This window comes from Mobula birostris, chromosome 5, assembly GCF_030028105.1.
Source record: "Mobula birostris isolate sMobBir1 chromosome 5, sMobBir1.hap1, whole genome shotgun sequence".
NCBI lineage: Eukaryota > Metazoa > Chordata > Chondrichthyes > Myliobatiformes > Myliobatidae > Mobula > Mobula birostris.
In genome coordinates, this window is record NC_092374.1 from 78,299,762 (window position 1) to 78,750,732 (window position 450,971).

General features: G+C 42.4%; 3 protein-coding genes across 4 annotated transcripts; 1 reads left to right on the forward strand and 2 right to left on the reverse strand.

Moving 5' to 3' along the window:
* Positions 1-4,264: 4,264 nt before the first annotated feature.
* Positions 4,265-65,715, reverse strand: c9orf72 (C9orf72-SMCR8 complex subunit). 2 transcript variants are annotated; one of them, XM_072258226.1, is made up of 10 exons: positions 65,645-65,715; positions 64,245-64,730; positions 53,916-54,011; positions 47,865-47,929; positions 40,908-40,980; positions 32,326-32,442; positions 30,396-30,631; positions 21,205-21,262; positions 20,514-20,623; positions 4,265-4,718 (listed from the first exon to the last, which is right to left on the reverse strand). In XM_072258226.1, the coding sequence occupies exons 2-10, from the start codon at positions 64,686-64,688 to the stop codon at positions 4,532-4,534; spliced, it is 1,386 nt and encodes a 461-aa protein (XP_072114327.1). In that variant the 5' UTR covers positions 64,689-64,730; positions 65,645-65,715; the 3' UTR covers positions 4,265-4,531. The 2 variants fall into 2 exon arrangements, with proteins under 2 accessions (XP_072114327.1, XP_072114328.1); XM_072258227.1 differs by lacking the exons at positions 4,265-4,718; positions 20,514-20,623; positions 21,205-21,262; positions 30,396-30,631; positions 32,326-32,442 and having other exon boundaries at positions 40,907-40,980; positions 47,861-47,929.
* A 39,960-nt stretch (positions 65,716-105,675) lies between these two features.
* On the forward strand, positions 105,676-174,843 carry LOC140197782 (RNA exonuclease 1 homolog). The gene is made up of 16 exons (XM_072258229.1): positions 105,676-105,784; positions 106,404-107,677; positions 111,610-111,699; positions 114,415-114,634; positions 117,120-117,262; positions 117,334-117,450; positions 118,623-118,746; positions 119,150-119,200; positions 136,962-137,099; positions 147,506-147,619; positions 151,088-151,161; positions 155,187-155,294; positions 157,061-157,176; positions 167,571-167,709; positions 168,734-168,854; positions 173,717-174,843. Exons 1-16 carry the CDS (start codon positions 105,676-105,678, stop codon positions 173,806-173,808), a joined length of 3,030 nt encoding a protein of 1,009 aa, XP_072114330.1. The 3' UTR covers positions 173,809-174,843.
* A 14,613-nt stretch (positions 174,844-189,456) lies between these two features.
* Positions 189,457-433,522, reverse strand: tek (TEK tyrosine kinase, endothelial). Its single transcript, XM_072258228.1, has 23 exons — positions 433,099-433,522; positions 399,213-399,518; positions 383,290-383,400; positions 376,053-376,205; positions 365,577-365,708; positions 361,645-361,782; positions 350,904-351,014; positions 329,003-329,157; positions 325,176-325,329; positions 318,586-318,747; positions 308,955-309,095; positions 297,815-298,102; positions 295,601-295,900; positions 283,465-283,622; positions 268,147-268,360; positions 235,884-235,994; positions 228,609-228,799; positions 212,743-212,856; positions 211,953-212,023; positions 203,167-203,207; positions 195,858-195,954; positions 194,788-194,887; positions 189,457-191,173 (listed from the first exon to the last, which is right to left on the reverse strand). Exons 1-23 carry the CDS (start codon positions 433,148-433,150, stop codon positions 191,099-191,101), a joined length of 3,375 nt encoding a protein of 1,124 aa, XP_072114329.1. The 5' UTR covers positions 433,151-433,522; the 3' UTR covers positions 189,457-191,098.
* Positions 433,523-450,971: the final 17,449 nt, after the last annotated feature.

Genomic DNA, 450,971 nt, shown 5'->3' on the forward strand with positions numbered 1-450,971 from the left:
CCCCACTTAGAAGTTTTTACATTTTATTATTCTACAACATTGAATCACAATGGATTTAATTTGGCATTTTTTTTCACACTGATCAACAGAAAAGAAGACTCTTTGTCAAAGTTAAAACAGATCTCTACGAAGTGATTTAAATTACTTACAAATATAAATACAAAATAATTGATTGCTTAAGTATTCAGCCCCCTTTAATATGACACACCAAATCATCACTGGTACAACCCACTGGTTTCAGAAGTCACATAATTAGTTAAATGGAGATCTGCTTTTGGAGACCTGTGTGCAGTCAAGGTGTTTAAATTGATTGTAGTAAAAATACACCTGTATCTGAGAGGTCCAACTGCTAGCGAGTCAGTATCCTGGCAAAAACTACACCATGAAGACAAAAGAACACTCCAAGCAATTCCCTAAAAAGGTTATTGAAAAGCACAAATCAGAGATGGATACAAGAAAATTTCCAAGTTACTGAATCTCTTTTGGACTAGTTAATTCAATCGTCAAGAAATAGAAAGAATATGGCAGAGCTATAAATCTGCCTAGAGCAAGCTGTCCTCAAAAACTGAGTAACTGTGCAAGAAGGGGACAAGTGAAGGGGGTCAGCAAGAGACCTATGAATCTCTGCAGGAGTTACAAGCTTCAGTGGCTGAGATGGGAGAGACTGCACATACAACAGTTACCCTGGTGCTTGTCCAGTCGGTGTTTTATGGGGGAGTGACAAAGAGAAAGTCACTGTTGAAAAAAAACTCACAAGAAACCTCAGCTAGAGTTTGCCAGAATGCATGTGGGAGTCAGCTGGAAGATTCGACAGTCTGATGAAACCAAAATTGAGTTTTCAGGCCATCAGACTAAACGCTGTTTGGTGTAAGCCAACCACCAGAGATAATCAAAAACACAGCATCCCTACTGTGAAGTATGATGGTGATTGCATCATGCTGTGGGGGTGCTTCACTGCTGCTGGCCCTGGAAGGCTTGTGAAGTTAATGGGTAAAATGAATGCAACACAATACAGAGAAATCCTGGAGGAAAACTTGGTGCAGAGAAAACTGTAAATTGGGAGATTTGTTTTCCAGCAAGACAATGACCCTAAGCATAAAGTCAAAGCTACACAGGAAGGGCTTAAAAACAATGAAGTTAATGTCCAGGAGTGGCCAAGTCAGAGTCCAGACTTCAATCCAATTGAAAATGTATGGCTGAACTTGAAGTGCTGTTCACTCATGATCCCCACATAATCTGACAGAGCTTGAGCAGTTTTGTAAAGAGTGGGGAAAAATTGCAGTGTTCAGATGTGTAAAGCTGATAGAGACCTATCCACAGAGACTCAAGACTGTAATTGCTGCCAAAGGTGCATCTACTAAATACTGTCTAGAAGGGGGTTGAATACGTACACAATCAGTTATTCTATTTTATAGTTATAATAAATTTCGAGCACTATGTAGAGATCTGTTTTCACTTAGACATGAAAGTGTCTTTTTCTGTTGATCAGTGTCAAAAAAGCCAAATTAAATCCAGTGTGATCCAATGTTGTAAAACAATAAAACATGAAAACTTCTAAGGTGGTGAATACTTTTTTATAGGCACTGTACTTTGCTTTGCTAAGATACAACTTTGCAATATGATCTTTTAACAGAAGAAAAATCCCATCCTTTACCTTTGAGCAAAAACATTAAATTTCTGCCTTACAAACAACAGGAATTCTGCAGATGCTGGAAATTCAAGCAACACACATAAAAGTTGCTGGTGAACGCAGCAGGCCAGGCAGCACCTCTTCCTAGAGATGCTGCCAAATTTCTGCCTTATTTATTTTTAAATATACTTTTTATTTCTCAATAATATACCCAGATTGGAAAGCCTGTGAAGTTATCTTGCAACTCTGGGACTCATTTGCCACAGCATCCAATCCTTCTGCACAGGTTGCTTCATTTTGCAGCTTCCTTTATTGTAACCATGGGAAAATAGTTAAAATGTTAAAAAAAAATCAGATATTCATGAAACAGTCTTGTCATAAAGTATATAAATGTCTCTGTTTATTGTGTGGGATGCAAGGAAGTTTTTACTGACTTGTCAAGATGTAATTGCTTAGATAACCCATACCTTAAAAAAAACCTAGACTATAACCACAAATAATCTTGAACATTGAAACTTATATAGAATCAGAGGCATGGAACACTGCTGCACAGAAACAGGCCCTTCGGCCCATCTAGTCCTTGCCAAACCATTTGAAACAGCCTAATTCCATCAACCTGCACCCAGAACATAGCCCTCTCATCCAGGTACCTATCCAAATTTCTCTTAATTATTGAAATCGATCCTGCCTCCACTACTTGCACTGGCAGTTCATTCCACACTCTCACCATCCTCTGAGTGAAGATCCCCCTCATGTTCCCTTTACACGTTTCATCTCAATCCTTGACCTCTACTTGTACCAACTTCAGTGGAAAAAGAACTGCTTTCATTTACCCTACCTATACTCCTCATAATTTTCTATATCTTTATTGAATCTCCCCTCAATCTTCTACATTCTAGGAAATAAAGTCCTTGCACCTTATTCAACATTTCCCTATAACTCAGGTTCTCAAGTCCCGGCAACATCCTTGTAATTTTTTTCTGTAGTCTTTCAATCTTATTTCCACCTTTCCTGCAGGTAGGTGACCAAAACTGCTCACAATACTCCAAGTTAGATCTCACCAATGTCTCATACAATTTCAACATAACATCCCGACTCCTGTACTTAGTGCATTGATTTATGAAGGCCAATGCGCCAAAACTTTCTTTACAACTCTTTCTACCTGTGACACCACTTTCAAGGAATTATGGATCTGTATTCCCAGACCCCCCTGTTCTATCACCCTCCTCAGTGCCCTACCAATCATGTAAGCCCTACCCTGGTTGGTCTTCTCAAAGTGCAACACCTCACACATGTCTGCATTAAATTCTATCTGCCATTTTTCAGACAATTTACTTTAATGTTCTACATGCTCAAGTTCCCAATAAAACATTCTAACTATTAGCTAAATATTCCTTTTAACTGGCTTCTAATGGTGAACTATGTGGGAAAACAGTTTGTTCACACCAGAGACTACCAGACTGTTGTGGCAGCTTTCTTCCATTTGAGTGCCAAAATCTGCAAAAACTAATCATGATAACGACTTGCATTTATTCAACCTGAGATGCACCCTTGGATGCACTGGGACACATCAACAGTGATGTAAACTGGAGCCATTGGGTGCTTTGGGTCTTTCAACACCAGACATCTTTGCCCAGGTGACCTAGCCAGGGTTGATCAGGCCTTGGCTTGTGTCCCAGCAGCATTCGTCCACGGGTCACACCTTTTGGTCTAAAGCCACCTGGAGGCTCGCTTAGCAGCCTTTGTGATAGTTGTGAAGGTTCTTTTTTTTGCCAAGGAGAAAGTAGGTTCTGCAGAGCAAACAGCCAGCAAAACCTTTACACCTCACTGTACAGGCTCGCACTGTGCTGTCCAACTTTGTGCTCTACCAGCCCCTGGAATGTGGCCTTCTTACACTCAAAATGCCTCCTCAATCCAGTCTTCCCAAGGCACTGTCAGTTTCACCATGTCAACCTGCTTCGAGGTTTCTGATAGAATGACCATGTGAGGCCTCAGTGATGATGATACGATGAAGTCAGGGTACTCAAGTTGCTTATCAAGATCACCTTTCAGTTGCCAGTCCGACGCCTTGACAAGCAAGCCTGCAAATGATCTGGGCTGAGGCTGTGGTTGGTCTACAGCTTTGACAAAGGCTGTGGGCTTTCTAGGTTTATATAGTAAAATATCCCACACAGCCAATTTATTGGTCAACTTAAATAATCATAATTTGCTAAGAAATTGAAATATTGTGTAGCAGTTTTGCTTCTGTTGAGTATCTTCAAACCTAATAATTGAGTTACAGAGTTACTATGAGGGTGAATAGCAGCAGTAATATGCAGGTTCAGTTTAAAGAGAAATGCTTAAAAAATATTTGCAAGCTTCCTTGTTCAGGCTGGCAGGGGAAAACAGAGCAATTTTTCCTGATTGCAATTGTTTAAGCCAGGTAATAAGGGATGAAATCAGACATGATCTAATATAATAGCAAAACAGACTCAAAAGGTTGAGAATCTTTACATGGCATGGAAACAGTAAGCCAAATGGATATGGATGAGATACCATGTTTTATGACTGAAGCAAAAAAAGAACATTTAGCTATGATGAAATTAGTGACTAATTATCTAACTTGCAATAAAATATCTCAAGGTAGGCATTTTGAGGTTAAATTTAGAAATATTAAACAACTGTTTTCAAAGAAAATAACATGTACACAAATATCAAAAGCTAAATGCTGAGAACTTTAGTTACACTGTAAACAATCAAATTTATTTACTAACTTGTCTCAGTATCATTGTGTTAAATAGAAGTTCTGTATTCTTGTATGACACGGATTTTAAAATTAATATTTAGACTCAATTAGACATTTTCAAGTACAGGCAAATTATTATTCACATTAATGTAAAATACAATTTACATAAATTCTCTCTAAAGTGACATTAGTACATCGCGTTCTTGTATGCTTGTGTGGAAAGATTTTCCGAAGATAAATGAGTGAAGGCCTGGTTTTAATTTCTCAGCCACGGCCATTATAATACTTAAGTCACCCTCCACTGCAAGATCAAGGTCAATTTTCAGGTTTCGTAATGATTTGAAAGGCTTCTTACCCCTCTGGCTGAAGAAAAAGCAGAACAAAATAGTAATTGTAAATGATCAGGGTTAATATTTTATAACCAAAGAGTTAACTATTCAAACTATCAAAAGGTTTACTTTGCGATATTCTGTACTTTTAATGCCTAATTTGCAAATTCCTTTTACTATCTTTTCAAATTTGTTCAAAGAGACTACTAAAACTTCTACTATGCAATCTTAATTTGCTTCCAGCAAGAAATTATACCAGCAGTTTTTTTCCATATTTATCATGGAGCGTCTCTAATAGTTCTCACCTCCAGCAAATCCAGTTGTAATGAAACAAATTAATTGTACAAATCTAGGATTTGCTTTTTTTCTTTAAGGAGTTCTATTTATGAAAATCTGTTTAAAACACAGTGCTCTGTCACAGAAGCATACCGCACAGAAATGGACCCTTGAGACCCACATTATCCAGGATGACTGTGATGCTCATCTAAGCTAATCCTACCTGTTTGCATTAGGCCTGTATCTGTCTAACTACTCGTCTTCATGTACCTGCCCATATGGTTTTTTATAAGGTGATTGTATCTGCCTCTGCTACATCTTTTGGGAACTTGCTCCATACACCTCCCATCTTGTGTAAGGAAAACTTACCTCTTAAGATCCTCTCTCACATTAAACCGGTGCCCTCCCAATTCTAGAATCTAACTTTCCATTTTATACATGCTCTTCGTAATTTTCTGAACCTCTAAGGGAATACATAGGAGTAGTAGATCACACACAGGCAGATGGGGTTAGCATGGATTGGCATCCTAAGCCAAACGAGCCCATTCCTGTGCTGGTTATACTGCTCCATTTTAAATGTTCTAAGGTCATTCCCCAGCCTTCTACATTCAAGTAAGAATAGCCCGAGTCTATTCAATCTCTGCTTATACCTACAGCTCTCCATCCTTGGCAACATCCTGATGAATTTCTTCTTTGGTGCTACTACATCCTTCATGTAGTGTGCTGACCAGAAGTATACACAATACTCTAGAGTGCAGTTTAAGCCAATTATTGTCCCACTGCAACACCCAACACTGTGAAGTATTATATACATAGAAAATAGGTGCAGGAGTAGGCCATTCGGCCCTTCGAGCCTGCACCGCCATTTATTATGATCATGGCTGATCATCCAACTCAGAACCCCGCCCCAGCCTTCCCTCCATACCCCCTGACCCCCGTAGCCACAAGGGCCATATCTAACTCCCTCTTAAATATAGCCAATGAACTGGCCTCAACTGTTTCCTGTGGCAGAGAATTCCACAGATTCACCACTCTCTGTGTGAAGAAGTTTTTCCTAATCTCGGTCCTAAAAGGCTTCCCCTCTATCCTCAAACTGTGGCCCCTCGTTCTGGACTTCCCCAACATCGGGAACAATCTTCCTGCATCTAGCCTGTCCAATCCCTTTAGGATCTTATACGTTTCAATCAGATCCCCCCCTCAATCTTCTAAATTCCAACGAGTACAAGCCCAGTTCATCCAGTCTTTCTTCAAATGAAAGTCCTGCCATCCCAGGAATCAATCTGGTGAACCTTCTTTGTACTCCCTCTATGGCAAGGATGTCTTTCCTCAGATTAGGGGACCAAAACTGCACACAATACTCCAGGTGTGGTCTCACCAAGGCCTTGTACAACTGCAGTAGTACCTCCCTGCTCCTGTACTCGAATCCTCTCGCTATAAATGCCAGCATACCATTCGCCTTTTTCACCGCCTGCTGTACCTGCATGCCCACTTTCAATGACTGGTGTATAATGACACCCAGGTCTCGTTGCACCTCCCCTTTTCCTAATCGGCCACCATTCAGATAATAATCTGTTTTCCTATTTTTGCCACCAAAGTGGATAACTTCACATTTATCCACATTAAATTGCATCTGCCATGAATTTGCCCACTCACCCAACCTATCCAAGTCACCCTGCATCCTCTTAGCATCCTCCTCACAGCTAACACTGCCACCCAGCTTCGTGTCATCCGCAAACTTGGAGATGCTGCATTTAATTCCCTCATCCAAGTCATTAATATATATTGTAAGCAACTGAGGTCCCAGCACTGAGCCTTGCGGTACCCCACTAATCACCGCCTGCCATTCTGAAAAGGTCCCGTTTATTCCCACTCTTTGCTTCCTGTCTGCTAACCAACCCTCCACCCACACCAATACCTCACCCGCAATACCGTGTGCTTTAAGTTTGCACACTAATCTCCTGTGTGGGACCTTGTCAAAAGCCTTCTGAAAATCCAAATATACCACATCCACTGGTTCTCCCCTATCCACTCTACTAGTTACATCCTCAAAAAATTCTATGAGATTCGTCAGACATGATTTTCCTTTCACAAATCCATGCTGACTTTGTCCGATCATTTCACCGCTTTCCAAATGTGCTGTTATCACATCCTTGATAACTGACTCCAGCAGTTTCCCCACCACCGACGTTAGGCTAACCGGTCTATAATTCCCCGGTTTCTCTCTCCCTCCTTTTTTAAAAAGTGGAGTTACATTAGCCACCCTCCAATCCTCAGGAACTAGTCCAGAATCTAACGAGTTTTGAAAAATTATCACTAATGCATCCACTATTTCTTGGGCTACTTCCTTAAGCACTCTGGGATGCAGACCATCTGGCCCTGGGGATTTATCTGCCTTCAATCCCTTCAATTTACCTAACACCACTTCCCTACTAACATGTATTTCGCTCAGTTCCTCCATCTCACTGGACCCTCTGTCCCCTACTATTTCTGGAAGATTATTTATGTCCTCCTTAGTGAAGACAGAACCAAAATAATTATTCAATTGGTCTGCCATGTCCTTGCTCCCCATAATCAATTCACCTGTTTCTGTCTGCAGGGGACCTACATTTGTCTTTACCAGTCTTTTCCTTTTCACATACCTATAAAAGCTTTTACAGTCCATTTTTATGTTTCCTGCCAGTTTTCTCTCATAATCTTTTTTCCCCTTCCTAATTAAGCCCTTTGTCCTCCTCTGCTGAACTCTGAATTTCTCCCAGTCCTCAGGTGATTCACTTTCTCTGGCTAATTTGTATGCTTCTTCTTTGGAATTGATACTATCCCTAATATCTCTTGTCAGCCACGGGTGCACTACCTTCCTTGATTTATTCTTTTGCCAAACTGGGATGAACAATCGTTGTAGTTCATCCATGCAACCCTTAAATGCTTGCCATTGCATATCCACCGTCAATCCTTTAAGTGTCATTTGCCAGTCTATCTTAGCTAATTCACGTCTCATACCTTCAAAGTTACCCCTCTTTAAGTTCAGAACCTTTGTTTCTGAATTAACTATGTCACTCTCCATCTTAGTGAAGAATTCCACCATATTATGGTCACTCTCACCCAAGGGGCCTCTCACGACAAGATCGCTAATTAACCCTTCCTCATTGCTCAAAACCCAGTCCAGAATAGCCTGCTCTCTAGTTGGTTCCTCGACATGTTGGTTCAAAAAACCATCCCGCATACATTCCAAGAAATCCTCTTCCTCAGCACCTTTACCAATTTGGTTCACCCAATCTACATGTAGATTGAAGTCACCCATTATAACTGCTGTTCCTTTATTGCACACATTTCTAATTTCCTGTTTAATACCATCTCCGACCTCACTACTACTGTTAGGTGGCCTGTACACAACTCCCACCAGCGTCTTCTGCCCCTTAGTGTTACGCAGCTCTACCCATATCGATTCCACATCTTCCCGGCTTATGTCCTTCCTTTCTATTGCGTTAATCTCTTCTTTAACCAGCAACGCCACCCCACCTCCCCTTCCTTCATGTCTATCCTTCCTGAATATTGAATATCCCTGAACGTTGAGCTCCCATCCCTGGTCACCCTGGAGCCATGTCTCTGTGATCCCAACTATATCATAATCATTAATAACAATCTGCACTTTCAATTCATCCACCTTATTACGAATGCTCCTTGCATTGACACACAAAGCCTTCAGGCGCTCTTTTACAACTCTCTTAGTCCTTTTACAATTATGCTGAAAAGTGGCCCTCTTTAATGCTTGCCCTGGATTTGTCGGCCTGCCACTTTTACTTTTCTCCATAGTACTTTTTGTTTCTACCCTCACTTTACATCCCTCTGTCTCTCTGCACTGGTTCCCATCCCCCTGTAGTGAACTAACCTCCTCACGCCTAGCCTCTTTAATTTGATTCCCACCCCCCAACCATTCTAGTTTAATATTCAATACTTCAACATACCAAATACCACATCACTACTATTTACTCCATATTAAATGACTGAATGTTTGAATTTTGAAACCTCTCCACCTTTTACAAGATATATTTGTCATATAGTTTCTGCTTTTTATAAAATATGAAACATCCTCCCCGAAGAGTGTTGGATAAGACCAGTATGAAAGAGGTCTTAACTGTCAGCAAAACTTGGAGCTTTAATAGAGAAAATGCAACATCTCAGTATGAAAACTTTCTTGGTGATATAGCAATCAGTATCCAATCAGTGCATTGATAGAGAAAAGGAAATTATAGCAGTATCTAACAATGGACTTGTAACATCACATCCTGACAATAATCTCAAACATCTCATTCCTCAAATGCAGAAATTCTACCAACTTGTCAGTGGAGGAGGGTGATGCAAGCCAAAGATGTAAAATTACATTTACACTCATAGACACAGTTTAAACATATTTATTGCTGGCATTTGGACCTTCTGCCAATACTTGATGAATGGGGACACCTGCTGGAGATAACAGCTGCACAAGAATACTTATAAAATGGTAGACACGGTCTTTATTTTACCTGTGGACAGATTAAAATTGTATTATTGATGAATTAGTGTTATCTATAATATATGGAGCTCAAACACCTCAATAGCCAATTCAAATATATATTTTTTAATCAACACTTCCCATGCTATCTGATTACCTCATTCAAATAATGTAGCTAATTATAGACAGCAGTCACAGACTCACACGACACAAAAACAGGCTCTTTGGCTCAGTGGATGACCATCACTTATGCTATCCCCATTTAGCAACACTTGATTAGTGGCCTACTGTGTCTCGGTGATTCAAGTGACTGAAGTTATCTGCCTCTACTACTCCCTCAACATTCCAGATTTCAAACATGTGTGAGTCAAAAATTTTCTTTACGTCTTTCCTATCTGATTGCTGCCCAAATGCCTTTTAAGCACTGTAACTGCACCTGCCCCACCACTTCCTCTGGCAGCTCATTCCAGATTTTCACCACCCACTGTGCATAAAATTTCTCTCAGATCTCCCCTTTCACCTTAAAAATTGTCCTTCCAATTCTAAGCTTACCTTGGAAAACTAATCTATCTATCCAATCTGTGCCCCTCACAAATTTATAAAATTCGATAAAGCATACTGAACAAGGGATGAAGTCCTCTAACATGAATTGAGGGAGCTATGTAGCCATTTAAGAGTAGGATTTCAAAGAGTGTAATCTCTGGAAAGTTTCCAATGCTGTGGTAATGTAGCGGTTAGGTGTGTCGCTATTACAGCTTGGGACATTCCAGAGTTTGCCATTCAATACTGCACCGTTCTGAGAGGATCTCCGTACATCCTCCCCATGGAATGTGTGGGTACGCTGATTTCCTCCCACAGTCTAAAGATGTACTGGGTAAGTTAATTGGTTATTGTAAATTGTCCTGTGATTGGGTTAATTGGGATTGTGGGGTTGCTGTGGCTCAAAGGTCTGGAAGGGCCTACTTCCTGCCACATCACTAAATAAACAAATAATAAGATAGTGAGTGTTGGAATAGAAGTGTTGGTCAAATGAATGCATTGCTGAAGGGACCCTGCAGAGGGACAGGTCTTTGGTTCTTGGATCCTTGGGATGCATACAACGAAAGGTTGTTCTCCAATCAATGGACCAATATCCTAATGGAGAGGTTTGCTAATGTTATTAGGGGAAGGTTTAAACTAAGAGGACAGGGAAAAGGGGTTCAGAGAAGCTGTGTATATGTGGAAAACAGTCATGTGGAGAAGGGTATGAAGTCCAGTAGGCAGAGCAAGCAGATAAAAACACAATGGAAATTCAAATCTAAATGATAACCATTTCAGTACAAGGAGTCAAAGCTTTAATTAACATATGGGGCTATGGCATTGTTCTAATCACTGAGGCATGGTCGAACTATGTAAGACCTACCCTGGTTGGTCCTACCGAAGTGCCAAACTTGTCTGCATTAAATTCCATCCGCCATTTTTCAGCTCATTTTTCCACCTGATGCAGATCCTTCTGCAAGCCATGACAACCGTCCTTACTGCCCACTACACTCCCAAACCTGGTGTCATCGGCAAATTTGCTGATCTAGTTAACCACATAATTTAATTACTTATTGACATACAGCACAGAGTAGGTCCTACAGGCCCTTCGAACTTTGCTGTCTAGCAATTCCCCAATGTAATCTGAGCCTAATCACAGGACCATTTACAATGACCAATTAACCTAACAACTGGTACGTCTTTGAACTGTGGGGAGAAACCAGAGCACCCGGTGGAACAAACTCCTTTCAGGCAGATTAATGTCAGATTGCAAGAGAGGGAATTTGTTGAATCCCTAAGAGATGACTTTTTAAGAGCAGTTTGTACTCGAGCATACTAGGGGAAAGGCTATCTTAGATGGAATGTTATGTTATAACCCATATTTTTTAGTCAGCTTAACGTAAAAGAACATATAGGAGGCAGTGATCATAATATGATTGAATTCATACCGCAATTTGAGAGGGAGAAGCACAAGTCAAATGTATCAGTATTGCAATGGAATAACAGGAATTACAAAGGCATGAGAGAGGAGCTTGCCCAGATGGATTGGAGGAGGATACGTGCGGTGATGATAGCAGAACAGGGCTGAATGAAGTTTCTGAGAATAGGTTGCAGTGCGCAGGACAGATATATCCCACAGAAGTAGTTCTCAAACTGCAGGGCGAGGCAACCGTGGCTGACAGGGGGAGTTAAGGACTGCATAAAAGCCAAGGAAAGGGCATATAAGGTAGCAAAAGTGAGTGGGAAGTTGGATGACTTGGAAGCTTTTAAAATCCAACAAAAGGCAACTAACAAAGCTATAAGAAGGGAAAAGAAAAATGAGGGCAATCAAGCGGATGATATAAAGCAGGATACTAAAAGCTTTTTTAGTTATATAAAGCATAAAAGGGAGGTGACAGTTGATATTGGACCACTAGAAAATGATGCTGGTGAGGTAGTAATGGAGGACAAAGAAATGGCAGATGAACTGAACAAGTACTTTCCTTCAGTCTTTACCGTGAAAGATACAAGCTGAGTGCCAGAGATCCGTGAGTGCCATTGCTATTACAAAGGAAAAAGTGCTAGCTAAACTGAAAGGTCTTTAGGTGAATAAATGACCTGGACCACATGGACTACATCCCAGAGCCCTGAAGGAGGCTGCTGAAGAGATAACAGATGCAATGGTCATGATATTTCAAGAATCACGATTCTGGCATGGTCCCGGAGGACTGGAAAATTGCAAATGTCACTCCACTCTTTAATAAGTGAGGAAGACAAAAGAAAGGAAATTATAGGCCACTTAGCCTAACCTGGGAAAGTGTTGGTGTCCATTATTAAGGATGAGGTTTCGGGGTACTTGAAGACTAATTATAAACTAAGTCAAAGTCAGCATAGTTACTGTAAAGGGAAATCTTGCCTGACAAATCTGCTAAGAGTTCTTCAAGGAAGTAACAAGCAGAGTGGACAAAGAAGAGGCAGTAGATGTCACTTACTTGGATTTTCAAAAGACGTTCGATAAGGTGCCACACATGAGGCTGCTTAATAAGATAAAATACTATAGCATTACAGGAAAGATACTGGCATGGATAGAGGAATGGCTGACAAGCAGGGTGCAGCAAGTGGGAATAAAGGGTCTTTTCTAGTTGGCTGCCAGTGATTAATGGCATTATACAGGGGTCAGTATTGGGACCACTATTTTTCACATTGTTTGTCAGCGATTTGGCTAATGGAAACGATGGCTTTGTGGCAAAGTTTGCGGATGATATGAAAATAGGCGGAGGGGAAAATACTGCTGAGGAAGCAATGCAATTGCAGCAGGACTTAGACATATTGGAAAAATGGGCAAAAAACTGGCAGATGGAATACAGTGTTGGGAAATGTCTGATAAGGCATTTTGGTAAGGAACAATAGTGTGGAGTATTATCTAAATGGGGAGAAGGTTCAAACATCAGAGGTGCAGAGGGACTTAGGAGCCCTTGTGCAAGACTCTCAGAAGGTTAATTTACAGGTTGAGTCTGTGGTAAAGAAGGCAAATGCAATGTTGGCATTTATTTCAAGGGGAACAGAATATAAAATAAAGGAGATAATGCTGAGGCTTTAAAAGACATTAGTCAGGCTGCACTTGGAGTATTGTCAACAATTTTGTGCTCCATAGCTTAGAAAGGATGTACTGTTGTTGGAGAGAGTCCAAAAGAGGTTCACAAGGATAATTCCTGGAATTGAGAGGCTAACATATGAGGAGTGTTTGTAGCTTTGGGCCTGTACTCACTGGAATTTAGAAGTATGTGTGGGGATCTCATTGAAACCTACCAAATGTTGAAAGGACTAGATAGGGTGGATGTGGAGAGGATGTTTCCTATGGTGGGGGATATCCAGAATTGGAGGGCACAGCCTCAAAATTGAGGGGTTACCTTTTAAAACAGAAGGAAGGAGGAATTTTTTTAGCCAGAGAGGAGTGAATCTGTGAAATGCTCTGCCACAGACTGCGGTGGAGGCCAAGTCTGTGGGTATATTTAAGGTGGAAGTTGATAGTTTCCTGACTAGTCAGGGCATCAAAAGATATGGCAAGAAGGCAGGTGTATGGGGTTGAGTAGGATCCGGGATCAGCCATGATGGATGACGGAGCAGACACGATGGGCTGAATAGCCTAATTCTGCTCGTGTCTTATGGCAGTGGCGGGGATTGAACTTGCACTGCCTGTTCTGTAAAGCATTCTACTAACCAGTACGCTATGGTGCAGCCAGTCATCCAGATCACTGATACAGAAGACAAACAACAAAGGACCCAACACTGACCCCAGTGGCACACCACTAGTCACAGGCTTCCAGTCAGGGAGGCAACCATCTGCAACCACTCTCTGGTTTCTCCCATAATACCCATGTCTAACTCAATTTACTACCTCATTGTGAATGCCGTGCGACTGAACCTTCTTGACCAACCTCCCATGCAGGACCTTGTCAAATACCTTGCTAAAAACGATGTAGACAACATCCTCTGCCTTGCTTTCATCCACTTCCCTGGTAACTTCCTCGAAAAACTTTGTAAAATTGGTTAGACAGGATCTACCACCCACAAAGCTATGCTGAATATCCTTAATCAGTCCATGTCTATCCAAACACTTACAGTACATATCCAGTCCCTCAGAATACCTTCCAATAATATTCCCACAACTGATGTCAGACTCACCTGCCTATCATTTCCTGGTTTATGTTTAGAGCCTTTTTTTTAACACTGTGGAACAACACTGGCTGCCATCCAATCTTCCGGTACCTCTCCTGTTGCTGAGGATGTTTTAAATATCTCTGCTAGGGCCCTGGCAATTTTTGCACTTCCCTTCCTAGGATCTGAAGGAACACCTTGTCAGATCCTGGGGATTTATCTACCCTGATTTGCCTCAGGGGAAAAAACACCCCTCCTCTGTACTCTGAACAGGGTCCATGAAGTTGATACCATTTTGCCTCACTTCCATAGACTCTGTGTCTGTCTGCTGAGTAAATACAGATGCAAAGAATTCATTCAAGATCTCCCCCATCTGTTTTGGCTCCACACATGGATTACCGTTCTGACCTTCCAGAGGACTAATTTTGTCTCTTGCAATCCTTTTGCTCTTAACATATCTGCAGAATCCCTTAGGTTTCTCCTTCATGCCTTGTTTTAGCCCTGATTTCTTTCTTAAGTGTTCTCTTGCATGTCTTATACTCCATAAGGACCTCATTTGTTCCCATTTGCCTATACCTACTATGCACTTCCTTTTTTCACTTAATCAGAGCCTCACTATCTCTTGAAAACCAAGGTTCCCTACACTTGTTACCTTTACCTTTTATTCTGAAACACATATAGCTTTGTACCTTCACAATTTTGTTTTTGAAGACCTCCCACTTTCCAAGTACACCTTTGCCAGAAAACAGCCTGGACCAATCCACACTTGCCAGATCTTTACTGATATCATCAAAATTGGGCATTCTCCTATTTAGAATCTCAGTCCATGGACCAGACCAATCTTTTCACGTTTACTTTAAAATTAATGACACTGTGGTTACAAGACGCCAAGTGTTCTCCTGCACAAACTTCTTTCACCTGCCCTATCTCATTCCCCAATAGCAGATCCAGTATTGCACATGCTCTTGTTGATACTTCTACCTACTGAAGGAAACTTTCTTGAACACATTTGACAAACTCTACTCCATCTAATCCTTTTACAGTATGTGGAAAGTTAAAATCACCTACAATAACAACCTTATTTCGTGCATCAATCTGTGATCTCTTTACAAATTTGTTCCCCTAAATCCTTCGGACTGTTCGATGCTCTATAATATAGCCCCATTAATACCATATCATAAGGTCATACCATAAGATATAGGGGCAGAATTAGGCCATTTAGCCCATCGAGTATACTCAACCATTTCATCATGGTTGATCCAATTTTCCTCTCAGCCCCAATCTCCTGCCTTCTCCCCATATTCTTTTATGCCATGACCAATCAAGAGTCCATCAACCTCTGCCTTAAATATATGCAAAGACCTCGCCTCCACAGCTGCCTGTCACAAAGAATTCCACAGATTCACCACTTTCTGGCTAAAGAAATTCCTGTCATCTCTGTTCCAAAAGGACATCCCTCTATTTCAAGGCTGTGTGCTCTGGACTTAGACTCTCCCACCACTGGAAACATCCTCTCCACATCCACTCTATCAAGGCCTCTCACCATTCCAAAGGTTTAAATTAAGTCACCCCTCATTCCTCTGAATTCATGAATACAGGCTCAGGGCCATCAAAAGCTCTTCATATGACAAGCCATTCAATCTGGAATCATTTTCGTGAACCTCCTTTGAACCCTCTCCAGTTACAGCTCATCCTTTCTAAGGTAAGGTGCCCAAAACTGCTCATAATGTTCCAAGTGAGGTCTCACTAGTGCTTTATACAGATTCAATGTTACATTCTTGCTTTTATATTCTAGTTCTCTTGAAGTAAATGCTAACATTACATTGCCTTCCTCACCACAGACTCAACCTACAAATTACCTTTCTTATTTCTCAGTTCCACCCATAATGTCTCACAAGTTCTCCAGTCTGTCCTGATGGAGCACTGTTGTGGAATTTTCCCTGACTAGTAACACCACCGTCCTCCTTTAATCCCTCCTGCTCTGTCACATCTAAAACAGCAGAAACCTGGAATATTGAGCTGCCAATCCTGCCCCTCCTACAATCAAGTCTCACCAATGACCAGAATGTCGTAATTCCAGATGTTGATCCACGCTCTAAGCTCATTGGCCTTTCCCACGATACTTCTTATATTGGAATATATGCAGCTCAGGATACTAGTCACGCCACGCTCAACCTTCTGATTTCTGACTTTGAGGTCTAACCAACATCTGTCTCCAAAACCTCGCCATTAACTGCTCCGGCACTCTGGTTCCCATCCCCCCGCAACTCTAGAATTTTTATGTATTGTTCTGTACTGCTGCCACAAAACAACAAATTTCATGACATATGTCAGTGATAGTAAACCTGATTTTGAATCCAGTTCAATTAAGGTAGTTAAGTCTATCAGATCTGCAGCATATGAGTAAAGTGTACACTTGCTTTCAAATAATTAAAATGCAGAAGAGTAGAGGAGGATTCGGTTGTAGCACCTGAAACAGTATTAAGCTTTTGAATCTAACGCTACAAGACCATAAGACATAGGAGCAGAATCTGGCCCATCGAGTCTGCTCCGCCATTCAATTATGGCTGATCCTTTTTTATTCTCCTCCTCAACTCCAGCTCCTGGCCTTCTCCCCATAAGCTTTGACGCATGTCCAATCAAGAACCCATCAATCTCTGTCTTGAATACACCCAACAACCTGGCCTCCAGAGCTGCAACAAATTCCACAAATTCAGCACCCCTTGGATAAAGGAATTTGTCCGCATCTCTGTTTTGAAAGGGCACCCCTCTATCCTGAGGCTGTGCCATCTTGTCCTGGACTCTCCAACCATGGAAAACATCCTTTCTGCCTTTCAATATTCGAAAGCTTTTAATGAGATTCCCCCCCCATCCTTCTGAATTCTGAGTACTGACCCAGAGCCATCAAACGTTCCTCGTATGATAGCCCTTTCATTCCTGGAATCATCCTTGTGAACCTCCTCTGGACCCTCTCCAATGCCAGCACATCTTTTCCTCACCACCGACTCAACCTGTAAGTTAACCTTTAGGGTGCTCTGCCCACGTGTGGACAAGTGGCCAAGTGGTTAAGACATTGGACTAGCGACCTGAAGGTCGTGAGTTCAAGCCCCAGCCGAGGGAATGTGTTGTGTCCTTGAGCAAGGCACTTATCACACATTGCTCTGCGATGACACTGGTGCCAAGCTGTATGGGTCCTAATGCCCTTCCCTTGGATGACATTGGTGTCGTGGAGAGGGGAGACTTGCAGCATGGGCAACTGCTGGTCTTCCATACAACCTTGCCCAGGCCTGCGCCCTGGAGAGTGAAGACTTTCCAGGCGCAGATCCATGGTTTTGCAAGACTAAAGGATGCTCTGCCCAAGGACTGCCAAGTCCCTCTGCATCTCAGATTCCTGGATTTTCTCCCATTTAGAAAATAGTCCACACATATATTTCTACTACCAAAGTGCATGACCATGCATTTTCCAACATTGTATTTCATTTGCCACTTTCTTGCCCATTCTCTTAATCTAAGTCCTTCTGCATACTAGCTGTTTCCTCAACACTACCTGCCCCTCCACCAATCTTCGTATCATCTGCAAACTAGGCAACAACGGTATTTATTCCATCATCTAAATTATTTATATACAGCATAAAAAGAAGTGGTCCCAACACTGATCCCTGCAGAACACCACTAGTCACTGGCTGCCAACCAGACAAGGATCCTTTTATTCTCATTTGCTGCCTCCTACCAATCAGCCAATGCTCTAACCATGTTAGTAACTTTCCTGTAATACTATGGGCTCTTAACTTGTTAAGCAGCATCATGTGTGGCACTTTGTCAAAGGCCTTCTGAAAGTCCAAATATACAACATCCACTGCATCCCCTTTATCTATCCTACTTGTAATCTCCTCAAAGAATTCCAACAGGTTCGTCAGGCAGGATCTTTCCTGAAGGAAACCATGCTGACTTTGTACTACCTTGTCCTGTGTCACCAACTACTCCATCACCTCATCCTTAACAATTAACTCTAACGTCTTCCCAACCACTGAGGTCAGGCTAACTGGCCTATAATTTCCTTTCTGCTGCCTTCCTCCTTTCTTAAAGAGTGGAGTGACATTTACAATTTTCCAGTCCTCTGGCACCATGCCAGAGTCCAATGATTTTTGAAAGATCATTTCTAACACCACCACAATCCCCAACATTACCTCTTTGGGTGCAGTTCATCTGGTCTGGGTGATTTATGAACCTTTAGGTCTTTCAGCTTTTTGAGCATCTTCTCTCTAGTAATAGTAACTGCTTCCACTTCTCTTCCTTCACACACTACAGCATCAGGCATATTGCTAGCGTCTTCCACAGTGAAGACTGATGCAAAATACTCATTTAGTTCATTAGCCATCTCCTTGTCCCTCTCTATTATTTCTCCTGCCTCATTTTCTAGCAGTCTTATATCCACTCTCATTTCTCTCTTATTTTTAACATACTTGAAAAAACTTTTGCTATCCACTTTGATATTATTTGCTAGCTTGCTTTCATATTCCATCCTTTCCCTTCTAATGATTTTTTTAGTTGCTCTCTGTAGGTTTTTAAAAACTTCCCAATCCTCTATCTTCCCACTAATTTTTGCTTTGTTGTAGGCCCTTTTTTTCGCTTTTATAATAGCTTTGACTTCCCTCGTCAGCCACGGTTGAATTATTTTACCATCTGATTATTTCTACGTTTTTGGAATACATATATCCTGCACCTTCCTCATTTTTCCCAGAAACACACGCCATTGCTGCTCTACTGACATCCCTGCCAGCAGCTCTCTCCAATTTACTTTGGCCAGCTCCTCTCTCATACCACTGCAATTTGCCTTACTCCACTGTAATACTGCTACATCAGACTTCACTTTTTCCCTATCAAATTTCAAGCTGAACTCAATCACATTGTGATCACTGGATCCTTAGGGTTCTTTTACCTTAAGCTGTCTAATCGTCTCTGGTTCATTACATAACACCCAATCCAGTACAGCTGATCCAAAGTAGGCTCAATGACAAACTGCTCTAAGAAGCCATCTCTTAGGCATTCAACAAACTCACTCTCTTGAGATCCATTACCAACCTGATTTTCCCAATCGACCTGCAAGTTAAAATCTCCTGTGACTACCATAACATTGCCCTTTTGACACGCCTTTTCTATTTCCTGTTGTAATCTGTGGTCCACCTCCCAGCCACTGTTGGGAGGCCTGTATATAACTGCCATCAATGTCCTTTCACTCCTACAGTTTCTTAACTCAACCCACAAGGATTCAACATCTTCTGATCCTATGTCACATCCTTCTACTGATTTGATGCCATTCTTTACTAGTAGAGCCACACCACCCCCTCTGCCTACCTTCCTATCTCTCCAATATAACCTGTAACCTTGGACATTCAGCTCCCAACTACAACCATCCTTCAGCCACGATTCAGTGATGGCCACAACATCATACCTGGCAATGTGTAATAGTGCAACAAGATCATCCACCTTATTTCCTTTACTACGCACAATTAAATACAATACCTTGAATTTACCGTATTTGCTATCCTTTCTGATTCTGCATCCCTAATGATTTGATACTCAGCCTGTTGGCGGCAGCCACGTCCCATCACCTGCCTGCACTTCCTAACAGTCTGACGGCACGCTATCTTAGTTTTTTTACCATCTGTCCTATCCTGAGTCCCTTCACTCCGGTTCCCACTCCCCTGCCAAATTAGTTTAAACCCTTCCCAAAAGCTCTAACAAACATGCCCGTGAAAATATTGGTCTCCCTCAGGTTCCAGTGCAACCCATCACTTTTGAACAGGTCATACCTCCCTCAGAAGAGATCCAAGAACCTGAAGCCCTGCCCCCTTGCACCAGCTTCTCAGTCACGCGTTTGTCTGCCAAATCATCCTGTTTCTACCCTCACTGGCATGTGGCATAGGCAGTAGTCCAGAAATTACTACCCAGGAGGTCCTGCCTCTCAGCTTTCTACCTAGCTCTCTAAATTCCCTTTTCTGAACTTCTTTGCTTTTCCTTCCTGTGTCATTGGCACCAATATGTACCAAGACATCTGGCTGCTCTCCCTCACTCTCCAAAATGTTGTGGACGCGATCTGAGACATCCCTGACCCTGGCACCTGCAAGGCAACATACCACCCAGGTGTCCCGTTCACGTCCACAGTATCTCCCATCTGTTCCCAATTTAATTGGGAAAACAGATCTGAACCACCTCCTTCCTCCATTTCAAACTGTTTCTATATGACCATGAATGACACATGCAAAGCATAGAAAATAACAAATGAGCAGCAGAATGTGCATTTAAAACAGGATTTTAAAAAAATGGTATAAACAAGGAAATATATTTCTCTCACGTTGCAGTACAATGGAAGTATTAAAATAATATTGAAATCAGAATCCAACATACGTTTCATCTTCTATGTATTTTATCACTGTCTGGGCTTTTCTGTGAAGGACGAGAAGAAACTGTGCTAGAAAAATGCTTCTGAGGGACAAACCAGACTTGAGCTGAAAAATCTGAAAGAGAAGCATTTCATCCATAGTTTTAAACAAAACATGTTTTAACATTTGCAACAAAGGAGCTGATGCAAAGAGCAGAATTTGAAACACTTTTTTGATAAAGTACATTTTTTTCCAAAAAAAAATCTAATTTTGCAAAAAAGCTACCATACTAATAATGGGCCAAATTTTAGTTTTAATGAAAGCTGCCCACAAAGGTCTCATGGTCTTAGTCTGTTTTATCCCTAATGCAAGCTACCACCAGATATAGTTCAAAGGGATCTTTGACATCCAGCAACAATGATATTGGAGAAGGAAATAGAAAGGATTAAATTTTACTTAACATTTGGTGCAGGGTGGGGTGGGGACATATACAAAAGACTACATTAGAAGCTTAAATACCAAAATTTTAAAAATTAGTATTATAAAGAACAGAATTTTTGAAATTTATGAGACTTCCTCCACCAAAACAAGAAACACTACGTTTCAGCACAAATTAAGGGCCATTATTTCCACTATTAAACCCTTAAACAAATCATCTATAATCACCTAGCAATTAACTCTGATATCACAAATGACATATTTCCAATACATCTTACCTGATCTAAAAATGATTTCACTAACGTGTCCCGATTCATCACATCCTGGAATATATTCCTGAGAGAGTTCAGTGAAATGCAATTTTAAAAATACAACCAAATTACAAAAACTGAGTTTTTAAATGACTGGGAAAGTAACTAGAATTACACAGAGAACTTTTACTTCTAAGAGTCTGAAGTTATCTTGATCAGATAAGACAAAACTACTATTTGCTGCAATATTGCACAAATAAGGAAGTCACTTATATTCTAAAACTCTAAAAATTTACTCTTAAATATTTCTCGGCAGGTAAAAATCATTGACAAATAAATCAAGACATTCTGTGATAGTTTATACACCAAAAGATATCAATGGTTGGAGAACAAATTCCTGCTTGGCTAGCTGTTCTACAATTTTCCATAGTGCTTTTATACTTAGAATATACCATAGAGAAGACTGAAGAATAAGCATATCACAGAAATATACAGCATTATGAATTCACTATGCTTTTTTCTATTCCGGTAATTACTGGAGTGAAAGAGAATTCCTTTTCAAATATGTGCTCATTATTTATAAAGCAGCACAAATTTAGTAGATTGTTGGGGAAGTGATACAACTTGATCTTGGATTTTGCTCACCCCATGATAAGAAGGAGTATCTGGGGAGAGTGCAGAAGAGGTTTATCAGGATGCTGCCTGAATTAGAGGTGTGTGATGTAAGGAGATTTTGGACAAACTTGGGTTGTTTTCTCTGGAGTGACAGAGGAGGAGGGGAGATCTGTAAGTATTTCCTAAGGTTAGGAGAGACACAGACACCTAGCCAGTACCATTTTCCTCAAGGCTGTAAAGTCTAGTACCAGAGGGCAAGCATTTAAGGTGAGAAGGGGAAGGTTTAAAGATGATGTCTGGGGCAGGCTTTTTTTTTTCAAAAAGAAAAAAACAGAGTGGCGGGTGCCTGGAATGCACTGACAGGATTGGTCATCCCCAATAATGTCTGTTTGGTTGGTAAGGTTGGATGAGATTGCTGAGTTTCAGGTGCGTTGTGACAATGAGTGCTCATTGCCTGCAGAGTTATGGATCTTCTTGTGTTCATTTTGGGAAGTGCCTGCTCTTCTAACGGTCAACACACACAAAATGCTGGAGGAATTCAGCAGGTCAGGCAGCATCCTACCTGGCCTGCTGAGTTCCTCCAGCATTTTATGTATGTTGCTTGGATTTCCAGCATTTGTAGATTTTCTCTTGCTTGTGATTGGTCTATTAACAGTTGGTCAGTCTCATGCCACAAGCTAGGGTGCTGCTTACAACCCCCAACACCCCCCCCCGACGACTTCTATTTCCCCTAACGTCCCCTTAGGACCTGTAAGCACCCCTGCTGGGAATCAGTGGTTTAGTTCAGCCTGTTCCTGTGCTGTACTATTCTACATTCTGCTTACTGTAATTAGAAGACAACACAGAAGCTGTGCTGTTTTTACAAACTGCTCATACAACCCTCAATGTCTGTACCAAACATAATGTCAAATTAAGCTAGATCTCTTCTATTTGTATATAATCCAAATCCCACAATTCCCCTACAGATTCGTGTCTAACAACCTCTTAAATGTCACAATTGTACCTGCTTCCACCACGTCAGTGGCAGCCAATTCCAGACAACTGGCACTGTAAAGCAAAAAGATTTGCTCTGCACATCTCCTTGGAACTTTGCCCCTCTCACCTTAAATGCATTTTGTCCAATATTTGACATTTCTTAACCTTAGAAAATGATTCTGAATATCTAACCTAACTTATACTTCTTAGTTTTATAAACTTCAATCAGGTTTCTCCTATGGTCCAATGTTCCAGAGAGAAAAATCCAAGCTTGTATAACCTTCCCTTATAGCTTATATCTTCTAATCCAGACAGCATCTTGGTAAACCTTTCTAAACCTTTGCCAAAACTTCCAAATGCATTCTAGAATGGGGCAACAAGAATTGCACAGAATATTCCAAGTACAGCCTAACCAAAGTTTTAGAGCTAGAACATGACATTTCAACTCAAATGCTCTAATCAATGAAGGCAAGCATGCTATACTCTTCACTACCCTAGATTTGGCAGTGAGTGTACGTGGACAAATATATTAATGCACCATTAAGAATATATTTATGAACATCTCACAATCATTGCCACACTCAAGTCAAGGGATCCAGGATCTCAAGTATTCCAGTAAATTAATGAACTCTACTTTTCCTCAGAATTTCAGATGGTGATGATGAGAAGGCACACAGGGGAGATATACCAACCGATTGAGTGGTGTCGCAGCAATAATCTTGCACTCAACGTCAGTAAGACCAAAGAACTGACTGTGGACTTCAGAAAAGATCAGACGAGTGAACACACCCCAGTCCCCAGAGGGATCAGAAGAGGAAAGAGTGAGCACGTTCCGGGGCGTCAATATCTCTGAGGACTTAACCTGGACCCAACATAATGACGCAGCTCTAAAGGTGGCAAGACAGCGGCTATATTTCATTAGGGGTTTGAGGAGATTTGGTCACCTAAAACATTTGCAAATTTCTACAGATATACCTTGGAGAGCGGGCTGCATCACCATCTGGTATGGGGGGGGAATGGGGAGCTACTGCACAAAATTGAAGTAAACTGCAGAGAGTTGTAAAATTAGTCAGCTCCATCATGGACACTAGCCCCAACAGTATCCAGGATATCTTCAAGGAGCAGTGCCGCAAAAAGGCGGCATCTGTCATTAAGGACCCCACCACCCAGGACATGTTCTTTTCTCATTGTTACCATCAGGAAGAAGGTATAGAAGCCTGAAGGAACACACTCGATCATTCAGTAGCAGCTTCTTCTTCTCTGCCATCTGATTTCTAAATGGACATTTAACCCATGAACCCTTACAACATTTTTATTCCAATTTTTTTGCTCTACTTATTAATTTAACTAAAATATATATATTATATATATATATATTCTAATACTTACTATAATTCAGTTTTTTTCTCTATATTATCATGCATTTCTTGTACTACTGCTGTGAAGTTAACAAATTTCACAACAACAGTTGCAAGAAAAAGTTTGTAAACCCTTTGTAATTACCTGGTTTTTTGCATTAGTTACTCATAAAATGTGGTCTGATCTTCATCTAAGTCACAATAGTAAACAAACACAATCTGCCTAAACTAGTAACAACAGTACTTCTCAAGTCTTTATTGAACACATTGATTAATCATTCACAGTTCAGGCTGAAAAACGTATGTGAGCCTTTGTATTTATTTACTTGCAGAACCTTCTTTAGCAGCAATAACATCCATTAAACATTTCTTGTCGCTGCTGATCAGACTTGTACAATGGTGAGGAGGAATTTTAGACCATTCCTCTATACAAAACTGTTTCAGTTCATCAATATTTCTTGGATACCTTACACGAACAGCCCTCTTCAGGTCATGCCACAGCATCTCAATTGGGTTAAGGTCTGGGCTCCGACTTGGCCATTCTAAGACACAAATTTTCTTTGTTTTAAGCTATCCTGTTGTTGATTTACTCTTGTGTTTTGGATCATTGTTACATCATCCAACTTCTATTAAGCTTCAGGTGACTGACTGCTCCCCGACATTCTCCTGTAAAATGTCTTCATACAATTTTGAGTTCATTGTTCCCTCAACGATTGGAAGCTGTCCAGGTTCTGAAGCAGCAAAGCAGACCCAAACCGTGGTGTCCCTTCTACAATGCTTCACAGTTGGGATGAGGTTTTGGTCTGGGTGTGCAGTGCCCTTTTTCCTCTAAACATAGCAATGTGCATTTTTACCAAAAAGTTCACCTTTGGTCTCATCTGTCTACAGAACATTGTCACAGAAGCATTGTGGAACATCCAGGTGATCTTTTGCAAACTTGAGACATGCAGCAATGTTTTTTTTTGGAGAGAAATGATTTCTTCTGTGGTATCCTTCCATGATCACCATTCTTGTTCAGGCTAATAAACTATTCTCGGGCTCCTTGGAAAGCCTGATAAGAGTTTATTCCTCATATACACCAGGAAAGTTTTTTTTAAATTGTGAAAACATGAGTGAGTGAGCCGGGAGCAGAGTGAAGGCTTAAGGGTTTGGCTAAACAGGCTTAGGCGGGAAAGGGCGAGGCGAAGAGGGTTTGGTTATTCATTTTTTTCCCACTGTTATTTGAAGAGAGGAGGAAGTATGAGTGTGAGGGCAGCTTGTTCTCAGTGCCAGATGTGGGAGGTAGTGGAGTCTCCAAGCCTCCCGGACATCCACATCTGCGCCAGGTGCGTCGAGATGTAGCTCCTAAGAGACCGCGTTAGGAAACTGGAGCTACAGCTCGATGACCTTCGTCTTATCAGGGAGAGTGAGGAGTTGATAGAGAGAAGTTACAGGCAGGTGGTCACACTGGAGCCACGGGAGGCAGACAACTGGGTCAAGGTTAGGAGGGGGAATAAGAAGAATAAAGTAATAGAGAGTACACCTGTGGCTGTGGCTGTGCCGCTTGACAATAAGTATTCCTGTCTGAGTACTGTTGGGGGGGGACAGCATACCTGGGGGAAGCAACACTGGCCGTGCCTCCGGCACAGAGTCCAGCCCTGTAGCTAAGAAGGGTAGGGAACGGAAGAGGAGGGCAACAGTAATAGGGTACTCAATAGTTAGGGGGTCAGATAGACGATTCTGTGGACGAAGTCAGGAGACCCGGATGGTAGTTTGCCTCCCTGGTGCCAGGGTCCGTGATGTTTCTGATCGCGTCCAAGAGATCTTGAAGTGGGAGGGAGAGGAGCCAGAGGTCATGGTACATGTAGGTACCAATGACATAGGTTGGAAAAGGGAAGATATCCTGAAAGAAGAATATAGGGAGTTAGGAAGGGAGTTGAAAAAAAGGATGAAAAAGGTAGTAATCTCAGGATTACTGCCTGTGCTACGTGACAGTGAGACTAGGAATGCAATGAGATGTAGGATAAATGCATGGCTGAGAGATTGGAGCAAGGGGCAGGGATTTGGGTTTTTGGATCATTGGGACCACTATTGGCGCAGGCATGACCTGTACAAAAGGGACGGATTGCACTTGAATCATAGGGGGACCAATATCCTGGCGGGGAGATTTGCGAGGGCTACTAAGGTGACTTTAAACTAGAATGGTTGGGGGGAGGGAATCAAATTAAGGAGACTAGGAGAGGGGAGGTTGATGTAAGGGAAAAACAAGAAGAAGATAACAAAGTTGTTTGCTCAATTAAGGATAAACAGAGAGTGGGAGGGGGAGAGTTTCTTAAATGCATCTATTTTAATGCTAGGAGCTTGTAAGAAAGGTGGATGAGCTTAAAGCATGGATTGATACCTGGAAATATGATGTTGTAGCTATTAGTGAAACATGGTTGCAGGAGAGGTATGATTAGCAACTAAATATTCCAGGATTTCGTTGCTTCAGGTGTGATAGAATAGGAGGGGCAAGACGGGGAGGTGTTGCATTGCTTGTCAGAGATTACATAACAGCGGTGCTCTGGCAGGATAGATTAGTGGACTCGTCTAGGGAGGCTATTTGGGTGGAATTCAGGAATAGGAAAGGTGTTGTGACGCTTATAGGGGTGTATTATAGACCACCTAATGGGGACCGAGAACTGGAGGAGCAAATTTGTAAGGAGATAGCAGATATTTGTAGTAAGCACAAGGTTATGATTGTGGGAGACTTTAATTTTCCACACATAGACTGGGAAGCCCATTCTGTAAAAGGGCTGGATGGTTTGGAGTTTGTAAAATATGTGCAGGATAGTTTTTTGAAGCAATACATAGAGGTACCAACTGGAGAAGGGGCAGTGTTGGATCTCCTGTTAGGGAATGAGACAGGGCAGGTGACCGAGGTATTTGTTGGGGAGCACTTTGGGTCCAGTGATCACAATACAATTAGTTTCAGTGTAATTATGGAGAAGGATAGGACTGGACCTAGGATTGAGAGTTTTGATTGGAGAAAGGCTAACTTTGAGGAGATGCGAAAGGATTTAGAAGGAGTGGATTAGGAAAATTTGGTTTATGGGAAGGATGTAACAGAGAAATGGAGGTCATTTAAAGGTGAAATTTTGAGGGTTCAGAATCTTTATGTTCCTGTTAGGTTGAAAGGAAAGGTTAAAAGTTTGAGAGAGCCATGGTTTTCAAGAGATATTAGAAACTTGGTTCAGAAAAAGAGATCTTCAATAAATATAGGCAGCTTGGAGTTAATGAGGTACTCGAGGAATATAAAGAATGTAAAAAGAATCTTAAGAAAGAAATTAGAAAAGCTAAAAGAAGATACAAGGCTGCTTTGGCAAGTAAGGTGAAAATAAATCCAAAGGGTTTCTACAGTTATGTTAGTGGCAAAAGGATAGTGAGGGATAAAATTGGTCCCTTGGAGAATCAGAGTGGACGGCTATGTGCGGAGCCAAAAGAGATGGGGGAGATTTTGAACAATTTCTTTTCTTCGGTATTCACTAAGGAGAAGGATATTGAATTGTGTAAGGTAAAGGAAACAAGTAGGGTAGTTATGGAAAGTATGACAATTAAAGAAGAGGAAGTACTGACACTTTTAAGGAATATAAAAGTGGATAAGTCTCCGGGTCCGGACAAGATATTCCCTAGGACTTTGAGGGAAGTTAGTGTAGAAATAGCAGGGGCTCCGACAGAAATATTTCAAATGTCATTAGAAACAGGAATGGTGCCGGAGGACTGGAGTATTGCTCATGTGGTTCCATTGTTTAAAAAGGGTTCTAAAAGTAAACCTGGCAATTATCGGCCTGTGAGTTTGACGTCACTGGTGGGTAAATTGATGGAAAGTATTCTTAGAGAGATGGTATATATAATTTTCTGGATAGACAGGGTCTGATTAGGAACAGTCAACATGGATTTGTGCGTGGAAGGTCATGTTTGACAAATCTTATTGAATTTTTTGATGAGGTTACTAAGGAAGTTGACGAGGGTAAAACTGTGGATGTTGTCTATCTGGACTTCAGTAAGGCCTTTGACAAGGTTCCACACGGAAGGTTAGTTAGGAAGGTTCAATCGTTAGGCATTAATATGGAAGTAGTAAAATGGATTCAGCAGTGGCTAGATGGGAGACACCAGAGAGTGGTGGTGGCTAACTGTGTGTCAGATTGGAGGATGGTGTGTAGCGGTGTGCCTCAGGGATCTGTACTGGGTCCAATGTTGTTTGTAATATATATTAATGATCTGGATGGTGGGGTTGTAAATTGGATGAGTAAGTATGCAGATGATACTAAGATAGGTGGTGTTGTGGATGATGAGATAGGTTTTCAAAACATGCAGAGAGATTTAGGACAGTTAGAAAAGTGGGCTGAAAGATGGCAGATGGAGTTTAATGCTGAAAAATGTGAGGTAGAACTAATTTTGGTAGAACTAATCAAAGTAGGACATACATGGTAAATGGTAGGACATTAAAGAATGCTTTAGAACAGAGGGATCTAGGATTAATGGTGCATAGTTCCCTGAAGATGGAATTTCATGTGGATAGGGTGGTGAAGAAAGCTTTGGTTTGCTGGCCTTTATTAATCAGAGCATTGAGTATAGGAGTTGGGATGTAATGTTGAATTTGTATAAGGCATTGGTAAGGCCAAATCTGGAGTACTATGTACAGTTCTGGTCACCGAATTAAAGGAAAGATGTCAATAAAATTGAGAGAGTACAGAGGAGGTTTACTAAAATGCTGCCTGGGTTTCATCTCCTAAGTTACAGAGAAAGGTTGAACAAGTTAGGTCTTTATTCTTTGGAGCGTAGAAGGTTGAGGGGAGACTTGATAGAGGTGTTTAAAATTATGAGGGGGATTGATAGAGTTGACGTGGTTAGACTTTTTCCATTGAAAGTGGGGAAGATTCAAACAAGAGGGCATGGGTTGAGAATTAGAGGACAAAAGTTTAGGGGTAACATGAGGGGGAACTTCTTTACTCAGAGAGTGGTAGCTGTATGGAATGAGCTTCCAGCAGAAGTGGTTGAGGCAGGTTCTATGTTGTCGTTTAAAGTTAAATTGGATAGATATATGGACAGGAAAGGTATCGAGGGTTATGGGCTGAGTGCAGGTAGGTGGGAATAGGATTAAGAGTTCGGCGTGGACTAGAAGGGCCAAGATGGCCTGTTTCCGTGCTGTAATTGTTATATGGTTATATGAACGGAGACTTTAGCAAGTTCTACAGATATCTGCAGGTCTTTTGCTATTACCCTTGGGTTCTTTTTCAAACTCTTCAGCATTGTATGGTGTGCTGCTGGTGTGATCTTTGCAGGGTGCCCACTTCTCGGAAGAGTAGCAACAGACCTGAGTTTCTTCCATTTAGAGACAATTACTCTTACTGTGAACTGATAAACATTCAGGTCTTTAGAAATGCCTTTGTAGCTCTTTCAAGCTTCATGCATCTCTACAATTCTTCTTTTAAGTTCCTCTGAAGGTTGTTTCGATCAAGGCAACATGAACGTAAACAAATCTTTCTTGAGCAGAACAGGCTCTGTCAGTAACCAACTTTGGGTGTCATCTTGATAGGGCAGGGCACCTCGACAACCCATACCTCTAATCCCATTTCATTGACTGGAAAACCTGACTCCAAATAGCTTTTGCAGAAGGCATTACCCCAGAGGCTCACATACTTTTTTGAACCTAGACTGTGATTGTTTAAATGGCGCACTCGGTATTGATGAGAAGTAGTACAATTGTTTGTGTTATTAGTTTAGACAGATTGTGCTTGTCTATTATTGTGACTTAGATGGAGATTCAACTTTTAAATGAGTAGTTAATGCAGAAAACCAGGTGTAACTGCAAAGGCTCACAAACTTTTCCTTGCAACTGGACCAGTGATATTAAACCTGATTCTGTTTTTGAGAAACAACCCCCAGGACCCAGATGATTGAAATATTAGCAACTAAATATTCAGCCAGTATTTTCACTCAAAGTTCCATAAAACAGTGACAAAAGTTTGCATCAAATGCATTACTACAAAGCCTCAGATATGGAAAAATGATAAAAAATGAGTGATTAGATATCTTAACAGTTTTTCTTAATTATTAGCATACTGTTAGAATTTTACTCATTCCTTCTCGAATTCTCCAACTAAGATGATTTTCTTGTATAATGACCAAGTATTTAATTCATTTTTTTTCCCAAACACAGGATTCCATTCCAATCTCTAGCTCCATAGATAGCACAAAAATAAAAAAAACATTCTGTTAAAAAAGAATCAATTGTTTTAAAATACATACAGGTTAGGGGTGAAACTTTCATCCATATGAATTATGGTATCAGGAATTACTACTTCTTCTGATGCAGTCTTCTGAAGTGTGACAAGTTCCATGTTCATATAATTCTGCTGGTTATAAATATGTTCATGGCATGGGGCCATCTGCTTCACTGTGTTAACATCAACATCAATGTGTGTGGTTGGGTACGGAGCATACATAATCTGGCGATAAGGCAGTACAAAGCTACCAGTAGCATCCTGAAACAATAAAAATTCATACTTGTAGTAAGTAGAGGCATCAATATTCAATGATTTCATCCCTCAATGATCGAAGATAAATTGGATATACTGAATCTTTAACAATTCACCTTTATATTACTTACTGTCAATGCTTTGATTCAAATGGAAAATTGTTGTGGCTCAAAAATTTGCAGCTCCTGTTATTTTAATCATATTCTTATTGAATATTTAAACAAATATCTTAATTTTAACCCATGTATTAACAGCATAATTTATAAGAATGATGTATGATAATTCTGCAAACTTAAAACCCTTGATTCAGAACTGGAATTCAGAAGAATGAGGAGTGACCCAATTGAAATCTATTGAATGTTGAAAGCCTCCATAGAGTGAATGTGGAGAGGATGTTTCCTATGGTGGGAGTGTCTAAAACCAGAGGACACAGCCTCAGAGAGAGGGGCATCCTTTTAGAACAGATGAGAAGAAATTTCTTCAGCCAGAAAGTAGTGAATCTGTGGAATTCGTTGCCACAGGCAGCTGTGGAGGCCAAGTCTTGATGTATATTTAAGGCAGAGGTCAATAAATTCTCGATTGTTCAGGACATGAAGGGATGTTGGCGGGGGGCGGGGGAGGCAGGAGACTGGGGCTGAGAGGAAAAATGGTTCAGCCATGAAATGGTGGAGCAGACTCAATGGGCCAAATGGCCTAATTCTGCTCCTGTGTCTTATGGTCTAATGATTTGAATTTATCACAATTATCTCTTAGCACTAGATTCATTCCCTCCCTTAAACTGTAATAACAGTTAACTTTTCTTTCTGGTGATTATAGTTACTCAAGTTGGAACACTTCATGAGTTAGGGCAAGAGGCACCTGGGCAAACATTAGTATTTGAAAAAGGCTCTTCTACAAAATAAATGATAAGCATAGATGCACATACCCTGTTCCATCTTTGTATTATGCACGATTATAAATTTACATTATCTGCACAATATTCTTGGTGACCTTGATTATTAAATCTATTTATATTTGGTCATGATTGACCTGATACTGTTCTATTCTGAGAAATGTTAAAGACAATTTAGCACACTCTAGACTGCAGGGCATCTTGATCATTATATATGAAATATCCTGATTCGTCAAGGGAGCTACTTTCATTTGCAGAAAAGCAAAATCTCCATTTCTTGAATCTCCAACCCAATCTGCTCTTTAGCACTGTGAAAAAGAAGCTCCAGAATGCATCTAGTACTTCACTAAAGTCAATCGACAGAGTAGAAAACGAAAATGCATGCAAAGATGAGTTTAACCCAGATTATTTAAAGTTTAATTAGCAAAGAACAGATAATCTGACTCAGTTTTTGTTACTATTAACACTGTAACATTATGTATATGCTGTACTTATACTATGAGACACTGGTTAGGAAAAACAGTGTAACAAATTTTCTTTGGTGATTAAAAACCTTGCAAACCAAAATGCATTAACACATTGAAATATGGTGTAAAACCCACTCATTAAATTAACAAAGATCAATTCCCTGATTTCTGGAGCAGTTCCTAAAACTAAAAGAAATGCAATGTACCAATCAACCAATATGCAGAAATGACCTGCCTGTATTATAGGTCAGAACATGATAATTAAAACAGAATAGATAAGAAAATGCATTTGGAAAGAGAATTCCATAAAATTGAGGAAAAGAAGCACATTTTATAAGTACCTTCAAAAGGCCCTGAACAAACAGTCCGGAATTATATTTGAAAGAACCACTGGCATTAGCAAGTCGAGAGCACTTTCGTTCATTTGGAGTCAAGAAAAGGCACAGCGTGCGAACCATCTGTCAATGTACAGAGATATTTATAAGCTTATATGTTAATAAATGAATTAACAGGAGTAGGCCACTCAGCCCATCCAGCCTGCTCTGTTGATTTGTTTCCACTCCATTCCAGATCCACCTGTCCAGAACTTAATATTACCTTTTTGATCAATAATCTGCATATGGCTCAAAATTATTTTAAGGCTGGTCTTCTCCTGTATTTTGTGGTGGGTTCCAAAGGCACACAATCCCCTGAAATAAACTTTGCCTCCCCTGTTGTTAAGAGGGCAATTTCTTACTTTTGAACAATAATCTGGAATCTCCCACAAGTGGAACCATCCTCTTTATGTCACCCTGTTAAGGCATCTCAGGAACTCCATGTGTTACAATCTTTTAATTCTACTCAACTCCAGTAGATACAATGGACACAAGACTCTACAAAAACTGCAAAATGAAGCAGCAAACAAATAGCCTAAGGAACTCAAGTTGCATCATGGACCTACATGAAGGATTTCAACCTGACAGGTTGACCGTTGAAATGCTCCTTCACGGATGCTGCCTACGCCACTGAATTCCTCCAGTGGATACAACCCTAGACTGTTCAACCTTTCCTCATAAAAAAAATCTACCCATCCAGCTGGTCTAATAACTCTTCCAACATATTAACATCCTTCCCTAAATACAGAAAGACAATTCACAGCTACACCAGACTGGTCTCACAATTACTCCAAACAAAACCTATGTTTGTATTTAAATTCCCCAACAATAAACAATTTAAATATTCAATTAGCTTTCCAATTACTGGCTGTACCAGCCTCTTACTTTTTGTGAATCACATATTAGGATACTCAGTTTTTTCTGCATCTTAGATCTTTGCAATTTCTCAGTATCAATGTGATCTTTTTTCAGGAGCTACTTTCACGATTTCCCATGTTATGTTGTATTTTCACATTACTTTGGTCACTTCCTTAATCTAGATGTAGCCTCACATCCACTTTCGCAGCTTACTTTCCGTCTTAGTGTTATCAACAAATTCAGCAACCAAACCTTCAGTACCATCATCCAAATCATTTATATAAATGATAATGCTGAGGCCCAGCATAAATCAGTGCAATTCAGCACTTGATGCATTTTGCTAAGCAGTAAAATACCAATCCATGCCTAACCTGTTCCCTGTTAGCCAAAATTGGATCAGCCTTGGATCAGTGCAGCAGACACGATGGACGAAATGGCCTAGTTCTGCTTTTATAGCTCATGGTGTAACTAATATCCCAATCATGCCAAACATTACCTCCCACACAAAGAGCTTTTATTTCTTGCAATAGCATTTGACACAGCAGCTTATTCAATGTTTTCTCGAATTGAATTATAATACATACACTGGCTCCCCTTTATTCAAGTTACATTGTTAAAGAATGTCAATAAATTGGTCAAATATGATAGCCCTTTCGAAAAGGCATGGTGTCTTTGCCCCATTATATTGATATTCTTTCTAAATATTCTGCCAAACAGCTTTCACGAGGCAGTTTATCACAAATGCCAGAGAAACAGAGCAAAAACAAACCACATGGAACATATAATTCACACTGACAATCAACCACCCCTTTTACAATTAATCTTTTTTTCAGTTTCCCTACATTCCCATCAATCCACCGCACCTCCTCCCACCAATGTTCTACACACCAGGGGCAATTTAAAGTGGCAACCTGTGCAACTTTGGGATGAAATGGCAAAACACAGTACCTGAAGGAAACCCACACAGTCACTGAGTGAACATGCAAACGTTACACAGATAAGCTAGCCAGAAAACTTTAGAACTTTTTTAAAGTCTTAACCATCGCCAAATCACCTCTGTCTACAAAATGAACTTTTGCAATTTTAAAAATCACAGAAAATTTACCATATGAAGACGGCCATGTGACTCATTCCGCAGACAGTTCTAACATAAATTCCATGCTCCTATATTCCACACCCTGGCTGAAAAATGATCCTATATATTTTTTTAAACACACACAAAATGCCGGAGAAACTCAGCAGGCCAGGCAGCATTATGGAAAAGAGTAAACAGCCGACTTTTCAGGCCGAGACCCTTCACCAGGACTGAAAAAAAAAGATGAGAAGTTAGAGTAAGAAATTGGGGGGAGGGTACGAAGAATTACAAGGTGATAGGTGAAACCAGGAAAGAAGGAGGGGTGAAGTAAAGAGCTGGGAAGTTGATAGGTGAAAGGGTGAAAGGGCTGGAGAAGGGGGAATCTGTGAGGAGAGAGTAGAAGACCATGGAAGGAAGTGAAGGGGGAAGAGCACCAGAGGGAGGTGATGGGCAGGTAAGGGGATTAAGTGAGAAAGGGAAATAGGAATGGGAATGGTGGGGCGGGTGCAATTACAGGAAGCTTGAGAAATCGAAGTTCATGCCATCAGATTGTAGACTGTAGGCTATCCAGATGGACTTTTAAGGTGTTGCTCCTTCAACCTGAGTGTAGCTTCATTGCAGCAGTGTCGGAATGGGGGAGGGAAGTAGAAGTAAAATGGGTGGCCACTGGGAGATCCTGTTTTTTTCTGGCAGACGGACATTGGTACTTGGCGAAGCGGTCTCCCAATCCACATTGGATCCCACCGATATACAGCAGTCCACACCAGTAGCACTGGATATGGTAAATGACCCCAACAGACTCACAGGTGAAGTATTGCCTCACCTGGAAGGGCTCTTTGGGACCCTGAATGGTAGTGAGGGAGGTGGTGTAGGGGCAGGTGTAGCACTTGTTCTGACTGCAAGGATAAGTACCTGGAGGGAGTCAGTGGGAAGGGATAAATGGACAAAGGAGTCACATAGGAAGTGATCCCTGCTGAAAGCAGAAAGTGGTGGTGGGGGGGCGGGGAGAGAAGAGAAGGCGGTGCAATCCCATTGGAGATGACAGAAATTACAGGGAATTATGTGCTGGACGCAGAAGCTACGAGGGTGATAAGAGACGACAAGAGGAATCCTATCCCTGGTAGGGAGGATAGGTTTAGGAATAGGGTTCCTCTTGTCCTCACCTACCACCCCAGTAGCTTTTGCGTCCAGCTCATAATTCTCTGTAACTTCCGCCATCTGCCCCCACCTAACTGCCACCCCTTTCACCATTCCCATTTCCTTCTCTCAGCCTATCTCCTTACCTGCCCATCACCTCCCTCTGGTGCTCCTTCCCCTTGCCTTTCTTCCATAGTCTTCTGCCCTCAATCCGGTTTCCCCTTCTCTTTCAGCTGTCAACTTCCCAGCTACTTACTTCAACCCTCCCCTCTACCCCGTTTCACCTCTCATCTTGTACTTCTTCCTCCTTTTCCCCCCAGCTTCTTGCTCTAATTTCTCATCTTTTTCTCCAGTCCTGAAGAAAGATCTTGGCCCAAGATGAGGATAGTTTATTCCTTTTCTTAGACTTTGCCTGGCCTGAGTTCCTCCAGCACTTTGCGTATGTTAATTGGATTTTCAGCATTTGCAGATTTTCTTGTCTTTGTGCAAGGAGAAGCCAATGGACGGGCCAGAGACGGTGGAGCCGGCAGATGGATCAGAGGAGGTTCAGAGGAGCTACCTGGGTGCAGACCATGCTGCTGCCTGCTACTCAAAGACATCATATTGGTGCATAAGAAGCAGTGTGCAGTGCATCCATGTGTGACTGTCTTGCACGTATTTCTTGCGATCACAAGGCGCTGTTGGTCATTGATAATGTGAGATGCCGCAGGCCTGTTTCCCTTGTTTGGTGGCGAGACAGGTGACGAGGCAGCAGCATGGCCTCAGTTGTAGCGATGACAAGGCCTCAAGCAGGCCTGCCTGCTGCTGTAGTCCAGGTGAGACGACACCGGAGGCAGTATAGCATGGCGTCTGTGCTTGGTTGGGAACTGGCCTCTCCTGTCAGTGCTGCCCTCCAGTGTTCAACAGGCGGAAGGACAGGCTGGATTGCCAGGAGCTGTACCATTAATCTGCATGTCGCTCAGGGACTTGGACTATACTTGTGTTCTCTTGCTGAACGATGTGTGTGCGTCTTTTTCCTGTCACTACTTTGAATGTATGTTATGCACTTGGGTCCCAGAGCAGCACTGTCTTGTTTGACTGTATCCCTGTATGCTCTGAATGATAATTAAACTTGATTTGAAGAATACGGAGTTAGCCTGTCAGCCAATGAAGGTACAGCAATTAGAGGCTAATTGGCAACTGGGCAATTAGTCTATAGATATTAGACTACATCTTTTTACTCATCCTTTTATCCAGTCCTGCTATCTTTAATGAACTGTGCACATATATTCCAAGGTGCCTTCAATTTTCCATATCATTTATTGACTTGTTGCATCTCCTTAAAGGGATTCCCTCACATTTTGATGAATTAAATTCCACTGTCCATTTTCCTACCTAGATCATCACCATATATTTCGAACATATTAAAGATTTTCATCCTTATTGCCAATCCAGACCGAAGAACCCTTCATTCAGATTTTAAGTTTAAAGATTGTGGTAAAGGAACTTTTAACTTTGTTTTGTTCCGTTTCTCTTTCAAACACATATTCCTTTCCAGTTTTGTTCATTTTCCACGCCCAAATTTATCTATTCTGACTTCACAGTTTGCCTCACTGTCTTGTGGAAGATGCCTCAAAGATGATCTCTAATTGCATTAAGTTCTACTTTGTGCATATGAAGTTTGTGATTTCCCATACGTTTATAAGTGAGCCGACCAATTGAGATCAAAATCCACCCCACAATCTTAGAACTTGTACACTGTAATAATGGTTTATCTTGCAATTTACATGCAAATGTATTGTTCTGTAGTCTTCCTACTGTACAAAACGTAACATTTTCTGTGGACATAAGGGACGGCAGGTGCAGGAAAACTGGAGCAACACACAAAGCTGGAAGAACTTAGTGGGTCAGGCAACACCTATGGAGGGAAAGGACAGTGGAAGCTTCGAGTTGAACCTCATCATCAGGAATGGAGAGAAAGAAATAGCCAGTATAAAAAAGGGAGGGAAGGGTGGAGCAAGAGCTGGCAGGTGATAGGTGAATCCAGGTGGGGGGGGGTCAGAGGCAGATGGGGGGAGGGAAGAGAGTGGGAATGATGGCAGAACCTGGGAGGTGAGAGATAGAAGTGACAATGGCTGAAAAAGATGGAATCTAATGGGAGAGGAACGTTAAACATGAACTAATGGGAAAGAGATGAGGAGGGAACTAGCAGGAGGAATGTGTGAGTGATGATGGAGAGGGTGGGACAGGGGAAGGAGAAAGAATAATGTGAGCCAGTGGGTTCAGAACAAAAAAAAACTGGGCTGGTGAGTAAGGGGCAAAGGGAAATGATGGCTAAGAGTTAGAGAATTCAACGTTTATGACATCAGATTAGAGATGACAAAGGCAAAACATGAGATACTACTCCTCCAATCTGCATCTAGCTACAATCCAGTAATAGAGGCCATTTTGAACAGCTAAATCAGTGTGGGAATGGGAAGTGGCATTAAAATGGCTGGCTAACTGGGAGGTTCTGGTGGGCAAACCGGCGCTTCTTGATGAACTGCTCCCCAAATCTGCACCAGGTCTGACTGATGTCAAAGGAAGTCGCCCTGAGAGCAAAGGATGCTCTAAATGATATTACAGAATCCAAATGTGAAGGACTGTTCAGATCCCTGAATGATGGCAAGGAAGTACTTAGCGGGGCAGGTGTAACACTTAATGGGGTTGATAGATAAATGCCTGGAACAGGTTTCGTGGGGAGGGATGAGCCTGCCACGAGGCAAGGAAGTCAGAATCAGAATTAATATGACTGGCATGTGTCGTGAAATTTGTTGTTTTGTGGCAGCTGTACAACAAAACATTGGTGGCTCAGCAGAGCAACACCACGCGACATAACATTCTCAAAACTAGGACCCAGCAATAAGCGCTAACCAGGAGTCCACTTAAATAATCAGACAGCATGGAAAAGCTGTGCTAGTCAAAATAACCTTATCAAGATTACACAGAAAGCACCAGGGATTAACAACTCTTGTTAAGACAACAATTAACAAATTCCGGTGCTCGGAAAACCTCGGATCCCAACACTCTCCACTCCCCACGTGGGCTTGAAGAGCTCATTACACAGTCCTTCCAGGTGTGGCAATACTTCACTACGAATCTGTTAGAGTAGTCTACTGTATTCCGGTGCTCCAGATGTGGCCTCTTCTATGTTAGTGAGGCCCAACATAAATTGGGGTACTGCTTTGTCAAGCACCTCCAATCCATCTGCAAAATGCAGAATTTGCAATGACCAACCGTTTAAATTCATATTCTCATTCTCATTCCAACAAGTCAGTCCATGGCCTCCTATTCTGCCACAACGAGGCCACTCTCAAGTTGGAGGATCAACACCTCTGATCCATCTAGATGGTGTGAACATCAATTTCTCCTTCCAGTAATTTTTTTGCTCTCTCTTCCCTCTTCCTCCCCTCTGGCCTCTTACCTCTTCTTCCTCACCCGCCTCTCCCCCTTTCCTTTCTCCCATCTCTTATGTTCCTTCTTCTCCAGCCATTTGCCTTTTCCGATTATCACTTCCCAATTTCTTACTTCATCCTCCCCTTTTCCACCACCTGGCTTCACCTGTCACCTTCAAACTTGTTGTCCTTCCCCTCCCCTCACCTTCTTATTCTGGCTCTTCTCCCTTCCTTTCCAGTCCCAATGAAGGACCTCAGCCTGAAATGTCAACTGTAGATTCATTTCCATAGTCATTGCCTGAACTGCTGAGTTCCTCCAGCATTTTGTGAGGTGAGGGATTGATGTCCCATCGACTGAGTTGAGAAGATCCAGAATGGGTAGAAGGTAAGAGGGGCATGATGGTGATCGCAGAACTTGAGGTGTGGATTCAGGGGAGCAAAGGTAAGGCCACTGCTAAGAACAGAACATTCGAATTATCCCAGCAACTGCATTAAGTTTTACACCTGCTCCTACAGCTCCTCCAGCACCATCATCCAGAGCTGTAAACAGTTCTTCCAGGTGAGATGGATCTTCAGATACGAATCCATCGATGTTATTTATTGCTTCTAGTGCTCCCAGTATGTCCTCCTCTACACCAGGGGAAACATTCCATCATGAAGCTCTGGTCCATCCACTGTATCTCCCAGAATCTCCCGGTTGGCCAGCCATTTTAATTCCTTTTCCCATTTCCACACCAGCACATCTGTTCAGGGTGCCTCCACTACCGGCTCACAGCTAGATGCAGATTAGAGGAACAGCAGCTCATATTCTGCCTTGGTCATCTCCAACCTGATAGTACAAACATTAAATTCTCCAATTTTCAGTAACCACTCCCCTCTGTTCAACCCCTTCTGAACGCACAGGCCTCCATCGCCCTATCTTTCCATCACCAGACGTTCCTCCCACTGGTTCCCCTTCCCACCTCCTTCCCTTTGTTCCATGCTCCACTGCCCTCTATCAAATTCTATCTTCTTCAGCTCTGTCACTTCCATCTATCATCTCCCAGCGTCTTACATCATTTCCACTCAACTAGAACCACTTATCAACCACCAGCTCTTGTTCCACCCCTCCCTCCCACCTTTCTATACTGGCTGTCTCCCCTCTTTCTTTCCAGTCCTGTTGAGTTCTTCCAACTCCCTTTGTGTGTTGTGATGTCTACTTAATTGTCTTGAACTGTGTACAATATAACAGAGGAAATAAAAGTAGAACCTCATTTTTTCTTACTTGTAAAATATTAGACATAAGTTAAATAATCTACGACATAAACTCCCCTGCCATTAACATTTTGTAGTTTGCCATATTTCCTTAGGACACGGAAGGAGGCCATTTTGGCTTGTGTCTACTTCAGTTCACAGTGAATAAGTGAATTGGTTTCCATTAATAATTTTGAATTAGGATAGGTTTCAATGCACTCAGACATTTATCATAATACAAATCTGCAAACTCTCTTTTAATTCCTGCTCTGTGATGCCATGGCTATCTCTATTTTGTTGCCAATAAAGTCCCATTCTGAAGAATGCTAGCCAAATTATTAATAAACTGTACAATACATCTCTCACAAGAAACATTAAAAAAATGTACTTGAACTAAATGTTATCTATTGAACCAGTTATATTTTAATTATATAATATTGATTAATAGAATTACATTTATATTAATATTAAAATATTCTTTTACCATCTCACCTTTGACATTTTCCTGTGAATCAAACACAATAAAGCTCTAAATAGTTAAAATAATGTGAATGATGATAACTACAGCATAAAATACAGAGAATAATCATTCTATTGGTTTTCATTTGTCAGAAAACTAATTAAGTCAGAAATGGTAAAAGCAACTTGCACCTATAGTAACGTTAATCTAAAATATACATCTCTGTTAAATGATACCCAGAATAGAAGAATCTTTATGCATAGAAAATTAACAGACTGAGGAAAAATAAAATAGCTATTTACAGGCTATGAAGAAAAATCACTTTCATTGTAATCAGATACTATGAACCACCATTTTGTATTGATAGAAATACCTTGTTTACTTTTTCTGGATTGCTTCCGACAACCACAGAACATCCACATGTCTGCAGATGGGAACTAATCGCTCTGTAAATTACAATTTTTTGTTACTAGAAGGGAATACATGAGATGAATACTTAGTCTGATATGAAAATCAGTGCAACGTTTAACAATTTAAATGGAAAAATTTGTACTTGAGAACTCTGCCCAACTTAACTGTAAATATTTCTGCAAAAATACAAAACTTCAACAACTATTTTACCACATATAATTTATTACTTATGTAGTCCATACAAACAATCCAAAACACAATATTTCTTTTTTTGTTTAAATCACAGCCTGGACTTCCAGAAAGCACCATTTTCTATGGCACCTTAAATCCTAGGCTTGAGAGATTCCATGGCTGTATTGTTGTGTTCTTGGACACCACAATAATATTTACTATTGAAAAAGTGGGTAACATTTGTTAAACCATTGGTTTTGTTTACAAAAATTACTAATTACAAAATACTTAAAGATTATGTCTGCATAGGTGTATGTTCATGATACTTGATTGACGATAATAGCCATTTAACTTCAAGAATAAATCTAGAGGGATTACCTCACAGCAAGCTGAGGTCCTAAGTTAGGGAAGGCCAATTTCAGTAGTGTAACAAATGACTTTAGCAAAAGTAGATTGGAAGCAGATGCATGCAGATAAATCAACACCTGACAAGTGAGAACCATTTAAAAAAAACTGTTAGCAAGGGTTCAGGGAAGTATGAAAGGCAAAAATGGGAGATTGGGCACCCTTGGATGACATACTTCATCGAAAGTTTAATTAGGGGAAAAACAGGAAAAGAGTACTTAATTAGGGGAAAAATAGGAAAAGAGGGAGAGAAAAAAAAAGAGGCCATGAAATATCATGGACAAGATTAAGTCCTAAGTCATAAGAGGAGAGCTTGAGAAAAACTTGATCATCTTAGAGGGAGAGCCATGGAGTCATAAGTAGCTAGCCATCTGGACACAAGCTGGGGTCTGATCAGCCCTGGCTGGGTCACCTGAAGGAGGTTGTATGATGTTGAAAGACCCGAGACACCCGATGATTCCAGGAACAACACTGAAAATGTGTCCAGAAGCATCAGTAGATGTATGTACACAGGGATCAATGGGGTAGTTGATGTGTGGAGCCAGCAAGAAGATCCTAAATGAAAACCTCATCTGTATTCACTAAGCAGTAAACAGTGGAGGATAATAAATTCAAATACAGAAACGTTAATTGTCTGGAGCATGTCATTATTAAAAAGGTGGAGATGTTAGATGTCTTGGAATGCATAAAGATGGATAAGCACCAAAGCCTGGGCATGATCTATCCCAGAATGCTATGGGAAATGAGGAAGGAGACTGCTGCGGCCCTGACAGAAATGTTTGCATTAACATTAGCCCCAGGTGAAGTACTAGAAGACTGAAGAATAAATAACGTTGTTCCTTTATTTCAGGACAGCGGGGATAAGATAGATAACTCCAGTGAGCCTTCTGTCGATCCTGGGAGAAAATTGAAAGAGATAGGATTTATGCGCATTTAGAAAGGTAGACAGAGTTTAAGGTCAGTCAACATGGCTTTGTATGACTCAATAATTTGTTCTTTCTCCCCAAGGAGATAACAAAGGAGTAGAGGAATACAGGCCTAAAACGAACAAATTTGATTGCCTAGATCTAGACATTACCATTGGAATGGACAAGGTGGACAATAAAGACCTATTTCTGTACTGTACATTTCTATGGTTCTATAAGACTGATGAAGGCAGACTTTAGAAATGCATTTGACAAGGATCCACATAGAAGGCTGGTTTGTCAACATCAAACCCAGTCTTAGCAAAGGAGATTGTCTCAGGATACAGTAGGACATAGGCCAGCTGTTAAATTGAGTACTTCAGTGACAAATAGACTCATTCAGACAGGCGTTTGGTAATGCACTTTGGAGGTTAAAGTCCTGTAGGTCATATGCACAAGTAAACGACAGGAATCTTGGAAGCTCTGACGTATAGAGAGACCTTCTGGTGCAAGTCCACAGCTCTCTGAAAGAGGTGATACAGGTAGATAGTGTACCGAAAAGAGCAGAGGGCAGGGCATGCTTGCCTTCATAGGCCAACGCATTTAAAGAGTTGAGAAATCATGGTTTAACAGCACTTGGAGTAACGTATACAGGTCTGGCAGCACATGACAGGAAGAATTTGGTAGGAGAAGACATTCACCAGGACATTGCCTGGAATGGAGGATTGGTTATAAGGAGAGATTGGATAAGCTGAGTTTATTCTTTCTGGGAATGTAAGAGGCTGGGCTAATAGAGATCTGCAAAATTATGAGAGATATGAACAGTAAGAATCTTTCCCCAAGACAGGGAGTCAAAAATATTTTAGACTTCCAGTGAGAGGGGAAAAATTTAAAAGAGAAATATGGGCAAATTTGTCCATACAGAAGATGGTGAATACGTAGAACAGGCTGCCTGAGGAGGTGGGGGGCAGAAACAATCACACGCTAAAGAGGACTTAGATGGGAAAGGTGTAAAGGGCCTGATGCAGGCAATTAGGATTAGTACAGATATGCACTATGCTTAGCAAGGATGGTGGAGGGGGATGAAGCAGTCTGCTTTTGTGAACCATTTTAATTAATTCTCATGAAATCAGGTCAAATGTGTACAAGGAAACCTTAATTAATAATTAAAGATGGTGCCAGTGAACCACGGTGACATTCTGAGGGCTTTGTACAATACTTTTAAATATACCTATTTTGAATTACTCTCACTACAGACTGCAGCATGCAAACTCCCTCCAAGCAATGTACTTTTATATCAACTTAATGATCTACATATTTCACAATTGTCTGGAGGACTTGTCAGACCAGGCAAGTATGGCACCTTTAAACAGACGCAGGTTCGATGCCAGGGCAGCAAGTGAGGCAGGAAGGGGTCTCCAAGCCAGGCTGAAATGCAGAGGGATGAGGCCTCCCTCTACCCAGCACCTTGTTAGCAAATGTGCAGTCACAGAACAAAATAGGGACCTGGGGACAAGATTGCTGTATTGAAGGGAAATGAGGGACCGTTATGTTCTATATACGACTGAAACTTGGTTTTCTCCTTATATGCCAGTTTAATGGGGTGCCCGTGAAAGTTCTACTAGCCTGAGGAACGAATTGTCAAGGTGTTGTGTCTTCTGAGGGGTGGGATGTCATGTGAGGGGTTGGCTTATCTGTCAGCCGAAAGCTGATTCTGCCCGGTCGGTCATTCATTGGCCTGTTCAAAGGAAGCAGCAACTTTTTCCCACTGGTTCCCTTACTCGCCAGGGCACCTGATTCTGGTTTGGGTGCCTCAGAGGTATGACAATAGCATGAGAAACAGATTCACTCTCTTTGTCGCCAGGGCCCACTTCAGACTGGTCGCGACCAGTGCTGAAGGACTTTTGGGAAAGAGCACTGCAGACACAGACAGGCCCCCTGCATTTACTTAGGTAAGTACTTATTCATAGCATGCTTAGTTTTGCAGTTTTATAATTTAGGGAGATTTAATTGAGTACCTGTTGAGTTAAAAGGTTTATTGAATGCTTAGTGTTGTAGTTTTGTGTATCTCAGGGTAGCTTAGATGAGCACTTGTGTAACTAGATGCACTATTCAGTGTTTCTCTGTTTGTTTATAATAAATATTTAACATGCTCACTCGCAATCTGTGCCTTCTGTTTCACTCACTGGATCCGAGACTCTTTTCACGTTACACACATACCCAACTTATCCCTCATTTAACCATTGATAATACCTTAGGGATCAACCTTGTTCAATAAGGAGTGTAGAAGGACATATGCAGAGCAACACTAGGCATACCTAAAAATATAATGCCAACTGATTAAAGATGCAACGAGGACTATATACATACTGACCGCAGAAACACCATAGAATTGACAGAGCAAAGCAATCTCACAGACAATACATTAAATCAATCCTCTGCAGTACCCAACATCTAGTCAAGAAGAGTGGAGGAAGATTAAGCACTTAGTGAGAGGAGACTGCTTCCGGAGTGTTCCACTCCTCAATTTGCTGTAGATAGGTTAAATTATTTGTAACTAGTGCCAAATAAGTGATTCATTTCAACTTCCTCTTGTGATTCCCACTGTCCCTGAAGCCTGTGGGCCAATAGAAAATGCTAGAAATATTCAGCAGGTCAGGCAGTGTTTGTGGAAAGAGAAAATTACTGTTTGAGGTCCTCAACCCTTCATCAGGTCTGGCTAATGCCAACTTGTTTCATTCCACATTATATCAAGAAATAGTTACAGCAAAGGCTAGACAGCAAGACAACATCTCAACAGTATACTGAATTTTTTTGCTCAAGACTTATAGCTGTGCTTTTACAGTTACACGACTGACATCTATCCAACAATGTGATAAATTGCCCAAGTATCTCTTGCCCATAAAAAAAACTGATAAATGCAGCCTAGTTAATTACCACCCAATCAATTCATCCCAAATCTATACTTTATCACAATCTTAGTCCAAACATTATCTAAAGACTGAATTTTAAACATCATACCATGGTCCATGCATTGGTTTCAAGGAAGCTGTTGACAGTGTAGCATCCAGGAACCCAGATAAAACTGAAGTTAATGTGCATCAGAGGAAAAAACACCAATAGTTAGTCCTATCTCACCCATAGGAAGATAGTTGTTGGAGGACATTCATCCCAACCCAAGGACATCTCTGCAAGAATCTCTGGGGGAATTTTGTTCTGCTGCTTCATCAGCGATTTCCTTCCGTTACAAATGGGAACATTTGCTGAAGAATACACAGTGTTTAATTTCCTATGCAGCTCCTCAGTACATGAAACGTTCCATGCTTACAAGCAGCAAAGCCTAGACAACATTCAAGTACGTACTGATAAACAGATAATATTGTGCAAGCCACAAAAGTGACAGACAAAGACCAATTATAACACATTCGACTACCTTCATTGACATTAATAATATGGCCATCACAGATTACCACCATCAGCATCTCATGTCACTGTGGCCAGAAACTCAATACAAGAGCACAGCAGAGTCTGGATATCCCGTGGCAAATGGTTCAACTCCTGACGTTCCAAGGTAAAAATCAGTAGTAGGATGCAATACTCTCTTTATGCCAGATGAATTCAGCTCCAAAAACATTTACGACATTTGACATCACCCAGAACAAAGCAACCCATTGGCGTATAAACCATTTATTCCACCCACCACCAGCACACAGTAGAGCGTGCAGCAACTACAAAATGCACTGCAACCATTGACCCAGATTAATCCAACAGCACCTCCAGATGTGACCTCCCCTACACAGGCAAGGGCAACAAGCACGTAGGAACAAAGTCACATGCACACTATCCTAACTCAGAAATAAATAACTGTTCTTTCTCCATTGCAGGGTCCAAATCCTTAACTCCTTGCCCATTGTGAGTAGCTTCACATGAAGGATGCCAATGGTTTAAGGGAGTAACTTACCACCACCCCAAGGGGTATTAAGGTACATTGCAAAGAAAAACTATTTAAAAAGCAGCATCTACCCAATTAATATTATCAAAAGCAGAAAATTACTCGCACTACAGAGGTGAAGATAATTCAACTAAGAGGAACAGAAGCTTTTAAAGCAGAAATCTGAAAGCATAACCATACCAATGAAATATGAGAAGCACTGAATGAAAAGGGAAAAGGAGAATACGAGGGGTGAGGAGAGAGAGGTGAAGGAAAGCCTTGGGGGACATTAACAAATAAATACCAAATGGTACCAATCAACACATGGCTGGAAGCAAACCAAATGAGAAGCATGAACAAATGGAGTGTAAAATTATTTTCTAGATTAGTATGCTGGGAAACCAACAAGAGAACAGATCTATTTTGTGTAATGTGAAAGGGTTAAATGATGATCAGGTGTTCAAAGAACTTTCAGAAGCAGTGATCATCAGATCACAAAATTTTATATTTAAAAATTTAAAGTGATCATATTCAATCTTAAATCAGGGATCATCTGAATAAAATAGAAAGACATGAGGCAGAAGTTGACAATGGGAGACTGAGAAACCACTTATAAAAGGTACAGCAGAAAATTGAAAATAGCTAACCTTCAAAGAATAAATATTAGTTTACAGATAACTGAAACCCCCATCAGACAAAACAAAAAGGAAATGTGGTCCACGATTGCTATTAAGATGGTAGTAGATGAAAGGTTTATTAGCTGAGAGGTTTAAAAGAAATAGACATTGATATTGGAAATTCATAATTTAGCAAAAGACAAAAATGAAAAATGAGAGAAATCTCTCCAGAATCAAAGAATGTAAATGAAGCTGGGAGGGGATAGGTGGAACAGGTAAAGGGCTGAAGGAGTAATCTAATTGGAGAGGATAGTAGACCATGAGAGAAAGAGAAGGAGAAGGGGAACCAGATGGAGGTGATGAGCAGGTGTAAAACAATGATTTTTTTTCCCCAATCTAGATGCTGTATAAAAACAAATGAATTAGTTTAGAAAAAAGGACAAAATCATGCAGAATTAATTTAGCAGTCGTGGCAAAGAAGGAAATAATTTTTTATATAAGTAATGAAAGGAGTATCGTTAACACTTAAGGATTGATTGCATGGAAAAAGACAATTGGGCCCAACCAGTCCATTAAACCTCTTGCTAATTTGAATCTAACAAATGCCAAAAAAAAAACCATTGAATGAATGAGATAAATAGCATGGGTGAAAAATTTAGCTTAGATTAATTTTGCTGAAGTAAGTTTGCCAGTTATCTGCTAATACAGTGTGAAAAACAGGTTAGGAGTTAGTCTTCTTAAACAAACACTTCAGGAAATTAGAAGACTCAAAATTAATGACCCAACAAACAGATAAACACTGCTCTTTACACGCTTGCTGAAACCAACTAACTTCAGCAGGAGACCAACAACAGCAGTTTAAATGTTATCCAGTCAAGATACATACTTACTTATGCAGGAAATCTTCATGGCAACTGTCACCAATGTCATCATCATTCAAAACAGTATCTTTAATCTAAATCAAATAAATATCCATGTTAGTATTTCAAATTAACAGCAATAAAAATGTCATCACTCCAAAAATGCTAAACAGTTAACAGAAGGAAAGTGGGAAGAAAGAAAGGACAGTTTTAAGTTATCTATAGGAATCAATATAAATTAATGAGAGGAATATTGTCCTGAAGCTTATAGAAAAGAAAGAATGTGAAATATCTTGGAAAAAAAACTCCAACTTATTAAAGTAGAATAGATGATTGGAACTTTTCAAAAGAGGGAACACGCTTTTTGCCCTCATGCAGCAATTTTAAAAGGAACAAAGAGGAATCTCATATTGTACAGGTGAAATAAAGGAATCATGGAAGCAAAGTACCTGAGCACCTGTGCTCTCATGTTAAATGGAATGATAATTTAATATGGGCATTAGTAACACTTCAGCTGCTCCAGCTATTATTTCAAGATTGCAAATGTATAATGTAGATTAATGACTATTGGAAGAAAGTTAGCGAACATGAATTCCTGTTAATAGGTTAATCATCCACACAGTAATTAATGTACAGATAACAAAAATATCAATCTTGATTTTAAATAGTTAAGTATGGAGAAGGATAAAAAAGCAAACCATGACTAACTAATTAGAAGTAAAATGAAAAAACAAGGAAACAGCAAAGATGTTTTAGTGGAAAGGAATACAAGGCTAGGCTTTACTCAGAGGTGAAAGAGACTCCAAACAGTGCAATGGTAATTTTAAACTACATTCACTGCAAAGTGATTGGACTATTTGCTTACCATTAACTGGCGTGGTAGAATATGCATCAGAGCTTACTTAAAAGAAAATAATGATTAGTAATAAAATGCTGTGTTTGTAAGCTTACAGGAGCAAATTAAAGAAGTATCTTTTACAATTGTCTGTGATTTACTTTTATGCTTAACAGCTGTAACTAAGCTCTTCACAATAAAGCAAACACTGAACCTCTTCACAACAAAGCATACTTCAAGAATGTTGTCACATGATAAATACAAGGGGGAACAAAGAAGGGCCTTTTGCTGTACAGCTTTGAGTAAATGCAGCACAACAGGGTGTCTACTCTCAGATCAACTGGAGCCTCAGGGTGAAAAGTGTCACGGGAGAAGCAGACATAAGTGCCATTCTGACTGAAATAAGGTCAACAGGGAAATTGTCACACCTCTGGCCGAAATAGGCCATTCAACCCACCACATCCATGCTGATCATTTATAGTAATTCTACAATAACTTCACTTACTTCTCCCCACATTCCCACTATCGTGCTCCAGATTCTGCCACTCGGTTATTGGGCAATTTATAAAAACCAATGAGCCTGCAGAACAAAATGTCTGTGGGATATGGGAGGAAACCGGAGCACTTGGAGAAAACTCCACAAAAGACAAAAGATCGAACCCAGGTCTCTGGAATTGTAACAACACTACTTAAACCACCTTATAGCAATTGGTTAATAGATCATTCTCAAATACATTAACAAAAGCATCAAAGACCAAAAATTTGTTTAAATTGTTCAACAACACGACATCACTTTCTCCAACCTTAATGTCCACCTCCAATAAATTATGCTCTCAGTTCTGTTTCCATCCAGAGTAATTCCAGGTTGCATGTCCTGGATCTCAATTTAAATTTCCTTTGAGAATCATAAAACTTGCATTCAGGCAAGAGTGATAGCACCCATGCAGAACTCAATACGTGATGGTATAAATCCATACACTTCGATATCTTATTTAAGCAAGAATGGTGCAAATGGACTTTTTGTGGCATTAATCTGGACAGAAATTATTGAAATTTAATCTATAGGAAGTAAACAGGGGTAGAACATTTCCAGTACTTGTTAAGGCACCAAGGAATGTTGAAGAACAGAGAGCCAGGGGTCCAAATTCATAGTTTTCTGAAACCTCAAACACAACTTGATTCTGGTGGTGATAATGAATATGGAATGATTGTCGCCATTCATTCGTAATTTATGTTGTGACTTTGGCTACGTCCACACTACACTGGATAATTTTGAAAATGCCGGTGTCGAGTAAAAACGACAGAAGTCCACACTAGGCGTTTTTCAAAATATCTCTGTCCACACCAAAATGGATATTTGGGCGAACCTACTCCTACTGGGCATACGCAGACACATCTACAGAAAACAAGCGAAGAGGAAACGGTATAATATTTACATTTCCGTGGCGGTGTTGTGCTATTTCCATAGAATAAAACTAGAGTACCAACAAGAACAGCAAAAGGAAGTTTTCAACAATGTCTTCGAGGAATACATGAAAACCTCCGCTGGAAAAATCAGACCGGACTTCTCCGTTTAGACAGACAATGAAGTCGAGCTGTTTCTGCGGGTTACAAACGACTACAAAGTCAACAAAGCAGTGGAGATGTTTAATTCCAAACAAACTATTAACGTAGACAATAAAGTAAACAACACACGCATGAAGCCATCCTCTACCCAAGATCAACAAGTGAGTGGAATCTTCTGCCGCCAGACCTGCACAGTATTTCTGACATTAATATTTTTAAAGATAGACTCAATCAAATCAATTTAGGGGATCTAGTCAAAAAAGCTCACTTTACAATTTAACTCTCTCGCCGTTCACACCGACTGTGTGTTAGAACAGCGGTGGTCAGTCAGTGACAGTGCCGGCCTGGAGACCCCGGGGTACAGGAGATCGAGGGTACGACCACCGCAGACTGGGAGACTGGAGGGTACGGGCAGAAGAACAGAGGATGCAAACAGAGAAACCGAGGGGTCCAGCTTGAAAGCCACCTCCAGTTTAAATTCCATACGGAATATTTTGGAGGATCAAGAACCAAGAACCAGGAACCAAGAACAGCTGTCCAGCAATGCTTGCGTAGCACCAAACAGAAGCAGAAAAAAGCATTGTTGTTGTGGTGTTGTCATGACAACGTTTTAACATCTCTCCGTTTACCCCGTACACACTACAACGCGAAACAATCGTTTTCAAATTTACACACTCTGGAGAGTGTTTTTGAAAATTTCCGTTTTTGCGGAATGAAAACGCCAGTTCAGTGTGGACGGAGGGTCAAAACGAAGAGAAAATGCTTCGTTTTCAAAATTATCTGGTGTAGTGTGGACGTAGCCTTTATCTTGCAATATTAGAAAACACTGATGAGGCCACAGTTGAAGCATTACAACATAGAACAATACAACACAAGCACAGGTCGTTTGGCATACAATGTCGTGCTGAGTGAATTGCTAATGATGCCTATTTTTAAACCGATCTCCTCTACTTACACATGGTTCAAACTCCACCATTCTGAATATTCTTGTGCCTGTCTCCAAGAGCCTCTTAGACATTTTTATTATATCTGCCTCCAACACTGCACCTGGCAGGCCATTCCAGGCACCAGAAAAGGATACCTGCTGTCAACCCCATCTATGTCTCACATAATTTCAACAACATCTATCAGATCTCTTCTCAGCTTCCAGTGTTCCTCCAGAGAACAACCTAAGTTTATCCTACCTTTCCTGACAGAACATACCTCTTAGTCCAGGCAGCATCCTGGTAAACCTCTTCTGCACCCTTTCTAGAGTATCCACATCCTTCCTAGAATAGAGCAACTTGAACTGAATGCAATACTCTCGATGCGATCGAACTAGTGTTTTATAAAACTGCAACAAAACTTCCTGACTCTTGAACTCAATATTTCCTTTACAACTCCATCAAATTGTGAAGCCACTTTCAGAGTGCTATGTACTTGGACCCCAAGATCCCCCGGGTACATGAATTGTGCAAAGTTCTGGTCACTGCACAATAGGAAGGGTGTTATTACACTGGAGAAAGTGCATGTGACCGAAGGACTTTAGTTATGGATAGGCTGGTCTTGCTTTCCATGGGACAAAGGAAGTTGAGGGTGACATAATCAAGTATTGTTTTAATATTTAGAGATACAGCACGGTAACAGACCCTTATGGCCCAAAGCACCCATGCCACCCAATTACACCCAAGTGACCCATTAACCTGGTAACCTGTGGAATGTGAGCACCTAGAGAAAACCCAAGTGGTCACAGGAAGAACATACAAACTCCTTGGAGAGCAGCGGAAGTGAACTCGAGTCGCTGGCGCTGTAATAGCATTGTGCTAACTGCTACACCAGCATGCCGAGATTTTGAAAGGCATATCAACCAACAATTTTAATACCAATAATTACCTGCTAAACGAGTTTACATACATGTTCACTATTGTGAGCAGATTTTTGCAGCATTCCCCACACCGCATTTAAAAGTACTACAGAAGCTGTGATGGGCTTCGAACAACTGCAGATTATGAGTCATTATTAAGTCACCATTATAAATTAGAGCTTATTTTTTAGAAAGAGGAAGAAGAATAATGCACAGGAACAGGCCTTTCAGCAAATCATAACTGCACCAACCATGATGGCAATCTAATTTCATCTTTCTGCACATGGTCTGTATCACTCTATTCTCTGCCTGTTATTGTGTCTGTCTTAATGCCTCTTGAACATAGTTTTGTATTTGCTTCTACCATTCCCCTGGCAGTGTGTTCCAGTCACTCAACACTCTGCGTTAAAAAACTCACACGTCCTTTAAACTTAGCCCCTCTCACCTCTCTAGTATTTGTTATTTGTATCCTAGGGGGTGGGGGCTCATTGGATACAAGGACTGAAGTGGGTGAAAAACTCAGTTCATATTGAAATTGCTATTTTCAATTTTTAAATTGGTAAACTTTGGGATTCTCATCTCAGAATTCTCTTTCATTTTACTGTTACTTGAAATACAAGTATTTTGTCTGTTTGCGTCCTTCTGCTTTTGCTGAGATTTACATTCTGGAATCAGCTTAATTTTCCTTGCCATCCTTCCACCAATTTTTTGGCCCTTCTTCGCTCACCAATGAGGTCAGAGAATTGCCATTGCTAATTGATAGTTAACTCCATATAATATATTGCTATGACCAATCACAATAATGCACTGCTACCACTGCCAAAGTATTAATTCTGACAATAGCACTGCAGACACAACTGTAACCACAAAGTTGTAATCTTTCTTTTTGAAGTATATTTTAAGGCTGAATTCCCCACTCCAACTCAATATTGGAAATAATCTTTTCATCTTTTGGCTCATCACAGGCATGGGTTATAATTCTATTGCCAAAGCAAGCTCAAACCACACAGAACTATTCTTACTGCCATGACATTTGGGATTTATAAGAAAATAGTCTCATTCACATGCATCAAAATTGTTATTGATTTGGCCTGTTTTGAAGCTGACTTTTTCAATGTTTCACAAGTATAGTGAAGAAAGGTCATCAACCTGAAATAGTGACCTTATTTTTCTTTCTCTCCTGATGCTGTCTGTCTTGCTGAGTGTTTGTAGCATTCAAAAACATGAGTTAAATCTTTTCCTACACCACCCACTTCACTAAGGTGCAAATATTTTACACATTCAGATATTTCTGACAATTATGAACAATAAAAGGAGTTTAAACTCAACAGCAAGCAATGGTTGGAGTTTAAGTACATAGTTGAAGGAAGGGGAAAGTCAAGTGAGGAAACAGCAACATTTAATTATGCATTTTTCTCTTTCTTCACATCTGTGAATAAGCATGTGTTATGTACTTGTCGATTCTGAAGTAAAATGTTCAGTTGACGATAAATGAGGTAGAACAATCTTTGAAAGATCTGGTAATTGAGAGCTATGTAGAACTGGCAGAGGAACTGAGCCCTGGGACAGACCAGTCATGAAACTGAATGCCAGGGCAGAGGCTTGAGGGGCCAGGTGTGTTACTCTCATTTTCCTGGACTCTGGACTCTATATTATCAGAATGCTAAAGGGACAAAAGTGGTGTAATTAATTTCCCACAAGTGGCACAAGAACATTATTATTTTAGCATCAATACATTTTAGCCCAGAACTTAACAACGGTCTGCAATGTGAGAAAAATATTTGAACAATTTCTCAAATCTAATTTAATTCCATACATTTGACTTTCAGAAACTCACTTGAACTTCTTCTAAGACTCCATGCGTTTTCATGGATGAAAATAATTCCATGATGGGCGTGATTTCTGTAGTTAGAAAGGATATAATGCTCTGACCCTATAAGAAAGAAGAGTGCACATTGTTAACACTTGATATTCTAACAATGACAGAGATCATAACCACATATTTATTTGGTCAAAATTACAAACAATATCTATCAAATGACGTCAACAACATTGGATCATGAATAACTCGTTAGGATTGTGTAGAGTTCATCTAAGCAATTGTATCATATTCAGGACAGTTTTTGTACTTGTTGAGGAAAGTTAGAAATATAGTTAATGGAGCAGCAAGCTGCCACAGTTGACATTCTTATAGCAGAGTGCAAAGAAACTTAAGAGAAATAATAGTTTAAATAGGTATCACAATCTGGCTTTGTTCTATTTGGAGTAACACATGCAAGATGTTGGAGAAACTGAGCAGGTAAGGCGGCACCGATAGAAATAAATAAGCGGACGATGTTTCGGGCTGAGGCCCTTCATCAGCACTGGAAAGAAAAGGGGAAGAAGGCAGAATAATAAGGTGGGCGGGGGGGAGTGAAAAGAGTACAAGCTATAAGGTGTTAGACCAGGTGGGTGGGAGAGGGGGATGAAGTAAGAAGCTGGGAGGTGATAGGTGGAAAAGATAAAGGGCTGGAGTAAAAGGAATCTGATAGCAGAGGAGAGCAAAGCATGGGAAAAAGGGAAGAAGGAGGGGCATTGGGGAAGGTAACAGGCCGGTGAAGAAAAGAGAAGAGGTAAGAGGGAAGGAGGGAGGGAGAAGAATTATCATGTTAGAGAAATCAATGTTCACGCCATCAGGTTGGAGGCTATCCAGATGGAATACTAAGTGTTACTGCTCCAACTTGTGTGGCAGTAGAGGAGGCATGGACCGACATGTCAGAATGGGAATGGAGATTGGAATTAAACAGGTTGGCTATCGCAAAATCCTGTTTATTTGCAGATAGAGCAAAGGTGCTCAACAAAGCAATATCCTCATCTACGTCAGGTTTCACCAAAGTAGAGGAGGTCGCATCACGAGCACTGGCTACAATAGATGATCCCAACAGATTTGCAAGTGAAGTATTACCTCACCTGAATGAGGGGCCCTGAATGGAGATGAAGGAGGAGGTGAATGGGTAGGTGTGGCACTTCTGCTTGCAGAAATAAGTGCCAGCAGGGAGATTAGTGGGGCAGGACAAATGGACCTCCCTACAGAAAGTGAGAGTGGGGAGCTAAAGATGCATTAATTATTGGTGTGACTTTGAACAGATCTCAACTATTTCCATGCCTCTGCTCTCGCTCCCCTCCCCCCGTCCCTAGCCTTAGTTTCCACACTGCAAGACTCTGCACTAATGAACCATTCTTCATAAAGGATGAGCGGTACAGAGGCATGGTGTTTAGCAGAGCATAATTATAGCATCAGCTAACCGAGTTCAATTTTGCTGCTGTCTGCAAGGAGTTTGCAAGTTCGCCTCATGACAACACGGATTACTTTTGGGTGCTCTGTTTTCCTTCCATGTTGCAAAAACATAGAAGCTCATAAATTAATTGCTCATGTGGGTATGAATGGGCAGCTCAGGCTCATAGGACTGGCAGGGCTTTTTACCATGCAGTATCTCGAAATAAATAAATTTTACACTTTCAGGAAGATTCCAGCACCAGCAACACCTTTCTTGCTTCCCCACCACCCCTTCACAGGAACTATTTTTAGGTGATTCCCACTGTCAACTTTTCCATCTCAAAGAAACAAGGAAAATAAGACCAGCAGCAGTCAGACTGGCCCTGCTCGACCATTTAATAAAACCGCGATTGATCATCGACCTGAGTTCTCTGTTCTGCTATTTCCCCCTTCTGATTCCCTCAGTATTAACATAGAATACAAAACAGGAATCCACCATCCTGGGCCAAATTCATTAATCTCATGACACCTACCTAATCTGTTCTGTCTGCACTTGATCCATATCCTACCAAAGTAGAGGAGGACGCATCATTAGCACTGGATACAATAGATCTCTGCGTATATATTTGCCTATCTAAGAGCTCTTAAGGGCCTCTATCAATATCTGCCTCAACCACAAAGCACCAGCAATCTTATGTTTCTCTCAAAAATCTGAGTTTATAACCTCATGCAATTGGGACTAATTGAGTTTAAGTTCCTTCAAGACACCCACCACCACCTCTATCTCAAAATACCCCAGCATATTATCATGCTCCCACACACTGCTCTCATGAGACTCCAAGTCCTTTTCCTTCATGAATACTGACACATTTAGGACTATGCCCACATCCTTTGCCTCCAACCACATTCCCACCTTTATCTTTGCATGGTTGCACCCACCCCCGTTATCCCCTTGCTCTTGATGTATACACAGAATGTCTTGTATTCACTTTAATCATAATTGCGTACACATACATACATGATCAAAGTACGTATGCAGTATACAACCCTGAGATTTGTCTTCCCCACAGCCACAAAACAAAGAAAACCGTGGAACCCTATCAAACCATTCACAACATGCAACAAACAAAATCAAACAAACAGCTAAAAACACAGAATATAAAACACAAAATCAAAAGAGTTCAGGCATATTCAGTTCAGTTTACTGTTTGTTATCTGCTATTTCTCAGGAACCAGCACGTTTAGCAATCTCTGTATTTGTAGTCCAAGGTCCTTCTGTTCTGACACACTCCCCAGGGGCTGGCCATTCACTGTACAAATCTTATACCAATTTGACTTCCTAAAATGCAGCACATATCTGAAATGAAGGCAAATCCTCAAGTACCTAGAGGATCAAGATTGTGTATATTTTCATAATCTTATTTAAAGATACAGCATGGTAACAAGCCCTTTTGGCTCAATGAGCCTGTGCTGCCAATTACACCCCCTGTCCTCTACACCACTTATTTTAAAGTCATCTGGAAACTTACTAACCATGCCTTATACATTCACTTTATATAAATAACAAACAACAAAGGCTCCAGCGAACACAAAGAAATCTGCAGATGCTGCAAATCCAAGCAACACACACAAAATGCTGAAGGAACTGAGCAGGCCAGGCAGCATGTATGGAAAAGAGTAAACGAGCCACAAACAACAACTGATTACTCTTTTACATTGATACTGCCTGACCTGCTGAGTTCCTCTAGCATTTTGAATGTGTTGCTTTGGAAGTCCCAGCAGCAATGCATGACGCAGTCTACCAGTGACGGATCTCCAGTCCAGAAAATAACCACACCACCATTTCTACTTCCAACCATCAAGCTAATTGTCGAAATTTGCCAACTATTCATAGATTCCATGCTACAGAACCCTCCAGAGCAGCCTACCATGTGGAACCTTATAAAAGAGTTTACTGAAGTACACACAGACGTCTACTGCCCTGTCCTCATTGATGTGACTAAGAAAGTCAAAAAAAACACAATCCGGTTCAGAAGACATGACCTCCCATGCACAAATTGTACTGCCTACCTGTAATCAACCATTGCATGAATGTAGGTATGCAACAGGAGATAGTTTTCTCCAGAGCACAGGAAGCTGATAGAAATTTATAAAATTATGAGAGACTTAGATATGGTCAGAAACTTTTTCCTCCAAGATAGCAGTGTCAAAGACCAGAGGACAATACTTTAAGGTGAGGCAGTGATACCGCAGAAAGTATAAAGAGGATGTGCAGGTTTTTAACAAGTGGTTAGGATTATTGGTTATTGTTTTAGCGTTTTTTTTTGTAAGAGTGGTTTGAAACACACTGGCATAAGTGGTAGCGGATGCAGGTATGATACTGGCTTTTAAATAGACACATGAATAAGCAGGGAATGGAACCATATAGAATACATGCAGGCAAATCAGATTTGTTTATTCTGCAGTATGCACAAAGCAGACATTGTGGGCTACGGGGCCTGTCCCTGTGCTATACTGTTCTATTCTTGGACAGCACAGATAATACTTAATTTGGCAGGTTGGTCAAAAAACGAACAGCGCAGCATTAGCTGGAGCTAGAGAACCAACTAAAAACATTTTTCTCTCTCCACTGAAAAACAGAATTGATTTCAATAATATTGCGATAGATTCTCAACCACCTCTTTTGTGCACACATTCTTCATCTTGGAGTCAACAGAACAAATTCAACTGAGGCTCGAGGTCAGGTGTGCAATCTTCTGCTTCGTACTTCAGGCATAAACTGACTTTGCCCTATCAGCATGACAGATACAAGAGCAGGAAATGCACCTTCTTGAATCTCCTGATGAAAAGAGATCCATTATTATCTGATTAGGTGCTGCTATCCTTTGCACTTCTGGGCACCACTCCCTACCAACCCATGAAAATATATACAGTTCCAGACTAAGAACATCTTTCAAAAATTCTGTCACTGCTTTTGGAGAAGAAATAAGTGATAATAAGCCCATTCACTTGTTCTTTTGAATTTTAATTATTTGGAGAGAATTCATACTCACCTTGTGAGCAAAAAACTGCATTGTTATAATTGTAGACTTCCGGGGTCGAGTATGGAGTGAGTTGGTGCGTGTGAGTGTGGCTCCCGATTTTTATTGAAAATCTACCTGTTTATCTTTGCCGTATGCTCGAGATAACTGGATACTTACCATTGTGAACAACGCGGGACATAGCTGGAAATGGCAAGTAGAATGTACCTTCGAAGTAAAACTGGGGAAAAAGATAGTGAAGCCTCGAGCAAGAAGGCGGATGTTACAGTAATGGCGCCGTTGCATGCTGCTGGAGCTGGACCCGGACCTGCCCTACCCCATGACTTGGAGAGGCTTCGTTTAGTACTTATTATTGACATGACGCAAGCGGTGCATTCTGCCCTAAAAAGAGAACTTGAAGATGCTTTTTCACCAGTGACTGCTACCATGGAACAAATTATGTCTGCTTACGAGACACACGATGAACGCATTCGTGGGGTTGAAGACGGCCTGAATGATTACAGTGACCGACTGGTGAGCGCCGAAGCCGCCATTGCAGCGTTGCAGAGCGAAAACGCAGTTCTGAAGGGAAAGCTAGATGACCTCGAAAATCGGTCGCGGAGATCCAATTTGAGAGTGGTCGGCATTCCTGAAAATTTGGAAGGTTCAGACCCTGTTAAATTTATGACCGAGTTTTTTGACGAAGTGCTGGGGGCAGATTTTTTCCCAAGTCCTCTCGTACTTTCGCGTGCTCACCGAGTCGGACGTAAACCATCCGGTGTCTCTGGAGCCAAGCAAACGAGACCAAGAACGTTCCTGGTTTGCTTTCACTCCTTTCAAGATAAGCAACGCATCATCAACAGACGGAAGCAGGAGCTGTACTTCCGCGGACACCGCATGTTTTTTTATGAAGATTTTAGTGCGGAGCTGGGTAAAAAACGAGCAGCTTTCAAGGAGGTGAAATCCCTGCTTTACGGGAAAGGGGTCAGGTTCGGCTTCTTGTTTCCTGCCCAGCTCCGGGTCATGCATGAAGGTAAAAAGCATTATTTCGATACACCAGAGGCGGCCAAAGAGTTTTACCATTCGCGCTGGGGAGAAGAAGAAGAAGAGCAATGACTTTTTTTTTTAGGTTATTCGTGCAGCATTGAAGGGGCCTCATGCCGAAGCAAACGGTTGATTTTCACAATCCACCTCCTTGTTCATTTTTTCCAGTTTAATTTGTGGAACACGATCGGGTCGAACTGCTATGCTGCCGAAACTGATTAACAAAAACTTTCAACCAGCAAAATGTAAATATTTGGGATTTATATCTCGGGTGTTTAAGTTGCCCAGTGTGTTTTGTTTTGTTTTGTTTTTAATGCTTAGCTTGACCTGTGTTATCTTTAGCCTATATGTTATATTAAAGGTAGTATAAGTGATAGGATAAATTTTAAGGAGGGGAGCCACCCTAGATTAGATTGAAAGTTGGGTTGTATGGGGAACACCTTGGAAGTTTTTTGTTGGGTACTGCCTGCGATCATCCTCAATTGGGGAGGTAGATCTAGGTTTCGGGGGTTAATTGGGTTTTTTTGTTTGTGTAAAGGGGTGGGGGGAGTGTTTTGGGGGATTACCATGGCAGTTTATTCTTTTGTGTGTGACGGATTGATCAGACTTTCTTTTCATTGTGCGTTATTGTGTGCAACTTATACCCTTGCACTGTTTTGGATTGTAGGCCCTGTGTGTCTTTTGATATGGTTAATGTGAGTGCTGCTGATGGAGGCCACCCTGTGAGGTTTATTTCTTGGAATGTAAAGGGGCTCAATGGTCCGGTTAAAAGAGCTAAAGTTTTCTCTCATCTGAAACAATTAAAAGCAGATATACTATTTCTACAAGAGACACATTTAAGAGTGGAGGACCATAATAGACCTCGTAAAGCATGGATTAGTCAGGTTTTTCATTCCAAATTTAATAGTAGGGCCAGGGGGGTGGCAATATTAATCACCAAAAGAATGCAGTTCACACCATCTGATGTAATCAGTGACCCTAATGGTCGCTTTATTATAGTCTCTGGCTCTCTCTTTCAGATACCTGTTATTTTGGTAAATGTTTATGCTCCTAATTGGGACGATGTCCAATTTGCAAATAGGGTTTTGTCATTAATACCTAACCTGAATACACATAAGCTAATCTTTTCTGGAGATTTGAACTGTGCTATTGACCCACTCCTTGCCCTAGGGGAACATTTTCTGGTATGGCAAAGGCCTTCTCGATGTTTATGCAACAAAATGGTTATATGGATCCTTGGAGATTTTTGAATCCATCAGTTAGGCAATTCTCTTTCTTCTCTCATGTTCACCACTCCTATTCCAGGCTAGACTATTTCTTTATAGATAATTCCTTGATACCTATGATTAGACAAATTGAATACACTGCTATAGTTATATCTGATCACTCGCCCGTGAAACTGGACCTATGTTTTCCTTTAAACGTTAGAGAACGGCCTCTGTGGAGACTTAACCCCCTTTTGCTTTCTAATGAGAAATTTTGTAGTTATATATTGGCTAACCTTGACACATTCTTCGAGACTAACAAAACTGAGTCGGTATCGTACTCTTTACTTTGGGAAACTTTAAAAGCTTACTTGAGGGGTCAAATAATATCTTATACTTCACATGCCAATAAAGAGCGTAGGAAGGAAATGCAAGTGTTATTGAAATCTATTTGGGACCTGGATAGAAAATACTCTGAGGCACCCACTGCGGAATTATATAAAAGCCGGGTTGATTTGCAAGCGAAGTTTAATCTTCTATCTACAAACCTATCAGAACAATTAATTCTTAAGACACGTGGCCTCTATTATGAATATGGTGACAAGGTGAGCCGGCTTATGGCTCATCAGTTGAAACGTCAAGCTGCATCACGACTTATTCCTCAGGTAAGAGACATGCACCAGAACCTGACAAGCAATCCAAAAGAGATTAATAACATCTTTGCAACTTTTTATTCCTCTCTGTATGCCTCAGAGTTCCCCTCAGATAAAACAAATATGGAACGTTTTTTTGATAATTTGGAAATACCAACTCTTGAACCAGAGGAAGTGGAGAACCTAGATCGGGCTCTTGGGCAGGAAGAGATTAATAATGCCATTATGGCTATGCAGAGTGGTAAGTCCCCAGGTCCTGATGGTTATCCAATAGAATTTTATAAGAAATTTAGGGATAAGCTCACACCGGTCCTTCTAGAAGTGTTTCAGGAAATCTTTGGAGAATGGCTCCTTACCCCCTTCTCTTTCACAGGCAGCTATTTCTTAAAAAGGACAAGGACCCGACTCAATGTGGATCATATCGCCCCATTTCACTTTTGAATGTGGATGTGAAAATTTTGGCTAAAGTGCTTGCATGTCGTTTAGAACATCCCCTTCCCAAGATAATTTCAGATGATCAAACAGGTTTTATTAAAAATCGCTATTCTTTTTTTAATATCCGTCGACTGGCTGATGTGGTTTATTCACTGAGTGATTCTCCAAGTCGAGAGGTTGTTATCGCCTTGGACGCGGAGAAGGTATTTGATAGAGTGGAATGGGTATACTTATTTAGTGTTTTGGAGAAATTTGGATTTGGCAGAATATTTATAGCTTGGGTTAAGCTATTATACCACTCGCCTTTAGCATGTATACAGACAAATTCTTTTCGATCTGGCTATTTCCCATTAACACGTGGCACTCGCCAAGGCTGCCCACTGTCCCCTCTTCTTTTTGCAATTGCAATTGAGCCTCTTTCTATTGCAATTAAGTCAACTACATTATTTCAAGGTGTTAGAAGAGGGGACATGGAACACCGTGTTTCCCTATATGCTGATGACCTCTTACTTTATGTTAGCGACCCTATAGGTAGTAGTCCTGCTATTGTGTCATTATTAGGTCAATTTGGAGCCTTCTCTGGCTATAAACTGAACTTTCAAAAAAGCAAATGCTTTCCCATTAATAACTTGGCCCTACAGATCTGACAGGAATCCTTGCCCTTTCCTTTATCTCAAGATGGTTTTGTATACCCAGGAATACATATTACTCGCTCTTTTACATCTCTGTTTGAAGCTAACTACAGCCCTCAGGTTAGCCAAATGAAGGCTGATTTCGAGAGATGGCGCAGTTTACCCCTTACTATAGCTGGGAGAATTCAGTCAGTGAAAATGACTATACTTCCTAGATTTCTCTATTTGTTTCAGTGTTTGCCAGTTTTCTTATCTAAGTTATTTTTTAAATCAGTTGATCAAGCTATAACCTCCTTTATTTGGGAAAATAAGGTCCCAAGGGTTAATAAGCGCATTCTTCAAAGAGGTCGTGACGTAGGTGGAATGGGTCTTCCCAGCTTTATTCATTATTACTGGGCATCGAACATTCAAAGAGTATTATTTTGGCTCCACCGGCCAGATATAATCTGGTGCCTGCTTGAGTCACGGTCTTGCCACTCCTCGTCTCTCCCAGCTTTGGTGTATTCTTCCTTACCATTGAAATCCTCTCAATTCACATCTAACCCAGTCGTGCTCTCCACCCTCAAAATTTTTAATCAATTTCGCTGCCACTATAAGTTCATATCAGCTTCAGTTTTGGGCCCCATTCATAAAAACCATTTATTTCCTCCCTCCACATTCGATTCAGCTTTCAGACAATGGGGTTTGAACGGTCTTATGCTGATTAAGGATTTGTATACTGATAACATATTTGATAGTTTTGATAACCTGCGCGCTAAGTATGGCCTTCCGCATAATCATTTTTTTAAATACCTGCAGATTCGCCACTTTGTCAAGGAAAAATTTCCCTCTTTTCCTGTTCTACCACCTGCTATGTTATGGGAAAAATTCACTCTTAGCTTTAACAATAAGGGGCTGATTTCTGAACTATACTCTCAGCTGATATCTTTGGGAGTTCAAGATCTAAACAAAACTAAGAGTAGGTGGGAGGACGATCTCGGTATGGACCTTGCGGAAGAGTATTGGGCAAAAGTATTGAGTAGGGTTCATTTCTCATCATCATGTGCTAGACTGGGGCTCATACAATTCAAAGTTTTACACAGGGTACATTTAAGTAAAGCCAGACTTGCAGACATATACCCTGGGACAGACGCTGGCTGTGACAAGTGTTCCTTCTCTCCGGCTGGTTTAGTACATGCATTTTGGTCATGCCCTCAGCTTGATGACTATTGGGCACTGGTTTTTAAAATTATCAGTGAGGTATTGGGGGTGACACTGAGACCTTGCTGGCTTATAGCTGTATTTGGTGTGGCAGATGATGATTTGGGTTTAAATGCAAGCCAGTCGGATATCATTGCATTTACATCGCTATTGGCCCGTAGGAGAATTTTGCTGGTTTGGAAATCTGCCACTCCCCCAACTGCTGCTGCTTGGTTAGAAGATGTAATGTTTTTTCTGAAATTAGAAAAGATTAAATTCACTTTGAGGGGGTCTGTGAAAAAGTTCTATTCGAAATGGGGACCTTTCTTATCATATTTTGGGAGTCTTAAGGAATTACCTACTAGTTGAGGGCATTTGATTGTACTTAGGAAGTTGCCTCCCATTTAACACGCTTATAATTTACCTCACAGGGTGGTTGATGAATTGTAAATATGAGTGTATTTTGGATCATCTGACATGTTGCAGATGTGTATGAGCTGTCGTATTGAAGTAGTGTGGGAGTATGGTTGTGAAATGTCCGTACTTGTATTTGTGAATTGTTGTGTTGTAGATATATTAGCTGCCATGATATGTTCGGGGAGGGCGGGTGGGGGGGAGGTTTGTTTTGGGGGTACGATACTAAAGCAAAAGGGAGGAAAATGTAATCCATTCTGTATTGTGTCATTCCTTCAATAAAAATAAAAATTAAAAAAAAAATAATAATAATTGTAATGAAACTCACCTTGTACATCCATATCCTTCCTTTTCTAATAATGTGCGTTAGACGGTCTACACACAACCTGTGTTGAGGTAGGTAGAAACCCAGTTCAGTCTGAGGCAGTATCACAGACAAAGCATAAGTGCTGCGGTCCCCATTCATATTACCATCAAATATCAATGAGATTATGATCACTCCTTTCTCTGAGAGTACGAAAAACTTCACATCGATAGCACCACTTTTAGCACTTCTCAGGATCTCTCCATTTAATGTGTGGTTGGCCAAAAAAGTTATTTCCCCATCGCTCAGTAATAGCTGTTCACACTTCGGGGCCCAAATATGTCTGACTCTCGGACCAAGTATATTGTCCCAGTAAGCAAAAGTAGCAGCGAGCAACGGTGAGTCTCCATCCAATGTGATTTCCGTCTTAGCCACTGCTGGAGATTGGGGTGGACAGGCAGCACACATGTCAGCAGCTCAGTCCTCACTAATCCCATCCGTAAACATCTTCTGCAGAATAAAAATGATGCAAGATTATGACAACTGTAATTCTTCAGTCCTTCTTGTCACAATCCACCTTCTCAGACTAGTCATAGTCATACTTTATTGATCCCGAGGGAAATTGGTTAGACTAACAACCCTTTTCCCCTAGTGAGGTTCTTACCCAAATCGAGTTTACTCCCCCACCCGCCACAGGCCTCCCTCCATCGTTCACACTGCTGCATAACCCCACTCCCTTAGCAAAACCCTTCTACCTCACACCACCACCATCCACAATGCACACAGAAATTCTCTCCCCCACACCCCAACGACCCTCACCAGGGACAGAATCTCATATTCTGTCCCCTGCCCCCACACACAACCCCCCCACCCACCAATGCCACCTCTCCACAAACACTGGTTGATGACTCTATTACCAACAGACCCTCACACACACTAGTTGATCCATCTATCACCACCAGCTCACCCCATGTCCCCAGAACATACACATTTCACTGATTCACCTATCACCAACACTCCCCTTCCTAACATATTACTGTAGTAATCCATCTATTACCAACAAGCCCACCGCACCGAACATATCCATCTATCACCACCATTTCCCCAACCACTAGCACCGAAGATTAATAAATCAGTCAATGTCTATCACCAACTCCCCCCCATCCCCCCATTAGCACCGAACATAGACAGTGACTGGTCTATCTATCACCAGCCCCTCCTAACATATCGGAAACTAGTCACTGGCTGTCTATCGCCAGCAGCCCCCGAACACCAACACACACACACACACACCAGGCCAGTCCTCCAACTCCATGAACGTTCGGCATAAACAATCACGTATACAACACGCACACACTGACCCGCCCCTCCTGCAGCTCTCCTTTCCACTACTCTTCAGTGTGACCCCTCACTTGCTCACCCACCGTTTCTCTTCACATCGCCGTCCGGGACCGACTTCACTGATGTCCACCGGGCCGGCGGGAAGTCAAACCCCCAAAAAAGGCGCAAAAGCGTCACTTCCGGCTACGAGGAGCAGTGGAAGTGGGATGTGGCCAGAGGCTGGGAGAGAGGCCACGGGAATGCTGTCAAACGTGTACAAGGGCGTCCATCCACACTGGCCTGGAGTGAAGGACAGAGAGGACGGTCGATACGAACATAGCTCCTGTGCTCTGCAGATTTAGAGAAGGGTTTAGGGGAAGGGGGTGGTTAAGAATATAGACAGAAGTGGGACATAACATAAACACTGGCCAGTAAGATTAAGGAAAATCTTGACACATTTTATAAATATGTTAGGGGCAAGAAAGTAACCAGGGAAAGAGTAGGGCTCCTTATGAGCCAAAAGAATAATTTATATATGAAACCAAAGAATGCAGGTTAAATCTTAAATTAAGATTGTCATGGTTAAAGAGAAGACATGAAATTGTGGAGCAATTTATCTGAAGAAGGGTGTATTAGATGTCTTAGGATAAACCCCCAACACTTCATGAGATGTAACCCTGGCTGCCATGGGAAACAAGACAGGAGAATTGCTGGAGCCCTCAGTGATGTCGCTTAAGCAGAGGAAAAGCAGCAGGGATGAGCCAAGTAATAGTAGGGGAGTAGTCAGGAAAAATTGGATTAATTGGATTAATCTATGCTCTGAGGTGCAGGGAAAATTGAAGAGATTGCATGCTGTCACAACAATTACATTAAAAATTTAAAGAGATATCAAAGTTTATTAATGATGGCTGTTTTGTTGATGTAGGCTATTTGGCCGTTGATAAGGTCTAACGTTGGAGGCTGTTACAAAAAAGTAAGAGTATGGGATCCAGGGCAAATTGGTAAACTGGATCCAATATAGGCTTTGCAGAGAATAGTGAGTTTCTATGGTTAGAAGTATATGACCATTCACTTCATAGTTTCCTCCAGCTTGCAGTTCTTTAAGGTTACTGCATTTCCTTAAAACTGCTCTTTTGACTACTGTATTCTTAATTTAAAACACGAGCAGTTATGTGTTAAGCTTTCAAGGCCCTGAACACAAATTCTCTTCCCAGACTTCTTTAATGGTCTCTCCAAAGAGTTCCTTAAAACTGAATCCTTTGGTCATTTGTGTTGGATATTAGACCAACATCTTTTGATCACTATCATGAAATGTTTTGGGAAATTTCACCACATCAGTTATACCACCTAAAGGCATTATTATTGTGCTTGAACCAAAGGGAGTAACTTCACTTGCCCCATTACTCAAATGTTCCCATAATCTATGGGCTTACTTTCAAGGACTCTTGATCTCATGTTCTCGATATTTATTGATGATTTATTATTATTTTGATCTTTTTGTATTTGCACAGTTTGTTGTCTTTTGCACACTGGTTGAATTGGTCTGATCTTTCATTGATTCTGTTAAGAATTTATTGAGTATGCCTGGAAGAAAATGAATCTCAGGATTGTATATGCGTTGGTGTATCAGGGCTGGTGACAGATAGGTACTTTGAACTTTGAACTGCAGGTAAATAAAAATAAAATGCTTGAATGTTGGTGTTATGTTTTGTAACAGCAAAAATGAATCGAAAGAAAAACACAGGAGCAGTGATGATGGTCTATTTAGTTTACTTTTCCTATTTTTAGTGAGGCGCTTACATATGACATGTGGCGTAGTGGCGTAATGACATATGCCATTCACTTCTTACATATAAACTAATAATGAACTGTGTAAAGAGACAATGCTTTATCAAACAATATATTTACAGTATTACTAAAATATTGCAGAAATATTGAATACACTACAATTGACATCGTATGACAGTGTAGAAAACCATAACACCATAAAACATTGCAGAATTAGACCATTAAGCCCATCAAGTCTGCTCCGGCATTTCATCATGGCTGATCCACTTCCCTCTCAACCCCTTTCTCCTGCCCTCTCACCGTAACCTTACACACCTTGACTAATCAAGAACCTATCAACCTCCGCCTTAAATACACCCCAGACATCCCACCTCTCCCAGAAGTTCCGGGAGTCTCCGTATATTAATAGTGGTTCCCTGATGCCCGCAAATTATATACAATATCCCGGAAATCAATTTTTTTGAGAGCGAGCATGCGAAAGAGAGCGAGCACACGCGAGAGAGAGAGTGCGTCATGGCAGAGTGTACGCCACCCCACACTACTCTTAAAGTGTATCCCTGCCTAATAGGGGTCAAAAATAATGATAGTGTTGCTCGCTGCACTGTTTGCAACAGTGAATTTTCTATTGCCCATGGTGGGTTAAGACTGTAAAAGATATGTTGAGGTGAGTTTAACAGGTGTCATTCGTTCATTAGCATAGCTAACGTTATTTAAACTAGCTGGTTAGCTGCTGAGGAGCTACTCTACTGCAGACATCCCACTTCTCCTGGAAGTTCCGGGAGTCTCCCGCAAATTGATGGTGCTACCTCCCTGAAATGAGTTTTTGCAGGGTGGGATTTCTGACACCCAAAGACCTGGCTTGCAGAGCCACCTCTAGCAATGAATTCCACAGATTTACCACACTCTGGCTAAAGAAATACTTCTCAGCTCCATTCCAATTGGACGTCCCTCTATTCTGAGGCTGTGCCCTCTGGTCCAGGACTTCCTTACCTGAGGAAACATCCTCTCCTTATCCATTCCATGTAGGCCTTTCAACATTTGATAGGTTTCAATGAGGTCCTCCCCCATTCTTCTAAATTTCAGCAAGTAAAAGCCCAAAGCCATCAATTGCTCCTCATTGTAAGTCTTTCATTCCCAGTATCATTCTTGTGAACCACTTCTGAATCCTCTCCAATATCAATAAGGGTCCCAAATCTGCTCTCAATACTCCAAGAGAGGCCTCACCAGCACCTTAAAAAGTCTCAGCATTACATTCTTGCTTTTATATTCTAGTCTTCTTGAAATGAATGCTAACATTGCATTTGCCTTCCTCATGACCAACTGAACCTGCAAATTAACCTTCAGGGAGTCCTGGACAAGGACTCCCAAGTCCTTTGCACCTCAGAATTCAGAATTTTCTTCCCATTTAGACAATAGTCTATGCTATTATTCCTCCTCCCAAAGTGCATAATCATACACTTCATGACCAGACACTGTATTCCATTTGCCACTTTTTCCCCATGCTCCTCGTCTGTTCCACGTTCCTCTGCAGCCTTCCTGCTTCCTCAACACTACTTGCCCCTCCACTTATCTTTGTATCATATGTAAACTTGGGTACAAAGCCGTCAATTCTGTCATACTAATCATTGCCATACAACGTAAAGAAATGGTCTGATACAGGCTGGCCCCTGTAGAACACTACTAGTCATCAGCATGTCAATTAGAAAAGGCTACCTCTATTCCCAGTCTTTGCCTCCTGCCAATCAGCCACTGCTCTATCCATGCTAGCTTCTTTCCTATAATACCAGGGGCTCTTACCTTGTTAAGCAGCCTCATATGTTGAACCTTGTCAAAGGCCTTCTGAAAATCCAAGTACACAACATCCACTGATTCTCCTGTGTCTATCCTGCTTGTAATTTCCTCAAAGGAATTCCAACAGATTTTCCTTTGAGGAAATCATGCTGAGTTTGGCTTATTTTATCATGTGCCTCCGCCCATCCCCAAGCCACATCCTTAACAATTGACTCCAACGTTGTTCCAACCACTAAGGTCAGACTAACTGACTATAATTTTCTTTCTTCTGCTTCCCTCCTTTCTTGAGGAGGAGTGACATTTGCGGTTTTCAAGTCCTCCAGAACAATGCCAGAATCTATCAATTCTTGAAAGGTCATTAATAATGCCTCCACAATCTCTTCAGCTACCTCATCCTGTATCCTGAAGTGTCGTCCATCAGTTATCTTCCAACCTTTCAGTTTGCCAAGCACCTTCTCCCTAGTAATAGCAACCGCCCTTCCAGCATACATCTAGTGTCTTCCACAATGAAGACTGATGCAAAATATTTTCTTTGTCCCCCATTATTAGCTCTCCAGCGTCATCTTCCAGTGGTCCAATAACTATTCTCTTTTACTCTTTATGTATCTGAAAAAAAAACTTTTGATATCCTCTTTGAGATTATTGGCTAGTTTACCTTCAGATATCATCTTTGCCCCACTTGTGGCTTTTTAAATTGCCTTCTGTTGGTTTTTAAAAGTTTCCCAATTCTCTTAACTTCCCACTAATGTTTGTTCTATTTTATGCACACTCTTTTGCTTTTATGGTGGCTTTGACTTCCCTTGTCAGCTACAATTGCATCATCCTGCCTTTAGAATATTTTTTATTTGGGATGTATCTATCCTGAGCCTTCCAAATTGATCACAAGATCACAAGACAAGGGAGCAGAAGTAGGCCATTCGGCCCATCGAGTCTGCTCCGCAGCTCTCCCATGAGCTAAACTATTCACCCATCTAGTTCCAATTTCCGGCTTTTTCCCCATATCCCTTGATACCCTGACTAATTAGATACCTGTCAATCTCCTCCTTAAACACCCTCAATGATCGGTCCTCCATAGCTGTATGTGGCAACGAATTCCACAAATCCATGACCCTCTGGCTAAAAAAATTTCTCCTCATCTCTGTTTTAACTGGGTATCCTCTAATTCTAAGACTATGGCCTCTTGTCCTGGACTCACCCACCAAAGGAAACAACCTTTCCACATCTACTCTGTCCAACCCTTTCAACATTCGAAATGTTTCTATGAGATCCCCTCTCATTCTTCTATACTCTAATGAATACAGTCAAAGAGCCGACAAACGCTCCTCATATGTTAACCCCTGCATTCCAGGAATCATCCTCGTAAATCTTCTCTGAACTCTGTCCAACATCAGTACATCCTTTCTAAGATAGGGGGCCCAAAACTGCACACAGTATTCCAAATGAGGTCTCACTAATGCACCATAGAGCCTCATCAACACCTCCTTACTCTTATACACTATTCCTCTTGAAATGAATGCCAACATAGCATTCGCTTTCCTTACCGCCGATCCAACTTGGTGGTTAACCTTTAGGATATCCTGCACGAGGACCCCCAAGTCCCTTTGCACTTCCGATTTTTGAATTTTCTCCCCATCTGAATAATAATCTGCCCGATTATTTCTTCTTCCAAAATGTACATCCATACATTTGTCAACGTTGTATCTCATCTGCCATTTCTTTGCCCACTCTCCCAAACTGACTAAATCTCTCTGCAACCTTTCCGTTTCTTCAACATTTCCTGCTCCTCCACCTATCTTGGTGTCATCCCCAAACTTAGCCACAAAACCATTTAATCCATAATCCAAATCATTGATATACATCGTAAAAAGAAGCGGCCCCAACACCGACCCCTGCGGAACACCATTAGTAACCGGCAACCAATCAGAATAGGATCCCTTTATTCCCACCCTTTGCTTTCTGCCTATCAGCCAATGCTCCACCCATTTCAATATCTTTCCTATAATTCCATGGGCTCTCATCTTATTAAGCAGCCTCATATGCGGCACCTTATCGAAGGCCTTTTGAAAATCCAAATACACAACATCCACAGCCTCTCCCTTGTCAATCTTATTCGAGATTACCTCAAAAAATTCGAATAGGTTGGTGAGGCAGGATCTTCCCTTCATGAAACCATGCTGGCTTTGGCCTATTTTGTCATGCACCTCGAGGTATTTCATAACCTCGTCCTTGAGGATTGACTCCAATATCTTTCCTACTACCGATGTCAGACTAATAGGTCTGTAATTTTCTTCTTGCTGCCTCCTTCCTTTCTTAAATAGCGGAACTACATTTGCAACCTTCCAGTCCTCCGGAACCATGCCAGAGTCTATTGATTCCTGGAAGATCATTTCCAATGCTTCCACAATCTCCAAAGCCACCTCCTTCAGAACCCTTGGGTTCACCTCATCCGGGCCGAGAGACTTACCTATTCTTAGTCTACTTAGCTTCCCAAGCACTTTCTCTCTAGTAATCTTGACTGTACCTAATTCTATTCCCTGATACCTCTGGCTACCAGGTATATTGCTCATGTCTTCCACTGTGAAGACTGATGCAAAATACTCATTCAGTTCCTCCGCCATCTCTTTGTTATCCATTATAATTTCTCCAGTATCATTTTCAAACGGTCGTATCTACCCTTGTCACTCTTTTACTCTTCATATATTTAAAAAGACTCTTAGTATCCTTTTTTATGTTAATCGCCGACTTCCTTTCATAATTCCTCTTTTCTTTCCTAATGACTTTCTTAGTTTCCTTCTGTAAGTTTTTAAAAGTCTTCCAGTCCTCATTTTCCCCACTAATTTTTGCTTCCTTGTACGACGTTTCTTTTGCTTTTATTTTTGCCTTAACCTCTCTCGTTAGCCACATTTCTTTTTTCTTGGAATATATTTTTCCTGCATTTTCCTATTTCTTGTAGGAATTTCATCCAATTCTGCTCTGCCGTCCCTCCATTTAGCTTACTTTTCCAATCGACTTGGGCCAGTTCGTCTCTCATACCACTGTAATTTCCCCTGTTCCACTGAAATATCGATACACCTGACACCAGCTTCTCCTTTTCAAATTTGAAACTGAACTCAATCATATTATGATCACTACTTCCAAGGGGTTCCTTTACCTCCAGCTCCCTAATCGCCTCAGGTTCGTTACACAGCACCCAATCCAAAACAGCCGGTCCACTGGTGGGCTTCTGGTCAAGCTGCTCCAAAAAGCCATCCTGCAGGCATTCTACAAACTCCCTCTCCTGAGATCCATTACCTTCCTGACTTTCCCAATCCACTTTCATATTAAAATCCCCCATAATTATCTTGACATTTTCCTTCTGACACACTTTTTCTATTTCCAGCTGCAACTTGTAGTCCACATCCCGGCTGCTGTTTAGAGGCCTGCATATAACTGCTATTAGTGTCTTTTTACCCTTGCCATTTCTTAATTCTACCCATAAGGATTCTACCTCTTCTGATCCTATGTCCCTTCTTTCTATTGATTTGATATCGTTACTTACCATCAGGGCCACGCCACCCCCTTTACCTACCTTCCTATCTTTCCTATACACTGTGTATCCTTGGTATTCAGCTCCCAATCACATCCATCATTTAGCCATGACTCGGTGATGGCCACAATATCATATCTTTCAACCTGCAGCTGTGCAGCAAGGTCATCCACTGTATTTATAATGCTGTGTGCATTTAAGTACAGTACATTTAGATCAGTATCTCCCCAAAACTCCAGCCATTGATGCTTTGCTGTCGTCCCTTCCAAACAACCTTGGCCAGCTCCTCTCTCATGCCTCTGTAATTCCCTTTACTCCACTGTAATACTGATATATCTGACTTTAGCTTCTCCCTCTCAAATTGCAGAGTGAATTTTATCATATTCTGATAACTGTCTCCTAAGGATTCCTTTACCTTAAGCTCCCTAATCAAATGCCGATTATTACACAACACCCTATCTTGAATCGTCTTTCCCCTCGTGGGTTCAACCACAAGCTGCTGCAAAAAGCCTTCTCATAGGCATTCTACAAATTCTCTCAAGATCTAGCACACCCAATTTTCCCAATCTACCTGCATATTGCAATCTCCCATGACTATCGCAATATTGCCTTTTTTATCTCCTAATGTTATTTGTAGCCCACATCCCAGCTACTGGCTACTCCCATCAGCGTCTTTTTATTCTTGCAGTTTTTTAACCCTATCCACAAGGACGTTTCATCTTTCAATCCTATGTCACCACTTTCTAAGGATTTGATTAATTTTTTTTAATATCTGAGTCTCCCCTCTCACCTCTGCCTACATGCCTGTCTTTCAATACAAGGTGTATCCTTGGTTGTTAAGCTTCCCCCTATAATCTTCTTTCAGCTACGACTCAGTGATGCCCACAAAATCATACATGCCAATCTCTATCTGCGCTAAAAGATTATCTACAGTATTCCATGTACTGCTTACATTCAAATATAACACCTTCAGTTCCGCATCCGTCACTCTTTTTGATTTTGCTCCCTTTTACATTGCAGCTCATCCCACTGACCACAATTTTGCCCTGTCAAATCTATTTGTCCTTTCTGGCAGTCTCACTGCATCTGGTTGAAAACCAACAGCCCTATCATTTCATTTCCCAACCCCCTCCCCAACCAAATTAGTTTAAACTTTCCCCAACAGCTCCAGCAAACCTGCCCACAAGCATATTGGTCCTCCTTGGGCTCAGTTGTAACCATCCTTTTTATACAGGTCATTCTTGCCCCAGAATTGATCCCAATGATCCAGAAATCTGAAACCCTGCCTCCTGCACCAGTTTCTCAGCCATACATTCATCTGCCAAATCATCCTACTTTTACCCACACTGGCGAGTGGCAGAACTGACTGTAGTACCTCTTCTTCCCTCTCTAAAATGAGATCTTAAGTTGGCAGTCTCAAAAAATAGAGGAAGCAAATTAAAAACAGCTGATGCTGTGAATCTGAAATGAGTGTCTCCCAACAAAGACAGTCCTGTGGTGGTTTAGCAACTGACTTCCATCATGTGGACACCAATTGTCAGCTGGCAAGCATCTTGTGCTGGACTATTACCTAACCTTTGAACATCAGGTCATTGTTTTATAGAAGGTTACTCATGTCATTACTTTTGGAAAACTTCCTGCCACAGCCACTATTGTTATGAATCGCTCAAATTCTCATGATGTGTTTCTCCTGCCAAGTTCAAAAGTCGGACTATTGGGCAGATCTGTTTTTTCTGCCTGCACTTGCCCGACTGAATTTATTTCTACCCCTCAACTTCATTTTCCCTCCCCAATTCACCTTTTTCCTGCTTAGATCCATAACACCCTGTAGCCCCTTTTAACGTTTCCAATGTTTTCCTTTTTACTTAACCATGGCTTTCTCCTCTACCAAATGCAAAAGGGTCTTCGACCATTTCTCATCAATTTCCTATACTTTGCTCATGGAGTATTTCCTTTTGGTAGGAGGATACACTTACTCTGGTATTCATCTTCCCTCTCACCAGCCTCCACATGTAATTTGCACTATCTACAACAAGATACACATTCCTCTGCCCCTCTTTCAGCATTCCATAATTCCCGGGTCTGTTCTTCTGTTTCTTTCCTCACAGGGGCTTTCCCATTCAAGGGCAGGAGAGGTAAAAACTTCTTAAAAAAATGTTATTCTTACCACCATTTAGGGACCCAAACAGTTCTTCACTTACAAATGTCAGGATTATTATAGATAAGTAGGATGAATTTAGAGCCCAGTCAGTTTGTGGAATTATGATGTTGTTGCCATCCTAGTCACCAAGATGCATGAGGAACAAGATGCTCCATTGTTTTAGATGTGATTGTTTTAGATGTGATAAAGGGAATGTTAAAAGAGGTGGAGTGGTTGCTCTACTGATAAGGAAGAATATCACAACAGTGCTCATTGAGGACATACTGATGGGCTCATCCACAGAGACCAATTTGCTGGAACTTAGAATGAAGATAGGTGCAATTAGGCTGATGGAAGTACTCTATAGCCTCCTCCCCCGAGCCCCTCCCCCAGAAATAGCCACTGAGAGGCGGAGGAACAGATATGTAGACAGATTATGGAAAGATGCAGAAACAATGTCAGCTCAGAGTTGTCAGAGTAGAGGGCTTTTAAATTTTCTGGTATTGATTGGAACTTCCTCAAAACAAGGATTAAGTTGCAGTTATAAAACAGATTGTGGAGAGCAGAACAAGAAGAGATAACATAATGGACCTAGTTTTGGGAATGAAACAGGTCAAGTGACAGACCTGATGGTGAACTTTTTGAGATTAACAACCCAAAATGTTTTAAGATAACTATGAGTAAAGTCAAAATTGAAACTTACAGAAAGGTACTAAATAGGGGGAGGACAAATTGCAACAGAATAAAACAGGAACTAAGGGTGTTGGGAGTGGCTGCAATTGGACAAGTATACATCTGACATGTGAGAGCTACATAAATTCCTGAGCAGCTCAGGATTGGCATGCTCCGGTAAAAAGGACAAGAATGGTCAGGCAAAAGCACCTTGAATGACCTGAGAGGTCCTAAATTTAATCAGGATAAGGTTTTGAAAGCTAAAGTCAGACTGAACTCTTGCGGAATATAACAACAAACCTGAACTAGCATGGACAACTTTATTCACCACAACACTGAACTGTTCCATAACCTATGGACTCACTTTCAAGGTCTCTTCATCTCATGTTGTTGGTATTATTTCTTATTTATCTATTTATTTTTGTATTTACACAGTTTATCTTCTTTTGAACATTGATTGCTCATCTGTGTATGTAGTTCTTCATGGATTCTATAGTATTTATTTGTATCTACAGTGAATGCCCACAAGAAAATGAATCTCAGGATAGTATACAGTGAATCTCAGGGTAGTATACAGTGATATACGTACTTTGAGATAGAAGGAAGTGTTCAAGTGGGTAAATAAGAAGGCCAAAAATGGCCATGAAATGTACTTGGTCAAGGATAATCCAAAGGCATTGTGCGCTTGTATCAACAAAAAGAGGACAACTAAAGAGAGGGTAAGTCTACTGATAAAGGAGGGTATTTGTGTCTGGAGTCAGAGCAAGTGGCTGAGGTATTAAATGAGTACTTTGTGTTAGTATCTACTAAGGGGGCAAAATTGGAGGATAGTGAAAACAAAGTGGGGCATGCCAGTGTGCTGCGACATTGAGATTAAGGAGAAAGTAGTGCTGGGTCTTCTGAAAAGCATTAAATTGGAAAAGTCCCCTGATCTTGGCAGTATATATGCCAGAATATTGAAAGAAGCAAGTGAGGAGATTGTTAAGCCCTTGAATAAAATCTTGGTCTCCTCTCTATCGACAGCAAAGTCTCAGTGGACTGGAGGATAGCAAATGTTCTGTCCTTGTTCAAGAAGGGAAATGGAGATAATCCAGGTAATTATCCTGGGATCTGCCCTGGGATTATCTTGGATTTGGTCTGGGACCAGCACACAAGTCCAGCACAAAGAAAGCACAAGAAGCGCCTCTACTTTCATAGAAGTTTGCATAGATTCACATGTTACCTAAAGCTTTGATGAACTTCTATAGATGTACACTGGAGAGTGTCCTAACTGGTTGCATTATGGGTTGGTATGGAAACACAAATGCCCAGGAACAGAAAGTGGTGGATACAGCTCAGCCCATCACAAGAAAAGCCCACCCCACCACTGAGCACATCTACATGGTGTGCTGCCACAAGCAAGCAGCATTCGTCATCAAGGAATTGCACCACCCAGGCCACGTTCTCTTTTTGGCATTCGCTATTAGGTCTGACACCACCAGATTCAAAGTAAATTTACGATCAATGAATATACGTCACTGTGTACTACCCTGAGATTCATTTTCTTGCTGCAAGGGAGGAGGGAGGAGAAGATGGCGGCACAATGCAGCGCGCGCGGCCTCTCCAGTGAATGATATATCTGTATTTGTCAAGTCGGATGCCATGCACAATTCTGATTTGATGGAGACAGACGTGAGAAGCACGGAGGAACATCTGGAGAAACTTCTGAAATGCCCAGTTCGCTGTCGCTGCTACTGTGCGATCGAGAATCTCCAGAGGGGATGACCCCAAATCCTCAGCTTTGCCTGTTGCTTGGCGGCCGGGGTCGGGGTCAAAGCACTCGGCAGAGATGGTGCTTGGTGCTCAGTGTCAGAGGCTCGAAGTTTTTGGATGGACTCAAGAGTCGGTTGTGGTCGGGTGCTTCCAAGATGCTGCATCGGCAAGTTTGCGGCACTGGAGGTTCATGGCAGGGAGAGTTTTCTTCCTTCTACCGTCTGCGTGAGATGATGGGACTTTCGAGACTTTGAGACTTTTTTTTTACTGTGCCCATGGTTTGTTCTTCATCAAATTACGGTATTGCTTTGCACTGTTGTAACTATATGTTATAATTATGTGGCTTTTGCCAGTTTTTTAGTCTTGGTCTGTCTTGTGTTTCTCTGATGTCATACTGGATGACATAATGCATGCATTACTAAATGACAATAAACGAGGACTGTGTGTCCTCATAATCTAATCTAATACACAGTAAATACAAAGAAACACAATAGAATTTATGAAAAACAGCACACAACACTACTACTACATCAACTCAGGCCAAGGGGGCCGGCGTCGGACACACAACAAAGATGGACAAACAACCAATGTGCAAAAGGTAACAAATTGTGTAAATACAGAAAAGAAAAATATCAAAATAAGAATAATTTAAAATAAATAAATAATGATAACATGAGTTGCAGAGTCCATTAAAGTGAGTCCATAAATTGTGGAATCAGTTCAGTGTTGGGGTGAGTGAAGTTATTATCCACTTTGGTTCATGGGCCTGATGATTGAGAGATAATAACTGTTCAGGAATAATTATTACTCTACAAGAGCTAATATCTGTTCAAGAACAGTTATTACTCTCGAAGTAAAAAGCATAAGCAGGAGCAGGTCATGGGATAAAGCAGCAGCAATCAAAAACAAGTTTAGTAATCAGGATATCCAAGGACACAGTGAAGGCAGGGAAATAAATATTCAATTTAGCAGGTATACTTAGCAATAACATTTTTGGTGTTCTGATGAGATTACTATAGATCTCCCAAAAGTCAGTGGCAATTTAAGGAGCATGTGGGTTAAAGAAATTGTTTATCATTGTAAGAATAATAGACGTATTAGTAGGAAAATTTAATTTCTCTGTTATTGACCGAACTGCCCAAAGAGGTAAGAGCCTGGGCAGGGTGGAATTTGTGAAGTATGTCCAACAGAGCTTCCTGATTCAATATACAGAGGGTCCTGCTTGAGAAGGGTGTACTACTGGATCTTCTCTTAGGGAATGAGGCAGGGCAGGAGCTAAAGTGGCAGTCAGGGAGCATTTTGTCTCCAGCGCAGATAATTCTATTTTATTTAAGATCGTCATGGAAAAGAATAGGACAGATCCATAGCTTAGTATTCTAAACTAGAACATGGCTTATTTTAGAGGAAATAGGCTGGATTGAGAAGAGGTCAATTGGACGAGCCTGTTTGAAGGGAATGGAACAAGTAGCACGTGGAACGCTTTTGAGAGTGTAATATCCTCTATTTCTTGCATACCTATGTATCTATCAAAATGCATTTTTAATGTTGTGATTGTACTTGCCTCTACCCCTTCCTATGGCAGCGTTTTACATACATGCTTCACCCTCCTTTTGAAAACCTTGCCATTTTGATCTCCTTTAAATATTTCCCCTTTTGCTTTAAGCAAGTCTTCTAGTTTCAGACCATCCCACCCTTATAAAAAGATTGTGACTTCCTTATCTCTGCCCTCAAATTTTTATAAACCTGCATGGGGTCACCTCTTAGCCTCTGTGCTTCAGCGAGAAGAATCTCTGCCTATCCAATTTCTCCTTGAATCTAAAGCCCCTCATTTCTGGACCCACCCTGGCACATCTCTTCAGCACTCTTCCTATACTACCACAGGCTTTCTGTAGTGTGGTTAGAGAAGTATGCACTCTTTTGAAGGTAAGATCTAACAAATGATATGTGCAACTGCAAGGTGATACTCAGTACCCATGGTACTGCCAATGAAAGCAAGCAAGTTCAATGCCTTCTTCACCACCCTATCTACCTTTGTCACCATTTTCAGGGAGCTATGAACTTATCCCCCAAGGTTCTTCTGTATATCAAGGCTTTTAAGGTCCCTGCTGTTCACTGTACACTGTATATTGAGTCATTATTAGACAATGCATGCCCTACACTTATTGGATTAGATTTCATCCGCCATTGCTCTTCCCAACTTTCCAGCCTATCTAATTCTTATTGTATCCTTCAGCAATTATCCTCATTATCTACAACTCCTCAAGTCTTCCTGTTGTCAGTGTGCACTTCTCAAACCTACAAACATTCTCAACCAAGTCATTTATATTACAGACAACAAGGATCCCAGTTCTGATTTCTTCTCTGTTTATCTCCAATTTGATAAACAACCAATGCCACTACTACCCCACCTCCACCCCCATCTCTTTATCACCAAGCCAATTATGGATTTGGCTTGCTAAAACAATTTATGTTTCTGGTCTTCTGCTGTTGTAGCCCATCCACTTCAAGGATCGACATACCGTGCATTCAGAGATGCTCTTCTGTAATGCAGTTACTGTCACCTTCCTTTCAGCCATTGAACTGGTCTGGCCATTCTCCTCTGACCTTTCTGATTAACAACACATTTTTGCCCATAGACCTGCTGTTTACTGGATTTTTTTTTTGTTTCTTGAACCATTTTCTGTAAACCCTAGAGAATGTTGTGCATGAAAATCCCAGGAGATCAGCATTTTCTGAGATATGCAAACCACCCCCCCGTCTGGCACAACAATCATTCCACGGTCAAAGTCACTTAGATCATGTTTCTTATCCATGCTGAACAATTGAATCTCTTGCCCATGTCTGCCTGCTTTTATGCTACATATCTGGCTGATTAGATATTTGCAATAACAAGCAGGTGTACCTCATAAAGTATATTGCCATCATTAATTTTTCTTAAAACAGTTAAATCATATTTGTGAGCCAGGATTTTCCATTTCAAAACCTTGCTGATTTCCCCCTAAATAGTCCCTACTTTTCCAAGTGATCATAAATCCTATCCTAAGAATTTTTTCCAGAAGTTCCTCTATCACTAATATCAGGCTCACCGCCCATTTTTTCCTGACTTATCCCTTCCTCCCTTCTTGAATATGGGAACAGCATTAGTTAGCCTCCCATCCTGTAGTACTGCATCTATGACTATGCAAAAATCTGTCAGCATCCCAGAATCTCTCTCCTTGCTTCTCATAAGGGATAGATCTAATTGGACTCTGTGGGCTTGCCCACCCAAATATGTGTCAGTATCTCTCATGCTCCCTTTTATCTCATGCACACATATTCCAAAGTATCAACATGCACCTTTCCAAATTTAGCAATGCCCCCGGCCCCAGTGAATACTGATGTGAGGCATTCATTCAAGGCACCAGATATATCCTCTGGCTCCATGTTGACTCCCCTTTTGGCCCCTGAGGAGATCTAGCTACCATCTTGCTTCTAATATAGGGTAGTGTAAATGAATGGTTGAGGGTCACTTCAGACTTGGTGGGCCAAGTGGCCTGTTTCTGTGCTCTATTTCTCTTTCTAACAATGATTCAAGGATATTTTATAGGTATGAAAAGGACAAGAGAGTAAAGTGTAGGGCTCATGATGAAGTACAAAGATAACCTACACATGGAGGAGATAATGAAAGTCAGAGCCTGGAAAAGTCCATTTTGTGCACCTCATGCAGTGGGTACCCATGTGTATGAATCCGATGTTCCAGCACCTGACTCATAGCTTTTTACATCTCGACGATTCTAGTGATCAATCAGATACTTCTAAACTGCTGTCTGCAATTCTGCTTCCACCTTTTCCAGGCTACTTGCTGTCTCGAGGTGACAAAGGTCCCCTCAGATCCTTTCTAAATCTATGTCCTTTAGTTTTATCTGCCTGTGGTACTGGGAAAAGCTTCCTACATTCTATCCTGCCGATACCTCTTATAATCTTACATATCCCTCTTAACCGCCTCTGTTCCAGGAAAAGCAAACTTGGTCCCTTCATTCTCTCCTCATAATTAATATGCGTCAACTCAGTCAAGATTCTGCTGAATTTCCTCTGCAACTTCTCCAGCATCGTCTTTCCTATTGTATGGTGACCAGAACTTAATATAATACTTCATCTGAAGTTGGAGTATAACCTCCCTGCTCTTGTATTCATTGCTGTGACTAATGAAGGCTAGCACCCCAAACTGTGCCTTTCTAACTATGTTATAGATCCTTCTCAGGTTCCAGTTCTGTGAACTGTTCTTCTCCCCAGCAGTATGGAAGTTGGAAATGCAGCTGTGTACTGAGAGTCCCTGCAGCAGAAGATGCCTGTAGCCTGCAGGAGCTGGCAAATTTGTACCACTGGTCTCCCAAACACTCACTGTACATACATTGGTTGTTTGTAAGATGGAGAGACTCTCTATCTGTCCTTGAGGATATTTGGACTTGTGTTCTATTTTGATCAAAGCTCCCTAGAACCCTGCTGTTAATGGTGTATGTCCTAGCCTTATTAGTGCTCACAAAATGTATCACCTCTCATTTATTTGGATTAAACGCTATCTGTCATTTCTCAGCCTACTTCATCAACAGGTTTCAGTCGAAGCAAGCAGCTGAGAAGAAGCGAGTGAAGAAATCGGGTGCAAAAAGTCTTTTTTTTTAAAACGCTGCTCGGAGAGAAGGGTCTGCACTGCGCAGACGCGTGACATAGCGCGCCACGGTTTAAAAACAGACCACTATATACAGTGGGCAGCGTTGTGAGCAGGCAGCGGAGTGAGAGGGAGCAGAGTGAGACGGTTTTGGCTCAACAGGCTTCGGCGAGAACAGGCAGAGGCCAGGGTAGGTTCCGGTAAGCTTTTGTCCAGTTTGCTTAGAGTAGAGAGAATGCCGGGCAGGATGTTGGAATGCTCCTCTTGCAGGATGTGGGAAGTCAGGGAGCCCTCCAGTGTCCCTGACAATGACACCTGCAAGACGTGCAGCCAGCTGCAGCTCCTAACAAACCGCGTTAGGGAACTGGAGCAGGAGCTGGATGACCTCCGGATCATTCGGGAGAATGAGGAGATTATAGATAGTAGCTACAGGGAGGTAGTTACGCCAAAGGAGCAGAGGACAGGAAATTGGGTCACTGTCAGGCGAGGGAAGAGGAAAGGGCAGGCAGAGCAGGGTTCCCCTGTAGCCATTCCCCTCAACAACAAGTATACCAACATTGGATACTGTTGGGGGGGATGACTTACCTGGGACAAGCTGCAGCAGCCAGATCTCTGGCACTGAGTCTGGTTCTGCAGTGCAGAAAGGAGGGTGGAAAAAGAGGAGAGCAGTAGTGATAGGGGACTCGATAGTTAGAGGTACAGATAGGAGGTTCTGTGGCCGTGACAGAGAATCCAGGATGGTTTGTTGCCTCCCGGGTGCCAGGGTCAAGGATGTCTCTGATCGCTTGCATGACATTCTGAAGTGGGAGGGTGATCAGCCAGATGTCCTGGTGCACATCGGTACCAATGACATAGCAAGGAAGAGTGAGGAGGTTCTGGAGAGTGAGTATAGAGAGCTTGGTAGGAAGTTGAAAAGCAGGACCTCAGGGGTGGTAATCTCAGGATTGCTACGTGCCAGTGAGGGTAAGAATAGGATGCTCTGGAGGATGAAGAAGTGGCTGAGGAACTGGTGTAGGGGGCAGGGTTTCAGATTTCAGGATCATTGGGACCTCTTCTGGGGCAGGTGGGACCTGTACAAGAGAGACGGGTTACACTTGAACTACAACGGGACAAATATCCTTTCAGGAAGGTTTGTTAGTGCTATTGGGGAGGCTTTAAACTAGATTTGCAGGGGGATGGGAACCAGAGTGCCAGAGCTGACAGTGCGGCTGGGGTGAAAATAAATGATGTTAAAAGTTCAAGCAAAGCCGCAAATAGGAAGGTTGTGAGTGGTGGTAAAAATCTTCTGAGGTGTATATATTTCAATGCTAGGAGTACTGCAGGGAAGGTGGACGAGTTGAGGGCGTGGATTGACACGTGGAATTATGACATCATAGCAATTAGTGAAACTTGGCTACAGGAGGGGCAGGACTGGCAGCTTAATATTCCAGGGTTCCAATGTTTCAGATGTGATAGAGGCAGAGGAATGAAAGGTGGTGGTGGGGGGGGGGGTAGCATTGCTTGTCAGGGAAAATGTTACAGCAGTGCTCAGGCAGGACAGATTAGAGGGCTTGTCTACTGAGTCCTTATGGGTGGAGCTGAGAAACAGGAAAGGTATGGCCACATTAGTGGGTTTGTATTATAGACCACCCAATAGTCAGCGAGAATTAGAGGAGGAAATCTGCAGAGAGATAGCAGGCAACTGCAAGAAACATAAAGTTGTGGTGGTAGGGCATTTTAATTTCCCACATATTGATTGGGACTCCCATACTGTTAGGGGTCTAGATGGTTTAGAGTTTGTAAAATGTGTTCAGGAAAGTTTTCTAAATCAATATACAGAGGTACCAACTAGAGGGGATGCAATATTTGATCTCCTATTAGGAAATGAGTTAGGACAAGTGACAGAAGTGTGTGCAGGGGAGCACTTTGGTTCCAGTGATCAAAACACCATTAGTTTCAACTTGATCATGGACAAGGATAGATCTGGTCCTAGGGTTGAAGTTCTGAACTGGAAGAAGGCCAAATTTGAAGAAATGAGAAAGGGTCTAGAAAGCGTGGATTGAGACAGGTTGTTCTCTGGCAAGGATGTGATCGGTAAGTGGGAAGCCTTCAAAGGAGACATTTTGAGAGTGCAGAGCTTGTATGTTCCTGTCAGGATTAAAGGCAAAGTGAATAGGAATGAGGAACCTTGGTTCTCAAGGGATATTGCAACTCTGTTAAAGAAGAAGAGAGAGTTGTATGACATGTATAGGAAACGGAGTAAGTAAGGTGCTTGAGGAGTATAAAAAGTGCAAGAAAATACTTAAGAAGGAAATCAGGAGGGCTAAAAGAAGACATGAGGTTGCCTTGGCAGTCAAAGTGAAGGATAATCCAGAGCTTTTACAGGTATATTAAGAGTAAAAGGATTGTAAGGGATAAAATTGGTCCTCTTGAAGATCAGAGTGGTCGGCTATGTGCGGAACCAAAAGAAATGGGGGAGATCTTAAATGGGTTTTTTCCACCTGTATTTACTAGGGAAACTGGCATGAAGTCTATGGAATTAAGGGAAACAAGTAGTGAGATCATGGAAACCGTACAGATTGAAAAGGAGGAGGTGCTTGCTATCTTGAGGCAAATTAAAGTGGATAAATCCCCAGGACCTGACAGGGTATTCCCTCAGACCTTGAAGGAGACTAGTGTTGAAATTGCAGGGGCTCTGGCAGGTATATTTAAAATGTCGGTGTCTACGGGTGAGGTGCCGGAGGATTGGAGAATGGCTCATGTTGTTCCGTTGTTTATAAAAGGATCAAAAAGTAATCCGGGAAATTATAGGCTGGTAAATTTGACATCGGTAGTGGGTAAGTTATTGGAGGGAGTACTAAGAGACAGAATCTACAAGCATTTGGATAGACAGGGACTCATTAGGGAGAGTCAACATGGCTTTGTGCTTGGTAGGTCATGTTTGACCAATCTATTGGAGTTTTTCGAGGAGGTTACCAGGAAAGTGGATGAAGGGAAGGCAGTGGATGTTGTCTACATGGACTTCAGTAAGGTCTTTGACAACGTCCCCCATGGGAGGTTAGTTAGGAAATTTCAGTCACTAGGTATACATGGAGAGGTGGTAAATTGGATTAGATATTGGCTCAATGGAAGAAGCCAAAGAGTGGAAGTAGAGAATTGCTTCTCAGAGTGGAGGCCTGTGACTAGTGGTGTGCCACAGGGATCAGTGCTGGATCCATTGTTATTTGTCAATGATCTGGATGATAATGTAGTAAATTGGATCAGCAAATTTGCTGATGATACAAAGATTGGAAGTGTAGTGGACAGTGAGCAAGGCTTTCAAAGCTTGCAGAGCGACTTGGACCAGCTGGAAAAATGGGCTGAAAAATGGCAAATGGAGTTTAATACAGACAAGTGTGAGGTATTGCACTTTGGAAGGACAAACCAAGGTAGAATATACATGGTAAATGGTAAGGCACTGAGGAACAGAGGGATCTGGGAATACAGACACAAAATTCCCTAAAAGTGGCATCACAGGTAGATAGGTCATAAAGAAAGCTTTTAGTACATTGGCCTTTATTAATCAAAGTATTGAGTATAAGAGCTGGAATGACCTTCTCATGCCCCCTTCTTGCTCTTCTCAGCCCTTTCTTAAGCTCCTTTCTTGCTACCCTATATTCCTCAATAGACCCATCTGATACTTGCTTCCTAAACCTCATGTATGCTGCCTTCTTTCACCTGACTAGGTTCTCCATTTTATTTGTCACCCCTGGTTCCTTCACCCTACCATTCTTTATCTTCCTCACTGGGACGAATTCATCCTTAACATCCTGCAAGAGATCCCTAAACATCGACCACATGTCCATAGTACATTTCCCTGCAAAAACGTCAACCCAATTCACACCCGCAAGTTCTAGCCTTATAGCCTCATAATTTGTCCTTCCCCAATTAAAAATTTTCCTGTCCTCTCTGATTCTATCCTTTTCCATGATAATGTTAAAGGCCAGGGAGCGGTGGTCACTGTCCCCCAGATACTCACCCACTGAGAGATCCGTGACCTGAGTCGGTTCGTTCCCTAATACTAGATCTAGTATGGCATTCCCCCTAGTTGGCCTGTCAACATATTGTGACAGGAATCCATCCTGGACACACTTAACAAACTCTGCCCCGTCTAAACCATTGGAACTAATCAGGTGCCAATCAATATTAGGGAAGTTAAAGTCACCCATGATAACAACCCTGTTATTTTTGCACCTTTCCAAAATCTGCCTCCCAATCTACTCCTCGGTATCTCTGCTGCTACCAGGGGGCCTACAGAATACTCCCAATAGAGTAACTGCTCCCTTCCTGTTCCTGACTTCTGCTCATACTGACTCAAAAGAGGATCCTGCTACATTACCCACCCTTTCTGTAGCTGTAATAGTATCCCTGACCAGTAATGCCACCCCTCCTCCCTTTTCCCCCTTTCTATCCCTTTTAAAACAGCTGATTCTTGGCATCTGCACCCCAGAAGGGATCAGTTATACTCATGTTAGGGAAGAAAAGTGTACTACTTTAATTTCTCACCTTAAAGCAAAGCATTCCATTTGTCTTTGCTATGAAGCAATTTATGTAAGTCCTATGGTCACGATTCACAAGCTCAAAGCTTGAGCTTGATGCCGTTCCATCCTTCCTGGTGCTCTTTTAACTGCTGCCCATCCTGCTTGTGGGTAGCTTTCTTCAAAAATATGTTGTAATTGTCATCCCATAACAGGGGAATGATTTTGCATTTGTAGTTGAGAAAGTTCATGGAATATTGGATGGGATAAACAGTTCACAGTACAGTGCTCAGAAACTTTGCTTTAAATTTGCAAGTGAGTGAAGTAAATTCCAGGTTGACAAAGGAAGCAAGAGAAGAAATCAGAGGTTCTGACTGTTTCTATTTGTAATTCTTGGCTTCAGATGTGCTGACAGAGGATTGGAGGGCTGCTGATGCTGTTCCAATGTTTCCAAAAGCGTGGAGAGAAGACAGTCCCAACACATTGATGCAGCTACAAAGAAGGCAAGACAGTGACTATACTGCATTAGGAGTTTGAAGAGATTTGGTATGTCAACAAGAACACTCAAAGCTTTTACAGTTGTACTGCGGAGAGCATTCTGACAGGCTGCGTCACTGTCTGGTATGGGGGTTGGGGGTGGGGCTACTGCACAGGACCAAAAGAAGCTGCCAAGGGTTATAAATTTAGTTGACTCCTTCTTGGGTACTAGCCTACAAAGTACCCAGGACATCTTTAAGGAGCAGTGTCTCAGAAAGGCAGCGTCCAATATCAAGGACCTCCAGTACCCAGGGAAGCCCTCTTCTCATTGTTACTGTCAGGTAGGAGGTACAGAAGCCTGAAGGCACACACCCAGTGATTCAGGAACAGCTTCTTCCCTTCTGGCATCCGATTCTTAAATGGACATTGATCCTGTGAACATACCTCACTTTTTTAGTATTTCTATTTTTGCACAATTTTTAATCTATTCATTATACATATACTGTAATTGATTGATTGATTCATTTATTTTCTTTTTCTTCTATATTGGGTATTGCATTGAACTGCTGCTGCTAAGTTAACAAATCTCACGACACATGCTGCTGATAATCAACCTGATTCTGATTCTGAAATAATTACTGGGTAGCTTGTTTAATTTTAAAGATGAGCTAATTGTTCAAATCAGTTATGAGGCAAATTAAGCATTCATTAACTATGTCAGCCTTGATTTCTTCAGAGAAGGATCCTATCAGCCAAAAATATCTTGAAGCTATGACCCAACAAGTACCTCTTTTTGAATAACATGATGGTGAATGAGGACCATGTGTTTAATGAATTTTTGCCAGTCACACACAGCAGCCTCATCATAAAACTAAAAGCATCAAGCATGCAGAGGATAAACTTGATCTTGATCCTGCACAGTGGCAGGAAATAAAAGTGTAATGAGATCTGTTTTGTGCCAATGGGATTCCACCCTTGCTCTTTATTGGACGTTTGAATTACTCAGACTTATATGTAGGTGGCATGGCAAAGAGGTTTGCAGATAAAAAGCTTTCAACTTGGAGGATTAATTGAGAGGGATCATGCGATCAATTGGCCAGAAAGGATCTAATTGAAATATACTTCCTGAGAACTGTCAGGCTGAGAAGGTGCAATAACAAAGGAAGAACAGAACGATCTTGAAGAGCATATCCAAATGCAATTAATAGCAGAGCAGATCAGAGAACTGCTTATTAGCGTATTGTATGCTTTTAAGTATCAACTTCATTTGCCATGTATATTTGCATGTAGTAGTCATTTGCTGTGGTGTGTTGGTGTGGCATGCAACAAAAAACAACATTCAACAATTATAAGAATAAAGAATTATATGAAAAATAAACTTAGCAGTTAAACTATGGATATGAAATAAAATGTGCATAAGTACCATAATTTCTTTTATTAGCTGAGGAACAGTGTGTGCAAGAGCAGTGAGAGCAGTGCTGAAACAGTTATGCCATTGCCAGCTGTACACAGTATTTTGTACAGTTCTAGTCACCATAGGAAAGATGTGATTGGATGGATATATTTTGATTTTTGGAATGGAGGGGGCCAAGAGGTACCTTAATTAAAGAGCATAAAATTGTAAACAACCTGGAGGGACTAAATAGGAAGAAATTATTTCTCTTAACATTGGGGTCAAAATCCAGAAGACAGATTTAAGGTACAAGGATGAGAGGTGTGATGAAGGAAAATTATCAACTAGTAGGTAGTGGGGATCTGGAACTCGCTACGTATAAAAGGGTGATTGATACAAAAATGCACAGGTTGAAAGCATGCTGTGCCGGACTACAGGTTAGGTGTTGAAGGTGACGGTAGTTTAAGTGGCCTTTTCACAAACAACACAAACATGATGTACTAATTGGACTCACACTTCAACAAAGAGATCGCTCTGAAGGAGTATCAAAGATGTGTAACAAAGCACAAGCTTTAAGGAATAACAGTGTGCCAAATGAAAGTGTTTCATTTCAAATCTACCTTTTAAAGTAAACAATTGCCAGTCTACCAGAAGAATTAAGTTGAATACGTAATAGTCTTTTGACACAATGTGACAGGAAGCCAATTTGATCGGCTAACATTTAAAGAATTGGAGTCTAAGAATTATTACAGCAAGGAAGGTAATGTTTTGCTCAGAGGATTTGCCAGCTGTTTGTGTAGGCGATATCTGCCAAAAATGGCAAGCACTGCAGTAGGCAAATGGGAGGGCATAACCTTTAGAAATTTCTGCATTGATTCCAGACCCCATGAAATATTGTGGCATCAGGTCAAACCTGGGCAAGGAAATCTGATTACCATCCACCATTCTCATTTACTTGTTGAACAATGCTGGGAAGAAGCATTGAAAGTAACATGGACACCAACTGTTCTCCAAGTGGGGAAATTCCATATACATCATAGGAGTAGCTTGATAGCACGGGCAATGGCATAAGGACATCTTTGTCTTGCTGTCCATCTGCCTTTTCCAATGCATTGCGATTCAGATAATAATCTGCTTCCCAAAATGGATAGATAACCTTGTATTGACATTATACTGTATCTGTCATCTATCTGCTCACTCCCTCAACCCATCCAAATCAACCTTCTCTTCATCTTCCTCAAGGCTCATCTGCTCATCTAGCTTTGAGTCCATTTACAAACTTGGAGAAACTATATTTAATTCCATCCTCCAGATCATGAATACGTATTTTAAATAGCTGGAATCCCTAAAATGATGATCCCTGTGATACCCAAATAATCAATTTCTACCTTTCAGAAAAAGACCTCTTTATTCTCAATAGAAAATATATTGGTTGTAGCTCTTCTGGTACACTTTAAGCTCTGAGTCAGAAGTTTGTGTGTTCCTCTAAGTCCAGAGCCTTGAGTGTAGGATCTATAGGCATCCGTTAGTCTCATGAGACCATGGATTTGCGCCTTGGAAGGTTTCCAGGGCGCAGGCCTGGGCAAGGTTGTATGGAAGACCAGCAGTTGCCCATGCTACGAGTCTCCCCTCTCCACGCCACCCATGTTGTCCAAGGGAACGGCATTAGGATCCATACAGCTTAGCACCAGTGTCATCACAGAGCAATGTGTGGTTAAGTGCCTTGCTCAAGGACACACACACTGCCTCAGCCAAGGCTCAAACTAGCGACCTTCAAATCACTAGACGAACGCCTTAACCACTTGGCCACGCGCCAATATTTGCCTTTGTAATTCAGCAGTATCTCTCCAACTAAATTATTTCCTCAGATTCAGAGTCTCTGGATATAAATCTCTACAAAGACATTTGTTTTATATAAGTTTTACATCTCAGCAGTAAATACAAATTGATGAAAGCAATATAATGTACTCCTAAATTCAAGTTCAATTATGACACTGATATAATTAATACTATTCATTTTCAAATACGTAACAACAACATAAAGTGGCATCAAAACACAAGAAATTCTGCAGATGCTGGAAATGCAAAGCAACACTCATAAAATACTGGAGAAACTCAGCAGGTCAGGTAGCATCCACGAAAATGATCAGCCAGTCAACGTTTCAGGCTGAGACCCTTCTTCAGGTCTGGAAGGGAAGGGGTAAGATGAAGGACAGCTAGAAAGTGGTAGGTGAAGCCAGGTGGGTAGGAAAAGTAAAGAGCTGGAGATGAAGGTATCAAATAGGAGGGAGGAGTGACCACAGGAGAAAGGGAAAGAGAAGGGGCTCTAGCGAAGGTGATAGGCAGGTGAGAAGAGGAAAGGGGAAGAGTGGGAAATAGAAGAGGGGATGGGGAGGGAGGGAATTTTTTTTTTTAATCGGAAGGAGAAATTATATTCAGGCCATCAGTCTGGAGGCTACCCAGACAGAGTACAAGGTGTTGCTCCTCCACCCTGAGGGAGGTCTCATCGTGGCACAAGAACCATGGATGAACGTATCAGAATGGGAATCGGAATTAAAATTTTGGACCACCGGGTAGTTCAACTCTTGGCGGATGGAGTGCAGGTGCTCGACAATTTGCGACAGGTCTCAGCAATGTAGAGGACACAGTATTTGGAGCACTGGATACTACAGATGACCCCAGCAGATTCATCGGTGCAGTATTGCCTCAACTGGAAGGACTGTTTGGGGCCCTGAATGGAGGTGAGAGAGGAGGTGAATGGGCAGGTGCAGCACTTTGGGATAAGTGCTGGGAGGGAGATTAGTGGGAAGGGACAAATGGACAAGGGAACCATGGAGAGAGTGATCCCTGCTGAAAGCTGAGAGTTGGGGGGAGGGGGTAAGGTGAAGATGTGTTTGGTGGTAGGATCCCTTTGGTGATGAAAGTTGCAGAGAATGATATGTTGGATGCAGAGGCTCATGGGATGGTAAGAACAAGAGAAACTATCACTGTTAAGACGGTGAGAAAATGGGGTAAACACAGGTGTCCAGGAAATGGAGGTATACTGTTTAATCATTGTGAAACACCGGAAAGTTTCCTTCAAATGATATTCACTTTACAGAATATTGTACAGTATTGCATTTGTCTTTGAATACATTTATACCTTTCAGATGAATTTAGGGTTTGTATATTTTCTGTGTATGAAAAAGATACATATAAACAAATAACATTTTGAATAAAAAAAAGCAGCCAAAATTCTTTACCACTTGTTACCATTGAAAAGATCTCTCACTAGTGAACATCAAACAGGCTAGAGTTAATTCTTCCTTATAAAGAATACTGAATGTATGAATAACTTTCAGATTTAGCTTATTTTAAATCTTCAATGTACTTTAAATTGTAGTAAAATTATTACAACCATTTTCCTTTTAAAATAAAAAAGCAAAACATCTATTTTGTCCACTGCAAAAACCTAAGTTGTACTTTTCCTTGCAAGACTGATTCTGAAGTCATTCTTAACTTTAAAGAGTCTGAAACTGATGGCTGCAAGAACATGCCTGCAAATGGGATTTATTTCCAATTTGGTTTCAACTAAACAGCCTGACAGTTCATTTTACAGGTGAAGGGTCAACCACTTTGGCATGGGACCGGGGACTCAAACAAATGAGGCCAGGTAACCATGACAGGTTTCCTTGGGAAAAGAACATGAAGGAACCAAATGCAATTTTCCTTCTTTTAAACTCAAACCATCTGGATTGTTAGTCAAAGTTTCTCCTTTGCTTGTCTAATATTGCAAGCATTATATGATCATAACTGATGTCAGGTGAACATTTCAAATTTCACTGAAGACTTAAGACTTTATAAAGATTTGGAAATATTTGAAATAGAAGAATAATCCATCCACTCCCTTGCACATGCTCTATCAGTCAATAACATCATAGTTGATTTTTTTTAACTTGCTGCTCACATCCCTTGATTTCCTTAACGTCCAAAAACCAATTTATATCTTAAATGCGTTCAGTTACTGACTACTCTTGGGTTCAGCATTCTGAAAAAACAAAGTCACTTCCCTCAATTGAAGAAATTTCTTCTCATCTCAGACTCCTCATTTGGAGACTGGTGGCTCTCCACTCTGGGAAACATTATTCCTGAAACCATCTGACAAATTTCATAACCAATCAACATTGTTCATTTGATGATCCTTTTTTCCGCCCTTCCTTGGCATCGCTGAAATTGACTTAGTTAACCAGTGTTGCTCTTCCTTGAATGCAAGCATGTACTTCCTTTAGTAAGGGGATTGACCTGCACACTGTATACTAGGAATAGTGTTACCAGAGCCATATGAAATTGCAGTTAAGACAATTCTAGTAATGTACATGGAACACTTTTGCAAAATGCCACTTCTTTGCCTTCTAATTTCATATCATACAGATGACCCACAGATTACAGGCATACACCATTTCATTCTTACAAAACGGTCCATAGCATGATCTTCCATTACACAAAGCATACAAAAAAATCATTTATTTACTTTTTGCATAAAATTCATGAGCGCGCATTTTATTTGATATCTCAAATTTCTGGGTAGAGATTTGTGAAGTCTGTTGAGGTAAATTTCCATTCTGTACAAGGCTGTTATATGCAGTGGGGAGAGTGGTGGCTGTTGGTTGCCTGTACTTAATGGCTGACTTTGCAAGGAGACCTGCAACCTTCTGATTGTCAGCAACTTTCATTTTGCATACACATAATGCCTTATACTTTGCATGGATATTTAGCAGTTCAGAATGCAAGATCAAAGTAACCATTTGGTAACACTAGAAATCATAATATCATAAATATTTCCATTAAAATCAATCCAGCGATTATCTTTGTGGAAATCTGAGAGATTTACACAATTTCTGACATCCATTTTCTTCAACTATTTCTACACAGCTTTGTGTAATGGGAAGGTGACAGCAAATTAATAGTCCTTTCTACATGCATGAAAGATGGAACCTCCTGCCATAGTTAGCTTCAAATGGAAAGCAAGATCTTCATTTCCATATCCTATTGGAAATTAATTTGTCAATGTTTTCAGCATTTTCAATTTATGACAGACCAGTAGGCCAAAATAAGTGACTTTGTTCCTCTTTAGTTTCTTTGTATTTTCCTTGTTGTTCAATGTAAGAATGGACTGAAGGGACTAAAGAGTACTATATTATTATGAGTACAATTATGATGATGATTAACATCCTGTCAAACCAAGAAATTTGTTGATTTATACTTGCATTGTAACATTCAACCACTTCAAGTCTAAATTACTCACAAAAATAGATGTTTTTCATTTTGAATATTTGGAACATAAAAATTCTGTTGTTCTTCCAAAAAAATTCTACAATATATTATTAGGGAACCTTGCTCAGAGATTTTGACCTTGTTTTGTGAGCAAGAAAGGTTATATAATTTGTTTAAAAAGGAAGCCATCAGAAAATACAGTAGCTTGTTTTTCCACACTGCGACAGTATTAAGATACTCGAAAACATGGAATACCATAAATAAAATATTTAAGGAATTTTGTATAAACATTCTTGAAAGAACTCAAATAAAATGATGATTCACAGAAAAGAAATTTGAAAAATTAAACTGGACATCTGCTTGAACATAATTGTTTGCAATTGGTTCACAAACCATAAGATTGCTATGCAAGTCTTACTATAAACAATAATAGAATCTAGATATTCACATTATGGTTAATATTTGATCTGATACTGAATTTCATAGCTCCATCATAGATTATGATTACTCATTTGTCAGTTCACTAAGCAACACTTTACATCAATTTCAAGCTGAAAACAATACAGTATTACATCATTTATTTGTGATTTGTAAAGCGAAAATTCAATAACTGAACATTAAGAAACAATATAAAGCTACGTTCAGTTGATAACATAACAAATTATTTGCATTTAGTACATATTAATATTATTGTAATTACTATATTAAGATGCAAACTCATTCAAGAGAATCCCCAAAATATTTTCATTTCAGGTACTTTGATAATTTTAGGAAGTTTGATGACAATATTATTTCATTGTCTGACTTTCTTTCTTTTTTGACAAAGATAAATGATTGCCAACAATCTTGATCTAATCAGCAATGCACAATCTCAAGGAAATGCATCACTCTTTATACTAGTTTTTCAGTTCTTCATGGGAACAGTACTTCAATTTTTTATGCAATGAACAAAAACATTCCAGCCAAGAAATATGTCATTCACACCCACTGCAAAATTAAATATCATAACTAATGATTGCATTTATCTTTAATGCATGAGGCATTATATTAGGGACAGAATCCTTTATATCTCTATTGAAGGTAAGGTAAATATTAGAATTTAGAGCTTGAATGGGAGAACTTCCACCATATAACCAGTTTTATGGGAATTATTAAATTTCCTAGAAGTAAATTAGCAAATTAGTTTAAAGAAAACTGATGATTTTTTTCAGCTATCTTTTCAAGTGAATGTGATGGACAGCCATTCAAAAATCAAACCTAGATGGGAAAATTTACTTACTGAAAAACGTATAATGAAAGGAAAACGTTTTGACCAGCAAGAAAACCTGCAAGTTACAGCCTGTTGCTCATTTTCTTTTAGATAAAACAAAGTCTAATTAAAATCTAAACCACTTTCTCCAAGGTTTCAAATGTGCAATTCCTTATGTTATTCCTGAAATGACTGCTCTCAAGGATGAATTTTCAAAAACTTTGTTGACAACAAAGTCATGAAAAATGTAGAGATACAAACTAAAAACCGTTTCAGAACTCGTAAAATACCATTTTACATGACACATATCTACAATGCTTGCGTACAATTCCTTCTTCAAATGTTATTGATTAAAGGATATACAAAAGTTTCGGCACTCCTGGTCAAAATTTAAGTGAATAGTTAAGTGAGTAGAAGATGAACTGATCTTCAAAATTCATAAAGTTAGAGATGAAACATTAAGCAAGATTAGTGTATTATTTTTGTTTTGTACCATTTTAGAGTGAAAAAAAGGAAAGGAGCACCATGCAAAAGTTTGGGCACCCCAAGAGATTTGAGCTCTCAGATAACTTTTACCAAGGTCTCAGACCTTAATTAGCTTGTTAGGGCTATGGCTTGTTCACAGTCATCGTTAGGAAAGGCCAGGTGATGCAAATTTCAAAGCTTTATAAACACCCTGACTCCTCAAACCTTGTCCCAACAATCAGCAGCCATGGGCTCCTCTAAGCAGCTGCCTAACACTCTGAGAATTAAAAGAAATGATGCCCACAAAACAGGAGAAGGCTATAATAAGATAGCAAAGCGTTTTCAGGTAGCCGTTTCCTTAGTTTGTAATGTAATTAAGAAATGGCAGTTAACAGGACCGGTGGAGGTCTGGAAGACCAAGAAAGCTTTCCGAGAGAACTGCTCGTAGGATTGCTAGAAAGGCAAATCAAAACCCCCATTTGACTGCAAGAGACCTTCAGGAAGATTTGGCAGACTCTGGAGTGATGGTGCACTGTTCTACTGTGCAACAACACCTGCACAAACATGACCTTCATAGAAGAGTCATCAGAAGAAAACCTTTCATGCATCCTCACCACAAAATTCAGCGTCAGAAGTTTGCAAAGGAACAGCTAAACAAGCCTGTTGCATTAAGGAAACAAGTCCTGTGGACTGATGAAGTTAAAATAGAACTTTTTGGCTGCAATGAGCAAAGGTATGTTTGGAGAAAAAAGGGTGCAGGGTTTCATGAAAAGAACACCTCTCCAACTGTTAAGCACGGGGGTGGATTGATCATGCTTTAGGCTTGTGTTGCAGCCAGTGGCACGGGGAATATTTCACTGGTAGAGGAAAGAATGAATTCAATTAAATACCAGCCAATTCTGGAAGCAAACATCACACTGTAAAAAAGCCGAAGATGAAGAGGATGGCTTCTACAGCAGGATAATGATCCTGAGCACACCTCAAAATCCACAATGGACTACCTCAAGAGGCGCAAGTTGAAGGTTTTGCCATGGCCTTCACAGTCCCCCGACCTAAACATCATCGAAAATCTGTGGATAGACCTCAAAAGAGCAGTGCATGCAAGACAGCCCAAGAATCTCACAGAACTACAAGCCTTCTGCAAGGAAGAATGGGCAAAAATCCCCCAAACAAGAATTGAAAGACTCTTGGCTGGCTATAAAAAGCGTTTACAAGCTGTGATATGTGCCAAAGGGGGTGTTACTAAATACTGACCATACAGGGTGCTCAAACTTTTGCTTCAGGCCCTTTTCCTTTTTTGTTATTTTGAAACCGTAAAAGGTGGAAATAAAAAAGTAATCTTGCTTAAAATATTAAAGAAATGTGTCATCTTTAACTTCATGCCTTTTGAAAATTAGGTCATCTTTTACACGCTTAGCTATTTACAGTAACAGAAATTTTGACCAGGGGTGTCCAAACTTTTGCATGCCACTGTATCAGTTGAGAGTGCTTCATAAAAACAGAATATAATACTTTCGGACTACACAAATGTTGCTTGAAGAATGCATACTTTTAAGCGTGATCTAATGCCATGTAAATAGTTCCAGAGTTATTAAACTACATCATCAAGAATATTATTCTTTGTGATAATTAAGTGAAAGAACACTAAAGAACCAAATCCGAATGCAGGATTCCCAAAAGGCAAATTTAGGTTTTCAGGTCATTGTGATTTACATTTTTAAAAAATAGTATATTTTCCAAAGCACATCAAGATATTATACCAAAGACTTATAATGCATTCTTTTGTCACTTGCAGACATGGATACAAAACCAGAGTTTAACATCAACAAAAGCAAATATGTATATTTTACTCCAAATACTTCTATAATTTAGAATATCTTCCACTGTTTTTACAATGTGAAATGAAAATCTCACTAAAACAATTATAATGAATTTTTATTTTATTCATTTATTAAATGAGTCTGAGTTGTTAATGAACAAGAAAATCAGAATCAGAAGCAGGTTTATTATCACCAGCATGTGACATAATATAGAGGAAAATGAAACAAAACAAAATAATAATAATAAATAACTAAATCAATTACAGTATATGTATTGAATAGATTAAAAATTGTGCAAAAAACAGAAATACTATATAATAAAAAAGTGAGGTAGTGACCAAGGGTTCAATGTCCATTTAGGAATCAGACGATAGAGGGGAAGAAACTGTTCCTGAATCGCTGAGTGTGTGGCTTCAGGCTTCTGTACCTCCTACCTAATGGTAACAGTGAGAAAAGGGAATGCCCCGGATGCTGGAGGTACTTAATAATGTATACTGCCTTTCTGAGACACTGCTCCTTGAAGATGTCCTGGGTACCTTGTAGGCTAGTATCCAAGATGTAGCCAACTAAATTTTCAAACCTCTGCGCAGCTTTTTTCGGTCCCGTGCAATAGCCCCCCAACACCAGACAGTGCTGCAGCCTGTCAGAATGCTCTCTATGGTACAACTATAGAAGTTTTAGAGTGTATTTGTTGACATATCAAATCTCCAGACTCCTAATGAAGTATAGCTACTGTCTTGCCTTCTTTATAACTGCATTGATATGTTGGGACCAGGTTAGATCCTCAGGGATCTTGACACCCAGGAACTTGAAAATACTCACTCTCTCCACTTCTGATCCCTCTCTGGGGATTGGTATGTGTTCCTTCATCTTACCCTTCCTGAAGTCCACAATCAGCTCTATCGTCTTACTGATGTCCAGTGCCAGGTTGTTGCTGTGACACCACTCCACTAGTTGGCATATCTCACTCCTGTACACCCTCTTGTCACCACCTAAAATTCTACCAACAATGGTTGTATTATCAGCAAATTTATAGATAGTATTTGAGCTGTGCCTAGCCACACAGATATGGGTATATAGAGAGTAGAGCAGTAGGCTAAGCACACATCCCTGAGGTGCACCGGTGTTGATCGTCAGCAAGGAGGAGATGTTATCACCAATCCACACAGATTTGATCTTCTGGTTAAGAATCCGAGGATTAAGTTGCAGAGGAAGGTACAGAGGCCCAGGTTCTGCAACTACTCAATCAGGATTGTGGGAATGATAGTATTAAATACTGAGCTATAGTCGATGAATGGCATCCTTTCATAGGTGTTTGTGTTGTCCAGGTGGTCTAAAGCTGTGTGAAGAGTCACTCGAACTAGCGACCTTTGAATCACTAGACGAACGCCTTAACCACTTGGCCACGTGCCAACAGTGTAGGATCTAGACTGCTGTTTACAGTGTAGAACTGAGAAAATGCTGCACTCTCAGATGAGCTGTCTTGTACACTAGATATCAATCCATTTTGTGTGGTTATAAGAGATTGGATGGCAGACAAAGTGTCTTGGCCAAACTTTAGCTGTCAACCTGTATCAAGGCAAATTAACAAATTATCATCACCTTCATAGTGATGTTTGCACCATCTGGGTTGTGTAATTTGACCGTTTTCTAAATTTCAATAATACTTCTTGGAGTTTTAATTACAAAATCACTGGCATGTTTAAAGGAAAAACAACTAATCAAAGAAAGAACACTTTTTGACAAACTTTCTGATATTCTAATTAGCTCAGGAGCCAAGGGGCAAGGATACTGGAGAGCAGCACACACACCCGCACTAGTCTCATCCCCACACTCCCATACTTTGTCTCATACCCCCACTGACACACCCTCCCTCTCTCAATAACTCCTTCACAGCCTTACTCACTGCAAACTCCCCTACACCAGTGGTCCCCAACCACCAGGCCGCGAGCATGTGCTATTGGGCCGCGCAGAAATGATATGATTTGGCAATATGAAATGATATGAGTCAGCTGAACCTTTCCTCATTCCCTGTCATGCACTGTTGAACTTGAACACCTCCCCACCTCTCCCCCCCACCCCCTGTCGGCTGGTCCGCAAGAATATCGCCAATATTAAACCGGTCCACGGTGCGCAAGAAGTTGGGGACCCCTGTCCTACACCATCACCCCTTCCTGCCCTTTGCTCACCCTTCTACACCCACCCCTGTCCCCTCCCTCCCATTCCTCAAGTCCTGGTAACATCCCTGTAAATTTTCGCTGCACTCTCAATCTTATTAACATCTTTCTTGTAGGTAGGTGCACACAAGACTCCAAATTAGTCCTTAACCAATGTCCTAAGTGACTTCAATATCACATCTCAACTCCTGTATTCAATAGATGGATTAATCAAGGCCAATGTGCCAAAAGCTGTCTTTATGAACCTATCTACTTGTGACGCCACTTTCAAGGAATTATGGATCTGTTTTTCCAAATCCCTCTGTTCTACTGCACTCCTCATTACCCCACAGCACACAGTGCAAGTCCTACTCTGGTTTGTCCTCCCAAAGTATAACATCTCACACTTTTCTGCATTAAATTCATTCAGCCATTTTTCAGCCCACTTTCCCAGCTGGTCCAGATTCCATTGCAAGCATTGATAGTCTTCTTTGCTGTCAACTACACCTCAGATTTTGGTGTTATCTCCAACTTTATAAACTGATCCAGTTTACCACATTATCATCCAGATTGTTGATATAGATAACAACCAACAACAGTCCCAGCACCGTTCCCTGCGGCACACCACTACTCAAAGGCCTCTTTGCACTTGTTTTTTTAAAATTTTCTCATTTAGAAAATAGTCTGTGATTTAATCTTTTGCCAAAATGCCAGCCCATACACTTCCCTACACTATATTCCATTTGCCACCTCTTTGCTCATTTTCCTAATCTGTCCAAGCCCCCCTGCAGGCTCCCTGCTTCCTCAATACTACCTGCCTCTCCATTGATCTTTATATCACTTGCAAACTTGGGCCACAAAGCCATCAATTCCATCATCCAAATCATTGACATATAATGTGAAAAGAAGTGGTTCCAGTACCAGTGCCTGTGGAACACCAAATGGTCACCAATAGCCAACCAGAAAAGCCCCATTTTTTCTCATGTTTTGCTTCCAGCCAGACAGCCAATCTTTCTTCTATGCTTGTAGCTTTCCTGTAATACCATGGGTTCTTATCATGGTAAGAAACTTCTCGTGCAGCACCTTGTCAAAGGCCTTCTGAAAATCCAAATAAACAACATCTATTGACTCTCTTTTGTCTATTCTGTCTGTTATTTCTTCGGAGAATTCCAACAGATTTATCAGGCAAGATTTCCTCTCAAGGAAACATACTCACTTTGAACTACTTTATCACGTGCCTGCAAGTACTCCAAAACTTTATCCTTAATAATGGACTCCAAGATCTTCCCAATTACTGAGGTCAGGCTAACTGGCTTCCCTTCTTCTGCCTCCCTCCTTTCTTAAAGAGTGAAGTGACATCTGCCATTTTCCAGTCCTCTGTAATGATTCCAGAATCTAGTGATTCTTAAAAGATCATCAGTAATGCCTCCATAATCTCTTCAGCTACTTCTCTGATCCCTGGGGTGTAGTCCATCTGTTCCAAGAGACTTATCTATCTTCAGATCTTTCTGCTTCCCAAGCACCTTTCCCTTAGTAATAGCAACCACATTCTCTTCTGCCTCTCACACTCTCGAATTTCTGGCATTCCAAATGAGTCTTTCACAGTCCTTTTTCTCCCTCTGTCCCTCTGAATATACCCCTTGCCCATCCTCTGGGTCCCCCCCCGTCTTTCTTCCCGGACCTCCTGTCCCATGATCCTCTCATATCCCTTTTGCCTATCACCTGTCCAGCTCTTGGCTCCATCCCTCCCCCTCCTGTCTTCTCCTATCATTTTGGATCTCCCCTCCCCCTCCAACTTTCAAATTCCTTACTCACTCTTCCTTCAGTTAGTCCTGACGAAGGGTCTTGGCCTGAAACGTCGACTGTACCTCTTCCTAGAGATGCTGCCTGGCCTGCTGCATTCACCAGCCACTTTGATGTGTGTTACTTGAAAAATAAATGTGCTAGGTTTTCTAAAATTGACTCCTTCTACCTTAGGCCACGAACTTATCAATCACCCCTTGTATATACTTTTAATTAAGAGGAAGCTTTTAGTACCCTCTTTGATATATTTGGTCAGTTTACCTTCCTATTTCATCTGTCACCTCCTTATGGTTTTTTTTTTGTTGCCTTCTGTTAGTTATTAAAAGATTCCCAATCCTCTATCTTCCCACTAATTTCTATTATATTATATGCCCTCTCTTCTGTTTTTATGTTGGCTTTGACTTCCTGTGTTAGCCATGGTTGTCTCATTCTGCATTTAGAATTATTCTTCTTTGGGATGTATCTATCCTGTGCCTTCTGAATTGCCCCCAGAAGCTCCAGCCATTGCTGATGTACTGTCATTCCAGCTATCTCTAGTTTTACTGACTATTGGGAGAGATGCAGTATTCATCATAGTGATTGTATCTTTCTTATTCCTGAGCTCCATCCTGGATATCCTCTCTAAATGCCATTGTGACAATAGTGTAATTCCCCACTTCTTTTTCATCTCTCTCCATTGCATCTGAAACATCCAAACCTCTGAACCCTCTCTAATGCCAGCACATCTTTTCTTAGATGAGGAGCCCAAAACTATTCATAATACTCAAGGTGAGGTCTCACCAGTGCCTTATAAGCTTTAGCATCACATCCCTGCTCTTATATTCTCGACTTCTTGAAATGAATGCTAACAATTCTACTTGCAAGTTAACTTTTAGGGCATTCTGCACAAGGATTCCCATGTCCCTTTGCATCTCAGATTTTTGGATATTCTCTCCATTTAGAAAATAGTCTGCACATTCATTTCTACTACCAAAGTACCTGACCATGCATCTTCCAACATTGTATTTCATTTGCCATTTTCTTGTCCATCCTCCTAATCTAAGTCCTCCTGCAGCCTACCTGTTTCCTTAACATTACCTGCCCTCCACCAGTCTTCATATCATCTGCAAACATGGCAACAAAGCCATCTATTTCATCCAAATCACTGATATACAACATAAAAAGAAACGGTCCCAACACCGAACTCTGTGGAACACCACTAGTCACTGGCAGCCAACCAGACAAGGATCCTTTTATTCTCACTTGCTGCCTCCTACCAATCAGCCACTGCTCTAGCAATGTTAGTAACTTTCCTGTAATACTGTGGGCTCTTAAGTCGGTAAGCAGCCTCACGTGTGGCACCTTGTCAAAGGCCTTCTGAAAGTCCAAATATACAACATTCACTGCATCCCCTTTATGTAACTTACTTGTAATCTCCTCAAAGATTTCCCACAGGTTCATCAAGCAAGATTTTCCTTAAGGAAACCATGCTGACTTTGTCCTATCTTGTCCTGTGTTACCAAGTACTCCATAATTTCATCCTTAACAATTGACTCCAACATCTTCCCAACCACTGAGGTCAGGCTAACTGGTCTATAATTTTCTTTCTGCTGCCCTTCTCCTTTCTTAAAGAGTGGAGTGATATTTGCAATTTTCCAGTCCTCTGGCACTATGATTTTTTAAAGATGACTAATACCTCCACAATCTCTACCACTACCTCGTTCAGACCCCTGGGGTGCAGTTCATCTGGTTCAGGTGACTTATGTAATCTTAGGTCTTTCAGCTTTTTGAGCACCTTCTCCTTTGTAATAGTAACTGCACTCACTTCTCTTCCCTCACACACTTCAACATCTGGCACACAGCTAGTGTCTTCAACAGTGAAGACTGATGCAAGATACTCATTCAGCTCATCTGCCATCTCCTTGTGCCCCGCTACTATTTCTCCAGCTTCATTTTCCAGCGGTCCTATATCCACCCTCATCTTTGTTATTTTTTTCCATACTTGAAAAAGCTTTTACCATTCACTTTGATATTGTTTGCTAGCTTGCTCCCATATTTCATCTTTCCCTCATAATGATTCTCTTAAAAGTTTCCCAATCCTCTGCCTTCCTGCTAATTTTTGCTTTGTTGTATGCCCTCTCTTTTGCTTTTACATTAGCTTTGACTTCCCTGGTCAGCCATGGTTGTACTATTTTGTCATTTGAATATTAATTTGGTTTTGGAATATATCTCTCTTGCACCTTCCTCATTTTCCCCAGAAACTCACACCATTGCTGCTCTGTTGTCATCTCTGCCAACACCTCTTTTCAATTTACTTTGGCCAGCTCCTCTCTCATACCACTGTCATTTTGTTTATTCGACTGAAATACCGCTACATCAGACTTTACGTTCTCCCTATCAAATTTTAAGTTGAACTCAATCATACTGTGATCACTGTCTCCTAAGGGTTCTTTTACCTTAAGCTCCCTAGTTGCCACCAGTTCATTTCATAACATCCTATCCAGTATAGCTGATCCCCTAGTAGGCTCAACGACAAACTGCTCTAAAAAGCTATCTCATAGGCATTTAACAAACTTACTTTCTTGTGATGTATTACCAAATTGATTTTCTCAATTAACCTGAATGTTAAAATTGCCCATGACTATCATAACATTGCCTTTTGACACACCAATGCAATAGAATAGTATTGAAAGAATCGACTATGAAGGTAAGAAAAGGGATTGAATGTTTTATCCTTGCAATTTTTAAAATTATGAATAACATTTATTTTGATAAAAAATTACAGCTTGATGTTTATCACCATTATCCCTAGTGTTAATCGCCAAGCTTCAAAATCTGGGCCTTCATACTTCCTCTCGACACAACCAGCTGATCATGAGCACAACCCTTCCCACCATCAAGGACATCCTCAAAAGTCGATGCTTCAAGGAGATAGCATTTATCACCAAGGGCTCTCACTACTTTGGAATATGTCCTCTCTTTGTTACTGCTTTTGGGAAGCAGGTACTCCTCACAGCTTCTTCCTCTCTGCCAGATTCTGAGAAGTCTATGAATATTACCTTATTATCCCTTTAATTTTGCTCTATTTTAAGTAATAGTAACTTTTATGTCTTTGCTCCAAAACAATAAATTTTACATCACGTCAGTGATGATGGATTTGATTCCAATTCTCCTTAATCCTCTTCACTAAGGACTTTCCTTGGTACAGTAAATCGACTGTGTAATTGTTAGAAGTCGGACACAGTATACACATACATGTTTAAGTAATTCAAGTGCAAATTAGGTTATACTCAACATTAATTTGTTCAAGGTGTCAGTGCTATCCTATAATGGTGACAGTATTCCCAATTTTTGACAATCTGAGCATTACTGGCCTTGCTCCCACTCTCCACATCAGTCTCACAGCTTCAACCATTTCTCAAAAGAAAACCCGGTATGATATTTCAATTTGCATTGATGGCTTTCTTTTGCAGGCTATTCCTAAACATCTTTGCTCTTGCTCATCTTTGTTTGGCATGGCACCTTGCTATATAGATTATTTTACAAGGCTTTATAGATTCATTTGGGCCTGGTGGTGTAGTGGCACCAGCATTGGACTTCAAGGTGGATAGTCCCAAGTTCGAATCTGGCCAGTTCCCAACCTGGGTAGCAGTAATATCTGCACGTAAGAAAGGCCTGGCACTTTTTACTTCAATATCTTGCCACAAAAACCCTACAAACATCTACACTATCCATAGGGTCACCATGATAGATTCATAGAGCATGGAAAAAAGGCCTACAGACGTCCAGTTACTCATTCACACAAAGCTTCCTTTAATCCCATTATTTTTATTCTCCCCATATTTTGATCACCCCCCCCCACAGATTCTATTGCACACCTAAACACTAGGGACAACATAAGAACCAATTAACTTATAAGCTTAGAATGCAGGAAGAAACTAGACCAGGTGGAGGAAACTCGTATATTAAAGTGCAAACTCTAAATAAACGGCAGCCAGGTCTCTCGTATTAAGAGGTAGCAGCTTTACCAGCCATTCCAACTCATGGGCAATATGGTTCCTCTGCACAGGACCATTGCTCGGTGGGCATTTCATTTTCAGTTTTGCTTTGTAATAAACATTGGCAATGCTCAATCACATCAATCCTCTGCACAATTAGTTCTTTTATCGCCGTTTGGTGCAAAGTTTCTGGGGTTGTTGGGTTGCAATGGCTGCGTGTAACGCGCTTTAAGGCACTGCTTTGCAGTTCCACTCCTACGAGAAGAAAACTCGTTTAAAATAGATAAAAATGTTTCCGTTGTGTGCACAGTAGTAACTCGAGGAATGACATGGTTAATCGGCAAAATGTTGTGTTTGCCATTTAGCTTTTGAAAGAATTGTTCACTAATCCCTCACCACTTCCTTTTTGTACAACGGACTTCTTTATTCTTGTCATTGTTTCCGTCTAAAATGAATCTGTTCCCCTACTTTTTTTTCCAGACGTTTATTTCATTAACGACACACTGTAATGAAACACCCAGTCTCCACTACTATTCCAATCTCCCTTTTAAGTCCACTTGCTTTCTGCACAAATGCGGACACTCCTCTCCCGACCTACCGTCAATAACAAATGCGTTCGGTATGGGGTCATCAATTGCGCTTTATATGGTGACGATCGTGGCCGCGCCCCTTTAAGAACGAGCGGCTGGACACAGGTGACGCGTGTGCGACACGGTCTTGGGACGGGTGGGGATGTTGAGCTCTAGTGGCTGTTTCCGTAGGTTCCCCTGTCCTTTTCTGAGCGGCTGCCATAGAGTTTACTGCCACTTCGAACACGCCGGGAGACTCCCAACTTCACAGGGTAAGGAGAAAAGGGAGAGGGCCGAATGGCTGAGGGGATTTAATGCTGTCGACGCTTGAGGGAAGTTGTTCTGTAGTCCCCAAGTTGAAATTAAATGCCCTTTAGATAGTTAACAGTTTCTCGAACGCGACTCTTTTATTCTTGTCCCTGATCACTGGTTTCTTGTTTCTGTGTCCCTGGTTTTGGCGTCAGACCCACTGAATAATGGAGTAATTGGGAAATTCTCTGGTTGTCTGTAGCCCACCAGGCCTTCGTCTTCTCTTTCTGTGGCGACATTTTGGGGGTGAAGCACTTTACCTGAACTGGCTCCACTTGGTAGTTCATTTCCCTCTATGCCTGATTTGCTGAATTTTTCAGCAGGTTGTCTGCTATAGTCTGATTATTTCTGTTGGTAGGCCATAGTCAGAGGTCAATATAGTGTGGGTACAGGTCTTTGGCCCAACAAGTCCGTTCTATTCATGGTACCCACCCAACTAGTCCCAATTTCCTGTATTTGGCCCATATCCCTCAAAGTCCCACCCATCCATGCACCAGTCCAAGTTTAGAGTAAGGGAAGGTCTCTATTGATCATTTTTCAAATTTTAATAACATTTTCAAAGCTTTGCTGGTGTTCCAACAGATGCATCGGCCAATATTTTGGGAAATTACAATGACCAACCAGTGTCAGCTACAACTGCCTGCACAGTACTTGAATTGGAAAAGGTCACCAAAGCAATTGAGTTAATCAGGACTGAGGTGGAGGAGCAACAGCATGAACTTTTGATGTTTCATTCGTCATGTGATGGTGGCAGTCACAGCTTGATACCTCCAATAAACAGCCAGGCAAACTCTTTTTCCTGTACTGGCACGACATCAATAAAGTATAAACCTTTCTCTTTCTATGAATGCAATTATGCTGTGTATAATCCAGAACCAATATATAACTGTTCAGCACGTAAATGTACATTTAATGTTTCTGGTGAAGATGCATCCCAGGACCTTGTGCTGGCTAATTCCAATGATAAAACTGATGGTTCACTTTGGAGTCAAAATTTGGTTGAATGCTGTAAACCCAGCAGTGATCTAGGGTATGATCCATTGGTAAACTTTTTCACGCTGGAAGATAAAAGTTGTAATGAAGATTTGGAGGAGAAACTGGCGTGTAAGGGAGCCATTAAACCAAGTTCTGAAATGAAGCATTCTCTAGTGTCTGAAACAGTGAGGAACAGTCAACCTTTTGAAGCTGAGATGAGCTCTGAAGATGAACTTGTTATTGATGTACCAGACTTGCCTCTACTAACTCCATGTTCCAAGAATCATGGGGAGTTTCAGAGAAAGGGAAGTGATGACCCCGCTTTAATTTGCGAAGTTAAGCAATGCAATGTTGAGGAGCCTGTTGTATTTCTGGCTTTGGGCCAAGTTGTGAACTATTGTTCCAATGTTGAGTTAGAAAATGATTGCAGGGAATCGGAGCCAAATGTTCAGAAATGTGGAAAAGCCAAAGAACAAAGTTCAATCTGTCTGAACACTTCAGGACTGTCAAACTGCGCAATGCAACAATCAGAATCTGGAATTCCACTGAAAACTGGTCAAGTGACCTCTACCAACGGGAGGAGTAATAGATTGGAAACTACAAATACTACTTGCACTAGTAAGCTGGGAGAGAACTTGATGATTGGCCAAGCCAGTATGAAGACACAGAGCCATATTGGCTATTTTGGCAATGAAAGCTTGAATGGAAGTCTTCAAAGTGCAAGTGATAAAAGTGAAGAATCATTTTTAGGTGAAAAACTGAACCCCACAGCTATGGAGGTTTTGGAATTCTCTGACTCAGACCCAATGGAAGAATGCTTGAGGATTTTTAATGAGTCCCCAAAGCAAGAAATCAAAGCAAATACCACTGGAACTGAAGAGGTATTTATTCATATTTATTGAGCATTTGGGGGTGAACAAGGAATTAAGTATATCAAGTATCAGACCAATATAGTTCTGCTTGATTATTTGATAATCATGGCTGTTATAGAATTGGTTTGAAGCTAAAATAGCATGGAATATAGAACATAAAACAATATTGCACAGGATCAAGCCCTTTGGCCCACAATAGTGTGCTGAGCTAATGAAATCAGTAATCACTTGCCCAACTAAACTAATCCCTTCTCACTACATCTCTCTACTCATCAACACTGCTAAAGCTCTCGCCATTAAGTGTACTTTCTCTTTATATTTGATTTCCCAAGATGCAAAACCTCTCATTTGGCCATTTTAAACTTCATCTGCTATTTCTTTGCCTATATCTGCAACTGTTCTATATCCTGCTGTGTCACTTGCCAGTCATCTACACCATCCACAACACGACCAATCCTCAGAACATCAATGAATTTACTAACCCATTCACCTACCTTTTCATTCAAGTCATTTAAATATATCACAAGCAAGTGGTCCCAGTATGGATCCCTTCAGAATACCGCTAGTCACAGATCTCGAGCTAGAATAAGTCCCATTGACCATTAATGTTGGTCTTCTATGGACAAGTTAATTCTGCATCCAAACAGCCAAATCGCAATGGATCCCATGCATCTTGCTCAGTTGAATAAGCATCTGAAAAGGACATTGTCAAATGCTTTATGAATATCCATGTAGACAACATCCATAGCTCTCAGTAAGATATGCCATGTCTGACATAAAGTCATGCTGATTTGGTTTTACATCAATTCTATTTTTTTTTCTATAGATGCTGCCTGACCTGCTGAGTTGCTCCAGCACTTTGTGTGTGTTGCTGATTTTCCCAAATTAGGTGATGATTTTCCAAATGTTGATAAATCCTATTCCTAAGAATCCTTTCCAGTAACTTCCCTATGAATGACTCAAGACTCACTGGTCTATTGTTTCCAGGATTAACCCTGTTTCCTTACTTTAATTTTGGAATAGTAGCTACTTGCCAGTCTTCCAGGACCTCACCTGCAGCCAGAGGGGACCTGAAGATCTGGATCAAGGCCCCAGCAATCTCATCTTTCACATTCCTTAACCTGAGGTATAGTCCAACAAGCACTCAGAACCAATTCATCTTAATGTTCTTTAAAAGGCTGCACACAATCTCTTTTATCTTGAATTGCCCGAGCAAATTAGCATGTCCACGCTGATCTCTCTACCCTCAATGCCTTTCTCTTGGGTAACTACTGGAGCAAAGTACTCATTTAGAACCTCATTCTCATCCTCCATCTCCAAGACATGTTCCCTCTTTTTATTTTCCCTAGACAGGTCTTACTCACTCATTATTTACTCTGGGTCTATGTATAGAATGTCTTGGGTTTCTCTTTAATACTATTTGCCAATGACTTTTCATGGCTTCTCCCTGGTAAACAGGTATAATAGAGGTTAACACAAAATAATCTGCAGATGCTGTGATCAAAGCAACACTTTCAGTAAGCTGGATGAACTCAGCAGGTCGGGCAGCATCAGTTAGAAACGATGAATCGACGTTTCGTGCCGGAACCCTTCGTCAGGACTGAAGAATGAAAGATGGGGAAGGATTTGAAGAATGCTTGTAGCTTCAGTTGAAAGACCAGTAATCTGAAAGACAAAGGGTTGGGGGAGGGGAAGCATTGACATCATAGCCCTGAAAACAATGGGTGGTAGAAGAAGGAGGCGGAACCATGAGGGAGCTGGGGGAGAGTGTAGAGTGAAATAGGGATAGAGGAAGGGAGGGGGAGGGAATTACTGGAAGTTGGAGAATTCTGTGTTCATACCAAGGGGTTGGAGACTACCTAGACGGTGAGAGGTTGATATGATATGAAAGGTTACAGGGAGAAGGCAGAAGAATGGGGTTGAGAGGGAATAATAAATCAACCATGATTGATGGAACAGACTTGATGGGCCTAATTTTCTAATTCTACTCTTGCAGTCTGCTCTTTCTGGCTTTCTTAATTCACTTCTTGTTCTTTCTGGCTTCTGCATGATCATCGTGGGCTCTGTTTGATCTTGGTTTTCTAAACCTTGCATAATTTTTCCTTTTTCTCCGTGACTAAATTTAATGCTTCTCTTTGTATCTAAGATTCCCTGACCTTTCTTTTCTTCTTACTGGGATATATCTGTCCTGCGCCAGTGCGCTTGGTCTTTTAACAGTCTGCACGTGTCAGATGTGAACTTGCCCAAAAAGCAGCCGCCCCGATTAACATACCTGCGGAATGCTCTCATAATTTGCCTTGCTCTAATTTGGTACTCAGTAGTTAAATGTGACATCAGATGTACACGAGAGTGTCACCAGGTCTGGTTCTGTATTGTGGGGCTTGGTCAGTTGTGGATCAGTGATTATCCTCTGCATTTTTTTTTTGATGCATATCTGTGACTAGTGAGCTGTACTTCAAAATAAACATATGATCCAGGCTGATGCCCCAGTGCAGCACTGAGGGAATGCAATCCCAGTGGAACCAATTAGTGTTCCTGTTTTACTGCAATATCTATACTTCTAACAATTGGCAATAAAGCAGCTCAAAACTTTTAAAACTTACAACATCCATTTTTTTTTTAAAGGGAATCCTGCAAATACTCAGCTGGTTATGCAGGTTCTGTGGAGGGACAAAAAGGTAATATTTCATGCTGAGGACTCTGAATTGTTCAGCCTGAAGTATTAACTCTGTTCCTCTCCATAGGTGCTGTTGAACTGCAAGGCACTTTGGAATGTCCTGTGATTGGAAGGCAATTATTTGCTGAACACCAGGACCTTAATGAAATATTGGTGAAAATAAATTGATAGCCACCTATTTGAGTGGAATTTCACTTTTAAAAGTGTAAGACGGCTTCACTTTTATGTCTGTCTTCTCCCCGTTGCTGAAAGGCTTCTCAGAAGGTGGAACATGTGGACCACAACTGTTGGGAATCTCGATCATATTCCTCATCGCCTCCTTCCCTGACCCATTTGCCCTCAAATCGAGTCAGAGGCACCAAAATATGTGTGGTGAATTAGTGCACATCTCCACAACAAGAAACCAATCTTCTTTACTTGTATTTGCTCTTCTGTAATCCAAAGATGTGGTTTGTACCTCCATGAGGTGTGCTCACCTCTCTAAAGCTCTTAAAGTGTAGATAGTTGGGGAACCAGCAGGAGAGGTTTAAGGAAATACAGTGCAGGGTCCTCCTGTGGCCATTCCAGTCAGCAATGTACACCCCTTCAGATACTGTTGGGGTGGGGGTGGTGGTAACTTTTCTGGGCACAGCAGCAGTGATGCCCTGTGAAGCATGCTGGGTAAAGGAAAAGTCAGGCAGAGTTGAATTGAAAGGATACTCCAATGAAGAGGGCAGACAGGAGATTTTGTGGCTGCAATAGAGATTCCAGGATGGTATTTTGCTTCCTAGGTTTCAGGTTAAAGAATGTCTTGGAGCAGCTGCGGAACATTCTCAAGGGGAAGGTTGAACAGCCAAGGATGTGGTGCATGTCGGTATCAATGACATGGGTGGAAAGAGGGATGAGGTCCTGTGCAATGAGTATGGGGAATTGGGAGAGGGCCCAAAAAGCAGTATGTTAAAGCTAGCATTCTCTCCCAGTGGCTGAATTGGTGGTCCAGGGGGCAGGGGTTCAAGTTATTGGATCATTGTGATCTAGAGTAGGGATGAGCTGTACAAGAGAGACTGATTGTATCTGAGCTGGAGAAATCAGGAGGAGGCTATTCAGCTCCTCAAGCTGGCTCTGCTATTTACAGAGATGACAAAGCGTTATTTCTTAGCGTTATTTGCCTTTTCTATATTTCTCACACCTTTTTATTTTATATTGCTCAAATATTTTTTTGTCCTCATGCTCTGTTATGATTCAGTGTTCTTGATATGTTTCTTGTTATGTTTATCTCCTCTAGAGTTCTGTTGAGGACATACAAATATCTGTGAATGCAGCAAGTACTCCCACAAAGCAAAAGAAGAGGATTGCTCACGTTGCAAAATTTAAGGTAGATTTTCAGAATAGTTAATTTTGAGAAAATTAGAGGGTTAAACTAGTTGAATTGATAAAGTACTTGATGTTTTAAACACGTCTACAAAGATATTCTGAAAGCAAAATGTATATATGATTAGATAAAACCTAATTGGAATGAGTTATAAATGTGTATCTAACTTTTGAATTTGAACACATTTAGCAGAAGTTTATTAACTTGTGTTGACATTGAAGTGTGTGCTGTGGAATTTCAAAAGAAACTTTAAAGGATTTGGGAAGCGATTAAGAAGCACTGCTTTGGGTCTGGAAAAACTAATAATTAACTCCCAGTGCAAATACTAGTGAACAAGGAAATAGTGGCCACACATCTTAATTCCACGTCCCATTCCCATTCTGATATGTCTATCCACAGCCTCCTCTACTGTAAAGATGAAGCCACAGTCAGGTTGGAGGAACAATATCTTATATTCCATCTGGGTAGCCTCCAATCTGATGGCATGAACATTGACTTCTCTAACTTCCGCTAATGCCCCACCTCCTCCTTGTACCCCATCTGTTATTTATTTATTTATATACACACACTTTTTCTCCCTCTGTCCCTCTCACTATACCCCTTGCCCATCCTCTGGGCTTCCCCCTCCCCCTTTTCTTTCTCCCGGCCTCCTGTCCCATGATCCTCTCATATCCCTTTTGCCAATCAACTGTCCAGCTCTTGGCTCAATCCTTCCTCCTCCTGTCTTCTCCTATCATTTTGGATCTCCCCCTCCACCTTCCACTTTCAAATTAGCACTTCTTTCAGTTAGAACTGATGAAAGGTCTCGGCCCGAAACATCGACTGTACCTCTTCCTAGAGATGCTGCCTGGCCTGCTGCGTTCACCAGCAACTTTTATGTGTGTTGAGGGAAATAGGAAGGTAGTTGCACTTGAATATGTGGCTGGAGAAATGGCACAGGAAAATGGAGTTTAGATTCTGGAGGCACTGGGACTCCTGGGAGCAGTTGGATAGCTCAGACTTGGACCTGCTGAGAAACTGTTTTGTTTATGGTTTAAACTTGAATGTCGGAGAGGATGGGAAACAGTAAAAATTTTGCATGGAGAATCCAGAATCTAAGAATGTAATTCAGGAAATTGAGGTTTTAAAGCAGAGTGAAGTATTGTCAGAATTAACTTGACTAAAGAAATATGGTTGTGCCTAATGTTATACCAAACGGTGATGGTGAGGTTTCAGATCAATCATGCAGTAGGTGACAATGTTATTTATGAAACAATTACAGATGTCAGAAATGTTTTGTTTGAAGAACATCCCATCAAATGAGGTTTAATGGCATCTGCTGTATATTTTGTGCTATTGATATTCCCGTTTTATGAAACATAATATTTGTATAAGACCATAAGATGTAGGAGCAGAATTTGGCCATTTGGCGCATGAGTCTGTTCCACCACTTCGTGGCTGATCCATTTTCCTTCTCAACCCCATTCTCCTGCTTTCTCTCCATAACCTTTCAAGCCCTGATCAATCAAGAACTTATCAACCTCTGCCTTAAATACACAAGTGACCAAGCCTCCACAGTCACCTGTAGCAATAAGTTCCACAGATTCACCATCCACTGGCTAAAGAAATTCCTCCTTGTCTCCATTCTAAATGGACGACCCTCTATTCTATTCTGAGGCTGTTCCCTCTGTTCCTAGACTCTCCCACAATGATAAACATCATCTCCACATTCACTCTATCTATCCCTTTCAACATTTGCTAGGTTTCAATGAGATACCCCTTCATTCTTCTAAATTCCAGTGAGTAAAGGCCCAGAGGCATCAATCGTACTTCATATGATGTCTTTCTTTACCGGAATCATTTTTGTAAACCTCTTTTGAACCCTCTCCAATGTCCGCACATCCCCTCATTGATAAGGGGTCCAAAACTACTCAATAATCAAAGTGAGGCCTCACCAGTGCCTTATAAAACCTCAGCATTTTGCTTTTATATTCTAGTCCTCTCAAAATGAATGCTAACATTGCATTTGCTTTTCTCTCCACAGACTCAACCTGCAAATTAACCTTTAGGGAATCCTACAGGAGGACTTCTAAGTCCCTTTGCATCTTGGATTTTTGAATTTTTTTCCATTTTAGAAAATAGTCATTGCTCTTATTGCTTCTCCCGAAGTGCATGACCATACACTTCCTGGCACTGTATTTCATTTATCATTTCTTTGCCCACTCTCTGAATTTGAGTCCTTCTGCATCCTCCCTGCTTCTTGAACACCACCTGCTCCTCCACCTATCTTCGTATCATCTACAAACCTGGCCACAAAGCCATCAATTTCGTCATCCAAATCACTGGCATAAAATGTAAAAAGAATCTGTTCCAAAACCGATCTCTGTGAACACCACTAGTCACTGGCAGCCAATCTGAAAAGGCTTCCTTTATTCCCACACTTTGCCTCCTGTCAGTCAGCCAATGCCCTATCCATGCTAGTATCTTTCCCATAATACCATGGGTTTTGATCTTGCTAAGCAGTCTTATTTTTGCCACCTTGTGAAAGGCCTTCTGAAAGTCCATGTACATAACATCCACTAATTCTCCTTTGTGTATCCTGCTTGTTATTTCCTTAAAGAATTCCTCAAATTTGTCAAGCAAGTTAAGGAAACCAGTTGATGTTGACATTTGTCTTATTTTAAATGATGAAGTGTCATTGTTAAAATAGATTTTTAAAAGGCAGTTTCATTTTAAAAGGGCAGATCAAGTTTTAACCGGGTGATTATTCCGCATATACCACCGGCATCAAAGCTGAAGTGTCACAGTCGAATTAAGGTGATCCAACAGCAGGCTATACAGATAATGGCCAATGTTAAAGGTGGCCAGGTTTACAAAGCAACAGTGTCTGATTGTCTGGCTCAAAAGAAGCTACTTGTGCAAAATTCAAAGCTTCAGTCTGCCAGCAATGTGGAAACAGGTAAATCTTTAAGACTAGTTTTTGGTGATCATCCAGGTGGTTGGTGCTTTTGTTCTGAGGTCTTTCAAGTTGAGACCTATTCCATGTCCTTGGAATATATCCAGATAACATTCCAGAAACCTTAAAATATGGGAGCAGAATTAGGCCATTCGGCACATTGAGTCTGCTCTGATATTCCATTACGGTTGATTTAGAACCCCATTCTTCTGCCTTCTCCCCGTAACCTTTAATGCCCTTACTAATCAACCTCCTCTTTCAATGTACCCAATGACTTGATCTCCACAGCCATCTGTGGTAATCCATTCCATAGATTCACTACTTTCTGGCTAAAGAAATTCCTCCTCTAAAGGGAAGTTCTTGTATTCTGAGACTGTGGCCTTCAGTCCTAGACACCACTGCTATAGGAAACCTCTAGAAGTCCACTGTACCTATGCCTTTCAATATTCAATTGGTTTCAATGAGATTCTTTCGCCCCACCTCCCCCCAATTCTTCTGAATTCCAAGGAGTCAGGCCCAGAGCCATCAAATGCTCCTCGTACATTACTCCTTTCATTCCTGGGATCATTCTTGTGAACCTCCTCTGGACTCTGTAATGTCAACATATCCCTTCTTACACATGGAGACCGGAACTGCTCACAATATTCTAGATGTGATCTGGTCAATGTCTTAAAGCCTCAAGATTACATCCTTGCTTTTATATTCTAGTCCCCTTTAAATAAATGTTAACATTACGTTTGCCTTCCTTACCACTGATTCAACCTGCAAGTTGATATTCAGGGAATCCTGCTCCTTTGATTTCTAAATTTTCTCCATTTAGAAAATTGTCTACACCTTTATTCTTCATACCAAAGTGCTTGATCATGCACTTCTCTACATTGTATTCCATTTGTTACTTCTTTGCCCATTCTCTGAATCTGTCCAAATCCTTTTGCAGATGCCCTGTTTACTCAACACTACCTGCCCCTCCAATTACATCTGATTCATCTCCAAACTTGGTCACAAAACCATTGATTCTGTCGTTTGGATCATTGGTGAGGCTAACTTGTTGATGTAATTGGCCTATCTCTAATCCCTTGGCGATAAATTTTGAGAAGTGTACGATGATACTTTGCACAATCTGAGATTGCTTTCATTTGCTCATTTTCAGAGTGTGAGGGTGCATAACAAAATATTGAACCTAAATTCTTCCCTGTTCCCTGTTCAGAAAAAGTCTACAGCTTTGGTAGAAAGAATAAAGTGCATGACCCATATATACATACCACGAGCAGAAGTCTCAGCATTGATCCTGGAAGGAAAGCCATGGGACCTCCAAGAAAACTATGGCACCCCATTCTGTCTTCTATGTTCAAGCCAGTTCTGAATCCAAAATGCATTCCCAGTCACCTGCTTGAACACTTTTCTACTACCTTCATATTCCACAAGGGACCAGTCTGGTTTTAGCTTCCTAAGCCCTGCATATGCTTTCCTTTATATCCTGACTAAATTTAGGACCTCTCAGGTCATCCAAGGTTCCCTTATTATGACTATCATGAACTCTGATTAACTAGTATTTAAACAACTCCCACATGTCAGGTGTGGACTTGTCTGACAACAACTTCTCCCATTAAACATCCCTGAGCTCCTATCTTGTTAAAACTTGCCCTCCCCAACCTAGTACCTTCCCACAAGATTCAATTTTATCTTTACTCATAACTATTGTAAAACAATGATTTATTTTTTGCTGTTCCCAAAATGTTGACCCAATATCATTTATGGCCTGGTTCATTTCTCAGAACCAGATCCAGTTTGTTTTCTCCACTAGTTGGACTCTCCACATACTGTTTTGAAGAACCCCTCTTGGATGTATGAAATGAGTCTTGCCCTGTTTAAGCCATTTGTATCAAGGAAGTTCCAGTCATTAGTGGAGAAGTTAAGGTTCCCCACCTGTTGTTCCTGAACATTTGCATAATCTGTTTGCAATGTCCATTCCACCATCTCTCGGTGGCTGGTATCCTCTAATATCCCATCAGTGTAATGGCTGCTACTTCTGAGCTCCACCCAGATTGCCTCTGTGGATGAGCCCAGCACTGTCCTTTCCGAGCGCAGCTGTGACTTTTCCCTTTTCTGTGGTGCAACCCTTCCTCCTCTTACCTCCCCACCCCATTTTTCTATCATGTCTCAAGCAATAAAAAAATCAGGAAATTGGAGCAGCCAGTCTTGTCCCTCATGCATCTAACTCTCCAACATTGTAATTCCATAGAATAATCTATGTTCCAAGATCATCCTCATTATCCATAATACTTGTGTCAAAATAAATATCTTAGCTGATCAGTCCTACCCTGTTTAGTATCCTGTCTGTTACTGTCCTTCCACTCTTATTTGTCATCCCAAACCCTGCTGCTTCTTGCCCTAATGCTGTGGTTTGCATTCCCCTTCCTCCCTGGTTTAAATCCGTCATTAAAGATCAGCATTTCTTAATATTTATCGATAACTCTGAGTCCTTCAGTTTTCAGGGATTCTTTCAGGAAGGTCCCAGGTGCTTCCTGTAGCTCTAGAGGTAATGTGCCACTGACGGGAAAGATCTTGGGCAGTGCATCAAAAGCTGAACATGACACTTTGGGTCCGGCTGCACCAGTCCCAGTTACACAGGTATGCGGACTGATTTGTTGTCCTTGAACATTTATTCAGTTCTGTGCTCAAGGTAGTTCTGTCTTTCATAGAGAACAAATGCAAAGCGAGGTTCTAAAGTCTCCAAAAATATCCGCAAGCGATACCTTGGCTTCTTTATTGAAGAGTTTTTGAAGACCTCTTCGTCTCGTCAGGAAGCAGTCAGTAAGGTTAGTATGGAAATGTGAGTTTTCAGAATTCAGCTTGTTATTGAATTTACCTTTTCGAATAACCTGAAATGTCACCCCCCCCCCCCAAATGAATTGGTTCAACCCATCTTTGGGGCTTATAAGAAAGTGGTTAGTGACCACAGAACCTCCGTTTAAAAGCAAAACTGCAGATTCCGTTATTTGAAATAAAACCAAAACCCAGCAATATTCAGTAGGTCGCTCAGCATTTAAAAAGAGTGAACTTTATATCTGTTGACCCTTCAGTCTGAGTTTACCTCTCAGATGATTCATAAAGGCTGTTGCTGGATCTTATGAGCCGAAGATGCCCATAAAATTATTTTTTTAAGGTACTTGTGTACCTCAGTACTAATAGTTTTGAGGGCTGTATGTGCATTGTCAAAATCTGGGTGTCCCTGTTACCTTTATGCAGGTGGTAAATCCTCTGTTATGGAAGTTGAGGTGACGCTACATAATTCTGTTTGTAAATGAAAAGCAAAAATGGCTGGAAACACTCAGCAGGTTGAGAAGCATCTGTGGAGAGACGAAAGGGTTTACTTTTCAAGCTGAAGACTTTGTCAGTTCTGTTACCTGTTTCTTCTCTCTACAAATGCTCCTGGGCCTACTGCATGCTTTTGGCATTTTCAATTTTTATTCTCTTTGTAAATTTGGTAGGGGTTAAATACCAGTTAGGATAAATGTCAACGACATTGCTTGTGATGTCTATGTTGTTTAGGTAAATTTGCTGGGCGGTTGAATAACTATCATTGCTGCCTCATAACTGCAGAGATCCTAATCTTGGGTGCTACCTATATTGAATTGCATGTTTTCCCTGTGACTGTAGGTTTCTTCTGGATGCACCACTTCTTTCACATGCCAGCCATGTGCTAGTAGGTTAATTGACAACAGTAACTTCTCCCCAGTGTAGGTAAGGGTTGATGAACTGTGGGGAGAATGTGTAGTATTAGTTATTAGTATAGATGTTTGCTTGATGGTCAATGCAGATGAGTTGGGTAGGAGGGCCTATTTCCTGGTGCTGAGCCCAATGCTATCTGTTTGGCATTGCTGATACTTCAGGGTCTTCTCAGTACAGTTACTTTGGCTATTGGCTGCAATATACTGCAGCAAATTAACCAACTTTTGTTGATTGTCATTCTTTGGCTTACTGATTTCAGGCCATATCTGAGGAAAAGACCATCTTCGACCGCAGCACAAGCAGGTTCATGTATCTGAATGTAGCTGTGCAAGCTTTGAAGATGCTTCGCAATGTTGCAAATCATGAATCTCTCCTTTGCTATGGTATGTCTCCACAGCAAGGGCTCTGGAATGAAACTTATGGGTGTACTGAGGGGAATATGCTCATTGTTCCTTTCAATAATACTTTAAGTCGTGTGTCAGCAATGTGGTCCAATCTCCTTTTTGAACATTAGAGTAAATGCTACTAGTACTACCAATATTCAATCCCGATAGCCGTAACATTGTAGCTTTATATTTGAAAGCTGACCCTTGGCACTACAGAATGTGTATTATTGTAGTAATTTATTGAACAGAATCAGATCGGTTGAGTTCCATGAAGTCCTTATTTTTATTTATTCAATTTTTGGGGTCACCCTGAAATAGCTACTCCCAAAAACACACTGCCACAGTGGCCAAACATTGATAATGTCTATATTTGTCTAATTGGATTTGGTTTTGTTTCAAGGCCAGCACTCTGTCAAAAGGAATAGGCCAACTTCGGGAGCAACTTTAGAAGGTGAGTGCACCATGTCTGGTTGGAGGGAAATATCAGGCCATAAGACATAGGATCAGAATAGACCATTCAGCCCATTAAGTCTGCTCTACCATTTGTTCATGGCTGATCCATTTTCTTTTCAACCCTATTCTCCTGCCTTCTCCCTGTAACCTTTCACACGCTGACTTGTCAGGAACCTATCAACCTCTGCCTGAAATACACCCAATGAACTGGCTTCCACAGCCACCTATGGCAGTGAAATCTACAGATTCACCACCCACTGGCTGATGAAATTTCTCATCTGCATTCTAAATGGACATCCCTCTCTTCTGATTTGTGCCCTCTGGTTTTAAACTTGCCCATTATAGGAAACATCCTCTGCACATTCACTCTCTGTAGGCCTTTCAACATAAGATACATTTCAACACGACCTCCCTCCAACATTCTTCTAAGTTCTAGTGAATACAGTCCCAGAGCCATCATACACTCCACACATGACAAACTTTCACTCCTGTGAACCTTCTTTGAACCCTCTCCAATGTCAACACATCTTTTCAAAGATAAGGGGCCCAAAACTGCTCACTGTACTCTGTGAGGCCTCACCAGTGCTTCATAAAGTCTCATATTAAATCTGTGTTTTTATATTCTTGTTTTCTCAAAATGAATGTTAGCATTGCACTTGCCTTCCTCACCACAGACTGAACCTGCAAGTTAATCTTTAGGGAATCCTGCATGAGAACTCCCAACTCCCTTTATACCTCAGATTTTTGAATTTTTTCCCAGTTTAGGAAACAGTCAAGGCTTTTATTCCTTCTACCAAAGTGCATCACCATACTCTTCCTGATGCAGGTGTCCCCCGCTTTTCGAATGTTCGCTTTACAAAACCTCACTGTTACGAAAGATCTACATTAGTGCCCTGTTTTCGCTCTCAGAAGGTGTTTTCACTGTTATGAAGAAAATCAGCGCGTGATAAAAATCAGTGCGCGAAAAAGTCAGCCCACACCCCGAGCAGCTGCTCTCCCCCCGGATTCGGAACGGCATTGCTTAAACACGCTGCATTGAGCAGCCGTTAGCAAGATGAGTTCTAAGGTGTCGGAAAAGCCTAAAAGAGATAGTAAGGGTGTTACACTCAGCGTAAAATTAGACATAATTAAGCGTTTTGTGGTGAACGAAGCAAGGACAAAGTGAATTTGGCTTGTGGAAGTTGACGAAGATGATGTTGAAGAGGTTTTGGCATCTCATGACCAAGATCTAATAGATGAGGAGCTGATGCAATTGGAAGAGGAAAGGATAACAATGGAAACTGAATACAGTAGCGAAAGTGAAGCAACTGCGTGAGATTTTTGCTGCAATGATAAAGTACGACTGTAATTTTGAAAGGGTACGTAGGTTTAGGGGATATTTGCAAGATGGTTTGAGTCCTTACAAAGAACTGTAGGATAGAAAAATGCGGGAGGCTCAGCAGTCAAGCAAGGCTTCCTCATCAGCCACAGCAGACGATGAACCTCGACCTTCGACATCGAGGCGGGCAGTCATAGGAGAAGATGAGCTGCCTGCCCTGATCGACGATGAGATGACACCCCCGTGTCCCACCACCCCAACACCCGGGTCCCGGACAGATACTGTACCAATTCGCGGAGAATGCAGCGGTAGCCGGGAGACACACAGCACCTCTTTAAGAAAAAAGCCGAAATAAACATGCTAATTAGTTAGGCGCTGCCCAGCGCGTAATTGTTGGCCCAGATCAGAGGCGATGCAGTCGCCTCTGATCTGCGCTGACAATTACATGCCGGGCAGCATCTAATTAATTAGCATGTTTATTTCAGCTTTTTTCTTAAAGAGGTGCTGTGTGCCTCCTGGCTACTGCTGTGTTCTTCGCGGCAATGTATTGGGTTGGCATCCCAGAGGGTAGGGGCCACTACACTACCCCAACCTGTGACGACTCAGTCTAACACACCTTTATCAGTGTGCTCGGCGCTGTTTCCCCAATTCCGGTAAGTGATACTACACTTTACATACATTATTTCTACTTTATATAGGCTGTGTATTTTTACGTGTTATTTGGTAGATTTGGCAGCTTCATAGTTTAAAGATTACTGGAGAGTACCTTTCTGCCAACAGCGCTTGCGTAAGATTTTCTGCTGAGAGCACTTGCGTGAGATTTTCACTATGGAGATCTGTGCAAGCAATTGTAGTAGAGGAGTATTTCTACTTTATATAGGTTGTGTATTTATCATACCATTCCTGCTTTTACTGTTATTTTAGGTTTTATGTGTTATTTGGCATGATTTGGTAGATTATTTCTGGGTCTGCGAACGCTCACGAAGTTTTCCCATATAAATGGTAATTACTTCTTCGCTTTACGACATTCCGACTTATGAACCGTTTCATAGGAACGCTCTACTTTCGGATGGCGGGGGAAACCTGTACTGTACTCCATCTACCATTTCTTTGCCCATTCTCCTAATCTGTCCGAGTCCGTCTGCAGCCTCCCTGCTTCCTCAACACTATTGACCCCTCCACCTGTCTTCATATCATCTGCAAACTTGGCCATAAAACCATCAATTCCGTCATCCAAATCATTGATGTATGATGTAAAAAGAATTAGTCTCAACACTAACCCCTGTGGATTATTGGTAGCCAATCAGAAAAGGCTCCCTTTATTCCCACTTGTTGTCCCCCCTGCCTATCAGCTAATGCTCTATCCTTGTACGCATCTTTCCTGTAATACCATGGGCTCTTGTTAAGGGGATTTGTCTTCAGATCTTGAAAATAAGCCACAGCCGTTACCGACTTCATTAGGCCCTGCGTGGATGAGTGTGTGCCTCAGAGCACAGCAAGTCTTTCCAAACCTGAGGCCCCAGATAAGTCTAGATCTGTGGCATTCTAGATCAGTGATCCAGACTTTTACAAGTCCAGGTATAACCTACAGAAGGCCAACAGAAGAATGAAAAGGCCATTCTTTGTGAATGTCAGATGCATGACAGCTGTGGCAGAGTTTGCATGACATTACTTTCTGTAAGGCAAAACCACCAGCATAAGTAGCTGAGCTGCTTAACTTCCTGAACTCAACACCTTTAATAAATACTTTGAAAGGGCGAATAATCCTACACTCCTTTTGCAATTGGGTCCTTGATTTCCTCAGTTGCAGACCCCGGTCAGTTCAGATTTGCAACATCTCCTCCAAAATCTCCATCAGCACAGGTGCGCCACAAGGCTGTGCTTAGCCCCCTGCTCTATTCACTTTACATTTATGACTGTGTGGAGATGCCATATTTAAGTTTTCTGATGACACTAATTGTAGGCAGAATCAAAAGCGATGAATTTAGATCACTGTAGAGATATGTTTTCACTTCGACTAGAGTCTTTTTCTGTTCATTGTCAAAAGCCAAATTAAATCCACTGTTATTCAATCTTGTAAAACAATAAAATGTAACTTCCAAGAGGGGAGGGTGGTTGAATACTTTTATAGGCACTGTATGCTATCTGGGCCTGAGACCTTTTCACCTTGATGTTTTTCAGAAGATTCAGTACTGCCTCCTCTTTAATCTCAAATTTTCCAGCACATTGGCATGCCCTGCTCCGCCTTCACTATTCTCCAAATCTTTCTCCACAGTAAATACCAATGCTAAAGTATTTTGTATCTCAGCCTCTTGTTCTGACTGGAAGTCTCTGCTTTATGCTTGAGTGGAATTGTCCTGTCCTTATCTCTACTCTTTTTCATTATATAAGTATAAAATGAACTGGGAATTTCTTTGATCCTACTTGCCAAGGACATTTATTGCTCCTTTTGGCCATCCTAGTTGCCTGTCTGAGCACTTTCCACAAAGATCCAGTTCGATTTAATTTTCCTAAACCTTGTGCGTACTTCCCTTTCCTTCCTGAAAAAAAATTAGTCCCTCTCCAATCAACAAATCTTTAGGCAATTTTGACATGTTCGAGATGAATTTGTCCGACAGCAGCTGCTCTCACTCAGCATCTCTTGGCTCCTGTCTTGTCTTATTGTAATTCATCCTCTCCCCAATGTAGTGTCCCTAGCAATATCAAACTTTTATCCCTATTCATAATTATAAGACCATAAGACAAAGGAGCAGAAGTCGACCATTCGGCCCATCGAGTCTGCTCCACCATTTTATCATGAGCTGATCCATTCTCCTATTTAGTCCCACTCCCCCGCCTTCTCACCATAACCTTTGATGCCCTGGCTACTCAAAAACCTATCCATCTCCGCCTTAAATACACCCAATGACTTGGCCTCCACTGCCGCCCGTCGCAACAAATTCCATTGATTCACCACGCTCTGGCTAAAAAAATTTCTTTGCATCTCTGTTCTGAATGGGCGCCCTTCAATCCTTAAGTCATGCCCTCTCGTACTAGACTCCCCCATCATGGGAAACAACTTTGCCACATCCACTCTGTCCATGCCTTTCAACATTCGAAATATTTCTATGAGGTCTCCCCTCATTCTTCTAAACTCCAAGGAATACAGTCCAAGAGCGGACAAACGTTCCTCATATGTTAACCCTCTCATTCCCGGTCTGATTACATTCTCATTATCTTAAGACAATAGTTGTGGTCACTATCCTCAATGTTCACTCACTATCAGGTCTGGCACAGCTTATTTCCCAAGGCATGTCCGGTATATTTTATTCTGTAGTTTGATTCTCCACATTCTGTTTCAAGAACACCTCGTGGATACACTGGAGATGTACCACCCGATCTGCGCCTTTTGTATTAAGAGGTTGGCCATAGTGGACTGGACCAGGTGCTGGGCAGTAAATGGGTCAGGTGTTCAGATCTCTTGGTGGGTGAGCACTTCAGAGAGTGTGCTCAACTTCTGAACTTCACCTTGGCCTTTGGCAAGAATAGGGAGTAGATGGTATTTGGCAGAAACTTGGGAGCATAAATTGGGGATGGATGTACTCCGGGAAATGCACACTGGAATGTGGACATTGTTTAGGGAGCATGTGAATGGAGTTCTGGATTGTTTCTCCCATTAAAATTTGGGAAGTATGGTAGGGTGAAAGAACCATGGTTGACAAAATATGGAAGATCCTGTCAAGAGAAAGCAGGAAGGATGACGTATTATTCTCTTGTTCAAGAAAGGGAGTGGGGATAACTGTGGGAATTGTAGACAAGTGAATTTTATTTCAGTGGTGGGCAAATTATTGGTGAATATTCTTAGAGATAAGATTGATGGAATTTTGAAGAGCATAGTCTGATTAGGGATTGTCAGCATGGCTTTGTGAGGGGCAGGTCATGCTTCAGAAGCCTGATAATTATTTGAGCATGGCGCCTACTGGAGGTAAGGTAGTGGATGTGATGTATATGGGTTTTAGTTAGTGTTTGATAAGGTTTCCCAAGGTAGGCTCATTCAGAAAGTCAGGAGGCATGGGATCCAGGGAAACCTGGCGGTGTGGATTCAGAATTGGCTTGCCCACAGAAGGCAGAGGGCGGTTGTAGATGGAACATATTCTATATGTGTATATAAATATATACAAAAAATATGTATATGACTTGGGTGAGGCAATGTGAGGATGGTTTGCTGATGACACAAAGGTTGGTGGAGTTCTGGATAGTGAAGAAGGTTGTCGTAGGTTACAACAAGACATTGAGAGGATGCAGAACAATGCTGAGAAGTGATAGATGGAGTTCAACCCAGAGATGTGTGAAGTAATACACTTTGGAAGGTCATACTTAAAGGCAGAACACAGGTAGTCTTGGGGTCCACATCCATATTTCCCTCAAAGTTCTAGTGCAAGTAAATGAATGTTTAAGAATGCATATGATCTGTCGGATTTCATTCGCTGAGGGATTGAATTCATGAGTTGCAAGGTAATGTTGCAGCTGTAAAACCCTGGTTAGACCACATTAGAATATTGTGGTCAGTTCTGGTTTCCTCATTTATAGGAATGATGTGGAAACCTTAGAGATGATGCAGAGGACATTTATCAGAATGCTGCTTGGATCAGAGAGCATGCCTGATGAGGATGGGTTAAGTGAACAAGGGCTTTTCTTTTTGCAGTGAAGGAATATGAGAGATATTGATAGAAGTGTATAGATGATAGGAGGCATAGATAAGATTACCAGAGATTTATCCCCTAAGACAGAAATGGCTAATACCAGGAATCGTAATTTTAAGGTGATTGAGTAAAGTACAGGGGAGATGTGAAAAGTAAGTTCTTTACAGAGTGGCGAGTGCGTGGAATGCCCGGAAGATACATTAGAGGCTTTTAAGAAAATTTAGATGGGCACATGGATGATAGAAAAATGGAAGACTATGTAGGAGTGAAGAGTTAGATTGATCTTGGGTTAAAAGGTCAGCTCAACATCGTGGGTTGAAGGGCCTGTATTGTAATGTTTTATGTTCTATTAAGTTCCAGTCAGTACTGGAGAAGTTAAAGTCCACCACTATGAAAACATTGTTTGGAGCATATTTCCATCATCTGTGTCCGTGTTTCTCCACCTCCCAATGGCTGTTGGTTATCCTATAGCAACGTTCCATCAGTGTCATTGTACCTTTTTAATTTCTCAGATCCACTCTGATTGCCTCGAAGGATGAGCCCTTAAGTGTGTCCTTTCTGAATACTGGTGGGACATTCTATTGTGTCAATCCTGCAACCCCTCCCCCAACCCATCACCTTTAAAACAGTGAAACCCAGGAACATTAATCTTCCAGTCCTGTCCTTCAGAAAACCAATAGTCTGTACCGCAAGAATATCATATTTTACCTGTATTGATCAAGGCTGCAAGTTCCACCTCATCCATAATTCTCTGTGTTGCGATAAACACATTTCAGCCCATCATTACTTCAGTGTTTAATAGCTTGCCCCTTGCTGTCCTTCCTTTCAATCTTACTTGCCATGCCATCTTACTTGTCCTCAGTCCTGCTTTGCTGCTGTGGCTCTTATCCCCCTGCCATGCTAGACCGTACTGAGTAGCACTAGCAAACCTCCTTAAGGATATTAGTTCCCCTGCAGTTCTGATGTAAACTGTGCTGTTTGTACTAATCCAAGGAGAGCCCGATGATCTATGAATCTGAAGCCCCCCACCCACCCCCGCACTGCTCCTTGGCTATTTATGGATCTGCACAGTTTATCTGTTTCTCACTTCACTGATGTGGTACAGGTCGAAATCCTGAGATTACAACAGATGGAATTACAATTTATATTTCTGCCCAGCCTTCTTTCATCATTTTACAAGGGCTTCATCCCAGCTTTTGCCTCTGTCATTGGTATCTATACAGGAGGCTGTACTTGATCTGGTATCGGGAAGTGAACATGGTCAGGTGTCAGATCTCTCAGTGGGTGAACATTTTGGAGATAAGTAATCACAATTCTATCTCCTTTACCATATCATTGCAAAGGGATGGGAACAGATAAGTTAGGAAAGCATTTAATTGGAGTAAGGGGAAATATGAAGCTATCAGGCAGGAGCTTGGAGGCATAAATTGGGAACAGATGTTCTCAGGGAAATGTACGGAAGAAATGTGGCAAATGTTCAGGGGATATTTGCGTGGCGTTCTGCATAGGTACGTTCCAATGAGAGGGAAAAGGATGATAGGGTACAGGAACCGTGGTGTACAAAGGCTGTCGTAAATCTAGTCGAAAATAAAAGCTTACGAAAGGTTCAAAAAATTAGGTAATGATAGAGATCTAGAAGATTATAAGGCTAGCAGGAAGAAGCTTAAGGAAGAAATTAAGAGAACCAGAAGGGGCCATGAGAAGGCCTTGGCGGACAAGATTAAGGAAAATCACAACGCATTTTACAAGTACGTGAAGAGCAAGAGGATAAGACATGAGAGAATAGGACCAATAAAATGTGTATGGAACCAGAGGAGATAGCAGAGGTACTTAATGAGTACTTTGCTTCGGTATTCACTACAGAAAAGGATCTTGGCGATTGTAGGGATGACTTGCAGCAGACTGAAAAATTTGAGCATATTGACATTAAGAAAGTGGATGTGCTGGAGCTTTTGAAAAGCATCAAGTTGGGTAAGTCACCGGGACTGGAGGAGATGTACCTCAGGCTACTGTCGGAGGCGATGATCATTGCTTCATCAATGGGGACGGGAGAGGTTCTGGAGGGTTGCAGATGTTGTTCCCTTATTCAAGAAAGGGAGTAGAGATAGCCCAGGAAATACAGACCAGTGAGTCTTACTCCAGTGATTGGTAAGTTGATGGAGAAGATCCTGAGAGGCAGTATTTACGAACATTTGGAGAGGCATAATATGATTAGGAATAGTCAGCATGGCTTTGTCAAAGTCAGGTCGTGCCTTACGAGCCTGATTGATTTTTTTTTTTGAGGATGTGACTGAACATGTTGATGAAGGTAGAGCAGTAGATGTCGTGTATATGGATTTCAGCAAGGTATTTAATAAGGTACCCCATGCAAGGCTTATTGAGAAAGTAAGGAGGCATGGGATCCAAGGGGACATTGCTTTGTGGATCCAGAACTGGCTTGCCCACAGAAGGCAAAGATTGGCTGTAGATAGGTAATATTCTGCATGGAGGTTGGTGACCAGTGATGTGTCTCAGGGATCTGTTCTGGGACCCCCTACTCTTGATTTTTATAAGTGACCTGGATAAGGAAGTGGAGGGATGGGTTAGTAAGTTTGCTGATGACACAAAGGTAGGGGCTGTTGTGGATGGTGTGGAGGGCTGTCAGAAGTTACAGCGGGACTTTGATGGGATGCAAAACTGGGCTGAGAAGTGGCATACAGAGTTCAACCCAGATAAGTGTGAGGTAGTTCAAATATGATGGCAGAATATGGTATTAATGGTAAGACTCTTAGTGTGGAGGATCAGAGGGATCTTGTGGTCTGAGTCCATAGGACACTCAAAGCTGCTTCGCAGGTTGACTCTGTGGTTAAGAAGGCATATAGTGCATTGGCCTTCATTAATCGTGGGATTGAGTTTAGGAGCCGAGAGGTAATGTTACAGCTATATAGGACCCTGGTCAGACCCCACTTGGAGTACTGTGCTCAGTTCTGGTCGCCTCACTACAGGAAGGATGTGGAAACTATTGGAAGGGTGCAGAGGAGATTTACAAGGATGGTGCCTGGATTGGGGAGCATGCCTTATGAGAACTCGGCATTTTCTCCTTGGAGCAATGGATGATGAAAGGTGACCTGAATGGGCAAAGTGGCAGATGGAATACAGTGTCAGGAAGTGTATGATCATATACTTCGGTAGAAGGCATACAAGTGTAGACTATTTTCTAAATGGAGAAAATTCAAAACTCCAAGTTACAAAGGGAGTTGGCAGTATTCCCTAAAAGTTAATTTGTAGGTTGAATTGATGGTGAGAAAGGTGAATGCAATGTTAGCATTTGTTTTGAGAGGACTAGAATCTAAAAACAAGGATGTAATGTTGAGGCTTTGAGGTGCTGGTGAGACCTCATTTGGAGTATTGTGAGCAGTTTTGGGCCCCTTATCTTAGAAAAGTGTGGCGAGTGGCCAAGTGGTTAAAGCGTTGGACTAGCGATCTGAAGGTTGTGACTTCAAACCCCAGCTGAGGCAGCGTTTTGTCCTTGAACAAGGCACTTAACCACGTACTGCTCCAGTCCACCCAGCTGAAAATGGGTACCGGCAAAATGCTGGGGGTTGTTAACATTGCGATAGACTGGCGTCCTATCCGGTGGGGGGCGGGGGGGTCTCGTACTCTCAGTTGCTTCATGCTACGGAAACTGGCATAAGCACTGGCCTGATGAGCCTATAAGGCTTAGGACAGACTTTAACTAACTAATCTGAGAAAAGATGTGCTGCCATTGGAGAGGGTCCAGAGGAGGTTCATGAGAATGATCCCAGGAATGAAAGGGCTACCATATCAGGACCGATTGATGGCTCTGGGCCAATACTCACTTGGATTCCGAAGAATCGAGGGGGGTAGGGGAGGGAGCTCTAAAATGATGCCGGTGAACCACGGTGACGTTATGTGGCCTGCAGATAATACTTCTAAATATATTTTTAAATATACTTTTGAATTGTTTTCTCTGCAATCTGCAGCATGTAGTTTCTGTCTAAGCAATGTACTTTTATATCAACTTAATGACCTACAGATTTTATGATCATCTGAAGGACTCGGCAGACCTGGTAGGTATGACACCTTTAAATAGATGACGGTTCATTACTGTGATTGGAAGAGAGGTGGGGGGGGATGAACTCCAAATTAGGCTGAAGGTAGGGGATAAGGCCCCTCTACCCATCTTGTTGGCAAATGTGCAGTCACTTGAGAACAAGATTGAGGACCTGAGGGAATGATTACTGTATCAGAAGGACATGAAGAACTGTTGTGTTCTGTTTGACCAAGGCTTGGCTTCTTCCTGACAGTGGTCAAACTGGAAGGCTTCTTGATTTATTGAATCAGCCAACCTATTGATTTGGAAAAGGCAAAGGGTGGGGAAACTTGGTGCTGCTCCAATGTGGCAGTTTTGTCGAATTTGTGTTTTTCCGACCTTGAACATCTCTCAGTCAGATGCTGTCCTTTCTATTTACCCAGGGAGTTCGCCTCCGGAATCTTGACCACAGTTTACATGCTACCCATGGCCAATGAAAATCAAGCCCATGAGATGCGCATGATGCAGTCTCCAAACAAGAAACAGTCCATCCCAACGCATTTCAGATCATAGTCGGAGATGTCCAACAGGCTTACTTGAAGAAAACTCTGCTCGGTTATCATCAGCATATAGCCTGTAGCACCAGGGGTCCCCACACACTAGAACACTCTTGTATGAAAATAAGGAATGCTTACAGTTCCAAGCATTTTAGAAAATCGGGTCTCTTGGGTGTCCTTCTCTTATTTATGTACAGGCAGAGGCTAAAGAGCAACACTCTGGATATTAGGACAACAAAGAGGTGGTTGTGGAAGGCAGCGGAGCAGCTTTGGGATTGCTTTGAGTCAGTGGACTGGGTCATGTTCAAGGACTCATCTGTGCATGTGAATGAATACATGGTTGTAATGGACTAATAAACAGCTACAGATGAGTGTGTCCCCACAAAATAATTCGAAGTCTTCCCCAATCAGAAGCCCTAGATGAAACATGAATGCCTCTGATCTGGATCTCAGCAGGTTGCGCTTCTTGCGTCTGGTGACCACGAAAGTTACAAGAGGTTGAGGTCAATTTCTGGAAAGCCATCTGACAGGCAAAGTGGCAATTCTGGACTAAACTTGTATCAACGAAGGATGGTTGACAATTGTAGCAGGGCTTGAATGTTATCATCTCTTGTAAAGTTCATCAAATGACAAAGGCGACAGTGGGGCTTTCCTTCCAGATGAGCTCAATGCCTTCTGTGTCCACTTTGACCATCAAAACATGGAGGAACCATCACAAACTCCCACAATTTCTGAAGATCCTGTGATTTCAGTCTAAGGATGTGTGAGCAGCCTTAAGGAGGGTGAACCCACAAAAAGCAACTGGCCTAGATGAGCTCCCTGAGCAAATGGCGATCAACTGGCTGGAGTACTCACTGAGATCTTTAACCTCTCTCTTCGGCAGCCTGTGGTACCAACTTGCTTCAAACAGGCTTCAATTATATTGGTGCCAAAGAAAAGCGTGATGACCTACCTCAATAACAAGCACAGAGTAGCACTTGCATCCACAGTGATTAAGTGTTTTAAGAGCTTGGTGATGAAACATCAGCTCACGCCTGAGGAGTGACTTAGGTCTACTCCCAGTTTTCCTACTGGGAGCAACTGGTCCACAGAAAATGATATTGGCTCTTCACTCAACCCTGGAATATCTGGACAGCAAAGATGCGTACATCAGGATGCACTTTTATCAACTACAGCTCAGCATTCAATACCATCATCCCCTCAAAACTAATCAATAAGCTCCAAGCTTGGCCTCAATATCTCATTGTGCAATTGAATCCTGGATTTTCTCACTTGCAGACTCCAGTTTGTTCAGATTGACAACAACATAATTTCTATCAGCACAAGTGCAGCACAAGTGCAGCACAAGGCTGTGTTTAGCTCCCTGCTCCACAGGCTTTATCCTTATTCCTGTATGGCTAAGCACAGCTCCAATGTCACATTCAAGTTTACTAATGACATCACTGTCATTGGCCAAGTCAAAAGTGGTGATGAATCGGCATATAGGATGAAGATTGAAGACCTGGTTGAGTGGTGCCATAACAACAGCCTCTTACTCAATTTCAGCAAGTCAAAGATTTCATTATTGACTTCATGAGAAGGAAACCAGAGGTCCCTGGGCCATACCTGATCGGAGGATCCGGGGTGGATAGGGTTGACAGCTTTAAATTTCTTGGTGTTATTATTTCAGTGGACCTGTCCTGGGCCCAGCATGTGAATGCAATTACAAAGAAAGTGCAGCAGTGGGAGTCTGTGGAGATTTGGCATGATATTTAAAACTTCGACTAACTTCTATAGATGTTTGTGGAGAATATATGGACTGGTTGCATCAGAGCCTGGTATGGAAACATCAATGCCTTTGGATGGAAAATTCTACAAAACGTAGTGGATACGGTCCAGTGTATTATGAGTAAAGTCCTCCCAACCCTTGAGCACATCTACATGAAATGCTGTCACAGGAAAGCAGCATCTGTCATCAGGGACCCCCACCATAAGAACATGTTCTCTTCTCGCTACTGCCCTCAGGAAGGAGGTACAGGAACCTCAGGATTCGCACCACCAGGTTCAGGACAGTTATTACCCCTCAACCATCAGGTTCTTGAACCAAAGGAGATAACTTCAGTCAATTTCACTTGCCCCATCATTGAGATGTTCTCACAACCAATGTACTCACTTTCAAGGATGCTTCATTTCATATTCTCTATTTATTGCTTATTTACTTATTTATTGGTATTATTTTGTCTTTTTGTATTTCCACAGTTTGTTTTCTGCACTCTGGTTTAATTCCCTGGTTGAGTGTTCTTTTATTAATTCTGTTGTCATTATTATTCTATAGATTTATTGAGTATGCCTACAAGAAAATAACTCAGTGTTATATATGGTGACATATATGTACTTGTGAAAAGTATTTACCTCCCCCTTTTCATTTTTATTGTTTTACAGCATTAAATCAGTGGATTTAATTTGGCTTTTTTGACACTTATCAACAGAACAGACTATTGTGTCAAAGTGAAAGCCAGTTTCTAAAAATTAATTACATTTATTAAATGCAAAATAATTGGTTGCATGAGTATTCAACCCCTTCAAGTCAGTATTTAGTAGATGCTCCTTTGGCTGCAATTACAGCCTTGAGTCTGTGTGGATAGGTCTCTATCAGCTTTGCACTGCAATTTTTCCCCATTCTTCTTTACAAAACTGTTTAAGGTCTGTCACATTCATGGGGATCATGCGTGAACAGCCCTTTTGAAGTCCAGCCGCAAATTCTCGATTGACTTGAGGTCTGGACTCGGGCCACTCCAGGACATTAACTTTGTTGTTCTTAAACCATTCCTGTGTAGCTTTGGCTTTATACTTTGGGTAATTGTCTTGCTGGAAAACAACTTAGTTGCAGTTCTCTTGCAGACTGCATCAGGTTTTCCTCCAGAATTTCCCTGTATTTTGCTGCATTCATTTTACCCTCTGCAGCAGGTCTTGGAGAGCCTGTTATGTAGTGAAGCATCCCTATAGCATGATGCAGCTGCCACCATGCTTCATGGTAGGGATGTTGTGTTTTTGATGATGCGTGGTGTTTGGCTTATGCCAAAAACTGCATGTAGTCTGATGGCCAAAAAGCTCAATAGTGGTTTCATCAGACCATAGGACATTCTTCAGCTGACTTCAGAGTCTTGCACAAACTCTAGTCGAGATTTCATGTGAGGTTTCCCCCCCAACAGAGGCTTTCTATTTGCCGCTCTCCCATAAAGCTATGATTGGTGAAACACCTGAGCAACAGTTGTTGTATGCACAGCCTTTCTCATCTCAACCGTTGAAGCTTTTAACTCCTGTAGAGTTGTTAGAGGTCTCTTGGTGGCCTCCCTCACTCACACCCTTCTTGGTCACACAGTATTTGAGGACGGCCTGCTCTATACAGATTTACAGCTGTGCCATATTCTTTCCATTTCTTGTTGATTGACAACTGTACTCCAAGGGATATTCAGTGACTTGGAAGTTTTCTTATATCCATCTCCTGACTTGTGCTTTTCAATAACTTTTTTTGTGGAGTTGATTGGAGTGTTCTCTTGTCTTCATGGTGTAGTTTTTGCCAGGATAATGACTCACCAGCATTTGTATTTTTATTGCAATCAATTGAAACACCTTTACTGTATACAGTACTAGTGATCTCCATTTAATGAATTATGTGACTTCTCAAACCAGTTGGCTGCACCAGTGATGATTGGGTGTGTCCTACTCAAGGGGCTGAATGCTTAGTTTTGTTTTATATTTGTAATTAATTTAGATCACTTTTTAAAGATCTGTTTTTTCTTTGACACCAAGGAGTCTTTTTCTGTTGATCAGTGTCCAAAAAGCCAAATTAAATCCACTGTTCAATGTTGTAAAATAATAAAATGTGAAGACTTCCGGGGGGGGGGGGGGAGAGGTGTGAATACTCTTTATAAGTACTGTTTACTTTGAAATTTGCTTCGATCTTTGGATCTCATTCAAACCCATCAAATGTTGAAAGATCTCCATGGAGTGGATATGGAGAGGATGTTTCCTATGGCGAAGGAGTCTAGGACTAGAGGCCACAGCCTTAGAATAGAGATGAGGAAGAGTTTTTCGCCAGGGAGTGGTTAATCTGTGAAATTTGTGGCCAAGTCTTTGGGTATATTTAGGGCAGAATTGATTGTTATTGATTGGCCAAGGCATGAAGGGTTATGGGGAGAAGGGAGGAGATTGGGGCTAAGAGGGAATTGGATCAGCCTTGATGAAATGGCAGAGCAGATGCTCATTTCTTGTGGAACCCTTCTCTGCCTGTCTACTCTGCTTACTACATTTGGAAATCACCTATCTGTCTGTAGATTGTGCCTGAGGTGTGGCTATCTCACTAAAGTGCTCACCTACGATGACACCCATCTCCAGGAAGATCCTGGGTGTATCCAACTCCAGCTCCAGTTCCTTGACTCAGTTTGTCAGGAGTTGCAACTTGGAGATGGTGCCAATAAGTGGCGAGGTTTTGTATGCAACTCTGGAAATCATTGTATATTCCCATTTAGGATTATAACTGAAATCCATGGTCACAGCCCGTGGTACTTCAGTAAGCAGCACCGTTGTAAGAAGTTTATAGAATCTATCGATACTCAAAATCGATAGATCCTGGACTGCAGATTCGGGTTGCAAGTTCAGTTCCCTTTTAAGAAAATGGAAGTGCAGAAGCTGAGCTGGAATGAAGGTACAGTACCATTCAAATGCTGAAACCTTAGGTCCTCTCCTCTTCTCTCCCCCCCCCCCCCCCACACCCCACTCCTGCAGGTGAATGTGTTGTCTCTGGGAAATAAAACTGAATACTTCAGAGGGTACCAGAGTGCCATCAGGGACTGCTGTGTACTTTGCTTCATAGGAACATGGCTATCCCCCCGCTATTTTGGATGCAGTACTGCAGATCAATGGCTTCACGATTCTCTGTAACCAAGACAGCTCAGTCTTTTAATGGTAGTGGAAGTGGAGCATACTTTATGATGAACTCATTGTGGTCCACAGGTGTGGTGGTTCTCTCTGTCCTGCTCACCAGACCTGGAACATCTAGTGGTCAAATGTCTTCCACTTTAATCAGTTGAGAGTTTTCCACCATCATCCTAGTATCTGTGTACAGTCCTCCGGCCAATATCAGGCAGGCCTTGGTGGAGCTGAACGCTGCAATCAGCAGTTATGAAACCCTGATGTTTTTCCTGTCATTGTGGGTATTTCAATCAGGCTAGCCTGATGTGGGCTTTGAATAACTACCACCAATATATCATGTGTGGAACCAGTAGAGACTATACACTGGGCCACTGTTATGCCACCAAGAGCACTTACTGTACCACCCCACACCCACCTCTTGGAATGTCAGATCACCTGGCTGTACTCCTACACTCAGCTTGTAGGGAGAGACTAAAGACAGCAGCATCGGTTGTGAGGATCAAGGAGGTATAGTCAAGGGAGGCAGAGGAGTGCTTATAGGACTGCTTTCAGTTTGTGGACTGAACAATATTCAGGGATACATCTTTGAATCTGACTACATCACAATTGTCACTGACATAATCAGGATGATTGTGTGCCTTCGAGAACATACTGGACATACCCAAACCAAAAGCTGTGAATGAACCAGGAGATCGTAGTCTGCTAAGGGCTAATTTACGGCATTTAGAGCTAGTGATCCAAGAATAAGAAAGAAGTTCGGTACAACCTGCAGAAGGCTTTTTTTAAGAGTTGGAAAAAAAAAACAATTTCAAATGAGGTTAGACGAAAATGGATACATGTCAGCTCTGGAAGGTTTTGCAGGCTATTTTCACTTGTAAAGCAAAACCTGATTTTGTTTAATAGCTGTAACATTTCACTTCCAGATGAGCTCAACGCCTTTTAGGCATGCATTGAAAGGGAGAATAAAACTACACCTGTGCAAATCCCTGCAGCATTTGGTGACCCTTTGATTGTTGTATTGGAGGCCCGACATCAGAACATCTTTCAAGAGAGTGATGCCTTGCGAGGCGCTGGGGCCTGATGTTGTACTTGGAACTATGCTGTCTAACTGGTGGGAATGTCAAGGACAGTTTGCAATCCTAGGGAGAAAGAAAAAGGGGAGGGGGGAAAAACCAGAGGATGGGCAAGGGGTATAGTGAGGGGGACAGGGAGAAAAAGGGGAGAGAGAAAAAGAATGTGTGTATATAAATAAATAACAGATAGGGTACGACGGGGAGGTGGGGCATTTGTGGAAGTTAGAGAAATCAATGTTCATGCCATCAGGTTGGAGGCTACCCAGACGGAATATAAGGTGTTGTTTCTCCAACCTGAGTGTGGCCTGATCTTTAGTAGAGGAGGCCGTAGATAGACATATCAGAATGGAAATGGGACATGGAATTAAAATGTGTGGCCACTGATAGATCCTGCTTCTCTGGCGGACAGAGCCTCCTACGCTTTTTCTTTCTCCCTAGGCCTCCTGTCCCATGATCCTCTCATATCCCTTTTGCTAATCAACTGTCCAGCTCTTGGCTCAATCCCTCCCCCTCCTGTCTTCACCTATCATTTCGGATCGCCCTCCCCCTCCCACTTTCAAATCTCTTACTAGCTCTTCTTTCAGTTAGTCCTGACGAAGGGTCTCGGCCCGAAACGTCGACTGTACCTCTTCCTAGAGATGCTGCCTGGCCTGCTGCGTTCACCAGCAACTTATATGCTTGTTGCTTGAAATTCCAGCATCTGCAGATTTCCTCGTGTTTGCTTACATAATGCTGTTCTGGCTGATGTGCTGTTTTATGTAATTCTGTCCCAGTTCTGCATTTAAATATAAATTTTCGTTTGCCATCGCTTGAAGTGACAGACCAGATTCTGTTCTGCAGCAGCTGCCTGTTACAGAAACAACCTCAATTTATCAAGTGTGGTTGAAACCTGGATTGCTTAGTTTGGTGTCCTTCAAATGGAATTAATTGGCCATGTTGCTCAATGTGATCATTTGTTGAATTGGCAAAGTAATTACTGTTCACTTTTTTTTGTTTTTTGAAAGCAGAACGACTTGCTGCTTTAATTGTCTGGATCTTTCAGCAGTTTGGATGCCAGGCACAAAAGTCTGGTTTAAAGATGCTAATACAGAAATAGAATCAGTATTTTATGTCTGTAGTAACTCTTGTAAATAATTTGTATTGCACTCCCAGTTTGGACTATTCCCTTTAAATCTTTTACAGGTGCTGCCCTTTACAGAGCACTCAAAGCTTATGTCTTAAGTGAAGATCAGCTCAGGAATGGATATCCTCATGCCACCCCTGACAAACCAGGCACTGCTGTGTTGTTTAATGATGAAGCAAAGAAATGCCTTGCTGACTGTGAGTTAACATTCGTTTCGTTTCTTCATTGTCTAAAATTGATTTATAAGTGTAGTGCTACTTGCATTCTTTTGAGTGGCGTGTTTAAAGGTGAAGGGCGTGCAGTGTGGGGCATGGTAATAATCGAAGGCATGTTGAGACCAAGATAAAAGTGGTTTTGAATCTATTGAAGAAAATATCAAGTTGGTCAGGCCCCAGGACTTGAAGGAATCTAACTAAGTTATTGAGAGAGGCAAAAAAGAGATTGCTTGGGCCTCGAGAGAGATCTTCCTATCCTTTCTATCCACAGAAAGGGTCTTGGGTGATTGGAGAGTTGACCGTGTTTGTTTAATCAAGGAGTAAAGTAGGAAATTATAGGCTGGTGATGCCCTAAACTGCGTTCAGAAAGCTATTAAAGATAATTTGCAGGCAAGGATTTACTTACATTTAGAAAAACGTGGGCTTATTCGACTCTGAGTGGGACAGGTCATGTCTGATGAACTAGACTGAGCTTTTTGAGGTGACAAAGATGGTCGGTGATTGGTGGTGGATGTTGTCTACGTGGACTTTAGTAAGGCATCTCACAAGTTCCATCATGGTAGGCTGATCCAGGAGGTTAAGATGTATAGGCTCCATGGTAGCCCAATAGATTGGATTCAGGTTTGGCTTGCGTAGGTGTTATTCTGACTGAAGTCTTGGAGGTGAGGGGCATAGTTAATGTGAACGCTCTTTTCCCAGGGAATGAAAATCAAGAATTAGAGGGCATGCCTTTAAGAGTAGAGGGGAAAGTTTTAAAAGGGAGCCAAGGGGCAACTTTCCTCGTAGAGGGCGGTAAGTATATGGAATGAGCTGCGGAAAAAGTGGTTGAGGCAGTTACAATAACATGCTTCAGTAAGGTTAAGAGGGATGTGAGCTAAACTCGGGTGAATGGATATAACTTGGATGAGCACCTGAGTCAGCATGGACCAGTTAGGCCAAGGGCCTGTTTCCGTGCTGTGTGACAGTGTCTGTGACCAATAGTATTTTAAAGTTGAGACCTCTGACTGTAGCGAAAAAGTAGATGGTCTGATAAGTTTGCAGATGAAACCAAAATTGGTGGAATTTAGTAGTGGGAAAAGTTGTCAAATGATATAGATCAATTGCAGATATGGTGGAAAAATGGCAGATTAAGTTTAATCCAAGCAAATTAGGCCAAATGTAAGGAATGAGAGTACAGTTCATGGCAGGAGATTTCAAGCATTGAGATACAGGGGAATCTTGAGGTCCATGTTCATAGTTCACTGAAAGTGGGAAGCAGATGGATAAGACAGTAAGGAAAGCATATGGCACGCTTGCCTTTGTCAGTTGAGGCAGTGAGTACAAATCAGGAACTCGTGTTGCAGCTGTATAAAACTTTTTGCTTGGGTTACATTTGGAATATTGTGTGCAGTTTTGGTTGCCCGATACAGGAAAGATGATGAAGGGTCTTGGCCCGAAATGTTGACTGTTAACTCTCTTGCATAGCTGCTGCCTGGCCCGTTGAGTTCCTCCAGCTTTTTGTGCGTGTTAACAGGGAAGATGTGAGGCTACTGAAATTCACAAGGACGCTGCTTAGATTGGAGAATGAGCTGTAATAAGGGTTTGGAGTGTTAGAGGCAGATGGGATTCTGATAGGGGTTCATAAAATTGTAAGAGGCATAGATGGGGTAGATGGCAAGAATTTTTTCCTCAGTATAAATTCAAATGCTCAAGGACACAGCTTTAATGTGGGGGTGGGGGTGGTTCCATTGTGGTAAGTGCCTGGAATGTACTGCCAAGGATGATAGCAGTAGAAAATAGTGGCACCAGAGGCATTTAGATACACAGGTGACCACACAGAATATGGAGGGATAGGAATTGTATGCTGGCAGACAGGTTTATTTTTTTAAAATAAGTTTTGTTTTATTTTGGAGATACAGCGCTGGATAGGCCTTTCTGGCCCTTTGAACCGTGCCTACCCCCCCCATCCCCTCCCCAGCAGCACCTGTTTTTTTTTGAAAAAATCTTGGTCTAATCATAGAACAATTTACAATTAACCTAATATCTTTGGACTGTGGAAGGAAATTGGAGCACCTGGAGGAAACCAACTACTTTGACGGGGAGGACATCGAGATTCCTTTTCGATGATGTCAGAATTGAACTCTGAACTCTGTCTCTTGGTGTAATAGCGTCACACTCACCACTACACAGCCGTGGCACCCAGTCAGTTAAATCATAGTTGGCAACAGACATGATGTGTTCTAAAATATCATCCATTCCAATACTTAAGTCATAGAGAAGTACAGCACAGAAACAAGCCCTTTAGCTCATCTAGACTGTGCCAAACAGTTATTCTTTATAGTCCCGTTGACTTGCTCCTGGACCAGAGCACTCTGTGTCCTATCCATCTATATACCTATTCAAACTTCTCTTAAATTTTGCGACTGACCCCACAGCAACCACTTCCACTGGTAGTTCATTCCACATTCACACTGAGTGAAGAAGTTCCCCTTAAATATTTTAACTTTAACCCTTAACCTATGACTGCTAGTTCTAGCAGGCTTTGCATGGGACATGTAGTATCTCAGACATCCCACCCTGCAAAAACTCATTTTAGGGAGGTAGCACCATCAATTTGCAGGAGGCTCCCGGGAGAGGTGGGATGTCTGCAATAGTGTAGCTCCTTAGCAGATAGCCAGCTAGTTTAAATAACATTAGCTATGTTAATAATGAATGACACCTGTTAAACTCACCTCAACATGTCTTTTACAGTCATTTAACCCACCATGGGCAATAGAAGAGTCACTGTTGCAAACAGTGCAGTGAGCAACACTGTCATTATTTTGACCCCTATTAGGCAGGGGTACACTTTAGTGTTGTTTGGGGTGACATATGTTTTATATTTTCTGTTTTTGGAACACTCTGCCACTGACTTTTTTTGGAACTCTCTCGCTCTTGCACTTGCTCTTTCGCCCATGGTTGCTCTCTCTCGCACTTGCTTTCTCGCCCGTGGTCGCTCTCACTCGCGCTTGCTCTCTTGCTCTTGCTCTCTCTCTCGTGGTCACTCTCACTTGCTTTCTCTTGCGCTCACTCTCTCGCTCTTTCTCGTGCGTTCTCTCACGCTCGCTCTCAAAAAAATCAATTTCCGGGACATTGTATATAATTTGCGGGCATCAGGGACCCACTATTAATATGCGGGAGACTCCGGGAACTTCCGGAAGAGGTGGGATGTCTGGTATTTTGACTGCGTTTATTTTTGAGGTGGTGATGAAGGTGATTGGTGAAGGCAAAGGTTTGAGTGCTGTCTACATGGATTTTAGGTAGGATCCATATGGTAGCCTTCATCAAGAAGATTTGTCAATGGCTTGGCTATTTGAGTTGGAGTTAGAGTTGACTTCTCCATAGGAGAGTGAGGGTAGTGTTTGATGGGACTTATTTTAGCTGAAGGTTTGCTGAGATCTGTAAGGGGTTTGTGGTATAAATGACCTGGATGAAGGGGTTAGATGGGTCATTAAGTTTGCATACAATCCAAAGATTGGTCATGCTGTGAAGTGTGTAGAGGATTATGAAGGATACAGTGGCATTTAGGTCATTTGCAGTTATGGGCAAAGAAATTGGTGGGGTTGAAACTGGTCAAATGTGAGAGTTCGTTCTTCCAGGGCACCATCAATAAGGTGACTCATTCAAGCATCAAATATTCCTATTTTAGACTGCTACAGCTGAAAATCACAGCTACTTCTATGAACTGTCGAGTTAGTAACATCATTTTACGGCAATTAAAAAATATATTGCCACTCGAAGTTGATGAAACTTGGATTCTGTTTGCTGGTGCAGTTCCCCTTTAAAAGAGCGGAAGAGAGAATGCCACTGTGGTTTAAAAGTTCATCTACGACTACGTGGCTTTTGACTTCCAGTACTGACCATCTTGTTCGCAAACGTGCGGGTGCTAGTCAATGAAATCCAAGATCTCGGGGCTAGAATGCTGTACCAGATGGACATTAAAAACTTGTGTTTTTTTTTTGCTTCATGGGATCTTGGATGTCTCCCACCATTCTGGCCCAGTGATACAGCTTGATGGCTTCACAGTTCACCAAGATGGGACTGCTGAGTCTTTCAAAGGCAGAGGAGGTGGAGTACGCTTAAGGATCAACTCCTTGTGCTATACAAATGTTGTGGTACTGTCCTAGTCCTGCTTACCCAACCTGTCATCCGTATTATCTGCTATGGTAGATTTCAGCCATCATCTTGTTAGCAGTGTACATCCCACCTCAGGCCAGTGTCAAACAGGCTGTAAACAAACTCAGCGATGTAACAATCAGGCATGAAACAGTGCATCCTGATGCCTTCCCCATCATTTTGAGGGATTTTAACCAGGTCAGCTTGAAAAAGTCTCTAAATAATTATTACTAACAAACCACTTGTAGAATCAGAGGAACCAACACTGGACCACTGTTACACTGCCATCAAGAGCGCTTGCTGTACCATCCCATGCCTGCACTTGGGGAAAGTCTGATCACTTGGCTATATTTCTACACCCTGGGTAGAGGCAGACACTGAAGACAGTAGCACCAGTAGCGAGGACCAAGAAGCCATGGCCAAGGGAGGCACAGGAGCACTTACAGGACTGCTTTGAATCATGGACTGGACTGTATTTGGGATTCGTCTGCGAGTCTGTGTATGCCAGGACTGTCAATGACTTAATTCAAACTTGTGTGAATGAGTATGTGCTGATTAGAGTATACTGGACATGCCCAAATCAAAAGTTTTGGGTGAACCAGGAGGTTCATACTCTGAGGGACAGATTTGTGGCATTCAAGTCTGATGACCCAGCACTATATAAGAAAACCAGGTACGACTTGGAGGGCTAACTCAAGGAACAAGTCCTTTGCAGGTTGCAGGCAGAAATGGATGTACATCAACTCTGCAGGCTAGGCAAGCCATTACTTCCTACAAATTGAAACCTAACATGAATGACTGTGATGCTTCACCCCCAGATGAGCTCAAAGCCTTTTATGCTGCCTTTGAAAGGGAGAATATAACTGGAGCTGTGAGGATCCCTGCAGCACTCAGTCACCCTGTGATCTGTCTTTCAAGAGGGTGAACCCTCGCAAGGCAACAGGCCCTGACAGTGTACCTGTTAGGGCTCTGAAAATCTGTGTCAACCAACCGTTGGGTGTGTTCAAAGACATTTTTAATCTTTCAGAAGTTCTCACCAGCTTCAAAAAATCATACCAGTGCCTACCATAGGTGCAGGGTGAGCTGCCTTAACAACTATCATCCAGTAGCACTTGCATCTACGGTGACGAACTGCTTTGAGAAGTTGGTTATGGCTAGAATTAGCTCCTGCAGATGCAATCTTATTGGCTGTTCGTAGTTTGGATCACCTGGATAATGTCAGCATGCTGTTTATTGACTATAGGTCAGTGTTTAACCCTGTCATTCCTATAGTTCTGATCGGGAAAAACCTGGCCTCTGTACCTCCTTCTGCAGCTGGATCCTCGATGCCTAACTGGAAGACCACAACCTGTGCAGATCAGAAGTAATATCTCCACCTTACTGTCAATCTACGCTGATGCATCTTGGACGTGTGCTTATCCCACTGCTCCACTCTCTCCACACCCGTGACTGTGTGGATAGGCACAGCTCAAAGGCCATCTATAAATCTGCTGACGACACAACTATTGTTGGCAGAATTTCAGATGGTGACGAGAAAGCGTACGGGAGCTGTGGGGTGTCGCAGCAAAAACCTTGCACTTTTTTTTTGCCACAAAGACAACAAATTTCATGATTTATGCCAGTAGTATTAAATCTGATTGAGAAGATCAAATGTAAAAGGATAGTACTCCATTAATGGCATGTCATTGAGGTCCAAGTGCACAGGTCGATAGGGTAGTAAAGGAGGCATATGTCATGCTTGCTTTTATTAGTTGAGGCACTGATCATCGTCGGACACAATAGACAACCACTATCCAGCTTGGGGAATGGGTGAAGTGATTACTGTACCTTTGGCGATGATCTTTGTGTCCTCACTGGCCACAGGAGTACCAGAAGATTGAAGGGTGGCAAGTGATATTACTCGTTGGAGAAAGGTAATATATTTAATCCTGTGAATTGTAGATCAGTGAGTCTTGTGTCAGTGCCGGCAAAACTGTTAGAGAGCATTCTTAGAGACGGTATTTATCAGCATTTGAAGAAGCCTCATCTAATTAGTTGGTCAGCATTGCTTTGTGATGGGAAGGTCCTACCTCACGAGCCTGATTCAATTCTTTGAGAAAGTGACAAAGCAAAGTGATGAAGGAAGAATGGTGGATGTGGTGTATATATAGATTTTAGTAATGCGTTTGTTTAGTGAAGATTCCCCACGGTTCATTCTGCAAGTCAGGAGGCATGGGATCCAAGGAAATTGCTTGGATCAGAATTATCTTGCTAACAGAAAGAGAGGGTGGTAGTAGATGGAGCATATTCTGTCTGGAGGTTGATGACCACTAGTGTTCTGCAGGAATTTGTTCTGGGACCCCTACTCTGTACTCCTGCACTTTCCTTGGATAGTATCTTGTGATTTTATAAAAATTACAAAGTCCAGGTACTTCCTCCAGAAAACTATCTCACATGTGAAGTGGCAATTCTGGAACAAACCTGATTCACAGAAGAATGCTTAATAGCTGTGGCAGGGCTTGACTCCTCTTACCTGCAAACTAAAGCCAAGCGACGTGTGTGACAACAAGCTTTCGCTCTCAAATTGAGCTCAATGGCTTCAATGATCGCTTTGACCAACAGAACTCTCACAGCCCCCAGTGACCCTGAGGCCAACGTAATGTACACTGGAGAGCAGAGTCTGGTTGCAATACAGCCTGGATTGGAAACACCAATGCACTTGAACAGAAAAACCTACAAAAAGTAGTGTATACAGCTCAATCCATCACGGGTAAGGCCCTCCCCACCATTGAATATATGTACAAGGAGCAGTGTCGCAGGAAAGCAGTATCCATCATCAGAGACCCCACCAATCCAGGCCATGCTCTCTTCTCGCTGCTGCCATCCAGAAGAAGGTACAGGAGCCTTTGGTCCCATACCACCAGGTTCAGAAACAGTTATTACCCCTCAACCATCAGGCTCCTGAACCAGTCAATAACTTCACTCACCCCAACAGTATGCTGTTTACACAACCCAGGCGCTCACCTTCAAGAATTTGACAACTCGTGTTGTCAATATTATTTATAATCTATTTATTATTGTTTTCTTGTATTTTTTTGTATTTGCACAATTTGTTGTCTTTTGCACTTTGGCTGCTTGTCCATTTTTCATAGATTTTGTCTTTTGTATCTACTGTGAATGTCTATAGTAAAATGAATCTCAGGACATTATGTGGTAACCTACTGTATCTACTTTGATTTACTTTAAATGATTTGGATGAGGAAATGGAAGGGTGCGTTAGTAAGTTTGCAGGTTCCTTGAGGATCAGTGATGGAGCAGATGTTTATCAGATTGTCGTAGGTTACAACAGGACACTGATGGGGAAATAGCTGGGCTGAGAATTGGCAGAAAAGTGAGGGGTGATGCACTTTATAAGGTCAAACTTGGAAAAGATTATTGGGTCAATGGCAGGATTCTTTGTAGTATGGATGAACGGAGTGATCTTGAGGTCCACATCCAAGATTTGCAAGTTGATGGTGGTTAAGAAGGCGCAAGATGTGTTTGTCTTCATTAGTCGTGGGATTGAGTTAAGTAATGTTGCAGCTCCATAATGGTTAGACTACACTTGGAGTAAGTCCACAGGTTGATGCGAACAGACAGACCTGTTTCTAACATTGGAACATAAGAAATAGGAGCAGAAGTAGGCCATCTGGCTCATCGAGCCTGCTCCGCCATTCAATAAGATCATGGCTGATCTGACCATGGATTCATCTCCACCTACCTGCCTTTTCCCCATAACCCTTAATTCCTGTACTATGCAAAAATCTATCCAACCTTGTCTTAAATATATTTACTGAGGTAGCCTCCACTGTTTCATTGGGAAGAGAATTCCAGATTCACCACTCCCTGGGAAAAGCAGTTCCTCCTCATCTCTATCCTAAATTGCTGCTCTGAATCTTGAGGCTATGTCCCCTAGTTCTAGCCTCAACTATCAGTGAAAACAGCTTTCCCGTCTGTCTTATCTATACCTTCATAATTTTAAATGTTTCTATAAGATCTCCCCTCATACTTCTGGATTCCAGTACAGTCCCAGGTGACTCAACCTTTCCTCATTGTCTAGCCCCCTCATCTCTGGAATCAACCTGGTGAACCTCCTCTGCACCGCCTCCGAAGTCAGTATATTCTTTCTCAAGTAAAGAGACCAGGACTGCACGCAGTACTCCAGATGCAGCCTCACTAGTACCCTATATGGTTGCAGCATAACCTCTCTGCTCTTAAATTCAATCCCTCTGGCAATGAAGGCCAACATTCCATGTGTCTTGATAGCCTACTACACCTGCAAACCAACCTTTTGCGATTCATGTGCAAGCACTCCCAAGTCCCTCGGCACTGCAGCATGCTGTAATCTTTTACCATTTCAATAATAATATGCTCTTTCATTTTCCTTTCCAAAGTGGATGACCCCGCATTTACCAACATTGTACTCCGTCTGCCAGACCCTTGCCCACTCACTTAATGGTTGAGTCTTAACCTATCTATTTCTCTCTGCAGACTCTCTGTATCCACTGCACAATTTTTTTTTCCACTCAATTTAGTATAATCAGCAAACCTAGACACAGTACATCTGGTCCCCTGTTCCAGATTGTTTATCTATCATGTGTTGGCGAGTGGCCAAGTGGTTAAGGCGTTTGTCTAGCGTCCTGAAAGTTGCTAGTTCGAGCCTTGGCTGAGGCAGCGTGTGTGTCCTTGAGCAAGGCACTTAATCACACATTGCTCTGCGACGACACCGGTGCCAAGCTGTATGGGTCCTAATACCCTTCCCTTGGACAACATCGGTGGTGTGGAGAGGGGAGACTTGCAGCATGGGCAACTGCTGATCTTCCATACAACCTTGCTCAGGCCTGCGCCTTGGAAGTCTTCTAAGGCGCAAATCCATGTTCTCATGAGACTAACGGAGATATATATATGTCTGGTTGACGATCAGTGGTGAGCGATATGCCGCAAGGGTTGGTGCTGGGTCTGCAACTGTTCATGATTGATATATCGCTCACCACTGCTCGCCAACCGGAGAAACTCTCCTGTATCCCAACTCTCTGCTTTCTATTGGTTAACCAATCCCCTATTCATGCTAATACATCACCCCTAACTCTATGCATCCTTATCTCATGGATAAGTCTTTTATGTGGCACTTTATCAAATGCCTTATGAAAATCCAAGTAAATAATGTCTATCTGTTCCCCTCTATCCACTGTGCACATTATATCCTCAAAGATCTCCAGTAAGTTTGTCAAATGGGACCTGCTGAATCCATGCTGCGTCTGCCTGATGGATCCATTTCTTTCCAGATGCCTTGCTATTTTTTCTTTAATGATATCTTCAAGCATTTTCACAGCTACAGATGTTAAACTAACTGGCTTATAGTTTCCTGCCTTTTGCCTCCATCCTGTTTTGAACAGTGGCATGACATGTACCTTCTTCCAGTCTGCTGGGACCTGCCCAGAGTCCAGAGAATTTTGGTAAATTATCACCAAGGCTTCAACTATAACCGCTGCCATTTCTTTCAGTACCCTGGGATGCATTCCATCAGGACCCAGGGGACTTGTCTATCTTCAGGCCCACAACATGATACTCTGGGAATTTCATTGCTACTCTGAAGAGTGATTGCTTTGCGTTGTCCTGAAATATTTGTTTTATTTCATTCTCCCCACATTTTGGTTATTATGATGAACTGACTCGAGGTAATACAATCACAAACATGAGAAAATCTGCGGATGCTGGAAATCAAGCAACACATACAAAATGTGGAAGGAACTCAGCAGGCCTGGGAGTATCTTTGGAAAAGAGTAAACAGTTGACGTTTCATGGTGAAGGTTATTGGCCTGAAACATTGACTGTTAACTCTTTCCCATAGATGCTGCCTGGCCTGCTGAGTTCTTGAAGTATTGTATATATTTTTTTAAAGTTTGAGCAAAACTATATTTTTTAATGTGGACAAAAAGCATGGTAACAGATTCTTCTGGCTCAACTAGCCTGTGCCACCCAGTTATACCCATATGAATAATTAATCTACTAACTCGTATGTCCTTGGAATGTGGGAGGAAACCGGAGCACTTGGAGGAAACCCATAGGGAGAACGTACAGACTCCTTACAGACGGTGGCAGGAATTGAACCCAGGTTGCTGCGGCTGCAAGTGTCTGTGCTAACTGTTATGCCAGCATGCCGCACTGGTACCTTTGCCACTGTAAGTGTTGACCTTCTGCAAACGTTTTACTTGTTCCTCTGTACTGTTCTGAAGCTTTTATCCAGGTTTGCTGTCGTTGTGGAATATCATTCTCTGTAACACCTGATGGAAATTACATCTCCAAGGAAGAATGTGTGTACCATTGGGGAAAATTAATAAGGCGGCAAGGTGAGTGTTTTATAAAAAATTATAATATACACAGACTGCACACTGAAGTGGATTCTCTGCACAAAAGGGGAGCAAATCTTTTAGGCATGTGTGATAACAGTGTGTAATAAATACTGTATATCTGTTGTACTGACCAAGATTATTCTTACAATAACACTGAAGTAACAGATATTGCTCTTCCAAATTGAGCAAGTCATTCATCTTGTGACCAGCAAGTGATTTCCTGACCGTTGCCAGCTGCCATCAGCTGTTGTGGGGTTGGTGCCACACTTTTGCAAGTCTCATACTGTAGTTTGATTTCTGCTCCTCATAAGTTTCAGAAAGTTAGTGCTGGAATGTAACAGCACATACTCTTTCAATGGGGTCATTTGTCTTTTTGGGGTTGCACTTTCATCTCCCACTGAATTACATTGTGCTGCTCAATTTGGGGTCGACACATTGTAGAAGCTTCCTTTCCCTTGTGGTAACTGGCATTTCCTCCATTTCAATATTTACCAATGTATCGACCCAAAAGGGCTGCGAAGGTTCACTTAAGGGTTTACCATTGTTTGGGAGAAGAAATTAATTCTCGTAACTGTTAAGTGGCTGACCCTTTTATTCTGAGCTAACCCCTGGTTCTAGACTCTCTTAAATTAATTCTTCCTTTATCCTGTCATTGGAAACAGTTTGGAAAAAGGTCACTAGGATGACTCTAGGTATGGAGGGGGTTGTGTTATGAGAATAGGTTGGACAGATTGTGATTATACTCATGAAGGCTTAGAAGAGTGAGAAGCAATCTTATTAAAGTGTGGTGTGATGCAGTAAATGCTAGAAAATGTATCCACCACATGGGAGATTCCAATACCTGTGGTCATGGTCTCATAATCAGGGAGAAGTCGCATTAGACTGATTTAGGGAAGGCTTCCTTTTGAACAAAAGATTGTCAGACTTTGCAATTCAAAAGTTGTAGAAACAAACTTTGTGTTGAAAGCAAAGATATTTAATCATGGAAAAAAAAACATGAACTATGAGCAACAGGTGGGAAAGTGGAATTGGGGAAAATCGGATAAGCCACTGTTGGCAAAGAAGACTTGAGTGTCTGAAAGGTCCATTTCTGTTACTATTTTGTTGTTGTCTGATGGTATGGGCTTATTGTTCCCATATGTGGAAAGTTGCTGTCTTGAGAATCCATCTAATGAACCTTTGCTCTACAATATATTAGAAGTATATCTTTTGGTAAGGAGAATGTACCCAACTGCAATATTCGAAGTGTAGTGTATAATTGGAGCCGATTTGTTAGTCTTGTACTCCTAATCCTCTTACAGCAAAGGTCAATCTGTCATTTGTCTTCCTATTTGCTTGATATCCTGAATGTACATGAATCACTCAGTCTGATGACATTTGAGTCTCTCTGAGCCCATCCACTTTGAACCTCTGATGATCTAATGAAGCTTTTGGCATTCCTATTTTCCCAGATGTGTATGTATGACTTTTTTTGATTTGCCTGGTCACTGCCAGTTCATCGAGCCTGTTCATATTTCCTTGTTCTCCTTTCACCGTCTGCTTCACACTGCCTTGTATCATCAAACTCGATCCCTTGGCAACTCCAGATGTCTTGGACACCAGCACCAATCCTTGTGGCATACCATTTGTCTTGGTTTCTGTTAACCATGATTTTATAAATTGTTGACTCCACCCTGCTAGGATGTCAGGTTGGTAGCTCTCATTTTCACCCTCCTTGGATTCTGTAATTATCTATTTGTCAATCTCAGGAAACTGATATAGAATCCGATATTTTGGAAGATGATAACCAGTGCAATTATAATCACCTTCTAACCTTAGCTTGCAGGTCATTTGTCCCATTAATTTGTGAATATTATTTTTAACTGTAAATTCTCAGTTCCTCATTCACTATAGATCTGACCACTCTTTCCAGAAGTTTCATGAAAACAGATTATTTTTCTACAATACAATTTCGACAGTGAAGGACATAGTATTTTGCTTTCTGCATCTTTAAAACGTATACAATCTCATTTTCCTATTTTGTTTGAATTAAACTGCTTTTAATCTCAATGGAATTTCTTTTTCTGAAACTAATTCATCTTCATGATTCAGTTTGATGTTTCATTGTTTTTAAATATACAGTATATACAGAAGAGCCAAAGAATCCACCTCTTTAACCAAAGAACTCAGAAGAGGTATTCCCCTAACGAATATCAAGTTGCACTCTGGCGGCGGTTTCAGCTGAAAGATGAGGGTTAACAATCTGCCTGACACTGTATTCCCACTTCTGTAAACCGTAGTCGGTTACTGAACTTGCACATTCAACTATTCATACATTGGCAGATTGTTATTTTTACCAGCTTGAATCCAATTGAACACCACTTCCACAGAATGTGCAGAGGGTCCTTGAGATGCAAATCCATAGCCTCCTGAAGGTGGCAACACAAATAGTCAAGAAGGTACATAGCACAAGTGGCCTGCAAGCCAAGGTTGCTTGTCTTTCATTGGTCAGTGCATTGAATGTAACAATTTGCAAGTTATGTTGCAACTGCATAAAACTTTTTGGTTGGGCAACTTTTGGAGTTTTGCTTGCCTTATTACTGGAAGGATGTGGTGGTGTTTGGAGAGAGTACAGAAAAGGTTCATCAGGATGTTGCCTTGATTAGAGTGTATTTAAAGTGTTGGGCGTGATTGGGCAAATTTGTATTGTTCTTTCTAGAGTATCAGGGTCTGAGGGATGAGCTGAGGGAAGTATGTAAAATTATGAGAAGTAAGGTAAATTGTCAGTTGTTTCCCTATGGTGGAAGTGTCAAATGCTACAGGGCATATCAAAATGCAGGGTGAGAGGTGGAAAATACCTGTAAATGCCCTTCAATCCAGGTAAAATCCTTTATACCCTCAACAAAGCCTCCACATTTTTCCTACAGTGTGACAATCAGAATTACACACAGTTCTTCAGAGGTGTCCTAACCGAAGTTTCATCCAACTTCAAGTGGTCAAACAAAGTATGAACTGAAAACTTCAGTTAGTGTTCTCACATTTTAACTTTAACCTTAATTGTCTTTTGGCAAGGTCCTAGTACAATCCTTTTTGACCCTTTAAATCTCAATTTCAATTTGCTTCAGTTAGATGTGCCCCAGCACCTTCTCAATGAGGCAACAGCAGGGCAGACTAGTATGAAGCGGGCTAAATTGGAGTCAAATGCGCCGCCTGCTGGGGAAATTTGAGTTGAAATATAAAAAATTAGTTTTGATTCTGGCAAAGATGGTTACTGAACTGTCCTAAAACCCATCTATCTTTCCAGTGATCTCAAACAAATGTTGTACTGACCTGATCCAACAACGCAGCTGATTGTGAAGACCACTGAAGCAGTATTACAGTTGGGGATTGAGGGATGGTCAGTGCTGGCTATGTCCCATGAATGCTTTATCTGCTATTCTTCATGCATATTGACAGTGAACTTTCAATGTATGTTTCTGATTCCAGTTTCTAATGGATGGGAATTCCGATACAGTTGCTGTGAAACGGTGCTGGAATCTGTTGGATGTCAGGTTGCTAAGGTATAATTTCATATTGGTTAAGATTTTATGAGGTGATTTCAGAAGCATTTCAAAAGCTTAATTTGTTGTCTCTAAGCCTGAGGAAATGTGCACTAATGAGATGACTGCCCAATGCCTTCCCAGACTTGCTCCATTCCCTGCTATTGGACTGCTCCTCCATTCATGGATCAGCTGAAATGACAATGTGGGTTGGATAAAAGGCAGACACTGTCATAAACTCACTCCTCACAAAACATGTTCTCTAATTCAGGTAGCATCTTTGTAAATCTCCTCTGTACCCTCTAAAGCCTCCACCTCCTCCTCACAATGAGGTGACCAGAGCTAATTGTATTAAGTCAAGTGTGGTCTAACCACAGATTTATAGAGCTCTAACTTTACCACATAGCTCTGAACTCATGAAGGCCAGAATACTATAACCACCTTAACCACCCTATCAACTTGTGTGGCAACTTTGAGGGATCTATAGACCTGTGTCCCAAGGTCACTTTGTTCTTCCACACTGCTAAAACCCCTGCCATTAACCTTGTCCCCTGCTTGAAGTTCTGTCTTTCAGAGTGTATTACTTTTCTGTATTGAACTGTATCACTTCTCCATCCAGCATTGATCAATATCTATATTAATCTATGTCCTGTTGTAACATAGAGTGGTCTTCTACACCATACACAACACCACCAATCTTCATGTCATCTGCACCCTTCCATTTCCTCATCCAAGTAATTTCTAAAAATCATAAACAGGAGTCCTAGAACAGATCCTTGTGGGTCACTACTAGTTGCTGTCTTCTGGGCAGAAGACACATCAGCCTCCAACCTGATGGCATGAACATCGACTTCTCTAACTTCCGCTAATGCCCCACCTCCCCCCGTACCCCATCTGTTATTTATTTTTATACTCACATTCTTTCTCTCACTCTCCTTTTTCTCCCTCTGTCCCTCTGACTATACCCTTTGCCCATCCTCTGGGTTCCCCTCCCCCCGCTGTCTTTCTCCCCGGGCCTCCTGTCCCATGATCCTCTCATATCCCCTTTGCCAATCACCTGTCCAGCTTTTGGCTCCATCCCTCCCCCTCCTGTCTTCTCCTATCATTTTGGATCTCCCCTTCCCACTTTCAAATCTCTTACTAACTCTTCCTTCAGTTAGTCCTGACGAAGGGTCTCGGCCTGAAACGTCGACTGTACCTCTTCCTAGAGATGCTGCTTGGCCTGCTGCATTCACCAGCAACTTTGATGTGTGTTGCTTGAATTTCCAGCATCTGCAGAATTCCTGTTGTTTCCATGAAATTGCCTCACTTCTATACTCTCTGTATCTGTCTCCCAAATAAATACAAATTGCTTAAGATCTCTCCCATCTCTTTCAGCTCCACACTTAGATTACCATTCTGATCTTCCAGAGGACCAACTTTATCTCTTGCAATCCTTTTGCTCTTAACATATCTGTCGAATCCCTTGGAATTCTCCTTCACCTTGTCTGCTAGAGCAGCAACTTCATGCACTTTTTTTTTTAAAGTCTTCCTGATTTTCTTAAGTGTTCTCTTGTCTTCCTTGTGTTCCATAAGAACCTCATGGTTCCTACTTACCTATACCTGCTAGGCACCTCTTTTTTTTTTGCTTAACACTTCCTTACTCTTGTTGTCTTTACCTTTTATTCTGACAGGCACAAGCAAGCTTTGCATTCTCAAAATTGCATTTTTGAAGGCCTCCCAATTTCCAAGTACAGCTTTGCCAGAAAACAGCCTGTTCCAATCCACACTTGCCAGATCATTTCTGATACCATCAAAATTGGCTTCTCTCTCAGCATCTCAACCCTGCGATCAGACCTATCTCTTTGCATGTTTAATTTGAAACTAATGATGTTGTGGTCAGTGGATGCAAAAGTGTTCCACATGAACGTCTGTCACATGTCTTGTCTCGAATCCCTAATAGCAGATCGGTATCGCACACTCTCTCATTAGGACTTCTATGTCCTGATGAAGGAAACTTTCCTGAACACATAAGACAAAGTCTATCCCATTTTACAGTTTGGAATTTCCAGTCAATTTGTGAGAAGTTTAAATCACCTATTATAACAACCTTCTGTTTCTTGCAATAGTCTGCAATCTCTTTGTTCCTCTAAATCCCTAGGATTGATGGGTGGTCTGTAATATAGCCCCATTAACATGATCATGCCTTTCTTATTTCTCAGTTCCACCCATAACACCTCACCAGTCTGCCCTGATGGAGCACTGCCATGCCATTTCTCCTGACCAGTAATGCCACCCGTCCTCCTATAATCTCTCCTACTCTGTCATGTTTAAAACAATGGAACCACAGAATATAGTGCTGCCAGTACCCCGCCGCCCCCCCCACAACCAAGTCTCACTAACGGCTACAACTTCATAATTCCAAGTGTTGATAAACCCTCTGTGCTCATCTGCCTTTCCTACAATACTACTTGCATTAAAATATACACTGCTCAGGACACTGGTTGCACCATGCTGAACCTTTTGATTAATGACTTTGTTTAAGGTCTGCCTCCACACCCTCTCTACTAACTGTTCTGGCACTCTGGTTTCCACCCTCCTACAACTCTAGTTTAAACCTCACTGTGCAGCATTAGCAAACCTTTCTGCTAGGATACTGGTCTCCCTCCAGATTAGGTGCAAACTGTCCCTTCTGTACAGGAACCACCTTCCCTGGAAGAGAGTCACATGTTAAACTGAATAATTTTCCTAGTTTCGGGCCACACTAGCACATGGCACAGGTAGCAATCCTGTGATCACAACCCTGGAGGTCCTGCCCTTTAACCTAGCACCTAACTCCCTGACTTCCCAATGTAGAACCTCCTGTCTTGTCCTACCCATGTCATTGATACCTACGTGGACCATGATCTGTGACTGTTCATGCTCCCACTTCAGCATGCTGAGGACTCAATCAGAGATGTCGCAGACCCAGCACCCAGGAGGCAACATACCATCCAGGAATCTTGTTCTTGCCCACAGAACCTTCTGTCTAATCCCCTAACTTACAAATTCCTTATCACCACAGAGTGCTTCTTTCCCCCCTTCCCTTCCCTTCCCTTCTGAGTCAGAGCCAGACTCAGTGCCAGAGACCTGACCACTGTGACTTTCCTCTGTAAGGTTAGGACCCCCACCCCACCACCAACAGTATCAAAAAGTGGTATATCTGTTGTTGATGGGGATGGCCATTGAGGTACTTTACCCCTTCCACGCCTGACTGTCATCCAGTTTCCTGTGCCCTGCACTTTGGGTGTAACTATCTGTCTATAATGTCCTACCTATCACCCTCTCAGCCTGCCGAGTGCTTCGGCGTTCATCCTTATCGTGGTTTGTTAGAAGCTGCAGCTGGATGCAATTCCCGCAGTTGTAGTTAGGGACACTGCCTTCCCATGTCCTGCAAGAGGAGCATTCCACTATCCTGACTGGCATCTCTACTGCCCTAGCTGAGCAGATATAAAGACGGGAAGGAAAAAAAAACCTAGAGCTTTTCTTTGATTACTCTGACTGAAGCCTTGAAGAGCTGAAGCCTCAAGATCACCACTCTGATGATGGCTGCTGCACTTGTCCCTGCCTTCCTTTAATATGCTCTTGCTAATCAATCCCAAACGTGGGTTGGTCACTGACCGAAGCTCTATTATGACTGCCGCGACCTGCTGCTGCCCATTTCTACTCGGGCAGTGGATCCGAGGGAAATCCCTTCCTCTCAAACTTCTGATGCCTGGATTGGTCGCTGGTCAAAGCTCTATTTTATTTCAAATAGTATTACTTGCCACAGATGGGCATCATGGGTAAGAAGGACTGAAAGGGCTCTCTCTCCATTGTATAGCTCCGTTATCTGGATTTCTGGTACCTTGTGCATTGTTAATGAGTAGTGGGTCAACATAAGCTTGTAGTTTCCATGATGGCTGGTTAATGAAAGATTGACCTTGGTTCACTCTGATCCAGCAATTTTGAGATTCTGGGATGTGATGTTCTGTTTTTGTGAAATTCTCCTTGAATGTTGGGTATTTAATTCTGGTTATGTCTTTTAGTTGCATGTCTACAATCAAAAAGAGAATCTTGATGGATTTGTGAAGACTTATCTTAAGCTACTGCCTCTTGATGGGAATCCTGGCATATATGCAGTAAACTCAGAAGTAGTAAGTAAATGCAATGTAGGTCTCGGGGGGGGGGGGGGGGGCGGGGAAATACTTTAATCATGTGTTTTATCTGTCTAAACCATGCTGTCAACGTGCTCTGATCCACTAGGATTCAACAGGACCCCACCACTAAGCACATCTTTCCCTCTCCGCCCTCCGCGACGCCCTTATCCGCACGTCCATGCCCACTGATCTCCCACCCGGGACTTATCCCTGTAAGCGTAAGTGCTACACCTGTCCCTACACCTCATCTCTTGCAACCATTCAGGGCCCCAAACAGTCCTTCCAGGTGAGACAACACTTCACTTGTGAGTCTGTTGGGGTCATCTATTGCATCCGGTGCTCCCAGTGCGGCCTCCTCTACATCGGTGAAACCCGACGCAGATTGGGGGACCGCTTCGACAAGCACCTCCACTCCGTCCGCCACAACAGACAGGATCTCCCGATAGCCACCCATTTCAACTCTGCTTCCCATTCCCATTCAGATATGTCCATACATGGCCTCCTCTACTGCCATGATGAGGCTAAGCTCAGGTTGGAGGAGCAACACCTCATATACTGTCTAGGTAGTCTCCAGCCCCTTGGTATGAACATAGAATTCTCCAACTTCCGGTAATTCCCTCCCCCTCCCTTCCTCTATCCCTATTTCACTCTGCCCCCTCCTCCAGATCCCTCATGGTTCTGCCTCCTTTTTCTTCTACCCATTGTTTTCAGGGCTATGGCGTAAGTGCTTCCCCTCCCTCACCCCTTTGTCTTTCAAATTACTGGTCTTTCAACTGAAGCTACAAGCATTCTTCAAATCCTGCCCCATCTTTCATTCTTCAGTGCTGATGAAGGGTTGAGGCCCGAAATGTTGACTCATCATTTCTAACTGATGCTGCCCGACCTGCTGAGTTCATCCAGCGTACTGAAAGTGTTGCTTTGATCACAGCATCTGCAGATTATTTTGTGTTTATTGAGCACATCTACATGGTGTTGCCCCAAAGAAGCAGCTTTCATCATCAGGGACCTCGCCCACCCAGGACATGCTCTCTTCTTGCTTCTCCCATCAGGAAGAAGGTATAGGAGCCTCAAGACCCACCACCATTAGGTTAAGAAACAGTTATTAGGGTCTTGAACCAACTCATCTTCACTTGTCCCATCATTGAAATATTCCTGCAATCTGTGCACTCACTTTCAAAGATTCTTCATCTCATGTTCTCAATAATTATTATTATTATTTATTTATTTATTGTTTCTTTATGTATTTGCACAGTTTGTCTTTTTCACACCAGCTGAATCCCCAAGTTGGTGCAGTCTTTCATTGATTTTATTATTGATTTACTGATTTTGCCCACAAGAATATAAATCTCAGTGTTGTATGTGGTGACATATACATACTTTGATAATAAATTTACTTTGAACTAGTATAAACCATTTGTTCTAAAAGGCATACTTGAATGTTCTGAATTCTGTGTAATAGTACCTTGCTCCAGTGCAAGTTTGTGCTTGGACTTGAATGTCATTCCAGTATCTAGACCTCCCCATACCTGAATGACATCTATGACCGACATTTACCTGAAAGGCATCTGCTGGGTCAGGTATGTGCCCTGTTGGGGTATTTACATCAAAAGGAACATAAGAAATTGAAACAGAAGAAAACATTTGATGCCCTTCAACTTGCTGTGCTGGTCAAAAAGGTCATGGCCGTTCATTTACCTTGGCACGATCAACATGTCCCTTGATTCTCACAATAGTGTGTGTGTGTACCAACCTTTCTCTTACAGTGCTACACAAAACAAGGAGCTGAACTGGCTCGTGTCAGTGTGATCAACGCTGATCTTGAAGTGGTTTATGATGAGTTAGTTAAACCAAAGAATGAAGTAATTGATTACAACACAAAGTAAGTATTGCTCACCATTTACACATGTTCCTGGTTTAATGGCTTAAAATTGAGCTATCATCCAAAAGCAAAGAACAACAGCTAGTGGAAATCTGCAAATATCAGATGTGTGGTTATGAAGTTTCAGCAGAGTTTGAGATTGTATGAGCCATTCTGGTGAATGAGTGCAAGATTCATAAAGCAAATCAGGCCTGTCAGAACTTTAAGCAGAGCTTGAGATCTTTGAGTAATTAGGCATTGCAAGGCCCAGTAAGAAGTTAAGTTTAAGTGGAGTGGCCAGTGTTGGAGTGGGGAGATAAGACTTTGACTGGTGGCTTCAGTGAGAAGAGGTAGAGGCCAAGGTAAGTTGTAGTCAGGTTTTTGTTGCAGAGTTAGAGCAGAAGGAAGGACAGTCAGGTCAGTGGACTGCTCTTACGGAATGTAGGATGACAAGGAGACTGCCAGTTGACTACACTTTCAAGAATTGCATCCAGCTGCAGATGCTTGCAGACCCCAAATGCTAAGCACCTTCACTCTGTGCACCGAGGAGGATTTCCTGGTGACCAACCATTTTAATCCCACTCCCTATTCCTATTCTGATGTGTTAGTCCATGGTTGTTGCTGCCATGATGAGGCCACTCTCCGCTTAGAGGAGCAGCATCATGTATTCCGTTTGGGTAGCCTTTAGCCAGATGTCATGAACACAGATTTCTCCCCCACTACATAGTCCCCTTATTCTCCTTTTCCATTCCCAATTTTGGCTTCCCTCTTAGCCTTCTCATCTGGCTATCACCCTCCTCTGGTACCTCCCCCTTTTCCCATGGTCCTCTCTCTTCTGAGGTTCCTTTGTCCGCCCTTTACCTTTTCCATCAATCACTCCCAGCTTCTCACTCCATCCTCCCTTCCCAACCTACCTATCTTCCCCTTCACCTATCACCTCCTAGCTTGTACTCCTTCCCCTCCCTACAACATCTTGTTCTGGCTTCTTCCCCCTTCTTTCCTGTCTTGATAAAAGGTCTTGGCCTGAAATGTTGACTTTATTCCTCTCCAGTGATAGGGGATTCATTGGTTAAGGGAACAGACAGGAGATCCTATGGATGAGAACAAGATGGTATGTTGCCTCCCATGGTTAGGGACATCGGAGTCCATAGCATTCTCAAGTGAGAGGGTGAGGACCCAGAGATTATGACCCATGACATAGGCTGGGAGGGTGTGATGTCATGCAGAGTGAGTTCAGGGAGTTGGATGCTCAGTTAAAGGACAGGACCTCCAGAGTGCTGATCTCAGGATTGCTACCTGTGCCATATGCTCATGAGCTAGGAAGATAATACAGTTTATAATGTGGTACATGGTACACGGGGGGGGCTTCAGATTTTTGGATCTGTAAGCTTTTCTCCAGGGAAGGTGGGACCTATACAAATAGGACAGTGTGCACCTGAAGTGGCTGGAAGCTAATATTCTTGCATGAATGCTGGATATTGTGTTGCTGGGGGGTGGGGAGGGGGTAGGAGGGGTGGTATTAAAATAGTTGCAGAGGGATATGAACTAGAGTGCAAAGACAGAAAGACAGCTAGTACAGTAGGCTTATGGGGAAATGTGTTTTTTAGGCTATGTACAAAGACAGGAACCGAAAGGTTAAGCATGGTGGGACTAATGTTCTCTGGTATGTCTATTTCAATGCAGAAGTATTATAGGGAAGGCAAATAAGCTTGGAGCATGGATCAGCACATACAATTATGATATTGTAGCCATTAATGAGACTTGGTTGTAGGAGGTGCAGGGCAAGAAGCGTGATGTTTCACGGTTCTGTTGTTTTGGATATGAGAGATTAAAGGGGGAGGGGTGGCATTTGTCAGAGGAAAATGTCACGAGAGTGCTCAGAGGACAGATTGGAGGGCTTGTCTACTGAACTAATATGGGGTGGAAATGAGGAATAAGAAAGAGATGACCACATTAGTGGGATTAAATTTTAGACCACCCGGTACTTAGTGAGATTAAGGAGCAAATTTGTAGAGTGATAGTAAACAGTCGCAAGAAATATAAAGTTGTGATAGTAAGTAATTTTAACTTCCCACATATTGACTGGGACCCTTTTTTTTAAAAGAAGGCCTGGATGGGATAAAGTTTCAGATGTATTAAGGAAAGTTTTCTTAATCCAATTCATGGCGGTCCCAGCTATGGAATATTTGGGAGGGACTATTTGGGGCCCTGAATGGAGGTGTTGGAAGAGATGAATGGGCAGGTGTAGCACTTTGGCTGCTTACAGGAATAACTGGAGAGGGATGAATGGCTAAGGGAATCGTGGAGGGAGCGATCACTGAGGAAATCAGAATGGGGGGGGTAAAGATATACTTAGTGGTAGGATTCCTTTGGCAATGGTGGAGATTGCGGAGAGTGATGTGTTGGATGTGGAGACTCATGGGGTGGTAGGTAAGGACAAGAGGAACTCTATTGCTGTTAAGTTTGTGGGAAGATGGGATGAGCATGGATGTCGGGAACTGGAGGAGATGTGGGTAAGGGCAGCATCAATGGTGGAGAAAAGGAACTTTGATGTCCTGGGAAAGGAAAACCTTGTCCTGGGAACAGATGCAGTGGAGACAAAGGAACAGAAAAGAGAATAGCATTTTTACAAGAGACCAGGTGGGAAGATAGATGGTCAAGATACTGTAGGAATTGGCAGGTTTATAAAAGATGTCTGTGGACAGTTTGTCTCAGAGATAGAGACAGATTGAGAAAGGGGAGAGAGTTGTCAGAAATGGACCAAGTGAATTTAAGGGCAGAATGAAAGTTGTAGACAAAGTTGATGAAATTGATGAGCTCAGCATAGGTGCAGGAAGCAGCACCAATGCAGTGATCAATGTAGCAGAGGAAGAGTTGGAGAACATTACTGGGGATAGCTTTGAGAATGGACTGTTCTATATAGCCAACAAAAAGGCAGGCATAGCTGGGGTCCATGCAGGTGCTCATGATTACCCCTTGAGTTTGGGGAAGGTAGGAGGAGCTGAAAGAGAGATTGTTGAGGGTAAGGAGCAGTTCTGCAAGATGGAGGGTGGTGGTGGAGGGGCATGGGTTGGTTCTTTTGTTGAGAAAGAATCTGGGAGCTTTAAGGCCTTCTTGATGGTTATAGAAGTGTATAGGGACTGGACATCCATGGCGGGAAAAAGAGGTGGTCAGGGCCAGGGAATTGAAAGTTGTTGAGACTGAGAGCATGAGATGTGTCACAGATGTACGCGAGAAGGAACTGAGCCAAGGGAGATAGAATGGAATCATGGAATTGAGGACAAGAGTTCAGTGGGGCATAAGTGGGTGGAGATAATAGGCTTACCCTGAGAGTTGGTCAGGTTTGTGGATCTTGGGTAGGGGGTAGAAGCAAGCAGCACTGGGTAAAGGTTTGGTGGCAGCGGACGGGAATTCTCCAGAATTGATAAAGTCAATGATGGTGTTGGAGACAGTTTTCTAATGGATCAGAAGGATAGGCTGGTCCTTAGGTTGAAGTCCTAAATTGGAGGAAGGCCAGTTTTGATGGTATGAGAAAGAATCTGGCAGAGATGGGTTGTTCTCTGGCAACAGGATGCTTGGAAAGTGTGAGGCTTTAAAATGTTAAATATTGAAAGGGCAGAGTTTGTATGTTCCTGTTAGAATAAATGGCAAGGTTTACAGATTTACGGAACTTTAGTTTTTGAGGGATATTGAGGCCCTGGTTAAGAAGTAGGTGCATAGCAGCTATAGGCAGTAAGGAATAAATGAGTCATTTGAGTACAAGAAATTCAAGAAAACAGGAAATCAAAGGAAAGTCAGTAGGGTTAAAAGGTGGCTTGTGGTTGCTTTGGCAACTAAGGTGAAGGAGCATCCCAAGGGCTTTTCAGAGCAAAGGATAGAAAAGGACAACATTGATCCATTTGAAGATCAGCATGGTAATCTATCATGAAGCCAAAGAGATGGGGGAATATCTGGAGTGGATTTATTTTTTTGCATCAGTATTTGCTAAAGTCTATAGAACTGAGGCAAAAGTATAGAAACATAGAAAATAGGTGCAGGAATAGGCCATTCGGCCCTTCGAGCCTTCACCACCATTCAGTATGTTCCTTGCTGATCATCCAACTCAGAACCCTGTACCTGCCTTCTCTCCATACCCCCTGATCCCTTTAGCCACAAGGGCCATATCTAACTCCCTCTTAAATATAGCCAATGAACTGGCCTCAACTGTTTCCTGTGGCAGAGAATTCCACAGATTCACCACTCTCTGTGTGAAGAAGTTTTTCCTCATCTCGGTCCTAAAAGGCTTCCCCTTAATCATTAAACTGTGACCCCTCATTCTGGACTTCCCCAACATCGGGAACAACTTTCCTACATCTAGCCTGTCCAATCCCTTTAGAATTTTATACATTTCAATAAGATCCCCCCTCAATCTTCTAAATTCCAGCGAGTATAAGCCTAGTCGATCCAGTCTTTCATCATGTGAAAATCCTGCCATCCCAGTAATCAATCTGGTGAACCTTCTTTGTACTCCCTCTATGGCAAGAATGTATTTCCTCAGATTAGGGGACCAAAACTGCATACAATATTCCAGGTGTGGTCTCACCAAGGCCTTGTACAACTGCAGTAGTACCTCCCTGCTCCTGTACTCGAATCCTCTTGCTATGAATGCCAGCATACCATTCGTCTTTTTCACTGCCTGCTGTACCTGCATGCCCACTTTCAATGACTGGTGTATAATGACACCCAGGTCTCGTTGCACCTTCCCTTTTCCTAATCGGCCACCATTCAGATAATAATCTGTTTTCCTGTTTTTGCCACCAAAGTGGATAACCTGACATTTATCCACATTAAATTGCATCTGCCAGGAATTTGCCCACTCACCTAACCTATCCAAGTCACCCTGCATCCTCTTAGCATCCTCCCCACAGCTAACACTGCCGCCCAGCTTCGTGTCATCTGCAAACTTGGAGATGCTGCATTTAATTCCCTCATCTAAGCCATTAATATATATTGTAAACAACTGGGATCCCAGCACTGAGCCTTGCTGTACCCCACTAACCAGTGCCTGCCATTCTGAAAAGGTCCTGTTTATTCCCACTCTTTGCTTCCTGTCTGCCAACCAATTCTCTATCCACATCAATGCCATACCCCCAATACCGTGTGCTGTAAGTTAGCACACTAACCTCCTGTGTGGGACCTTGTCAAAAGCCTTTTGAAAATCCAAATATATCACATCCACACTCCCCTATCCACTCTACTAATTACATCCTCAAAAAATTTCTGTGAGATTCGTCAGACATGATTTTCCTTTCACAAATCCATGCTGACTTTGTCTGATAATTTCACCGCTTTCCAAATATGCTGTTATCACATCTTTGATAACTGACTCTAGCATTTTCCCCACCACCGAAGTCAGGCTAACCGGTCTATAATTCCCTGGTTTCTCTCTCGCTCCTTTTTTGAAAAGCGGGGTTACATTAGCCACCCTCCAATCCTCAGGAACTAATCCAGAATCTCAAGAGTTTTGAAAAATTATCACTAAAGCATCCACTATTTCTTGGGCTACTTCCTTAAGCACTCTGGGATGCAGACCATCTGGCCCTGGTGATCTATCTGCCTTTAATCCCTTCAATTTACCGGAATAGTGAGATCCCGGACCATATCCATATTACAGAAGAGGCGATGCTTGCTGTCTTGAGGCAAATGAGGGTGGATATGTCCCCAGGCCTGACATGGTGTTTCCTTGGACCTTGTGGAAGATTGGTGTGGAAATTACAGGAGCCCTGGCAGATGTATTTAAAACTTCCTTGACCATGGGTGAAGTGCTGGAACTGAAGGATAGCTCATATTGATTGGTTGCTCAAAGGCTCAAATTGACTGAGAAATTGTAGGCTAGTGAGCCTGATTCAGTAGTGGGTAAACTTTTGGAAGGTATTCTAAGTGACAGGATAGACAAGTATTTTGAAAGCTAGGGCTTGATTACAGATGACATGGTAGGTTCTGTCTAACCATTTTTTTCAAGGAGGTTACCGCGAAAGTTGAAGAAAAGACGGTGGATATTATCTGCATGCAGATGGAATTTAATACAGCCAAGTGTGAGGCCTTGCACTGTGGGATGCCAAACTGGGGTTGGACATACACAGTGAACAGCAGGGCATTGAGGAGTATGGTAGAATAACGGTATCTGGGAATACATGTCCATAACTCCTTAAAGACCTGTTACTGATAGGGTCATAAAGAGAGCTTTTGGGACATCAGCATTTATTAATCAGAGAATTAACTACTGTAATTGGGATGCTATGTTGAAGTTTTATAAGAGATCAGGGAGGCCAAATTTAAATTATTGTGTACAGATCTGGTCTCTTACCTACAGGAAAGATACCAATAAGATTGAAAGAGCACAGAGAAAATTTACCAGGCTGTTGCTGATGGAGTCAGAAAAGTACAGCACAGATGAAGTAAAGCCTTGAATCACAGGAGTACAGCCTTTCACCCCATCCACTCAATGCTGAACCATTTAGCTGCCTCATCCCATCGACATGCACCTGGACCGTAGCTCTCCACACCCCTCCCATCCACCTATCCAAACTTAAATGTTGAAATCGAACTCGTATGCACCATTTGTGCTGGCAGTTCATTCCACATTCTCACGACCCTCTGAGTGAAGATATTCCCCTTCATGCTCCCCTTAAACATTTCACCTTTCACCTTAATCCATGACCTCTAGTTGTAGTTCCATCCAGCCTCAGGGTAAATACAAACAGGCTTTTTTCCATTATCTATCCTCCTCGTAATTTTATATACCTCCATGAAATCTCCCCTCAATCTTCAATGTTCCAAGGAATGATGTCCTAACCTATTCAATCTTCCCTTATACTCATGTCCTCCAGTCCTGGCAACATCCTTTTAAATTTTCTCTGTACTCTTTCAACCTTGTATACATCTTCCCTGTAGGTAGGTGACAAAAACTGCATACAATATTCCAAATTAGGCCTCTCCAATGTCTTGTACAACTTCAACATAACATCCCATCTCCCGTACTCGTACTTTGATATATGAAGGCTGATGTGCCAGAAGTTTTCTTTATGACCCTATCTAACTGTGCCATCACGTCCAATGAATTATTCCCAGATCCCTTTGTTCTGCAACACTCCTCATTGCCCCTCTGTTCACCGTGTAAGACCTACCCTGGTTGGTCCTGCTGAAGTGCAAAGACTTGTCTGCGTTAAATTCCATCTGCCATTTTTCAGCCTGTTTTTTTTTCCCCCCAGCTGGTCCAGATTCCACTGCAAGCTCTGATATTTTTTCCTCGCTGTCCACTACACCCCTAATCTTGGTGTCATCTGCAATTTTGCTGATCCAATTAACCACATTGTTGATATAGATGACAAACAATGACAGACCCAGCACCAATCCCTGTGGCAGTCCTCTAGTCACAGGCCTCCAATCAGAGACAGCCATCTACTGCCACTCTCTGGCTTGTCCCACAAAGCCAATGTCTAATCCAATTTACTACCTCACCTTAAACACCTAAGCGACTGAATCTTCCTGACAAACCTCCCATGTGGGAGCTTGTCAAATGTCTTGCTAAATTCTACCTAGACAGCATCCAATGCCTTCCCTTCATCAACTTTCCTGGTAACTTCCTTGAAGACTCTGTATGATTGGTTAGACGTGACTTACCATGGACAGAGCCATACAGACTATCCCCAAAGAGTCCCTGCCTAACCAGATACTCAGATCTGCTCCCCTGGAATACCTTCCAATAACTTTCCCACTACTGATGTCAGGTTCACTGGCCTATAATTTTCTGGTTTATTTTTAGAACCTTTCTTAAACAGCAGAACAAAATTTGCTATCCTCTAATCCTCCAATACCACACCAGTCACTAAGGATGGTGTAAATATCTCTGCTAGGGCCCTTGCAATTTCTGCATTAGCCTCCCACAGTGTCTGAGGAAGCACCTTTTCGGGCCTTGGGGATTTATCCACTCTGATTTACCTCAAAGCAGCAAACACCACCTCTCTGTAATCTGTACAGTGTCCATGGCCTCGCTGCTGCTTCTATCGAGCCTGTATCCACCTCCTGAGTAAGTACAGATGCAAAAATTCCATTTAAGATCTCCCACATCTCTCTTGGCTCCACGCATAGATTACCATTCTGATCTTCCAGAGGACCAATTTTGTCCTTTGCTCTGCTTTTGCTCTTAACATATCTGTAGAATCTCTAGGGACTCTCCTTCATCTTGTCTGCTAGGCCAACCTAATGCCTTCTTTTAGCTCTCCTGATTTCTTTTTTAAGTTTTCTGTTGCATTTCTTGTACTGCTCAAGTACCTCATTTGTTCCTACCTGCCTGTACCTACTGTGCTCTTTCTTAACCAGGGCCTCAATATCTCTTAAATCAAGCTTCTCTGAACCTCTTATCTTTGCCTTTTATTCTAACAGGGACATGCAAGCTTTGCACTCTGAAAATTTCACTTTTGGCCTCCCACTTACCAAGTACACCTTTGTCAGAAAACAGCCTGTCCTAATGCACACTTGCCAGATCTCTTTTGATACCATCAACATTGGCCTTTCTTGAATCTTGAGTCTCAGCCTGTGGATGAGGCCAATCTTTCCCAGAACTTGTAAGAGTACAGAGAAAATTCACAAGGATGTTGCTGGGTCTGAAGGACCTGAGTTATAAGGAAAGATTGAATAGGTGTAGAAGACTGAGGAGATTTGATAGAGGTATGCAAAATTATGGGGGGGTGGGGGTGGAGGTGGAGATGGGGTATATGCAAGCAGGCGTTTTCCACTGAGGTTGAGTGGGACTACAAAGGCAAGTTTAAGAGGAAACTTCTTCACTCAGAGGGTTGTGAGAGTGTGTAATGAGCTGCCTGCACAAGTGGTGCAAGCAAGCTCAATTTCAAGGTTTAAGAAAAGTTTGGAAAGGCACATGAATAGTAGAGTTATGGAGGGCTATGGTCCTGGTGCAGGGCAATGGGAGTATAAGTAGTTTAAGTGGTTGTGGCATAGACTAGATGGGCCAAAGGGTCTGTTTCTGTGCTGTACTTCTCTATGACTCTAAGGAAACTTGCCTGAACTCATTTGACAAACTCTATCTCATCTAGTCCTTTTACAGTATGGAAGTCCCAGTCAATATTTGGAAAGTTAAAATCACCTACTGTAACCATGCGTTTCTTACAATAGTCTGTGATCTCTCTAAATTTGTTCCTCTGAATCCTGTGAACTGTTGGATGGTCAATAGTATAGCTCTGTTAACATGGTCATACCCATCTGTCCTGACTGAGCACTAATGTGACATTTTCCCTGACTAGTAATGCCACCACTCGCCCTTTAATCCCTCCTGCTCTGTCCTGTCTAAAACAGCCGATCCCAGAATATTGAGCTGTCAGTCCTGCCCCTTCTAAATCAACTCTCACTACCTTCTGCAATATTATAATTCCATGAGTTGATCCATGCCCTGAGCACATCTGCTTTTTCTACAATACTCCTTGTATTGAGGTTTATGCAGTTCATTCCACTAATCACTTCATGCGCAGTCTTTTGAGTCCTGAGTTATCGGAAAAGTTTGAATAGGTTAAGACTTCTTTCCCTGGAGTGTGGAAGAATGAGGGGAGATTTAAGAGGTGTATAAAATTAAGGGGGAAAAGATGAGGTAAATGCAAGGAGGCCCCCCCCCCACAAAGTTTGGGTGAGACTAGAACTAGAGGTCATAGGTTAAGGGTGAAAGGTGACATTTTAGAGGAACTTGAAGGGGGATCTTAACTCATTGGATGGGGCGTTTGTGGAATTGGAGAATACAGGTTTGCTTAAACAAATTTCTCTGAAATGTTTCAAGTACATGTATGAGAGGGGTATAGATGGTTATGGTCCAGCTGCAACTCACTGGGATGAGACAGAATAACAGCTTATCATTTGCTACATGGGCTAAAAATCCTGTTTCTGTTCTGTAATCCTTCAGTTCTATGCTAGAAATGCTTGGCAGGTCAGACAGCATATGTACGGAGGAAAAAAAGGGATGGTGTTTCAGTTTAGTGATCCTTTTATAAATTTGAATTTCTGATGAAAAGTTGCTGTAGTTTATTTATTGAGATATAGCATTGAGCAGCCCCTGATTTGACCTTGGCCTCATCACGAGACAATTCACAATGATCAATTAACATACCAACCTGTACTACTTGGGAATCTTGGTGGAAACTGACGCAATCACAGGGAGAACATACAAACTCCTTACAGACCACAGCAAGAAATGAACCCAGGTTGCTGGTACCGTAAAACATTGTGCTAACCACATTGCTACATGCCACCCCAATTGAAAGATTCGCTTTGTATCTCTCCACAAATGCTGCCTGTCCTGATCAGTATTTCCTGCATCTGTTTTTACTATCCTATCCAAGATGTGAATTCTTTTTCTTAACGTCATTTTGTAGGTTTTCTGGAATATCCCAAGAGGATTTAATGAACGCAAAAACAACCCTTGGTGATGTTCAGAGAACATTACTAAGAATCCTCAGTGCTGATGCTATTTTAATCGGTTATAGCTTGGACAAAGACTTGCTTGCACTCAAGGTAAGGCATCTTTCTAGTTCTTACACTGAAGCAAAATCAAAGAACTTTTTTTGTACACAGTGCTCTTTCATAATCATTTTAGACTTTTGTTTAACTTTGAATCTGAATAGCTTTCTGAAATTCTGTGAATCCCAATTTACAGAAATGAGAACAGGGAATGGAGAGAATGTCCAGGTTTCACTGGCTCTTTGATTATGTTGGCTCCTTTCTGAGGCAGTGGAGGGGGAGGTCCCTGATGTGTTGAGCTGTGAAACTCCTAAGTTTCTTGTCAGAGCAGGGCAGTTGCCTTACCAACCTGTGATGCAACCAGATGGACGCTTTCTATGGTGCATTGATAAACATGGGTGAGGGTCGATGGTATTGAGATACAAAGCAGAGTGGGCCCTTCTGGTGCTTCGAGCCATGCTGCTCAGCTACCCCTGATTTAGCCCTGCCCTAATCATGGGACAATTTACAATGACCAATTAACCTACCAATGGGTACATCTTTGGACTGTGGGTGGAAACCGAAGCACCCAGCGGAATCCCATGTGGTCACAGAGAGAACATACAAACTCCTTACAGACGGGCAGGAAGTGAACCCAGATCGTTGGTACTGTAAAGTGTTGTGCTAACCATACTGCATGCCACCATGTCAAATTTCTTTGGCCTCCCGAGGAAGTAGAGGCATTGGTGAGCTTGCCTGTGGCACCTACAGAAACCGAGCAGGACAGGTTAATCGAAACACTGTAAATTGCCCTTGGTGTGCAGTGGAGAGAGTAGGTTACAGGAAGGAATAATGGAGGAATGAGAATGCTCAGAACCAGTAGAGATTTGGCTCTTAACACTTAACACCAGAAGGAAATATGGAGATTGAGATTGATGGAGCCACATACACTTTCCCCAGATGAATCGATCCCCTGATACTGGCCAAATGTAGTCATTTTCCCCTTCCTGGAAATTAACTTTTGATAAAACGAAATGTCTTTATCCATTTAATGAGAGAATGCAGACTGTTCTTTCTCATGACTTTCCTCTATTTGCAGCTTATACACAACGTTGTTATCGACATAATGTTTATTTTTCCATATCACCTAAGCCTGCCTCAGAAACATCCATTGAAGAATTCAGTGACAGAGTGTCTTAAACATTTTGATACAAGTATCAGTAAGTAATTTGATTAGAAATGGTGTGGAATGTTTCTGTTGGACAATACAGATGGAAAAGTGATTTATTCAACTGCTGGTATAATGGGAGAAGATTGGTAGAGAAGTACAGCATGGATACAGGCCCTTCAGCCCAATGAACCCATGCTGACCACGGGGCCACTCAGGATATGGGCCTAACACAGGCAGTTGAAATGAAGCTATGGCCCATCTTCCTCTGTAACATAATACTATTGTTCCTGCCTCAACTGTATCCTTTGGCAGCTCATTCCATATACTCACCACCGTCTGCTTGAAGTTGCCCTTTGACTCCCTTTATAAATCTTTTCCTCTCACCCCATGACTATGCCCCATAGTTTTGGTCTCCCCTACCTTGTGGGGTGGGGGGGGAGTGTTACTGCACACCTTATCTATGCCTCTCATAATTTCAAACATTTCTGTAAGGTCATTGCTCATTCACCTACATTCTAATGAATAAAGAGCATGCCTGGCCAACCTCTACCTTTCACCCGGCCCTCACAAACATCCTTGTAAATCTTTTGTACACTCTTTGCAGCTTACCCATGTCTTTCTGTAACAGTGTGGCCTAACCAACAACATATACAACTGTAACGTCATGTCTCAGCTCCTATACTCACTGCCTGGACTGATGAGACCATAATATAGGAGAAGAATTAGTCTGTTCAGCCTATTGACTCTGCTCCACCATTCCATCATGGCTGACTTGTTATCCTTCTTGACCACATTTTCCTGCCTTCTCCCTTTTTTGATGTCCTGACTAATCAAGAACCTATCAGCCTCTGCTTTAAATATACCCAATGACTGAGCCTTCACAGCCATCTGTGGCAGTGAATTCCACAGATTTTCCACCCTCTGGCTAAAGAAATTCCTCCTCATCTCTGTTCTAAATGGGCATCCCTCTATTCTGAGCCTGTTCCCACTTGTCCTAGACTCCCTCATCATGGGAAACATCCTCTTCATATCTACTGTATCTAGGCTTTTTAATAATAGGTTTCAATCAGATTTCACCCCCCCCCCCCAACTTCCAGCTAGTACAGGCACAGTACTATAAAGCATTTCTCATTTGTTCACCCTTCCATTCCCAGAATCACTCTTGTGAACCTCCTGGACCCTCACCAATGCCAGAACATCCTTAGTTGGATAAGGGGCCCAAAACTGCTCACAATACTTCCAGTGCAGTCTGACCAATGTCTTAGAAAGTATCAATATTATATCCTTGCTTTTTTATTCTAGTTCTCTTTAAAATTAATGCTAACATTACATTTGCTGCTTTTACCACTGACTCAACCTGTCAGTTAACCTTTAGGGAATCCTGCACAAGAACTCCCAAGTCCCTTTGCACCTCTGATTCTTATTTTTTAAATTTTCTCCCCATTTAGAAAGTGGACTACACCTTTATTTCTTCTACCAAGGTGCATGACCGCACATCAAAGTGTGTGATTTCCCATTCACAAATTCATGCTGACTCCTAGTCAGACTGTCTATCCAAATGATGGGATGGGCCCTACCTGAACTGTGCTGGGACCAGGTCCTGATTAATCACATAACTAAAGCTGTGAGTTGGGGGTTGAGGCTCAACAGTTTGTGAAAGTAAAAGGGAAGGAGAGTGCAGAGAGTTTTCAGAGATTGCCAGGATTAATTACGCCAAAATGTTTAGAAAGGAATAAGAATTTATCTTGGTAATATGGAGACAAAATTGAAAAGGGTGGTGAATACAGGACTGAATGTGTTATATTTGAATGCATGGTGTATACAAAAAAAGGTAGATCTTGTAGAGCAGTTAGAAATTTGTAGGTATGACATTGTTAGCATCGCTGAGTCGTAGCTGAAAGGTCACAGATGGGAGTTTGGCATCCAGGGATGCATACTGTATCAGAGGGGAGTCAAAATGATAAGTGGAAGGGGGACTAATTACGGAGATTAGAGAAATCTGTGTTCATGCTATCAGGTTTATCATGGCATGAACATCAATTTCTCTGACCTTCAGTAATTACTACCCCCTTCCCCATTTTCTCCTTTTCAATTCCCATTCTGGTTCCTCTGTTACCCCTTCTCTTCTCCTCAACCTGTCTATCACCTCCCCTTGGACCCCTCCTACCCTTTCTTCCATGGTCCTCCATCCTTTCTGATCAGAATCCTTCTTCAGCTCTTGATCTCTACAGTCAGACTGCTTCTTCAGCCTTTTACCTCTTTCAGCTATTACCTCCCAGCTTCTTATTTCCTACCTACCCACCCACTCTCTCCCTCACCTGGCCTCATCTATCATGTGCCAGCTTGTACTCTTTCTCCTCCCCCTACCTTCTGTCTTCTGCCCCCTTCCTTTCCAGTCATGATAAAGGGTCTCAGTCTGAAACTTTGACTTTTATTCCTCTCCATAGATATTGTCTGACTTTTGAGTTCTTCCAGCTGTTTGTGTGTGTTGATAAAATAGCTTCAGAGTTTGCACTGTAGCCTTCCTGTTAAGGGACTGCTTGAGAAATATAAAGCATGAAAAAAAAACCTAAATAGAAGATGGATAAGCCCCCAAGGCACGATGGGGAATACCCCAGGTTACTGAGACAGGCAGGAGGTGAGATTGCTGATGTTTTGACAGCATTTTTGTGTCCTCCATTTCCCCAGCCACAGGCAAGGGCCGAGAAGACTGGTGAGTTGCTAATGTTCTTTTTTTTTTCAAGAAGGGAAATAAAGATACTCCTAGAAACTCAACTAGTGAGTCTAGCATCAGTGATGGGGAAGTTAACAAAGTGGCTTACTAGTGGTAAGAGAATTCTTTCTTAGAAATAGGGTCTATGAGCATTTGGAAAACCTTGGTGAATTAAGGACAGTTGTAGAGTCATAGTCGTAGATCAAGCACTGCCACACAAAAACGGGCTCTTCAGCTCACCTATTGTGACCAAGTCCTATTCTGCCTTATTCTTCATACCCATCCCATCCATGTACCTATCCAATTTTCTCTTGGATGTTGCAATCCAACATGCATTCAGCTCATCTACGAGCAGCTTGTTTCACACTTGCACCACCCTCTGTGAAGAAGTTCCCCCCTCAGCTTCCCCTTAAATATTTCACCTTTAACCTATGACCTCTAGTTCTAATAGGCTTTGTATAGAACAAGTAGTGTCTTACCCCCTTGGATTTTTTTTTTTGTGGTGTGAAGGTAGAATTTTGAGTGCTGTCTACATGGATTTTAGGTTTGACCCATATGGTAGGCTCATCAAGAAGATGAAAGCAAAAGGCTCAAAATGGTTTGACTATTTGATTTAGGGTTGACTTGCGCATATAAGAAAGAGGGTAACTTATTAATGGAACTTATTTTAGCTTGAGGTTTGTAGGGATCTGTATGGGGTTTGTGATATAAACGACCTGAATGAAGAGGATAGATGGGTCAGTAATCTTGCATACAAGATCGGTTATGTTATGCATTGTGTAGAAGATTATGAAAGGATTCAGTGGGATTTAAGTCAGTTGCAGTTGTGGGCAGAGAAATGGCAGGTGGTGTTTAAACTTGTCAAATGTGAAGGTTTGCACTTCATGAGATTTAATGTGAAGAGGGAGTACTGTTAATGGCAAGTCACTGGAGTCCAAATCAATAACCCCCTGAAAATGGATGCACAAGTTGATAGGGTAGCAAAGAAGGCATGGGACATGCTTGCTTTTATTAGTTGAGGCACTGAGTTGAAGAGATGATAGGTTAATGTTGCACTGAATGTGGAGCATTGCATTTGTTTCTAGTCACCCATTATGGAAAAGATAGAGCAGCTTTGGAGATGTTGCTGATGAGGTGTATAAGGATTCTGCCTGGATTAGGTATGTGCTACAAGGGACGGTTGGACTCTGCCATTTTCTCTGCTGCAGCAGTCTGAGGGGAGACCTGGCAGAAGCTTACAAGGCTGAGAGGCACCAATGGAGTAACTAGTGCTGGTAATGTTTTCCCAAGTTCAAAGCATCTAATACTAGAGCACAAGCATTTAAGGTGAGAGGGGCAATGTTCAAAGCAGAGAACTGGTAGATTTTTTAATGTAGAGCTGCTGGTGTCTGGTTTGCACTGCAGAGGTGATAGTGGAGGCAAATACAATGTAGAGGTGTTTAAGAGGCTTTTCATTAGGTGTATGAATGTGCAGAGAATGGCAGGATATGAAGCGGGATTAGTTTAGTTATACATTTAATTATTTAATTCACTGGGGGGGGAGGGTGGGCAGGGGATTGACTTCAAAAGCCTCAAGGTAATTTTGCAGCTATATTAAACCCCTGGTTAGGCCATGCTTGGAATATCGTGTCCTGTTCCTGTGCCTCATATATAGGGAGGATGTAGGAGTTTTGGAAAGGATGCAGAGCAGATTTATCAGGATGTTGTCTGGATTAGAAAACATGTCTTATGAGAGTGGGTTGAGCGAGCTAAAGTTTTCCTCTTTGGTGCAAGAGGTTGGGAGCTGACTTGATAGAGATGTACAGGATTATATGCGGCATAGATCGACTGGACAGCCGAGACTTTCTTCCAGGGTGGAAATGGCTAATACAAAGGGGCATAATTGTAAGGAGGTTGGAAGAAAGTATATGGGGAGGGATGTCAGAGTTAAATTCTTTACGCAGGGAGTGGTGCATGCAGGAGGTGGTAGGCAGATAGATTAGGGGCATTTAAGAAACTTGAATAGGTACATGGACTGTAGAAAAATGGAGAGTTATTAGGAGGAAAGAGAGTAGGTTCAAAGGTTGGCACAACTGTGGACTGAAGGCCCAGTTTCCATGCTTTATTTGTCTATGACTGTACCTGCTGCTAATGCATTAATGGTATGAAATACTGCAGGCATGAATTGGCAACTAATGTGAGTTTGTTTCTTATGCCAGCACAAGGGTCTGGATCTATTGAGAAAGGGTGTGCATGCATGGAACTTGTGCTGTGTAAAGTGAAGGAGGATGCCAAAAGCGGGAAGCGATGAGACCACTCGAAAGAGGCAGTATTCAGATGGAACAATAATTCTGGATCCATTTAAAATGGGCAATCCCTAGTGAATTTTCTTGTTGAAGTTGAATCTTCCTGTCAGTGCTTGCTTTTTGCCTTTTGTGGTTGTACTCTGCTTATATTCCTGGCAAAAGTTCAACTCTGTTACTGCTTTAGCCACTGGTTGTATTTGCCATTGCATATTTGTGTTAACAGTATCAAATGTTAGAAGGAGAATACAAGTGTTAATGCACACCTTGGCACTTAAAACACATTTTCCCCTTGAAGGAATAAGGGGGTTGGGTTACATGTGGCTTATTTAGTCTAGTAATTGCTGACCTGTGTTGTGATGCAAGCGAAGAATTAAATTAATTATTGTGTTCAGTGGTCGACATGAGACCACAATAGTAAAAGTATTTTGACTGTTACTTTAAATGTTGAAAGATGAGAGATTTTTCTGTTTTGTGTAGAAGTACGACAAGATTATGTTCAATCACTTCTAGTGCCATCAATAAACTTCAGTTGGTATTCCATACAACCAGAGTGTGATCCACAGCTAGGAAAGCAAAACTGTTTTTGATGTATTCTTGATAGAATGTGCAGCAAAACAGAGGCAAAATGATGGTCATAAAATACAAAAATACTTCTATTCAGCTATTAAAGCAAATCAGCACATATCCAGGATAGTTCTAGATATGGTTGATAATAGTTCTCTCTATTATTTGCCTGATATGAACTGAGCACCCAAGTATGCTCACAGGCTTGCCAAAATAACCAATATGTTATCAGTAAATTGCTGTTGTACTTTCAGATCTATGAGGAAAGACAGGATACTCTACAGTGACCTACATGTGAAAAGTGCAGGAAGCATTTCTATAATAAGATCCTGCAATTAACAAAGATTTGATGTCCTGCTTTCCAGAGCTTTTGTTTTGGTATTCTGCCACATTTATTGGAACTGCTTTTATTAAACAGGTGTTATAATTTTTTCATTAAAGCAAGTGTAAATTTGATTGTAAGAGGTGCTACAATAAGCCTTGCAATTTTAATTATTATGTGAATGGGACAAATTAAATATGTAAGTATGGCCTTGCAGAGTTCAGTATTCACTGAAGTTTAAAGGAAGGTTTCTTAGAATAATACATTGAGCAACCAACTGGGGAGCAGACTAGGGTCTAGTATTGCATCATGAGAGATTTAATTAATAATTTTGTAGTAAAGAGTCCCCACAAAGAATGATCATAATGTAGATGAGTTTGAGGTTATAGAGAAAATAAGATCTGAAACTATGGTCCTAAACTCAGTCAATTATAATGGTAGGGGGTCACTAAGCTAGAGTGAACTGAGAAAATAGACTTGTAGGTAAACTGGCAGATTAAGCTCAGAGGTTTAATTGTTCATAATTTTCTGTTGAGACAAGGGAAGGTTCTATGAGCAGGTGAGGATCGTCTGAAAGAAAGAGAAGATGTTGAACGGTAAGGATTAGTGATTGGTCAGAGGTGGAAAGTTTTCAGTAAACAGTAATGGATGACTAAGAATATTATAAATGGAGAAAATTAGCATATATTTTAACGAAGACAGTTAAAGTAACTTTATCTTCAGAAGATAATATAGGGGAATTAAAGAAAATTTGCTTTGCCTCTGTCTTCACTGTGAAAGGTAGATATGTAAATGATGTATTAAGAGGGAGGAACTTTCATTTTCATCATTTATAGTCTTGTAGAGTACTACTGCTCATAAACATGCCCGTTAGTCCATCTAGTTCATGTTGCCCAGTCCATCAAACTGCTCCTGGGAACTTAGCCCACTATACCCTTCCCATTCCTGTACTGTACTTGTCTAAACTTCTCTTAAATGTTAAAATTGAACCGGCATTTACAACATCCATTGGTAGCTTGTTCCACACTCTCACCACCCTTGGAAGAAAGTCCCCTTCAAGTTCTCCTTAAACATTTCATTTTTGACCTTGCACCAATGTCCTCTAGATCTAGTCTTGCCCAATCTCAGTGGGAATTAGGGTAAATTCAAGCAGGCTATCTACACTACTCATAATTTTGTATACCTCTGTCAAATCTCCCCACATTGTCTTGTGCTTCAGCGAATAAAGACCATAAGGCATAGGAACAGAATTTGGCTATAGAATCTCTCCACCGTTCCATTATGGCTGAATTATTATCCCTCTCAATCCCATTCTCCTGCCTTCTTCCCGTAAACTATGATGCCCTGAACTAATCAAGAACTTATCAACCTCCAGTATAATATACTTTGTCTTGGTCTCCACATCTATCCATGGCAATGAATTCCACAGATTCACCAATCTCTGGCTGAAGAAATTCCTCCTCATTTCTATTTTAAGTGGACTTCCCTCTATCCTGAGGCTGTGCCCTCTGACCCTACACTCGCCCATGATAGGACACATTCTTTCCGCATCCACTCACTCTAGGCCTTTCGATAATTGATAGGTTTCAATGAGATCTCTCCTCATTCTTCTAACCTTCAGTGAGTACAGGCCCAGATCTATCAAACAGTCCTCATACATTAATCCTTTCATTCCTGGAATCATTCTCACAAACTTCCTCTGGACCCTCTCCAATGCCAGCACCTTTTTCTTTGGATGAGGGGCCCAAGTACTCCAAGTGTGGTCTGACTAATGCCTCATAAAGCTGATATTTTTAACTTTCTTTTGCCAAAGTGCATGACTGTACATTTCCATACACTATATTCCACTTCTTTGCCTGTTCTCCCTAAGTCCTTCGGTAGATTCCCTGCTTCCTCAACCCTACCTGCCCCCTTATTGTCTGCAAACTTGACCACAAATCCATCAATTCTGTCTTCCAAACCATTGACCCATACAGAACACTACTAGTCACCAGCCTTTAGTTTTTGGCTCCTACCAATCAGCCATTTTTTTTTTTATCCATGCTAGGATCTTTCCTGTAACACCATGGGCAGCCTCATGTGCAGCACCTTGTCAAGGGCTTTCTGAAAATCCAATTAAACAACATCCACTGACTTTCCTTTGTCTATCTTGCTGAAAAGAATTCCAGCTGATTTGTCAGGCAAGATTTTTCCTTCAAGAAACCATGCTGACTTTCAGCTACTCTTAATGTGCCTCCAAGTACCCTAAACCCTCATCCTCAATGGGTTCCAACAGTTCACCATCTACTGAAGTCAGGCTACCTGGCCTAGAATTTCTTTACTTCTGTCTCCCTTTCTTTTTAAAGAGTATAGTGACATTTGCAGTTTTCCAGTTTTCTGGAACCATACCAGAATCTTGTGATTCTTCAAAGATCATTATTAATTCCTTCATCAGCTATTTTTTATTCAGAACCCTGGGGTGTGGTCCAGCTGACTTATCTAGCTTCAGACCCTTTGACTTCCCAAGCACTTTCTCCTTAAAATAGTACTACACTCATTTCAGCCCCCTTCCCAAGCACTACCTTCTTGATAATAGCAACTACACTCATTTCTGTAACACCTGCTCCCTGACACTCAAAATTGTGGCATACTGCTAGTGTCGTTCACTGTGAAAACTGTTGCAAAATACTTACTAAGTTTGCTATTTCTTTGTCTTGATTACTGCCTCACCAGCGCCATTTTCCAGCAGTTCAATATCCATTCTCACCTCACTTTTATTCTTTTAATGAAAGATATTTCAGATATATAAAGTCTTAATCTATTCAACCTTTTCCTGTAATAAGTCTACATGTCCCAGTAACATCCTAGTAAATTGGCCTTAAAACTCTTATCAATATCCTTTCTGTAAGTAGGTGACAAGAACTGCACACAGTACTCCAAATTTGGCCTCCTCAATGACTTATACAACTTCAACATAACATTAGCATTACATCCTCCTTGCTCTTGTATTCTAGTCCTTGCAAAATGAATGCTAACATTGCATTTGCCTTCCTAACCGCTAACTCGGCCTGCAAGTTAACTGTACTCAATATTTTGATTATCAAAATGTACCAAAAGCTTTCTTTATGACCTTGTCTACCTGTGACACCACTTTCAAGGAATTATAGAACAGTATTCTCAGATCCCTTTTTCTACCACACTCCTTTTCTCTATTGTTCTCGCTGTATGTCCTAGCTGTTTTGTTGTCCCAAGGTGTAACTCCTCACACATCTGCATTAATACCATTTGGTATTTTCCAGCCCATTTTCCCCAACTGGTCCAGATCCTGCTGCTAGCTTTCTTCATTTTCCACTATACCCTCAATCTTGGTTTCATCCACAAATTTGCTGATCCAGATCACTGATATGAGAAACATCACCACTAGCACTGATCCCTGTGGCATGCCACTAGTCACAGGTCTCCAGTCAAAGAGGCAGCCATCTGCCGCCACTCTCTAGCTTCTCCTGCACAGCCAATGTCAAATCCAAGTTACTACCTCATCTTGAATACCAAGCAACCAAATCTTCCTGACCAACCTCCTGTGTGGTACCTTGTCAAAGGTCTTGTTAAAGTCATGTAGACAACATCCACTGTCTCTTTTTCACCAACTTTATTGGTAACCTTAAAACTTGGTTAGACATGACCCTATATGTACAAAGCCATGTTGACTATCGCTAATCAGACTGTCTATCCAAATTCTTGCATATCTGGTCCCTTTGGATGCTTTCCAATAGCTTACCCACCATTGATGTTAGGCTCACCAGCCCATAATTTCCCATCTTATTCTTGGAGCCTTTCTGGAACAACAGAACAACATTAGCCATCTTCCAATCCTCCAGAATATCACCCATGGCTGAGGATGTTTTAAATACGTCTGCTGAGACTTTCTTCCTACTCGGACTGTGGAAAGACCTGAACAAATTAATGGACCTGATGGTCTGCATCTTGAGGTCTCAAAGTGGCTACGGAGATGGGCTTATTTGTTGTAATCTACTAAATTCTGGCATAGTTCCCTGAGAATGCTATGCCACTACTTAAGAAAGGACAGGGATGGAAAGCGTGAAACTAAAGGCCAGTTGGCCTAACATCTGTTATTAGGGAAAGTTACCAAGGAATTATCACACAGTCAACATAGTTTTATGAAAGCTAAGCCAAATTTGGTCAGGTCCTTCAAGAATAAACTGAGTGGGCTAAGGGGAACCCATGATATTGGGGCACCATGCCATTGCAGTTTGGGCTTCAGAGTTCGTACTTTAATTCCCGTGTCCTCTGTAAGTAAGCTTTTACATTCCTTCCCACGTGAGCTTGGGTTTCCTCTGGGTGCTCCGGTTTCCTCCCACAAACCAAAGATGTACCATTAGTTAAATGGTCATTATAAATTGTCCTGTGATTAGGTTTGGGTTAAATCGGTTGCTGGGCAGTGCAGCTTGAAGGGCCAGAGAAGCATGTTCTGCACCATATCTCTAAATAAATCAATAGTATACTTGAGGTTCTAAGACTCGAGTACAATCAACTCCTTATGTTGATTGTGTTCTTAGTTAATTCATTCACTTTTGATACATGCAATTAGATTTTTTTGCCTTTAAATTTGGCCTTTTAACATTTTTCCTTTAAAAGTTTGCTGCCTACATTTCTAATTTCCATTTCTAACTTTACCACGTCCTTCCTGACCCTCATCAGAGGTTCTCAGCCCAACTTGCATTGAACTATTTTTCACTGTTACCCAGCCTGACAGTTTTGGTTCTTAAGGATAGGAGAGGTCTTTAACAACGCTGGAGGCTCTGTGCATGCAGCCCTCTGATAAACACTCAGCTGTCACATTAAGTACAGGTGTGTAAGCCAGTGTGGTCTTCTGCTACCATAGCCCAGTCATATGTGTGGTGCGTTTGGGAAGGGGGTGAAGAGATCCCGCTGATGTTTTTAGCACCAAGATGACTAACCCTTGACTTTGTTATTTCAGGAGAAAGGAATTCAGCTCCAGTAGATGATCAGTCTTGTATTATAAGTAGTTCACATTTGAGCAAAGGACTGAGTCTTCTGCTGGAATGCTAATTTCCTCCCATGTGGCATTGTCAAGGTTTGCCAACACTTTAGTCGCCAACATAGAAAAGTTGCGGTGTAAAAAAAAGAGTTTGCCCCGGACTGGGTATGATCCCACGGGAGCTCAGGGAGAAGAAATTTCCCTGGTCTGGGTCAGATCCCACAGGATCAGGGAAAAAAGGAAGAGTGAACTGGACTGGATTGTATCCTAAGCATAGGTGAATGCCTTGATTGTGTGTATGTGGATGACAATGTGAGAGTCTCCTGTCCTTAGCCTCTAAAAGGACTCCAGTAGTGTGAATGTTTGTACATTATGGACCAGAAAGCGTTAAGTATATTGAAATATGGGTGAGTATTTGCAGAAAAGTTGTTAGAGAAAGTTAAAGTAGTGATAGGGGATTCCATAATTAGAGGAATAGACACGAGATTTTTTGGATGCAATAGAGTCACCTGGATGGTATGTTGCCTCCAAGTGCCAGGGTCAAGAATGTCTTGGATCAGGTTCATGGCATTCTAAAGGGGGAGGGTGAGAAGACACAAGTCTTGGTATATATTGGCACCAATGACATAGGTAGGAAAAGGGAGGAGGTCCTGAAGAGAGATTTTAAGGAGGTAGATAGAAAGCTGAGAAACAGGACCTCCAGGGTCTGAATTGCTGCCTGTGCCACGTGCCAGTGAGGGTAAGCATAGGATGACTTGGCAGGTGAAAGTGTGGCTGAGGAACTGGTGCAGGGGATAAGGTTTCCGATTTTTTCCATCATTGGGAAATCTTTAGGGGAAGGTATGACCTATGCAAAAGAGATGGTTTAGACCTGAACCTGAGGCGGTCCAGTATCCTTGTGGGCAGGTTTGCCAGAACTGTAGAGGAGGTACTTTAATTTGGCAGGAGATGGGCAACTGAGTGATAGGGCTGAAGAAGGGGCATTTGGTATATAGGCAGAGGCAGTGTGTCATAAGACTGTAAGGAAGGTCAACAGATAACGGCAAAATCGCAGTTAGTGGGATGAATTGTAGTACAACAGGATCAAAATTGAAAAGGGTGATGAATACAGGACTGACAGTGTTACATTTGAATGTATGTAGTATTCAGAAAAAGGTAGATAATCTTGTAGCGCAGTTTGAAATTGGCAGATATGACATTGTGGTCATCACTGAGTCATGGCTGAAAGAAGATTATACTTGGGGGCTTAACATCCAAGGATACACATTGTATTGAAAGGACAGGCAAGTTGCTATGGAGAGTGTGGCTCTGTTGGTAAAATAGAAATCAAATCCTTAAAAATAGATAATACAGGATCGGAAGATGTAGAGTCGTTTTGGGTAGAGTTAAGGAACTCTAAAGGTAAAAGTACTTTGGGAGTTAGAAACAAGCCTCCAAAAAGTAACCAGGATGTGTGCTACAAATTATAATGAGTTAGAACATGCATGTCAAAAGGGCAATGTTTATGATAGTCATGTGGGATTTCAATATGCAGGTAGATTGGGAAAATCAGGTTGGTGCTGATTTTGGATCCCAGGAGAGAGAATTTGTAAAATGCCTACAAGATGACTTTTTTTAAAAGCAGCTTGTGGCTGAGCCCACTAAGGGATCAGCTATTCTCGATCTGGTGTAGTGTAATGAACCAGATGTGATTAGGGACCATGAGGTAGAGGAGCACTTAGGAGACAGTGATCATAGTATGATAAAATTCACCCTGCAATTTGAGAGGGAGAAGCTAAAGTCTAATGTATCAATATTACAGTGGAGCAAAAGGAATTACAGAGGCATGAGAGAGGAGCTGGCCAAAGTTAATGCAAAATCCAGCAATGGCTGGAGTTTCTGGGAGCAATTTGGAAAGTGCATGATAGGTACATCCCAATGAAGTATTATAAAGGCAGGATGATGCTACTGTGGCTGAAAAGGGAAGTCAAAACCAACATAAAAGCAAAAGAGAGGGCATAAAATATAGCAAAAATTAGTGGGTAGTTAGAGGATTGGGAACCTTTTAAAAACCAATAGAAGGTGGCTAAAAAGCCTTAAGAGGGGATAACAAAATGATGGTAAGCTAGCCAATAATATCAAACAGTATACCAAAACTTTTTCAGATATATAAAGAGTAAAAGAGATGAGAGTAGATATTGGACAGCTAGAAATTGACATTGGAGAGATAGTAACGGGGTGCATAGAAGGAAATGGGGGATGAACTGAATGAATATTTTGCATCAGTCTTCACTGTGGAATACACTAGAAGTATGCTGAGTTTTAAGTGTGTTAGGGGGCATAAGTGAGTACAGTTGCTATTAATAGGGAGAAGGTGCTTGGGAAGCTGAATGGTCTACGGATACATAGATAGGTTGCCTGGACTACACTCCAGGATTCTGAAAAAGGTAGCCGAAGAGATTGTGAAGGCATTAGTAATGATCTTTCAAGAATCAATAGATTTTGGCATGCTTACTGAGGAGTGGAAAATTGCACATGTCACTCCACTCTTCAAAAAGGGACAGAAGCAGAAGAAAGGAAATTATAAGCCAGTTAGCCTGACTTTAGTGGTTGGGAAGATGTTGGAGTCAATTCTCAGGGTACTTGGATGTACATGATATAATAAGCCACAGTCAGCATAGCTTCCTTAAGTGAGAATCTTGTCCCGACAAATCTGTGGAATTCTTTGATGAAATAACAAGCAGGATGGACAAAGGAGAATTGATGGATGTTGTGTACTTACATTTTCAGAAAGCCTTTGACAAGGTGCTGCACATGAGGTTGCTTAGCAAGATAAGGTACTAGCAGGGCTGAAGCATTGACTGATTGACAGGCGGCAAAGAGTGGGAATAAAAGGAGTCTTTTCTGATTGACAGGTGAATAGTGATGTCCTGCTCGGTTCTGTGATGGGACTGCTGCTTTCTACGCTGTATGTCAATGGTTTTTATGACAGAATTGTTGGTTTCGTGGTCAAGTCCGATCCTATGAAGATAGGTGGAGGGGCAGGTAGTTATGAGGAAGCAGGGAGGTTGCAGAAGGAATTAGACAGATTAGAATGGGCAAAGAAGAGGTAGATGACGTATAATGTCAGGAAGTGTATGGTCATGCACTTTGGCAGAAAGAATGAAAGTGCAGACTACTTTCTAAACTGGAAGAAAATTCAGAAATTCGAAGTGCAAAGGGACTTGCGAGTTTTTGTGCAGGGATTCCCTACAAGTTAACTTGCAGGTTGAGTTAGTGGGGAGGTTTTATAAAACACTGCTGAGGCTTCACTTGCAGTATCGTGAGCAGTTTTGGTCCCCTTATCTAAGAAAGGATGTGCTGATTTTGGAGTGGGTTCAAAGGATGTTCACGAATATGATTCTGTGAATGAAAGTATTATATGAGGAGCTTTTGATGGCACTGTACTCACTGAAATTTAGAATAGTGAAGGGGAATCTCATTGAAAACTATCAAATGTTGAAAGGCCTAGATAGACTGGATATCCACAGCCACACCTACGCTCTGTCCGCCAGAGAAAGCAGGATCTCCCAGTGGCCACACAGTTTAATTCCACATCCCATTCCCATTCTGATATGTCTATCCACGGCCTCCTCTACTGTAAAGATGAAGCCACACTCAGGTTGGAGGAACAACACCTTATATTCCGTCTGGGTAGCCTCCAACCTAATGGCATGAACATTGACTTCTCAAACTTCCGCTAATGCCCCACCTCCCCCTTGTACCCCATCCGTTATTTATTTTTATACACACATTCTTTCTCTCTCTCTCCTTTTTCTCCCTCTGTCCCTCTGACTATACCCCTTCCCCATCCTCTGGGATTTTCCCCCCTCCCCCTTTTCCTTCTCCCTGCACCTCCCGTCCCATAATCCTCTCATATCCCCTTTGCCAATCACCTGTCCAGCTCTTGGCTCCATCCCTCCCCCTCCTGTCTTCTCCTATCATTTTGGATCTCCCCCTCCCCCTCCCACTTTCAAATCTCTTACTAACTCCTCCTTCAGTTAGTCCTGACGAAGGATCTCGGCCCGAAATGTCGACTGTACCTCTTCCTAGAGATGCTGCCTGGCCTGCTGCGTTCACCAGCAACTTTGATGTGTGTTGCTTGAATAATTCCCTGTTCAGTTTTAATATGCATGATAATGGCATCTGTATGAAGTGAAATTGTCAAGAAACGGTGCAGTATATATTGTTTAAATGCAGTTCCTATTAAGTGCACATGAACATCTAATTGCTGAATTGAGATCTTTGGGACAGATACAGTTTAACATGGAACATTTATTGGGATATCACTGCCATTGTAATGTATATAAGTGTGCATATGACTTTCTGATAAGCTTCAGAGTTTTTGGATGAGTAATGAGGTTTTGCATAGGGAGTATCAGGGACATCCTGGATTGTGATCTCAGGATTGCCACTGGTGCCATGTGCTAGTGAGGTCAGAACTAAGTTTATACAGTTTAACACATGGCTAAAGAGCTGGTGTAGCAGGGAGGGCAGAAGATTCTTGGATCATTGGGCTCTCTTCCAGGGAAGGTGGGACCTGTACAGAAGGGACAGCTTGCACCTGAACTGGAGTGGGGAAGATTGTTAATGCTGCATGGTGGGATTTAAGACAGAGTTGCAGGGGGATGGGCAGCAGAGTGTGAGAACAGTTAGTGGAGAGGTTGTGGAGACAGATGTTGGTAAGACCTCAGACAAAGTTAGGAATCAAATGGTTGAGCATGGTGTGACTGGTGTCATGAGCTGCAAGAAGTATCATCAGCCATGGTGAAATGGCGTAGCAGATGCGATGGGCCACATGGTCTAATTCTGTTCCTTTATCTCATGGTCTTATGGTGAATTTAGTGAACTTCATACAATGTGCTCCATTGCCTTGCTGGCTGCTGCCCTCACTGGCTTCTAGCATCTCTTTCTCAATTGCTTGGGGTACGTTTACTCTCTGTATTTGGTCTTCACGATGACTTCTGACACCATATTTGTTCTTAATAAAGAAAACTCGATGTAGTTAAAAATGCTGGCATGTTTTTATTTGGCAATTCTAGCCCGATCCAATTGCATGTGTGGCCAGCTCCCCGACGGCACTTCCAGTTCTGAGTGAACCACCTGCATTGCACCTTGGGAACCACAGTTCTTTTTATTATATACATAAATAATAACACAGCCTTTGTGTTTGTGCTTGTCCTTGTCCTACAGAGAATCCATCCTCCTGACAGCCAAATTTAACGGGAAGCATCTCTCTCTAAATGATGGTCCTTCCTTTGTACACTTCTTTTTACATAGGAGCAGAATTAGGCCATTTGGCACATTGAGTCTGCTCCACTGTTTCATCATGTTGATCCAATTTTCCTCTCAGTTCCAATCTCCTGCCTTCTCCCGGTATCCCTTTGTGTCCTGACCAATCAAGAATCTATAAAACTCTGCCTTAAATATACATAAAGGCTTGACCTCCACAGCTGCTTGTGGCAAAGGAATGCACAGATTCACTTCTCTCAGGTTGAAGAAATTCCTCCTCATCTCCATTCTAAAAGGGCACACCTTTATTCTGAGGCTGTGTCCTCTGGTCTTGGACTCTCCCACCATACAAGGCCTTTCACCATTTGATAGGTTTCAATGAGGTCTCCCCTCATTCTTTTGAACTCCAGTGAATGTAGGCCCAGAGCCATCAAACACTCTTCATATGACAAGCCATTCAATCCTGGAAACATTTTTGTGAATCTCCTTTGAACCCTCTCCAGTTTCAGCACATTCTTTCTAAGATAAGGAGCCTAAAATTGTTCATAATAGTCCAAGTGAGGACTCACCAGTGCTTTATAAAGTTTCAACATTACATTCTTGCTTTATATTCTAGAAATGAATGCTAACATCACGTTTGCCTTCCTCAACACAGACTCGGCTGCAAACAAACCTTTAGGGAATCCTGCACAAGGACTCAAGTCCATTGCATCGCAATATTTTTGTATTTTTTCTCCATTTAGAAAATAGTCAACCCTTTCATTTCTTCTGTCAAGGTGTATGACCATACACTTCCTGACACTGTATTTCATCTGCCATTCCTTTGCCCATTCTCCTAATCTATCTAAGTCCTTCTGTAGCCTCTCTACTTCCTCTAAGGTACTTGCCCCTTCTGCTATCTTCATATCGTCTGCAAACATTGCAACAAAGCCATCAATTCCATAATCCAAATCATTGGCATATAATGTAAAAAGAATCTGTCCCAATACAAACTCCTGTGGAACACCACTAGTCACTGGCAGCCAACCAGAAAAGGCTCCCTTTATTCCCACTCTTTTCCTCCTGCCAACCAGCCATTGCTTTATCCATGCTAGAATCTTTCCTGTAATACCATGGGCTTGTAGCTTGTTAAGCAGCCTCACGTGTGGCACCTTGTCAAAGCCTTCTGAAAATCCAAGTATTTAACAACAACTGATTCTCCTTTGTCTATCCTGCTTATTATTTCTTCAAAGAATTTCCCTTGAGGAAACCCTGCTGATGACGGCCTATTTCATCATGTGCCTCCAAGTACCCTGAGATCCCATCCTTAATAATTGACTCCAACACCTTCCCAACCACTGAGGTCACACAAACCAGCCTATAGTTTCCTTTCTTCTGCCTCTCTTCCTTCTTGAAGAGTGGAGTGACATTTGCAATTTTCCAGTGTTCTAGAACCATTCCAGAATCTAGTGATTCTTGAAAGATCATTACTAATCCCTCCACAATCTCTTTAGCACCCTCTTTCAGAACCCTGGGGTGTACACCATCTGGTCCAGGTGATTTATCTACCTTCAGTCTTTTCAGTTTCCCAAGATCCTTCTCTCTCTCGTAGCCTCACACACTTCATGACCCCTAACACCTGAAACTGAACCACACTGCTGGTATCTTCCACAGTGAAGACAGATGCAAAATACTTACTGAATTTGTCCATCATTTTCCTGTCCCTCATTACTACCTCTGCAGCATCATTTTCCAGTGGTCCAACATCTAAAAGAACTTTTGGTATCCTCTTTAATATTATTGACCAGCTTACTTTTATATTGCACTCTTATCTTCTTAGTGACATTTAAAGTTGTCTTCTGTAGATTTTTAAAAGTTTCCCAATCCTCTAACCTCCCATTAATATTTGCTCTATTATATGCCCTCTTTTATGTTGTCTTTGACCTCTCTTGTTAGCCATGGTTGTGTCATCTTGCCTTTAGAATACTACTTCCTCTTTGGGATGCACGAGGGGTGATTGATAAGTTCGTGGCCTCAGGCAGAAGGTGTCAATTTTAGAAAACCTAGTACATTTATTTTTCAACATAGTCCCCTCCTACGTTTACACACTTAGTCCAGTAGTCGTGGAGCATACGGATCTTGGACCTACAGAAAGTGTCCACAGCAGGTGTCACTGATAAGTTCGTGGCCTAAGGTAGAAGGAGATAAGTTATACAGCTCTCATTACAGGCACATGCAGTTCAATGCTTTGAGTGATTATGCAGAAAGTTTGAAGTTAATAACTCATCTCCTTCTACCTTAGGCCACAAACTTATCAATCACCCCTGATGTTATTAACTTCAAACTTTCTGCATAATCACTCAAAGGGTTGAACTGCACGTGCATGTAATGAGAGCTGTATAACTCATCTCCTTCTACCTTAGGCCACAAACTTATCAATCCCATCTGCTGTGGACACTTTCTGTAGGTCCAAGATCCGTATGCTCCACGACTGCTGGACTAAGTGTGCAAATGTAGGAGGGGACTATGTTGAAAAATAAATGTGCTAGGTTTTCTAAAATTGACTCCTCCTACCTTAGGCCACAAACTTATCAATCACCCCCTGTATATATCCTGTGAGCTCCAAATTGCTTCCAGAAATTCTAGCTGTTGCTGCTCTGTCATCATCCCTGCCCGTGTTCTTTTCTAATCAATTCTGACTGACTCCTGTCTCATGCCTCTGTAATTCCCCTTATGCCACTGTAATACTGAAACATCAGACTTTAGCTTCTTCTCAAATTTCAGGGTGAATTTGTTCATACTAGCATCACTTTCCCCTATGGGTTCTTTTACCTTAAGGTCACTAATCAATTCTGGTTCATTGCATAACACCCAATCTAGAATTGCTGATCCCTTAGTCGGTTCAACCATGAGTTGGTTTAAAAAACCCTCCTGGTAGCCACTCTAGAAAATCTCCCTCCTGGGACCCAATCTACCTGCATATTGAAATCCCCCAGGACTATTGTAGCATTACCCTTTTGGCATGCACTTCTTAATATGCCAAAACTCTGATCATATATTTATACAGTGAGCAAACATAAAGTTTTCAGAGTGGTTTAGAGCTACCATTCTTCAATAGTGGATCCTAGTCACATAAAGAGGTACATGGACCAGTAGATGATAGCTTAGAAGCTTCAGATCTAGGGGAGGAATCAATGATCTCAGCTGTGTCAGCACTTTGCAAACTTGTCCACCTTCTGAGCTTTCTTCATGACCCTTTCTTCAGCAAATTCCGCTCCTTTTTGAAGGTTCTGATGTACTTTGTTTCCATCAGCCTGATAAACAGTCACATACAAACACAACTATTCCATGTAAAAAGAAATTTCTTCCATTCCTCTACACCTTTTTCACATGATAGAGGTGTTAATAAAAAAAGGACATACTTTGAAGGAAGGAGTTTCAAAGGGGATGTGAGGGGTGAGTGTTTTACACAGAGTGGTTCATTTCTGCAATGTGCTGCCCAAGGTGTGGTTTCCAATATGATAAGAGGCATTTAGATACTTCAATAGAAGTATATGGTCCTAATCCAGGAAAATGGGGTTAGTGCAGATGGCTAGAATGGAGGCATGAATGTGTTGGGTCAATGATACCGGAGTTAGGGAAGGAGGCATTTGTGGAGGAAGGTAGAATGAAGTGGCTCGGTGAGAGGCGGGGAGGGAGAGAGAACCCTTTGGGCACATGGGCTCACAGTTTTATGAATGGTGGCAGATTCGTCCAATAAACCCCACTCCCACCTCTGTAATGATTGAAATTTCCCTTGGCAGAGTGAGAATTCGATGCTAGGACAAAGGAGCAAATTTAGCCTGGGGGCCTCACAGTTATAATATTAGCCTATAGTACTCTTAATTTATTAGACTGATACATTTATTTTCCAGGTCTGCCACTCAGCTTGCTCCTCACTTCAGCTCAAAGCAGAAAACCAGTCTTTAACTTTTGAAGTCATAATTATTTTTCAAAATGATCTAGTACAAGTAATTAAATAGACTGGGATGAAGAAAGCACTCAGTACTTTCAGCAATGGTACGTAAACTGCTGAAAAGGATTTAATCTGCACTTTCATAGCACAGGTTATTTTAATGTTGAATCCACTTAGGACTCTTAACTGTCAGTCCTTATTTATGTAAGTGGAATTAACAAGAGATACAGAGATTGAAATAGTAATTTGGTAGAAATGGAGAAATATTTATTTTGTACTAATATTCAGAAATTGATTGTTCTCAAAGAAGACTGCTCAAAACATTGCCATGTTGTAAAAATGCTGGTACCATGATTAACAAAGAGATCACTGCAAACTGATTCACAAAAGTAGAGAAGAGCATGTTAGTTTAGATATAGGTAGGGGCAGTATGTAACATCGCAGGTAGGTGGGAAATAATGCTTACGTGCAAAAAGTCAGAAACACAAATATTGATGCAATAATCAAAAAAGCAGATTAAAATAATGCTTCTGAGTATATGTGCAATGCTATCATTAATAACGCAGATTCACACAGTCTGTAAGTAGTCCTTAAAGCTTACTGTATCAACCGTCAATCATCCGTTGACACTTTGTCTTCTTACATCTCATAATTTTCCTTCCACCCACTTACCCACCAGGGGCAATTTACAGTAGGAGCCGACCAGCACATCTATGGCACGGTGAAGAAACTGGAGCACCAGAGAAACCCACTTGGTTGCATAAACTCTACACAGCAGAATTGAACCAGGTTCAGTGGAGTTGTGAGGCAGCAGCACTAACTGCTGTGCTGTCTTGCTGTAACAAGAGTGAAATAGTTACTGTTGTCCTGACCCAGGCATGTCAAAAGAGTGGAGACATTTTTATGCATGTTCTTTGCAATTGAAAAGGAGGGATTTTTGATCCATTTAAAAATTAAATGAGTTTGAAATCAGAGATTCAAAAATATCAAATGGCAATTAAGCCTTTGGCTCCTATTTTAATGCCGTCCTTGAGGCACATCCCCCATTCTAGTGTAAATGCCAGGTCTCGGCTTTGCACATGCTCACCATGGAAATAATAAGAAACAATATCCCTAACAATTCTAAATATTATTTGAGAAATTAGCCTTGGATTGTATACTGAGACAAAACTTTGCCACTGTAATTAAAATTATGACCTTGGCAAGTCATTCTGCTTTCCAATAATTAAGATGCCTTAGAACTAATTGCCAATTACAGCAACATTTCTCAAAAGGTAGAAGGTAGAATCAAACATTTCAGGTTTGAATCTACCTGCTACTGATCTGCCATCTCGACCACAAAGAGAAAGATTAAATTTAATGAGTAACTGACTTCACTTGGGTTCTCCCGTTGAACATGAACAATTATGTTGCATTGTCCTTCAAATAACACATTAAACAATGTTCTCACATGGTGTAAAAGATCCAATCACAGATTTTCACTAAAGAGCAAGAATTCTCCCCAATGCCTAGCCAATTAATCACTTCAATTATAATGAAAGATAGATTGTCTATTATTACACTGTTGCTACAACACTGATTTCACTTCAGAAAGTTTATTACATTGGTTGTACAGTATTTGGAATGTTCTGAGGTTGTAGAAGCTTTTAAAATCCATTTTAATCTTCAGTTTCTGTCTTGCTGATTTTTTCCCCCTTGCACTTTAATGATGTGATGATGTGAAACATCTTGCACACTTAAGTTACTTAAGTTACCCTCATTCACTGTTTAAACTTCTCCACTAATTGAGGATGATTTCAGATGAGTGCATGTTTTGTTTACCAATTCAAAGACGGTGTGTGGAGTTACGAATGGCCTATTTCTGTTTAGGTGGAAACTGTCATTATCTTCTCCAGCATGAAAGTTGAAGCACTCTTGATTATTGGTAATGGCCTATTAATGTGGCTGTTGAAAGGTGCCTAGACAAGTCACTTATTCTGTACATCCTCAGAAACTGCAATGGAAACTCTAGAGGAAGTGTGGCTTTTAACCAATTCTTGAAACTAGTGAGCTGGTAACATGACTTATGAACATACAATTAGTGAAACCTAAACCAAGCACTTGCTTTCAATTGCTTCCACATCAGAAATATAGTATGGTGTGGTGTAAGTAATAGTTATGCATTTTACAATTCTTAATTAAATGCAATTTAGCATAATCTCCATGATACTTTTCCTCACAAACTGTTTATCCAGCTTCTTCAGCGGAGCAGTCGATGCCTGCGTAGGTGAACTTCTCGAATAGAGTTGTGTTCACGTAGGTCTAATGAATGTAGAAAGACAAATGAACGTTGTTGATCCTGACAGACACTTTGTAAATGATAACACATTAAAAAGGTAATTCACGTATTCTGAACCCAGGAAACCCAGTTCTAAGGAGTTCTAGATTTAATACAGATATCCAAGATTATGATTAGTGGCAGGACAGTTGGTTGACGAGATGATGAAGATCTAAATGCATAGGAGAATGAGAATCTTTTTTCATTTTGTGATGATTGCACAATATTCATATCCATTCATACCTGTTCAGCAAAGGAAGCAGCCTATGCCCGCAGGCAGCAAGCCTGTAATGTGGCATGTAAAGTTCAGTCCTTGTCTCTTGACTTAAACTGGCCTGGCAGTGTCAGTGGGACCCAAAGTAGCTAAATTGTACAAACTTGTTTTCTCTGGAGCAAGAAATTGAGGGGAGATCTAACAGAGGTTTATAAGTTTATGAGAGGCATAGACTGAATAGACAGCAGTACCTTTCTGCTAGGGTTGAGATGACTAATATGAGAGATCATATTATAAGATCAAAGGAGACATGCAGGACAAGTTTCTTTTTACACAGAGAGTGGCAGGTGTCTGGAATATTGTGTAGGGGGTGATGGTAGAGGAGGCATTTAAGAGGCTCCTAGTAGGGCACATGAATGTGCAGGGCATGGTGGTATACTGCATAGCTATTGTGCAGGCAAAGGGATTAGCTTAGTTAGGCATTTAATAAATTGTACTGTCTGTGTTCTAAGGTAGCAGGCGTGAAAGCATTGTATTTAAAGCCAGTAAGTCCAGTAGACAGGACAGTCAAGAGCGGGACTGGGAAGGGGGAAGGTCTTATGGGCTAACTTGCATTTATTTTAATGGGAAAAAAGCCTCACAGGTAAGGCAGATGAACTCAGGGCGTAGATTGGGTGGCATGGTAGTGTAGTGGTTAGCACAACATTTTAGAGTACCAGTGAACCGGGTTCAGTTCCCACCATTGCCTGTAAGGAGTTTGTACGTTCTACCCCGTGACCACGTGGGTTTCCTCCGAGTGCTCTGGTTTCCTCCCACAGTCCAAAGACATACCATATGGTAGGTTAATTGGTCATTCTATCTTGTCCTGTGTTAAATCGGGGGTTGCTGGGTGGCGTGACTTGAAGGGCTGGAAGGGCCTATTCTACACTGTATCTCAATAAGTAATAAATAAATAAACATATGGAACTCTGATATTATGGTTATCACAGAAACATGGTTCGGGATGGCAGGACTGGCAGCTCAGTGTTCCAGGTGTAGATGTTAAACGTGTGACAGAGGTCGAATGGAACATCATGGCGGTATTTTGAGAGGATATTCCTCAGGGGCAGGGGGGTTGTCCAGTCAGGCTTTGTGGATTAGAACTAAGAAGGAGGTGATCAGTTTGAAGGATTATCCCTCACTCAGCCCCAATAGTAATAAAAAGACAGGCAAATGTGCACAAAGATCACAGATAGCTGTAAGAATAATAGGCTAGAAATAGCAGGTGACTTTATTAACTGGGACAAATGTAGATCTAAATGGGACAAAATTAGTTAAGGAAAGCTTTCTAAAGTAATATGTAGATGGTCTCACTAGAGAAGAAGCAACACTCAACCTCTTCTACGGAAATGTGGGTTGAAGTCAGGATCACAGAGCACGGATACAGCCCTTCGGCCTAATTGATCCATCCTGACCATGGTCTCTGCTCATCTTGTCTCAACTTCCTGCATGCATTCATAGCCCTTTCAGTCCCGCTCATGTACCTATCCAATTGGTTAAATGATACTATCGTAACTGGCTCAACTATTTCCTCCAGCAGCTCACCATCTTCTGCGTGAAAAAGTTGCCCATCAGGCCTCTTTTAATTCTTACCCTCCCCACTCTGAATCATTGACCTACAGCTCTGGACTCCTGTGTCCTGGGGGAAAGACTGTTACCATCCACCTTTCCAATATCTCTCATAATTTTAAATATTTCTGTAATGTTGCCCTTCATTCTTTACATTCCAAGCAATAAAGTCCTAGCCCAAACAATTTCTCCCAGTAACCTGGGCCCTCGAGCCCTGGCAACATCCTCGTAAATCTTCTCTGCACTCTTTCCTGTTGAACTATGCCTTTCCCATAACTGCGTTACAAAATGGTACACATACTCCAAATGTGGCCTCACCAATGACTTAAGCAACTGCTCCATTATAGTCATAGAGTCAAAGAACACAGCAGTATAGAAACAGGCCCTTCAGTCCATCCAGTCCACGCTGATCTATTTATCTGCCAAGCCCTATCGGCCTGCACCTGGACCACAGCCCTCCATGCCTCACCCACCCATGTACCTATCCAAATTTCTCTTAAATACTGAAATCAATCCACATCCCTGCATGAACACTTCCCCCGACAGCTCGTTCCACACTCTCACCATCCTCTGAATGAAGAAATTCCCCCTCATGTTCCCCTTAAGCATTTCACCTTTCACCCTTAATCTATGACCTTAGTTCTGGTATCTCACAACCACAATAGAACAGACTGCTTGCATTTGCCCTAGCTGTATCCCCCATAATTGTGTTTACCTTTGTCAAATCTCCCATCATTCTTCCATACTCTAGAGAAAAAAAGTTCTAACCTATTCAACCTTTCAGATCCTCAAGTCCTGGCAACATCTATGTCAATTTTCTCTCCAATCTCTTGATCTTATTTACATCTTTCCTGTAGGTAGGTGACCAAAGATACACACAATACTCCAAACTAGGCCTCCAATAAAGCCTTATACAACTCCAACGTAACATCTCAACTTTGATTTATGAAGGCCAATATGACAAAAGTTTTATTTATGACACCACTTTCAAGGAATTATGGACCTGTATTCCCAGATCACTGTGTTCCATTGCACTCCCCAATGCCCTAACACTCACTGTGTATGTCCTACCTTGGTTTTGTCCTCCCAAACCGCAACACTTTACACTTGTCTGCATTAAATTCGACCTGCCATTTTCAGCCCATTTTTCCAGCTGTTCCTTCTGCAAGCTTATTGTCCACTACACCCCCAAGCTTGGTATTATCGGCAAATTTGCTGATCCAGCTTACCACATTATCATCCAAATTGTTGATATAGGTGACAAACAACAATAGACCCAGCTTCGACACCTGAGGCACAACTCTAGTCCCAGGCCTCCAGCCAGAGAGGCAACTCTCTACTACCACTCTTTGGATTCTCATGCAAAACCAATGTCTTATCCAATTTACTACCTCATCTTGAATGCCAGGCAACTGAACATTCTTGACCAGCCTCCCATGCAAGACCTTATCAAAGGCCTTGCCAGTGGATGCTGTCTACAGTACATGCTACCAAATTCATAGTTCCCTTAGTCCCCACTGCTGGCTTCTATCTCCTACCCAAGATCCACAAACCTGACTGCCCAAGTAGGTGAAGTTGGGGAAGTACATGTCCCATGCCCTTGATATGCATTTATGGAGAAAGGGCAACAGTAGTGGAATGAAAACATTTCAGAGTCAACACTAAATGGGTTCCTCTGTTGAATTGCCCTGTTATTCTGTGGAACTGGAAATTTAGCCTCCCAGTGAGTGCAGAGTGAGGGTCCATTGATAATTTAAGGAAGTTGCACGGACTCACCTTCCTCTCCTCAAGCATCCTGTTCAACGATACAAGTATCTGAGCAAATGTCGGCCTCTCATACGGTTTCTCCCGCCAACACTGTCTCATCAATTCATACCTAAAAGAATTACATTTAATGATTTACAACAATTTCATCCAGCATTAAAGACCCTCACTTCCTGGAACGTACCCTCTTCACATTAAAGACCCCCACTACCTGGGATGTGCCCTCTTTTCATTACTTCCATCAGGGAGGAGATACAAGAGTCTGAATAACGCACTCAACATTTTAGGAAAAGCTTTCTCCCTCTCTGCCATCAGGGTTTTGAATGGTTCATGAACCCATGAACATTAACTTGCTAATCCTCTTTTCCATTAATACTTTATTTAGTCATTTTCATAGCAATCGTTTATGTCTTTCACTGTACTCCTGCCCCAATTATATATGTCAGTGATTATAAACCTGACTCTGGTTCTCATTCTCATTACACATGCTGCGTTACTTGAAGGTAAAATTAAATGAAACTCAAAGCAGCATCACCTCTCTCATCAATAGAACATGGTTATTAATGAACTCAGAGAATTTAGGAATTGTTTCTTTATGTAGAGAATATGGGACATATGTACTCCATGACCAAACACCCATTGAGAGGGGCAGAGATTCCTCCAGACAAGGAAACAATTCCCAAGTTCTCTGAGTTCATTAATAACCATATTCTATTGACAAATATATAAGGGAGAAGGAAAATTATCAGCTGTTGGTTGACAGGAGGTGTTGTGGGGTAGGAAAAGAGTTTCATGTGCAACATGAATTCCTAGCATGTACCAACCAGGGAGAATGTTCAGATTCTGTATATGTAATCCTATGGAACCAGGTCAACACCTGATGAAAGCTTGGACCTGATCATTGGGAAATAAGAGCCGGCAAGTAGCTTAAATTGTCAGCATGTATAAGGCAGATTGGTCCATGCACCTAGTTGCCATATTTTGTGCTGTGGAGCCTGGCATTACAATTTGAAAGATTCAGCAGCAGGTGAGTGCAGAGGTAACTAGGTGCAACTATCTATAGAAGAACAGCAAAGACCTACACTTCATCAACACAGTTGGGTGGTTTCTCCATCCGGTACCCAAGGGGCAATTTCTCGTAGAGTTCAGCACAGGTCATTCCACAGTAGGGAGTGCCACCTGTCCAGAGATATGAAATACAAGGAATCATTTTCATCACCTGACTGGAATACTTGCCCAAACTTATTGTTTAATGACTGTACCATTATGAAACGCACCCAACCATGGCAGCTTCCGGGGTTTAGATGCTCCAGCTCTCCGGAATATGGCTAGCTGGTGTGGCCCCTTTAAGGATTCAGGACCGTCCCATTAATTGGCAATCATGTTTTGGTGCCAAGAATTCAGTATTTAAAGAGCACTTGAATGGAGCCCCAGTGTTCAATTGTAAACCCAGCTAGAGATATTGTCTAGTGTTTAGTTTTGTGCTCAGCGCTTGTTCCAGTTTCATACCGCATCTCAGTCATAGCCTCGGATACTCCAGCATTTGGATCCAAGCCATCCTCATCAAGGGCTCTCATCACAGTACGACTGGGCCAACACGGACCCAATGGGGTACCAGTGTCTTTCGTTCGCTATGGTCAGCCACAGTGAGGATTTCCGAATGGAGCCTGCAGATTCACGACCTCTAGGTAGCTGTTTGTCAGCTTTCACAAGGAAGAAGCCATAGCTGCTCAGGAGAGCCAGTTGGTCCTTCTGTGGAGCCAGTTCATCTTCCAGCCCTGGAGAGATCCAGGTTCATGCCGCAGCTTCCTCACTCAATGCTCAATAGTATTCAAACTCCAGCTGTCCCGTTTCCCTTTGGAGCATGGAAAGGTGACCTTCATTATCTCTCTTCTGACTGGAAGGGCCCTGATCTGGGCCACTACACATTGGGAATGAAGGTCGGAGGTTTGCTTGGATTCAGAGGAATTTATGGCCACCATGAGAAGAGTGTTCCATCATCCTGCCTGAGCCAGCTGAGCCTCAGACCATCTGATGGAGATTCAACAGGGTGAACAGTCAGCGGTCAACTACTCTATCGAGATTCAGACCTTGGTCAAAGAGAGTGGCTGGAATGGGGAAGCCTTGGCCACTTTATACCACCACAGACTCTGAGATGAACTAAAGGATGCTCTTGCCTTGGGAAAACCAGCTGAAGACTCGGAGATTCTGGTCAACCAGTCCATTCCTCAATAATCAGCTGGCAAAGCGTAAGTGGGACTATTTCAAAAGGTTGAAGAGGGCTAGCCTGAGCTTGGCTTCAACACATCACAGTTCTCAGACCATGACCTGCCCGTCCCTGTTCAGGACTCAGTTGAACCCATGCAGATCAGCTGCACTAGACTCTCCATGAACAAGAGGTCCCTGCGCTGGAGTCAGGACTGCTGCTATTACTGTGGAGAGAGAGGTCACCTACGGGCCAAATGCAGCAGCCATCAGGAGTACTGCTACGACCGTCCTGTTCCAGGAGGATTACAACGGTAGCAGCCACCACTCCCAACACAATGGATTCTGGCATCACACTGAAGGTGATCTCCTGGGCTAAGAACCGAAGAGAGGTGAAGGCATTTGTGGACTCTGGGGCAGCTGGTAATTTCCTGGACTTATGGAACACCCATAGGCCCAACATACCACTGTGAGAGTTAAGCCAGTCCATGCCCGCAACTGTCTTGGACGGCTGCCCGATAGGTTCCGGACAGATCCAGTAACAGACTGTGGACTTGCAGATGAGGATAAGGGATCATGTGGAAGACATTAGCTTCTGCATCATTAACTAACCACTCATACCTCTGATCCTTGGATACCCTTGGCTGTCCCAGCATAACTCATCCGTGGATTGGAAGGAAGGGAGAATTATTGCTTTCTCCAGTCATTGTAAGAGGGTATGTGGTCCGTGTGGGGATCTGACACCTCTAGACTCTCGCAAGACCAATGAAGGGGCAGACTTCAGTGCGAGGTTACCTGAAGCCTTCTGGAGATCTAGTCCTGCCCTCAAAGACAGACAAGTTGGTCCTGGCCAATGGGACTGTGCAAGCCACGACCCTGTCTAGTTGGGGGTGCACTGGAGTGAGAGGGAATCTCTAGTTCTGGTGAAGACCAAGGAGATGCCCAAACAGTTGGGAAATCTTGTGGCTAAGCCTAAGGGATCTAGCTGCCAGGTCCCAATGAAAGGAAAGACTTCTAAATGCAGACTCTTGGAGCCTGTTCCTGGGGGCGACTGAGGATATGATGGAGCCTAATAAATCTTGGGAGGAGGCTTGGATGTTGGTCGAACCATTGCTGTCACCAAGAAGCCTCAGAAGTCGTCCTTGAAGGAAGGTTCAGAAGAACTTCCAACACCTGGACCGGTTGAAGTTCGGTACAAGGACAGGAACTTGGAAGCATACATTGGAAACAGATGTGTGTCAGGGAAACGTACGGAAGAAATGTGGCAAATGTTCAGGGGATATTTGCGTGGGGTTCTACGTAGGTACGTTCCAATGAGACGTGGAAAGGATGGTAGGGTACAGGAACCATGGTGTACAAAGGCTGTTGTAAATCTAGTCAAGAAGAGCTTACAAAAGGTTCAAAAAACTAGGTAACGATAGAGATCTAGAAGATAATAAGGCTAGTAGGAAGGAGTTTAAGAATGAAAGTAAAACAGCCAGAAGGGACCATGAGAAGGCCTTGGCGGACAGGATTAAGGAAAACCCCAAGGCAGTTAACAAGTATGTGAAGAGCAAGAGGATAAGACGTAAGAGAATAGGACCAATCCAGTGTGACAGTGGAAAAGTGTGTATGGAACTGGAGGATATAGCAGAGGTACTTACTGAAAACTTTGCTTCAGTATTCACTACAGAACAGGATCTTGGTGATTTTAGGGATGACTTGCAGCGGACTGAAAAGCTTGAGCATGTCGATATTAAGAAAGAGGATGTGCTGGAGCTTTTGGAAAGCATCAAGTTGGATAAGTCACTGGGACCAGACGGGATGTACCCCAGGCTACTATGGGAAGTGAGGGAGGAGATTGCTGAACCTCTGGTGATGATCTTTGCATCATCAATGAGGACGGGAGAGGTTATGGAGGATTGGAGGGTTGCAGATGTTGTTCCCTTATTCAAGAAAGGGAGTAGAGATAGTCCAGGAAATTATAGACCAGTGAGTCTTACTGCAGTGGTTGGTAAGTTGATGGAGAAGATCCTGAGAGGCAGGATTGATGAACATTTGGAGAGGCATAATATGATTAGGAATAGTCAGCATGGCTTTGTCAAAGGCAGGTCATGCCTTACAAGCCTGATTTAATTTTTTTGAGGATGTGACGAAACACATTGATGATAGAGCTGTAGATGTAGTGTACATGGATTTCAGCAAGGCATTTGATAAGGTACCGCATGCAAGGCTTATTGAGAAAATAATGAGGCATGGGATCCAAAGGGACATTGCTTTGTGGATCCAGAACTGGCTTGCCCACAGAAGGCAAAGAGTAGCTGTAGACAGGTCATATTCTGCATGGAGGTCAGTGACCAGTGGTGTGCCTCAGAGATCTGTTCTGGGACCCTTACTCTTCATAATTTTTATAAATTGCCTGGATGAGGAAATGAAGTGATGAGTTAGTAAATTTGCTGATGATATAAAGGTTGGCGGTGTTGTGGATAGTGTGGAGGGCTGTCAGAGGTTACAGCGGGACATTGATAGGATGCAAAACTGGGCTGAGAAGTGACAGATGGAGTTCAACCCAGATAAGTGTGAGGTGGTTCATTTTGGTAGGTCAAATATTATGGCAGAATATAGTATTAATAGTAAGACTCTTGGCGGTGTGGAGGATCAGAGGGATCTTGGGTTCTGAGTCCACAGGACACTCAAAGCTGCTGTGCAGGTTGACTCTGTGGTTAAGGAGGCATACGGTGCACTGGCCTTCATCAATCATGGGATTGAGTTTAAGAGCCAATACTGCAGCTATATAGGACCCTGGTCTGACCCCACTTGGAGTACTGTACTCATTTTTGGTTGCCTCACTACAGGAAGGATGTGGAAACTATAGAAAGGGTGTAGAGGAGATTTACAAGGATGTTGCCTGGATTGGGGAGCATGCCTTATGAGAATAGGTTGAGTGAACTTGGCCTTTTTTTCTTGGAGTGACGAAGGATAAGAGATGACCTGATAGAGGTGTATAAGATGATGAGAGGCATTGATCATGTAGATAGTCAGAGGCTTTTTCCTGGGGCTAAATGGCTAGCATGAGAGGTCATAGTTTTAAGGTGCTTGGAAGTAGGTACAGAGAAGATGTCAGGGGTAAGTTTTTTCACACAGAGAGTGGTGAGTGTGTGGAATGGGCTGCCGGCAATGGTGGTGGAGGCCGATATGATAGGGTCTTTTAAGAGACTCCTGGATGGGTACATGGAGCTTAGAAAAACTTCTAAGTTAAGGACATGTTTGGCACGGATTTGTGGGCCAACGGGCCTGTACTGTGCCGTAGGTTTTCCATGTTTCGAACTTCAACTTGGTGGCCCTGTGTCTGGACTGCTGAAGTAGAGGCCACATTTGCAGAGCTTAAACAGTGATGCACAGCAGCTCCCATCTTGGTTTCACCTAACCTGGACCTTCCCTTCATCATGGAGAAGGATGCCTCAGACATCAGAATGGGTGCAGTGTTGGCTCAATGGTTATCTTTTGATGGTAAACTGCACCAATGTGCGTCCTTCTCTAGGCAGCTATCCCTGGCAGAGAGAAACTACGACATTGGAATTGGCATCTACTGGCAGTTAAGTTGACTTTGGAGGAATGTTGTCACTGGCTTGAGGGGCGAAGCATCTTTTTATCATTTGGACAGACCACAAGAACCTGACTTATATTCAAGTGGCCAAGAGACTGAATTCCAGGCAGGCCAGGTGGTCTTTGTTCTTTCACCACTTTAATTTCATCCTGACATATCGACCAGGGTCAAAAAACTAGAAACCATATCCTTGTCCCATCAGTTTGATGAACCTGAGCGAGAGGAGCAGCCTACCACCACTTTGCCCAAGCCAGGGTTGTAGTGCCAATTCTCTGGGGAATTGACATTCTTGTTCGCAAGGGCCAAACACAAGGGGCGGTTCCTAAGAATGGTTCTCTGGGTTAGCTGCTTGTCCCAAGTTCTGTCTGGTCACAGGTACTCCAATGGGGACATTCATCGAGAATGACTACACACCCACGGATTCCCAGGACCCAAGAGAAAGTATTAGTGGACCAGAATGACAAAGGGGGTTTGGCAATACATGCAGGCATGTGAGGTGTACGTCCGGAACAAGGAGTTCCATACCCAACCTCAAGGGCTCCTCCACCCTCTACCTGTTCTGGAAAGACCATGGGCACACATCTTCCTAGACTTTATTATGGATCTTCTGTCTTTCAAGGGAAGACCATTATTATGGCAATTGTCGGTCGATTTTCCAAGGCCTGCAGTTTCATTGCTTTAGATAAACTACCATCTGTGGTGGAGACGGCTGAAATTGTCCTGGACAGTTTCTTCAGAACCCATGGATTCCCAGTGGACAGTGTCACGTATCGTGGTCCGCAATTCGTATCACGTTTCTGGAGGGCATTCTGTAAGCTGACTGGGGCAACATCAAGTCTTTCCTTTGGGTTTCATCTGCAGTCCAACAGAGTGTGCCAACCAAGATTTGGAATGAACCCTAAGATGCCTGGCCTCAGAAAGACCTGACAAATGGTGTGACCATTTGATGTGGGCAGAGGTGGCTCACAACACTTTACAATATTTGGCGCCCTGGATGTCACCATTTAAGTGCTCATTTGTGTATCCTCCACCTCTCTTTTAGGAACAAGGGACTGACGTTGGGGTTCTTGTGGCCGAAGATTTTGTGATCCGACACTTCAAGCAGAAATGGATTAAGGCAAGAGAGATTTTGCTGGCCTCTTCCCAGAAGGTGGAACCAAGGCTAACCGAAGGAGAAGACAGGGACCTGCTTTGCAGGGGCATCAGGTTTGGGTGTCCTCTCAGGATTTGCCTCTTTGGGTGGAGTCTAGAAAGTTGGCACCCACGTTCATCTGACCCTTCAAAGTCATGAAGGAAGTTAACTCTGCACGTTACACCTTGCAGCTCCCAAAGACCCTGAAGATTAATCCTAATTTCCACATCAGTAAATTAAAATCTGTCAGCACCTGCCCCACCGCAATCTGTTTATTGATGGGGTGAGAAGATTTTGGACTCACTAACTGCTCGGGCTGTTGGACAATACCTTGTAGACTGGGAAGGATTCGGACCCGAGGAAAAATGTTGGGTGCCTAAAAAAAACATCTTGGATCTGGTTCTCATCAATGATTACCATCACTGTCTCTCCGAGCAGCCAGGGCTGTCAGGGGAGGGGATCATTTTACGAGATGCACCCCACTGTCCCAGCTTCCAGGGTTTAGATGTTCTAACCTTCTGGAGTATGGACAGCTGGTGTGGCCCCCTTAAGGGTTCAGGACTATCCTGTTAATTGGCAATCATGCTTTGGCACCAGGAAGAGCACCTGAAGAAGCCTCAGCACTCAATCAGAAACTCAACTAGAAATACCACCTAGCGTTTTGTTTTGTGCTTGGTTCTTCCTCCAGTTTCATACCGTGTCTCAATCCTTGCCTCGGATACTCCAGTATTTAGGTCCTAACCATCCTCATCAAGGACTCTCATCACAAACACTTGAGGTAGTTAAAATATTTGTCACAACCACGGATTCGGCAGCTCAGCAGATACGGCATTTGTGCTCATGAATATGCATGTGGCAGCTAATTATTATTTCATTGTGATGGTATTTAACTCCATTCTTTTCGTCGTAGTGCTTGTCGAGACTTCAGCAAAGCACAGTAACATTTTGCTGGCTGCTTGCATTCAGCCTCGACTGAGAAATTGTTCTGTTGAGTCAAGTGACTCTGAAGACTAGCGGTATTTGTTTTATATTTAGTTATTCCTTTCAGCTGCAGTGTTGGCTTTGTTTTCCATTTGAGAGTTTTAGTTAATGACCCTGTTTGGCCTAGTGTTTATTGTTTTCTTTTCCCTCTAACTCTGCTCTGTTTGCATTAAAGTCTGTGAACTATCGACTGGCTTCAGTGTCTCTCGCCCCGCACTTGGGCCATGTCCAAACAAAGTGACATATCTGGGCAGGATTGGACATGGATCACCCATTACATCAGCTCTTCTCCCTCTATCCAGACAAAAATCATCAACCTGTCACAAGGCTTCCTCCCTCTTCAAGGCTAGGTCATGGACTTGCCTATGGACCAATCTCACATACAGCTCTCTGCCCATATCTCACACACAATTCTTGATTAGAAACCTAGCTCTGGGCCTCCTAGAGGTGACAGAGCTATAGAAGTGATTTTAATAACACAACTTACCCAGGCTAACAATCTCCCATAAAAGAATTCCATATGACCATCTACAGAAAACAATAAATGAGAAATGTTTTGATAATATGTCTAATAAAGTTCTTTCTTAACACATTCAAAAGTCATTTTAATATGAATTTCCATGCATATATGGAGGCTATCTAGTTAAGTCATTGCAACATGTTATGATGATAAAAGAGCATTATAGTGTCAAATGTTGAGTATGCAATATCATTCTCCCTCAACAGTGATCAGTTATGTATGTTTCACAAACCATAAAGTTTTTTAATTTCCCTTGCAGTGAATCTAATGGAACAGAATTGTTAAACCTTTGTAGAACTGACTGAATGAATGTCAAGAAATAACCATTAACTCAGTGCAGTTGGCCAGTGAAGGAGGAAAAAAATGGAGTGAGGGATCTGTTAGAAGTGTACAAAATTATGAAAAGCACAGAGAGGGTGGAGAGTAAAAAAAACTCCTTCCCATGGCAGGGACTTAAGTTTATAGTTTAAGATGAGGATGCAGAGATTGGAAGGGTTTGAGGAAAAAATTATAGGGCTGTAGTCTGTAACACACTACTCTGGAGTTTTTGGAGGCAGTTAATCTCACAAACTTCATTCAATAAGGCTCATTGTCCATGAGCCCAGTGCTGGTAAGTGAGCTGACCACATGTTGGGACTTAGTGTTTGGTGTGGCCAAATGAGCCTGTTTCTGTGCTGTATGATTCAATTAATAAGGCAACACCAATATTTATCAAACATCTTCTGAATTTCCAGAGTACCAAGACCATATCTTGAGAAGGAAATACAGGATTTATTGGGAGTAAGATTGATTGACTGGAATGAACTCCAACTGTTCAGCCTTTCAATATATTTCCAGATGCAGAAGATGCTAGAAATGTAAAACGTTCTTTGCAGACAGTAAGTGATGGTGATCAATTGCTAATTAATCAATTTATGTGCACAGTTTGTGCTCAAGAGTTCAAGAAAGTGCATAGTGATGTTCTAAGGCATATTACAAACACGAGAAAATCTGCAGATGCTGGAAATGCAAAAGAGCACGCACAAAATGCTGGAGGAACTCAGCAGGCCAGGCAACATCTATGAAAAATAGTGAACAGTTGATGTTTCAGTTTGAGACCCTTCATCAGGATGGTTTACTCTTTTCCATAGATGCTCCTGGCCTGCTGAGTTCCTCCAGCATTCTGCGTGTGTTGCTTCTGAAATATATCTTCATTAGGACAAGGAAGCACTTACTTTTTTTGAAAAGTTGATGAAGAGGATTGATGAGAGCAGGGTGGTAGATTGTTCCTATATGTACTTCAGTAACGCCTTTGGCCTTTAAATGTTGCCAATGTGCCCGCCTCAACAACTATTTCTGGCAGCTCATTCCAAAAATACACCACCCTCTGCATTGAAGAAGCTGTCCTAATGTCCCTTTAAAATCTCTTTCCTCTGAATTTAAAACTTTGCCCTCTTGTTTTTAGTACACCTCCTTGCAAAAGCACTGTGCTTTCCACCCTGTCTCTGCCCCACGGACCTTACACACCTCTATTAGGTCACTCTTCAGTCTTGTAAATTCCATGGAATAAAGTCTTTGTTAATGCAACCTCTTATTGTAACCTAGAACCCAGATTAGGCAACTGATATTTTTTTCAGCACCAAGTCCAGTATAACAACATCCTCCCTTTAACAGGGTAACAAAAAATGTTTGCAATACTCCAAATGAAGTCTCACCGATGTCTTATTTGATTGCAACACAACATTCCAATTGCTATACTCAGTGCCCCGACTGATAAAGGCCAGTATACCAAATGCCTTCTTCATCAACCTAAATATCTGTAATGTTGCTTTCAGAGAATTATGCATTTGCACTCCGGCTAAGCAGAGCAGGACGTGAGAGTGTTGTAGAAAAGAGACTTGGGGGTACAAGGACAGTTCCCTCAAGGTCCTATCAAATCTAGAGGCGTAAAGAATGTATGGCACACTTCCCTTCATCAGTCGGGGGATTGAGTACAAGAGATGGGATGTAATGTTACAGCTGTGCAAGACATTGGTGACACTGCACCTGAAAATGTGTGCAATTCTAGTTGTGATTAAGCTTGGGAAGGTGCAGAAAAGATTCACAAGGATGTAGCGTGGATCAGGGGGTTTGATTTGTAAAGAGAAACCCGATAGGCAGAGACTGATTTCTCTGGAGCAATGGAGGGTGAGGAGCAAGCTTGTAGAGATTTATGAAGTCAGGTGGATGGCTACCATCTTTTTTCTAGAATAGAGGAGGTTTAAGGTGAAAGGGGAAAGATTTAAAAGGGACTTGAGGGGCAGGTCTTTCCACACAGAATGGTGGGTAAGTTGAATGAGTTTCCATAGGACACCACAAAGGTTGGTATCTTTACAGTGTTTAAATGGTACTTGGGCAGGTGCATGGTTTGGAGGGATATGGACCACATGTAGGCAAATAGAAATAGTTTGAGTAGGCACCTTGATCAACCTGGATGAGGAGTTCCAACAGCCTGTTCTGTTTGACACTATTAAGGATCTGGGGGATACATGTAGACTCAGGTCAAGGATCAATGGCCCCATTGAATAGTTGAAAAAGTGAAATAGCTTCTTCCTATTTGTGATTTAACAACAGCATTGAATAAGTTATCAGAAAGTGAAGCTGGTTATTTCTTAAATTAATTTCCTGGACACCTGGATAACATTTAATTAGTTCTTTCAGATCATTCTTTATTTTGTGGATGTTGGAAATGGAGTGCAATATGATGGGGTGAGTATATTTTTGATTTTGCCGCACTATGAACATAACACACCCCCTCATCAAGCAGGATGCATCCAACAGCAAGTCATAACTTCTGACACTGCCTCATTAGCCCTAATGTTCCTTATTGCTCATCTCTTCTGTAAACCATTACTCATTTTGTTACACTTAATGTATTTTGTTTTTAATTCTCTACTTTGCATTCATTCTTCTCAATGTAATTGTTAACATTGCATCAAATGATGAAAACACATTCCATTCAATAAAGGCTTGAAATGTCCTGGCAACATATACAACATCCTGGAGGGATGTAGCAAATCAGGTAGCATTTATAGAGGGCAGTTGATGAATTAGGTTGAGGCATTTCATCAGCATTCTGTGTGCCTTGCTCAAGGTTTCCAGCATCTGCAGAATCTCTTTGTGAAATGTCCCAGAATATGCAGGTCTTAGAACAAAATATACTTCTGCTGACCAAGGTAAATAAAAATGTTCACACTAGTTATAAAGGGATTAAAACAGGCAGCAGAATGTGGAGAATTGCAGGCAGTGATTCAGTAAACACATTTGCTGTCAGTACAGTTTTATAACCCTATTTTGAGTGTTGTGATATTTTATATTTATAGGCATCCATTAGTCTCATGAGACCATGGATTTGCGCCTTGGAAGGTTTCCAGGCTGCAGGCCTGGGCAAGGTTGTATGGAAGACCGGCAGTTGCCCATGCTGCAAGTCTCCCCTCTCCACGCCACCAATGTTGTCCAAGGGATAAGCATTAGGACCCATACAGTTTGGCACCGGTGTCGTCACAGAGCGATGTGTAGTAAAGTGCCTTGCTCAAGGACACAACACGCTGCCTCAGCCAAGGCTTGAACTAGTGACCTTCGGATCACTAGACTGACGCCTTAACCACTTGGCCACGCACCAACACTATTTATACACTATATTACTTCGAGGGTATTCTTCCAATAGAGATAGCACAAAAACAGACCTCTGGCCCCACTCAACCATGCTGACCAAGCATGGTTAGTTCCGGAGTTAGTCCCATTTGCCTGTACTAGGCACATATCCCTCTAAAACATTTCTGTCCATGTACCTGATCAAATATATTTTAAACATTGTGATTGTAAGGGGTTTCTTCTTTTATGTTACTGCCAAGGCTAATAAAATGGCTTCTTTGTTATGTTATAATAAAATGGCTTCTCTGTACTGTTAACTGCTGAGACAGTGGTTCTCTATAGCAGCATGTTTGGATTATAATTACTGATAACGAGAATTGTATTCATTTGCTAACCAACTGGGATAGATGTTATTCTTTCTTGTGTGTCTGTAAGTTATTGTTTTTGTGGGCTTTGGGCAGAAGGCATGATGGAGACGTGAAGAGAGATGCTGTAAGTTGGGCGACAGAATGGACCCCGAGTGGGAGTCCGAGGCCCAGAGTCTTCGGTGAGGAGAGGAGACGAGGACAGACTTGTGTGGAGCGTTTGGTCGACCACTGAGGGTGGTCCCATTCGAGGGTTGGTGGAGTTCAGAGGACATCGACTGGAGGAAAGGGAGACCCGGTTCTGTAAGAGCTCCAACGAATTATTTGTGCACAGAACTGATAGAGTTACTGACTTGGCGCCTTTATTGTATTTGTTTCTACTAATCCATCACCAAGAAATACTTATAAACTGTAATCATTTAATCGTATATGGTGTATTGTCTGTTATTTGGCGGGTGGGGTACATCACACAGCATCCACACAAACTTGATTACCCAGTTTGGCGGGGCCGAAGGCTGCTCCCCCTAGACGAAAGCGAGCTGAGCGAGCCTGAGGCTTACCAGGAGGTTACATGATTATATCTGTCTTTACTGCTCCCTCTAGGAGTTTGTTCCATATGCCCACCATCATACCATCATGTGAAAAACTTGCCTCTCAATCCCCTTGAAATGTTTTCCTTTTCATCTTACATCTATGCCTCCTAGTTTTAGATTCCCCTACCCTGAGAATAAAAAGGCTGACAATCAATATTCATGCCTCTTATAATTTCATAATCTCCTACATGGTTACCTTCGGCCTCCTTCAATCTACTGAAAGCAGTCCAGACTCTTCTAATAATTCAAATCCTCTAAAGACAGCAACAACAAATGGTCAGAGTTGTACAACACAGAAACATGCCCTTCAGTCCAACTGCTCCATGCTGACCAGGATGCTGGACTTTCCAGAGTTTGGTGCATAACGCTTGAAACCTTTCTAATTCATGTGCCTGTTCAGTTGTCTTAAAAAAAATATTTTACCTACCTCAACCACTTCCTCTGGCAGCTAATTCCATATTCTCACCACCATCTGTGTGTATGTGGTATGAACTACCAGGAGAAGTGGTTGATGCTTTGCGTAAAAAAGAGTTGCCCCCATGTTCTTATTAAATCTCTTCCTACTCACCTTAAAGCCTCTAGTCTTTGATTCCCCAACCTTGAGAAAACAACTGAGTATTCACACTACCTATGCGCCTTGTGATTTTATACAGCTGTAAGCTCAATACTCACTCTCCTGCACTCCAAGCAATGAAGTCCAAGTCTGTCCAACCTCCCCCTATAACTGAGTCCCTCAATTCCTGGTAACATCCTTGAAAATCTTTTCACTAGTCTTTCCAGTTTAGTAACATCTTCCTACAGCAGGGCAACCAAAAGTGAACGCTGTACTCCAAGTGTGCCTTCATCGGCATTTTGTTCAACCGCAACAGGACATAGAACATAGAATGGTACAGACCCTTTGTACCACAATGTTTGGCTGACCTATTAACCTACTCCAAGGTGAATCTAACCCTTTCTTCTCACAGGGTCCTCCATTTGCCCATCTAATAATAGGCATCTGTTAGTCTCATGAGACCATAGATTTGCGCCTTGGAAGGTTTCCAGAGCGTAGGCCTGGGCAAGGTTGCTCATGCTGCAAGTCTCCCCTCTCCACGACACCCATGTTGTCCAAGGGAAGGGCATTAGGACCCATACAGCTTGGCACCAGTGTCATCGCAGAGCAATGTGTGGTTAAGTGCTTTGCTCAAGGACACACACACTGCCTCAGCTAAGGCTTGAACTAGCAACCTTCAAATCACTAGACAAATGCCTTATCCACTTGGCCACATGCCAACAAGAGTCTCTTGAATGTCCCTAATGTAACTGCCTCTACCACCACCCCTGGCACCTACCAGCGGGGCAGGTAAGAATGGAAACCTCATCCACCTTTAAGATGAGATGGTGTTAAGGTTATAGATAACTGAAGAAGGAAGGGGAGGTAGAGGTGACTTTGGTCACAGCTGTTCATGCTGAGCCTGTGGCAGGGTCGAAGGCAGTTGGATAAACAGTTCCAAGTGAAACAGTCTGTGAGACTACAACATATTTCACAGAACAGGAGGTTTGAAATAGTTCAATACTTACAAGAATGAAATGGTTAAGGGACATTTGATTTTGGGGAGAGGGATGATGCGGCAAATTTGAAACAAAAACAAAAGGGAAGAAAATCATTCATAACCTCACTGGGAGCTAGAGGGGAAACTGAGTAACACACACAAAATGCTGGAGGAACTCAGCAGGCCAAGCAGCATCTAGGAAAAGAGTACAGTGGACATTTTGGGCCGAAACCCTTTGGCAGGACCCTGGGTGATGAGCCTTCAGGGGAAACTGGGTGATCAGTCTTTTGGGTTCAGGGTTTGGGTGGTCATTGGAAACAGGGGTTGGGAGTTAGATGGTCAGTTGTTTGGGGATGAGAGTTTGGGGGTCACTGGGAGTCTGGTACATTAATAATAAAATACACTTGGACAGGTACATGGATGGGAAAGTTTCAGATGGAGCTGGGTTCAACACGGGCAAATGAGAATAACTTAGTTGGCCATTTTGTTCAGCACAGTTCAGTTGGGTCAAAAGGCCTGTTTCTTTGCTGTACAACTTAATAACTCAATGAGTATTTCACCACTCTTGGGAAAAAGAACTGCCTCTGATATCCTCCCTGTATTTTCCTCTGATCACCTTAAAATCATGGCCATTGTATTAGCCAGTCCTGCCCTCAGAAAAAAAGTATCTGTCTGTCTACTCAATCTATGCCTCAAACAATCTTGTATACCGCTATCCAGTCACTTCTCATCCTCCTTTTCTCCAAAGAGAAAAGACCTAGCTTGCTCAAACTATCCTCATATGATATACCTTGTAATGCAGGCATTATCCGTTCTTCTGCCACCCTCTCTAACACTTCTATATTCTTCCTATAATGAGGTGACCAGACTGAACACAACATTCCAGCTGTGGTCTAACTGCAAATTTACCTTGTGGCTCTTGAAATCAATCCCCTGTCTGATGAAAGCCCACACACCATACTTCATCTTAATCACCCTGTCAACATTCATTGCAACTTTGAGGGATCTATAGATGTGGACCCCAATACCTCCCTTTTCCTCCACACTACCTAGAATCTTGCCATTAATCCAGTTTTCTGTCTTCAAGTTCGACCTTCCAAAGCGAATCCTTCACACTTTTCCAGATTGAATTCCAGCTGCCAGTTCTTGGCCCATTTCCACGTCCTATCAGAGTCCCATTGTAACATGCAACACCATCAACTTGCATGTCACCTGCAAACTTACAAAACTCATCTTTTCACTTCCTTCTGCAAGTCATTTATAAAAGGCACAAAGAGCAGTCGTCCCAGAGCAGATCCCTGTAGAACTCCGACTTACTGACTGAATAAGCTCCATCTTCGGCCACCCTCTGCCTTCAGTGGGCAAGCCAAATCTGAATCCATGCAACCAAGTTTCCCTGGATCCCATGCTTCCTGACATTCTGAATGAGCCAGTTCATAGGGAATCTTGTCAAATGGCTTACTAAAACCCATATACACCATATCCACTGCTTTGCCTTCATCAACATAATTTAACTTCTCAACATTTATACTCAATGCCCTGACTGATGGGGGCCTGTGTGCTAAAAGCACCTTCACCACCCTGTGTACCTATGACTTCACTTTCAGTGAACCATGTACTCCAAAGTTCTTCTGTTCTACAACACTCCCCAGGGCCCTCCTATTGACTGGCAAGTCCTATCTGGATTTGGATTTCCAAAATACAACTTCTTGTACTTATCCAAATTAAAACTCCATTTGCTATTCATTGCCCCCTTAGTTGATCAAGAGCCCCTGCATTTTTTGATAACCTTCTTCATTTTCCAGCAGACTATCTAATTTACTCTCATCTGCAAACTTACTAAACATGCATTGTACATTCTTGTCCAAGTTGTTGACATAGATGTCAAGCACTAATGAACCCAGCACTGACTCCTGAGGCAAACCTACAAACATGAGCCTCCAGTCCACAAAACTACTTTCCACTATTACCTCTGCTTTCAACCATTAAGCCAATTATGTACACAGTTAGCCATTTCAACCTGGATTCCATGCAAGCTAAATTTTCGGAGCAGCCTGCCATAAGGAATCTTAAAGGCCTTACTGAAGCCCATATAAAGCATGTCTACTGCCCTGCCCACAGACTTTCTTGGTCACATCAATACCTCGAACAAGTTTATGAGACATGATCTCCCATGTGCAAAGCCATGCTGATCAACCTCTGAATTTCTAGATGTTCATACAATATACCTTATCAATCAGAATCCTCTCCAGCAATTTATCTATGAAAGGTGTTAGCCTTGCTGTTTTATAGTTTACAGGCCTTTCTTTTAAATAATGGTCAACAAAAGCTACTCTCTAGCCTATTAGCATCTCACCCATGGCTAATGATACAAATATCTCAACCAGGTTTCCCCCAATTTATTCCCTTTCCTTGTAAATCTTTTCTGCACCCTCTCCAGCCTTATTTCACTATTTCTGTTATTCCTTTGTGTTATTGAATTTGAACCGACTTCAAACTTTGGTGGGAGATCTTCATTCCAGTTGAAAGATTTTCCTGGTTTATTCTACATATGTATTCTGAGAATTAGGGGAAAAGTGTTAACCAACAAAAGCACACGCAAACGAGCAAGCACTAGCCTGATCAGATAAAGATATAAATAAAGGACTTACACATCACTATTGGTTGTGTAAACGCTGTAATTTAAAGATTCAATGGCCATCCATCGGACTGGTAGTCTTCCCTGTTAAGATGGTAAAAGACAGGTGGAAAACATTATGACTTTAATCACAATGAAATGTTATATGAAAAAAAATAATAGTCTGAGATCCTGCAACTTCAGCTAATTGAATTATAAAAATACCAAGGGTTTTCACTGGTCCTGGCAACATCCAATCATTGCAATGGCTCTTCACAAGCTTCCATCTCTGAACCCCATACAAGATGAGGTGCAAGATTTTATTTGATGTCTGCTCTCCCAGTGGTGGATCTTGTTTGTTGAAGGGAGAAGACAGGAGGTATGGCTCAGAATGTCTCTGATAACACAAAGGTCAGGAGCAGCTTTATACAGCTAACTGAGGAAAGCTCCTCAGAGAGAGAACTTCTGAAAGCCAACTGCAGCGGGCCAGTTATCGCTACTGTTACCACCAAGGCAAGCTCAACAGTATTTCCTAAATCAAGCACCAAGGAGAACAAGGACAGTAGGCACCAACATCATTGTGGGAGTACCTCCAATGGGAGCAGTAACTAAAGAAAGTGGCTCACCACAAACTATTCAAGAACAATCGGGAACGATCAATAATTATTGATCTTGCCAGCAATGTTCAGGTCCAGTGAATAAATTCTTTCATAGCTTTTAGGTTTTATGCAGTTTCTGGGCTGCAGTCAGGTCTGTTGAAAACTTTGGCTTTTGTAAAATCAAATTCAATGATTTCCAAGGTCCCATTAATGTTTTGTACTCACCATTGTCTTTTTTACGTAAACTTCCTTCCCTCTGGACAATCCAAAGTCAGCAATCTTTGCAACATAGCCCTCTCCCACCAGAACATTTCGAGCTGCCAGATCCCTGTGAATAAACTTAAAAGATGGAAAGTTCTCAATAAAACTGTCCCTCAGAACCACCCCTCCGAGAGTGCAGTTCATACTTACTGCTGTCCCTCTGACAGTGCAAGTACTGCTCCTGTAACACTATGGCTTGCTCCACCACAGTGCAGCACCACCCTCAATATTGCTTCTCCAAAGCTGTAAAGCTCCTGTGTTACTGCTACCCCAAGCAGAATGCTGTTTACTCAGTATTGTTGCTTTGCCAATATGGTGCTCTTTCAGTACTTCGATTGTGTAGTGCTCCCTTTGTACTGCTACTTTGTCGTTGTGGAATCCCCCAAGTAGTGTTCAGTACTGGCCCTATGACAGTGCAGCTCTTGTTCAGTACAAGTCTTACAACAGTGTTCAGTAAATTCTCATTTATGATGCGGCACTTTCTAAATATAGTTTTTAGGTTTTATGGAACATTCAAGTGTGCAGCCTTCCCCAAATAATGGTCCAGTGACTGTGCAACAACCACTCATTAGGAGGGGCAATTCTCAGTGTTTGCCTTTTGACAGGTCATTGCTTTCTCAGTATGTACTTCCTCTACAATGGCATTGAGGCTCCTCAATACTGCTTCTCCAACATTTTGTTGCTCCCTCAGTATACATCTTTGACATTGAGTTCTCTTTCAGAACTAGATTTCTAACAATGAAATTCTCTCCAGTACTTCTGATATGTAGCTCTCTCCCAGCACTATACATCTCCCTCAACACTGCCTCTCTGACTCAGTACTGTTCTTCTAAAGGTGTGGCTCCGCTTGTACTTCCTTTGCTACTGTGTAGTGCTCCCTCATTATTACCCTCAGACAGTGAGGCCCTCCTTGGTACTGCCCACCTGACAGTGTAAGCCAAACATGTGATAATTGCAGATGCTGGAGATCTAAGGCAACCACACAAAATGCTGGAGGAACTCAGCAGGTCAGGCAGCAACTATGGGAACGATGGTCCTGATTAAAGGTCTCATCCCAAAATGTCAACTCTTTATTCCTTTACATAGATGTTGCCTGACCTGCTGAGTTCCTCCAGTATTTTGTGTGTGTTGGCAGTGTAATATTTCATACCTGCAGATACTGAGGCAGAGTTACAATTCTTGATAAGGCCTTCATGGGCAAAAAGAAATACCAGCGCAGTCATAAAATAAGAAGTCCACGAGTAAGGCTGAGATAGAGAGAACCTTTTTTCATCCAGATTGTGGTGAAGCTTTAAATTCCATATCCAGGAGGGCTGTGGATTGACTAATAGGGTGGTGGGAAGGTCAAATATCAAAGATAATGCCATAACTGCCTCCCAGGTGGCAGGGTCAGGGACATCTCAGATCGAGTCCATAGCATCGTTAAGGGCATTGTTGAGTAGCCAGAGGTTGTGGTTTACATCAGTACCAATGGCATCGACAGGAAGGATAATAAGGTCCTGAAAAGTGAGTTCAGGAAGTAATGTGCCACATGCTAGTGAGGCCAGAAACAGGAAGATTATACAGTTTAACATGTGGCTGAGGAGAACGTGCAGGATGGAACGTGCAAGATTTTTGGATCATTGGGCTCTCTTCCAGGGAAAATGGAATCAGTACAGATGGACAGATTGCACCTGAACTGGAGGGGTACCTATACCCTGGTGGGAAAGTTTGCTAATGCTACTCTGGGGGTTTTAAACGAGAGATGCAGGGGGATGAGACCCACATTGCCAGGGCAGCTAGTGGACTGTGGAATACAGTGATTGCGTTAATAGGATTATGTTGTTAACCACTCAATAGTCAGTGAGATTTAGAGAAGCAAACTCAGAGAGGGATAGCATACAGTTGCAAGAAATATAAGGTTGTGATAATAGGTGGCTCCTAAGGTGTCATAACGGGGGGTTATAAGCTCCCACTATCTATAAAGTGCTCTAAATGGCGTGCGACCCTAACAGTCTCTGACAACCAAGTCCAACTCTCGGCCTTCACGTGTGGCTTAGCTACTAGGCCCAGTGGAACTGTTTCTACTGACAAGAGAAGGGGCAAGGGTGAACCACTAGCGCCTCAAAACCAGTTGCATCGGGCAGGTGGGGCTCGTCAGCCTTGGATGGCAGCCTGCCTAGGAGAAGGAAAACTCTGATTTTAAACCTCCGCTGCCTTGCGGCCGTATCCACCCATGGGAAAGACTTTGGGAGTAAACCACGAGGAAGAAATCCGGAGCAGGGGTCCCGAAGGCAGTTTGATGTTGTTTACAACTTCACTCTGGCAACCTCTGTGCCAAGCTGTATCAGTGCTTGCCCTTCCCTTGCACTACATCAGTGACGTGGAGAGGGGCATCCCACTGCATGGGCAACATCCGGTTCTTCAAACCTTCCTGCCAGGCTTGCACTCTGGAGAGGGCACGGTCCACCAGAGGCACAAACCTATGATCCCCTGGGATCGACAGCTGCCTCTTAATGGTGATTTGACTTTCCACATATTGACTGGGATTCCCATACTGTAAAGGACTGGATCTGATATACTATGTCAAATGTGTTTAGGACAGACCTTAATCAATCCAGCTATGCCTTCCTTTTTGTTGGCTACGTGGAATAGCTGATGTTTCAAGCCTACACTGGTGTCATCCCCTACTTTTACTACTCTACATCGACGACTGCATTGGTGCTGCTTCCTGCACCCATGTCAAGCTCGTCAACTTCGCCTCAGATTTACCTGGTCCATTTCTGACACCTCCCTCCCCTTTCTTGATATCTCAGTCTCTATCTCTGGAGACAGTTTATCCACTGATATGCTTTTTAAACCCTCGTACTCTCACAGCTACCTGGACTACACCTCTTTCCACCCTGTCAGTTGTAAAGATGGCATCCCCTTCTCTCAATTCCTCTGTCTCTGCTACATCCACTCTCAGGATGAACCTTTTCATTCCAGAACTAATGACTTGTCCTCTTTCTTCAAAGAAAGGGACTTCCCTTTCTTCACCATCAACACTGCCCTCACCTGTATTTCTTTCATTTCACTTACCTCTGCCATCACTCCATCCATCTGCCACCTCATCAGAGATAGGGTTCCTCTTGTCCTTATCTACCACCCCATCACCCTCCATGTCCAGCACATAATTCTCTGTAACTTCTGCCATCTCCAACGGGATTCCATCACCAAGCACATCTTTCCCTCCCCCTCACATTCTACTTTCCGCAGGGATCCATCCCTATATGACTCCCATGCTCATTCGTCCCTCCCCACTGATCTCCTTGCTGGCATTTATCCTTGCAAGCAGAACTAGTGCCACACCTGCCCCTACACCTCCTCCCTCACTACCATTCAGGGCCCCAAACAGTCCAGAGGGGACACTTCACCTGTGAGTCTATCGGGATCATATACTGTATCCAGTGTGGCCGCCTGTACTTCAGTGAGACCCGATGTAGATTGGGAGACCGCTCTGCTACCACCTACTCTCTGTCAACCAGAAAAAGCGAGATCTCCTGGTGGCCACCCATTTCAATACTACTTTCCATTCCCATTCCAATATGTCAGTCCATAACCTCCTCTACTGCCACGATGAGGCCACACTCAGGTTGGAGGAGCAACACCTTATATTCCATCTGGGTAGCCTCCAACCTGATCGAGTTCTTGAACTTCTGATAATTGGCTCCCCCCACTCACCATTGCCCATTCCCATTTCTCTCTCTCACCTAATCTCCTTATCTGCCCATCGCCGGTCAACGTCCCAGCTCTTTACTTCACCCTTCCCCCTCTCCCAGTTTCACCTATAACCTTGTACCTCTTCCTCTCCTCTCCCTACCCTCTTACTCTGACTTCCTATCTCTTTTTACCAGTCCTGTAGAAGGGTCTTGGCCAGAAACATCGACTGTTTACTCTTTCCCATAGATGCTGTCTGGCCTGCTGGAGTTCCTCCAGCATTTTGTGTGTGCTACTTTATTTTCCACTCCAATGTGTCCTAGAGACTGCATTTGCTGTGCCAGAGAAGGAAGCAATGTAGTTGGGGCTACCGGTCTATGACTATTGCCATATCTCCACACTCCATCACTGTTTAACTTCCCACCATTCTCCATTCGGAACCATATTTCCTGTGGAGAGCGCTGAGCCTGCATTTGTCAAACACTTTGTCTGTGATACAGAGTTGAACTTTGTTTTGATAATTCCAGTTGTTGTGTTCAGTGTATATGTTCTTGGTATTACTTTTACTTCTTTTACTCTTTTCATTTCTTCACCTTTTCAACTTCTCTCACTTCTGTTTGTGCTGCCTTTATTTGCAATTTCAACTGCGAATACATTTCCACAGTCTTCCAGAGCAGTCACTTTGGAATGGCTTTTATATTTTAATACAGCAGCTTATGATGCCCAGTTGCATGACATCTTATACAAGTTGACCATTCTTCAGTGGGGTTCCTACAGCCGTAAGAAGTTCTCTTTGTCTCCATAAATTTCCAAAGTCATGAACAACTCCAAAAGCACATCGAAAATCAGTGTAGGTACTAGCTGATCTTCCTTCTGCCGAATCAAAGGTTTCAATCAAAGCTTTTAGCTCTGCCTTTTGTACTGTGGTACCAGAGGCAAGGTTCTTGATGCCAGCATTTCAGTTTCAGAAACTACAGCCCATCCAGCCATTCAAGTTCCTCTCTCAATCATTGAGGAGCTTTCAGAATCAGATCAGGGTTGGATAAAGCCACTTGTGTGCAATAATCTGCTTCTTCATGGCATATTATTGTTCTTGCAGAATAATGGTCATCATAGGCTTCCATGCCTGATGGTACAGTGTAGCTGAATTCGCTGGACTCACTCATTGAATGATGCTATTAAGTGCCTCAAGAACAGTAGGCCACTTGGAGAAGCTTTCACTTGGGAGGCCCTGTTCATAGTCAGTAAAGTGTATATTATGTGTACTGAGTGTGGATCTTGAACAGTTAAAATTTGATGAAGCACAATGCTAGAAACAGCCATGACTGCCAGGTGGGTTGCCTGCACTGCTCGCAAACAAGGACCCCACCCTAATGCTACATTATCCACCTTAGCAGCAGGAGGCCGTAGGTCTCCATGTTCTTGAGTTAATACTGTTCTCATGTAACCATGATGTACGGGGTAAATGGCCTACTTGTATTAGGGATTCCTAATGCAGGTGCAGTACACAATGCTGCCTTTAAGGCTCGAAAAGCTTCCAGTTCTTCTCATTAAGCATTTACTGCCCCTCAGCAGACTGTTGAGTGCTTGAGCAATTTCAGCACATGAATCGACCCATGCTCTGTTGTGGTTGCACAAACTCAGGAATGACTGAAGTTGCTGAACCGTTGTAGGTAGCTTTGCTAACTTAACGGCTTTTGCATGGGTCTCAGAGTATTTACGCTGACCTTGGGAAATATTCTGTTCCAATTAAATTACTTCCTCTCGTTGCAATTGTGCCTCGTCTAGATTTGCTTTGTGACCTTTGGAGGATAGGTACTCAAGCAAATAAAGCACATCATGTCCATGCTGTCTGCATTCAGATGCAATCAGGACATCATCCACAAATTACATTTCAGTCGAATCAATGGCAGGTAGGTTTCTCAGGTGTCACTCAGAGCCACGTGACAAACAGAGGGACTGTTGTGGAGCCCTAGTGGTAGCCCTGTCTACTGGTGTTGGTGACCATCAACTGTAAAAGCCAACCCCGGCTGACATTCAGATGTCAGCGGTACAGACTAGAATCCATGTAAACCACTTGTGTGATGGCTTTGTGACGTCGGTAATAGCTGATGGATCTGCCACCTTATTAAAACAATTTCATCTTCAGTTCTGCGTGTCTTCACTCCCTGGGTCTTCAATGGAGCAAGTCATGAACTGGCTGTCAATCTTATTGTCTCATCACTGTCATCCTCACAGAGCCGGCAGGGGTGCTGTCCATCCTGTAACTCCTCAAGAGTTCCGATGTCATTTTTGTATCAGAGGGCTGTCTGATATATAGTGTAATTCTCTGGAGTTCGGATTGTGGTTCTGTCTCTGGAGATTGGATAGTGTGGACTGCAATTCCTCGGGAGGAACTTCAGAAATCGGTGTTGCCCAGAGTGGAGCACTGGCAGCAGCGTCACCGGCAGCATCACAAGCAGGACCATCCACTTGAAGTTGCGCCTGCACATACCCATTTTGTTTTGGTTTGCTTCTGAGCTCTACACAGTGCACCTGTGCTGATGGAAATCAGGGAGATGTTGTTGCCAATTTGAACTGACTGGGGTCTGTAAGTGAGAAAATTGAGAATCCAATTGCACAAGGAGGTATTGAGGCCAAGATCTAGCTAGGAGCTTATTGATTAGTTTAGAGGGGATGATGGAATTGAATGCTGAGCTGTAGTTGATAAAGAGCATCCTGATGTATACACCTTTGCTGTCCAGATGTTCCAGAGTTGAGTGAAGAACCACTGAGATGGCATCTGCTTCGGACCTCTTGCTCCGTTAGGCAAATTGGACCTAAGTCACTCCTCAGGCGGGAGTTCATTCAGGGCTCCAATTAAATTACAAATCATAATTTCTTTTTTATTTATATATTTTTAGTAATACTTCATTAAAACAGTAGATTTACCTTGACCGAGTCGGAAACTCCTGTGGAACCAGTTTCTTGTTTTTCACTTGTGACGCCCACAAAATCCGACATGGCCCCCTTGGGGGCCATACGATCCACACTGAGAACCACTGGGTTAATGCAAAGATTTGCTCTTTAGACTTCTTCCTGTCCCATCCTATTAGCTATTTGAATCGCTTACACATTCAATCAAACTGAACACACGGTCTAATCACACAATCCAGGTTTCTTGTTTCCTTCAGTCATTTTCTAGATCTTAATAAACTTAATGTTGTTGTTATTTTTTGTCTGGTCTTTTTCAGTAATTTTATCAAACTGAGACGTTTTATTCAATTAAGTTCTGTGACTTTGGTCATTGTTTTGATTTGATATTGACTCATATGTGTTTTTTATACTTTGACCATGATCTTGAAGCATTAATAGATTGTAATCAAATAGATTGATCCAGCAACCAACTAGTTTGAACCATTAATATTTTTACTAGGTACCAAAATAGATTGTTGTGTGACCAAAATAGATTGTAACTGAGCAGGTTACAACCAAAAAGGTTGTACAACCAATATTTTCACAGCTGTTTTTCTTTTTAAGTAGTAAAGCAGCAGTCCTCAATCCTGATTTCTATCTGGTATTCAATGTGCGAACCATTTTCTCTCAAAAAACAGAGGAGCAGAGGAATTTCTTAACTCCTTTGTTGTGCGCTAAAAATTCCACTTTTGTCTTAGGTTGTTCCAAGTTCTAAATTCTGTAATATCCTGCCAACTACACCACTTGTTGGATTCCAAAGTCTTAATCCAAGATTCTTTTAGAAGTCAGGAAAGAGTCACAAAACTTATTGCTTCATGATAAGAAAGTTAAACTGACAGCGATAGGGGTCTACTCATGAAGAGATAGCTAAGATTCAAGAACTAAGAAGATTAAGATGGTGCTTTGTGTTTACCTATTTTATAAACAGATTAGGAAATTCCATTAAACATTATAGAAAAGAATTAACCAATTAGAAAGCTTTTATTTGAATACTGCAGTACCAAGTTAACAAATGAGAAAGCACTTACTCAAATAATGCAGAACAAAGAAACTTCCTGCGCTTTCAGAATTTTACCTTGTATAACCACTAGAGGCATAGTAAACTTATATGCATATAAGAACAACTCAAAATACAAGCAAATTATTAAATGTTAAACTGCAATGAAAATAACAACTAGACTGCTTAATCTAAGAATTAAAATCAGATCCAACAGAAACCTAAGGCTGAACTTCTTCCCTCAGAGGGTTATGTGAGTATGGAATGAGCTGCCAGTGGTAGTGGTGAGGGTGGGTTCAAATTCAATACTTAAGAGACACTTGAATAAGTACAAGGATGGAGGATGGACAGACCAACAGAGTGACTAGAGGAAAAACCAAATTGAATTTAGTGCGAGGCAATTAACCAGTTCAGATGTCGATCTCTCAGTGGGTGAGCACTTCGAAGACTGTGACCACAACACTGTAACCTTGGAGTGGGATAGGATAGTACAGATGGTTTGGGAAAGTAATTGGGGGAGAGGTTAATATAATACAATTAGGCAGGAATTGTAGAGCATAGCCTGGGAACAGATGTACAGAGGGAAATACACAACAGAAATATGAAGGTTGTTTAAGAGCATAAGACCATAAGATATATGAGCAGAATGGATCAAGGCTGATCCATTTCCCTCTTAGCTCCAATCTCCTGCCTTCTCCATGTAACCGTTCATGCCCTGACTCATCAAGAATCTATCAGCCTTTGCCTTAAATATATCCAATGGCTTGGCCTCCATAGCAGCCTGTGGTAACAAATTCCACAGATTTATCATTCTCTGGCTAAAGAAATTCCATAAGACCATAAGACATAGGAGCAGAATTAGGCCATCTGGCCCATTGAATCTGCTCTGCCATTCAATCATGGCTGATCTTTTTATCTTCTGCTCCTCAACCCCAGTTCCTGGCCTTCTCCTCGTAACCTTTGGTGCCATGTCCAATCAAGAACCTATTGATCTCTGCCTTAAATACACTCAGTGGTCTAGCGTCCACAGTTGCATGTGGCAACAAATTCCACAAATTCACCACCCTTTGGCTAAAGAAATTTCTTCGCATCTCTGTTTTGAAAGGGTGCCCTTTTATCCTGAGGCTGTGCTCTCTTGTCCTCGACTCTCCCACCATGGGAAACATCCTTTCCACATTTACTCTGTCTAGGCCTTTCAACGTTCAAATGGTTTCAGTGAGATCCCCCCTCATCCTTCTGAATTCCAGTGAGTACAGACCCAGAGCCATCAAATGTTCCTCGTATGATAACCCTTTCATTCCTGGAATCATCCTTGTGAACCTTCTCTGGAGCTTCTCCAATGTCAGCACATCTTTTCTAAGATGAGGGGTCCAAATCTCACCAGTGCCTTATAAAGCCTCAGCATCACATCCTCGTTCTTGTACTCTAGACCTCTTGAAAAGAGTGCTAACATGGCATTTGCCTTCCTCACCACCGACTCATCCTGCAAGTTAACCTTTAGTGTGTTATGCACAAGGACTCCCAAGTCCCTTTGCTTATCAGATTTTTGGATTTTCTCCCCATTTAGAAAATAGTCCGCACATGTCTGCCTGTTAGCCTGACATCAGTGTTGGGAAGTTGTTGGAATCGATTGTTAGGGATGAGATTACGGAGTACCTGGAGGCACATAACAAGATAGGCCAAAGCCAGCATGGTTTCCCGAAAGGAAAATCCTGCCTGACAAATTTGCAATTTCTTGAGGAAATTACAACCAGGGTAGACGAAGGAGATGCAGTAGATGTGGTGAACTTGGGTTTTCAGAAAGCCTTTGATAAGGCGCTGCACATGAGGCAGCTTAGCAAGATAAGATCCTGTGGAATTACAGGGAAGTTACTAGCATGGGTGGAGCATTGGTTGATTGGCAGAAAACAGAGAGTGGGAATAAAGGGATCCTATTCTGGCTGGCTGCTGGTTACCAGTGGAATTCCACGGGGGTCGGTGTTGGGACCGCTGCTTTTTATGATTTATGTCAATGATTTGGACAATGGGATTAATGGATTTGTGGCTAAATTTGCCGATGATACAAAGATATGTGGAGGAGTGGGTAGTGTTGAGGAAACAGAGAACCTGCAGAGAGGCTTGGATAGTTTAGGGGAATGGGTAAAGAAGTGGTAAATGAAATACAATGTTGGAAAGTGTATGGTCATGCACTTTGGTGGAAGAAATAAATGGGCAGACTATTACTTAGATGGGGAGAGAATTCAAAATGCAGAGATGCAAAAGTACTTGGGAGTCCTTGTGCAGGATACCCTAAAAGTTAACCTCCAGGTTGAGTCAGTGCTGAAGAAGGCGAATGCAATGTTGGCATTCATTTCTAGTGATATAGAATATAAGAGCAGGATGTGATGTTGAGGGTCTATAAGGCAGTCATGAGACCATGCTTGGAGTATTGTGTGCAATTTTGGGCTTCTGATTTTAGAAAGGGAAGAATATACTGACATTGGAGAGGGTTCAAAGAAGATTCACGAGAATGATTTCAGGAATGAAAGGGAACATATGAGGAACATCTGGCAGCTCTTGGGCTGTATTCCCTGGAGTTCAGGAGAATGAGGGGGGCATGACTTCAGGATTGAAGGACATCCATTTAGAACAGAGATTGGAGAAATTACTTCAGTCAGAGGGTGGTAAATCTGTGTAATTTGTTGCACAAGTGGCTGTGGAGGCCAAGTCAATGGGTGATTTTAAGGCAGAGATAGATAGGTTCTTGATTAGCCAGAGCATCAAAGGGTATGGGGAGAAGGCTGGTGAGTCGGGATGACCGGAAGAATTGGGTCAACCCATGACTGAATGGCAGTGCAGACTCAATGGGCCAGATAGCCTACTTCTGCTCCTATATCTTATGGTCTTATGATCTTATTTATTTCTACTACCAAAATGCATGATCATGCTTTTTTCAACATTGTATTTCATTTGCCTCTTTCTTGCCCATTCTCCTAATCTAAGTCCTTCTGCATCCTACCTGTTTCCTCAACACTACCTGCCCCTCCACCAACCAATCTTTGTATCATCTGCAAACTTGGCAACAAAACCGTCTATTCCATTATTTAAATCATTTATATACAGCATAAAAAGAAGTGTTCCCAACACTAACCCCTGCGGAACACCACTAGTCACTGACAGCCAACCAGAAAAGGATCCTTATATTCCCACTCACTGCCTCCTACCAATCAACCAATGCTCTAAACATGTTAGTAACTTTCCTGTAATACCATGGTTCTTAACTTGGCTCATGTGTAGCACCTTGTCAAAGGCCTTCTGAAAGTCCAAATATACAACATCCACTGCATCCCCTTTATCTATCCTACTTGTAATCTCCTCAAAAAATTCCAACAGGTTCATCAGACAGGATTTTCCCTCAAGGAAACCATGCTGACTTTGTTCTATCTTGTCCTGTGTCACCAAGTACTCCATCACCTCATCCTTAACAATTGATTCTTAACATCTTCCCAATGACTGAGGTCAGGCTAACTGGTCTGTAATTTCCTTTCTGCTGCCTTCCTCCTTTCTTAAAGAGTGGAGTGACATTTGCAATTTTCCAGTCCTCTGACACCATGTCAGAGTCCAATGATTTTTGAAAGATCATTTCTAATGCCACCACAATCACTTAACACTACCTCTTTCCGAACCCTAGGGAGCAGTTTATCTGGTCTGGGTGACTCATGAACCTTTAGATCTTTCAGCTTTTTGAGCACCTTCTCTCTTGTAATAGTAACTGCACCCACTTCTCTTCCTTCACACACTACATCTCCTGTTAGGGAATGAGACAGGGCAGGTGACAGAAGTTTGTGTTGGGGAACACATAGAACATAGAACAGTACAGCACAGAGACAGGTGATTCAGCCCACAATGTTGTGCCAAACCAATTAAATTGATAATTAAATGGCCAAATTCACTGATCCCCTCAGCCTACACAATATCCATATCCTTCCATTTTCCTCATATTCGTGTGCCTATGTAAACGTCCCTTAAAAGTCCCTAATATGTCTGTCTCGGACACCACCGCCGGTAGTGCATTCCAGGCACTGACCACTCTCAGTAACAAACTTGTTCCTCACATCTCTTTTCAACTTGCCCCCTCTCCCCTTCAAAACATGCCCTCTGGTAATAGACAGTTCAACCCTGGGACTAAGATACTGTCCGTCTACTCTAACCATGCCTCTCATAATCTTATAAACCTCTATCAGATCTCCCCTCAGCCTCTGCTGCTCCAGAGAAAACAAACCAAGTTTGTCCAACCTCATGTTATAGCACATGAATTCTAATCCAGGCAGTATCCTGGTAAACCTCTTCTGCACCCTCTCCAAAGCCTTAACATCCTTCAAATAGTGGTAGTGACCAGAACTGTATGTAATACTCCAGATATGGTCTAACTAGAACCTTATAAAGCTGCAACATAACTTCCTCTCTTTTAAACTCAATGCCTCAACTAATAATGGCAAGTATGCCATGTGCCTTCTTAATCATCTTATCAACCATATCATTCAGGGAGCTATGAACTTGGACCCCAAGATCCCTCCGCTCCTCAACACTGCTTAGGGTCTTTAAATTTGTACTATCTCTTTAAATTTGACCTACCAAAGTGTAACACTTCACATTTGGCAGAGTTAAACTCTATTTGGTATTATTCTGCCCATATCTGCAACTAAACTATATCCCGCTGCATTCTTTGCCAGCAATCTATGCTATCCACAACACCTCCGATCTTCATATCTTTGCATCTAGTGACTATATCCAGTAAGTACTTTCAAGATAATTATGGAGAAGGATGGGTCTGGTCCTTGGGTTGAGATTCTAAATTGGAGAAAGTTCAATTTGATGGAATCAGAAAAGATCTGGCAAGTGTGAACTGGGACAAGTTGTTTTCCTGCAAAAGTGTACTTGATAAGTGAGAGGCCCTCAACAGTGAAATTGTGAGAGTACAGAGTTTGCATGTTCCTGTCAGAATAAAAGGCAAGGAGAAAGAATTTACGGATTCTTGGTTTTTAAGAGATATTGAGGCCCTGGTTAAGAAAAAAGAAGGAGGTGCATAGCAGTTATAGGCAGGAAGGAACAAACAAGGTACTTGAGGAATATAAGAAATGCAACAGAACACTTAAGAAGGAAGTCAAGAGGGCTAATAAAAAAGCATGAGGTTGCTCTAACAGACAAGGTGAAGGAGAACTCTAAGGGCCTCTCCAGATATACGTATTAAGGGCAAAAGGTTATTAAGAGACAAAGCTGGTCCTCTGGAAGACCAGAGTGTCATTTATTCCTGAAGCCTGTAGAAATAGGAGAGATCGTAAATGGATTCTTTGCATTGGTATTTACTCGGGAGAAGGACACAGAGTCTATAGAAGTGAGGCAAAGCAGCAGTGGACCATATACAGATTACAGAGGAAGTGCTCACTGTCTTGAGCGTGACAAGTGGTGTGCTGCAAGAATTGGTGCTGGGTCCCTTGTTGTTTGTCATATATATCAATGATCTGGATGATAATGTGGTAAACTGGATCAGCAATTTTGTGGATGACACCATGACTGGGGGTGTAGTGGACACCGAGGAAGACTATCACAGCTTGCAGTGGGATGTGGACCAGTTGGAAAAATGGGCTGAAAAATGGAGTTGGAATCTAATGCGGATAAGTGTGATGTGTTCACTTTGATAAACCAGGGTATGTCACAAAGGCGGAGGCATTGGGAGCAAGGGTGGACCCAAATGCAAGACACATCCGTGAGGTTACTTAGATTTAGTTTATTATTCGATACCAGGAGAGCAAGGCAGGAGCATGAGATAGTGAACTGGACAAGGACTCAGGACTACGACTAGGCTGGGACCAAGTGTCTGGGCTTGGACTTGGAATCAGCTCCCAGAACTAGAAGAGACATGAAGAGGCTAGGGTATGGACTCCGAGCCCAAGACTGGGCAAGGACCCAGTACCTGGGTCTTGCCTCGGGCTCGGACCCCAGAACCAGGCATGGACATGACATGGGCTAGGGAGAGGAGGAACATGGGAACACAGAGCCTCAGTTTTGGTAGAGCAGGTACATGGAACCATGGACACATACACAGAACACAGAGTCGGGACCCCTCCTTGGGTACAGGACATAGGGCCGGGACTCACACACAGATCAGAGAGCCGGGACCCCACCTTGGGTACAGGACATAGGGCCGGGACTCATGAAACCTCCGCGAGGCAACGGCAAGACGGCCTGACTTACTCCACGGAGGCGAGGACAAGACGAGACAAGACATGATTCCCCGCGGGGCAACGGCAAGACAGCCTGACTTACTCCACGAAGGCAAGGACAAGGCATGACTCCCTGCGGGGCAACAGCAAGACGGCCTGACTTACCCCACGGAGGCGAGGACAAGACAAGACAAGACCAACACGAATGAACACCAGACAGTACCTATCTAGCTCCGGCAATAGAACTAGACCGAAGTGCAGGCGGGGGCTGCAGACGAGGGCTAGAGGCGAGAGGGGCAGAGAAGGGATTCAGACAAGGGGGTAGACAGGAGTCACAGACTGCCAGGGCCAGGACTTGACTCGGAACTGGCAAGCCGCCAGGGCCAGGACTTGACTTGGTGCTTGAATGCCGCCAGGGAAAGGACTCGACTTGGTGCTTGAATGCCGCCAGGGCCAGGACTCGACTTGGTGCTAGAATGCCGCCAGGGCCAGGACTCGACTTGGTGCTAGAATGCCGCCAGGGACAGGACTCGACTTGGTGCTAGAATGCCGCCAGGGCTAGGACTCGACTTGGTGCTAGAACGCCGCCGGAGCCAGGACTCGACTTGGAGCCTCCGGGTAGTGGCGAGCTCTCAACTCGGCCCAGGAACAGTAGACAGCGGTTCTCGATTCCCTCCGGCGGATTAACTGACGGACCCACCTCGGTGAGGAAACTTTGCAGGCTCGCTTTAGCAGGGTAACTTGACAGGGTTGCTCCAGTAAGGAAAGGCGAATTACCGGCACTTGCTTCAGGCGGAGACTACGCTTGCTCCGGCCAGATGACATTGGCACACCGTACCTTGGTGACTTTGCAGACGCTCTCGCACCGAACGGCTGAAAGCCGGAGACTATAAACTACCAGTTCAGCCGAGCGTTAATTGCCTCTAATCACCAAAGTCAAGGGACACGGGAAAACAGGGAATAAATGGTCCGGATCGTAACATAAACAAGGTAAATTTAAAGGGACCCCGATCCGGACCATGACAGGGTAGGATTTATAAGGTGGGTGTTAGGATACTGAAGAGTGCGGTAGAGCAGAGGGATCTGAGAATACAGGATCATAATTCCTTGAAAGTGATGGCACAGGTAGATAGGGTCATAAAGAAAGCTTTTGCCACATTGGCCTTCATAAATCAAAATATTGATTACAGGGGTAATTTGGGATATTACAATATGTGCAGTTTTGCTTACATACCCAAAGGAATGATGTCCACAAGGTTAAAAGAATGGAGAGACAATTGACCAGGGTGTTGCCAGAACTTGAGGACCTGAGTTATAGGGAAAGGTTGAATAGATTAGAACTGCATTTCTTGGAGTGTGGATGAATGAGGGGAAATTTGATAGTATTATACAAAAATTATGAGGGGTATTAATAGGGTAAATGCAAGCACTTTTACCACTGAGGTTGGGTGAGACTAGAACTTGAGGTCATGGGTTATGGGTGAAAGATGAAATGCCTTAGGGGAACATGAGGAAGATCTTCTTCACTCAGAAGGTGTTGAAAGTGTGGAACAAGCTGCCAACGCAAGTGCTAAAACAAGTTCATTTTTCATCATTGAAGAGAAATTTGGAGATGCACGTGGCTGGGAGGGGTATGGAGGACTATGGTCTGGGTACAGATCCATGGGAGTAGGTAGATTAGTAGATTGGCAAAGGGCCTGTTTCTGTGTTGTAGTGTTATATGATTCTATGATTCTATAAGAACAAACCTGCTCGGAATTGCAGACTGGATCTCTCCAAGGTTGAGCACATCCACAGAATGCCATCATTGCTTCTGTGACTCAAATGCTCTTGCGGTGAATGGTGGCATTCAATTAACTTGTCTAACTAAGGTTGCATCTGAGCGTTTGCTTTCAGTGATTGGTGTACGACAGCATGCAGATCACATCAACCCTTCCCCACACTGAGAACACTACAAAATGAACACTGCAACACTGATAATGCGAAACACAGCAAACCTGCTTCTGGCTGAGATAGTCCATGCCTTTGCTGACATCGGCAGCAAACTGCAAGAGCTGCTGGGAGGACAGGGTGGAGGCAGTGCTGTGTGCGATAGCATAGGCCGGGTCTGTCTCCAGCACTCTGCTGTTTCGAAGAAAATCCAGCAGGTTTCCATGTGGTGCAAATTCAATGGCGACATACAGGTATCCTGCAGCCAGACAAAGTCACAAAAGAAATTCAAAGCAATTCCACGCAGTGGCCTGGCAGGAAATAACTGTTAGAGAGTCATAAAGCAATACAGCACAGATACAGGCCAATCCATCCCAACCATCTAGTCCCAATTTCCTGCATTCCCTCCAAGCCCAGCCCCTGCAGGTACCGATCCAAGTGCTTCTTAAACTATACTATTGTACCTGCATCAACAAACTTCCTCTGACAGACTTTTCCATATTCTTAACCCCCTCTGCATAAATATATTGTCCCTCAGGCCAATGTGTAAGTATCTTGTAAAAATTTCCCTTCACACACTAAACCTATGCCCTTTTGGACCCCCACCCTGGGGTAAAGACTGTTACCGCAATCTTATTTATGCCCATTAGTGGTGGGAAGAGTGGGCAGCTTCAAGTTTCAGCCTCCTGGAGGATCCATCTTAGGCCAAACACATTGATACAATAACAATGAAAGCAAACCAGTGGCTCTATTTCATGAGGAGTTTGGAGGAGACTTGGTATGTCACCGAAGAGCGCATTATTGCATCACCGTCTGGTCTGCATGAGGTGACTGAGGGTTGTGGAATCAGCCAGCTCCATACCGGCACAATGTCCACACCATTGAGGACGTCTTCAAGTGTCCTGGTGAGGCTGAGACGGCGTGCATATCAACCGCCGCTCCCTGGCATACTCCTGGCTAACGTTCACATACCTCCAATTACCCCGAAATTACCTCCTTAACAATCAACTCCAACATCTTCCCACCCACTGAGGTCAAACTAAGTGGCCTACAATTTTCTTTCTTCTTCCTCTCTCCCTTTTTGAAGAATAATGTGAGATTTACAATTTTCCAGTCCTTCAGAACCATGCTAGAATCTAATGCCTCCACAATCTCTTCCGCCATCCCTTTCAGAATCCTGGGGTATAGACTATCTGGTCTGGGTGATTTATCTACCTTCAGACCTCTCAGATTTCCGTGCACCTTCTCTTTAAGTATATCAATTACATTCATTTCTGTCCTTGACTCTCTCAAACTTCCGGCATACTGCTAGTGTCTTCCACAGTGAAGCCTGATACAAAATACTTATTCAGTTCATCTGCCTTTTCCCTGTTCCCTATTACTACCTCTCCAGCATCATTTTCCAGTGATCTGATATGCACTTTTGCCTCTCTTTTACTCTTTATATATATGAAGAAGCATTTGGTGTCCCCTTTAATACTGGCTATCTTACCTTTGTATTCCATCTTTTCCCTCTTTAGTGACTTATTAGTTACCTTCTGTTAGTTTTTAAAAACTTCCCAATCCTCTAGCTTCCCACTAAATTTTGCTTTGTTATATGCCCTCGCTTTGGTGTTTATGTTGGTTTTGACTTTCCTTGCCAACCATGGTTGCATCATCCTGCCTTTAGAAAACTATTTCTTCTTTGCGATATATCTGTCCCGTGCTTTCTGAATTGCTCTCAGAAACTCCAGCCATTTCTGCTCTGCCATTATCCCTACTAGTGTCCCCTTTCAATCAAATTAGAGTTTTACTTAAAAGATCTTTAGTTCATTACTGTGCAAGCATTCTGCTGATCAGAGATTTCATACATCCCATGAATGGCAATGAATGGCAGAAACTTCTATAGATGTACCGTAGAGATCTAACTCTAACAAGCTATCATCACCATCTGGTATGGGGGAGGGGGACTTCTGCACAGGATCAAAGTAAGCTACAGGGAGTTGTAAAATTAGTTAACTTCATCATGGGCGCTGGCCCCCATAATATCCAGAACACCTTCAAGGAGCAGTGCCTCAAAAAGGTGGCGTCCATCTTTAAGGACCCCCATCACCCAGGGCATGCCCTCTTCTCATTGCTACCATCAGGAAGGAGGGACAGGACCCTGAAGGCACACACTCAATGAGTCAGGAACAGCTCCTTCCCCTCTGCCTTCCAATTTCTGAATGGAAATTGAACCCATGAACACTACCTCACTACTGTTTTTGCACTACTTATTTAATTTAACTGTTTAACACACACACAGACATACATACATATATATTTACAGTAAATGGCATTTTTTTCTTTATATTATAATGTATTGCACTGTACTACAGCTGCAAAGTTAACACATTTCACAACATAGGCCAGTGATATTAAACCTGATTCTAAGTTCTCTATGAATTGTCATGAATGAGTGATTTCAAGAAGTCTACCACAAAAAACTTCATCTTAGTCTCTTGATTTTGAGGATGACAGCTTTCTCCAGTAGCTTTGATTTAGCTGATGAAGCCAATGTGGGAACTGCAGTCACTGTCACATGAGATGCTTTTGCTCCATCACAGAAAGAGATTGTCAGTGGAAATAATTGAAAGATGTTCACAAAGCCTTCTCGAAAACATTCCCACCATATCTTGGCAATCTCTGGCCTGACTTCACTTAAATTGAACAAACATTAAAGTTCAAGTCCTTGAAACGGGGACCCGAGAAAATGGGGGAAGAAACAGACGTCTCATAAAGTAACTATCTGCCCCTCCCATTAAGGACTATCTCCCCCATCTCTGGTGAAGTTTGCAGGTTCCACATCAACCTCATCAACCGCAAAACCAGAGGGTGAGCAAGTTGCCCTTGACTCCCAGGGACTGCCTAAAAAGAAAAGTAATAGATTCTAATGTTTTTCTGCCACTACCAATATCAGTCTTATTTCCCAGTTTTTCTGTGTACTTAATTGCTACTGATAATTGATAATATGAGTCTAATAGGGCTTTGACCAGTGACCAATCTGTTTTTGTGATTGATTAACAGCAGCAAGTTAAAGGAGAGCAGTGGCAAGCTCAGCAGCCATCATCTGAGTGGACAGGGTGGTGATCTTGGGGCTTTAGCTCTTCATGGCTTCAGCAAAGAGAAGCTTCAGTCAGAGAAATCAAAGGAAAGAAAAGCTCAAGGATAAGTTTTTTATTTTCCTTCCCTTCTTTATATCTCCTCAGCTAGGACAGCAGAGATGCCAGGCAGGATAGTGGAATGCTTGTCTTGCAGGATGTGGGAAGGCAGGGAGACCTCCAGTGTCCCTGACTGCTACTACTGTGAGAAGTGCATCCAACTGCAGTTTCTAACAATCCATGTTAAGGAGTTGGAACTGGAACTGGATGAGCTCTGGATCATTCAGGATGCAGAAGGGCTGATAGATAGGACATATGGAGAGGTAATTACACCCAAGGTGTAGGACACAGGAAACTGGGTGTCAGTCAGGAAGAGGAAGGGTGTTAAAGAGCCAGTGCAGAGTACTCTTGTGACTTTTCCCCTCAACAACATCCCTTTGGATGCTGTTAGGGGATGGGGGAATGACCTAATAGAGGATATTTGGCCCCCTCCAGTTCAGGTGCAAACTATCCCTTTTGTACAGGTTCCACCTTCCCTGGAAGGCAGCTGAATGATCCAAAACTCTTTAGTCCTACCTCCTACAACAACTCCTTCGTCACATATTAAACTGTATAATCTTCCTAGTTGTGTATATTTCAATGCAAGAAGCATCATAGGAGAGTGATAATGCTGAAGATGAGGCAGCTGGTTTACAAACAGGGGAAATGTGTAGTGAGGAGAGGTTGTTGATACTGCAAAATTTCAGTCCACAGGATGGGTTGCATTGTAAAAGGCAGACAAAATCAAGAAGGGTGAATACTGAATAAGGTAGGTGAACTTGTAGCACATGTAGGATGTTGTAGATTATATTTGGGAGCTTGATGCCCAAGGATGCACATTGTATCAAAAAGATGGACCAGAAGGTGTAGGTGGTGACATTGCTCTGTTGGTAAAAAAAATGAAATCAAGTCATTAGAAAGAAGTGGCACAGGGTCTGAAAGTGTTGTATCATCATAGATAGAACTAAGGGAACTGTAAGGGTAAAAAGACCCTGATGGGGGTTGTATACAGACACCCAAACATTAGTAAAGGTGTTGTCTACAAATTGCGATTTGGAGATAGAAAATGCATGCCAAAAGGGCAATGTTGCAACAGTCATGGGGGATTTCAATATGCAGGTAGATCGGGAAATCAAGTTGATGCTGGATTTCAAGTAGCTGGTGGTTGAGCTCACCAGGGGATCAGCTATTCTCGATTCGGTTTTGTGCAAGGAACCAACATTGATTAGAGAGCTTAAGGTAAAAGAACCATTAGGGGAAATTGTCATAATATGATCAAATTTACCCTGAAATTTGTGAAGGAGAAGCTAAAGACAGATGTATCAGTATTAGAGTGGAGTACAGGGAATCTTGGAAGCATGAGTTGCATAGAAACATAGAAAATAGGTGCAGGAGTAGGCCATTTGGCCCTTCAAGCCTGCACCACCATTCAGTATGATCATGGCTGATCATCCAACTCAGAACCCTGTACCTGCCTTCTCTCCACACCCCCTGATCCCTTTATCCACAAGGGCCATATCTAACTCCCTCTTTAAATATAGCCAGTGAACTGGCCTCAACTGTTCCCTGTGGCAGAGAATTCCACAGATTCACCACTCTGTGTGTGAAGAAGTTTTTCCTCATCTCGGTCCTAAAAGGCTTCCCCTTTATCCTTAAACTGTGACCCCTCGTTCTGGAATTGGCCAGAATTGATTGGAAAAGAACACTGGCAGGGATGATGGCAGAGCAGCAATGACTGTTATTTCTGGAAGCAATTCAGAAGGCACAAGATATATACATCCCAAAGAGGAAGGAGTATTGTAAAGGTAAGATGACACAATAAAGGCTAAAAAGAGAAATCAAAGCCAAAGAGAGGGCTTGTATAGAGAAAAAAAATTAGTGGGAAATTAGAGGATTGGGAAGTTTTTAAAAAATGAACAGAAGGCAACTGAAAAATCATTAAGATGGTAAAGATGGAATGTGAAGTAAGCTAGCCAATTATATCAGAGAGGATACCTAAAGTTTCTTCAGATACATAAAGTATAAAAAAGAAGTGAGGGATGATATCAGACCACTGAAAAATGATGCTGGAGAGAGTAATGGTGAACAAGGAAATGGCAGATGAACTGAATAAGTAATTTGCATCTGTCTTTGCTGTGGAAGACACTAGCAGTATGGTGGAAGTTCCAGGTGTCAGGGGTCATGAAGTGTGTGAAGTTACCATTTCTAGGGAAAAGGTTCTTGGGCTACTGAAAGGTCTGAAGGCAAATAAGTCACGGACAAGATGGTATACACTCCGGGGTTCTAAATGAGATCGCTGAAGAGATTGTGGGGGCATTATTAATGATCTTTCAAGAATCAATACATTCTCACATGGTTCTGGAGGACAGGAAAATTGCAAATGTCACTCCACTCTTCAAGAAGGGAGAGAGGCAGAAGAAAGAAAACTATAGGCCAGTTAGTATGACCTCAGTGGTTGGAGACGATTACTAAGGATGAGATTGCAGGGTACTTAGAGGCACACAATAAAATAGGCCATAGTCAACATAGCTTCCTCAAGGGAAAATCTTGCCTGACAAATCTTTGAAGAAATAATAAGCAGGATAAACAAAGGAGAATTGGTTGATGTTGTGTATTTGGATTTTCAGAAGGCCTTTGACAAGATGCCACACATGAGGCTGCTTAACGAGCTACGAGCTCATGGTATTACAGGAAAGATTCTAGCATGGATGAAACAGCGGTTCATCCTCATCAGTACTTTATAAAGTCTCAACATTACATCCTTGCTTTTACATTCTCATTCTCTTGAACTGCATGCTAACTTTGCATTTGCCTTCCTCACCACAGACTAACCTCCAGGGAATCCTGTACAAGCACTCCCAAGTCATTTGCACCTCAGTTTTTTGTATTTTCTCTCCACTTAGAAAATAGTCAACCCTTTCACTTCTTCTACCAAAGTGCATGACTATACATTTCCCAACACTGTATTCCAACTGCCACTTCTTTGTACATTCTGCTAATCTAAGTCCTTCTGTAGCCTCTCTACTTCCTCAAAACTACCTGCCCCTCCACCTATCTTTATATCATCTGCAAACTTTGCAACAAATGCATCAATTCCATCATCCAAATTATTGACATAAAATGTAAAAAGAATTGGACTCAACACAGAATGAGATGGAAAAGAAATAGTCACCAGCAGCCAGCCAGAAAAGGCTCCCTTTATTCCCACCTTTACCACCTGCCAACGGAATATTGTGAGCAGTTCTGAGACGCTCATCTTGGAAAGGATGTGCTGAAACTGGAGAGGGTTCAAAGGAGGTTCACGAAATGATTCCAAGATTGAATGGCTTATCACATGAAGAGCATTTGATAGCTCTGGGCCTGTATTCACTAGAATTCAGAAGAATGAGGAGTAACCTCATTGAAACCTATCAAATGGTGAATGGCCTTGATAGAGTGGATGTGGAGAGAATGTTTCCTATGGTGGGAGAGCCTAAGACCAGAGGGTACAGCTACAGAATACAGGGGCGCCCTTTTAGAATGGAAATGAAAAGGATTTTTTTTAGTCCAAGAGTGGTGAATCTGTGTAATTCTTTGCCACAGGCAGCTGTGGAGGCCCAGTCTTTATGTATATTTAAGGAAGAGGTTATTAGATTATTGATTAGTCAGGTTATGAAGGGATATGGGGAGAAGGCATGTGACTGGGGCTGAGAGGAAAATTGGATCAGCCATTGTGAGATGGTGGAGCAGACTCAATGGGCCAAATGGCCTAATTCTGTTCCTATATCTTATGGTCTTATAATTGGAACCCTTAGTGTGAGAGCACATTGCATATGTCTGACTGTACTGCACTTACGTCTGTATCTTTCTATCCCTCATTATCAGTTAAATGTGCTCTATTAACAATTCGCGTAGTCTGAAATTGTAACAAGGATATGAAGGTACCTGAAGTCGGGTTGTGCTTGGATTTGTACCCAGTTAAAATTCAGAACTGATTGGCACTGTGCACAGAAGCAACCATAATGTTCAGCTTGTACAAACTAGCAACTGGTAAAAATGCACTGTCTCAAACAGAGACTATAGGAAAAGAAAATTACCACACACATCTTCACAGACCTATTATAAAATTTACTGTACAGTGATCTCCATTTGACGTGATGTAATCCTTATGCCTTGCTAAGTAAGAAGAGCTGAAGAAGTTCATACCCCGGTGTTCGCAGGCTCCAAGCAGGTTGATGATGTTGGGATGATGTCCAAGTCTGCAGAGAACCTCCAATTCACCCGCAAAATCCCGATGATCATCTTTGGAGGCGTATTCTATAGGAGGAGAATCATAGTTAAGACTGAGGCAAAATTGACCCTAAATATTATGAATAATTTTTAAACTTTCAATTAATTTCCAAGTAAATGGAAATATCTAACTTCATGTGAGAAATTCCTCTCCATTCCATGCTGCAATCCGACTACCTTTAAAACCCTACTGTTTGAAATAGTAAAATTTTCCACAGAGGAGTTAGCAAGCAAAATATGAGAAGAAATATTAGTAATAGTAAAACAGCTGGAGATTTCAGCAAGTTGAGAAACATATTTTAATATTTGAGGTCAATCAACTTTCAATCATTACCCATTTCGGAGTTAAAACAAAGTTAAACCTTGTTTCCTTTTTCACATATGTTGCTGAATATTTCCAGCATACTCTTTTTTAAAATTTCATGTCTAACATCTGCTCTGACCTTACCCCTTCTGAGCTTACAGTACTCCGCTCACTTAGACAATATAGAAATTGCTGCTAAACCTGCTAACAAGGATTGCAAAGTTGTGGTCCGGTGAACTCCATCACATGGAATCCAAACATTGAATAGATATTCACTCCTCTTTTATAGATTTCTCCAAGCGGTGATACATTTTGGGAAGTCAAGCTGGGCAGGATATTAAGGTGAGAGGAAGAGTTTCAAAGAGGATGTAAGGAAGAAGTTTATAATTGAAAGTAGTTGATATTTGGAACTTGCTGTCAGAAGAGCTGGTAGAGGCCAATATCAATTACTGCACATAGAAGCCATTTAGAGAGGCACATAAGAACAGGTATGTAATCCCACTTGTCCATACTAAGTCCACTTCCACTGCTCTTCTTCACCACGGGCATAGACTCTCTCTACACTTCCTTCCTAGATCAGGAGGGGTTGAGGACCCTTTTCCTTGAATAGAACATAGAGCAATACAGTACCAGCAACAGGCCCATTGGTACATGAAGACAAGTCTTGCTGCTTGTTAGTTTCACTTTTACAGGAGTCAGAAGCTGAGAGTGAAAATCTCATTGATTGGCTAATTGGAGGGCACTTTAACCAATAAAAGAGACTAAGTGGAATGGTCTTTTTGGAGTCGCCATTGTGAGAGTGGTCTAGTTTAAGAGTGGGGAGCCTAGGCTTTGGCTCAAGAGGAATGGTCTGATGTCAGGGTGGGCATTTCCTTTACTGGCCCATTCCTCCTGAATTGGAATGGGGAGTTTGATCTTTGGCTCGAGGCTTGGGTGAAAGGAGGCTAGGCAAGGAAAGGAAACAAATCGGTATGGTTAGTCCTGTTTTAACTTTACCATTTAGAATGAGTGAAGTTGGGACATCAGTAAGGACAGTGGTATGCTCTTCTTGCAGAATGTGGGAGATCAGGAAGATTGCCTGTGTCCCTATGGACGACATCTATAGGCAGTGCGCACAAGTGCAACTACTGACTGACCCAATTAAAGAACTGGAGTTGGATGTATTTGGGATTATCTGGGATGCTGAGAGCACCATAGGCAAAGGCTTTAATAAGCTGACCACACTGAAGGCGCATTGGGTGACTACTACGAGAGGTAATTCCCTTAGCAACAACTTTAGAAGCTGCTGGGGACATGACTTTTGTTTAGGATTAGCAGTAGTAGCCAGGATGGTGGCTCTGAGGCTTAGTGGGTAAGGGAGAAGACAGGCAGTGCAATATTGGAGCCATCTCAAAAGTTAGGGAGAGACAGGAGACTCGATGGCTGCAAAAGAGACACCAGGATGGGGTGTTTCCATCTAGATGCCTGGGCCAAGGATGTCTTGGAACAGCCACAAAACATTATCGCAGAGAGGGTGAGAAGACAGAGGTCATAGTGCATGTGGGTAAAAATGATATAGGTAGAAAGAGGGATGAGGTCCTGCACTGTGAATATAGTGAACCTAAAAAAGCAAGACCTCAAGGGTATATAGTAATCTGCTGGTGAGGGTAGAAATAGAGAGATAGCTCAGATGAATGTGCATCTAAAGATCTGAGGCACAGATTAACGTACTTGAATCATTGGGATCTCTTCTGGAATAGGGGATGTGTTCAAGAGAGACAGGTTGCACCAAATTGGGGGGCCGGGGGACCAATATTGTGGCTGGGAAATTTGTTACTGTTATTCAAGAGTTTTTAAACATAAAGGAAGCCTTAGGAGAGAGTGATCATAAGATGAAAGAATCCCCTGTGGTTTGAAAGAGGGAAGCTAAGATCAGATATATCAGTATTACAGTGGAGTACAGGGAATTACAGAGGCATGAGACAGCTGGCCAAAGTTGATTGGAAGGGATCACTAGCAGGGATGATGGCAGAACAGCAATGGCCGAAGTTTCTGGGAGCAATTCAGAAGGCACAGAGTAGATATGTCCCAAAGAATTACTCGCAAAGGAGGATGAAGCAACTGTGGAAAGTCAAAGACAACATAAAAGTAAAAGGGAAGGCAAATAATATATCAAAAATTAGTGGGAAGCTAGAAGATTTTAAAAAGCAACAGAAGGCAACTAAAAATAATAAGGAGAGAAATGATGAAATATGAAGGTAATAGATTCACAGAGTCATAGAAAACTACAGTACAGCAACAGGCCCTTTGGCTCTTCTAGTCTGTGCCGAACCATTTAAGTTGTCTCGTCCCATTGATCTGCATCCCATAGCTCTCCATATGCTCCTGTCCATGTAACTATCCAAACTTCTGCTAAACTTTGAAATGGAAATTGCATCGACCACTTACGATGGCAGCTCATTCCATGTTGTCACCAGCCTCTGAAGAAGATTCCCCTCAAGGTCTCCTTAAACATTTCACCTTTCACCTTTAACCCATGACGTCTAGTTGCAGTCTCACCCAACCTCAATGGAAAAAGTCTGCCTGCATTTACCCTTTCTATACCCCTCTATCAAATCTTCCCTCAACCTTCTACATTCTAGATAATGTTCTAATCTATTCAACCTTTCCTCTAAACTTGGATCCCCCAGTCCTGGCAACACCCTTGTAAATTTTCTCTGCACTCTTTCAAGGTTATTCATAAATTTTTCCTGTAGGTAGGTGACCAAAACTGTACACAATACTCCAAATTAGGCTTCAATAATGTTTTATACAACTTTACAACATAACACCTGAATTCCTGTACTCAATATTTTGAACTATGAAGGTCAATTTGCCAAAAGCTTTCTTTATGATCCCACCTACCTGTGATGGGATGATTCACTGATTCATGGATCTGTTTTCCTAGAGCTCTTTGTTCTATGGTACTCCTCAGTGCCCTACTGCCCACTGTGTAAGACCTGGCTGGCCGTCCCAAAGTGCAACACCTCGCACTTGCCTGCATTAAATTCCATCTGCAATTTTTCAGCCCATACTTCCAGCTGGCCCAGATCCCACTGCAAGCTTAGTCTTTTTCTCTGTCCACTACACCCCCAATCCTGGTGTCATCCTCAAACTTGCTGACCCAGTTATCCACATTATCATCCAGATTGTTGATATAGATGACAAACAACAATGGACCCAACAGTCCACTATTCACAGGCTTCCAGTCAGAGAGGCAAACCTCTATTAACACTCCCTGGCTTCTCCTGCAAAGCCAATGTCTAATCCAATTTACTACCTCATCTTGAATGCCAGGTGACTGAACCTTGCCAACCAGCTTCCCATATGGGACCTTGTCAAATACCTTGTTGAAGTCCATGCAGACAACATCTACTGCCTTGCCTCCATCAACTTTCCAGGTAACTTTCTCAAAAAACTCAATAATACGATTGGTTAAATATGACATATCACACATAAAGCCATGATGACTATCCCTAATCAGTTGCTATCTATCCAAATACTCATATCTGGTCCCTTAGAAAACCTTCCTATAAATTTCCCACTATTGATGTCAAGCTCTCCAGCCTGTAACTTGCTTGTTTATTCTTGGATCCTTTCATAAACAGCTGAACAACATTGGCTATCCTCCAGTCCTCTGGTACCTCACCTATTGCTGAGGATGGTTTAAATATCTCTTCTAGTGCCCCTGCAGTTTCTGCACTTGCCTCCCACAGTGTCTGAGGGAACACCTTGACAGGCACTGGGGATATGTCCACCCTAATTTATCTCAAGACAACAAACACTTCCTCATTTGTAATCTGTATATGGCCCATGACCTAGCTGCTGCTTTGCCTCACTTTTATAGACTCTGTGTTTGTCTCCTGAGTAAATATAGATGTTCAAATTCCAAAATAAAATTTATTATCAGAATACATAGATGTCACAAAAAAATCCATTGAAGATCTCTCATTTTTTAGGCTCCACACATAGATTACCATTTTGATCTTCCAGAGGACCGATTTTTTCCCTTGTAATCCTTTTGCTCTTAAAATTTCAGCTTTGAAGGCCTCCCATTTACCAAGTACACCTTTGCCAGAAAACAGCCTGTCATAATCTACACTTGCCAGGTCCTTTCTGATACCATCAAATTTGGCCTTTCTTTGACATAGAGTTTCAACCCAAGGACCAGAACTATCCTTTTCTGTAATTACCTTGAAACTAATGGCACTGTGGTCACTAGATGCAAAGTGTTCCCCTACACAAACTTCTGTCACCTGCGCTGTCCCCTTCCCTAATAACAGATCAAGTATTGCACACTCTCTCATTGGGACTTCCACATACCGATTAAGGAAACTGCCCTAAACATATTTGACAAACTCTATTCCATCTAGTCCTTTTATAGTATGGGAGACCCAATCAAAATGTGGTAAGTTAAAATAGCCTACTATAACAACCTTATATTTCTTGCACCTCTCTGTGATGTCTCTACAAATTTGTTCCTCTAAATGCCGCACACTGTTGGGTGATCTATGATATAGCCCCAATAACCTTTCTTATTCCTCAATTCCACCCATAATTCCTCACTACATGATTTCTCTAGTCCATCCTGACTGAGCACTGCCATGATATCTTCTCAGAGCAGTAATACCACTCTTCCCCTTTTAATCCCTCCTGCTCTATCACATCTAACACAACTGATTCCCAGAATATTAAGCTGCTTGTCCTGTCCCTCCTGCAAACAAGTCACACTAATGGCTACAATATCGTAATTCCATGTGATGATCTATGCCCTGAGCTCATCTGCCTTTCCTATGATACTACTTGCATTGAAATATATGCAGCTCAGGACATGAGTCGCCCATGCTCAACCTTTTGATTCCTGACTTTGTCTGCCTCCACAACCACATTCTTAGGGAGAGCCTGTTAGACATTGGCTAAGACAAGTAGGAGCCTAGCTTTTCATCTTGCTTCCTTCCTGTTAAGACATTCATAATCTACAGATAGATACCACAGGGTACAGCTTAGCTGGGTTAGCTTGCTATGGAGCAGCTCCAGAACAATAGTGTTGAAGGTGGATCTAAAATCAACAAACAAGATCCTCACATAGGCGTTAGGAGAGTCCAAATATTGAAGAATGAATTGAAGACACAAGTTAACTGCATCCTCAACTAAGTGATTTGCTCTGCAAGCAAACTGTAGTGAGTCAAGAAGAGGATCAGTAATGGACTTAAGGTAGGCCAACATCAGACATTCAAAGATTTTCATAACTTCTCAAGTCCGAGTGACTGACCTATAATCATTAAGTCCAATGATCTTGCCTTTCTTGGAACAATTGTAGCAACTTTAAAGCAGTCAGGATCCTGCATAATTGCAGGAGGTGTTATATATCTCAGTGAAGATAGGTGCTAGCTGATCTACACAGTACTGCATGAAATATCAACAGGATATGCAGCTCACCCAATGTTCTGTTTTCCAAATAATCTGTGAATGTCTTCTTACTTCACGGAAAGTAGATGGTGGGATGGAGGAAAGGGGCTGGGGTGGAGGGAAGCTGAAGAAGGCGAATGGGGCTTGGGTGAAGGGGAGTATTGGAGTGGTTGTGAAAGGGAGGGGGTAGGAGCGCTAGGGCTCAGTATATCAGGATCAGAGGAAATGAGAAGAGGTGGATGTTGATTGTCCAATCAAACCAGTAATAAAAGTGATTGAGCTGATTGGCCAGGAGGGGAAGTCTTGGGAGCACTTCTGTTTGAAGATGGTAAGACTTTCAAGGGAACTCCAGACTGTTCAGCTATTGCTGAAGTCTCTCTCTAGCCTATCCTGGCAAGTGGCTTTCACCACTTTCAGAGCTCTATTAACTTGCCATTTTGCAGAGCTATATTTGTTGACTGTACTTTTTTCCACAGATGTTCCTCCAGCATTCTGTGTGTGTTGCTTGGATTTCCAGCACCTGCAGGTTTTCTCTTGTTTGACGGCAGAATGCCCATTTGGTGTTGATATAGAAATGGTTCAAAGTTCTGTCCTCACGTGTAGACAGTTAATCATCTGCTGGTATTTGGGCAGATCATGGTTCATGTTACGATGATTAAAATTCCCCATAATAAAGCTGACAGTATTGGATAATTTATTTTCCAAATCATAAATGTTATCAGGCAACAGCCACTGTGCAGATTGAGTGTCTGCTTGAGGGGGAATGTAAATACTAGCAGGATAACAGTGAAATTCTCTTGCTAGTTAGAATGGCTTACAATGAATGAAAAAACCCTCTCCATGTATGGTGGAAAAAGAAAGAATAATATACGCATCTGTTATTGATAAACATGTACAAACCATCACCAAGTGACTTGTTCACCATTATGACCCACTCTAAGTAGCTGCTGTCCTGGTGTTTGAACAAAGTTGTCTGCTATGTCCGAGTTAAGCCACTTTTCAACAAAGCCGCAGGCAGAGGTACAGTGTAATCCTTGGTAGTCCTGATGAGCAACACTAACTCGTCTGTCTCATTTGGAGGAAAGTGGACGTTTGAAAGGCAGATTGCCGGGAGAGCAGTACGGAAGCCTCTGTATCTTCAGTTTACCAGAGTGTCAGCTCATTTCCCTCCATACATCACGGAGGTGTGCAGTTCACTACTCTCAGTATTAGCGGTAAATCTTTGGCATCGCAGATAAACATAGGAAATAAATCCATTGGCTCTGGATATTTTTTATATTCATGAACCTTTCACCGGTTAAAGTAACCCCTGAGTTTGATTTAAAAAAAAACACATTTAACTGCACAATATAAACAATGGGATTACCTAGAACTGTGGCAGCCAGCTCAGAGTCAGGCACCACCCTTAGATCCCTTAAAGATCAGCCTGGCCATCTGTGTGTGGGACTAAAGGAAACGTAAGAGTTTTTTTTGATGAATATTTTCCTTCAGTTCTCACTGTGGAGAAAACAATGGAGGCTAAAGAAATGAGGGAAATGAGTGGTGTTGGCTTGGACCACATACAAATTAGCAGGGTGGGGCTATTGGCCTGAACTGTGTTAAGGTGAATAAATCCCCAAGGCCTGACCTGGTGCATTCCTGAACCTTGTGGGAAGCTAGATAAGTAATTGCAGAGGTCTTTGCAGAGATTTATACTTTATCTCTGGCTACAACTAAGGTTCCGGAGGACTGGAGAGTGTCTGAAGTTGTACCATTGTTTAAAATGGTTGCAAAACTAAACTAGGAAATTACAGGCCATTAAGTCAAACATCAGTAGTAGGTAAATTGCTGGAGGAGATTCTGAGGGATAGAATCCAGCAACATTTGAAGAGGCAGGGTCTGCTTCAGGACAGTCAGCTCAGATTTATGCGTGGGAAGTCGTGTCTGACTTTTTTGAGGATGTAACCAAGAGCGTAGGTGAAGGTAGGGGATCTGCACTTTTAAAAGGCCTATGACATAATCCCTCATGGCAGGCTGGTCTGGAAAGTAAATGTAGCTGATTGGATTCATAATTGGCTCAGTGCTAGGAAGCAGGGATCGTTGAAGATTTTTTCTTCGACTGGAGGCCTGTGTCTAGTAGTGTGTCACCGGGGGCAGTGCTGGAACCTTAGATGTCTGTATTTTATTTAAATAGCTCGGGTGTATACATACTAAAATAGTTGTTGGTGTAGACAGTGAAGAATCTTAAGAAAAATAATAATAATCCTGATTAGCTAGGTATATGGACTGAGGATTGGCGAATGGCTTTCTATCCAGGTAAGGTCGAGGCACTGCATTTTGGGAGCTGAAACAAGGTTAGGACTTGTACAGTGTTTTGCGGTACATTATGTGTTATGAAACAGAGGGACCTAGGAATGCAAGCACGTAATTCACTGAAAGTGGCATGTCAGATTGAGAGTGTGTTGAAGAAGGCACTTGGACTTTCAGTGGTCAGGGCAGTGAGTGTAAGAGTCAGGAAGATATGCTGCAGTTCTGAGGTCTCACTTGGAATATTGTGTACGGTTTAGGTCATCTTGTTAAAGGAAAGATATTATTAAAGCATCTGGAGTGCAGAAAAGATTTACCAGGATGTTGCCTGAACTTGGGGATCAGCAGAGCAAAGGCTGGTGCGTGTTTGGAATGACCTGCTAGAAGTAGTAGTTGAGGTGGGCACGTTGGCAATGTGTAAAGAGACATCTAGGTAATACCTCGATGGTAGCAGTGAGAAGAGGGCATGTCCTGGAAGAAGTGTGTCCTTTCTGAGACATCACCTTATGAAGATGTCCTGGATGATGGTGCCCATGATGGAGCTGGCTGAGCTTGCAACTTCCTGCAGCTTTTTCTGATCCTGCGCAATGACCCCTCCATACCAGACAATGATGCCCTCTATGGTACATCTGTAGAAATGTCTGAGTGTCTTTGGTGACATACCAAGTCTTCTCAAACTCCTAGTGAAATATAACTACTGTTGGGGAGTTCAAGTCCGGCACCGTCTGTAAGGAGTCTTTGTGCATCCTCCCCATGGAAAGCGTGGGTTTTCCCCAGATGCTCTGGTTTCCTCCTACAGTCCAAAGATGTACTGGGTAGGTTAACTGGTCATTGGAACTTGTTCCGTGATTAGGCTGGTGTTAACCGGGATTATTGGGGTTCCTGGAGCTGTGAGACTCGAATGGCCAGGAGGGCCTACTCCAAGCTGTATGCTAAATAAATAAAATAAAATCCATATATGCCCCACAACTGCTCAATTTGTTTTGTCAATTCTTTGAAGACTTCAGTCAGATTTGTGAGGACCCACCTGCCCCTCACGAAGCCATGGTGACTAATCCTAATTAGGCAATCAAATGATCATAAATTCTAATTGCCTTGCTTGATAAACTTTGAAATATACTCCTGAACTATTCTCACTGCAATCTGCCGCCTGTAATTTCACATTAAGTAATGTACTTTCGAACTGTCTTAACAAACTGGTGATTTCATGATCTTCTGAAAGACTAGGCAGACTTAATTTTCAAACATTAGGTACGGCACCTTTAAGTGGATGAAGGTACATCATCATGGCCGAAAGAGAGGTAGAAGTGGGAGGACTCCAAGCTAGAGTAAAATGCCGGGGCATGAAACTTTCTCTACCTAGTGCCTCGTTAGCAAATGTACAGTCGCTGGAGAACAAGGGCAAAATTGCAGTATTGGAGGGAAATGAGGAATTGCTGAATTCTCTGTTTCACAGAGACATGGCTCACTCCAGGTACCTCAGATACATCAGTAAGACCTGAGAATTTCTCAATAGACAGGGTGAGCTCAACTGATGATTCCATGAAGGCAAAAAGTGAGCGTCAGTGTATCATGAAAAATTCTTTTTAGAGCTTGGATATAGCACTAAACATAGTCTTGTTCCCTTAACCTGGAACACCTAATGATTAGGAATGACTCTTTAACTTACCAAGAGAGTTCTCCGCTGTGATCTGAACAGCCATTTACATACAGCTAAAGGCCAATGTTAAGCAGGTACTCAAAATACTCAGTGCTGCCATCAGCAAACAAGAAACGGCCTACCTCTTTGCCTTTCTAATCATTATCATGGACTTCAATCAGGCTTATTTGAAGAAATCTCTGTCCAATTATCATCAACGGGAGTCCCAACACATTTGACCACTGCTATACTATGATTAGGAATGCCTACCGTTCCATGCCTAGAGTGTATTTAGGGAAATCTGATCACTTTCTGTCCTCCTCCTATCTGCATACAGGCAGAGGTTAAAGAGCAACCCTCCAGAGATAAGGACAACAAAGAGGTGGTCACGGGAGGCAGAGGAGCAACTATAGGATTTCTTCGATTCAGTTGACTCGGCCATGTTCAAGGACTCACCAAAGGATCTGACAAATACCCCACAGTTGTCATGGACTTTATAAAAACGGTTGTAGATGACTGTGTCCCCACAGAGTCATTCAGAGTCTTCCCTAACTGAAAGTCCTGAATGATCCAAGAGGACCAGATCAGTGACATCCACAGACATCCCACCTCTCCCAGAAGTTCTGAGAGTCTCCCGCATATTGATAGCGGCTCCCTGACACCCGCAAATTATATACAATATCCTGGAAATTAATTTTTTTGAGGGTGAGGGAGAGAGAGACAGACAGAGAGCGAGTGACAGATGTAGTGAGAGAGAGAGAGAGCATCCTGATTGTTCTCTTTGTGCTAAGTAGAGCTATCAGTTTTCTCTGTGGGCGGGCTTTACAGTTGACCTCTCTCTCTCTTTCATTGTCTATCAGTTCAGTTTAGTGTCCTGCAGCACCATGGCAGAATGTTCCAAAAAAAGAAAATATAAAACATACTTCACCCCAGACCACACTCAAGTGTACCCCTGCCTAATAGGGGTCAAAAATAATGACAGTGTTGCTCGCTGCACTGTTTGCAACAGTGACTTTTCTATTGCCCATGGTGGGTTAAATGACTGTAAAGGACATGTTGAAGTGAGTTTAACAGGTGTCATTCATCCATTAGCATAGCTAATGTTATTTAAGCTAGCTGGCTAGCTGCTAAGGAGCTACTCTATTGATGTTTTATGTCATGAGGTCAAACTCCCTGTAGACTTGCTTATAGTTGTAATAGAATTTAAAAAATGACTCCATGATAATATGATATAATATAAGTGAGGAAGTACAAGAGATCACCCCTTGCAAGACAAAGCAGTTCTTCAAAGATGCCAGAGCATTCAAAAACTCTTGGAGAAGTTCTCAATGAGAGACCAAATCTTGAAATATTTGTCAGTGGTCAATGCAGAGAACAAAGATGAGGTGACTCCAGAGCAGATTTTGACTTTGGCAGAGAGATTTACAAATGTGGTCAAGGCAGATGCAAGAGAACAGCTCCACTTAGAAGTTCTGGATTATGTCTGAACTAACCTTGAAGGACTGGTGCCAAACTACATAAGTTTGCCAGTTGATGAGTTCTGGGGGAAGCTGTCTAAAGTAAGATCTGTGAGCACAGGGCAGTTGAGATTCAAAGAGCTCTGCCAGTTGATGAAGCTGCTTTTGGTGCTGCCAAATTCTAATTGTGATGTAGAAAGGGCATTCAGCATGGTGCATCACATTAAGACAGAATTCAGAAGTCTGCTGTCTCACAAAACACTTGTGAATCTGATGTCTTGCAAAACTAACAAATTCATTGACACAGACTGCTATGAGGTTGAGACTTCCAGCAAAATGCTCAAATCTGCCAAGCAAGCCACATCATAGTACAAAGAAGGTTTGCAAAAGAAATAGGAAAGCTATTTGCATTAGCACTTAGCTATTAGCATTGAGACTGCCAAGAAAATATGTGTGTGTAAATAGCTTCAATATGTGATCAAATAAATTGTTGTGTTCTTTCATAATCAAATATCCTGTATACATACACCCTTGGAGGTTGACCGGGAGGGAGGGGATATGGGGTTGCGGGGGGCAGGGGTGGTCGTGCTACCTCCCTGAAATGAGTTTTTGCAGGGTGGGATGTCTGCATCCAGGTGTGGCAGGCAAGCCAAGTACAAGAATTACGATATCCAGAAACCCATCTCATTGAGGCAGGTTACCATGTTTTTCTTAGGACCAGTATAATTGAAACTCATTAAGAGCCTTGCCCACTCCCTCTGCCTCCAAGCACATAAGACTATAAGATATAGGAGCAGAATTAGGCCACTCAGCCCATCAAGTCTGCTCTGCCATTCCATGATGGCTGATCCCCAATCTCTCTCAACCCCATACACCTGCCTTCTCACCATATCTTTTGATGCTCTGACCAATCAGGTAACTATCAACTTCCACCTTAAATACACCCACGGACTTAGCCTCCACTGCAGTCTGTGGCAGAGCGATCCACAGATTCACTACTTTCTGGCTAAAAAAATTCTTCCTTACCACTGTTCTAAAACATCACCCCTCAATTGTGAGGTGTCCTCTAGTTCTGGATACCTACACTGTACGTTACATCTTCTCCACATCCAACTTATCGAGACCTTTCAACATTCAGTAGGTTTCAATGAGATCCCCCCATGTTCCTCTAAATTCCAGTGAGTATGGGCCCAAAGGTGCCAAACACTCTTCATATGTTAACCCCTTCATTCCCAGAATCACCCTCGTGAACCTCCTCTGGACTCTCTCCAGTGACAACACATCTTTTCTGAGATATGGTGCCCAAAAGCTGACAATACTCCAAGTGCGGCCTGACTAGTATCTTATACAGGCTCAGCATTATCTCCTTGCTTTTATATTCCATTGCTCTGAAATAAATGCCAACATTGCATTTACCTTCTTTACCACAGATTCAATCTGTATGTAAGGGTTTCTTCTTTTATGTTACTGCTAAGGTGAATAAAATGGCTTCTCTGTACCGTTAACTGCTGAGGCAGTGGTTCTCTATAGCAGCAAGTTTGGGTTATAATTAGTGATAACAGGACTTGTATTCATTTGCTAAACAATTGGGCTAGATATTATTCTTTCTGCCTGTGTGAAAGCTGTTAGTTTGCGCAGGCTGGAGGGAAAAGTCATGAAGAGGATGAAGAGAGAAGATATGGCTTGAGGAGACGGTTGCTGGACCAGCTGGGCCTGGGCTCGGGGCGGGAGCCCAGGGGTCAATGATGAGCAAAGGAGGATCAACAACAGGGAATCCGTGAGCACCAACGTTTGTGCACCGGACATGTTTATGAGATTATTGGAGCCTTTTATTTGTTTTCCTTTTCTTTTGTTTCTCTACTAACCCTATACTTAAATATAAAATATTAATCATTTAACCACATATTGTGGACTGAATGTTATTTTGGGGTACTGATGTTACACAGGGGACACAACACCTAAACGAGAGTGTTAAAGTTTGGCTGGGTAGGGGGCGCCACCCCTGAGATCATGCCACTAGGCAAAGCGAGTGTCACATGTAAACTAACCTTCTGGGGGTCCTGCGTGAGATATCCTAAGACCCTCCGCACCTCTGCTGTTTGAACCTTCTCCCCATTTCGATAATAGTCCACATTATCATTCCTTTTACCAAAATGCATTATCATACATTTCCCAACACTGTATTCCATCTGTCACATTTTTGCACATTCTTCCAATTTGTTTAAGTCCTGCTGCAATAACGTTGCTTCCTCAGCACTACCTACCTCTCCACCCTTCTTCATATCTTCAAACTTTGCCATAAAGCCATCAATTCCATTATCCAAATCATTGACAAACAATGTGAAAAATAGCGGTCCCAATACTAACCCCTGAAGAACACCACTAGTCACCGGCAGCCAACCAGAAACCTTTTATTCCCACTCACTGCCTCCTGCCTGTCAGCCATTCCACTCTCCGTGCCAGTACCTTTCCTGTAACATCGTAGGATTTTATCTTGTTAAGCAGCTTCATGTATGGCAACTTATCAAATGCCCTCTGAAAATCCAGGTAAATGACATCCACTGCCTCTGCTTTGTCCACCCTGCTTGTTACTTCCTCGAAGAACTCTCATGGTTTTGCCAGGCAAGACTTCTCTACAGGAACCATGCTGACTTTGACTTATTTTATCATTAGTCTCCAAGTACCCCAAAGATACCTGCAAGCATATCTTTGTCCTGGAGTGATCCTTGTTATCCTCCTGCTCTGAATCAGAAGTTCCCAACCTGGGGTTCACAGACCCCTCGGTTAATGGTAAGGCTCCACGGCATAAAAGCGGCTGGGAATCCCTGCTCTATGTATGTGATTCAAGATGGCGCTGCGTACGATGGCTGTGTTGTGAGCTTCGTTCCAAATCTATAGTATACTACCAATTGCTACGATTTTCTTAGCATTTTCTGTTCAAGTAGCTGATAGTCACATCAGATACAATAGACTGACCCTTCTGAACATCGGAAAGATAGCATTTACCCACTATGTGCTGCCTTTCCTACACTGGGATCCCCTGCTTGCGCGATCCATGGGAGACTCATCTCTTACACCGCCACTACCTTGGAAGGAGCGCTGGAGGCGAGGGAGAAGGGCTGGCGTCCTGGTGAGGCTGAGACGGCATGCAAATCAACTGCCACACCCTAGCATACTCCTGGCTAACGTTCAGTTCCTGGATAACAAGCTTTGTGAACTGAGAGCCAGAATCTCCTATCAGCGGGAAACAACGGAATGCAATGTATTGTGCTTCATGGAGACCTGGCTGATGGAGGAGATATCGGATCATGCCATCGAGCCCTCTGGGTTTTCCCTGTTCCAGGCAGACAGATTGAAAAACCTCACAGACAGATTGAAAAAGAGTAAAGGCGGAGGGGTATGCTTCATGGTCAACAACGCTTGGTGCGACTCCCGGAATGTGCATGCCCTCAAATCCTTTTGTTCCCCGGACCTGGAGTACCTGGTGTTGCTGTGCAGACTCTACTGGCTGCATAGGGAGTTCACGGCTGTTACCATCACAGTGGTGTACATTCCACCGCAGGCTGAACCTGACCTGGCTCTCAAGGAACTGTACGAGACCGTCAACACGCTGGAGACTGCACACCCAGAGGCTGCCTTCATTGTCGCTGGTGACTTTAATTGAGCGTTGTTAATGCAAGTCTCTCCGAAGTTTTGTCAGCACATCCAAGTGAGCACTTGTGGAGATAACGCACTTGACCACTGTTACACTCCCTGCCGCAACACTTACAAAGTTCTCCTTCGCCCAGCTTTTGGAAAATCAGATCACTCTTCGATCCTGCTTTTGCCGACGTACAGGCAGAAGCTGAAACAAGAGGCGACCATAGTTAAAACCGTCCACTGCTGGTCCGACCAATCGGCCTCCATGCTGCAGGACTGCTTCGATGACGTCGACTGGAATGTCCTCCATGATGAGGATGTCTCCGAGTTCACTGATGGAGTCACGTGCTTCATCTGGAAATGCATTGATGATGCCCCCCAGAAGTCAGACAGGGTCTTCCCGAACCAGAAACCCTGGATCAATAGTTCTGTGTGAGCAGCACTTACCACACAACATCAAGCTTACATCGTTGGTGATCAGCTAAAGCTCAAGAAAAGCAGCTACGATCTGCACAAAGCTATCAAGGCTGCGAAACAACAATATAGAGAGAAGACCTTTTCAGAATGGCAGGCGGTGACTAGTGGGGTACCGCAAGGCTCAGTGCTGGGACCCCAGTTGTTTACAATATATATTAATGACTTGGATGAGGGAATTAAATGCAGCATCTCCAAGTTTGCGGATGACACGAAGCTGGGTGGCAGTGTTAGCTGTGAGGAGGATGCTAAGAGGATGCAGGGTGACTTGGATAGGTTGCGTGAGTGGGCAAATTCATGGCAGATGCAATTTAATGTGGATAAATGTGAAGTTATCCACTTTGGTGGCAAAAATAGGAAAACAGATTATTATCTGAATCGTGGCCGATTAGGAAAAGGGGAGGTGCAACGTGACCTGGGTGTCATTATACACCAGTCATTGAAAGTGGGCATGCAGGTACAGCAGGCGGTGAAAAAGGCGAATGGTATGCTGGCATTTATAGCGAGAGGATTTGAGTACAGGAGCAGGGAGGTACTACTGCAGTTGTACAAGGCCTTGGTGAGACCACACCTGGAGTATTGTGTGCAGTCTTGGTCCCCTAATCTGAGGAAAGACATCCTTGCCATAGAGGGAGTACAGAGAAAGTTCACCAGATTGATTCCTGGGATGGCAGGACTTTCATATGAAGAAAGACTGGATGAACTGGGCTTGTACTCGTTGGAATTTAGAAGATTGAGGGAGGATCTGATTGAAACGTATAAGATCCTAAAGGGATTGGACAGGCTAGATGCAGGAAGATTGTTCCCAATGTTGGGGAAGTCCAGAACGAGGGGTCATAGTTTGAGGATAGAGGGGAAGCCTTTTAGGACCGAGATTAGGAAAAACTTCTTCACACAGAGAGTGGTGAATCTGTGGAATTCTCTGCCACAGGAAACAGTTGAGGCCAGTTCATTGGCTATATTTAAGAGGGAGTTAGATATGGCCCTTGTGGCTACAGGGGTCAGGGGGTATGGAGGGAAGGCTGGGGCGGTGTTCTGAGTTGGATGATCAGCCATGATCATAATAAATAGCGGTGCGGGCTCGAAGGGCCGAGTGGCCTACTCCTGCACCTATTTTCTATGTTTCTATGTTTCTAAGACTGAGTCGGGATTCACAATGAATAGCACATGTGACTTGTGGTGAGGGTTGCATACCATCGCAGGCTTCAAAGCCAAACATTGTGGCACCGCCAACATCACGGCCTCTCTCCCAGATGAACTTAATCGCTTTTACGCTCGGTTCGATGTCACTGACTCTGAGTGTTCGAGGAAAGCCACCACTACAACCTGCAACCTGGTCATCTCTGAGGCTGAGGTACACAAATGTTTCCAACGAGTGGACAGTCACAAGGCTGTGGGACCGGACAGTATCCCAGGGCGAGTACTCAGGATGTGCACAGCACAACTGGCAGGTGCGTTTACAGACATTTTTAATCTCTCCCTCTCCCAGTGTAGAGTGCCCTCCTGCTTCAAATGATCCACTATTGTCCCTGTACCAAAGAAGACCAAGGTAACATGTCTGAACAACTGACATCCTGTTGCACTCACCTCAATAATAAGCAAATGCTTTAAGAGGCTGGTCAAGGGTGAATTCCAAACCTCACCAAGCCCACATTCTCCACTACTGTCACAAAACCTGGGGTCGAGAACCACATTTCTACAACTGGCCCACCAGCCAGTCCATGACCCAAAAAACCTGGCAATAGTGAAGGCTGAGTTTGTCAACATAGAGGAGCTTGGCATTGTATGCCAGTTGAATAGCCCTGAATTTCACCCCTCTGTATGGGCCCCAAGCCCTATGGTGATTGCCGCCCATGTGGCGATTACCGACACCTTAACGAGATCACCAACCCTAATCGTTACCCGATCCCTCACATCCAGGACTTCTCAGCGCGTTTAGCTGTAAAGTTAATTTTTTTCCAAAGTCAATCTAGTTAGGGGCTGCCATCAGGTGTTAGTGTGCTTGGAGGACATTCCTAAATGGCTGTGATTAAACTCTACAAAAATCTACAGGAGATTTGGTATGGTGCTGAACTTACTTTCCCCCTGTATAGTGCGCTTAAAGGCAATCCCCCTAATTAAGTGCTTGGCTAGTCAGCAGACATGACCAGGGCATTTGATAATACCAAATAAGCTCTTTCTAATGTGACCCTACTGGCATACTCACTCCCAACACACCCATAGCCATTACTACTGACACCTCAGACTATCCTGTGGGTGTATGTATGAACAGTTGGTTGGAGACATGTGGCAGCCGCTCCCCTTCTTCTGTCCCACCATAAAGAAGTACCGCATGTTTGACCGTGAGTTTCTCAGTCTCCAGCTGGCTGTCTGCCATTTTCATTTCCTTCTAGAGATTCACCATTTCATAGCGTTCGTTGACTACAAACCCCTCATGCATGCGATGGCCAAAATATCAGACCCTTGGTCTGCAAGACAGCAATACCACCTGGCCTACATATCAGAGTTCACAATTGACATACAACATATCAAGGGGAAAAATAATGCTGTGACTGATAGTCTCTCATGGCCAACCCCCGAGGCCAGACACATAGGGGTTAACTATGTGGTCATGGCAGCTGGCAAAGCTGCTGACCCGGTGGTTCAGGCTTACAGAACAACAGTCACAGGCCTGCAAATGGCTGACACTAAATTTGGGAAAGCTGGGGTTTCTCTCCTGTGTGAAATCTCATCCGGTTGCTCCCACCCCATAGTGCCCACAAGCTGGAGGCAGACAGTTTTTAACTCCATACATGGCCTTTTGCTCTGGGCTGGAAGGCCTCACAGAAACAGTTGTACTAAAGTTTGTCTGGCACGGCCTCAGAAAGGACGTGGACGATTGGACCACAGCCTCTGTGGAGTGCCAGCGGGCAAAATCTAACCGACATGTCTGGGAGCCATTGGCTCCTTTTGAGGTCCCTGAGCTACAGTCTGACCATGTCAATGTGGACCTTCCCCCTTCCTCAGTTTCATGCACCTCCTTACCATGGTGGACCGTACCACCAGGTGGCCAGAGGTCATCCCCCAAGCATCGACAACGGCTGCAGACTTGGCTCAGGCATTCACCAGCATCTGGTTTGCTCAGTTTGGCACCCCATCTGAGATTTCCTCTGCTGTCCCCAGTTCATAATCAGACCTCTGGGCTGTGATGGCCCAGAACCTCGGCGGTAGGCTACATCACATCATGGTGTATCACCCACAGTCCAATGACTTACGTAAACAGTTTCACCATTCCTTAAAGGCTGCTTTGAGGGCTTCCCTGACGGATGAGTGTTGGCATGATTATCTCCCATGGGTCCTGCTGCGGCTCAGAACAGCTCCAAAAGAGGACCTGCAGTTGTCCACAGCTGAGTTGATATATAAACAGCCGTTATGACTGCCAGTGGTTTTATTCCTGACTCCACAATGGCCTGGTTGGCCTCTCAACAGCATTCCACTCTCCTTAGTAAATCCAGTTCCTTTTCACCTATTCCTACCTCCCATCATGGCCTGCAGCACTCCTGGGTTCCTGTTGACCTACATTCCATCTTGTTTATTTTTGTCTGCCATGATGCACACCAACATCCCCTTAGGATGGCCTGCTTCGCATTTTGAAATTCGGGAAAAGACTTTTATCATAGATAAGTGAGGTAAACCTGAACATATTTTGGTAGATCACCTTAAACCAGCCCAGCAAGATCTGGAGGATTCCAGTACTATGCACCTGCTGGCATGACATGACCATGAGTGTGTTAACACACCTCTGGATGAGCTGGGGTCACCTGCAATTCCTCCACTCATGGAGCATGGGACTCAAGCCAGGCAGCTCATCTGAGCTCCACACAGGTTCACAGTGCCAGCTTAGTGAATTCTGGCAGGCGGAGGGGGCCTGGGTAGGGTAACATAATTGGTGGAATTGTACGTGATTCACAACCACTGACATTACATTGGGATTTCACTTTAAGAGGGTGGTCTGATGTGATGCTGTAATAATGTAAAGGACTTTTAGTATGCTTTATGTTCTGTTTTTGGTGTTCAATAGTTGAGTAGCCACAGATTTTCCTTGGACACCCAAGGGCTGATTAAGGATAGTCAGCATGGCTTTGTGCGTGGTAGATCGTGTTTAACGGATCTTGTAGAGGTTACCAAGAAAGTAGATGAAGAAAAGGCTGTGGATATTGTCTACATGGACTTTAGTAAGGCCTTTGACAAGGTCCCACATAGGAGGTTAGTTCAGAAGGTTTAGACACTAGGTATCCATGGAGAGGTTGTAAACTGGATTCGAAATTGGCTGTGTGGGAGAAGACAGAGAGTGGTAGTGGATGATTGCTTCTCAGATTGGAGGCCTGTGACTAGTGGTGTGCCTCAGGGATCTGTGCTGGGACCATTGTTGTTTGTTGTCTATATCAATGATCTAGATAATAATGTGGTAAATTGGATCAGCAAGTTTGCTGATGACACTAAGATTGGAGGCATTATGGACAGCGAGGAAGGCTTTCAAAGCTTGCAGAGGGATCTGGACCAACTGGAAAAATGGGCCAGAAAATGGCAAATGGAATTTAATGCAGACAACTGTGAGGTGTTGCATTTTGGAAGGACAAATCAAGGTAGGGCATACACAGTAAATGGTAGGGCACTGAGGAGTGCGGAGGAACAAAGGGATCTGGGAGTTCAGATACATAATTCCCTGAAAGTGATGTCACAGGTAGACAGGGTTGTAAAGAAGGCTCTTGGCATTCTGGCATTCATAAATCAAAGTATTGGGTATAGGAGTTGGGATGTTATGAGGAGGATGTATAAGACATTGGTGAGGCCAAATTTGGAGTATTGTGTGCAGTTCTGGTCACCTAACTATAGGAAGGATATCAATAAGATTGAAAGAGTGCAGAGAAGATTTACTAGGATGTTGCTGGGTCTTCAGGAATTGAGTTACAGGGAAAGATTGAACAGGTTAGGACTTTATTCCTTGGAGCATAGAAGAATGAGGGGAGATTTGATAGAGGTTTACAAAATTATGAGGGGTATAGACAGAGTAAATGTGAGTAGGCTCTTCCACTTAGATTAGGAGAGATAAATATGAGAGAACATGGCTTTAAGGTGAAAGAGGAAAGGTTTATGAGGAACATTAGGGAGAACTTCTTCACTCAGTGAGTGGTGGGAGTGTGGAACGGGCTGCCATATGACGTGGTAAATGCAGGCTCACTCCTAAGTTCTAAGAATAAATTGAATAGATACATGGATGGGAGAGGTCTGGAGGGTTATGGACTGGGTGCAGGTCAATGGGACTAGCGGAATAAAGTTTTGGCACAGACTAGAAGGGCCGAATGGCCTGTTTTCTGTGCTGTAGTGTTCTATGGTTCTAAACATAAAATGTCTCCACTGTTTTATTTGCAAAAACCGGCATCATAACCATAATGTCCTAACTGTTCTACGTGTCAGACTTTGAGGGCAAGCATTCCACACGTGTTCTATGGGGAACTATGGACTGGTACCCACAAGTTTCGCTATTCATTGTCATTCCTTTGTGCTCTACCATTTACTGTTTATACTCTACTCTTACCTGACTTCCCAAAATGTATCATGATGAAATTGCCAGGATTAAATTCCACTTGCCAATATACTGTTCAACCTTCCTTCTGACAGCTTCCCACAAATTTCCTATGCCTATGCTCTCAATGCCTCTCCTCCTAGACAGAGGGAGAGGCAGTTACTTTGTTCCTTGCATTCCACTTCCGTGGTCTCTTATTCAACAGACTATCCTTTACAATTTCCATCTTTGTAATCTTCCATTTTCATCAAGTCTTAAGGCACTTTCCCATACTTTTGCAGGAGGTAAAATGCCAGTCCTTTTGCCTCTTCACTTTCCATCATCCAAGGACCCAGACTTTCCACTTCCACTTCTTCCTATCTAGTGTGCTGCAATTGGTATTCAGAATGTGGTCTCCTCTACAGTGGAGAAACCAAAAGCGGATTGGGTGACCCTCTCAGCTTCCCCCTGGACAAGTTGTAGCAATAGACTCAAGAGCAAATGATCTCACTTTCTCTGTCAGTGGCCATTTCTGCTGTACGTCAGCCCCTGCTGCATGTTTCCAGCATTTCCTGTTTTTATTTCACATTTCCTGTAGCGGCAGGCTTTGGCTTTCCTAGTTTGCTTTAATTGGCTATTAGATGCTTGGGAGTGTTTGGGATAATATTACGGGTTTTGAAATAAACTGACTTTGGCTTTGGTCTTGATAAAATTTGTTACAACTTTGTGGACTCTGGCTATTTTTCTGATCTGGATCTTGTGGCTTATTGCACTCACATTACATTCATCACTGGCCATAAAGCTGTAGCAAGAGATGCAGCAGTTTCTTCTCCAACACCATTTACTCTCATGAATCCGTACAGGGGATTATAATCCCAATTAATATCCCAACACATTCATTTTACTTTTATTAGAAGTTACACAGTAGCATGAAATTTTTTCCAATGAACTAGATGAAATTAAAGGGAGCTCAGGAAACACTTTGAAGGGAATTCAAGAAAAGGTGCCCTGGCAATTTAAAATATATCATGAAAACAGAGGCGCTGTGAGATTCAAGCGGGTGAAGGAGAGGCACCCGAGTGAGTTTGATAGGAGCACAGGAAATGGTGCCAATGAATTTCAAGGGATGCTGGTGACTTTAAAGGGAGTGAGGGTAGTGGCACTCCAATGTGCTTAAAGGGAACACAGGAAAGCTGAGCTGGTCACTTTCAAATAAAATTGTATTTTTCATTTACCATCACTTCTCTATTCATGTCCCTAGATTGCCATGACTTAGATGGAGGAGTGGAAAGGTGGATTAACTTGTGTGTAAAAGACCCTGTCGCTTTCTCCCCAGACCCCATGGAAAATGGTAAATTGGGTGATGCATTAGTATTAGACAAGAGCTAGGAGCAGTGGATTGAGTTATTGGGTAAATCCACATCTGATATGTGGAACTCCTTGAAAGGCCAGATAGTTAGAATTCAGGACCAGCATGTTTCTATGAAGAGGAAAAGAAAAGGTTGGCAAGGATCAATAATCTTCGATGACAAGAGATGCTGTGAGCTTAATCGAAGAGTAAAAGTAAGGTTGATGAATTTGAATTCAGTCAAGGTACTTGAGAAATAGGGAGGAAACAAGGAAGAATTTAGACAAGGAACAAGGAGGGCTGAAAGGGGTTGTGAAATGTCCTTAGTAAGCAGGATTAAGGAAAATTCTTAGGCATTTTATACAAATTTTAAAATCATTTGGGTAGCTATGAAAACAATAAGTCTATTCAAAATACAAAGGAGGAAATTAATGCCAGGAAGTAGAGGAAATGGGCGAGGTACTAAAAAGTACTTGACATCTGCATTTGCTAAGGAGAAGGGCATATATTATAGTGAGTTCAGGGGGAAGTACGTGGATGACATTTTAGATATGTTGATTCTAAGAAGGAAAAGGTGTTGTGTCCCTTGAAGAACATTATGATGGATGAGTCCCCAGTCCTTGAAGGGATCTATCCCATGATATTAAAGGAGTTGATATTGCTGGGGCCTTGGCTGAGATATTAATATGATCTTTAGCTGCAGGTATGGTCCCAGAGACTGGAGAGTAGCCAAAATTTTCCCTTAAGCAAGAGCAAATGGGTTGATCCAGCAAGTTATATGCCAATGAACTAAGGGAAATTTCTGGAGAAAATTCTTAATGACATTTCGAAAGGCATGGATTTATGAGGGATAGGTTTGGCTGGGAAGGTCATGCCTTACTTGACTGAGTTTTTTGAAGGTGTTCCAAGGATGATTGATAAGGGCAGGGCCGTTGATTATTGTTGGGACTTCTGTTGTTTGTGATATATAAGAATGATTTGGACAAAAATATACTTGGTCTGATTTTCAGATGACACAAACACTGGTAGAGTGAGGAAAGTTGTCAAAGGATACAGCAGGATATTAAATTTGGATGGAGAAATGGCAAATAGATTTAATCTGAACAAGTGTGAGATGATGCATTTTTGGAAGGTCAAATGGAAGAGATAGTAAATGGCAGGATCTTTGGGAGCATTAATGTACAGAGAATCTAGTGGAAACAGTGGGAAAGAAAGAATATGGTGAGTATAAAGTTGGCAAGATATGTTGCAGCTGTATAAAACTTTAAATAGGCATTTTTTGAGTAGTAAATATAAGAAGAGATTAGGCAAACTTGGATTGTTTTTGCTAGAATGTAGGAGGCTGAGGGTGACCCAACAGAAGTACCTAAAAATATGAGAGGCATAGAGAGGGTAGATAAAGTCTTTTTCCAAGAATGAAAAATATCAAGATTAAAGTTGAATCACGATGCTTATAGAGGGATATGGACGTTTGTAGGAAGATAGACTAGCATCATGGGCAGTGCGAACATTGTGTGCCAAAGGCCTGTCGTGCTATGATGTTCTATGTTTTATGTGTAAAATGCAGACTTGGTATGGTCTGTCAATGTATGACACTGCTGTATACTGGGGTTGTATCTGATTTCTTCACTGTATAACATTCACAATAATTGTGTTAGGCTGTAAGTGAAGAGTGGGATAAGTGGGGTCAGTGAAAGGGTTAATGAGACGGCACTGACAGGGTTATAGAGGGCTGGGTAGCTGAAGCATTGTTAAGGGGATCAGTGAGAGGGGAAATGAGTGCAGGAATAAGGGACAAGTGAGGGTATAGTGACTACAGGGGCCAGAAGGCAGCGAGTAAGGAGTTGTAATCTGGTTCACGAGGGGTTGAAGAATGGAGGATCAGGGATGACTGAAGTGAGGAGATAATGAACAGAGGTCTGAGTGGTTGCCGAGTGGAAGAGTCAGGAGCAGCAAGTGAAGGTTTGTGAGGCACTGAATGACCAGTGATAGGAGCAGTGAGCAGCATTGTGGGGCCACAAACAGAGCAAATGCTAAGGGTCTAGATGGGGTGGAATTTATTCAGAGTGTTCAGGAAAGTTTCCTCAGGCACTATATCAGGCAAAGCTTGATCTACTTCTGGAAAGTAAGGAGTGAGGTCACTTTGGGACCAGTGACTATAGTTCCCTTAGTTTTAAAATAGTTATGGAAAGGGACAGAACTGGTCCACAGGTTCAAGTTTTGAACTGTGTAACGTGAGTGTGATAATATTAGACAGGAGTTTGCAAATGTTAATTTGGGCTGGGTCATTTCTGAGCAAAAGAACTTCCAGTAAGTATGTTGGTTTTTAAAGTAAGATAGTATGAGTTCAAGGACTATATGTTCCCGTTAAAGTAAAGGGAACGCTACAAGGAGCTATGATCCCTGCATGTTAATAGAACTTGTAACTTTGGTGAAAAAAAAGAGGCTTGGATTAGAATCAGAAAAGAGCAGAGTTATCAAAGATAATTTCTCCTGTGCTTTTACCATGTTAAGTCTTGGGAACCTGACAAAGTTTATGGATATGTTTTGGTAGCAATCCATATACAGTAGAAGTGTTGCATGTGTTAAGATGTATGAAGGCAGACAAATCTTAGGGTCCAAATCAAAGAATACTGAGGGATGCAAGAGAAGAAATTGTGTGATCCCTGCCAAGATATTTGAAATATCACAATCTTCTTGTGAGATACTGGAAGACTGGAGGATAGCAGATGTTGCGTCTTCAGTTAAGAAGGGCAATAATGATAAACTTTGTGATATAGACTTGTTATCCTAACATCCATGGTGGATAAGAAACTGGAAAGCATTCTGAGGGAACCTCATTCTGATTCCGATACACTTACATTTTGTTAGGGCAGCCAGCGTATCTTCATGCATGGGAGATCTCGTTTCCATTGGTAGGTGAGACTAGAACTACGGGAGAAGATTTAGGATGGAGATGAGGAGAAATTGTTTTTCCCAGAGAGTGGTGAATCTGTGGAATTCTCTGCCCAGGGAAGCAGCTGAGGCTTCTTCAGTAAATATATTTAAGATACAGTTAGATAGGTTTTTACATAGTAAGGGAATTAAGGGTTATGGGCAAAAGACAGGTAGATGGAGCTGAATTTACAGACAGATCAGCCATGATCTTATTGAATGGTGGGGCAGGCTCGATGGCCACATGGCCTACTGCTGCTCCTATTTCTTGTGTTCTTATGTTATGAAATTGATTGAGCTTATTAATGAAGTAATAAGGAAGGTTGATGGGGCGAGAGTGGTAGAAGAAGTAAATATGGATTTCATTGAGGCTTTTCATATGGTGTCACAGGGCAGGCTGCACTGTAAAGTTAAATCACATAGCACTCATGGAGAACCAGCAAACCAGATACAAAGGTGGTGGTTGTAGGAAACAGAGGGTGATGGTGGAAGAATGTTTCTCACACTAGAGGTCTGTGACCTCTGACTAGTGATGTGCTCTAGGGGCTGGGCTGGACCCATTGTTACCTATCATCTAGGTTAATGATTTGGTTGAGAATATACATGGCCTCTTCGACATTACACCTATTACAGTATGGAGAAAAATCTGAGTAAAAATGAGAGAGCTTATCTTTAGTCATATAGGCTCTATGAACCACTTTAAATTGTAAAAGAGAGTGACGCGCACATAATGAAGAGGTGTGAACAAGTTTAAGAATTCCATTCCAAGTATCCTCATCAATCGAAATCTGTAGGTCTTGTTCCCAGAGGTTTTTAATTTTGTCTAATGGAATGTTTCTCATTGCCAACAACATACTATAAATATTAGAAATAGATCCATTATGAAAAGGTTTCAAAGTAAAAATTGTATCAATTCTTATCTGGACATCTAAATTCTTATCAGGACATTTAGAAAATGTATGAAGTTGAGAACGCAAGAAGTCTCTAATTTGTAAATATCTAAAAAAATGAGCTTTACGAAGATTCTATTTAATAGATAGTTGATCAAATGAGGAAAGACTATCTCCAACAAACAGATCCTGAAAAAAATTAATACCTAGTCTATTCCACTCTTTGAAAACTATATCAGTCAAAGAAGGTTTAAAAAAATAATTAGAAAAAATGGGACTAGAGAGTGAAAAACCAAATAACGCAAAGGATTTTCTAAATTGTAACCAAATCCTCGAAGAATTAGAATTCATATGTTTTGGTCCTGCCCGTGGCTTGATAAATTTTGGAAACAAGTATTTCAAACTTTCTCAGAGCTTTTTAAAGTAAACTTTAAACCCAACCCTCTGACCGCCTTGTTTGGCATCGTTGGAGGAAAGGGTTTTGTTCTTAAGCCAAATGATTTGAATATTTTGGCTTTTATTTCTCTTTTAGCCAGAAGAGTTTTGTTGCTTAAATGGAAAGATGTCACTCCACCTACTCATGCCCATTGGTTGGTTGATGTTATGTCATGTTTAAATCTAGAGAGGATTAGGTGTTCTATTTCTATACCTAGACAAGATTTTTTCACATTATGGGGACCTTTTTGGAACTACTTTCACAATTTTCGATTTGTTCAGCAATGATGATGGCTATTATATGTTTGAATTTATGACTATATGTCAGAGATTTTTTTTTCTTTTCTTTTAACCAAACAGCTGTTTTACAACACCTTATATTCCGTCTGGGTAGCCTCCAACTTGATGGCATGAACATTGACTTCTCAAACTTCCGCTAATGCCCCACCTCCCCCTTGTAACCCGTCCATTATTTATTTATATATGCACATTATTTTTCTTTCTCTCCTTTTTCTCCCTCTGTCCCCCTCACTATGCCCCTTGCCCATCCTCTGGTTCCCCCCTCCCTCTTTTCTTTCTCCCTGGGACGCCTGTCTGATAATCCTCTCATATCTCTTTTGCCAATCAACTGTCCAGCTCTTGGATTCATCCCTTCCCCTCCTGCCTTCTCCTATCATTTCAGATCTCCCCCTCCCCCTCGCAAATCACTTACTAGCTCTTCTTTCAGTTAGTCCTGACAAAGGGTCTCGGCCCAAAACGTCGACTGTACCTCTTCCTAGAGATGCTGCCTGGCCTGCTGCGTTCACCAGCAACTTTTATGTGTGTTGCTTGAAATTCCAGCATCTGCAGATTTCCACGTGTTTGAGTTGTTTTTATTCTCTTTTGTTTTGTTATGGGGTTTTGATTTTGCTTTAGATTAGAATAAAATATACCTTTTCAATATTATGGTTAATTTACTATACATAGTTATGGGGCATTTCAATCTTGTTTCTGTTTCCATAATATCATAACGTATTTTGTATTCGTCTATGCAAGTAATTAGTAAAAATATTGAAAAAGAATATACATGGAATAGTTAGTAAATTTGCAGATTATATATAGGTGGTGCTGTAGACGGTGAAGAGAAGCACCGAGAATAATAATGGGAACTTTATTGGCTGGGTAGGTAAAGCTGAGGAATAACAATTTTATTCAGGTGTGTGAAGTGTTACATTTTAGAAGAACATATCAAGGTAAAGGTAGGAATTTTGCACTGAATGGGAGAACTCTTGAGTATTGTTAACTAACAGAGGCATCTTGGAAAATACTCACTTAGTTCCCTTAAATTGGACCCATGGGTAGAAAGGGCTGTGAAGGAGGCTTCTGGTATACTGACTTTCATAATTCAAGGTAGTGAATGTAGAATTTGGTAGGGTATGTTGTGAAATGACAAGGTATTGTGTTCTGTTTTAAACAGCCTGTTATAGGAAGGAGGTGATTCAACTGAAAAGAGTGTCGAGGAGGTTTACAAAGATGTCACCAGGACTCGAGGGACTGAGTTATAGGGAGGACAGGCCTTTACTCCTTGCAGTATAGAAGACCGAAGGGTGATCTCTTAGGGGTATATAAAGTCATGAGGGGCATAGATAGGGTGAGCAGTCTTTTTCCAGTGCAAGGTAATTGAAAACTAGAGGACTTAGTTTTAAGGTTAGAAGTGACAGGTTTAATAAGAACCTGAGGAGCACCGTTTTTACACAACAGATGGTCGATTAATGGAATCAGCTGCCAGAGCCAGTAATAGAGGCAATTATATTAAATGCATATTAGAATTATGCAGACAGCTATATAGTCATAGTCATACTTTATTGATCCTGGGGGAAATTGGTTTTCATTACAGTTGCACCATAAATAATAAATAGTAATAGAACCATAAATAGTTAAATAGTAATATGTAAATTTTGCCAGTAAATTATGAAATAAGTCCAGGACCAGCCTATCGGCTCAGGGTGTCTGACCCTCCAAGGGAGGAGTTGTAAAGTTTGATGGCCACAGGCAGGAATGAATATGGATAATAAAAGAGATATTGATCATGTGGATAGCCAGAGGCTTTTTCCCAGGGCTGAAATGGCTGCCACAAGAGGGCACAGGTGCTTGGGAGCAGGTACAGAGGAGATGTCAGGGGTGAGTTTTTTACGCAGCGAGTGGTGAGTGTATGGAATGGGCTGCCAGCAATGGTGGTGGAGGCGGATACGATAGGGTCTTTTAAGAGACCTTTGGATAGGTACATGGAGCTTAGAAAAATAGAGGGCTATGGGTAACCCTAGTAACTTCTAAGGTAGGGACATGTTTGGCACAACTTTGTGGGCCGAAGGGCCTGTATTGTGCTGTAGGTTTTCTATGTTTCTACACTTCTATATTTCTAGATATGGACCAAGGCTGGGAAAATCTGTCATTCAAGACTTTCACAATCCAGGACATGTCTCTTTGCTTTAATACTATCATAGAGGAGGTACAGGAGCCTGAAGACTTTTACCCAACATTTTAAGAATAGCTTCTCCTTGCAGAGTTCTGAATGGTTTATGATTCATTATTATCTTTTGCATTATTTATTTATTTTGGTAACTTTATATCTTGTACTATACTGCTGTTTCACAACAAATTTCACAACATATGTCAGTGATAATAAACCTGATTCTGAAGATGTTAAAAAAAAATGTGTGGGCACGTGGCCAGGTGGTTAAGGTATTGGACTAGTGAACTGAAGGTCATGAGTTCGAACCCCAGCTGAGGCAGCGTGTTGTGTCCTTGAGCAAGGTACTTAACCACACATTGCTCTGCGACAACACTGGTGCCAAGCTGTACTGGACCTTGCCCTTCACTTGGACAACATCGGTGTCGTGGAGAGGGGAGACTTGCAGCATGGGCAACTGCTGGTCTTCCATACAACCTTGCCCAGGCCTGCGCCCTGGAGAATGAAGACTTTCCAGGCGCAGATCCATTGTCTTGCAAGACTAACAGATGCCTTTGTAGTTGTAAAAAAAAGAGTCGTTTTCCCCCGTATGACTTTGACTCTATGACTATGTCAGGAGGCAGTGAGTTGAAGTGAGGAGGGTGAGTGAATAGTGAAGTGAGGGGTTAGAAATAGGAGCAGACAAGGGAAATGTATGGGGTAGAGGGGTCAGTTACTTGACTGAGACTCATAAGGCAGTGTGGAAATGTCAAATACTAAAGGCCATAATTTATCGTGAGAAGGGGGAAGTTTAAAGGAGATTTATGTGGCTACTTCTTTTTTTAAACAGAGTATTTGATGCCTGGGATCCACTACCTAATTCCGTCCTGAATGTTCTCATATATTTTTCCTCAAGGGACTTGCTTGGTCCTGAAATATGTCTCCTTCAATTTCTTGACCAAATCCTCAAAACCTCTCATGAATGAAGGGTTCCATCGTGTTGCCAGCCTTTTCCTTTACTCTCAGTGAAGTATGTTGGTCCTGACTTCATATATACATACATAAAATGCTCCCCAGCCACCTGCCCCATCTCACTTGCTATGTGGCGGTTGAGTGTTATCCATCTCTGGTCACGCCACCTGCATTTTGCATGAGAAAGATTTCCTGGACACAACTGACAAATTCCGCACCACCTGCACCAAAAACTGAGGCTTTGGCAATGAGGCGCAGGTGAGTAACAGGTACAAAGACTTGCACTTTGGTAGAACCAACTAGGGCAGGTCTTACACAGTGAACGGTAGGACACTGAGGAGTGCGATAGAACAAAGGGTAGAATTCAGATCCATAATTCATTGGAAGCGGTAGTACAGGTAGATAGAGTCATAAAGGATGCTTTTGGCACATTGGCTTAAGTTGTTTAAGATGTTGGTGAGGTCTAATTTGGAGCATTATGTGCGGTTTTGGTCATCTACCTATGGGAAAGGTGTAAATAAGGTTGAAAGAGTACTGAGAAAATTTACAAGGATTTTATTGGGACTGGAAGACCTGAGTTATAAGGAAATATTGAATAGGTCAGGACTGTATTCCTTGGAATGTAGAAGATTAAGGAGAGATTTGCTAGAGGTTACAAAATTATGGGGGTATAGGATGGGACTACAACTAGAGGTCATGGATTAAGTGTAAAAGGTGAAAAGTTAAGGAGAACATGAGGGAAAACTTCTTCACACAGCAGTATCCCATAAATTCAAGAGTATCGGGGGTAGGTGTGAGTACAGTGACTATTACTCAGGAGATGGTGCTTGGGAAGCTGGAAGTTCTGAAGGTAGGTAGGTCACCTGGACTGGAAGCACTACAACCCAGGTTTCTGAAAGAGGTGGTTGAAGAGATGGCGGAGATATTAGTAGTGAACTTGCAAGAATCAATGGTTTCTGGAATAGTTCCAGAGACTGGAGGATTGCAAATATCAAAAGGGACGGAGACAAAAGACAGAAAATTATAGGGTAGTTAGCCTGACTTTAGTGGTTGGAGCCCATTATCAAGGTTTTGAAGTATTTGGAAGCACATGATAAAATAGGCTGAGGTCAGTAGGGCTTCCTTAAGGGGAAATCTTGCCTGGCAAATCTGTTGGAATTTTTTGATGAAATAATAGGCAGGATAGACAGAGTTGTTAAGTGTTGCTTACTTGGAATTTCAGAAGGCCTTTGACAAGCTGCCGCAGATGAGGTTGCTAAACATATTAAGAGTCCATGGTATTACAGGAAGGTTACTAGCGTGGACAAAAGATTGGCTGACTGGCAAGAGGCAAAGAGTGGGAATAAAAGGGGAACTTCTATGGTTGGCTCCCTGTGACAGGTGATGTTCTGCAAAGGTCAGTTCTGGGGCTACCTCTTTTCACGTTAAATGTCAATGCTCTGGATGACGGAATAGAAGGCTTTGTGGTCAAGTTTGCAGATGATATAAAGACAGGTGGAAGGGTGGGTAGTGTTGAGGGAGCAGGGAGTCTGCAGAAGGACTTGGACAGGTTAGAGAATAGGCCAAGTTGCAGATGGAGTAAGTTTGGGAAAGTGTCTGGTCATGCACTTTGATAAAAGGAATAGAGGTGTAGACTATTTTCTAAACGGGGAGTAAATTCAGAAATTGGAGGTGCAAATGAATTTGGGAATTCTATTACAGTACTTCCTAAAGGGTAACTTCCATATTTAGATGGTAGTAAGTAAAGCAAATGCAATGTTAGCATTAATTTCAAGAGGACTATAATATAAAAGCAAGGATGTAATGTCGACGGTTTATAAGGAATTGGTCAGATTGCACTTGGAGAATTGTGAGCAGTTTTGGCCCCTTATCTAAGAATGGATCTGATCTCTAGTGCCATGTGGAGTTTGAACACTCTCCTTGTAAGTGCTCTGGCTTCCACCCACATCCTAAAAAAAGTTGTGGTTTTGGTAGCTTAATTAGCCTCTCTAAGTGGTAGTATCTGGGGAGTATTGTGGCTGATGGGAATGTGGAGGGAGTAAAATGGTTTAGGGAAGGGATAGTCTAAAAATATGTTGGCTGCCATGACCTGTTTCCTTGCTGTAAATGTCCCTAAAGAATGCTGATGTGGTCCTAAAATTAAATTAAAATCAGATTAAACTAGAGGATTAAAATTTTGTCTTCTGGCAGTACAAATGGTCAATAATGTGAAGGATTCAGAGACAGGAGCTAAGATGTCACTGCTGCTGAGTACAGTATGTACTAGAAGATATGTTAGGATTGGCCTCATTCTATGAATGTATAGGTTAATAATAAGTTACAGAACCAAGGATGAAAGTCTATGCTATATCACAGATGAAGAAAAGGGCCCAGTCTACTTCAGTAAAATAATAGGACCTACCTTTCATTCGTTTAATAGCAGCATTCATCTTGTGCCCATTTTTCTTAATTCGAGCTTTCAAGACCTGTCCAAAATTCCCCTCACCAATAATGTCTTCAAATTTGATGTCATCCCACTGAAGGACAGGATAGACAACTGGCATTCGCATCTGAGGCTTTGTTTTCCTGGAGAGTGTGAGGGTCCCTGAATTAAACTGAATAATTGGCTCTTCTCGCTGTAAAGACAAGGAAAGTGCAGATTAGGAATCAATATGCTGATAAGCGAAACTTGAAGCCAAGTCATTTGCATATATCACAAACAGCAGAAGTTTTAGTACAGTTCCCCATGGAAGACCACTAGTCATGTACTTCCATCCAGAATAAGTCCCATTGCCCACTAGTCTCTATCTTCTATGGACAATCCTGAACCTAAACCACCAATAATATACTGTGGATCTTTCAGATTAAAATCTTAATCTTCCTGATCAACCCACCACGGAAATTGTTGCAGATAACATCCATTGCCCTCACCTCATCAACTACCTTGGTTGGCTGCTCATAAACTTAATCAAAATTGTAAGCCATGACTTTCCCTGCAGAAAGCGATGCTGGCTGTCCATACTTAAAACATAGAACCTAGAGCAGTTCAGCACGGGAACAGGATGTTTGGCTCATGATGTTGTGCTGAACTAGTAACTAAATGCATAACAAAATTAATCTCTAATGCCTAGACAATGTCTGTATCTCTCTATTCTCCGCACATTCATGTGTATAAGAGCCTCTTAAATGCCACTATTATATTTGCCTCCACTATCACATCTGCAACACATTCCAGGCACCCACCACTCTTTCTGTAAAAATAAACTTGCCCCTTTACGTCCCCTTTGTACTTAAACCCTCTCATTGTAAATGCAATACCCTCTTGTTTTAAGCACACAGGAGAAAAATATGCCAGCTGTCTTATCTATTCCTTGCATAATCTTATTAACCTCTATTATGTGTCCCCTAGGTTGTATGACTTCTCCTCATAGCACCGGTCCTTTAATCCAGGCAGATTCTGGTAAGCGTCCTCTACACCCTCTCTAAAGTCTTCACGTGACTGGAATTGAATACAATACTCCAGATAGTGTCAAACAGAATTTTATAAAGCTGCATCATAGATAACCTGACTTTAAACATCATCTTTAGCACACCATCAACCTGTGTGGCCATTTTCAGTGAGCCATTGTACTCCAAGATACCTCTGTACCCTTAACACTGTTAAGGGTCCTGCCATTAACAGTGCACTGTCTCTTAATATTTGATGTCACGAAGTGCAATACTTCACATTTGGACAGTTAAACACTACCAGCCATTCCTCCACCCATTTCTGCCACTGATCTATATCCTGTTAGAGATCTTTGCCAGTCTTCTGCACTTTCTATAATGCCACTAGTTTTCATATCATCTGTGAACTCATTAACTCTATGTTTTCATCCAAGTCATTTATATGTATCAGAAACAATAGAGGTCCTAGTATGGATACCTGCAGAACACCACTAGTCACAGAACTCCAGCCAGAAATCCTACTGACCACTACCATCTGCCTTCTATGGGAAGCCACCTCTGAATACAACAGCTAATTCACCATGAATCCCATACACGTTAATTTTCTGGATAAGACTACCATGAAGGAACTTGACAAAAACGTTATTGAAATCTATGTCCGTAACATCCACAGCTCTACCTTCATTAGTCACCTTTGTGAACTCTTTAAAGAGTTCAATATACATGATGTGCTCCAAACAAAAGTCATGCTGACTGTCCCTAATTTAGGCTTTGGTTTTATATCAGATCCCGAGTCTGAGCGGTGTCAGCATGGAAGACGCTAGCATTACGCTAGAAATTCTGGTGTGTCAGGGGGCAGAAGTGAGTGTAGCCACTATTACTAAGTAGAAGGTGCTTGGGAAGTTAAAATGTCAATACGGGTGCACCTCAGGGGTGTGTGCTTAGCCCACTGCTCTACTATCTATATACACATGACTGTGTGGCTAGGCATAGCTCAAGTACCATCTATAAGTTTGCTGACGATACAACCATTGTTGGTAGAATCTCAGGTGGTGACAAGAGGGTGTACAGGAGTGAGATATGCCAACTAGTGGAATGGTGCCTAGCAGCAACCTGGCACTGAACGTCAGTAAGACAAAAGAGCTGATTGTGGGCTTCAGGAAGGGTAAAACGAAGGTACACAAATCAATCCTCATAGGGGGATCAGAAGTGGAGAGAGTGAGCAGCTTCAACTTCCTTCTCTGAGGATCTAACCTGGTCCCAACATATCAATGTGGTTATAAGAAGGCAAGAAAATGGCTATACTTTATTAGGAGTTTGAAGAGATTTGGTATGTCAACAAATACACTCAAAAACTTCTATAGATGTACCGTGGAGAGCATTCTGACAGGCTGCATCACTGTCTGGTATGGAGGGGCTACTGCACAGGACCGAAAGAAGCTGCAGAGGGTTGTAAATCTAGTCAGCTCCATCTTGGGCACTAGCCTACTGACGTCTTTAGGGAGAGGTGTCTCAGAAAGGAAGCATCCATTATTAAGGACCTCCAGCACCCAGGGCATGCCTTTTTCTCACTGTTACCATCAGGTAGGAGGTACAGAAGTCTGAAGGCACACACTCAGAGATTCAGGAACAGCTTCTTCCCCTCTGCCATCCGATTCCTAAATGGACATTGAACCATTGGACATTACCTCACTTTTTTTTTAAGTATACAGTATTTCTGTTTTTGCACTTTTTAAAATCTATTCTATATACATAATTGATTTACTTGTTTATTTATTATTATTATTATTATTTTGTTTTTTTCTGCTAGATTATCTATTGCATTGAACTGCTGCTGCTAAGTTAACAAATGTCACCTCACAGGTCGGTGATAATAAACCTGATTCTAATTCTGAAGGTAGATAAGTCACCTGGCCAAGATGGACTACATTGCAGAGTTCTGAAAGAGGTAGCTGAAGAGATTGTGGAGGCATTGGTAGTAATCTTTCTAGAATTACTAGCTTCTGGAATGGTTCTGGAGGAGTAGGAAAATGAAAATGTTTCTCCACCCTGTAAGAAGGGAGGGAGACAAAAGACAGTAAATTATAGGCCAGTTAAGCTGACTTCAGAGGTTGGTAAGATGTTGGGGTCCATTATGAAGGATGAGGTTTCAAGGTACGGAGTCACATGATAAAATAGGCCAAAGTCAGCATGGTTTCATTATGGGGAAGTCTTGCCTGACAAATCTGTTGAATTCTTTGAGGAAATAATAGATGTTATTTGATGCTTACTTGGAATTTCAGAAGACCTTTGACACACTGCCACAGGTGAGGTTGCTAAAGAAGATAAGAGCCGGTGGTATTACAGGAAAGGTACTAGTAAGGACAGAAGGGCACAACGCTGTTACAGATTGGGATGTTCTGGAGTTCAATTGCAATGTCATTCTGTCAGGGGTCTCTGTACGTCTTCCCCATGGAATATGTGGGTTTTCACCATTTGCTCAGATTCTCTCCCCCAGTTCAAAGATATTGTGCTGGGGCAGCATGGTAGCATGGTGGTTAGCACAACGCTTTACAGTACAGGTGACGGCGGGGGTTCAATTCCCACCGCTGCCTGTAAGGAGTTTGAACTTTTTCCCCCAAGACCGTGTGGATTTCCCAGGGTGCTCCGGTTTCCTTCCACAATCCAAAGGCATAGCGACTGGAAGGTTAATTGGTCACTGTAAATTGTCCTGTGGTTGGGCTAGGGTCAAACTGGGGGGCTGCTCGGTGGTGCAGCTCGAAGGGCCAGAAGAGCCTGCTCTGTGCTGTATCACTAAGTAAGTAAATAAAACGATCGGTTAACTGGCAGGAGGTAAAGTATGGGAATAAAGGGGGTCTTTTATGGTTGGCTGCTGGTGACTAGTGGTGTTCCACAGGGTCAGAGCTGGGACTGGAGTTTAGAAGAATGGTGGGGGGGGTGGGGGGGAGGATCTCTTCAAATGCTGAAAGGCCTAGATAAAGCGGACATGGCAAGGATGTTTTCTCTAGTGGATGAGTCTCGAAGAGGACAAAGGTCAAGGACATCTCTTCAGAACAGAGATGAGAATCAGAATCAGGTTTTTATGTCACCGGCATATGTCGTGAAATTTGTTAACTTAGCAGCAGCAGTACAATGCAATACATGACAATATAGGAAAAATATTAAGTAAATCAATTACAGTAAGTATATGTATATTAATTAGTTAAATTAAAATAGTACAAAAGCAGAAATAATATGATAAAAAAGTGAGGTAGTGTTCATGGGTTCAATGTCTATTTAGGATTTGGATGGCAGAGGGGAAGAAGCTGTTCCTGAATCATCGAGTGTGTGCCTTCAGGTCTCTGTACCTCGTCCCTGATGGAAACAATGAGAAGAGGGCACGTCTTGGGTGATTGGGTCCTTGATGATAGACACTGCCTTCCTCAGGCACTACTGTTTGAAGATGTCTTGGATACTATGGAGGAGAGTACCCAAGATAGAGCTGACTAATTTTTGCAACTTCTTTTCAACCTCTGCAGTAGCTCCCAATACCAGACAGTGATGCAGCCTGTCAGAATTCTCTCCATGTACAAACGTTTGTACATCTGTAGAAGTTTTTGAGTGTTTTAGATGACAAACCAAACCTCCTCAAACTTCTAATGAAATATAGACATTTTCTTTCCTTCTTTATAGCTGCATTGATATGTTGGGACCCGGTTAGATACGCAGATAACTTGACACTTTGGAACTAGAAATTGCTCACTCTCTCCACTTCTGATCCCTCAGTGAAGATTGGTTCTTGTTCCCTCATCTTACCCTTCCTGAAGTCCACAATCAGCTTTTTTGTCTTACTGAGCAAAGTTGTTACTGTGACACCACTCAACCAGCAAACTTACACATGGCATGTGAGCTATACCTAGTCACACAGTCATGGGTATAGAAAGAGTAGAGCAGCGGGCTAAGGCACGCATCCCTGAGATGTGCCAGTGTTGATCATCAGTGAGGAAGAGGAGGACGAATTTCTTTAACCAAAGGGTAGTGAGTCTGTGAATTCATTGCACAGATAGCAGTGGAGGCCAAGACATAGAGTATATTTAAAGACGCAAACACGAGGAAATCTGCAGATGCTGGAAATTCAAGCAAAACACATCAAAGTTGCTGGTGAAGGCAGCATCTCTAGGAAGAGGTATAGTCGACGTTTCGGGCCAAGACCCTTCGTCAGGAAGCGAAGTGTCTCGGCCCGAAACGTCAACTGTACCTCTTCATAAAGATGCTGCCTGGCCTGCTGCGTTCACCAGCTACTTTGATGTGCGTTGCGTGAGTATATTTAAAGCAGAGGTTGACGGGTTGTTGATTTGTTAGGTCATCAAAGTTTATCCCTTACATACTGTTCAGGTCAAATTTGACCTGTTTTGACATTTGACAGCAGTAAAAACAACCTTAATGCCACTTTTTTAGTCTAAATTTGACGACTTTTCCTAAAGTGACCCAAAATGCACAAAAATGAAAACATTTAAAAATTTTATACTTTTGTACAGGTGCTACAAATTTTTGTACACTGAGGCTGTTCCGGGTCAAATTTGACCCATATCTATTGAAATGGATTTTACATCTCTGAAACATTAATTAAGGATTAATCACCCATTTATCAATGTCAGATAGGCTATTTATGCATTTTAAATAGATCTGTGGTTCAAAATTTGGTATAGACACTTGTTGTGAGGGGATCCTTGGGCCGGGTCAAAATTGAAGGTATAGAATATGAACAGGTTGCCTGGGTTATGCAAAAAAGGCAGGAGAACAGGATTGAGAGGGATGATAAAGCAGTGTTAATGGAATGGCATAGCAGAGCAAATAGCCTAATTCTACTCCAATGCTTATGGTCTCATCCTCCCCAATAGTTTCCCCACCACTGACATGGGACTCACCAGTCTATAATCAAAAATTCAAGATTTAAAGATTCAAATGACATTTATTATCAAAGTGTGGTGACCCACTTTCTACGCAGGCGAACCGGCTCACAAAATAGCGCGCGCATCGGCAGAGAGGCCAGCCCCAAAATGGCACTGGGCCTTCTTCTTCGCCAGCAAGGGGAGAAAGCCTGCGCGCGGGAAGAGACTTTTGTAATGCACCTCTGACGTCATTTCTGCCCGGAGAGGGTGGGAACGGAACTGCGTAACAGCCAGTGCCACGAAGTTTGAATAAACTAGTCTCGAGTGCAACGTTCAGACAGCGTGTTGTTTTTTCTAGCCCTGTGTGTAGTACATCGCTACAAAAGAACGTATAACTTAAACTACTTTGAAATTTGTCTGCTTACAGCAAGAATACCGAAAATAACCCAATTAAAGAAAAAAAATAAAAGGATCAACATCCAATGTGCAAGAGAAAGAAAAAAAACACAAATCATGCAAGCAATTGAAGTTTAGCAGGGTTAACCTTAATTCCCTTGTTGAACAATGGAAGAACACTCAGACTGGGGATATGGTGGATAGCAAGGATGACAATCAGGGATTGCGGTGAGATCTGTATGAGCTGAAAAAAATGGGCTGAAAAATGGCAGATGGAATTTAATACAGACATGTGAGATGTTGCACTTTGAGAGGACAAACCAAGCTAAGACTTGCATGATGAGTAGAGCAGAGAGATCTGGGAATACATATCCATAACTCCTTGAAAGTGGTGTCATAGGTAGATAGGGTCTTAAAGAGAGCTTTTGGCAATTGGCCTTCTTAAACCAAAGTATTGAGAACAGGAGTTGGGATGTTATGTTGAAGCTGTGTAAGATGTTGTTGAGTCCAGATCTGGAATATTGTGAGTAGTTTTGGTCACCTACTGAGAGGAAAGATATCCATAAGATTGAAAGAGTGCAAAGAAAATCGACAAGGATGTTGCCAGAACTCGAGGACCGGAGTTACAGGGAAAGGTTTGATGAGTTAGGACTTTATAAGTTAGAGCATAGGAGAATGAGGGGAGATTGAATAGAGGTATGCAAAATTATGAGGGATAGAGATATGATAAATGCAAGCAGACTTCTTCTATTGAGATTGGGTGAGACTAGAACTAGAGGTCATGGGTTAAAGGAGAGAGGTGAAATATTTAAGGGGTTCATGAGGGGGATCTTCTAAACTCAGAGTATGGAATGAGCCAAACTAATCATTTGGGTGTGGTTTGGCACAGACTAGATGGGCTGTAGAATTTCATAACTAGCTTCTCACCTGTTCTTTGTGATCTCACCTGTGACTAGATAGGAAATGAAGATCTGATCAAGGCCTCAGAAATCTCACCTCCTGACTCTCTCAATAACCTGGGGTATGTCTCACTGGGCCTTGGAAACTTACATCTTAATGTTCTTTAAGCATGGATTAGGAATTGGCTTGCTTGCAAAGATAGGGGGTGGTAGTAGATGGAGTTTATTCTGTCTGGAGATCTGTGACCAGTGATGTTCCGCATGGACTGTTTGTGGATTTTATAACTGACTTGGTTGAGGAAGTGGTTGGGCAGATTAGCAAGTTTGTAGATGATTTGAAGGTTGGTGGTATTGTGGAGCGTGTAGAAGGTTGTCGTAGGTTACAAAAGAACATTGATAGAATGTAGAACTGGACTGAGAAGTGGCAGATAGAGTTCAATCTGGAAAAGTCTGAAATGATTCACTCTGGAAGATTATACTTGAAGGCAAAATACAATGTTAATGGCAGGATTCTAAACAGTGTGGAATAATAAAGGGATCTTGAGGTTCATGTCCACAGATACCTCAAAGTATAGGGTGTTAAGGCACATGGTGTGTTGGCCTTCATTTGTAAAGGAATTGAGTTCAAGAACTGCAGGAAAACATTGCAGAACTATGAAGCACTGGTCAGACCACCCTGGAGGTCATTTCTGGTTGCCTCATTATAAGAAGGATGTGGAAGTTTTAGAGAGTGTTCATAGGAGATTTACCAGAATGTTAACAACAGGAATTCTGCAGATGCTGGAAATTCAAGCAACACACATCAAAGTTGCTTGTGAACGCAGCAGGCCAGGCAGCATCTCTAGGAAGAGGTGCAGTCGACGTTTCAGGCCGAGACCCTTCGTCAGGACTAACTGAAGGAAGAGTGAGTAAGGGATTTGAAAGTTGGAGGGGGAGGGGGAGATCCACAATGATAGGAGAAGACAGGAGGGGGAGGGATGGAGCCAAGAGCTGGACAGGTGATTGGCAAAAGGGGATACGAGAGGATCATGGGACAGGAGGTCCGGGAAGAAAGACAAGGGGGGGGACCCAGAGGATGGGCAAGGGGTATATTCAGAGGGTCAGAGGGAGAAAAAGGAGAGTGAGAGAAAGAATGTGTGCATAAAAATAAGTAACAGATGGGGTACGAGGGGGAGGTGGGGCCTAGCGGAAGTTAGAGAAGTCGATGTTCATGCCATCAGGTTGGAGGCTACCCAGACGGAATATAAGGTGTTGTTCCTCCAACCTGAGCGTGGCTTCATCTTTACAGTAGAGGAGGCCGTGGATAGACATGTCAGAATGGGAATGGGATGTGGAACTAAAATGTGTGGCCACTGGGAGATCCGGCTTTCTCTGGCGGACAGAGCGTAGATGTTCAGCAAAGCGGTCTCCCAGTCTGCGTCGGGTCTCGCCAATATATAAAAGGCCACATCGGGAGCACCGGACGCAGTATATCACCCCAGTCGACTCACAGGTGAAGTGTTGCCTCACCTGGAAGAACTGTTAAGGGCCCTGAATGGTGGTAAGGGAGGAAGTGTAAGGGCATGTGTAGCACTTGTTACACGGATAAGTGCCAGGAGGGAGATCAGTGGGGAGGGATGGGGGGGACGAATGGACAAGGGAGTTGTGTAGGGAGCAATCCCTGCGGAATGCGGGGGGGGGGGGGGAGGGAAAGATGTGCTTAGTGGTGGGATCCCGTTGGAGGTGGCGGAAGTTACGGAGAATAATATGTTGGACCCGGAGGCTGGTGGGGTGGTAGGTGAGGACCAGGGGAACCCTATTCCTAGTGGGGTGGCGGGAGAATGGAGTGAGAGCAGATGTACGTGAAATGGGGGAGATGCATTTAAGAGCAGAGTTGATAGTGGAGGAAGGGAAGCCCCTTTCTTTAAAAAATGAAGACATCTCCCTCGTCCTAGAATGAAAAGCCTCATCCTGATATATTATATATTGGCGAGACCCGACGCAGATGGGGAGACCGCTTTGCTGAACATCTACGCTCTGTCCGCCAGAGAGAGCAGGATCTCCCAGTGGCCACACATTTTAGTTCCACATCCCATTCCCATTCTGACATGTCTATCCACGGCCTCCTCTACTGTAAAGATGAAGCCACACTCAGGTTGGAGGAACAACACCTTATATTCCGTCTGGGTAGCCTCCAACCTGATGGCATGAACATCGACTTCTCTAACTTCCGCTAGGCCCCACCTCCCCCTCGTACCCCATCTGTTACTTATTTTTATACACACATTCTTTCTCTCACTCTCCTTTTTCTTCGTCTGTCCCTCTGAATATACCTCTTGCCCATCCTCTGGGTCCCCCCCCCCCGTCTTTCTCCCCGGACCTCCTGTCCCATGATCCTCTCGTATCCCCTTTGCCAATCACCTGTCCAGCTCTTGGCTCCATCCCTCCCCCCTCCTGTCTTCTCCTATCATTTTGGATCTCCCCCTCCCCTTCCAACTTTCAAATCCCTTACTCACTCTTCCTTCAGTTAGTCCTGACAAAGGGTCTCGGCCTGAAACGTCGACTGTACCTCTTCCTAGAGATGCTGCCTGGCCTGCTGCGTTCAGCAGCAACTTTGATGTGTGTTGTTTACCAGAATGTTGCCTGGATTAGAGGACAAGTCTACGAGGATAGGTTGAGAGAGCTGGTCTTTTGTCTTTGGAGTGAATGAGGATGAGAGGTGACTTGATAGAAGTGTACACGATGATAAGAGGATTAGATTGAGTGGCTAGCCAGAGATACTTTCCCAGGGTGGAAATAACCTGCACGAGGAGTCATGGTTTTATGGTGATCAGAGGAAAGTGTAGGGTAGATGTCAGAGGTATGATATTTATACAGAGGGTGGTGGGTGTGTGGAACACCCTGCCAAGGCTGGTGGTAGAGGCAGACACATCAGGAGCATTGGAAAAATACTTAGATATACACACGGATGAATGAAAATGGAGAGCTATGTGTGTGTGTGGGGGGTGGGGAGAGTAAAGGTTAGATTGATCTTAGAGTACATCAAAAACATCGGCACAGCAATGTAGCCCAAAGGGTCTGCATCGTGCTATTCTGTGTAAGTTCCACGTTAAGAGATCTAACATTACTTTTTTACCAACCTCAAAAAGCCCTAATATAAGACCATAAGGCCATACGATATAGGAGCAGAATTAGGCTATTTCGTCCATCGAGTCTGCTCCACCATTTCATAATGGCTGATCCAATTTTCCTCTCAGCCCCAAGCTCTTGCCTTCTCCCATATCCTTTCATGCTCTGAACAATCAAAAGTTTATCAACCTCTGCCTTAAATATACACAAAGACTTGGCCTCCACAGCTGCTTGTGGCAAAGAATTCCACAGATTCAGGGCTCTTTGGCTAAAGAAATTCCTCGACATCTCTATTCCAAAAGGATGCTCCTCTATTCTGAGGCTGGATCCTCTGGTCTTAGACTCTCCCACATTGCCTCTACATCCACTCTGTCAAAGGCTTTCTCCATTTAATAGGTTTCAATGAGGTCCCCCTTCATTCTTCTGAATTCTAGTGAATACAGGCCCAGAGCCATCAAATGCTCTTCGTATGACAAGTGCTAATGCCTTCCACAGTGAAGACTGATTCAAAATATGTATTCAGTTCATGCACCATTTCCTTGTCTCCCATTACTACCTCTCCAGCATTGCTTTCCAGTGCTCTGATATCCACTCTTACATCTCTTTTTACACTTTATGTATCTGAAGAAACTTTGGTATCCTCTTTAACATTATTGGCTAGCTTATTTTTGTATACCATCTTTGTGTTCGTAATTACTTCTGAATTGCCTCTGAGTGTTTTTAAAAGCTTCCCAATCCTCTAACTTACCACTAATTTTTGCTCTATTATATGCTCTCTCTTTAGCTTTTATGTTGGCTTTGACTTCTCTTGTACGGTTGAGTCATCTTGCCTTTTCTTCTTCCTCTTTGGGTTATATATACATCCTATACCTGCTGAATTGCTTCCAGAAATTCCAGCCATTGCTGCTCTGCCATCATCTCTGACAGTGTTCTTTTCCAATTAATTCTGGCCAACTCCTCTCTCACACCTCTGCATTTCCCTTTACTCCACTGTAGTACTGATATATCTGGCTTTAGCTTCTCCTTCTCAAATTTCAGGGTGAATTTGATCATATTATGATTACTTGCCCCTAATGATTCTTTTACTTTAAGCATGCCAATTAATTCTGGTTCATTGCACAACACCGAATACAGAACAACTGATCTCCTAGGGGGCTCAACCATGAGCTGCTCTAAAAAACCATCCTGTAGGTACTCTAGAAATTCGCTATCTTGGAATCCAGCACCTACCTGATTTTCCCAATCTATCTGCATATTGAAATCCCCCATGACTATGGTAACATTGTCCTTTTGGCATGTGTTTCCTATCTCTCATTGTATTTGTAGACTACATCTTTATTACTGTTTGGGGGTCAGTATAGAAGTCCCATCAGGGTCTTTTTACCCTTGCAGTTCCTTAGATCCATACAGAATGAGTCAATATTTTCCAACCCTCTATCACCTCTTTCTGATTATTTGATTTTATTTTTACCAACGCAGCAGCGCTGCCCCCTCTGTCTTCCTGCCTCTCCTTTCGCTACAATGTGTTAGCACACTCCATCTCATGATCCTCCACAGTCTTCTCCTTGGTAAATATTGATGCAAAGTATTCATTTAGGACTTTGCCCATATCCTCTGTCTCCCACATATGCTCCTTCCTTTATCCTTGAGTGGTTCTGTGCTCTTCCTTAGTTATCTTTTTGCCTTTGATGCTGTAGTTTCTCTTTAATCATATTTGTCCTGGACTTCTGCTGTCATGCTTGAAAACAGAGACCACGTTTGATGTTTTCCAGTTATATTGTACCTCACTAATGTCCAGCAAAGATTAAAAGTTCTCAGCCAGAGCCACAGAGTACTTAATGATCCACCCATTCACATTTTCATCCGAATGATTGAACTACCTTATATCTCGAACAATCACTAAGATATCCCAGCACCAGTCCTTGTGGTACACCACCAATACTGGGCCTCCAGCCAGATTAATAGGTTTTCACTCCTATTTTCTGCCTTCAATGAGTAAACCAGTTCTGAATCTAAGCTTGCAATTCACCCTAGATCCCAGGCATCTTTATCTTCTGAATTAACCTACTATAAGGGACTATATGAAAAGGCTTCCTTAAGCCCATGTAGATAATACCCACTGCCTTAATTTTATCAAGCAACATTGTCACCTTCAAAAAAATTATTCCTGTCAGGCATAATTTGTCCTACACAAAGCAAAGGTAAAAGTCGCTAAGCGGGCCATAACTTTCCACGTGTGCATGAATCCTGTCTCTCACTGTCCTCTGCGCTGCTCTTCCCTATACTTACGTTAAAAAGGTCAACACAACAACATGGGCCATAGGGCCTGTAATTTGTGAACTGCTCTATTTTTATGTTCTCCTCCATAATACATTGATGCAAAGTACCCATTCAGTACCTCAGCCACTGGCTCTGATTGCAAGCACATCCCCTCCTTTATCCTTTCCTTGGTTATCCTTATTTTCTTAATTTAAGTATAGAATACCCTGAGATTATAATTGATCCTGCTTATTAAAGATATTTCGTGGCTTTGTTTGGCCTTCCCAATCACCTGCTTGAGCACTTTCCTGATATTTACAAGGGCCCAGTCTAATTTTAGCTGTGGACTTGACTAACATAGCTATATTTCATTAGGAGCTTGAGAAGACTTGGCATGTCACCAAAGGCACTCACAAGTTTCTACAGAAGTGCTCTAGAGGGCATTCTAACTGGTTACGTCACCGTCTGGTATGGAGGGGCCATTGCAGAGGATCAGAAAAAGCTGCAGAAATTGTAAACTCATCCAGCTCCATCACGGGCACTAGCCTTCCCAGCATCCAGGACATTTTTAGAGCTGAAAGTTCAAAAAGCTGGCATCCATCATTAAGGATCCCCAACACCCAGGACGTGCCCTCTTCTCACAGCTACCATCGAGGAGGATGTACAGGAGCCTGAAGACACACACTCAGCAGATTCTTTCAGGAAGAGATTCTTCTCCTCCACCATCAGATTTCTTAATGGACAACGAATCTACGAAAATGACCCCGCCGTTTTTTCTCTCTTTTTACATTAGTTGTTTAACTTAATTTTTAATATATACTTATTATAATTTAGTTTTTATTATTATTATTATTATTATTATGTATTGCAATGTACTACAGATGCAAAGCCATAAATTTCACAACATATGCCAGTGATATTAAACCTAATACCGTTTCAAGAACCCTTCTTGGATGCACTGAAGAAATCCCGCTCCTTTGAAGTCTCCTGTATTAAGGAAGTTCCAGCAAATAATGGGGAAGATAAAGCCCCCACTATGGCAACCCATTTGTTTGTGCACCTCTCCATAGTCTGTATTCATATCTGTTTCTCTGATATCCTGCCTGAGTACTTTTACCTATCCTGCTTCTGAACTTTACCCAATCTGCCTCTGTGGATGACAGCTCCAGTGTGTCCTCTCTGCGGGACGTTGCCCCTTATCAATCGTGCAAATCCTCTGGCTCTTTCACTCCTCCCCATATCACATCTCACCTAGGAACACTGAGCTTCCAGTCCAGTCCCTCATACAAACAGGTCTCTGTAATGGCAAGAACATCCCAATTCCATGTTCTCCATGCTCTAAAGGTTCATCCTCCTTACCCATAATGCCTCTACCATTGCTTTCTCAGCCCATCAGTCCCACCATGTTTAATTACCGTCCTTACTAGTCTTACTTGTCATACCAACTTTCTTGCCCTCACCCCATTTTTTCCAAAACTATAGAAGTTTATTTACATAACAGATACACAAGGCACAAACATTCAGTATTTACAAGACAGCGAGTACATTTAGATTAAAATATGATTACTACTGCCTATAAAACAGTCAATTCCCTGTGGGGAGCACACCACTCCTGGAAATTCCCCACTGTACCCATGGTGACGGCATGCCCCCTCTCCAAAGACAGCCAGGTATGAAAGCATCCTAGGAAGAGGAGCAGGCAGTCGACCCTGGCAGAGCTCTTGACTTTCCGCCACCTAGACATGTGAATGGCCTTCTTGGCCAGGCCCAGGAGCAAGTCCACCAGCAGATCCTCAACGCTTCGCAAACCTGCTCTCACCCAACCACCGGTTGCTCTGCTGCTGCAGTTACCAAATCCCCAGTTACACCAGTTTAAACCCACTGAGTAGCAAACCTCCCAGTGAGGATATCAACAGCCTACCAGTTCAGATGCAAACCTTCTTGTTTGTACATAACCTGACTGCCCTCGAAGAGAGGCCTGATGATACACAAATTCTGGGATTATGACCCTAGAAATCTTGCTTCTTAACTTTCTATGTAGAAGCCTAAAATCACTTTATAGGACCCCATTCCTGCTCCTGCTTATATCATTGGTATCTATATAGATTTCGCTCTATGCTGCTCTCCATCCTCTCTCACAATGTCCTGTATCTGCAGCAAGACCATAAGACATAGGAGCAGAATTCGGCCTATCAAGTCTGCTCTGCCACTCCACCATGGCTGATCCTCATTCTCCTGTCTTCTCCATGTAACCTATGAATGTGTACTTTAAACATGCCAAATGACTTGTCTGTGGCAATAAATTCCACAGATTCACCGACCCCTGGCTAAAGAAATTCCAGCTCATCTCTGTTCCAAAGGATGTCCTTCTTATCTGAGGCAGTGCCCATCTGCCTTAGACCACCATTGTAGTAAACCTCCTCTCCACATCCACTCTGTCTGGGCCTTTCAATATTCAATAGGTTTCAATGAGACTCCTCCTCATTCTTCTAAACTCCAGTGAGCATAGGCCCAGAGCCATCGAAAACTCCTCACATACTAACTCTTTGTCTTTTCTGCCTATTTTTTCCTCAGATTTCCCCTCCAGGGAACTATGCTGACTTTGGCCTATTTTATCATGTGCCTCCAAATACCATGAAACCTCATCCTTAATATTGAATGTTCTAACAATATCCCTCATTACCTGTTGTTTATAATATATGTATAACATGTCTAAAAATAAAGCAGTTGGAAGATCAGAGCTTAATTCTGCAAACTTACCGTGCTGTTTTGAAAAGCTTGAACTATTCTCCGTTGGAAGTTATTCTGTTTGAAGTGAATCACAATACAGAAGGCCAGTAGAATGGTCAGGCAGGTCATTCCTGCTGATCCCAGGATAGCATAGAGCAGTAGGTGTCCAGTCTTCTGCTCAGTGTAAGCTGTAAGAAACAGCACCAGTGCTCAGATATACAGTACCTCAGCCGTACGCAGTGAATCGATAAAGGATCACTATCTATTGTGTGCCAACCAATTGTTCAGCTGCCCTTTTGCTCACTGACTACCTCAATTCCATACACACACCACAGCCTGGAATGGAGGCTCCAATGCACTGGATCACAAAGGCACCAGAGGGCTGTAGGCTCACCCAGCCCTATCATGGTCACAACCCCCTCCCATCCTGACATCCCCACCCACCATTGAGGACACCTTCAAGAAGATGGCAGCATCCATCAATAAGTATCTTCACCATCAGGGTCATGCCCTCTTCTGACCATTGACTCATCTCCACCTACTTGCCTTTTCCCCATAACCCTTAATTCCCGTGCTATGCAAAAATCTATCCAACCTTGTTCTTAAATATACTTACAGAGGTAGCCTCCACTGCTTCATTGGGCAGAGAATTCCACAGATTCACCACTCTCTGGCAAAAGCAGTTCCTCCTCATCTCCTGTAAGCTTTCAAAGTCTCGCCATAGAGCTAAGTCCTCCAGCGCTTAATATTTCCACTCTGGGAATAAGACTCTGATATACTCTATGTCTCTTATAATTTTATAAACTTCTATAAGGTCTCTCCATAGCCTTTGTTGCTCCAGAGAAAATTGCCCAAGTATGTCCAACCTTTGTTTATAGCTAACATTCTCTAATCCAAACAGCTTCTTCCATATCCTCCCATTGCCTTCACATCTTTGCTGTAATGGGCCAACCCAGAAGAGGACACAATACTCCGAGTGTGAACTGATCAGAGTTTGGTTCAGCTGCAACATGCTTTCTTGAGTGATATATTCAATGCATTTGAACCACCCCACCCCAATTCTTATATTCATTGCCCTTTCATGTAGGCATATATCAAAGCCCCTCTTACCCTACCCATGAGAACAATTCAGCTTCTTCAGCTCTCAACAGAGCTTAAATACTTTGCCCTGGACCCTGGGCTATTTTAGGAACTCCACTCCACACCTCAAGGCCTTGATCTCCTTTAACTTTTTACTTTACACTCCATGCTGGCTTCTAGGAGAACAATTACAATAGACCCATTCTCACTCTCTTTATTTCCTGGAAACCTGCAGGTTATTCTCTCTCTGGCCATCAACATCACCTTGATGGTCTTTTTTTTTTAATTAATTGTTTATGTTTCTACAATACAACAACAAAAAAGCCAGTAACAAAAGAGGTTTATACAGTGCAAAACAAACATATCAAATGCACAGTTCGTAATAGTTAAGGAAAAGCACCCATAGTAGAATCGTATAAAGTTAGTTACCACCCCACCCTCCCACTACCCAACTCCAAGCCAACCTTACGATATATAGAAAAGTTAATCAGAACTTTTATCACCACAGAGCTGTATTTATAAAAAGAAGGTATATTGCTTACTACCTGAGCTATAATATGTTTACACATTTAAAAAAAACGTAAATCTTAACCGAAAGAAGCTGGAAGTAAGGGATTTAAATGTAAAAGATAAAAAGGAGGGATGAACCCTTAATCTAAACGGGCATTATGAAAATATTCAAGAAAAGGTACCCACACCTTTTGGAACCTTATGTTCGAATTAAGAAGTGGGTAATGAATCTTTTCAAGGTCTAAGCAGGACATAATGTCTCTGAGCCATTGAGCATGAGTGGGTGGGGCAACATCTCTCCACCTAAGAAGGACTGTATGTCTGGCCAAAAGGGAGGCAAAAGACAATGTACGACGTTTAGTTGGACTCAGATGCACGTCAACTTCTCCCGAGGTGCCGAAAAGAGCAATCAGAGGGTTAGGTTTCAAGTAGTAATTAACTATATGGGATAAAGTTAAAAGGACATCTCTCCAGAATTTCTCCAGGCTAGGACAAGCCCAGTACATATGAATAAGGGAAGCCTCGCCCCCTTTACACTTGTCGCAACAGGGACTAATATCAGGACAGAACCACGATAATTTAGTTTTAGACATATGAGCCCTGTGTACAACCTTGAACTGTAAATGGCAGTGGCGAGCACATAAAGAAGTTGAGTTAACTGACTTGAGAATTCAATCCCAAACCTCGTCGGACAGAGGAAAATTTAAATCATGCTCCCAGGCAGTTTTAATTTTGTCAAAGGGGGCTCGCCTCAAAATCGCTAACATGTCTCGAATAGTGGGTATCAAACCTTTACCCAATGGGTTCATACAAAGAAACAAGTCCACAACATTTTTACTGGGTACCTCAGTAAAGTTTGGTATTAAAAGGTTGATAAAATGTCTAATTTGGAGATATCTGAAGAAATGAGTGTTGGGTAGGTTGAACTTTACAGACAGTTGTTCAAAAGTTGCAAGGCGATTGTCTTTGAAAAGATCTTCAAAGCACCTAATGCCCTTTCTGTGCCAGTCTTGAAATGTGAAATCCTGCATAGAAGGCTGAAAAAGATGATTATGTAGAATAGGACTGGAGAGAGAGAAACCGTGAAGACCATTATATTTTCTGAACTGAGCCCATATTCTCAGAGTGTTTCTGATGACAGGATTAACAACTGGCTTAGGCAGATGGCAAGGAAGTACGGATCCAAGAGGTGCGGAAATGGAGAAATTCTTATAAGAGTTCAACTCCATTGCCACCCATTTTGGGCAGTCAGACTGATTATAAAAGTAAGGCCAAAAGATAAGACAACGTATGTTGGCTGCCCAGTAATATAAACAAAAATTGGGCAAGGCCATGCCACCTACCCTTTTAGGTTTTTGAAGGTGAGCTTTATTTAGTCTGGGATGTTTGCCCTTCCATAGATAGGACGAAATAATAGAATCTAACAAGTCAAAAAAAACTTTAGAAATAAAAATCGGTAAAGATTGAAATAAGTATAAAAATTTAGGAAGGATATACATTTTAACAACATTAATTCGACCTATCAAAGACATAGACAGGGGTGACCACTGTACTAGACTGTTTTGTATGATTTAAAAGATTAGTGAAATGTTCTCCAAAAAGATGCTTATAATTCCTTGTTACTGTAATGCCAAGGGAAGTAAAATGATTATTTACTACTTTAAAAGGGAAGCTATGAAATTCTAATATTTGTGCTTCTCTGTTTATTGGAAAGAGTTTGCTCTTACGTAAATTAAATTTGTGTCCAGAAAGCTGGCTAAATTTGTCAAGGAGTGAAAACATTGGGGATAAGGAGGTAGTCAGGTTTGAGATAAAAAGTAAAAGATCATCAGCATAAAGAGAGACTTTGTGTTCAACACCCCCCCCCCCCAAATCCCCATCAATTCAGCGCAGCTACGAAACGCAATCGCCAATGGCTGTATGGCCAGATCAAAAAGTAAGGGACTTAAAGGGCGCCCTTGCCAGGTGCCACATTTAAGGTTGAAAGGTTGGGATTACTGAGAGTTGGTCAAGACAGAAGCAGTGGGGTGTGAATATAACAATTTAATCCACGTAATAAAACTTTGTCCAAAATCAAATTTTTCTAAAACCACAAAAAGATAATACCACTCCACATGATCAAATGCTTTCTCCGTGTCTAGAGAAATGACACATTCGGGAATCCCAGCTGAAGGTGAGTATAAGATATTAAATAGACGCCGTATATTAAAAAAAGGGAGGAGATTTTTAATAAAACCAGTTTGGTCTTCAGAAATAATTAAGGGTAGAATGTTCTCCAATCTGCGGGCCAAAACTTTAGCCAAAATTTTAACATCAACATTTAGCAAAGAAATCGGCCTGTACGAAGAACACTCTGATGGATCTTTACCTTTTTTTCGCTAAAAGGATGATACATGCCTCATTAAATGATGCTGGCAACTTACCTTGTTTAAACGAGTTGGATAAAACTAAAATTAGTTGAGGCGAAAACAGTGAGGTAAATGATTTATAGGATTCTACAGAGAACCCATCAGGTCCAGGAAATTTACCAGACTGTAGTACAGGAATAGCTGAGGATATTTTCTCTAATGATAATGGCTCATTCAGTTTTGCTTTGAGATCAGGAGAAAGCGTAGGAATATTTAAACTATTTAAGAAATGCTCGACAGAAATATTATCATTTAAAGATTCAGAAGTATAGAGTCGAGAATAGTAATTCTTGAATGTGTCATTAATTCCAGAATGATTCAAGGTAATGTTCCCGTTTCCCATTCAAATTTTTGTAATATGTTGTTTAGCTTTAGAGTGTCTTAGTTGGTTAACTAAAAATTTACCAGATTTATCACCATGGATATAAAACCGGCTCTTACTTTCCAAAAGTTGGCGTTCAATTGGGTGAGTGGAAATAAGGTTAAACTTAGTTTGAAGTTCCACTCGTTTCTTACACAACTCAGGATTTTTGGTCTGGGCATATAGTTGGTCTGTTGCTTTAATTTGATTGACCAGATCTAATCGCTCTTTATAGGTCTTTATTTTCAAATTCACAGTACAGGTGTTCCCCTGCTTTTCGAATGTTCACTTTACGAAACCTCACTGTTACGAAAGACCTACATTAGTACCCTGTTTTCGCTTTCAGAACGTGTTTTCACTGTTACGAAGAAAGACAGCGCGCGATAAAAAATTAGCGCGTGAAAAAATCAGCGCGCAATAAAAGACAGCGTGCGCCCCGAGCAGCCGCTCTCCCCCGGCGGAACGGCATTGCTTTAACTCGTTGCATTGAGCAGCCGTTAGCAAGATGAGTTCTAAGGTGTCGGAAAAGCCTGAAAGAGTAAGGTTGTTACACTTAGCGTAAAACTAGACATAATTAAGTGTTTCGATCGTGGTGAACGAAGCAAGGACAAAGTGAGTTTGGCTTGTGGAAGTTGCCGAAGATGATGTTGAAGAGGTTTTGGCATCCCATGAGCAAGAACCGATAGATGAAGAGCTGATGCAATTGGAAGAGGAAAGGATAACAATCAAAACCAAATGCAGAAAGTGAAGCATCTGTGTGAGATTTTCGCTGCAATGATAAAGCCTTCCTCATCAGCCACAGCAGACGATGAACCTTGACCTTCGACATCGAGGCGGCAGTCATAGGAGAAGATGAGCTGCCTGCCTTGATCGCCGATGAGATGACACCCCCGTGTCCCACCACCCCAACACCCGGGCCCCGGACAGATACTGTACCGATTCACGAAGAACGCAGCGGTAGCCGGGAGGCGCACAGCACACCTTTAAGAAAAAAGCCGAAATAAACATGCTAATTAATTAGGTGCCACCTAGCACATAATTGTCAGCCCAGATCAGAGGCAATGCAATTGGCAATCGCCTCTGATCTGCGCCGACATTTACGTGCCAGGCAGCACCTAATTAATTAGCAAGTTTATTTTGGCTTTTTTTCTTAACAATGTGCTGTGTGCCTCCTGGCTACTGCTGCGTTCTTCGCGGCAATGTATCGGGTCGGCAGCCTGGAGGGTGGGGGCCACTGCACCACCCAGCCTGCGACAACTCAGTCTAACACACCATCATCAGTGTGCTCGGTGCTGTTTTCCCAATTCCGGTAAGTGATACTATACTGTACATACATTATTTCTACTTTATATAGGCTGTGTATTTTTATGTGTTATTTGGTAGATTTGGCAGCTTCATAATTTAAAGGTTACTGGAGAGCGCGTTTATACCAACAGCGCTTGCGTGAGTTTTCGCTATGGGGAACAGTTCAGTAATGATTGTGGAAAAGTATTTCTACTTTATATAGGCTGTGTATTTATCATATCATTCCTGCTTTTACTATATGTTACTGTTATTTTAGGTTTTATGTGTTATCTGGCATGATTTGGTAGGTTATTTTTGGGTCTGCGAATGCTCACAAAATTTTCCCATATAAATAAATGGTAATTGCTTCTTTGCTTTACGACATTTCAGCTTATGAACCATTTCATAGGAAAACTCTACCTTCGGATGACGGGGGAAACCTGTATATGAAATTATTTGACCCCTTAGATATGCTTTTATAGCGTCCCAAACAACCTGACTTGAGGTTTCAGATGACATGATAGTATTTTTAAAAAAAGTTATCTGGTCCTCCATAAATTTTGCAAAGTCATTATCTGACAACAAGGTTGGATTAAAATGCCAATGCTTATTCATTTGGGGAAACTAGGAAGATTTGTAGACAGGGTGACTGAGGCATGATCCGAAATCAATATACTCTGATAGTCACAAGAGCAAACAGATGGAATCAGCTGATTATCAATTAAAAAACCATCAATTCTAGTAAAAGTGTGATGGACATATGAAAAAAAAAGGAGTAATCTCTCTCATTTGGATGGAGAAAATGCCATACATCGGAGATACCATAGTTGGAAAGGAAATACTGAATTGATAAAGCAGATTTACTTGGTAGTCTAGGAATAGAGGATGATCGATCCAAAACTGGATCTAACCAACAATTAAAATCACCGCCCAATATGAGAGAATATGAACTCAGCTCAGGCAATAAAGGGAAGAAACAATCAAAAAACTCCACATCATCTGAATTGGGAGCGTATAAGTTAGCCAAGACTACCAGTATTTTATATAATTCCCCCAAGCCAATAATAAAACGACCATTTGTATCAGATACTTTGTTATGAGGCTCAAAGGGAACATTTTGATTTATAAGAATTGAGACTCCCCTGGCTTTAGCCTGAAAAGTAGAATGGAAGTGCTGTCCCACCCAACTTGACATTAGACGAGAGTTATCAGAACTGCGAATGCGTATTTCTTGCAAAAAAGCAATTGCTGCATTGAGCTGTTTACGATGTGAAAACACCTTCCTTCTTTTAACAGGGTGGTTCAATCCCTTAACATTCCAGCCTACAACATTCAACGGACTAACCATTGTCCTTTAAAAAAAAAGATAGAGGATAGTAGGCATAAGCATTGTTAGAAATTCAAGTAACAGCTCTGGGGCAAAAGTATAAAACAAGAAAAACAGGACAGAAATACATCCTAACAATGCAAGTATCTAAAGGTTCTATGAATAATATCAGCGTTAGAGTTCCCTCCCCCCCCCACACCCCACGGCAAGAGAGCTACCGAAAAGCAGCAGCAAGCTCTTCACAAAAATTCACCCCATAGCCCAACTTCTTGTCTCTTAACATCATCATCAGCTCCATCTTTTATCAATTAAAAACCAGAAAACTTTTAGCAGTAAAAACTAAAGTTATACAGAGTGAAAAGGAAAACAATTCCACCAAAATTTGTTAAGCTTAACTTGAAAACAAGATATGAACTAGTATTTAAGAAAAAATATAAAAACAAGTAAACAGGCTTTACCCAATGACCTACCCACAAAAAACTATGAAAAAAAATTACTGACTTAAGAAAAAAAGATCAGGAAAAAAAAACAGAGAAAAAAGAAGTACTTCTCCACCAGTATAAGTAATCAGAGGGACTCGTAGTAACAGGGAGGCTATCGATAAATTTCTGAGCTTCTGTAGCCGAGTTAAACCACTTTTTGCCTCCACTAGTAAGAGTTATTCGGAGGCGAGCTGGAAATCAAAGGGAAGGCCTGAATCCGCGATTATATAGTTCTTTTATGACTCCTTTATACTCGGCTCGCAGACTCAGAACTTGGGGAGCATAGTCCTCGACAACACAAATTGGTTGACCCTTGTATTCCAACTTCCCTCTCCGACAGGCTTCCTTAACCAAGAGATCTTTAATCTGGTAGCGATGAAAACGAGTAATTATTGGGCGTGGCCTGCGCCCCGGCTCTGGCTTAGGCACTAAATTATGATGAGCTCTGTCTATCTCAGCCAGGTTTCAAAGTATATCGTTCCTAAAAATCTCACATAGCAAAATGGAGAAAAATTCAGCGGGAGATCCATGTTCGATAGACTCTGGCAGGTCGAGAATACGAAGATTTTGACGTCTGCTCTGACTTTCTAGGTCAGTAACTTTGGATATTAGCTTGCTGTTATGATCTCTCAAGCTGGAACAAACGTTTTCCAACTCTTTAAAACGGTGGTCTAAATCATCTGTGGCAAACTCGAGATGTGATAAACGTTGGGCATGATCCTAAACTTTGGATTTAATTTGATCCAATTTCAATTCTAACGAACTGAAAGAAGACTTAAATTCAGTTATTATCTCCTGTCAGTGTTGTTCTAGTATCAAGATAATGTTTTCGCCCGCAAGACCGACTGCTGGAACATCTTTTTTCCCCGATTTGGTGATCTTTGAAGCCATTATAAAACAGGCATATTCGCAGGCAGGAAGGAGAATAAAATGTTTAACAGTTTGGAGTAAAAAAAGGGAGAGAAAGGGTGCGGAGATAAGAAATAGAATGGAGCGATAGCTTCTAGCGACTAAACCATCGCCATCTTGACTGGAAGTCCCTTGATGGTCTTTTTAATGAGCTTTAAAGGAGCAGCGATGTGGATTTTTACAGAGCCAATAACCTTCCAGATAAGGGAGAAGACTAGAGAACTTCACTACTTCTCCACTGGTCATGGAGGCTCCACACAAACAGCACTTAATAAATACTCTGCAATCAAATATTCATCATCTGAAGACAGCAAACATCTAAATGCTGATAATTGTTACATCAGTTATATAAACTACAAAGTTAGAGGACAGTAGCATCTTTGTAACATCCTATTTTGATTTGACAAAGCATTCATCATCATCGTCAGGTGCCATGCCCAGTTTGAGCTTTGACCGCCATGGCCCACACATTCCTGTTTCGGGTCAAGTGGATCAATTCATTGGTATTCATTTCCAGTTCTCTGGCTGCTATCCCCATCATCATTTGTCTTTGTCTTCCTCTTGCTTTCTTCCCTTCAATCTTTCCCATAATCACCGTGCATTCTAACTCCTCTTTCTTAATCATATGTCCAATGAAGTTACGTTGCCTTTTCGTGATCTTATACGTTATTTCTCTTTTTGTGTTTGCTCTGTTCATGACATCCTCGTTAGATATTCGTTTAGTCCATGATATTCTTTGCATCCTCCTCAAAAACCACATCTCTGCTGCTACAATTCGTTTCCTCATGTTACTAGATATTGTCCAACATCCTGAGCCATATAACATAACTGGATAAACATAACTTTTCAGTACTCTGAGGTGGGTTGTCATGCCTAGTTTAGTATTGGTCAGTATACTCTTCGTTCTCGTAAAGGTGTCTTTTGCCATCCCTATTCTTCTTTTGATGTCCAAGTTGCACCTGCCATCTGATGTCACCCAGCTTCCTAAGTAGCAAAAGTTCTGTACTTGTTTTATGTCTTCCCCGTTTATTCTCAGCCTGCAGATAGGATTCTCCTTCTTTTGGATATCACCATACATTCTGTCTTTTTGCAGTTGATAAATAGACCCATTTTTGCACTTTCTTCAACAATTATGTCAATTAAGTTTTGTAGTTCTTCCTCCGTACTTGCAATTAACACAGTGTCACCTGCATATCTATTGATGTTTACACCGCCAACTTTGATTCCCAAGACAAAACATTATGAACTTTAAATAGCAAACTCTACTAAAGACACTCAGATTTAAATGCATAGATCAGTAGGCAGAATCTGTTTAGGATATCACAGTTTTAAAGAGCACGATCAGTTTAAGGATATCAAGCTAACCATCTTTCTTTTTCAATCTTTTTATTAGTTTCATAAAATATAAATGTAATAGTAGTACAAAGTTATTGGGAATACATTGTAATAATTAACATGAGTAATTATAAAACCAAATAATACTTAATTGACAAAACTCCCAATCATATAGGATACCAATGAATAATACAGAATAAAGAGAAATATCTAGACAAAATTCATAAAAAAGGAAAAAAATATACAATAACCCCCCCCAAAAAAAACTAATCTAAACAGAATTAATCAACTAAACTAAAAAAAAAGACTTGGACTGTTTTAACATCGTAAAAAATGGGAGAAAAGATAACCTTAGTGTCGACGACTCCGTTCCTCTCAACCAACATTACAGAGGAGTAAAATAAGTTTGGAAATGGTCAAATTACATCATATGAAAATGCTGAATAAATGGCCTCCAAGTCTTTTTGAATTTAATGGAAGGGTCATAAACCACACTTCCAATTTTTTCCAAATTTAAACACAACATAGTTTGTGAGAGTCAGTGAAATATAGTAGGAGGGTTAATCTCTTTCCAATTCAGCAAAATGGATCTTCTTGCCATTAAAGTAAGAAATGCAATCATCCGACGAGCTGAAGAGGTTAAATGATTTGATTCTATCATTGGTAACCCAAAAATAGCAGTAACTGGGGGATGTTGTAAGTCTATATTCAAAACCGTTGAAATAATATCAAAAATATCTTTCCAATATTTTTTCAACAAAGGACATGACCAAAACACGTGAGTTAAAGAAGCTATCTTGGAATGACATCTATCACATATAGGACTTATTTTTGGATAATTGTTTTATGTCCTTTGATCAACTATCTAATAAATATAATTTACCCAGATCTCATTTTTTTAGATATCTACAGGTTAGAAACTTTTTAATTACTGTTTCTCCTAATTTTCCACACTTATATCCAATGGATATTTTGGAAAAAATTTTCGATTTAAATCTTTCTCAGAAAGGTGTTGTAGCAATTATTTATAATATAATTATGAATTTATGTCCTGATGTATCTAATAAAATTAAAAGTGATTGGGAAAGAGAACTTAAGATTATTACACCAATTGAAAAATGGGAAAAAATTCTTCAATTAGTTAATTCATCTTCTATATGTGTTAAATATGTGTTGATACAGTTTAAAGTAGTGCACAGGGCTCATACGTCCAAAGATAAATGATCTCATTATTACTCTTATATCAAGCTAATCATCGTCCACTGATAGTGGCTCTTGCATCTGGGAATCAGGAGTTACTTTAGTCAGTGAAAAATAGTGGAAGAACTCATTGGGTCTGTGAAGGTTTAAATGTGTAAGCTGATTTTTTTTTGGTTATGATCCTGCATAAGGTCTAAGACAGAAGAGGAAAGACTTGCTAGTATAATGCCGCACAAGAGGAGGTTGGTTGGGTAGTGGCTGGTAAGTGATAGGTGGAGCCAGATAGATAGAGAACAATGGATAGGGGATGACGGAGGGATGGGAGATATGAACAAAGGGAAAAGTAATCTGAAATGGAAGAGTTGTGGGTGTGGGAGGAGAGTACCATGGGTAGGGGTTACTGAAAATGGGAAGTTCAATACTCATACCATTGGGTTGTAATCTACCCAATGGAATGTGAGGTGCTGGTCTTTGGTTTGCATGGATGTTAGATTCATTGACTCTAGTTAACTGCTGCCTACCTTGAATGAAGGTATTGCATTTGTTGTCCTGCAGTCACCTGGCAGCTCTGCTGAAGGCAGCAAAGATTTAAATACTTTCTCCATTTCCTCCTACAGCAGCCTGGGATACACATAATGTCCTATGGATTTATCCAATATTAAGACCTAAGGCTTCTAATAAGTCCTCCATTTGAAAGTTAATTTAGTTCAGAATTCCAACATCTCCCTTCACCAAGTACAAATTCCTGTTCCACAGCACTTGCTGAAGATACTGGGGGATTGACAGCTGCAGGGTGTAGTGGCTGGAGTGGTGGACATGGTTGTCCATCTCTGTGGTGGACAGAGATATGGGCATGGTTGTAAGGGCCTGTTGGGATATGGAATCAAGAGCAGAGCGGTAACACAGAAGGATTAAAAAAGACAAGAAATTTAAGATTAAGTATTTCTTAGCTAGGAGTCTCTCGGTAGAACACTGAGCAGACCCCACTCGAAGATGAGAGAAGTAAGTTTGTACCTTGTTAGTTGACCAGAAGGAGAACATATATGAAAGTAGAGATAGATGAACAAACACAGAATACTCCCTTGGCAATTTTCTCAACTGAGATTATTCAGATTAGAATGACAACTCACCCACAGTTGTTACAACAGATAAAGATAGATGTAAATTAATTTTGTCTTTTTGGAAATTAGATTAACTATAACACCAGCATGTCATGAAAGTACACATGATAATTACTTGGTCATATTCACTTATGGAGAAAAGGTCGTACCTGTAGACTTTTGTAGCGTGTGCAGTTCCATTGTTAGATTGGGTTCACTCTCCCCAATGTTGTTCTTCGCACAGAGTTCCACCAGGTAAGGTGAATTTGGCTCCAGACCTCGCAATTGGAACTGTGAAATGTTGTCTTTTATTTTGATTTCTGTCTCCTGAGTGTAGTCATCTGCCCCGTAGATTTTGTAACGTATGATAACAGAAGATATTGAGTTGCCATCTTCAATTGCCCAGGATATGAAAGCCGAGGAATCGGAGATGTTAAAAATTTTGATGTTGGTAGGAGCAGGAGGTCGTTCTGTTAAAAATAATGAGACCCAAGTATTAATCGCACTACGGTCCTGACTGAATGATCAGTGTGAAGCTGAAATCCTGGTAACGTCTGACTGAGTGAGCTGCAGTGGATTAGGCACCCAAATCTCTAAAGGCAGATCTATAAAGATATGCAGTATCCTTGGCTTTGACTTTCTATACCACTGATGGACCATCTTTCAAAATAGATGCTGGATACTTTTAATTTCTTTTCTTTATCCAGCTCACAATATCTCCTGATAGCGAGGGTTTGTTAGACTTCCATCCTTAAAGCAACATGTTGGTCCTGATCTCACTGTTTCACTTCTGAGCAACTCCCACTTGATAGAGCAACAAGCAATCTGCTGAAGAAATCAGTGAGGTGTGTTGATGTTGCCATTTGTTTGATTAGACCTTCAAATAGCTGCTTCCAGTTTAGCAATAGTAAAATAGTATCCTCCCCTAGTTCAGGATCTTCACATCAAGAAAAACCTCATCCCTTTCCATGGCTTCCCAGAAATCTACAGAGTTATAATCTCCATCTCCCATATGCTCTCCTATTGACATCACATCCACTTGTGTACTTTCAGAGATTAGGTCTGATCTTGGAATTGGAGTTGGTTTATGACTGTCACATGTTCTGAGATACAGTGAAAAGCTGGTTATGCATATTTTTCATACAGATCACGTCAGTACATAATGCATTGAGGTAAAGCAAAGTAAAATTAGTAACAGAATGTAGAATATGTGTAACAGCTACAGAGAAAGTGCAGTGCAGATAAACAATAAGAGACAAGATCATAACAAGGTGAAATGTGAAATACAGTTCATCTTATCCTATGTACTGACTGACTTTAAAGTGGGCGCACTTTAAAAATTCTGTCTTTATAAACATTTCATCGTAAGTGATTGGGAAAGTTGAAGCCATGTATCTATTAGTCACATATTTCTCTCTAATTTGTCTACATATCTGCTCCTCTGTCTTTCATTGACTGTTAAGACGACTGTAGTACTGCAGGTTTTGCAGGGTACTACCCAAAGGGCCTCATTTGAAGTCACCACACCGTAGGAAGATGATTTGCACAGTGGATAGGGAGCAGAGAAGGTAAACCAGGATGTTGCTTGTGATGGAGAACTGAGCAGGCCAATTTTCTTTTCCTTGGAGCAGAAAAGCAGAGGAGGACCTTAGAAAACTAAAAATTATGAGGGCACAGAAAGGGTAAGTGTTGGAAAGCATTACCACTACCAAGCGTGTCTAGGCTTGGTTTAAGATAAGGCAAGGAAATATTTTTATTATCCAAGGATGTTTGAAATCTGGAATGCACTGCCTGAGGGGTGATGGCGACAGAGATTCTAACAACGGGAAGATATTTATACGAGTACTTGAAATGCCATAACATAGAAAGCTGAACATTGAGGGCTGGATAGTGGATTTGTTCTTCATTCTAATTATGGAGCTGGCAGAAGGAAGAATTAATTTCCATGCTGTCAGACGCTTCCAATGAAGACAGAATAAAGTAATTGTTTAATTCCTCTGATATTTCTATATTCTTCATTGTATAGTCTTCCATTTCCATCTGTAAGGGGACTTTGTTGGCCTTCACTTTCTATGTACCCACCAACTTTCCTCTTCAGCTCACCCAGGTCTTGCTGTTCTGTTCTTCCTGGTGTATTTTTCCAAGTTCTCAGTGAGCACAAGTTCTGCACTCTTATCACCTTCTGAATTAGGTTTCTTACGAATTGCCCGGGGCTGCATCCTTGGACAATATATATGGTTCCATGTGTACCCCACACCACCTCCCTCTTCCTGTTCTAACATGCCCATTACTTCCAACTCTAATCCATCAGTCAAATCCTACAAACCTCGCTGGACTAGATTGCGTCAATAAATGTGAACCGACACCAAGAAGGAAGAACTTACTATTGCTGTATGTCCACGTGGTCATCATATCACACCATTCCCCGAATATTTTGCTCTGTGCCCAAACGCGACACTGGTACTGCTGCTTGGGTTGCAGACCTTCAATATCCAGGCTGGAGAGGTTACTGGGGACCTCCAGGATGGTAGGCTGACCCATACTGTCATTGGTACTGTGACACTCAATGTGGTAGATACTTTCCTCGAGAATTGCAGGGATCTGCTGCCATGTCAGCCTCAGAGACGTTTGACTTTTGGGCAAAATTTTGAAGTCCATTGGAGCAGGATGATCTGGATCACACACATCAAAGAAAAACAGATATTGTCATTGACTGCTTCTATCTAAGAACACTGTGCTGACAGAGATAAAAAATGAGACTTTTTACTGGGATTGGCTGGTGAACAGATTGTTGAAAAAAATGAAAATATTGAATTAAAATCACCAGACCCAAGAGAATAATAATGCTAAAAGCCTTGATCTTTTATCAGCATAATGTTTTCTTATAGGGCTACAGTGTCGTAAAGTTATACAGCATAGAAGCAAGGTTCAGCTATATTCGGCTCACCATATCCATGCCAGTCTTGCTAGTTTGAGAATTATAAAGTACTACAGCACAGAAAAAGGCCCTTCATCCCATCTAGTCCATGTTGACCTGATCTTCTGTTTAGTCCCATCTACCTGCACCCCAACCATATCTCCCCAGCCTCTGCCATCCATGTACCTATCTAAACTTCTCTTAAATATTGCTATTGAACCCACATCTACCACTTCCGTTGGTAATTTGTTCCAGACTTCAACCACCTCCGCCCCCCCCATCCCGAGTGAACAAGTTTCCTCTCAGATTCCCCTTAAATATTTCACCATTCACCCTAAGCTATAACTTCCAGTCTTACTCAAACTGATGGGAAAAAGCTCGCAATCATTCACCCTATCTATATCCCACATAATTTTGAATACTTCATTCTCCTGTTCAACCCTTTCTTATACCTCGGGTCCTCAAATCCTGTGAAATCCTGTAAACTTTCCCTGCATTCTTTCAAGCTGATCGATATCTTTCCTGTAGGTAGGTGACCAGAATTGCACACAGTACTCCAAATTTAGCCTCACCAATGTCTTGAGCAACTTCAACACAACAACCCAGTTGTTTTACACAATGCTCTGATTTATGATGGCCAATGTACCAAAATCGCTCTTTATGACGCTATCTACGCATGACACCAATTTCAAGGAATTATGGATCTTTACTTTCATACTCTCTTGTTCCACGGCACACTTCAGAGTCGTACCATTCACTATATAAGCCTTGGCCTGGTTTGTCCTCTCAAAGTGCAACACCTCACACGTGTCTGCATTAAGTTCCATCTGCCGTGTGCATTGGTTTTCTCACGCATTCCAAAGACATACAGATGATAAGTTTATTAATCACATGGGTGTAATTGGATGGTCGCTGGCTTACTGCATCAGAATGGCCTGCTACTGTACTGTATCTTTTTAAAAATAAATAAGTAACTATGCATTCAGCTGCCTGTGTCCAAATGTCTAGAATTCCTTTGCCTTCTATACCCTAAGCTTTGAGTTCCCTTTCATTCAGCTGCCAGTACCCCAATATCCAGAATTCCCATGTCTTCATCCTGGGCTTCAAATTACCATGCCTTCAGCTGCCTGCATCCCAATCTACAGAGCAATACAATAATTAACCTCCACTGTTATCTGTTAAACCAAGAATGAATCGCATGTTCACAGATTGGTTACTGCTTAGTCCACTCAGCCTGGGGTGAAGGTTTGTTGTCCCTACAATCAAATCTTCTTCCACAATTTGTTTCACATTATATTCTTGCTCTTTCATGCAGCTTGTTTACATTTCCATGAAGCCTTTTGAGTCCACGTCATTACTTACATTCACATTTAACTTCCTGTAATATACAAACTTTGAAATGTGATATTTAGCTCTTTCAGCCAAATCATTGAAATAGATTGCAAAATGCCGGAGCACAAAGACCAATCCCTGTCACAACGCAGTGGTACAGCCTGCCAATCTGAGAAGGACTTGGTCATTCCTACTTATTGCATTCTTTCTAGTTACCAGGTCTCAGTCAATGCCCCCTAATTACCCCACTTCCATGTGCCCTAATCTCGACTAGGAATCTCCTATTGGAGCTGTATTGAAGGAGTTCTGAAAATCCTCAGGCACCACATCCATTGCTTTCACCAACACTGCCATCCCCCTACATTCCCCTCACCTACTGTACTCAAAGAACTCAAACCAGCCAAACTTGCTTTCCATTTCTGGTCAGCTGGACTAAGTTCTCTACATTGAGCTGTGAAACATTTTTCTTGTTTCTGATGTTAGGTTAGTGGGTCATTGTTTCTCTGTTTTCTCACTCCCTCTTTTCATATGGCGAAGGGAACACATCTCTGTGCACCTGAGACCATGAGGTTGCATTGGCTTGTGCACTGTGGGGGGGGGGGGGGCGAGATTTCAAAAACTTAGAGGGCCAGTCGGTACATTCTGTGTGCCTGTAATTGCGGGGAGCTGTTGGCTTGTGCACTGGAGCAAGATTTGAGGATGTGGGTGTGGCTAGTCAGGACATTCTGCTCACCTGAGATCGTGAGGAGTTGTTGGCTTGAACTTTGTGGGAGCGAGATTTGAAAAAGTGAGCAGGGCCAGTTGGCACATACTGCGTGCCAGAGATCGCGGGGTAATTAGGCACTTGGAAGAGCCAATGAAAAGAAGCCAGATTTAAGTGGAGTGGCCATTGTGTGAGTGGGCCAGGGTTAGAGTGGCGAGATTGAGGCTTTGGCGAAAAGAGACAGAAGTTTATTTCTTTATTTGTCTATGAGTGCATAGCTAGCGTAGTGAAAATCGGCCCAGAGTCAGTATTCTTTATTTCAGTTTTGGAAGAACTCCAGTCTCCTTGATAACATGAGGTGCATCCCGCTGAAGCTCCGTATGGAAACTGGAACTGTAGGTAGATGAGCTCCAGGTCATTCGAGAGTTTGAGGGGTTGATCGACAGGACAGGGTTTTCAGGGAGGTAGTTACACCCAAGGTGAAGGACATAGATAACTGGATGACTGTCAGGAGCGGCAAGGGGATAGATAGGGCAGAATACCCCTGTGGCAAGTCCCCTCAATAACAAGTGTACCACTTTCGATACTATTGGGGGTGGAATATCTCACCAGGGTGATCAGGTCTCTGTCAATGAGTCTGGCTCAGAAGAAAAGAGGAACAGGGTGGTGATAGGGGATTCAATAGTTAAGGGAGCAGCAGGAGATTCTGTGGACGTGAAAAAGACGCCTAAATGGCGTGTTGTCTCCCAGGTGTCAGCGCCAGGGACACCTCAGATCAGGTCCGCAGCATTCTAAAGGGGGAGCATGAGCAGCCAGAAGTCATGGTATATATTGGCACAAATGAAATAAGTAGGAAAAGTGCAGAAGACAGAATACAGGTAGCCAGGTAGGAAACCAAAAAGCATGATTTCAAGGGGAATGGCCTTTGGATTGTCGCTTGTGCCAGACATAAAAATCGGATGATTTAACAGGTGAATATGCACCTGAGGAATTGATGCGGGGGCAGAGTTTCAGATTTGTGGACACTGGGATCTCTTCTGGTGAAGTTATGACCTTTACAGAAAGGATGAGTTACATCTGAACTCAAGGGAGATCAATATCTTTGTGGGCAGATTTTCTGGAGCTGTTGCAGAGGGTTTAAACAGGTTTGGCAGGAGGATATGGCCCAGAGTAATAGGTCAGAGGATGGGCCAGTTGGTATACAGGTGGATACAGAGTGTACAGAGATTGCAAGAAATGATAAGCAGTGGATAAGTAAAATTGCAGTCTGCCTGTGAAGTGTGTCTAGTTTAATGCAAGAATTTTTCAGGAACAAGCGATAAACTTAGAGCATGGGTCAACACACTGAACTATGGTGTTGTAGCTATTAAAGAAACTTGCTTATCACAAGGGAAAGAATAGATGTTTTTGGGTTTAGATATTTCAAAAGGAGCAGTGAGGGAGGTAAAAGAGGTGAGGGGGTGGCATTGCTCATCAGGGTTAGTATCTCAGATGCAAAGTGAGAGGGCATTGTGGAGATATTGGATACTGAGTCAGCAGTCAGAAACAGGAAAAGAGCATTGGGAGTATTCTACAGACACACTCAATAGGAACAAAAGAACTGAGAAGATCAGTGGGGAGTAGAGCAGATTTTGGAAGGTGCAAAAATAACAGGTTTAATGTCATGGGAGACTTCAACTTCCCCGGTATTGTTTGGAAACTCTTTAGTGCAACAAGTTTAGCTAGGGTAGAATTTATTAAGTGTGTGCAGAAGGGATTCTGAACACAATATGTAGAAAGACCAACCAGAGCGGAGGACAGAATGGCAATGAGCCAAGTCAAGTGTCAGAACTCTAGGTGGGTGTGTATTTCAGGGATGGTGGCACAATTCCCTAACCTTTGACAAGGATTTGAGCAGACTGTATGGAAAAGTATTTAATTAGTGGAGGGGAAATTATGATGCTATTAGATAGGAGCTTGGGAGCATAAATTGGGAATGGAGGTACTCAGGGAAATGTACAACATTAATGTGATGTTGGTTTAGGAATTACCCGCACAGGGTTCTGGACAGGTTTCTGCCATTGAAGCAGGGAAAGGATGGCAGGCTGACAAGAGATTTGGAAAATATAGTCAAGAGGAAGAAAGAAGATTACTTAAGTTTTAGGAAGCAAGGGCTTCCTATACCTATGGGGCCGTAGGTTTTCACTAGTAAAATGGCAGAGGCTTTTATGTTTCAGAAAAGACGTAGTAACTCATTGATCGAACACCAAGCGTTCATTGTCATTGTGAGTTCTGTATGTTTCCACCACTTACAGGCCCCCACAGAATTCACTAAATTGACTAGCCGTCCTGTGTTCCATGGGTGGAGGAATGTCAGATGCACCTGGCTCATCCGGAGGTGTGCTGACACACTCATGGTCACATTGTGATGCTAGGGGCATGGTAGCAGAGCCCTCCAAATCTTAGGGGGCTGGATTAAGGCGATCTACCAAAACACATTCAGGTTTACCCCTCTTATTTATGATAAAAGTCTTTACTCTCAGTTCCAAAAAGCAGAATGGGCCATCATAAGGGGACCTAAGGGGATGTTGGTGTGCATCATGATGGACAAAAACAAATGAGGAGGAATGTAGGTCAACAGGAACCCAAGAGTGCTGTATGCCATGATGGGAGGTAGGAATAGGTGAAAAGGAATTGAATTTGCTGAAGAGAGTGGAACACTGTTGGGAGACCAACTGGGTGGTCGTAGCTTCAGGAGCAAAGTCACCTCGCACTGGTAATGGCTGCCTGTGTACCATTTCAGCCATGGACTGCAGATCCTCTCTTAGAGTTGTTCCAAGCTCCATGAGAGATGATCATGAGGCCATGCCACACAAACTTTAGCGCAACCAGTTTCTGTGAGGCCTTCCAGCCCAGATGTGAGGGGCCATGTATGGAGTTATAAGCAGTCCGGCTCCAGTTTGCAAGGGGCGAGGGCGACCAGTTGAGTCATTGCACAGAAGAGAAACCCCAGCTTCCCACACTTAATGTCAGCCAACCACTGGTCCATGACTCCTGTTCGGTAGGTCTGGACCTCTGGATCAGTAGCTCGGTTGGCTGCCATGCCAGCATAGTGAACCTTATGTCTATGGCTTCAATGGCTGGCCGTGAGAGGCAATGAGCCACAAAATTATTTTTCCCCTTGATATGTTGGATATCAGTTGTGAACTCTGACATGCGGACCAGTTGGCATTGCTGCTGTGCAGACCAAGAGTCTGATATTTTGGCCATTGTGTGCACGAGAGGCTTGAGGTCAATAAACGCTCTGAGATGGCGACCCTCCAGGAGAAAATGAAAATGGCGGACAGCCAGATATAGTCCGAGAAGCTGACGGTCAAACATGCTGTACTTCCTTTTGAGTGGACGGAGCTGCCGGCTGAAGAAGGCAAGTGGCTGCCACACACCTCCGATCAACTGCTCGTGCACAACACCCACAGCAGAGTCTGAAGCATCAGTAGTAATGTCTACAGGTGCACTGGGGAGTGAGTGTGCCTGTAGGGTCATGTTGGAAAGAGCCTGTTAGGTATCATCAAATGCCCTGGTCATGTCCACTGACCAGTCAAGCACTTGATTAGGGGCATTGCCTTTAAGGCACTATACAGGGGGAACATAAGTTCAGCAGCTTGCGGAATGAAGCGGTGACAGAAACTCACTATACCTAAAAACTCCTGTAGTTTCTATTCGTGCGGGGTGGTGGAAAATCCATAATAGTGGCTACTTTTGATGAGAGGGTTTTTGGGTTTTTGCTCCTTCTGTGGAGATGTGATGGTAAAAAAGTCAATGGTTGACAACCCAAACTGGCATTTAGCAGGGTTAATAATCAACCTGTGTTGGCTTAAGCACTCAGAAAGTGTGCGGAAATGAGATTCGTGTTCCGATTTGGATGCACTGGTGACAAGTATATCATCCAGGTAAACAAAAAGAAAATCCTTTAATACAGAGTCCATTGGCTGTTGGAACGTCTGTGCTCAAGAGGCACGTGCAGAAACTCAAAGGTCAAACCGGGTTATCACAGCTATTTTGGGAATGTCCTCCGAGCACACAGGCACCCGATGGTAGGCCCTAACTAGATCGAGCTTGGAAAAAATTAAATTTGCGGCTAAACATGCTGAAAAGTCTTGGATTTGTGGGACTGGGTAACAACTGGAGTAGGTGGCCTCACTAAGATGTCGGTATTTGGTACATGGGCAGCAACCACCGTCGGACTTAGGGACCATATGGAGAGGCGAAACCCAGAGGGTATTCGACTGATGTACAATGCCAAGTCTTTCCATGTTGGCAAACTTAGCTTTCGTGGTGACCAGTTGTTCTGGGTCCAGTCTATGCGTGTGGGCATGGGCTGGTGGGCCAGTTGTAGGAGTGTGGTGCTCGACCCCATGTTTTGTGACTGTAGTGGAGAATGTGGGCTTGTTGAGGTCTGGGAATTTGCCCAGCGGTCGAGTAATCTCACATACAGTGGTACATGCACTTGACAGAGTCATTGTGGGGAACTTACTGGGGGAGCAGGAGTGTTTGAATATCCACAAGCTTGCCCAAAGGTTGACCTTGGGCACACGGGATACCTGTATTGAGCTGCCGTCTAGCCACTTTAGCCAGGACAAGCCCATGTGTAACATCAGCTACTGAAGCAAAACATCACCCCTCGTGTCCTGTAGGACTGGATCCTACTGCAGTCGGCGGCCTCCAGCGAGATTTTGCCTGTCTCGGCCTTCTCATCAATAGGCGATGCTGGCAGCACACTCACTTGAGCACCCGTGTCACAAGGAAGTGTCACCTTGAAAGTTTGTCCGTAATGAACAGTAGATATACCCGGCAGCTGGAACCCATGATGTTCACAGACTTCTGATGTCCCAATGTGCTGGCACTGCTGAAGCTGCAAGGTGGTTGGCACTTCCTAGCATTCGGACCAAGGCTAGCGTGGTGAAAACACAGGCCTGGAGGCGTCTGTTTCACAGCCACTGGCGTCCTTCTGTTGGGGTCCTTGCTGAGTGGGCTTATTGAGGTAGGGAAAGGAGAAGGAATGATGCACCTCTGCTTGGCTGAGTGTAGACTATCAACCATTTTAGCAAGCTCCCGATAGTCCCTCATGGGTACATTAGCGAAGGTTATGCGAATTTGATCAGACATTTGCTGCATGAAGAGTCCTTTAAAAATAAAACAAGGATGGTGAATTCCCAGGAGAGACAGCATTACGGTCCATTAGCTCCAAAGGATTAGCATCGTCGAGGCTGGGCAAGGAGAGCAACTGTTTGGTGCTGAGACTCCGATAGTCCAAAAGTCTGTAAAAGGAGAGCTTTCAGCAATTGGCATTTATCGTGTTCAGGTGGGTGTTCTAGAAGATTCCCCACTCTCGCCACCATGGAGTTGCTGAGCGATGCCACCACACAGAAATATTTGGTGTTGTCGGTGGAGATTTCTTGCAGCGTGAATTGGGCCTCAGCTTGTATAAACCAAATGACGACATTTTGCTCCCAAAACTCCAGCAGTTTCAAAGCGACTGCATTGGTCGACATGTTCAATAACTGTGGAATCGTCCTAGAGCTTCGGAGTCACCAATGTAGATAGTCAAAAATAAAATGGCAGGGGCGTTTTATATTTCAGAAAAGCTGTAGAAACTCATTTATTGAATACCAAAAACTGAACATAAAGCATGCTAAAAGCCCTTTAAGTAAGCACCTCATCACGTCAGACCTGCCTCTTAAAGTGAACCCGAACCCACTGGCAAAAACAAGAGAAAATCTGCAGATGCTGGAAATCCTAGCAACACACACAAAATGCTGGAGGAATTCAGCAGGCCAGGCAGCATCTGTGGAAAAGAATAAACAGTCCAGGTTTCTGCCGAGTTCCTCCAGCTTTTTGTGTGTATTACCCAACCCAAAGTTGGTGGTTGTGAATTCTGCACATTTCCACCAATTACATTACCGTACAGGGCAACATTATAATTAATAAGTTATATGGCAGCCAGGAAAAAGTAAAGAATGGACATAGAAGAACAAGGAGACACAAAGAGGCCTTGGCGAGCAAGGTTAAGGTAAACCCCAAGGCATTCTACAATATATGAAGAACAAGAGGATGGCTAGAGTGATGGTGGAACTGATCGGGGATAGTAAAGGAAACGTGTCTGGTGTTGGAGGAGGTAAGAGAGGTCCATAATGAATACCTTGCTTCAGTATTCACCAGTGAGAGGGACTTTGATGCTTGTGAGGACAGTGTAAAACAAGCTGATATACTAGAATGTGTCGATGTTAAGAAAGAGGATATAGAAACACAGAAATATAGAGCGCAATACAGGTCCTTCGGCCCACAAAGCTGTGCCGAACATGTCCTTACCTTAGAAATTACCTAGGGTTACCCATAGCTCTCTATTTTTCTGAGCTCCATGTACCTGTCCAGGAGTCTCTTAAAAGACCCTATCGTATCCACCTCCACCACCATCACCGGCAGCCCATTCCATGCACTCACCACTCTCTGCGTAAAAAAAACTTACCCCAGACATCTCATCTGTACCTACTTCCAAGCACATTAAAACTATGCCCTCTCATGCTAGCCATTTCAGCCCTGGGAAAAAGCCTCTGACTATCCACACGATCAATACCTCTCATTATCTGTACACCTCTATCAGGTCACCTTTCATCCTTTGTTGCTCCAAGGAAAAAAGGCCGAGTTCACTCAACCTATTCTCATAAGGCATGCTCCCCAATCCAGGCAATATCCTTACAAATCTCCTCTGCACCCTTTCTATGATTTCCACATCCGTCCTGTAGTGATACGACCAGAACTGAGCACGGTACGCCCAGTGGGGTCTGATCAGAGTCCTATATAGCTGAAACATTACCTCTCAGCTCTTAAACTCAATCCCATGGTTAATGAGGGCAAATGCACCATAAGCCTTCTTGTCAACCTGTGCAGCAGCTTTGAGTGTCCTATGGACTCGGACCCCAAGATCCCTCTGATCCTCCACACTGCCAAGAGACTTACCATTAATACTATATTCTGCCATCATATTTGACCTACCAAAATGAACCACCTCACACATATCTGGGTTGAACTCCATCTGCCACTTCTCAGCCCAGTTTTGCATCCTATCAATGTCCCACTATAACCACTGACAGCCCACCACACTATCCACAACACCTCCAACACCTGGAACTTTTGTAAACCATTAGGATAGATAACTCCCTGAGGCTGGATGGGATTTATCCCAGGTTACTACGGGATTGCTGCGCCTTTGGCAATGCTCTTTGTGACTTCCCTGGCCTCGTGAGAATTCTGAATGATTAGAGGATAGCAAATGTTATTCCTTTGTTCAAGAAAGGGAGTTGGGGCAAACCTGTGATTTATAGACCAGTGAGTCTTACTTTAGTGGAGGGCAAATTATTGGAGAAGATTCTTAGAGATGGGAATCAAGAACATTTGGAGGAATGTAGTCTGATTTGGGAGAGTCAGTATAACTTGGTCAGGCCTTACAAGCTGGATTGAATTTTTTGAGGATGGGACAAAGCACCTTTATAAAAGTAGAGCACTGGATGTGGTGTAAAAACTCCAGGGATTAGAGAAGAATTGAAGGAAATATAGAAACTGGAAATTCAGTTTAAAAACTACCATCTTCGTTTTTGTACCCCATGTGACGTCCTGGTTCACATCTTCACTGTTATACTGTAGGTGTTTCATTTAGCAACTCTGTAAGAGCAGTTCATTCTGCTTTCAGCCTGTTTGGGTTACTGTTGAAGATAAGGTACAATATGGAATGTGTGCCAACCAATTAGCAGGAGGTTTTCTTGGTGAGGGACAATAAGGTTGGTCTTGGGCTTGTGGTTGGTGAAAGATGGAGAGAGAAGATGCTGGGGAGAACCGGTCATAGCATACGATCCAGTGGAGGACCCGTTTGTTCGAGATGGATTGCGAGTGATGTTCGGAAGGTGGTGTCAGCTTTCACGCTGACGAGGGCCCAGTGTGTGAGTGACAGAGAAATTCAAGATGAGCTCCAACTTGTGCACGTTTGACTGTTTAATTAGAATGTGCTCTTTTCTTTTGTTATTCTTTACTAACCCTTTAGTTAAAATTCACAAATATAATTCCTTTAATCATATGCAGTGTACTGTCAGTAATTTCATGGCATTAATTTGTAACGGGGTAGCAAATTACACAGCAACCACACAAACCAGGGTTTGGGGTGGGACGAGCCGTCTCAATCTCACGAGTTTGGCTGGACCGGAGAGTGCCTTCCCTAGTCTTACACAGCCCAAGGACCTATTTCACCTATGTTCCCAAATCCTCACAGGACAGTTAGAACTACCATCTGTGGTCAGAAGCATTTCTACATGCTTTTCATAAGCCAGCCTCTTCCAACTGCCCCATGATCGCATTTGTATTTATTGCTATGCTCAAGTGTACCTGGGAAATTTATATCTAATCCCTGGATATTCCATGTGGAGGGGTGGAAATCTATAGGAGCTGGGGTGCAATAAAGTTCCACTGTGCTTGTCTGAATTTTTGCATAAAATACAAATTACGCATCAGCATGATTCACAATCAAACGAATGTGTGCTGTTACTTGGGCATTCAGTCCAGAAACTTGCCACTGGGCCAGGGTGTCCCTCTCCTCTGTCTCCTGGGCGGCTCAGTTGCACGCATACATTATACTGGCACATTGGTTGTAAATTATCCAATTTCACCACATCAGATGCACCGGTTACTGAAAAGAAAAACAACAATAATGGAAAGGAATTTCAGTCTTTGTAGGATTTCACTGAAGCAACAAAGTTGGCCATCTCAACCTCTGAAAAATAAAACACAATTAATCAGCAAAGCAGTTTCACAGAACCAGCAAAAAGCTTTTCTTGCATTGCTCTGTTCCTTCATTAAACACATGTTCTCGTCCAATTATAAGATCGGGAGCAGAATACTGGCACCTCCCAGTTACAGGCCATCAGGATGTAATGGGGTGGCATAGTAGTGTGGCAGACAGTGTGATGCCAGCACAGTACCAGCAACCTGGGTTCTATCCCACCACTGTTTGTACGCAGTTTGTATGGTCTCACTGTGACTGTGTGGCATACCTCCGGGTGCTCCATTTCAAATACAAACAGGTTGGGATTAATACTGTAGGCTGTGGGCACACTACCTTGGTGTCAGAAGCATGGCAACATTTGTAGGCTGCCCCCCTCCCTCCCAGCACATCCTCGGACTCTGTTAATCGTTGGGGCAAATGATGCATTTCACTGTATGTTTTGATGTACATCATCACCTTCCTAGATGCACACAGAAACAGAGAAAATAGGTGCAGAAGGAGGCCATTCGGCCCTTCGAGCCTGCACCGCCATTCAGTATGATCATGGCTGATCATCCAACTCAGAACCCTGTACCAGCCTTCCCTCCATACTCCCTGATCCCTTTAGCCACAAGGGCCATATCTAACTCCCTCTTAAATATATCCAATGAACTGGCCTCAATTGTTTCCTGTAGCAGAGAATTCCACAGATTCACCACTCTCTGTGTGAAGAAGTTTTTCCTAATCTCGGTCCTAAAAGGCTTCCCCTTTATCCTCAAACTGTGACCCCTCGTTCTGGACTTCCCCAGCATCGGGAACAATCTTCCTGCATCTAGCCTGTCCAATCCCTTTAGGATTTTATATGTTTCAATAAGATCTCCCCTCAATCTTCTAAATTCCAACGAGTATAAGCCTAGTTCATCCAGTCTTTCATCATATGAAAGTCCTGACATCCCAGGAATCAATCTGGTGAACCTTCTTTGTACTCCCTCTATGGCAAGGATGTCTTTCCTCAGATAAGGGGACCAAAACTGCACACAGTACTCCAGGTGTGGTCTCACCAAGGCCTTGTACAACTAAATTTGTACAAATTTGATTTCAGTGGTAGCTTGCTGCGCAATCCTAGTTACTTATTATTATTTTATTTAGAGATACAGGGTGGAATTTGCCCTTCCAGCCCTTTGAGCCAGGCCAATCCCTGATTTAACCCTAACCTAATCACAGGGCAATCTACAATGCCAAATTAACCTACTAACTGGTACGTCTTTGGACTGTGGGTGGAAACTGGAGAACCAAGAGAAAACCCAAGCATTCTGCAGGGAGAATGGCCATAGTCATCAGGAGATTGAAGAACAGGTATGTAGGCATATTAGGGAAAGGTGCAAAAACAATAGAGTTGTCATAGTGGGTTCCTCAAAATAGACTTTGAAACTCCTGTGTGCAAGAAGGTTAAATGGGGTACAATTTGTGAGGTGTGTCCAGAAGGGATTCTTCAATCAATATGTAGTGACCACACTCCTCAAATTTTAAGATGAATGGTGTGTATGAATAATCATAGTCTTACAGATAGTATTAAATTGAGTTGGGGGGGGAAGAGGCAAATTATAAGAGTAGTATTGTAGTGAGGAGCTAGAGAGAGTTAATTGGGAACAGCTTGTTTTGGGTAAGTACACATCTGACATGTGACAGGTATTTAAAGATCAGCGGGAGAGAGTACAGGACAGGTGCAGTATGTTCCAGTAAGAAAGAAGGACAAGGTTGGCAAGGTAAGTGAAATTTAGAACAATACACCACAGTACATGCCCTTAAGTCCACAATGTGGTACTGACCTATATAAACCTACTGTCAAGTCCATGAAAATACCTCAGGGCTAATTGAGCATAAAGGAATGAATGTGCTTGGAGGTGAAGGATGTGCGTGAAGTCCTAAATGAGTACTTTACATTGGTAATCACCAAGAAGGAATCTGTAAAATGCTCTGTAACAGACTACGGTGGGGGCCAAGTCCAAGGGTATATTCAAAGTGGAAGATTGGTTGGGGCATCAATGGATATGGTGAGAGGACAGGTGTATAGGGTGAATGGGATTGGGGATCAGCCATGATGAAATGGGAGAGCCGACTCGATGGGCTGAATGGCCCAATTCTACTCCTACGTCTTATGGTCTAACGAAATGAGGAATAGTGAGATCAGTGTGGAGCATACTGATATGTGTCTGAGATAGTGTTGGGTTTCTTGAGGAATATTAATGTGGATAAGTCCTCAGTACTGATTGTTATGGGAAGTGGCAAGAGGTGGCTACATCTGAGGTTCCAGAACTAGAAAGTAGCTAGGCTTGCTCCTTTGTTGAAAAAATGAAATAAGAATAATTCTAGAAATTATAGGTCAGTGGATCTCACATCAGTGGTAGGGAAAGTATTGGATTTGGATGGGATTTATGAACACTTGGAAAAGCATGACCTAATTAAAGACAGTCAGCATGGCTTTGTGTGTGGGCAGGTTACATTACAATAATTTGACTGATATTTTCAAGAGGTGATGAAAGTATTTGATAAAGGTAGAGCAATTGAGGTTGTTTCCATCGATTTTAGTGAGGTATCCACCAAAGTCCCTCATGGTGGGTTCATCCAGAAGATTAAGGTGCATGAGATCCATGGTGACTAGACCGTTTCAATTCAGAATTGACTTTCATTGAAGACTGAAGGTAGTGATTAATGGGACTTATTCTGGCTGCAGGTACATGACTTGTGGTATTCTGCAGAGATCTATGCTGAGGCAGCTGCTGCTTGTGATATATATGAATGGCATAGGTGGGTGGTTTAGTATGTTTGAAGATGACACAAAGGTTGGTGGCATTGTGGATAATGTAGAAGGTTGCCAAATTAATAGTTGTAGGTATGGGTGGATAAATGGTAATAGATTATTTTCTGGGCAAGTAAGAGGTGTTGCATTTTGGGAGATCAATTATAAAAGGACATTACATAATTAGTGTAGAACCCTTAACATGTTGATGTACAGAGGGATCTTGGCTCAAAGCCCATAGCTCCCTGAAAGTGCCATATATATCAATAGTGTGGCTAAGAAAGCATGTGGTCAAGGCAATGACCATATTAGCCTTTACTTTATTAGTCAAGGCATTGAGTTCAAGAGTTAGGGAGTTAGGCTAGATCTGGTTGCTCTATTATAGGAAGGATGTGAAAGATTTGGAGAGGACTCTGAAGAGGTTGCCTAGTAATAGGGAGAGGCTGGACAAACTCAGGATATTTCTTTCCCTGGAGCAGCAGAGGGTGAGGGGAGACCTGATGGAAGTTTATGTGAGGCACAGATAGGCAGTCAATATCTTTTACCCAGAGTTGAAATGTCCAATACTTAATTCTGTAAAAATATGTTTAAGGGGTAGGCTGGGGAGCCTCACATGCCTCAGTCTCCTCAGGAATTGGAATCACTGCTGTGCTTCCTTGACTGAACAGGTGGTGTTGAGGGACCAGGTGAGATCGTCCATTATGAGCACTCCCAAAAAAATTGGTGCTCCTAACTCTCTCCACGGAGGAACCATGTAAATGTAGTGGGACGTGGTCAGCCTTCACCTTCCTAAAAGTCCACAATCACCTATTTGGTCCACATTGGAACACTAGTTGTTGTGCTCACACCATTCTACCAGCCACTCTGCCTCCTCTCTGGATGCCATCTCACTGTCATCGTTGATGAGGCCAATCACTGTTGAATCATCAGCGAACGATGATTTGGTTTGAGCTTGATCTAGCAATGCCGTTATGCATCAGCAGTGGACTAAGCACACAGCTCTGGGATCGCATCAGTGCAGCGTGATGGAGCTAGAGATGCTTCTGCCAACAAGGACTGAGTGTTGGCCTTTCCGTCTAGGATCGAGTTACAGCGAGAGGAGTTGAGAGCCAACGAGCACTGTTTACCCACCAGCTTCTGAGGGACGATCATATTAAACACCAAGCTGAAGTCAATAAACTGTATTCTGGCATATGAGGCACCCTCTTCCAGATAGGACAGGACAAAGTGGCGTGCAGAGGCTATGGCACCATCAATGGATTGATTTAAGTGGCAAGCAAACAGAAAAGAGTCTGATGTAGAAAGAAGGTGGGATTTAATGCGATCCATAGGCAGCAGTTCATTATTGTTGAGTGTTGAGGTCCGTGCCACTGGATGGTAGTCTTTGAGACAGGTTACTGTCGTCCTCTTGGGCATCAGGATGATGGTGTCTGCCTTGAACCCTGAGGAGACAGTGGACTGATCCAGGAAGATGTGAGAGATGTTTGTTAGAACCTCAGTTAACTGGGTTGCACAATCTCTCAGCAGCTGACCAGGTACATTACCAGATTCCTAGCTTTAGGTGGGCTGACTCTGGCTAGGGTCTTCCTCACATCAGCAGCAGCCAGAGGATCAAAGTGCTGATCCTCGGGGAGGAGGGGGGGCCTTCCTCACCGGCACATTGTTCCGTGCATCAAACCGGGGGTAAAAGACATTCAGCCCATCAGGAAGAGAAGCATCACTGTCGTTGCCGTGCAGAGTGGACTTTCTGTCCATTATGGTCTGAATGCCCTGCAGTGTGTCTCTCAAGGCTCTGGTGTCACAGAAATCGCTCTGTGAATAATTACATTTTCCCCCCCGGATGGCACAGGAAAGCACAACTCTTGCTGACCTGAGAACTGTCTAATTCCATGATCTGAAGGCAGCATCCCCGTCCCTCAGCCGTGCTTGAACCACTGCTGGCTTGCCCTCACATACAGTAGATGTTTTTAGTAATAGTAACGCTCTCAGAGCAGTTCTCTATGTAGCCAGTCACAGATCTCGCTTACTCATCAACGTTAATGTGGTGGTTGGAGGTAGCCACCTTCCTAAACATGTATGAAGGTAGATAAATCTTCATGCCTGGTCAGTTATATCCAAAGACACTTGTGGGAAGCTAGAGAAGAAATTGTGGGAGCTGTATTGCAGTAAGGCTAACACCTGTGGTGGGTAAGTTACTGGGGGCGGGGGGGGTGGAATTCTGAGGGTTATACGTGGATCTGGAAAGATAGAAGTTGATTAGGTCAGCATGTCTCTGTGCATTGAAATCACGCCTTATATCTTGAGGCCTGATGAGGTGTTCTCTTGGACCCTGTGAGAGGCAAGTGCAGTAGCAGAGATATTTAAATCATTCTTAGTGACAGGAAAAGTACCAGAGGATTGGAGGATAGCCAATGTTGTTCCACTGTTCAAGAAAGGCTCTAAAAATAGACCAGGAAATTATAGACTGGTGAGCCTGAGAACAGTAGAGGGAAAGTTATTGGAATGTAGTCTGAGGGACCTGATATATAAGTATTTGGATAGACAGGGACTGATTAATGATAGCATGGCTTCATGCTTGGTAGGTCATGTCTACCGAATCTTATAGAGTGTTTTGAGGAAGTTACCAGGAATGCTGATGAAGACAAGGCAGTGGATGTTGTCTACATGGACTTTAATAAGGCACTTGTCAAGGCTAGTCAAGAAGGTTCAGTTGCTCAGGTAGTAAATTGGATTAGAAATTGGCTTTGTGGGAGAAGCCAGAGAGCGATAGTAGATAATTGCCTCTCCGAATGGAGGTCTGTGACTAGTGGTTTACCACTGGGATCAGTGCTGGGTCCGTTGCTGTTTGTCATCTATATCAACAACCTGGATGATAATGTGGTTAACTGGATCAGCAAATTTATGGATGATGTCAAGATTAAGGGTGACCTGGACAGCGAGGAAGGCTATCATGGAAATGGACCAGCTGGAAAAATGGGCTGAACAATGGCAGATGGAATTTAATGCAGACAAGTGGAAAGTATTGCACTTCAGTAAGTCCAACCAGGGCAGGCCTTATACAGTGAACAGTAGGGCACTGAGAAGTGTGATAAAACAAACAGATCTGGGGGTACAGGTCCATAATTCATCGAAAGTGGTGTCACAGGTAGGGTTGTAAAGAAAGCTTTTGGCACATTGGCCTTCAAAATCAAAGTATTGAGTGCAGAAGATGGGATGTTTTACTGTAGTTGTTTAAGATGTTGGTGAGGTCTAATTTGGAGTATTGTGTGCAGGTTTGGTCACCAACCTACAGGAAAGATGTAAATAACGTTGAAAGGGTAAGAGAAAATTTACAAGGATGTTGCCAGGTCTGGAGGACCTGAGTTATAAAGAGAGATCGTATAGGTTGGAACTTTATTCCTTGGAACGTATAAGATTGTGGGGAGATTTGACAGAGGTATACAAGATTATGAGGCGTATAGATAGGATAAATACAAGCAGGCTTTTTCCACTGCGGTTGGGTGCGACTACAATCAGAGGTCATAGTTTAAGGGTGAAGGGTGAAAAGTTCGAAGGAATCATGAGGGAAATCTTCACTCAAAGGTTTGCAAGTGTGTGGAACGAGCTGCCAGCACAAGTGCTACATGAAAGTGTAATTTCAACTTTGAAGAGAAGTTTGGATAGGTACACTAGTGGTAGTGGTATGGAGGGCAATGGTCCCGGTTCAGGTCAATGGGAGTAAACAGTTTAAACAGTTCATCATGGACTAGATGGGCCAAAGGGCCTATTTTTGTAATGTACTTTTCTATGACTATATCAATCTATCTTATAGTACAAGAGGTCCATTCAAAAGTCTGATAAAAGCAGGAGAGTAGTTGACCTTGTGCCCAGTGGTACATGATTTCAGGCATCTGTATCTTCTGCCTGATCAGGAAGGGAAAAAGAGGGAATTGAACATAGAACACTACAGCACTTGGGCCCATGATCTTGTGCCAACCAATACTGCACAGCAACATGCCCTTCAGCCCAACGAGTCCATGGCACTCAGTTGCACCAATGTGACCTATTAACCTATTAACCTGCAAGTCTTTGGTAGGTGGAAGGGTACAGGAGCCCCTGAAGGAAACACATACAGTCACGGGGAGAATGTACAAAGGCCTTACAGGCAGCAGCAGGAGTTAAACCTTAGTTGTCGATACTGTAATAGTGTTACGCTGACCGCTATGCTACAGCTAAGATCAATCTAATCTTTCCCTCCTACATAACCTTTCATTTTTTTCTATCATCTGTGTGCCTATATAAGACCTTCTTAAGTGTTCCCAATGTATCTGCCTCCAGCAGGGCTTTCCATGCACCCTCCACTCTGTGTAAAAAAACTTACCTCTGATATTCACTTTAAAATTAGGCCCCTCAGATTAGCCATTTCTTTCCTGGGAACAAGTCTCTGGCTGTTCACTCAATCTATGCTTCTTGTGATCTTGTACATAATTTCCAAGGTCGATGGGATCTGGCACCGAGTGGTATAAACAGATTCCATGCATAGGAGGCTTTAAAATTTCTTCCATTTTCCTGCCCTCTTGATCTTGACACCCTGACAGAACAAGGACTTGGGCTGTCTCCTCTTTCCATGCCTCTGAAGATTTTATATACTGTACCTTTATCAATTCAGCTTCCTTTGCTCCTGGAAAACAAGGCCCCCTATTCAATCTCTTTCCGCGATGAAAATCCTCCAATCCAGGCATCGTCTGCTGAATTTCCTCTGCATTTCCTTGTATCATCACTTCACACTGCCTCTTTCTCACTCTCAGTCTGTCTTAGTACTCTCAACTGTCATCTTCTCTTTCTCCCTCTAACTCTGATCCTGTGTATCCCTCTCTTCACCTATCCCTCTTTCCCATCTAACTGCTCTGAGCTCATCCCATAGCACCTATGAGCTGCACAGCTTCAAAGAAGGTCATAGCCACACAGCATGGAAACAGATATCTCATTTCACTGAACCTAAACTGACCATCAATGACCCATTTTACACTAATCCCACACTGATCAGATTTTATATTCTCCCCACTTTCTCCTCATCACACCCACCCTCCCAGATTCTACAACTCACATACACATTAGAGGAAGTTTAAAGTGACAATTAAACTGCCAATCAGATGTAGGTAGAAATTTGTGCATCTGGAGGAAAACAGTTGCAGACAAAATATGGAACTTCATACAGAGGGCATTGGTGATTAGGATTCAACCTGGCTTGCTGGTGTTGTAAGCCAGTGGGTCCAGTAGCTGGTGCTGCAAACCAGTGGATCTAGTAGCGTGTGCTGTGATCCAGTGGATCTATTTACTAGTGATCTGGTGCAGTGGATCTAGTTGCTGGTGTGAGACAGTGGATCTAATGGATGATGTTGTGAGGCAGTGGATCTAGTTGCTGGTGCTGTACCCAGTGGATCTAGTAGCTTGTGTCGTGAGGCAGTGGACCTATTTGCTGGTGATATGATGCAATGTATCTAGTTGTTAGTGTGAGACAGTGGATCTCATGGCTAGTGCTGTGAGGCAGTGAATCTAGTTGCTGGTGCTGGACCCAGTGGATCTAGCAGCTGGTGTTGTGAGCCAATAGATCTAGTTGCTGGCATTGTGAGTCAGTGGATCTAGTAGCTGGTGTTGTGAGCCAGTGGATCTATTTACTGGTGTTGTGAACCAGTGGATCTAGTTGCTAGCATTGTGAGTCAGTGGATCTAGTAGCTGGTGTTGTGAACCAGTGGGTCTATTTACTGGTGTTGTGAGCTAGTGGATCCAGTAGCTGAGCCATTGTGTGACCCACTTTATTCTTGTATTGCAAAAGCAGCTCTTTTGCCTTTTCTACAACTAATTAACTTGTCCTGTTCTCTTCAGGAACCAATGATACTCTGTAAACCCCAAGGTCCCTACCTTTCTCCCACCGGCTCTCCTTAGTCATGGAGATATAACAGCACAGAAATGGGTACTCTTCAGCACTCATCTCCCTCTCATACTTCATATTCCTTAGCACACCATTTTCCCCTCATACCCCTTTCTCTTTCTCATATTCCATCTTCCTCATATTGCATCTCTCCCTCAAACCCTATCTTACACTAACGATCTGTTTTCCTTCAACCCTATTCCTCCCACTCACTAATTCACAGTTCCAAATTCTCTCTCACTGCCATCTTTTTATACCTGTTCCAACCCTCTTTTATCCCCTCCTCCTCAGCAACCATCTCATTCTAGTCTCCTTCCCCTCATTCCCCCTGCCCCTCACAGAGCCCAATTTCATCTCATGCAGACTCACTTTCACTCTATTTTCCCTTCAACTCCCGCCTTCCTTTCAATCCAACTTGCGCACACATTCCATCTCTCTCTCATCCAAGCTCCCTATGATCCCCAAAAATCCTTATTATCCATGCATCTTGCCTTCAGCTTCTATCTCCCCCTCATCTTTCATCTCAACTCCCGATGACTGCCTCTAATCAAAAGAGTAGATGTAGCCTGGACAGCTCTCACGTTTGACTCAATATATATACAAATGTTTGTATATTGCAATGCAATACCTCCTTTGCTACAATTGTAAAAGTTTCAAGTACAGTATTCCTTACAACGTAAAATTATGTGGAAATGCATTCTTACCTTCAACCGTTGTCCACGACTGAAGTGCTCCAGTCGGTTTATACAAGAGCTTGGTCTGAATGATTGGTCCATCTCCAATATGTGGCTCAACATTAGCATTAACAATAATATATTGAATGCCACTCTTTGCTTTAGTTGGAGGAGTCTGTGGTCTCGGTGGAACTGTTGAAAGTACACGTTGCAACAAGATAAAACGATATAAAAAAAGAACATCATCTTTTAAGGCCACCCTCTGCCTGTCAGAAGCTATAGGTACCAGAAGTACTGATCACCTCCAGAATATCCGACAGTTGTAGATGTACAAGCTACGGTAGGTATGATATCCCGTTCTCGGGAGCATTTTGTGAAATGAATGAGCAGAATCCAAATTTGCAAACTACCAGAAGCAAATGCAACTGAAGGAAGAAAACCAGCAATGAACTAAAATGTTGAGAAAGTCTGAAATGCTGCAAGAGTCTCTGCCTGCATCATGCACGAAGGCTGTGCTTTCCTGATTAAATCATCCTCTGTAATGAAAAAGTTCTTTCTCAGGTCCCCTCTGGACCTTTTAACCCTCATCTTAAGCGGTACCCTTAAGTTTTGAAAACTTCTGCTATGGGGAGAAGATACTTTGCCATCTACCCTGTCTGTGTCACCTCTAATTTGTACAGTATACCCCTTATCAGCTCACCCTTCGGTTTCCTGAGCTCCAAGGGAAAACAAGCCAGTCTATCCAGTCTCAACTCAATACTGAAATGTTCCATTCCAATCAACATCCTGGTGAACCTTCTTTGCATCTTCCCCTGTGACAACAACACCCCCATCCCGTTAGCATTTCTGAACAATTTCACTCCCTTCTGCCACTCTACATACAGTGTCTGAGTGAATTTGTGACCTTTCTCAGTGAATATTACAGACTGGCAAATAGATTATCACAAGAGTAGTTTTGGACAGAGGATTTATCATTTCATTTCTACTGCTAAAACATCTTATAGATGGTATTTGGACATGTTTCCATATTTCATTCCATTGCCCATGGGCTTTATGTTAATTTTGCCAACTTTAGGAAGTTTAAATGAGAGAGACAGTTCATAATTTGAACATAGAACAGCATAGCTCAGGGACAGGCCCTTCAGCCCACGATCTTGGGCTGAAACAGCTAAAAGTAAATCAAAAAACTCCAAAAACTAATCCCTCCTACCTACACAATGTTCATATCCTTCCATCTTCCTCATATTCATCTGCCTATCGAAATGTCTCCTAAAAGGCTTTAAAGGCTCTACCACCATAGCAGCCAGTGCATCCACGACTCTCTGAGTGAAAAAACTTACCCCTCACATCCTCTTTGCACCTACCCCTCTCACCTTCAATGCATGCCCTCTGGTGTTAGACCCTTCTACCCTGGGAAAAAGATACTCCCTGTCTACTATGCCTCTCATAATCTTAGAAACCTCTATAAGGAGGCAGTGCGGAGTAATGATGGTGCTAAGTGGCAACTCCTTTGCCTGCATCTTTGCAAACAGCTCTATTTCCATCTTCAATATCTCCATTTTTCCCTTTCTGGGTTCTTTTGAAGACCCTGACCTGGGGTTACACGTTGACTTCTGTTCTTTGCAGGAATGGGACCCGCTCTCAGGGTTTCACAACTGGCCGTTGTTCAGCACGCCAAGGGCTCGGATTTGGAAGCCTAGGATCTCAGGGCTCTGGAGATGGGCGGATGGAGGGTCAGTGTCATGGCAGGAGACCCATGTGTCGTCAGGGGAGTCAAAACATCTACGGCTGTGTGCCTGGAGACTTGAGATCTTTGCGATCTTCAGGCACAGAGCTCAAAAAAAGCGACGTAACGGACTCTTAACATTGTAAACCAGCGAGTTGTTTCTTATGTCTCCCCGCTCACTGGGAAAACGGAGACATTTCCTTCTCCCTTATTAAGGAGAGAGAGAGCCTGTGGTATGTCATATACAGGGTGAAACGCAAAGTCTTTGGGGTAACTGCAAGTCTGTGTCTTTGCTATTGCTTTGTGCTCAGTGGTGGGTGCCGACGCTTTTTTTTGCTGGTGGGGGGAGGGGGATCGTTGCTTGCTGCCGCTTACGCGTGGGAGGGAGGGGAGCTGGGGAGAGGGGGACTTTGGGGTTCTAATATTTAACTGTTGTTCATTCTTTGGGGCTCTCCTCTGTTTTCATGGATGTTTGTGAAGAAAAAGCATTTCAGGATGAACAAACGTTGTATATTGTATACATGTCTCTGACATTAAATTGGACCTTTGAATCTTTGAACCTTTGAAGAACTCCCATCAGCCTCCGCCTCTCTGGAGGAAACCCTGGAATGTCACAGTAGTGTAATGGTTAGCACAACGCTTTACAGTAGCGGAGACCCAGGTTCAATTTCTGACACTGCTTGTAGATTCTCCCCGTGACCGTGCAGGTTTCCTACGGGTGCTCCAGTTTCCTCCCACAGTCCAAAGATGTATCAGTTGGTACGCTAATTGAACCTTGTAAATTGTCCCATGATTTGGTTAGAATTAAATCGGGGTGGAAGGGCCTATTTCATGCTGTATCTTAATAAGAAAAAGTAACCCAAGTTTGTCCAGCCTCTCATGATAGCACATCCCCTCTAGACCAGGCAGCATCCTGGTGAGCCTCTTCCACACCCTCTCCAAAACCCCAACATCTTTCCTACAGTGGGGTGACCAGAGGGGGAGGGAACGTCGACCAGAACTGTATGCAGTACTCCAGATGTGGCCTAACCAGTTCTATAAAGTTGCAACACAACCTCTTGACTTTGAAATCAATGCCTCAACTAGTAAAAACAAACGTTCCATACGCATTCTTAATCACCCTGTCTACCCACGTAGCCACTTTTAAGGAACTATGAACTTGGACCCCAAGATCCCTGGTCAGCAACACTGTTGGCCTTAACAGTGTACAGTCTCCTTGTATTTGCCCTACCGAGGTGCAACACCTCACATTTATCTCGGTTACACTCCATCTGCCATTTCTCTGTCCATATCTGCAATTGAGCTAAATCACACTGTGTTCATTGCCAGTCTTCTACACTATCCACAACTCCACTAATCTTGGTATCATCCGCAAATTTACTAACCCACCCATCTATATTTTATCCAGGGCATTTATATAGGTACATCACAAATAGCAGAGGTCCCAGCACAGATACCCTGTAGAACAGATTCTAATTACAGACCTCCAGCTCAAATAAGTCTCTTTGACCATTACCAAACAGCCAATTCGCCGTGAAACCCATGCATTCTAACCTTCTGGATTAGCCTCCCATGAAGGCCTTACTAAAATCCATGTAGACAACATCCACTGCCCTTCCTTCATCAGTCTCTCGTCACCTTGTCAAAAAACTCAATCAAGTTGGTAAGACATGATATGCCTCACACAAAGCGATGCAGGCTTTCCCTAATTAGGCCACGGGTTTCCAAATGCTCATATATCACATCCCAAAGAATTTTCTCTAGAAAATTCTTTGCAACTGCCATGAGCCCCATCTGTCTATATTTCCCAGGATATTCCCCTGTTCCCTTCCTAAATAAAGGTACAATATTAGCCACTTGCCAGTCCTCTGGGACCTCGCCTATGCCAAGAGAGAACATGAAGATACTGGTCAAAGGCCCAGCGATTTTGTCTCTTGCTTCCTTCAATAACCTGGGGTCAATTCCATCAGGTCCTGGGGACTTATCCACCTTAATACTCATTAGGGGACCCAGCATTTCCTCCTCCTTGACCTCCTTACGCCCTAACATATTTATACACTCAGCACTGGTCCTGGTCCTCCATGTCCTTTTCTTTGGTAAATATTGAAGCAAAGTACTCATTAAGTATCTCACTCACATTCTCTGCATCCAAACAAATGTTCCTCACTTTATCCTTGAGGGACCCTACACTCTCCCCACTTATCCTCTTGCTCTTGCTGTATGTATAGAATGCCTTGGGATTCACCTTAATCGCATTACCAATGACTTTTCACGGCTTCTCCTAGCTTTCCTAATCCCCTTTTTGAGTTTTTTTCTGGCTACTTTATAATCCTCATGTGATCCATTTGGTTGTTTACTGTATCCTAATGGGTGGTGGAGTGGAGATGCGTCTCTACCAAAGGAGGTGTAAGGCCCTCTTTCCCTCTGCTAGTCTGCAGGTCACCCATGGGCAAGGTGTAGCACCTACTTAGCACCCCCCTTCCCCTCCCACGATCAGGGTCATGTGAAACAATGGGAGCAGGTGGTGGATGGTCGTATGAGCAGTCAGTGCATACTACAAGTCTGGTTATGCAACCACTGACACCAGGCAGACAACCTTTGAAGAGTATTGATAATGGCTGTGGTAATCCGTCTTGTAAAGACAATGGCAAACCACTTCTGTAGAGAAATTTGCCAAGAGTAATCATGGCCTTGGAAAGACTATGATCGCTTAAGTCATACAACATGGCATATAACGAACCAGCTGTATCCTTGCTAGTTCTGAAAATAACTCTTTATGATAACTGCTTGCTATCTTTATGCTGCATGACTTCATTACATACAATGGAACTACTGTGTACATCAAGCCTGAGTGATGGCCCCGGTCCCTTTCATTCTATCAAGCAGAATTCTTGCCACAGGAGAAGGTGATATAAGATTGACAAGGATAATATCAAAAAAAAGAGGATTTAATCATCACTAAGTTTGAAAAGAATGGGGATCTTAAAAAAAGACTATTTGGTGATTAGATAGAAGTCTATAAAATGTTTAGTAAAGCTGATATGAAGATGCTTCCAACCTTGACAGTTCTAAATATACATAGAACAGTATGGAACAGGAATAGATACTTCCACCCATAATGTACGGGCCAACAGTGACGCCAGAATAAACGAATCCCATCTGTGTGCAGGTGATCCATATCTCTCTGCATTGGGTCTGTTCCTGTGCCTGGCAAAAAGCTTCTTAAATGTCATTATCGTATCTGCTTTCATCATGCCTCCTGCCCACGTGTTACTGGTATGCACAATTCTCTGTGTAAAAAAAAAACTTGCCTGGCAAATCCCTTTTAAATACTGCTCTTCTCACTCTTAAACCTGTGCCCCTAGTATTTGATATTTCCACTCTTACTATCTATGCCTTTCAGAATTTTATAAACCTCTGTCCCCTCAGTCTCTGCTGCTCCAGAGACAGCCAATCCGAATATGTTTAATCATTCTTTATAGCTAATACTTTTCAATCTAGACGACATCCTGGTTAACCTCTTCTGTGCCTTCTCCATGTCCTCAACATCCTCCCTGAATTGTAGCAAATGCACACAATATTTTATATGTGGTCTTATTAATGTTTTATAGACCTGCAAAATGACTTCCAGACTATATATTCAATGCTCCAACTAATGAAGGCAAGCATGCCATAAGACTTCTACATCATCCTATCTACCTGTATTGCTACTTTCAGGGACCATGGACTTGGAGCCCAATATTCCTCTATATATATCAATGCTCCTAAGGATCTTGCCATTTACTGTACGCTTTCCTCATATTTCCCAAAGTGAAACTCCTCATACTTGTCTTAATTAAAGTCCTTCTCCATATCTCTGTCAATATCTCCACCTGATCCACATCCTGATGATCATTTAACATACTTCTCCACTATCGATAACTCCACCAGTTCCTTTGTTATCTACAAACTTAATAATAAGCCCAACAATATTTTCATCCAAGTCATTTATTTATATCACAGATGTCCCAGCACCGATTCTTGTGGAACACCACTAGTCGCAGACCACCAGCCCTTCCATTATTACTGCCCTCTCTCTTCTATGGACAAGCCTATTTTAAATCCAATCTATTAAACCACCATGTCTAATCTTAAGCCTACCTTGTCAAATGCCTTACTGAAGTCCATGTAGACAATATCCACTGCCTGGTCCTCATCTGTCATCATTGTCAGTACCTCAAAAGCTTAATAAGAAATAACTTGCCCATGTAAAGCCATGTTGACTATCCCTGATAAACCCATGCTTTTACAAATGCATAATCTCTGTCAAGACCCCGATAATCTCCTCTCATTCTTCTCTCAATAACTTGGGATAGATACCATCAGGCCATGGAGACTTACCCCTCTTAATGTTTAAGAGACCCTAATACTTCCTCCTTCTTGATATGAACATGCCCCAGAATACTAACATGAAGGGCCACCAGTTTAAGAATGTGACTAATAAATCGTGTGAGGAATTCTGGAGAAATGGGATGATGCAGAGTGGTGAGGGATGTACTGATAGGTGCAGAGCGAGTCAAGTGGGAAGAATTCATCTTATTTTTATTGAGAATTACAGCACAGTAACAAGCCTTTCTGACCCAAGAAGCCTCTAATTCCCCACAGGTGACTAATTAGCATACTAAGATTTAAATTTTTGGAATGTGGGAGGAAACCAGAGCACCCTGAGGAAACACATGCAGCCACAGGGAGAGCGTATAAACTCCCTACAGAGACAGGATCTCTGCAGCAGCCTTGCGCAAACTGCAACGCTATTGTGCCTCCCCTAGTCACGTGAGGGATAAACGGAGATCTAGATATGACAGCATGACTAGCCTGTTATAGCACTGTAAAGACTAATATAGTAATAACATACCTTTAACAGAGACATTGAACGGCCTCTTAGCAATGCCAGCAGGAGTTTTAACATGACAGATCCATTCTCCAGAATCCGATGGGGTAATTTTTGCCACTCTGAATGTACTTATAGTGTAATTAACTGGGTGTGTTATAGTCCTTGTGGATGTCAGCTAGAAAAAAAAATAAACAGAATGAGGAAATGATAGCAGATAAACACTTTTCTTGTATATTCACCAAACAAAAATTTCAGCTCAACATTAAACAACACAGCACACACAAAGTGCTGGAGGAACTCAGCAGGCCAGGTGGCATCTATGGAAAAGAGTACAGTCGACGTTTCGGGCTGAGACCCTCCAGCAGGACTGGAGAAAAAATGAGGAGTCAGGGTATAGAAGGTGGGGGGAGGAGAGGAAGAAGTGCAAGGTGATAGGTGAAACCGGGGAGCGGGGTGAGGTAGGGGTGAAGTGAAGAGCTGGGAAGTTGATTGGTGAAAGAGATACAGGGCTGGAGATGGGGGAATCTGATAGGAGAGGACAGAAGGCCATGGAAGAAAGGGAAGGGGGAGGAGCCCCAGAGGGAGGTAATGGGCAGTTAAGAAGAGAAGGTGAGAGAGGGAAATGGGAATGGGGGAATAGTGAAGGAGGGGGAGGGGAAATTACCGAAGTGTGTGAAATCAATGTTCATGCCATCAGGTTGGAGGCTACCCAGACAGAATATAAGGTGTTGCTTCTCCAACCTGAGTGTAGCCTCAATGCGACAGCAGAGAAGGCCATGGACTAACATGTCGGAATAGGAATGGGAAGTGGAATTAAAATGGGTGGCCGTTGGGTGATCCACTGGGAAAACCTGACGACAGAAAAGAGACTTCAATGTTGTATATTGTTTCCCTGGTGCCAGAGTCAGGGACATCTCAGATCAGAACCACAACATTCTAAAGGTGGAGTGTAAACAGCCAGAAGCCGTGGCACACATGCACCAACAACGTAGGTAGGAAAAGAGATGAGGTCCAGATGAGAGAATATAGGGAGTTACTCCCAAAAGAAGTAAATTCAACTATAATGCAACATAATCACCTCTATCTTGCACACTGCCCTGAAAACTGACATTTTTCCTTCATCCTCACTGGGTCTAAATCCCACCATTCCCAGCCTAAAACACAATTACAGTGTTCACAACTGGGAGACCACTTTGAGAAGGCTTCACAATGGAACAGGAATGCACCCAGCTAAGCTTCTTAGGGTTACGCAACAAAGCTGTCCTTGAAGATGATTTGCAAAAATGGCTTGTGTCCTAACTTGCACATATTCTTAACAAGATAAGAGACTGAATATCTGATGAAAATCAGGAGGTGAATTTATCTCTAGCTGACAAAATCTCAGTGTTCTGAGCATCAACATCTTAGAGGGTCTCTCCTGGGCCCAAAACATTGATGTGATCATTAAGAAAGCACCTCAGTGACTATATACTTCATGAGGTTGATGAGATAGGTATGTTACCAAAAACTCTTGCATATTCCTACAGATATACTATGGAGAGCACAAGATTGACTGCATCCCTGTCCGGTATTGGAGGTTCCAATGCACAGGATCAGGAAAAGGCTGCAGTCAATCGCAGGCACAATCCTACCCATCATCAAGGACATCTTCAAAAGGGGATGGATTATGAAGGTGACATCCATCATTAAAGACCCTCACCATTCAAGACAGACCCTTCTTATTACTACCAACAAGGAGGTGGTACAGGAGCCTGCAGATTCACACTCAACATTTTAGGAACAGCTTCTTCCCCTCTGCAATCAGATTTCTGAATGGTCCATGGACCTATGCACACATAAGACCATATGACACAGGGGCAGAGTTAGGTCACTCGGCTCATATTGAGTCTGCTTGACCATTCCATCATGGCTGATTTATTATCTCTCCCAACACCCTTTCTGCTACCTTCTCCCCATAACCTTAGGTGTCCTGACTAATCAAGAACCAGTCAAACTCTGCTTTAAGTATATCCAATGACTTGGCCTTCAGAGGTATCTGTGGCAATTAATTCCACAGTTTCACCACCATCCAGCTAAAGAAATCCTTCTTATCTCTGTTCTGAATAGATGCTCCTCTATTTTGATGCTGTGCCTTGGGTTTCTAGACTCATTTCTCCACATTCACTCTGTTGAGGCCTTTCAATATTCAATAGGTTTCAATGAGATCCCCCCTCTAAACTCCTGTGAGTACAGACCCAGAGGCATCAAATGCTCCTCATATTTTAACCCTTCCATTCCCAGAATCATTCTCCTGAACCTCCAATGCCAGCACATCTTTTCTTAGATAAGGGGCCCTAACCTGCTCACAATACTGCAAGTACAGTCTGACAATACCTTACAAAGCCTCAGCATCACACCCTTGCTCTTATATTCTAGTCCTCTCAAAATGAATACTAATATTGCATTTGCCTTCGTTATTCAACCTGCAAGTTAACCTTTAGGGAATCTTGTTCAGAAAATATTCTCTGCCTTTGTTCCTTCTACCAAAGTGCATGATCATGCACATCCCTACATTATATTCATTCTGCCACTTCTTTGCCCATTCTCCCAATCTGTCCAAGTCCTTCTGCAAACTTCCTTCTTCATCAACACTACCTGCACCTCCACCTATCTCTATATTGTCTGCAAACTATTCCGTCATCCAAATTATTGACATATAGCTTAAGAAGAAACAATATTGACCTCTGATGAACACCACTAGTCTCTGGTAACCAACAGTAGGCCCCTTTATCCCACTCTTTGCCTCCTGCCAGTCTGCCAATCTTCTATCCATGCTAGTAACTTCCCAGTAATAGTTTAGGCTCTTGTTAAGCGGCCTCATGTGTGGCACCTTGTAAAAAGCCTTCTGAATATGCAAGTAAATATCCACTGACTCTCCTTTGTCTATCCTGCCTGTTATTTCCTCAGGGAATTCCAACAGATTTCTCAGGCAAAATTTCCCCTTTCCAATATTTTTATTAATTTTACATATGAATACAGAGTACAAGAAAAATATATATATATATCAATACATTATACTAAATCGCATATAAAGACTCCTTACCCTATATTCATACAGATTAGTAACATTGAAATATAGTAAGTTTATTATATAAAAAAAAAGACCGAAGCTGATTAGTAAAGAAAAAAGGGAAACAAAATTATTAGTCATCATCTGTGCTTTAACAGCAAATCAAAGATTTTGAAAATAATTCAAGAAAGGTCCCCACAATGTTTGAAAGTCTTGGCTAGATTCAGAGATTGAACATCGACCCTTCTCTAAATTTAAACATGACATCACATCACGTAACCATTGAGCGTGAATAGGAGGGGTCATATCTTTCCATTTAAGCAAAAGCATCCTTCTGGTCGTAAGAGAAATAAAAGACAAAATGTGCCAAGTCAGGTGATTCCAAAATAACATCCTTTCCTCCAACAATACCAAATAAAGCGGTCAAAGGATTAGGCTTAAAGTTTACCTTGAAAAGTATCGAGAAATTTCCCCTGAAGGGAAACATGCTGACTTTGGCCTACTTTATCATGCGCTTCCAAGTAGCCTGAAACCTCATCCTTAATAAAAGACTCAACATCTTTCTGACCACTGAAGTCAGGCATCACTATCTCACCTTCAACACTTACCTGACTACTCCACTTTTATGCTATTAATGGGGTTTTTTTTGGGAAACATATTATTTTTACGAGTTGCACTGTACTGCTGCCACAAGAAAAGACAAATTTCACAACAGGTGATAATAAACCTGATTCTAATTCTGAAAAGAACCGTTGAATTTTTAAAGTTGGGAGAAGCTGTAGCCTCTTAAAATACTTACATTAACTTCCTTTCCATGGGGTGTGATAAGCTGTATGTTCCCATGCACTGGTAGAGGATGTCCAGTTGCAGTACAATTTATATGCAGAGTCACTCCTGTGTTAACTTCAATGTTAGCACTGGAATTTACCAACTGAGGACGCACAACACCAAACCCTGGGGGAAAGAATGCTAAATTTACAACCTGTTAATTGTTCAGACCATAGGGCCATAAGATATAGGAGCAGAATTAGACCATTTGGCTCATCAGATCTGATCCACCATTTCATCACAGCTGATCCATTTTTCCTCTCAGCCCCAATCTCCTGCCTTCTCCCCGTATCCCTTCATGCCCTGATCAATCATGAATCTATCAACCTCTGCTTTAAGTATACATAAAGACTTGGAGTCCACAGCTGCCTGTGGCAATGAATTCCACATAAAGACGAACCTACAACATATACTGGGGTTAGGAAGCAGGTGTCACAGAGAACATGGCTAGATTTTCCTCTGCAATAAGCACGTGGCCTTGTTCCTGTGCAAATCATCCCCTTGCGAATGAAATGCCTGTGCACTCACCACCATAGCTCACCATCCATTGATTTAATCAGCTCCTCTATCTGCTTGATTGCCAGACCTTCATTGTCACTGGTCTGGATCCTGGAATACTTTGCCAGAAGGACTCTAGTAGTTCAAGAAGGTAGGTTACCACCATCTTTCTCAGGGAGAAATAGGGATGGACAATAAATTCAGATAAGTGTAAAGTCTTGCACTTCAGAATGTCATTTCAAAGTAGGACTTTCACAGTGACTAGTAGAACCCTGCAGAGTGTCGCAGAAAAGGCATACCTTGTCAGTCCATTGCTTTCTGAAGTTGGAGCCATAATTAGACAGGGTGGAGAAGAAGGCTTTCGGCATGCTGGCCTTCATCGATCAGGAAAAATTGAGGACAAAGGCTGGAAAGTCAGGGTGCTGTTTTACAGAAGGTTGGTGAGGAGTATTGTGTTCAGTTTTGGTCGAGCCGAAGTCAAGCTAAGTTTATTGTCTTTTAACTATCTACATGTATACCATCAAATGAGACAGTGTTTCTCTGGACCAGGGTGTAAAGCACAGCAGTGCACATAACACACAATAATTTCGGAAAGTAAGGATAAAATCTACCGATGAATTGCACATTCATCTGAATGATGAACTATGGGGTCCAGAAAACATTTACAAGGATATTGCCGGGACTTGAGTGACTAAATTACAGTGAGAGATTGGATAGGCTCAGATTTTATTCTTTGGAGCATAGGAAACTGAGAAATGATTTTACAGAGGTGTATAAGGTCATCAAGAACATAGATAGGGCGAATACACTCAGTCTTCTTCCCTGGGTTGAGTAATCAGGAAATAAAGGGACTAGGTTTAAGGTGGGAGGGAAAGATTTAAGAGAAATTTCAGGGGCAACTTTGTGTAAAAAAAAATGTGGTATGAAAGTGGGACAGGCTTGGACAGAACCATTTGTTCATCATGCATTAGTTGGTGCAGGAGCCTGTTTCTTTATTCCTTATAAGTAGAAGAATGAGGGCCAACCTTTTAGAATTGTTTAAAGTAATGAGAGGCATAAGCATTTTGCAGATGATGCAAACATTGGTGACGTTGTGGATTGTGCAAAAGGTTGTTGAAGGTTATAGCAGCACATTGATAGGATGCAGATCTGGGCTGAAAATTGGCAGATGGGCTTCAACTCAAAAAGGTGTCAGAAATTCGAGAGTGTCAGAGGACAGAACAGGGTGTAGTTGTTATTACCAAGGAGAAGGTGCTTGGGAAGCTGAAATGACTGAAGGAATATAATCCCCTAGACCAGATTGACTACACTCCAGAGTTCTGAAAGAGGTAGCTGAAAAGATTGGAGTAGCTCAGCGTTTGACCTCGCCCAATCAATGAATGGGAGAATAAGAAGAAGAGGTAACTTCACACAGGTGTGGAATTGAAGATTAAAAATGAGTGCCTCACGGCTGTTTTTAGAGTTTGAACTGCGTCCAGTGAACACGATTTATTAGCAAGGGTGGATAAAAATAAGGCAGGGGCAAGCAGAGCAGTCACTGTTGGAGCGTCCGTCGTGTGAGTGGGACAGTGTTAGAGTGAGAAGGCTTTGGCTAATCAAGCATAGGCGAGATGAAGCTTGGGCGAGGTAAGTATCTGGCAAGTTTCTTCTTATTTATTCTTCATTTCTCATCAGTTAGTGAAGTGAAAATGGCTTCAGGGGCAGTGGTTTATTCTGTGTGTGAGATGTGGGAATTCGGGAGGACCACAGCTGCGCTGAGCTGCAGCTCCTCAGAGAACGTGTTAAGGAACTGGAGCTGCAGCCCGATGACCTTCAGTTCAAACAGGAGAATGAGGACGTGATAGACAGGAGCTACATGGAGGTAGTCACCCCTAGGTTACAGGAGGAAGATAACTGGGTGATTGTCAGGAGAAGAAAGGGAAATGGACAGCTGTGGAGTTTCCTCTCAATAGTAAGTATAACACTTTGGATTCTGTTGAGGGGGCAGACCTACTATGGAGAGCCACAGCAATGGGGTCTCTAGCACGGAGTCTAGTGCTGTGACTCAGAAGAGAATAGAGGTGAAGAGGACTGCTCTGGTGATAGGAGATGCCATAGTCAGAGGAACAGAGACGAGATTCTGTGGGTGCAATAGAGGCACCCAGATAATATGTTACCTCCCAGGTGCCAGGGTCAGGGATGTTTCAGATTGGATCTACAGCATTCTAAAGGGGATTAATGCGCAGCCAGAAGTCTTGGTACATATTGGCACCAATGACATATGAAGGAAAGTGAGGAGGTCCTGAAGAGCGATTTTAGGGAGCTGTGTATAAAGCTGAAAAGCAGGACCTCTGGGGTAATGACCTCTGGGTTGCTGCCTGTGCCATGCAGCAGTGAGGGTAAGATTAGGAGCATTTGGCAAATAAATGCGAGGCTGAGGAACTAGTGTAGGGTGCAGGAGTTCAGATTTCTGGATCATTGGGAGCTCATCTGGGGAAGATATGACCTGTTCAGAAGGGGTGGGTTACAACTGAACCCAAGGGGATCAATATCCTTGTAAGGTTTGCAAGAGCTGTTCAGGAGGGTTTAAACTAATTTGGCAAGGGAATGGGAACCAAAGTGACAGGGCTGAAGATGGGATAATTGGTTTGCAGAGGCAATGTATAGTGAGACTGCTAGCAAGGAGAGTGTGATGATAGGGTGAAATTGCAGTCAATGTAAAAGGTGGACAAAATCGAAGAAAGTGTTATATTTGAATGTATGCAATATATGGAATAAGGTAGATGAACTTGTAACACAGTTAGAGATAGGCATGTATGACTTTGTGGGCATCACTGATTTATGGCTGAAAGATAGCATCAGAGGTTTTTGTAGACCTGGGGAACTTCTTTGAGTTCATCCGCAAAACAGTTTGAATTTCTGTTCTCGTGTCCGTTTCTCCCTGTACATGGTGGCTGGGGTTCTGTTGGAGTCCATGATCTACAGCTATGCTCAAACTACGCTCTTTACGGACGGTGAGTTCTCACTTTTTGGAACCCACCGAGCGGCCTGTGGTTCGGGATCTGCAGGAGTGGCTTGGAAGATGTATGCCTTCGGAGTGCAGCCCTGTGCTGACTAAAGCATTGCAGGAGATCAAAACATCCAGACAGCGGCCTCTGAACTTGAGTGATCCCTCGCAAGTCCTCTCTCTCTCTCTCGCTGTCTCAATTGTGAGGGAGTCTGCTGCTTCTCGAGTCAGGGAATGGAAGTAGAGGAGTGAGATATGCCAACTAATGGAATGGTGCCACAGCAACAACCTGGCACTCAATGTCAGTAAGATGAAAGAGCTGATTGTGGACTTCAGGAAGGGTAAGATGAAGGAACACATACCAATCCTCATAGAGGGATCAAAAGTGGAGAGAGTGAGCAGCTTCAAGTTCCTGATTGTCAAGATCTCTGAAGATCTAACCTGGTCCTAGCATATTGATGTAGTCATACAGAAGGCAAGACAGCAGCTATACTTTATTAGGAGTTTGAAGCAATTTGATATGTCAACAGATACACTTAAAAACTTCTATAGTTGCACCTTGGAGAGCATTCTGACAGGCTGCATCACTGCCTGGTATGGGCGGTGGGGGAGCTACTGCACAGGGCTGAAAGAAGCTGCAGAAGGTTGTAAATCTCGTCAGCTTCATCTTGGGTACTAGCCTACAAAGTATCCAGGACATCTTTAGGGAGCGGTGTCTCAGAATGGCAGTGTCCATTATTAAAGACCTTCAGCACCCAGAGCATGCCCTTTCGCACTGTTACCATCAGGTAGGAGATTCAGAAGCCTGAAGGCACACACTCAGCGATTCAGGAACAGCTTCTTCCCCTCTGCCATCCGATTCCTGAATGGACTCTGAAGCTTTGGACACTACCTCACTTTTTTAATATACAGTATTTCTGTTTTTGCACATTTTTTAATAATCTATTCAATATACGCAATTGATTTACTAGTTTATTTATTATGTTTTATTTCATTTTTTCTCTCTCTTTGCTGGATTATGTACTGCATTGAACTGCTGCTGCTAAGTTAACAAATTTCACATCACATGCCGGTGATAATAAACCTGATTCTGATTCTGAAATAAGCGACATTGCAGACTGTCACATCGGAACAGCGAGCTGTTGGACTCTCCTCTCACTGCTGCAGGAGTGATATCTCTCTCTTCCTCATTACTGAGAGAGAGGGCCTGTTGAGGTGTCGAGGTAATGGCCAACGGTCCTTGGCGCTTGCATGGTGGGTGGTGTTTTTTGCTGGAACACGTAGGAGGATGAGAAAAGGGAGGTTTGATACTTTACTGCTGCTTGTGCATTGGGGGGAGAAAGGCTTTGAGGTTCTAACGTTTTCTGTCATTCATTATTTGTATTATTAATATTATTGGCTAGCTTACCTTTGTATTCCATCTTTTCCTTCTTTATCAGTGCTAGTGATGCAAAATGACTTACCAGAAAGACTGGATCTGTCCTTGGCTACAATCCAGACTCTCTTGAATTAGTGGTAGAGAGGAAGTCACTCAACAAACTATTATCTTTTATGGACAATCAGGCACATCCTTTCCATGACCTGCTGAATAAGCAGCGGAGCATCCTTTCCAACAGGCTCATTCAGCTCCGCTGTCACAAGGATCGTTACAGAAAATATTTCCTCCCAAATACAATAAGCATACAAAACAGTTCATCTCTGTGAGACAGGCCAACACACATCATAGTACAATAGTCTCTGTTTCATTATTTCGTACATTATTATTGCACATAATTGCACATTGGTAAATTATTATTGCATATTTTATTTTTCTGTACTTAATATTATTCTGTAGTTAATATTATTATATTTATTATTATTATTTACTATTATTGCTAAGTGGGTTTTTAAACATTGCTGCTGTAACAAAATAATTTCACACTTCGGATTAATAAATTAATTATTATCACTATTATTACTTTATTATTATTATTATGACTTTTTAGTTTGTTTCTGTTGGTTTTTAAAAGCTTCCCAATCCCCTAACTTCCCACTAAGTTTTGCCCTATTTTATGCCCTCTTTTTGGTCTTTATGTTGGCTTTGACTTCCCTTGTCAGCCATGGTTGCATCATCCTGCCTTTAGCATATTTCTTCTTCGGAATGGATCTACCCTGTGTCTTCCAAATTGCTTTTAGAAACTCCAGTCATTGGTGCTCTACTAGTGTTCCCTTTCGATCAATTTGGCCAGTTCCTCTCTCATGCCTCTATAATTCCCTTTGCTCAACTGTAATACTGATACATCTAACTTTAGCTTCTACCTCCCGAATTGCAGGGTGAATTCTATCATATTATCATTACTGTCCACTAAGTGTTCCTTTACCTTAAGCTCTCTAATCAATCTCTCTCTCTCTCTCTCTCTCTCTCTTGATAGAGTCTGCTGACTCTTGAGTCGGGGGAACAAAATGATTAACACTGCAAACTGTCACATCGGAACAGCGAGCTGTTGGACTCTCCTCTCACTGATGCAGGAGCGATATCTCTCTCTTCCTCATTACTGAGAGGGCCTGTTGAAGTGTCAAGGTGATGGCCAGTGGTCTTTGGGAGCTTGAGTGGTGGGTAGTGCTTTCTGCTACGTGGGAGGACAGGGAGGGGGAGGTTTGATGCTTTACTGCTGCTTGTGCGTGGGAGGGGGTAGGGGGGCTTTGGGGTTCTAACATTTTTTGTCATGCATTATTTGTATTTTTTTCTTTCTGTGAAGAGTAAGGATTTCAGTTTGCATACTGAGTACATTCTCTGACATAGAATTAAACCTTTGAACTATTGAAAGAAGATTATAGCTGGGAGTTTAACATCCAAGGATACACATTATATTGAATAGACACGCAGGTAGGCAGAGGGCGTGGGGTAACCCTGTTTGTAAAAAGTGAAATCAAATCCTCAGAAAGGGATGACTCAGGATCAGAAGGTGTAGAATCGTGGATAGAGCTAAGAGACTGCTAAGGGTACAAGGATCTTGATGGGTATATACAGTTCTCCAAACAGTAGTCGGTATGTGGACTACAATTTACAACAGTATGTCAAAAGGACAATATTATGATACTCATAGGTGATTTCAATATAACCATATAACAATTACAGCATGGAAACAGGCCATCTGAGCCCTTCTAGTCCGTGCCGAACTCTTACTCTTACTCTCACCTAGTCCCACCGACCTGTACTCAGCCCATAACCCTCCATTCCCTTCCAGTCCATATACCTATCCAATTTAACTTTAAACGGCAACATCGAAACTGCCTTAACCACTTCTGCTGGAAGTTCATTCCATACAGCTACCACTCTCTGAGTAAAGAAGTTTCCCCTCATGTTACCCCTAAACTTTTGCCCTTTAACTCTCAACTCATGTCCTCTTGTTTGAATCTCCCCTACTCTCAGTGGAAAAAGCCTATCCACATCAACTCTATCAATCCCCCTCATAATTTTAAGCACCTCTATCAAGTCCTCCCTCAACCTTCTACTCTCCACAGAATAAAGACCTAACTTGTTCAACCTTTCTCTGTAACTTAGGAGATGAAACCCAGGCAACATTTTAGTAAATTTCCTCTGTATGCTCTCAATTTTATTGACATCTTTCCTATAATTCGGTGACCAGAACTGTACACAATACTCCAAATTTAGCCTCACCAATGCCTTATACAATTTCAACATTACATCCCAACTCCTATACTCAATGCTCTGATTAGTAAAGGCCAGCATACCAAAAGCTTTCTTCACCACCCTATCCACATGAGATTCCACCTTCAGGGAACTATGCACCATTATTCCTAGATCCCTCTATTCTACTGCATTCTTCAATGCCCTACCATTTACCATGTATGTCCTATTTTGATTAGTCCTACCAAAACATAGCACCTCACATTTTTCAGCATTGAACTCCATCTGCCATTTTTCAGCCCACTCTTCTAACTGGCCCAAATCTCTCTGCAAGCTTTGAAAACCTACTTCATTATCCACAATGCCACCTATCTTAGTATCATCTGCATACTTACTAATCTAATTTACCACCCCATCATCCAGATCATTAATATATATGACAAACAACATTGGACCCAGTACAGATCCCTGAGGCACACCGCTACACACTGTCCTCCAATCTGACACAAAGTTATCCACCACTACTCTCTGGCGTCTCCCATCCAGACACTGCTGAATCCATTTTACTACTTCGATATTAATGCCTAACGATTGAACCTTCCTAGCTAACCTTTCGTGTGGAACCTTGTCAAAGGCCTTACTGAAGTCCATATAGACAACATCCACCGCTTTACCCTTGTCAACTTTCCTAGTAACCTCATCAAAAAATTCAATAAGATTTGTCAAACATGACCTTCCACGCACAAATCCATGTTGACTGTTCCTAATCAGACCCTGTCTATCCAGATAATTATATATACCATCTCTAAGAATACTTTCCATCAATTTACCCACCACTGACGTCAAACTCACAGGCCAATAATTGCTAGATTTACCCTTAGAACCCTTTTTAAACAATGGAACCACATGAGCAATACGCCAATTCTCCAGCACCATCCCCATTCCTAATGACATTTGAAATATTTCTGTCAGAGCCCCTGCTATTTCCACACTAACTTCCCTCAAGGTCCTAGGGAATATCTTGTCCGGACCCAGAGACTTATCCACTTTTATATTCCTTAAAAGCGCCAGTATTTTCTCTTCTTTAATCGTCATACTTTCCATAACTACCCTTCTTATTTCCTTTTCCTTACACAATTCAATATTCTTCTCCTTAGTGAGTACCGAAGAAAAGAAATTGTTCAAAATCTCCCCCATCTCTTTTGGCTCCACACATAGCCGTCCACTCTGCTTCTCTAAGGGACCAATTTTATCCCTCACTATCCTTTTGCTATTAATATAACTGTAGAAACCCTTTGGATTTATTTTCACCTTACTCACTAAAGCAGCCTTGTATCTTCCTTTAGCTTTTCTAATTTCTTTCATAAGATTCTTTTTACATTCTTTATATTCCTCGAGCACCTCATTAACTCCAAGCTGCCTATATTTATTGTAGATCCCTCTCTTTTTCCGAACCAAGTTTCCTATATCCCTTGAAAACCATGGCTCTCTCAAACTTTTAACCTTTCCTTTCAACATAACAGGAACATAAAGATCCTGTACCCTCAAAATTTCACCTTTAAATGACCTCCATTTCTCTATTACATCCCTCCCATAAAACAAATAGTCCCAATCCACTCCTTCTAAATCCTTTCGCATCTCCTCAAAGTTAGCCTTTCTCCAATCAAAAATCTCATACCTAGGTCCAGTCCTATGCTTCTCCATAATTATATTGAAACTAATAGTATTGTTATCACTGGACCCGAAGTGCCCCCCAACACGTACCTCGGTCACCTGCCCTGTCTCATTCCCTAACAGGAGATCCAACACTACCCCTTCTCTAGTTGGTACCTCTATGTATTGCTGCAAAAAACTATCTTGCACACATTTGCAAACTCCAAACCATCCAGCCCTTTTACAGAATGGGCTTCCCAGTCTATGTGTGGAAAATTAAAATCTCCCACAATCACAACCTTGTGCTTACTACAAATATCTACTATCTCCTTACAAATTTGCTCCTCTAGTTCTTGGTCCCCATTAGGTGGTCTATAATACACACCTATAAGCGTCACTACACCTGTCCTATTCCTCAATTCCACCCAAATAGCCTCTCTGGATGTGTCCATTAATCTATTCTGCCAGAGCACTGTTGTTATATTTTCTCTGACAAGCAATGCAACACCTCCCCCTCTTGCCCCTCCTATTCTATCACTCCTGAAGCAACGAAATCCTGGAATATTTAGTTGCCAATCACACCCCTCCTGCAAACATGTTTCACTAATAGCTACAACATCATATTTCCAGGTATCAATCCATGCTCTAAGCTCATCCACCTTTCTTACAATGCTCCTAGCATTAAAGTAGATGCATTTAAGAAACTCTCCACCTCTTACTCTCTGTTTATCCTTAATGGAGCAAACAACTTTATTATCTTTTTCTTCCTTGTCCCCTACATCTTTGGTCTGAGTGCTCCTGATCTCTGTCCCCTGCCTATCCTCCCTCACACACTGTCTACTAGCTTTCTCTATTTGTGGACTAACCTCCTGTCTCCTAGTCTCTTTAATTTGATTCCCACCCCCCAACCATTCTAGTTTAAAGTCACCTCAGTAGCCCTCGCAAATCTCCCTGCCAGGATATCGGTCCCCCTAGGATTCAAGTGTAACCCGTCCTTTTTGTACAAGTCACACCTGCGCCAAAAGAGGTCCCAATGATCCAAAAACTTGAATCCCTGCCCCCTGCTCCAATCCCTCAGCCACGCATTTATCCTCCACCCCATTGCATTCCTACTCTCACTGTCACGTAGCACAGGCAGTAATCCCGAGATTACTACCTTTGCAGTCCTTTTTCTCAACTCCCTTCCTAACTCCCTACATTCTCCTTTCAGCACCTCTCCCATTTTCCTACCTATGTCATTGGTACGACCTCTGGCTTCTCTCCCTCCCACTTCAGGATATCTTGGACGCGATCAGAAATATCCCGGACCCCGGCACCAGGGAGGCAAACTATCATCCGGGTCTCTGGACTGCATCCACAGAATCGCCTACCTGACCCCCTGACTATAGAGTCCCCTATTACTACTGCCTTCCTCTTCCTTTCCCTACCCTTCTGAGCTACAGGGCCGGACTCTGTGCTGGAGGCACGGCCACTGTCGCTTCCCCCAGGTAAGCTGTCCCCCCTAACAGTACTCAAACAGGAGTACCTATTGTCAAGGGGCACAGCCACCGGGGTACTCTCTATTACCTGACTCTTCCCCTTCCCCCTCCTAACCATGACCCACTTGTCTGCCTCCCGTGGCCCCGGTGTGACCACCTGCCTGTAACTCCTCTCTATCAACTCCTCACTCTCCCTGACCAGACGAAGGTCATCGAGCTGCAGCTCCAGTTCCCTAACGTGGTCCCTTAGGAGCTGCATCTCGGTGCACCTGGCGCAGATGTGGACGTCCGGGAGGCCTGGAGACTCCAGGGCCTCCCACATCCGGCGTCGAGAACAACAAGCTGCCCTCACACTCATACTGCCCCTCTCCTCAAATAACAACAAAAAATGAATACCAAACCTTCCTTGCCTGTTTCCGCCTAAGCCTGTTGAGACAAAGCCCTTAAGCCTTCACTCTGCTCCCGGCTCACTCCGCGTCCCGCAGGTAGATTGGGAAAATCAGGCTGGTGCTTGATCTCAGGAGGGGAAGTATGTAGAATGCCTCTAAGATGGCTTTTTTGAGAAGCTTGTAGTTGAGTCCAATAGAGGATCAGATATTGTGGATTAGGTGTATTGCAATGAACAGGATTTGATCAGAGAGCTTAAGATAAAGGAACACTTAGTGGACAGTGATCATAATATGATAGAATTCACCCTGCAGTTTGGGAGGTAGAAGCTAAAGTTAGATGTATCAGTTTACAGTGGAGCAAAGGGAATTGTGGAGGCTTAAGAGTCAGGTCAGGTCACTCATCTGAGTGCTACTGGTACCATGTAACCCAGTACTACCTGTCGCATGGTCCGGTGGTCGGCGACTAAACCGGCTCCCCCACCAGGCTTGCCTTGTGAGGAGGGTGGCTAGACACCCTGCAGGACAAAAAATAAGACCAGTCAAAGGGTGGATAAACCCTCTCGTAGGGTCAACGGCCATTTAGCAAACACGTGCCGTGAAGCGAGGAAGGGGCATCCTTTGCATCGGCTTGGTCTGGCCATTCACTGCAACAGAACTCCCCCCAACCGTCTTGGACCCCACCATGCCGCTGGATCTGGGAAGGGATGTCGCGAAGGTGGGTCTGGACCTGTGCAACCCCCTACTCACCTAAATCCATTCATGCACACTCTGTTCCTTGGAAGGAACGATCATCATCCTATGGGATAGATAGATAGATAGATAGATAGATAGAGAGAGAGAGAGAGAGAGAGAGAGAGAGAAAGAAAGAAAGAAAATTGGCCAAAATTAATTGAAAGGGAACACTAGTAGAGCAGCAATGACTGGAGTTTCTAAGAGCAATTTGGAAGGCATAGGGTCAATCCATTCCAAAGAAAAAATATTTTAAAGGATGATGCAACCATGGCTGACAAGGAAAGTCAAAGCCAACATAAACACCAGAAAGAGGCCACAAAATAGGGCAAAACCTAGTGGGAAGTTAGGGGATTGGGAATCTTTTAAAAACCAACAGAAGACAACTAAAAAAGATAATAATAATAATACTGATAATAATAATTACTTTATTAATCTGGAGTGTGAAATTATTTTGTTACAGCAGCAATGTTTAAAAACACACTTAGCAATAATAGTAAATAATAATAAATACAATAATAATAACTAAAGATAAAGTACAGAACAATAACATACACAATAATAATTTACCAATGTGCAATTATATACAATACTGTGTAATAATAATGTACGAAATAATGAAACAGAGACTATTGTACTATGATGTGTGTTGGCCTGTCTCACAGAGATGAACTGTTTTGTATGCTTATTGTATTTGGGAGGAAATATTTTCTTAACGATCCTTGTGACAGCGGAGCTGAATGAGCCTGTTGGAAAGGATGCTCTGCTGCGTCATGGAAAGGATGTGCCTGATTGTCCATAAAAGATAACAGTTTGTTGAGTGTCTTCCTCTCTACCACTAATTCAAAAGAGTCTATGTTGTAGTCAAGGACAGATCCAGCCTTTTTGATAAGTCTTTTTGCATCACTAGCACCAATAAAGAGGGAAAAGATGGAATACAGAGGTAAGCTAGCCAATAATACTAAAGAAGATACTAAAAGATTCTTCAAATATATAAAGAGTAAAAGGCAGTAAGGATATTTATCGGACTGCTGGAAAATGATGCTGCAAAGGTAATAACTCACTAAAGGTTAATTATCCAGCTGAGTCAGTGGTGAGGAAGGCAAATGCAATATTAACATTAATTTCTACAGGACTAGAATATAAAAACAAGGATGTAATGTTCAGGCTTTATAAGGCACTGGTGAGGCCCCACGGAGTATTGTTAGTAGTTTTGGGCCATTTTTTGAAGAAAAGATGTGCCAACATTGGAGAGGGTTCAGAGGAGGTTCACAAAAATGATTCCAGGATTAAAAGGCTCATCACATGAAGAGCATTTGATTGTTTTGGGTCTGTACTCACTCGAGTTCACTAAAGTGAGGGAGATGATGCTTCTTGTGGTGGGCGAGTCTAGGACCAGAGGACACTGCCTCAGAATAGAGTCCATTTAGACTGGATATTTTTAGTAATATTTTAGGGGTGAATCTGTGGAATGTGTTGCTACAGGTGGCTGTGGAAGCCAAGTCATTGCATATATTCAAGGCAGAGGTTGATAGATTCTTGTTTAGTCAGGGCATGAAGGAATATGGGGAGAAGGCAGGATATTGGGGCTGAGACAAAAATGGATCAGCCATGATGAAATGGCATAGTAGATTCATAAGACCTTAAGATACAGGAGCAGATTTACACTCTCAGCTCCAATCTCCTGGCTTCCCCCTATATCCCTTCATGCCCCGGCCAATCAAGAATCTATCAACCTCTGCCTTAAATATACATAAAGACTTGGCTTCCACAGCTGTCCGTGGCAATGAACTCCACAAGATTCACCACTCTCTGGCTAAAGAAACTCCTCCTCATCTCTGGTCTAAAAGGATACCTCTCTGTTCTATCAAAGTACATGGCCATACAATACTCGTCATTGTATTCCATCTGCCACTTCCTTGCCCATTCTCCTAATGTGTCTAAGACCTTCTGTAGCCACTCGACTTGCTCAAAACTACCTGCTCCTCCACCTATCTTCATATCGCCTGTAAACTTTGCAACAAAGCCATCAATTCCATCATCCAAATCATCAACACATAACGTAAAAAGAATTGGTCCCAACATAGACCTCTATGTAACACCACCAGTCACCGGCAGCCAATCAGAAAAGGCTCCCTTTATTCTCGCTCTTTGCCTCTTGCCAATCGGCCACTGCTTCATCCATGCTGGAATCTTTCTTGTAATACCATGGGCTTGTATCTTGTTAAGCAGTCTCATGTGTGGCACCTTGTTAAAGGCCTTCTGAAAAGCCAAGTACACAACATCAACCGATTCTCTTCAGTCTATCCTGCTTGTTATTTCTTCAAAGTATTCCAACAGATTTGTCAGGCAAGATTTTCCCTTAAGGAAACTATGCTGACTATGGCCTATTTTATCATGTGCTCCAAACACTTTCCAAACACTGACATCAGAGTAACTGGCCTGTAATTTCCTTTCTTCTGCCTCTCTCCCTTCTTGAAGTGTGGAGTGACATTTGCACTTTTCCAGTCTTTGAAAGATCATTACTAATGCTTCCACAATCTCTTCAGTCACCTCTTTCAGAACCCTGGGGTGTACACCATCTGGTACAAGTGACTTAGCTACATTGAGCAACACACATCAAAGCTGCTGGTGAACGCAGCAGACCAGGCAGCATCTCTAGGAAGAGGTACAGTCGACGTTATATAACTTCCACTAATGCTCCACCTCCCGCTCGTACCCCATCCGTTATTTATTCATATACACATTCTTTCTCTCTCTCTCCTTTTTCTCCCTCTGTCCCTCTGACTATACCCCTTCCCCATCCTCTGGGTTTTTCCCCCTCCCCCTTTTCCTTCTCCCTGGACTTCCTGTCCTATAATCCTCTCATATCCCTTTTGCCAATCACCTGTCCAGCTCTTGGCTCCATCCCTCCCCCTCCTGTCTTCTCCTATCATTTTGGATCTCCCCCTCCCCCTCCCACTTTCAAATCTCTTACTAGCTCTTCCTTCAGTTAGTCCTGACAAAGGGCCTCGACCCGAAACGTCGACTGTACCTCTTCCTAGAGATGCTGCCTGGCCTGCTGCGTTCACCAGCAACTTTGATGGGTGTTGCTTGAATTTCCAGCATCTGCAGAATTCCTCGTGTTAGCTACATTGAGATCTTTCACTTTCCCAAGACCTTTCTCCCTAGTAATGGCAACTTCACACACTTCTGCATCCTGACACTCTTGAACTTCCACCATTCTTCTAGTGTCTTCATAGTGAAGACTGATGCAAAATACTTATTCAGTTAATGCACTATTTCCTTGTCCCCCATTACAACTTCGTTGTATTGTTTTCCAGCGGTCCAATATCCACTCTCGCCTCCCTTTTACATGTTATGTATCTGTAGGAACTTTTGTTATCCTCTTTAATATTATTGACTAGCTCACTTTTGTATTCTATCTTAACCTTCTTAATGACTTTTTAGTTCCCTCTGTTTGTTTTTAAAAGCTTCCCAATTCTCTAACTTCCCACTATTTTTTGCTCTATTATATGCCCTTTCTTTGGCTTTTATATTGGCTTTGATTTCTCTTGTTAGGCACAGTTGTACCATCTTGCCTTTAGAATATTTCTTCATCCTTAGGCTGTATATATCTTGTTTCTTCCAAATTGCTTCCAGAAATTCCAGCCATTGCTGCTCTGCCATCATCCCTGCCAGTATCCTTTTCCAATCAATCTTGGCCAATTCCTCTCTCCACAGTAATATAGATACATCTAACTTTAGCTTCTCCTTCTCAAGTTTCAGGGGTAATTGTCCCCTCAAGGTTCTTTTACCTTAAGTTCTCTATTCAATTCCAGTTTGTTGTACAACACCGAATTCAGAATAACTGATCCCCTTGCCAGGGTCTTTTTACCCTTGCAGTTCCTTAGCTCTATCCACAATGATTCAACACCTTCTGACCTTATGTCACCTCTTTCTAATGATTTGATTTCAATTTACCAACAGATTCAATGAGTCAGATGGCTTAATTCTGCTCCTATATCTTATGGTCTTATTGTGGAGGCATTAGTAGTGATCGTTCAAGAATCATTAGATTCTGAAATGGTTCCTGAGGATTGCAAAATTGCAGATGTTACGCAACTCTTTATGAAGGGAGGAGGCAAGGGAAAGGAAATTATGGTCAGTTAGCCTGATTTCAATGGTTAGCAAGATGTTGGAGTCTATTAATAAGGATGAGGTTCAAGGGTACTTGGAGGCACATGATAAAATAGGCCAAAGTCAGAAAGATTTTCTTAAGGGGAAATCTTGCCTGAGAAGTCTGTTGAAATTTGTTGAGGAAATAACAGGCAGGATAGAAAATGGAGAGTCAGTAGACGTTGTTTACTTGGTTTCTCAGTAGCTTTTTGACAAGGCATATGTGGCTGCTTAACAAGAGTCCATGGTACTACTGGAAACATATTAGCATCGATAGAGGATTGTCTGACTGGCAGGAGGCAATGAGTGGGAATAAAGAGGACGTTTTTTGGTTGGGACATTTTCTGGCTCTCAATGTCTAGTTGCGTTCTGCATGTTTCAGTGTTGGGACCACTTCTTTTCAGTGAGTTCGATGATGAATTGGTGGCTTTGTGGCCACATTTGGAGACGAAATGAAGATAAATGGAGAGAAAGATCGTGTTGAGGAATCAGGAAACCTGTAGAAAGGCTTGGACAGATTAGGAAAATGGGCAAAGGACTGGCAGATGAAATACAATGTTGGGAAGTGTACTCTTGGCTAGAAAGAACTGTAGACTATGAATCAGCGAATGAGAGAGAGAGAGAGAGCGCGCACAAAGGCTGTTCTGTATTTTCTCAATTGATAACAGAAGGAAGTTTGAATTAATCCCGTGCTTCAGATGAAAAAGTGATCAAGTGTAATATTTTACTCTGAAGTGGATTTGCTGTTGTCTTTTATGAGACTGTGCCTTTAACAGGTTGTACGAAGATGTTAATATGCTCGGGCTCCCACCCAGCGGTATTTTTCCCTTCCTTGGTTCCTTGAAAAATATGTGAAAGTTTTTCATGGTGAGAATAGGTACTTTCAATAACAAGACTGCTTTCTTTTACAGATCATTAAATACTTCTGACATATTGATTTTGAGTTTAGATTCCTTGGAAAATAGCTTTGAAGCAATCATATTTTGTCAGGTAAATTGCAAATGGACATTCAATTTAAATATTGGACTGGTCCAAACAGCATTTCACCATTAATTCCCTCACCATTTAAAGCACAAATTTATCTAGCTACTGCTGGATATTTGAATGGAAATGTCTTGGTCAGTCAGCATTGGTACTGTATGGTTGAGATATAGCTGTAAAGAGCATTATAGTTTCTTCTTTCCTTGCAGATGACCTTCATTGTATTGGAGAACTGCATGGGTGTCGGGATGTGATAGCAAATGATCCCAAAAGACCATTTGCATCAAAATAATAAGGGGGGAGTTGGAAGGAGATTAGAGAGCAATACCTGAGAACACAGGCACAAACAAAGGAAAGCATCTTTTCTTGCAGATGGTTCCTCACCTGTACAGGATGTTAAGAGGAGAGCCAACTGAAGGATATATGTGAGGGTAGAAGAACACAGTCATAAAAGTGAAAGCTCACATCAAGTATCCCAGAGAGAATAATAATCAGTTTTTAGGTCCAATTACTGAGCAGCCCTGAGGTAATGATGGCCACGGTAAGATTACAGTTCTGTAGGATTACACTCATGAATAGTGAGTGGGGCAATGATTCACACAAGAGGTACATCAATCGGGGTGATTGCACAAAGCATTTTTAGAAGGTTACTACAATCATTATAAACTGTCCACAAGAGGGCACCTACATGGAGAGAGTAGAATGGCGAAGGCAAGGACATGGCTACAAACTTCTGACAGGGCCCATGCCCCTTCAAAGTTTTCAAAACTATTAGGAAAATCACTAGCCCACAACCTCAAGAAAATTAATCTACACCAGAGCCCAAATGTAGTGAAGCCCAGTGTAGTACAAAGGGGACAAGATTAGTGTTAGAAATACCAGGGGAATTTGTCACTTTGGTACCATGACACTAACACTTGCAGGTAATTTTTAATCTAGCTGAAATAATGGTGCTTGCTTAGAACGAGGCAGTTATTTACTCATCCTCTTGGGAGACAACTAAGCTGAAGTGAGTTTAAACCAGAGGGAAAAAGGATTATTGGAATTAGTGGGAGCAGGTCATGGATCAGGAGTAGCCATGGTCAACACCCTGGATAAAGCAGAATTAGAAATCCAGGTACAGTCACTCCAGCAGAAACTGCAAAAAGTACTGGAGAAAATTGTTCAGGTCAAAGACAGACTAATCAAGTGGGTTGAGATCCATTCCAAGTAGCTCTGGATGCACTTACATTTCAGAAGTCCCTTCAAGATACAACAAATCTGACTACTGACTGCATAGACCTCACGTCTAAGGAAACACATAAAACTGAGATCTGTGCTACATATGCTAACTGGTTGCTTGCCATGATTGGTACAAATTTATTAAACTTGATGCACATCAAGTACCAAATTGGGTATCAGACAAGCAACTAAAAGAATGGGTTGGGATAAGGTACCCTTGTGACATATTGGAAGTCTCATCCTGACCAATGGACTATTGGGTATCTGTGATGATGGTAAAGGAAGGGCTTTATGTTGGTGCAGTTTTCTACATTGCCTGACATGGAAATAATTTAACCTGCCCTTTGAAAAGAGTTCACAATCTGGGCAAATATCATGAGAAGACTTGCATATCCTTAAGTAACCTGCCAACACATGCTGTTGTTATGAATTGTGCCAGGAAAGGCATAGGTTTATCAAAATGCCATCAAGGCATTGCCTGGAAGGAATGACAAGGCAGAAACTTATGAATTATGGTTTCAGCACTTATGAGAATTGTTCGTTGTCTATTTTGCCTGTGAATATTGGTCTTTCGTGCATTATGCATTGGCGGGACCGACATATTATATAGCAACAAGAGCCAATATTATACATTGGGATGGAAACAATGCGCTTTGGTAAGTCACTATATTGCCATTGGGAGCATGACTTTAGATTTGAATATTGGAGGATAAACTTTATCTCAGCCAGCAGTAAATGTGGTAATGAAGGAGAACCTCACAATCTAATGAACTGATAGGGATCGATATTTGAAAGACTATGTTGTTACCAAGTTGCCACTGATTCCTCACTTGACTGCAGACTGGACATGAGATGTGGAAGAAGCAAAAGACGTAATCCATCAATGGACTAAACATACAAAAGTAATTAAAACACATGCTAATAAAGCAAATGAAATATTTAGTGACTCAGATTCTTGGGATAAGTTTTGGAATAGGGGAACAAATGTTGAATTACATCCACGGGCAGGACCAATGTCACATGCTGCTGTAATATTAATTTTATGTATGCTGATAATTGTATTTTTAATGTGTATCACCATAGAACGTGGAAGGCTGAAGTTATGTAAAAGGTAGAGGATGATGGTTTCATAAAACAGAGAAAATGATTGCTGGTATAAAGATTGAATAAATTCAGTAAGCAAATGTTACCTTTATTTTTAAATAATGTAAGTGTATCCATGGCTGGGGATTCATGGCAATCCTATGAGTAGTCAATGGAATGAGAAGAGGATAATAATCCTAAAATAAATATCTTTGGATCAAGAGGAGGGAGATATTGGCCAGAAAGGACTACAGTCTACATGCCAATTAATTTGAATGAATCTAGGACATTGGAAGTAGACAGACCAGTTGTCTATGGTCTTGCCATAAGGTTGAAGGAATGGAGGCTGCCATTTTGTGAAGCCGCTCTGCATCCTCCATTTTGTGAACTGCTTTTGCTCAGTGGAATCATTGTTTTAAAGTAGACATGATGATGCTCTAGGAAATCTGCTAGACTAGAGATCATTTCCAAATAAGAAGTTATTTGTGAGGTGTTCTTTGGTGTGATATAACATGCACATTTGTGAATTGTGAAATCAGAGATGCAAAGGGACATGGGAGTCCTTGTGGTAGGTTCCCTAAAGGTTATCTTGAAGGTTTAGTCTGTGTGAGGAAGGCAAATATAATGTTAGCATTCATTTTAAGAGGGCTAGAAGGATATAAATGTAAGGATGTAATTCTGAGCCTTTATAAGACATTGGTCAGACTACACATAATATTTTGAGCAGTTTTGGGCCCCTTATCTAAGAAAAGATGTGCCTGCATTGGAGAGGGTCCAGAGGAGGTTCATGAGATTGATTCTGGGAATGAAAGGTTTAATATATAAGGAGTGTTTGGTGGGCCTGCTGGAGTTTAGAAGAATGAGATGGGGGTGGGAGATCTCATTAAATATATTCAAACATTAAATTAGGCTCTCGGGTGCAATGGATAGCATGTTGGACTTTTACTGATGTGTGATGAAGTAAATCAAAGGCTGTGGGTTTGAGTCTGTGTCTTTATGAAAGGCCTATATAGAGTGGATGTGGAGAGCATGTTTCCTGTAATGGGAGAGTCTAGGACCAGAGGACACCAGCTTCAGATTAGAACAGAGTTAAGGAGGAAAGTCTTTTGACAAAGAGTGTTGACTGCCACCGATGGCTGTGGAGTTATCAGATATAATTTAAGTTATTGGATATAATTAAAGCAGAGGTTGGTAGGTTCTTAATTAGTCAGGGCATCAGAAGTTACATGGAAAAGGTGGAAAATGAGATTGAGAAGGATAATAAATCAGCCATGATTGACTCAATAGGCTGAATGGTCTAATTCTGCTCCTTTGTCTTATGGTCTAAGTCTGAAATGCTTCAATTTGGAAAGTGGAATTTGAAGGGAGATTACAGTGTTAATAGCTGTGTGGAGGAACAGAGGGGTGTCTAATGTTGTGCCTTTATTAAAGAAGGGATTGTTACTGAAGAGGATTCTGAGAGATGGGATCTACCTGCATTTGGAAATGCAAAGACTAATTAGAGGTAGCATAGCCTGGTGCATTGGAAATTGTGTTTCGTGAACCTGAATCAGTCTTCTGAAGAGATGACCAAGAGAATTGGTAAGGGTGTGTACTGGACATTGTCTATATGGCCATTAATGAGGTCTCTGATAAGGATGCAATTGGTAAGCTCATACTTTAGATTAAATTACATAGAATCCAGGGTGCGCTAGCCAAATGGATGTATAGTTAACTTGCTGATAGGAGTCAAAAGGTTGTTTTTCAAATTGGAGGTCAGTAACCACTGGTGTGCCACAGAATTCACTGTTGGGTGCACTGTTGCTTACTATCAATATTAATGATCTGGATGAGAATGTAATTGGTGTAGTCAGTAAGTTTGCAGATAACATCATAATTATTGGTAAAATGGACAGTGAAAATTGCTGCTTGAGATTACAACAGGGTCTAATACAACTAGAAAAGTGGGCCATGGGTTGGCAGATGGAACTTAACTTGGTCAAGTGCCCCCTGTTGCATTCTAGGCAGGTCTTGCACCATAAGTGGCAGACCGTTGGAGAGTGCTGGAGAACACAGGACAGACCTAAGGATTCAAGTACACAGTTCCCTGAAAGTGGTGACACAGGTAGATGAGGTGGTGAAGAAATACTTGTCACAGATGCCTGCATTGGCCATCAGCACTGAGTACCTTCTATTACAACCGTACCAGGTGTTGCTGAAGCCACACTTGTTGTATTGTGTGTAGTTCTGTTCATCCAGCTAAAGGACGTTATTAACCTGAAAAGGCTGCAAACAAAAAAACCTCCAGGATGTTGCCGGGATTGGAGGGCTTGAATTACTGTATAAGGAGAGTCTGGACAGGTTGGTGCTATTTTCTGGAGCGTGGGAGACCTTATATATAAGATAAGTGAGTAAGGTATACAAAATGGTCACAGTGTTTTTCCCAGGATTTTTTAGATTAAAGTCTGTCACGAGCCTTGTGGCCCATCAGGTCGGTGCTTATGCCAGTTTCCATGGCATGAAGTGACTGAGAGTACGAGAGTCCCCCCTGGATAGGACACCAGTCTATTGTGAGGTCAACCCCCAGCATTTTTGCTGGTACCCATTCTTAGCTGTGTAGACTAGAGCATTGTGTGGTTAAGTGCCTTGCTCAAGGACACACACGCTGCCTTGGCCGAGGCTTGAAACCATGACCTTCAGATTGCTAGTCCAACACCTTAACCACTTGGCCACGTGCCACACTTTTTCCCAGGATAGGGGCATCTAAAACTAGAAGGCAAAGATTTAAGGCGAGAGGGAACAGATTGCAAGGAGCTCTGAGGGGAAGCTTTTTCAGAAAGTGATGGAATTGTGGAATAAACTGACAGAGGAACTGATAGAGTTGAGCCCTATTACTTGTATGTAAAAGTCATTTTGATGGTTATGTGGATAGAAAAGGTTTACGGGAATATAGACCGAACATGGGGAATGTATGTTGCTCAGTTAACAACTTGGGCAACATAGTCAAGTTAGGCCAAAAGGTCTGTTTCCATCCATCCTGTATCCAACTTTATGACTCAATGACTTGAGACACTATTGAGACGTACCTCTGTTGTCGCAGTGCAGGCATAGGCATCCTTGGAAACGATTACACACTTGTCCATTGACGCACTCACACTTGAGCTGACAGTTCGCCCCATAATATCCAGAGTCACAAGCTGCAAACAAAATCACACATCAGAAAAACATTCATTTTCATATTTTCTCATGACAGAAAGAACTTATCAATCTTTTTTCCCACTTAGAGCAGCCCCATTCCCTCATATTTCTCTATAACTTAATCCATCTCATCTGCCCATCAACATTCACCCAACTATTTTACACCCCATCTGACCAAAGAATAATATACCGTGGACGATTAACTTAATAATAAATATCTGGAATGTGAGAAGAAACTGAGGCACCTACATGGTCACCAGAAGAACATACAAACTGACCGTAAAGCAGGGGCTAGATCAAACTGGATCACTACAGGGATGAGGCAGCAGCACTAAATGCCACATCACTGCGCTATCCATAACGAATTGCATTAAACATCAAACATAGAACAGTACCATATGGGAACAGGCCCTTCAGCCCATGATTTTGTGCTGAACTAATTAGGCTAATGATGGCTAATTAAACTAATCATTTTGCCTGTACTCGACCTACATCCCTCCACTCTCTGCATATTCACATGACTGTTTCGGATTGTAAATGTTTCTATCATATATATCTCCTCCACCGCCTCTGGCAATGTAATCCAGGCACCCGCCACTCTCTGTGTAAGAACCTTGTGCATCTCCTTTGAATTTACCCCACTTGCTTCAAACATATGCTCTCTAGTATTAGACATTTCAACCCTGGGAAGAAGATACCAGCTGTCTGCTCATTCCACGCCTCTGATTTCTTTCTTAAGAAACGCAAGAGAAGGCAGAAATCAGGAGAGCTAAAGGAAGGTATGAAGTTGCTCTAGCAGACAAGGTGAAGAAGAATCCTAAGGGATTCTACAGGTATGTTAAAAGCAAAAGGATTGCAAGGGACAAAACTGGTCCTCTGGAAGATCAGAATGGTAATCCATGTGTGGAGCCAAAAGAGATGGGAGAGATCTTAAATCATTTTTTTGCATCTGTACTTACTCAGGAGATGGACACAGAGTCTACAGCAGTGAGGCAAAGCAGTATTAACTTCATGGACCCTGTACAGATTACAGAGAAGGAGGTGTTTACTGTCCTGAGGCAAATCAAGGTGGATAAATCCCCAAGTAAATGGATAGACATGGACTGATAAAGGATAGTCAGGTTGGCTTTGTGCATGGTAGATAAGTCTAACCAATCTTATAGAGTTTTTGAGTAAGTTACCAGGAAACCGGATAAAGGCAAGGCAGTGGATGTTGCCTACATAGACTTTAGTGAGGCATTTGACAAGGTCCTGCAGGGAGGTTGGTCAAGAGGATTCAATTGCTTGGCATTCAGGGTGAAATGTAAATTAGATTAGACATTGGCCTTGTGGGAGAAACCAGAGTGATAGTAGATTGTTGTCTCTCTGACAGGAGGCCTGTGACTAGTGGAGTGCCACAGGGATTGGAACTGGGTCCGTTGCTGTTTCTCATTTGATTCAATGATCTGGATGATAATGTGGTTAATGGATCAACAAATTTGAACATAGATTCCACTCAACCCCATACACCTGCCTTCTCGCCATATCCTATTATGCCCTGGCTGATCAGGAAATGATCAACTTCTGCCTCAAATATACCCATGGATCTGGCCTCCACCGCAGTCTGTGGCAGAACATTCCACTGATTCACTACTCACTGGCTAAGCAAATTCCTCCTTACCTCTGTTCTAAAGGGTTGCCCCTCAATTCTGTGGCTGTGCCTTCTAGTTCTGGGTACCGCCACCATAGAAAACACTGTCCACATTCATCATGTCTAGTCCTTTCGACATTTGGAAGGTTTCAACGAGATCCCCACACATCCTTCCAAATTCCAATGAGTTCAGGCCCAAAGCTGCCAAATCCTCTTCATATGTTAATCCCTTCATTCCCGGAATCATCCTCATGAACCTCCTCCGGAAACTCTCCAATGATAACACACCCTTTCTGAGATATGGAACCCAAAACTGTTGGCAATACTCCAAATGCAGCTTGAATAGGGTCTCATAAAGCCTCAGCATTATATCCTTGCTTTTATATTATATTCCTCTGGAAATAAATGGCAACATTGCATTTGCCTTCTTTACCACAGACTCAACCTGTAAATTAAACTTCTGGGAGTCTTGCAATAGGACTCTTAAGTCCCTCTGCACCTCTGATGTTTGAACCTTCTTCCCATTTAGATAATAGTCCTCACTATTATTCCTTTACCAAATTGCATTATCAAACATTTCCCAACACTGCATTCCATCTGCCACTTTTTTGCCCGTTCTTCCAATTTGTCTAAGTCCTGCTACATTCATATTGCTTCCTCAGCACTACCTACCCCTCCACCTATCTTTGCATTATCCGTAAACTTTGCCACAAAGCCATCAATTCCAAATATATATATACATACACGTACACATACACATATATATCTCCTCTCTTTGGTTTTTACGTTGGCGTTGACTCCTTTTGTTGGCCACAGTTATGTTGTCTTGCCTTTAGAATACTCCTTCTTCTTTGGGATGCATATATATCCTATACCTTCTGTATTGCTTCCAGAAATTCCAGCCATTGCTGCTCTGCTATCATCCTTCCCAGTGTTCTTTTCCAAACAATTCTGGCCAACTCCTCTCTCATTCCTTTGTAATTCCCTCTACTCCACTGTAATACTGATATACCTGACTTTAGCTTCTCCTTCTCAAATTTCAGGGTGAATTTGATCATATTATGATCACTTTCCCCTCAGGGTTCTTCTACCTTCAGCTCTGTAATCAATTCTGGTTCATTACACAACGCCCAATCCGGAATAGCTGATCCTCTAGTGGGCTCAACCACGAGCTGCTCTTAAAAAGTCATCTCGTAGGCACTCAACAAACTACCCCTCTTAGAGTGCAGCACCAACCTGATTTATCCAATCTACCTGCATATTGAACCCCCGCCCCCCTGCAATGACTATTGTAACATTGCTCTTTTGGCACACATTTTCCCCCATTGTAATTTGTAGACCACATGCTTCTACTGTTTGGGGGTTATATATATACATCTTCCAGCAGGGTCTTTTTACACTTGCAGTTCCTTAGTTCTATCTGCAATGACTCAACACCTTCCGACCTCTTTCTAATGATTTGATTTCATTTTTAACAGAGCAACGCCACCCACTCTGCCTTCTTGCCTGTCCTTTCATATGCTTCCTTTACCTTCTTGACCAAATTCACAATCTCTCATTATCCAATGTTCCCTACCCTTCCCATCCTTGTCCTTCTTACTTGCACATGCCTGCCCTGTACTCTGTGTAGTTTGTTTTTAAACATGCTCCGCATAAGACATAGGAGTAGAATTAAGGATAATAGACCATCGAGTCTGCTCCAGCGTTTTATCATGGCTGATTCATTTCCCTCTCAACCCCATTTTCCTGCCTTCTACCCATAGTCTTTCATGCCCTGACTGATCAAGAACATATCAAACTTTGCCTTAAGTGCAGCCAGTGATCTCACCTCCACAGCTGCCTGTGGCAATGAATACCTCAGACTCACCACCTTCTTACTAAAGGAATTCCTCCTCATCTCAGTTCTAAATGGATGTCAATCTGTTTTGAGGCTTTGCCCCATGGTCCTAGAATCCCCTGTCAAAGGAAACATCCTCTTCACATCCACTCTATCTAGACTTTTCAAAATTTAATAGTTTTCAGTAAGATTCCTCATCATAATTCTAAATTCCAGTGAATACAGGCCGAGACCCCTCAATTACATCTTTACTTTTATATTCTAGTCCTCTGGAGAAGAATGCTAACATTGCATTCACCTTCCTCACCACTGATTCAACGTGCTAAGTAACAATTAGGGATTCCTGCATGAAGACTCCCAAATCTCTGTGACCTTGGATTTTTTGAATTTTCTCGCTGTTTGGAAAATAGTCTACCCTTTTTATTCCTCTACCAAAGTGTATGACCATGCACTTCCCAACACTATATTCAATCTGCCAGCCCTTGCCCATTCTCCTCATCTGTCTAAGTCCTTCCTGAGAAGAAGATGGCGGCGCGCTGCATGTGCGCAGCCCTCCGGTGAAAAATGATATCGTATCTGTTAAATAGGGGCCCTGGAAAATTCTGATTTGATGGAGAATGGACGTGAAAGCACAGAGGAACATGTGGAGAAATTTCTGAAACGCCCGTTCGCTGCTGTCGTTACTGTGTGGTTGTGAATCTTTCGGAGGGTAGGCCTCAAAATTCCCGGCCTTGCCTGCTTTTGGCGACCGAGAAGGAGGTCGAATCATTCGGACAGAGATGGTACTCAGTACTCTGTGTCGAAGAGCTGATCAGAGTTCGAAGTTTTCGGATGACTCAGAGTTGGACTGTGGTCGGCATGGCAGGGAGAGTTTTTCTTCCTTCTCCCGTCTGCGTGAGATGTGGGACATTTGAGAAACTTTGAACTTTACTGTGCTCACGGATTTCTTCATCAAGTTATTGTATTGTTACACTGTTTGTAGCTATATGTTATAATTATGTGGTTTTGTCAGTTTTTTCAGTCTTGGTTTGTCCTGTGTTTTGTGATATCACACTGGAGGAAATAATGTATCATTTCTTAATGCATGCATTACTAAATGACAATAAAAGAGGACTACGTGTCTTCATAATCATCATCATCATCAGTCTCCCTGCTTCCTCAACATCACCCAACCCTACACCTATCTTTGTATCACCCACAAACTTAGCCACAAAGCCATCAATTTCATCATCTAAATCATTGACATACAACATAATAAGAATCAATGCCAACACAGACTGCTGTGGAACACCACTAGTCACTGGCAGCCAATCCTTTATTCCCACTCTTTGCCTCTTGCTAATTAGCCTATGCTCTATCCATGCTAGAATTTTTACGGTAATACCATGGGCTCTTATCTTCTTTAGCAGCCTTGTGTGTGGCACCTTGTCAAAGGCCTTCTGAAAATCCAAGTACATAACCTCCACTTATCCTGCTTGTTACCTCTTCAAAGAATTCCCACAGATTTGTCATGGAAGATTTTCCCTTAAGGAAACAATGCTGACTTCGGCATATTTTGTCATATACCTCCAAGTACGCTGAAATCGCAGACTTAGCAATTGACCCTACATCTTCACAACCACTGAGGACAGAGTAACTGGCCTATTACTTCCTTTCTTCTGTCTCCCTCCTTTCTTGAAGAGTGGAGTGACATTTGCAATTTTTCATTCTTCTGGAACCATGCCAGAATCTATGGATTCTTGAAAGATTATTACTAATCCCTCCACAATCTCTTCAGCTACCTCTTTTAGAACTCTGGTTTGTAGTCCATCAGGTCCAGGTGACTTATCTACCTTCAGACCTTTCAGTTTCACAAGCATCATCTCCCTGGTAATAGCAACTGCACTCACTTCTGCCTCCTGACACTCTCGAACATCTGGCATACCACTAGTGTCTTCTACTGTGAACTGCGATACAAAATATTTATTCAGTTCATCCACCATTTCCTTGTCCCCCATTACTATCTCTCCAGTGTCATTTTCCAGCACTCCAATACCTAGCAGAATTATCTGCAGCTTAATGTGAAAAAGACTAAGGAGCTGGTGGTAGACCTGAAGAGAGCTAAGGTACCGGTGACCCCTGTTTCCATCCAGCGGGTCAGTGTGGACATGGTGGAGGATTACAAATACCTGGGAATACGAATTGACAATAAACTGGACTGGTCAAAGAACACTGAGGCTGTCTTCAAGAGGGGTCAGAGCCATCTCTATTTCCTGAGGAGACTGAGGTCCTTTAACATCTGCCGGATGATGCTGAGGATGTTCTACGAGTCTGTGGTGGCCAGTGCTATCATGTTTGCTGTTGTGTGCTGGGGTAGCAGGCTGAGGGTAGCAGACACCAACAGAATCAATAAACTCATCCGTAAGGCCAGTGATGTTGTGGGGATGAAACTGGACTCTCTCACGGTGGTGTCTGAAAAGAGGATGCTGTCTAAGTTGCATGCCATCTCGGACAATGTCTCCCATCCACTACATAATGTACTGGGTGGGCACAGGAGTACATTCAGCCAGAGACTCATTCCACCGAGATGCAACACAGAGCATCATAGGAGATCATTCCTGCCTGTGGCCATCAAACTTACAACTCCTCCCTTGGAGGGTCAGACACCCTGAGCCAATAGGCTGGTCCTGGACTTATTTCATAATTTACTGGCATAATTTACATATTACTATTTAACTATTTATGGTTCTATTACTATTTATTATTTATGGTGCAACTGTAACGAAAACCAATTTCCCCCAGGATCAATAAAGTATGACTATGACTATGAATATTCTTGTCTCTCTCTTACTCTTTATATATCTTTAAAATACTTCCGGTATCATTTTTGATATTATTGGCTAACTTACCTTCATATTTCATCTGTTCCCCTCTTATGGTTTTGTTTAGTTGCCTTCTGTTGGTTTTTTAAAAATTTCCATTTTCTAACTTCCCACTAATTTTTGCTATGTTATACACCCTCTCTTTTGCTTTTTTGCTCTCTTTGACTTCCCTTGTCAGCTATGGTTGTATCATCCAGCCTTTAGAACACTACTTCTTTGGGATGTATCTACCCTGTACCTTCCAAATTGCTCCCAGAAACTCTAGCCACTGCTGCTCTGCCATTATCCCTGCTAGTATCCCCTTCCAATCAACTTTGGCCAGATCCTCTCTCATGCCTCTGCAATTCCCTTTACTCCACTGTAGTACTGATACATCTGAACTTAGCTTCTCCTCCTCAAATTGCAGGGTGAACTTTATCGTTTCATGATCACTGTTTCCTGAGGGAACTTTACCTTAAGCTCTCTAATCATTTCTGGTTCATTACACAACACCAAATCTAGAATTGCTAATCCCCTTGTGGGCTCTAGCATAAGCTGCTCCAAAAAGCCATCTCGGAAGCATTCCACAAATTCTCTCTCTTGGGATGCAGCATCAACTTTAGTTTACCAATCTATCGACATATTGAAATCCCCCATAACGAATGTAACATTGATTTTTTGACATGCTTTTTGTGTCTCTTGCTGTAATTTGTAAACCATATCCTAGCTACTGTACAGAGGCCTGTAAATAACTCCCAACAGGGCCTTCTTACTCTTGCAGTTTCTTAACTCTACGCTCAGGGAGTCAACATCTTCTGATCCTATGTCACTTCTTTTCTAAAGATTTGATTTCATTTTTTTCCAGCAGAGCCACTCCTCATTCCCTGAAACCTGCCTATCCTTTTATTAGTTTCTACATCGTTGGATATTAAGCTCTCAATTACAACCATCTTTCACCTATAGCTTTGGGATACCCACAATGTCATACCTGCCAATCTCTAACTGGGCTACAAACTCAGCCACTTTATTTCATATAGTGCGTGCATCGAAATATAATGCCTCCAGTCCTGTATTTGTCACCCTTTTTCAATTTTGTTCCCCTCTTACACTGTAACTCATCCCACTGACTGCAATTTTTCCCTCCCATCAGTCTGTCATTCCTGACAGTCTCACTATGCACTAGTCCTGCCTGTAAACCAACATCCCTATCCTCTGCCCAATCACTCTAGTTCTCATCCCCATTCCAAATTAGTTCAAACACTCCCTAAAAGCTCCAGAAAACCAGCCTGCAAGGATACTTGTCCCCTTCGGGTTCATTCCTTTTGTGCACGCCTTACTTTCCCCAAAAGAGAGTCCTTTTACCCAGAAATCTTAATCCTTGCCCTCTGCTCCAGTTCCTCAGCCACACATTTATCTGCAAATGCTCCTGTTTTTACCCTCACTGCTGTGTGGCACAGGCAACAATCCCGAAATTACTATCCTGGAGGTCCTGTTTTCAGCTTTCTACCCAGCTCTGTAAGTACTCTCTTTGTTACTTCCTCTCTTTTCTTTCCTATGTCATTGGCACCAATATGTACCAAGATGTCTCACTGCTCACCCTTCCCCTTTAGAATGCCGTGGACGTGATCCAGGATGGCGCTAAACCTGAGAGGCAACATACTGTCTGGGTCTCTCTATCAGGTCTCTATTCCTCCAGCAATGGAATCTCATTTCACCACTGCATTCCTCCTCTGAGCCACAGCACCAGACTCAGTGCCAGAGGCCCGGTCGCTGTGGCCTCCCTCCGCTAGGTCATTCGCCCACCCCACCCCCACCTAACACTATACTTGTTATTGAAGGGAATGGCCACAGGGGGACTCTTTACCAGCTGCCTACTTCCCTCCCCTCTCCTGATAGTCACTCATTTACTGGCCACCTGCAACCTAGGAGTAACTATCTCCCTGTAGCTCCTGCCTATCATCTCCTCAGTTTCCATTATGAGCCAAAAGTCATCGAGTTGCAGCCCTAGTTCTTTAACATGCTCTCTGAGGAGTTGCAGCTCGGTGCAGGTGTGGTTATCTGGGAGGCTGGAGATCTCCCAGGATTTCCACATCCCACATACAGAACAAAATACAACCTCTGGAGCCATTCTTACTGCCCAAGCTATACACTACCAGATGAAGAATGAGCAAGAAAAAGCTTACCAGATACTTACATTGCTCAAGCCTGTTATTAACCAAACTTGTTGAGCCAAAGCCAAAAGTCTTTCCGCTCTAACAATGGCTGCTCCACGAGCTCTTGCTTATTTTTATTTAACCTTGTTAATGAAGCTCAAAACTCTGATTGGACATTGTCCAAACTCCAAAGAAACAGCTGCAAGGGGCTGATTTTCAAAGCTCCAACCACTACCTGGCTGAAATCACCTCCGAGCTCCAACTGGCCTCTGTTCAAGGTCCCACACATCAGATATGGCTGGCCAACAACAGCCAGTTTTGTAATAAACTCTTATTCTGCAAAATAATCTGCCAGTCGGAGTTCAGAAGCGTAAAGGAAAGGTGACTTCACCCAGGTCGTGGAGGAAGCTTTAAAATTCAGTGCTCCACCCAGTTCTGCAATTAACTCTCCCATGCTCCTTCTCAATACTTTCATAATTTGCCCTCCTCCAATTTAACACTTTCCTGCAAGGTCTGTGCTGCATTTAAATAACCCCACGCATGGGACTCCACTGAATAAGCTTTACTCCTTTTTAGGTAAAAGAAAAATAATTAATATTGAGCATGATTGACTTGTAGCATATTTCAGAATATAGTTTGCATATAGCGAGTGTAAAATTCAAAGCTTCATTGGGCACTGATTGAGGGCTGAAGGATGTTGAATAGTTGAGTGGGTTAAAACAAAGGTCCCCAACCTTTTTCGCACTGCGAACTGGTTTAATATTGGCAATATTCTTGTGGACTGGCTGACCGGGGGTGGGAGGGGGCTGTAGGGTTGCCAACGGACAAGAGTAGCAGTCAAATACGTTGCGTTTACCCCGAGAAAGACTACAATGACCATGAAGCCTTGTGCGGGTACCAGTGTGCATGCGTGACCTGCCTATGCCTGTATCTGCCGATTTTGCCCCTGCAAAGCGTTTTGGGCGATTCTGCTCGGCTGGGGTGGTGGGGGGGGGGGGGGAGCAGGGAACGGGGGGCAGTTGTTAATCACGACCGGAATATAGGTGAGAAGTGGCCAATACACCCAATTTCGTTTGTAAGAGGGTTTATCTAACGAATTTAATATTAAACACACAGCGCATATTTTCGTCGCATGAATATAGTGATAAATCAATTATCAATGGAGGACAGGGGAGCTTGAAGTAAGTGTTGAACGAGCTTCCAGTAGAAGTGGTAGAGGCAGGTTTGACATTACCATTTAAAGAAAAATTGGATCGGTATATGGACAGGAAAGGAATGGAGGGTTATGGGCTGAGTGCAGGTCAGTGGGACTAGGTGAGAGTAGCGTTCAGCACGGACTAGAAGGGCCGAGATGGCCTGTTTCAGTGCTGTAATTGTTATATGGTTATATAAGTGAATAGCATCATAACATTTTAAGTAACGTTTGGATATTAAACACACAGCACATATTTTCCCTGTATGAACATATAAAATCATCGCAACACACCAATATCGCTGAATCAGTGGGAGCCCTGGGCTTGTTTCCCTGCAACAAGACGGCGCCATCGAGGGGTGATGGGAGACAGTGATACTTGAAGGGGACTCCTTATGTCCAGTCTATTCCGCAATTTAGTTTTCGTTGCATTCATTGCAGAAAACTCTGCTTCGCAGAAAAATGTTGGAAATGGAAGCAATGTTTTCAGTGCTTTCGTGGCTATCTCAGGATATTCAGCCTTGACTTTGATCCAGAATGCCGGCAGAGATGTTATGTCAAACATACTTTTCAGCCCGCCGTCATTTGCAAGCTCAAGGAGTTGATCTCCTTCCCGCGCTGACATGGATGACACGCGGGTAATGACCTCGCATGCGTAATGGCTCAACAGTGGCCGTGACAGGGAATGAGGAAGGGTTTCCTCGCGGCCCGGCAGGGAATGAGGAAAGGTGCAGCTGACTCATATCGCCAAATTATATCGTTTCCTCACGGCCCGGTAGCAAATGCTTTGTGGCCCGGTGGTTGGGGACCGCTGGGTTAAAAGGATAGAAAGACTGTTTTGCAGAATAAGCTGGGTTAAACAGGGTCAAAAGTGAGAAAAGTTAAAGTTTAATAAGGAATAGAAGTTAGAAGAGAATTGTTAGAGAATGCATTTGTTCCATTGGTTTAGCAGAGTTTTTCCCGGCCTTTATAATTACCTTTATCACATTGAAGTCCTTTCCATCCAGTTGCACAGGAGCAGCCATATGGATCTGGCAGGCAAAAAATGGATGACCTGCAGCTTCCTCCTTTACATGTGCCCAAGCAGTTCTGCCCATATGTATTCTCTGCACATGCTGGAAATCAGAGATGTTTTCATGAATTAAAGTCACAGCGTGACATTCACAGGGGGAGAAGAACTGATCGATGCATGCTAGCTCTTTGTTGGAAAAGTACACCCTAAGATTTCTGCTCTGTTCCCTCCTTGTCCCAATGTATTGTTCTCAATGTCAATTACTACCCCATCTCCCTACACTTCCCACATAAACGAGTTCGAGGCTGTGACAAGTTTCACCTCATTCTCACAGAGTCACAGAGTTGTACAACATGGAAAAAGGCATTTTGGCCCATACCTGTTCCCACCCATCAAGCTAAACAAATTTCCTAGTACTTGGCCCATATCCCTCTGGAACAGAATAGAATAGAACTTTATTGTCATTGCTCATGACAATGAGATTGCAGTGCTACTACAGACTGTGAAAAAACAGATGTTTACAATGCATGTGGTAGGACTTAATTTTTTAATCCCTTATTTACATGTATCAAGTGATTTCATAGTCAATAACACTCAAAGACTATTGGCAAGCCGGGGTTATTCAGCTGCACAACGGCCCTCAGGAAGAAGCTGTTTTTTAGCCTTACTGTCTTGGCTAAGACGTTTCTGTATCTTCTACCAGATGGCAGGAAATTGAACAGACAATGTCTGGCATGGGGTGGGTCTGTGATGATATTACGAGTGTGCCGTAAGCATCGAGAGTTTTAGATTGTCACCAGGTCCAATAGCTGAGTCCCAGTGATGTGCTGAGCTGCCCTCATTGCCCGTTGGAGTGCTTTGTGATCTGTCTTGCTGCAGTTGGAGTACCACACTGTCATTCAATATGCCAGGAAGCTCTCTATTGCACATTGATAAAAGTTGGCCAGTAATTTTCGGGGCAGATTAGCTCTGCCTAAGCACCTCAGGTTGTATAGTCGCTGTTGTGCCTTCTCTACTATTGGGGTTGTGCTGATGATCCTAGAAAGCTCGTTGGTGATGTTCATCCCCAAAAACTTGAAACAGGAGACCTTGTCCACTACCTCACCATTTATGAATAGTGGGGCTTGTTCAGGACCTCTTGCCTTCCTGAAGTCAATTATCATTTCTTTTGTCTTCTTGCTGTTGAGTGACAGGTCCTGGTTCCTGCACCAACTGGACAGTTTCAGCACATCCTCTCTATATGCAGATTCGTTATTATTTGTGGTTTGGCTAATCATAGTTGTGTCGTCTGCACATCTGATGATTGAGTTTGTAGCATGAGCAGGAGTGCAGTCTAGGTGAAGAGAGAGTGGAGAAGTGGGTTCGGTACACAATCCCGCGGGGCACTGGTGTTCAGGGTTGGGGAAGGGGTCGATGTGCACTTACCTAGTTTCACCTCTACCCTCTTGTCATCCTTATACTTGTTCACATAATTCTCAAGTGTATCTAATGTACCTGTCTCAACTTCCTCTGGCAGCCTGTTGTATATGTCAACCATCTGCTGTGTCAAAATATTGCCCCCCAGGTTCTAAATAAACTTTTCACCTCCAACTTTTTATCTGTGTCCTGTGGTTTTCAATTCCACAAACCCGGAAAAAAGACAGCTCACTCTATCTACGTCCTCATAATTTTGTACAATTCTATGAGATCACCTTCAGCTTCCTACACTCCATGAAGGAAAAGCCCAAGCTGTCTAAACTTTCCCTATAACTCAGTTCCTTGAGCCCTGGCAACATCCTTGTAAATTTCCACCGTACTCTTTCCAGTGTAATCACATCCTTCCTGCAACAAGGTGAACAAAACTGAACTCAATTCTCTAAACGTGGCCTCACCAATCTCTTGTACAGTAAGACACGGTAGCAGAATTAGGGAATTCGGACCATCAAGTCTGCTTTGCCATGCCTTCATGCCTGATCTATTATCCCTCTCAACCCCGTTCACCTGCCTTCTCCCTGTAACCTTTGACACTCTTATTAATCAATATCCTATCAACGTCATTAAATATATTCACTGATTCATCACCCTCTGGTGGCTAAAGAAATTCCTCATCATCTCTGTCCTGAAGTAATGCCCTTCTATTCTGAGACTGTGCACTCAGTCCGTAGACTACCCAACTATAGGAAACATCTGCAGCACATCCACTCTATCCAGCCCTTTCAATATTTGATAGGTTTCAATGAGATTCCCTTCCCCTCATTCTTCTAAATTTCAGTGAGTACAGGCCCAAGGGCTTCTCATACATTAACCCTTCCATTCACAGGATCATTCTTGTGAACCTAATCTGGTCCCTCTCCAGTGCCAGAACATCCTTTTTAGATAAGGGGGCAAAAACTGTTCACAATACACCAAGTGCTGTCTGACTAACGTCTTACTAAGCCTCAGCATTTACATTCTGTCTTTTATATTGTAGTTCTCTCAAAACATGTCCTCTCAACTTCTCTGTTGAGTGCCCTAACCGATAAAGTTTAGACTCATTGATAATGAAAAACCAGTAATATATTTCCATGTCAGGAGATTGTGTGAATTGGAGTGAGGCTCATGGAAGTGCCCATGCCTACACTTTGGGTTTGGAGAAAAAATGTCAATGAAAAGACTCTGATAAAGCCAAGCATTTGCATCCACTGGAATGGTCTCACTTCAGTTTACTTTCTGACAACTTGTTACATAGTAGAACTTGGCCAAGTTTGACATATGGGGAAGAAATAATAAGGACGGCCAAATCAATGAACTGACATTTCCAGCACAAACAGCAGCAGCACAATGAAGATCATGATCTCCTCCCACGTAACTAAATATCAAGTGAATATGTTCTAATGAAATCTTTTCTTGCTAGTTGGGAAAAAAAAGCTAAGCATAACCTAAATAAAATAATTTAATGTAAAATCACAGAAACATGTCTTAAAGCGGGTTACTTCAGTCATTTTCAGAAAATAACTGAGTCTTGAATTGGCAGCAGGATTGCCAGATGAGTTAATGCTTTCGTTTGCTTGTAGTTGCAGATCTAATCAGGAACTTTTGGTTACATAAGAGCACAGGCAGCAATCCAGAGATTACTACTCTGGAGATCCTGCTTTTCAGTTTTCTACCTAGCTCCCTAAAATCTCTCTTCAGGACTTCCTCACCTTTCCTATCTATGTCATTAGTGCCAATATGTACCAAGACTTCCAGCTTCTCACCCTCCCCCTTTAGAATGCCATGGACCCGATCCAAGACAACCTGACCCTAGAGCTGGAAGGCAACATACCATCCAGGTATCTCTATCGCGTGCACAGAATCTTGTCTTTGCTCCTCTAAATATGGAATCTCCTATCACTACTGCAGTCCACTTCAACTCCCTTCTCTTCTGAGCCACAGTGCCAGGCTCAGTGGCAGAGACCCAGACGCTATTGCTCCCCCCTTGGTAGGTCATCCCCTTAACAATATCCAAAAGGGCATACTTATTATTGAGGGGAACACCACAGAGGTGGGGTGGGGAATGCCACTGGGGTGGGTGTGGGGGTGTGGGGAGGAGGAGGAAAAACAACATTGACCAAGCCTGATGATTCAAAGCCAAAGCCTCCCAATTCCAACAGTGGCTCAGTCACACAATGGCTGCTCTGCTTGCCCCTACATTATTTTTATTCACCTTTGCTAATGAATTCCATCGGCTGCAGTTCAAACTCTGGAAACTGCCACAAAGCACTGCTTTTTTAACCTTCAATCCTGAACCTGTGTGAAGCCGCCTCTTCCTCTCATAGCCCTGTTCACTCATTGGATGTTCAAACTCTGTAAATTAAAATTTCACATCCTTGCCTTGTGACAACAGCTTTACAAATAGAAAACAGTTTTAGACAATTACCCCACTGGAACATTGCTTACCTGTTTCACATTGTTTGCCCATGAAACCTGGTGGGCAGATGCAGTGCCCCATCTCATCATGGCAAACTCCTCCATTCAGACACACTGGACAATTCTTCATACAGTCAGCTCCCCACTTCCCACTTTGACACTCTGTAATAGCAATATTACAGCATTAGTGGTGGATTCAATAGGACTTCCCCCCTCCCCTACATATTGAGTACAGGCCCAGAGACATCAAATGCTCCTTATATGTTAGCTCTTCATTCCTAGGATCATTCTTGTGAATCTCCTCTGGACCCTCTCCAGGCTAGCACATCTTTCTTTAAAATCAAGGCCTAAAATTGCTCAGAATATTTCAAATGTAGCCTGACCAACACCTTATAAAACCTCAGCATTACGTTCTTGCTTTACCATGCTGGTCCTCTTGAAATGAATGCTAATGTTATATTTGTCTCCTTTACTACTGACTCAGCCTGAAAGCTAACCTCGAGGAAATCCTGAACTCAGATTTTCAAGTCCATTTGCAACACTAATTTCTGCATTTTTCCCCATTTAGAGCATGGTCTGCACATTTATTATTCCTCCCAAAATGCACAACCCCATACTTCCCCATGCTGTATCACATCAGAAAATGTGTCCACTCTCCCAACCTGTTTGAAGTAGATCCCCTGGCTCCATGCCTCTACCCGTCCTTCTGAATTTCTTGGTATCATTTGCAATTCTGGCCACAAAACCATCATTCCCTTCATCCTGATCATTAGTGAAAAGTAATAGTCCCAACGCTACCCCTGTGCAACGTCACTATTCGCTAGTGGCCATCCTGCAAAGGATCCCTTTATGTCCACTCTCTGACTTCTGCCTGTCAGCTGATCTTCTACCTATGCTCATACCTTGTCTCTACTACTAATGGCTCTTATCTTGATCAGCATCCTCATTTGCGGCACCTCGTCTCAGGCTTCTGAAAATCCAAGAAAATAACATCAACTGGCTCTCCTTTGACTAAACTGCTTGTTAACTCCTCAAGGAATTCTAAGATTTGTCAGGCAAGATCCCCTCTTAATGAAACCTTGCTGACTTCATGCTATTGAATTATATACATAATTCTAGGTAGTCCAAAAGTTCATCAATAATGATAGACTCTAAAATCATACCAACCACTGACATTAAACTAACCAGCCTATAATTTCCTATCATTTGCCCCCCTCCCAACTTAAGCAGTGGTGTCACGTTTATGATTTTCCATTGCTCTGGGTCCCTTCCTGACTCAGGCTTCCTGATGAATTCTACCTCATTACACAACACAAATCTAGATTTGCTTGTATCCCAGGTAAACTCTACCACAAGCTGCTCTAAAAAATTATCCCATAGACATCTCACAAATTCCTTTCTTGTGGTTCACTACCAACCTGATATTTCCAGTCTGCCTGCACATTGAAGTTCCTCTGTGATCACTGTAATATTGCCTTTCCCACATTCCTTTTCTATCTCCTGATGTATTTTGTACCCCACATCCTGATGACCATTTATCAGGGTCTTTTACCTTTGCGGGTCCTCAACTCTACATCTCCTGATTGTAGAAGGATAGTTGCTATTGATTTAATTTTTTTTTTATCAACAGAGCTTGCCCAGTGCCTCTGCATACCCACCTTTTCCAAAGGATATGGATCTTTGGGTGTATAACTCCTAGCTCTGATCCCCTTTCAGATGTGTCTCTGTGGTGTTCACCACATCGTACCTACCCAATTTGATCTGCGTTATCCTACCCCCTCCCTAGTTATTGTCTTGCTCTCGATGTATATATGGAATGTGTTGGGATTCTCTTTAATCCTACTTGACAAGGTCTTCTCATGGCCCCTCCTGGCTTTCCTAATTCCCTTTGGAGTTCTTTTCTGACTTCTTTATAATCCTCAGGAGCTCTGTTTGATTCTAGCTTCCTAAGCTTTACATATTTTTCCTTTTTCTTGACTAAATGCATTACCTCCCTTTACATCCTTGCCATTTCTTACCTTGCCATCCTTGTCCTTCCTTCCGACCAGACCATACCTGCCCTATACTCTGTACAGTTGAACATTAAATACCTTCCACACATTGGGTATGGAGTTGCCCAAAAGAGCATCTGTTCCCAATTAACTCTCCCTATTTCCTGCCTAACGCTCTTGTAATTTGCCCTTCCCCATTTTAATACTTTCCTGTGAGGTCCATACTTACCCTTATCTAAAGCTATCTAAAATCTTAAGGAGTTGTGGTCACTGTAGCCTAACTGCTCACCCAATAAAAGGTCAGTCACCTAGCCAGGCTCATTACTCAACACCAGACCCAGTACAGCCCCTCATTTTGTTAGACTATCTACATATTGATTTAAGAAACCCTCCTGGATTTCTTAGAAAAAATACAAGGAGTTAAGAAGGAAGCTGAGAAGCAGGACCTCAAGGGTAGTAATCTCGGGACTACTGCCTGTGTCACACGACAGTGAGGTAGGAATAGAATGAGGTGGCAGATATATGTGTGGCTGAAGCATTGGAGAAGAGGGAAGGGATTCAAATTCCTGAATAATTGAGACCCCTTCTGGGGCAGGGGTGACTTGTACAAAAGGGCTGGGTTGCACTTGAATCTGAGGGAGACCAATTTTCCTGCAAGAAGGCTTACTAGAACTGTTGGAAGTGGTTTAAACTAATATGACAAGGGGATGGGGACTAGTATGATAGAGCTGAGGATGAGCCAGCTGCTCTACAAGTAGATGATGGGTGTAACATGAATGTAAGGAAGGACAAGCCAATGACTGGGTACAAATGCAGACAGAGCAAAGAGTTAAATTGTACCACAGAGGCAAAATTCAAAAGGACGAAGAATGCAGGACTGAAGGTGCTGTTTTTAAATGCGCATAGCATTCAGAATAAGGTGGATGAACTCGTGGCGCAGTTACAGTTGGTCAGTATGATGATGTGGACATCACTGAGTCGTGGCTGAAAGAAGGCCATAGTTGGGAGCTTAACATCAAAGGATATATTTTGTATCGAAAGGACAAACAGGAAGGCATAGGCAGTGGTGTGGCTCTGTTGGTAAGGGATGGAATTACATCTTTAGAAAGAGGTGACAGGGTCAGAGAGTGTTGAGTCTTTGTGGGTAGAGTTAAGAAATTGCAAGGGTTAAAAAAACTATTATGTGAATCATATATTGGTCCCCAAATAGTAGCCAAGATGTGGGGTTAAGGTTGCAAAGGAAGCTGGAAAAGGCTTGTAATAAGGATAATGGCACAATTGTAACGGAGGACTTCAATATGCAAGGGGATTGGGAAAATCATGTTGGTGTCAGATTGCAAGCGGGGGAATTTGTTGAATGCCTATGAGATGGCTTTTTAGAGCAGCTTGCGCTTGGGCCTACTCAGTGTTGGGCCTACTTAGATTAGGCATTGTATAACAACCCAGATCTTATAGGGAGCTTAATGTAAAGGAACTCTTAGGAGGCAGTGATCATAATACGATTGAATTCATACTGCAGTTTGAGCGGGAGAAGCAGAAGTCACATGTATCGGTATTGCAATGAAATGAAAGGGAATTACAAAGGCATGAGAGAGGAACTTGCCCAGGTGGATTGGAAGAGGATGCTGGCGGGGATGATGGCAGCGAAGAGATGGCTGAAGCTTCTGGGAATAATTCACAAGGTGCAGGATAGATATGTTCCACAGAAGACGTTGTTCTCGAATGATAGGGGTAGGCAGCAGTGGCTGACAAGGGAATTTAAGGACTGCATAAAAGCCAAGGAAAGGGCATATAATGTAGCAAAAGTGAATGAGAAGTTGGATGATTAGGAAACAAAAAGCAACTAAAAAAACTATAAGAAAGGAAAAGATGAAATATGAGGGCAAACTAGCTAACAATATAAAGCAGGATACTAAGTTTTTTTCAGTTGTATATAGAATAAAAGGGAGGTGACTGTTGATATTGGACCAGTGGAAAATGATGCTGGTGAGGTAGTAATGGGGGACAAAGAAATGGCAGATGAACTTAATAAGTACTTTGTATCGGTCTTCACTGTGGAAGACACTAGCAGTGTGCCAGAGGTCCCTGAGTGTCAGGGAGCAGGAGTGAGTGCCATTGCTGTTACAAAGGAAAAAGTGTGAGGCAAACTCAAAGGTCCCAAGGTGGATAAGTCTCCTGGACCAGATCGACTACATCCCAGACTCCTCGGAGAGGTTGCTGAAGAGGTAACAAATGCATTGGTCATAATCTTTCAAGAATTACTTGATTCTGTCATGTTCCCAGAAGACTGGAAGATTGAAAATATCACTCCACTCTTTAAGAAGAGAGGAAGGCAAAAGAAAGGAAATTATAGACCAGTTAGCCTAACCTCAGTGGTTGGGAATTTGTTGGAGCCTATTATTAAGGATGAGGTTTCAGGGTACCCGAAGCCAGAGATGGTGAATCTGTGGCTCTGCCACAAACTGTGGTTGAGGCCAAGTTCATGGATATATTCAAGGCAAAAGTTGGTAGTTTCAGTCAGGGCATCAAAGGATATGGCAAGGCAGCAGATACATGAGGTTCAATGGGATCCAGGATCAGCGACGATGGAATGGTGGAGCAGACTCGATGGACTGAATGGCCTAATTCTGCTCCTATGTCTTTTGGTCTTATGCACCTAACAAATTATGTCCCATCTAAACCACCTGCACTTAAAAGGTCCAAGTTTCTCTTAGTGAAGTCAATTTCTTCCATAACAAAACCCTATTGTTTTTACATCTTTCCTTAATTGGCCTGCATATCTGTCCCTCAATGTCCCAGTGGCTATTGGGGATCTGTAGTACAATCCCATCAGAGTGATTGCACCCTTCCTACTTTTGAGTTCTACCCACATTGACTCAGTTGACAAGCCCTCCATTGTGTCCCCTCTGAATGCAGCTGTAATATTGTCCCTTATTAATAGTGCAACTCCCCCAGCCCACCCACCCATTTTTATCTCCCTATATATATTCTCTAAAATATCAAAAACCTAGGACATTAAGTGTTCGTTCCTGTCCCTCTCTCAGTCATGACTCTGGAATGGTCACAACATCATTGTCCCATGTACTGATTTATGCTCTATGTTTATCAGCTTTACCCATAATGTTCCTGGCATTAAAATACACACATTTCAAACTATCCATTCTATCATATCTATTACTTTGCTCCTGCCTGCCTGTACTGACTATGGCATCTACCTTCCTCTCCACTTTCTGAAGTGGTGCTCAAGTTCTCATCCCTGCCAGGCTAATTTAACCCTTTCCTTGCAGCACTAGCAAACTTCCCTGCCAGGATATCGGTTCCCCTTCAGTTTAGGTGAACTCCATTCCTCTTGTACAGGCCACCCCATCCCAGAAAAGGGTTCCAATGATCCTAGAACCTGAAACACTTCTCCCTGCACCAGTTCCTCAGCCACTCATTCACCTGTACAGTCATCCTATCCCTGTCCTGACTAGCAAAAGTAGTACCGGAAGTAATCCAAAGATTACTACCCTGGAGGTCCCACTCTTCAGCCTCTTTCCTAACTCCCTATACTCACTGTGCGGACCTCTTCCCACTTTCTACCTACAGTATGTCATTGGTGCCAATGTGCTCTGCGACCTCTGGCCACTCACCCTCCCCCTTGTCAATATTCTGCAGCCGCTCCTTGATCTTAGCACCTGGGAGGCAACGCAACATCCCAGCATCTCTTTCGCAGCCATAATTCTTCTGCCTGTCCCTCTAACTATAAAGTTTCCTATCACTATTGCTCTGCCTGATTTTACCCTTTCCTGCTGAGCCTCGGAGCTAGCAACAGTGTCACTGGCCTGACTGCTGCTGTTGTGCCCTGATAGGACATCTCTCCCAGCAGCTTCCAAAGGACTATATTTGTTGCTGATGGGAATGGCCAGAGGGGAACCCTGCACCGACTTCTCCTGGTGGTCACCATCTACTATCTGAAGCATGCACTCTGGGTATGACCACCTCAGTAAAGTTTCATCTAAGATATTCCTAAGCACATCTAGCTCCATCTACATTTCCTTGACCTTGTCAGTCAGGAACTGAAGTTGGGTGCATTTTCTGCAGATGTTGTCATTAGGGAAATTGTCAGGTTCCCTGGAATTCCACATTACACAGGAGGAAAAAACAACTCCGTACCCTTAGCTTCAGCCTGTTCTCCCTGAAGCCTGTTGAGCTAAAGCTGACCCACTCATACGATGACTGCTCCCACAATGGCCACTCCTTTTACACCTCACTTCTTTTTATTGGCTCAAATAAAACTCACTCCTGGTGAGACTTGGTTTTTTTTTTCAAATGGCTCCTGCCCTATAACAATGCTGCTCTCTTAGTTGGAAGTTCAAAGAATGACTCACTCTTGACGAAACTTACTCTTCACAAGTGGCTGATGCCTTGCAATGATGCTGCTCTCTCACACGCTAATTCAAAGAATAATGCCTCCACAATATCTTCAGCTACCTCTTTCAGTACCCTGGGATGTAGTCCATATGGTCCAGGCGACTAATCTACTCTCAGACCTTTCAGCTTCCCAAGATCCTTCTCCTTAATAATAGCAACTACACTCACTTTTGTCCTTGACGCTATCAAATTTCTGACACATGACTGTTGTCCTCCATCGTGAGGACTGATGCAATATACTTATTAAGTTTGTCTTCCATTTCTTTGTTCCCCCATTACTATCCTCTCCAGCATCATTTTCCAGTGGTCCAATATCCACTCTCACCTCTCTTTCACTCTTTGTACATGCGAAAAAAAATATTTGCTAGCTTCTTTTATGTTATTGGGTATCTTACCTTCATAATTCATCTTTTTTCTCCCTGTTGCTCTTTTAGTTGCCTTCTGTTGATTTCTAAAAACTTCCCAATCCTCTAACTTCCCACTACTTTTTGATATATGCCCTCTCTTTTGCTTTTATGCTGCCTTTGTCTTTTCCCTTGTCAGCCATAGTTGTGTCATCCTCCCATCAGAAGACCCCTTCTTTGCGATGAATCTATCCTGCTCCTCCTGAATTGCTCCCAGAAACTCCAGCCATCGCTGTTCTGCCGTCATCCCTGCCAGTGTTCTTTTTCAATCAACTTTGGCCAGCTCCTCTCTCATGCCTCTGTAGTTCCCTTTACTCCACTGTAATACTGATACATCTGACTTTAGCTTCTCTCTCTCAAACTGTGGGGTAACTTCTATGATATTATTACCACTGCCTCTCGAGATCCCTAAACATTTAAGAGAAGCTTGTATAAGTACATTGATGGGGGGGGGGGTGCTATGGAGGGCTAATTGAATTCATAATTGTGTCAGTGCTAGTAAGCAGAGGCTGATGGTCAATGGCTGTATCTTGGTGTGGAAGCCTTTGTCTAGTGGAATTCCATAGGATTTGGTGATCTTTGTTGTTTACAATTTATAAAGTGATTAGGATGTAAATTTTCAAGTCATAGTAAGCTTGCAGATGATACTAAAATAAGTAGTGCTATTGAGAGCATCAGAGATCCTGAAACATTATAGGGGGCAAAGGAGTGGCAAGTAACTATTAATCCAGAAAAGTTTGAGGTACACACACAAAATGATGGATCTTCAGCATCCGCAGATTTTCTCTTGTTTGTGGTTGGATTACTACACTGCAGCCCTGCCAAAAGGTTTTGGCCTGAAGCATCAACTGTACTCTTTTCCATACATGCTCCCGGGCCTGCTGAGCTCCTCCAGCATTCTGTGTGTGTTGCTAGGATTTCCAGCGTCTGCAGATTTTCTCTTGTTTGTTTTTAAGTTTGAGGTATTATTTTTGTGAGTGCACCCCATGGTAGGATTTATATAGTGAATAGAAGGGCCCTGGGCAGTGTTATAGAATGGAGAGACCTTGGAGTACAAATGCATCGTTTGCTGAAAGCAATGTCACAGGTAGACAGTGAAGTGAAGAAGGCATTTGGCATTTACCCTTTATTGTTTGGGATATTGAACGTAAGAGTTGGGAAATTATGATTCAGTTATATGTGAGATTGGTGAAGTATTGTGTAGAGTTTTGATCATTAAGGCATTGATGGTGTGGATAGCCAGAGGCTTTTTCCCAGGGCTAAAATGGCTAATACAAGTGGGCATAGTTTCAAGGTGCTTGGAAGTAGGTACAAGGGGGATGTCAGCGTAAGTTTCTTGCACAAAGAGTGGTGGGTGCATGGAATGCACCGTCATCGACGGTGGTAGAGGTGGATACAGTAGGGTCTTTTAAGGAACTCTTACATAGGAGCTTAGAAAAATAGAGGACTATGCAGTAGGAAAATTTTAGGCGATTCCTAGAGTAGGTTACATGGTCAGCATAACATTGTGGGCTGAAGGGCCTGTAATGTGCAGTAGATTTCTATGTTCTGTGTTCTCTCCATTTCCTGACACTATTAAACAAGAAAGAGTATAGTATACATTTACCAGGACGTTGCCTGTACCTGGGAGCCTGGGTTACCAGGAGACATTATGTAGACTAGGGCTTTATTCTCTGGAATCTTAGAGATTCAGAGTATTCTCTGAATCTCCATGGTCCCTCCAAATACTCCTAGGCCCTCTGTTCCATTTCCATTCCCCAGTTCCCCTACCATTCATAGTACAAATCTTACTCTGGTTTGATTTTTCAAAATCATATTATCACACCTCAAATTTATAGGTATAGAAATCCATTTGCTAGTCCTCACTCACTTCTCTAACTGATCCACCTGTAATCTCTGATAACCTTCTTCCCTATCAACAACTAATTTCTTGTCATCTGCAAACCTAATGATCAAGCTTTGTGCTTTTGCGTTCAAAATATTTATATAAATATGAATAATAAGGATCCAAAAACTGACTCTAGTGGCACACCTAGTCACCCTCCTCCATTCTGAGAAGTAAACTCTGGAGGTATGGGATCCAGGAAAACCTGGCTGTGAGATACAGAATTGGTTACCCAATAGAATGCAGAAGGTGGTAGGAATACACACAAAGTACTGGGAGAACTCAGCAGGTCAGCCAGCATCTATAGAAATGAATAATCAGTTGACGTTTCGAGCTGAGACCTTTACCCGTGATAGACTTGACTATATCCACTACCTTTTTGTAGGGTTTTCAGTTCAAGGGCATTGGTGTTTCCATACCAGGTTGTGATGCAGCCAGTCAATATACTCTCCACTACACATCTATAAAAGTTTGTCAAAGTTTTAGATGTCTTGCAGAAACTTTGCAAACTCCTAAATAAGTAGAGGCGGTCAGGACCAGGGAATTGAAGGTTACCAAGGAGACCAAGGGCATGAGAAGTGTTGTGGATGTAGGTGGGAAAGGACTGAACCAAGAGGGATGAAATGGGTTTAAGGTAAGCTGCAGAGAGTTATAAACTTAGTCAGCTTCATCATGGGCACTAGGCTTCATAATATCCTTGATGTCTTCAAGAAGGGATGCCTCAAAAAGGCAGCATCCATCATTAAGGGACCCCAATCACCCAGGTCATGCCTTGTTCTCATTGCCACCATCAGGGAGGAGGTACAGGAGCCTGAAGGCACACAGTCAATGATTCAGGAACAGCTTCTTCGCCTCTGCCATCAGATTTCTGAATGGACATTTGTACTACTTATTTAACTATTTAGTATATATATTTATTGTAATTCACATTTTTTCTCTGTTATTATATATTGCATTATACTGCTGCTGTAAAGACAACAAATTTCACGACATATTCTCGTGATATTAAATCTGATTCTGATCAGATTGTTGGAGCAGTGGACAGTGTGGAGAGTTGTTGTAGGGTGCAATGGGGCATTGACAGGTTACAGTGCTGGGCTGAGAAGAGGTAGACAGAATTCACCCAGGAAAGTGTGAAGTGATTCACTTTGGGAACTCATTTGAAGGTGGAATACAGGATTAATAGCAAGATTCTTGGCAGTGTGGAGGAACAGAGGGATCATGATGTCCGCATCCATTGACCGTTCAAAGTTGCCTTACAGGTTGAAAGGGTTGTTAAGAAGGCATATGGTGTGTTGGTCTTCATTAGTCAGGGGATTGAGCTCAAGAACCATGAGGTAATGTTGCAGCTCTATAAAACTCTAGTCAGACCATAATTGGAATATTGTGCTCAGTTCTAGTGGCTAATTTGTTTTCCCTCTCTTTGGCCGCCTCACCGTTATCTTTCAATTCCGGTAAGTTCTTGACTGCAAGAGCCTGTCAATCTTTGCTAAAGACTTCTCTGTAAATTTACAGATACTCCATCCTCCAGCTAAAGAAATTCCTGCTCATCTGGGCTTTTCTATTCTGAGACAGTGCCCTCTGATCCCAGACTCACCCACTATTGAAAAAATCCTTCCTATCCATTTGGCCCAGACCTTTCAATATCCGTTAGGTTTCAATGAGATCCCCCCTTATTCCTCTGAGTACAGGCCCAGAGCCGTCAACACTCCTCATATGTTAACTCTTTCATTCCCAAGACCCATTATCATAATTTTCTGTTTGCATTCCTGTGAAAATAGAGCAGTCAAAAAGAAGTATTTGTGAGTCTTACTTCTGACTATAAGCCGGGTAAAGGCTTTAGTAGAAATGTTCTGTCCAATCAGAAATGCAGTGTAGACTCCTGCATTGTCCAAGTTGACTGACTGGATGTGGTGTTCACAAGTATTAGAGACGTCATTTTGAGGCACAGATGAGATAAATATATCTGAAACGATAAAAAGAAATATTAACAATTACAAGATAAGTGGTAAGTAAAGCAAAAACTGTAATTTAAATCATAATGTATTTCTCCGGAACCATATGAAAAAAAGAAGCAAGGAATATTTTAAATGCTTTCCACAATCTCAGGACATACCATAAATGCTTTACAATTAACTGCAGTATTTTTAATTGTGGTTACTGTTGTAATGTAGGAAACACTGCTGCAGATCAGCGACAAATGAAACGCGTAACTTATCAAATCATAATTTCTGAGTTGCTGGAGAGAGAAGCATTGGTCTGAGCACCAGAACCTAGAACCAGAAACAGTACAGTGTGGAAAAGACCTCACTATTCCTTGCCTCTTCATGTGTCGGGCTAAACATCACAATCAGATAGGCTTCTATCACATCCCTTGGAACCTACCAGACTCTGTGGAAAAAAAAATCAGCCTGTCACATCTCTTTTAAACTTTCCCCTTTTTCTTAAACCTAGTGTTTAACATTTCCACCCTTTGAAAAAAACTCAATTAGGCCTCTCATAAGTTTCTAAACTTCTGTCAGGTCACTCATCACCTCTGTTGCTTCAGAGAAAAAAAAACAAGTTTGTCCAAGCTCTCATTATAGCTAATACACCCCAGTCCAGGAAACATCTCGAGGAACATTTTCTGCACCTTCTGCAAAGCTTCTGTGTCATTCTAATACTGTGGTGATCAGATCTGCACAAGCTACTCCAAATGTGCCCTAATTAAGTGGTTACTGAACTGCTGCAGGCCTTCCTGACTTTGAAGCTCAATGTCCTAATCGATGAAGGCAAACATGCTTTACGCCTTTTTACCACCCTATCCACTTGTATTGCCACTTTCAGAGAGCCCGAAGGACCTAGGACTTTAGAACAAAGATCAGTACAGCACAGGAACAGGCCATTTGGCCCACAATGTTGTACCAAACTAGCAAAAGAGCAAATCAAAAACAAACACTAATCCCTCCTACCCACACAATGTCCATATCGCTCCATCTTCCTCACATCCATGTGACTATCCAAAAGTCTCTTAAAAGCCTCCAATATAATTTCCTCTACCACCATACCAGGCCACACGTTCCAGGCATCCACCACTCTCTGAGTAAAAACCTTAACCCTCACATCCCCCCACCCCCTCGCACCTTCAATACATGCCCTCAGACATTTCAACCCTGGGGAACAGATCAGAATCAGATTTATTACCACTGGCATGTGTCATGAAATTTGTTACATAATGCAATAGAATGCAATACATAATATAGAAAGAAAAATAAATAAATAAATTACAGTAAGTAAATATGTATATTGAGTAGATTAAGATAGTGCAAATACAAAAATAATGTAAGTATAAAATAAGTGAGGCAGTGTTCATGGGTTCAATGTCCATTGAGGAAACAGATGGCAGAGGGTAAGTAACTGTTCCTGAATTGCTGAGTTTGTGCCTTCAGCTTCCGTATCTCCTTCCTGATGGTAACAATCAGAAGAGGACATGCCCTGGGCGATAGGGGTCCTTAATAATGGACACCACCCTTTTGAGGCAATACTTCTTGAAGATATCTTGGATACTGTGGAGGCTAGTACTCAAGATGGAGCTGACTAATTTTATAAATTTCTTTCTATAGCTTCTTTCAGCCCTGAGTAGTAGTTCCCCTCCCATACCAGACAGTGATGCAGCCTGTCAGAATGTTCTTCATGGTACATCTATAGAAGTGTTTGAGTGTTTTAGTTGACAAACCAAATCTCTTCAAAGTCCTAATGAAATATAGCCTCTGTCTTGCCTTCTCTATAGCTGCATCGATATGTTGGGACCAGATTAGATCTTCAGAGATCTTGATGCCCAGCTACTTGAAACTGCTCACTCGCTCCACTTCTGATCCCTCTGTGAAGATTGGTTTGTGTTCCCTCACCTTACCCTTCCTGAAATCCACAATCAGCTCTTTCATCTTACTGACGTTGAGTGCCAGGTTCTTGCTGCAACACTATTCCACTAGTTGGCATATCTCACTCCTGTACGCCCACTCATCTCCATCTGAGATTTTATCAATGATGGTTGTATCATCAGCAAATTTATAGATGGTATTTGAGCTAGAAAGAGTAGAGCAGTGGGCTAAGCACACACCCCTGAGGTGTGCCAGTGTTGATTATCAGCAAGGAGGAGATATTATCACCAATCCACACATATTGTAGTCCTCTGGTTAGGAAGTCAAGGATCCAATTGCAGAGGCCCAGGTTCTGTAACTTCTCCATCAGGATTGAGGGAATGATGGTATTAAGCGAACAGCATCCTGAGCTATAGTCAACAAACAGCATTCCGACATAGGTGTTTGTATTGTCCAGGTAATCTTAGGCTGCATGAAGAGCTATTGAGATTGCATCTTCCACAGACCTATTATGGAGATAGGCAAATTGCCGTGGGTCCAGGTTCTTGCTGAGGCAGGAGTTCAGTCTAGTCATGACCAACCTCTTGAAGCATTTCATCACTGTCGATGTGAGTGCTGCTGGGTGATAGTCATTAAGCCAGCTCACACTATTCCTCTTGGACATCGGTATGATTGTTGCCTTTTCTGAAGCAAGTAGGAACTTCTGACTGTAGCAGTGAGAGGTTGAAATGCCCTTGAATACCCCCACCAGTAGGTTGGCATAAGTTTTCAGAGCCTTACCGGGTACTCCATTGGGGCCTGCCACCTTGCAAGGGTTCATCCTCCTTAAAGACAGCCTAACATCAGCCTCCCAGACAGAGATCACAGGGTCACTGGGTGCAGCACGGATCTTCACAAGAATAGTTACATTCTCCCTTTCAGAGCGGGCTTTTGGTTTGGGAATGTACAGCAAGTTTTTATTGACACACATTCAACCACACAGGTTTTAATCAAGTCAGCAACAGCTGTGGTGTACTCTTCCAGATCTGAAGATGAATCCTTGAATACAGTCCAGTCCATTGATTGAAAGTAGTTCTGTAAGCACTCCTGTGCTTCCCTTGTCCATACTCTCTTGGTCCTCACTACTGGTGCTGCAAACTCCAGTCTGTCTATAGTCAGCCAGTAGAAGTACAGGCAGGTGAGCAGACTTTCCGAAGTGTGGGCGTGGAATAGCACAGTAGTGAGTTGTTTCCTCTGGTACTACAAGTAATTTGTTGATAGTAATTACTTAGTGCTTTTTTCAAGTTGTCCTGGTTAAAATCCCCCAAAATGATGGCGAAGGCGTCAGGGTGTGCTGTTTCATGCACGTTGATTCCATTTCTCAGATCATTCAGAGCCTGTTTGCTATTGGCCTGAGGTGGAACATACACCACTACCAAAATGATTGCAGAAATCTCCCGCAGCAGGTATAATGGACGGTACTTAATTGCGAGATATTCCACGTCTAGTGAGCAGAATTGGGACATCATTGATACATTTGTGCACCAAGAAGAGTTGATCATGAGGCACACATCTCCATCCCTGCTTTTGAGAGACTTGAAAGTCCTATCCTGAGGGTGTATAGTGAACTCATCAAACTGATTTGCTGCGTCTGATACAGAAGGGGTTAACTAGGATTCCATGAAACAAAGGACGCAAGCGGTCCTGATGTCCCTCTGATACAGCACCCTAGTTCTGAGATCTTTGATTTTGTTTACTAAAGACTGTATGTTTGCCAGCAAGATGGCTGGTATTGGGAGTATAAAACCCCGTTTCCTTAAATGCACTTGTATCGCTGGCCTGCAGCCACGTTTCCTACGAGGATTCCGGCGAGAAGTACGGCCACAATCGGCGTTGCTCCCTTTGGTTTTAAGCAGCAATAGTTTATTCAATTGCATTCAAACATCTTTATTAACTGTACAGACCATGGAATCACCCTGTATCAGGCTGAAATAGGAATATTTAATCATATCCATTGAGCTCTGCTGCTCGAGATCGCCATAAGGCACCCGGAGAACAGATACTCTCTGTCCACTCTATCTATGCCTCTCATAATCTTGTAAACCTCTGTCAGATTTCCCTTCAGCCTCCGGCACTCCAGAGAAAACAATCCAGGTTTATCCAGCCTCTCTTGATAGCACATGCCCTCTAAACCAGGCAGCATCCAAGTAAAGCCTCAACATCCTTCCTGCAGTGGATGACCAGAATAAATGCAATACTCCAGAAACAAGATGTGGCCTAACCAGAGTTTTATAGTTGCAACATAACTTCCTAACTTCTGAACTCAATGCTGCGACTAATGAAAGCCTTCTTAACCACCTTATCCACCTTATCCACCTGTGTTGTCGTTTTAAGGAGCTATGAAATTGGATCCCAAGATCTAGGGTTCCATGATATCAAGGTGGTCTGTATTGCAATCCCATCAGTGTGATTGCACCCATCCTATTCCTGATGGATTCAGTGTCTTACCCCTCCATTGTGTCTCCTATGAATGCAGCTGTGATATTGTTCCTGATTAGCGGTGCAACTCCAACCCCTCTTCTACCTCCTCCTCTATCTTTCCTAAAACTTCCAAAAAATTGGTACATTAATCGCCCATTCCTGACCCTCTTTCAACCAGGTTTCAGTAATGGCTACAACGTTGTAGTTCCATGTACTGATCCATGCTCTAAGTTCATCACCCTTACCCATAATACTTCCAGCATTAAAACATACACACTTCAAACTATCCAACCCATCATACATGTTATTTTGATTTTGCCTTTCAATAGCTTCCCTGACATCTACCTTCTGGTTCGATCCTTCCCTTACTGACCTGGGGCTCGGGTTCCCAGTCCCCTGCAAGACAAGTTTAAACACTCCTGAATAGCATCAGCAACTCTCCCACCCAGTTCTCCTCTGGTTCAGGTGCAATCCATCCCTCTTGTACAGGTCACACTTTCCCCAGACTTTGTACCCTCACATCCTTAGGGATCTGCCATTTACTGGAATTTTTCCTTTAGGATTTGACCTTCCAAATGCAATACTTGACACTCGTAAAGATTAAACTCTATCTGTTACTTCTCTGCCCAAATTTCAGCGTGATCTATATCTTGTCTTTTTCTCAATCAGGTTACTGTGGAGAGCCTCCCACTTCTGAGATGTCACTATGGGACCTTGTGCATTCTCAAAAGGTAGATTCAAATTGCATAAGATTCGGGTTTAGTTGGTTAATACAGTGCTCCCACAAGAGTGCTTCTTTGACAATGCAGCACTCCCTCAAGGTTGTCCTTTTCACAGCCCACTGCTTCCTCTGGGAAGAAAAACAGAGTTAAAGTCTCAGGTTGACAACCTTCTTCAGAGCTGTTTGACCTGAAATATTAACTTGGTTTCTATCTCCACAACAGCTGACCTGCTGAGTTTTTCCAATCATTTTTCTTTTTTTAATTTCAGATTACCAAGATCTGTGTTTTCTTTTTAGTTTCTTTTTTATGTTGAATGCTTTGTTTAATAGTTGCAGCATTCTCCAGTTTGAGGTGACAGATCATGACTTGCAAAGTGGCACTAGACAGCAACAAGTTTTTCTAAAGTTGGGATTTGGTTAAAATATTTTTCCATGCACTGAAAATATGTGAATTTAAATGATTCAACAGTTTCAGTAGAACCTTTGTGCACCTAACTATATCACAGAGAAGAATCTTGTCCAGACCATGGAGAAGAGCGTAGTAAGATATTACAAACAGAATCAGTACTGGTTTCTGGAAAAGGAAGTGGAAACAGATGTAGTGTTGGGTGGGGTGGGGAGGGGGAACGGTGGGGGTGGGTAGTGCAAGTGCCTGAGGGTGCAAAAAATGAGTTGAAGAGAGCATGCAAGATGAAAGAGTAAGTGAAAGAATCGGTAAGAGATAAAAAGGGAGAAAGACAAAGAAAAATAAAGGGAAAGAGGAACAGGACAGGGGAAACGGGTGTGCCTTGAGAGTGTTGTTACAATGGAATATTTGCATCCAAGTATGTCAAAGATTGTATTAAAACTTCCTGAAAAACTCAGCTGTAGATTCAGTAAGAATGCTAAAGGACAGGAAATTGGTTAACCTGCTTGGCTCTTGCTCCGAAGTTCTTTACTGCACTTTTGTCGTTGAAAGACTGTCCCTACGTTTGCATAGTAAAGGAAATGAACTTGTTCAGGTAACGAACAGACGCTAAAAATGTGATGTACCAGTAAATCTGAGAATGCAATATTAACAGTAGTAATTAATCTTCATGGATTAAGAATAATCATGTTTAAATCTGATGACAGGAAAGTTACTGAGAAATGTGAAGGGTAAAAAGGTGATTAGTATTCATCTAGGCCTGGTAACTAAATTATTTAGCTTTAATTATTCTGGCACAACATCATGGGATGAAGTGTCAGTTCCTGTTGTATTGTTCTCTATTCTTTCATAATGACCTCAGCAGAATGTAGCAAAGGTCAGGCACTAACAAAAACAACTGCCAGTTTACTCTTGCACGTTTATCATCGTGAAATGCCCAAAAGAGCAATTTGCAGCATAGCCTGCTAAGCTACAGACACAGAAGTAGTGAGAGAAATGTTCAGAAGTTTATTCGAAAGAGATAATTGTAAGGAACATCTTGAAAGTAGAGAGAAGAGTGGAGAGTTAAGGAGGACTTAGGATCTTAAAGTCTTGTGGAATACGAGGGGTGATTGATAAGTTCATGGCCTAAGGCAGAAGGAGGCAATTTTAGAAAACCAAGCACATTTATTTTTCAACATAGTCCCCTCCTACATTCACACACTTAGTCCAGCTTTCGTGGAGCATATGGATCTTGGACCTCCACCAAGTGTCTATAGCAGGGGTGATTGATGAGTTCATGGCCTAAGGTAGTAGGAAATGAGTTATTAACGCATTAAAAATAAATATGCTAGGTTTTCTAAAATTGACTCCTTCTATCTTACACCACGAACTTATCAATCACCCCTCGTATTTAAAGTTTGGACATTCGAGAGGCCAGTATCAGAGAAGCACAAAATAATATAATTATTACTCACAGATTAAATGTTTGAATTTATAATGTCAAATTGGGAATAATCTAAAATAATTTTATTCCATTATATTTAACAATAAAGTGACTAGATAGAAATTATAGAGTGTTTCTTTTGTCTGAAGAACACAGGATTACAAATAGTTTCATTACCTTTTTTATAGATCATTAAATCAGCTTCGGTCTGTTGGTGTCGCTGGAACCGAATGGTGGTGCTTTCACCATTATTCACAGTTATGGTAAATACTTCTGGCAAGAAATGAGCTGTAATTTAAAAGATAAATCTTTCACCAACTTAGATAAATGACATTATTCATGAATCAAGGTACACAGGCCAATAATGACAAGGAATATGTGAACGAAACTGGGTACTGGCCCAGCACACACTCATTGTGTTTAGAACCAATCTTACGCTCACACATTTGTACACTCAGCTGTAAAATAACAGTCCATTTCAATACTCAACGGGATGAGTGTACGAAACAGATAACTTGAGATTCTATTGTAAATGGTGCATAGAACAAAATTCTTCCCCTATTCTATGTATTCTACAGGATCATGGAGGCCGAGCTTAGGAAGGATAATGGCGCCTAACAGCGACTCCTTTACTTGCATCTTTGGAAACAGCTCTATTTCCATCTTTAATATCTTTATTTTTCCCTTTCAGGGTTTTTTTGAAGACCCTGACTTGGAGTTACATGTAGGCTTTGGTTCTTTGCGAGAGTGGGACCCGTTCTTGGGGTTCCATGACTGGCCGTTATTTGACATACCAAGGGTTCAGCCTGAGAGTCTCGATCGTGTTCGGAAGCCTAAGATCTCAGGGCTCTGGAGACAGGCAGATCGAAGGCCAGTGTCACGGCAGGAGACGCGTGTGTTGTCAGGGAGGCCGGAAAATCTTTCGCTGTGAGCCCAAAGACCTGAGGTCTTTGCGATCTTTGGACACAGAGCTCAAAAAAAGCGACGAAATGAACTTTTAACATCATAATCCAGCGGGCTTTTGTTATGCCTCCCGCTCACTGTGAAAATGGGGACACCTCCCTCTCCCTTGCCAGGGAGAGAGAGAACCTGTGGTATGCTGAATGTCAGATGAAATGGGATCACTTTGGTCTGTGTCTTCGCTATTACTTAGCACATGCTTGGGCTCGGTGATGGTACCAATGTGCTTATTTTTGCTGGTGGGGGGAGGGGGGATTATTGCTCGCTGCCGCTTACGTGCGGGGGGGGAGCTGGGCGGGACTTTGGGGTTCTCATGTTTAACTGTTGTTCATTCTTTGAGGCACTTCTCTGTTTTCGTGGATGTTTTCAAAGAAAAAGCATTTCAGAATGTATATTGTATACATTTCTCTGATTTTAAATTTGACCTTTGAACCTTTGAGATCAGTGTCATCCAAGGAATTATAATGTTATTGTGGCCATAGTCTCCAATTAGTCTTACACTCCTTATAACAACAAAAATATTTTGCCAACTTTTTATCCAATTACACTTGAAAGTTCCATTTTAATTCCAAACAGCAGCTTGAGTAGAGAAACACTCCGAGCTCCTATTCCCAATTTTATGTCATAAATCTGTGCTGTATTATTAACTCTCCTGTTCCTGCAAAAAGTTTTTCCTTAATGATTCTTTCAAAATCCCTGTAATCATGAATATCTTCATTTAATTGCTCTTACAGCTTCTTTATTCAGGTAAAACAATTCCAAAGGAAGTGGTGTGGGTACAGAGGGGTATGGACTTAGAAGAAGAGGATGTGAATACCGAACAGATGACAAATAAAGGGAAGAGTTAGAAAAGAGATTGTGGATACAGAAGAGGGAGTGGATAGAGAAAAGAGGGTAGTTAAAACGTGACATAGCAGAGGGACTGGAAACAGCAGGGGGTAGGTAGATACAGAAAAGGGGGAAAGATTTGGAAGAGGTTAATGAATATAAAAGTGGAAGGTGGAAAATTGACGAGCTGGGGCTGGATACAGACATTGATTTGGATAAAGAAGAGGAGATTTAGATGTGACAGGTGCATGAGAAGGGGGCAAGTAAAATGATGGATATAAATCCACAGAGATGGGTTAAATACAAAAGAACATGAAAATGGAAGAGGGGAGGATCAGTTGGGAAAAGTAAGCGGATTAAAAAGAGGTTTGCTGCAGAGGGATAAATTGAATATAAAAAAAATTGTAAAAGGTGATATACAAAGGGCATTAGATAAAGAAGAAGGAGATAGATCAGAATCAAGTTAATATCATTGGCATATGTTGTGAAATTTGTTGATTTTGCGGCAGCAGTATATTGCAATAAATAATAATAGAGAAAAATGTGTGTGTGTATATATATATATATATTCACAGTTTTTGTATATACAATATACTCAGAGGGTGGAGCATAGTCACGATGACACTAAATGGCAACTCCTCTGCTTGCATCTTTGGAAACACCTCTATTTCTATCTTTGATATCTCTTTTTCTCCTTTTCAAGGCTCTTTTGAAGACCCTGACCTGGAGTTACACTCGGACTTCAGTTCTTTGTGGGAATGGGACCGGCTGACAGGGCCTCAAGACCAGCAGCTTTTTAATATCGCAAGGACGCGGCCTGGAAGACTAGTGTGCCTTCAGGGTATTGGATTTTCATGGTTCTGGAGACGGGCTGATTCAAGGCCAGTGCCCTGACTGAGGCGTTGTGGGAGAACACGGAAGATCAGAAGCTGCAGGCTAGCTGCCGTGGGCTGGGTGTCCAGAGACCTGGGTTCTTTGGGCACAGCCCTTGGAAAAAGTAACACAACAGACTTTTAACACCATAAATTAGTGAGTTGTTTGTTACGTCTCCCCTCTCACTGTGAAACAGAGACACCTCTTTTTCCCTTATTAGGGAGAGAGAGGGAGACTGGGGTATGTCGAATACTGGGTGAATCAGTAGTCTTTGGGGTACTGCAAGTCTGTGTCTTTATTGATGCTTTGCTGCACGCTTGAGTGCTCAGTGGAAGGTGCAGATGCTTCTTTGTTAGTGGGGAGGGGAGATCATTGCTTTGCTGCTGCTTATGCATGGGGGGAGAGCTGGGGGGGCTTTGAGGTTCTAACATTTAACTGTCATTCATTCTTTGGGGCACTCCTCTGGTTTCATAGATGTTTGCAAAGAAAAAGAATTTCAGGATGTATATTGTATATATTTCTCTGATATTAAATGTACCTATTAAACCTATAATAGTTAAATTAAATAAGTAGTGTAAAAATAGAAATATAAAAATTAGTTAGGTAATGTTCATGGGTTCAATGTATATTCAGAAATCAGATGGCAGAGGGGAGAAGCTGTTCCTGAACTGAATTGTTCATTGTGTGCCTTCAGGCTTCTGTACCTCCTTTCCGATGGTAACAATGAGAACAAGGCATGACCTGGGTGCTGGGGGTTGTTAATGATGGGCACTGCCTTTCTGAGGCATCATTCCTTAAAGATGTCCTGGATACAATGAACGCTAGTGCTCATGAAGGAGCTGACTAAGTTTACAACTCTTTGCAGCTTACTTCCATCTGGTGCAATAGCCCTCCCCACCTTCCCCCGCACCCCCCCCATATCAGACAGTGAGCAACCAGTTAGAATACTCTCCATGCTACATCTGTAGGAACTTGTGTTTTTGTAGACATACCAAATCTTTTCAAACTCCAAATGAAATATAGGTTATGTCACGCCTTCTTTGTAGCTGCAGCAAAATGTTGGGACCAGGTTAGATCCTCAGAGATATTGACACCCAGGAACCTGAACTTTTCCACTTCTGATCCCTCTATGAGGACTAGTGTGTATTCCCTCACCTTACCCTTACTGAAGTCTACAATCAGTTCTTTGTTCTTACTGACGTTGAGTGCCAGGATCTTGCTTTAACACCACTCAACTAGCTGATATATTTCACTCCTGCCAACAATGGTTGTATCATCAGCAAGTTTATAGAAAGCATTTAAGCTGTGCCTAGACACACAGACATGGGTGTAGAGAGAGTAGAGCAGTAGGCTAAGCACACATCCCTCAGGTGTGCCATGTCAGCGAGGTGGAGATGTTGTTTCTGATCTGTACAGATTGTGGTCTACCGGTTAGATAGTTGAGGATCCAGTTGCAGAGGGAGGTACAGAGGCCCAGGTCTTGGAGCTTTTTGATCAGAACTGTAGAAATGATGGTGTTAAATGCTGAACTGTAGTCAATAAACAGCATCCTGACACAGATATAGAAAAGCAAGATGGGCACACAACTGGAATGTCTAACGTGAACTGAATCTGTAATGGACAGAAAAATTTGATTTATGTAAAGGCAGGAGAGGGAGGTTGATAAAACAAAAATGAGGGTGATTTACATGAAAATTCTGTGCTAAGCAACTGGCTGGAGTGTCTATGGACATCTTCAACAGTCTGAGGTACCCACCTACTAAAAGCAGGTTTCAATCAACTGGTGTCCAAGAAGAACAAGGTTACCTGCCTCAATTACTAGTAGCACTTATATCTACTGTGATGAAGTGTTTAGAGAGGTTCAAAGTTCAAAGTAAATTTATTATCAAGTTAAGTATGTGTCTCCATATAGAGCCCTGAGACTTATTTTCTTGCAGGCGTTCATGATAGAACACAGAAATACAATAGAATCAAGGAAAAACTACACAGGACTGATAGGCAACTAATGAGCAAAAGAAGACAACCTGGGCAAATACAAAAAAAATGATAAATAAGTAAATAAATAATTCTGAGAACATGAGTTGTAGAGTCCTTGAAAGTGAGTGCGTAGATTGTCAGATCCATTCAGAGTTGAGGTGTGTAAAGCAATACATGCTTGTTCAGCAGCCTGATGGTTGAAGGGATAATAATTGTTCCTGAACCTATTGGGTGTGGGATCTAATGCTCCTGTACCTCCTCCCGACAGCAGCGGTAAGAAGAGAGCATGGTCTACAGGGTGGGGTTCCTTGATAAAGGATAACGCTTTTTTGTGGCAGTGCTCCTTGTAGGTGCGCTCAGTGGAGGGGAGGGCGTTTCCTGTGATGGACTGGGCTGTACCCACTACTTTTGTATGCGTTTCCATTCTTGGGCATTGGCATTTCCATACCTGGCTGTGGTGCAGCCAGTCAGGATACTTTATACTTCATTGTCACCAAACAATTGATTCTAGAACGTACAATCATCACAGCGATATTTGATTCTGCACTTCCCACTCCCTGGATTACAAATATTAAATATTAAAAATATTAAAAATAGTAAAAATTAGTAATCATTAAAAATTTAAATTATAAATCATAAATAGAAAATAGAAAAATGGAAAGTAAGGTAGTGCAAGAAAACCGAGAGGCAGGTCTGGATATTTGGGGGGTACAACCCAGATCCAGGTCAGCATCTGTTCAGCAGTCTTATCACAGTTGGAAAGAAGCTGTTCCCAAATCTGGCCGTAGGAGTCTTCAAGCTCCTGAGCCTTCTCCCGGAGGGAAGAGGGATGAAAACTGTGTTGGCTGGGTAGGTAGTGTCCTTGATTATCCTGGCAGCACTGCTCTGACAGCGTGCAGTGTAAAGTGAGTCCACGGACGGAAGACTGGTTTGAGTGATGTGCTGCGCCGTCTTCACGATCTTCTGCAGCTTCTTCCAGTCTTGAGCAGGACAACTTCCATACCAGGTTGTGATGCACCCTAGAAGAATGCTTTCTACAGTGCATCTATAAAAATTAGTGAGGGTTTTAGGGGAAAGGCCAAATTTCTTTAGTTTTCTCAGGAAGTAAAGGTGCTGGTGGGCCTTCTTGGCAGTGAACTCTACTTGGTTGGACCAAGTCAGGTCACTTGTGATATTGACCCCGAGGAACTTAAAGCTTTTGACCTGTTCCACAGTGGATACTCTCCACTGTGTATCTATAGGAAAAGGAAAGGTACGTCGCATCCAGATTTTCTCCGCTTAATGGACGATTTCCCTCCACACCTCTCTGATGTAGTGGGGAACCACGTACCAGGCAAGTTACAGCCTTCTGCTGGGTGAGTTTCCAAAGAGATCACCAGCTTGTAACCCAGCACGGATGGAAAGTGTGCAGGGGAGCTGGCTGGATTCGAACTCGGGACCTTTCGTCCCAAAGTCTGACATTGATGCCACTATGCCACCAGCCGTGTCTATGTGTGTATCTATAGAAGTTTGTCAAATCTGCGCAAACTTCTAAGGAAATAGAGGTGCTGTTGTGCCTTCTTTGTAATGGCACTTATGTTCTGATCTGAGCACTGATCCTCTGATAGGATAATGCCAAGGATTTTAATGCTATTGACACTCCCCACCTCTGATCCCTTAAGAGGGATGGCTTATGGATCTCCGGTTTCTTCTCTTGTGGTCAATAATCATCTTCTTGGTTTTGTTGACGTTGAGCGAGGGGTTGCTGTAGTGGCACCATCCACCCATATTTCCAATCTCCAACTGAAATATGGCATTGGAGCTGTACTTAGCCTCATAGTCATAAATATAAAGCAAGTAAAGCAGGGGGCTGAGTAGACAGCTTGTGCTGTTGCACCTGTACTGAAGAGGTTCTGTCCTGGGACCAACATGTAAGTACCATCGCAAAGAAGGCACAACAGTTCTTTAGATATTTGCATAGATTTGGCACCTCACCCAAAACTAACAAACTTCTATAAACGCCCAATGGAAAGTATCCTAACTGTTGCCCCACTGCCTGGTGGGTCTCATCAGCAAGAACAATGAGTCAGCATACAGGGAGGAGGTGCAGCGGCTAACAGACTGGTGCAGAGCCAACAACCTGTCTCTGAATGTGAACAAAACAAAAGAGACGGTTGTTGACTTCAGGAGGACACAGAATGACCACTCTCCGCTGAACATCTACGACTCTCCCATAGAGATCGTTAAGAACACCAAATTTCTTGGTGTTCATCTGGCGGAGAATCTCACCTGGTCCCTCAACACCAGCTCCATAGCAAAGAAAGCCCAGCAGCGTCTCTACTTTCTGTGAAGGCTGAGAAAAGTCCATCTCTCAACCCCCATCCTCACCACATTCTACAGAGGTTGTATTGAGAGCATCCTGAGCAGCTGCATCACTGCCTGGTATCACTTCCTGGTTCAGAAATTGCACCGTCTCAGATCGCAAAACCCTGCAACGGATAGTGAGGTCAGCTGAGAAGATCATCGGGGTCTCTCTTCCCGCCATTATAGACATTTACACCACACGCTGCATCCGCAAAGCAAACAGCATTATGAAGGACCCATGCCCCCCTCATACAAACTCTTCTCCCTCCTGCCATCTGGCAAAACGCACCAAAGTATTCGGGCTCTCACGACCAGACTGTGTAACAGTTTCTTCCCCCAAGCCATCAGACTCCTCAACATCCAGCGCCTGGACTGACACCAACCTACTGCCCTCTACTATGCATATTGTCGAATTTATTGTTTATTGTAATGCCTGAACTGTTCTGTGCTCTTTATGCAGTCCTGGGTAGGTCTGTAGTCTAGTGTAGTTTTGTGTTGTTTTACGTAGTTCAGTGTAGTTTTTGTATTGTTCATACAGCACCATGGTCCTGAAAAACGTTGTCTCGATTTTACTGTGTGCTGTACCAGCAGTTATGGTCGAAATGACAATAAAAAGTGACTTGACTTGACTTGGTATGGAAACACCAATGCCCAGTAATGGGAAAAGTCTACAGAAACTGGTAGATACAGCCAAGTCCACCTCAGGCAAATCCCTTCCAACACTGAGGACACTCAAGTGGAGAAGTGGCATCCATCATCAAGGAACCCCAGCATCCAGTCTAAGTCCTCTTCTCACAGTTTCCATCAGGTAAGAAGTATACGAGCCTTAGGTCCCAAACCTTTTGGTCACTCAAATATCTGCTACCTGATCCTTAGGTGTGTCCACCTCACTAAACCACTCATCTATCTTGATATTCCAGATTATCCCAAGGACATCCAGCTCCAGTACCAGTTCCTTAATGTGATTAGACGGGGAGCTGCACTTAGGCACACCTCTTATAGGTGAAGTCATCAACACCATCTGTGGACTCACTGATCTCCCTTACCCTGCAGAGGAACATGCCATGGCCTAGCTGCCATTCCAGCTACTTTAAAAAGAAAGGTAAGATCTCACAAACACTACATCATTATTCTTTTTTTTTGTATTATTTATTTATCTTGGTAATTTATCGAATTTTATGTCTCTGCTCTGTAATGGTGCAACAGAATGACAAATTTCACATCATATGTCAGTGATAATAAATGTGATCCTAATTCTGATTTCTACATTAACTCTTGCACTAAGGAAATCCCTATCAATATTGGGTAACTTAAGTTATGTATTACAAAATCACCATTGCTTTTATATCTTTCCATAATCTGCATTCATATCTGTTCCTCTATCTCACATTCTTAGGGTGGCGATATGGGTTCAACTTAGTAATAAATTTGGTGCATTTGAGTAATAGACTCTCTAAGAGTCCAATGGAACTCAGTGAACAAAGATATAAGGAGATCGCAGATATCTCTAATTACAAAATTTTAATGGTTAGTGACTTCAACTTCCTCATCTTGCCTCGGATTGCTAAACTGCAAAGTGCTTGGTAGGAGCAGAATTTGGTAAATGGGTCCAAGAAAGTTTTCTCAACCAATACAATAGAGAGGGGGCAACACTCAACTTCCTATTGGAAAATTAGGCAATGACGTAGTACTATTGGCATGATATTCATGTTAAAATAGTTCTGAAAAGAATATGGGACACAAGATTTAAAAAGCAAGTAGGGCCTTTTTTGGTGGGCTTGAGATATCGCACTTGGCAAGAGCCAATGATAAAAGATTAAGGTTAAGTGAAGACGGACTTTGGGGGAATGGCTTTTGTTGGAGTGGACAGGGTTAGAGTGGGGAATTGAGACTTTGGCTCAAGACGCTTCTGCAAGGAAAGGTGGAGGCTAACCTAAATCTCTGCTTTCTTTCTTTCTCTATAGGACAGGCAGGCAGGCAGAGGGGGTGGAGTGACGATTTATTAAAAAAATAGAATCAGATGCTTAGAGAGCGTTGACATAGGATCGAAAGGTGTAGAATTGTTGTGTGTAGAGTTAGGAAACTGCAGGGGCAAAAGGCCCTGAAAGGAGGTTACAGGCCTCTAAACAGTAGCCAGGATATGGGGTACAAATGACTATGGGAGTTAGAAAACACATGTAAGAAGGGCAATGTTATCACAGTCATGGGGGATTTCAATATGCAGGTAGATTGGGAAAATCAGGTTGGCGCTGCATCCCAAGGTAGGGAATTTGTAACATGCCTATGAGATAGCTGTGGTTGAGCCCACTAGAGAAAAGGCAATTCTGAATTGGGTGTTGTGTAATGAACTAGATTTGATTAGGGAGGTATAGGAACTATTAGAAAACGGAGTTCATAATATGATAGTCTTTACCCTGCAGTTTGAGAGGGAGAAGCTGAAATCAGATATATCTGTATCACAGTGGAGTAAAGACAACTGAGTGGTGGTGAGGTGGAGATACGTCTGCACCAAGAAGGTAAGGCATTCTTTCCCTCCACTAGCCGGCAGGCCACAATTGAGCAGGGAGTAGCATCTGCTTATTCCCCCTGATCAGGGCCATGTGAAGCCCTGGGAGCAAGTGGTGGATGGTCATATGAGCAACTGGTTCATACCACAAGTCCTGGTTATGTGGCCACTGACGCCAGGCAGACAAATCTCTGAAGAATATTGATAATGGCTGGGGTCACCTGTCTTGTAAAGACACTGCCCAGAAGAAGGCAAAGGCAAACCCCTTCTGCAGAAAAGTTTGCCATGAATAATCATGGCCATGGAAAGGTCATGATCGCCCAGGTCATATGTAACAGCACGTAACGAATGAAAGGCAACTACAGAGGCATGAGAGAGGAGCTGGCAGAAGTCGACTGGAAGGGGGCAGTAAGGGGGCAGTGGCTGGAGTATCTGGGAGCAATCCTGAAGATGCAAGATAAATGACGATGAGACCTCCGTCATTCAGGGTTGACCATGGATGTTGCAACCTAGCTGTCAAGATATGGAGAGCATAAGCAGTCCAAAATGGAGAGAATGCTGTTGTCCATGTAGCAAGCTCCCCCCTCCACACATCTGATGAACCCAAATAAACGACAGAGACCTTTACAGGTTGGCCCCAGCAACATCACAGGAATTGCCTGCCTGGGTTGAACTCAATGTAGGACTGCCTTAGAGACTCCAGCTCCAGATTTTTCCCTCTTAGACCATAAGACCATAAGACAAAGGAGCAGAAGTCGGCCATTCAGCCCATTGAGTCTGCTCTATCATTTTATCATGATCTGATCCATTCTCCCATTTAGTCCCACTCCCCTGCCTTCTCACCATAACCTTTGATGCCCTGGCTACTCAGATACCTATCAATCCCTGCCTTAAATACACCCAATGACTTGGCCTCCACTGCTGCCCGCGGCAACAAATTCTATAGATTCACCACCCTCTGACTAAAAAAATTTCTTCGCATTTCTGTTCTGAATGGGCGCCCTTCAATCCTTAAGTCATGCCCTCTCCTACTAGACTCCCCCATCATGGGAAACAACTTTACCACATCCACTCTGCCCATGCCTTTCAACATTCGAAATGTTTCTATGAGGTCTCTCCTCATTCTTCTAAACTCCAAGGAATACAGTCCAAGAGTGGACAAACTTTCCTCATATGTTAATCCTCTCATTCCCGGAATCATTCTAGTGAATCTTCTCTGTACCCTCTCCAACGTCAGCACATCCTTTCTTAAATAAGGAGACCAAAACTGCCCACAGTACTCCAAGTGAGGTTTCACCAGCACCTTATACAGCCTCAACATCACATCCCTGCTCCTATACTCTATTCCTCTAGAAATGAATGCGAACATTGCATTCGCCTTCTTCACTACCGACTCAACCCGGAGGTTAACCTTAAGGGTATCCTGTACGAGGACTCCCAAGTCCCGTTGCATCTCCAAACTTTGAATTCTTTCCCCATTTAAATAATAGTCTGCCCGTTTATTTCTTCTGCCAAAGTGCATAACCATACACCTTCCAACACTGTATTTCATTTGCCACTTCTTTGCCCATTCTTCCAGTCTATCCAAGTCTCTCTGCAGACTCTCCGTTTCCTCAGCACTACCAGCCCCTCCACCTATCTTTGCATCATCAGCAAACTTAGCCACAAAGCCATCTGTTCCATAATCCAAATCGTTGATGTACAATGTAAAAAGAAGCGGCCCCAACACGGACCCCTGTGGAACACCACTGGTAACCGGCAGCCAATCAGAACAGGATCCCTTTATTCCCACTCTCTGTTTCCTGCCAATCAGCCAACACTCTATCCACATATGTAACTTTCCCGTAATTCCATGGGCTCTTATCTTGTTAAGCAGCCTCATGTGTGGCACCTTGTCAAAGGCCTTCTGAAAATCCAAATACAGTATACAATATCAACTACATCTCCCTTGTCTAGCCTACTTGTCATTTCCTCAAAAAATTGTAATAGGTTTGTCAGGCAGGATTTTCCTTTAAGGAATCCATGCTGAGTTCTGCCTATCTTGTCATATGCCTCCAGGTAATCTGTAACCTCATCCTTGACAATCGACTCCAACAACTTCCCAACCACCGATGTCAAGCTAACAGGTCTATAATTTCCGTTTTGCTTCCTTGCCCCCTTCTTAAATAGCGGAGTGACATTTGCAATCTTCCAGTCCTCTGGAACCATGCCAGAATCTATCAACTTTTGAAAGATCATCGCTAATGCCTCCGCAATCTCCACAGCTACTTCCTTCAGAACACAAGGGTGCATTCCATCTGGTCCAGGAGATTTATCTACCTTTAGACTATTCAGCTTCCTGAGTACTTTCTCTGTCGTAATTGTGACTGCGCACACTTCTCTTCCCTGCCACCCTTGAGCGTCCGGTATACTGCTGATGTCTTCCTCAGTGAAGACTGATGCAAAATACTCATTCAGTTCCTCCTCCATCTCCTTATCTCTCATTGCAATTTCTCCAGCATCATTTTCTACCAGTCCTATATCTACTCTCACCTGTCTTTTACTCTTTATATACTTGAACAAGCTTTTAGTATCCTCTTTGATATTACTTGCTAGCTTCCTTTCATAGTTAATCTTTTCCCTCTTAATGACCTTCTTAGTTTCCTTTTGTAAGCTTTTAAAAACTTCCCAATCCTCTGTCTTCCCACTAATTTTTGCTTCCTTGTACGCCCTCTCCTTTGCTTTAACTTTGGCTTTGACTTCTCTTGTCAACCACGGTTACATCCTTTTTGCATTCGAAAATTTCTTCTTTTTTGGAATATACCTGTCTTGCACATTCCTCACTTCTCGCATAAACTCCAACCACTGCTGCTCTGCCGTCTTTCCCGCCAGTGTCTCTTTCCAGTCAACTTTGGCCAGTTCCTCTCTCATTCCACTGTAATTTCCTTTATTCCACTGAAATACCAACACATCAGATTTCAGTTCTGATCTCTCGGTTCACTCCTGAAGCCTTCCTCAGGAGTGGGTATAGCTGCAAGGCAGCTGGGACTATAAGACCATAAGATACAGGAGCTGAATTACACCATTTATCCTATCAGGTCTGCTCCAGCATTTCATCATGGCTGATCCAATTTTCCTCTCAGCCCCAATCTCCTGCCTTCTCCCCGTATCCCTTCATGCCCTGACCAACCAAGAATCTATCAATCTCTGCCTTAAGTATACATGAAGACTTGGCCTCCACAGCTGCCTGTGACAAAGGAATCCATAGCTTCTCCACTCTCTGGCTAAATAAATTCCTCCTCATCTCCATTCTAAAAGGACGCCCCTTTATTCTGAGGCTGCATCCTCTGGTCTTAGACTCTCCCACCATAGGAAACATTCTCTCCATATCCAGTCTATCAAGGCCTTTCATCATTCGATATGTTTCAATGAGGTCACCCCTCATTCTTCTGAATTATTGTGAATACACACCCAAAGTGATCAACCATTCTTCATATGATGAATCATTCAAATCTGGAGTCATTTTCGTGACCCTCCTTTGAACCCTCTCCAGTTTCAGCACATCCTTTCTAAGATATTATAAAGCACTGGTGAGTCCTCATTTGGAGTACTCCAAATGAGGACTCACCAGTACTTTATAATGTCTCAACTTTACATCCTTGCTTTTACGTTCTAGTGCTCTTGAAATGAATGGGTTGCAACTTGGGAAATGAAATGAAAAGGAAAAGTGTACAATGACTGACAGGACTCTGAACAACATTCTGTACAAAGAGATCTTTGGGTAAAAGTCTGTAGCTCCCTGAAAGTGGCTGCACAGATTGAAAGGATAGCATATGGCTTACTTGCCTGTTTTACCTGAGACACGAGTCAAGAGTCACGTTGCAGCTTGATGAAAATCTCGTTAGGCCATATCTGCAGTATTGCATTCAAACAACAGGAATTCTGCAGATGCTGGAAACTCAAGCAACACACATCAAAGTTGCTGGTGGATGCAGTAGGCCGAAGTTTGTAACCCTGGTTTGTCCAAGCTCAATTCATAGCACATGCCCTCCAGTGCTGACGAAGGGTCTCGGCCTGAAACGTTGACTGCGCCTCTTCCTACAGATGCTGCTTGGCCTGCTGCGTTCACCAGCAACTTTGATGTGTGTTGCTTGTATTGCATTCAATTCTGGTTATAGGAATCGTGGGAAGGATTGGAGGCCATGGGAAGGGCACAGAAGAGATTTACCGGAAAGCTGTCTGGATTGGAGGGCAAACACGAGGAAATCTGCAGATGCTGGAATTTCAAGCAACACACATAAAAGTTGCTGGTGAACGCAGCAGGCCAGGCAGCATCTATAGGAAGAGGTACAGTCGACGTTTCGGGCCAAGACCCTTCGTCAGCACTGGAGGGCATGTGCTATGAATTGAGCTTGGACAAACCAGGGTTACAAACTTCCATCGGGGCTAACCGTTGGAAGTTCATAAAATTATGAGAGGCATAGCTAGAGTAGATAGCTAATGCCTTTATCCCAGGGTCAAAATGTCCAGTACATTTCAGGCGAGCTTAATGTATTTAAGGTGAGAGGGGAGAAGTTGAATGGAGAACTGCAGGGCAGTTTATATTCTACACCAATGGTGGTGGGTATCCTGGAATGTGCTGTGGAGGTGGTGGTAGAGGCAGATACTTCTAGAGGTAGTTAGGAAGCTCTTAGAACAGTGGTCCCCAACCTCCAGGCCGTGGACCGATACATTGCCGCGAAGCATGCAGGGGTGCAGTGGTAGCTGGGACGCACCCAGCACATCTTTAAGAAAGAAGCCAAAATAAACAAGCTAATTAATTAGGTGCCACCCCGTCACGTAAATGTCGGCCCAGATCAGAGGTGACGCAATCAGCAATCACCTCTGATCTGGGCTGACATTTACTTGCCGGGTGGCACCTAATTAATTAGCTTGTTTATTTCGGCTTCTTTCTTAAAGATGTGCTGGGTGCGTTCCGGCCACCGCTGTACCGCTGCATTCTTCACGGCAATGTGTTGGCCGTGGCCCGGAGGTTGGTGACCACTGAAGAAAAGCCAATGTATGTACGGAGAATAGACGGATATGGCTCATATGCAGGCTGAAGGGATGAGGAGTCATTTGCTTAATTAGTTTGCCACAACATCTGGGGTCTAAGGACCTATTCCTATCCTATGCTGTTCTTACTTCTGTACCCCTGTGATTTTTATATCCAGGATTAAATTCCATTTGCCACCACTCCACCTGACTATCTACTTTATCTATGCCTGTATCATCAGACAACAATCCTGACTCTCTACACTTCCATCATCCAACATCCACAAACTCACTGATCATACTTCCTTCACTCACACCTAAGTCGTAAATATACTTTATATCTCAAACACCGTTACATACAGCACTGGTCCCTACAGTACACCACTGGTCGCAGCCTGCCAATCAGTAAATAATCCTCCCACAACTACACTCTGTCTCCTATCACCAAACTAATTTAATGAGTTAACGAGTTCACTTTAGATCCCATGTGCCTTAACCTTCTGGACCAACCTATCATGCAGGAACATGTCATGTAGACTCATCTCCAAACAGACAATGTCTACTACCTTGCCTCTACCATGTAACCTCTTCTTAATAACCTCCTCAAAAAGCTCAATCAAGCTAGTCTGTCTGGATTTCCATACACAAAGTGTGCTGACGTTTCTTGATCAGGTCCTATCTTCCCAAATCGCATCCCTTAGGACTTTCTCCAAAAATTTCTTCATCCACGTTGCAAAGCTCACTGGCTTTCAATAACCTCACTTTTCCTTGCTGCCTATATCAAGCAAAGAAACATTATCTATCATCTCACCTATTCCAAATAAAGATGCAAAAATATCCATCAGGGCCCAAACTAACTCCTCCTTTTCTTCACATAGAAGAAGTGGAGTTCAAATATATCCAGCAGATAAAGCACATCTTTGGAGATAGAAGCAGTTTAACGGTCATCATCCTGAAATCTGAAACAATCATACTGTTTCTCTCCACGGTTGGTATCTATCCTACAGATGTAGTCTGTTTGATACACTGTCTGGTATGGAAGGGCCGTTGCATGGGATTGGAAAATGAGTTGTAAACTCAGCTGCTCATCATGGGCACTAACCTCCCCAGCATGAAGGACATCCTTAAAAGACAATGGCTCAGAAAGGTGGCATCCATCATCAAGGACACCCACCATCCAGGACATGGTACCAAGGCACAGGAAGGAACAGGAGCCTAGGAGCCTGAAGACACACTCACTGTTTTGGGAACAGCTTATACCCCTCCAGCATCAGATTTCTGAATAGACCATGAACCGTTGAACTAATATTGCTCTCTCTTTTGCAGGTTGTGGCCTGAATTGATCACTGTTGCTCTGACATAGCCAAAAGAAGAGAAGGTGGAGATTTTTCCTGCAAATGTTTTCTCTATTGAACACCTGTCAAAAGTAAACAGACAGCATTACAACAAGAAAAGAAGTATTTGCAAGAATTCCAAGCAATAGCAGGTGCAAATTCTTCAATGTAATATTTCACACCAGTCCAAGCCCATCCAGGGGAACTATCACCTTCCAGGTTTACATGAGTGTGTACTGGTGTACACGTTTATGTGCATGACTTACCTCTTTGTGACATTTTAATTGTAGTAATTTTGGCAATGTCATCTTTTACTCTACCCTCACAAAAGAATACACCAATGCCTTCATCTTTCTTCTCTGTACTCCACAAAACACTCGAAGAGTATTTTTCAGTCTTGCTCTGTTCCAAAGGGCTCTTTGGCTGATCTGAGTAGGCACTGATATCCCGTGCTATTGATACCTGGGCAGGCATAGGTGAGCCATGCAGAACACACATTAATGAGGTTTCCGATGTGGAGATCAGAGGATTGGAGTTAACTAATGTCATGTCCAGCAATGCCTTGACTAAATCTGTAGCCAAACAAAAAAAATACAGAAATTAGAAGAGTGTAGAACCAAAGAAGTGTTTTAGACATGTTTTAGTAATACAGGAAATGCAGCAGCAGACAGAAACACAAGCAACAGTTTGAATATGAGCACAAAACTGGTTTTAATAACAGATAAATATTGAATAACAATTACATATTGAAAGTGTTGGAAATATTTATCAGGTCTAGAGCAGGGGTTCCCAACCTACCATTAACTGAGGGTTTCCTGGACCCCAAGTTGGGAACCTCTGTTCTAGAGAGTTAATATTTCAGGTGAATGACCTTTCTTCATTTCTGAAAGAAGTCTCCATTTGAGGTGATTTTTTTTATTGAAAGTGTTGTAAATAGAACAAAATTAAGTGGTATGTAACACACAAAAGCAAAGCACTACAGATATTGTAAATCCAAATAAAAATCCGAATATGTCAGAGGTGTTCAACAGGTCAGCCAGCATCTAGAGAGAGAAAATTAAAGTAACATTTCATACTGATGACATTGAATCTGAAGGGCAATTTGTTGATTTTCCAATTCTGAGTCAAAGCCAATGTCCTGAATCATTGCCTCTCTGTTATTCACTGGCTTGCTGAATATTGAGTACTTCTAATCTTGGGGGCTGTGTTTAAAACACAGTGGAGGAATTTCAACTTTATCTAGGAAAGAACTTTTACAAATATTCATTGAACAATCTTTCCTGGTTGCTGAATCTCAGAGTCATAGAATACTACAGTGCTGAAACAGGCTGTTCAGCCCATCTAGTATGAGCCATACCCATTGACCTGCAAGCAGATCATAGGCCCCCATACCCCTCCCAGCCGCATACCTATCCAAATTTCTATTAAATGCTGAAATCAAACCTGCATCCACCATTTGCAGGTTGTTCAACAGTCTCACCACCCTCTGAGTGAAAAGGTTCCCCCTCATGTTCTCTTTAAACATCCTATCTTTCACCCTTAACCCATGACCTCTAGTTCTAGTCTCAGTGAAAAAAGCCTGCTTGCATTTGCCCTAGCTATACCGCCCATAATTTTGTATATTTCTGTCGGATCTTCCCTCAGTCTTTCGGTTCTAGGGAATAAAGACCTAACCTGTTCAACCTTTCCCTCTAACTCAGCTCCTCAAGTCCTGGCAGCATCCTTGCAAATTTTCTCTGCACTCTTTCAATCTTATTTCCATCTTTCCTATAGGTAGATGACGAAAACTGGGAACAATACTCCAAATTAGGCCTCTCCAGCGTCAACAATTTCAATAAAATATCCCACCTCCTGCATTCAGTACATTGATTTATGAAGGCCAAACTGCCAAAAGCTTTCCCTGCCTACCTGTGACGCCACTTTCAAGGAATTATGGACCTGTATTCCCAGATCCCTTTGTTCTACCACACTCCTCATTACCCTACTGCTTACCATGGTTGGTCCTCCCACAGTGCAACACCTCATACTTGTCTGCATTAAGTTCCATCTGCCACCTTTCAGTCCATTTCATCAATTGGTTCATAGCCCACTGCAAGCTTTGATTGTCTTCCTTGCTGTTCACTACACCCCCAATATTGGGGTCATCTGCATATTTGCATATCCAGTTTACCACCTTATCATCCTAGTCCTTTATATAGATGACAAACAGCAATCATTTTGCTCCTAATATGTCTGTAGAAGCCTTTAGGATACTCCTTCATCTTGTTTGATACAGCAACCTTGTGTCTCCTTTTGGCCCTCCTGATTTGTTTCTTAAGCACTCTTTTGCATTTCGTATACTCCTCAAGCACCTATTTTTTTCCTGCCTGTCTATACCTGCAATGCATCTGGCTGTTTTTTAACCAAAACCTCAATACCTCTAGAAAGCCAAGGTTCCTTAAATCCTTTCTGTTACCATCATTTTGGCCTTTCTCCAAGGCATTATAACCATATAACAATTACAGATGTGAAGTGTTCCTCTACATAAGCTTCTGTCACCTGCCCTGTCTCATTCCCCAGTTGGAGATCTAGTATCACACTGTCTAGTTTGGACTTCGATGTACTGATTAAGGAAGTTTTCATGAACACATTTGATAAACTCTTTCCCATATAGCCCTTTTACAATATGGGAGTCCCAGTCAATATGTGGAAAGTTAAAATCACCTGCTATCACAACCTTATGTTTCTTGCAACAGTCTGTGACTTCTCTACAAATTTGCTCCTCTAAATCCCATGGGTTATTGGATGGTCTATATTATAATCCCACTAATGTGGTTGTACCTTTCTTATCACGAGAAAGTCTGCAGGCACTGGAAATCCAAAGCAACACACACAAAATGTTAGAGAAACTCAGCATCTATGGAAATAAGCAGTCAACGTTTCATGCTGAGACCCTTTTTCAGACTGAGAAAAAAGGGGGAAGGTTCCAGAATAAAAAGTTGAGGACAAGGGAAGGAGGCTAGCTGGAAGGAGGTAGGTGAAGTCAGGTGGGTGGGAAAGATCAAGGGTTGGGGAAGAAGGAATCTGATAGGAGTGGAGGGTGGACCATAGGAGAAAGGGAAGGGGGAGGAGACCCAGGGTGAAGTAATAGGCAGGTGAGAAGAGCTAAAAGGACAGAGTGGGGAGTGGGAGAGGAGAGGAAATTAATTTACTGGAAGGAGAAACCAATATTCATGCCAACAGGTTGGAGGCTACCCAGTTTGAATATAAGGTGTTGCTTCTCCACCTTATGCCAAGATGAGGCCATGGACTGACACATTGGAATGGGAATGAGAATGGGAATTAAAATGCTTGGCCACCGAGAAGTCCCGCTTGCAGCAGATGGCGTGGAGGTGAGCAGTGAAGTGGTCCTGCAACTCCCCGCAGCTTACAACAGGCCTCACCAACGTAGAGGAGGTTGCATCCGGAGCACTGGACACAAAAGACAACACCAGCAGATTCACAGGTGAAGTGTTGCCTCACCTGGAAAGATTGCCTGGGGCGCTGAATGGAAGTGAGGGAGGAGGTGCATGGCCAGGTGTAGCACTTTAGTTGCTTGCATGGGTAAGTGCCGGGAGGGAGATTTCTTATTCCTCAGTTTTACTCATAAAGCCTCACTAGACAAGTTCTCCAGTCTGTTCTGACTGCGCGCAGTCATGACATTGTCACTGACTAGTAATGCCACCTCTCCCCTTTTAATTCTTCCCTCTTTGTCACATCTAAAACAATGGAACCCTAAAGCACTGAACTACCTGTCCTGCTCCTCCTGCAACCAAGTCTGATTAATGACTACTATGTCAGTGTAAGAGTGTTTTTTGGGGTTAGCACATAGAGCAAATAACTTCAGCCACCAATCTTCAGATCTGAATATGGACTGTAGATTAAATCCAAAATGCAGCTCTGAACAATGAGTTCCTAAGAACTGAATCACGGTTAATTGGAAAACCAGAAAATGTTGATATAAATTCATTATTTGGGTGTCTGTAGTGTGGGTACGAAGAGGGAGGTGTAAATGAGTGTAGCTCAAAGGAAACATTGTGGATGCATTGTAAGTATGGAATTGTCATTTGATCTTTAGCACATGAAGTGGTTTGTAGTGTAGGGTCAGCAGACCTTCTTCCTTTGAAAGGGTCTCTAAGTGATGCCTTTTGTGTCTCACTTTGTCAACAAAAAGAGACTGGTTCATATGTATCAGTACTTCTCTCCGGTGACTTTGTACAGGCAATAACAGTCATAATTCCATGTACTGATCCATGCCCTAAACTCATTTGCCTTTCCTATTATACTTCTTGCATTAAAATATATGCAGCTCAGAACATTAGCCCCACTATACTTGACCTTTCAATTCCTGGATTTTTATGCAAGCTTAACAACATCTTTCTTCACAACCTCTCCACTATCTGTTCTGGCTCTCTAGTTCCCATCCCCCTGCAACTCTACTTTAAACATCACCCTGTGCAGCACTAGCAAACCTTCCCACTAGGATATTAGTCTCCCTCCAGTTCAGGTGTTAACTATCCCTTCTGCACATGTCCATTTTCCTGGAAGAGAACCCAATGATCCAGAAATCTGAAGTTCCTCTTCTAGCACCATCTCCTTCACTGGGTGTTAAACTGTACGATACGCCTTGGCTTTATTTATTCTTCTGAACATGTGACATGGGCAGACATCTTGAGATCACAGACCAGGAGGTCCAGTCCTTTAACTTAGCTCCTAACTCCCTGAACTCACTTTGCAGGACTTTGTCACCCCACCCACCCATTTCATTGGTACCATCATGGACCATGATCTGTGGCTGCTCACCCTTCCACTTAAAACTGGTGTGATTTTGATCTGAGATGCCCCTGACCCTGACACCCAAGAGCCAACATACCATCTGGGAATCTTGTTGTCATCAGTAGAACCTTCTTTCTGTTCCCCTAATCAACGAATCCCTTATCACTACAGCTCATCTCTTCTTCATTTCCACCCCCTGCCCCTGTTCCCTTCTGAGCCACAGAGCCAGAGACCTGACTGCTGTGGCTTTCCTCTGCTAGGTAATCTCTCTCCCCACACAGTATCCAAAGCAATATGCATATTGTTGAGGGGAATGGCCAGAGGGGTAACCTGCACTGGCTGCTTATCCCCTTTCCCCTTTCAGACATTCACCCAATTACCTGTGTTCTGCACCTTAGATGTAACTACCTCCCTGTGTACTCTGTCTATCAAACCATCAGCCTCCTGAATGATCTCGAGGTCATCCAGTTCCAGCTCTAAATCCTTAACATGGTGTGGTAGAAAGTGTAGCTGAATGCACTTCTTGAATAACTAGTCACCAGGGACATTGCAGGTCTCTCTACCTTTCCACATCTTGCAAGAGGACCATTCCAGTATCCTGTCTGGCATCCCTACTGCTCTAAATGTGCAATCAGAAAGAAAGAAAGAATAAATAATTTTTAAAAATCTAGCCTCTCCTTGCCAAAGCTTCAATGAACCTGAAGTCGATTTCTGACAGTGAAGTACCAGGCAATGATCATCAACAGAAGAGAGTCTAACCATATATTGTACCTTAATGTTCAATAACATTATCATGAGTAAGTTGTTCATGATCAATGTCCTGAAGGTCATACCCAATGGCCTATCCAAGGCATAGGTTTGGATTGCTATGGAATACATTGCATTTAATTGGATGAGGGTGGCATCAATAGTTCTGAAGAACTTTAACACCATCCAGGACAGAGTAGCCCATTTGATTGGCATCCCAGCAGTGACCCTAAACATTCATTCCTTCTTCCACCAGCATGCAGTGGCTGCAGTGTATATTCAACTATAAAATATACTGAGATACTTGCAAAGTCTCCTCTGACAGCACTTCCCAAACCCACAACTTCTAACACCTAGAAAGACAAAGGCCACAGGCAAAGGGAAATAGAGTAGCAAGTCAAAACTGATTCATTCAGCTCTCACAAACACCAATAAACAATTTTAGCTTTCTTCAATAAGGTCACAGAGTAATATTGTAATACCTAGGAGTAACACAGAAACAGACCATTCAGCCTAATTTGTCCATGCGGACTACGAGACCAACTAATCTCATTTGCATGCATTTGGCCCATATCTCTCCAAATTGTCCTAACCATGTAACTTACACAATTGTGTTTTGAATGCTGTTTCAGTATACTCTGCCTCAACCATCTCCCCTGGCAGCTCATTCCATATATCCATCATTCTCTATGTGAAGGAATTTCCTCTCAAGTCCCTTTGAAATCTTTCAACTCTCATATTTGACCTATGCCCTCCAGTTTTACGTTGCTGATCCCTGGAGAAAAGACAATCTTCACTATGCCCCTCATGCATCAGTCCTCACTGTGGAAGACACTAGTAGCGTAGTGGAAGGTCCCAGTGTCAGGGGTCATGAAGTTACCATTACTAGAGAAGGTTCTCAGGAAACTGAAAGGTCTGAAGGTAGATAAGTCACCTGAACCAGAAGGCATATAACCCAAGGTTCTGAAAGAGGTGGCTGAAGAGATTGTGGAGACATTAGCAATGATCTTTCAAGAATCACTAGATACCGGAATAGGTCGGGAAGACTGGAAAATTGCAAGTGTCACTCCACTCCTCAAAAAGGAAGAGAGGCAGAAGAAAATAAATTATAGGCCAGTTAGCTTGACCTCAGTGGTTGGGAAGATGTTGGAGCTGATTATTAAGGATGAGGTCTCAGGGTACTTGGAAGCACATGATAAAAGAAGCCGTAGTCAGCATGGTTTCCTCAAGGGAAAATCTTACCTGAAAAATCTGTTGGAATTCTTTGAAGAAATAACAAGCAGGATTGTTAAAAGAAAATCGATTGATGTTGTGTACTTGGATTTTCAGAAGGCCTTTGACAAGGTGTCACACATGAGGCTGCTTAACAAGCTATGAGCCCATGGTATTACAGGAAAGGTTCTGGCATGGATAAACCATTGGCTGATTGGCAGGAGACACTGAGTGGGAATAAAGGGAGCCTTTTCTGGTTGGCTGTCAGTTACTAGAGGTATTACTCAGGGGTCTGTGTTGGGATCGATTCACTTTACTTATATGTTAATAATTTGCATGATGGGATGGATGGTTTTGTTGTAAAGTTTGCAGACAATATGAAGATAGGGAGAGAGGGAGGTAGTTTTGAAGAAGTTGACAGGCTACAAAAGCACTTTGACAGATTAGGATAATGGGCAAAGAAATGGCAGACGTATACAGTGTCAGGAGTTGTATGGTCATGCACTTTGGTAGAAGAAATTAAAGGATTAACTATTTTCTAAATGGAGAGAAAATACAAAAAATCAGAGGCACAAAGGGACTTGGGAGTTCTTGTGTAGGATTCCCTAAAGGCTAATTTGCAGGTTGAGTTTGTAGCAAGAAAGGCAAATACGATGTTAGCATTCATTTTGAGAGGACTAGAATATAAAAGCAAGGATGTAATGTTGAAACTTTATAAAGCACCAGTGAGGCCTTACTTGGAATATTGTGAGCAGGCTTGGGCCCCTTGTATTAGAAAGGTTGTGCTGAAGAGAGAAAAGGTTCAAAGGAGGTTCATGAAAATGATTCCAGGATTGAATGGCTTGTCATATGAAGAGCATTTTGATGGCTCTGGTTCCTCTACTCACTAGAATTCAGAAGAATGAAGGGTGACTTCATTGAAACCTATTGAATGGTGAAAGGCCTTGATAGAGTGGATGTGGAAAGGATGTTTCCTGTGGTGGGAGAATCTACGACCAGAGGACACAGCATCAGAATTAAAGGGTGCCGTTTATGAGGAGTAAGTTCTTTAGGCAAAGAGTGGCGAATTTGTGGAATTCTTTGCCACAGGCAGCTGTGGAGGCCAAGTCCTTATGTGTATTTAAGGCAGAGGTTGATAGATTCTTGATTGGTCAGGGTATGAAGGAATACAGGGAACAGGCAGGAGATTGGAGCTGAGGAAAATTGGATCAGCCATGATAAAATGGCAGAGCAGACTCAATGGGCCAAATGGCCTAATTCGGTTCCTGTATCTTATGATCTTCTGCTCTTATGATTTTATACACCTCCATAAGGGCACAGCTCTATCTCCTGTGCTCCAAGGACTAAAGTTCTATCTTGACCGAACCTCTCTCTAGGACACCACAGTAGTGTAGCGGTTAGTGCAACATTATTGCAGCTTGGGGCATCAGAGTTCAAAGTTCAATTCGGCGTTCTGTAAGCAAGTTTGTACCTTCCTTCCTATGTACATGTGGGGTTCCTCGAAGTGCTCTGGTTTCCTCCCACAGTCCAAAGGCATAATGGTTAGAAGGTTAATCAGTCATTCTAAATTGCCCCAAGATAAGGCTAGGGGTAAATTGGGGGGTTGCTGGGTGGCACAACTCAAGGGTCGGAAGAGCCTGTTCCGTGTTGTATCTCAATATAAGACAGTTCCCGTGTGACATCTGAAGAGTCCACCACTGTATGGGCAGGTGGTGCTTAATGGTGTGGTTCAAAGTGATGGGTTGGTGTGGACTATACTTATTATTTGTTTCTGAGCTTCACAGGGTACCGTCCGGTTGTTCAGTGATTTTCTAGATGCTCTTTCTCCATTTTTCCCATTCATGGGTTAGGAATTCCCTGGAATTTGTCCCAATATTTTTTTTTTAAATAGACTATCTCACTGGAAATGGTGTGTTTTTCAAACATCTGATGCCAAGCATGTTGGATGATGTGACCACAGCCTTCAAGGTAGGGATGTTGGTCTCAGGGAGACCGCTGATGTTGATTTCTTTTAACCTGCCAATTAATCTGTAATAGTTTGCTGAGAGTTTTTGTAATTCTGTGACTGAGGTTGATAGGAATATTCAACAAGTTGCCAGAGGAAGTGGTAAAGGCGGGTCAAATAACAATGTTTAAAAGACATTTGAATAGGTGCATGGACAGGAAAGGCAAATGGGACTAGCTGTGGAAGACACCATGATAGACATGGACTTGTTGAGACCACGTTGTATTTCTGTATTAAATAACTCTTTGATTTTTGGGGTCAACTTGGTTATTGGTTCTTTAGTTAATAAGTATTGCACTGTTTAATCTGCAAACTATTTTCACTGAGGTTGGAAGAAAATGGGGGTGAAGGAGGACAAAGACTAACAGCTGATCAGGTAGCATCTGTGAAGGGTTGCGTTGCCTTTCTCCAGATTCCAGCATCTGCAGTCTCTTGTGATCTGCTTTGAGATGGGAAGTGAGTTACAGAACACAAGAGCAGAGAGTTGTTAGAGAGATGACAACATTGTCTGATCTCACTGGAGTTAACGGTGATGCGGACCTGATTGAATTTTTTGAGGATGTGACTGAACACATTGATGAAGGTAGAGCAGTAGATGTAGTGTATATGGATTTCAGCAAGGCATTTGATAATGTTCCCCCTGCAAGGCTTATTGAGAAAGTAAGGAGGTATGGGTTCCAAGGGGACATTGTTTTGTGGATCCAGAACTGGCTTGCTCACAGAAGGCAAAGAGTGGTAGACAGGTCATATTCTGCATGGAGATCGGTCACCAGTGGTGTACCTCAGGGATCTGTTCTGGGACCCTTACTCTTCGTGATTCTTTATAAATGACCTGAATGAGGAAGTGGAGGGATGGGTTAGTAAATTTGCTGATGATACAAAGGTTGGGGGTGTTGTGGATAGTGTGGAGGGCTGTCAGAGATTACAGCGAGACATTGATAGGATGCAAAACTGGGCTGAGAAGTGACAGATGGAGTTCAACCCAGATAAGCGTGAGGTGGTTCATTTTGGTAGGTCAAATATGATGGCAGAATATAGTATTAATGGCAAGACTCTTGGCAGTGTGGAGGATCAGAGGGATCTTGGAGTCCAAGTCCACAGGACACTCAAAGCTGCTGCGCAGATTGACTCTGTGGTTAAGAAGGCATACGGTGCACTGGCCTTCATCAGCTATGGGATTGAGTTCAAGAGCTGACAGGCAATGTTACAGCTACATAGGACCCTGGTCAGACCCCAATTGGAGTATTGTGCTCAGTTCTGGTCGCCTCACTACAGAAAAGATGTGGAAACTATAGAAAGGATGCCGAAGAGATTTATAAAGGTGTTGCCTGGATTGGGGAGCATGCCTTATGAGATTAGATTGAGTGAACTTGGCCTTTTCTCCTTGGAGCGAGGGAGGATGCGAAGTGACCTGATAGAGGTGTATAAGATGATGAGAGGCATTGATTGTGTGGATAGTCAGAGGCTTTTTCCCAGGGCTGAAATGGCTAACACGAGAGGGCACAGTTTTAAGGTGCTTGGAAGTAGGTACAGATGAGATGCTGGGGTAAGTTTTTTATGCAGAGAGTGGTGAGTGTGTGGAATGGGCTGCCGGCGACGGTGGTGGAGGCGGAAACAATAGGGACTTTTAAGAGACTCTTGGACAGGTACATGGAGCTCAGAAAAACAGAGGGTTATGGGTAACCCTAGGTGATTTCTAAAGTAAGTACATGTTCAGCACAGCTTTGTGGGCCGAAGGGCCTGTATTGGGCTGTAGCTTTTCTATACTTCTATAAAATAAAATACAACATCTATGCACGATCCCTGGCAGCATCCTCACGTGTGTTCTCTACATTCTTTCCAGTTTAATAATGTCTTTTCTACAACAGGGTGACCAAAATTGTACACAATATTCCAAGTGCAGTCTCATCAAGCTAGTTTCATTGCCTGCATTTGGCCCATATCCCATTAAAACCCTCTAATCCATGCAATACCCACATGCCTATTGGAATACAAGTGGGATGCAATCTGTTTTATTTGCAAGTGCTTGGAATCCAGGGTGAACTGGTCGATTAGATAGAAAATTGACCTGATGGTAGGAAACAGAGGGTTGTGGGGGAGGAATGCTTCTGAAACAGGTGTCCAGCAGTATGTTGCATGAATCTGTGCAGAGTCTGTTGTAGTTTATCAACAATACTCATAATTTGGATGAGAATATAGATGAATAATTAGTAAATTTGTTGATGACACCACATTTGGTGGTGAATTGACAGTAGAACATAGAAATAAAACATAGAACAGTACAGCATAGTAAAGGATCTTCAACTCCACAATCTAACCCTTGCCTCCCACATAGCCTTCAATTTTCTTTCATCCATGTACCTATCTAAGAGTATCTTAAATGTCCCAAATGTATCATCTCTGCCACTGACCCTAGCAGCAATTTCCACACTCCACCACTGTGTAAAACAACTACCTTTGACAAACCCCCCAATTCTTTCTTCCAATCAACTTAAAATTATGCCCCCCTCATATTATCTATTCCCACCCGGAATAATAGCTGTCCAATTGGTTTGTGCCTTCTATCATCTTATACAGTATACCTCTGTCAAGTCACCTCTCAACCTCATTCACCCCAAAGAGAAAAGCCCTAACTTGTGCATCCTATCCTCATAAGATATGGTGCCTAATCCAGACAGCATGTTGTTAAACCTCCTCTGCACCCACTCGAAGGTTCCACAAACTTCCTCTACTAGGGTAACCAGAACTGAACACAATATTCCTTAGATCACCATTGATGCTGCTTTTCCATAGAATCAGCTTTCCCCTCCACCATCATTGATGCTGCCTACTCACTCTCCTGTTATTCATGTACGTGTAGAACAGATTAATGCCACTCACCAAGGCCTTCTCATGTCCACATCTAGTTCACTAAAAACTCCTTCTTTGCTACCTCCAGAGCCATGTCTGATCATTGCTTCCTAAACCTTAAGTCAGCTTCTTTCTTCCTCTTGACTAGATATTCCACATTTCTTTCAAATTGGGTCCCTTTTCTCTACCATTCTTACCCTCCTCAATGAGTCAAACCTATTCAGGAGCCCACGTAACTGCTTTTTAAACAACCTTCCCATCTCCATTTTGCATTTCCCGGAGTATATCTTTTTCCAGTTCCTGCTTCATAATTCTCCCTCTCCCAATTAAATATTTCCACATATAATGTGCTCCCACCCTGTCCAAAGCTACGGGATGGGTCAAGTAGTTGTGGTCAATGTCTCTGAAATGCTCACCCACCGAGAGATCAGTCACCTGCCAGGTTCATTGTCTGGTACTAGATCCAGTATGGTCTCTCCTCTAGTTGGCCTGTCTTCACATGGTATAAGAAATCCCTCCTAGACACACCTAACAAATTCCGCTCCATCTAAAACTTTTGCAATAAGGAGATTTAATCAATATTAGGGAAGTTGAAATCGCCCATGACCATGACAACAATCCTGTTATTTTTGTAACTTTACAAAATCTGCCTCCTGACCTACTCCTCAGTGTCTCTGTTGCCCTTGGAGGCTTTATATAATTCCTTCAATAGAGTGATTGTTTCCTTCCTGTTTCTGACTTTCACCCACACTAACTCAGTGGATGATTTCTCCATGACACCCTCCCTCTCTACAACTGTGATACCATCCCGAATTAGCAACTCTACTCCCCTATCTCCTTTACCTGCTTCCCTGTCACTTTTGAAACATTCAGTAGCCACTCATACCCCTGTGACAGCCAAGTCTCCTCATCGTGGCAACAATGTCACAGTTCTATGTACAGGTATTGATCCATGCTCTATGTTTATCACCCTTGTTCCTGATACTTCTTGCATTAAAATAGACACATTTCCACCTATCTAGCTGACAGCATTTATGCCCTTTCCAAGGCCTATCCTTCCTCACTGTCCCTCTACAGGTTGCATCTACCTTTATACCAATAGATCCATCCTCTGTCCAATCACACTGGTTCCCATTCCCCAGCCTTACTAGTTTAAACCTCCCTCCCTCTCCAACAGTTCCAGTAAACCTGCACACAGTGGTCCTCCTAAGTTCTGATGTAATCCGTCCATTTTGCACTGCTCATACCCTCCCCAGAAGAGATACCAATGATCCATAAATCTGAAAGCCTGTCACCTGTACCAATTTGTCAGCCACAGATTCACCTGCCATATCCCTACCCCTACTGGCGCGTAGCAATCGAGAGATTAGTGCTCTTGAGGTTCTGCATTTTAGCATTTTAGCTTCCTATCTAGTTCTTTGTATTCTCTCTTCAGGACCTCATGCCTCTTTCTACCAATATTAACATGACCTGTGTTTGCTTATCTTCCACATTAAGAATACTGTGATCTGAGATGTCCCTAATAACAGCATCTGGGAGGCAACATGCCATGGGTGAGTCTCTTCCACATCAGAGAACCCTCTGTCTGTTCCTTTACCTTCTGAGTCCCCTGTCCCTACCATTCTCCTTAGCAGGAGCCAGCAAGAGATGCTTACCAGGAGTGCTGTGTTGTTACATTTGGTGGTGTACATAAACAGTTGAAATGACAATGAACTTAGAGTCATAGAAAGGTACAGTACAGAAACAGGCCCTTTCGCCCACCTAGTAAATGCTGAAACCATTTAAACTGCCTACTCCCATCAGCCTGCACTGGGACCATAACCCTCCATACCCCTTCTATCCAAACTTCTCTTAAACATTGAAATCGAGCTTGTGTGCTCCACTTGTGCTGGCAGCTCACTCCTCACTCTCACGACCCTCTGAGTGAAGAAGTTTCCTCTCATGTTTCCCTTAAACTTCTTATCTTTTACCCCTAACCCATGACCTCTAGTTGTAGTCCCACCCAACCTCAGTGGAAAAAGCCTGTTTGCATTTACCCCATCTATACCTCTTGTAATTTTGTATACCTCAACTTTCTACGTTCTATGCCCGCTCAAACTTCTACGTTCTAAAGAATACAGTCCTAACCGATTCAATCTTTCCATATAACTCAGGTCCTCCAGACCCAGCAACATCCTTGTAAATTTTCTCTCTACTCTTGCAACCTTGTTTACATCTTTCCTGTAGGTAGGTGACCAAAACTTCACACAATATTCCAAATTAGGTCTCACCAATATCTTGAACACTTCAACATAACATCCCATCTTCTGTACTCAGTACATTGATTTATGAAGGCCAATATGCAAAATCATTCTTTATGACTCTAGCTACCTGTGACATCACTTTCAATGAATTATGGATCGGTATCCTCAGATCCCTTTGCCCTACCACACTCCTCAGTGCCCTACTCTTCACTGTGTAAGACCTACCCTGATTGGTCCTACCTAAGTACAAATCCTTGTACTTGTCAGCATTAAATTCCATGTATTATTTTTCAGCCCATTTTTCCAGCTGATGCAGATTCCACTGCAAGCTCTGATTGTCTTCCTCACTGTCCACTACACCCCCAATCCTGGTGTCATCCACAAATTTGCTAATCCAGTTAATCACATTGTCATCCATCATTGATATAGATGACAAACAATAAAGGACACAACACCAATCCCTGTGGCACATACCAGTCACAGGCCTCCAGTCAGACAGGCAACCATCTACTACCACTCTCTGGCTTCTCCCACAAATGTCTAATCCAATTCACTACCTCATCTTCAATGTCATGCGACCGAACCTTCTTGACGAACCTCTCGTGGGGGAGCTTGTCAAATGCCTTCTACCTTAGGCCACAAACTTACCAGTCACCCCTGATGAGTTACTAACTTCAAACTTTCTGCATAATCACTCAAAGAGTTGAACTGCATGTGCATGTAACGAGAGCTGTATAACTCATCTCCTTCTACCTTAGGCCATGAACTTATCAATCACCCCTGCTGTGGACACTTTCTGGAGATCCAAGATCCTTATGCTCCACGACCGCTGGACTAAGTGTGTAAATGTAGGAGGGGACTATGTCGAGAAATAAATGGTTAGGCTTTCTAAAATTGACTCCTTCTACCTCAGGCCACGAACTTATCAGTCACCCCTCATAAGTGCCAAGAGCTCCCTTAGTGGGGAGGGATGAATTGACAAGGGAACCATAGACACCCACAAAATGCTGGAGGAACTCAGCAGACCAGCAACATCTATGGAAAAGAGTAAACAGTCGACGTTTCGGGCCGAGACCCTTCTTCTTGAGTTGTGTATGTGTTGCTTTGGATTTCCAGCATCTGCAGATTTTCTTGTGTAAGGGAATCGTAGAAACCACTATCCCCATGGATTTCGGAGAATGGGGGCGGGCACGAGGTAAAGATGCATTTGGTGTTAGGATCCCATTGAAGATGGCGGAAGTTGTGGAGATCGATATGCTCATGGTATAGTAGGTATGGACAAGAGAAAGTCTATTCCTGTTTAGGTGATGGAAAATGGGGTGAGGGCAGATGTCCAAGAATTGGAGAGAAGTGAGAGAGGGCAATATCAAGGGTGGAGCAAGAACAACCCATTCTTTGAAAAAGTGAGACATCGACAATTTTCTGGAAAGAGTAGCTTCGTCCTTGGAGCAGATGTGGTGGAGACGGAAGAAGTGAGAAAGGGGAATGGTATTTTTACAGAAGTCAGGGTGGTAAGAAGTAAAGTCAAGATTGCTGTGAGTGTCAGGGGGTTTATAAAAGAGATTGGTAGACATTTTGTCCTCAAAACTAGAGATGGAGAGGTTTGTCCCCAGAGATGGAGATGGAGAGATCAAGAGATGTCAGAAATGGACCAAGTGAATTTAAGGGCAGGGTGGAAATTAGAGGCAAAGTTGATGAAATTGATTAGCTCAGCATGGGTGCATGAAGAAGCGTCAATATAGTTGTCAATGCAGCACAGAAAGAGTTGAGGAGCATTACCAGTGAAGGTTTCAAACATGGATTGTTCCACACAGCCAACAAAAAAACAGGCATAACCGAGTCTCATGCAGGTCCCCATGGCTACACCTTGGGTTTGAAGTAGGAGGAGCCAAAAGAGAAATTGTTGAGTGTGAGGACCAGTTCTGCTGGATGGAGTTAGGTGGTGGTGGAGGGGAACTGATAAAGTCTGTTGTCGAGAGAGAAGGGAGAGCTTTTCAGCCTTCTTGAGGGGGACAGAAGTGTTTAGGGACTAGGCATCCATGGTGAAAATGAGGCAATCAGGCCAGGAAATTGAATGTTGTAGAAAAGACAAAGAGCATGTGAAGTGTCATGGATGTAAGTGGGAAGCAACTGAACCAAGAAAAGATAAAATGGAGTCTAAATATGCAGACACACGTTCAGTGGGGCAGCAACAGGCAGACACAATGTGCTTACCTGGACAGTCAGATATGTGGATCTTGGGTAGGAGATAGAAACAAGCACTGTGGGGTTAAGGAACTATGAAATTGGAGGGAGTGGATGGGAGATCTCCAGAGTTGATGAGGTAGGTGATAGTGTGGGAGTCTGATGGTCCTAAGTGAGGTTCTTTTCAAAGGGTAAGTAAGAGGAGGTGTCTGTGAATTGCCAACTGGCCTCAGCAAGTTAGAGGTCAGTCTGCCAGACTATAACAGTCGCATGCTGCCTGACCTGCTGAGTTCCTCCAGATTTTGTATCTGTTACTCTGGATTTTCAGCATCTGCAGAGTCACTTGCATTTATAATTTGTTACAGTTCTGTGGATAGGAATGGTTTGGACTCTAAACCTTTCCTATCCACAAACATCATAAATGCAATCATACGGGACTAACTCAGTTTGTCAAGTTGGATGGCATGGACAATTTGGCCAAAGAGCCTGTTTCAATGCAGTATAGCTACAAGACTCTAAGGTTAGATCAGAGACTTCAACTATTATAGCAACTGTTACAAAGGAATAACGATGTTGGAATATAATAAATTATAATGGGGATCATTATGATTCGGTGAAATGACCATGAAAACATATTGGGTTCCTTCCTATTTGTTTTCTCCTTACTTCATTACATTATCCTGTCTGATCTCTTGAGTGTTTTCAGAAATTTCTGTTTTCATTTCAGATTTCCACCAGCTTCACATTCATTTTCTTTTTGATCTTACTTTATTTGTGGATCAATGGGATCTCTTCTAGGGAATGTATGACCTATACAAAAAGGACAAGTTACCCTGAAGCTGGCCAGGGACAATATTCTTGTGGGCAGAGTTGGTAAGACTGCTGGGGTTTAAACTGGTTTTGCAAGAGGATGGGAACAAGACTGACAGGCCATGGTGTGGAGCAGTTGGTGTAGACGTAGATGCAGCATGTAGAGAGTGTGAGGAATGACAGGGCACTCGATCAGGTAAAGTTGCAATCAGTTAGATGGGTTGAGGTATATCTATTTCAATGTGAGAAGTATCAAGAACAGTGGCAATGAACATAGAGCATGGGTCAATGCATTTAACTATGACACTGTGTCATTTACAAAGACTTGGCTATCACAACGGTAGTAATGGTTCAATCCAAAGATGTGTGAAGTGATTCACTTTGGGAAGTCAAATTTGAAGGCAGAATAATACAGGGTTAATGGCAGGATTCTTAGCTGTGAGGAGGAAAAAGAGCTTGGGGTTCACTTCCATAGATCTGTCAAATTGTCGTGCAAGTTGATAGGGTAGTTAAGCAGGCATATGATGTTTTGGACTTTATTAGTCAGAGTATTGTGCTCAAGAGCCATGAGGTAATGAAACCCTGGTTACTCCACACTTGAAATAATGTGTTCAGTTCTGGTTGCCTCATTATAGGAAGCATGTGGATGTTTTCGAGAGTTTGCAGAGGGGATTTACCATGATGCTGCTTTGACTGGAGAGTATGTCTTATGAAGATAGGTTGAGTAACTTAGGGCATTTCCCTTTGGTGTAAAGGAGGATGAGAGGTGGCTTGATAGAGATGTACAATATGATAAGAGGCATTGATAGAAGCCAGAGACTTTTTCCCAGGGGTGGATGCATAATTTTAAGGTGATTGCAGGAAAGCACAGGAGTGATGTTAGAGGCAAGTTTTATACAAACAGGGTGATGATCATAGACGCAGATGCATTAGGAACATTTCAGAGGTTGTAAAATAGAAACATAGATGATAGAAAAATGGAGGGTTATATGGGAGGGAAGGGTTAGATTGATCTTGGAGTAGGTTAAACGGCTAGGACAGCATTATAAACCAAAGGGCCTTTACTGTGCTGTAGTATGTTCTGCATTCATGTACAGTAATCAATGTTTCCATTGTGGTCTCCTTTACAGTGGGAAAACAAAATCCAAATTGGGTGAACATTTCAGAGTCCTGTCCACAAGGGTGACACTGAACTTTATGTTGCCTGTCACTTTAATTCTCACCATAACTTCATTCTAATCTATCTTGCTGTGGTTTGATACATGAAGCTCAGCTGTATCTTAACTTTTATCTAGACATCGAATAGTCCTCAGGGTTCATAATTTTCCATAGATGCTGCCTGTCTTTCTGAATACTTCCGGCATTTTCTACTTACTTCAGTTTTTCAGTGTCTGCAATTTCATTTTGCCTTTTATTTGTTTTCCTGTCAAAAGAATTTTCTTTGCATTTTCACCTAGTTCATCCCCGTGGTTGTGGATTGCATGTTCACATCACTCTGGGTGAAGCAGTTTCTCCTTATTCCCTAGTGAAATCAATAGTACCAAAAATAAAAGTGCGGCCTCTAGTTCTGATCTTCTCTATTAAAACTCATTTAAACTACCTGTTTACTAGAAAATGTCTCAGGCTGCTAAGTCTTTCTTGATAATTACAACCTCTAAACAATCTGCCTCAACTTGTCAAGAACATATGTGAATGTCTCAGCAGATTTATATTTTTAAATAATAGTGCTTCTGAAATGAGATTCCCCCTCAGTCTTCTAAATTCCAGCAAGTACAGGCCCAAAGCTATCGAAAAACCTTCCATTCCTGGAATCATTTTCATAAACCTCCTTTGAATCCTCTCTAATATCAGCACATCCTTTCTTAGATAAGAGACCCAAAACAGCTCACAACACTCAAAGTGAGGCCTCACCAGTGCCTTATAAAGCCTTAATATTACATCCTTGCTTTTATATTCTAGTACTCTCAAAATGAATGTTAATACTGCATTTGCCTTCCACACCACTGACTCAACCTGCAAATTAACCTTTAGGGAATCCTGCACGAGGACCCCCAAGCCTCTTTGCACCTTTACACTTCCCAACTCTGTATTCCATCTGCCAGTTCTTTGCCCATTCTCCTAATCTGTCTTCGTCCTTCTGCAGACTCCCTGCTTCCTCAACACTACCTGCACCTTCACTTATCTTTGTATCGACACAAACATGGACAGAAACCATCAATTTCATCATGCAAACCATTGACATACAACATAAAAAGAAGCCATCCCAAAACAGACCCCTGTGGAACACCACTAGTAAATTTAATTTACTTTGAACTGATTAAACTAGTGATTAAATGTCCAACTAAACAAGTCCGTTCTATCTACAAGGTCCATATCCACAGCAACACACACAAAATGCTGGAGGAACTCAGCAGGTCAGGTAGCATCAATGGAAATGAATAAAAAGTTGACATTTTGGGCTGAGACCTTTCTTCAGAACTGAAAAAGAAGGGGGAAGACGACAGTATAAAATGGTATAGGGAGGGAGAAGAAGAATAGCTAGAATGGGACATGTGAAGCCAGGTATGTGGAAAAGGTCAAAAGGGATGGAGAAGGAGGAATCTGATAGGAGAGCAGTATGGGCCATAGGAGAAAGAAAAGGAGGAGGGGATCCAGGGTGAAGTGATAGTCAGGTGAGAAGAGGTAAAAGGTCAGAGTGGGGAATAGAAGAAGAGGGGAGGGGAAAGGAAAAAATTAGTGAAGGAGAAATCAATATTTATACCATCAGGTTGGAGGCTACCCAGATAGAAAATAAGGTGTTGCTCCTTATATATAGTTTCTTGATGACACTAAACTGAGTGGAAAAGCAAATTGTACAGAGGATGTGGAGTCTGCAGAGGGATATAGATAGGTTAAGTGAGCGGGTCAAGGTCTGGCAGATGGAATACAACGTTGATAAATGCAAAATCATCCACTCTAGAAGGAATAATAGAAGAGCAGATTATTATTTAAATGGTGAAAGATTGCATCATGCTGTTGTGCAGAGGGACTTGGAGTGCTTGTGCATGAATCGCAAAAAGTTGGCTTGCAGGTACAACAGATTATTAAGAAGGCAAACGGAATGTTGGCCTTCATTGCTAGAGGGATCGAACTCAAGAGGAGGGAGGTCATGCTGCAACTGTACAGGGTACTGGTGAGGCCGCACCTGGAGTACTGTGTGCAGTTCTGGTCTCCATACTTGAGGAAGGATATACTGGCTTTGGAGGCAGTGCAGAGGAGGTTCACCAGGTTGATTCCGGGATGAAGGGGTTAACCTATGAGGAGAGATTGAGTCACCTGGGACTATACTCTCTGGAGTTCAGAAGAATGAGAGGGGATCTTATAGAAACATACAAAATTTTGAAAGGGATAGATAAGATAGAAGTAGGAAAGTTGTTTCCATTGGTAGGTGAGACTAGAACTAGGGGACATTGCCTCAAGATTCAGGGGAGAAAATTTAGGATGGAGATGAGGAGAAACTGTTTTTCCCAGAGAGGTGTGAATCTGTGGAATTTTCTGCTCAGGGAAGCAGTTGAGGCTTCTTCGCTAAATATATTTAAGAAACAGTTAGATAGGTTTTTACATAGTAAGGGAATTAAGGGTTATGGAGAAAAGGCAGGTAGATGGAGCTGAGTTTACGTACAGATCAGCCATGATCTTATTGAATGGCGGGGCAGGTTCGATGGGCCGGATGGCCTACTCCTGTTCCTATTTCTTATGTTTATGTTCTTATGTTCCTCTACCCTGAGAGTGGCCTCATTGTGGCACAAGAGGAGACCATGGACTGACATGTCAGAACAGGAATGGCAATCAGAATTAAAATGCTTGGCCAGCAGGCAGTTCTGTTTTTGTCGGATGGAGCAGTGGTGCTGAACGAAACAGTCCCCAGTTTATGACGGGTCTCACCAATGTGGAGGAGACTACATCAGAAGCACGGGACACAATAGACGCTGCCAGCAGATTCGCAGATGAAGTGTCTCCTCACCTGGAAGGACTGTTTGGGGCCCTAAATGGAGGCGAGGGAGGAGGTGTACGGGCAGGTGTGGCACTTGTCCCGGCTGCCTGCAGGGATAAGTACTGGGAGAGAGATTAGTGGGGAGGGACGATTGGACAAGGGAATTGTGGAGGGAGTGAGTCCTACAGAAAGCAAAGAAGGGGTGGAGGGAAGGATATGTTTCGTGGTAGGGTCCCTTTGGAGATGGTGGAAGTTGTGGAGGATGATGTGTTGTCACTGTTAGGCAGCAGGAAGATGGGGAGAGCGCCAATGCTGCTCCCTTCCTTCTCTGCATATTCATGTGCCAATCTAAGAACTTCTTAAATGCCTCTATCATATTTGCTTCTACTAACATCTTTGGAAGCACATTCCAGGTAACCACCAGCCTCTGTTAAAAAATACTTATTTGCACATCTCCTTTAAACCTACTCTGCTCAACTTCAATGCATGTCGTGTTAGTATTTTGACCTTAGGAAAAGATACAGGCTGTCTACTCTATCAATGTCTCTGATAATCTTATTTTTTTTTCTGTCAGCTCTCCCTCAGCCTCTCTGGCTCCAGAGAAAGTAACACAAGTTTGTCCAACCTCTCTTCATAGATCATGCAGCATTCTAATAATCCTCCTCTGAAATCTTTGTCAAAAGCCTCCAAATGCCTTCCCACAATGGGGCAACCAGAACTGAATTCAAAACTCCAAATGTGGTCTCCCCAGGGTTTTATTTATTGGGATACAGCACGGAATAGATTCTTCCGGCCCTTCGAGCTGCATCACCTAGCAACTCCCAACTTAACCCTAGCCTAATCACGGGACAATTTACAATGAACAATTAACCTACTAACCGGTATGTCTTTGGACTGTGGGAGAAACCCAGAACACCCAGGGAAAACCCATGCATTCCACAGGGAGCACATATAGACTCCTTACAATGACAGTGGAAGTGAACTCTGAACTCCAGTGTCCCAAGCTGTAATAGTGTCGAGCTAACTGTTATCCACCGTGGTGTTCCTCCTCCAGCTGTCACACATAACAATTGCAAAGGTGCGAGAATAACAGGGATGTTGTCATGGGAGACTACAACTTCCCCAATACTAATGGCAGCTCCTTATTTCAAAAAGTTTGAATGGGGCTGAATTTCACAGGAATATCCAGGAAGAATTCTTGACTCATTATGTAGACAAACCAACTAGTTTGTTGTTGTTGGTCAGTCATTAAGTGAGTCCGACTCTTCCTGACCGCATATAGTCCTGCACACCAAGCCTTCTTGTTGGAAACTGCCTCTCTAAGATCCCTCAAGGTCATACGCATTGTCTGAGTAATATTATCCATCCATCGTAGCCTCTGTCATCCTCTCCTTCTTTTGCCTTCTGTTTTACCTAACATGAGGTCTTCTTCAAGCGATCCTGTCTTCTCATGACGTGGTTTTTGTCTCATAATCAAGCCCCCTAGTGAGTAGTCTGGCTGTATTTCTTCAAGTTTTGACTTGTTGGATCTTCTTGCTGTCCAACGAACTGTTAACACTTCCCTCCAGCATCCAAGTTCAAAGGCGTTGATTCTTCTGTATTCAGCCTTACAGATAGTCCGGCTCTCGCAGCCATACGTCACAACTGGAAATACCATAGGCTTGACTCTATAGATCTTCGTAGACAATGTCGTGTCCCTGCTCTTCAGTAACTAAATTTGCCATTGCTGCTCTCCCCAGAAGTAAGCACCACTTAATTTCGTGGCTGCAGTTGCCTAGTGGAGAGGCCATATTGGGTTTGTTACTCGGCAATGAACCAGGTCAGGTGTAGGATTGCTCAGTGGGATAGCATTTCCGGGACAATGGCCACAACTCCCTGACTTTTACTAAAGCCCTGGTGAGGGGTAGGAGCAGATAATAGATGAAAGTATTAAATTGGGGGAGGGTGAATTATAATGTGATTAGGCAGGGACTGGGGACCATAAATTGGGAACAGATGCACTCAGGGAAATGCATAAAAGAAACATGTTTTTTTTTAGGGAGCTTTTGCTGTGGGTTCTGGATAGGTTTGTCACATTGAGCTAGAAGATACACGAGAAGGCCTTGGTGAGTGGGATTAAGGAAGAATCCTAAAGCATTCTACCTGTGTGCGAAGGAGAAGAGTGGACAGTGTGAGTGTCGGACCGATCAGGGATAGTAGTTAAGACATGTGCCTAAAGTTCAAGGAGTTAGTGTATTCAGTATTCACCAGTGAGAGGAACATTGACGTTTGTGAGGACAGTGTAAAACAGACTGAGTGAGGATGTACAGGAACTTTTGAAAAGCATTAGATGTATGTCCCTGGGCCAGATGGGATATATCCCAGGTTATTACAGGAAGCGAAGGAAGAAATTGCTGTTCCCTTGGCGATGATCTTTTCATCCTCACTGACTACAGGATATGTACCAGATGTTTGGATAGTGGCAAATGTTATTCCTTTGTTCAAGAAAGGGAGTAGGCATAACCCTGGGAATTATAAACCCGTGACTCTTACTTCAGCGGTAGGCAAGTTATTGGAGAAGAGTAGTAGATGCAGGATTAACAAATATTTGGACAAGTATAATCTGAATAAGCATAGTCAGCATGGCTTCATGAGGTACAGGTCATGCCTAATGAGCCTGACTGGATTCTTTAAGGTTGTGACAAAGCACATTGATGAAAGATGTCATATTGTGTATTGGCCTACATTAGGTGGTGGATTAAGTTCAAGAACCTAATCATGGGGCAATTTATAATGACCAAATAACATAGCTGGTACATCTTTGATGTCAGAATTGAACTCCGAACTCCAACGCCCTGAGCTATATTTGTGTCGTGCTAACTGCCACGCTGCCGTGGCACCCCATATGCATTACACATCTTAGACTGGCACTTGAGTATGCAAGGACATGAACCTAATGCAGGCAAATTCGATGAGTATGGATGGGTAGACTGGTTACCATAGATATGGTGGGCTGGAGGAACCATGTTAAGGCACTATGACACTAAAGTTGCCACTTTGGAAAGAATGGGGATCTTTCTTTTTCCCTTTATCTTTCTTTATCTGAGGCATTTATCTGAACATTTTAATTTTCAAATGACTTGCATGAAAAAGTGGTTGGGTGGGTTTAGCAGAGATACCAAGATGGGAGGCACTCTGGATGGTGCAGAAGATTGTCAAAGGATGCAGCAGAATATAGAACACTTGCTGATATGGGTGGAAAAATGGCATATGGAGTTTAAATGTGAAGCATTGCACTTTGGGAGATCAAACATAAAGAAACAGTACACTGTTAATGGCAGGACAATTAACAGTGTTGATGTGCAGAGGGATCTTGGGGTCCACATTCATAGCTCCCTAAAGTTGCTGCATGTTTTGATAGGGTGGTAGAGAAGGTGAGTGGCAAACACCACTTGCCTTTAGTAGTTGAGATACTAAATTCAAAGGTAGTGAAGTTTATAGAACTCTGGTTTGGGTGCATCTGGAATAATACATTTGATATTTTATTAATACATTGCCTCCTTTAGAGGAGGGTGAGGAGGGTGTGGAGGGTGTGGAAGCCATGAAGAAGGCACAGAAGAGTTTCACCAGGATACTGCTTGGATTTGAGGGCATGCAGTACAATGAGAGCTTAGAAAAACTTGGGCATTTTCTCTGGGGTGGCAGAGGCTGAAGGGAGAGCTGATGGAAGTTTATGAGATTATGAGGAGCACAGATAAAATAGACAGAGGTATCACTTACCCAGGATTGAAGTATTTAACATGTATTTAAGGTGAGAGTGGTGTTCAAGGAGATGTGTGGACAGGTATTTTTTAACAGTGCCTGGAATGTACTGCCATAGGAGGCAGAGTAGGTATTTAAGAGGCATGGAAATGTGCAGAAAACAGAGGGATATGGATGTGTGTAGGCAGAAGGAAGTAGCTTAACTGGGCTTTTAAGTACTCGTTTAGTTAGTTAAGCACAACATCACAGGCTTAAGAGTCTTTTTCAGTGCCATACAGAGCTATATCTTATGTTCTAAACGAAACTGCTATGAAGGGGTAACATGTTTGACTATGAGTTACTATTGCTCACATTTTCCCAAGTGATGGATTGTAAACGTTCCTTAGTTATGTCCTTGGTCACCTGTTAAATTTTTCCAAGAAGTACAGTGCCTATAAAAAGTATTCACCATCTCCCCTCCACCCCCGGAAGTTTTCATGCCTTTTTGTTTTACAACATTGAATCACAGTGGATTTTATTTGGCTTTTTTTTTTGACTGATCAACAGAAAAAGATCCTTTCACATCAAAATGAAAACAAGTCTCTACCAAGTGATCTAAATTATTTACAAATATAAAACACAAGATAATTGATTGCGTAAGTATTCACTCCCATCAAGTCAGTATTTAGTAGATGCACCTTTGGCAGCAATTACAGCCTTGAGTCTGTGTGGATAGGTCTCTATCAGCTTTGCACATCTGGACACTGCAATTTTTCCCCATTCTTTTGTACAAAACTGCTCAAGTACTGTCAGATAGCATGGGAATCATGAGTGAACAACCTTTTTCAATCCAGCCACAAATCCACAATTGGATTGAGGTCTGGACTCTGACTTGGCCACTCCAGGACATTAACTTTGCTGTTTTTAAGCCATTCCTGTGTAACTTTGGCTTTATGCTTGGAGTCATTGTCTTGCTGGAAAACAAATCTTTTCCCAAGTTGCAGTTCTCTTGCAGACTGCATCAGGTTTTCCTTCAGGATTTCCTTGTATTTTGCTGCATTCAGTTTACCTTCAACCTTCACAAGCCTTCCAGGGCTTGCTGCAGTGAAGCATCCCCATCGAATGATGTAGCCACCACCATGCTTCATGGCAGGGATAGTGTGTTTCTGATGATATAACCATATACCATTACAGCACGGAAACAGGCCATCTTGGCCCTTCTAGTCCGTACCGAACTCTTACTCTCACTTAGTCCCACCGACCTGCACTCAGCCCATAACCCTTCATTCCTTTCCTGTCCATATATCTATCCAATTTAACTTTAAATGACAACATCGAACCTGCCTTAACCACTTCTGCTGGAAGCTTGTTCCACACAGCTACCACTCTCTGAGTAAAGAAGTTCCCCCTCATGTTACCCCTGAACTTTTGCCCTTTAACTCTCAACTCATGTTCTCTTGTTCGAATCCCCCCTATTCTCAATGGAAAAAGCCTATCCACGTCAACTCTATCTATCCCCCTCATAATTTTAAATACCTCTATCAAGTCCCCCTCAACCTTCTATGCTCCAAAGAATAAGGACCCAACTTGTTCAATCTTTCTCTGTAACTTAGGAGATGAAACCCAGGCAACATTTTAGTAAATCTCCTCTGTACTCTCTCAATTTTATTGACATCTTTCCTATAATTCGGTGACCAGAACGGTACATGATGTGTGGTGTTTTGGCTTATGCCAAACATAGTGTTTAGTCTAATGGCCAAAAAGCTCAATTTTGGTTTGATCAGACAATAGAACCTTTGTCAGCTGACTTCAGAGTCTCCCACATGCCTTCTGGCAAACTCTAGCCGAAATTTCATGTGAGTTTTTTTCAAGAGTGGCTTTCTTTTTCTCTTTGCCACTCTCCCATCACGCTGCGACTAGTGAAGTATCCAGGCAACAGTTGTTGTACGCTCAGTCTCTCCCATCTCAGCCACTGAAGCTTGTAACTCCTCCGGAGTTGTCATAGGTCTCTTGGTGGCTTCCCTCATTAGTCCCCTTCTTGCACAGTCACTCAGTTTTTGAGGATAGCCTGCTCTAGGCATTTTTACAGCTGTGCCATATTCTTTCCATTTCTTGATGATTGACTTGACTGTATTCCAAGGGATATTCAGTGACTTGGAGATTTTCTTGTATCCTCCTCCATTTGGTGTGTCACATTAAAGGGGAGTGAATACTTATGCAATCAATTATTTTGTGTTTTATAATTGTAATTAATCTGTAGAGATGTGTTTTCACTTTGACACAAGAGTCTTTATCAGTGTCAAAAAAGCCAAATTAAATCCACTTTGATTCAATATTGTAAAACAATAAAACATGAAAACTTCCAAGGATGAATACTTTATTTAGGCACTATATGCTTTATAGTATCGACAATATAATACAGAGACACAGGGGGTGGCCATGCATTGAATGGGGATTAGAGTATTCCCCTTACCTCATTGAATGTTGCCATTTAAAAAATCAGTTTGGGTAAAAGCACTTACATGACAGAAACCATTCCAACTTTTCCCATGATTTTCCCATGATCCTGAGTGAGCCTTTATTTATTCTACAATCTACTACACACTCCTTCCACACTGCAAGTTGAATGAAATTATAACAAATAGAACATACAACATTACACCACAGAACAAGCTCTTCAGCCTGCAATGCTGTGCTGACCTTATAATGTTACCCTAAGGTCAATCTTATCCTTCTCTCCTAAGTAGCCCTCTGTTTTTCTATCATCCATCTGCCTATCTAAGAGTTTCTTAAATGTCCCTAATGTATCTGCCTCTACCTTCACCCCTAGCAGGGAATTCCATGCACCCACCACATCCTGTGTAAAAAAAAAAGTTACCTCCGTCATCAACCCTATACTTTCCTCCAAACATCTTAAAATTATAGCCTCTTATATTAGCAATTTCACCTTGTGAAAATATCTTTGGCTATCCACTTATCATTTTGTACACCTCTATGAAGTTACCTAACGTTCTCCTTCACTCCAGAGAGAAAAGCACTAGCTTGCTCAACCTATCTCCTTATTCAGGTAGCTTGCTGGTAAATCTGCCTTGCATCCACTCTAAAACCTTCCTATAATGAAGTGAATAGCATTGAGCACAGTATTCCAAATATGGTCTAACCAGGGTTTTATAGAGCTGCAACAGTACCTCACAACTCTTGAACTCAATCCCCATACTAATGGAGGCCAACACACCCTATGTCATCTTAACAATTTTAGCAATTTGCACGGCAACTTTGAGGGACCTTTGGATGTGTACCCCAAGATCCCTCTGTTCCTGAACACTGTCAAGAATCTTGGCGTTAACCCTGTAGCTTGCCTTCAAATCCAACCTCCCAAAGCCAATCACTTCACACTTTTCCAGGTTGAGCTCCATCTGCTACATCTCTGCCCAGCTCTGCATTCTGTCATTGTTCTATTGCACCCTACAACAACCCTTCATTCTATCCACAATTCCAAAACCTTTGCATCGTCTGCATACAAACTAACCCGCCTTCCACTTCCTCATCCAAGTCATTTGCAAAAATCATAAAGAGCAGGGGTCCCAGAACAGATCCCTTCATAAAACCACTGGTCACTGACACCCTGGCAGAATACTCAACATCTATTATCACCCTCTGTCTTCTGTGGGCAATTCAATTCTATACTGAAACAGTCATGTTTCCCTAGATCCTATGCCTCTTGACTTTTTGAATGAGCCTGCCATAGGAACCCAATCAAACACCATACTAACATCCATATACATGACATCCACTGTTCTACCTTCATCAGTGTGCTTTGTCACATCCTCAAAGAATTCAATCCAGCTTGTTAGGCATGATCTGCCCCTCATAAAACCATTCTGACTATCTCTAACCAGATTATCCTTCTCCAAATACTCATAAATCTAGTCCCTAAGAATCTCTCCAATAATTTTCCACCATTAAAATAAGATTCACTAGTCTATAATTCCCTGGGTTGTCCATACTTCCTTTCTTGAACAATGGAATAATGCTTGCCTAATTAATACACACAAAATGTTGGAGGAACAGCAGGCCAGGCAACATCTATGGAATGGAGTAAACAGTCGATGTTTCGGGCCAGGACTCGTCACCAGGACTGGAAAAAAGAGATGTGAGCCTCCAAAAAAATAAGAGATGCCACCATCCGGTCATCTAGTATTGCTTCCATGGCCAGGTGAGGACGCAAAGATTATTGTCAAAGGTGCAGAAATCTCTTTGCTTGCTTCTGCTGTAACCTAGGGTATATCCCAACTGGCCCCTCAGACTTATCTGCCCTAAAGTTTTTGAAGAGTTCGCTTTCCTTTCTCTTTCTTCACATCAACATATTCCATCATATCAGCGTGTTTTACGATGTCCTCACAGTCATTAAGTTTCCTCTCACTGGTGAACACTGAAGCAGAGCATTCTTTAAGGACCTCCCCTACCTCCACTAATTCCAGGCACATTTCCTCGACTATATCTGATCAGTCCTACCCACACTTTGGCTATTCTCCCGTTTTTCACATATATTCAGAATGCCTTGGGGTTTCCCTTAATTCTACTCGCTAATGCCTTCTCAAGATCCCTACTAGCTCCCCTTAGTCAGTTTTTCAGATCCTTCTGGACTACTTTATAATTCTCCAGAGGCCTGTCTGACCCTTGCTTCCTAAACCTTAGGTAAATTTCTTTCTTCTCTCTTGACTAGATGTTCCACATCTCTTGTCAACCTTACCATTTTTTCCCTACCTCAGCGGGACAAACCAATCCAGCACCTATCGAGTGCTCCCTAAACGATCTCCACATTGCTGTTCTCTGAGTACAGTACGTCTATTCACAATTTATGGTCCCCAGTTCCTGCCTAATAGCATTAAAATTCTCCCTCCCCCAATTAAATACTTCCCCATATTTTCCCATGTCTGTTTCTATCTCTCTTCAAGGCAATAATAAAGGTCAGGGAGTTGTCATACTGTATGAGTTTATATTATAGGTGATATTATATTAATACCTTAAACACAATAATTCTCAAAATATCACAAAACTCATTAGATTAAGGCGGATCAAAGCATACAATGATGAATGCCCTACTGGGAATAACTCAGGAAGCTGAGATCCAGGGTATTCAACTCCCCTATATCACACAACTCAGATTATCTTAACACTATGCCAAAATAAAATTCAGACAGAAGCCATTCAAGCCATTGTGCCTGTGTCAGCCCTTCAAGAGATTTCTCCAGATAGGCTTCTCATCTGCCCTTCTCAGAGCCCATGACAAAGTCAAAGTTGATTTTGTTGTTATACGTGCAACTATGTGTACGTATACACAGTTATATGCACAACGCAATGAAAACTTATTTGTCACAGCTTCGCAGCACATAGCATCATATCAACAAGAATAAAATGTAAATGAAACCAACGGTAAATTATGCACAATTTTTACAAGAAACACAATTAGAACAAAAAAAATTATTTTAGTTGAAGCGATTAAATTGGTCAGAGTGTTGCTGAACTGTAGTGATCAAAGTTTCACCGGTTAGTTCAAGAACCAAATGGTTGAAGTTGTTCTCGAATCTGGTGGTGTCAGACTTCAGGTCTGACCTGGGAAAAATCTTCTGTAAATAATTTTTAAACATAAAATAATGTATAATTTACAGATCACCAGGAGGAAAAAGTCTGCTGGTGTCTGGAGCTCTTCCATTGAGAGTAGAAAGCTGCAGGTTGGAGCCATGCTACATGGGACCATCAGTAGCAGAGAAGGCTGTGAAACTCGTATTGGCTGTGCCTACCACCATACATGAAGATTCACCCAGTCTTCCATGCTTCTCAGCTCAAGCCAGTGACTTCCACACCCCCTTACTCTGGTCACCCTATAAAACCATGAGACTATAAGACATAGGAGCAGAATTGGGCCATTCGGCCCATCGAGGCTGCTCCACCATTTCATCATAGTTGATCCATTTCCCTCTTAACCCCGTTCTCCTGCCTTCTCCCCATAACCTTTCACGCCCTAACTAATCAAAAACCTATCAATGCCCACCTTAAATATACCCTGTGACCTGGCCCCACACCTGCCTGCGGAAACCAATTCCACAGATTCACCACCCTCTGACTAAAGAAATTCCCCTCATCTCTGTTTTAAATGGACATCCATTTATTTTGAGGTTGTGCCCCTGGACCGAGACTCCTCCACCAAAGGAAATATTCTCTTCATATCCAATCTATCCAGGCCAATCAACATTCAATAGGTTCCAATGCGATCCCCCTCATTCTTCTAAATTCCAGGAGTACAGGCCCAGAGGTTTCAATCACTGCTCATATGATAACCCTTCATTCCTGGAATCATTCTCCTCTGAACCCTCTCCAATGTCAGCATATCCTTTCTTGAATAAGGGGCCCAAAAGCGCTCACAATACTTCAAGTGAGGCCTCACCAGTGCCTCATACAGCCTCAGCATTACACCCTTGCTTTCCTCATCCTCTGGAAATGAATACTAAAATTTTGCATTCGCCTTCCTCATCACCGATTCAACTTGCTAATTATCCTTTAGGGAATCCTTTAGGCCTACATCCGTTTGCAACTCGGATTTTTAAATTTCCTTCTTGTTTAGAAAATAGCCTATGCTTTTATTCCTTCTACCAAAGCACATGACCATACACTTCCCAATGCTGAATTCCAGCTGCCAGATCTTTGCCCATTCTCTTAATCTGTATGTCCTTCTGCAGTCTCTCTGCTTCCTCCACACTACCTGCCCCTCCACCTATCATCTGCAAACTTGGCCATAAAGCCATCAATTTCATCATCCAAATTATTACCATAAAACGTAAAAAGAAGCAGTCCCAACACAGATCACTGTGGAATACCATGAGTCACCAGCAGCCAACTCAGAAATGATCCCTTTATTCCCACTCTTTGCCACTACAGCCCATGCTCTATCCATGCTAATATCTTACCTTGTAATACTTTGGGCTCTTATCTTGTTTAGCAACCTCATGTGCAGCACCTTGTCAAAGGCCTTCTGAAAATCCAAGTACTCAACAAGCAGCCATTCTCCTTTCTCTATCTTGTTTATTAATTTCCTTGGTTCAGTAGAGTTCTTATTAAAACCCAGTGAACTGTTCATTCTGTCTGTGTCTCTCCCTCTGTTCTGGGCCATTGTTTAATGTTCTTGAGACACTGCCTCTTGAAAATGACTTGATGGTGGAGAGGGTTGTGCATGTGAGTCTACAATCCCCTGAACCTTCTTTGAATCGTGCATATTTAATGAGAATTCCCATCACTGAACAACATGTACTAGAGTCTTTGGTGACATACTAAATCTCCCTAAACTTACAAAGGTGTCGAGGCACAGGCGTACATTATTCATGATTGTGTCAATGTGTCGAGCCCAAGATAGATTCTCTGAGCTGTTGACTTCTAGGAACCTGAAACCTTTCACCCTTTCCACCACTGACCCCTCAGTGAGGACTGCTGTGTGTTCTCCCATCTTCCCTTTCCTCTAGACTTCAGTTACAATCAGTTCCTTGGTCTTGCTGGCTGCGTGTGAGATTGTTGATGCAACACCATTCAGCCAGCCAATCTCTCTCGATCCTGTATGACACTTTATCTCCATCTGAGGATCTTCCAATAACTGTGGTACCATTGGTGCATTTATAGATGGCATTTGAGATGTACCATCAAATCTACTGAATAGTGCAAGGCTTAGACTAGACATGGAGAGGATGGTCCCTACCATGAGAGAATCGATGACCATAGGGCACAGCCTCAGAATATAACAGGCCATGGAAAAATATTGATTCACAATCAGTCTGATCGGTCCAACATAGTATCATCTATCACATCCAGATGCGAACCAGATATTAGCAAATTATCAAGCGAAATGACTTCCTGCACATCTTGCTTACAAATTGGTCATTTCAAAGAAATGAGGGGAGGGTTAAATATCTCTGAGTGTACATGATCAACAGTCAACCAGCAGATTCTGTTCCACCTTCACTGTTACTGAGAGCAGTACTGGGGCAATTCACTTCAATCTACATAAATCTGAATCCAATAGGCGTGGTAAAGACTGGAATTTGATGAAAACCTAACTGCAGAGAATAAGAACACATTGTCCCACTCAAACTGTTCCAATGCAACGACAAAATAAGCATATACATGGCCTTTCCTGCACACATATGGGGAAAATTAGCCAATAATATACAACTTACAAGAAGCATGATCGTGTGATTGAACAGTATCCTATCTCTATCAATGTCTTCAAAAATGGCAGAACTAGTAGCCTAAAGAGATAACAACTCACTGGAAAATTGAGTTCAGGTTATGTTTTGTTAAATGTAGTTGCAATCAAAACTGATACAATGGCAAGAAATCTCAGTACCACGGCAAGCTCTCAAAATCAAGGAAATATTCAATTGTGTATGGAGCATCAGAAGAGGTTGCCTCTGATGGTCACAATATCTGACAAAAAGATTACATTGGATAGATGCCATCCAGTGTACAAACTCTTGGATGCTTTGCTACAGTCTAGTCCTTGGTCACAAACTAGCAAGACAATGAAAGCTATCACCTCCAAGTTTCCCTTCAAATGATACATCACTTTGACTTGCCTACTTGGTTTTCTTACATTGTTGAGAGAGTGTTGTCTGCCCTACCTACCATTATTCTGAAGTGAAGCAGTAAATCAGGAAAAAGGGTGGATCAATGGTTTCTGTACATTGGAAAAACAACACAAATTTAGCTTTATTAGCACCATTCACACTTAGGCTTCATTGGTATATTCACTAAGTTGTAAAGGAATGAGAGAATAATAATGATAACTTAAAAAAACGTGGCTACAACGTTTTTCACGTTAGGTGGAAATACGCTTAAAATATAGTCACTGAAGTAAAATAAATCAAAACTGATTTTTGCTGTATTGTGGTGGCTTTATTTTATCTGTTTTATGGTGGTAATAGTTGAGGAATATTTATTGCAAAGGCTGGATTGTAATATGAGTTAACAAGGTGTAAAAAATTACTATCAGGGAAGTGCTGACACAACAGTCTTGGGCATTACAATAAAATAGCTGTGTGGGGAAGATAAGGCATCACAGCAAACTCCTCTGCCTTTCTTTATTGAAATATTGTCCAGGATATTGATCCCATGGTTGGGCAGTTGGAAAGTCATCTATTTAATGCTGTCTAATAGCTAAATGCAGCAATTAAATAAAACTCAGCTATATCCCGTCTTGATTTGCCCTTGACCAACAGGAACATTTGCTGACATAGTGACATAAGGTTGACTATATATATTACTCATTTAACCTGGAGTTGAAAATCTGTTCTGAATTATAATAATAATAATTATAAGTCAACACTTAAAGTGCAGAAACTCTTAAAACTATCTCACCCCACCTCTCCCGATTGATTAGGAATCAGGTTAACTACTTTAAGCTATGCTGTGCTGTTATTTCTTTGAACACATTTTTAAAGACATAGTTCAATCAGTTCTTTAATTCTGAAACGCCCTTTCCTGAAACAGTAGGCATAATAGAGATTATGATTTAACGTCATTCTCACCACCGAACACCATGTTCAGAAATTATGAAACCACCTTACCTAAATTTAACAGAAAGGAAATGTGAATTACCAACATTCCCAGTAATTCCATTGCTGGTTGTGTGCACTTTTTCGCTACTTTCACATCACAAGCTTTTTCCCTTTTTCGCCGTTATCCCACAGATTGACATCTGATTTTCTTTCTGGTCGTGCGCCTGTCACAGACCCGGAGAAAAGAACAACTTAAAAAGCACCATTAAACAGTATCAGCAGGTTGACTGAAACATTCCCAGCTTGTGTTAAAGGCGGATTCCAGCTTCTCTATCTCAATTGTTCCCTTTTCCTGTTTCCTGTGGGAACAGCAGAGGACAGCAGTATCGGATGTAGCAGGACGCATAGCCAAACAGACTGGCCGTTCTGAAAGTGTCAGCAGCACGGACCAATGGTCTGAAAATATCCAAGAATTCAAGCTAGCAGAGGCCTTCTCAACACGGAGGGACACATTGAACTTACTCAAAAAATAGGATGTTACACACGTGTTCACAGACGAATGAAAGGTGTAGAGCCTAAATTATGAAAGGGGCAAGATTCCACTTCCATAAATGACGCACAGGAGGGGTTTGAGACTCATCTTGGATTTCCTGTAGGTTTCCATTGACGTTGCCTACTGGTTTTCATCCCACTTCATCCTTTTCATCGGAAATTTTAATGACATGAATGTCAATTAAGTAAAACATAACTCCAGTAATCAGCTATCCAGGTTACTCAAAACCCACTCACCAATGGCTCACCAGCTGAGATCTACTGAGTTCTCTTCACTCTCATGGGTGAGGGTGGGGAGGATGGGGGGGGGTGGGAAGTGGGGGTAGTTGACGGAGGTGGTGGTTCCTGCCCTCCTCTTGCACCTGTCATCCCAATCCCATTCACCAGGCCTAGTCCCTAGTCCCTAGTCCCTGTGCTTCCTGTCCACTTTCCACTTACCAGAATGTTTTAAGTTTTCTCACCTGCTTCCAGCTTAGAGTCATAGAAAATTACAGCACAGAACCAGGCCCTTCAGCCCATCTAGTCGGTGTGTCATGTGTGACGCCCAGCAGAGCTACTGGACGGATGATGCTAATGAGAGAGATAAGAAAGACAATGGAGAAACATTCAAAATGCTAATAAGAGAGAAGAGAGGGATGAACGGGAAAGAAACACAATTCAGATATTGACAGACCGGTTGCTTTGAATCTGAACTGTTTGAAGTTTGATGGACAGGTGATATCCCAGCAGGGGGATAAAAGGAGCAGGTTTGCTAAGGCACGCGACACACCACGAGACCCTGGAAAGAGCAGTGTGCCCCCACAAGTTGGTGGGAGTTTGGAGAACCGGTTCGTGGGAACCGACCAGAGGCTCACAGGGTGTAAAGGTCCGATCGGTGGGAACCTGGGGTGTGTGTCCGCCTTTGCCTGGGTGCCGGGTTCACCACGGAAGAACTATCGTATCCGGGACGGAGGGTTCACAGTCGGTGACCACAGCGGGATTAGAAGACATCAAAAGGTCTGTCCGAAACCAACTGCGAAGACATCAAAAGGTCTGCCTGAAACCAAATTGCATCACTCTCTCTCTCTCTCTCTCTCTCCCCAACGGTACGACAACAGCGATTACTGCGAACTGCACTGAACTCTGCTTCACTTAAGACTGATCATTTTACCCCTAGACTGCGATAGAGCTTGGTTGATTCCTATTACCCTAGTTCTGTGTATATGTGTGTATTATCATTGCTAACCTGTTACATTTATATCCTGCAACACACATCAAAGTTGCTGGTGAACGCAGCAGGCCAGGCAGCATCTGTAGGAAGAGGTGCAGTCGACGTTTCAGGCCGAGACCCTTCACAATTTTTCCTTATAACTCAGGTCCACCAGTCCTGGCAACATCCTTGTAATTTTTTTCCTGAATTCTTTGAGGGCTACAGGGGTACTCTGCACTATACCTCAACTATACCTCTTCCCACCCTGCCACATGCAAAAATGCCATTCCCTATTCCCAGTTCCTCTGTCTCCGCCGCATCTGCTCCGAGGATGAGGCTTTCCGTTCCAGGACATCTCAAATGTCCTCTTTCTTTAAGGATCGTGGTTTCCCTTCTGCTGTCATCAATGATGCCCTCACCCGCATCTCCTCCATTTCCCGCACTTCGGCCCTCATCCCATCCTCCCGCCACCACAACAGGGACAGAGTTCCCCTTGTCCTCACCTACCACCCCACCAGCCTCCGGATCCAGCATATTATCCTCCGCAACTTCCACCATCTTCAACAGGACCCCACCACTTAGCACATCTTTCCCTCTCTACCCCTCTTTGCTTTCCACAGGGATCGGTCCCTCCGCGACTCCCTGGTCCACACGTCCCTCCCCACGGATCTCCCACCTGGCACTTATCCCTGTAAGCACAAGTGCTACACCTGTCCCTACACCTCCTCTCTTGCCACCATTCAGGGCCCCAAACAGTCCTTCCGGGTGAGACAACACTTCACTTGTGAGTCTGTTGGGGTCATCTATTGCATCCGGTGCTCCCGGTGCGGCCTCCTCTACATCGGTGAAACCCGACGCAGATTGGGGGACCGCTTCATCGAGCATCTCCGCTCCGTCCGCCACAACAGACAGGATCTCCCGGTAGCCACCCACTTCAACTCTGCTTCCCATTCCCATTCAGATATGTCCATACATGGCCTCCTCTACTGCCATGATGAGGCTAAACTCAGGTTGGAGGAGCAACACCTCATATACCGTCTAGGTAGTCTCCAGCTCCTTGGTATGAGCATAGAATTCTCCAACTTCTGGTAATTGCCTCCCCGTCCCTTCCCCTATCCCTATTTCACTCTACCTCCTCCCCCAGCTGCCTATCACCTCCCTCATGGTCCGCCTCCTCCTACTACCCATTGTGTTTTCCCCTATTCCTTCTTCACCTTTCCTGCCTATCACCTCCCTGCTTCCCCTCCCCCACCCCTTTATCTTTCCCCTTACTGGTTTTTCACCTGGAACCTACCAGCCTTCTCCTTCCCACCCTCCCCCACCTTCTTTATAGGGCCTCTGCCCCTTCCCTCTACAGTCCTGATGAAAGGTTCCGACCCGAAATGTCGACTGAACTTTTCCATGGATGCTGCCCGACCTGCTGAGTTCCTCCAACGCGTTGTGAGTGTTGCTTTGACCCCAGCACCTGCAGATTATCTTGTGTTTACTCTGCACTGTCTGTTTAACCCTTTTCACCTTCCTGTCACCCAGTCTCTTAGGTCCTGCACCTTAGGTGTAACCATCTCTCTATATGTCATATCTATCATCCCCTCAGCCTCCAGATTGATCTGGAGTTCATCCAGTTCCAACTCCAACTCCTTAACGTGGAGTGTTAGAAGCTGCAGCTGAATGGACGTCGCGCAGGTGAAATCGTCAGGGTCACTGGAGGTCTCCTTGCCTTCCCACATCTCACAAGAGGAATATTCTACTACCCTGCCTGGCATCTCTACTTTTCTAACTGTGCAATTATAAAGAAGGAAACAATAAATAAACTGGGAAAAAAATCTACCTACAGCTTTGTTGCCTTCTCTCACTCAAGCTTCTCCTTGCTGAAGTCTCGAAGACCGTCTGCTCGAGATTGCCCCTGCCTTATTTGTTCTTGCTAATCAATCTCAATTTCAACAATAGCAGTTCTTCCTTCATGTCTGGCAGTTAAGAAAGGTAACTCATTTGTGGTTTACAGATAGTATAATATATAAAGTGAACATAGAACGTCAAACAGTACAGCACAGTATAGGCTGTACTGACCTTTTAAATTACTCCATAACCAATCAATTCCATCCCTTCCATAGAGCCCAAAATTTTCCATCCATGTGCCTATCTCAGAATCTCTTAAATATCCTGAATGTATCAGCCTCTGTCATTACCTTAGGCAGTACAGTCTGGGCACTTACTACTCTCTGTGTAAAACACCTACTTCTGACATCTCCCATGTCTTCTTCAACTCGCTTTAAAAGGATGTTCTCTGGTACCTGGGAAAAAGGCACTGGCTGGTCACCTATAATCTTATACACCTTAAGAGAAAATCTACAGATCCCGGAAATCCAAGCAACGCACACAAAATGCTGGAGGAACTCAGCAGGCCAGGCAGCATCTATGGAAAAGAGTAAACAGTTGACGTTTCGGATTGAGACCCTTCATCGAGGCTGGAGAAAAAGTTGAAGTTGAACTCGAATACACCACTTGTGCTGGCAGCTCATTCCACACTCTGAGTGAAGAAGCTTCCCCTCATATTCCCTTTAAACATTTCACCTTTCACCCTTAACTCATGACTTCCAGTTGTAGTCTCACCCAAATTCAGTGCAAAATGTCTGCTTGCATTTATCTTATCTACACTCCTCATAATTTTCTATACTTATATTAAGTCAGAGTAAGAAGCTGGGGAAGGAGAGGAAGTAGTACAAGGTAGGAGATGATAGGTGAAACTGGTAGAGGGGGAGGGGTGAAGTAAAGCACTGGAGGGTCAATTGGTGAAAGAGATAAAGGAGAACACAGAAGGCCATGGAAGATAGGGAAGGAGGAGGAGCATCAGAGGGAGATGATAGGCAGGTAAGGAGATAGGTGAGAGAGGGAAATAGGAATGGGGAAGAAGTATTCTAAAGGCATGATGACACAACTGTGGCTAATAAAAGAAGTCAAAGCCAACATAGGAGCAGAAGAGAGGGCATATAATAGAGAAAAATTTAGTGGGAAGTTAGAAGATCGGGAAGCTTTTAAAAACCAACAGAAGGCATCTAAAAAGGACATTAAAAAAGTGAAGATGGAATATGAAAGTAAGCTAGCCAGTAATATTAAAGAGGATACCAAAAGTTTCTTCAGATACATAAAGTGTAAAAGAGAGGTGAGAGTGGATATCAAGCTGCTGGAAAACGATGCTGGAGAGGTAGTAATGGGGACAATGAAATGGCGGACTTACTGAATAAGTACTTTGGATTAGTCTTCACTTTGGAAGGCATTAGCAGTATGGCAGAATTTCTAGGTGTCAGGGGCCATGAAGTGTGTGAAGTTACCATAACTAGAGAGAAGGTTCTTGGGAAGCTGGAAGGTCTGAAGGTGTGGCCTGCTGAGTTGCTCCAGCATTTTGTGTGTGTTGCTCAGATTTCCAGCATCTGCAGATTTTCTTTTGTTTAAAGTAGATAAATCACCTGGACCAGATGGTGTACACTGCAGGGTGCTGAAAGAAGTGGTGGAAGGGATTGTGGAAGTATTAGTAATGATCTTTCAAGAATCACTAGGTTCTGGAATGGTTCTAGAAGAATGGAAAATTGCAAATGTCACTCAAGAAGGGAGAGACGCAGAAGAAGGGAAATTATAAGCCAGTTAATCTGACTAACTGGTTGGGAAGACGTTAGAGTTGATTATTAAGGATGAGGTCTCAGGGTACCTGGAGGCACATAATACAATAGGGGGTAGTCAGCATGGTTTCCTCAAGGAAAAATCTTGCCTGACAAATCTGTTGGAATTCTTTGAAGAAATAGCAAGCAGGATAGACAAAGGATAATTGGTTGATGTTGTGTATTTGGATTTTCAGTAAGCCTTTGACAAAGTGCCGTACATGAGGCTGCTTAACAAGCTATGAGCCCAAGGTATTACAAGAAAGATACTAACATGGATAAAACAGTGGATGATTGGCAGGAGGAAAAGAGTGGGAATGAAGGAAACTTTTTCTGGGTGGCTGCCAGAGACTAGTGGTGTTCCACAGGGGTCTGGTACTGATTCCTTTTATCTTATATATTAATGATTTGAATGTTGGAATTGACGGCTTTTTTGCAAAGTTTGCAGATGATACGAAGATATGTGGAGGGGCAGGTACTTTTGAGGAAATAGAGAGGCTACAGAAGGGCTTAGTCAGATTAGGAGAATGGGCAAAGTAATGGCAGATGGAATACAGTTTTGGGAAGTGATTGGTCATGCACTTTGGTAGAGGAAACGAAGGGGTTGACTATTTTCTATGTGGAGAGAAAATATAAAAAACTGAGGTGCAAAGGGACTTGGGAGTCCTTGTGCAGGGTTCCCTAAAGTTAATTTGCAGGTTGAGTCTGTGGCGAGAAAGGCAAATGCAATGTTAGCATTCATTTTGAGAGGATTAGAATACAAAAGCAAGGTTGTAATGTTGAGACTTTATAAAGCACTGTAGAGGCCTCACTTGGCATATTGTGAGCAGACCCCTTATCTTAGAAAGGATGTGCTGAAACTGGAAAGAGTTCAAAGAGGTTCATGAAGATAATCCCAGGATTGAATGGTTTGTCATATGAAGAGTGTTTGATGGCTCTGGGCCTGTACTCAACGGAATTCAGAAGAATGAGGGGTGACCTCATTGAAACCTATTGAACGGTGAAAGGCCTTGATAGAGTGGATGTGAAGAGGATGTTTCCTATGTTGGGGGAGTCTAAGACAAGAGGACGCAACCTCAGAATAGAAGGGCGTCCTCTTAGAATGGAGATGAGGAGGAATTTCTTTGCCAGAGAGTGGTGAATCTGGAATTCTTTCAAGCGACATAAACAAAATGGCAAGGAGATAAAGTGAGAGAGGAAAATAGGAATGGGGAATGTTGGGGGGGGGGGCATTACCATAAGTTCGAGAAGTTGATGCTCATGCCATCAATTTGGAGGCTACCTGGACGGAATATATGGTGCTGCTTCTCCAACCTGAATGCAGCCTTACCGTGGCAGCACAGGAGGAAATGAATTGACATGTCGGATCAGGAATGGGAAGTGGAATTAAAATGGGTGGTGACTGGAATTCTTTGCCACAGGCAGCTATGAAGGCCAAGTCTTTCTGCATATGCAAGGCAGAGGTTGACCAGATTCCTGATTAGACAGGGCATGGAGGGAGAAAGCAGGAATTGGGACTGAGGGGAAAATTGAATCAGCCATGATGAAACGGCAGAGCAGACTCAATGGGCCAAATGGCCTAATTCTGCTCCTATATCTTATGGTCTTATAGAATGGAGAAGGTGGGGGTGGGGGGCAATTACTGGAAATTCATGAAATCGATGTTCATGCCATCAGGTTGGAGGCTACCTTGACGGAATACAAGGTGTTGCTCTTCCACCCTGAGTGTGGCCTCATTGTGGCAGTAGAGGAGGCCCTGGACTGACATGTTGGAATGGGAATGGGAAGTAGAATTGAAATGGGTGGCCACTGAGAGATCCTGTTCTTTCTGATGGACTAGAGGTGCTTGGCAAATCTGTCTCCCAATCTACGTTGGGAATCACTGATATACAGGAAGCCACACCGTGAACACCGGATACAGTAGATGACCCCAAAAGACTCACCTGGAAGAACTGTTTGGGGCCCTCAATGGTAGTGAGGGAGGAGGTGTAGGGGCAGGAGTGGCACTTGTTCTGCTTGCAAGGATTAGTACCAGAACGGAGATCATTGACGAGGGACAAATGGACGAGGGAATCACATAGAGAGCGATCCCTGTGGAAAGCAGGAAGTAAGGGATGGAAAGATGTTCTTGGCAGTGACATCCCGTTGAAGATAGTGGAAGTTACGGAGAATTATGTGCTGTACACGGTGGAGTGGTAAGTGAGGACAAGAGGAACACTATCCCTGGAGGGGTGGTGGGTGGATGGGGTAAGAGCAGGCATGCACGAATGGAAGAGTTGAGGTCGAGGGCCACATTGATGGTGGAGGAAAGGAAGCCCCTTTCTTTGAAGAAGGAGGTCATCTCCTTAGTTCTGGAATGTAAAGCTTCATCCTAAGAGCAGATGTGGCAGAGACGGAGGAGTTGAGAGAAGAGGATGGCATTTTTACAAGTAATAGGCTGGGAAGAGGTATAGTCCAGGTAGTTGTGAGAATCAGTGGGTTTATAAAACATATCAGTAGATAAGCTGTTTCCAGAGACAGAGACAGAGAGATCAAGAAAAGGGAGGAGTCCGAAATTGACCTGGTAAATTTGATGGTAGGGTGGAAGTTACAGGCAAAGTGTACGAAGTCGATGAGATCAGCATTAGTGCAGGAAGTAGCACCAATGCAGTTGTCAATGTAGCATAGGAAAAGTTGGGGAGCAATACCAGTGTAGGGTTGGAATATAGACTGTTCCACGTAGTTGACATAACTGGGACCCTTGTGAGTGCCATTGGCTACAGCTTTTGTTAAAAGGAAGTGAGGGGAGCCAAAAGAGAAATCATTGAGAGTGAAGATCAGACCCATTTTAATTCTACTTCCCATTCCAACATGTCAGGCCATGGCCTCCTCTGCTGTTGCGATGAAACCACACTCAGGTTGGAGGAGCAACACCTTACATTCTGTCTGGGTAGCCTCCAACCTGATGGCATGAACATTGCTTTCTCAAACTTCTGGTAATTGCCCCCCCTCCCACTTCATCATTCCCTATTCCTATTTCCCTCTCTCACCTTATCTGCCCATCACCTCCCTTTGGTGCTCCTCCCCCTTCCCTTTCTACCATAGCCTTCTGTCCTCTCCTATCAGATTCCCCCTTCTGCAGCCCTTTATCTCTCTCACCAATCAAGTTCCCACTCTTAACTTCATCCCTCCCCCTCTCCCAGTTTCACCTGTCATTTACTACCTTGTACTTTGTCATCCTCTCCCCACCTTCTTATTCTGATTCTCTGCTTTTTTCTTCAGTCCTCTTGAAGGGGCTGGGTCCAAAACATCAATTGTTTTCCATAGATGTTGTCTGGCCTGCTGAGATTTTATACATCATTATCAAGTTACTTCTCATCCTCCTTCACTCCAAAGAGAAAAGCCCTAGCTTGCTTAACCTCTCCTCTAAAGACATACTCTCTAATCCAGACAACATTCTGGTAAATCTCCTTCACACCTTCTCTAAACCTTCCACATCCTTCCTATAATGAAATGGCCAGAAATGTACAAAATACTCTAAGGGTATCTAGCCGGAGTTTTATAGAACTACACTACCTCACCGTTCCTGAACTCAGTCCCGTGACTAATGAAGGCCAACACATCATACACCATCTTCACCACACTATCAACTAGCATGGCAACTTTGAAGAATCTATAGACATGGACTCCAAGATCCCTCTGTTCCTCCACACTGTCAAGAATCCTGCCATTTACCCTGTACCTTCAAGTTCAAGTGAATTCCAAACTAAAATCCAGAAACAATGTTCTGACCTGTGTCCTTGTTTTCTAGGTGTGTCAGGACCAGGTGCATGAGAGATGCTATGTGGAGCATTAGTAAGCATATTAGTGAGTGTCCAGTGTGGCAGGAATGGAGTTTTTGATGTGTGCCATTACCAGCCATTCAAAGCATTTCATGATAATTGGTGTCAGTGCTACAGAGTGGTAGCTGTTTAGTTCAGAAGGTGTAGAGTTCTTTGGTACAGGGATGATGGGAACAACAGCCAGGATGAGTGAAGAGTTGGTGATGTCCATAAAGAGCTGCTCACCTGGAAGGGGGTAGCTTTCATGACTGGTGTTGTGTTGCAAGCCTCAAAGTGTGCTTAAAAGTTGTTTGGAGCATTGGAGCAGGATGTGTCACAGGTACACTCAACACAGGTTTTCTTTGCATAGTCAGTGATGCCCTTGATGCCCAGCCAAATCCGCTGGGAAAGGCAGCATCCACTATTAAGGACCCCCAGCACCCAGGGAATGCCATTTTCTCACTGCTACCATCAGGTAGGAGGTACAGAAGCCTGAAGGAACACACTCAGTAATTCAGGAACAGCTTCTTCCCCTCTGCCATCTGATTCCTAAATGGCCATTGAATCTTTGGACACAACCTCACTTTAAAAAAAAACAGTATTTTTGTTTTTGTACTTTTTAAAATCTATATATATACATATACCATAATTGATTTACTTATTTTTTATTTTATTTATTATTATTATTATTTTCCTTGCTAGATTATGTATTGCAGGGGTCCCCGACCTTTTTTGCAGTGCGGACCGGTTTCATATTGACAATACTCTTACGGACCGGCCGACCGGGGGGTGGGGGATGGTTGCCAACGGACAAGCGTACAGTAGCTGTCAAGTACGTTGTGTTTACCCCAAAAAGACTACAATGACCATGAAGCCTTGTGCGGGCACCAGTGCGCATGCGTAACTTGCGTATGCATGTACGTGCCGTTTTTTGCTTCAAATCGTTTTTGGCGATTCTGTTCGGGAGGGGGGCGCTGTTAATCACGACCGGAATATCGGTGATAAGTGGCTAATACACTCAATTTCGTTTCTAAAAGGGTTTATCTAACGAATTTAATATTAAACACACAGCGCATATTTTCCCCGTAAGAACAGAAAAAAATCATTGCAACACACCAATATCGCTGAATCAGTGGGAGCCCTGGGCTTGTTTTCCTGCAACAAGACGGTCCCATCGAAGAGTGACGGGAGACAGTGATACTCGAAGGGGGTTCCTTATGTCCAGTCTATTCCGCAGTTTAGTTTTTGTTACATTCATCGCAGAGATAAGTAGGAAATGGAAGCAACGTTTTCAGTGCTTCCGTGGCTATCTCAGGATATTCGCCCTTGACTTTGATCCAGAATGCCGGCAGGGATGTTATGTCAAACATACTTTTCAGCCCGCCGTCATTTGCAAGCTCGAGGAGTTGATCTCCTTCCCGCGCTGACATGGATGACACGCGGGTAATCACCTCGCGTGTGTTCAAGCTCAACAGTGGCCGTGACAGGGAATGAAGAAAGGTGCAGCTGACTCATATTGCCAAATCATATCGTTTCCTCGCGGCCCGGTGGTTGGGGACCGCTGATGTATTGCATTGAACTGTTGCTGCTAAGTTAACAAATTTCATGTCACATGCCAGTGATAATAAACCTGATTCTGATTCTGGATTGTTATCGGACAGGTGTTCCTGAATTATTTGTACATAGGCAGTTTTTGCCCTCTTGATGGTTAAGATGATGTTTCTCCTGACGGCTCTGGGAGCTGTTCTGTCTCCGGACTTGAAGGTAACTTTCCGGGCTTTTAGTAGGGAGTGCACCTCTGCGTTCATCTGGGACTTCTTGTTCAGTCGTAATGTGACTGTTATTGAGCTAACAACATCGTCTACACACTTACAGATGTAGCCAGTGACAGATGAGGCTTCCATAAACATCTGCCAGTTACTCTGTTCAAATTAATCCTGAAACACAGAGAGTGCCTCATTATGCCACACAGTGTTGGTCCTTTTGACTGGATTCTCCATTTTCAACAGCAATTGATATACGTACTGGGACTAACATCCCAGGAGCGGTGGTGGGGTGGGTCTGTTGGTAAAAGATGAAATCAAAACCTAAGAAAGTGTTGTCATAGGATTGGAAGATAAAGAATCTTTGTCGTAGAATTAAGAAACTGCAAGGGTGAAAAGACCTGATGGCCATCAAATAGTAGTCAGGATCTGGGGTTCAAATTACAATGGGAGATAGAAAGGCATGGAAAAAGGTAATGTTATGATAGTCATGGGGATTTTATTATACATTTGGAAAATCAGATTGGTCCTGGATCCCAAGAGATGGACTTTGTAGAATGCCTCCAAGGCAGCTTTTTAGAGCGGTTTATGGTTAAGCCCACTAAGAGAAAGGCAATTATGGATGGGGTGTTGTGTAATGAATGAGATTTTATTGGGAACTTAAGGTAATAATCTTTAGGAGGCAGTGATCAGAATATGACAAAATTTGTCATGATATGCACTGGCAATATTGGAACCCAAGAGCCAAGAGGAAAGACAGATTCTGATGTAGAGATGGCGACGAGAGTTTATTCATCATAATTCTATAAAAACATCGGAGCCACAGCCGAGCGACACTGCAAGAAATAACATTCTCAAAATGAGGACCTTGCGATTAGTGTTAATTTGCTTGCCAGTAACATGTAACCTCTGAGCCGATGAAAACAAACTTAACAAGCTTAAACAGAAGGCACCTGGATACCACAGCACAAAAAGCAAGTTGTTGAAGGAAGACATAAGGAATTCTAAACAATTAATGACAGCCCTTTAACAAAAGTTAACCAATTCAGCTCCTCTGAAAACCTCAGAACCCAATGCTTTCTGTCACCTCGCAGAGGCCTGATGAACTCATTACAACACCTGATGGCCCAGGGTGGACCTGAAAACATGAGATCCAGGAACAACTTGAGAGACCTGAGAAATCTGAGAGGGAGACCTAAGGAACTCAAGAGAAAGGGAGACTTGGGGACACTGAGAGACTGACAGACCTGGGAACTCTGAGTGACTGACAGACCAGGGAATCTTAAGAAACTGAGAGACCGTCCCCCTCAACATTAAGTACTCCATTTTGAGCACTGCTGGGGGGGGGGGTGTGACCTACTTGGGGGAAGCAACAGTGGCCGTGCCTCTGGCACTGAGTCTGGCCCTGTGGCTCAGAAGAGTAGGGAATGGAAGAGGATGGCAGCAGTAATAGGGAACTCTATAGTTAGGGAGACAAATAGGTGATTCTGTGGATGCAGAAAGGAAACGCAAATGGCAGTTTGCCTCCCAAGTGCCAGGGTCCAAGATGTTTCTGGATGCATCCACAATATTCTGAAAATGAAGGGTGAGCAGCCAGAAGTCATGGTACGTGTTGGTACCAATGACGTAGGTAGAAAAAGGGAGGAGGTCCTGAAAAAAGTATACAGGGAGTTAGAAAGGAAGCTGAGAAGCAGGACCTCAAGGGTAGTAATCGCGGGATTGCTGCCTGTGCCACACAACAGTGAGGATAGGAATAGAATGAGGTGGAGGATAAATGCATGGCTGAAGAATTGGAGCGGGGGCAGGGATTCAGATTTCTGGATCATCGCGACCCTCTTCTGGGGCAGGAAAAGAGATGGGTTGATTTGAATCCGTGGGGCGATATTCATCCGGGCAGGTTTACTAGAGCTGTTGGGAGTGGTTTAAGCTAATATGGCAGGGGGATGGGAACCAGTGTGATAGAGCTAAGGATGATCCAGCAGGTTTACAAGATGATGTAATATGTAATATGAATGTAAAGAAGGCCAAGCTAATGACTGCGTACAACTGCAGACAGAGAAAAGTGTTAAGTTGTACCACAGAGGCAAAATTCATAAAGGCAAAGAATATAGGACTGAAGGTCCTTTAACATCTGTCGGACGATGCTGAGGATGTTCTACGAGTCTGTGGTGGCCAGTGCTATCATGTTTGCTGTTGTGTGCTGGGGCAGCAGGCTGAGGGTAGCAGACACCAACAGAATCAACAAACTCATTCGTAAGGCCAGTGACGTTGTGGGGATGGAACTGGACTCTCTGACGGTGGTGTCTGAATAGAGGATGCTGTCCAAGTTGCATGCCATCTTGGACAATGTCTCTCATCCACTACATAATGGACTGGTTGGACAAAGGAGTACATTCAGCCAGAGACTCATTCCACCGAGATGCAACACTAAGCGTCATAGGAAGTCATTTCTGCTTGTGGTCATCAAACTTTACAACTCCTCCCTTGGAGGCTCAGACACCCTGAGCCAATAGGCTGGTCCTGGACTTATTTCCTGGCATAATTTACATATAACTATTTAATTATTTATGGTTTTATTACTATTTAATTACTTATAGTGCAACTGTAACGAAAACCAATTTCCCTCGGGATCAATAAAGTATGACTATGACTATTTAAATGCATGTAGCGTTCAGAATAAGGTGGACAAAGTTGTGGTGCAATTAGAGATTGGGCATCACTGAGTCGTGGCTGAAAGAAGGTCATAGTTGGGAGTTTAACATCAAAGGATATACTTTGTATCGAAGGACAGGTAAGAAGGCATAGGCAGTGGTGTGGCTCTGTTGGTAAGAGATGGAATTACATCTTTAGAAAGAGGTGACACAGGGTCAGAGAATGTTGAATCTTTGTGGATGGAGTTAAGAAATTGTAAAGGTAAAAAAACATCATGGGAATCATATATAGGCCTTTAAATAGTAGCCAAGATATGGGGTTAAGATTGCAAAAGGGAGCTGGAAAAGGTAATAACACAATTGTAATGCGGGACTTCAATATGCAAGGGGATTGGGAAAATTAGGTTGGTGACAGACAAGAAAAGGAATTTGTTGAATGCTAGAGATGTGTTTTTAGAGCAGCTTGTGCTTGAGCCTACTTGGGGAAAGGCTATCTTAGACTGGGTGTTGTGTAATAACTCAGATCTTATTAGGGAGCTTAATGTAAAGGAACCCTTAGGAGACAGTGATCATAATATGATTGAATTCATACTGCAACTTGAGAGTAAGAAGCATAATTCACATGTATCAGTAGCACAATGGAATAAAGTGAACTACAGAGGCATGAGAGAGGAGCTTGCCTAGGTGGATTGGAGGGGGATAGTAGCAGGGATGACGGCAGAACAGAGGTGGCTGAAGTTTCTGGGAATAGTTCATAGGGCGCAGGATAGTTATGTCCCACAGAAGTTGCTCGCAAATGGCAGAGCTAGGCAACTGTAGCTGACAAGTGAAGTTAAGGTCTGCATAAAGGCCAAGGAAAGGGCATATAAGGTAGCAAAACTGAGTGGGAATTTGGATGATTGGGAAGCTTTTAAAATCCAACAAAAGGCAACTAAGAAAGCAATGAGAAGGGAAAAGATGATATATAACAGCAAACTAGCCGATATTACGAAGTAGAATACATAAAGCAAGTTATGCAAAGAATAAAAGGGAGGTGATGCTGGTGAGTACTTAATATGTAGTACTTAATAGATGAGGGTAGTGCAGTGGATGTGATCTATATGGATTTTAGTAAGGCATTTGACAAGGTTCCACACGGTAGGCTTATTCAGAAAGTTAGAAGGCATGGGATCCAGGGAAGTTTGGCCAGGTGGATTCAGAATTGGCTTGCCTGCAGAAGGCAGAGGGTGGTGGTAGAGGGAGTACATTCAGATTGGAGGATTGTGACTAGTGGTGTCCCACAAGGATCCGTTCTGGGACCTCTACTTTTCGTGATTTTTATTAATGACCTGGATGTGGGGGTAGAAGGGTGGGTTGGCAAGTTTGCAGACGACACAAAGGTTGGTGGTGTTGTATATAGTGTAGAGGATTGTCAAAGATTGCAGAGAGACATTGATAGGATGCAGAAGTGGGCTGAGAAGTGGCAGACGGAGTTCAACCCGGAGAAGTGTGAGGCGGTACACTTTGGAAGGACAAACTCCAAGGCAGAGTACAAAGTAAATGGCAGGATACTTAGTAGTGTGGAGGAGCAGAGGGATCTCGGGGTACATGTCCACAGATCCCTGAAAGTTGCCTCACAGGTGGATAGGGTAGTTAAGAAAGCTTATGGGGTGTTAGCTTTCATAAGTCGAGGGATAGAGTTTAAGAGTCGCGATGTAATGATGTAGCTCTATAAAACTCTGGTTAGGCCACACTTGGAGTATTGTGTCCAGTTCTGGTCACCTCACTATAGGAAGGATGTGGAAGCATTGGAAAGGGTACAGAGGAGATTTACCAGGATGCTGCCTGGTTTAGAGAGTATGCATTATGATCAGAGATTAAGGGAGCTAGGGCTTTACTCTTTGGAGAGAAGCAGGATGAGAGGAGACATGATAGAGGTGTACAAGATAATAAGAGGAATAGATAAGAGTGGATAGCCAGCGCCTCTTTCCCAGGGCACCACTGCTCAATACAAGAGGACATGGCTTTAAGGTAAGGGGTGGGAAGTTCAAGGGGGATATTAGAGGAAGGTTTTTTACTCAGAGAGTGGTTGGTGCATGGAATGCACTGCCTGAGTCAGTGGTGGAGGCAGATACACTAGTGAAGTTTAAGAGACTACTGGACAGGTATATGGAGGAATCTAAGGTGGGGGCTTATATGGGAGGCAGGGTTTGAGGGTCGGCACAACATTGTGGACCAAAGGCCCTGTACTGTGCTGTACTATTCTATGTTCTATGTACTTTGCTTCAGTCTTCACTATGGAAGACACTAGCAATGTGCCAGAGGTCTGTACGTGTCAGGGAGCAGGAGTGAGTGCCATTGCTATTACAAAGGAAAAAGTGCTTGGCAAACTGAAAGGTCTTAAGATGGATAGGTCACCTAGACCAGATGGACTACACCTGATTCCTGAAGGAGGTTGCTTAAGAGATAACGGATGCATTGGTAATGATCTTTCAAGAAGCACTTAATTCTGGCACGGTCCCAGAGGACTGGAAAATTGCAAATGTCACTCCACTTTTTAAAGAAGGAAGGAAGACAAAAGAGAGGAAATTATAGGCCAGTTAGCCTAACCTGAGTGGTTGAGAAAGTGTTGGGGAGTCCATTATTAAGGATGAGGTTTTGAGGTACCTGGAGACTAATGATAAAATAAGTCAGTCAGCATAGCTTCTGTAAAGGGGAATCTTGCCTGACAAATCAGAATTCTTTGAGGTAGCAACAAGCAAGGTGAACAAAGGAGAGGCAGTAGATGTCATTTACATAGATTTTCAGAAGGCATTTGATAAGGCTGCTTAACAAGATAAAATCCTATGGTGTTACAGAAAAAATACTGGCACGGATAGTGGAATGGCTGACAGGCAGAAGGCAGCGAATGGGAATAAAGGGGGTCTTTTGTGATTGGCTGCTAGTGACTAGTGGTGTTCCTCAGGGGCCAGTATTGAGAGCACTACTTTTCATCTTGTTTGTCAATGATTTAGATAGTGAAATTGGTGGCTTTTTGGTAAAGTTTTCAGGTGATATCAAGATAAGAAGAAGGGTAGGTAGTGTTGAGGAAGCAATGCAATTGCAGCAGGACTTAGACAAATTCGAAGAATGGGGAAAAAAGTGACAGATGGAATATAGTGTTGGGAAACATATGATAATCCATTTTGGTAAAAGGAACTATAGTGCAGACTGTTATCTAAATGGAGAGAAAATTCAAACATCAGAGGTGCAATGGGAGTTAAGAGTCCTTGTACAAGACTCCCAGAAGATTCACAGGTTGAGTCTGTGGTAAAAAAGGCAAGTGCAATGTGGCCATTTATTTCAAGGGGAATTGAATATAAAAGCAAGGAGATAATGCTGAGCCTTTATAAGACATTAGTCAGGCCACATTTGGAATATTGTCAACTGCTTTGGCCCCTTATCTCAGAAGGGATGTATTGTCATTGGAGAGAATCCAGAGGAGGTTCACAAGGATGGTTCCGGGAATGAAGGGGTTAACACATGAGAAGCATTCAGCAGCTTTGGGCCTGTACTCACTGGAATTTGGAAGAATGTGGGGGGATCTCATCGAAACCTACTGAATGCTGAAAGGGCTAGATAAGGTGGGTGTGGAGAGGAAGTTTCCTGCAGAGGGGGTATCCAGAACTAGATGGCACAGCCTCAAAATTGAGGGTTGACTTTTTAGAACAAAGGTAAGGAGGAATTTTTTTTTAGCCAAAGAGTGGTGAATCTGTGGAATGCTCTGCCACAAACTGCTGTGGAAACCAAGTCCAGGGGTATATTCAAAGCGGAGGTTGATAGATTCCTGATTAATCGGAGCATCAAGGGATATGGTGAGAGGCCAGGTGTATGGGGTTGAATGGGATCCAGGATCAGCTATGTTGAAATGACGGAACAGACTCAATAGGCTGAATGGCCTAATTCTGCTCCTATGTCTTATGGCCTTGCGGTGGAGTAAAGGGAATTAGAGAAGCATGAGAAGGAGCTGACCAAAGCTGATTGGAAGGGGACACTATCAGGGATGATGACAGAACAGTAATGGCTGGAGTTTAAGACCATAAGATATCGGGGCAGAATTAGGCCATCCAGCCCATTGATTTTGCTGTCCTTATGACTGATCCAGTTTTCCTCTCAGCCCCCAGTCTCCTGCCTTCCCCCTGTATCCCTTCATGCCCTAATCATTCAAGAATTTATCAACCTCAGCCTTAAGTATACATAAAGAATTCCAGTTTCTGAGAGCAATTTGGGAGATGCAGGATAGATACATCCCAAAGATGAAGTAGTATGGAAAATGATGCTAGAGAGGTAGTAATGTGGAACAAGGATAAACTTAA

Coding starts and splice junctions, on each gene's coding strand:
- c9orf72 (XM_072258226.1), bottom strand. CDS start 64,688: ATGTGTGCTGCCTGTCCACCCCAATCTCCAGCAGTGGCTAAGACGGAA. Junction 20,624..21,204: donor TGAAATCATTTTTAGATCAG/GTAAGATGTATT, acceptor CTTCTCTTTCAG/ATTTTTCAGCTCAAGTCTGG. Junction 4,719..20,513: donor AAATACATAGAAGATGAAAC/GTATGTTGGATT, acceptor CTTTTTCTTCAG/CCAGAGGGGTAAGAAGCCTT.
- LOC140197782 (XM_072258229.1), top strand. CDS start 105,676: ATGTTGAGCTCTAGTGGCTGTTTCCGTAGGTTCCCCTGTCCTTTTCTG. Junction 105,785..106,403: donor GAGACTCCCAACTTCACAGG/GTAAGGAGAAAA, acceptor GTGTTCCAACAG/ATGCATCGGCCAATATTTTG. Junction 151,162..155,186: donor TTGGATGTCAGGTTGCTAAG/GTATAATTTCAT, acceptor TATGTCTTTTAG/TTGCATGTCTACAATCAAAA.
- tek (XM_072258228.1), bottom strand. CDS start 433,150: ATGGAATTACTGGGAATGTTGGTAATTCACATTTCCTTTCTGTTAAAT. Junction 383,401..399,212: donor AATTAAAATGTCACAAAGAG/GTAAGTCATGCA, acceptor TTTAAATTACAG/CTCATTTCTTGCCAGAAGTA. Junction 309,096..318,585: donor GTCGTGGACAACGGTTGAAG/GTAAGAATGCAT, acceptor TTTTCTTTTCAG/TAACCGGTGCATCTGATGTG.